The sequence below is a fragment of the Caretta caretta genome, chromosome 4 (assembly GCF_965140235.1).
Source record: "Caretta caretta isolate rCarCar2 chromosome 4, rCarCar1.hap1, whole genome shotgun sequence".
NCBI lineage: Eukaryota > Metazoa > Chordata > Testudines > Cheloniidae > Caretta > Caretta caretta.
The window spans coordinates 66,418,241-66,905,827 of record NC_134209.1 but is presented as its reverse complement, the minus strand read 5'-3'; the positions used below and the strand labels follow the sequence as shown (position 1 = coordinate 66,905,827).

Genomic DNA, 487,587 nt, shown 5'->3' with positions numbered 1-487,587 from the left:
AGAGGGACACAGAATTCCTGGCATGGAGGCAGAATGGGCAGCAATGGTGTGTGTGTGGTGCAGAGTGCCTGCAATAGCAAGGGATGGAAGGGTGGCCCACAGGGAGCTTGTGGGAGGAATACAGGGAGACCTCTTGTGTGCAATGAGCTCGTCCTTCAGCATGTTACCCTGTAGTTGTATTTAGCAGATGTTAATGAAGTCAGTAAGTAAGTTGTTTGCTGTGGGGAATGTTCTCCCTAACTCATAGCTGTTCTGAATCAGCAGTGCCTTCCTCTTTACTGATTCTGCACACACACCTTCCAGTAACTAAGAGAAGTTTATTTCAGTTACTGATTTATAGAAACAGAGCAAATCATTCTCCAACAACATGAGAGATAGACAAATAGTAAACAACATTTAATTTACAGTGATTTTTTTTTTTTGGATGACAAACCTGTACTTTGAAAATTGCACAATATGGAACCAGGAGGTACTGGAGCCTGTAACAACATTAATGGGTCCTGTCTTGAAAATAATATAAATGAAGCTATACACATTGCATAAAGGCATCTGCATTTTGAAGACACTTGAAAATCCATGTTCCCCCTCTCTGTGGGTTTTATTTATCTGATAAATCTGATCCAGCTACTTCCCCTCCCCTTTCAGAATATTACTTTGCCTTCAGCATAAGAGCCTCTTTGCCCAATAACATTTCAGAACCAGAAAAATAGAGGATTGCCAACATTTAATGGTGGATATAAATACAGTTTTCAAATTTCAATTTAATCAGCACCAGGACAATGTAAATACTTTTAAACTTTTCTCCAAATGGCAGCGGAGTCTGAGTTCAAGCACATATCTAACTTAAAATTCTGGTTATCCTGCAAACAGATTGCTGTTGTGCTTTGCACATGTAAAACCCTGTTCATAAAATTAAACTACCCCTCCAGCCCCTCCCATCCCCCACCCTAAAAAAACACCTTACACATCACATCTCTGCAATTCCTATTTGGCAACATTTTGTCTTTATATAGATTAAACTCTTCATCCCATTGTCTAGCTCTTCCTTGATTAAAAGCAGTCATCAAAGCAGAGAAGTGACCAACAAAAATCCATGGATACCATGTACACCTTCTGGGCGTTAAATGCAGAGAGCTAAAGAAACTGAACATAGTTTTGTGGAATAAGTCCTCTCCTGCCATTTAGAGTTCCTTCAAGCCATCCTGGTTCTCTGGAAAATTGCACTACAGAAGGAAGAAAAAGGTTTTATTAGTCTCCACTGTATTTCTATTAAACTTGCAGCTTCAACTTGTATCTTCCTGAAAAAAGCACAGCAAAGCATTAAACCTTTTGCACAGACCAGTGTGGAGACCATAGCTAGGAAAAGAGGAGGGTTCTGATTAACTCATTTAAATATTGGTTTGTGCCACCTAGGAGTTAGGACATGCCAGACTCGCAGGGGTTCTCACAATGAAAATTGTGGTGACCTCGGAGCGCAGCCACCAACTCTTGCTAGTGGCAATTTTTCCTAAAATACTTAATTACCTTTAGGAAAAACAAATAAATATGCACATATACAGGTCCAAATCACTGTAATTTATTTACGTAGGGTTTTTTGCAACCTAATAATAAAAACAATATACAGTTGTCTCTATTCTTTACTGGATCTAAACAGAATAGAAACACATAAGGTGCTTTGCATGTTCTTGTCTTTTATTTTATTTGGGGGCGTTTGTTTGGGGGGGTTGGTTTTTTTTGCTTGTTTGGTTGCTTTTTTAATGACTTGCTAGCTAGTAAGTCTGCTTCTGTGAAATGTGATTCCTGTATGTTTGTTAATATTACTTTTCACAGCAGCAGACTTGATAGTTAGAAGACAGTGAAAAGTGATATTAACAAACATACAAATACCACTGTTCACAACAGACTTACTCGGCTCTGGTAAGCCAAAGGGCAAATTAAGCCCTGGATGGGGAGGTGGTTAAGGAAGCAGCGGAGGTCCTGGGGCTGGGGCCAGAGCCCAAAGCCCTGCAGCTGTGGATGGAGCCTGCTGCCATGTGGCCAGAGTCCACCACCCAAGAGCCAAAGCCTGAACCCCACCGCCCCTGGGAAGGTGGGGAACTCAAACTGGCTGCCTGTTTGTCTCTCTGCTGCTCCCCCCCCCACCCCCAATCACTGCTAAGGAGTCTGTGGCCGCACGAAAAGCCCCTGGTGACCGCATGCAGCCAGTGGCTGTATTCGAGAAACTCTGTGCCAGAGGCCAGGGTTGAGCATGAGAGCCAAATCTGGTTGGGTTGGTTGGTTGCAGGAAGATTGGGCATTTTTTGTGGTCAGCCTAGGAGATCAGGACATGGTGAAGGGGTTTGAAAGGAAGGTCTGGGAAGGATACAAAGTGAAAGTGCTTGCAGGGCACCATATCAGGAGGAAGGTTAGATCTTGATTCTTAACAGGGATTATAGCAGTGTTTAAAAGCTTAGTGCGGAGCGGTTACAGTTCTTGCCAAGCATAGTAGGGGAAGTTTTAGCAGTTGAGAACAGGGCAAGACCAAAAACTTGTCCTGGGTGTAGGGGGTGAGTTTGGAAGCTTGGAGCTGTGGGGGAAGTCAGATCAGGTTTTACTGCAAGAGGTTTAAGGCATGTGAAGTGTTGGGGGGGGAGAGGGGGCTAGACACAAGTCAGGTGACTTTGGCTCATGGGGCTTGGATTGCAGGGCTATAAAACTGCCATGTAGACATTTGGGCTCAGGCTAGAACTCTGGCACCCTGGGCATCAGAGGGTACCAGAGCCCAGGTTCCAGTCCAAGCCTGAACATCGACATTGCAATTTTATAGACCCGCAGCCCACAAGTTCACATGGGCCAGCTGCGGGTGTTTTATTGTAGTGTAGGTGTGCCAGGAGACACTTAGGTTCCTTGACTTTCAATGAAACTTAGGCTCCTTAGTCACTTAAAAATGGCACGTGTGTACTTCTGAAAAATGTACGATGTGCACGTTCTTTTCCTCTGTCCCAAGGTGAATACTATTCACTGCTCTGGCAAGTGCTGTCAAAATAAAGACTGTAGTGTGAAGAGGACTTTAAAAATGTAGAGAGCAGAACTGCCTTCAGATTTTAAAATGATGCTTTAACAGTTATAGCAGTAATCTGGCAGCACATTTTGTAATGGAAGATTTTCATTTAAAATTTACCAAAGGAAAAATAGTGCATAGAAAAGTACCTTTTTAAATCTCTCCACACACAGTAACTTACATTACTATTAATAATTAGCATGCCCGCCCGCCCTTTGCCACTTTCATTCCATGACTACAGCCTACGCGCGCACTCACTTATAAATGCAACCCTGACACCACCACGGAGCCTCCCTCCAAAAGTTTCGTCACCCCAGTATGGCTCGACCACAGTGAGCAAACACTGACACTGCTGAGACAACCCGGCCCTCCTCCTGAGGGGGACACAACCGCAAGACTGGCGAGTGAAAGTCAGAACTCACTTTTATCAAAAAGGAACATGAACTCAGGACACAAACAAAGAAAAAACTATAAATGTGAAACTCTTCCTTGCAATTTGGAATTCAAAGTCTAAAATATATTTTGGGCAAATCAATATATAGACACAACAGGGGTGAGGGATGGGGGGGTCAGACATACAGTGTATACAATTCAAAGGCCCAGTTTAACAACCCCAAATTAGGGTACATATACAGTCAGATCAAATTCAAAGAGTTGAAGTCACTTGGGAGTTGAGGACACCTGACAGGATGAAGACCTAAAACTGTTGCAGAAGAGGAGATCTTAGCTGAGCCACATGAGATCACTGGATTGGCAGCACTAGCAGTTAATTTTAGAAGCCACTTTATGAATAACTGTTGTTTAGATTTTAGTGTGAAATAACCAATACAGCACTTTAGGATGTAACCCACGGACCCCATCATTTAAAAATTGGATTTTTGAGTGAACAATATCATTTTCACCCCAAGGAAACCAGAAATGGAACAGCAGGGATATTACAGGATCAGTAGCGAGGTGCAAGAGAGCTCTGTGTTTGGGAAGTTTGCATACCATCCATCTGCATTACACCTGGCTCAGGCAGAATTATTGGTATGTCACTTTCATGAAGATAAAATTCACAGGGGTGCTGTGAAGATTAAAGAAAAGGACAAAGTAAGTATAACGGTGAGATCACCACACTGATGTTGATCCAGATTTATAAACTGTGCCCAGACTAGTAGGCCCTAATTTTAACCTGCTTTGATGTCTCCGTTTTCTCCATTCATCTTTTTCCTAAATGTATTGTACAAACACATTCACTAACAATCTCACCAGACTCAGTCGCTCTGGATCATACACAGTGCCATTAAAGTTCTCTTTAAATCCAAGTTGTTCAGCTCTAATTTTTCAGGAAAATCTCCAGCTCAGGAGCAGCTCTTTGGTGTCCCCCTTCTGTCATTTCTTCTCAATCAACCATGATTACAGTTCTTAGCACTTTCTCAAATCTGCCTCTATTAAAAATACCTTGCTGCAGAGACTATGCACGGGGCCTCAAAACTACTCATCACTGGACCAAGCATCCCACAGGAGTTATGTTTTATGTTGCCCCGGGACAGGAAGGGACAGTATTTGTAGTTCAAAAAATACAGGGCAAAGAAATTAAAATGAACTATGACACAGCGACATTAACCATGGCCTGGAAAGACTGCACCACAGTGCTGATCGAAGACTAATTCTCAAAAGCTATCACCTCCTGGGCCAGTGGGAATACCAGCTGAGAAACCCACTGCAGTACCTGAATTTGCCCTCATTACCTCATAGTGGAGACAAACTTGGAGAGAGGTTCCAGGGTGAAGGTCTAAGGAGTGCCACAGAAACTACTAAAACACACGCACACAAACACAAACACACACATCCCACAGTTATCCTTAAAAATAGCACAGTGATGGCCCTTACAATATTACCAGTTTTACCTAGTAAGCTAAATAGATGGTGTTACTTCTAATTGCAAATAGGTTTGCCAACTTTCTAATTGCACAAAACCAAACACCCTAGCCCTTCCCCCTTTTTGAGGCCACGCCCTCTGCCCCACCCACCCCTTCCCCAAGGCCCCGCTCATTACATTCCTCCTCCCTTGGTGGCTCACTCTCCCCCACTCTCACTCACTTTCACTGGGCTGGGGTGCGGGAGGGGATGAGGGCTCTAACTGGGGTTGCGGGCTCCAGGGTGGGGCCAGAAATGAAGAGTTCAGGGTGCAGGAGGGGGCTCCTGGCTGGGGCAGGAGGTTGGGGTGTGGGAGGGGATGAGAGTTCTGGGGTGGGGTCAGGGATGAGGGGTTTGAGTGCAGGAGTGGGCTCCAGGTTGCGGGGGGGGTCTGAGGATGGGCTCTGGGGTGGGGCCAGGGATGAGGGGTTTGGGGTGCAGGAGGGGGCTCCAGGCTCAGGGGTGGGGCTGAGGAATTTGGAATGTGGGCTTACCTTGGGCAGCTCCTGGTCAGCGGCACAGCGAGACTAAGGCAGTGCGCCCCAAAAGTGGCCAGCAGGTCCAGATCCTAGGTGAGGGGGCCAAGAGCCTCTCTGCGCTGCTCTCACCACAGGGACCACCTCTGCAGCAACCATTGGCCTTGGTTATTGGCCAATGGGGGTGCAAAGTTGGTGCTAGGGCGGGGGCAGCGCGCAGAGCCCCCTGACTCTCCTCCCCCCTGCCTACGAGCCGGACCTGCTGGCTGCTTCTGGAGCACAGCGCAGAGACAGTACAGATACGGACTAGCCTGCCTTAGCCACGCAGTACCGGCGACTGGACTTTTAATGGCCCAGTCAGTGGTGCTGACCGGAGCTGCCAGTGTCCCTTTTCGACCAGGTGTTCTGGTCGAAACTAGATGCTTGGCAACCCTAATTGCAAATACTTATTTAGGCCCATGGTCTGAGTATTCCTACATCTCTGACTGCCAGATGCTGGGATTGGATGACAGGGGATGATCACTTGGTGAGTGCCCTGTTCCATTTGTTTTCTTTGAAGCATCTGGCATTGGCCACTGTCAAAAGACAGAATACATGGACCAGTATGGCCATTTCTTATGTTCTTATTATGTTGAGAACCTGCAAGAAACCCCACCCAGAGACCTGCTTGAGTCAACAAGGGCTTGTCCACATGGAGAGTTGTTCCCGAATAGCTGTTTCTGATTAACTCCATATGTGGATCCTCTTATTCTGGAATAAAACAGGAATAGTTAACCCACTGTTGGTCATGTCTGTGTGAACATTTAGTTTGTGGCAAGTTGGATACTGCTAAGGCAAAAGTCTCAGACAACTGCGCACGCACCTAGAATGAAATAGACATGAGCAAGCACTTGAGGAAGAAAGGCTGTTATACGGTCTAGGGCCAGGCTGAGCAAAAGGACGTGTCCATGACAATAATTGATGGGAGAGCATTGTTAAATTAATAACAGTGAGGCCAAGAGCAAAAGCAGGGGGGAGAAAAGGAAAGAAGAACGGGAGGGGTGGGGGGGAGAGAGACAGGAAGACAGGAAAAACAGAGCTGGGGGGGAGGAGGGGAGACACATAAAACCCTAATGGAAGCAACACCTTTTGTCAGACACTAATTTAACAGTTACTTTAATGGTTGATATTAGCTATATGTCAACTTGATTGATGCATTGTCACTTTGATAGTTAAGGTTATTGGTAGAGCAGCAAAATTGATGTATTATTATTTTAATTCTTCATTTGGGGGCTTATTAGGGCATATGGGAATTTAAATTGAGTAAGTGAAGAACCTGAATTGATTCAATGGAGTCTGATTTCAGTATAAATGCACCAGGGGGTAGATACTATAATAGGTGAAGAGACAGGTACTTCTCTGAAGGAATTTCAAAGACGGGCTAAAAACAAGGAGATGGCTTTAAAATATTTGAAGAACATGAGATTCCCTAAATACCTTTCCATTCTGACAAAGCCTGTTTATGATATGTCCAAATGGGAATCGTTATGAAACACTGTCATTATGTCATGTCTAGTCTCACCCTGACCACATTACTTCTCTGTTGTTTCCATTTTCCTGTCTTGCTTTTTAGATTATAAATTTTGCCCTCTTTTCTGCTTGCCTGGCATCTAGGACCTTGTGCGTGATACCAAACCAAATAAATAAAAAGCAGTGAGTCCATTGGTGAGGCTATAATTAGCTTTCACTATGATCCCATTCTTATTCCCCACCCCTAACTACAAATTACTGTATAGTCCAACTTTTAGGAAGGATATAGTCCAAAAGCAGTCTGCTGCTAAGAGCACTACCCACATATCAAAGGGCAGAATTCGGCCAGGGTGAGAAGGATTTCAGCCCCAAACTCTTCTTATCCTGGTGCAAAGAAGGAGGGCAAAGCAGGCCAAGGGAGAGAGGATGTGCTGCTGGACGAACTTTACTGCTGCTCTGAAAAAGCAGCAACATAATTCCTGGCTCCTAACTATCCCCCTGGACATAAAGTACCAGCTGGCTGGGGGCCTGGCCATGCGCTGTAACTGAAACACCATGCCCTGTTGGGTGCACCCTGGATTTGGGCAACTGGGCCTCACTCCTAGGACCCTTCCTTTGCACTAGGAAAGAATCTTGGCCTGTGGCCATATTAGTGCACAAGAGAAGGGACAAAGCTCCCAACAGTCCCTTCTCCCCCACTCAGCTGGTGAGAGTGCAACACAGGGCAGGATTCAGCCCTCGGTGTTGTGTTAGAAAGCCCACCCTGTACACCATTTGCTTCAAAAACCCAGATTTTTCCTCTATGTGGATCTCTGACTGATGAAGATCCCTCCTAGTCATGTTAAAAAAAATGGTAAATTAAAATAACTTGCATTAGAGACTTTGAAGAGAACAATCATTTAGCTAATTTCTCTTTAAAAGGTCTCCCACCTAACTTGATGCAGACGTGATCTGCCTGCAAGGCAGCTCTGTGACAGGAAGCACGTCCACCAAGCACATTCCTTTACTGAGAGTACTGGAGGGAGAAGAGTGTGACTGGGGGCCCCAGATCTTCTCATCTGCTGTAACACACAGAACTGAAACCAGGAGCAGGCTTGTTTGGGGGAATATGTCTCTGCACAGCCAAACAAAAGTTTGTGATATACGATATGTCTGCTTAAATTAAGTTTGTTTTTCTGGGGGCAGAAGAAAGGGGGTTCTTGTGCAGTGAAAAAAACATTTTGCTGAACTCCCCACTTGTTCCAGCTTATTAAAAAACTCAGAAGGAACATTCTGGTGGGGTGGGGGAGAGGGAGGTGATGAAAAGCTTTTAGTTTCTGAGAAACTTTCCACACACATTTTTTGGTCCAATATAACAGTTAGTAGGATGAATTGCTGAATATCTGGGCCATATTTAGCTATCTTTTTTAAAAAAAATATGCCTGTGCGTTGATTTTTTAGCTGCTGTAGTCTGTGTACTTTTTTCCTTTTCCTACTGGATCTAAGCTGGGAACTTGGAATTCCCCCTGCGTTAGGGGCACACTTCAGAGATTCTCTTCCTTGGTGTCTGTGTGTCACTCTAAGCACATACTAGTCAATATAGTTTGGCTGCGCACAATTTAATCCCTCCTTCCCCTAGGACAGTGTGTCACAATTTCAGGGTAACTGCACATGTATCCCCCCTCCATGGTCCACTCCAGGAGCACCCAGTCAGGTCTCCGGTCTCCAGCCATCAACTGACTCTGGGCAGTCCTACTCCTTCTGACCAGAGGTATTTAGGCTACACAGCTCTCTGCCTTACACTATGATATCCCTAACAAGCCAGTCTGCCTCTTGGCCAATGCCTGTGCTTTGCTTTCTCTCCAGGGGCTCACTAACAACAGTGCATTGCCCATAGTTACAAGTCACCACTCTGCTCTTTCTAAGCAAGCAAATTATTCTTAAGGTTACAGAGAAAACACAATAAACACAAACAGATTTAAATGTACCATGGGTCACCCATCAGTCTTATGGGTCCTTACTAGGCCAAATTCTTTCCAACCCTTCTGCAAAGGCTGGGGGACACACTGTAGCAGAAGGTCCGGTCCATTGGCTGATCAGAAAGAAGGCCAGTAGTTGGTTCAAGCTCATCCTTTTATAGCAGTGGTTTTCAACCTGGGGTCTGCAGACTATGTCTAAGGGGTCAGTGAAAGGCTATTGTTACCCTAGAAAGTGTTTTTCAATCTGTGGTTCACAGACTCTGTCTAAGTTTTTCAAAGGGGTCCACACCTCCATTCAAAATGAAAAAAGATTGAAAAAACATTGTTTTATACCAAAAGCCCTTTCTTTCTTACCTAGTCTCTGGAAAACCCAGTATATGCAAACCACCTCACAGGGTGAACCTTCTCTGGAATTGTTTAGTCCCAGTGATTCAGCTTCATCACCCACACGGTCTTTTAGTTCCTGGAGGAGCTGTGGTTACCTTTCCCCCATGGAGCAGAACACAGTCATATATAAACCATTAATTAACGTAATACAATGGTCCCCAAAGATCACAGAATCAGAGAAATGTAGGGCTGCAAAAGACTATGAGAAGTCATCAGTTCCAGTCCCTGTGCTGAGGCAGGACCAAGTAAACCTAAACCGTCCATGACAGGTGTTTGTCCAACCTCTTCAGAAAAACCTCCACTGATGGAAATTTCACAGCCTCCCTTGGAAGCCTATTTAAAAGCTTTACTAACCTGACAGAAAGTTTTTCTTAATGTCTAGCCTAAATCTCCCTTGCGGCAGATTCAGCCCGTTACTTCTTCTCCTACCTTCAGTGAACATGGATAACAATTGATCACAGTCTTCTTTTTCACAGACTATTTGAAGAACTTATCAGGTGCCCCCTCAGTCTTCCCCCACCCAAGACTTAAGTATGCCCAGTTTTTTAACCTTTCCTCATAGGTCAGGTTTTCTAAATCTTTTATCATTTTTATTGATTTCCTCAGGACTCTCTCCAGTTTGTCCACATCTTTTCTAAGGTGGGGCACCCAGAACTAGACACAACACTCCAACAGAGGCCTCACCAGTGCCCAGCTGAGCAGACAATTACCTCCTGTGTCTTACATATGACATTCCTGTTAATACAATACTAGCCTTTTTTGCAATTGCATATTCAGTTTGTGATCCACTATAATCCCCCAAATCCTTTTCTGTAGTATTACCACATAGCCAGTTATTCCCTATTTTGTAGTTGGCATCTGATTTTTCCTTCCTAAGTGCCCTTGTCTTTACTGAATTTCATCTTGTTGAATTCAGACCAATTGTCTGATTTGTTAAGGTTGTTTTGAATTCTAATCCTGTCCTCCAAAGTGCTAGCAACCCCTCCCAGGTTGGCGTCATCTGCAAATTTTGTAAGTATACGCTTGACTCCATTACCAAAAAGTTATTAATAAAAAAATATTGATTAGGACTGGACCCTGGACTGACCCCTGTGAGACCATGCTAGATACGCCCTCCCAGTTTGACAGCAGAGTTGCGATATCTGTCACACAGCACATATCAACTTTCTGACACTAGTAGCAAGTTGAACAACTGGTAATAAATTAGGAGGTACCAGGTATGTTGGTCAAGGGAAGAATTTCCAGGCTCTTCTGGATCAGTGTGCCCCTTGTTCCAGCACACAGATCTCAGCATTTTTTACAAAATTTTCAGAGAATAACTTGGGAGCTTCAAACTGCACAAAATCTGGGTGAGCATTTTGATGAACTTAAGTTTTGGGGTTTTTTCAGTGTGACACCATGTATCAAGGCCTTGTAACAGAGGAGGTTGTGGGGTACTCTTGCTATCATTTGATGCTTTTCTAATGGCAGTGCATAGTACATTGCATTCATAGGGCAATAACTGCCAAACATAACATTTAAAATCCAACAGCCCCTGCTTCCATGTCCCCGCATGCTCTGCTGTCCTCCTGGTGGGGAGAAGCCAGGCTGGCTACTCCTTCTCTGGCATTTTTAGGGGTAGATGACATGTCCAGTCCCCTCCTAGATCTTCAGGAATTAAATAATAGTCCCTGCTAGCACAAGGGCAGAACTACAGGAAAAGCTCCTGTCAACTCAGTGTCCCTGGGACAGAAGCAGCTGATGGGAAGCTAGGATAGATGAACTAAATTTGCGATGCCCAGGACAAATCAGGATGGTTGGCAAGTACACCCTCAAAATGAGGATCTCTTTATGGACATCCATATTTATGTGTATATTCATGTGCATAGACATACACCATCACTTGGCCCCATGTAATGCATACTCACCCCTTATATACATATATTCACCATTCCTCCCTGCCCCCTCCCCCCCAAAAATCCCTATGCTGCTCTAAATCCTGAGGTTAACTTAGGAAAATGATGCCTCAACACAAAGCCCCATGGAATTTACAAAGCTAAGTTTGTGAAAAAGAAAGTTCACATACAGAGATGCTTTTCTGTGCTGCCAAATCAGCATTTCTACACAATTGCAAGTGCCTCCTCACCTGAGCCTAGAGTATCATCACCACAGTGCGCTTATACATGCCCAAGAAAATGTATATCAATACGCCAGAAATCCATTAAGTTCCGGACTATTTGTAGTCAGCCACCTTGGCATATCACTAACAGTTATGAATGTATTTTTGTCTGAGGCCATTTAGGAGGGTTTTCAGTTTGCTTGTTTTAACATTTGTGTGTACAGAGTACTTACCATCTTCAAAAACTGCTCCTATTTGAAAAGATAATTCAGAGCTATGTTCTGCCTCACAAGGGTACACTGCTCTTGCTCTTCTGTTGAGAACACTGAAAGTGTGACATAAAATGAAATATGCTTATCAATGGCTAAAAGAAACAAATATCCATTTATAACACATTTGGGGCCCAATTTCAGAACTGTAAGCACAGAATTTCATGTGCACAATTGCGTGTTCCTAATTTGCACACACAAACAGCACAATTTCATTTCACAGCTTGCCATCTGAACTTGTGCATATCCAGTTTGTACATCTAATCATAGCTATGCACACACACTTGTGCACATCTCACTTTTAAAAACAAACTATGTAAAACACTGCCCAAGGAAATTAGCAATGAAACAAACATTAGGTAAAGGATAGAGTACTTAATCTTAAAATCATAATCTTTAGATATTGAGACCCATTTAATCAGGGAATTTCAGCTTCACGTTTTCAGTCTTCCTGTATGCAGTCCTGTATTTGAACTGTTCTTGTAGTTTCTTACCATACAACAGTCTAGAAAACCACAGAATATGTTCTGTCCTATGTAAAATTTTGGATAGTATTCTAGAGATGTATTTAAGAGGTTTGATAATGAAATATCACTGCAAATTTTTTCCAGGATAACTATGCACTTCTGAAGCTACCATGACCAGAAATCTTAGAGCTTTTTTGGCTAAATAAACAGTAACTGGATGCTTTGCAATGCATTATTTTGACAAAGTAACCACGTTATTAATTCATCATTTGTTGAGTCCTCACAGCAAAAAAACTGTACAAAAAAAATTGGAAGGGGCACCGTCCCTGACCCAATGAACGTGCAGAGTCAAAAGGACAATACAGCGGTAGCACAGTGTAACACGTGGCCAAAACCAGAATTTTTGACAAAGTGGCATAGAGGATTTGTTAGTATGTCTGACTGCTTTCCCTAGCAAAGTTAGTAGTACAGCAGTCCTTTGTTTAAGAAGGAAAAGATGAGGTGATAGAGGCCTAGTGCATCCTGGGCAGAAGGCAGAGGGAAAACAAAGAAGACGGCACAATGACAAGAGTGGGAGGAGATCGAGGGGGCAAAAGGAGTGAGGAGAAAAATATGAAAGTAGAGACATGGAGAGTGGAAGAATTATGCAGAGTCTTGAAGGCAAGGACAAGAAGCTTGAATTTGATATGGAAGGCAAAGGAATACAGGTGGAGTTGTGTTTTGATTAGGGACCATCCACCTGTAATATAGTAAATAGTTGAGGAAAACAGCAAATAAGATACATTATAAGCAAGAAGTAGAGATCCACTCAAGACAGTTCACACTGTTGGCATTATTCCCCAAGCAGTTATAACTACTACCTTGAGCAGTATGAGGCATCTCTCTGCTTGCAAATGGCTACATTCTTGAATCTGCGGTGGTTTCTGTATTACAGTGGTTTTCAACCTTTCGTCATGTGCAGACTCCTGAACATTTCTGAAGGGAGGTCCAGAGCCCATTGGAAATCATTGAAACTCTGCGGACACCCCAGAGAACAGGTTGAAAACCACTGTTCTGTGGTCATGAGAACCCGTCCCAGACCCCTTAGACATGGTCTGCGGACCCCCAGATTGAAAACCACTGCTGTGTTACAGTAGAACCTCAGAGTTACAAACACCTCGGGAATGGAGGTTGGTTGTAACTCTGAAATGTTCATAACTCTGAACAAAATATTATAGTTGTTCTTTCAACAGTTTACAACTGAACATTGGATTTAATACAGGTTTGAAATTTCACTATGCAGAAGAAAAATGCTGCTTTCCCTTTGTTTTTTTTTTCAGTAGTTTACACTTAACATAGTACTGTACTGTATTTGCTTTTCTGGGAGGGGTGGGGAGAAGGCTATCTCTGCTGCTCCCTTATTGTGTATTTCCAGTTCCAAATGAGGTACGCGGTTGACTGGTCAGTCCCTAACTCTGGTGTTCCTAACTCTGAGGTTCTATTGTACATTAAGACCCAACTTTGCTTTTTTCCTTAGGACAATGATAGAGAGAGAAGGAAGTAAAGAAAACATCAACAAAAACTGAAGTGTACATTGTACCTTTCAGCCGGTCTGTCACTCCCTGTGGCAGAGGTGGGGAAGGGGAAAGACGACAGTGCTGGAGTTCTGGTAGTTGAGGTAGGTGTTGTGGTGGACTGTGTATTCAACCATGAGACCATCGGTGAACGAGTCTGACTGGGGCTAAGGGAAGAAATTTTTCAGGGCTACATTAATAACTTGCATGCAATTCTCTTTCACATCAGAAACATTCCATGTGGGACTCTGTGACAACTGAACTCCTTAAAACTCAAGATTAGTGGGGTCGCTGAACTGATTTTCCAGCCATGGTTCTGAATGTCCTGACGAAGTATTTCTCCTACATGCCCTATATCCCAGGACAAAGACATCTCTCCAAGTGATGATAAACTCGATAAAAATGCAAACGTTTCCAATTCCTTATGTAATAAAGGCAGATACAATGGAACCACATCTTGCAGGCTATTATTTGAGCTGCCACTACCTACGCCTTTACAAGTTTTGACAAATCTATTTTAAGATCTTTTCAGTACTGCACTAAGCCATGTGTGGCTGGAGGCTTTCAAAAGAGGTTGTAGCTATTACAATGGTGGGATCATGATGCTGGCTCTCAGCATTAGTGTCACATTTGAGCACGGCATGAGCCTTCATGGCCTCTGTCAGGGGTTGTGGAGATGTCAAGAGAACAAAGCCCCTCCCAACGGTGATATTAGAACAATGCTCACTGTGATGCTTCTGGACTGAGATCGAGAGGCCACACAACCTGGGCAGTTTGTTGAAGATTCAGACCAACCAGAATCTTTGGAAAACAGTAACTTGTATACTTATGAGTCACAATGAAATCTGGCGTAGAAAGAAACCCAAACCTTTTTCATAACCTTATTTGCTGAGCATAAACAATGTGCTCATCTGTGAACAGAGCTGACGAGAAGTCGCAATGACTTTACCATCCAAGAATATTATATATTGTGTGTGCGCGTGCTCAGGTGCACACGTGCCAGGAAGGAGAAATAGCTATTGACCAGGGTTAAACTTGTTTTAAACTCTGTGACTGTAAAACACAGACAAGCTCCCATTCTTCCCACATACTACACACACTACTTCTAATTTCATATGTTAAAAAACTAAAAGACACAAAAACCTTAAGTTTCTCCCTATTTTGAATCTCATTTCAGGATACACAAAAAAGGCCAAAGTGGTTAAAAGAAATGAACATCCGTATCTTTTGTGGAATAAAGGTGCTGAAGTGCAAGCAACACCTATGTAAAAACACAGTTCAAATGACGAACATGTTGGTAACATTCATTGAGGCATCATCACCAATCATCCTGCAGGGCTAACTATGCTAATCTGACTACATTACTGGTTAAGTAAGGTGCAGACTTGTACATGCCTGAAAATATTAAGGTCCCGATTCGCAGACTTCAATAACTCAATGCTGATTTACATCTGCTGAGGGTCTTAAAGTATGTTTGTATTTAAATAAGCCCAACATTTAAAAACATCATATGGATTGTTTTTTATTTACTTTTAATATTTCCCACTTTAAAACCAGTGCCAGGCTGATTTCTGAAACCCATATAAAGTATAAAGAAAGGAAAAAAAATATTCTGGGTTTGTTTACTCTATTACCAAAACTAAAGTATATCAGCATCCACTTAAACCACTAAACGTAGCAACCACCAACAACTCAAGGATGTTCTACCAAATGAAGTGCCTTCTCGAATTGCAGTTCAGATTTGGCATCCTTGGCTCTCAACCAGTGAATAATGAACATATTCATCCATGAATATTTGGTTAAAAAAACAAAACAAAAAACCCCCTACCAAATGTATTACTCTGTTTCTAATTATTTGACCAGCTGTACCAGTGGAAAAAACTAGTTTTGTGCATGCGTGCGTGTGTGAGAGAGAGAGAGAGAGAGAACAGGTTGAGGGGTTAGAAACAAAACTTACATTTTTTACTAAAAATCTCTCATCCAGAAACATAATTCACAAGGATGAATACAACATAAACAATTTCAACAATTTCCATCCCAACACCAACCTCAGCCTGGTCCAGTCCACACAAGAGATCCACTTCCTGGACACTACAGTGCTAATAAACAATGGCCACATAAACACCACCCTATACCGGAAACCTACTGACCGCTATTCCTACCTGCATGCCTCCAGCTTTCACCCTGACCACACCACACGATCCATCGTCTACAGCCCCCAACTAAAACCTCTCCAATGCATCATCAAGGATCTACAACCTATCCTGAAGGACGACCCATCACTCTCACAGATCTTGGGAGACAGGCCAGTCCTCTCTTACAGACAGCCCCCCAACCTGAAGCAAATACTCACCAGCAACCACACAAAAGAACTACTAACCCAGGAACCTCTCCTTGCAACAAAGCCCATTGCCAACTGTGTCCACATATCTATTCAGGGGACACCATCACAGGGCCTAATAACATCAGCCACACTATCAGAGGCTCGTTCACCTGCACATCCACCAATGTGATATATGCCATCATGTGCCAGCAATGCCCCTCTGCCATGTACATTGGTCAAACTGGACAGTCTCTACGTAAAAGAACAAATGGACACAAATCAGATGTCAAGAATTATAACATTCATAAACCAGTCGGAGAACACTTCAATCTCTCTGGTCACGCAATCACAGACATGAAGGTCGCTATCTTAAAACAAAAAAACTTCAAATCCAGACTCCAGCGAGAAACTGCTGAATTGGAATTCATTTGCAAATTGGATACTATTAATTTAGGCTTAAATAGAGACTGGGAGTGGCTAAGTCATTATGCAAGGTAGCCTGTTTCCTCTTGTTTTTTCCTACCCCCCCCCCCCCAGATGTTCTGGTTTAACTTGGATTTAAACTTGGAGAGTGGTCAGTTTAGATGAGCTATTACCAGCAGGAGAGTGAGTTTGTGTGTGTATGGGGGTGGGGGGGGGATGTGAGAAAACCTGGATCTATGCAGGAAATAGCCCGACTTGATTATGTAAAGAGTTGTCACTTTGGATGGGCTAGCACCAGCAGGAGAGTGAATTTGTGTGGGGGGGTGGAGGGTGAGAAAACCTGGATTTGTGCTGGAAATGGCCCACCTGTTGATCACTTTAGATAAGCTATTACCAGCAGGACAGTGGGGTGGGAGGAGGTATTGTTTCATATTCTCTGTGTGTATATAAAGTCTGCTGCAGTTTCCACAGTATAACATCTGATGAAGTGAGCTGTAGCTCACGAAAGCTCATGCTCAAATAAATTGGTTAGTCTCTAAGGTGCCACAAGTACTCCTTTTCTTTTTGCGAATACAGACTAACACGGCTGTTCCTCTGAAACCAACATAAAAGATGGGTTCCCTTTGAGTGTTGGCGGAGGGGGGAGACAGAGAGAAGAATGTGTCCAGAGAGGGGTAGGGGAAGAAATGAAATCAATCTCAAAAGAAATGAGATCAATATGTATGCCTCATGTTATGTGAATTACTACACAAGACGATCAGTAGTGTATCAACCAAGAAGAATGCACTGCTCCTCACCTGAGGCACAGTGTAAAACTGAATACAAATGTAGATATATTCTCTGGGAGCCTAGTGTAAATCCAATATTTCCAGTGGAAAAACCTTTAGAACTGCAGGCACCTCTGAGCTATGTGCTACTCCCTCCCCCACTTTTTGATGTATTCTCTTAATACGATTCAGCTGTAGAGAAAGCACTGCGGTACTGCTCTTGAATTCGCCTGTCAGTTTCAGCTTGTGGTTACAGATCAAGAGTTCATGGTCTATGATGCAGCAATGAAAAACCCTATTTCTGGACATAACATGGTGAAACAATCACTAATAACAAAAATATGAAGCACCCATCTAACCTACTTGTATTTTAGATTTTCTTTTTTTATTTACTATACTTGGCTACCTAAAGAACCACTGATTTGATTCTATTTTTAAACTGAAGTTTTTACTCAATACAAAAAATCTTTCCAATGCTGTGCTGCCAAGCCCCCTACTGCAGGATTTTTTTAAAAAAAAAGGATATTTGTGGTAAAGTTATTTACACAAAAAGATATTTAAAGATAAAGTTGTAAGAAAAGCCTTGTTTACCAAGATGATAATAAAAACCTACGAGTATATCTTATCTCAAATTTAAGGCAGTCTGTTAAAGAAATCCACGCAGGCTGAAATGAATGCAATGTGTTTCCTGTGGAAAAAAACCCTGACATAATCATCTCTCTTTGAGAAGAAATGTTATTGTCTGGTATAGAGAATCAGGGGGGAGGGGGAAGGGGGAAGGAGGAACAGCCTTACTGAAAATAAGCTAGAGATTTCATACTGATATTCAGAAACAAACTCCTGAAAACAAGATTTTATTGGATGTTTATCTGGCTGGTTCCTAAGGTAACACAGCTACCAAGGAGTCTCTTATCTTGAGAGCAAGCAAGAGAGAGAGCCTGTGAAAAGAATCTACACTCTAACTTTTTAGAAAATAGATTTGTTTCATAGAAGGGTTTGGCAGCCCTGTGTCTGTCATATCACACTGTGTTACTGACACAAAACTCTGTAAAAGTGCTTATAAAATGTTTTATTACAATAAGACATATATCAAAAGGTATATTGGCTATTTCTGATTCAATATGCCATCCAGTATTCTCCAGTACCAGACAACACACTCCATGCATATTAAACTTTCTCACTGTATGAAAGCTCAGACTTTTTGGTGAGGGTTGGGGGGAAGATACACTGCTGGATGCAGTTTCTACTGTTGTAGTTTGAGCCAGAGCAGGGGACAGCATCCAAAGGGCAGGAACTCCCTCCTTTGGTCAAGAAAAAAGACCCACCACCACTTGGAAGGAACGTGTACAGCACGCATAAATCTTCATTTGTACAGAAGTGGATCAGCCAACACTGGAACAGAGGTTTCTTTAAACCTAGACTGTGAAGTCTCAGTGGAGCAGCTAACACATTAGTGCAATGATCTGTCATGCCAGTCTGGTAAATCTAAAGCATACAGCTACAGCAGCTGTCCTAGGCTAAAGCATTTTAAAATTATAATTTAGTTAAAACAAAATAAAGCATATGTATATCTGTATGCTACAGCAAACTGCAGACCAAAGGCTGTTCCTCTTCCAGAAATCAAGAGTAATTGTATTCCCTGGATTGAAAAGAGCTGCTGTAAGAGAAAGAGGATAATAGACTGCAATGCAGAGCCCATTATTTTATAACCCTCCCTCTGGTAACATGTATACAGTTTATCCCATATAATATGACACAGTGATTCTAGTGCACTGTTTTTAGCTGTCTAAACCACTTTTTGAAGACATTCTAAGTGATAGCCAACCCTGTTTCATGTAGGAAACACACGACTTCAGCGTCGAGTTAGATTGTGCCTGTTTCAATGGAATTGCAAAAATGGTGGGCATTACTGCCCTTGTACCACAAAAGGCAGAATTAAAACAAGTGCCAAATACCCCCACACACCTCCAAAAACTGCAGACACTGAGTGGATGACAATGATGAAACAATAGCAGGCTACAAAAATGAGCACAACTAGTGTGTATGATTTCTGTATAATTGGATCATGTCTTTTTTAAAGCTGTTTAAATGTGTTCTTCCTCTAAAATAACTTAAAGACCTCAGATAATCACACAGAAGGAACATAACAAGGTTCAAGACTGTCATTAAAGTCACCTGCCACCTGTACAGAGATTGCGAATTTGCATCACCACCCAAAGCTACAGAAAGGAACCACTTCAGTTTTTTAGGGAGATAAGCTGACTGATTGTAGACATAACAAGGCTGATGGGAATTCATTTGGTAGTCAGACAAATAGGAGTAATTATCTCCAAGACTTTTGTTGTGTTCAGGACATTGCTATTTCCTCCTTCCCCTGACAGCTCCTTTGACACTGGTTTTCCTCTTCAGGATTTCAGCCATCCTGAGATTTACTGTTGCTTTGCTTTGATCATTAGTTTCCTAACCCACTGTTCACAAACATCCAGAAAGGCATTCTATGGTGATTTGGGGAATCTGTCTATGGACAACTTATGAATTCTGATTTATTTTATGAGCTCTATGTATAACTCTAACTCTCATTATGTAATAAAGTAACCATGGGCTGACAAGGACTGTGTCATATATCACACACCCTGTCTAGAAGAAGCTATAGACAAACAAAAGAGGTTGTTAGCATTCTAATGACTGTTCTCTGGCCAGGCAATAAGTATACTAAAGAGGGTGCCTGAGCTGGAAGAATCCAATTAATTCCAGGTGATCTCAGGCAGGGGAGTTTGGAGCAGTGGAATTTCCCCAGAAGAGAGTACAAACGTGAGGAGTTAATTCAGCTGTTTAAAAACACAGAGATTAGGTGAGTCAGGGTGACAAAGCTAGAAGGAGAGAGGAACAAAATGGGACAGGATTTTGGAGGAATAAGGAACCTTATTGCCTACCAAACCAGCAAGAGGAGAAGGAAACTGGCTGCAGGTGAGAGGGAGACTCCATATTCTGGTGAAACCATGAGGCTCCAAAACAGGGTTCTTGACGAGGGCTGAGACACACTCAAAACACAAACAGTATGGTCAAATGTAGCCCTGGTCACTATTATACAAACTTCTTTTGTGCATTTCAGAACAGGAAAACAGAAATACAGTTTGTGTCTACTGTAATGCAGCGACATTGATAATATAATACTGGTACTGTAATATATATAAACTAAATATTTCCCATCATACCATTTAAATATGAATTTATAGCACTATAGAAAATGAAACAATTAATTCACACTACTGTGGTTCTTTTGGGTAATGTTGACCACTAACTTGGCTCCTGAACTGCTGAGGTCTGAGTAGTACTACTGTACAGTGCCTAGGACAAGAGGTCCCTGAACTGTAATACAAATAATTGACAGCAGCAACAGTAGCTCTCTGGCACACTAAACAAACATTTAGGAGCTCTGTGCATTTTTTGCTGTGTTCTTAAATATTTACTTCTTTAACGAGGCTGAATATTACTGTTCTTCACCTTCATCTACAAAAGGTTTAACCCCAAAGAGAGCATTTCCCAGGCCTAGGCAACTCACTACAGGAGCACTATTGCAAATGCATCTTCAGCTGTGAGTGATTTCACATTCCTCTGTTTCAAATGATCACTGGACGAAACTAGGTGGATGGCTGGCTCAGCTTTAGAGTCTACACTACACAGAAAAAAGAAATCGCATTGTGTCAGCTGTTCTTCTTCATTAAAGCAATAAAATATTTTGCACTTCTTCATGCCATGTAGCCAAGGATCTCACAGGGCTTTACAAAAAACAACACACTGAAGCAGGAAAGTATCATCCTCATTTTAGGCGTGAAGAAAACTGAGGGACTGAGCGATTAAGTGACAGAAGTCACACACCAAAGTCTGTTTCAGAACCAGGAATATCAAATAGATCCAATTATAATTTCTATGGCTTAAGTCACAAGATACTTCCCTTCCAGTTTCAGAGGGGAGAAGACACATCACAAGGAAAATTCCCTTTTTTGCGTGGAGTTATATGAGTTATAAATTTAGAAAGAAATACAAACTTAAAAGTATGTTAAGAAGTATTTTACAATTCAGACTAAAGATAGAATTGGAGAAACTGCCTTTGCAATACCTGAACAGTGAGAAAGAGAACACAGTTTTTAAACAGAAGTATTTGGCTATTTTAACTTAGAGCACCTGTGACAGTGCAGGGAATGAACACCTATGAGTTCCAGGAGGTGGATGGGCCTTTGCCCACCCACATCTGAAAGCCCCTTCCCCAGCCTAAAAGGAGGACTGACTAAACCCAGGGCTCAAATGATTTGGGGGGACATCTAATAAGAAAACAGGGACAGGAGTGAGGTCATAAGGCCATAAGCAAGGATCCAGAGGGGGACACCAAGCAGAGAACCCTGAACAGTGCCCACTGCTCCTCGAAGGTGTCTAGGGAGCCAGCGGACGCAGCCCAGAGGAACTCTGCCCAGATGTGTAATCGAAGGGAGGAATGGAATGGAAGTAGGCCCCACAGTTGCAGAGCACCTCCCCATCCAGCATCCTCCTTCTGCTTAATAGATGGCCACACTGGCCAGGGCCAGGAAAAGGTTGATGAGAAGGTCTCATGACTTTGTGGGGCCATGGACAGGGTATGCATAGATCAGGAGGTGTGGGGAAAAGTGCAGCCAAAACCTAATAAAAGGTTCTGGAGGAGCCAGAAAAGGGGCTGCAAGGACTGGGCTGTCTCCCAAGATCTGTGAGAGTGATGGGTCGTCTTTCAGGATAGGTTGTACATCCTTGATGATGTGTTGGAGAGGTTTTAGTTGGGGGCTGAAGGTGATGGCTAGTGGCGTTCTGTTGTTTTCTTTGTTGGGCCTGTCCTGTAGTAGGTAACTTCTGGGTACACTTCTGGCTCTGTCAATCTGTTTCTTCACTTCAGCAGGTGGGTATTGTAGTTGTAAGAACGCTTGATAGAGATCTTGTAGGTGTTTGTCTCTGTCTGAGGGGTTGGCCTTGCTTACAGACAGCCCTCCAACCTGAAGCAAATGCTCACCAGCAACCACACACCACACAACAGAACCACTAATCCAGGAACCTACCCTTGCAATGAAGCTTGTTGCCAACTGTGTCCACATATCTATTTAGGGGACACCATCATAGGGCCACATCAGCCTCACTATCAGAGGCTCGTTCACCTGCACATCTACCAATGTGATATATGCCATCATGTGCCAGCAATGCCCCTCTGCCATGTACACTGGCCAAACTGGACAGTCTCTACTTAAAAAAATAAATGGACACAAATCAGATGTCAAGAATTATAACATTCAAAAACCAGTCGGAGAACACTTCAATCTCTTTGGTCACTCGATTACAGACCTAAAAGTTGCAATTCTTCAACAAAAAAACTTCAAAAACAGACTCCAACGACAGACGGCTGAATTGGAATTAATTTGCAAACTGGATACAATTAATTCAGGCTTGAATAGAGACTGGGAGTGGACGGGTCATTACACAAAGTAAAACTATTTCCCCATGTTTATTTCGCCCGCCCCCCACGGCTCTTCCTCAGACATTCTTGTCAACTGTTGGAAATGGCCCAACTTGATTATCACTACAAAAGGTCCCCTCCCACCCCCCCCCGCTGGTGATAGCTCACCTTACCAGATCACTCTTGTTACAGTAGTGTATGGTAACACCCATTATTGTTTCGTGTTCTCTGTGTATATAAATCTCCCCACTGTATTTTCCACTGCATGCATCTGATGAAGTGAGCTGTAGCTCACGAAAGCTTATGCTGAAATAAATTGGTTAGTCTCTAAGGTGCCAAAAGCCCTCCTTTTCTTTTTGCTAAATGCAATTTTCCTAGCTAGCCTGCACATGCACGCACACCCCCCCCCCCTTTCCTGACACAAAACCTCAAGAAGAAAAATTGCAGACAAAAGAGGGATTTCGTGCTTCTACTGAAAGTTACCACTTGCTTAGAAAGTCATTATGGATCTGCACCACTTAACTACAAGCGAAAAAAAAAAAAGGGGGGGGGGGAGAGAAAATTACAATCCAATCCAGAGGCAACAGTGCCCAAAGCACATCCATATAAACGAGAGCAAATAGACCCAGCTATAATTACATGGATGCTTTAAAGACTTTTGTCCTTTCGCCCCATTTGGGAAATATGTTATTACAATTAATAAGTACTTATCAATGACATATATATATAGCATATATATCGTATAAGCAGGCCAGGCCACTCAAAATGTCATAAAGGAAAATATCTATAACAAAAAAGCAAAATCTCTTCCCCAGACTTACTTCATTCACCTTTTTGCCTTTCAAGGTTAAAGATTTTTTTCATGATATTTTAAATTTTGTATGAATAATAAACCAGGGAATTCACTCAGAGTTTGATTTACGATAAAAAATGTCAGCCTCCTTATGTTTCAGGCTTGGCCGTGTTGTGAATTGAGCCCCAGTGTACTAAAACTTGCAATGTCACATTTTGCTGAACTAGAATCAAGCTCACTAACTGCTACAAAGCCTATTCAAGTGACAAACTGCAAATTAATTGAAAATACAGGCATTTTTATATGTTAATGTATTATATAGATCTAAGCCTGCCCTTGAATAGCAATGTTCAGCTCCTATTAACTTTAATAGGTTCTGTATGTATGTATGTATCCAAGGCCAGAATTTGGTCATACATCTTGATGGTAACATACTACCACCCACAACTACTACAGTGTGTAGACACTTCTTCAGGTTAGGTATATGGGGGACCCAGTGGTTTGAAATAAAACAACTGTAATTTATTTTGCACAGAATACTTTACAAATGCAATGCCTAAATAAAACAGTGTAAATCATGAAACTGCTAGTAGCAAAACATCTTGACTTTCCATACTAAAAAGCTAAAATATAATTTAGCACAGTGTTTCACAACCAGGGGTATGTGTACCCCTGGGGGTACGCAGAGGTCTTCCAGGGGGAATTCAACTCATCTAGATATTTGCCTAATTTTACAACAAGCTGCATAAAAAGCACTAGTAAAGTCAGTACAAACTAAAATTTCATACAATGACTTATTTGTACTCCTCTATATATGATACACTGAAATGTAAGTACAATATTTATATTCCAATCAATTAATTTTATAATTATATTAAATCATAAAAGAGCTCAGATTCCATAAATTGTCCGATTAGTATGCCCTCTTCACAAAGGCTTCCTTTCTCTATAAAATCCTCTTCATTCAAATCTACCCTTAGAGATTTATCTACATGTTTTCAAGCTCTCTGTCTCTTCATATTTAACAGAGACGGACAATTCTTCCTCTTCCTCAGGCAGTGCATCTTCATCCCCAGATGCAGTGTAAGTATTGTCCAGCTCATCTTCAGCAGCCATAATACCACCACATTCTGTTTGGTTTAGGAGAAGACTCTGTTCTCCCTCTTCTTCCACCTTTCCTCATCTGAGTTATTGATTTCAGATATCTGGTCTTGTAATGAAGATGCAAATTTGTTCAGGGAATCATCCAGTTCATCAGTCCCCTCTGTGCTCTCTTCATCCATGTCAGCCTTATTGTCAAGTATGACATGGCACTAAACCAAACTCATCACTCTCTGTGACTACAGTGCTCTGAACACCTTCAGAGTCTGACATACTGTACGTTTCAATATCATGTTCACTTGCTGGAACAGGGAGATCTCCATTTTCACTGTATTCATCCAAGTCTTGATCAAAAAGTATCACATTTTTCTGCCATTTCTTATCTTGGTCATGTTCCTCCTCCTCCTCATTTCCACTTTCTGTATCTACACATCTTGGTTTAAAGTCCTCATTATCACCAGAAATCATCTCTTCAATTACAAAGGAATCTTCCTGGGCAATTCCCAAATGTCCTATATCACCTGCCAATTCTTCTTTGGTCAGGATTTCAGAGACAAACATCTCTGAAGGATCAATTGTACATGCCTGAGGCATGTCTATACTTCTATCAGTAATATTAATACAATCAACTGCTACCACTTCCCGCATTTTGTCAGCTACATTTTGCATATCAGTGGCATCATGCTTTATGGCATCCTTTTCAGGTTCTAAACTTTGTGATGTCTCCTCATTGACATTAAAAGGCTTTTTTGGGCTAAATTTTGTAGGGTTTTTGTGGGGCAAAGCAAAATATTTGTAAGTTGCCCTTAAGCAGTGAAGAATATATTCATATTTATAAATATGGCAGGCGACCAGCTTGGCTTACCAGTGAAATCCTTGCTGATCTTAAACACAAAAAAGAAGCTTACAAGAAGTGGAAGATTGGACAAATGACCAGGGAAGAGTATAAAAATATTGCTCGGGCATGCAGGAGTGAAATCAGGAAGGCCAAATCACATCTAGAGTTGCAGCTAGCAAGAGACGTTAAGAGTAACAAGAAGGGTTTCTTCAGGTATGTTAGCAACAAGAAGAAAGTCAAGGAAAGTGTGGGCCCCTTACTGAACGAGGGAGGCAACCGAGTGACAGAGGATGTGGAAAAAGCTAATGTACTCAATGCTTTTTTTGCCTCTGTCTTCACGAACAAGGTCAGCTCCCAGACTGCTGCACTGGGCAGCACAGCATGGGGAGGAGGTGACCAGCCCTTGGTGGACAAAGAAGTGGTTCGGGACTATTTAGAAAAGCTGGACGAGCACAAGTCCATGGGGCTAGATGCGCTGCATCCGAGAGTGCTAAAGGAGTTGGTGGATGTGATTGCAAAGCCATTGGCCATTATCTTTGAAAACTCATGGCAACTGGGGGAGGTCCTGGACGACTGGAAAAAGGCTAATGTAGTGCCCATCTTTAAAAAAGGGAAGAAGGAGGATCCTGCGAACTACAGGCCAGTCAGCCTCACCTCCGTCCCTGGAAAAATCATGGAGCAGGTCCTCAAGGAATCAGTTCTGAAGCACTTAGAGGAGAGGAAAGTGATCAGGAACAGTCAGCATGGATTCACCAAGAGCAAGTCATGCCTGACTAATCTAATTGCCTTCTAATGACAAGATAACTGGCTCTGTGGATGAGGGGAAAGTAGTGGACGTGTTGTTCCTTGACTTTAGCAAAGCTTTTGACACGGTCTCCCACGGTATCTTGCCAGCAAGTTAAAGAAGTATGGGCTGGATGAATGGACGATAAGGTGGATAGAAAGTTGGCCAGATTGTCAGGCTCAACGGGTAGTGATCAATGGCTCCATGTCTAGTTGGCAGCCGGTATCAAGTGGAGTGCCCAAAGGGTCGGTCCTCGGGCCAGTTTTGTTCAATATCTTCATAAATGATCTGGAGGATGGTGTGGATTGCACCCTCAGCAAGTTTGCAGATGACACTAAACTGGGAGGAGAGGTAGATACACTGGAAGGTAGGGATAGGATACAGAGGGTCCTAGACAAATTAGAGGATTGGGCCAAAAGAAATCTGATGAGGTTCAACAAGGACATGTGCAGAGTCCTGCACTTACGATGGAAGAATCCCTTGCACCGCTACAGACTAGGGACCGAATAGCTAGGCAGCAGTTCTGCAGAAAAGGACCTAGGGTTACAGTGGATGAGAAGCTGGATATGAGTCAACAGTGTGCTGTTGTTGCCAAGAAGGCCAATGGCATTTTGGGATGTATAAGTGGGGGCACTGCCAGCAGATCGAGGGACATGATAGTTCCCCTCTATTCGACATTGGTGAGGCCTCATCTGGAGTACTGTGTCCAGTTTTGGGCCCCACACTACAAGAAGGATGTGGAAAAACTGGAAAACGTCCAGCGGAGGGCAACAGAAATGATTAGGGGACTGGAACACATGACTTTTGAGGAGAGGCTGAGGGAACTGGGATTGTTTAGTCTGCAGAAGAGAAGAATGAGGGGGGATTTGATAGCTGCTTTCAACTACCTGAAAGGGGGTTCCAAAGAGGATAGATCTAGACTGTTCTCAGTGGTAGCAGATGACAGAACAAGGAGTAATGGTCTCAAGTTGCAGTGGGGGAGGTTTAGGTTGGATATTAGGAAAAAACGTTTTCACTAGGAGGGTGGTGAAGCACTGGAATGCGTTGCCTAGGGAGGTGGTGGAATCTCCTTCCTTAGAAGTTTTTAAAGTCAGGCTTGAGAAAGCCCTGGCTGGGATGATTTAGTTGGGGATTGGTCCTGCTTTGAACAGGGGGTTGGACTAGATGACCTCCTGAGGTCCCTTCCAACCCTGATATTCTATGATTCTATATACTAGCTGTTATAGGACTGTTCTTGCCACATTCCTCTTTACTGAGTAAGGGTCTTCCACAGCAATGTGCTTTTTAGGCCAGTCCTTTGATCCATGAGACACTGTTTCTTTGAGTCGTATACTGATGACCAGATCAGCCAAATTAAGAAGCAAGTCCAAGCATAGAAGCAAAGCAGTTCTACCCAAAACAAGAATATAGCAGTAGGGTTATATTACAGACCACCTGACCAGGATGGTGTTAGTGACTCTGAAATGCTCAGGGAGATTAGAGAGGCTATTAAAATAAAAAACTCAATAATAATAATGGGTGATTTCAACTATCCCTGTATTGGCTGGGTACATATCACCTCAGGAAGGGATGCTGCGATAAAGTTTCTTGACACCTTAAATGGCTGCTCCTTGGAGCAGCTAGTCCTGGAACCCACAAGAGGAGAGGCAATTCTTGATTTAGTTCTAAGTGGAGCACAAGATCAGGTCCAAGAGGTGAATATAGCTGGACCGCTTGGTAATAGTGACCATAATATAATTAAATTTAACATCCCTGTGGTGGGGAAAACTCCACAGTGGCCCAACACTGTAGCATTTAATTTCAGAAAGGGGAACTACACAAAAATGAGGAGGTTAGTGAAACACAAATTAAGAGGTACAGTACCAAAAGTAAAATCCCTGCAAGCTGCGTGGAAAATTTTTAAAGACACCATAATAGAGGCTCAACTTAAATGTATACCCCAATTTAAAAAACATAGTAAGAGAACCAGAAAAGAGCCATCGTGGTTAAACAACCAAGTAAAAGAAGCAGAGAGAGGCAAAAAGGCATCCTTTAGAAAGTGGAAGATAAATCCTAATAAGGAAAATAGAAAAGAGCATAAACTCTGGCAAACGAAGTGTAAAAATATAATTAGAAAGACCAAAAAAGAATTTGAAGAAAAGCTAGCCAAAGACTCCAAAAGTAATAGCAAAAATTTTTTTAAATACATCAGAAGCAGAAAGCCTGCTAAACAACCAGAGGGGCCACTGGACGATCGAGATGCCAAAGGAGCACTCAAAGATGATAAGGCCATTGCGGAGAAACTAAATTAATTCTTTGCATCGGTCTTCACTGTTGAGGATGTGAGGGAGATTCCCAAACCTGAGCCATTCTTTTTGGTGACAGATCTGAGGAACTGTCCCAAATTGAGGTTCATTAGAGGAGGTTTTGGAACAAATTGATAAACTAAACAGTAGTAAGTCTCCAGGACCTGATGGTATTCACCCAAGAGTTCTGAAGGAACTCAAATGTGAAATTGCAGGACTACTAACTGTCAGCTGTAACCTGTCATTTAAATCAGCTTCTGTACCAAATGACTGGAGGATAGCTAATGTGATGTCAATTTTTTAAAAGGGCTCCAGAGGTGACCCTGGCAACTACAGGCCAGTAAGCCTCACTTCAGTACTGGGCAAATTTGTTGAAACTATCGTAAAGAACAAAATTGTCAAACGCATAATTTGTTGAAATAGTCAACATGGTTTTTGAAAGGGAAATCATGTCTCTCCAATCTACTAGAATTCTTTGAGGGGGTCAACAAGCATGCAGACAGAGGAGATCCAGTGGATATAGTGTATTTCGATTTTCAGAAAGCCTTTGACAAAGCCCCTCACCAAAGGCTCTTAAGCAAAATAAGCAGTCATGGGCTAAGAGGGAACTGTCAACTGCTGGAACTCCTTGCCAGAGGGTGTTGTGAAGGCCGATACTATAACAGGGTTCAAAAGGGAGCTAGATAGATTCATGGAAGATATGTCCACTAATGGTTATTAGCCAGGATGAGCAGGGATGGTGTCCCTAGCCTCTGTTTGCCAAAGGCTGGGATTAGGTGACAGGGCATGGATCACTTGATTTCAAAGACAGTTACCTTTTTTGTAACTGGTGTTCTTTGAGATGTGTTGCTCATGTCTATTCCACAACAGGTGTGTGTACTTGCCACGTGGACCAGTGCCGGAAGTTTTTCCCCTAGCAGTACCCGTATGGGGGGAGCGCCCCCCTCAACCCCTGGAGTGGCGCCTGCCTGACACGGTATAAGGGGAGCTGCGCGCTCCCCCAACCCTCAGTTCCTTCTTGCCAGACAACTCTGACAGAGGGGAAGGAGGGTGGGATGTGGAATAGACATGAGCAACACATCTCGAAGAACACCAGTTACGGAAAAGGTAACTGTCTTTTCTTCTTCGAGTGATTGCTCATGTGTATTCCACAATATTGTGTGTATTCCACAATAATGTGGGTAGGAGTTCACAAGTTCCCAGCACAGAGGACAGCCCTGCCGAAGTCAGTGTCATCCCTGGTTTGGGGGACAATCACATAGTGCGCGGTGAATGTGTGAACCAAAGACCACATGGCAGCCCTACAAATGTCCTGGATGGGGACGTGGGCCACGAAGGCAGCCAAGACCTGCGCCTGAGTAGAGTGTACCCTCACATTGGGTGGCGGGGGGACACCCGCCAGCTCATAGCAGGAGCGGATGCACAAAGTGATCCAACTGGAAAGTTGCTCAGTGGAAATCAGCGGGCCCCTCGCACGCTCAGCCGAGGCGACGAACAGTTGCAAGGACTTTCTGAACAGCTTGGTCTGCTCGAGGTAGAAAGCCAGAGCCCACCACACATCGAGTGTGTGGAGACGGCGCTCCTCACTGGATGAATAAGGCTTGGGGCAGAGGACCGGTAAAAAATGTCCCGACCCATGTGATAGGCAGAGACCACCTTCGGGAGGAACACGGGGTGTGGGCAGAGCTGGACCTTGTCCTTATGAAAGACAGTGTATGGTGGCTCGGAGGTCAGGGTCCACCTGGGGAGTTCCCCACCTTCGGAAGAGCCGTGGGCCACTTCCGGGTGGAGGAACCACGTGTGTTGAGGGGAAAAGTCCCTGCTCAAGCGATCCGCCCTCTCGTTCTGGGCGCCCGGTAGGTAGAAGGCCTTCAGGTGGATACCATGGGCTATACAGAAGTCCCACTGCCTGAGGGCTTCATGGCAGTGGGCGGAGGATCGGGCCCCATCTTGCCTGTTGATATAGAACATCGAGGCCATGTTGTCCGTGAGGACCCTGACTACCTTGCCCTTCAGGTGCGAGTGGAAGGCCATGCACGCCAGCCACACTGCCCTGAGCTCCTTGACGTTTATATGTAGGGTCAGGTCTTGAGCCAACCACAGGCCTTGGGTCTGAAAGTTCCCCACATGGGCCCCCCAACCCAGGTCCGACGCATCAGACACCAGCTCCAACAACGGGGCCCTGTCCCTGAACAGAACCTCATGGAGCATGTTGTTTGGGGCGGACCACCACCGTAGGGAGTGATCACAAAGTCCGGCATGGTGAGGACCTTGTCCATCCTGTCCATGGCCTGGGAGAACTTCAAGGCCAACCACAGTTGGAGGGGTCTCATCCTGAGTCTGGCATGATGGACCATGTACGTGCACACCGACATGTGACCCAAGAGTTGCAGGCTAACCCTGGCTGTTGTCACCAGGAACCTTGTGACCGAGTCGATGAGACCTTTCAGGGTCTCGAATCTGTGTGGTGGGTGCGAGACCCTGGCCAACACTATGTCCAGGAGCACCCCGATAAACTCTATGTGTTGGACCGGGACTAACGTGGACTTGGTGTTGTTTACCAACAGGCCCAAGGCGGTGCACGTGGACAGGAGGAGTGCCATGTGATCCCTCACCTGTGACCGTGAGGTGCCCTTGACAAGCCAATCGTCCAGATAGGGAAATATCTGGACCTCCCAGTCATCTGAGGTAGGCTGCTACCACCAACATATATTTTGTAAACACCCTGGGGGCAGTGGACAGACCAAACAGGAGGACCGTGAATTGGTAATGATTCTGTCCCACCACGAAATGGAGGAAGCACATGTGCCCCTCGAATATGTGAATGTGGAAGTACACGTCCTGTAGATAGAGGGCAGCGGTACCTGTCCCTGGGATCCAGGGAGGGGATGATGGAGGCTAGGGAGACCATGCACAACTTGAGTTTCACCATGTACTGGTTCAGACCTTGCAGGTCCAGGATGGGCCTTTGGCCTTCGGGATAAGGAAATAACGGGAGTAATACCCCTTGCCCATGAACTCCTCGGGCACCGCCTCTATCACTCCTAATCCTTGCCGCCTCGCCTGCTCAAGCAGAGCTTTGTGTGAGGGGTCCCCCAAGAGGGACGGGGTGGTTGGGCGGGGAGGAAGTAAACTGGAGGGTGTAACCCCGGGAGATGGCGTTGAGGACCCATCGGTCTGAGGTTAGCTGCGACCATTCTGGGAGGAAAGCACACAACCAGTTGGAGAAGGGAAGCTTTATTGGGGGTGGATCCCTGATGAGGACTGGTGGGGTGCCCCCAAGCATCCCGTCAAAAACACCTTTTCCCTGCCTGCTTGCCCTTGGAGGACCCAGGCTGGGGGGCAGGCCGAGAGTGCCTCTGAGGGCATCTCTTATAGTCCCACTGTTTCTTATGGGTTGCCTCGTACTTTGGGAGGGCGGCCTGGGCGGGAGTCTGCTGCAGCTTGAACTTAGGTTTTGCCAGAGCCAGGACATGGAGGCCCAGAGTCTGGAGGGTCGTGCAGGAGTTTTTCATGCCATGCAGCCTCGTATCTGTTTCCTCCGCCAACAGAGCCTTCACGTCAAATGGGAGATCCTGCATGGAAGACTGCACCTCGCAGGACAGCCCAGAGAGCAGGAGCCATGACACCCGTCTTGGACACCGCAGAGGCCATTGATCATGCGGCCTTGTCAGCAGTATCCGAGGCTGCCTGCAAGGACGACCTAGCGGCTGCTGCCCCTTCTTCCACTAGCACCCTGAACTCCTTCATATCACGCTCCTGGAGGGAGTCCTCAAACTTGGGCAGGGAGCCCCACAGATTGAATTTGTACCGGTCCAGGAGAACCTGATGGTTTGCCACTCGTAACTGGAAGCTCAAAGACTAATACATTTTCCTTCCAAAAGAGTCCAGTCTCCGAGAGTCTTTGTTCTTTGGGGTTGGGGCTGGCTGATCCTGCTGTTCCCTGTGGTTGACCAACTCGACCACCAGGGAGTTGGGAGCTGGGTGGGTATACAGGTACTCATTCCCTTTAGTGGGTACAAAGTACTTGCGTTCTGCCTTTTTAGAGAGGGGGGCCAATGAGGCCGGTGTTTGCCACAGGGCATTTGAAATCTTAGCTTTCATGGAGAAGTAAGGTCACCCTACCCGGTGCCGATGGGGACAACATGTTAAATAGGGAGTCTGAGGGGACTCCCCTCAGGGCTCCTCAATCTCCTCTGCTTGGAGGTGGAGGTTTGCTGCCACCCTCTTTAAGAGTTCTTGGTGGGCCCTGAAGTCCTCCTCCGGGGTGATGGGGGGTGGGGCCGCAATCGCCTCCTCCGGGCAGGACGAGGAGGCCGTGCAGTGCTCTGGGTATCACCAGCACCGGAGGGTCCACCACATGGTCAGACTCTGGGCATGGTGCCGAGGATGTACATCCCACCAACTCCTTTCTCGGGGGTCTGGAGAGGGACGCCGACGGTGCTTCCAAAGCTCCGGCCACCAAGCGAGCTGTCACCAGGGGCTGCGCTGGAGGCCACGGTGCCCACTGGTACCATTGGACCAGCCACAACGCTCGGTGCCACTCCACCTGCTGTGGCACCGATGGGGCCAGCTATTCGGGTTGGCTGGCCTGGCCCATCGAAGGACGGCTACGAATGGAAACCGGGCTGATGTAAGATCTGCTGCTGTCTCTGGACCGGGAGGAGCGGCGGTGCTGGGATCTACGACGGCCACGAGACCGTGATCTTGACCACGGAGGACTGGTACCGTGGAGGACTGGTACCGACAGTAAAAGCTGCTCCGTGAATGGCCTCGACGGGCAGACCCACGACGGCAAGACGCCGGTGATCAACGCCCGGGGCTGTGATGTCTTGGTGGAGACTAGCAGCAGGAGTCCAAGCGGGAACGGCATCGACGACCGTGCCATGACGGACTGCGGTACCCTCTCCGAGACAAGGACTGTTGGCGATGCCCGCCATGGTCCCTTCGATATTCACTCCTTGAGGACGAGCAGTGCTAAGAGTCCTGGCCAGATGGAACCCAGCCAGACAGTCTGGTCAGCGTCGAGGGTGATCCACATGGACTCTGCCCCGAGTGGTCGCTGGGCGGTGAACGGCATCAGGAACGTTCCCTTGACTGAGACCAGTAGCAGGCCAGAGGCGACTGCGGAGATCCCAACGGCGGCTTGCCTCTGGAGAGTGGGGCCGACATCGACAGTGGTCCAGGCACCGGCATGGACATAATGTCCTGGGCTGCCTGGAGGGCTTCAGGCGTGGATGGCATCCAGACATCTGGAGAGGCCTGTTCTGAAGGGGCCGGGCTACTCCGCTCAAAGTGAGTCAGAGGCCTGGGTCCCGGTGAGGATCGAGGACTGCCCAACATGGGCGTAGCCTCTGTCCCAGACTTCCCTCGGTGCCACTGCGAAGAGGGAGTCTTCCTGGCCCTCTTGGCGTGCCCCATGGACAGGGAGCAGTGCCGACTGGTCGACGGCACTGGAGGGGTGCCACATACCAATGCCGCGGTGCTGGGTACCAGTTCGGAGCAGCATGCTGGAGTAGGGTCAGCGCTGACTCCATCAGGATTGTCCAGAGCCTAATGTCCTTTTCTCTTTTGGTCCGAGGCTTAAATGACTTGCAAATCTTGCACCTTTCGCTGATATGGGTTTCTCCCAAACAGCGCATTCTACATGTGGGTCACTTCTTGGCATAGAACACCTACAAGAGTCGCATGACTTAAATCCTGGGGTGTGAGGCATGCCCCAGGCTGGGCTCACTGACTAACTAAACTAACTAAACAGCTAACTAACTACAGGTACTAACACTGAACGAACAAACAGTTCTGGGGATGAGCTACAGCAAAGCTGGAGCAGAGCAGTTCCGACGCACCTTCACTGGTGGCAAGAAGGAACTGAGGGTGGGGGAGCGCGAAGCTCCCCTCATACCACACCAGGCAGGCACCACTCCAGGGGTTGTGGGGGGTGCTCCCCCCTACCTCCCAAGAGGTACGCTGGGGAAAAACTTCCATCACCGGTGCACGTGGTGAGCACGCACACCTATTGTGGAATACACATGAGCAATCACTCGAAGAAGAGCCTGTCTGTTCATTCCCTTTGGGGCACCTGTCATTGGCCACTGTCAGAGGACACGATACTGGGCTTGATACTTGGTGTGACCCAGTATGGCCGTTCTTATATGGTAAAATGAGAAAGTAAGCAATTTTTCAGTAATAGCAGGCTGAGACACTTTTGTATTTTTATGTCTGATTTTGTAAGCAAGTAGCTTTCAAGTGAGGTGAAACTTGGGGTACACAAGACAAATCAGACTTCTGAAAGGGGTACAGTAATCTGGAAAGATTGAGAGTCACTGATTTAGTAGATATAACTGACAGATGCAGAACTTTATTTTGAGAACCATTTTGAGACATGAGACAGATCAATTTTTTATTCACTTACTTCTTCGCTCCCCATAGTTATAGCAATGGAAACCAAGTATATTCACTTCAAAAAGTTACTCAGTTGCATCCAAACTAGGCAGAGAGAGGGTGTCAAATGCAACAGTCTCCTCTTTCAAAACCAACTGAAATAATGTTACTTACTGATTGGCTGCCCAGTCCGCCAGGTCTCCACTCTCCAGAATAAGGTGATTTTTGTCTGGCTCAGGGGGGCTACTGGAGACTGCAGCTGTAGGAGATTGAGAAGAAAGAGAATCCATACTGCCAGTCGGTGTGTCCTCCCTGGGAGGGCTGTGGTTGTCAACTAGAAGAGGAAAGCACAAGGATACAACAAGTCAGGAAGATACCATTAAAAACAATAATCTAGTGCACAGTAAATTACTTAATTATCCAAACTACATCGTATGTTACAGTGAAACCTTTACAAGAAACAACTTTCAGTGTTACAAGTATCCCCCACCCAAATATATGTTATTAGTATAACCCTAAAGTATTTAAAAAACTATGGAATACAGTTTTGCTCCACTTTTGTTGGAAGGTTACTTCTGCTAAGCAAACCAAGCTGGCATTCCTCTGAGTGGCAATTTATGACAGACTTCCTGTTCAGACTGGGATTCTTTGGGTCCCCTATCTTTCTTAGCTTTGTTAAATAAAAGAGTCTGAAAACAAATAATGTAACACAAAAACTCCGGGAAATGATCTTTCACAAGCTAATGCAATAATCATAATCGTATCAAATGCAAGACTGTGGAATTTACAAAGGTCACAACAGGCAACAAACCTATAACAAGCAGACAGTTGTGAAACACATGATATCTTTAGGACATTTTAGGGTATTGATGCTGCTAATCTGTAATTAACCCCATCGTTTTCTGGTCATCTGATTGTTTACATGCTGCTCCTAGAATATCACCTAGCATGTAAAATATTCAGAGATGATTTATTTAGCAGGCACCTTTGTTTCTCTGCCACTAGAGACCCTTTAAGGAACAGAGCATCTATTTCATCACAAACGATGACAAATAAAGTTACAGGTATGCTGCACCACTGAGTTATGAGATTCCCCAAGACAAAAAACAACCCACATTGAGCTGTTCTGCTTGGATCTATCTATTTAGAAGACAGCTTTTGATTTTTAAATGTATAGTTAGAAACGTCTGGAAGGATGTATAAAATGTGAATTTACAAAGATTCATAGAATATTAGGATTGGAAGGGACCTCAGGAGGTCATCTAGTCCAACCCCCTGCTCAAAGCAGGACCAATCCCCAATTTTTGCCCCAGATCCCTAAATGGCCCCCTCAAGGATTGAACTCACAACCCTAGGTTTAGCAGGCCAATGCTCAAACCACTGAGCTATCCCACCCCCCAATGTGGCCTTTGGGTGCTACCATAATATAAATATACACTAGTAATAATAAATATTCAAGACAATCTTCACAGGATTCCCTCCATGCACCTCATTTATTCTCTCACTTCAATTTTACTCCTACTAACATATGCCAACACATCCCAGAGAAGTGGTGATTAATACCATATTAAAAATATTATATGGTGATGACCCCTCAACCTCATCATCAAGTTCAACTCCTTCAGGCAAAAGCTATAAACCCCATATCCTACCATTCCATGTCTATATAATTATCTGATCAATGGTCTCTAAATTGTAGCATTAGTCTGAGAAGCTGCATATTGTGCACTCAGTACTCTACATGAAAAAAAACCCTTACAAATATGTTCTAATTCAATAATTGACATACTGGTAATTAATCCCCACAAAGAATAGTTCAGTTTGATATAATCTAATCTGAGTTGAATGTTCTACTGTTTCACTGATCTGATTTCCTTTTCCCCCTTTTTTCTTTTTAATTTGAATATTGTTAACTAGGAACACCTTCAGAGGATAAAAGCCATTGTCCTCCACCTCACAACTACTTTATCCAAGTCAACTTCTTCCACTGAAATAGCAGACGCTCATCAAAGCAGTCAACTCCTGCTTTCCCAGCCAGCTCTTCACCATCCCCCTTCCACACAAACTTCCTCGTGGCTGGACTTTACAAAAACTAGACAAGCCTCTTACAACACACACTTTGCTTCTCTACAAAAGAAAAAGGACACTAAACTATCTAAACTACTACATGCCACAAGGGGCCACAACAGTGGTTCTCTTAACCCACCCAGCAATATTGTTAATCTATCCAACTATACTCTTAGCCCAGCAGAAGAATCTGTCCTATCTCGGGGCCTCTCCTTCTGCCCCTCCACCCCCACGAACATGATACAGTTCTGTGGTAACCTAGAATCCTATTTTCGACGTCTCCGACTCAAGGAATATTTCCAACACACCTCTGAACAACATACTAACCCACAGAGACCTTCTTACCAAGACTACAAAAAGAAGGATTCTGGGTGGACTCCTCCTGAAGGTCGAAACAACAGACTGGACTTCTACACAGAGTGCTTCTGCTGACGTGCACGGGCTGAAATTGTGGAAAAGCAGCATCACTTGCCCCATAACCTCAGCCGTGGAGAACACAATGCCAACCACAGCTTCAGAAACAACTCTGACATCATAATCAACAAGGCTGGCAAAGGAGGTGCTGTCGTCATCATGAATAGGTCGGAATATGAACAAGAGGCTGCTAGGCATCTCTCCAACACCACTTTCTACAAGCCATTACCCTCTGATCCCACTGAGGGTTACCAAAAGAAACCACACCATTTGCTCAGGAAACTCCCTGAAAAAGCACAAGAACAAATCCACACAGACACACCCCTGGAACCCCAACCAGGATTGTTTGGCTATGTAGACTCCCTCCTCAGGCCCTAAGCTACCAGCACTCCCAGCTATCTTCGAGACACCACTGACTTTCTGAAGAAACTACAATCCATTGGTGATCTTCCTGAAAACACCATCCTGGCCACTATGGATGTAGAAGCCCTCTACACCAACATTCCACACAAAGATGGACTACAAGCCGTCAGGAACAGTATCCCCAATAATGTCACGGAAAACCTGGTGGCTGAACTTTGTGACTTTGTCCTCACCCACAACTATTTCACATTTGGGGACAATGTATACCTTCAAATCAGCGGCACTGCTATGGGTACCCACGTGGCCCCACAGTATGCCAGCATTTTTATGGCTGACTTAGAACAACGCTTCCTCAGCTCTCGTCCCCTACTACCCCTATTCTACTTGTGCTATATTGATGACATCTTCATCATCTGGACCCATGGAAAAGAAGCCCTTGAGGAATTCCACCATGATTTCAACAATTTTCATCCCACCATCAACCTCAATCTGGACCAGTCCACACAAGAGATCCACTTCCTGGACACTACAGTGCTAATAAGCGATGGTCACATAAACACTACCCTATACCGGAAACCTACTGTCCGCTATTCCTACCTACATGCCTCCAGCTTTCACCCAGACCACACCACATGATCCATTGTCTACAGCCAAGCTCTCCGATACAATCGCATTTGCTCCAACCCCTCAGACAGAGACAAACACCTACAAGATCTCTATCAAGCATTCTTACAACTACAATACCCACCTGCTGAAGTGAAGAAACAGACTGACAGAGACAGAAGAGTACCCAGAAGTCACCTACTACAAGACATGCCCAACAAAGAAAATAACAGAATACCACTAGCCATCACCTTCAGCCCCCAACTAAAACCTCTCCAATGCATCATCAAGGATCTACAACCTATCCTGAAGGACGACCCATCACTCTCACAGATCTTGGGAGACAGGCCAGTCCTCTCTTACAGACAGCCCCCCAACCTGAAGCAAATACTCACCAGCAACCACACAAAAGAACTACTAACCCAGGAACCTCTCCTTGCAACAAAGCCCATTGCCAACTGTGTCCACATATCTATTCAGGGGACACCATCATAGGGCCTAATCACATCAGCCACACTTTCAAAGGCTCATTCACCTGCACATCTACCAATGTGATATATGCCATCATGTGCCAGCAATGCCCCTCTGCCATGTACATTGGTCAAACTGGACAATCTCTACATAAAAGAATAAATTAACACAAATCAGACGTCAAGAATTATAACATTCAAAAACCAGTTGGAGAACACTTCAATCTCTCTGGTCACTCGATTACAGACCTAAACGTTGCAATTCTTCAACAAAAAAACTTCAAAAACAGACTCCAACGACAGACGGCTGAATTGGAATTAATTTGCAAACTGGATACAATTAATTCAGGCTTGAATAGAGACTGGGAGTGGATGGGTCATTACACAAAGTAAAACTATTTCCCCATGTTTATTCCCCCCCTCCACCCCGACTGTTCCTCAGACGTTCTTGTCAACTGCTGGAAATGGCCCACCTTGATTATCACTACAAAAGGTCTTTTCCCCCCTCACTCTCCTGCTGGTAATAGCTTAAGTGACCTTAAGTGATCACTCTCATTACAGTGTGTATGTTAACACCCATTGTTTCATGTTCTCTATGTATATAAATCTCCCCGCTGTATTTTCCACTGAATGCATCCGATGAAGTGAGCTGTAGCTCACGAAACCTTATGCTCAAATAAATTGGTTAGTCTCTAAGGTGCCACAAGTACTCCTTTTCTTTTTGCGAATACAGACTAACACGGCTGCTACTCTGAAACCTTTGAAAGAACAGCTTAAAATGACATACAACTAAAGACACTCAAGTGATAAAAAGTGATCATCTGAAAATTTCTCCCTAAAGTAGCTGCTAATTTAAGGATCTAAATTAGCTTGTAGTAGCAAAGTATGAAACTCTGAGGAGGAGAATGATAACCTCAGAAAATGAGTCATTCATATTCTAGCCTAATCCTGCTCACTCACAGAGCAGCTGCACTGCGTTACTGCTTTGCAATGATACTTTGAGCTGATAATTCTTCAATATTGCTATTCTAATTTGCATGGTATGTCATGCCATGAGAACTGTACAAGTGTCAGGTAAAAACTAATTCATTACATCTCTGTTACAGGTATACATGTCAAAATCAGAAACATATTCTAAAGATTAGACAGTAATATTGTAATCTTACTTCATAAGGTAATTTAATTCTCTAAAACTAAAACTAAGTCATAATGCACATTTCCCCTTAAAGTCTTGCTTTTCAGACCCAGTTACATTGATAGCACCAAGATTCTCAGTCAACATAACCGTTTCGGAGGATTTGTCTGCTTCTGGAATTTGCTAAACATTTACAATCACAAACCATCAAATGGGAATATAATCTATATAAATGCACGCAGACAGGTCAAGAATATAAAGCACTTCTATGAGTATGCAAATACTCAGGAGGAGGGTTGTTTTAGTTTACAGGTAGGCTTGGCAGTGCTTCCATATTATAAGTTGCAGGCACAATATGAAGTCCTTCAGACACAGGGTGAAATCCTGGATCCACTAAAGTCAATGACAAAACTCCCACTGACGTCAATGGGGTCAGGATTTTACACGTAGATTTTACAGTTTGTCACAATTTCTTTCCTACAGCATAAATGTTGATATGGATGTGCCTTCATCAGCTTAGAACAACATACTACAGTGTTACCTTCTAGTAACACAAGAGATTTTTTGCTACACATACATAATCTCAGTGTTAGTTTTGGAGACTAAGTTATGTACCCCAAATTCCAAATTAATTTTCACAGATTCACAGAGTTTAGGGCCAGAAGGGAGTTGTAGTGATAGTTGGGGCCTGGTAGGCCTACCTCAGTTGTGAGTCTAAGTGTGGGGAAACTGGATAAAAATCCACAAAAATGTCATGATAACCTATTACAATAAACCGTGATGGGAAAAGGGGCAAAAGGGAGAAAGAAAAGACTGAATTAGTGTAATTAGTTTAGTTAATTACTGTAATTTGTGTAGTTGTAGCTAATTTAGTTAATTAGTGTAATTAGTGTAGTTAGTCCATCATCCAAATCCAGAGGGATGTCCTTACCACACCAGGACAGAGAGAGAGGGGCCTGGATGACACCACCACCTCCGCCAGCTCTGGCTAAATCCCAGATATCATCTGGGATGGGAGACTGCCGTCTCCCTCATTTCTCCTCCCTCTGGTCATGTGTCCTTTTCCTTCCTGACCTTATTTCTTCTCTTTCCTACCACTCTCCTAAAAATGTGTAATCTCATCAAAGAATGAAATTAGAATTGTTTGACAAAACCAATCTCACATAAAAGCATACAGGCATTACTTATATTCTAACCCGTTCATTCTTTATCAAGTGAATCCTGTCACAGTTCAGGGAAACTGCACCTTTATTACACCTCTATGGTCCAGCACCCACTCTAGGCACCAGGCTCCCCAGTCTGGAAATCTTGACTGGGATTTCCAGACTGCACAGCTTCCTGCCTATACTGTGGCATCCCCAGAAAAATCAGACTTCCTAAGCCAGCTTGCTTTACTTTTTTCCTCAGAGAAAAGACAAAGTTATAAGTTAGCGCAAAGTTCTTTCTAAGCAAGCACTTTTATTCCTACAGTAGAAGCATTACAGAGAAAATATATTTTAAAAAATAAAAGAACCTACATGCACACTAATAAGTTTACCAGAGACCACTCCCTAACTCCAGCAAGGGCTCTGGCTGGTAATTAGTTCTTCATGCCCCACACAGAGGTTTTTCCTGAAGTTCAGAACAGCTATCGCTCAGAACTAGCTCCCCCATGAGTTACTGAGTCCTTCCTTTATCTAGTTTGGGCTTTTGAATAGGTGAATAGGTAATCAGCCAGATAATGGATTTCTCTTTGAGGCACAATTTCAAAAGGATGGCTCTGGAGGGGATTCCGTTCTTTCCAATTGTTTCCTAGGAACTCCACTCAACTAAATTCAGTCTTGTCTGGTCCATTGGGGTCTTTTTGTTTTGTTTTTTTAAAAAGAGTCCTTTGAAGCACATAACACTTCCCAGTATTTACATTAATCCTTTCTCCCCCTTAAAAGAACCATCCCACAACAATACATAAACATTTGCATTTTTAACACAATGACCTCCTAAGATACTTTTACTTAATTCAAAATAGGTTTTCCAGGATATTGTCATATCTGTCACAAACCCACATCAATTTTTCTATTAATTTTCCAGGGATTGATGTTGCACTAACCAGCCTATAGTTTCCTGGGTCATTCTGCTTGCCCTGTTTGAATAGTGACAGAACATTAGCACTCTTCTAGTCTTCTGGAATTTCCCCAGTATAGTAATATTTATTAAGAATTAACAACACTCTCCTCAGCCAACTCTTTTAGGCCTCTTTTGGGTGCAAGTTCATTTGGGCCCATTGATTTTAAAATGTTTATCCCTAGAAGATGTTGTTTGACATCCTCCTTAGTTACTAATGGACTGGAAAGAATTTCATTATCCTCAAGTAATATGAGTACATCATCCTGCTTTTTTCCAAATACAGAAATATTTATTGAACACTTCTGTCTTTTCTGCATCATTAACAATTTTACTTGTAATGGGCCTATATTCTAGCTAGAATTTATTTTGCTGCTAATATATACTTTTAAAACTCCTTATTATCCTTAGCCCTACCAGCCATGGAGGTTCTCCTGGTGTCTTTAGCTTTCCTTATCAATTTTCTACATTTCAGAACTTTTAATTTATATTGATTGCTATCTATTTAGTCTCTTTCCCCCCATTTGTTATGTATTGCTTTGAAAAGCCAGTAAAATTCTAGAAAGGTTCAGAGCGCAGAGCAGCCTTGACAGCATTATGATGTCCACTGTATCTATGATGTCAAGCACTTTACTGGCACAGTTTTGTTTTGTTTTTTAATTCAGTAGATTAATTGATTCCTAGATTCAGTAGATTGTTAATTTTTTTTCTATTGTGGTTTCCCCCCCATTTCTTTTACATTGTCACGCTCTGAGAAACATTGTCAAGTTCTGTAGGTGTAAATATGGCATTGCATTACTGGATTAATATTTTTTATTCTTTTAGAGAGGGGCACCAGGAACCTTCAGTTCTCCTCCATCTCCCAAAGCCTCTTTATTATAGGTAGCTTCTATACAGAAAAATAGGCAGAACATTACTACTTTTGAAGTTCATTGCCATTACTTAAATTAGCTAGACGGCTACCTTTCTGATCACTTCCTTCAGTGTATCATTGAGTGGACTGTTGTTCTGAGCGTTTCATGGGTGTTCCTCAAAGCCTTCATCCCCACCCAATTTCTTTTCTCTTACTACACCCTATCTCTGGCTGCTCTTATCTGCAAGCCAAACTTAGACTATCATCTTTATGCTGATAACTCACAAATCTCCCTCCACCCATTCCAATATCTCAGCCAATCTTTAGGACAACTCTGCATGGGTTGTCCTCAAGCATCCACACATCAATTGAAACTCTACGAGACCAAAACTGAGTTCTTGATACTCCTTTTCCACAGCACTATACCCTACCCCTTTTTCTCTATAATCATGAGCAACACTACCATCATCTGGGTCACCCAGTCTGTGAGCTTGCATATCACTTTTGTCTTGGCCTTCTCTCTCGAGCCATACATACAGGCTTTTTCTACATCTTGCCTCTTCTTCCTACATAGGTACAAGATCCAACTTTTCCTCTCAGTCCACATAACTACAACTCTGCCTCTGAGCTGTAATGGCATGATCTGCCACTCTAAGGACAAAAGGGCCTCAGGCCAGTCACCCTGTTCAATTATCAGACCCAGCTGAGAAGGGGGTCAAGAGACTCCGATAAAGGGCTGAGAGAGCTCAGCTGAAGAGGAGAATGGCAGGAAGCAAGTAGGTTTCTGTGGAAGGCCCTGGAGCAGCATCGAAAGATACGAAGGGAAAGGCCTCTGGGCCCCTGCAAACTGCTTTGATCAGGAGAATAGCTTTGTTTTGTGTTTGAATAATAAACTGAGCTCTGATGGAAAGATGCTGAGAAAGACAGGCCAGCAGCCTTACATGTGGTGGAGAATGCAGACAGGCAATTGGTCCCTGGAACAGAGAGGAAATTCAATCAGCTACAGGAAAGATCAGGATTTGCCTCTCCCCTCATTTTGTTGTCTGTCTTTTTTTTAATACCAAGAGAAAAGAAAGAGGACATTGTCAGTCTACTGGTAGAACAGCAGCAGCAGACCCAGGCTCTCCTCCTCCAACTCCTGCAGAGTCAACAGCAATAGCAGGACGCTCAGCTTGCCACTCAATAGCAGTGGCTGGAACTCCAACCCCAGCAACAGAAACTGTTACTGAAACATCTGGAGAACTGGGCTTTAGGGAGTCTTACTGGACCTGAAGAGGGTGGCTCAGGCAAGCCTTGCACTGGGTTGGCAAAGATGGGGTCAGAAAACAATGTGTGAGTAGACAGGGCTGCAAGCTTGGATGAGTTGATTTGGAAGCCTGGGTGGCACCCATTTCTAATGGGAGAGACCCAGGTAGGGTACCGAGTATTGAGTGAGGAGGAGTCTGGCTTACATCCCACGGTAAAAGCTGCTATTTTAGACAGACTGGGACTGACTTTGGAAGCATATAGTCATTGATTCCAGGTCAAACAGTTTCCACAGGGAGCATGCATGCACGTAGTGGCCCAGTGGCTGCAGGACCTCACTACCCATTGGTTGTGTCCAGAGACTAGCTCAGTAGAGAGAGTTATAGACCTGGAGGTCCTGGAACAATTTTTGCAGTTCCTGCCTGTGGGAGCCCAAAGCTGGGTAAGGCATTTTTGGGCACTTTTCATGGGCAAGGCAGTGGAGACAGTGGAAGACTTCTTGGAGCCCAAGGAAGCTGAGCGGCATATGCCAGACCAGGAGTTTCTCACTAGGGAAGGCAAGAAACGTATGCCAGATCAGTAGTGCCCCCTGACTTTGGATGTGTGGTATACCCTGTAGCCATCCCCTACATTTGAGTCTAATCAACTCAGTGTAGCTTTGTTGTATGCCATATCAAGGAACCTGAGTAACAAGACCAAAGTCAAACTGAGGTCTTTGGGAACTGAGTGGAAAAGATCTCGAAGACTACCCCAACCCGAAGGAGGTGGGGGGAAACTCTCAAGTGGAGATAATCCTGGTAGCCATAGACAGAGAGCATTTTAGAAGAGTTATGGGCCCCCAATAAGTCCTCTGAAATAGGGGAAGTTCCCCTAGAGGAGCTAGAAAATCTCATTAGTACGTTTCCAATGCATCAATTATGTGGGGTGCTATTTCAGACAAAGGGAGAAGCCGGGGTCCCCTAAGAAGCATGTAGGCCATATCGGATCACCATGGAGGAAGGGCTCAGATCTGTGCTTCGGATGTGGGAAGGTGGGACACGTATTTGTCATAGATGTAAAGGGAAGGGTAAACCCCTTTAAAATCCCTCCTGGCCAGAGGAAAAAATCCTCTCACCTGTAAAGGGTTAAGAAGCTAAAGGTAACCTCACTGGCACCTGACCAAAATGACCAATGAGGAGACAAGATACTTTCAAAAGCTGGGAGGAGGGAGAGAAACAAAGGGCCTGTGTCTGTTGGTATGCTGCTTTGCCGGGGATAGAACAGGAATGGAGTCTTAGAACTTTTAGTAAGTAATCTAGCTAGGTATGTGTTAGATTATGATTTCTTTAAATGGCTGAGAAAAGAATTGTGCTGAATAGAATGACTATTTCTGTCTGTGTGTCTTTTTTGTAACTTAAGGTTTTGCCTAGAGGGATTCTCTATGTTTTGAATCTAATTACCCTGTAAGGTACCTACCATCCTGATTTTACAGGGATGATTCCTTTACTCCGATTTACTTCTATTTCTATTAAAAGTCTTCTTATAAGAAAACTGAATGCTTTTTCATTGTTCTCAGATCCAAGGGTTTGTGTCTGTGGTCACCTATGCAAATTGGTGAGGATTTTTACCAAACCTTTCCCAGGAAGTGGGGTGCAAGGGTTGGGAGGATTTTCGGGGGAAAGACGTGTCCAAACTATGTTTCCCAGTAAACCCAGTTAGAGTTTGGTGGTGGCAGTGGTTATTCCAAGGACAAAGGATAAAATCAATTTGTACCTTGGGGAAGTTTTAACCTAAGCTGGTAAAAGTAAGCTTAGGAGGTTTTCATGCAGGTCCCCACATCTGTACCGTAGAGTTCAGAGTGGGGGAGGAACCTTGACAGTATTAAAGGGACCTGGGACCTCAGAGAAGTACACGAGGGCCCTGCAAATGAAGCAGAACATTGCCCAGGAGAGTCAAAGGAGGAGGAAGTGTACAGTCGGTTAACAGAACTGAGCAAGTCCCAGGTACAAGAGGAGAGAGAGGTTCCATCCTGGACCAGGAATATAGGGGAAGAACTAGACCCAAAGACTAGCACACCCAGGGAGGTTGTGTGCAAGGGCTGATGAGAACAAAGCAGAGGTCTTTGCCCAACCTAACAGCCTACTGACTCAGCTGGCAGAATGCTTGGAGGGACAAGGGACAAGGTTTTGGGCACAAGCCATATCGAGGGAACAAGAAACGGTACATATCAGAGGGAAGGAAGAGAACAGTGAGCAACAATATTTGATACTGGAGGAGGTGGCAAAGAAGCTTTGCACTGAAGTTCTCCTACAGCAACAGCACACGACAAAAAAAGATAAGAAGATGGAGACCCTTGAGGCTGAAGTGACTACCCTAAACAGGAAAGGACTGTACCCTGGTGAGGATACAGACTACAGACATTGTCCTCAGGCCAGTCAAGGGGGGAAGCTGTGTAACAGCATGGTCTGCCCCCTTAAGGGCCAGAAGTCCTGGGTCCAGCTAGACAGCTAGCCCTGTTTCAACCCAGCAGGAAAGGGGTCCAGCCTCAGAGAGCTTAATTGAAGGGGAAAGCTGTATGAAGCCAGTGTGGCAGCCCGGAAGCAGGGGGGCGAGATGCAAGGCGAAAGGCCTCTGGGCCCCTGCAGCCTGTTTTGGTCAGAGGAATAGCTTTCCTTTATGAGTTTTAAATAGTAAACTGTTCTCTGGGGACAGATCCAGACTTTGGCCATGGTGTTAGTCTTTCCTGGGCTGCGGGAAACAGGACCGCAGCCTATACATGCCCTCATCACTTTCTTACTGATTACTTCATTTTTTCCCCTCCTTTATGGCCTTTCCCACAGAAACCTTGCTCCTTGTTCAAGTCCATTAAAATTTGTTGCTATCAAGATCATTTTCCTGGCTTGTGCTCTAACCACAATACCCTTAGGCTTTCTGCAGGCTTTCCTTCACCTCTTCAGCTTGTGTTTATAGTCCTTTATAATTTAACGCAACCTTATCTAGAAAATCTAGTGATTTATCATATTCTTGCCCCTCATCTTTGATCCATTATGTCCAGCCTTTACTGTCCACCATTCAGTTTCTCCTTCAAGCACCCTCTGCACTTTTTTCCATGTCAACCCCTATACACAGTGAAAACTCCCTTAGATAATCCATAAAAACACTATCTTCTAGTCTTTTAAAACACTATCTTCTAGTCTATAGCAATAGATCCTGTCAAACTAACTTGTATCTTTTTTGGATGAAATTACGAATTTGGTTGATAAAGGTGTTGACGTAATATATTTAGACATTTGTAAGACATTTGACTTAATACCACACAATACTTTGATTAAAAACTAGAATATAAAATTGTGACACATTAAATGGGTTAAAAACTGGCTAACTGATAGGTCTCAAAATGTACTTGTAATCTGGGAATTATCATGGAGTGGGTGTATTTCTAGTGAAGTTCCACCAGGATGTGCTCTTGGCCCTATGCGATATAAAGTTTTTATCCATGTCTTGGAAGAAAACAAAATCATCACTGATAAAGTTCGCTGGTGACACAAATATTGGGGAAGTGGTAAATAATGAAGAGGACAGGCCACTGATAGAGATAGCTGGGCGTAAGTAAACAATATGCATTTTAATATAGGTAAATGTATACCTCTAGGAACAAAGAAGGTAGGCCATACTTACAGGATTCTATCCTGAGAAGCAATGACTCTGAAAACCAATTAACGGTGGATAATCAGCTGAACAAGAGCTCCCAATTGCAGTAGCGTGGCCAAAAGAACTAATGCTACAGTGGGATACATAAACAGGGGTAGAGAGGTTATTTTATCTCCTTATTTGCATTGGAGCAAGTTCTACTGGAATACTGGGTCCAGTTCTGGTATCCACAATTCAAGAGGGATGCTGATAAATTGTAGATAGTTCAGAAAAGAGCCCACAAGAATGACAAAAAGATAAGAAAACAGACTCAAGGAGTTCACTCTATTTAGCTTATCAAAGAGAAGGTTAAGGGGTGACTCAACCAGTTTATAAGTATATACCTGGATAACAAATATTTCATAATGGGCTCTTCAAAAAATATTTGATAATGGGCTCTTCCAAGGATGGAAGTTGAAGTTAGACAAATTCAGACTGGAAATGAGGCGTAAATTTTTAACAACCAGGGTAATTAACCATGGGAACAATTTATCAACGGTTGCGGTGGAGTCTCCATCACTGGCAATTTTTAAATCAAGACAGGATGTTTTTCTAAAAGATACAATCTGGGAATTATTTCCGGGAAGTTCTATGGCTTGTTTTATACAGGAGGTCAGACTAGATGATCATGATGATCCTTTCTGGCACTGGAATCTATAAAAGCGTGTCCTTGCTTTCATCTTTTTTTACTCCCTTAATTCTTGACCTCCCACACTCTTGACCTTCTCCTTCTCCTTATTTCTACTCCCAGTTAAAAAGAAAAAAAAAAGTTTTGTCAGACAAAATCTGTAACAAAACTGTGTCTATCACCATGTTGTTCAATAAGTTTGTATGTTATTTCACCTTCCCAACTCTCTCTCATCCCTCCCCTGCTCCAAAATCAGAGATTCTTAGGGTTGGAAGACTCTAAATATATAAAATGTAATATTATTATCCCTATCAGAATCCAAACTCTACTTTCCAGCTAGGCCAGCCAATTTTATCTTTTTTTTAAATTTTGTTGTTGCTGTGATTGGAATGCATGTTCTGTTCAAAGAATATTTTGTTGTTGGCTTCAAAACCTGAAAGAAACTGAAATATCTTGACAAACATCAAGAATCAGTCCTTGGCTTTAATCCAAGAATTTTAAATAAGAAAACATCCACTTGTAACAAGAGCCAAGAAAACCAGACAGCTAACACCTTCTCTCTCAAGCAATTAACCAGTTTTTCTGCAAACTAACTTGAGTAGAGTTACAGATTGCACCATCAAAAGAAAAAGTAATCTTTAAGATCAGCCATACTAACAACATCTATGGGTCAAAAGTAGTTTATAAAAATGAAAAATTCTGTAGTAACAGTACGTAACGTGAAGGCTTCACACATTCCCCTAAGATATCAAGATGACAAGCACGGTATAGATTATAAGAAGAATAAAACGTTTTCATGCATTTGAAGGCGTCATGTTGGCTGCACAGATATCCCAAACTGGGAGGTTAAAAGACCTCCACTCATTTTTTTTTCCACCTTGCATATTGTAATAAACAAAGTCTAATGTAGGTAAGGAGCAAATAGAGTTGAGATATTCATTCATCATAAGGAACAATTTTTCCTCAATAATACAGATATCTAACTAAGTAGAAAGTAGTCTTATTTGTCTGTGAATTTATGATGGATACATTCAATGTTTTTATTTAAAGAGAAACTTCACAGATTAGAGACAGAAACAATGCACATAATAAACATTCACAGAAGAGTAAGAATTACATTTGACATGACAACTTCAACATGTACAGCAGCAGAGTGAAATGGTATAAAAATATGACAGAGGATCAGTTGTCTAACAATGTCAATACAAGTTAAAAGGAATCACATGATATGAAGTACGGATCACATTATTAAGTCAGTGGCAGCTAATAGGCATTACGTTATGACATGAACCACCACCTCTGCTTCAAAAGGTCAATGGAATTCTTATGTGAATTAGATTATGAACTGAAGGGGACCAGTTAGGTTACAATGTCAACAAAAGTCAAAACAAATTACCTTATACTGTTGAAGCAGAACATTCACATTTACATAATCACAACAGAAGTCAAAAGATTCTGAGACAAGATATTTAAGCTTCTAAAGAGAGAGGAAAAAACTAGTTAACCTACTCCCATTTGGCCCCTCCACAGCTGTCACATAATGGATTTGATTAGCACAGTTGTTGCAATTTGCACCCCTGTGCCAACAAGGGCAGACTAACCCCGGAAAGCCTGGGAAAGGTGGCTGTGTTTGCACTGACATCCCACTTCAGGGATTCGACCAGAAGAACGCAGCTTCATATTATGGTCAAGGCTCATCAGATGACTCAACAACGGAAGCTCTTTGGGATCATATTAAGTCAGCCCATCTCTAAACAGGGCTTTGACTCTCCTAAACCAACAACGTTACACTGCCCAGTTTTGGATGGTGCTAGCTAGCCAGCTCCAGCAGTATAGGGGTTGTGAGCCTCTTGTGCCAATGCCTCTCCCATTAAGGGTGGATTTCCCACCACTACAGTCCACACGGATCATGTTCAAATGGCAGAAATCAGGAGTAGTCTTTTATATTAAGATCTGAAGAAAGAACATCCAGTGCTGAGGAAAGTAATCTCAGTATAATCATCTTCTTTCCAACTGAAATGTGTAAGCAGAACTCTGCTTACTACTCAGACCCAGTCTACACCCCAAAAATTGCACTTATTTCACTAAATCTGTTTCTAAATTGACTTAATTAAACCAGTCCAAACCCTCTCATGTGGACACTCTTCAGAGCAAGGGTGGCTGACATTTAGCTACTTTATTTTGGTAGCAAACCTTAACAAATAACACTAAGATTCAAAAACAAAAAACAAATGTCAGGGTTCCTGAGATACTAGTGTCTGAATATTAGGTTCCTGTACACTGTGTGAAAGACAGCTCTATTACTGCATGTCATTACATGAGAAAGATTTTTGTTATTGTGTAGCAAATCCCACAGAATTCTACTGCTATCTTAGTATGTAAGTTAGACTACATAAAAAGTATTAGGTTTTCCATTAATTAAAATGTTAAAAAGGACTGTTGCACACTGCAACCAATACAGATTTCTGTCAGATAATGGGCAGTAGATAACTTGTTTATCCATCAGAATAATTCTTCTTTTCCAAACACGTGCAGTAAGAGTCAGGGTTGCAGAACATTATGTAGGCCAATTTTTCTTTATGCTAAAATAATTTTTAACATATGGCTATGACTGACCTCACTTTTTTCCTAAAGACCGACCAGCTTTGATTGATTTAAAAAAGTGCGTGCGTGCGTATGTAAGAATGCATGTATATATTATACACAATGTAGAGGGTTTTATTAGAGAGATTATTTTCCCCAACCCCAAAATGATTCAGGAATGCTAGAAAAGCAGCATCAAGAGGCAGAACCTGTCTGAAGATTGGTTCATGCAGCTTAAGGTCTGCAACCAAAATGCGAGGGAAAGGAAATGTGTCTTCCATCTGCAAGACATTACAAGCTGAGGGCACTTCTCCTTCCTCACTCATGCAAAAGCTTTTTAATTTTTTTTAAAGTGGTTGTATAAATTTAATAAAACAAAACAGGTTTTCCAGCCACACTTTTACCACATGGAATATCATGGAATTACCTTCATTTATATCTGTTCCTCTTCAGGTTCCCCCTTAAAATGTAGGATAAAAAACTTTTAGATTGCCAATTTCTTTAGTAAAAACCACACAGATGTGCTGAGTTGTAGGTGAACCTTTCACTGAGCTAACTTAAAATGAAATGCTTCAAGAATCTTCATCTCTTCATTAAGCTGTGGCAAACAGTTCCAGGCACACTCACAGATCCAGAGTGGGGCATCAGTTTAGACCTCATAATTAAATTCTGAGATATGCCAGATCAAAGGGGAACTGTGTGAACAGAAATCAGATACAAAAGTGTGGAGTTCCTCTCTTTACTCTTTGAGGATTATAATGACAAGAGGAGGCTCTATTAATCAGAATGAAAAACTATGGTGAGGCTCGTAGGGAACCTCCTATAGAAGAGCCATAGGTCACCAAAAGGGGGCAGATACAGCTAGAAGAGAAAGCAAGGATGGTTGCTGGTGAGAAGGCAGTGCCATGACTACACTAGTACAAAAATCTCCACTGTAGGCAAGCATTAGTGCTCCTCATATGGCATCAAATATCCTTAAACCCAGGGCTATTTTATGAAAAGTTTTCTGTTCTTTTCAGGACACGGTGCCATATTGCATGGCTGTGAAACAAAGGCACATGCACTGGCAAGGGGGTTACGGTGCCTTTCTCGTCAGACGACATCATCATCATGGGTTTATTTTGACTTTCCTTCTGAGTTTTGCAGTATTGGGTTTGGCAATCCTGTCAGTTAGTGGGGTCATGCCAGATGGCTGCTGTGGAACTCCTGTGAGTGCCTGCGCCAGGTAGACATGGACCGCAGAAAGAGCTCATGCACTCAATACAGGCTCCCCAACTGACAAACTGAGACCATATCACCTTGTTATCCAATTTTCTTTTGCTATTTAGTATTAAAAAAACAAATACTTTCCTGCCTTCATTTGGAAGGAAACATAAGCATCAGCAGTAATTGAACAAGCTAATATTGCTACAAAAACACAGGGCTCGTCTTCACTATGGGGAGATCAACACTACAGGGATCAATTTAGTGGGTCTAGTGAAGACCCGCCAAATTGATGGCAGAGCACTCTCTGGTCGACCGCAGTATTCCACCTCTCTGAGAAGAGTAAGGGAAGTTGACTGGAGAGCATCTCCTGTCCACATAGTGCAGTGAAGACACTGGGGTAAGTCGACCTAAGCTATGTTGACTCCAGCTACGTTATTCATATAGCTACAGTAGCATAACTTAGGTCGACTTACCCTGGTTGTGAAAACAAGCCCTAACATTCCTCACAATGGTTTCCCGTATCTCCCCTCCTTTTCAGTATATAGGGGACTGCTGGAAAGGTTAATGAGGAGGCCTATGTTGAAGTGTTTTCAACATGCCAATTACACTCAGCTCTGTTTCCATTTTGTCTGAATTAGAGGGTGCGGAGAAGAGAACGGCCATTCCGGGTCAGACCAGTGGTCCCTCTAGCCCTGTATCTTGTGTTCCAACAGTAGCCAATACCAGGTGCTTCAGAGGGAGTGAACAGAGCAGCCAATCATTGAGTTATCCAACCCTTGCCATCCTGGCAGTCAGAGGTTTAGGGACACCCAGAGCGTGGGGGTTGCATCCCTGACTGTCTTAGCTAAAAGCCATTGATGGGCCTATCCCTCATGAACTTATCTAATTCTTTACTGAACCCACTTATACTTTTGGCCTTCACAACATCCCCTGGCAATGAGTTCCACAGATTGACTGTGTACTGCGTGAAGAAGTACTTCCTTGTATTTGTTTTAAACCTGCTATCTATTAATTTCATTGGGTGACTCCTGGTTCTTGTGTCACGTGACGGGTTAAATAACACTTCCTTATTTAGTTTCTCCACATAATTTATGATTTTTATAGATCTCTATCATATCCCCTCTTAGTTGTCTCTTTTCTAGCTAAACCGTACCAGTCTTTTTAATCTCTCCTCATAAAGAAGCTGCTCCAGACCCTTAATTATTTTTGTTGCCTTGCTCCATAATTCCCCCCCAATTCTAGTGTATCTTTTTTTAGGGGGACCAGAAATGCTCACAGTATACAATGGGTGGGCATGCCATGGATTTATATAGTGGTATTATGATATTTTCTGTCTTATCTAGCCCTTTCTAACGATTCCTAAGATTCTGTTAGCTTTTAGACTTCAGCTGCATATTGAGCAGATGTTTTCAGAGAACTATCTACAATGACTCCAAGACCTATTTCTTGAATGGCAATAGCTAAAGAGGAGTCTGTCTCAGTGAATAGTAGCTCATTGAGAATGGATGAGAGGGTCACGGCTGTGGCTCAATCCACAGAAGACTGAGGTAACATTGTTAGGTTAAGGAAAGCAACTATAGGATATGGCAAAGTTTGTATTGGCCCCTGTGACTGAAGGTGCGTGTTTGTCATGTGTGATCACAATTTCGGCATCTTGCTAGTTTCTAGCTGATAACATAAGGCAGCCATGACCAAGACAGCTTTTTCCACCTCCATATGATCAGGAGGTTGATGTTCTGTTCTTACACGCAAGGACCACCCTATCATCATCCATGCCTTGGAGATTAGTCTATTGTAATGCACTTTTCAAGGAGCTAAACATTAAATCTATTCAGTAACCAAACATTTTGTAGAAGACAACTGCCCACTTCCTAAGAGTGTATCCCAAGTGTTACACATCTTGCATGACATTTTTGCCTGTATGTTACTGCTCACACCGTCTCACAGGACAGCGGAATTCTCTTCTATCTGCTGGGCTCCAGCCAGGCAGCAGGGTAATGGCTACAGTTTCAACTCCTAACCACCAGGTCCCCACCATAGCACCTTCTGATCAGGCACCCACTCTGCTATTCTACCCCGCTGTTGGTTCCTAGCCAGAAAGGAGCAGTTGTAGTTGGAATTACGGAAGGAGGTAATCTGTCTGTCTCAGCTTTCCACTGTCAGGGGAAATGAAAAGCCTAAAAGAGAAGCCAGGAGCTGTCTCAGAAGGACAGGATCTAATAGGGAAAAGGAGGGGAAGAAGGTAATGGGAGAACAGGAACAGAATTTGGAAGACTGAATGAGAAAGGGTAAAGAGGAGCAGGAGCAGAACAGGGGAAGGCTCCCTTAACTCTCCCATCAACCCCTTATTTCCAGAACACCAATCTCTAGACTTTTCTCACTCACACTGAACACCACCAAAAAGAGAGACAAAAACGTCCCATTAAAATAAATGCTCTCTCATTCACTCCAGTATTATTCCTCATTAATAGGACTTGAGCCTATTGCTTCAGCTGTTTATTCTGCAAGCATCCTTGCATGCCTCAGTAAGGAATATTACCTTTTGAATGGAGGTTGGATAGTGCACAGCTGGCATGAAGCAAGGGTACATGTCAGTCGCTTCCATGCCTGGGATTAATGGCTTTTAGTACGCCAAATTGGCCTGCTTACAGTATTATGTGCTCTTGCATGTCTATGTGCAGAAGGTGGAGCATTACAGAGATAGGGGAATATTGCAGGAGATCTGACTTTTAATGATGCTCTTTCTCCAGGAAAGATTGACCCTATTACCTAGGCTCACTGGTCCTCTTATTCCCCTCATTATTTTATTATTTTCATTCTAGTCATGTCCCCCTTTTCGATTTTTATTTTTGAATATTCCTACAAGGTCTGTTTTGCATACTGAAAGTGAGAGAGCACTTTGCTTATATTTGGGAAATAAAAATGTGCATGGAAAGAGACTCTTTATGTGGCATTGGATACTTCATGGTGTGGGGAACTTACATCTGACAGTTACACAAACACTTCTACCAGCAGAGCCAGAAATGGAGATGATTCAGGGCCACATTCCATACTCCACATGCTTGTAGCTTTTGGCTTCTCCAGTCCTAAAGGCCACCATGATTATTACAATTCTCAGGCTACAGATAATTCCCTACCTCCATTTTTAATAATTTTGGACGAGGCTCTTATTTTTATTTGTTGGAGGGGGCACTGGGTTAATAGATTTTCCCCATTTTACCTCTGAGAGCATTTTTCTGTGGACTGTAAAATGCAAAAATAAATAAATTTAGGAAGGAACAACATTTTAATTGTCTCTTGGATGAAATATAAACAGAGCTTTCTTCTGAGAAACTTTGTTGACTGTCCATGTAAAAACTGAGGACATTTTCGGGCAAATCTGGTACAAATATTCTGCAGTGAAAACTGGAGGATCAGGCCATATCTCAAAGTACTTCTCAGTCCCCCATTAATCAGTGTTCTACTTGAAATACTGACAGGATGGAATACTTCAACATGTAGCTTTCATAATTTCCTTACCATGGAAAAACTCAAAAAAAAAAAAAAAATTCTGTTGTGAATTGGTTTGCCTTTCTGGCAACAAGTTGGTAAAATATAATACTTGAATTGTTTGCAAACAGTTTAATATCACCTAATTACCTGTGAAAGGAAAATCCATGTGCTATCAGACCCCACTGCAGCTAATTACTTGAAGACAAAATAAAGATTTTAATCAATGTGTTTTTCAACCTGTTACGACTATCAATATTTACTTCAGTTACAGTCCTATGTCTGGGTAGTTGCTGCAAACATTTTGGGTGCACTCAAGAATCCTTGTGACTTGAGAGTGCTTTTGAAAAAGAAAAACTGTCCTAGAACTTGTGCTTTCAATCCACTGAGTGGACTCTGCAGCCTGTTGACTCCCTGGAGCAGCTGATAGTTAAAGGCTTGTTTCCTCTTTCCGAATGATTTCCTGGTTTGCATAACAATTCTAAGCGAAACATGCTCAAGAAATTTTCCAGCACAGAGACAGTTTTACTTCGTGTCAAACACACTGCTGAGATTTCAGAGTTTTAATGCATTATTTTGTTAATAAGAAATATATATATATATATATATATATATATATATATGCGCACGCACACACATACACACTAATTTTAAGGTACATTTTTCTATAAATATATAAAAACTAGCTGCTCTCTTTAAACAACAAGGTTGTGACAAATTGATCAAATTCAGAAAATAAAAAATATTGGCCAATGCTCTATGCTTAACTCATGCCATTGTGAATTTGAAAAAAAGGTGTGTGGGGGGGGAAGAAATGGTTTAATGTTTAATTTCCTGTTACAACACACACACGATATAAAATCTTTCAAGAGCAGTTATAAAACATGTATTTGTTAGCCAAGAAACTAGGAAAATATGGAATAAAGCCCAAGCTAACTTCTGCTCCTTCTCCTTTCCCCACAGAATGAAGTAACTGAAAGCTTGTAAGAACATATTTAGAGCTATTCAAGTCTAACCAGTGACTAGATAATTAATGAGGCTGTAATACATATTATGCTTCCCATCCACCAAAATGATCCTTCAGGTAACGACATAGCTGGGCTAAACATTCTGTGTTACTGTATGTATTGTACCCAATGTCAAATAATTAGGATATTGGCTACTGACAAAAATTTCTCAGAAAACTGAACAGCTAAATTCAAATGAAAAGAAAAGTCAATGTTAATACGCAACACTGTACAGAGAAGCCACCTATCAAACAGCCAGTTCCTAAGAGCAAGGTGCTGAGAGTCCTGAGTGAGTACCACTGATTTCAACATGCATGTAGTACATTAAGGGGGGAATTTTTCAAAGGCACAAAAGGAAGTTAGACACCCAAGTCCTACTGACACGAAGTATAGGGTTGCCAACTTTTTAATGGCACAAAACTGAACATCCCTTCCCCACCCCTTCCCGAGGCCTCACCCTTTCTCCAAGGCCCCACCCCCACTTGCTCCATCCCCCCCTCCCTCTGACGCTCACTCGCCCCCACCATCGCTCAGACTCCCAGCCAATGGGAGCTGTGGGGGTGGCACCCATGGGCGCGAGGGCAGCGCGCGGAGCCTCCCTAGCTGCCCATGCTGTTGGATCATATTAAAGAAGTTCTGTATTAAAATCACAAATGAGTTTGATTCCCCATAGTTTAAATTCCAGGGTATTACTAATTAAGAGGTCTCTTGGTTTTTGGTACTGTTTCTCTCCCTCTATGTGTGAAACTTGCAAGCTGCTAATTGTGTTAGTACATTCTAAGACAGAGTCCGTTCTCAAAGCAATTCACACAGAGAGAGACTCAAAGCAATACTCTGTAACAACAGAAACAGCACCCAGAGACTCCCCGCCCTTTTGTTGTATTGATATTGTGATTAAAATAGAGATAGAGGATGTATGTGGATGGATGCTTGGTGTGGATAATAAATGAATGATCAGGGAGGTGCCAGCCTAAGAATCCAGTGTCCATCGGCTGAAGAAGGCGTCAAGTGGAAATAACCAGAGGACCCCCGGAGAGCAGACTGGAATCCACCCAACAGCCTCAAGAATGGGAGAACCAAAGAACAAGATAACTTCTGGCAGCACGGAGCCATCAGGAATGTGCTATCTGCTGACTGATTCAGCAACAGCATGATGAAGCAATTCCCATAGACTGGCATAGGAAGAAACTCCTATAAAAATGGACTCTAGAAAGTGAGAACTTTGGGGGTCCAATTCTGCAAACCAACTTCCAGGAGCATCATATGAGCATCTGACAAGGCCCTGCTCCCTCCTCATGTCCAGGCCACATGGCTTGGCATGAACAACTCTAAGGCTGGTAACTATGATAACAACCTTGCAGAACCTGTGTGTGTGTGTTTGTATGAATGAATGTGTGAATAGATATGAGATTTATATAATGGAACATTATAGCTATAACTAACTGCTTACTATGATTCTTTCTGTATTCACAATAAATGTGGGATTTTGCCTTTTCCTCTTTAATAAGATCCTGCTGGTTTTTAATTTATTGGTATAACAATGCATATAAGGGCCGCAAGGACCTGGTGGCCGCTTCTGGGAGCCACGCAGAGCTAGCGCAGGTAGGGAGTCTGCCTGAGCCCCCCCTGTGCTGCTGATCGAACTTTTAATGGCCTAGTCAGCGATGCTGACCGGAGCTGCCAGGGTCCCTTTTCACACGGGTGTTCCAATTGAAAACCGGACACCTGGCAACCCTAACTAAGTAGGAGTTAGGTACCTAATTATTCTTTCAGGCTTTAAAAAATGTCCCCCAAACACATTTTAGGATCATCTGACAAAGCCCTACATCACAGTATTGTGACATCTGAGTCACGACAACACAGAACCCATCCCCATCCACTGCGATGGCATGTTACTAGGTTATCATGCTGCATCAAATCATTACCACAACACAACCCACAGGCCTCAAAAGGGATCACAGCAAGCACTGAATTACCATGTTACACATAGCAATATTCAAGCTCTAAAATGTCAGCCTTTTTCTTATTTCAAAACACCCAAATCAGGAGGGAATATGGGCTGTTTCTTTAGCTAAATGGCAAGGTTAGACAATCTGCCCCACCTTGTATTTAGCTCACACTCTGGTTATCTTTCCCAGGCCTGAGGAAGAGCTCTGTGAAGCTCAGAAGCTTCTCTCTTCCACCAACAGAAGATGGTCCAATAAAAGACATCACCTCACACACCTTATCTCTCTCAGATTATCATTATTTTGTTACCAATACCACTGTTTTAAGGGCCTAATCCTGTTCCCAATGAAGTCAACAAGAAAACTCCCATCAACTGCACTAGGATCAGGATCAGCTCCTTAATGTGAGCTGCTGCCACTGTGTGGTGGGAATTCATGGGTCTAAACAGAGTTTGCGTTCAAAATGGTGGCAGTGGCAGCCTCAAACATGCTCAGCAGCCATTCAAGTTGTGTAAAAATATTTAAATTGAAGATTAATTTATAATTGGAGAAACTGTTTACAATGTCTTTTAGTTTGTCAGCATATTCTTCAGTCAGCAATGTATTAACCTTTTCTAGTATATGCCTCTAGTTTCATACGTCTTTAAAAAAAAAGAAAGAAGAAAGAAGCAGAGCTTCCCCATCTCACCAATGAGCTGAAAAGTACTGCAACACGCTGAGTCTCTTGCGGACATTTCTCAGAGCCAGCTGTCTGACACAGTTGTGCTGAGCTTGTTTATTAAACTTGCATGTACAGCTATAGTAAGCATCTCTGCTTTTTAACTACCAAATTCACCAAGGCAGGAAGGCAGTGTAATGACAGTGTATCGATAAGTCTCATACTAGTACATAACCTTCAAGTCTTAATTTTCTTCACTTTAATGTTAACTGGGCTTTGTGTCTTGATCTCATGCTTCTTCATGTGGAGGAATAATTAACTAACTACATTGAGGGAGAGGGGAAGGGACTAGAGTGGAGCAGGCTGCAATACAAACTGAGCACTTACTTGCCTTTTTAGAACTGCACATGCCACCAAACCAGAAGATTTCAAGAAAATGGCCAGGTTTTGAGCTAAATGCCAGGACATGCAGGATACCGTATATACCATACTGCACTATATGATATTGCTGCACACTGCATGTCCAGCAAGATTTCTTGCTTCTCGGCAGCACAGAGCAGGATGCAAATATTTACTGCCACTGAACAGCAAGGTATTAAAGATTCAAGTACAGTAGCAGTATTCTGCAGTTCACTGAGTGACCTGAGCCTTTAATCCAGATGAATTTAACATTAGAGTGCATTAGCTCTTCTCATAAAAGATTTGCTTTAATTTTAGTTCCCTCTCCATTTATCTCATGGTTGCATAATCTTCAGTAGAGGTCATACAGATCTCCCCAAAGAAATGGGAACGGCCTTTTTTTTCTTAAAGGGCGGGGAGAGGAGAGGGCAGGAATGGGACTTTAGGCAATTATTCCCCAGTTTCAAATATGTACAAGAATATTCCCTACTCCTTTCCATGTCTCAAATGACAAAAAGAAAAAAACAGAAATGTGAAATGGAAAATTACTGTAGACTCACACAAGATATACAGAAACACCCATCTGCTGCCAAGATAGACAATATAATTAAAATCTTACCATCATCAAGCTCAAGACAGAGATTATATACAGCCAGAGGCCGCTTATTACGCTGCCCTTGTCTTCTTGATTGCCTTGGTGGGACATTTGGAGGAGATATTGACATAGAGAGTGGCTCAGGGAAAGTAGCATCAGGCAGGGTTCTGAAAATCTGCAATCAAGAACACAAGAGGTATTAATTATTTACCATGAACAGCAACCTGTGCAATGCAACTATAAACCATTATCAAACAACATTTGTTCTGGATTTCATTCAAAGCAGAGAGGAGCCAAAAATCCATTCCTTCAAGTTTTGGGAGTGTGTCATGGGTCCTTAATGAGTGCTTTTTAAATAAATACATACATACAAAATAAAAATAAGCAAAAGCACTGTCTACACATTAACCAGACAGCAAATCAGTTAATCCAAAGAATAAATATGTGCAGCCATGCTTGCCAGCTAGGGGAAAACAATGAATTAACTCTACGAACCACTAACCAGAAAAGTAAATTTCCACAATTTCACTTAGGGCCTGTAATTTTGCCATAATACCCATATTAATTTTCAAAATTTACGACAGTCATATTATCATATTAACCCCTAAAAAAATAGCATGCTCTTGGAGGGTGTGTGTGTGGTGGAGTTGCTGTGAGGGCGGCAGGAGAAGCATATTGTATAGAACGTTTTCAATTAGCCATTAAACAATGAGTCGTTAGGCGTACTTTTACTAACCATGATGATACTCACAAAGACACACACAAGAGATTACATTTCCTTTAGTAATTTTATTTTTTGATTCATTACCTCTAGAACATCAATATCCAACATAAAGCATCATATCATTTCTCTCTGGGTAAAGCAGCAATGCACATATGTTCAAGTTTCCTGCATTTTTTACTAGTCCATGATGCTGATTTACTTATAAAAGCTGATCAATATGCCTATATAGCACTTAATAGCAGCCCTTTACATTTGATCATGGCAAATTCATGTGAGCAAGTTAGTATACTATAGATTTCTCTGAAGACAACAGCTATGAGACAGTAAATATGCACATAGCTTTACAAAAATGAAGTATTGTGTTTCCATTACACCATACAGCAGCACAGCATAATGGTATAACAAGAAACAACATAATTAAATAGTGTACGGTGTTTCTGTGTACTGGAGTTATACAGAGACAAACATTTTGTATATTACCGCAAGAGGTTATAAAGAGGGAGTTTGTAATAAGCCTTCAGAGAAAAAAAACTTTTACAAAGCAGAAATTTAAGAAGTTGTAAACAAAGAGACTCCCGGGTACACATTTCTGGATTATTACAACATGCCCCAGGTGTGCATAAGGCATGAGGCTAAAAGCCAAGTGACTAAATACTTGAGAAGTGCAGTGGTCACTCAGATAAACCACTCAGAGCACCATGTTGTTTGAATTAAAAGAAACTCTTACATGGCTGGCCTGGTTACCCTGAGTATCGCATGTATAATATGAATTAGATTGTACAAAAAGGATCTTCAAGGCAAGAGCCCACATTTACACTGACTTCTCTCTGGGATCAATTTAGGTTTATCTACTGCCAAGGAGAGGTGGCTGCAATGGTGCAAAATGGTCAGAACCACCCTTCTGACTTGGAAGGGAGCATAGGGCATCCAAGGGAAAGCGATGTTGGAAACACTGTCTGACTTCTCTGAGATGCAACATGACATAATTTAAACCTCCCCATGCCAGCTTTAGAGAATCTGTCTCTTCTTTTACATACATATTGACTGTCTGAGAGAATAAAACCACTGCATACAATTGCAATTACAGCTCTATAAATGCACAAAATAATTTACATGTAGAAAAGAAAACGATCCAGGTATTCCCTCTATACATTGTTCCTCGTGTAGATGCACTATAACTCGTGGAGCCACTCACAAAGTTCTAACTGTGCTCAGAGTTCTAAAGCCATTTCTTAAAACATGATGCAATGCATAATATAATAAAATATAATGTGTGCACACAAGGCATTTGGCTAATAGTACCATACTGCCCTCTTATGTGTAAATACAACAAAGCTGAATTCAACAAGTTTATGGATAAATATTTGCTTCTGAAAAATTAAAGAGAATGCTTCTAATGCCATCATTTCCATGGGTTGATTGTTGCATTTGTGCTCTCTGGTAAACAGTAAGCCACCTAGAAATTTTTTAAAGGATTCAGTGTCTTACATACTACATTACATTCCACCAGTGCATGTTTGTTTAGCCCTATCTACACCTCTCAGTTCAAAATTGATGCCCTAGGTGTGAAGAGAAGGCCTTCTCTAGGAGTGCTGCAAGAGATCAACTTGCCTGTATATATTAGGTTGACTTTGCAAGAGTTGTACTAAATTTCCTCGGTTCTCTATTTTGATCCTCCACAAATATTTCAGTATGTCCCTGTAAAATTACTGGACTAAGAAGTCAAATAAGTCAAAAAAGCAAAACAGAAACTATAAGCAAACTATTTAAAAAAAAACATTCAGTGAAACACTGAGCTAAACACATGCAGTATGTTAATGAAGTGGATACAGGAAGTGAACCCATCCATAACTACTGCTGTAATTAGCAGCATAATGGAAAAAATTTGTTTTAGAACTGGGGAAGTGGAGCAACACATGAAGTGGTCACATTGTGACTCTCTGCTGCAAACTGTCATGTTGTGATCCCCATCAATACTGTTTACTAAACAACTGCCCCTGACATGTGCATGTGCACACAAAATAAACAAGACAGATACCAACTCAAGTTCTTTACTTCTAGGATCCCTGAAAAACTCAATTTCATCCTCTCGCTGGAATCAGCAATACTAAATGTTAACTCCTTCATGAAGGTGTCATCATCTTCCTTATGGCATAGGAAAGTGCTATACACTAAATAACTTGTTTTAAAATTACTTAGCTAGTGAAGTGGCAAAATTATGCACTGCTGCTTCATAATGGCATCATGCAACTTAAGTAACCATCTCAAGGCCAGCTCAAGCAAATCTGGTCTCACTTATGAAGGCATACAGTTGGGCATCAAGCCACAACCCCGTCTCTTCCTTCATCCACCTCCCCAAGCTGCTCAGGCCAGGTCAGATGGGAGGTTTTATTTCTGGGGTATGGAAGGTCAATAGGGAACGTTTCCAGAAATGGTGTATTTTTAATCTAGGGAACACAAATTACTTCTAGAGAGCTCTTGGACAGCACAATTCAGCTTGTACCCCCTACACTCAGGAATTACAACATGAGTACAAGTAACACAATTTCAATGTTTCTGTGGTCTTATGCAATATGGTGTTTTCTGCCAAATTTCATAGTCACCTCCATCCTCACTGCTGAGGAAGAGGGCTTTAGAAATTTCCAGGAGTTCTCCAATCTACAAAAAAAAAGCTAGTTGGATAGAGAGTGGAAAAATTCACTCATAGCAATCCACACTTAACCATGGGCCCAATCCTCCAGACACTGCTGTGCTCTGTGCTTTTTGGTGTGAATAGTTCTGCAGGACTCTATTTGTCAAAAGTCACAGCATTAAGTTTTGCAGTATCAGGCTCTCTCTATATATATATCTATATGCTAAAATGTTACTGTATGTATGTTAGGGACTACTTAGTATAAGATCAGCACAAAACTAAGTTCTGTCATAATGTACTGCACTAGAACATGTGTTTTGGGGTCCATCTTTCCTCTTTTCATGTAGGCCAACTAGTCAAGCTTTTTTTTAGTCGTTTCCTCTTTTTATTAGACAAATGTGATATATAATGTAGCCCTTCATAACTAGATCTGTCTTTTCTACAATAGCAATCTGTCTCTGCAGGCCAAAGTTGCAGCTCACACCACACTTTCTCAGAGTCAGTGTTTGAGAAACAAGCAGAAGGGCCAAACTCTACCATCGAAGGTGCACATGTGGCTGCATTGACATCCCTTTTCTCACTTTCCCCAAGTTCCTGTAACTGACTTCATCTTTCCTTGTATGCAGTGTTGGTGTAGCCATGTCGGTTCCGGGATATTAGAGAGACAAGGTTGGTCAGGCAATATCTGACCACTAACCATCTTGGATACATACCACAACTAACAAATCAGTCTTGATAACTACAGTGCTAAGACCGTTCCTGTACTGCAGTTATTCAGCTTGTTAACCATAGATCCCATAAGGTTTCTAGATGCATTTCGTAGAGTAGTAAGCCAAATTCAGCATGTTCCTTCAACTGTATTCCACTAGTACAGTGGTCTCCAACCTTTTCATGCCCAAGATCACTTTTTGAATTTAAGGGCAACCTAGGATCTCCCCCCACACCCTGTTCCCCAAAGCCCTGCCCCCCCATTTTCTCCCCCATCACTCGCTCTCCTCCACCCTCACTCACTTTCACTGGGCTGGGGAAGAGGGTTGGGAGGGGGTTCAGGCTCTGGGCTGGGGCTGAGGGGTTTGCAGTGTGGGAGGGGGCTCCAGGCTGAGCCTGGGGCAGGAGGTGGGGTGCAGGAGGGGGTGAGGGGTGCAAGCTCTGGAAAGGAGTTTCTGTTGGGGGTGCTCCAGGCTGGGGCAGAGTGTTGGGGTGCAGGAGGTGGTACGGGTTCTGGGAGGGAGTTTGGGTGCAGGAGGAGGCTTTGGGTTGTGGCAGTATTGGGGTGCAGGAGGGGGGTCAGGGCTGGGACAGCGGGTTGGGGTGCAGGCTCCGGCCGGGAGGTGCTTACCTCAGAAGGCTCCCAGTTGAAGGCACAGCAGGGCTAAGGCAGGCTACCTGCCTGCCCCGGCCCCTCGTCACTCTCAGAAGGGGCCAACGTGCCCCTCCGGCCCCTGGTGGGGGCACATGGCTCCACCACACTGCTCTCTCTGCAGGCACTGCCCCTGCAGCTCCCATTGGCTGGGAATGGGGAACTGTGGCCAATGGGAGCTCCAGGAACAGTGCTTGCAGGCAGGAGTAGCATGCAGAAATCCCGGCGTGCCCCTCCCCCGCCCTGGGGGTGTGCTGGCCACTTCTGGGAGTGGCATGGCACCACGGCAGGCAGGGAGCCTGCTTTAGCGGCAGCCCTGCTGCACCACCGGAGATCATGATCGACTGGGAGATTCTCCAGGATCGAGCAGTCGATCATGATCGACCAGTTGGTGACCACTGCGCTAACAGAGATGCCACATGGCAATAGACAAAAACATTTTGTTGCACTCCCCAAACTGAACAACAGATGGTGTTAGAGATGATATGAGATTAATGCTAACTCCTCTCTAATTCATTCTGTTTCCAGATTCCCAACTGTTACTAGAGTGCTTGCTTCTGGGTCCCACAAAACCTACAGCCAAGGAAGCCCCTAATTCAGCTGGGGTAATTCACAATTTTTGAGTCAGGCATGAATTATATATGGAACTGCTGCTATACTAGGACACCGATCTAGTCAATCTAGTCTCTCTAGTCTCCAGGCAAAGATAATTAAATGAACTTTAGTATGTTTACCAGGAGCCATTCTAGCAAAAGACCTGGACATCACACCATCTTTCCTATTTGGCCCACTGCGGCAGTGACGATTTCACCCAAAATCAGTGGAATGGAAATAGTAAGTAGAAAAGCTAGGTGACATAAGAGAGAATATGGGGGAATCTGGCTGTAAGATTGTGGAGGAGGAGAATCTTAAAGAAAATCTCTAAGACCTTAAAGTTGTCCCTGGCTTTTGTCATGAGGCAAAAACCCACCCATTTTCATAGTATTTGCTACATGGAATACCCACCCATTTTCACAGTATTCGCTACGTGGAAGCAGTTAATTCAGCCCTGTGTGTACAAGCAAGAATCACAATACTGTAATTTGACATCTAATCCCATGTACAGGATGCTGGAACAATACGGTCACTTGGGGTCCGGGACTGGTGGCTCTCTGACACCAGAATAATGATTTCTGTTACAGTATTATATTTGCAGCTCCTCAAGACATTCAGTGCAATGAAACAAGTCTGTATTTGGTAATTTCCCTTCAGTACACGGGTGCACTACAATTGGTAAATAAAAGAAAAAAAGACACACAATTCATTTCAAGTGATCTTTATTGAACAATAGTTCTCCGTCTGGGCCAAGTGTACTGCTCTGCCCATGTGCCCTACATGCCAACTGCTCCTTCCTGCCTTTCCAATGTATGGTGGCCTAAGGATATGTTACACAGTAACAGGGCCGGCTCTATGTTTTTTACCGCCCCAAGCAGCAAAAAACCCCAAAAACCCGCTGAATACGCCGCCGCGGGAGAGAACAGGAACATTGGAGGGAGCTGCTGCCGAATTGCTGCCGACGGCGAGACCCGAGTCATAAGAGTCGCCGCTGAATTGCCAACGCGAGAAACAATGGAGAGGGGCTGCCGCCGAATTGCCGCCAGGGCTGCTACCGGAGTGCCGCCCCAAGAACAGCTGGAGTGCCGCCCCTGGCACCAGCTTGCTTAGCTGATGCCTAGAGCCGGCCCTGCACGGTAAATAGTACTCGAGGGTAACCTCATCACCCCCACAAATTCTTCTTTGCTGGTTTGGCTTTTCTTGGACATGGTGATAAGAGAACTGGGTTTATACTCAGCAACCTGTACAAAAACAAAAAACACTTACTAGAAACATACCAATGCTCAGGATAAAAGGCAAATTACATTACTGGTTCACAATATGAACTTACTCTGCTGGAATCTACACCCAGTTTATCCTTTGAGGCAATGAAGATGGTGGATCATTTTTCTGCAATGTAAAGCAACAAAGCATGCATGATAAGTCAATGCTTTAGTGTAGACAGAGAAGCAAAAGCACGTTAGGACGTGCAAGGTGAAATATATGGAGTATAATGCTATGTACCTCTGATAAATTAATCCATGGAAAGGAGAACTCAAGCTTCAAAGTAATCTTCTAGACACAATCATGGTTCATAATTCTAACAATGAGAAAAAATTAAGTATCATATCAAATTCTAAACATTATTTATTAGCTAAAAACATTGCTATGGCAATTATAGTACTATATAACTAATGTAAAAGATTAACATTTAGCAGGACAGGCCAAAAATGTTATTTTAAAATCACATCTCTTCACCAAAATTATTGCTCTAGTAGATTGCTAAAACTAAACATTTAAAACAATTTTTTCATAATACATACTTTTTATTTTTTGCATTTCATTCAATCTGGAGGACAACAGTTCAGTTTCACTTTTGTCTTTACCCCAGCATCGAGATTGTTTCACTTTCTGGTTCTTATTTCCAGAATTTGATGTGTGTTATGAACACTATAGGGAAATATTTGTATTCAAACCAAAACTTTTTTGATTTTAATATGGTTTTAATTTGGGTTAAAAGGGTTCTATTAATATTAAATCTGTACAACTTTAAAAAAAAAAGAGGTTTTTTACCAAAACCTGAATTATGTGACTGTCCAATAAAATTTAGCAACAATTTAATTGCAATTGTAAAGTTGCTTACCTCCCCAGGGTCACCCCTCTGCTGGTCCAGATACAGGTAGCCAGCTTTGCTAACATACAGTCCAGCAGAAATAGGTCATGTGACTTTCCATACACTGGCTTCCATGGGATTGCGCAGGATGCAAAGGTGCACCTCTGGACTTCGAATATTGCAACCATTGTATGTGATTATACAGTATCCATAATTCTTAAGTCTGAAAAAAATTTCTGATCAATGCAACCAAGTGGAGTGCCTGAAGAGTCAATAGGTAAAAAGTCATAACTAGAGTGAAACCGGAACCATCATTGGCCGATGTAGCTTATAGGTATAAGTATTTACTAGGTAATGCATAGGTATAAGTAAAGGCAGTAATGCAGTGAGTCTCAAGGCTTGTAAGACTCTAGCCTAGCTCAGAGGTGGGCAAACTATGGCCCGCGGGCCACTTCCAGCCCACGGGACCCTCCTGCCTGGACCCTGAGCTCCTGGCCTGGGAGGCTAGCCCCATCCCCTCCCCCGCTGTTCCCCACCCCGACAGCCTCAACTCACTGCGCCGCCAGCACAATGCTCTGGGCGGCGGGGCTGCAAGCTCCTGCTGGGCAGTGCAGCTGCAGAGCCGCAGCCTGACCCGGTGCTCTGTGCTGCGCGGTGGTGTGGCTGGGTCAGGCAGGCAGCAGGGCTGCCTGTCCTGGCGCGCTGGGTGGCGTGGCTGTACCACCGCCAGCCACCAGTGCTCCAGGCAGCACGGTAAGGGAGCAGGGAGCAGCAGGGTTGGCTAGAGGGCAAGGGATTTTGGGGTGGTGGTCAGTGGGTGGGGGGAGTGGATGGGGTCAGGGCAATGAGAGGGCAGGGAACAGGGGGGTTGAATGGGGGCAGAGGTCCCGGGGGAGGGGGCAACCAGGAAGGAGAGAGGGGGTTGGATGGGGCAGCAGGGGGCAGTTAGGGGTGCGGTTCCGGGGGCAGTCAGGGGACGGGGGAGTGGATGGGGCAGGAGTCCCAGGGGGGCTGTCACGGGGCGAGAATCAGGAGGGGTCACACTGGCGGCAGGGACCGGGCCACGCCTGGCTGTTTGGGGAGGCACAGCCTCCCCTAACCGGCCCTCCATACAATTTCGGAAAGCTGATGTGGCCCTTAGGCCAAAAAGTTTGCCCGCCCCTGGCCTAGCTAAACTAATCAAGGCATAAGGCCCAAAAAAGTCCTAGCATAAGTAGCTAACCAAGAGTAACCCTAGATCATAAGATATAACATAGAATGCTGAATGACAAAACTGCTGGCAGGTAACTACAAGATGCTAGTTTATACCAATTTGGAATATTCCAAGTTAGTGACATCAGCTGATGTCTGATCACCAGTGTGCCGTGGTAACTAACAAATGTATATACTAATAAGATTGAGGTACAAGGATTAATAACGTACGGGAGAAGGGCACCCCAACATGAGTTAGGGAGAGGAACTATAAATAAAGAAAAGGGAGTGAAACTCCTACTGAATATGCATTAGGTTTAGTGGTGTTAAAATAACACATTATAAAACCTATATCCTGGCCTTTGTGTCTTTGGAGATGCCAGGAGGACAACCACTGGTGGTGCTGATGAGGAAGGACATGAGGAGGAGGAAGATTATGACTTAACATTTTAGGTTGTTCTGCAAGGGATGGTGAGAGTATATGGATGTTCAGGTGTATTGTATTATCTCTTTTTACCTTGCTGGGTTAGAGTGTTTGTAACTTTGCTAACTGTATTCATAAAACTATTATAAATAGTTGTAAGTGTTGCAATAATGCACATCCCAACTAAACAGTAATTTTAATAATATTGGGCCAGATCTTGGGACAAGCACCTATCAAGCCTCAGAATGCTAAATGAGAATTCTTAAGCAAGCAATATAATAATCAATATATAATCAATAAATCAGACAACACTGAGAGCACTGTATTTCAAGGACTGCCCATGGAGCTCTAAAAGGAAGTCCCACACATCTTTATCTTCACTACAAAGATGCAGTTTAAAGAGAATCTGTCCCAGCAGCCTGGCCACTCATATTCAGATGAAGTGCTGCTTGCTGGGACCTGTGGAGTCCATGGGTCTCAACACCATACTAAAAATGGAACATCTGCTGTCAGCTCCTCTTAATACAATGTCCTTGAGCTCCTGACAAGTTGCCAAAAGAGCTATCAGTTGGGCAAAATTTCAGTGCCACATGATGGTGTCTGTATACTCTTACACCATTCAATTGGCCTGCCTTTCTCCTTAAACTATGTGGCTCATATTTGTACTATAATGCAGAAACTATACATAGACTCTAAAACAAGAGATTGCTGTCTAACAGGCCAGCTGTGAAAAGGGGGAGGGGAGAAACAAGGTTAAAGCTTATGTCCTCTGATCACTTGCAAGTTATGAGTTTGCTGACTCAGCCTTTTCTAAAAGTAGCATTCGTAGTGCAAAAACTGCAGCTTCTTCTGTATCCTAATCTTGTTCCACATTTTAACAATTCACGACATGAATGCTCCTGATAGCAATGAACAGACTGCACTAAACTACTAAATTTTGTTGCTATTCTTTGAAGGGTGGAGGAGACAGAGTTAGCAACTGATATGCCAGGATTGAAATAGCCACACATCTGTCCATAGTGTGAGCAGAAATCCACCTTCTCATTACTGTACTTTACTACTAGAATGAGAATCAATGCATCAATGAGAATTAAAAAAAAAAAAGAAAGGGGTCTCTCTTTAAATCACAGCCACGTAGAGCAGGCTCTACATGTCTTGTTTAGTTATGAGAGATTTAAAGGAACAATTAATGCCTTTAAACAAGAGGGTGATTTACTCAACATAATCCTATTTCACAGCTTTCCCAAATAAAACATACATATAGTTACTAAAAGAGCAAATAAAGAATTCCGGAAGAGAATGTGAATGTCTCTTTCTTGGCAAGGGGAATAAGAGGCAGCTGCAAAGATAAAAGGGAATGTTGTAAAACTCAGCTAGGGTGTAGCCAAAGAATAGCTTCACCAAACCTAACAAGGCAATTCCCCCATTTTATCTTTAGCGATGAGAGAGAAATATAGATAAATAGATCTCCAAAATGAAACACGGGATCTGTGAAAAATTATACATGGAGAATACAGGCAACATTCAATCTATCCATCAAAGATTTAGTTGCATGAAACACGGGAATGAAATGGTTTGAAGTATGATCTTTGAGAGTGGAATTATATGTAACAGGTCTTGACTAGCATAGTAAGAATCCTGCTACTATTTTTCCTTCCATGCAACAATAAGGATTCGTATCTTTAATTCAGTTTGTAGTGCGCAACTACAGAACTCCTTAACAAACATACATATCTTGTGCTCCCCAGTCTATTTGTTATACCCATCTCTTGTCATTTGTTTTACACTTAGCTCGAAAGTACTTTGGGGCAGGGACTATGTTTTAATTACGTTCTGTATAGCACCGACCGCAATAAGGCCTTGATCTTGACTGATGACAGATGGGATGACCACAATACAAATACAGGTTTCAGAGTAACAGCTGTGTTAGTCTGTATTCGCAAAAAGAAAAGGAGTACTTGTGGCACCTTAGAGACTAACCAATTTATTTGAGCATGAGCTTTCGTGAGCTACATCTGATGAAGTGAGCTGTAGCTCACGAAAGCTTATGCTCAAATAAATTGGTTAGTCTCTACGGTGCCACAAGTACTCCTTTTGCTTTTCACAATACAAATAAACAACTGTTGTGACCAAAGCAATACATATTGACTATGCTAGGTGGGAAATGCTGCTAAAATGGATTATACACGATTCTAAAGACAACTTCAATAAAGCAAAGGTGGGTTAGAATTCATGAAGAACGTAGGCAGAAACACTGGGACAAATTAGGTACTCACACCCATTTGGCTGAGGGCTGGTCTTCACTGTGGGGAAAATCAACGCTGCTCCAATCGATACAACAGGGGTCAATTTAGTTGGTCTAATGAAGACCCGCTAAAATGGACCGCAAAGTGCTCTCCGATCAACCCCGGTGCTCCAGCTCCCTGAGAAGAGTAAGCTAAGCCAACTGGAGAGCGTCTCCCGTTGACGCAGCACAGGGAATACACTGGGTAAATCGACCTAAGCTACGCCGACTCCAGCTGTGTTATTCATGTAGCTGGAGTAGCATAATTTAGGTCGACTTAGCCCAGTAGTGAAGACAAGTCCTGAGACTGGACAACTTGTAATTTAGATCAGTTTAGACAATAAACAACAACAAGATGGAATCTTGTAAATTCTGCACTTTGTTTATGAAGGGAAGCTGCAGCAGAGGATAAGTCCAGAGAATGCTCAGTCTATGGAAGGGTTTAACTTTTTTCACATCTTCAAGAATGCTGTGATTACATTTTCTCATAGAGCATTTTCTGACAAATTTCCTGACTTGGTATTTCCTTTTATTACCAAATACATTTGGCAGCATTCCTTCTGGAGCCCTCCAAAGTGATCTCCTTAGGCTAAACACATGCAAGTCAGTACCTTAACAAGCCTTGCCATCTAGCCCCACAGAGAGTATTAGTCATTTGAATTCCACTTACTATTCTCATTTCTGTTTGCCTGCCTAGGAATTTTGTCAATGCTGCATTTTGTTCAAAAAGAACAGAAATCTACTCCATTTGGAAATTTTATATGGAGTTGAAAGAAGTATTCCACAGTAATCTAATGTATGTGAAAACACAGAAAGAAGAATTGTCCACTTACATCCATGCTGCATGGACCATACACACATGCATTGCATGCATTTGTAGTCAATGTTTTGACAAGCTGCTTTCAAACCTTGAGACTTTTTTTTTTACACTGATCTGATGATTTACACAATTTTTATTTTCTTGGAGCCAAGTACTACAATACCCAGAACCGTGCTTGGTTCCTTTTGATCTCAGCAGCTGTTGCACAATTGGATCAAGATCAGATACACAGCCTCCACTATATTATAAGCTACCCTTTAAGACTTACAAAATAGAAGATTCTTTAAAAAATGAATGCAATGATTTGTTTTCAATGTATTGCTACATCATGAGGCTTCCTTCAGAGGTTGCTTTCCACCATAGTCCCCTTGTACAACAACCATCTATTGGGATGGAGAAAGGACTTAAAAACCCAGCCATGCCCTGCCCAGTGTAGAGGACTCCTTGCTAAATTGCCCTCCACCAGGATACAGCATGGATTATTTTTTTTGTTGCTTTTCGGAGCAAATCCAATCCAATCCAATCCAGCAAAGCATTTGAGCACACGTATAGTCCCACTGATGGTACTGACTACTCATGTGCTTAACACTAAGAATAAGCTTAAGTGCTTGGATGGATTAAAATCCAAGTGTTGCTGTAAAATCTTCCCTAACCAGAAGCAGGGTGCATGAGCATATGCCAGAGCAAGAGGCATTCAGAATGGGCTGTTTCAAGAAGCTCTGCCACGTTTTATGCTATAACTTGGTCCACCATTCCAATCTTTATGGCAAAGGGGACTTGGGTGGTACATCAAGTTTTCCAACATTGAGACAGGTCTGTTAAGTCTAAGGTTCCCTCCCTCCCCTTCTTTGAGGATCCGCCTCCCCACTCCTCCTTGAAGTCTGCTGAGGGAGGAAAGAGCCTTCAGAGATGGCTTTATCACCCTGTCCCAGAGATTCTTGAGCATTCTGCAGCAACAGTGACTTGTCAACAGAAATTAGAAGTGTTGCTAAACATGCTGCTTTGTGGCCACACCTTACTAACTCTGCAGTCTTGAGCAGACCTTTACCTCTTTGCTTTGGTTTTCCCATCTGTAAGAAGGGGCTATTTCCTTGACCCCTATCATGACTATTGTGAAGATTAGTGTCTGCAGAGTGCTTTTAAGACAAAAGAGTACTAAGTTTTATTATATGAAATAATTACTAGCTTGACAGATAAAAATATTAAAATACTTCTCTATATTAAACTACCTTTTAATTTTAAAATACATGTCTACTTTAAACCTAAATGATGAAAATACATTCAAATATTGGTACTTCACTTTAATGAGTTCCCCATATGAACAGACTACAAAACGACATATAAAGATACATTTTAAGCTACATCCAGTTAACTTAACATTTATAACGCCGAAGAAGGAAAAAGAATTAATACATTCTTCACTCTTCCAACAGCAATCTTTTATCTTTTAAAAATGAACATTTCTGGATAGTTTTTGCCTCTGGACTTAATTTTTCTAAATTCTTTGGAGGAGTCTCATTCTTTCCTTACTCCTCCTCGCCTCTTTGCACTCTTTCCTTAGTAGACTCTGGTTTCCTTCTTTCCTTATGGGACTCTTGTCTGGCCCGTCTTTCAATTTTTTTTCCTTTGTAATCTTCATTTCCTCCTGTTTTTGCCATTTCTTCTTGCTATTCTGTCCTCCTCTCATCCTTCCCCCATACTTAAACTTAATTATTCTCTTCCCACTGAGATTTTTCCTCGTTTCCAGCATTTTTCCCGTCGTATTTTCTTTTTCACTTTTTTTTTTTATTTCAACTTTTTTTCTTTTAACGGAAGCTTATTTTGGAGTTGAGGAACCAAAATACTCCACATTAAGGTATGCCTCCATGGCACACAAGTAACACTTTTGGATGGTGACGGTTACATTCATTTCACTGGACAGTCTTTCCAATGACAGGCCAAAACATTATGCTGCTTGGTGACAAGGATGTCTACTCTCTTCATGTTGCTAGGCAATGCAAGAACAGTCTTCCTGAGTGCAGGTTCCTATACCTCCAATGGCACTCAGGAGCAGAGACCATTAGGGCAACTATTGCCAGGAACTCCTGGCCACTAAAACTCCTGGGAAAAGGTCAAATAATAGTCTTTAACCCTCCAAGAGAAATAAAAGGAGACACACATCACGGCCTCTTTCATGAAAGGTTAATATTATTATTGGTCATGTTTATTACAGTAGTACCTAAGGACCAAGCAAGAACAGAGCACTATTGTGCAAGGCACTGTGCAAACCCAAACTAGTAGATGGTTCTTGCCCTGAAGAGCTTACAGACAAAACAGGCACAGCATGGGGTATAGGGTATGTGTTACACACAAGCAGAGTGAACAATGTGATGGCAGCAAACATCATATTAGTTCCATGATTTTTGGGTGGTGGGTTTCGTTATGAGGCAATATAAATAGAAATAAGCATGAAGGAAGAGGGGGATACTGAAGAGGATGAGGGGGGACAGGACAAGGGCAAAAAGGGTTAGAAGTGCAGGTGTAGAGTGAAAACGAGATGAAATTATTGTGAGAGAGGGGGGAGAGAAAGCGTTGAAGCAAATAGCGAATCAGCACAGAACAGAGGAAGTCCAGAAAAAGTTCTCTAAATGTTTGAAGGTCCCTGCCTTCTGCAGCTGGTCCTACCAGCTGGTGTCTGGGGTAGATGCCAGAGTGTCAAAAGCAGAGTGTTCCCTAATACACCCATTTACATTTGACAAATATGAATACTTAACTCATCTTTCCTTAATCCCCATTCACCCCTTGTATCCTTATATCAATCTCACTTTGATTCTAATGCCGGCTACTGATCCCTCAGGTTCCTGTAGCTGCAGCAGTCATTGCTTCCAGTGTCTCAGTACTGGTCTACTTAAATTTGCTACACCCACAGCTACAAAGCTACTATAATTGGCTTGCCACCACTACTTGGAAATACATATAAGGTCTGTAAACAAGGTGAAAGCTGCAGTGATTGTTTTCCAGCTAAGAGAAAATAATGTACTTAACAAAGCTTCAAAAATAGCTTCTGGATTAAGCAATATATTCTTATTCCAGAACAAATCCAGAGCCAGTTTTCTTCACACATAAATTGTATAAAGTTCTTTAATTAGGATTCAGTTGAGTGATGATGGCTGTTACTGCACCATTATTTCAAAGCTAGTAACCTAACTCATTATTTCTCTTACTAAGAATGGGTTGTTGCGATCTGTCAACAAAGCTGCCCATACGGCACTGCTTAGAGAACGTTAATGATGTTTAATGACAGCTTGACAGCATCATAAAAGGTGGTGCAGTTTTATCTTTGTTCACTGACTAAAACCTACTGAACCAATTGAATTTGGACTAGAAAAATAGGTTCACTATTCACTTCTGAAGTTATGTTCTGTTTTTTAAATACTGAATCGAATTTGATGCCAAAGAGAGGATGGTTTCTCTATGAAACGCTAGAAGCATGCCTTGTGGCCGGCAGCAGCTGGGTAAGTGTTACTTCAAACGTCTCCCTGCACCTCAGTCTTGACCCTACAGAATTGCTACTATCACAATTTTAGAGTCTCTAAAGCAGAAGCTGCTAATCATTAGCAAGGAGCGAGATTTACAGCTGAATGAAATGTCACATCTCTACGTGTTTAACATGCCAGGATTGTACCCACAGCTGGCAGACTGTCTCCTGGGATTTTACCAAGGTTATAAATAAAATAAAAATAATGTAAATCTCTATGGAAAGTCTGACACATGTAGAAGTATTGTTATTAAGAAGACTATCTATGCAAAAATGAGCACCTTGCTGCTAATACACCTCTTGGCCTATACTGCCAACTACGTGTTGAGAGCCAAGGAAAGAAGATTCATTTTTAAAAGAAAATGTGTTTAGTCTGACTACGTAATGGCTGTGACACCCCTACAGGGGTCTGCCTGCCCATTTAGCTGTCATACACTGAGTCCACTCTCCACCAGACTTGGAGATTCCTGTCAGTCTGGGCAACACCAACACTGTGCACAACAGAGAAGGGTCAGTGGGAAAGGTAGATCCTTGCTGGCAAGAGTAATGGTAGAAACTAAAAGCCCCTTTAGAAAAATATATAAATGATAACCCTTTCAAGATCCTAAGGAAGCATAAAAGATTGAGTTGTGTAAGCTAATGCAGTATCACTTTGGTGTATTTTCTATTCCCCCAGGACCGGCCCACAACATTTTGGTACCTGAGGCGAGGAGCTCAAATGACACTCCATACTCCCTCGCTTGGGCCAAAACTTTGAAAAGTCTCAATTCTGCCTTCTTCCTGTTCTACTCCTCTCATGGTACTGCTCTGCTACCTACCCCAATAAAAGGAGTACTTGTGGCACCTTAGAGACTAACCAATTTATTTGAGCATAAGCTTTCGTGAGCTACAGCTCACTTCATCGGATGCATACTGTGGAAAGTGTAGAAGTTCTTTTTATATACACACAAAGCATGAAAAAATACCTCCTCCCACCCCACTCTCCTGCTGGTAATATCTAAAGTGATCACTCTCCTTACAATGTGTATGATAATCAAGTTGGGCCATTTCCAGCACAAATCCAGGTTTTCTCATCTCCTCCCCCCCCCCCACACACACACAAACCCACTCTCCTGCTGGTAATAGCTTATCTAAAGTGACCACTCTCCTTACAATGTGTATGATAATCAAGGTGGGCCATTTCCAGCACAAATCCAGGGTTTAACAAGAACGTGGGGGGGGGGGGGGACACGGACAAGGGGTTACCTTGCATAATGACTTAGCCACTCCCAGTCTCTATTCAAGCCTAAGTTAATTGTATCCAATTTGCAAATGAATTCCAATTCAATAGTTTCTCGCTGGAGTCTGGATTTGAAGTTTTTTTGTTGTAATATCGCAACTTTCATGTCTGTAATCGCGTGACCAGAGAAACTGAAGTGTTCTCCGACTGGTTTATGAATGTTATAATTCTTGACATCTGATTTGTGTCCATTTATTCTTTTACATAGAGACTGTCCAGTTTGACCAATGTACATGGCAGAGGGGCATTGCTGGCACATGATGGCATATATCACATTGGTGGATTTTTGTAGTGGTAAACACCCATTTTTTCATGCTTTGTGTGTATAAAAAGATCTTCTATACTTTCCACAGTATGCATCCAATGAAGTGAGCTGTAGCTCATGAAAGCTTGTGCTCAAATAAATTGGTTAGTCTCTAAGGTGCCACAAGTACTCCTTTTCTTTTTGCGAATACAGACGAACACGGCTGCTACTCTAAAACCTACCCCAATAAAGGAGAACTAACAACTTAAAATGCCTTGTTCAAACATTTTAAGTAACACTTAACTTCAAACGCCTGAACAACAAATGTAACTTTTCTTGTCTGCATAGTAAACACTGGCATTTTTATCTGTTTGAATAATCAAAGTGGTGCTTTCCACGCCTTCTTGGTTGCAAAGATTTGAACTGCTTCCTGCTGAAGATCCACACTCTGGGCCAGCTCATGCTCTGTTGAGATGGTTGCAAGGCAGACCAGCCTCTCCTGTGTCATTGTGGAGCGTAGATGTCTTTTTATTAACTTCAGCTTGGAGAAGCTGCTTTCTCCACTGGCAACTGTTACAGGAAGTGTTAGAAGTATGCGCAGAGCAACAAAAGCATTTGGAAAGAGGGTGGTCATCTTATTTGTGCACATAGATTCCAGAACAGCCTTTGGAGTTGGTCCTGCTGAAATGTATCTTGAAAGGGCTTTCAGTTCATCACCTAAATCACTCGCATCAATATTGCACGTCATCATGTGTCAACACTGTCGCTAGTGCCCTGCATTGCTGGTGTAGGTCTTCTTCAGGTATAGTGAGGAGTTTTGGAATATTATACAACATCACAACTATGCTGCTGTGTTCCTCGAGCTGCATGAAACGTTCTTCAACTGACTGTACTGCACAATCTAACACCTGGTTAAAGAATTAAATTTGAATTGTTGTTTGGGGTCTCTTATGGGATTATCCCATGCCTCGTAATCAAAATGTCATTGTCTTCTATGACTCTTGTATTCTTGAATGGGTGGGAAAATAGCTTCAGTGTGAAGTTCCTATGCCAACTACTGTGCACTCTTCAGAATGTTTTGAAATCCCTCTTCTGACCGGTAAGACTGTAGGTATGACTTTGCTTTGTCCAGTTGTTCCATTGCTCCAGATATATCAAGGTCAACACCTTGGAGTCTCTTGCTTACAACATTTATTTCAAACAGTATGTCATGCCACAACACTAAGCCACACAGAAATTTGAAGTTATGTATGTTTCTGGTGATTCCATTTCCCTCTGCCACTGTTCTCCCGCGAACAGTTCCTGTCATAGCATTATCCTCCATAATGGCAACTATGGCATCATCTAGCTTCCCAATTTGGTGTTTGATAGGCTTTATTGCCTCCACTCAACTTTCCCATCATGTGGCAAGCAGTGGTTTCAGTGTCAGAAAGGATGTTCCCAGATGTTGCTTCAAAATTTGCAGTCGCTGAGTTGATGCAGAGAAAAATACATAGATGCTTTGAATTACATTAAAAAATTCAGCAGCCTCACTAGAAGCTGATGCTGCATTACTGACCACCAAGTTCAATGAATGAGAACTGTCTGGGACAAAAAAAGCTCTCAGATCCGTGTCTGCACTCCTCTGTTCTTTCCTCTCATGTTGGCACCATCATCGTCGCCCTAACCTCTCATGTCAGCTATCGCAACTCCTGTGTCTTCCAGTTTTTTAAGAAGCACGTTTGTCATACCAGCTCCTGTAGTATCATCAATGTCAATAAATTCTAGAAAATGCTCTCTGACAGTCACCATTGCAGGGGCATTTTCACTAGGTTCTGTTGTTGTTACAAAACGCACCATTAAAGTTATTTGTTCCATATGGCTGATGTCAGGTGTGCAGTCCAGAATAACAGAGTAATATCTTGCTGACTTCAGATCTGCCACAATCTTCTGTTTGACTTTTCTTGCCAGTAACTGTATGATCTCATTTTGAATTGTTTTTCCAAGGTAGTGGTGTATGTACATTTCTTGGGTGGTGACTCTTCTTAGATGTTCCTGGACTACAGCATCAAACTCAGCCATCAGCTCCACAGTTTTAAGGAAGTTTCCATTGTTGGCACATACGGCTGATCTGAAGTGCCACACAGTGCTAGGTTTTGGGTAGCAAGCATTCTCACAATGGCGATGAGCCTTTTTAGACCATTTTGCCAGTAAAGAGACTCTGATGCAATCTTCTCTTGATGCTGATCATCTATGGTGGCCTTTAACCTTAGTCTCATCTCAAGCTCTTTCCACCTATGGAATGCTCTCTGGTGATTTGCTGCCTTCTCATGGCATGCCAGATTTCTAGCCAGATTTTTCCAGTCCTTTGCTCCTTAGAACCCAATGTGGCTGGAACATTAGACTGGAAGAGTTTGCAACAAAAACAGTATGTAGCATTCTGGGGTTTTGAATACATAAGCCATGGCCTCTCCACTTTGTCACCATTGGGGATTTCACACCAGTAATGTGTTGGATGGTAACTTCTATTTTCATTGTCTTTGGGGAACATGAAGTTTTTCCCTTGCTGTGGCCCATGCAGTACAGGGAAGTCCCTCAGGCTACTGCTCAAGTGGGTCCACAGTCCTGGATCATCTAGACTTAAGGAACTAAACTCAGCAGCAGCTGTTTCTTGCGCATCCACCACACTCTTCTCTGATCTACACTTTTCTTCAGGAATGTGCATGGTTATATCCATTTGAGATGGAGATATGGATGCTGCAGTAGCTGCCAGGTCACCTGCACTCTGACTAACTGGAAGATCAGGCATCTCCTCACTACTCACATCCTCACTGGGGCCAGAAGGCTCACCATGAACATTTGTGTCTATGTATCTCAGGAGAGCTCCTTCCTGCTTAGATAGAAAAGCTTCCTTTGCTTGCTTTCTTTTTCTGAATGCTGCCCCAGAGGGGTGTTTTCTTCTTTCACTCATGACTGCTGTTCTGTGTCAGCTATAGTGGCTCCCTACACTCAACTGAAGGGGACAAATAAGCAGGCTGGTAACAGGGCCTGAGTGAAGGAAGATATCAGCATCTTAAGGGCCTAACTGGCTCCTACTACTTCAGTTGACTGCCTGTTCTCCTCAAATGGGTTCAGAGAAGCAGCAGGAAACAGAAAGCTCCCTGAGAAGCTGGTGTTAATCAATCCAGGCTCCTGGCAGTGCTAGATAGGTACATAAGAGGCTCCCCGCTCCTCTCTTTCCCTGCAGCTCCTGCTGCTTTCTGTTATTCCCTCTCACCTTTTCTCCTGCCTGCCTGTTATGTCTCTTGTGCCCTCCTTCCTCCAGCACAGCACTCCACCATCTCTGTGCATCTAGAGCAGAGAGAATATATATGCACCAGCAGCAGACACAATTTTCTACACTTTGGGTCCTAGTGGTGCCCCACCCCAGTCTGGCACCTGAGGCGGCCGCCTCAGTTGGCCTCATGGCAAGGCCAGCCCTGCATTCCCCACTTCTCTGCTACACTTCTTTTCACAGGGAACAAGAACAACCACAACAATTGCTGGTTCAAACATTCAACCAGTGTCCAGTTTCTAAAAAAATATAAGCAGCTGAGATGGCAAAGAACCAGCCTGGTGTTATGCTTGCCAATAATGTGTTTTTTAGGGATCTGGATAAACAGGAATTAAATGGACCCTGGCTTGGATTCAGCCTTTATGTGACAGTATGGCAAACCAGCACCTTTTTCAGGAAGACTTTTTATTTTTGGTCTCCAGAATTTAAACTATAAATTATATATATATATATATATATATATAGTTGTTACAGTTGCTGAGATAGCTTCAAAAAATATGAACCAAGTGTTGCATTTGGGTTCCTTTGCAGAACCTGAAACAATTGTTCCAAGGGGTGCAGGCTGTCCCATTCATCTGAACGGAGTCTAACTCAGATAGCTAATGATGTTGACATTTCAAGTATTAACTATTTCACTGCTCAAAGAGCATAAGAAAAGAGAGATGATCATACCAGTTTCTGCACAATCTACTGTGACAGCTCATTTTGACAATGTGAGTGGGAAGGCTTGGGATTTGCCACCTTTTTCTCCCAACCACTCCAATCAAGAAGGAATTATACCCAGGAGGAGCCCAACAGAACCAAGAAGGACATCTGAGGCCTCACAAAAGGGGAATTAAATTCAAGATGCCAAACTAGGCTGAAAAGACTCACTAAGGGGAAGTCAAGCAGGGGATGCCTAACAGAACCCCTGGGTTTAGACTGCAATGATGGGAAGCCAAGAGAGGATGCAAGATGATATTTCGAATGTCTGCTCTGAAGAACATTGTGTGGGGTACTTTAACTGGCAGCAACAGCTTCCATTGTAACTTTTATAGTAGAAAGCAGACTTGAGAAAATGAAAACATATTTTAAATTAGAATTTTTTTAAATAAGAATATTATTGATACCTAGCTCTCAAACAGTGCTTTCCTCCTGTAAAACTCAAAGTCTATGAGTCCTGTTTTACAGCTGAGGAAAACAGGCACAGAAAGGTTAATGGTATATCCAAGTTCAGGCACAATTAATGGCAAACCTGAAAACAGAGCAGAGGTTCTCTCACTTCCAGTCTGCTGTCATATCCAATAGACAGAAGGAGCCCCTTTCTTTGTGCATGTGCAAGTGTTCACGAAAACTCACGTGTATACAAATAGCACAGATGTAAGTGCATTCTGAGTAAATATGCATCTGAACGTGCTTGATGTGTATGTTGATAGGTCAATTTACATACACAAAAGTGATCATTATGGGGGCAATGGGGCACGTGTGAAAAATCTGTATGTACATATGTAAAATCATATGCCCATAAAAGGTAATGTTTAGGTCATGCCATATTCTATGCATAATAATAATGCTATCAAGCAAATTTTTAAACACACACAGAGTCTCACCTTCTCATGGTTTTCTATAAGGATTTCCACCACGATATTCTGAAACTTTAGGTCCATTATAGCTGCCACAGTTTCTTCCTGTGGCCTCATTAAGGTTGGTCCAAATACTACTCCTAAATTTGCTACAGTCATTAGATTTTTCTTGGCATGGTCTGCAACGCTTTTTCAAAAGAATTGGAAGAAAAAAACAGGAAACAAGTTATGAAAATTTGCCAATACTCTTGGAAACTGCAGTATACTTTACAAATGAAAACATTACATTTCCCTAATCCATATTTTAGAAGTTTATTTTGTTCAAAAGTTTCTCCAAATAAAACCATGTTGAATTGTGGAAAGTAGGAAACCCATTCTTCCATCTGCATTTTAAGAAGAAACAAAAGTCGTCATTTATTGAACTTAAATGTGTACAATGCACTTAGCCTTGGACTTCGGTAAGTGCGAAACCAACCTAATTTTGCTAACAAACCTCTAGTATTCTCTTTGCCAGAATTTGCAAAAAGAGAAAGTATAAATTCACTTTCTCACTTCAATCAAGCCCTCAATTGCTGGCAGAATTGCTAAGTAAATACTTATATGACTTCATTAACAGATTAGATTTCTGCCCTCTTCTCCACAAAACACACAGTCAAACTTCTCATCTACTTCCATAGGTTTGGTGCCTGGTACTGTGTCAAATAGCGTCATGACCAGCCTTGGATCCAACCACAGTTAATGAGCCCAATTAGAGATAAAATAGTTTTTGTTTGGTTTTTTTTGCGCCGGGGGGGGGGGGGGGGGGGGTTAATAAAAGAAGCCATGGTGCTTACTTTGCTAAATGTTTCACCAAAATGTCCAGCATCTCTTTGTTCTTCTCTGGAAGTTTATGAACCAAGAAGTGGATAGCATTAACTCTGGACTCAGGGCTGCCACTTTCTACATAACAGAAACAAGTAACTGTATCTCAAAGACAGAAATCCTGCCCCACCCATACACACCCACCCCAAAACAAAACATTCCTCGCATACTTTGGTTTTGCACTTAGATATCTCCAAATAGAGCAGAATTGAATACATGCACATTGTGTTTCAAGTCATCCTGTTCTACTACTATCTGCCCATTTCTTATTTTGTGAAGTGATTTTCAATCCACTTGTAAATGGATGCCTCTTTCTGCTCATCTATATTTAAAAAAAAAAGATGCAGATATTCTACTGCATCATACACATGCTTAGAAAAATACTGCAAAGCAAGGGGTCATGTTACTAGCTACAGCATCTCATTGTGAAAACCAAGTGTGAAAGGATGCTTCTTTATCCTTTTGACATCGCTTATTAATTATCCTTATCATTTACATTGAGTTTTGTTGGTGCTAGACAGCTGTTGACACTGCTTCAGAACACCTTCCATTAGAAACTGCACCAGAAAATAACATTCAGAGAGGAGTAAAGGGTTCAGAAGAGAAAAACTAACACCTTTTTAAGATGTAGGCCAATAACCCTGATAAGGCTGCAGAGTTAGATTACCAGGATAAAGGATTCTTGATATCAACTCTCTCTCTCTCACTGTTATAACTGGTAGCACAGTTGGGTGTCAAGAAGCAATGGCTTCCTTGTACATAGCAAAGAAACAAACAATTTAGGCCACAACAGGGATTAAATAGCTGAAAAAGATTTGTAAAATGTGAAAAAATAAATCAGTCTTTTTTTATTTTACATTATTGTTTGGCTTAATAAAACTAAGTCTGAAGAATGGATTACAGTAAGGTGTATATAAAACCATATCTTTTTGTAAGTTAGTACTGAAGACACGGTACATAACAGAAAACTATTATGGGCATTAGGACACAGTGAACCTGAGAAGTTCTGAAATTAATACTACTGCTCTGACAGCACTATCCTAAACTTATTCCAGATGTTAAGTATTTACTGTAAAAAAAAACAACGCCATTTCTCTTAGGTGTTTCTTTTAATAGCTTTGGAAATATTTTTGGTAGAGAACATACTTGGTGGAACTTTACTGAGGAAAATGCCACCAGCAAGCCAACAGTTTTACTTCTGATCAGCCAAATTCAGAGAATCCCCCAAAAAACAATCAAACTCTCTTCAAAGTAAAAGTCCTTCAGAGTACCATGGAATCCTGAATGTCAGATGAAGTGACGCTTCATCAAATGTGTTATGTGTCACAGTCAAGGGTTTCTGATTGCCTCAATCAATACTTGTTAAGAAAATGGGGTGGAGTATGCTCTGCTGCAATTTAATAACAGCCCATTCCTTATTATCTACTACATTTTTATACCTTAGGTTAGAAAGATACTTGGAAGCTTTTTTAAAAAAAGAACTGAATGGCTGAAATTAATGTTGTGTTGTTCAAGTTTCTTCTCCTTGCTTGACAAGTTTAGCCATTGCACATGTGGGCTTATGCAATTTTTTAGTACTTGTGGATATTGTATTCTTAAGACCAGTAAACAAACATCTTCCAGTAGACCCTAATAAAATGCGGGGGAGGGTAATACAGAAACTTATACTGTTATCTCCTTTGGGGAAAGGGAATATTTTAAATCCTATCTCAGGTAACTCTGTATGTACTCATTATTTATGTAAATGTCTTGAATTCTACTAAGCCCTTCACCTCAATTACATTGTATGGCAGTGAATTTCAAGGCTAACTATGTACTAGGTCAGAAAATATTTCCTCTTTGTTGCCACTTGTGAATTTTGCAAAAAAACATCTAGTTTTATCAAATCCAATCACCACAATGATGGAGTAAGCAAATAGATAGATATATATATACACACACACACATACACCTAAACCTGTTCAGTAAAGTTCTATCTCTTTTTTGAAATATGAAAATACTCTAGCAAGGACTAGAAACTAGCATTCTGCTGTTTTTGCCAGTCTTTAATACTAGCCAACAAGATAAAACAATTGTCCTCAAAATTTTACTTTAACTTCAATTCTCATGGATTGCCAGAAGTGCCACAGGCTGGAAAGCAAATCAGCTAAGTATTTGTTGGCTATTCTGCCAACATTTTTTCTTATGCTATTTCTACTCCTCAGACAATTCCATTTACATTAGAAATCATGCAGCTGAACTACAACTGCTGCTCTACCTTCTCTACATCTTTACTTTAACTTTACTTTAACTACTTTAATTTGGCCTTTACATTCCCTTCTTCTAGTAATATACAAGGCACCTTTAGCCCAGCTTGGATACAGGCCTCCCAGAGAGGTGGCTCTGAAAACAAGGATCAAGTGGCAGTCACTTTTATGATCCAAGGGAGCTTGTTCTCTTTCCCCCCACCCCAAGCATACTGTATCCTACTAAATTTCATTTCTTTATAAATGGCTTAACGAGATGGAAATATTGCCATCCCAAACTACTGCAAGAAAACTGGGTATATAATATTCACTGTGGTATAACTGATATAGGAAATAAATCCAGAATTTTAAAATTCTAACTACAAAATTCATATAAATCAAAACAGAGTGAAGTGCACTAAGCCAAGCAAAAACTTGCCCCATTGAGTCTATCAATATACAGTGCATTTATGTATCTATGAAGGTTTATATGCTTACACATATATAGATCTCTATATGCTATATCTATAGATATTGCATTGATGGCATACCCCAATTTAACTTCATATTAATATCCCCAACTTTCTTTTTTAAAAGGTTACAATTTTTTCCTATACCTCTGTTATTTATTCAGTTGAAATGAGCAATTTATTTGAGACTACATTTTCAATGTCTGCTCCTGAGTGCTAGAACAGTGCTATTATAAAATAGTTCTATTTGAACTGTAGTCAAATATTTACTGGCAGGAACGATGAACTCTCCATGCAACTCATATGTCATTAGGGGCTCTGGAAGACTTCTGGAAGACAAAGAAGACATGGAATCACTAAATACACTAAGTTCATGTACATTTGTTTCTATTTGTATTTATTCCGAGCAGGAAAGTCTTTCAATATGAAGCAGTGTTACCTTCCACTGGGGAGAGCCCCCGGTGGGGGCAGCATGAAGGATTTCAATGGTTTATAATACAAACTGAAGCGTGACATATAAGAGCACAATCCTAGGGAAACAACATGGTTAAACACAAGACCTAAACTCCACCAGTTGAAGTGAAGCCTCAAATACAGTATAAACACCTTCCGTACATTTTGAGATTGCCTTACACATGAAAATATAGGCATGCTGTGTAACTAATTGTTCATCAGTTTCTTTTAAAAATGTGCTCACTGCAAGTGAATGTTGTGGGTCTGTGTCCCCTTTAAGAGACCCCTGTACAATTGGGTTACAAGGGTGGGGAGGAGGAACTTATTTAAATGGAGATAAGGGAGGAACAGGATGTGGCCGAACACGTATCCACTCCAGTTGCACCCCTCTCCGCCCCCCGCCATCCCTAGGGGCGGGGTGTCATATCCTGTGCATTCCTGAAGAAGCCCTTACTTTTATCAATCATGGGATAGTAACACCCACCTTCCCACCAATGGGATTAGAACAGAACTATTTTTTTTCATGATCTGCCGGGGCACTGAACTAGTCACCTTTTTATTTCAGGGCTGAGAAGGAATTTTTCACTCCTCACCCGATTGGCCAAGTCAGAGTGGGTTTTTTTTGCCTTGCTAGGACCTTACCATCGCCCTACCTCAAATGAGGGTTAAGGTAGGCTACATAAAGCCATATATCTGGTCATTGTGTAACTTCCCTGTGGCGTACCTGCACTAGACATCTGCCCCACACTTACATGATGAGTTGCAAAATCATAGCCTAACTCCCTTCCCTACTCACCATAACAAAGCCCTCCCTAAACCTGCTGGGGGGAAAGCAAAAGAACCCCACTCCACCTAGGCCAAACTGGTGGTGAGGGGGAAATTCCTTCCCAACCCCTCAGAAAGGAGCAGCTCGCCTGATGCCCACAGCAGGTCCTGACTAAACCTGGCATTTTGCCATCTGACGGGGAGGGAGGGTGGATGCTCTACCTGATCCAGAGAAAAGGGGCTTCTCCTACCAGGACTTGAACTCTCCAGACCTTCCAGTCCCTGAGGATGACTCACACCATGCTGACCCACTCCCCACTTTTGCAACTGTTTCTGAGCCTTGCTCACTCTCCTAGCTGGGAAGTGCTATACCTTCTCCCCCAGCAGGCCGGACAACAGTCTCCCACCCACCACTTGGAAGTAGACTAGGGAATGGTGTGGAGGATGGTGTGGATTGCACTCTCAGCAAATTTGCGGATGATACTAAACTGGGAGGAGTGGTAGATACGCTGGAGGGGAGGGATAGGATACAGAAGGACCTAGACAAATTGGAGGATTGGGCCAAAAGAAATCTGATGAGGTTCAATAAGGATAAGTGCAGGGTCCTGCACTTAGGACGGAAGAACCCAATGCACAGCTACAGACTAGGGACCGAATGGCTAGGCAGCAGTTCTGCAGAAAAGGACCTAGGGGTGACAGTGGACGAGAAGCTGGATATGAGTCAGCAGTGTGCCCTTGTTGCCAAGAAGGCCAATGGCATTTTGGGATGTATAAGTAGGGGCATAGCGAGCAGATCGAGGGACGTGATCGTTCCCCTCTATTCGACATTGGTGAGGCCTCATCTGGAGTACTGTGTCCAGTTTTGGGCCCCACACTTCAAGAAGGATGTGGATAAATTGGAGAGAGTCCAGCGAAGGGCAACAAAAATGATTAGGGGTCTGGAACACATGAGTTATGAGGAGAGGCTGAGGGAGCTGGGATTGTTTAGCCTGCAGAAGAGAAGAATGAGGGGGGATTTGATAGCTGCTTTCAACTACCTGAAAGGGGGTTCCAAAGAGGATGGCTCTAGACTGTTCTCAATGGTAGCAGATGACAGAACGAGGAGTAATGGTCTCAAGTTGCAGTGGGGGAGGTTTAGATTGGATATTAGGAAAAACTTTTTCACTAAGAGGGTGGTGAAACACTGGAATGCGTTACCTAGGGAGGTGGTAGAATCTCCTTCCTTAGAGGTTTTTAAGGTCAGGCTTGACAAAGCCCTGGCTGGGATGATTTAACTGGGAATTGGTCCTGCTTCGAGCAGGGGGTTGGACTAGATGACCTTCTGGGGTCCCTTCCAACCCTTATATTCTATGATTCTATTCTATGATTCTATGAATGCATCCCCTAAGGAAGCTGGGTTTGTGGTTTCTAACATCTGGTAGAAGACACACACACGGCCCACTTTTTCTACCACTCCTAACCCTCGTATAAGAAGAGGGAGACAGGGTCCTAGACACAGTTTGGCTGTGTCCAGGCTGGAAAGGGGGAGGGCTGACAGCTGACCTCCCATTTAGGTGAAAACAATAAAGGAAAGAATGATGATCTGCACTGTACAATTTATTGCTGGATATTCCCAGATATTTTAAGTGAATAAAGTTGTGGGCCAATTAAACCACATCCATTGCATCTCATCTTTCTTCCTGCATGGCAGGGACGGTAGAGAGAGTCAGGTGGCCAGATGCCTTTATTTAAAAATAAGGAAGTGCAGCAGAATATTTTTTTACATCAGATGCAAGGGAATATATAAAACCCTCTATGCTAGAGTTAAATGAATAATTCATTGTAGTCTATCCATTAATATGCCTTCTTTTGGTTCATAGATATTGAAGAACAAATCATCATTTCCTTTAATTTATTTGAACATAAATATTTTATGAATTTTTGTTGTAAATTCAGTTAACTATGAACTGATCACAACAGTTCTTTGCAAGTATTTTCTATTTGAGTTGCGCTGGTTAGCGAGTCACAATGTAAGCACAAAGGACTGTAGGATTCAGGTTACAGAAAGAGAGACTTTTTTTTCAACAGTATCTTTTTCTTTCAGGAAGCGCTGGAGAGCTGATAGCCATAATTTTCAAAACTGACTAGTGATTTACGATGCCTCAATTTTTGGCTTTCTAGCTTTTAGGGATTAAGGGGTCTAATATCCAGGAAGTATTGAGTACCTACCATCTGAAAATCATGCCCCTTTAAAATGTCTTAGAAGTGTTATTTGCATATAAAAAATATTGTCCATCAACTAATAAAATTCTTATTAAATAACAGCAACTACAGAAAAATTTGACAAACATTTTTTAAAAAGTCAAGTATATTGAGTTGACTTTATTCATGTTTTAAAATTACTTTAGAAAATATCAGGATCTTATGGATCAACAATATTATTTTATTTTGTTCATTTAAATAAATATTTTTTCTCCTCCCTGAAGTCTATAAGCTATACTTCAAGAGCCAAGCTCGATACTTAAAAATTCCTTCATCTTTTTTTAGTTCACTTTATTGATACCAGGAAAATTAATATAAAAGATTTTAAATTTGAATTTAAATGGATTTTCATCACTGAAAACCCAGCGCTGTTTAGGTTTCAAGAAAAAACAAACAAAACAAAAATGTTTTGTTCATATTAAACCATAATGGACACACAAAAAGATGTATATTCTTACATAATTCAGCTGCATATCTCAACAGGGAACCAGAAAACTGGTTTGCACACAGAACAGACCCAAACCTCTAAAGATGCACTTCTCTTACTTTTTCTCCTGGCAACTTACAGCTCCTTGGGACCAGGAGGAGAAGTAGCAAAATATAAAGCTAGTCAAATTTTTCAGATTTCAAAATGTAAACATCATTTCAAATTATTTTTAATGATATTTTTGTGATTTTTTCCTCCCTCCTTTTTTGGACCAGCTCTACCAAAGTACCCTAAGCAAGAAATACTGTTGAACAGCCTAACCCAATTGGAATCAGCAAATTTTATAAGAAAGGCCAATTCTGCAGAGCCAAGATTTCTAGAGAATCAGCCAAACACTTAAGTGTTTATGCCCTCTGAACATTTTGAAGTTTGCCAGTCACTAACCTTAATCCACTCTTTGTGAAATTATGAAACCCCCATCCCCAAAGCAAATATAGTGCCTTAAATAAATATGTGGATTTGTAGTCAGTGTAGACTTCCATCCAAACAATAGTAAATACGAGTAACCAAAACAACAATAAAACATCATTGTCATCAATCTGTGGTAATTAGAGTTCAATTATGAATAGTTAACACATGGACCCTTACCTCAGGTACTGCTTCATAGCACTAGTAATCGTCTTCACTTCCCAATCTGCAGAGTTTTCCAGATCAGTTTCACTGCAGGTTTTTGCATCTAGCAAATGACCATAAAGGAAAAAGAAATCTAAATCTATACATACATAAAAGATTTTATCAAAGTTAAATTCATGGCAGAATCTGTGAAATCAGACATTATTATAATAATCCTAAAGGAAACAACACAATGCAAGGTCCCTGAATGGAAGAATATCAAATTTGGAGTCAATAATTTAGAAACGTTTGTTAGTTTAAATCCAAAATTGTCCTCTACCTCTTAATATTAAAACGGAAGTAGCATTTCAAATCCAAAATACACACCCGTCTCTTTTGAAAATTTACTTATAAGTGCTTTTAAAACTATTTCACTGATTTTTCTCTCCTTAGTGAGCAATACAATTAAACTAGGCTTCATTTGAAATTTCTTTATAGAAGGGGACTGCAGAAGACATTATATACACACAGAGACCATGAAACAATACCTCCTCCCACCCCACTTTCCTGCTCGTAATAGCTTATCCAAAGTGATCATCAAGTTGGGCCATTTCCAGCACAAATCCAGGTTTTCTCACCCTCCCCCCCCCCACCAAACTCACTCTCCTGCTGGTAATAGCCCATCCAAAGTGACCACTCTCTTCACAATGTGTATGATAATCAAGGTGGGCCATTTCCTGCACAAATCCAGGTTCTCTCACTCCCTCACCCCCCTCCAAAAACCACACACACAAACTCACTCTCCTGCTGGTAATAGCTTATCCAAAGTGACCACTCTCCCTACAAGTACTCCTTTTCTTTTTGCGAAGACAGACTAACACGGCTGTTACTCTGAAACCTGTCTTTATAGAAGGGGGTATTTCCAAACTCCCTTATTTAGAAGAGGCAGGGAGCTTTCAATATGGGAATATTCATGAAAAGATGCAGATCAAACTCACTTTAAAGAAAAAGCCACTGAGGAACAAATAAAATGATAGCCAATTGTCTTGTGCCTTTAAGCACTTTAACATTTTTTGATTACAATCACTGACAGCAACATGCAATAAACTATAACAATGGTAATTAACGTGGATTACATTTTGATCAGTTCCTACAATTCAGAATTCATTTGTTACTGTGCTTGTTGGACAAACGACAGATACATTTAAAAAATCAAATTAGGCACCCTGATTAAAGGTGCAGTCCTTTCTAACTGGGACTAAATAATTATGTTCTAAAGACTGTGCCAACCAATTATTTCTGTAACTGAATATTCTCTCTCATTAAATCAATTATTTAAATCTTATTTTAAAATACCAGTCAGATAACATTTTCTGTCAACTTGCTACCAGCCAACCATCAACCAAAAACCTGAACACTGTCTAAATGGAACCTTTTATTTTCTTTTTTCCAACATATTCCTGTGCTCTGAGAATCACATTCTTTCCACTGAGAAGGAAATCTTTTTACTAACTTCATGGAATAAAAAGCAGCTGTCACATCAGAAACTAATGACTCTAGTGACTATGTTAGTAATCCACTATTAAATTTTCACTGTTTTCAAATAACTCCTCAATCATCACTGACTCTCCTTCAAAATCAGAAGGTGCACTTGGTTGTGCGGAATTTGTTAATGACATATTTGAAATTCATACTTCAGAAAACACTGTGAATAATCATCCTTAAAATATTAGAATGTATTTTTGCTTTTTAAAAATAGTAAAATTTGTGGGAAAGAATTCCATTATTCACCCCGGAGCAAAACACTAGAACTTTTCAAAGATTACCCTCCTATTAGCCCCACCCCCAAAAACAAACAGTGAGACTACAAAAAAAAATGGAGATCAAACACTTTTTTTGACTCTCTGGTTCTGCCGTTGTCTTTTATTTAAACAGTTTCCTTTATTCTACTTTACTTCTACATTCCACTGTGTCCTAAACATTTAAGAATCACATTTGCTAAGGGGTCTCAATAGGATTTCGGCATTCATGCTGGCAATTTTGCACACACAACTGTTTGTGCATGCAAAAACTAAATGTACACACAAGAATGGCAGCTGCAGATGCAAATATTTGTGTGCACACAAATAAAGGTGTGCAAATTTAAAAAATTATTGAAAATTCAGCTCTAAATCTCCAAAAATTTCTGAAATAGGGTTACAAACCAGTTGGGCTTACTGAGCTAGGTTAGGAGGAGCAGCTTTGTTTCTAGTTTTGATTTTAATATGGCCACTTTGAGAGTTTAAATGTATTATAATACGCTGTATATAAAATAGGGTAAACAATAGATTCAGAGCAGTAACTTTCACAGCTGTTTTAAAATGTAGGTGGATTTGCAAAATTCTTTTCTATGAAATATGATGCCTGGCATTTTTCATGATAGTCACTGTCAGAAGTCAAAACTGAACCCATCAATAGAATATACAAGACTTTAACAGTCACCTCATCATAAAGTCACTTTATAAAACATGTTTCTTTGTAGATTGTTGCACTTAAATAACACACTATTTATTCTGTGAATCATACACAAAGTAGAGAGTGGAACTGAGTATTCTGCTGGCTGCACGACAACAGTGCAGGCTGAAAGGCTTAAGAATGAGACTCCTGACACCTTCAAACTGGTGACTCGGTATCTGTGTTTATAATAAGTTAGAAGATTAATTTAATATCCATTTCATGCAAAAATGAGACCTTTGTTTACAAAATGTTATCCTTTGTCATTCATATTTCAACAAAACTATTGCTGAAAAGCAGAACAACAAGGCCCTATACAGGTTACAGACAAATTCAAGAAGTAAGTCAAATACAGAATGAACATAGTGTTATGTTTTACAGAACTGCATTTTTTTGCTTTAACTGAATTTAATTTATGATCATAAGAAAGGCTTGATTCCACAAATTTTTACTCTGGCAGGTGGGACTCCTTGAGAATAAGGTATTACAGAAACCGGCCCATAATTAAGGTCTTTCCACCCTCCTTCAATACACCACTAGGCTGCTTCTGGTTTTATGTCTTTTCCAAAAAGAGACAAAAAGGCTATATACTATCAACACCCATTCCTAGCATCTGAAGTCTATTTTCATCTTTTTGCATTCTGGACCACACACATTGGATGGCCCATGACACATAAAAGTAGCTTGAAAACTCTTTGAGATCTTATAAAAAAAAAAGTGAATACCTTGAAAGTTAAATCAGAGATGGGGTTTTGTTTTATTTTTAATGACACTGGAATGAGGATTTTATCAAGGATATTTAAACTCAGATACAATGGGGTATAGATTAATCAGATGTTTTAGATCCTTCTGCACTATATAACAAACAGAAACCCTTCTCTAATCTTCCTTGAGACCACATAAAAATAAGTATGCAAGCAGGATCACATCATGATACTTTCAGTGAACTATTGGGAGAGGGGAGGGGCACTTGACTATAACATTACATGTTCTCTAGTTGATGTTTCTTGCTGTCTTGACATTAGTATAATCTTTCAATTCCCAATCATTACATGAATCTTGGAAAGGAGCAAAAAAGTGTTTCTAATTTAAAAATTAAGTAAAAGCAGATGCTGGAATCCCCATTAATCTCTTCCAGCTGCTACTGAACCACTGGAACCTGAGTCTATTTAATTTGGAACCACTAATGGTAAAGAGGAAAATCTGACTGCCAAAACTGCACACCCTAGATAAACCAGTGAGTAGAAAAACAAAAACCGCCCATGGTAGCAAATGCATTCTAACGAGGTTCTTCAACTGATGACAGGTAATTGTTCCCATGGCTAATGGCTAAAAAAAGGTTATTGCTTACTGAGTCTTTAATTCCAACACAGCTAAACAGCCATCAGAATCTGTTGTGTGTTGGTTGTTTACATTAATTTTGGTTTATGATTCCTAACACTCCCTTCTTGTTACAACGCTTTAAAATACAGACAAGTTTACATGCATTGACAGAGTACCTCAGGGCATTGTTAATATTGATTAATTAAAGTAAGACATCATATAAATTAATATTTAGCAAGGTCATTATGACAGATTGATATGACATACAGGCCCTCAAGCCTGAAGTCTTATCATCACTCCTGAAGAGACAGCCTGCTTTAAAAAAAAAAAAAAAAAAGGCTTACAGGTGGCACTGAATTGACAGCAGTGTATAATATAAAAGCGCTTTGTCATTCACATAATGTCTGGGGTAATGAAATGAATTCACTTTCTGGTTTCCTCCAGTTTTCTGTGCCAAAGAACACTGTGTTATCAGCACAGATGGAGCATGCATGGTTCTGGAGAAGAGCCTGGTGCAAACTGCAAACAAGCTTCTCTGAATACCAATGAATCCCTGAGAATCAGACCCTTGCTGTCAAGTGACAGGTTTGGAAGCTCCATAAAAATGAACTAATCCCTGTGGTCTTGTCCAACTGCATGTACTATCAGTGCTCTGGACAGGAAATTTGGAAATGTTGCACATTGTGCAGTCATGGCTATAAATTTGGTGCAAGATACTAGGCAGATGAGGAGATTCAGCCAAACACCAGCACTTTTCTGGAAGCAATGGTGTGGCAGCAAAAGTGTGACTACTGGGACTAAATGAGTATCAAGTTTTCCAGAAGAAAAAGAAAAAAATATTCTGGTGGCATTAGTGCGAAGAGGGATTACATCAGATGATATATAAGCTACCCACTGCTAAGTGCGTGTAGGCGGAGTCTAAACGAAGGCTTGTCTTCACATACAGCACTTCTCCTGTCAGCAGAGTTAATCCACCTCCTTGAGAGGCGGTTGCTATGTCAATGGCAGAAGTTCTCCCGTCGACATAGCGCTGTCTACATGGGGGTATAACTGTATAACTAAGTCTGTATAACTAAGTGTGGGTTTTCCATACCCTGGAGTGATATACTTATACAGATATAGCTCTGTAGTGTAGACTATGAGCATGGACTGGTCTACACTGAAAAGTTACAGCTATGTCTCGAGGAGGGATGGGGGCGCAGTGTGAAAAAACAACACCCCAGACAGATGTAGTTAAGCCACCCTAACCTCCAGTATAAACAGTACTAGGTCGACTGAAGAATTCTTCCGTACCGCCTCTCATGGGGATGGATTACCTACAGCAAGAGGAGAACCGCTCCCATCCTTGTAGTAAGCATCTACGCTAGGGGTGGGCAAACTTTTTGGCCCTCGGGCCACATCTGGGTATGGAAATTGTGTGGCGGGCCATGAATTCTCAGAAAATTGGGGGTTGGGGTACAAGAGGGGGTAAGGGCTCTGACTCAGGCTGCGGGCTCTGGGGTGGGGCCAGAAAAGAGGACTTCAGAGTGCGGGAGGGGCTCCAGGCTGGGACAGGGGGGTTAGGGTGCAGGGGGGAGGGCTCCGGTTTGGGGTGCAGGCTCTGGGGTGGGGCTGGGGATGAGGGTTGGGGATGCAGGAGGTTGTTCCACACTGGGTCAGAGGGGTTCGAAGGGCGGGATGGGGATCAGGGCTGGTGTAGGGGGTTGAGGTGTGGGAGGGGGTCAAGAGTGCAGACTCCAGACAGCGCTTACCTTAAGCAGCTCCCAGCAGCAGCATCATGTCCCCCCGTCCCCTCCCCCGGCTCCTACACGGAGGCGCAGCCAAGCAGCTCTGCACGCTGCCCTGTCTGCAGGCACTGCCCCTGCGGCTCCCATTGACCATAGAGTTCCCAGCCAATGGGAGCTGCGGGAGCAGCGCCTGGGGCGGGGACAGCGTTCGGAGCCCACTGACTGCCCCTACGTGTAGGAGCCGGAGGGGGGACATGCTGCTGCTTCTGGAAGCCGCACGGAGCAGGGCAAGCCCCCAACCCCACTCCCCGGCTGAAGCGCCGGAGCACAGCAAGCCCCGGACCCCACTCCCCAGCGGGAACTTGAGGGCCGAATTAAAACATCTGGAGGGCCGGTCTACACTGAAGTGATACAGAGGCACAGCTGTAGCATTGTAAGTGTTGATGTATGTTGATGGAGACTATACCAGCATAGCTATGTTGCTATACCGGCATAACTCCATAGTGCAGACACAAATCGGTTTTTCTACTGCTATAGGAATTAGGGCTGTCAAGCAATTAAAAAAATTAATTGTGATTAATCGCACTGTTAAACAATAATAGAATACCATTTATTTAAATATTTTGGGGTGTTTTCTACATTTTCAAATATATTGATTTCAATTACAACACAGAATACAGTGTTCAGTGCTCACTTTATATTTATTTTTGATTACAAATATTTACACTTTAAAAAAAAGAAATAGTACTTTTCAATTCACTTCATACAAGTACTGTAGTGCAATCTCTTTATCATGAAAGTTCAACTTACAAATGTAGGTTTTTGGTTGCAAAGCTGCACTCAGAAACAAAAAATGTAAAACTTTAGCGCCTACAAGTCCACTCAGTCCTACTTCTTGCTCAACCAATCACTCAAACAAGTTTGTTTATATTTGCAGAAGATTATGCTGCCTGCTTCTTGTTTACAATGTCACCTGAAAGTGAGAACAGGAATTTGCATGGCACTGTTGTACCTGGAGTCACAAGATATTTACATGCCAGATGCACTAAGGATACATATGTCCCTTGATGCTTCAACCACCATTCCAGAGGACATGCATCCATGCTGAAGACTGGTTCTGCTCGATAATGATCCAAAGCAGTGTGGACCGATGCATGTTCATTTTCATCATCTGAGTCAGATGCCACCAGCAGAAGGTTGATTTTATTTTTGGTGGTTTGGGTTCTGTGGGACTTGTACGCTCTAAAGTTTTACATTGTTTTGTTTTTGAATGAAGCTTTGTAACAAAAAAACCTACATTTGTAAGTTGAACTTTCATGATAAAGAGATTGCACTACAGTACTTGTATGAGGTGAATTGAAAAATACTATTTCTTTTATCATTTTACAGTGCAAATATTTGCAATCAAAAATAATATAAAGTGAGCACTGTACACTTTGTGTTCTGTGTTGTAACTGAAATTGATACATTTGAAAATGTAGAAAACATCCACAAATATTTAAATAAATGGTATTCTGTTATTGTTTAATATTGCGATTAATCGTGATTAATTTTTTTGAGTTAATCGCGTGAGTTAACTGCAATTAATTGACAGCCCTACTAGGAATACTACCTCCCCCAATGAAAGTGGTTATGTGGAAGGAAGCATTCTTCCATCAACATAGCTGCCTCTACACTAGGTCATCGTAGCTACCTTGGTCAGGGGTTGTTCCCCCCCACCCACACATCCCTGACCAAAGTAGCTATGTTGGTCTACATTTAAAAGTTAGGCCAACATAGCTACTTTGGTCAGGGATGTGTGGGTGGGGGGGAACAACCCCTGACCAAGGTAGCTACGATGACCTAGTGTAGAGGCAGCTATGTTGATGGAAGAATGCTTCCTTCCACATAACCACTTTCATTGGGGGAGGTAGTATTCCTAGTAGGGCTGTCAATTAATTGCAGTTAACTTAATACTTAATTAAAGTTAAGCAACTTAAGACCTTGTCCACACATGAATTATACCACTTTAAGTATACCAGTATGTAAAGAGGTACAACCCCCAACCCCAGTGTGGATGCAGTTATATTAGTCTATATGTGCTCATACTGATATAGTTTATCCCCCCTTCCCATATGGAAGAAAGCTATATTGGTATAAGCACATTTATACTGATATAATTGGGCCCATACTAGGCCCTGTACCTGGATAACTATATTATTTGGAAAAAAAAAATCACATCCCTAATTGACATATTTACACTGATACAAATCCTGTGTGTAGACCAGGCCAAAGGGAATTTAAGCTCATGTCATTTACTCACCATTAGCCAAAAAAGGTACAAGACAAAAAACAGGAAGGTGTAAAAAAGGAGACTCTCCCATATACCCACTTTTCTAACCCTTCCAGACTGCGGGTGTAGATTAGATTAATTTAAACTCAGGCTCCTTTAAACCTACCTATACCACACCCATGATTTGTCCCAACAGGTACTTTTGGCAGTTTTCTTTGTTTATACTAACAGCTAAAACTTGCTTGCCTTACTCAGCCAAGAGGCCACAGTGAATGCAGGACAAAACTCTATGCATGAGTATGGCAAGCTAAAATTTGACCCAAAATGATGAAAAAGTAAATGTAAACATTACATAAAATATCAACACTGAAATTAAATCAGCCATGAATCAAAATGAAAACATGGTAAAAGTAGTTATAAAATAGAGGCATACCGATTAGCAAACTCAGAAGTCTCTGGACCTTTGAACTCACCCCCACAACTCTGTATAATCCTTGGTCATTTATACCTATTGAGGAAGAAAACAGATCAACCAGAGCATTCAAATATACAGCAAATACAACTTTAAAAACTTCTAAAATGCTAAACAATAAGTTTTCCTCAAAGCTGCATTCACCACATTGTTACTCATGACTACGAGAGGAATACACTGCAAATAAAGTATCTGTCTACAATCATCTTTTTGCTGTCCATTAAAATAAATCCAAGCTAAATAAAATGTTGGTCTTCAGGAAAAAGGTGCATGCACATTTTTTCCAATGCACTGACACAGCCCATTTAGGACTTTGGAAATAGTTTTAGGGTTTGTTTTTTCCCCCCGTTCTACGAGCTCTTTCCTAAAAACTCAAACCAAACTTTTTTCACATCAGTAAACAATGCTCTTTCCTTAAGATACAAGGCATCATTCCAACCCACTGTTCTCCCCACACTGGGTATACCCAGAGCCTGAGGAACCCAACTTCAGGACTGAGGGCAGTAATTTCTCTCCTGTCCTTTTTGTGCGGTGCAACCTCAACAGCCAGCTGAGCATTCACAGCCTCCCGCTATCCTAATTCACTCATCTCTGGAACATGGACACTGGATATCTTCTCTTGTTCCCCACTCTCGTTTTCTGTATTGCCATTGATTGTTGCTCATCTTCCATCCAACCCCTCTCCCCTCCCACTGCAACATTTAGTCGCCTAATCTCACTCAACATGCCATTATGCTGCTCACTTTCCTTTCACCCCCCTTCTTTTTCTTTGCCCTCTCCCTTTGCCCCTTCCCCCCTCTATTCAGTCCCTTCTCATTACAACATTCCCTCTCTCCCCTCACTGAAATCTCACATAACCTCCCTCCAAAAAACTAAGATTTTTTTAGCATAAATAAAAATGTAAAGATCAAAAAAGTAAAAAAACCCAGAAGTTGTATGCCCACCATCACACTGATCACATTGCTTCTATGTTGAACCCCTTTACCCCATCCTTTTTTATATGTCTGTACACAACATGGCACAATAGGGCTGTGAACCTGATTGAGACTTTGGGGCTCTGATGCAATCCAATTTACAATAACAAGCTCAGTATTTCCTGGTTTCATATGGACCTAGAAGTGGAAATGCAGAAATGCCGGAAGGTATGAATACTGTGAGAACAACCTTTATTTTATCTTTGTAACTACAGGGTAGGTTTTCTGTGATTGGCTTTTATTTTTCATATTTTTATTATTATTAATTACTATTATTATTTATTATTATTAAAGAATACAACATACAGAGAAAACACCTGTGGAGATCTCCCAGTTTCAACAGTAGATTGTTTCAACACAAAGCAAAAGAAAAAACAAGCAGAACTAGTCAAATAATGGAAAGCTTATACCTGATGTGACAGGGTCGGGCCAGATGGCTACAAGGGAGTGATAGAAGGCAGATATATTAGCCCCAGGTTAAGCAGGTCCCTTTTCCCTGGGTAAAGTAACAGGGGCAGTTCCTGAACAATCACAAACTTGCTGGAACCAATTAAGGCAGACAGGCTAATTAGGACACCTGGAACCAATTAAGAAGCTACTGGAATCAATTAAGGCAGGCTAATCAGGGCACCTGGTTTAAAAAGGACCTCATTACAGTGAGTGAGGGGTGTGCAAGGAGCTGAGAGTGAGAGGGTGTGCTGCTGGAGGACTGAGGAGTACAAACGCTATCTGGCATCAAGAGATAGGTCCTGTGGTGAGGATACAGAAGGTGTTGGGAGGAGGTCATGGGGAAGTAGCCCAGGGAGTTGTAACTGTCACACAGATGTTACACAAAACACTGTAGACAGCTGTGATCCACAGAGTAGAGGGCGGGTCCGGGTTCCCACCCATCCCCCCAACTCCCTATTGGATACAGGAGGAGCTGACCTGGACTGGGGGTCTCACCAGAGGAGAAGATCTCTAGTGGAACCCACTAGGTGGACCAGCAGAGACTGTGGGGATTGTTCTCCTTCCTTTTCCCCATGCTGGCCAGTGATGAGGTTAGCTGAGTGAACAGCATGTTTGAGCCACTTGCAAAAGTGGCCAAACTGAGGGCTGCCGTGAATCTCTGAGCAAGCAAATCCGCCAATAAGCGCAGGACCCACCAAGGCAGAGGAGGAACTTTGTCACACTGAATATTAGATAAATATCTTCAAAAATCGTAAGTATCATTTACAATAAATATTATTCTTAATGAATTACTCTAGCAGCTTCACAAATGAGACCACCACCACCACCTAGTATACTCAGTGGTCAAAACACCTTGACATTTGAAAAATAAAAGGTCTTCTAGATTTTCTTCTTCTTTTTCTTGGGCTTTCTTCTTATTGTCTAGATGGCCACAGATCTAATGATATAATGTAAATTTACATATACAAAAACTTCCCATACCTCTCAGTTTTCCAGAGAGTCCCATGTTTAAGACTAAAATCATCACCACACATGTACTACACATCACTTAGAAAATTGCCAGCAGGAAACAATTAAAATAATTTCTGACCCACCCAAAACTAAGAAGCCTGGAAATCTTGGGGGACTGGAGAGGATGCAAAGTAGAGAGCAGTTCCTGCTTGAATTTCCCTTGGGATTCCGTGGGAACTCCAGCCCAAAGATATATAGATCTCTCATATTCAACTTTCTGATGCTTTGCCAAATGGCACCAGGCCTTTTTGCAGGAGCATCCAACTTTAGTTTCTAGTGCTGCAGAACAAATCTTTTGCATTGTATGCAAGACACAAGGAAAAGTTGAAGTAACATTCTTACAATCAAATCTATATTATTGTTTTTGCTCATCTCAGAAGTTCAAGCTGTCAGGTTGTATATTGATTTACTGCACTGCTAACATTAAAACTATTAAGAACAAAATTGTGCTGACCTTATGCTTAAAAATAATTTAGGACAAACCACAGCAACCCTTGTTTGGTTTTTAAAACAGATGTGCTGCTGTGAAGTGTCTGAAATGACAGTAATATTGAAACTAGAATGCCACTTTAGCAATAGTAATCACTCTGTGCTGGTAATTACTATCAGATAATTGATCAAGTTCAAATTCATCAACCTGAAAGAAGCAGAGCTCATTGCTAATGCATAATGAGAGGTGCAGAGGGGAATTAATGCTTCTCAATACCGTTTTTATTTTAATGAAATTTTTAATAAAACACAAACACAGTTTGAAATCATGTGATTTCAGATCTCAACATTTAAATACTGCAGAGTATTTTAGAGCGTTAGCTTATTGCCAACTAGAATACAAATTCTGATTGGTTCAGCCGGCAGTAGCGGCCTTTGAACCAAGCACTATTAACAGCTTTGAGAGCTGCAAGGCTCCGCAGTGCATATTCTAATTCTTTTTATATTTACATGAGTTATGGGTGACTGACTCTCAGAATACCAGGGCTTGATTTGGACACATATGGTTTGCTAGGCATGCCAATAAACAAATTTACTATAAGTAAAACAATTCCCCGTTTCAAACTTATGCCATAGCAAGCAGGGTGTGTCTACCAACAACGTACATCTCAAATGAGTTTTTTTTTTAATACATATTGCTAATGTGGGCTATTAATACAGCTGCAGAAATAACATGTTTTACTTAGTTTTCTATCCAATTATGTACTACTGATGTGCTCACACACGCATACTGACAAATCAAGGTAATGCCAGGTTGTTCCTATGGGAAGGTTCCCTATTTTCTCACCAGTGAAACAAAAATTCTGAGGAAAAACTGAGATGACAGCTCACTGCTGCCATCTGTCCCTACATCTCAGAATAGGTGCTGCCGCAGTACCAATTACTAACAAAGTGGAAATTTGTTATTAACCCTTAGCACTGGCATTTTACAAAATGCCGCCCTAATGAGTGCTCAGAGGAAGTAGTACAGTGTCTGTCTGTCTGTCTGTCTGTCTCTCACACACACACAGACCCCCACCTAGTTTTTCCTTTTGGAAGAACAGCACTCAGATGTTTCTATAATCTTTTCTCTCTCATTTTTATTATCCACTAAGGTGCTGAACTGTAAATCAAAATGGAATAATAAAAAACATCCAGTCTTGCTCTAAAATACAGTATATGGTTGAAAATCCCATCAGAATTGTACTCGTGTCAGAGAAAAATGGGGCAGCAGAGTTTTTAAAATATAATGCTGATTTAATAGCTCAAGTTTTCTAATCTAGTAAATTAGTAAATATCCTTATACATCAGCTCACAAGAATTCTAGTCTACTACCTAATACTACTTTTAATTGAAGAACAGTTTTTTTATTCAAAGTGAAATATTTCTTCTCAGCTTGATAAAATGAATAACACAAGTGGGAAAGTCATTCAGCCATTGACAATTTAATGCTCAATATGTTTTCATTTTCTTTTTTTTCCTTTGCATACCAGAGTTATCTGCTATGACATGACAAGACTATTCTCAGTTTCCACCCACACTAGACTGTCCTCTCTTTCCTCCCACACCAACCTCACACCCATTAGGATTAAAAGAGATAAAACATGGCATACAGACACAGACTCTGAGGAGCATCTGTCTTCTATTTTCTTTTATTGAACATTACTTCCTTTAGCAACTTACTGTAAAATATTCACAGTAAAGGTTGTTATAAGATTTATTTTAGTACATCTTCTATTTCCTAGGTATAAAATCTGGAGCTTTGAAGCCTAATAGTTTTCCTCATATTATTATAATAAAGGTACATCAAGGAGACTTGCCTAAATTATTTCATCACTTATGCTCATACAACTCAACAGACATCATTAGAAATGTATGGGTGTAACAGTGCAGAAACTGATCTTCTATCCCTATGAGAGCAACAGCACATGTCATACACAAGGCAAGATTTTGTTTTATTTTGTTTTCAAATACATCTTAAGTATGTTCAGAGTCAATGAACAGATAAACAATAACCATGGCTTTGTATACTATTTCCAAGTCATGTTCCCTTAGGCCATGGCTGGGTGGATTGCAGAATGCTAGATAGCAGACATATTGCCTACACCCACACCTGAATTCCCCACCCTACAAATGAAAGTGAATATTTTTTTTGAAAACTCTTAATAAAATTAAAATAATAAAGAAATCATTTGTTTTCCCTACTAACTATCATTGTTCATTTTATCTACTATATATAGCATATAGTAACTACATTAAAAGAACATTGGCAATGTTGCAAAGTCAAGCACTCCAAAGTTAGGAAACGCTAGAATTCATTCAGCCCCCTTGTATGTATGCATTACAATATAAGTTCAATTACATGATCACAATATTTTTTCTAGAGGACTCTGCCTCATTCAGTGCACAGACTAGACCAGCTCTAGGGATGAATGAGGGTTGTGTAGCAAAAGACGACAGTTGCCTGCAGGACTCCTGCTTCATGTGTAGCATTTGTTAACTTTTGAGTGCTTGACTTTGCAACCTTACTGTTACTTTAACATAGTTTTGAGTGTGCAATTTCCTAGTTTAAAAATAAAACGCTTCACATGGCATCATATTGACAATCATATGGCTCATTAGCAGATGCACCACACAGATCCCTGCCGCTTGAACTAACAGTACACATGATAGCAGGAGTAGGTTGTCATCCTGTATTGTAGACCAGCATTAAAAGAGAATGGGACACTTTGCCAGTAGGTTACAGAGATATTTGATGAAAGCAGAGGAATGGTGAGCCTTGGAAATCTTGGGTTCCATTCTGGTTCTGGTGGGGAGTGAACTCTTCTGGGCACAGACACGTCTGCTCATTTTCCCCAAGCTTGTACCCTTTCGCACCTTCCCCATGCAACCTGTCCTCATTCCTGGTCTTCCCCACCCCAAGATCCTCATCCTAGTCACACTTGCCTCACCTAGCCAGCCTCAGTAGCCACTCCTCAGGCTTCTCATCCCAGTCCCAATTGCCTTGGCCAGCAAGTCCTAATCTCACCCCTCTGGATGCTACATCCCAGTCCCAGTCTTCCCCTCCCAGCTCCTCATCTGATTTCCCTTCACAGCCTCCCATCATCCCCAGCCCACATTCACCTACTGGTTCCCAGTCCAACTCTTACCACATATAGCCCCAGCTCCTTGTCTCAGTCTCTTTGACCAGCCAATCCCAGTTCTCCCCCTTCACACTGTTTCACCTCAGATCCATCTCCACTTCCCACTGGGTTCTCAGTCCCAGTCTCCTCATCCCAATCTATTTCCACCAACAGGTGCAGCTCTTGTCCGCTCTACATTTGAATCAGACATCCTCCTCCTCCACACTGCTTAGACCCAGCAGAGGGTCACTGAGAGGACAGTCGAGACAGTCTTTCCTGCTCTCACAGTTCAGGTGTCCAGATCTGGGCCCAGTACAGCCAACTATAGCCCAAAGCTGAAATTACACGGAAAGTCCAGCTGATCTTAGGGCTGGAGCATGCTCATTGTAGATGGAATTGTTAGAGATTTTAGTAGCTAAAATCTGAGAAATCTTTACTCAGCAAGTACAAACTGTGATTTTTCTAAAGCTTATAACTTGGCCAAATTTGGGCAGATCTCCACAGGGATGCCAAAAGGCACATTCCTAACACACAGGACGCTCCCTCTCCCCTGCCAAATTTCAAATCCTTGCACCAATGCTTGGGAGTACTAGAGTTGTTCAAAGAAAAGGTCTTGAATTTTTTAACACAGGCAAAATAAGGTATTTTTTTCCTAGCCTTGATCTTGGAAAGAGCTGAACCATTTTAAAAGAAATGCTCAATAAATCAATCAATCCGTCGGCCTGAGGCAATCAGGTTCTTAAAAGAAGAATTTTAATTGAAGAAAAAGTAAAAGAATAACCTCTGTAAAATCAGGATGGTAAATACCTTACAGGGTAATTAGATTCAAAACAGAGAGAATCCCTCTAGGCAAAACCTTAAGTTACAAAAAGACACAAAAACAGGAATATACATTCCATTCAGCACAGCTATTTTACCAGCCATTAAACAAAAGGAAATCTAATGCATTTCTAGCTAGATTACTTACTAACTTAAGGAGTTATGACGAGCATTCCTGATCTGTTCCCGGCAAAAGCATCACACAGAAAGGCAGACCCTTTGCCTGCCCCCTGCCCCGCCCCCCCCCCCCCCCCCCCAGCTTGGAAAGTATCTTGTCTCCTCATTGGTCATTTTGGTCAGGTGCCAGCAAGGTTATCTTAGCTTCTTAACCCTTTACAGGTGAAAGGGTTTTGCCTCCAGCCAGGTGGGATTTTATAGTTTTGTATACAAAAAGGTGGTTACCCTTCCCTTTATATTTATGACACCTTTTAAAAAATTAAAAGCTTCATTAGCAGCATATTAAGCCCCTTATAGCCTGCAGAGTGAGGACTAGGAACTGCACGCACCCCTTGATGGTGTTTCAGTAACCATGGGCAAATATCTGACCTCCTTTTTACAAACACTGGCACTGCATGAGGCCTGACACAAGAGTGGGGAAGAATATACCTACAGACCCTCCATCAGGATTTCCTCAGGAGTACAGGACACATTTTTGTATACTCAGGAGCAGATCACCCTTAGACCCAACAAATCCTGCATCTTGGCAGGGGGTTAGACGAGATGACCCTTGTAGTGCCTTCTAACCCTATGGTTCTATGATTCTACCTGGAGCACAGCCACAGCTAAAATGGAGGGGCTGGACAGATGCTTCTTCTGAGTCTGGCCTCCATCTTCTCCAAGCTCTACAATGGGTCTGGTGAGACTTTATAGCAGATACACACACACACACCCCACTCCCACCTTCTCACAGGCCTCAGTCATCTTTGTCCTTCCCTCATGAGCAGTAGCACTTGGCTGTGTTGATCATTACCTCGTGTTTCAACGGCACTGATGCATTTTCTCAGAATGGTGAACCCTATCTTATCCAACTGTGCACCTAAAAGGAAAAACAATTTCAAAAAGTTTTAAGCACAATTAATAATATATTTGTCTTTTTCTCACCGATGGCATGTCTACACAAACACTACATGCAGCAAGCTGGGGTGTAAATTTACAGCGTTCCAGCATGCTTCACACCAACTCTCTGTGTGGATCCTGCTGCTATGCTCTAAACATTCCCTAATGTATTTTCACCTACTTCTGTTTCAAGCCACAGTACGTCAACGCAAACTAGGGAACTTTTAGCGCACATCAGCAGGGTCTACAGGACAGTTAGTGCGCAGCACGTTGAAACGCCGCAGATTTACACCGCTGCTTGCTGTGCCATAAGTGTTCATGTAGACATGCCCAAAGATACAAGGCCAATCTAGCGCTGCTTTTTTGGTAGAAAGTAAGATTGCACCTAACCCTACAGACAGGACCCACTCAGGCAAAACTGAGGAAGAATTCCAGGATTCTTTGTAAAATTTTCTAGAGACATTTTTCTTTTTATTTGTACAGAACCAATCCTGCAAGCACTTGCTACGAGGTATAGTGACTTCAGAGAGTCTATTCACAGTACTAAGTCTTTGCGGGATTTGACCCTTAATTAGAAACATATGTTGGCAGGAAAAGAATGTGGTTTAAGATTATTTAATGCAAAGCAAGACAGACTAATCCTAAAAAATTTTCAACTCATTGGAACACGTCCTGCAAGATCTTGAGTATTTGAATACTAGCTATATCCACTGCAGATTTTTAAAGGAAAACCCCAATTCTTAAAACACACCCATAAAACTAAAATGCGCATGGAGACTTTCTGATGGAAAACCCTCAACTAACAGCCAAAAAGACAATAACTGTATTTCCAGTCTTGTTTAAATAATCCCGTGATATTCCCTTTTAAAATAAAGTGAAAATCATATGAAGAGAAGCCTCATGTGAACTTGTCGTTTATTAAATAAAGGATATGACTACAATCAATTTTTAAGCTATATTTTTTAAGCTATATTAAAATATTTTAAACTTCGGGAGGTCATTTCAAGAAACTGGTTTATCAAAAATAATTATTTATAACTTTTTAGCTTTAAATATTTTGACAAACCTAAAAAATGGATCCAATGTCTCTTTTTAAAAAAGTATTATGTAGAATGAATAAAATCTAAGAAAGTTCACCCAATTGGAAAAGAGAGTACTCGTACAGAACACATTGCAATGCTTCTCCCCTATGGAATTCTTCTAGCATCCCCAACAAAGTATGTCCTACACAAGCCAAAAGATTTTTCCCACCACAGATTTAGGACATGTATGTGCATCTCTTCATGGCAGCTGATGAACGGGCTACCTAAAACATGATGTTTTCAAAAGATAATACTCGAGAACCAACTATCTTTGTGGCACTGTCTAAGCCCTTTTCTGCTAAATCAAAACTCATGTTACACAACCACATTTCACCTAACCATCTGGTCTTCACCTTCACTGTTGGCTTGCTCCTACACCATGAAATCTTATGGAAGTTTTCCCATCGACTTGAGTGGGAGCAGAATAAACCCCAGGATTACAAAGAACACATGCATTAACCCCTGAATCCAAGGAGAATAGTTGCCTTCATTGTTGGGACGGTGCCAAATTATTATGAATTATTGTGATTGATATGAATGAATGTGGTGAACATGAGTTTGGTATGGCTTGATACGTTTGAATTTGCTAGAGGATTCTGGGAGCAGGGTTCTCTTAGCATCAGACAGTCGGTATGGAAATTTATTGAGAGTGATCAGAGGCTCTATCTGTGTGTGTGATTCAAAATGGAACTTTGGAACATATCACCCAATGGCCAGCTCACCAAGTAAAGAAAATGCAAAAACACGCAATCAGTGAGGTTGGCACAGGCTGACCCGGGTCAAAATGACCCTTTAAGATGGCCCCACACGAAGAGCTCAAGTGAATGATTGAGGAGAGGATAAACGTCAACTGATCTTTGGTCTCTGTCCATTTTGCAGTCCCTTCTAAAATATTAATTAGAAAAACTAGTAATGAATAGGGCTCTAAAATATTAATTGCAATTAATCGCAGTATTAATTGCACTGTTAAACAAGAGAATACCAATTGAAATGTATTAAATATTTTGGATGTTTTCCTATATATATCTTGTATTCTGTGTTGTAATTGATAAAGTGTATATTTTGATTACAAATATTTCAATGTAAAAATGATAAATAGAAGAAATAATATTTTTCAATTCATCTCATACAAGTACTATAGTGCAATCTCTTTGTCCTGAAAGTGCAACTTACAAATGTAGATTTTTTTTGTTACATAACTGCACTCAAAAACAAAACCATGTAAAACTTCAGAGCCTACACGTCCACTCAGTCCTACTTCTTGTTCAGCCAATTGCTAAGACAAAAAAGTTTACAGGAGATAACGCTGTCCTCCTCTTATTTACAATGTCACCAGAAAGTGAGAACAGGCATTTGCATGGCACTTTTGTATGCAAATGACATTTTCCATGCTAGTGATGCTAGTTAAAAAAATAATGCATTAATTAAATTTGTGACTCAACTCCTTGGGGGAGAATTGTACATCCCCTGCTCTGTTTTACCCGCATTCTGCCATATATTTCATGTTATGCCAGTCTCGGATGATGACCCAACACACGTTGTTCGTTTTAAGAACACTTTCACTGAAGATTTGACAAAACACAAAGAAGGTACCAATGTGAGATTTGTAAAGATAGCTACAGCACTCGACCCAAGATTTAAGAATCTGAAGTGCCTTCCAAAATCTGAGAGGGACGAGGTAGGGAGTATGCTTTCAGAAGTCTTAAAAGAGCAACACTCTGATGCAGATACTACAAAACCCAAACCATCAAAAGTGAAAATCAACCTTCTGCTGGTGGCATCTGACTCAGATAATGAAAATGAACATGCGTTGGTCTATACTGCTTTGGATTGTTATTGAGCAGAACCTGTCATCAGCACGGACGCATGTCCCCTGAAATGGTGGGTGAAGCATGAAGGGACATATCAATCTTTAGCACATCTGGCATGTAGATATCTTGTGATGTGGGTTACAACAGTGCAATGAGAATGCCTGTTCTCACTTTCAGGTGACATTGTAAACAAGAAGCAGGCAGCATTTTCTCCTGCAAATGTAAACAAACTTGTTTGTCTGAACAAGAAGTAGGACTGAGTGGACTTGTAGGCTCTAAAATTTTACGTTGTTTTATTTTTGAATGCAGTTTTTTTGTACATAATTCTATAATTGTAAGTTCAATTTTTTATGATAAAGAAATTGCACTACAGTACTTGTATGAGGTGAACTGAAAAATACTATTTCTTTTGTCTTTTTACAGTGCAAACACTTGTAATCAAAAATAAATATAAAGTGAACATTGTACACTTTGTATTCTTTGTTGTAATTGAAATCAATATATTTGAAAATGTAGAAAACATCCCAAAATATTTAAATAAATGGTATTCTATTATTGTTTAACAGTGTGATTAATCACGATTAATTTTTTAAATCACTTGACAGCCCTAGTAATGAAATATTTCTGGGACATGTGACTCCTCTGAGAACAAGAGGTATAAATGCTAAGCAGAGTTAGTTCACCAATTAACATCTGAAGAGGTCTGTGATGCTGTAAGACAGAAGGTCTCAGGGTAGCCAACAACCTGCTATGAGGGACCTTTGTAGGACTTTTGAACCAGAGGGCCTTGAGGTAACCCAAGACCCTGCTTCAGGAGACATTTGACAGACCAAGTAACTGAGGAGAGGAGAGATGATAAGAGTCGAGTCTCCATCTAGGACTGGTAGCTACACCTGCTTTGTGTGCCAATCAAGATACTGTGTAAGGCCAACATAGTTACGGAGGGTTTATGCTTGGGGAATTGAGGCTTATTAGGAAGACGTACTATATAATCTTTTACTACTTGTGTAATCATCTCTCCAATAAACTGCTGTGCATTGAGCAAATTGAATCCGAATTTTCATTGGTACTTGTAACAATCTGCCCAGCTGTGGGCCATTAAATATCCGTTTCAACATTCATCACTACCTCTTTCTCCATAGGAAAGAGTAAACAATTAAAAAAATATCTTTTATAATGCCAGGTTATGGTTCAGATTTTGAGGACACACAAGTTTTGATTCTCACTGCTACATTAACTCACTACTCTTGCAAATCTACAGTATTTTATACTACTATATAAGCAGTGAGCCTTTATGCTGTTTTTATATATGTGTGCAATGTGACTAAGTTATGGTTTCCAATGCCGTATCGTTTAATTTTCTGATTTCCATACAAATATAATCTCAACCAGTAAAGTTTTGTTATGTTTAGAAGTAAGTTGTACCCTTAAGGCACTTATAGTATGAAATGAGTTGACATGAACAATGGGATAGTTTTTCTCAAAGCAGGTGTGAACTTAGACCCCAATACTGCACGCATCTATGCCTGTGCTTACTCCTGTGAGAGGAACCATTAACTTCTGTGGGATGATTTATATTAGTCAAGTTAAGCATGTGCATACGAGTTTTCAGAATTGGAGCCAAAGGGATTAAAATTGAGTTCTTTTTAAAAGTGTATAATCTCTTGTAAAACATTTTTATCTATGCATTTCAGAATTAAAATGTTAAATATTTTATATTTTAATATAATAAATTGATAATTATTAAAATATTAACATATTTAATATAATAAATATTAGTTTTAATAGTAGCTCCAGGTACTTACTTCCCTCCTGTCTTGTGTTGGCTCTATTCAAATTGTTGAACAGCTAATAGAAAAATACAAAAATTTAATGCTCTGCAGTAAACAAGTTCATAAGAACAGAACCAAGATGCTTCCTGCTTAATGCCAAACAGGCACAATTGCAGCACTTGATTGCTAACAAATACTGGGCCTCACTTGATACAGTACATTAGCCTAGAGCTGCTCGAATAACAATTTCCAGCCCATGGGGAATTCAGATATTTGACATTTGTGTTTGTTCCAAAGAGCATGAAGAGTCAAACTATCTAAACTTTTTTGGAACGACACATTTCATTTTGGGTTTGATCAACATTAAACTGCAACCACTTAAGCTGCCCCTGAGCCTTACAAGAGCTGTAGTTAAGGTGCCCCACAACCCCCCCCCCCCCCCCCCCCCATTTTTCTCTATTGGCAGACTCCCTGGCTGACTGCTGTGCATTCATGAAAGATGTAATCAGGCCAGAGAGCTCATCCTAGAAAGGACACTGGAGGCATGAGGCACTTATATTACATCTCCCTAGTGGCAAAATGGCAGCTGAAGTAGATGCAAATTTTAATGTCAACCCAACCGGAAACAACATTTTTCAATTAGATTTTCCAGAACTATTAGCAGCACAACATTATATATATTTAACTGCTGAATTCTATTGGGTAAATCAAGTCCTGGTGAATTATAACCGGAACTATTCACAACTTTAAAAAGCTTTTGCTATGATGCTGACAAAAAAGGGGTAACGAAAAGAATTTTTTAAATTCACAGGAACTATCTGTTGTGACACAGAAATAATACCACCTACTATCGATTCCCACTATTCTCGGCTTACAAACCTAAACCCTAGATCTGAATACTCAAATATAACAACATGAATAATCCAGTGCTGTATGCTAACTCTGCAACTCCATCCCATGTTTAAAGTATTTTAATATGAACCAAAAACAGGACAACTACTCAATCACGAACAGATTAAAAAATAAAATCATTTTCAAGTAAGACCTATTATTTTCCAGTGTACAGTACATTTTTAAGCTTATAGAAATATTGTCACATGACTGCTCATGCAAGTCTATTTGAATAGTTTAGATTGTTATCAGGAAAAGTGATTAAGTCTACACTAGCCATTACCTAGAATAGTGATATCATCATTGTAATGGAATCTATAAAATCAATTTTTGCTGTTACAAAAATGAAACACCACAGCTTCACCACAATCTTTACAGACCTCTATCCTGTGCTAATGTTTTATTTCACTGATACTCTCTTTCAGTAAATCTATCATTTTGCAGAACTACGTAATCCTGGCATATAAGCCCTGCAGAAAACATGATCATCATTACACTATAACTGTATGCAAAAAATAATCCATGTATTATATTCTTACAGCTTCTTTTCCATCCAAGGCTTCCATCCACAGCTTCCTGTCGTCCTCAGAAAATGCCTGCATGGTCACAGGAGTAACAGATCTACAGGAACACCAATAAAGGAAAATAACTATATTTGTCTTTTTATTAGCCAGTACATATAACATCAATTTTGCCTTTTTTTGAATGGCACTCCCATCACCATCACAAAATTCACTGTCCAAGAACAAACTTCTTTTTTGTGTGTGCTATATTACAGAACATTATTCACCCTTAATATTGATGTACTGAGAAATCAACTGTATCTCCAAAGTGAACAGCCATTCTGCAAATTAGGCAGCCAGAGAAAAAATAACAATCCACTTTAAACTACTTATTTAAACTAGAAGTTTGTTAATTTCACCAACAACTGAGAATTACTGAATTTTGTGAATTACAAGATATACAAGATTCAGAGTAACAGCCGTGTTAGTCTGTATTTGCAAAAAGAAAAGGAGTACTTGTGGCACCTTAGAGACTAACCAATTTATTTGAGCATAAGCTTTTGTGAACTACAGCTCACTTCATCGGATGCATGTATGTATGCGATGAAGTGAGCTGTAGCTCACGAAAGCTTATGCTCAAATAAATTGGTTAGTCTCTAAGGTGCCACAAGTACTCCTTTTCTTTTTAAGATATACAAGATATATAAGATCAGGGCTATTGTACAAAAATATTACTTTGTTAATTTATTTGAAATGTAGAGTTCAGTTTTAAATATTTGTGCCAATACTCTAGAGTATTCTAGTAAATATTCTATAGTACATTTTATAAAGAGTAATTAAGTCTTAATATAATACCTCATTACAAAATTCAGCTATTAAAATTTTTCTAACGAGTGAAGAAAGTCTGAATTTTGGGATGTAGAGATTAGTAAATAAATAGAGTATGAGGGAACTTTTAAAAATAAATAATTGTGAAGCTTATTAAAGAAACCAAATGCAAGGGAAGTTAACAGCTCCAATGAAGTAGGAGTAGTGATGCTAGTAATTACTTTCCTGCCAATTAAAAACAGTGTATCACATTCACCCTGTTAGGATATAGATATTCAGGCCTGTCTGTAAAGGCCTATACTCTAAGAATTTAGGTGTATTCTTATCACTTAGCTAGTAATAGAGGTATACAAGAAAGAATCAAAATCACTCTCTGCTGGTGTAAGGGCCTTCTCTTACTGTGACAGTCTGAGGCCCTGTGTTTAGGCTAAGGCCTTTGGCTAAGCAGCAGAGGCAGCCACAGGCTGGGAAGTGAATGGTCACAACCTCACATTCCAAACTAGTCACACTGAAATAAGGCAATCTGGGGCTGTTAGAAAGGTGATTTGATCTATCACCTCCAGAGAAAGGGAAGAGCCTAGAGGATGTAAAAGGAAGTTTAGTTTAATAGTTTTCTGTTCAGTAAGAACTCACTTATCAATAGACACAGCTGGGAAACCCTTATGTCTTTATAGATGTAGTTGTGAAATCCTCACTTCTGTATTGTTTTGTCATTATAGTTCCCACTTTGCTATTGTTTATTGGTGTGGTCTCTGTCTGGTTCTGTGATTGTTTCTGTCTGCTGTATAATTAATTTTGCTGGGTGTAAACTAATTAAGGTGGTGGAATATAATTGGTTAAAAATCATGTTATAACATGATTAGGATTGGTTAGTTAAATTTCGGGGGGGGGGGGGGAGGGGGGGAAAGAGGAATGGTAACCGGGACACAGATAAGGCTCTGTGGTGTCAGAGCTGGGAAGGGGGACACTAAGGAAGGAAACTGGAATCATGCTTGCTGGGAGTTCACCCCAATGAACATCAAATTGTTTGCACCTTTGGACTTTGGGTATTGTTGCCCTCTGTTCATGCGAGAAGGATGAGGGAAGTAAGTGGGTAAAGGAATAAGCCCCCTAACACACCCTGCCACTGAATACCATATTTATAAATATGATATGCCTCAATCCTTTTTCTTTCTGCCTTCCAATTACTGAACTAAGTTTTGGTTTTCCAAATTAATTTCAGCATAGCACTGTGCAGATAGGAATTATGGTGCCCTACTCCCTTGCTCAGTGCATCCCTTTGGATTACACATCAGGACAAAATACCCATACAATCCAAGGATTCAAGATACTGTAGTAAATGGAAGCTTCCTGCCTCAGATTTTTTTTTTTTTTTTTAAATTGTCCTTCCTCTGAGCCAATGCTAGACTCAGGGGAGCCAATTATAATTATGGAAACGAACTGCAAATGGCATAAACATTTCTCTTTAGATCTATTAAAGTGAGGGTACGATCACTGTGCATACAAGAGGTATCCTACTCTCCTGAAAAACACTGCTTCCCCCTAGCAGATATAAAAATAAACCATAAAAAAAAAGCCTTCTGCAGGAATTCATTAAATGTGTGCATCTTATACCCTTTGTGGCTAAATATAAGAAAATACAGATATGAATAGAAGAAGTAAGATGTGGGAGATGGAGGGAGAAACAGACTTTCCAGGGCTTAAACTGGACATTTAGTATTATTCAGTTTCAACCATGCTAAATGTACAAAACTGAATAATTCTGCAAGGAAAGAAAAGCAGGGAAATGGCTGAACTAGCAAAAGGACCACATAATATTTCAACGTCTTCTCTTATCTCCATTTTATCAGTGAAAGTAAAAACCCAGTATATCGCTTTTACATAATGCAAATGCTCCTCCTCTTCACTAGAATTACAAAAGTGAAGTGAAAGGACTAAAACACACTCTCTCCCCCACCCTCAGCAGCGTATCAAGAGAATCATCTGTGTTCTGTATTGGTACAAAGCTAGTCTAGGAGAGATATTTATTCCTTCCCCTCCTCCACAAAGGTGGTCTATATTTAAGGTTTCATTTCTTAAAATTTGCCACCACCACCACCACAAGTAGTTAAACTACTGGAATGTTAGTGCAGTCAGGGAACACAGCCTACACAAGAACTTCCGCCACTGCCACTTCTGGTGGAACCAAATCAACTGCTAATAATGCAGGGAAATAAATTTCTTGGGCAGGCAAGGTCTATTGCATCATCAGGACATAAGACTACAGTGATGAAAAGCCTCTTATCAGGATGAAACAGTGTACAGTGGGCTAGAATAAATCTTTTTATGGAGAAGTGTAGGTTTCACTGCAAAGTCAAAGAAGTGTGCATGTTGCAGACATATAAACAGTATGAAATAAGGAAATTTGTACTATCTGTCCACTGATCCTAAAAATGTTAAATACTCAAACTACTCACATCTTCCACTGTTACTGTCATAACAAGTACATTAATGTTTAACTATTTCTCAAGAAATTAGAGTACTTCAAAGCATTAAATAGATTCCCATAGCACAGACCCATTCTTATGTTGTGCATATTTGAAAGTAGAAAAGCATCAAACGTGACACGAGATATTAAATCAGAAGAATTGGTATGTAGTGTTGTTAGCGTGAGGCAAGTTTTGGAGCCCATAAAACCTACAGCTTGGATTCTGATAAGGATAAAGGACAATCACAGCTTTCTGATTAAAAGAAAATGAGAGTTAGTTTCTTGTTACGAGAGCTTTGAAAACAAACAGATGTCAACTGATTGCTAAACCTGAGACTCTTTCCTAAAAATCATTGGTCATTCCCTGTATCCAAAGCATGGGGACACACAAAACCCAGGACCAATGGTTAGTCTTCTGACTACTTTGGTGAGAGAGATGCCTGAGAAATACACAGCAGTGCTGTCCAGACTGCTACTAATGAAGCTAGGGCAGTTGCTAAGCCCCTACACCAGCTGAGACAGTGCCTCTACTGAGTAGCCAGCACAGCCTCCATCCACAAGGGATACACAAGAACATAAGAACGGCCATATTGATCAGACCAAACGTCCATCTAGCCCAGTATCCTGTCTTCCGACACTGGCCAATGCCAGGTGTCCCAGAGGGAATGAACAGGTAATCAAGTGATCCATCCCCTGTCATCCATTCCCATATGCTGGCAAACAGAGGCTAGAGACACCATCTGGGTCCATCCTGGCTAATAGCCATTGATGGACCTATCCTCCATGAACTTATCTAGTTTTTTTTTTAACCTGTTATAGACTTGGCCTTCACAACATCCACTGGCAAGGAGTTCCACAGGTTGACTATGCATTGTGTGAAAAAATACTTCCTTTTATTTGTTTTAAACCTGCTGCCTATTAATTTCATTTGGTCACCCCTAGTTCTTGTGTTATGAGGAGTAAATAACGCTTCCTTATTTACTTACTCCACACCAGTCATGATTTTATAGACCTCTGCCATACCCCCCCTTAGTCATCTCTTTTCCAAGCTGAAAAGTCCCAGTATTATTAATCTTTCCTAATATGGCAGCCATTCCATACCCCTAATCATTTATGTTGTCCTTTTCTGAACCTTTTCCAATTCCAATATATCTTTTTGAGATGGGGTGACCACATCTCCACACAGCATTCAAAAGGTGGACGTACCATGGATTTATATAGAAGCAATATGATATTTTCTGTCTTCTTATTTACCCCTTTCTTAATGATTCCCAACAGTTTCTTCGCTTTTTTCACTGCTGCTGCACATTGAGTGGATGTTTTCAGAAAACTATCCGCAATGACCATTTATTCCTACCCTTTGTTTCCTATCTTTTAACCAGTTACATCTCAGTACCACAAGAGGCAGCCTTGTGTACCGGTTACAGTGAACAGGAATTGGTTCAATTTTGCAGGGGGAAGATGGGTATGAAACATTGTTTTGCAGGATCAGCCAAACATGCTCCATTCCGGCTCAGTGGCAATGAGTACACAAGACTGAAGAATTTGAAGAATTAAGTTTTCACACCATATGCCAGGTTAGAATGGCATTAATTGGCAAGCTCAGGGAGTAAGTTGGATGGCCTAGAAGGAAAGAGCTGCAAAAGGGCAAAGTCAGAAAAATGTTAGAGAAATATCACAGAAAGTGACAGATTACTCTGTGCATAAGGTCACAAAGAATGCATCAGTGTCACATCATCAGAAGACTTGCCAGAGTGACAGAGAATGGCAAAGAGCAAAGTAACATTTTAAAAAATAATCCAGCTCTGATTTTAAAACATTTTTCTAGAATCTATGGATTTCTCCACACTCATGGAAGTAAACAGAGAGTTAGGAGTAAAAACTGTAGCTTCCCTGTGACCTGGTAGGGTATTATAAACATGTTCCACCCTGGCATAGGGCTTAATAAAGATGACAATTTGCATGTGTCAGAGACAGACAAATGCAGATTCCATATTAACCACTAAATCATGCTGAGAGCCCTGCAAATCATATCCACTTTATATCCGCAGACCATTTTTGCAGATCGGATGCAGATACAAATTTTGTATCTGTGCAGGGCTCTAATCATGCTGATTAATAGGGTGTTACAGACACAAGGCACACTGGGAAGTCTCTACCCCAGGATACCCAATGATGCATCAGTGTAAGGGAGTTTGGGTTATATTTGATCATCTCATCTGTAAAGCTGACCTCCAATATGCAGTTTAAATTTAGTATTTTGGAGCCTGAAACCCATAACTGGGAATTGAGACTCTCCTACATTCCAAGTAGCATTTCGTACTAGACCTACTCCAGTTCAGTGCAGAGAGAGAACTGATTAACCAATGGAATACATCTTGATCAAAGAAATATTTTTAATCACAATGCCTTCTAAACTGGATTCTCCCACCCTCACACTGAATGAAGACCAGTTGAGGTGGAAAACATAAAATTTGACATATTTTAAAATATTAGATTTATCTGATAAGCAAAATGAGTACACAGTTTCCTGAGTTTGAGATAACCCAGTAGAACGCAAATGGAATCACACAGGAGAGATGGCTGCAGCACTGTATGGGATGTATCATGCCCTGTAATGAAAAATTAGTACAGTAGAACCTCAGAGTTATGAATACATTGGGAATGGAGGTCGTTTATAACTCTGAACAAAAAGTTATGGTTCTTCTTTCAAAAGTTTAAGACTTAACATTGACTTAATACAGTTTTAAAACTTTATTATGCAGAAGAAAAATGCTGCTTTTATCCATCTTAATTTAAATGAAACAAGCACAGAAACAGTTTTCTTACCTTGTCAAATCTTTTTAAATTTTCCCTTTTTTAATAGTTTATGTTTACCACAATACTGTACTATATTTGCTTTTTTTGGGGGGGGGCTGGCGGGCAGGGGAGTCCTCTGCTGCTGCCTGATTTTGTACTTCTGGTTCCAAATGAGGTGTGTGGTTGACCAGTCAGTTTGTAACTCTGATGTTTGTAACTCTGAGGTGCTACTGTATGTTACTTTTATATTGCCTTTGCATCCCATAATAAGAATAAATTGCCTGGTTCTAACTTAGCCAAAATGTAGCTTTGTAATATACCTTTCATTTCAGCGACCAGCATACAACAAATCACAAGAAACTGTAATTCTCCATGGGCTTCTTCCCTCTAATGTTGAAGTAACAGAGAACCCAATATTTGGTCTTTTGGCCATTAATGCATGGATAATCCATAGTGACCCTTGTCTTCCATCACAGCTATATGTGCTTCAAATAAGGTTACAGCCACCACTTTATCATTATTATTGTACACATTCCTAGCGTGCACAAAGAACCATAGTGCATGAGCCAAGAAAGAATGTATTTCTTTTATGCTTTTTCTTCCAAGTGAAAACCTCAGGCAGTGCGTGCATTTGAAGGTAGATTCTTATTGCCTCATAACTTTGGATAATTCAAGCTAAACAATAAGCCAGGACTGCCTCGCTTGGATATTCCTCTAATGATGATTTCCTTGCAGGAAGCCGTTTTATTACTATGCATCTGAGATCCTCGCAAGGAGAGGCAGTATATAAAACCCAAGTTATTATTAACATTTACCCTGATGCTTTCTTTAGTGTATTTTACCAGCTTACCTGTCTGCAGCTTCTATGTCAAAACAGAAACGCCTGTCTATAGTATCCATATTTCTTTTGGTACAGAATGTAAGGAGGAAAACGTCCCCGTCACCCTATAAACAAAGAGGTTTTTTTATATGCTTGATGTAATAACAAAACTGAAATCCAAAGCTTCTGTAAGCCAAGTGATGAAACCTGAATATGATAAACCTATATTAAAGTAAAAGCAAAAGCTGGACTGAAACTGACATATGCAATGGAATTCAGTTATGGATGCCATTCAGGTCTTTAAAATCTAAACATGTTACTGCAGAAGCCTCAAAAACCAAGGCTATTTTATACATTTTATACATCTGCAGCAATACAGTGCGTCTTTTATTTGAAATTTTGTAGTTTAAATGAATAAAAACACTGTAAAAAAAAATCAGAACGTTGCACCCATTGCAACATCAATGCAGACATATTGTAAGAGAAACTTTCACTGTAACATTTTTTCCCAGACGTGGTAATATTCCAAATTCCACTTTAAAGGGCTACAATTAAAGTAGTTAGGACAAAAAAGGGACCTACAGTACCATGAAATTTGCATTTTATAGCAGGTGTTATCTTCAAAATCCACTGTGTGTTCATAGCACATTTGCAAACTCATCCATACAGCATCCAAAAATCAAATACATGAAATAAACTGTGACTGATTTTCAATAAGCTGCTATATGAGGCACTCTCCTGTATCAGAACATGCAGCCATTAGTTTTGTGTGGTGGGCAGTACGTTATGCATTTTAATTAATTTTAATATTTCTAGGTGCATGAAGCTTTGGTTTGAAAGAATAAATTACACTGTGCGGTTCAAGAAGGGGAGATCTTCAAAAAAGGACAAATGCCGGACAGAACAACAGGTCACATTTTTTGGCTTAGCTGCCTTGCTGGTGTCTCTTTAGAAACTTTGTAGTGCATGATTACATATTTCAATAGGTTAACTAAAATAGCCTATTACAGTCACAATAAGTTAGAGTGTAAATTTACAAAAGTGCCTACATGACTTAGGAGCTTAAGTGCTATAGACTTCCAAGAGCACTTAAGCTTCTAAGTCATGTAGGCACTTATGAAAAAAATTTTCCCAACACATTTAAAGAAATATGTTTTACTAAGAATGATGAAAAGATCCTCCTGTCTACCAAGCATGCATGGATATAATCTTCAATGGAGGTCCAACCCCTGAGGACTATTAAAACTAAACAGGGCAGGATGCTGCATTTGCAGGAAGATTGACTGGGAGATCTAAAATGCCTTTTTCATCTTCAAATTTATTATTTCTGTAACAAAAACATATTTCATTCATACTAATGCCATCACTGAATGCCAGGCCCTGAAAGATGCTGAGTGCCCTCAATTTCCAATCACTTCAATGAGAATTAAGGGTTCAGCCTCCAACAGAGGACTGACCCCTGAATGTTCTAGATGCTATCAAGGAAAGCTTAAATTATTTTTCTGATTGTCCGTGCAAATTGCATTCCATTTTAAGAATTATCTAAAAGCCTCCTAACCTAACCCCTCCTCCCCCCACCGCCAGCTCTCCTGTCTACGTGCCTTGGAAGAAAAATTTGGATGGAGAGTATAAGTGAGAAACCTAATGCAACTGTACTGTCTCAGTTCACACTTGGATATAATCAGACTAAAAACTTTAAATTCCCTTAGTGAAAACTACACATGAAAGGCACATTAGGTGTATTTTAGCTCTCATATGTTTTCTACTTTTCCAACACTAAGCAACTAAAACTTCTACAGAATCCTTATCTATTAAACCATTCCATTATTTTAGCTTAATATCATTAGAGGGCAAATTGTGAACTGCATGAAAAATATATTTGACATATCTTACCTAACATATCCTCTCATTTAGATACAGGGCATGAAGAAGTATAATGAAATGTACTTACAATTTTCCCTCCTGACCTGTGTTCAAATGGGATCATGGTGAACTTCTTTGTTTCCTTCCTATACATGCAGTAATGTTTTACCCAACTGGAGCCAAATGGGGCAGGCCCTTAAAGAAAAATCAAACCATTAACTATGTCTTATTATTTAAGATGTTTTGCTGCTCTTCCCATGTTACAAAAATCTACTTAACCTATCATTACATTCCTAAATGTATCAAGTTACAAAGTCGAGCAATATTGCTGTCAAATCATAATAAATGTTAGCCTGTGTTTAGTGATCTGTACTCTCCTGCATTATGTATTCTATTCTCACTGATATTTACAATCTAATGGAAAACAGCTCTTACTAGATGCATCTCCATCTTACCTCCTTCACTGCTAGACAAAAGCATTTTTGCCCATACAGTTGCTTACAATGAAATCAAGGAATTTCAGGGCACATTAGGTGTGCACAGAAGCAATTAAGCAGTAAACTCATCATATAATCCTAGTTCTAAAACAAAATGCTGTCTGATACATCATTATATACAGGTAAATTCTGCTTATCCAACTACCTGGAAGTGAGGGTATCCAGAACTTTGGATAATCTGTTTTGAATAAGTGAATTTGAGTTCCAATATGAATTTCAGATTAAGAGATACAAAAACAAATTTTGAGTAACTTGAATTTGGCACATTTAGTTCCATAGATATTTTTCACTCTATCCAATGCAAGAAATGCCAGCAAGTCAAACACATACCACAGAATACTACAACATGGCTCATGCTCACCTGCATCTTTTAGAAGAGAAACTGGGCTCTGGTCTACACTATGAGTTTAGGTCGAATTTAGCAGTGTTAGATCGATTTAACCCTGCACTCGTCCACACGACGAAGCCATTTTTGTCGACTTAAAGAACTCTTAAAATCGATTTCTGTACTCCTCCCCAATGAGGGGATTAGCGCTGAAATCGACATCGCCGGGTCGAATTTGGGGTAGTGTGGATCCAATTCGACGGTATTGCCCTCTGGGAGCTATCCCAGAGTGCTCCACTGTGACCGCTCTGGACAGCACTTTCAACTCAGATGCATGAGCCAGGTACACAGGAAAAGCACCAAGAACTTTTGAATTTCATTTCCTGTTTGGTCAGCGTGGCGAGCTCATCAGCAGAGGTGACCATACAGAGCTCATTAGCACAGGTGACCATGCAGTCCCAGAATTGCAAAAGACCTCCAGCATGGACCAAACGGGAGGTACTGGATCTGACTGCTGTATGGGGAGACAAATCCGTGCTATCAGAACTCCGTTCCAAAAGACGAAATGCCAATATATTTGAAAAAATCTCCAAGGGCATGATGGACAGAGGTTATAACAGGGACCTGCAGCAGTGCCGCATGAAAATTAAGGAGTTCAGGCAAGCCTACGAAAAAACCAAAGAGGCAAACAGCCACTCCAGGTCAGAGCCCCAGACATGCTGCTTCTATAATGAGATGCATGCAGGCCGTTCATGTTGAGCTATTCGCGTTTGGCTGGCAGGGATCTTTCCTGATACTAGTCACGCGGTGGGAGAAGGGGTAAAGTAATCATCCCAGAGAACTGGGGCGGAGGGGAGAAAGTTAGTTGGGTTTGTGCTGCACGTTAACCCGAAAACCGCAGCCCCTCCTTTTAAATGGCCAACCCAATGGGTGCTTGGTATGGGAAAGGAGGGCGCTGCTGTTTGAAACAATTCCCACATGTTATGACGGTTGAGGAAGACGAAAGACTGTGTCTTACCATGGCTGCCTGCAAGCCGAATTCTTTTGCCCGGCCCTGCGTGTGTGTTATCTCTCACACCAAACCAGCAGGCCCTCAATATAAGAGGCAAAATGCGACCTTGTACCGAAAGCACATGTGGTATGTAATGTTCACTGCTTGGTTCACCGTGAAAGAGTCTATCCATTGTTATCTAAAATGTGTCTTTTTAAACACTACTCTCCCATTTTTTTCCTCCCGCAGCTGCAAATGTTTCAACGCTCCCCATATCATCTCCATCCCAGAGGCTAGTGCAAATAAGAAGGCAAAAAAACCCGCACTCGAGATGAAATGTTCTCTGAGCTCATGCAGTCCTTCTGCACTGAAAGAGCTCAGCAGAATGCGTGGAGGCAAACAATGGCAGAGTCCAGGAAAGCAGAAAATGTACATGAAGACAGGCGGGATGAGCAAGATGAGAGATTGTGGGAGCAGGGGGAGAGGTGGTGGCAGTGTGATGAGAGGAGGCAGGATGCAATGCTTAGGCCACTGGGGGATCAAACTGATATGCTCCTGCATCTGGTGGAGCTGCAGGAAAGGCAGCAGCAGCACAGACCGCTGCTGCAGCCCCTGTGTAACCACCCGCCCTCCTCCCCAAGTTCTATATCCTCCTCACCCAGACGCCCAAGAACACGGGCGGGGGGGGGGGGGGGGTCAGTAAACTGCGCCTGCGCGCTTTAAAACATCCGAAGGCACATTCTACCACCATTCTGCACGTGCTCAGCCTGTAGTTGAACAGCTCCTGACTACTATCCAGGCTGCCTGTGTATGGCTTTGTGAGCCATGGCATTAAGGGGTAGGCTGGGTCCCCAAGGATAACTATAGGCATTTCAACATCCCCAACAGTTATTTTCTGGTCTGGGAAGTAAGTCCCTTCCTGCAGCTGTTCAAACAGACCAGAGTTCCTGAAGATGCGAGCATCATGTACCTTTCCCAGCCATCCCACGTTTATGTTGGTGAAACGTCCCTTGTGATCCACCAGTGCTTGCTGCACCATTGAAAATTACCCCTTGCGGTTTACGTACTGGCAGCCAAGGTGGTCCAGTCCCAAGATAGGGATATGCGTTCTGTCTATCACCCCACCACAGTTAGGGAATCCCATTGCAGCAAAGCCATCCACTATGACCTGCACGTTTCCCAGAGTCACTACCCTTGATAGCAGCAGCTCAGTGATTGCGTTGGCTACTTGGATCACAGCAACCCCCACGGTAGATTTGCCCACTCCAAATTGATTACTGACTGACCAGTAGCTGTCTGGCATTGCAAGCTTCTAGAGGGCTATCACCACTCGCTTGTGAACTGTGAGGGCTGCTCTCATCTTGGTATTCTTGTGCTTCAGGGCAGGGGAAAACAAGTCACAAACTTCCATGAAAGTGCCCTTACGCATGCAAAAGTTTCGCAGCCACTGGGAATCATCCCTGTTACTCTGTTAATCATCGGCTGTTACTCTGATCCCAGACCTGCAACACTATGCGGTCCCACCAGTCTGTGTTTGTTTCCCGGGCCCAGAATCGGTGTTCCACGGCATGAGCCTGCCCCATTGCCACCAGGATGTCCAAATTGCCAGGGCCCGTACTTTGAGAGAAGTCTGTGTCCATGTCCTCATCACTCTCGTCACCGCGCTGCCGTCATCTCCTCACCTGCTTTTGCAGGTTCTGGTTCTGCACATACTGCAGGACAATGTGTGAGGTGTTTACAATGCTCATAACTGCAGCGGTGATCTGAGTGGGCTCCATGCTTGCTGTGGTATGATGTCTGCGGGAGAACAGAGTTGCAGCGGGAGAGCAGAGTTGCAGCGGAAGTGGTGGCTGACGACGGATGCCACGAGAATAGATATTTATAAAGAATGATGAGAGGACCTGCGAGGTGGATTCATGAGAGCAGGAGAGCAGAGTTTCAGTGGAAGCGGTGGAGGACGACGGTTAGCACTGCGCACGTTTCCCGAGGAAGAACACACATACCCGGGAGCCCATGACAGCCAACATGGAGAAATTCGCTATTGAGACAACAGCAGCAGAGCAGAGTTGCAGCGGAAGCAGTCCTACTGCACCGTCCGCTGAAAGCAGTATGGTGTCCGCATGGAAAAAAGGTGTGAAACAATTGTCTGCCATTGTTTCATGGAGGGAGGGGCAACTGATGACATATACCCAAAACCACCCGCTACAATGTTTTTGCCCCATCAGGCATTGGGAGCTTAACCCAGAATTCCAATGGGCGGCGGAGACTGCAGGAACTGTGGGATAGCTACCCACAGTGCACCGCTCCGTAAGTCGATGCTAGCCACGATAGTGAGGATGCACTCCGCCAACTTAATGCGCTTAGTATAAAATCGACTGTATAAAATCGATTTCTAAAAATCAACTTCTATAATTTCGACCTAATTTCGTAGTGTAGACATACCCTGGGATCTTTTATCTGCAATACAGACATTGCTGTAGCTATTCATGCCTTTGTCGCTTCCAGGCCTTTCACTATAACATACTTTACTGTATTTAGTCTTTGATGAGTCCCTGGAAGCTTAGCTGGTACAGACCAACTTTGAGTAGGATTGGTCATTAATAGTACAGAACACCAGTGCTTCAAACTCTACATTACCTGGTTCTGGCTACCATCCCGGTGCCAGTAATCATCTTTAAAAACCTACCTGATATAAACCCCAGTTATTTTAGAGACCACCTTATGTTATGCTCTATGACAACAGCTGAGATCAGCAAGGGCATCTCAGCTGTTGAAGCCTGGAACTCAGCTTTTTGGACATCAGAAAGGGAATTCTCTAAAGCCCCTTTCACTGACCCTTTCAAATGTCACAGCTACGGCTTGAACTGGGCATACACACAGGTAACACAGCGCATACTCACTTCTGAGCCAGCCACCATTTTTCTCCTAAACTTATGACACTGGTATCACCAGCCAGCCAGAGCCAGAGCACCAAAATCAAAAGTACAGCTGGCAAGCTGGAACATAAAAAAACAAGCCCAGTTTGCTACTGCATCACTTCCCCCAGCAGAGAGCAACTGACAATGGAACCAGCAGGAACTGCCACTGCAGAAATTCCTGCCTTGTCAGTAGTAAGGAGCCTTTACTGCTGCAACCTGACTATTTGCTGGGACAGAAACTCAGGAAGGCAAGAGTCCAGCCCAGCATATGATCTTAGCAAGGGAGCCAAGACCTCAGCATATCAGTGTGGTGAGTAAGCACAGCTTGGGAGAATCAGCCCTTCCTCCCACCCAATCTGATCCTGGTCAAACCCTAAATTTAGTGAGATCACATTCATATTCATAGCTTTTTTTGGTCCAGTCAGCCTTGAGACTATACTTTTATATTTGTTTACTGTTTCGGACCACAGAGTATTTTTTTAAATGTGGATCAGGATGTTTTTAATAAATTTGGTTATTCTGATATTGTGAAGTAGCTGGGTACCACATTTATCTGCTATAGGCACTTCATTATTATTAAACACATGTAGCAGAAATGTCTAAAGGACAGTCAATTAAATTCGGGTGCAGTCCAGGGAGACTACATCCAAGCACATAATGTTCCAAACTGATTTGAGCAGAAGTGTAAGCTGGTCATGTTGTTTGCCCAGATATGCCGTCTACATAGACTACACCCCTATAGTAAAGAGGAGACCAGGTGGGGGAAAAAAGTGCTGCCCCCAGATTCCTAGTCAGCTGCCAATCCAGCACTCAGCTGGACACAGTCTGGGCAGCACTAGCTCTCCAAGATTCCTGAACTCCCACAAATACCCCTAAACCTTTTCACATGATTTTGGGTTTGATATAAAAGAATCAATGTGCCTTAATAGTTTCTATAATTTAGCTGACAATGCTTACACTGAAACAAAAATAAATCTACACATTTGGCATCTACGGACGGGGGAAAGGCATTTAAAAAATTAAAATACACAAACTTATTTGAGAATTATTTTTAAATAAGGCAAACTAGGAAAAGAAAGGAAACAAGGACCCAAAACAGTGTTTTCTTAGAGAATGGAGTCATCGGGACGATTCCTCACTATTGGTGAGTTTAAAACACTTTTTCAGGACGAGCATGTAATACAGTCAGAAGTATGAAGCAATGACTCTGAATCCTTTCAAGGAGTATGTAGAATCTTCAATACATGAGACACTCACTTTATACATGCCCTCATTTGCATCGTACAAGATGTTCCTCTGATTATGCAATTAATCACCATTATTAACGCATTGAGAGAGTACCAGCCTCAGGTTAGATAAAACTCAACATTAAGAGTGTGCATATTTTTAAAACTTTAAATCAGATTTTTTAAAATGATTAGACTTGTTTAAAAGCCAACATTTGAATTCACAGCCATTTGTCCAGGATTAAGATCACTACAACTTATTAGTAATTTAAGTACACTGAAAGTTGGATTGTGTGTACTGGAATGCATTAATAGGATGTTCTTTGAATAACATCTGTGTATCAGCACAACAGGATTCATGATATTTGCTGTCCAACATTCAGCCTACTTTATTAAACAATAAGAACACAGCTAGAGAATGAAAGCACATAGCTGAACTATGGAATAAGAGCTGCAATCCTCAAATTTAACTGGCCTGATTTCAGAGGTACTGAGCACTGACTAGTCTCATCAAATTTCCATGAGAGTCAATACTGCTCAGCACTTCTGAAATTCAGGTCAAATGTCTACCCCTCAAAAATTGAGGGGGAAAATGCTTCCATTTGGCAGCACTTCCTCAAAGATGAATTCTTGCTATTTGGAATGATAGCTTGAACCTTCAAACAGGATTCTCTCTAAATTTATTGCCCATCCAAAAGCCAGGGAGAGGAACGCTGGGTTGGATTGTTGGTCCTACCCCTATTCTATGACAGTAGGTAGATGCAGGGGAGGGAAAACATCTGGAGAGTCATCATGAACCAGAACTGTCTTGGCCACCAAGAAGGTATTAAGACTACTGTCACCTTGCCCATCTTTATCTTCCTGAGCAAAACACGTGGTAGGAGGAGAATGGGAGGGAAGGCATACATCAATGGGCCTGACCATTGTGTTAGGAAGGCATCCCCTCTGACGCAGCAGCAAGCTGTTCTGAGAGCAGTCAGCTGAGCACACTTCTTGTTTGACTGAGTGCCAAAGTAGTCCCAAGATGATATTATTCCCCATTGACAAAATATCTGCTGGACCGCTGACACATGAGCACCGATTTGTATTCTTTGTGAAAATTCCTGCTAAGATTGTCTGCTAGGGAGTTCATTATGCCCAGGAGTAGCACTGCAGAAAGGGTGATCTATGTTGGATATACCAATTCCAGAGTCATACTGCCTCCCAACATAGTGGGTTGGACCTTGCTCCCTCCTGTTTGTTTATATAGTAAACAGTGGTCATATTGTCTGACCTGAGTAGAAAAGAATTGTTTGCATGCTTGGCATACTGATTGTGGCTCAAGGAGGTTGATGTAGCACATGGACTCTTCTGGAGTCTGGGAACTTTGAGCAACTTGGTCATCCAGGTGCCCTCCCCAGCCTAGAAGAGACTCGTCCATGATGAAGGTATACAGGAAACCCACACAAACATTGTGGCTCTTCTCCCACCAGGTAAGATATGCCCAGATGTAGGGAGGAAGTGAGACTCTCTTATCCAAGGAGTCTTGGTTTGGGATGTAGCCCTCACCCAGCCGGGTTTGGAAAGCCTGGTGAAGGGGGTCACACGTGCATGATGCCATGTGTCCTCTGAGGACCACGCAGGATTGGACTGTCATTTGACTACTGAGTCAAGTTGGATGTTAAGGTCTTTCATCGCAAGAACCTATCCTGTGGTAAGTAGGCCCCGGCCGCAACTGTATCCAGGACTGTTCCTATAAATGTTATAGACATTGTGGGTATTAAAATGGACTTTCCTGAGTTTATTTGTACAAGAATTGGCAAAGGGTCAAGGAGGTTGGGGAGTACTATCTGCACTTCCTATACAATCATCCCTTAAACACAAAAAAGAAGCTTACTGAAGTGGAAGATTGGACAAATGACCAGGGAAGAGTATAAAAATATTGCTCGGGCATGCAGGAGTGAAATCAGGAAGGCCAAATCACACCTAGAGTTGCAGCTAGCAAGAGACGTTAAGAGTAACAAGAAGGGTTTCTTCAGGTATGTTAGCAACAAGAAGAAAGTCAAGGAAAGTGTGGGCCCCTCACTGAATGAAGGAGGCAACTTAGTGACAGAGGATATGGAAAAAGCTAATGTACTCAAAGCTTTTTTTGCCTCTGTCATCACGAACAAGGTCAGCTCCAAGACTACTGCACTGGGCAGGAGAGCATGGGGAGGAGGCGACCAGCCCTCTGTGGAGAAAGAAGTGGTTCGGGACTATTTAGAAAAGCTGGACAAGGACAAGTCCATGGGGCCAGATGTGCTGCATCCGAGAGTGCTAAAGGAGTTAGCAGATGTGATTGCAGAGCCATTGGCCATTGTCTTTAAAAACTCATGGCGATCAGGTGAGGTCCTGGACGACTGGAAAAAGGCTAATGTAGTGCCCATCTTTAAAAAAGGGAAGGAGGAGGACCCGGGGAACTACAGGACAGTCAGCCTCACCTCAGTCCCTGGAAAAATCATGGAGCAGGTCCTCAAGGAATCAGTTCTGAAGCACTTAGAGGAGAGGAAAGTGTTTAGGAACACTCAGCATGGATTCACCAAGGGCAAGTCATGCCTGACTAATCTAATTGCCTTCTATGATGAGATAACTGGCTCTGTGGACATGTTATTCCTTGGCTTTAGCAAAGCTTTTCTCCCACAGCACTCTTGCCAGCAAGTTAAAGTAGTATGGGCTGGATGGATGGACTATAAGGTGGATAGAAAGCTGGCTAGATCATGGGGCTCAACAGGTAGTGATCAATGGCTCCAGGTCTAGTTGGCAGCCGGTATCAAGCTGAGTGCCCCAAGGGCTGGTCCTGGGGCCAGTTTTGTTCAATATCTTCATTAATGAGCTGGAGGATGGCGCAGACTGCACCCTCAGCAAGTTTGCAGATGACACTAAACTGGGAGGAGAGCTAGATACGCTGGAAGGTAGGGATAGGATACAGAGGGACCTAGACAAATTAGAGGATTGTGCCAAAAGAAATCTGATGAGGTTCAACAAGGACATGTGCAGAGTCCTGCACTTAGGACGGAAGAATCTCATGCACCGCTACCGACTAGGGACCGAATGGCTAGGCAGCAGTTCTGCAGAAAAGGACCTAGGGGTTACAGTGGACGAGAAGCTGGATATGAGTCAACAGTGTGCCCTTGTTGCCAAGAAGTCTAACAGCATTTTGGGCTGTATAAGTAGGGGCATTGCCAGCAGATCGAGGGACATGATCGTTCTCCTCTATTCAACATTGGTGAGGCCTCATCTGGAGTACTGTGTCCAGTTTTGGGCCCCACACTACAAGAAGGATGTGGAAAAATGGGAAAATGTCCAGCAGAGGGCAACAAAAATGATTGGGGGTCTGGAACACATGACTTATGAGGAGAGGCTGAGGGAACTGGGATTGTTTAGTCTGCGGAAGAGAAGAATGAGGGGGGATTTGATAGCTGCTTTCAACTACCTGAAAGGGGGTTCCAAAGAGGCTGGATCTAGACTGTTCTCAGTGGTAGCTGATGACAGAACATGGAGTAATGGTCTCAAGTTGTAGTGGGGGAGGTTTAGGTTGGATATTAGGAAAAACGTTTTCACTAGGAGGATGGTGAAGCACTGGAATGTGTTACCTAGGGAGGTAGTGGAATCTCCTTCCTTTGAGGTTTTTAAGGTCAGGCTTGACAAAGCCCTGGCTGGGATGATTTAGTTGGCGATTGGTCCTGCTTTGAGCAGGGGGTTGGACTAGATGACCTCCTGAGGTCCCTTCCAACCCTGATATTCTATGATTCAAGAGCCAGTCATCCAGGTAGGGAAATATATGGTAGCACTGCTACTACAGACATGACCTTTGAGAAAACACTTGAAGCCATGGAAAGGCTGAAAAGGAGCTCCTTGTACTGGAATTGCTCTGAGCCCACCATAAAACGCAGGTTGCAGTGGGCAGATTCTATATGAAAATAAGCATCCTTAAATCAAGAACTGCAAACCAGTAGTCAATTTTTAGGGAGAGTATTATAGAGACTAAGGTGATCATCCTGACTTGAGTGGCGGATGAAGATGTTCAACTGCCTGAGATCCAGGATCCAGCTCCCAGTCATTTTGGGTATTAGAAAGTATTTGGAGTAAAAGCCCTTCCGCCATCTCAAGGAGGTACTGGTTCCATTGCCTCTATCTGGATCAGGGCTTCTTATCTCTTATCACAAGGATTCTCTTGTGAGACAGGTCTCTGAAAATGGATGGGGAAAGGTGTTTGGGGGAATGCACACAGGAATTCGATCAGGTAGCTGGCTAAGCTGATGTCCAAAACCCATTTGTCTGAAGTTAGGCATTGCCACATCAAAAAGAAATTGGCCAGGCAGCCACCAAAGAAGGTGAGGGAGACTGGATGAGCTGGGACTGGTTGACATCTCTCAAACATCCCTGCAAAATGCCTTCTTGGTCGGCAGTTGGCTTTGGAGAGGAGATGGTGGTGCAGCAGGGTACCTGCCATGCTGTACTCTCTGGTGCTATCTTGGTGGTTCATAAGGCCTCTGTTGATAGAACGGCTACTGGGCTGGCTGATACCTATGTTGCGATGCCTTAGAGCATCTTCTGTGAGGTTTCAGGGTGTATATTCCCAAGGAGCTGAGTATGGCCCGGAGTCTTTGAGTGAGTGAATGACTTGTCAGTCTTTTCATTGAAAAGGTCATTTCCACTGAAGGGAAGATCCTCCACTATTGGGGCTTTCCAAGGAAGTTACGGCAATGTCCAGAGCCAGGAGGCCTACTTCATGACACTGAGGTCACCATGAAGTGAGGTGCCTGCATCCAGTGATGCCTAAAGGGATGACCTGGCTCCTAATATCCCTTTATCAGGGATATCCTGGAACTGGGACCTACATTCTGGTGATAACTGACTGCAAACTCTGACAAGTTAATAAAGTCGTACTTCCACATAACTGCCTGGTAGTTTGCAGTAAGGAACAGTAAGCTGGCAGATAAAATGTTCTCTCTTGACATCCTTGTCTAAAGGAGTAGGTCTTGGCTGTTGTAGTCTGTTCCACTTCGTTACCGCTTGTACCACCAGAGTTCAGGTTTGGGAGGAAGAGAATAAATATTTTACCCCCTTAGAGAGAAAAAAATATTTCTTTTCAGCCCTCTGGGGCATAGAGGCACAGATGGCTAGTGTCTTCAGCAAGCTCCAAAATGGCCTCCATAGGGAGCATTACTTTGGAGGGAGCTCCTGACTAAAGAAAGTCCAGGAACTTGTGTGATGGGGGTCCTGAACTCCTTCAGCGGGATGTGGAGGGTGTTAACAATCCTTCTTAGCAGCTCTTGGTATTGCAACCATCAGGTGGGGGGAGGGAAGCTGGCACCACTGCTTCAACTAGGAATGAAGAAGCAGGCATGTGTGGATCTGGCAGTACAGGCTGTTCCAGTGGCTCCAAATCCTCTTATTCCTTCCTCTCCTGTGGCAGTTGGGAATCTTCTGCTGGAGATGATCTTTGTGAGAACAATGCCCCTAGTGTTCAAATTCTGGACCTCTACGGTGTACAAGAAATAAAGCAGGGGGAGTCGTCAAGATTGTTAAACAGCATGCTTATCCAGACCACACTAGTAGAAAAGGGAATTAAGCTGTATGCAAAATAAAAATACCCGAGTAATGAATACCTGAGTTCTTGGAAAGCCAAGTGGAAAGCAGTCTTGGAGGGAATCCCAACACACAGTAGGGGCCCCAGGCACTCCAGTAAGGCCAGTGGATGGGATCATACTGATAGTTCAGCAGACCCCATGGTGATTACCATGGATCCATGGTTGGTAGGTAAGGGTCCTGTGGAAGAGGAGGTCCTCAAAAGGCTCTGGGGGCCCTGTATGAACTGACATGCTGTGGACAAATCATCAATGGAACTGACAGCACTCATTCCTCCTCAGAGTAAGAGTTGTCAGACTCTAAGGGTGGAACCATTGGTACTGGCTGCATTAAACCAGAGGTGTAACCAAGTGAATAGCATCCCCACTGTGTTGGAGTGTCATAGCCCTGCCAGTGCTCAAGACTGGCAAGTGACGCCTGGACAATGTTGTGATTGGACCATGAGGTTCAATCAGATTGGAGACTCTGGATGCGTGCAAATAGTCAGATCCTCAATAAGGGAATACCAAGGTCTGGCAGGAGAACTGACTGGAGTTTCTGGAATTGGATCCATCGTGTAGGTGTAGGTACAGTATTCTTAGCGTTGTGCAAAACCGATGGTGCTAAATGTCTAGGGATTAACGGGGGGGGAAACCCCTGGTCCACACTCACTAAACTACAACTATACACTAATTAACTATGAAACTGTTGTCATAAATATAAAGGGAAGGGTAAACCCCTTTGAAATCCCTCCTGGCCAGGGGAAAGCTCCTCTCACCTGTAAAGGGTTAAGAAGCTAAAGGTAACCTCGCTGGCACCTGACCAAAATGACCAATGAGGAGACAAGATACTTTCAAAAGCTGGGAGGAGGGAGAGAAACAAAGGGTCTGTGTCTGTCTATATGCTGGTTTCTGCCGGGGATAGACCAGGAATGGAGTCTTAGAACTTTTAGTAAGTAATCTAGCTAGGTATGTGTTAGATTATGATTTCTTTAAATGGCTGAGAAAAGAATTGTGCTGAATAGAATAACTATTTCTGTCTGTGTATCTTTTTTGTAACTTAAGGTTTTGCCTAGAGGGGTTCTCTATGTTTTTGAATCTAATTACCCTGTAAGATATCTACCATCCTGATTTTACAGGGGGGATTTCTTTATTTCTATTTACTTCTATTTTTTATTAAAAGTCTTCTTGTAAGAAAACTGAATGCTTTTTCATTGTTCTCAGATCCAAGGGTTTGGGTCTGTGGTCACCTATGCAAATTGGTCAGGCTTTTTATCCAACATTTCCCAGGAAAGGGGGGGTGCAAGTGTTGGGAGGATTGTTCATTGTTCATGGTGATGTCAAGGTTCCTCCCCCACTCTGAACTCTAGGGTACAGATGTGGGGACCTGCATGAAAAACCTCCTAAGCTTATCTTTACCAGCTTAGGTCAAAACTTCCCCAAGGTACAAAATATTCCACCCGTTGTCCTTGGACTGGCCGCTACCACCACCAAACTAATACTGGTTACTGGGAAAGAGCTGTTTGGACGCGTCCTTCCCCCAAAAATACTTCCCAAAACCTTGCACCCCACTTCCTGGACAAGGTTTGGTAAAAAGCCTCACCAATTTGCCTAGGTGACTACAGACCCAGACCCTTGGATCTTAAGAACAATGAACAATCCTCCCAACACTTGCACCCCCCCTTTCCTGGGAAATGTTGGATAAAAAGCCTCACCAATTTGCATAGGTGACCACAGACCCAAACCCTTGGATCTGAGAACAATGAAAAAGCATTCAGTTTCTTACAAGAAGACTTTTAATAAAAAATAGAAGTAAATAGAAATAAAGAAATCCCCCCTGTAAAATCAGGATGGTAGATATCTTACAGGGTAATTAGATTCAAAAACATAGAGAACCCCTCTAGGCAAAACCTTAAGTTACAAAAAAGATACACAGACAGAAATAGTTATTCTATTCAGCACAATTCTTTTCTCAGCCATTTAAAGAAATCATAATCTAACACATACCTAGCTAGATTACTTACTAAAAGTTCTAAGACTCCATTCCTGGTCTATCCCCGGCAGAAACTAGCATATAGACAGACACAGACCCTTTGTTTCTCTCCCTCCTCCCAGCTTTTGAAAGTATCTTGTCTCCTCATTGGTCATTTTGGTCAGGTGCCAGCGAGGTTACCTTTAGCTTCTTAACCCTTTACAGGTGAGAGGAGCTTTCCCCTGGCCAGGAGGGATTTCAAAGGGGTTTACCCTTCCCTTTATATTTATGACAACTGTTAACTAACAAAACTATTAAAACTATATACAATATTTTTTACAGGAAGTTGAGCCTAAGAAGCTACAACCTACTAACACAGGAGGTTCTGTCCTAGACCCCACGTGGTGGAAAAAGAACCGAAGAGGTGATCGGTCCACATCGCCATGTCTGCCTACAGTTCACCCCACAAGGAGGCATGGTACATCAGCACAGACCAAGAGACATTGCTATTGAAGAATTTCCAGTACCAAACACATGAAATGCATGTTCACCCACAATGAATACCATAGGGTCCACTCTCAAAAAAGAACAAAACGTTTCCTATAAAAGGGCTTTACATTCAACAACAAAATATTTAGTGCACAGTACTGAGAGACAGTTGAAGACTCTATTCCCAGCTCTGCCACTGATTCACTATGTAACCTTGGCCAACTCACTGAGCCTTTCTGTGCCTCGCTGGAATACTAAGACAGGAATATTACAGCCTCCCTACCTCACTCGAGGTTTGCTTAATTGATACTTGTATAGTGCTTGGAGATCACTGTATGAAAGAATATTAAGTATGATATTAAATTTGTAAAGAGATGAGAACACTGAATTATAAATGCATTTTTCTTAAACTAAATGCTTTTTGAGTAGAAACTCTGTGTGTGCATGTGTGTTTGTCGAAGTACATATACAGGCATGTGTATAGCACTTAGAAGATTTTGGGCACTACTGGAATACAAATAATAAAATAAAAATGTATCTTACTTTTTTCCTGCACATAAAGGTAGCCTTCTATTGTAAACTGATTTGCTCTTTTATGTTCCTGAGGACTCTGCCTGATTTTGTTCATGAGCTCCTCCACCTCCGATCTTGTTCCTTCAAAACGATTTCTTGTCTAAATTGAAAAAAAAAAAAAAGAAAAAAGCTATTTAAAATAGAAAAATACTAGAAAAGCTACGTTCTGAAGCTTTGTGAGCAGCCTGCCTCAACCCTCCAGCATCAAGACACACACTCAACGAGAGCAGACATCCTGGTCCAGAAGCAGGTTGCTGTAACCATCTGGAAACCGGCTATCCCTGACTGCTTCTGGTCTGTTGCTAACCAGTTTGGCTTTGGAAAGCTGAATGTGGATAAAGTGGTGGCAGAGGTTTCTGCGGCATTCCTGAAGTAAATCCCGCCTTTGAGAGAATGCGGTTTCCAAACTGTGCTGGGGCCATTGCTGGAATTCATGTGCCCATAGTTTTCTTGCCCTCCTAAAGGAGCATGTGAGTACGTAAACTAAAAAAGGTACTGCTCCATTGTTATGCAGGCCTTTGAAGACCATATCAACATGGGCTGCACTGGAAAGTTCATAATGCCAGGGTTTTCTGCCAATTGGGAGTCTACATTCAAAGACAGGCTGGGACACTAGTCCCATGAAATGACATTGCCATAAACGGAGTTACTCTCCCTACTATTATTCTAGGGGACCCCACGTAACCGATTTTGTCTTGGTTTATGAAAGCATACCCTGATCTCAGAGGTGCCGGTAAAATAAGGTTAAACTACACTTTAGAAGGTGCAGAATGGTGGCTGAATGTGGTGTGGCAGATAGAAACCCCACTGGCACTGTCTAGAGACCCATTTGGATTCCAATGTCATCAATGCTGTTTGCATTACTGTGGCTTGCTGTGCTCTTCACAATCTTTGGGAAGCAAAAAGATGAGACATTTCTCCAGAATGGACACATGACAGTGACAGACTGCTGAGCCAGTACCTCAGCCACAAAATGCAGCTACCACAGTTGCAGCAGGATGCACCCAGGCAACAGAAATTAGAGATGCTCTGTGCTCTCACATCATGGACTAATGGAAGATGGAAAATAATACCTTTTATGAATGTGCTTATGCAATTCTTACAGTACATTAGGTAAGATGAGAGTGGTGGGGGTTGATTGTCATGAACTGTACTGCTTAAAAGCCTTGTGTGAAACAGATTCATAGATTCTAAGGCCAGAAGGGACCATTATGATCATCTAGTCTGACCTCCTGTATAGAACAGGTCATATATAGAAGTTCTCCAAAATAATTCCTAGAGCAGATCTTTTAGAAAAACATCCAATCTTGACTTTAAAATTACATCAACCACGATTCTAAGCCACTCAGGGAGCTGGCATTACTAAATCGGCATAGAGAGACACTTTACAGTGGACAGCACCACTGACCTCCATGTCTTTTGGGCTCTCAACCTCAGGGTCATTTCTGACTCTTCTTTCCATTCTCCTCCAAGGCTGTCACCAAGTATTGCCACTCCTTCCCCTAGAGCATTTTGAAAATCCAACCCAGCCTTTCAATTCCAACAGTTATAACAGTAATCTCACACTTTCATTACTGCAACCTCTCTGCATTTCCTGATACACATATTGCTGCCATTCAGTCCATCCAAAATACTGCTACAAAGATTGTTTTCCTTTCCCATTGCTCTGACCACATCACTTCCCTCTTCCAACATCTCACTGGGTCACCTTCATCTACAATTTCAAGTTCAACTCCTCATCTTCACCTTCAAAGCCCTGTACAACTTCATCCTGGCCTATATTTCAGATCTTATCTCTTGTCTTGTCCTACTTCAGCTTTTTTGCGCTAATACCAATATCAGACTCAATGCCCTTTTACTATCCTTCTCCTATTTGCACCTTGGTGCCTTCTTTTATGCTGCCATCTGTGCTTTTTATATCTTCTCCCAATCCCAGTGGGAAAGACCCCTCATTTAATTCCTTTCAGAAAGGGTGACTTCTTCCAGGAAGCCCACTGTCACAACCGAAAAATTCCCTCTGCAACCCAATACAAGTTGAGAATTCATGAGCGTGGAGAAAAGATGTACACAAACAAAAAGGAAATACAAGTGTGTTATCAAAGATGTTAACTTACATAACCATATATTATTGTAACACTTTTCCGCCTTTTCTCCCCACTACCGTCTGTTGTTCTGACTCATCAATTCATGTCTATAATCAGACTGTAACCTCCTAGAAGTACTGTGTCATAATTCCAGACAACCCTGGAGACCAACAGCCAACCAACAAAACAAGTGTCGCACAGGCCATCACTGTCTAAGTTTCCTTAAACAGCTCGATACTTGAGTGCTTCAAGTACATTATTTTCTGAAAGTATTGTTCTGAAGAAGAGAGTCTGGTTCAGAGCCTCCATGTCATTTTTTCTTTGGCCCCTTTAACGGAAGTACCAACAAGTGTGACAAAAATTGTTAGGAAGCCTGGCTGTCCCACTGAATGTTTTTCAGTTACCTACAGTGTAGTTCTGTAGTAATGACTTAAAGTCAATCCAGCCTGAATTCAGATGTATTCCATTGCCAAACCTCTGAGCCAGCCAACTGCACATAATTAAAATAAACTGTTAATTACATTAAACAAACATATCTAGTGTGAACATGAAAGAATTTAAATGCAAACTATGAAAAGCTGACAGAAAATATTTTAAAGAGTATTAGAGAACACTAGGGTGGCAGGGTTAGCTGTATTCTCAATTATTGCACAATGGATGATTCAGTCACATAATTGGTTAGCCAGAAGATGGCACTATAGCCCCAAGGTTTCTCTTGATTAACTCACAGTACCAAGAAACGAGTTATCCAAATATACAGTACACATTTTTTATTCCAAAAATTTGTAAATGGCTTAAATATAAAACAGCTTAGCTTACATTCTGGATATTGATCTGCAGAGCCATTTTGTAGTGATTGAAGTCTTTGGCGAGTTCATAGCCCTGATGATAGAAAGTGAATATACCCTGAAAAAATGACAGCACCTGGAATACAAGCAGGAGAGCTTTCTTAGCAGGGCGAACGCCAATTGCCAGCAAAGATTGCTGTATTCTCATTTAGTCTTTACTAAGCATTTAAAAGAAGCATTAAAAAGAACAAGTAAACAAAAACTATCAGATTTCTTTAATAAAAATATTCTTACTAATGTCTACTATTCACAAGAATCTATTTTGTTAAAAATGGCTAACAACATAACTAACACCTGTGGAATCTGTCTTGCTTCCAGTCTCTTACAAATTATCTTTATTTTAAACTTGATCAAACAAGTAAGAAATAGGGCTGACGATTAATCGCAGTTAACTCATACGATTAACTCAAAAAAATTAACTGTTTAAAAAAATTAATCGCGATTAATCAGTTTTAAATTGCACTGTTAAACAACAGAATAGCAATTGAAATTTATTAAATATTTTGGATGTTTCTCTACATTCTCAAATAATATTGATTTCAATTACAACACAGAATACAAAGTGCACAATGCTCACTTTATATTATTATTTATTACGAATATTTGCACGGTAAAAATGATAAACAAAAGAAATTGTATTTTCAATTCACCTCATACAAGTACTGTTGTGCAATCTCTTTATCGTCAAAGTGCAACTTACAAAGATTTTTGTTGTTACATAACTGCACTCAAAAACAAAACAATGTAAAACTTCATGCCTACAAGTCCACTCAGTGCTACTTCTTTTTCAGCCAATCGCTAAGACAAACAAGTTTGTTTATATTTATGGGAGAAAATGCTGCCCGCTTCTTATTTACAATGTCACCAGAAAGTCAGAACAGGCATTCGGATGGCACTTTTGTAGCTGGTGTTGCAAGGTATTTACATGCCAGGTACACTAAACATTTGTATGCCCCTTCATGCTTTGGCCACCACTCCAGAGGACGTTTCCATGCTCATGATGCTTGTTAAAAAAAAAAACGTGTTAATTAAATTTGTGACTGAACTCCTTGGGGGAGAATTGTATGTCTCCTGCTCTGTTTTACCCGCATTCTGCCATATATTTCATATTATAGCAGTCTCGGATGATGACTCCGCACATGTTGTTTGTTTTAAGAACACTTTCACTGCAGATTTGACAAAACACAAAGAAGGACCTGGTAAGATTGCTAAAGATAGCTACAGCACTCGACTCCAGGTTTAAGAATCTAAAGCTCCTTCCAAATTCTGAGAGAGACAAGGTGTGGAGCATGCTTTCAGAAGTACACAATTCTACACTGTAAGTTCAACTTTCATGATAAAGAGATTACACTACAGTACTTATATTACGTGAATTGAAAAATAGTATTTCTTTTGTTTTTTACAGTGTAAATCAGGCGTTCTCAAACTGGGGGTTGTGACCCCTCTGGGGGCCACGAGATTATTACATGGGGGGCTGCGAGCTGTCTGTCTCCACTCCCAAACCCCGCTTCACCTCCAGCATTTATAATAATGTTCAATATAAAAAAAGGTGTTTTAAATTTATATGGGGGAGGGTCACACTCAGAGGCTTGCTGTGTGAAAGGGGTCACCAGTACGGAAGTTTGGGAACCACTGGTGTAAATATTTGTAATTAAAAATAAATAGAAAGTGAGCACTGCACACTTTGTATTTTGTGTTGTAATTGAAATCAATATATTTGAAAATGTAGAAAACATTCAAAAATATTTAAATAAATAGTATTCTATTATCGTTTAACAGTGTGATTAATTGTGAGATTAATCTTGACTGTTTTTTGATAATTGTGTGATTAATCACAATTAATTTTTTTAATCGCTTGACAGCCCTAGTAAGAAAACAATAGGCAACTCCCAAAGCAAAGCGAGGGTGAAAATCCCACAGAAAGACGCAGGCCTCTGTATTATGGAGAAAAGGAGCCACAGCCTGATGATGTAACAATACTTTGAAGCCACATTTAAGCAAACTATTTTCAAAACAGTGGTTCACTACCCTTGAAAAAATGCAAGGCTCATAAAATATCTACATGGCAAAGAAGGAGATGGGAATGAGCAATTCACGCCCTCAGTGAAAATTTAAAATGAAAAAAGGAATATAATTTGCATATATTGAGTATAATAGACTCCACTATATTCAGATACAAATCAAGCAACAATTTCCTCCCACATACAACTTACCCAGTCTTCAGAGGAAAAGGTTGTTGTGAAAAGCAGCTGAAAGAACCAGTTCACCAGAGCATGCATGAAGTTTGAGAATGTAATTTGGAGAGGTACTCATTTTAATTGGGCTTTCAGGAAGATAAATGGCTTTTGTTATGGAATCGCTAGATACCACAATAGTAAGCTCATAGACTCATTTATTTTAATTTGTTTTAACAGGACTTAGGGGACATATGCAAAAACACCTAAGGCCTTGTCTACAAACAAGCTGTGCCACCACTTCAAATATGCTTGTATAAGCAGACCAGTACAAACCCCCTACTTTGGGCATAGTTTATATCACAGTGCTTATATCAGCATAGCTCAGTGGTTCCCAGACTTGTTCCACCGCTTGTGCAGGGAAAGCCCCTGGCGGGCCGGGCCAGTTTGTTTACCAGCCACGTCCGCAGGTTCAGCCGATCGCGGCTCCCAGTGGCCACGGTTTGCTGCTCCAGGCCAATGGGAGCTGCTGGAAGCGGCACGGACTGAGTGAAAAACACCATACACATGCACACTCTCTCAATAACTATCATAATGAGAGTGGTTATGAATGTTTCATAAATACATCTGAAACCAGAGGATACTAGCATAGCTTAAGGTTTTGTTACAAACCTAATTCAACTATCTGTGAAGGTTTGGGGAAATTTTAGAGAAAGCCCCCGCAGGAACTTTGAGTAAGCCTGGTCAGCATTGTTATGGTTTAGCTTGAAACCAAGTGAAGCTCATTGGTTTTACACACTTTCAACCCTGGCCAAGTTTGGTAGTTTCAGACTAATTTCACTTTGAGATTTTGGACCAGATTCAACCTTTTAGTGAGTGGGCTCAACTTTAAATTAAGCAAATAGGAGCTTAACCTGCAAACCCAAGCATGGAAACATGCTCTTTGGATTAGTCACGTTACATTTCAGGGGCTATGAATTCAATCAAAACAAACTGTTTGCCCAAAGACCCTGTGAACAAAAGCTGCCAAGTTTTGCACACCTCTGCCCTTAACAGGGTCTTCTGTAGAACATTTCCAGGGCTTGTCTGTACTCAAAAACTTGCATCAAAGTAACTTGATCAGTTATAGTTACACTGGTGGCTTTAAGCTAAATCAGTTTGTCTCTCTCTCTATATATTAGGAGTTTGCATATATGTAACGTGATAGTTTTTCATTCTACTTAAAAAGAAAAGGAATACTTGTGGCACCTTAGAGACTAACAAATTTATTTGAGCATAAGCTTTAATTGGTTAGTCTCTAAGGTGCCACAAGTACTCCTTTTCTTTTTGCGAATACAGACGAACACGGCTGCTACTCTGAAACCTGTCATTCTACTTCGTTACCAGTTCCTTAGTTTTCTTAGAAAGCAGAAATCAGCACTGATCCTCTTTGTTTTCCACCCTCTTACACTCCATCTCTCCCCCTTGTCAAAGCCATCAGGTGCTGCTTTCTTATATAATAAATTCTATAGTACTTACAGGTTCCACACACTCAAATTTCTTCCGTTCCTGTATCTCCTGCAGCTTGCACACATATTCAAGTGACAGCTCATAAAAGTGTTTTCTATTTTGCTCCACTTGGTAATCTGCCTACAGACAGAACAGAGCTGTTTTAGGTTTCACAGACATTATGCCGATAGCTTCAGAATGACATGTATACAGAGCTGAAGATGGTTAGTGATAAAACTCTCTAGGCGAAGGACTAGCGAAGGACTTCATTAAAGTAAAAAGAAAAGGAGTACTTGTGGCACCTTAGAGACTAACAAATTTATCTGAGCATAAGCTTTTGTGAGCTACAGCTCACTTCATCGGATGCATTCGGTGGAAAATACAGTGGGGAGATTTATATACATAGAGAACATGAAACAATGGTTGTTACCATACACACTGTAACGAGAGTGATCACCTAAGGTGAGCTATTACCAGCAGGAGAGCAGGGAGGGGGAAAAAACCTTTTGTAGTGAGCTGTAACTCACGAAAGCTTATGCTCAAATAAATTGGTTAGTCTCTAAAGTGCTACAAGTACTCCTTTTCTTTTTGCGAATACAGACTAACACGGCTGCTACTCTGAAACCTTTCATTACAGTAGCTTACTTTGGATACATTACCAGCAATGCCGTTTACCATTTGCTTGATTGTGTTTTGTTTCAGAAGGTGGAGTGTTTTTGGAAACTCACGTGACATTTCATTATAATTGCAATGCAGATCACAAACAAGTCGGTGCAAACTTACACTGATTATTTAATATCACACAAGAGGGCCCTGCAGGGACATAGAGGTGATAAGACGACTCATATCTAAGAGATGTGAAATGCTTCCATTCAACCCTGGGTGGAAGTGTTACCGCTGAAGATTCTCTGTCATTGTCTGTATTGCTCCTCACCCCCAAAAAACTGCTGTTGCTCTGAAACCTCTGGAAGGTTTCATCTCCTCCTCTCCTGCCCATCCTGAACATGTATGAATTGTGATGGCAAGTAAGATGATAATCTGGCCCCTATCTTACTTGCTTATTTGTCAAGGGTTTCTTTGATGCATTATACAGGCATCCGTACTGTGTACCACTAGCAATAAAAGACAGTTTAAAAGGATAATACCTTTATCTTGGGTATTAAACAAACCATACAGCCTACAAAATACTGAAAATATGTAGCCTTAGTTCTAACCCAGGCAGATGTATTAATATTTTAGCTTTTATAAAGTGCCAATGTCATACTGATCTCATGTACTAATTACATTTTAGCTACCATTCATTCCTATACCAGCACGAATACTGCTTCATGCTGTTAGGAAATTAGTACAGGTTATTAATAAAGATACAGGTGTCCAAGCCAAGTCTTCAACTGAAAAGGAACTGAACAATGGCTAACATCCCCTTATTAAAATAAATTTGATGAAAGGACAGTGTCATTCCAATTGTTAAATGATCATTACTGAAGTCCTCCTCTGTGAAATGGTATCAACTGCCTTCCAGGAATTCCATAAAAGCCTCAGATCCCCAAAAAGTGCAAACTCCAGAGAAAGAGGAAAAAAGGGTAAGGAAGGGAAAAGAAAGGGAAAACCCAGACTTACCATAACCTCCAGCTCAAAAGAATATCAAAACATGGTTCTGGTACAACATTAACTACTGTGCTGTGAAGTGACCATAAGTCAAAAATAGCTTCAAAATGTTTTGTATTTAAACAAAAATAAAAATCAATCCTCTATTGCTCTGTGCCAATAGTTTGTGAATGAAGACACACATATTGAATGATCACATTTTAAAAAAGAACCACACACTGAAGTCATCTGCATGTTTGCAACATTAAGGAAAAAGGTTTAAAAATAAGTGGGTTAGTACCTAGAAACCTAATTTATGCATGGAATACAATTTATGTATGGTTTGTAAAGTTAGTCATGCCTATAATGCATTGTATGCAATACATAGCCATTTAGAATCATAGGATGTAGATACGGAAAGGTTCTCTTAAGTGATTGTGATGGGGTTTACTATCTATGTCCCATGAGGCACCTGCCCCTTAGGACTAAGGTTACCCAGGTGGAGCCAAGGTCTAGCTCTCTATTATTATTATTTTTTTTTTTTAGTGTTAAAGGCCCCAGATGGCACTACACATTATAACAGACGCCTAGTCCATCCCCCTGTCAATGAAGGATTATATCCCTAAACTTTCTGAGGTATGAACTGTGACTTTATTCGGGTACTGTATGTTGTTTGTACATCAGAGGTGCTGTACAAACAATACCTGCCACATGCCTTATAGTTTCAGGAACAATCCTACATTGACAGAGGCAGGAGCCCTCCCACAGTAATATAGCTTCCACCACAACATAGCACATTTTCTTGGTTTGTCAAGTTCACTTTTAAACTATCTCATTTAAATGCATACTATGTACGCATAAAGGAAAGGACACAGAAAGCCAAGTGTATGGCTAATTTTGTAGCCAACTCCATCAATTTTATGCATACATGTTTCCTAAGCTTGTGCAAAAGCTTTTTCCATTTTAAGTCCTATAGGCATTAAATAAAAGCATGCTTTGGCTGTTAAAATGTTTAGTATTCTGTTTTCTAACATTTCTAAAAACAGGAATGAGAAGTTAGATATAACTGACAAGTTTTAAAGAATATTTTTAATTGATAATAGAAGGAATTGTTGTAAGTGAACTTTGTATTTGAAAATTCAGTAAAGAAAATTAAATACATCTACTTTTACTTTCTCTATACTTTGAACAAGTGGTGCTGATACTGTTACTAGACCTCTGTTCAAAATGGCTCTGAGGCTGTTCTCTCTGGAGTATTCTGCATTTCCACTCACGTGGTATCTCATCTCTGTTTTAGATGTTTACAAGTTTCCTGACCTTGAGATATGCCCCATTACAGGCCTATAAAAAGGTGGAAAATAACACTTTCATTTTTCTGTACCAAGTTTTCTATGGTATCTAATCAATTTGGTAAGAACAATTTCTACCCATGATCCTACAAACACTTATGCACATGCTTAAAGTTAAGCACATGAGTAGTTCCAATTGACTTCAATCAGACTACTCACCAGTTCAAAGTTAAGTACACGGACACTTGCAAAACCAGGGCCTAACTTTCTGAGTAACACAACATGCAGAGTCAATATGCTGATAAAATGCAAATACATGCTGGGTGCTCAAATTATTAGGTAACTGGCTGATTGTGAAAATGATTTATATGAACGAGGCTGATGGGAACATTTTGTTCAAAAAACCTTACATTTGGGGGACTTTTAAGTGCTGCTAAATATATGTAAAGCATGTAGAAGCTAAACAGAAAATTAAGAATTCTGGGAGATTTTCCTAATGTAAGGTAACCCTTCTGTCTACAGAGGCTCGAACAAACTTCCTTTGCTCATTTTCTCATACCTTACTTACTGGTCCTTGAGAAATAGCAACTGACAAAATCTATCATGGACCACTGAGGGGACAGAAGGAATGCCAACAAAAACAAGGTCTGTTAGTCTTGAGCTATAAAGACATCAACAATCTTTCCTCTTCCTGTGTAGCATCACTGGATAAAGAGGTGCTCCAAGTTTTAAAAAATATCAGCATGCAACAAGCTTTTGCATTTAGCATTCCATTCCATCATATCAATTGTCAGCTGTCAACCCAATCTACATATTACTGTGTAAGCATATATGCAGTGAAACCTTACTATAAATGCAGGTGTGTCCACACTATGTTCATGCTTTACTACTCCTTCAACTGTCTGTAAAAGTAACAAAGTTCAGTAGTGTTGTGTATATGTACTAAAAATATTCACACTTAATCCAAAAGACATCAAACAATGGCAATGTTCAAACGATATTGATTTCTTGAAGAAAACCAAATTTCCTTGGTTGATGGCAATTTTGCCTTCAACAGCCTAAGTGCTCTTTTGGTACTTTCATTAATATATTTAAGTACTCAATACAAAAAGGAAAAACCTTCATTTTCAGCATCATTGCTGAAGAAATAGTAGCAGCAGTACCTCTAGTAGCTGTGGCTCTTTCTTCTTAGCTGATAAATTTAAATGTTTCTCTAAAAAGCTGTAGTTTTTCTCTGTCTCCTTATCAAACTTCTTCTTTTCCTCCTGCAAGTAAAAAGCAATAAATTCAATATCATTCACTTAAATATGAAAATACGAGAACAATGTGTCTGTTCGCTTGTTAAAACTGTAGGTGAGAGGTGTAGCACAGCAGCAGTAAGGGAGTAAAAAACAAAATACCATGCCCCCTCCCAATAAATGAGAACAAGCAACACTTTAAATCATTTTTTTAAATCCTGTCTGAGGGCCTAAACTGAATAAAGGCCAGTTGCACTGTAATGACAGAAACTCTATCATGCTAACAAATGCCTGAGCTTTTCCAGTGTAAAAACAAAACAAAACAAATCTACAACTATGTTTAGTGTTGCCAACTCTTGAGATTTTATTGTGAATCTCATGAAGCTTGCCATTTTTTTAAAAAGCCCCTGCTCTTTGCTTCATGATTACATGAGAATCGCATCTTTAATTTTTAAAAAAGGTGTATGTTTCTAGCCCTCATGGTGGTAAAGAAAAGCTTAAAAATATGACCCAAGTATACTCTAAAGGTTCAGAAACAAGAAAATAAAATTCAATTAATTATTTTTTTTTAAACTCCGTATTTTAAAAGCAATCTAATTTGTTTGGCTTGATTCATGATTTTTGATCACTGGGTTTGGCAATACTGAGTGTTACTAGGGTACAGGGAGTTGTAAAAGGCCAACTGCTAAGTTTATGACAATCTTGAGCTAAAGCCTGGATCTCTGTGCTGAATTCCTCCATCATGCTGTGGGGCATTCAAGAAAGAAGTGGCCTTCTTTCCACCTTAAAGTTACTAGTGTTATATCAGTAATGGCTTGTCCACTGGAAAACCTATTTGTTTGAGTACTAGAGTAGGGTAATTTGGGGTTGTCTGTACATCTTTTATTCTGTATGTACCCTCAGCCATACACATGCACACGTGCACGAAGCAACGCAAGAACAAAGCGTTGTATTATTAAACCTTTGTTGTCAGGATCTGACCAACAGTCTTACTAGTTATTTTAATAATTGTTTATAAGGTTTCATGGAATTCTGTTACATGTCTAGTATCAGAGATTTCTGTCCCAGAATGGTGCACGTTTAGTTATTTTCAGCAAACTCAAAACCCAGAACTATAGTGGGAGTCTTTAGGATAGAAATGTATGTTTATGTCAAAATTGCTATACGCTTTGTTTAAAGCATAGACATACTCTTAAAAATGACTCTAAAATGCTATCATGAGGATCCATATTTTATTTTCTCTCGATGATTTCCCAACCAAATCCACTCAGATTACAAAGGAAGTGTTTTTTCCCCTCCTAGTTACTAGCTCAGCAAACTTAAATTGGGCTGAATTAAAGTTAAATTGTGCAACTGAAACCTATTTAACAATCTTGTTATGCATGTGCCAGAACAGAATCCATTTGACTCTCTAACAGCATTGCAGAGTCAATGCGTCTAATATGAGTAAAAGCACTAAACTGCTTAATTTAGACAAAGTAAGCAAATAGGACTCCATATGTACACCCAAAGGAGATCAGTTGAGTCTCAAGAGGAAATGCACCTTTAGATTTGGGACTATACACACACAGCCATCCCTTCTCCCTTTCATCTCTAATCTCATTAAACATGTTGTCTACAATCACTGCTGGAATTCCTCTCCTCCAACTTCATCTTAGACCAATCCAGCTTCTGCCCTTGTATTCCACTGAAACCACTCTTACCAAAGTTTCTAATGACCTCTTCCTAGCCAAAGCTCAGAACTAATAGTCAATTTTCATCCTCCTTGACCTGTCAGCCACCTTCAACACAGTGGACCATGCTCTTCTTTCTGAAATCATGTCTTCCCTTGGCACCTGTAATTCTGTCCTGTCCCAGTCCTCCGACCTCTCTCATCATTCTTTCAGCATGTCCTTTGGAGGAGCCTCCTCATTCCCCCCCTTCAACTTTCTGTGTGGGTTCCACCAAGCTCTCTGTCCTTGGTCCCCTTCTCTTCTCCCTCTACACCTGACCTCTGGGAAATGTCATCCATAAACACAAATTCAACAACCATCTCTACGCTGATGACTCTCAGACCTCTCTCTCTACCCCAGGCCTGTGTCCTCCGGTCCAAACTAAAATCTCAGCCTGTCTCTCTGACATCTCCTCATAGACGTCTAGCCACCAGCTGAAGTTAAACACGGCTAAAACAGCTTCTAATCCCCACTACACCTCTCTCCCACCAAAGCCCTGCCAGCACTGTGAACACCACCACAATCCTGTCTGTTGCTCTGGTCTGTAACCTAGGCATCTCTTTTGACTCAGACCTGTCTCTAAGTCCTCACGTCTAGGGTATGTCTAAACCTTGCTGCTTCTTTCTGAAAAACGTCTCTAAGATGAGGACTATCCTACCAGCTAGAACTCTGGTCCAAACTCTCATCAGCTCCTGTCTAGATTACTGCACATCCTTCTCTCTTGCCCTGACAAACACAGTCTAACCTTGCTCATATCAATTCAGAATGTTGACCCTATCACCCTGTCTTTGCATTCCTCCACTGGCTCTCCTTTCCCTATCACATCAAACATAAGCTACTTGTCTTCTCTTTCATGACCTTTCAGGGTCTATCCCCTCTCCATCTCTCAATTGCTATTGAAATGTTGACTCTTGCCTTCCATCAGCCCATGATGCCAGCCTCTGTAGCCCACTTGTTAAATTTTTTAACAATCACATTTGTGCTTTCTCCTATACTGCCCCTCAGGCTTGGGAGGATCTCCCCTTAAAAACCTGCAAAACACACAGAAAAAGATAAAAGTACTTTTATAAAGTGTATTTGAAAGTCTCTTCATAAAATCTTAGACCTTTTGTTCAAAAAAAAGCAGACAGGTAGTTCAATCTATGCCCCGTTGCACCTTACAGAACTACTTCCTACAGTCCCCACTAAAGTCTCATCTCATTAGCTCATTTGTATTTCCTGGGAGGGGAAGCGGGGGACTAAGAAGCATTCAGTGATATTTTAAAATCATGCACTAACTTGAGGAATCTGCAAATTCAATATTAAACAACCCCTGAAGTCCTTGATGCCACTGGTCATGCCCACTATTTCATTTTCTATTAAATCGACTGATCTTTTTGGAATGTTTAAGGCAGTGCAATATCCTGACTACCTTCAATGGCTGTATAGGTCTTTTTCCTAATACACAACATAATCCACAGCTTACTTAATTATTTCCATGGACTTCAGTGGGCTGTGGCTCAGGTATATACAGCCAATATTTTTTTTTCCTGAATCTCAGAAATAGGTGCAACCAGGAGCAATTTAACTATTAGATTTGTGTGCACAAATGCCATCTACACATGCAAATCAAAATTTTGCAGTATTTTGGATGCTACATTTACAAAAGTGACAGCCTAAGTATTAGTTATTTTAGATTTGTTGGAAATATGATTCTATAGGTCTAATGTAGCAGAAACAATTTCAGAACAATCCTTCCCTTTCATCATTTCTATTTTTCTTGATTCAGTTAATTATAGAGTCAAGTCAAGACTAGGGCAACTGGCAATCAGAACAATTTTTGTGCTGTCTTGTTATAGGAGTAGTAAAAATTAAAATTTAATAATATAATATTGGGATCAAATTCTAAGAATGATAACAGGTTCTTTACCACAAGATGTTAATTGAATTCAAATTTCCTATCACCCTATATTATTTTGAAAACAATCTATTACAGGGTTCTCAAACTGTGGGTCGGGACCCCAAAGTGGATCGTGACCCCATTTTAATGGGGTCACCAATGCTGGTGTTGGCCCTGGGCCCCAGCAAGTCTGAAGCCCAAGCCACACCGCCTGGGGCTGAAACCCAAGCCCCACTGCCCAGGGCTAAGGTTACATGCCCCCAGCGCAGGGTAGAAGCCCTTGGCTTCAGCTTTGCCCCTCCCCCTGCCCAGGGTCTCAGGCGGCGGGGCTCGGGAGGGCTCAGTCTTCGGTCCCCCCCTCCTGGGGTCATGTAGTAATTTTTGTTGTCAGAAGGGGGTCACAGTGCAATGAAGTTTGAGAACCGCTCATCTATTATATCAAAGACATATTGGTTATGATCTACTCACTGAAGTACTCACTACATTTTCTCTTACACTCTTTCTGCTTTGTTCTTAATGACACCAGATGATATTCTGTTCCTTGAGCTGAATGACTTTGAGGAAACCTTTGTCTTATTTGAAAAGGAACACTTTTAATCTGTTTAGGACCTGTTCACAAGCAAGGTTTTACAAAATGTAATGTTAATAAAAAACCTAGGTTAGACCTAGAATGTAGGTTTCCTATCTCATGGGGTTCTTTAAGCATACCACTATTCTAGACATCGTCCCTTTAATTAAACTCATCTAAAATTAAAGATGATGATGATGATGATGTGTTTGGGTCAATCAGATCCTTTACCAGAGTCAAGCCCAAACATGTAATTGAATTCTAAAGAGAGGAAGAAGCCAAAACCAAACTGATAAATTACTGAAGTGAAACAATATAATAAATGGTTTCAGCATCATTATAGACTATGTGAGATTAGCACATGGGAGGCCGCGGAGGCGGAGGGGGAAAAGAAAGAGGATAAAGATGTCATTGTGTTTACATATTATATTAAAGTGAGTGCTTAAGAATTTGTGCTTTGCCAAAAAGATACTTCCTTCCCCATATGCACAACCCCACTGTACTCTGGTTAAATTCAGGCTGTTGTTGGGTTTTTTTTTTCAACTGTGATGCTCCTTTTCAAGGGGTTAATTCAGTGAGGGCTCAGAATTGGACCGGATCTATCCAATCCAGACTCATTTTTCCATAGGAGTAAAACTGTTTAATATTAAGCAGCAGTAATTTAAGGTGAACTAAACATTCAGTGTTTGCTTTTTGTAGTGAGCATGTGCATTTTTCCTACAGCAAATATACTTACTGTTCTAGATTCAGACGTAATAGTTCTAACTGTACTTGGAGATGTTGATACTATGCAATGTTATCTTTCCAATACCATAGCTAATGTTTCAGTGCTTCCATTATACTGGATATTTTTTAAAAATTCCTGAAAAGTATTCTTCAGATCTCCATAAAACTGCTTTAAGCTTAAAATTTAGCACTATTCAGTACTTAATATAGAAGATGTTTTGTTCTAAATATATTTAAAATTCTAGATCAAGAGGCCAAATCCTGAAGTTCCTACAATTTTTATTTTGTCCTTACACAGGTAAAACTATTTAAAGTCAATGTGAGGTTTGCCTAAATAAGGACTGCACAAAAATGGAGTAAAAGCCTAAAACTTGGCCCAAGGTAATCTATGTTGCGATTATGCTTTTGGAGAAATTACCCTTTTGATAATGTTAGGAGACCCAGGTTTCAATTCCCTTGAAGAAAGCCTTTTTGTGTTTATAGATACAGTACATATATTTATCATGACCCTGAATTTATACAGAGCTTTTCATCCAAAAAAAATCCTGAAGCATTTCTCAAATCTTATGTACTGGGATCCTTTTGGCCACAACTGAAGTCCAGCCACTTCCAGGATGGAACATGTTCTCTGTTTAACAGTGCACAGTAATACTGTAGAGGTTGAGACAGGAAGTGAGGAATGATGTATCCAAATGAAATTGTATTAAGAAATTCAGGGGGGAAGAATGCAGTTACCCAGTTGACAGGACAGAAGGGTGAAACACTGGTGAAAAGTGCCATGGGATTTTTAATGATTTTTAATTCATAAATGATAACGAGCTCTCATCTAAAAGACAGCAATACCCTTTGGCAGTCAGGGGCTAACTATGGGACCACTAACTTCTTGTTGTTTTTTTGCCTTAGAAGAGGCCCAATTACTGAGACAACTTTTAAAATATGCTAGACAAAAACCCTTCGAAGCTTGTGAGCTCTGACAAAACTCTCATGGCCCCAGAAGATTAAGCAAAGGCGGAACTGATGTTCTGTTTTAATTGTTTACGATCTAAGATAGAACATTTTCCCCTCATGTACCGTGAAGAGGTATTCTTGTTCTGAGTTTAAAGTGAATCAGGAAGCAACATTTAGAGACTCAATAAAAGAGAAAAAGCTCTTCACCCTGGTGCTGAACAGAGTGGAATTTTACCTTCCTGATGGAAAAATTCAGCAACCAAAGTTCAGTCAGGAGGAAACGGACCTGTTGTATTACAGAAGCACTAACTTTTGGCTGGAGAGATTTTGGCTCAGGAGGGGTTTTTACAGACAATTTGGCTTCTTGCAAGTTCTTGCATTTTGCTGCAATTGCTGTAGAAGAAAAAGTTTTAGAAGTGTTTTCGGTATTAGAAACTATTTCGAAAATTCACCATGCCTGTGTTCCTGGTAAGGGAGATTTAAGCATTTTAAACCTTAATTGAAATTTCCCTGTATTTTTTAGATACACTTCCAAGTGAAACCTCAAAAGGGTCAAGCTCTGACATCTGCAGACCGATTACACAGTTTATTAAGGTGAGTTTTGGAAATGTACACAGCGGAAGAGAGTGTTAAGGAGTTTCTCTTAGGGCTTTTTTGTTAGAGTTTAAAAACTGTCTTTAGGAGGAAAAGCTACAAGGAGGTAAACTCTGTATCTACTATTTCCATCTGTAAAGAATGTCTTTAAAGAATGGTTTAATAGAGGGTGTTCAGGCTTCATTATTGAAAATAAATATGATACAGACAGGAGAGACAGACATCCTTAATCACAAAGAATCACGAATTCTTTGGAGCAGGCTGAGACAAGCCAATCTCTAAACTACCCACCCTCCCAATCCACTACCCTAAACAATTTGGAATAATTTTATTTTTAATAAAGAGTTATCAGTTCTAATTTCAACAATGGGAAATATAAGAAGAAAGGGTATGAGGATAAATTCTTGAGGTAGTTAACATGTAGCAGGCTTTTAAATATGCAAGTAAGTGGACGTACAGCAGAAGATTATGGTCATCCATTAGCAACACGAGAATGCTCTTTGTGGCATTTCTTTTATCCAAGACAGAAAAGACAAGGGAGGGGGGAGAGGGAAGGAGAGAAAAGGACACATTCCTCCCCTCTCACGGCATATTTCCCATTCATTTCTGAACCAAGTTCCCAAAGAAAAAAATTGGCACATAAAAAAAGATAAATACCAGCATTTCTCTGTGCGCTGCCAAATTGGTGTCATGAGGATACTTTGACCAAATAGAGAAATTAAACTCATCTCTTTAAAAAAGGGCAAACAAATAAATTTGAGACGAACCTTTACAGCTCCTAGCTGCTCCTTCCTAAATTTTTCCAAAGGTTTGATCAGAGTTTCGGTAACACTGAGTGCCTAGAGAAAGAAAAACAACAGAGTATATAGTGTGTTATCCACAGAGGAGAAAGGCTAGTCATTTATTTTACCCTCCCAACTGCAAATAGTACAAAAAATTAAAAGCTCCAGAGTATCATTTTCAAAAGCACTTAAATGAGATAGGAGCCTGAGCCCCATTTTCTAAACCCATATGGCTCCTAAATCACTTAAGAGCTTTTGAAAAAATTATTCCTCAGCTCATCTTGAAGCAGACATTAAAATATTTTCAAGTTGAGCATCATGAACTATGCAAATACAATAGTGAAGGTTTGGCTGAGGTTTCCTCCAGTCTTTCTGAACAAGGCAACAGTCTCTTAACAATTGAGCTTTGTCCCATTCATTAACAAAACCTTTCATTGCATTTTTTCCTTATAAATGCCAACAATTTAATTTTACTTAGGGGCATCAGATCACGTTATTGCAACAAATGCAGAACTGAATAGCAAATACACTCTTCATATACCCGCCTGCCAATTAAGTCTGTACTAAGATTAATAGTACACAAAAAAACACCCTACATTAAAAGAAAATTATTTAGGTTGCAAAGTCATATTCTCAAAACTTAGGAAATGATAGATTTACAGTTGCCTTCATTTCATGTTCATCCTGCATGTTCATTCTGTGCACTGAAACACGGCAGTTTTTGCACAGGAACATCAAGCCCCAAACTCTGTCATCTCCCCCAAAAGTTGGATAAGCTCCTGCTCTACATGAGGTGGAAATGGCTGAAGTCAAGTGCTTGGAATGGGGGTGATGGGGAGGTTAAAGGGAGGGGGAGCCTGGCTCAGTCCACATCGTCACACACACTACAGATACTACAGCTGTTTCCAATGCAGCAGTGGCCATGTGGGCCTCACTCTTTAGAACATTCATGTCTTTAGTTATTTTGACAGACTGCTAACATTTTTCTGAGAAATGAAAGCAGAGAAAAGAAATGGCAATTTTAACACTTTATAACCGGGTGAACCCTAAAATTAATATCATGGGACAAGCAAAAGGCAAGTCTCTAGCCCCAAGGCTCTGTCCCTGCAGAATATTAAAGGCCCGCTGTTTACAATGGAGGTGCGAGAGCTTCTCATAAAAGCCCTACAAGACTTCTATAATGGAAAATGTTAGGCAACCTAAATATAAAGCTTGCTACAAACTCTCTCTAGAATTCCAAAGTGAGGGAGCAAGACAGAAGTTCAGCTCTCCCACATACACACACAGTCTGGAGCAACCCAGCACCAGACTTGGGGAAGTGGGCTCCCCAGTCATCCCCTGAAGCTCAGTGCTTGCCAGGAAGACAATACACCATGATGAGGGAGTACTGTGTACAGACGATTGTGAGGTAGCTAAGGAGCTCTCATAGGTTCAAATAAACTTCAAATGAGCAGCTAAACACTATTCACCAATAGTAAGATCGTAAAATATAAGGATATTAAATAATAAAAGTCAAAACTGAGGTGCAGCAACTTGTTGCAGCAAAGGAGAATTATAATTATCAAAACTGATTAGGAACTTCAAACAAACAGGTGAGTAAACAGTTAACTGGCCTCATGACATTTTCAACAGTTCAATTAAAACAGCTCTGAGCCAAGCCCAGCATTCGTTGGAATAAGGGTTTCACATTGTAAAAGAAAGGACACAATGAAATACTTATAATTTACCCATGTTGGTCGGGTATGGAAAGTAAAGTACTTGTAAAGGAAATTGATCTCTGATGATTTTCTTCTATATTTTTTAAAATAGCGTTTCCCTTGTCCTTCATAATAAGAAGTCTTTCCTTATCCTCTACATGGCAAGAAGAATTTTACCCTCATTTAATTGCATATATCAATCATTACCCAATCGCACAGAACTGAAGGTTAATTTGCAGAAAGGGGACATGGTTACACTGCCGCCCTGCTGCCACCCTACCTCCCACCCCTACCCCAAAAAAGTATATGGACAATGGGTGACATTTTTTAAATAAAAACAAGTGCCAACAAAGATAGATCTATGAAGAAAGGATCTGCACTATCAAAAAACACGAGGAACGTAGAGCGAGGAGAAATACTCAGTATATTCTTATAGGAGAGGATACTGCTCACCTACAAGAAAGCTATTTACCTGCAATTGCAGTTCTCTGACAGTACAAACTGTACAAGAGTCATATTCTTAGGTCAACACTTCCAGTGTAAAGGCAGCTGGTAAATCCTATAGATTTAGAGCTTAAAGGAAAGCTCTGTCCCTCCTAAAGTTTCTATTGCTTCACATGCTAGTTTGCTGAATGACATTTCCTTGGAAAACCATATCTGACTGAACACTTTCATTTTATATCTTGGACAATCCACCTCCAATGTTATAAGACAGTACGGCTAAATTCTTGGACAGTTTTCTTGCAAGGTATTAATCTTACCCTTGCTGCATGAGTCTAATTTAACTGTCTTAGAGTTATAAGAACACGATCTGAGTTGAATATGCCCAATGCCCCTTCTATGGACCATAAGTGTGGTAGACTCTCTCTCTAATTAGCCATCTTTCAGCTGTGATATCTTTATGTTGAAACTGGAGCACTAGAGCTTGCTCGACACTGCCATTTAAAACCTGTACTCTGCCATGTCCCCTTGCAAAAACCTCTGGCTAATGCTCCCTACTCCACAGACATCTCTAGAGCTCTTTAGTTTTGAATTTCTACCTGCCACACACTGGGAATATGAACCAGGAGTGGGTCTATTAAAACTGGGTTCTTTAGACTAGAGGACATTTAACAAGCAGCTCCCTGCTCTTCCATACTCTGATGTTTTAAGTTTGTACAAGAAATCTACAAGTAAGATATACAAGAGAAAGGAGACCAGACATCCCTTCCTGGCTCACTAGAACATTTGACAATAAGCAGTATAAATTATTGGATTGTATCAAAGTGAAACATAAGCCAGTCCTGAGATGATATTGGAACTGGGAATTGGTCCTGCTTCGAGCAGGGGGTTGGACTAGATGACCTTCTGGGGTCCCTTCCAACCCTGATACTCTATGATTCTATGATATAATTTCATTCCTTTTATCAGAGATCACAGCCTAACTGAAGTGAGTTAACCAATCTCCTAATGTTTTTTTTTTTTAAAGTTCAAGAAACTACCAAAGCGGTTTGATAAGGGGAACTGTTTCTAAATCAACCCTACATGGAATTACATGCTTTGGTCCAATCACACTCCCATGGGCTAAAATGGAAGCAGGATCAGGTTTTGCACATTTAACATTCTGAAAAGCAAGACCCTTGGCATAGAGAAAAAATGCTGGCAGCATGTTCTTGGGTCCTCATTTCAGTTTTAATTTATTTTCTAGTCAGTGGAAGGTTATGATCTGGTCCAAAAGACACTCAGAGATGTCTCCAATGACTTATATGCCGCTCTGTGTTTCACTCTGGAAGAACACTTTGCATCCATTTTATTGGCAAAGGGACTGTGGGTCTCACAAAGTTAGTAACCTAATATCAGCCGAGAGGACAAAAATGCAACAATATTTCATGAAGTCCTTCTTCTAAAAAGGGAAGACAAGTGAAGGAGGTGATTTTCAATGGAATGGTATTAAGAAGGCCATGGACAATTTCTTTGGAAGCTTTCACTTTTTAAGAAGTATCTTCTACAAAACTGGTTATGAACAGAAATATTTTCAATTACACCGCAACAGGAATCAGGGAAGATGGGGATTCAAAGAGTCTAAGATACTATTAGCTTTGCAAGCAAAAATATTCAGTGTTTCCAGCTGGGAAGGGGAAGAGTTGGAGGAAAAATATCCCTTCCAAAAACCAGTTTCCAAATGGAAAATGTAGGATGTGAGAAATAGACAGTGAAGTGAATCAGAAAACAGGTCTAGATCTTAGGAAATAGAGAATCCTCTGAAGTTTGCCCTTTCAGTCAGCAACTAATTTTTCCTTGTTCTCAAAAATGTAATATACTTGAGTCAGACAGTATTATGGAACTCATTTCTCCTGTTTAGTATAAAATTAATCAGGGGATGAAACGGCTGCACTGAAAAGCAAGGAATCCAAGTGACAGTGACAGCTGCAGTGTTTATGATCCAACATTTCAATTCTTATCAGTTTACTCCTTTTCCACAGAACTTAATAAAAACACCACTAACTACCAGCAAACCAGCTAATACCAAGTTTTAATTTTAAATGAAAAACAGAACCAGTCAGCTAAAGGTTAGGACTGAAACTCTTTAGTAAATGTAAGTCTCGGGCTATGTAGAACTGATCAATTAAATTGTTTTTAATTGTTCACTTTATTAATATAACTTCATAAGCAAAGTTTTATGAAAGAAACAACATTCATTCATAAAACCGGTTACCCCAATAACTGGCTAATTGAGTTTCACTTTCAATCCAATTGCTGCTTAAATCGCTGAAACTTACACTGTTTCAACATTGTAACTTCTACTCACTGCTCGTCATTCATTATACTTGTCTATATTGTAACTTCTGTTCCCTGTTTGCCATTCCTTACACTTGTCCATACTGTAACTCAAACTCCATTTTAACTTGTCCCAAACTCCATTTTAAAATGCTCACTCCATTTTGTAAAAGCTTGCTGCAACCTTCATTTTTGCAAAACCCTGCTGTAATCTTATTAGTTTAGTTTAGAAGTGTGAATGAGGTATGTATGGATGATGGAATCAACCTCCAGCCCCAGCCTGTCCTTATGAAATAAAGTGTAAACACCCAAGGCTGAAGATGCAGACAACAGCCCTGACAAAGTCAGAGGAGTCCACCCTCCAAAGAAAAGAACAAAAGTACAATTGAAGAAATATCAAAGCCAGGTCCTAGGCTGAAAGTCATGTCTGCAAGTGACAGGTGATCAATGACGCTGAAGCCAGAGGCAGCCTGACACAGCAAGACCCATAGACTCTGGATTCAAACTGAAGCCTATAAAAAGGAGGGGTGAGATGGAAGCCTTTGAAGGGTAACTTTCTGCTGCCAGCATGGAAGGGCATCGGTGTATGCCCAACAGAGACCCAGATCTTCTTTGTGCCCGGATTTTCTGGCTAGTTAGCCGCCACAAGCTATGAACCCAAGCCACAAACTCAAGCTACATTCAGGACTGGTAACTATACAGCAGCTGCAGAACGTGTGTGTGTGTGTGTGTGTGTGTGTGTGTGTGTACACGAATGTGACACTGAATAAAATGTTATAGATATAACTGACTGCCTCCTAGGATTCTTTCTGTATTCACAATAAATGTAACATTTTGTCTTATCCCCTTTAATAAGATCCTGCTGGCTTTTATTTTATTGGTATAACAGCTAGGCACCCAAAGGGGCCTGATTTCAGAAAATGTTGGACTCTTTAAGGTGTCTCATTGTGGGCAACCACAAAGTCACCATTCACTTTCCGAACATCTTGGCCTAGGGATTGGCAGAGATCAGATTCTCAGTAAAGCTAACTTCACCAGGGAGTGGGGGTGGTGCATGGGACAGAAGAGTAAAGTGTTTAAGGTTTGTGCATTTCTATATTATATATACACAAATACACACACAACTGTACATATGCACATATATACTTTACACAAAAAAAATGTTAAAACAACTTTAAAGTTGCAAAGTCAAGCACTCAGAAGTTGAGATAATGCCAGAATTGTGCGTTATTTCAGCCCCCTTGTTTGTATGCATTATGATATAGTCTCCAATTACATCATCAAATACGATCCCTCCCACCCCCAGACCCATCTCACTCAGGGCACAGGATGGATGGTCCTCACTTAACAAGCAGGTTTTAAATATTTTGTTTTCTCCTCATTGATCAGTGTGTGCCTCCTCCCTTAATCACTGCAAACTATTCAAACCCTGCTCTGAAGACATAATTATTAAATTTTGTCAGAGGCCTTCCTATGGTGCTCATTACTATAGCATCAGAGTGTAGAACATATTTATTTTTACAACACCCCTGTGCAATAAGGAGTGAGGGCTGGGACAGAGAGAGATTAAGGTCAAAAGCATCCACTAATTTCAGATGACTAGGACCTGATTTTTCAGAGTACATAGCATTATATAGTAGTTTGTATAACCAAAGCAGAGCTCCCGTTAACTTCACTTGCAGTTGTGAATGCCTAGCACTTCTGCAAATCAGACCCCATATTGAGTCTGCCCCCCAGAAAATGAGGTATATTCAGTTAAGAACTATATGTGAAAAGTTTAGTTTTAGTGACTTCCTCAACCATGAGACCCTCCTCTTTGTTCCTGCAATCCCCTGCCTCATTCACCACACAACTTCTAACTGTTGCAACAAATAAGTTCTACAGACAAGTCTCCTTCACTACACAGCCCTGATTCATAGAATCATAAAATATCAGGGTTGGAAGGGACCCCAGAAGGTCATCTAGTCCAACCCCCTGCTCGAAGCAGGACCAATTCCCAGTTAAATCATCCCAGCCAGGGATGATCATCATACCCAGAGCAGATCCATCCTCAATGAGGTGAGGGTTCTGTGGGAAAAACTAGTATACAATCATGTAATTAAAGACATATATGCAAAGGAGCTGAGTTTGTCATCCTCCTGCCCCAGTCCTACCTCCTCCTGCCGCTGACTCATCATCCCAGTCCCATTCTCTTCCCCTACCCAGTTCCAGTTTCCACTCCTGGGGTTTTTCTCCTAACCCTTATCTCCTTGGCCAGCCAGACCTACCCTCCTCCAGACTCCCCATCTCACCTTCACCACACACTCAATCCCAGTAGCTTTGCCCAGCCATAACCAGTTCCCCCCTCCCATGTCCTCATCCTATCAGTCTGTCTCCTCCCTTTGGCCTACAGTCACCCTCACACTCACTGCCTGCTCCACCCCAGCCTCCCTCCCTGGGCTCCTCAGCCAATCTCAGTGTCCCATCCCCCTCCCCAAAGACTCATTAGCCCAGTCTCTTTGACCCAGGCTTCTCCTCTCCCCATCACCCCCATCCAAGTCTCCAAAAGCACATCCCTGACATGAAGGCCCCACACTACCAAATTGAGTCCCCGCTGGAAGGCAAGGGGAAGCTGGAGCTTCTCAAAGAAAAGGTTGTCAAACATTTCACATTGGCAAAACACATTTTTCCCTAGCCTCGGTCTCAAACGCAGCTGAACAGTTTTGGCCGAAATTGTCCAAAAAAATTCAGTGTGAGGCAGACACACACTAATCATTTGGGCTGAAGTTTTCTGTGCTGTTTGGCAAAGGTTATAAGCAACTGAAAACAAGGTGTTGTAAGGGGAAGCAATAGCCAACCTTAATTACAGGTGGTGCTATCAGCCCAACCAAAAATATACACACTTACCTATGTTCCTACATGCATGTATTTGAAGGTACATACACTATTGAGAGAACGGACAAGGTTCTGAGGTGCAGCACTGAACTCGCAGCCAAGGGTTACGGGGTGGCCAAGGTGGCTTTAAGTCACCCTGAGAGCTTGATTAAATTACAGCACCCTCCCTGGCTGCCCTACAGACTGCAGAGATGTGTGCTCTGGTCCTGTTTGCAACATCATTGCAAGTCCTTAGCCACATCTCCCATCACCAGCATCCGTTTGCAGGTCCTTAGAAGACAACTTCATGACTGTCGTCTGCAACCCTGCACTAAGGGAAGCCCTCCTCTGGCCACAACCAGGGCTTCTGGGAGCCCTTTTTACCACTCCAGCCCTTTCATGTGGCATAAAGATGCCACAACAAGAGTAAGGATCTCACCCTTAGAGAAAAAATAAATTAAATTCAAAACATGGGCAGAAAATACTCCACAATTTACACACCTTGTTATTTTTCAAATATTTTCAATTTCAGGCCAATTTTAAAAAATGTTAAAGCTCTAACTCCCTAAGATATAGGATCTACAGTGGAAATAGTAACTAACTATCAATCCTAGAGTTAGGATCTATCATACCTAAAGTAAGTTGACTGGAAACAAGATTCTAAAGTAAATTTTAAGTTAACTAAAAAGAAAGTTTTCCATTAATGGCTGACGACGACTCAGAGTGACTACAGTTCTCTAATTAAACTAGAATATTTTTGTAATGCCGAATCAGTTAGACATGACTTCTGGTATTCCACTCATCCTTAATATAACAAACATTTCCAGAATGGCCTCCAGAGGCAAAGTATCCTGCTTCATATTTGCCTCAGGGAATTCCACTAAGTTACAGTGTTATGGAAAAGTTCAATTTGTTTTATGTGGGCCACTCTATAATTCAACTGAATTCTTGAGTTAATTCGGGATTTTCTTTTCATAAACCTCTAAATCCCTCAGTATTTAGAAACATGACCTTTGCAACCAATGCAAGTCCTTAAACTGAAAACAAAAATAAAACTGCTTGATTGCAGCTATTAAATATCCAACCCATGCCAGATCAACATGGTAGCAGACCAAATGAGTACGCTTGTGATGGACAGTATGGAAAATTAAGATTCACGTCTACACATGTTGCAAATGCCTTTGAAAACTATGTAAAATATACTTGAAAAACCTTTTAATCCAAGTCTGGAATTCAAAGTCTGAAATAACTGCATTTACCATATGGATATTAAAATCATTTTTGCATTCGCTGAATACACAAAATTAAATTTTAAAAAACAGCAACCTATTAAGTGTGTCAGTAATTAAGCAAAAGGAATTAATACAGTATATCTAATCTGTAACTGTATTTCTTATCTGCAATTCTCTCAACACAGTCACAGCCACTCTACCGGTCACAAGCCTCCACATTGCCTTTCAGGATAGCAAAGAAGAAGAAAAAAAGCCTGATAAGAGGATGCTGTTATGGGAGGAACTCCTTTGTGAAAGGCTTTGAAATGTGTAGCATAAACATTGCACCACAACTGAAAATCTTTATAGCTCTGGCGCCAAACGTGGGTGCAGAGCATCCTAACATTCCACTGATTTCAACAGAACATCCATGTAACTTTGGCACGATTACACTGTTCATTGAGAAGCCAAAGAAAAGGAGTCAGATCAGCAGTCCATCTCTCCCCAACAACACACAAATTATGTTTTCAGAAACTAATCCCCTTGGTTCTCTTTCCACTTGCTCACTATAATGGTGATACAGTTCTAAAATATTTGCTAGAGCAGGGGTGAGCAAACTACGGCCCGCGGGCTGCATCTGGCCCACCAGCCGTTTTAAGACAGCCCTCAAGCTCCTGTGAGGGAGCGGGGTCTGGGGCTTGCCCTGCTCCAGCCGGGGCACAGGGTCAGGGGCCACCCCACGTGGCTCCCGGAAGCCATGGCATGGCCCCCTTCCAGCTTCTACACGTTTCAGTGGCCCTGCTCCAATGGCCCCCTCTGCCTTCGGATGGGGCAGCGTGCAGAGCTCCTCGTCGTGCCTCCGTGTAGGAGCCGGGAAAGAAACGTGCCGCTGCTTCCGGGAACCACTTGAGGTAAGCACCACCTGGAGCCTGCAGCCCTGAGCCTCTCCCCACGCCCCAACCCCCTGCCCCAGCCCTGATCCCCCTCCCACCCTCTGAACCCCTTGATCCCAGTTCGGAGCACCCTCCTGCACCCCAAACCCCTCATCCCCAGCCCCACCCCAGAGCCCACACCCCCCAGCCGAAGTCCTCACACCACTCCCCTACCACTCCACTACAGACTACCTTGAGTTAAATTAATCTTTTAAAAACACCATATTCCTTGCATAAAACAAGTAACAGTGAAATCTTACCAGTTACCATTAACTATCATCACCATTTATTTAATGGGGGCAATTACTAATAAGTACTGAACCTTAAAATCAAAATCTATGAGCAGAAAAGCCAGGCATTTAAAGTGGAATCTATATATCTTATGTTTTTCTAAAGCCCCTTTTACGGTAGCATTTAAGCACTGTTAAAAATTAGTGAGCATAAAATCTCAAAGTAAGTCCTGTGAGACAAAATCAGCATTAATTCCACTGTGGTGGAGTCCCCTGTTCTTACCAGATTCATATGCTGTTCAGCTCTTGTCTTGGCGTGTCATACTCCCATGTATACAGGTAGTTGACAGGTCATCCTAGATCTCTCAATCATCCTACCCCACACACGAGATGGGGGAAAAAATTAGCAGTACAAAGCCTCCATTTTAATCATTCATCTATTGTATTAAATGGAAGAGATGCAAGTCAACAACCTGCATAGTCAAAAACCATGCCAATAAGCTTACTTGGTAAGCAAGGAGGCTACCTAAACAGAAGAACTGATGCGCACTGTGCTAGAGTATATAAGTACTGATATAAGAAACCACATCTCAGGAAAAGTATTCAATCTCCATTTGGAATTAAATATTAGCTCCACGAGGAACTTTGTCATCAGATCTTTCACTGTCTGAACACATGCATTACATGATCTTTTCCATTCCCGTTAGTGTTTTCTATAAGGCAATCAGCATACAGTACACGTATAGTGTCAAATAACCTCCTTACCTGCAAACGGGCTGCATATGAAAAGAGGAAGTAACACCATAGCCATTGCACAACTGCAGTGTCCAGAGATTATACAGCCAAGAGTGTAATTTTCCTTAAAGATGTACTGAAAGCCAATCCCAACATCTTGCTGCACAGCACAACTATAATGGAACAAGTTCATCAACTGAAGGCAAAGACCAAGCTATGCCCCTCACTTCTACCCACCAAAAGTTCTGCCTCCAATCATGGAACAAATCTGGTTATTAAACTCCCTTTCTTCTCTGCTTTTTCACACTTGTTTTTAATTTATCCTTTTCTTTAGGCAGTGCCATGCCTTCTTCCTTTTGTTCTCATCCTATCTGTGCACAAGGAACAGCAGAGTATAGAGGCTTTTTTTTTTTATCATGGGCCCTCCAATTTAGCATCTCCATGTCAGCCAATCCCTCTGCCATAACACATGTTCAATACATAATGCAGCGTCCCTAGGCAATTCAGAGGAAGAACTGCCTGCTCACTGCCCACTGACCCTAACTCTGCCAGAAGACCTGGCTCCAAGCTGGGACAGAATGGCAGAGCCTCACATTTTTCCACCCTGAGAAACCATGACTGCCCCTGGACATGCTATTGCCAGAAACAAAATAGGGACATTAAAACTGGACACACAGGCAGGAGAGAACTGAACTGCTGAACTTCTTTCAGTGCTGAATATAGAGCATTTGGCAGGCTTTGAGCAAAATGGCTAAGGTTTGTGTTTTGGAGCTATAGTGGTCCTGGGTTCAATCCCTGATGATCATCCAACCATGGCGTTGTTACAGGTGGTCTCACAAATTTTGCATTTTTTGTTTTTTAGTATAATATGAAAACAATGTTACATAAGTGTATGTTTTTGCATTTAATCTGTTACTACAATTCTGGGCCAGTTCCTTGTCATTGTCTTCATTATCAAAGCCGTTTCCTTTCGTGAGAAGAAACTGCAACCTGTAAATCCAGATTAGTGAAAAAGAGATTGCACAATAATAAATCACTGATGCTAACACTTTGCTGATTAATACAGTGGCAAACAATGCTAATTTGCTCTTATCTTAATCCTTTTAACAATTTGTTTACAGTAAGTTGCAACTCACCAAGATTTCTCTTTGCTCTTCCAGATTTTTTAAGAAATTTGAGAACTCATGCAGGGATGCATCTGTAACACCAAAAAAGAAAAAAGGAAATAATGGAATAGGAGTGCATAACAAAACCAGTAATGTACACGCACGTGCGCGCACACAGAGCTCTTACATACCTATACATCTTTCATCATCCGTCTCTGCATCACCAATGAATTCAAATTTAAAATCCCTCAGAGAGTGGGCAAACTTTCTTTGGGCTGCTGAAAGGTCTGCAAGGCAAACAACAAGGATTTAAAACTATATTTGTCTTTAATTCAAACAAAAGCCTTTAGCAACTTGAAAGTCATGTGAATTTGATATTCGGGAAATGTGTAATTTTTTATATCTTTCAATAGACTTCAGCAATTTCTTGTCCTATACTGAAGTTCCACAGCTATGCAATTCTTAAATTCCATTTAAAAAGACAAATGCATTGCACTGCTAATATTTTGTACAGAAATAATTCCGACTTCCCTAGCCAGTTTCTCACTGCTGCTTTTATTGATAGTATTTGACTACTATTGGCACAAAACTGCTCTTGCTTTGGGCAGACTACTTCCTTCCTTCAAGAAGCTACCAGATATATTAACTAGCCAAAATTCTGCTCTCAGTTACAATATCACAATGTTATAAACTATTATGAAGATTTCTAATATTGAAGTTGACATCAAAACATACACTTGTCTCCTGTAATGTCTGATTACAGTACATGAGAGAGTTTGGAATGTCATTGACCCTAAAAGGCAGGTCTCAGTGGAGAAAAGGATGAAAGTCCCCATACGCTCTTAACTTGCAGTAAAGATTCTCCTTACATCTTCATACTTGGCCAATATTAAGAGCAATTTGATATATTTAGTTAATCTTTTAGCTATCTCATGCAATTCAGAAGGACTAGGAGTAACTATTATAAAACACACTGTGTAAACACTTTATTCTCTGGGTTAGCTGGAGCTGAAACAACACAAACTGTTTACACACCCTTTTAGCAGATACTGTTTCCAGTCTGCTGTATGTTTTTCCCAATTTCATAGATAAGGACATATCGGACTCGAAATGCTACATTGCACTGTGTGGTGCCAACTAATTAAAGGGATACTATCCAATTCCTATTCACCCTAGCAGGACACAGACACAAAAGCCACATATTTTCAGATCCCTTTCCTCTTACATTCCCTTCCTCTCACATCTCTCACCAGATTCCTATTCTTCCCTCCACCTTACACTTCTCTTACACTCCCCACCCAGTTTGTGTGACAGAACCATTCTAGTTGATCCCACAGTGCTGGGTTTTTCTCCCATGAATGGTGCTACAACTATGCATTCTCCCTTCAACATCAAGACTCGGGGGCGGGGAAGGGGGTGGCAGGCACAGACTGACATCACGAATACTCCCACACCTTGGGAAAGGGGAAGGCATTTTCAAATTAAAATGCAACCTGTTAGCTGCAGGGGTGCATGTAATGTAGAAAGCGTGGACAACATAAGTTCAGATGCTTCTTTGTTACAAGCAGCTTGGGACAAAATATGTCACGATTTACAAATTGAGAATAAAGTCCACCTCACTATTTGTCTGATCCAGAAAACTAGAACTGAAAGTAGGAGTCACGATGTTGCATTGAATTAATGGAACAAGGGTATAAAAATAATTTAGCATTGTTGAGCTACGGGTGATGGGAACCAGCCATGTAGTGATGCCTTCTCTACAGCTCCTTCTCTTTGCCCTTTGGCCAAGATGCTGAAGACTTCAAATACCAAGACTGGGAAAAAGAATGCATATCATCCCATCACTAATGGCAAGTCCTCAAAGGTTAATAAAACCAAAGGCTACGTTAAGTTTTTTGCACTGCCCCCTGTGCTCTGTCGAGTCCCTCTAAGAAGGGCTCTAGAGCTGCAGACAGAGTCCCACTGGAGCATTCTGCCATCGAGTAGGTTGGATTATAGGTTGAGTATGAGTAAGCATGGGATTTGTGCCCATCATCTCTACAAGGACAGACTGAAGAGATAACAAAATCTCTGTGACAGGCTTTAAGGGCCAGGAGGCCTGGGCTAGTCAGCTCCACTTGTATCATAATTACATGTCTCCCAGTTTTAGGAGGCTGGATTAATTGGGGTCAGGTGACAACCCGAAACACCTTGACCTCATAAAAGAGCTGAGAAATCAGTTTGGAGGAGGAACCAAGAGAGCAAGTTGGGCTCCTGTGGAAGGCCCTGAAGTAGTGTCTGGAGGACGCCTGGAAAGCAACCTGGAAATCAGTGGACTATCCCAGAGTGGAGAAGATAGAAAGGTAGCCCGAAAGGGACAGACTCTGAGGGGACTCTAGGGAAGAAGACTAAGAGTCAGGGCTCTATCCCAGTGCCAGAGAGACTTAAAGGTAATCCAGAAGGGACTAGGAACTGAGCCTAGAGGGTGGGCTAAAGAAGAGCCCAAGAGGAGCAGAAGAACTTTTGGTTGTTTGGACTTTTGTTATCCAAGAAGGGAATTGAACTCAGTTATCCAGTCAGAGGTCTGAGACATGTGAATCCCTGGGAAAGTAAGAAAACCCAGGTGAGGAGAAAGTGAGGCAAGAAGCCCCTGCAGCACCATGCTCAGCCAGCTGGGCGGGGGAGGGGGGAGAGAGTTTACAGGACAGGCATGCCCTATGGTAACCTCTATCTCCCAAACTTTATATTAGGGGTGCTAAATCCTTTAAAGACTGACAGAGGGAAAAAGTGCAGCGTGAACAAAACAATCACAGTACAGATTGGTTATTTGTAGTCCCCGTTGCTGGGCACAGTGATTAATCACCACAAAGTGATCTAATAATGTGTAAACCTCTGAACAAGCCATGGAATTGGGGGGGAGGAGAGGGGAAGACAAGGACATAACTGGGAAAGAACCAATCATTATTTCCAGAAGGGGGGTGACAACTAGAGAGAGAGAGATTCTGATCTACAGAAAGGATGTTTGAATTAAATGATTCAACAGGCTGCAGGAGACAAAGCATACAAGCATTGTTGACATAAGGCTTTTAATTCTATTTAGTCAATAGACTGTCACCACAAGATTTACCCCATCTCAAGAAGGTTTGCCTAGAATCCAGCACTGTCTCATTTTATTCTGTTAATTTATGTTAAAATTCATTTATATTTTTCTTTCCTATGCCAAATAAATCTTTTCCTAACATACTTGGATTTTGTTTCTGTGATAGGAGACAGTCACTGGGGACAGTTGTTCCCTGGAAACAAAATGGAAACTTTGCCCCTCTCACCTCCCAGAGAGGTCTGAGGCTAGGTGACAGGCTTGAGCACTCAGTTATAGACATGGGTATGGAGAGCTATTCCCAAGGCACTGGACTCAGGACACTGAATGTAGTCAGCTCAGCATGGGGAAAACCTGAAGACCATGATCAGGGACAGCACAGTGCAGGATTTATTTGAGGCTTGAAGGGGCAAACATTTTAATCCTGTCTGGAAATCATTAGGCAATCAGTTCACCCTTCTAAAATCAGGAAAAACAAAGTTGTTGATGTCATTACCACAAATACTATAGAACTCTATAAAAATATATGGTGACTCCAGAAACAAAATGTGGCAATCCACCCCCATACACACATATAGTACTGTGTTATTAAACAACAACATGCAGTATTTAAACCATAAGTTACAAGCTTCATAGACACTAACTCTCAGATATACATTTCCTTGCATCCTGTGCTAGGAAAAGCACTTTGCTAATCTGCATATATCCCGTATATCCCTAGTTGTTAATACCCAGATATTTTATGATTTGGTAGAGAAATACATCTCAGTTCTGTTTCATAAAACAAGCTTCCTTTATATGGAAACATTCTACTGCTATAACTTCAAATAAGAAGCAGTATCTTGGGTTTATAGCACCTGTGCCTCAAAGGACCCCCCCAGAGTATTTCACAACCGCATGGGACCAGGGGCTGTGAGTTATATGGGCCCGTGATGCCCTTGCTCCAGCAAATTCAGGGCACGGGAGTCCAGCTCCACCAATGTTCGGGGCCGGGTCTCTCCCCTGGCCCCGCCTGCCGCCCCATGCACCTCCCCCGGAACGTAGCCCAGCCCCGCCTGCCAGCCCCAAGCGCCTCCCCTGGAGCATCCCTGCCTGCGCCCTTGACAGCTGCCCTGCCGCTCCATGCTGAGCTCCCTCGCTGGCTGCTGCCAGTTACAAAAGGGAGAGGCACCGCCACCTGCGGAAGGAGGAGGCGGCGCACATGTGATGGCAGCCCTTTCCCCCCCCCCCGGCACCCACCACAAGGGAAGCAAAGGGGCTTCCTGGATCTGAGAGGGGGCCCAGCCCCTAGGACAGAGGTGGTCAAACTACAGCCCACGGGACCGTCCTGCCCGGCCCGAGCTCCTGGCCAGGGAGGCTAGCCCCCCCCCCCTCCCCCCCCAGCACGCCGCTCCTGCTGGGCAGCGCAGGCGGCATGGCTGGCTCCAGCTAGATGGTGGGGCTGCGAGCTCCTGCCGCTCTGAGCAGCATGGTAAGGGGGTGGGGAGAGGGGGAGTTGGATGGGGCAGAGGTTCGGGGGGGGCGGTCAGGGGACGGGGAACAGGGGGGGTTGGATAGGCATGGGAGTCCCGGGGGGGCCTGTCTGAGGGCAGGGGTGTGGATAGGGGTCGGGGCAGTTAGGGGACAGGGAGCCGGGGAGGTTGGATAGGGGGTGGGGTCACGGAGGGGGGGGGCGGTTAGGGGACAAGGAGCAGGGGGTCGGATGGGTCGGGAGTTCTGAGGGGGGCAGTCGGGGGGTAGGAAGTGGGAGGGGGCAGATAAGGGGTGGAGGCTAGGCCATTTGGGGAGGCACAACCTCCCCTACCCGGCCCTCCATAGGAGTTTCACAATGCCGATGTGGCTCCCGAGCCAAAAAGTTTGCCCACCCCTGCCCTAGGAGCACATGCAGTGATTGTGCTGGATGAGTGTGCTGCCTGCAGGGAGAGAGCTGGGGGGACTGTGGAGTCCTCCTCTCTGGCCCCAGCCCCAGGGCAGCATGCTGCGCCCCAAACTCCTCATCCCCAACCCCACCCCAGAGCCCGCACCCCCAGCCAGAGCCCTCATCCCCCACACCCCAACCCTCTGCCCCAGCACTGAGCCCCCTCCTACACCATGAACCCCTCATCCCTGGCCCCACACCCCAACCCTCTGTCATACCCCTGAGCCCCCTCCCACACCCCAAACCCCTCATCCCCAGCCCCACCCCAGAGCCCTCATCCCCCCGCACACCCCCACATTGTGCAATATAGGGAAACTGTTAAATGCTTATTGTTTCCAGTCCATTTTTACATTATTTTAAAAAATAGAAGGCGGGTGTGGAGGAGTGGGGCAGGACTTGGACCCATTCTGAGCACAACCAGAAATTATACAAACCTGCCACCCCTGCATGGGACTAATCCTTCAAGGTGCCTCAAATCTTTCAATATTGTCTTGAAGGCCAAAGGGAAATGAGGTCATGGAGCAAATTGCAAGTTCTGGTCCCATTAACAATGCACCAGGAATTCAGGAAGGTAGAATGCAAAGACTTTACTCATTATAATTTTCCCAGCAGTATAGCATGATGATGACAGGAGGAAACATGCAGAGACCAGGAAGAGAGTTGTATGTTGCTGAAAGTCACTGCTACCATCTAATGGGAAAACAGGAAAAAACAAGCAACATCTCTAGACATCACTGCTTAAAACCATTTGGTGAGAGGTGTCAAATATCAAAATATCAGTATTAGGACCAAGACAGTTTTAATTATGATAGATTGCCGGCAAAAATCAGAGCTAAGGCTGCATCAGAGAATTGTGTGTAAGCAGGGAAAGAATGGGAATATCTGCTAAATGTTTTACTACGGGAAAAAATTAAAACAACCTAACAAAATCGACCACTGGACGGCTTTTCATTTTCTGTGTAGCTGGAACTCGTATAGAAATAATGTATTCTAAAATACTGGGGGAAAAGAGACAGATGTTTCTGAAATTAGGTCCCTGGTGTCTCACTTTTTTTTTTTTAAATAGTTTTGCGAAGTGTACAAATGGAGATTCTACACTAAGCTTCTGATGTAGGTTACAGTATACCTAAAATTTTCACACATAACGCCTATATTTTTCCAGTTTATTGTTCTAGAAAATACTGTTCTATCTCATAACTGATTTAAGCTGTGCCAGTTTGGAAGCACCCCATTAACACTATGACAACACTGCTTTCTAGGCAGTGACCTGTCTACATATGACACCAGATTCCAATGGCTCCATTTACTCTAATGTCAACAGGGACTTCAGAGTCACCAATCTGAAGTGCTGCCTTAAGTAATGACAATGTTCTCTGCTAGGTAATGTCCTAGGTCTTCTATACATGACAGCACATTCACACCAAGTTGCAAAAGCCACATTAAATCTAAGTTTTCATAGTCAAAAACAAACTATAATCTCTAGTGGTTCACTACATCATTATTCTTTGCAACGAATTGTATTACCTGCTTTTTATTTTACATCACCAATTTATGCAGCTTCTTTAAAACATAAGGCAATTCACACATCAAAAAACAACCACCTTCGTTTAATGTTAGTTAAGGTTGTGTTGTTCTACCTTAATAACATTTTCCTCAGATGCTGAAAGGGCACCACATACCAGCTGTGGTAGCTCAGCAACCACACTTCTGTTTCTCTGCCTACAACAATAATACAAAACTCGAACTCTTCTTACTCCTTCTTCAAGACACCCAAGGCTTCACAATTGACATACAGCCTTAACGCCAACATACATACAAGGACATATTAAAAGTAATAATTTTTATTTTCTTCTTGTAAGATCTGCTTCTCTTTTTGGATTTCTTAAACACAGGTTTTGTGTTTGCTTCAAGACTCTTTAAAATGCAACAAATTTAATAGAAATTGCCTAGACAACAAATACAATCCAATTTTTGTTAATTACCTTATGACAAAATTAGGATAGTCACAAACAAATATTAATTCCTCTCACTTCTCACAAAACAGAAAAGGTTTTAAAAAAATTCAAAGTCAGCCCGTCAATCCCAATAAGTTTGCAAGTGAAAACATGTTTGCTGCTTATTAAAGAAAAACAAAATATTTGGCATTAGATTGAAGTTTCTTTAGGTCAAGAGGGGATATTTCTCATGAAGAAAATAGTTTCACATATAAAGACATTTTTCTTGCTGGATTAATATCCTTTTATAGACAGTACTATTCTCAGAACAGGACTTTTAAGATGTTAACAACCATGTTTTTAAAAAGTTGATGTATCCCACTATCAACAAAAGTACCCATCAAATTGAAAATCCAGAAACCACAGTATTTAAGAAGAAACACTAACGTAACTCAGGTGTAAATAGCGGATTTAACAACAGTTTACTGGCTAACTATGTGTTTCTTTTTAAATGGATGACAGTTTGAATGTTTGATTCTGCTGCATCTAAAACCCCAGACATTGCCGCCTGATGCTAATAACATGAGAGGCTGGAAATGAAGGTCTAGAAACAAGAGAAATTGACTAGTCTATTTTCACTGTCCAACCTGAGAGAACTGCAGAAAATAAACAGCATAAATAGTGAAAAGAACATCCGATATCAAAATTTATTAATTCTTAGTTACCTAAAGACACAATAGGAACAATGTCTCTAACAGGAACTAGCTAGTGCTAAAAAGGGTGGGCTATCATGATGGAAGAGATCTATCTGTAAGTAGCTATATGCATCACATGCCAAATTCTATTTTGGTTTATTTTCTGTATTTTTAATTAAAAACAAATGGTATTTCTAACAGTTGCATAATTAAGATATACTATCAGCTTCAATGCATCTTGAAGTCATTAACAGTGCTGTAGACTTGCAGACTTTCATGGTGGAAAAAGTTATGATTTCAAATGATAGAAACTAAGAAATATTTTGCATATTTATGAAAATATATATATACTATATTCGCTAAATATTCTGCTCTGTAGAAGAAATATTTAAGGCTTGTTTAGACTTGCATATTTTGATTATTGGAGGGAAAAGATAATGTGTACACTACGTTTTGGTACTTGCCCAACTAATTAACACCTGGAAGAAGTCAGCTGCAAAATCATATGATGTATGAGGAAACTGCTGCATTGAAATCTAGCAAAACAATCAGGTTACCCTGTCTATAAACAATTCAACAGGAATTTTAAACTCTGAGATAAATGGGACAACAGGAATAGCAGGGTAAATTACTTTTGATGAATCATGTAAGAACTGGAGCATATTATATACAGTAGAATCTCAGAGTTACATACACCTGGGGAATGGAGTTTGTTTGTAACTCTGAAATGTTGGTAACTCTGAACAAAACATTATGGTTATTCTTTCAAAAGTTTACAATTGAACATTGACTTAATACAGCTTTGAAACTTTACTATGCAGAGAAAAATGCTAATCCTAACCCGCCACACCAATCTGCTTCCCCCATTTCCCCTGCCCCACCCCACCCCACACGCCTTGCCCTACCCCACTGCAGGCACTCACCGTTGTATAGGAAACAGGATGGTGGCCATGCGGAGGGCCCAGCACACACAGAAGAGGAAGATGGTCAGCACTAGGACCCAGGAGGCAATGAGCTGGAGAGGCCACCCTCCCTCACCCAGCAGGAGAAGTGCGTCCGTCCCATCCCCTCCGCTTGTCACCCAAGCCCTGATTGCAGGAAAAGGGGCCAAGCGAGCTGGAAACGTTCCAGGGGCGAGGCATGAGAGCAACAGAGCCCTCCTTCCCCCGGCAGGCCAAGCAGAACAAGCCCTGGGCAGCTTGGCACTCACAGAAGAGCAGTAGGGGGAAGAGCAGTGGCACTTGACCCCATGAGACCCCCCCCATGCCTCACCTCTGTTTGAGGGAGCAATGTCCACTTCCCCCCCACAAAACTACACCCATGTGTGTGGCTGACAAGTCAGTTCGTAACTCTGGCGTTCGTATGTCTGAGGTTCTTCTGTCCTGAAATTTTTAAAATGAGATTAAATAATTAAACACAGACAGAAGCATACCCTGCTGGAACAAAACCAGCTAAGTTTTTAAGTATACAGTTTGAAGTGCTCGCACTCCTTTAGAAAAGTGCATAAGTTGTACAAAATTATTAACCCTACATATTATCTGTATACACAGCAGGCTCTCCACTTAGTCATCAATGATAGCAGCATATCTAATTGGGATTTAATACCCTGCAAGCAATAATACACAAAAATAAAATATGAAAATGGAGTTTTTAAGCACGATTCCATTTATAACAATCTGACGCTTCATACTACAGAACTGTGTTAGGAAGAAATTTGCCAGAGACACTACAGCAAAGTCAATTTGATCCCATGTTCACTGTGCATTGACAAGGGTAGGCTGAAAGCAAAGGAGGGATGGGAAGACAAAGATACACATTGCAAGGGAGCAAACATGCAATAACCTTCCCTTTTTTAGTAGTGTGTGTGTGTATGATTACATAATGAAGTTCCACTTTGTGAAAAAACATTATTTTATTTGCCTTACAGTACAGAGATGTAAATCCTCCGAAGCAATAAGGCCCCCCCTGCATCCAAAAAAAAAACTAAGTAAAATAAGATAATTACTATATGGTATAATAACAAAGTAACAAACTGTCTGGCACAGGCAAATCCTTAAAATGTGCTTCCAAGGCTACTCTCAGCCACACAGCACCGGATGGTCTCTAGTAAATGGCCTTGGATCAGGCTTCTCAAAATCAGCAGATAATCTGCCCACTTCCCTTCTGTACCCTGGTGGTAGCATTTCCCCCCTACATCTTGCAGATATTATACAAACTACAACATGCAGCAACAGGAACATTTGGCTCACCAAGATCAAGTCTTTTCATAGGACATCACCACCAGCCCTTTAATCTACCTAAGACACATTTCACAGTCATCCTGCACCTGTTCAGGTGATAGTTAAATCTTTCCTTACTAGTATCCAGGTGCCCAGTGTCTGACTTCATGAGCCAGGAGAGCAACTAACTCTCCCTCCCTCCCCCCCTCCCCCCCCTGTGCGTTCATGTTATGCACTGAATGATGCAGGGGTTCTGCTGGAGTGGAGGGGAGGGAAGGGGGAAAAGTGATCATGTAGCTAGAGTCTGTACCATAACAAACACATATATACAAGGAGGCAGAACTAGTGTTTCACTGGCAACCTTAAATCAGGTATTTCTGCCTTTTCAGTGTTTGACTTTTCAAACTTAAATACCATTCTTTTAATGTTGCTTATTTGTATACAATTTCCCAGTTTGTTTGTTTAAGGTAAAATCAAAAAAAAAAATTCTATAACGTATAAATGTAAGAACCTTGCATCATGAGCAGGATTTGAACAATGAGCCTTCCAGCCTGCAGCACAGACTTCTACCCCTTTAGCTCCAGGACTAACTTGATTACTTGGTGGCAGCAGCAGAAGGCTGTTGTCCTAGGAAAGGAGCCAGGCTATGTGGGCTCTGTATGGCTCCCTCTACCAGGGGATGGTAAAGGGAATCTGCCTAACACAGCAGATTGCAGGTTTTTCCCAGCGCAATGTTGTCATCTTGGCATTATGTGCCCAAACTTAAAATTCTCATGTTCAGTTATTAATTTTGGCATGTTTCCAAAATCTTTCCTGATTTCTGCAAGCAAGAGAAGGGAAATGGCCGTTTTCCACATTTTATCTCTCAGCAAAACCTAAACAGAATTTTACAGGCCAAAGAAAAGGCACTTATCTAGAATGACCAATTTTTCCACCTACTTAATTACAAATGTCTGCTGCAAACAATGGAGATATTAATGCTTCCAAAAAGAGGTAACAAAAATATTTTATATTGGAAAGTGTTAGGCAGCCAAAACATAGGAATTGCTACCTGCTCCCCTATAATAAATACACACACACTTAAATTACCTTTAAAATGTATTCAGTTCAAGAGATGTTTTCAAATACCCTATAAAGATGTATATCAAGAAATCTGCTGAGATTACAACATTAAACATATTGTATGTATATGAATAAACCCCTTAAAAAAAAAAGAAGTCATTCAAAACAGGTTTTCCTCCTTCAGAACAGCATACATCTGAAAATAGCGTCAGCTGTATGGAGCCACTTCCTATCAAGGAATCTTTTGCATGTGAAGACAAAGCCAACAAGAAGATCAAACTTGCAACATACTCTGAAATATTAAGACAATTGTACATGTCAAAACATGAACTCAACATTCCGGCATATTTACAGTTACAGAGTACTAGGCCACATCTGCTGAACTTTAAGTGTTATACTAAAGCCACAAAGGATCAGAGACTAAGTTATATTTCCACCCATTCCCCCCATTCATTTGATCCACGAAAGTTAAGCAGATTTCCTCCAATACCCAGAGAAAGAACCTAGATGGTATAATTTCACTCTGTGCCTCACCCTTAAGAGAGATGGAATCCAAGCAGACATAGGAAACTGAAGTATTACACAAGCGAGGAATTCAGAGATTAGCAAAATCATTGCCCAGTGCCCCACCTCCACATACAAAGGCTACATTTTCTCTCAACACTTCAGATTTTAAATGTATATATAACTGACTGCCTAATGTGTCACTGTTCGGAAGAACCTCAGATCCAACTGCAAACTGCTTAGGCTGAGGTGATCTCTGCCTCAGATGAGTTCCTCTGATTAAACTTTAGGTTTGTCAATCTATTTCAAAGAGCTCTACATCTAGTCCTCTCCACGGGGGAATGAGATACCCAGTATAAGGCTTTTGAAGGGTTGAGGGAATCCTAGGGTATACCTACACTACCTGGGACCTGGATCGACAGGCAGTGATCGATCCAGCGGTGATCGATTTATTGTGTCTAGTCTAGATGCGATAAATCGACCTCTGAGTGCTCTCCCATTGATTCCTGTACTCCACCGCCACGAGAGGTGCATGCAGAGTCGACAGGGGAGTGGCAGCAGTCAAGTCACCGTAGTGAAGACACTGCAGTGAGTAGGTCTAAGTACTTCGACTTCAGCTACATTATTCACATAGCTGAAGTTGCGTAACTTAGATCGATCCCCCCCCCGTGTAGACCAGGGCGTAGAGTGGATCAGTAACAGGTAGGACACAAGAGAAGAGTAAATCAAACAGTTTAACTGAGGTCTTGTCTTCACATGACATTAGGGTGCATCATCATATCACACACTAACTGGCTGTGTGGACCCTTCTGCCACACACTAAAAGTTCCTTCAAACAGGACTAAGTCAACATGTATTTGGGAACTTTTAGTGCATGCAAGCAGTATCTATGCAACCAGTTGCAGTGTAACACACAAGTACACACTTAAGTTGACCACATGCTTTGGCTGGGACAGTCCTTTTTTTAAGTCCTGTCCCAGCTGTCCCAACTTTTTTTCCCCAAAAGGAAGAATTTGTCCTGTTTACTCTTGGTGACTTGATCAGTTGGCAATAGGGTTGCCAACTTTCTAACTGCACAAAATCAAACATTTTTGCCCTGCCCTGCCATTTCCCTGAGGCCCCGCCCCCATTCACTCCACCATCCCTCACTCCATCGCTCACTCTCCCCCACCCACACTCACTTTCACTGGGCTGGGGCAGTAGGTTAGGGTGCAGGAAGGGGTGAGGGCTCCATCTGGGGGTGTGGCTCTGGGGTGGGGCCATAAATGAGGGGTTCATGGTGTGGGAAGGGGCTCCAGGTTGGGGTATGTGAGGGAGTAAGGGCTCCAGCTGGGGGTTAGGATGCAGGGTGCGAGCCCCAGGAGAGAGTTACGGTGTGGGAGGGGGTCCCAACCTGGGGCAGGGGGTTGGGGTATGGGAGGGGGTTTGAGGTACAGGCTCCAGCCAGGCGGTGTTTACCTCAGGAGGTTCCCAGTTGGAAGTGCAGCAGGGCTAAGGCAGGCTCCCTGCCTGCTCTGGCTCTGCGCTGCTCCCGGAAGCAGCCGGCATGTCCGACTCCTAGGCAGAGGCATGGCTACGGGGCTCAGTACGCTGCCCGTGCCTACAGGTGCCACCCCTGCAGCTCCCATTGGCAAGAGGAAACAGAGCAAATGCCCACTTTTATCAAAAAAGTGGGGTGCAGCGCAGAGGGGGCAAGCAAAGATGCCAACCGTCCCGCAAGAGGGAGGTAGGGGTGGGGGGAGGGAGCAGGGTTCCAGCAACCGAGCAACAGCCTCTTGAGGGGGCCTTCTCAGAGTTCCAGTGACCAAGCAATAGCCTCGCAGTGTGTTGGGGGCGAGAGGGGGAGGCAAAGGGTTCCAGTGACCAGGCAACAGCCTGGCACGGCAGAGGAAGGTTCCAGCAACCGGCAACAGCATGGAGAGGGGTAACCTCGGGCAAACGGCTGGGGTGTCCCATTTTCTCTTCAGGAAATATGGTCACCCCATACACACTAGAATTCACCCCCCAGCTGGTGCACACTAACACACTGTGTAGACAAACCCGAGGTACAACTTGCAGTGATAATTGCCCTGGGGGCAGCCTGTAAATGCTATGTCACGTACAAATCCCAGGAAGAGCACTGCACAGAAGGGACTGTGGCTATACCAGGTGCCCAAATACCTTTAAAAAAATCTGAGTGTTTCAGCTGATTATATAGCTTTTAAAAATGTCACTAGGTGCCTAACTGCATCTTTAGGCATCTAAAAACCTTTACAAATCTGGCCTAACGTATCTATCTTAGTAATTTCTAAGGAGATCACAGCACACAGGCTCCAGAAGGGAGTCTTTCCATTGGCTTTAATATGAGTTGGATCAGGCCAAGTAGCACTGAAATTATAACCCCTCATCGGAGCAAACCGAAAAACAGAGTGTGACAGCACTGACATGATGTGTGGGCCCTCTCACCCTCCTGTGCTCCTTCCTGCTAGGGAAATCTTTGCCAGTGCTCTCAAAAGCTGACTCCATGCCAGAAGCGTCTTCTCTCCCTACCCAAGCCTATGTAACTGGGTGGAGGGGAAGAGAAGATGCTTGGCACCTGCTGACTCAGGCCAAAGTTTCCCCCACCTAGACGGGACTCTTCTCCCCATTTATGTCCAGGGCAACCTCCTACCCAGTATCAACCATTGTCTAGTAGGTGTCAGAGCTGCACCTTTTTAAAAAGATCTTCTCTGAGGATTCTAGGGCGGCCTCCCTCAGGAAATATTTTTTGAAAAAGCTTCACTGTGCAACCTGATGCATTCTAAGAGGTAAAATATTAAGGACATATTGACTCTGAAACTGGGAATGAGCCTCCCAGCATGGGTAGACAGACTCACGCTAGCAGGGCTCAAGCTAGTGTGTTAAAAATAAAAGCATGGATGTTCCAAATCAAGCTCTGAAGCCTGCTCATCCCCACGTGTTCTGGGTCTATTTGATCACTAGATTTGGGGTCGGAAGGGAATTTTCCCCCAGGTCAGATTAGCAGAGATCCTGGAGGGTTTTCACCATCCTCTGCAGCATGGGGTACAGGTCACTTGCTGGTTTAAACTAGTGTAAATGGTGGATTCTCTGGTTTCAGAGTAGCAGCCATGTTAGTCTGTATTCGCAAAAAGAAAAGGAGTACTTGTAGCACCTTAGAGACTAACCAATTTATTTGAGCATAAGCTTTCCAATGAAGTGAGCTGTAGCTCACGAAAGCTTATGCTCAAATAAATTGGTTAATCTCTAAGGTGCCACAAGTACTCCTTTTCTTTTTGGTGGATTCTCTCCAACTTGAAATCTTCCAATCATGATTTGAGGACTTCAATAACTCAGACAGAGGCTATAGGTCAATTACAGGAGTGTGAGAGTGAGGTTCTGTAGCGTGCAATGTACTGGAGGTCAGACTAGATTATCATGATGGTCCGTTCTGACCTTAAAGGCTGAGTCTTTTGATAGAATAAGTTACAGAAAAGTTTAAATTTTCATTCCAGTGTTTTGGACATTTATTAATTTTGCTCTCTTAATGCACTCTGTACCAGACACCTTCCCTATTGCTTAATCCCCAGAAGCCCAGCGGCACTTTCAGCAGCAGTTTGCAGCCCAGCATTCAATTCACTTGCTTTTTTATTACATAGTAATATGGAACACTGAAAAGCTCCCAGTTTAGTTTTTAAATGATAAGTTAGAACAGTACAAAATGCTGCTGCTAAGACAGTTTGGCAATTTATGAGGAGGGGGCTATCACTGTTTATTCTTCAGCTTTTCTTCTACACCCTACTTCATAAACTTTGTGCATGCGTTTTTGAAATTAGGTTCCAATTGTGCACCAACGACAGCTGGCTGTCAGATGCAACATCATTAAATTGGCCCAAGCAACTAATCAAAATGTGGCTTCGAATAACCAATGGCCACCACATTCTAATCAGAAGCAAATGGGGTATAGTAGCAATTTCTCCAGAATGGAGTATGTTGTTAAAGGATAAATCCCATGTAATTATACTATTCTTTGGAAGCAGAAGCCAAAACCTCTCCGAAAATGGCAGTTTGTTTAGTTTTATATGATGTGACTTTCGTGTTTTAATTATTTCTAATAACCAATGGTTTCAGTGTTAACACCAAACAAAAAATCTTACAACAAACAGCACACTAAGGATTTTGTTGCAATATATTTTTGTGCTTTTATATTTTTCTGCCAAGAAATAGTTAAAATTTACTGTCGCACTTGTGGAGGTAAATTACTCACTATGGAACTGTGGGGGGGAGGGGTTGCATATGCGTGCAGGTGCATGCACACCTACCAACACGGAAAGTAGTCTCTACTCTGTCCAGGATCAGCAAGTAAGCCAAACACATATAAGCATAAATGTACATACATACACATAGTGAGGGGCCATAAACAAGCTTTATTTTTACTTTGTTCCTCTAGTTACATGCCAATGGCATTTCCATTACATGTGTACTTTTTAGCGGTCTGAAAAATGCCTAACAAAGATACTTCTTTAAACTCTAGCTGTACAAAATGTCCAGTTTCTATCTGTTGTATTTCTTGTCTTAATTAAAGTTTGAGGTGTGAGACATGGGAGTTAAGTTTTACTCTAATTTTGGTTTGCTGAAATATGTATTTGTTACACTATTTTTAACTATTAGATAAAGATTGCATTTAGTAATTTTCAAGAGCTGATGCTTAATACAGTTACCAAAAAGAATTTCTATAGGTTCTGCACAACCAGTACTATTTACCCTATATTTTGTGTTAATCATTAACTTAGCCTCTCCATCTCAGCTGCATAATTAGGTATCTTGGTTTATGAACATGGTGATCTCCCATGAGAGACAAAACAGCACTGCTTTTTTCAGAAGTCAGGTTGCATTGTTTTAAGCAGTGCACTAACTACACCCTCCCCCAGAATCTAGAGCACAGCTTCTGAATTGGTAATGATTGTTCTCATTACTTTCAGAATACAAAGAGCAAGCTACGTAATAGTGTAGGAGTCAGGCAGTTATTTTTGTTAAGTACTGTTTAAGAGTTTCACTCTTGGTAGTTTAAAAATAATGGTAAATACATTAAAAGAAAGGAGAAGTTTCATTAAAATATGTTCGTGTTTGGAAGGTTTCTGTTACAAGTTCCACACAGCTGACATATTTAAATTGGGAGCTCTTCAGGGCAGGAACCATAGTTTTGTTATGTGTCTGTACGATATTTAGCACAGTGTGCCCTGGTCTTTACTGGGTCTTGGGGCCACCACCACAATACAGATAAGTAACAATAAAACTGCCAACAATTTGAAGATGGGGACAATAATTCTAAGGAATGGTTGTTACCTTTGCCAGTGCATATAATTTACCAGTACAAAATAGAAATGACATTATATATAGTTATTTATGTACAGATACATTCTATGGAGTTAAAAGTCACCTTGCTGCGTAAAAGCTATGCTAGGCCTTCCACACCAGTTGTGCAGGAATGGCAGCAAAAACCCTCTAGCTCGTTCTAAATAGGTGGGGCAGTGGCCACTATGGAGATCTAAAAGGATGTGCACAGGGCCAGTGGCTCCTATTCCAATGCATAAAATGGAACAGCATCACAAAGAAGTAGTCCCAATACAGGGTAACTGCAGTTTGGAGTGAAATCCATGCCAACACAGTTTATGTCCAACCCCAAATCAGATGACTCAGGCAGTGTGCGGGGGAATAGTGATGGTCACCCTTATGTAAGTCTTCACCATATGTCCTACTTTGGATATAAACTGGCATTAATACAAAGCAGGGTAACTACAGTATGGTTTCTGCCAAGATATCCAGTTTGCACACCGCTTAACAGATACGAGCAACGATTTCACTCTGACACCACAAATGCTGCATCAGTAAAAGCACTGCTGGAAAACAGAAGCACTCTGGTGAATCACAGGCAGCAAAATTACAACAAACTAATCTAACCCAGTCTGCAGCACTTTGTTAACAGGGACTACCATAAACAGGGACTGCCATGGCAAACAGTAGTCTAGACACTTCATGCTATCCAGTCTCCACGTGGTGGTGGGGAATTTGAAGGAGGAAGAAGAGTGCATAATTTTAGTCTAGAAATTTATTAGGACCACAGGACTCATCTGGAGATGTACAAAATGAATAGAGTGGGGTTTTATTTAACAAAATTCAGCATTTATGTAACAGAATATTGCAGCACAATGTTTCTATAGGTTACAGTATACTGCATGTCTTACTAGCTAATACTATTAGCATAAAATACAAAGCATTAAATACTATATAAATCTGAAATAATTTCAAGTAAACAGCAAAATGTAGCCTATTATGTAGCATTAAATGAGTAAAGGGTTTTGTTCAGTGGCATTTTATGCAAGACGGGTCACATGGAAAAGTTATGATTTGCTGAAGATGATTATCGTATTTGTATGCATTTATCATTTTTGTATCTGAAGTTATAAATATTGACTATGTATCTTTATTTCAAATGTACTTACACCTGGGTAACACGCACTAGACAAGATGCTTTCAATCTCTAGATAGTAGGTGGGGAAGGGCCTATTCAGGGCAATGGGCCATTAGGAAAAAACAACAGGCCTTAGGAGAAGCTTATCTCCCAACTGGGGATCCTTCCTGAGAAGCTACAAAAAGCCTGTAAGTAATGGCTGCTATGACTCTACAAGGACATGTGATCAGACCACACCTCTGGACTCCATCTTGGGATGTCTGTATTTTTCCACAGACTGGTCTGGGAACCAAACTTTGGAACAAAGGATTCCTGCCCTATGCAAAAGCTATATAAAGGAAGGGAGTGACATCATCTTCACTCCCCAAACAAGATGACTCCTGGAAACACCTGAGGAAAAAAGACTGAACTTGGGGAAGTGCTGGACCCAAGCTAAAGGGATTTCTAGTCTGTGAGTGAAGAACCTGGGGATTCCAATCTGTAAAGCAAGTGAAGCTTGCCCCTTAAGAATCTGCAGCCTGCTTGTATCATCTCTTAGGGTGAGAATCTGCTCATTCATATCCAATCTATTTAGTATATTAAGCTTAGTTTGCATTTTTTATTTGCTAGGTAATGTGCTTTGATCTGTTTGCTATCACTTATAATCACTTAAAATCTATCTTTTGTAGTTAATAAACTTGTTTTTGTTTTATCTAAACCACTGAGTTGGAATGAAGTGTGGGGGAATCAACTCAGGGGCAAAGGCTGTTGCATTTCCTCTCCACATTGAGGGAAATGTGATGGGTTGGATCACAGAAACCCACTTGGGGCTGCCAACTGATGTGCCAAAGACTACCTCTGCCCCTGCTTTCCTGCCCTGCCAGCTTGGGACTTCAGTGCCCTGCCTGGTTTGAGCCAGACCCACTGCAAACCCAGACCCAGGTCTGAACCACATCCCCTAACAGCTGTAGGCTTAATTGAAAACAGCTTAAGAAGTGTTCCTGTTTTTAACACTCAGATGCCCAACTCCCAATGGGGTCCAAACCCCGAATAAATCTGTTATACCCTGTATAAAGCTTACACAGAGTAAACTCAAATCGTTCGCCCTCTATAACACTGATAGAGAGATATGCACAGCTGTTCCCCCCCCATTAATATTAGTATTAATAAATACTCTGGATTAATAAGTAAAAAGTGATTTTATTAAATACAGAAAGTAGGATTTAAGTGGTTCCAAGTAGTAATAGACAGAACAAAGTGAATTACTAAGCAAAATAAAATAAAACACGCAAGTCTATGTCTAATACAGTATGAAAACTGAATACAGATAAAACCTCACCCTCAGAGGTGTTCCAGTAAGCTTCCTTTTACAGACTAGACTCCGTCTGGACTGGGTCTAGCAATTGCTCACACCCCCTGTGGTTACTGTCCTTTGTTCCAGTTTCTTTCAGGTATCCTTTGGGGTGGAGAGGCTATCTCTTGAGCCAGCAGAAGACAAAATGGAGGGGTCTCCCAGGTGTTTAAATAGACTTTCTAGTGGGTGGATACCCCTCCCTCCACCATGTAGAATTCCAGCTACAAGATAGAGTTTTGGAGTCACATGGGCAAGTCACATGTCCATGAATGACTCTGAACTTACAGGTAGCAGCCATGGTTCACATGCTTCCTTGAACGTCCTCATGTAGATTACTTATGTGGATTGGAACCTTCCAGGATCCATTGTTAAGTGCTTCTTGATTGGGCACTTAACTTGCAAATTCTTTCTAAAGATGCTGACCAAATGCTTTACTAAGGCTACTTAAAAAAATCAAGCACGTACCCAGCCAATATTCATAACTTTGAATACAAAAATGATACATGCATACAAATAGGATGAATAGATTCAGTAGATCATAACCTTTACAAAGCTATGTTACATGGCATATGTAGCATAAAACATATTCCAGTTATGTCATATATATATTCATAAGCATATTTCCATAAAGCCTTACGGCATGCACCGTCACAGGAGGGAGCAAACTTTATGAGCTTACATTGTACAGTTCCCTGTGCAGCGCAAGATGGTATAATTTTGAGTTTATACTCCAGAAGGGTGCGTGCCTGGGAAGCTGGGAGTTGCCTTAGCTGTAGCCTTACTATGCAGAGGCTGGTCAGAGAACCTGCATGTAACTGCAGCTGGGTGTGTCCCTACCTGTATGTATGCTAGTGAAAGTGCAGGCTGGAGGGCTTTGCAGCTTGTCACAGCAATACAGTGGAGGGAGCCCAGGCTGGAGAGTCAGGGGGCTCAGTGGTTCCCCCGTTCCAGGTAGGACCCCGGGGTGAACCCATCACACTGACCACAAGTGAATTAACTAAATATTAATTTTAAAATCGCTCTGTAAATGGAGTATTATGCCAATTAGGCATTTTTAAAACTGCCTATAGATCTGACTTTTAATACATGTAAGTTGCAAGAATATTTAATACTCATAACAAAGAAAAAAGGAAATATCACAAAAAAGGTAACATTAGCTAGCCCTCAACATTTTAAGTCTAGCTTCTCTTTTTCATGAATGGCTTGGTGCTAGGTTGGGGACAGATTAATTAATTCAATCATATTTACATGTCTAGTGATTTTTTTCAACATCCAACATATTGGCACCTGAGCCATCATCAAGGAAACAGAGCAATTCAAGTTTCTTGTACAGTGAACAATAAGGCCACTATTATTCATGCTGACAGACTGCTGTGTCCCAGCAATGCCTAATATAGTATTTTTCTTCCCTTCCTTATCATTTTGGGCCTGACTGGAAGTGGATTAAAGTCAACAGAAATCTTTCCATTGGTTTCACTGGACTTTGGTTCAGGGCCTTACTGTTCACTCCCATCATGTATCTTCTCACTATGCATCATCGTTTTGCTGCAGTCTCTAACTGTGACTTCTCTGACCCCACATAACTTTTAATCCCTTTTCCAGAGCCCTCCTATTTCTCCGCTTAAAACGACCTGTTGTAATAATGACATTTCTCCTCTTCTTTTGCATACCCAGTATTTTGTTTTTACTTGGGATCACCATTTGCTGACTCATGGCAGGGGTGGGTTGCTATTGATATCAATTATTTTAATGCTATTGGCTGCATTCATCTATTGCCAGTGCATTGGATCAAAGGACTTCTGTAAATTAAAAGGTAATGAAAAAGAATGCACTATAAAGAAAGCAAATCCTCATCCATTTTATTGGGTTTTTTTTCCTCTCCATTTCTTTCCCAAAGTCCATTACAACTCTTGAATGTAAAGTGTATGCCATATGTAAGCACTCAATTGCCTAAGGTGCAAAGCTGCTGCAACTGCAGTCCAGCAAGGAAGGAGCATGAACTGGAGCTTGGCTTGTTTAGCCTAACCAAAAGAAGGCTGAGGGGAGATATGATTGCTCCCTATAAATATATCAGAGGGGTAAATACTGTGGAGGGAGAAGAATTATTTAAACTCAGTACCAATGTGGACACAAGAACAAATGGATATAAACTGGCCATCGGGAAGTTTAGACTTGAAATTAGACGAAGGTTTCTAACCGTCAGAGGAGTGAAGTTCTGGAACAGCCTTCCAAGGGAGGCAGTGAGGGCAAAAGACCTATCTGGTTTCAAGATTAAGCTCGATAAGTTTATGGAGGAGATGGTATGATAGGACAACATGATTTTGGCAATTAATTGATCTTTGACTATTCGTGGTAAATAGGTCCAATGGCCTGTGATGGGATGTTGGATGGGATGGGATCTGAGTTACTACAGAGAATTCTTTCCTGGGTATCTGGCTGGTGAGTCGTGCCCACATGCTCAGGGTTCAGCTGATCACCATATTTGGGGTCAGGAAGAGGAAGTTACTCACCTTGTGCAGTAACGATGGTTCTTCAAGATATGTCCCCCTATGGGTGCTCCACTTTAGGTGTCTGTGTGCCCCTGCACCTCTAATGGGAGATTTTTCGTAGCAGTGTCCCACTGAGCCTGCGCATTTGCTCTCCCTCCCTTGTGGTCTGCCTCAACGCTATTTAGCACTGCACGGGCAAACCCCCTCACTTCCTTCTCTACCATAGAGAACTCCGAAGTAGAGGGGAGGAGGGCAGGTTGTGGAGCACCCATAGGGACACACATCTCGAAGAACCATCGTTACTGCACAAGGTGAGTAACTTCCTCTTCTTCTTTGAATAATGTCCATATGGGTGCTCCACTTTAGGTGACTCCAGAGCAGTACCCACCACTAGAGGCTGGGACTTCGGAGTGGAGTCTTTTACTACAGAGAGTACTGTGAAGTTGAAGATGGTGTCAGCGGCCAAATCTTCAGTGATCGCATAATGTTCTGCGAAAGTATGGACAGAGGCCACAATCATTGCTCTATAGATTGGGGAGATGGGGTATCCCTATGGAATGTGATTGAGGTAGGAACTGATCTCATGGAGTGCGTATGGACAGAAGCAAGTTGCACCCTTGCTAAGTGATTAATGCAACTAGAGACCCATTTGGATAGTCTTTTTAGGAGATATCACAGAGCTTTTGGATCTTTCTGTGGACGAAAGGAAGAGTTTAGGGGAATTCCTGAAGTCCTTAGTCCTGTCCAAATAGAATGCTAATGTCCTTCAATTGTTTCCCAATTGTCACAATGTGGTTTTGGGAAAAAACAGGGAAATGGATCTGTTGATTTATACGGAAAGGCAGAAAAAGTAGGGAGAAACTTGGGATATGGCCTTAGAGTTATTTATTTATTTAAAGACAAAGGCCATGAATAATGGGTGTGCCATCAGGGCCGCTATTTCTCCTATGTGCCTAGCTGAGGTGATGGCAATTAGAAATGCTGTCGTCATGGCCAGGTATAAGAGAGAACAAGTTGCCCTGGACTCAGAGGGAGGTCTAGTCCAAGCCCTGAGAACTAGATTAAAGTCCCAGGTTAGAGCGGGTGGTGTCACATGGGAGAAGAGAGTCCCAATGCCCTTAAAGAGTCTACACATTAGTGGTTGAGCAAACTCCAAGTGGGAAGCCATTTTCGCCATGAGATGTACCTTAAGGGAGCTGAGTGAGAGTTTAAAATGTAGTGCAAAATCAGAGGGAGGAAAGATGAGGTTGGATCTGTCCGTTTGGAATGGTACAAACATGGAGTCATTTCCATTTTGTAGACAGGTATGTGGAGTGGTCAGCTCGTGGTTGTGTTGCAACATGTGTTTCAGCTTGTCAGAGCATTCTGCTTCTAAGCCTTGGAACAAAGAAAGATCCAAGCCTGGAGGCGGAGGACCCATGGGTTGGAGTGAAGGGTCAGCCATTGTTTTGAGAGAGCGGATGAGGAATGGGCTGAAGTCACAGGAACAGGAGGGCATATTGCCATCTGCATCAGGTAAGGGAGCCAGACATGTCATAGTCAAGAGGGGCAATCACAATAACTCTTGCTTTGTTTCGTTGAATTTTCAACAGAATCTTGGATAGGGTAGGAAACTGGGAAAAGACATATAAGTGGGCCCTTGTCCTCTGGGAAGATGAGGGCAACTGCCAATGAATGTTTCCCCAAAGGGTGGCTATATCTTGAAGCACCTGTGAATTCAGTATACACTCATTGTTGTGAGAAAATTCCAACTGAGACTGTTGGTTATCCCGTTCTGTATCACTTGCAGACAGACAGCTGAGATGAGCACATTGTGATGGGTGCATCAATTCCAAAGTCTGAATGGTGCCTTGCAGAGGGAGGGAGATCCGGCATCTCCTTGGCAGTTTATACAAAACATACAGGTCACATTAAGTCCATCATAACCTTTGTGTGTTGTTTTTGATAAAAGGCAGAGTTTGTGGACAGGCACGCCTGACAGCCCTTAACCCCAAAAGAGTGATATGGAAGGTCATTTCTGTGGAAGGCCATTTGTCCTGAACCTTGTTGTTGTGTAGGTGAGCTCCCCAGCATATTAGGGAGACATGTCCCAGGGTGGTGAATGTGGGTAGTGACAGGAGCGCTCTCGCTTGTACTGCATCAGGTTGGTGCTGATAAAGTCCAGTCATTGTACCAGAGTTAGTATGCCACTACAATGAAGTGAACCTTGGAGACTACCCTGTGTGGAACAATGTGTACCTATAATGATCCTGCCGCAAAGGTAAGCAGTAGGAAATCTCCTGTACGATGGCTGTATTGAGAAATGGAAGTCGGCACCCTGTAAGTTCAGGGCTAGAAATCAATCTCTTTGCTCTAGAGCTGGTCCTAACTGCTGTGAAGTAAGGTAAGGTGACTTCTGAGAGGCATGACAGGTGTACAGATGGCAGTTGATGCTGTAAGGTATCATTGTTCAGGCCCCTGACCAGCTCATCAAAGTGCTTATAAGAGGCAGTTTGAGCGGTCATGGACTGGGGTGCAGATTGTTCTCACTTTTGAGCCCTGGGCCTCTTACACTGTGGCTGATAACAGCACAGAGATGGTGAGTATTGAGAAGATTGTGATCTGTGGTGTTGTTGAGACGTATATCTTCTCTTCTGTTCCCCAGCGTAGATTCCTAAGGCGTGTAGTGCGGTCTGAGAATCCTTCAGGATGTGGAGAGAAAATCTGTCTTCTCCGCAAAGAGTTTGGCCCTTCAAATTGGAAGTCTGTAGCTCTTTGGGAAATCTAGAGAGGTGTAGAGAACAAAACAAAAAACCACCCACAACCCACCTCAGTACCACTGTTATGGAGACTTGGCGGGCAGCTGTAACAGCTACATCCAGTGGTGTCTCTAGGACCGCTCTGGCTATTAACTGACCTTCTCTAAGAATGGTCTGAATCTGTTCTTTTTGTGTTTCCTGTAATGTTTCAGAAACATCCTGGGTTTCCCAAGATTAACAAAATTGTTTTGGCCATGACAGTTTGGTAATTTATGACTCTAAACAGTAATGTTGTTGATGAATACACCATCTTGCGAAGCCTGATCATATGGAGTTGACTTGGCATTATGTTGCTTGTTTCATGCATTAACCACATCCACTATGATGGACTTGGGTTGCAGATGTTGAAAACAAAGCCTGCCTCTTTGGGTAGAGATGTAGAGTTGTTTTTGTTTACACTCTGTTGCTGATTGGTGCGATGGAGGCTGGCTCTGACAGATGATTTTGGTAGGATCCAGAATCAGCTCATTAATTGGGAGGACAGTTCTAGATGAGAAGGTGTGTGCAGAATTTCCACCAACTTGTGATGTGTATCTGCCACCCCCTGTAAGGGAATGTGCAGCTCGTCTGCCACCCTCTTGGTAAGATCCAGAAAGTTCTTAAATCTTCACCTAGTGATGAGGGGTGGGCAGCACAGTCTCATCTGGGAAAGATGAGGAGAAGTGTGCTGAAGAAGTAGCTTCCTCTTCAGATGTGGAGGTTTTTTTTTTTGTTGTTCTTTTTTTGTTGGTTTGTTTTTCCCCTTCCCCCTTCTTCCCTGTTCTGAAAAAGCTTTCTCCTGTCCTGGCTCGGGTGCCAGGCTGTAGCAAACCATCTGGTGGACTTTCCCTGAGAGACGCTGGAGACGGTCGCGCCATGTGTGTGTCTATACCCAAAGAGTTACAATATGGCCTTGGGAGGGAGAGGCAGGAAGACAGGCATGGGCGGTTGGCATTATGGAATTGGGAATGACCCTGGTAGTGTGGTGGTGGGCCACCTTGAGGGGCCAGGGAATGATCTTCTCCTGGCCCATGTCAGATTTATCAGTGGGTAAGGGTGCCGCTGACTGGGGTATTGGCAGTATACAGCCCAGTGCTAAGAGCGATTCTCGGTGCCGGGACGTGCTCGATACCGCAGTCCTGGTACCAAGTAATGGGGACTGTGGTTCTTCCCCAATCATCAGGTCTCCAGGCTACCAGACCTCATGCAGTACCATGGGTTCATTTGGTACCACAGAAGCGGGTCTGTGGTACATTGTCATTACTGATAGTTGGCAGAACACTTCGTAAATGAGAGTTTTGCCCAGTACAAAAAGTTTGTTGGTGCGACTTTTTTGGAGACAGTATGGTAATTGTCTCTCCCTGGGTACTGAGGCCACAGGTCTCCAGAGTATCAGAGTACCTGTGTTACCATGGGCTCATCCAGAACCCCAGAGGAGTGTCTGTAGTCGGTATCAATGGTTGGGAAGGTGCAGAACACTTCCTAGATGGGAGTTTGTTGCATCTGGTACCAAAGGGTTTCTCTATGCCGCTCTTTTAGAGATGGTATGGTAACTGTCTCCTCTCCTTGGGGCGGGGAGGGGTACTGTTGCCTCAGAGCATGATGGTAGAAGCCTCTGGTGTCTCGGTGCTGAAGCAGAGCTGACAGCAGGGCTTCTTCTGTTACAAGAAAAGGAGGACTTGTGGCACCTTAGAGACTAACCAATTTATTTGAGCATAAGCTTTCGTGAGCTACAGCTCACTTCATCGGATGCATACTGTGGAAAGTTTAGTGATCTAAAGTGATCACTATACCAGCAGGAGAGTGGAGTGGGAGGAGGTATTTTTTCATGCTTTGTGTGTATATAATAGGATCTTCTAAACTTTCCACAGTATGCATCCGATGAAGTGAGCTGCAGCTCACGAAAGCCTATGCTCAAATAAATTGGTTAGTCTCCAAGGTGCCACAAGTACTCCTTTTCTTTTTGCGAATACAGACTAACCCGGCTGTTACTCTGAAACCTGTCAAATCAATTGGTTAGTCTCTAAGGTGCCACAAGTACCCCTTTTCTTTTAGCGAATACAGACTAACACGGCTGTTACTTTGAAACAGGGCTTCTCTGTGTCGCTCTTTTAGCGATGGTACGGTAACTGTGCCCTCTCGGTGCAGTAGTTGCCCAGAGTAGAACTCAAAGCAGCACAGAGCTTACAGAAGCCCCTTGTTGGTGCAGAGCTCAGAGCAGGGCAGAGCTCACAGCAGGAAGCCCCTTCTTAGGTTTCAGCTTCCAGAGCTTCAGTGCCCAACCTGAGCGGCAGCTGAGCTCACAGCAGAGGAATGACTGCACTGGGGAACACCCCTCTGGCTGGCCAGTTGCTCCGGGGTCCCTGCGGAGATGGTCACACTGGGCAACACGCCTCTGGCTGGCCAGTTGCTCAGAGGAGCCTTTCCAGGGGGAGTCTGCTGGTGGCTTCTTCTCTCTCTCTCTCCTCCTCTTCACCACTCAACCCCTTTTGAAGTGAAGGCTCTGGGGATGATCTGGGGTCAACACCCACCGGAGTCCCCTGCAGACTGAAGTGTTTTCTCTCTAAGGAGGAATGTTTACTTCTGCTCCCAGCTCCTGTGAGGCTGCCGTTTTAGGTGTGGCAGCTAACGCACTTCTGTGAGGGTCTCCCAGGCACAGTGAGTGTCTGGCCATGACAGGAACTGACTCCTGGCAGGAGAGGCACCGCTTGGAGCAGAGAGAGCCAGGCAAGCCCCTGGGCGGGGGGGTGGGGGGGTCATCCTCTAGCAAGGAGGAATATGCAGAAGAACATCCTCTTTATTTTTTTTTTTAAACTGAAAAATAAATAATTATGAGTCCACTAGATGCCTGGGGGGTGAGGGGGAATGCCCCCAGACAGGGAAGGAAAGTGAAGTTCTTTTCCTTTTTCTCTTTTCTTTTTAAACCAAAGAAATAAAATAAAATAAAATAAAATAAAATAAAATAAAATAAAATAAAATAAAAAACACTAGCCTGAGTACTTTTAGGGAGAACAAAGGTAACAAAACAAACACTACTTATGCTAATGACACAGATAAGGAAGGGACAACTGCTCCTTCTGTCAGAGGCCAAAGGTGGTAGAGAAGGAAGTGAGGGGGGTTCACAGTGCAGTGCTAAATAGCCTGAAGGCAGACCACCAGGGAGCCGGGCTCAACAGGACACTGCTACCAAAAATCTCTGATTACAGGTGCAGGGGCACACGGACACCTAAACTGGAGCACCCATAGGGACACTACTCGAAGAAGGAATTTTCCTCCAGGGCAGACTGGAAGAAGCCCTGGGGATTTTTCACCTTCCTCTGCAGCATGGGACATTGCAGGAGGATTCTCTGCACCTTGAAGTCTTTAAACCATGATTTGAGGACTTCAATAGCTCACACACAGGTGAGAAGTTTATTGCAGGAGTGGGTGGGTGAGATTCTGTGGCCTGCCGTTGTGCAGGAGGTCAGACTAGATGATCATAATGGTCCCTTCTGACCTTAAAGTCTATGGAGAAGCAACCCTCAAGCGTAGATACCAAAGCAAAATATCTGTTCCCTCTCTTGGTTGATACTACTGCCTGTCTCCTTGTAAAAGGAAGAAGAAAAGGAGTACTTGTGGCACCTTAGAGACTAACCAATTTATTTGAGCATAACCTTTCGTGAGCTACAGCTCACTTCATCGGATGCATACTGTGGAAACTGCAGAAGACATTATATACACAGAGACCATGAAACAATACCTCCTCCCACCCCATTCTCCTGCTGGTAATAGCTTATCTAAAGTGATCACTCTCCTTACAATGTGTATGATAATCAAGGTGGGCCATTTCCAGCACAAATCCAGGTTTTCTCACCCCCCTCCCCCCCAAAACACACACACACACAAACTCACTCTCACAACCGTGGGTTTAGCAGGCCAATGCTCAAACCACTGAGCTATCTCCTGCTGGCAATAGCTCATCCAAACTGACCACTCTCCTTACAATGTGCATGATAATCAAGGTGGGCCATTTCCAGCATAAATCCAAGTTTAACCAGAATGTCTCGGGGGGGGGGGGGGGGGGGTGTAGGAAAAAACAAGGGGAAATAGGCTACCTTGCATAAAGACTTAGCCACTCCCAGTCTCTATTTAAGCCTAAATTAATAGTATCCAATTTGCAAATGAATTCCGTGTGGTGTGGTCAGGGTGAAAGCTGGAGGCATGTAGGTAGGAATAGCGGTCAGTAGGTTTCCGGTATAGTGCTAATAAACAATGGTCACATAAACACCACCCTTGACCGGAAACCTACTGACCGCTATTCCTACCTACATGCCTCCAGCTTTCACCCTGACCACACCACACGATCCATCGTCTACAGCCAAGCTCTGCGATACAACCGCATTTGCTCCAACCCCTCAGACAGAGACAAACACCTACAAGATCTCTATCAAGCATTCTTACAACTACAATACCCACCTGCAGAAGTGAAGAAACAGATTGATAGAGCCAGAAGAGTTCCCAGAAATCACCTACTACAGGACAGGCCTAACAAAGAAAATAACAGAACGCCACTAGCGGTCACCTTCAGCCCCCAACTAAAACCCCTCCAACGCATTATTAAGGATCTACAACCTATCCTGAAGGATGACCCAACACTCTCACAAATCTTGGGAGACAGGCCAGTCCTTGCCTACAGACAGCCCCCCAACCTGAAGCAAATACTCACCAACAACCACATACCACACAACAGAACCACTAACCCAGGAACCTATCCTTGCAAAAAAGCCCGTTGCCAGCTGTGCTCACATATCTATTCAGGGGACACCATCACAGGGCCTAATAACATCAGCCACACTATCAGAGGCTCGTTCACCTGCACATCCACCAATGTGATATATGCCATCATGTGCCAGCAATGCCCCTCTGCCATGTACATTGGTCAAACTGGACAGTCTCTACGCAAAAGAATAAATGGACACAAATCAGATGTCAAGAATTATAACATTCATAAACCAGTCGGAGAACACTTCAATCTCTCTGGTCACGCAATTACGGACATGAAAGTCGCTATCTTACAACAAAAAAACTTCAAATCCAGACTCCAGCGAGAAACTGCTGAATTGGAATTCATTTGCAAATTGGATACTATTAATTTAGGCTTAAATAGACACTGGGAGTGGCTAAGTCATTATGCAAGGTAGCCTATTTCCCCTTGTTTTTTCCTACAACCCCCCCTCAGACGTTCTGGTTAAACTTGGATTTATGCTGGAATTGGCCCACCTTGATTATCATACACATTGTAAGGAAAGTGGTCAGTTTGGATAAGCTATTGCCAGCAGGAGAGTGAGTTTGTCGGGGGCGGGGTGGAAGGTGAGAAAACCTGGATTTGTGCTGGAAATGGCCCAACTTGATTATCATACACATTGTAAGGAGAGTGATCACTTTAGATAAGCTATTAGCAGCAGGAGAGTGGGGTGGGAGGAGGTATTTTTTCATGCTTTGTGTGTATAAAAAGATCTTCTACACTTTCCACGGTATGCATCCGATGAAGTGAGCTGTAGCTCACGAAAGCTTATGCTCAAATAAATTGGTTAGTCTCTAAGGTGCCACAAGTACTCCTTTTCTTTTTGCGAATACAGACTAACATGGCTGTTACTCTGTAACCTGTAAAAGGAAGGAGCATCTGTTGTCCATATTGGTGGTTGAAACTAAATGAGTTCTCTTAACAAGTACATTTACAAACAAGAACAAAGTGTCTTTGTGGGAGTATGTCATTCAATTCACTGCAGCTGACCAAACTCCATTGTGGGTTACCGCATTTTACTCAGAGCGCAAAGACAACAAAACAGCCACTAACAAACTGCTTTTTCATTCAAAATGGCCCTTTCTGGGATTGCAATTTTTAATCAGAACAAACTATTCTGCCTTTTATGGACTTGCACATTGAAAAAGCGATTTGTAATATTCAATTTCAATATTAGGATTTGAGAAAAGAACCCTGCATGCACAAGTTTCAGTCATCATTATGAAGATTTCAAATCTAAATCTATAAACACTAAGACCAGGTATACACTAAAAAGTTAGGTTGACCCAGCTATAACTACTCAGGGGTGAAAAATCCATACCCGTGAGTGATGTATTTAAGCCAACCTAATCCTTAGTGTAGACAGTGCAAGGTCGACGGAAGAATTCTTCCAGGACAGGAAAACCCCTCCCGTCTCTATAATGAGTGTCTACACTGAAGTGCTAGAGCAGGACAGCTACAGCTGTTCCACTGCAGCATTTCTAGTGAAAATATACCTTTAAGCTTGCTGTGGGCTAGTAGGCAGATGTATAATCCATCTTTCCGATAAAAAATGTTTAAGAAAATACTGGTTTTGAGGATACATAAAACTAAACCTCGACAAGCCTTATTTTTTAGGTTAAACAAACTTGCTGGGTGAACCATGGAGAGACTGCCCAGGGTGAACCCACTGGAATCTATGTTATGTTAGTTTCAGCTACAGATTGCTCTTACATAGATTTGAAAGAGGAAGGGGTTAAAAATGGCACCAAGGTAAGTTAGAAGATTACGTTTCAGAGAAGCAGCCGTGTTAGTCTGTATCTGCAAAAAGAAAAAGGAGTACTTGTGGCACCTTAGAGGCTAACAAATTTATTTGAGCATAAGTTTTCGTGAGCTACAGCTCAAGTTTAGGAGTCACAAACCAGAAGCTTGCCATGGGATCTGAGAGTCAGACAAGCAGAGGGGATGGCTGTCCTAGATGATAATGCAACCCAGGAGAGAAACTGTAGAGAAACAAATGGGGGAGGGCAGACAAAATTCTGGAATTGGAGAGGGAGAGGAAATAGGCTGAAGAAGAAAGGAGGATGAGAAGGAAGGGGGAAGCTGTCCAGGTCCACAAGTCTCTTGAAGACATTATTTAAATACTGATGTGCTTGGCATACCAGAATATGAAATGGACTGGGTTACAGTGAAAATTTTTGCAGCTGAGATGACACATAGCTATTGCTGAGCACAGAGACAGTGTGGCCACAACTTTGGCATAGTTTGTCTAACATATACAAACCATGGCAGAGGGACCCAGAGAGTGGCAAAGTCATTCACAGAGTGTCTGCAGTGGAGCAAGACAAACACAGCTACCTCTCCACCAGCACCCAAAAATGGATGTTTTGATGAAATGCACTATTCAGAACACCCCCATTATAGCCTCCACTGCTTGGACTCCCTGAAACAGATTAAAGCTACTCCTGATCACAGTGAACTTCAACAAAGGGTAGGCACTTCCGTGAGGTCACCTAAATAACCCCACCGCAGGAGCAGGAAGATGTATTTTCCATTCCTTGGGCAGCAAGAGTTAATCTAATCCGAAGTAGGATACAATTCTGATTTGCGAATTTTAGGTGCCTAGAACCCAGAGATAAAGAAAGTAGCAGGAGAATGAAGAGTCCTTCAAAACAGCTATTGTCCTGTATTGTCATCCCAGGTAATCTAGAGTTTTTTTTAAAAAAAAGAGGTTAAGAGTTTTCAGTGCTAAAATATAATCTGTGGCTGGAATTAAAATCAAGGAGTACAAATCCAGTGATTGGTAAATTTATTAAGCAAAGCAAATTTTCTGGTGACTAGCAAATAAAATCAGGCTCAAGAATGGGCCCACAGCTGAAAGTTCCAAATTAGCCACATTGGAATCCATTTTTAACTTCTCTCCAGGAACAACACAACTACAACTACCTGGTGACTGAACTTTGTGACTTTGTCCTCACCCACAGCTATTTCAGATTTGGGGACAATTTATACATTCAAGCCAGCAAAACTGCTATGGGTACCACATGGCCCCACAGTATGCCAACATTTTTATGGCTGACTTAGAACAATGCTTCCTCAGCTCTCATTCCCTTACACCCCTGTCAAGGTTCCTCTCCCACTCTGAACGCTAGGGTACAGATGTGGGGACCTGCATGAAAACCTCCTAAGCTTATCTTTACCAGCTTAGGTCAAAACTTCCCCAAGGTACAAAACATTCCACCCTTTGTCCTTGGATTGGCCGCTACCACCACCAAACAAATACTGATTACTGGGGAAGAGCTGTTTGGAAACGTCTTTCCCCCCAAATACTTCCCAAAACCTTGCACCCCACTTCCTGGACAAGGTTTGGTAAAAAGCCTCACCAATTTGCCTAGGTGACTACAGACCCAGACCCTTGGATCTTAAGAACAATGAACAATCCTCCCAACACTTGCACCCCCCCCCCCTTTCCTGGGAAATGTTGGATAAAAAGCCTCACCAATTTGCATAGGTGACCACAGACCCAAACCCTTGGATCTGAGAACAATGAAAAAGCATTCAGTTTTCTTACAAGAAGACTTTTAATAGAAATAGGAGTAAATAGAAGTAAAGAAATCCCCTCTGTAAATCAGGATGGTAGATACCGTACAGGGTAATTAGATTCAAAACAGAGAATCCCTCTAGGCAAAACCTTAAGTTACAAAAAAGATACACAGACAGAAATAGTTATTCTATTCAGCACAATTCTTTTCTCAGCCATTTAAAGAAATCATAATCTAACACGTACCTAGCTAGATTACTTACTAAAAGTTCTAAGATTCCATTCCTGGTCTATCCCCGGCAAAAACAGCATGTAGACAGACCCACAGACCCTTTGTTTCTCTCCCTCCTCTCAGCTTTTTAAAGTATCATTGGTCATTTTGGTCAGGTGCCAGCAAGGTTACCTTTAGCTTCTTAACCCTTTTACAGGTGAGAAGAGTTTTCCTCTGGCCAGGAGGGATTTCAAAGGGGTTTACCCTTCCCTTTATATTTATGACAAGCCCCCCAAATCTCAGCTAGGGTGAAACACTGGCTGGGATTTCTTCCTGGAGCTCTAGGAAAAACAGAGTTAATAAGACACATGCATCTCTAAATATACTACCAAGTACATAAAGACTAACAATATTTTCCACATCTCAAGGACGATTTTAACCAGTTGATTCTGGGAAACTTTCACGGGAGAGTGCATCAGCCACTTTGTTAGAAGCTCCTGAGATGTGTTGGATGTCAAAATCAAAATCTTGGAGAGCTAAACTCCACCAAAGAAGTTTTTTGTTATTTTCTTTGACGGTGTGAAGCCACTACAGTGCAGCATGGTCGGTTTGCAGGTGAAAACGCCGTCCCCAAACATAGGGGCGTAGCTTTTCCAGAGCGTAGACAATGGCGTAACATTCTTTTTCACCGACTGACCAGTTGCTTTCCCTCTCAGACAGTTTTTTCCTAAGAAACACTACAGGGTGGAATTCTTGATCAGGTCCTTTCTGCATGAAAACTGTTCCCACATCACGCTCAGACGCATCTGTGGTTACTAGGAACGGTTTGTCAAAGTCGGGGGCCCTTAGCACAGGGTCAGACATGAGTGTCGCTTTAAGCTTGTTAAAGGCCTTCTGACACTTTTCGGTCCACTGAACAGCATTTGGCGGTTTCTTTTTGGTTAGGTCTGTCAGTGGGGCGGCGATTTGGCTGCATTGCAGTACAAATCGTCTGTAATAACCGGCCAAGCCTAAGAAGGATTGAACCTGTTTCTTTGACTTTGGGACAGGCCACTTTTGGATAGCATCCACTTTGGCCTGTAGGGGGCTGACAGTTCCTTGACCCACCTGGTGTCCAAGGTAAGTCACTCTGTTTAGGCCTATTTGACACTTTTTAGCCTTAACAGTTAGTCCTGCCTCCTTTATGCGCTCGAAGACTTTTTGTAGATGTTCCAGGTGGTCTGCCCAGGAATCCGAAAATATGGCCACATCGTCAAGGTAGGCGACTGCATATTCTCCTAATCCCGCTAGGAGACCATCTACCAGCCTTTGGAAGGTGGCGGGTGCATTTTGCAGCCCGAAAGGGAGTACATTAAATTCATACATCCCGAGATGTGTGGTGAAGGCTGACCTTTCCTTGGCAGATTCATCTAGCGGTACCTGCCAGTACCCCTTGGTTAAGTCCAAGGTAGAGATGAACTGGGCCCGTCCCAGTTTCTCTAATAATAGTTCATCTGTGCGTGGCATTGGATAGTTGTCTGGGAGAATTATAGCATTTCGCTTACGGTAGTCCATGCAAAAACATATTTTCCCATCTGGTTTGGGAACTAAAACCACTGGAGATGCCAATGCACTTCCAGAGGGGCGGATTACACCCATCTGTAACATATCCTGGATCTCCCGTTCTATAGCAGTTTTAGCTTGAGGAGACACCCGGTAAGGTTGGACTTTAATTGGGGGAGCATTACCTGTGTCAATGGAGTGGTATGCCTGTTCAGTCAGTCCTGGGGTGGCTGAGAACGTTGGGGCATATCTAGTGCACAGCTCCTTGATCTGCTGTCGCTGCATACGCCCAAGGGTCATGGAGAGGTTCACCTCTTCCACACCACCACCACATTTCCCTTCGCAGTAGGCACCTTCAGGCCACTCTGCGTCGTCTCCTCCCTGGGCTGTAAACTGACAAACCTTTAATTCTCTGGAATAAAAGGGCTTTAGAGAATTAATATGGTACACCTTAGGCTTTCGGTTGGAGGTGGGGAATGCTATGAGATAATTAACAGCTCCCAGGCGCTCCTGGACCGTGAATGGCCCTTCACACGATGCTTCCATTTTATGGGCCTGGAGAGCCTTTAAGATCATGACCTGGTCCCCTACTTTGAAGGAACGCTCTCTGGTATGTTTATCATACCAGGCTTTTTGCTCTTTTTGAGCATCCTTTAGGTTTTCTTTAGCAAGCGCTAAAGAGGTTCGGAGGGTGTTTTGTAGGTTGGTTACAAAGTCCAGAATGTTAGTTCCTGGAGAAGGTGTAAATCCCTCCCATTGCTGCTTCACCAACTGCAATGGCCCCTTAACCTCACAACCATATACAAGTTCAAATGGGGAAAACCCTAAACTGGGGTGTGGTACAGCTCTGTAGGCAAAGAGCAACTGCTGCAACACTAGGTCCCAATCATTGGAGTGCTCATTTACGAATTTACGTATCATGGCCCTCAAAGTTCCATTAAACTTCTCCACCATGCCATTTGTTTGATGGTGGTAAGGAGCGGCAACCAAGTGATTTACCCCATGAGCTTCCCAAAGGTTTTCCATAGTTCCTGCCAGGAAATTAGTCCCTGCATCTGTGAGGATGTCAGAGGGCCAAACTACCCTGGCAAAAATGTCTGCTAGTGTCTGGCACACACTTTTAGCCCTGGTGTTGCTTAGAGCTACTGCTTCCGGCCATCAGGTGGCAAAATCCATGAAAGTCAGTGTGTACTGCTTTCCTCTGGGTGTCTTTTTCAGAAAAGGACCCAGAATATCCACAGCTACTCGCTGAAATGGAACCTCAATGATGGGGAGTGGCTGGAGAGGGGCTTTGACCTGGTCTTGGGGTTTCCCCACTCTTTGGCATACCTCACAAGACCGGACATAGGTAGAAACATCCTTGCCCATTCCCTCCCAGTGGAATGACCCCTCGAAACGGTCTTTGGTCCTGTTCACCCCAGCATGGCCACTAGGGTGATCATGGGCTAAGCTCAAGAGCTTGGCCCGGTATTTAGTTGGAACTACCAACTGTCTCTGAGGATGCCAGTCTTCCTGGTGTCCACCAGAAAGAGTTTCCTTGTAAAAAAGTCCTCTTTCTACAACAAGCCTGGATCGATTAGAAGAGCTGAGAGGCGGTGGGTTGCTCCGTGCCGCCGTTCAAGCTCTCTGGAGGCTTTCATCTGATTCCTGTTCGGTCCGGAACTGTTCCCTTGATGCTGGAGACACCAGTCCCTCATTGGATTGTGGACCTAGGCTTGGTCCCTCTGGAAGCGATGTAGGGGACGGGGCTGTTTCCGTTGACTGTGAACCGCTCTCCGCTGGTGCATTATGTTGGGATTCAAGCTCCAGCTGAGCCTCTTGTGTAGGGTTATGGGCTGCGGCCAGTTCAGGTTCGGATGGGGCCCTCTGGTGCTGAGGTTGCAAGTACTGGATTCAGTGCTGGCAATGGGTCTGGTGTTGGTTGTTCGGCTGGTTCCGGTTCTGGGACTGGTTCCCTCTGGGTCTCTGGGACTGGATCCACTACTGCTGTTGCAGACATTGGCCTGGGGTCTGGGTCCATCACCTCTGCCTGGGTCCTGATAGAAGTTTCCAGAATAGAGCTAGGCCTCACGGCTTGTTTAACCTGGCTACGGGTGACCACTCCCTCCCTCTTGGCCCGTTTCACATGATTGGCCAAGTCTTCCCCCAACAGCATAGGGATGGGATAATCATCATAGACTGCAAAAGTCCATGTTCCTGACCAGCCCTGGTACTGGACAGGCAACTGGGCTGTAGGCAAATTGAAAGAGTTGGACTTGAAGGGTTGAATCGTCACTTGGATCTCTGGGTTGATTAAATTGGGGTCCACTAAGGAAGCATGGATAGCTGACACTTGTGCTCCAGTGTCCCTCCACGCAGTGACCTCTTCCCACCCACACTCACAGTTTCCCTCTGCTCCAAGGGTATCTGGGAGGTATCTGGGCCTGCGGACCTCTGGTGTGATTCCGGTGTAATGAACTGTAATCTGTTGGGGTTCTTGGGGCAGCTGGCCTTTACATACCCCAGCTTGTTACATTTAAAACATCGTCCAGCTGACGGGTCACTAGGGCGAGGTGGGTTGCTGAAGAACGGGGTGGTGGGACGATAAGGGGTCTGGACGGTTCTTTGGGAGGTATGTGGGGCTTTGGGCAGCCCCCGGTGATAGGGTGTGGTCTGGGGTTGTCCCTTCTGGTCTCCGCTCCCATTGAGACCAGTTTTCTTCTTCTCGGCCACCTCCACCCATCTGGCTCCAATCTCTCCTGCCTCGATTACAGTTTTGGGCTTCCCATCTAGGATGTATCTTTCTATTTCCTCAGGAACACCCTCTAAGAATTGTTCCATTTGCATTAGGAAGGGCAAATTTACTGGAGATTCAACACTTGCTCCTGATATCCAGGCATCCCAATGTTTCACAATCTGGTAGACATGTCGGGTAAATGACACGTCTGGTTCCCACCTTAGGGCTCTGAACCTCTGACAAGACTGCTCGGGTGTTATCCCCATTCTGACTCTCGCCTTGGATTTAAACAGTTCATACTTGTTCATGTGTTCTTTAGGCATTTCAGCTGCCACCTCAGCTAAGGGTCCACTGAGCTGCGGCCTCAGTTCTACCATGTATTGGTCAGTAGAGATGTTGTACCCAAGGCAGGCCCTTTCGAAGTTTTCTAGGAAGGCCTCAGTATCATCGCCTGCCTTGTAGGTGGGGAACTTTCTGGGATGGGGAGTGGTACCTGGAGAAGGATTGCTAGGGTTTGTTGGTATATTCTGCTGAGCCTTTATCTTCTCCATCTCCTCCACATGCTTCCTCTCTTTTTCCTTCTCCTCCATTTCTTTGGCCCTTGCCTCCATTTCTTTGGCCCTTGCCTCCATTTCTTTGGCCCTTGCCTCCATAGCTCTCCTGTGAGCAGCCGCTTGGTGTTGTTCTGCCTCTTTCGCTACCTCCCTTTCTTTTTCCTTCTCCTCCTCCTTCTGGTGCATGAGTTCTGTCTGTCTTTCATGTTCCCTTTGTTTTTCCTCAGCCTGAAATCTGGCTAATTCCAGCTTTTGTTGAGCTGTGGATTTTGTCATTCTAACCTCTCTGTTTTTAACTAACTTTACACCCAAGGGTTAGAAATAAACAAACAAAACTTGGCTGTAAAATTTTGCTGTGCTGGAATAGAATACCTATTCTCTGATAGTGATTGTCAGCCTACAGAAAAAAGACAATTCCCTTGTCTCTGCTCTGGGCCCAACTCAAAGCAAAAAACCTCCAACTACTTGGAAACCTGCTTACCAGCAGCCTTAAGGGGAAAAAAAAAATCCTTTTCAAACTTGTGCTCCTTGTAAAAAATCAAAATCCTGTGAATTTCCCTACAGGAGTTAAGTACCCTGCCTCCAGGCAAAGAAAACCTGCAATTCACAAAGATAATCCCCTTTTGTCTCTGCTTGGCCACAAAGCAGAGAAAAAACAAGCTGCTTTCAGTTTCAGCTGCTTTCTGGACTTCCTTTCCAAAGGAAAAAATATTTCCTTTTTAAAATCTGTATTTCTAGTTCAAAAAATCTCAACTGGATCTCAAAATGATTTCAGGTTAATCCCACCACTATGCCACCATGTCAAGGTTCCTCCCCCACTCTGAATGCTAGGGTACAGATGTGGGGACCTGCATGAAAACCTCCTAAGCTTATCTTTACCAGCTTAGGTCAAAACTTCCCCAAGGTACAAAACATTCCACCCTTTGTCCTTGGATTGGCCGCTACCACCACCAAACAAATACTGATTACTGGGGAAGAGCTGTTTGGAAACGTCTTTCCCCCCAAATACTTCCCAAAACCTTGCACCCCACTTCCTGGACACGGTTTGGTAAAAAGCCTCACCAATTTGCCTAGGTGACTACAGACCCAGACCCTTGGATCTTAAGAACAATGAACAATCCTCCCAACACTTGCACCCCCCCCTTTCCTGGGAAATGTTGGATAAAAAGCCTCACCAATTTGCATAGGTGACCACAGACCCAAACCCTTGGATTGGAGAACAATGAAAAAGGATTCAGTTTTCTTACAAGAAGACTTTTAATAGAAATAGGAGTAAATAGAAGTAAAGAAATCCCCTCTGTAAAATCAGGATGGTAGATACCGTACAGGGTAATTAGATTCAAAACAGAGAATCCCTCTAGGCAAAACCTTAAGTTACAAAAAAGATACACAGACAGAAATAGTTATTCTATTCAGCACAATTCTTTTCTCAGCCATTTAAAGAAATCATAATCTAACACATTATTACTAGATTACTAGATTACTAGCTAGATTACTTACTAAAAGTTCTAAGACTCCATTCCTGGTCTATCCCCGGCAAAAACAGCATGTAGACAGACCCACAGACCCTTTGTTTCTCTCCCTCCTCTCAGCTTTTGAAAGCATCTTGTCTCCTCATTGGTCATTTTGGTCAGGTGCCAGCGAGGTTACCTTTAGCTTCTTAACCCTTTACAGGTGAGAGGAGTTTTCCTCTGGCCAGGAGGGATTTTAAAGGGGTTTACGCTTCCCTTTATATTTATGACAACCCCTACTCTACTAGCACTACACTGATGACATCATCATCTGGACCCATGGGAAGGAGGCCCTTGAGGAATTCCTCCAAGATTTCAACAATTTCCATCCCACCATCAACCTCAGTCTGGACCAGTTCACACAAGAGATCCACTTCCTAGACACTACAGTGCTAATAAGCAATGGTCACATAAACACCACCCTATACCGGAAACCTACTGACCGCTATTCTACCTATATGCCTCCAGCTTTCATCCAGACCACACCACATGATCCACTGTCTACAGCCAAGCTCTACGATACAACCGCATTTGCTCCAACCCCTCAGACAGAGACAAACACCTACAGGATCTCTATCAAGCAGTCTTAAAACTACAATAGCCATCTGCTGAAGTGAAGAAACAGAACTGACATAGCCAGAAGGGTACCCAGAAGTCACCTACTACAGGACAGGCCCAACAAAGAAAGTAACAGAGCGCCACTAGCCGTCACCTTCAGACCCCAACTAAAACCTCTCCAGCGCATCATCAAGGATCTACAACCTATCCTGAAGGACGATCCCTCACTCTCTCAGATCTTGGGAGACAGGCCAGTCCTCTCTTACAGACAACCCCCCAAACTGAAGCCAATACTCACCAGCAACTACACACCACACAACAAAAATACCAACCCAGAAACCAAACCCTACAACGAACACCAGTGCCTACTCTGTCCACATATCTATTCAAGGGACACTATCATAGGACCTAACCACATCAGCCACACCATCAGGGGCTCGTTCACCTGCACATCTACCAGTGTGATATACGCCATCATGTGCCAGCAATGCCCCTCTGCCATGTACATTGGCCAAACCGGACAGTCTCTACGTAAAAGAACAAATGGACACAAATCAGATGTCAAGAATTATAACATTCAAAAACCAGTCGGAGAACACTTCAATCTCTCTGGTCACTCGATTACAGACCTAAAAGTGGCAATTCTTCATCAAAAAAAACTTCAGAAACAGACTCCAATGTGAAACTGCAGAACTGGAATTAATTTGCAAACTGGACACCTTCAGATTAGGCCTGAATAAAGACTGGGATTGGTTGGGTCATTACAAAACCTAAACCTAATTTTCCCCTACTGTTACTCACACTTTCTTGTCAACTGTCTGAAATGGGCCACTCTCATTACCACTTCAAAAGTTATTTTTCCTCCCTTGGTATCGTGCTGTTAAGTGAATTATCTTGTTAGACTGACCTCATACTTGATAAGGCAATTCCCATCCTTTCATGTATTTATACCTGCTCCTGTATTTTCCACTCCATGCATCTGATGAAGTGGGTTCTAGCCCACGAAAGCTTATGCCCAAATAACATTTGTTAGTCTCTAAGGTGCCACAAGGACTCGTCGTTTTTGCTGATACAGACTAACACAACTACAAGCATCAGAATGGCAAGCATGCTTTGTATGGAAAAAGGTATTATCTGGAAGTTTAGTATTCTTCTCAAGATGCTGTTAGTGCCAAAGAAAAGGGCTTGCTGCAGGACTAGGTCTATATCTTGGGTATTAGAACTCAGTACCCCTGTAAGGTGCTGAACTGATTGTCCTATTGCCTTAAGTCTTCCATTCATTCAGGGGAGTGGAAATACATCAGTGATAGCAGCAGAACAAGCTCCCCACTCTCTATTGCAAAAGAGTCTTACACCTGACCCTGTGGGACCCACTTCCACAGGAGGGACAGTTCAGTCCCCATACCCTTTCAGTGCCTGGCCTTTCCACTGAGGTCATCAACAATGTTGCCATTTATGCCCATGATTTTTTTACCCCCCTCAAGTATTCACTTATCCTGTGGGAACAGAACTGAGACAACTCACTCATTTAATGTACCATCTAGTTGGTAACTTTCAATTATTTCCCACCTGGGTTGGGGCTGAAACACAGATATAGGTGAAAGGTTCTATATCCCATTTCCGATCCACTGTGACATCCAGTCACCCCAACTAAACATTTGTTACTGTTTTCCTTAAAGGGGAGACAGTTCGTTACTAAAACTGCATGAAGTGGAAAACTTCTGAAAAACCTGAGAACATAACATTTTACAAAGTCTGTCACTGTGTTCCCCCTCCTCTGCTGCTGCTGAAATACAAGAGCGTTAGAACAGTTTGTACTTTTTCCACCTACCTTAGCCTCCTCTCAGATGTGATCAACTGATTTAAGATCATTTCTGTTAAAAACTCCCACAATAAAAAGAAGTTGGCCTGGGCCCCCTGGAAATCATGGTTATTTTGTCAGCTTTTGTACCGAACACCTTTAGCATTAGTATGATTTCTAAAACAAGAAAGAAGCATGTGAGAGAGAGAGAGATGGGAGTCACTGGTGTAACACCGCACCTGCTGAGTAGGCCCTTAAGCAAAAAACTTGACTATAGTGAGTATAACAAGGCTGAGAAACAAATCTATGAGCAAATAACCATATTTGATATACCACATATTTCAAAACTTCCCCAAAACAGTTCTTGAACATTGAACTCTGCAGACCATATGTTACTGCAGTTTGATAGTCTGACACAGGTACAATTTACAACAGAAAAAAAATATTTTTTTCCTGTCTACCGCAGCCAGAGCTAGAGTGGAACATTTGCAGAGGTTCTGGATGTGTTCCATCTCCATTTTATACAAAAAAATGCAAGGTATCCCCATTATTGGGTCTGCTGTCTGTTGCCCCTTTTTGAGGTCTCTATGAATGCACCTCCTCAGCTGTCTTACTCCAGTTCTTTGCCTCCTCTAGGGCAGAATTCTGTTATCACCCACTCTTACATCAGGACCAGGGTTACAGTCCCCTAAGTACCAACTGTGACTAATTCAGCAGGTCTGTGGTTGGACTCTGGAAGGGGTTCTCTTTGGGATGTTGTGTCAGCTTACGTTTGCAGTGAGATAAACAGTTTCTTCAAAACAGAACATTATTTCGCCCACAACATACAAAGCATTTAGAGAAGTGGATTTAATGTAACAAAGAGACCCTACTTCTTACCTAAACTTAACCTCTCTATCCATAGTTGAGGCTGCTCCAGCTGATTTCCCATCTCTGAGATGGGAGAACTAGCCCACATTACCTTCAGCCTTCTTCTCCCTTGGTCTCAGTCAGTCAGCCTGCCTTTTCACTAACACACCCTGACCAGCCTCTCAATTTAAACAACCACCCCTCTCCCTTTCTGCCTTTTTAACTTCTGAGGATTTTTTTTATTCTAGGCTTAACCTTGGAAGAGTAAAACCTGGACGGAGCCAGCTTGGTAAATTCTTCTCCCAACTGATGTCCCAGCAATTGTTATCGTATCTCCTTTAAAGATGGGAACCTAAGAGGCTATCTTATCTGTATCATTGTTTTACCTTTCCTGTTGGGCCCCTTAACAGCCCCTGTAAAACCTCCTTTGAGTTAACTCCATGCATTCTGTCAGTGAGCAATACAAAATTGAACACGGAAACAGTCACACATACTTTTTATGAATATTAACAGACATCTCACCAGCTTATAATGTAAGGATGCAATAATCTATTTAGGACTGCTGGTTATCCTCTTCTAGCCCTTAAGTATCTGGCTAGTAACACCACAGTGCAGTTCTGCAATGAAGCCAGTACAGAAAACCATGTCTTTCTGATACAGTTATCTTTCAGGTCAACATACTTAGGAACAAACTGCTTGTTAAGCTTCACAGTTGGGTGTATTCTGAAGTCCTCTATCTGAACCAAACAAAAAACCTCACTAATTTGCCTTGCTATTCTAGTTACTTCCCACCTTCCCCTCATTCACAAACCACCACCAAAAACCACTAACATTTATATGTCATCTTTTGTCATGCATTTTGGGATGCTTGGAGGAACTTTATAGACAGGGATACACATACGCAGGGATTACACAACTGAAGTGAAACCATCTGGGGAGAATGAAGGAGTTATGTGTATTTTTTTATAAATACCACATGCACCTCAGTTTACCTGTTTGATATTACTCTGCCTGACTGGAAGAAGTTAAATCAATGGAGACTGATTGGACAGGAAACAAAACAATGGCAAAAATAAGGTCAAGTCTAGACATAGCCTTAGTATTCTCTGCACTTCTTAGTATACCCAGGTCCATGTACCTTTTCATGCAAACCTGTGCTTTTCAAGCTCATCTTTGAGCACTCCACACTGAGTTGTTATGCATGCCCCATACCCGTGATAGCATGACCATACTGTGATATACTGACATTGTCGGCTGCTGTGGCTTGTGATGGCATATCCCAGGGTTCTTAGCATCTAACTGTAGCCTCTCTAGGGTTTGGTTCATGCTGGAGTGTGGGACTTGTCTGTCCATCCCGCAGCACTTGACTGGAAGTGCTTTTAGCCCACCAACACATCCAGCTGAGCCATTTTGGATCTGCAGGATCCCTGCTGCCAAAGCCAGCACAGTTACACCATTTCAGGATTCAGGTAGAACATCTGCAAGATGCTGGCGGACAATTTGGTAGCAGTATCTGTCCTATAGAAGGCAGATATCAAGAAGGGAGAGAGAGAGAGAGTGTACAGACATGTCATCCATGACCCAGATGATGCAGCTAAATGTCTCCTCCCACTGCCACAGATACTCCATATTCAGGTCAATGATTCTGGAGCAGAGCCTCAAGCACAGACTGTTGGGATCACGTTGTTTATATGGAGCTTGGATGACCAGCAGTGGCTCCAAAACTTCTGCATGAAGCAGCAGATGATCCTGGACCCATGTGAGCCACTCGCACCTCCCTTGTGACATCAAGACACACACATGAAGGAAGCCATGCTGGTCCAGAAGCAGGTCACATTATCCATCTGGAAGCTGACTACCCCAGACTACTACCAGCCCATGGCTAACCGTGGTGTTGGCAAGTCACCTGTGAGGTTTGTGATGGTGGAAATCTATTAGATGATTAGGACTGCGTGCACAAAGGTGGTGGGCATAAACAAAGTGCCTGAAATAATTACTAACTTGGAAAGAGTAGGCTTCCAAAAAACTGTGGGGCGGGGGGGCCAACAATGGGACTCGTGTCCCCATAATTCATCCTCCACAAAAAGCAAATGAGTAGATAAATTGCAAAGGGTACTATTCCACCATTATGCAGGCATTGATAAGTCACAGAGGCAGGTTCACGGACACCAATGTGCAGTGTATTAGCACAATGCAAGATGCCAGGGGTTCCTTGGAAATCAGGACTTTACCTTCTTGGACAAGCAGGGAACTTGTATTTTCTCCAAATGACACTTATAAATGAAGTCTGTCCCCACTGTTATTCTAGGGGACACTGCGTACCCATTCCTGCCATGGCTTATGAAACCATATCCTGACTTCAGAGGGCCTGGCAGAATAAGGTTCAGTTACAAGCTCACTAGCTATAAGGATCGCAATGGAAAGTGCATCTGGCAGGTTGAAGGCAAAGCTGGCATTGCCTTCAAAACTATTTGGATACCAGTGTTGCCAACCCTGTCTGCACTATTGTGGAAGCTATGCACTGCACAACATCTGTGAGGCAAAAGGAGAACGATTTTGTCAGCAGTGGATTCAAGACACTGCTGGACTGCAGGAATGGTACATGCAACCAGAGAGAGCACCTATCATTACTGGTGCAGGAACCCATGCACAAGGGAAGTCAGAGCAGCCTTGTGCACCCACATGATCAGTTTGCACAGTGATACGGATGACAGAAAATGAACTAATATAGTTATCCCACAATTTTTGGAGCCACTGCAGCCTACAAATATAATAAAACCTGTTAATGTAGCTCTATGCACATCTTATGTACTGCTGCCATGAAGTTTCATTTTTATGAATTTACCAAAACCTGTTCATGTAGCCTTGGAACTGGTTCTTGTTTGCAACCAAAACACTTTATTTGAAACATGTATATACATAACATTTTAAAAACATAGGCAGACCAGCTTCCATCAAGAGGCAAAAGATAAAAAAAAACCACTAATAGAAGTGCAAAACTGGCAAACTATATACAGTGACAACACTTCAGCTTCCACTTGTAGTGGAATGTATGTCTCCTTCATGCCTGTACTCCCTGTCCCTTCAGAAGCACGTTGCCTGTGTGGGCCAGGTTTGTTCAGGCATTGTCTGCTGCACACAGTATATTACATTATTCCACAAACTGTTCATTGTATGGGTCATGGACCAGCTAACCTCAGAATTGTCCAGTAACTGCACCAGCTGCAGGACATTGTAGCCTCGGGAGGCAGCGCATACTGTAGACGGACCTTGGACAGGAGCTGATGCTGCAGCTGGGGCCTGTTGCCTGGTGGCCATATAAGCAAGCGATCTCTCAAAAAGGTCCTTCTGCTGCACTCTGTCCTCTCCCCTGAACCCCCGGTCACGTTCCAGGAACTGTGCAACCATTCTCTCCTCATGCTGCGCCGTCTCATTCTCCCTCTGCAACCTCCTCTCGTTCCTTTCTCTCTGGAAATCCAGCTCTTCATCTGTCTGGGCCACAACATCCTGCAGCATTTCAGCCCTGATTCTCTTCCTTCTCCAGTATTGGTTCAGTGCCAGTCCTTCAGGCTCCTGGTTACTTGTCTATGCTCAGAAGAGATGGAGGGGACTGCCAAGGAAAATGGAAGAGCATATTATTGTTTGAACATTGGGGGAAGGGGATTCAAATCTTCCAGGGCTGCACCATGACAAGATAACAGGTTGATATCTTTATCATTTGGGGTTTTTTTTTAATTCATCCTTTGTTCACTGGCCTGTTCAGAAGCTGCAGCAAGCCAGGGGGCAAGCACAGATACATTTTGGTAAGCTTAACATAATAAAAATAATTTTAAATATTTTAAAAATCTCCTTAATTCCCCCTCCCATCACACCCCCCACAAAGCTGGGATGAGAAGGTTTTCCTATGAAAGCCCAAGTTCCTGGCTTTGATTTTAACATCCTTTCAGGCACAACAAGATTTGGTGGTCATAAGCTTTCTAGAGGTGGCTGCAAAGAGGAGAGAGTTCCTATTCCAGGCCAGCAGAGGATTGCCATCCATCTATCCAAAGGAGATTTTTCAACATGTGGTGACTGACCAGTATTTCTATGAACAGAGAGGACTCATGAACTACAGAAGTGGCTGTAATAAGTATGTCTTACCCCAGAATCTGACTGACTGTCCAGATTGCCTACTCTGCAAGAAGTTTGAATGCTAAACCAGTCAGGAATGGGGGTGTGGGGGGGGGAGGGCACGGAGAAAATCAATAAGATGCAGATGTTTAGACTTCTTACAACCCCTTTAAACCACCCTGCGCAGCATGCAAAGCCCAGACAGGGGCCCAGGAGACTACACACATGCACTGCTGACATTGGGACTGATAGTCTAGACCAGAGGTGGGCAAACTATGGCCCGCAGGACCCTCCTGCCCGGCTCTTGAGCTCCTGGTCCAGGAGGCTAGCCCCCGGCCCCTCCCTTGCTGTTCCCACTCCCCTGCAGCCTCAGCGCGCCGTGTCGCCAGCACAACGCTCTGGACAGCTGGGCAGGGCAGCTGCAGAGCCGCGGCCTGACCCGGTGCTCTGGGTGGCACAGTAAGAGGGCAGGGAGCAGGGGAGGTTGGATAGAGGGCAGGGGAGTTGGGGGGTGGGGAAGAGTGGTCAGGGGTGTGGATAGGGGTCGGGGAGGTCAGAGGGCAGGGAACAGGGGGGTTGGATGGGGCAGGAGTCCTGGGGGGAGCCGTCAGGGGGCAAGAAGTGGGGGAGGTCGGATAGGAGGCGGGGGCTGGGCCACACCTGGCTGTTGGGGAGAGACAGCCTCCCCCAACCGGCCCACCATACAATTTTGGAAACCCGATGTGGCCCTAGGCCAAAAAGTTTGCCCGCCCCTGGTCTAGACACTAGCCTGGGACACTTCAGTTGTACCAGAAGGGCACTCTGGCATGGCAGCATTATAAACAGAGTTTTATGTGCAGATCTATGAAGCTATGCTCAAGAAGGCAAATACCACCAGCCCTCTTTTGATCAATAAACAAGCAGCTAGCGTTAACCTCTTACTAGAGACATGGTTAATTTTGTTTTCCCCATCTGGGGATCCATCTTGGCTCCCATCTTGTGTCAGGTATAGGGGCAGTCAGGGAAATGGCATGGCTTCCGTCCTCTCCGGGAGCAAAGTACAACTCTTTGCATCTAATAATAATTGTATTGGGCAAATCCCTCCCATTCTTAATGGCAATAATAAAATATAGTGATCATAACATACCAGACTCTGGCGCTTCCTCTGCGGGCTGCTCCCCAGGGCCATCCCCAAACAGGTCCTCCGACAATAGACCCAGGACCTCCCCAGCTGGTCCATCTGTGTAGGCTGATCTGGGCCTGGCAGCAGCACCCTGGTTTATTCAGGGGTCTGCTCCAGTAACTCCAGGCTCTCCTTTGGTGGTGTGTCTGTTCCCACTGCCTCTGAGGTAATAAGCATACTATCCCTGCTTAGGAGACTGTCATGCAGGACTTCGGTGCAGTTCCCAGTGCCTGGTTGAATTCACTGTACCATGGGCAATAGCTGTGGAGTTCCCAGATTTATCATTCCCATCCTTCACTTTGCAGTAGGCAGTCTTGAAGTGCTTGATCCACTCCTAGCGTGGAATACCAGTTCACTTGATCCCCAGCCCCACCAGCCTCCGATATGCTTTCATAAGCATGCAGGTTTCTTGGTGCCATCACACCACATATTGACTAGAACCCTAGTGCATTCTTCCAGCGAGCTAGCTGTGCGCAGGGCATCTTTTAAGTTTTCCAAAGAGCTGAGCTTACTTGTGTTTACAGCTAAGCAGCCACATGGAAGGGTTAAACGTCAAGAAGCTGTATTTGAAGTAGGAGGTTGCTTCCAGTTCCTGAGACTCGAGTGTGACGTTGGGAGCAAGAAGGACCAGGACATGGACACAACAGACCCAAGGGAACGTGGGATAGCATTGGCAGACTCTCCAAATACAAACATAGGCTTCAGCAGGGTCCTCATTGCAAAGTGGGTAGGCTTGGTTACAGGCTTGAGTGAAATGCAGGTTCATAGTTATATGCCTAGGAGACCCAGCAAACCCACGTTTTGAGGAGGTACTGCCAAATGTCAGAGGGCCGCGTGTATGGACGGTAGAGAGGTTTGGACTTAAACATGTGCCAGAGACCAGATATACTGTGTAGACATATCCAAAGGGTCCTTGAGGAAATAATAGGGGAGCTATCAATTGGAGAACACCTTTACCTTTCTCCAGCCAGCTGGCAAGGTTTACTCTTCCCAGAACTGAGCCTACGATCAAAGTGGATACTAATATCTTAAAAGATGCTGACCTAAAAAGAAGGGGGTGGGGTGGGTTGCCACCAGCTGCTCATGGAGGAGACACTGACAGAGATGCACTGTGAGAAAGACACACAAACTGTAGCAAGTAGTCTCTCTCCACCAACCGAGAGATGGAGGTAACTGGGCCGGAGGGAAATTTTTAAAAAAAGCTTCCAAGGAACAATTCATGTTTAGGTGAGGGAAACATGCATTTAGGTCTTTATTGTGTTAACCCTTTGCTTTGCATGCTATGTACCTTTGGTGGAATAAATGCTTTGCTTTGAAGAAGCTGCATTTTGAGTCACTTTAATCAGCTGCTATCAGTGGCTCTTGGAGGTAAAAGGCTTATAAGTGCCAAAATACAGTTGGTCCTGTCAGGAGAACACCATGAGTAGACAAGGGGGCTGCAGCCCAGAGATCCAGTTTAAGAGTGGGATAACCACATGGTTCCTTTCCCAGAGAGGGGTAAAGGTAGCAAAACCCATCCACATCTCCACCGTGGTACACTCAAGAAGGACTAAAAGAAGTCTAAAAGCAGCTTGTCCTGTGACCATGATCTAATCTCTCTGGTTAGAAGTCAGCAGCCTACATGACAGTTTACAGGAAGAATGAAGAATAGTTCCCATTCCCTAAAAGAGAGAAATTCTGGGTCAGCAGAATGTAATTACCAAACTGGAAACTAGCCAAGACACTGGAGTGAATCTCCCTGCTCTTACAAAGGGGGCCACCAGATCTTTACTGACCACAATTGGGCAAGACTTCAATTTTAGGTGTCTCATAATAGTCAGAGGCTGAGTTAATGTAAAAAAGTTAATGCTTTTTAACACTGAAAAAGTATTTAAGTGCAAATAGGAAAGTCAGACGGGACTGTAATTTTCTGCACTGCTTATCACTACAGTGATATATCCTCTGCCAAACCCTTCTAGAGCTCTAACAATCTTCAGTAACATAGACCTGGCCCCTTCGTTACCCAGGAAACCTGGCACCCATTTGCTGTATTCCTTTCTGTTGCACGTTTTAGAATACCGAAAACCTGTTATTGCAATTTTTCCCTAAAAATTCAGCTTATTCACAGGCTTTCCCGCACATTACTTCCAAGCCTACAGAAACCATGGTCTACCCTTTCCACTCTTCAGTTTTTGAGGGGAGGGAATCGATACCAGTTTGTGGCCACCTCATTCACTGCAAACTTCCCCTCTGCCATCAGAATCTGTCTGAAGCTGAGCCAACTCCTATGCAGGCAGGGTTGTGCTGCTTTTTAAGGTGTGTGGGGGTGGGAGAGGAAGTAATGGGTGCCATCAACATTTAACATAATAAACAATGGTTTCCTGTAGTCTAATCATGGGTCCAAGAGTGACTGTGTCTATGATGAAGTCATGTAACTTTCCATCCTACCCCCACCCCCATCTATAAAATGGGGATAATATTTATTTACCTACTTCACAGTAGAAGGGTGATGGGAAGCTTTTATTAAAGCACTACACAAGTGCTAAGAGGAGTGTAGATGACATATGAGTGGTAGAAAAGGAGACAGATCACAGTGTGGGGAGAGTAAAAGAAAGAAAAAACCATGGAGGGGGAACAACATGAAAGACAGAGGGAATGGACAGCAGAGAATGAAGATCAATAGAAAAAGTTAAAGAAAAGAGATACTACTCTACAGAGAAAAGACTAATTAAAAAGACACATGGGATGAAAGGGAACAAACAAGTCCATGATGGAATGAGAGAAGAGCAGGCTAAATAAATGGAAAAAGGAAAAGCTGCAACACAGCCACCACACAACTAAGCTTAGTTTATACACCTTCACTTGTTGCACTTCCCTGGCAGGCAGAGATTCTACCCTACATATAATTACTGGATACTAGGTTTGTGTTCTGTTTTGTTAAACAATAGAAGGGAGTAGAAAATAACCTGAAGTTCACCATAAACAGAAACAAAACCACTCCAGCCGTCCCCAAATCCTTGACTTGCTTTCACTGAAAACAAGTTTTGACTAATATGCATGTAGCCCAGCTCTCTATGCTGTGGAGCACTTGTCCTGAAGCACAGAAAACTGGTAGAGGCCTGAGGACTTCCCTCCCCTCTTTACGTTTAAAAAAAAATAAATAAAAATGAATCTGGTGACCCCAAAGAATTCTCACCAACCATCCCCAAAATCCTGAGGCCAATCCTGTGCCTAGTGGTATGCTCATACAGAGGGAAATCGGGTAAATCTGTCAGCAACATTTGCTTTTGCACGCCTACTCAAAGGGTTAAAGGCTGGTTTAAAAAGAAAGAATTTGATAACTTCAAGTATCTACACACTACTCCCAAGTGTTTTCTTGGATTGTTAGAGAGTCTTTTTATTATTTTAACCTATATTAAAAGGTCACACAGCTAATTCTGTTCTGTTCTGCTACCAGTGATGTTCTCACAAGGTCACAACAGTGACCTTTTTCAAACATCAATCCATTTTAGGCATGAGGCTTGATGGAGGAGCTCAATCTTACACCTGTTGAAGAGCTCATTTCTGTAGCACACAGACACTGACTAGCCCAGAATGGCACAACTAAATCAGAGAAAGACAATAATACTTGATAAATCTTTTAACATGCAAAGCTGTCTGAATGATTTAGAACTGTACAAACCATGAGATGAGTAAACAAATGATTAAGGACTTCTTTTTTTAAAAGTTCTGTCTGTAAAAGCCTAGCTATAAAACTAATTTGGACTTTAACAGCCAAATTAACTGAGATGGGTGGGAAGTGGCATTATTTTGGAGTACCAGGCAGACACGGTTATCTGATTAGCCATCAGTCCATCTTCTTTCCTCCACTCTGTTCTTGACCACACGTTTAACAACAATCAGGTCAAAGTAAAAGAGGAACCTTCTTTCATTGTATGAAAAGTTTAAGATTATAAGCAGAGACAGACTGGTATAATGACTACATCTCCTTAGATGGCTTACATAAAGATTTTAAAAAACAAGTAATGGAACAGTATGTGTTACATCTGAGAAACCTACTCGCAATTTTTTCCCTCTTTTATGCAGCTATTTTTACTGTACACTTTTAGTTACTGAATATTTCAGTAAAGGTAATAAACAGATGCAAAAAAGTTAAGTTACTTTCCTGAAGGAAACTAATGAACTTCTTGAGAGAATTAAAATAAGACAACTTGTTTTTCCCTTTCAGAGTTTTGTTGTTTGTTTGTTTGTTTTTAATCAAAGTGATGAATTGGAAGGAGAAATGAAGGAGCAAGTTCTGTAGGTGAAGAAACAGCAGCTGCAACACAATGCACAGAAGTGTTCCTTATTGGCTTTAATCTTCTACCTCTCTGACAACCAGGCCCACCTTTGCTGAGTATGTGAGATCAGTCAAGATTACCAACTGGCAAATTTGGATTCAGGCTAATGATTTGCTCTGGAAGCATGCCATGTACTGAGGCTGCAATTTCTTCACTTGCAGAACCTGTTCCTGAAGTTCTGATAGTAATTCTCCTTCCAGTTTTTCACTTCTTTTTTTTTTTTTAATTAACTATACAAGGTATTTCTGAACTTTGGGGCAGTTCAGATCCAGACTTTGTGACTCTTACTGCAAACTACCAAGCGCTGACATGTTGCATTGTTACAGCACAACCCAAGACTTCCACCATTGAGTTCAATCCTCCTACATAGGAACAGCATTGTTCTAGAGCACACCTTGAGGGAAGGGTTGGGGAGGGGTATCATGAACAGGCTATTGAGGTAATTGTTGGGTTTTGGTTGAGTTGTTGCTTTTGGTGGGGGAAGGGAGGGAGGAGACGAAGGAAAAAAGACAATTTTGAAATAAACGTTGATGGCAAGGTTTCAGAGTAACAGCCGTTGTTAGTCTGTATTCGCAAAAAGAAAAGGAGTACTTGGGGCACCTTAGAGACTAACCAATTTATTTGAGCATAAGCTTTCGTGAGCTACAGCTCACTTCATCAGATGCATACAGTGGAAAGTGTAGAAGATCTTTTTATACACACAAAGCATGAAAAAATACCTCCTCCCACCCCACTCCCCTGCTGGTAATAGCTTATCTAAAGTGATCACTCTCCTTTCAATGTGTATGATAATCAAGTTCGGCCATTTCCAGCACAAATCCAGGTTTTCTCACCCCAACCCCTCCTCCCCCCCAACACACACACAAAATCCAGGGTTTAACAAGAACGTCTGGGGGGGTGGGGGGGTAGGAAAAAACAAGGGGAAATAGGCTACCTCGCATAATGACTTAGCCACTCCCAGTCTCTATTCAAGCCTAAGTAAATTGTATCCAATTTGCAAATGAATTCCAATTCAACAGTTTCTTGCTGGAGTCTGGATTTGAAGTTTTTTTGTTGTAATATAGCAACTTTCATGTCTGTAATCGTGTGACCAGAGAGATTGAAGTGTTCTCCGACTGGTTTATGAGTGTTATAATTCTTGACATCTGATTTGTGTCCATTTATTCTTTTACGTAGAGACTGTCCAGTTTGACTAATGTATATGGCAGAGGGGCATTGCTGGCATATATCACATTGGTGGATGTGCAGGTGAACGAGCCTCTGTGTGGCTGATGTTATTAGGCCCTGTGATGGTGTCCCCTGAATAGATATGTAGGCACAGTTGGCAATGGGTTTTGTTGCAAGGATAGGTTCCTGGGTTAGTGGTTCTGTTGTGTGGTATGTGGTTGCTGGTGAGTATTTGCTTCAGGTTGGGGGGCTGTCTGTGGGCAAGGACTGGCCTGTCTCCCAAGATAAGTAAGTCTTTGTGGCAGTCTCTTTCCCTTTCCTTCCATCTCCACCCCAGCTTCCACTAACTCACCATACAAGTTATAAATGAATGCCTTTTATGAACACGCACACACACTAGTATCATGCAACAATCTGAAAACATTAGTTCAAAATATGGATGTAAAATGAATCCCTGCCACAGTCCCAAATTAACATAGAAAAAGTACAGTTCTAATGTAGGAATTATTTCAAATATTTTAAAATCTGTATATTTGTCTCTGTTCAATATTGGTGCATTTTAGGTCCAGGTTTTAACAGAAATGTTTATAACATGCAAGGCAATAAAAATGAATGGGCATTTGAATATATTAGTGAGGTCCCACATAAAGTAGATCCTTATGACAGCATTAAGCCTAACTCATTTGGGAAGTGGCAGCCTGGGACTTTGACTCCTATTTGATTTGCCCATTCAAGCAGTTAATCTTTTATTCCATTATCCATCCTTCGAAATGAAGTGTAGAATATATGCTCATCCAATTTATGAATGTTTAACTAGAATTAAATTATGTAAACCACAGATTTAAAAACCCCTCTTTTAAGCCATAAACTCTTTTCTTTACGTACCCATTACACTTGTAATGTTGCAGCGGGGCTATATAAATAATTTATTATTTAATTTGTATGTACACATACACAAAACCTGGGAAGTTTAGAATTTCACAAGTTATGACATTTTGGTTTTGTGTGAGGGCCACTCTAGCTCAAGTTGACCCTGGATATTCACAGTTCAATAGGAGATGAAGATTCATAGTTCAATGTATTTTTCCATAGTCTTGAACTTCTTCCTACTTAATTTCTTCTCTGAGACTCTCAATTGCTAATCCATGTTAAAGTTGCCAAACCACTACTGTTTTCTAAAAAAAATCCTCAACCATTTAGCATCAGCTCTGGGTCTCCCAGTGCATCCTTGTACAGCCTGTTGGAATTGACTGCAGTATCAGGCCCTTAGGCTTGGTCTACATTTAAATTTGGCCAACACAGCTACACTGGTCAGAGGTGTGAAAAATCCACACCCCATAGTGCTGTATCTATGCAGACTTAACCTCCCAGTGCAAAGGCAGCTAGTTCAACAGAAGAATGCTTCCATCGAACTAGCCACTATCACTTGAGGAGGTGGTGTTCCAACAGAAATGGAAAAACCTCTTCCATCAGTGCTGGCTGAGTCTATACCATGAAATTATATTGGAATGACTACAGCACCATAGCTACATTGGTACAGTTTCCAAGCATAGACAGTCTCAGATTCCAATTAGGGTAGGGATAAAGTATTCCTGCATGTCTAAATGTTAAAAAACAGCACTCAGTCACAAGAGGGGAGACAAAGAGGGAGCTGGAATAAAGACCTATTACTGCTACTACCAAAAAAATCTTCAAGCCACTTTTTTTCTTCTGATTTTATATCCACATTTTCCCCTTCTTTTTTTTTCCCCTTTGTTACCTTACTCTATAGTTTTTGGAGGATAAAGGAACAGGCAGTAAGTACAGTGATAAACATGTAAAAAAGGTTACAAAGATTAATTTTAAACAAAAAATGTGTCATTTACTTGGGAGGGAAGGGAGACCAAAAATAAATGATAATGCCACTGCTCCAAGTTTCCTTCATAAGATGCCTCTTCTTACACACTTAATTTCTCTCTGTGGTTCATTGTCTTGGCAGGCTAGCTGCTACTGCTCTCAAGACCTATATTCATTTTTCTTCTCTTCAAGTGTCTCCCTTCTGTGATTGTGTTCCGCAGTAATGGGCAGATACACCCAGTTTCTAGGCCCTAGACTGGAGCTTCCTGAATTAGTTACAGTTCAGTTTTCACTTTGTTTCCCCAGTCTCTAACAATTTCCTTCTCGGAAGATAGACATTCTAATTCCAAGTTCAATGGAAGCTATTGTAAAAGCAGCACTCCATGTACTACTGTTGCTGCCTCTGTTCCTTTAATTTGTTCTCCTGGCTACACAAATGAGCGAACAATGATGCATGGCTTCCAACAGTGTTCACACTGAGTAGTTTACAAGACAATTTATATATTTCTGTCCTTACAAAGAAAGAGGGGGCATCTTCAACAAGGAAATAAATTTAGAATCACTACCATTTAGGGCAATCTGGAACTTAATGGAAGTGGTATGCAAAACCTGTATACATTCACAAAACAAAGGTTTGTACTACTGCTGATGCTTTGCTCATGTGAGACCTTTCGGTTTGCCTCATCCAGTTTAAAGCACCATATAGTGAACAAGTGCAAAAAACTTAATTGCACACCTCTTTCTGAATTGTGGAGGTTACAGAATGGAGGCATTTTTATCAATACGTTATTTAACTCTACTCAAAGAGGGTTCACTGGCTGTTAATTACATGGTCTGGTTTTCATAGTGTATAAGAAGTCAGAGATCCAGTTCGCTATTGATGAAAAATATTTTAATGCCATAAGGAGCAAGTTTATGCTAGTTACAAAAAGCAAATATTCAAGTCCTTTATTTTGGACTTCATCTCCTTCTCAATATTTTTGTGGTGCTGAGCAACATCAATTCATGCAAAAACCAAAAGGGAGTTGAGGGCACTCAGCACATCATCATGTTAATATAGATTCTGGTCCAGGAAATCAGGCAAGTCTGATTTCTAAAGGGTGCTATTAGTTAAAAAAAGGACTTGAATGCAGTTAAAGAGAAGGATCAGGACTAAAAAACTGACTGCAGAATAGCATTTCAAAGACACAGGCCCCATCTACACTGGCAAGTTTCTGCACAGTAAGGCCCCATCTACACTGGCAAGTTTCTGCACAGTAAGGCCCCATCTACACTGGCAAGTTTGTGCATGGTAAAGCAGCTTTCTGCACTGTAACTCCCGAGACGTACACACTGCCAAGCCACTTAGTGCACAGAAACTGCACAGTTGTAGTGCTCTAAAAAAACCACCCCAACAAGAGGTGTACAGCTCTCTGCGCTGGGGCTACAGTGCTGCAGTGCCAGTGTAGACACCATGGCAATTACAGCACTACGATTGGCCTCCGGGAGGTGTCCCACAATGCCTGGCCTCACCTCTCTGGTCATTGGTTTGAACTCTACTGCCCTGCCCTTAGGTGACCAACCGTCATCCCCACACTGTACATTCCTCTGCAAATTTGAAAGTCACCTTCCTGTTTGCTCGGTGATGCATGCAGTGGTCTCACTGCATCTTTCCAGGTGGCCATGCCTGCTCCACGCACCAGGCGATCCCCCACTTGGAGCAATGCCGAGCTGCTGGACCTCATCAGCATTTGGAGAGAGGAGACTGTGCAGTCCCACCTGCACTCCAGCTGTAGGAATTATGATACCTATGGGCAGATTTCACGATGCATGACAGAAAGGGGCCATGACTGGGACACACTGCAGTGCAGGGTCAAAGCAAAGGAGCTGTGGAACACCCACCACAAGGCGTGGGAGGCAAACCGCCCCTCCGGTGCTGCGCCCACGAGCTGCCAGTCCCACAAAGAGCTAGACGCAATACTCTGCGGTGACACCACCTCCACTGCAAAGACCACTGTGGACACTCCATTGGCTTGCGTGCCAGTTGAGAGTGGAGCAAGCCAGGAGGAGGAAATCTTGGACTAAGAAGGGGAGGGGGAGACAGAAGATGGCTCGGAGGCCGGAGATGCATGCAGTCAGGAACTCTTTTACACCCCAGAGGAGCCTAGCCAGTCACAGCTCTTGGATCTCGGCGAAGCGCAAACAGGAGAGGAGGCCCCTGGTAAGTGCATCTGATTTTGGAAATTGCTGAAGCGATTTGTGGGGGGCAGGAAGGTTGCAGAAAGCGGGCTTGTCTCCCACTGCATGCCTATTCTGAGTGGCGGAACAGGCTGTTGATAGAATCCCTCACTTCACAGGAATCTCCCTCAGAGATCTCCAGGAAAGTCTCATGGAGATACTGGGCAATCCGCGGTCGCAGGTTCCTCGGCAGAGCTGCTTTGTTTCTTGCCCCATTAATGGTAACTTTCCCAAGCCATTGCTGCACACAGGCGAGCCACAGAGGGACCAGGGCGGAAGCCACAGGCTTGGTGATTCCCTTGATTCCTGATCACCCTCAGCATTGAGATATCTTCCATAGTGATCACATCCTGTGGAAAGTATGGGGACAGGAATGATTATCAAGCCCCCACTACAGTGCTGGCTCTCCCCACGAGCCACATGCCCAGTGTACAGCAGGGTCCGAGAAGAGTGATTTACCCTGCCCCTGTGGCTACTCACCATTTTGGGGGTCTTGTGGCTCATGTGTGCTTGCCTGGGGTCAGCCAGTTAGTGACAGGTGTGAGAGTACTGGCTGTGTTTTAAAGCACTGAATCAGTGTTGTCTGTGTTGCAAACAATACTGCTTCTGTAAAATGTTGCATTTAAACTTCACAGAGATGACCTTGGGAGGCCAGCCTCCCTTACTGGCGGCAGAACGGCTGCGCAGAATTAGAAAGTGGCCACGAAGAACTAAAGAGGACTTTCTCCGTGAGGTTATGATGCACACCGCCGCCGAGAAATAGGAATTGAAGGAGAGGTGGGACAGCGAGAAGAGGGACCGAAAGGAGAACGCAGCACACCAGAAAGAAGCCACGGAGCCACTCTTAAACATTATAGACTGCCAAATGGACACTCTCCAGACAATACTAGCTCTTCAAACCAAGCGGCCCCAAACCCGCCCTCTCCTGCAGCCACTGCCACAAAACTCTTTCCCATATGCCCACACACACACCCTGCCAACACACAGTTATCAACCTTCTGGCTCTACACTCTACCAGGGGCATTCCACTCCTCCCTCTTCACAGTCAAGCACGGTGGACTCCCATTACCCACTGCACTCAACACCCATCCCTCTGCAGTTTAGTCCTGCTGGAGTACAGCACCCGCTGCATCGCACTCCAAAGGAGAAGGTTGGGTATGATCCCTGGACATACACAAATCTGTAACATTCCTGGGACCCCTCCTCCTCTGGAGACCTTCCCCTCCGCCATTCCCCTCCCTGCTGATGTATTTTTGTCATTTGACTCTCTCCTCTGGTTGTTGTCTTTTAATAAAAGAATTGTGATGGTTTGAAAGCAATGTTTATTCTATTAAGTGAACGCAAAAAGAGCACTGCAAAGCAACATGCAATTATGTTAAGCCCCTTATTGCATTATGTGTACCAGTCACCTCCTAGCATTACAAGCACTGCAATCCTGAGCATAGCAGCAAATATTAGTGGCTTTCAGCTTCAAATTGCTGCCTCAAGGCATCCCTGATCCTTATGGCCCCGTGCTGCACCCCTCTAATAATCCTGGTCTCCAGCTGTTCAAATTCAGCCTCCAGGTGCTGAGCCTCTGCGGTCTAGCCCTGAGTAAAGCTTTCACCCTTCCCTTCACAAATATTATGGAGCATACAGCACGTGGCTATAAGTATAGGAATATAGTCATCCAGCCTCCCATATATGCAGCACCAGCAGGCCTTTAAGTGGCCAAAAGCACACTCAGTCAATCTTCACTTGTTCAGCCTGCTGTTGAACCGTTCTGTTCGGCTGTCAAGGTTTCCCGTGTATGGCTTCATAAGCCACGGCATTAAGGGGTAGGTGGTGTCGCCCAGGACCACATTGGGCATTTGTACTTCCCCTGTGGTGATCTTCTGATCCGGGAAGAAAGTCCCTGCTTACAGCTTGCTGAACAGGCCAGTATTCTAAAAGACGCCTGCATCATGCACCTTTCCAGACCAGCCTGCATTAATGTCCATGAAACGCCTACAGTGATCTACAAGCGCCTGGAGAACCACAGAGAAATAGAATCATAGAATATTCAGGTTGGAAGGGACCTCAGGAGGTCATCTAGTCCAACCCCCTGCTCACAGCAGGACCAATCCCCAATTTGTGCCCCAGATCCCTCAATGGCCTCCTCAAGGATTGAACTCACAACCCTGGGTTTAGCAGGCCAATGCTCAAACCACTGAGCTATCCCTCCCCCCAAATACCCCTTGAGATTAATGTACTCAGTGGCTAGGTGGTCTGGTGCCAGAATTGGAATGTGCGTGCCATCTATCGCCCCTCCGCAGTTAGGGAAGCCCATTTGTGCAAAGCCATCCACAATGTCACGCATGTTGCCCAGAGTCACAGTTTTTCAGAGCAGGATACGATTAATGGCCCTGCACACTTCCATCAACATGACTCCAACAGTCGACTTTCCCTCTCAGAACTGGTTAGCGACCAATCAGTAGCAGTCTGGAGTAGCCAGCTTCTACAGTGCAATCGCCACGTGTTTCTCCAACAACAGGGCAGCTCATTCTCGTGTCCTTGCAGGGCTGGGGTGAGCCCACACAGTGTCCCATAAATGTAGCTTTCCTCTTCCGAAAATTCTGCAGCCACTGCTCGTCATCCCAGAGGTGCATCACAATGTGATCCCGCCACTCACTGCTGGTTTCCCAAGCCCAAAAGCAGCGTTACACTGTGGTCAGCACCTCCGTGAATGCCACAAGCAATCTTGTGTCATAGCTACTTCGTGTGATGAGATCAATGTCGCACTCCTCTTGCCTTTGTAGTTTAAGGAATAACTCCACTGCCACTTGTGACGCTTTGGTCAGAGCGAGCAGCATACTGGTCAGCAGTTCAGGATCCATTCCTGAAGCCTCAAAGAGGCAGGGCGCGCAGTACACAAACCGTTGAAAGATGGCGCCAAATGTAGACGGAAACACAGGGATTGCTGGGATGCGAAGCAATGCATCAAGCATTAATGTGGGGCACTGGGACTGGACCCAGGATGCCCCACAATCCCCTCCGCCTTCCCACAAATCTTAGCGGCAAAAGAGAGAGGTGCTCTGTGGGACAGCTGCCCAGAGTCCACCGCTACGAATGCCGATGCAAGTGCCGCAAGTGTGAACATGCTATTGCGCAGGCAACTGTCAGTGTGAACACAAAACAGTGGTTTTCCTCTGGTGCTCTCTGAGTGGCGCTGTAACTGCTGGCACTGTAACTCTGCCATTGTAGACATGCCCTAAGAGCTACATCCTTCCTTTTAGCAATGAACATCAAAGGAGAGGAGTACTTGATCCCCTGAACTGGTGCTCTGACACATCATTCCTTCTCAGAGCCCAGGCATGTGGCAGTTTAGTTCCATAAGAAGAAGCAGCCAACACAAAAGGTGTGGCAACCCAGTATGCAGGCAGACTTGATCACTCTTGTTTATCCTATTTGTGTTAATCAACTAAAGTATTTGTAATGAGGAAACAATTCCCATCTCAGTGGTTATTAAACCTCTCCTCTTCCCCAGCCTACTATAAAATCCTCCCACTCAGCATTATTGCTTCACTTCTCAAGAAGTGAGAGAGCTGTCAAGAAGTCTTATCCTTACTTATCATATTTGCCCTGATTTCTTTTATCTCTGGCATGAATAGCTAGGCTACAGAACAATACGAGGATCTACATTGCAACAACACACAAAGCAGCTGAATTGCAACAAACACCAAAAAGTGCCTGTGAGCGTTTAGTTATTACAGAGCAAGCTGATCCAGGACTGTAATACTTTTCACAGAACAGAGAAAGATGGGGGCAGGGGGGGAAAAAGGGAGTGTTTTGTGGACCACACTAAGAAAGCTGAAAATTAATATTTCAGAAGAAAAAGAATCCAACCAGAATTGACAATCACAAGCTAAAGAACACCCATTTGACTCAACATTGAGAGGATAATGTTTACATGCACACACAAAAGTATATATTATCTATAACAAAAGCAGAAGCTACAGAAGTGAATTTTACCTTCAGGGAAGTCATGAATGCACAATCTGAAAACCCACGTTATTAGATATGCAAAATATATGTAATTTAAATTCCGCTACCACAGATTTAGATATGCACTCTGGAAAATCAAGTTAAGTAAATCTTTTATGCCAATATAATAGTCTCATATCTTACATACATTAAATACAACTTTAAAAAGTAGTAAAATACTAGAAAACATTTAAAGAACATTTTCTTTTTATTAAACTGGAAAATGCCAATTAATCAAGACTCAGATAATAGGGGTCTTATTTAATCAGGATGCCTTGACAGAAACATCTAATATGGAATATACTGAATAACATTTTAATAATCTTGTAAATTCACTCAGAGTCCTTGTGCAACCAAACATAAACAGCCTGAGTAGTTGATTTCCCATAAATTAACTAAACTGAAAGCAATCTGCCAACTTTTAATGCTTATTATAACAACAGAATACAGGTGCAGCAAATCATCGCAGATCTATATTGTGAAATTACATGAAATACATTTCCTATAGCACAATCAATTTCCATCAAGCAGGTAGATATTGGTGGTAGAAACCCTGTACTTGTTAAGTTTATCTACAGTTCCCAAGTGTTTAACATGTCAAGGAAGAAGAAAATGTAATTGAGAAGATAATCCTTGTACATGGGACTGAAAGTTAAAATACAAGTGGAAAGCACATAAGCAGAGAAAGGCCTGTATAGGAAGATTCTCTCTTCGTTCAATTTCAGCAAGCATTCTAAAGTGACACCAGACCAAAACAGATGACTACAGTGTAGACAAAAGAATAGCTATTTGAGTGTGTGGCTTGCCAGTTTTCAAAGTGGAAGTCGCTGTACAACATTGTCTAGTTATAGGATATACAACATTGTCTAGATATAGAATACTTATTTAAATGTGATGTGTATGTACATGGCAGAAAGATATGGAGACAAGGCTGTTACAGCTGGCTACTGCTCAAAGAGATTTCTAAAAACTGAATACGCCATTCCATCTAATCAGCTCTGATCATAGTCACATCAAAAGACCAATAGTAACAGCAAAAGACAAAAAGGGGAACAGGGGGCAATCACATCTCTGTGCGCAACAGTCAGGAACTGGAAAAAAAAGCAACAAAAAATTAAAGCAACAGGCTCATCACACTCCTTTCTGTGACATAATCAAGCACTACAAATATACAGCTGAATGGGACCTATTTTCCAAGAAAAGCTGCATATTTGAAATAGGTTGGGTATCCAAAACAAAACAATAAGCTCACTTGTTTAACTCACCCAAGAACCCTTAAGAAGGAGCTGACAACATCATCATTTCTGCAACCCTCCCACATGAACAAGAGTATTACCACAAATGACACAGAAGTAGTTTGCTATTTGAACAGCTATTCCAGGACCCAGGTAGGTCACTAGCAAAATCATACAGGCAGCAGAAAAAAGTTGTTTACGACATACCAGGAGAAGCGTAACCCTTCTGGATGTGATCTACATGTTACACGCTTTTTGAAATGCCACAACAGGCAGAACATTGCAGTAGCATTACAAGAAAAGCTGGATTCAGACCAATCTGACTACATGCTGATTACGGATAATGAGTCTCTGCTTACAGTAAGACAACAAAATCATCACACTTCTTTCTAGTATGAATGATCTTAAACCAACATTTCAAATGATGTAGTCACAACTGCTTCAAAATATTATTGAAGAATAAACAGGATACAGGAAATGAAGGTACCAGATTAACTATGATGCAGCTGACTGTAGCTGGAATGGGTTTTGTTTAGAGTGTATTTGGATGCTTATGATATGAATTTTAAAAGAACGGGAAGCAATAGTTGAAAGCATTCAACAACATGTATTGATTACTCAACTTTCATAAACTGATTGAATTTGTACAGCATTTTAGGAAGTTCACTGATAAATTACAGCACAAACTATTTTAAAACATTTATTTATATACGTACACACACCCCACAAACTTTTAAAGCATAGTTATATATACACACAGCACAAACTCTTAAATCATTTATTTATATAAGCATATCAATCACTGCACTTCCTAAAATACTGTACACATTTAATCAGTTTTAGGGGATGTATACTGTACACACTCTTAAGTCGACCTATGTTAGGTTGACTTACAGCCACCGCAGTAATTACTGCAGTGGCTGCTGTCCACACTACCCTCCTTCTGTCAGTGGTGAGTGTCGTCACCATAAGCACTTCCACTGACTGAAGAGGGGCAGTGTGTGGGGGCTGAGAGACAGGGCTCTCAGCTCTATGCAGCTCCCCACTCGGAGTCCAGCTGTCCTCTGTGACTGACTCATAGCTGGGAGTAGGGGCAGAAGACGCAGCTGCCCAGGGCTTCTCCCCTCCGGTGGGTAGATCTGCACCTGGAGTCCAGTTGGTTGCTGTGCTCCCTGTGGAATAGCAGGGCACCACGTGGGCATTGGGGAGCCCAGATGGCAGCCCAAGCCAAGAGTCTGTGTGGCAGCCTGGCTTGAAGCCAAGACCTGGCAGCAGCCCAGCTGGAGAGCCAGCTTTCTTGTCAATTTCGTGGTTCGGTAAGCCTTATGCCTCTTATAGAGACGGAGTTACTATGTCGGTGTAGTAGGGCACTTACATTGGCGGGCGCAAGGCTGTAATGTAGACACTGGCATAAGCTGCCTTATGATGACTTAATTCTAGTGTAGACCAAGCCTAAGACAGTTTGAGAAACTAAAATATATTTACTGATTTATTTGGGTAGGAAGGTTGGCCGAGCGGATAGCACATTGGACTAGAACTCAGGAGGCCCGAGTTCAGTTACCGACTTGGGCACAGTCCTTGGCCAAGTCACTTAATCATATTGTGCCTCAGTTCCTGCATCAGTTAGGAGGGAATAAGACTTCCTTCCCTTCTTAGAGTATTGGAAAGATAAAGCCCATCAATGGTTGTGAGGCATTCAGTTACTGAAGTACTGAGGGCCTTATAAGTAGATACACACACATATCTGAGTCTCCCTCTAGCTGCACAGATGTTGCAGGTGTTTCGATAATGAAATACTGCACAGATATTTCACAATAACACAGTTATAAAGAAAATAACCTTAAACATGAGTTTTACAAACAATGGATAGTTTACATAATGTTTACCTTTCTGCTCTTTGTTGTGCTTCAGGTAAAATGTACAGACAGAAAAGTCACAAGGTATGTGAAAACACCAACCTCTTATGCACCAGCATAGTTTGTTTGTTTTGCTTTTTAAACTAAAAGCTTCTTAAATTAAAGACAGGATCAGGGACATCTCTCTGTATCAAAGTTTGTACAAGCACTTGCCTAACAGTGATTGGGGCTTCCAGGTATTACTGTAATATAAAAATATTAAACACCAGAAGCTATTTTAACAAATATTGTGAAGTCATTAATTCTAAATCAACTTCTAAATGGAAGCAAGAACCAATAATTTAGAGCTAGATATTTATCATCATCACCACTCACCTTTTCACTCATTTTTCACTTAATACCCAAGAAAGTTCAACCTTGCAACCCAAATTGGTGCAAGTGTACACATGCAGAATTTCTGCAGGGACATTTTATTCTCTATTTTCCTGGGCCACATTAATCCACCAGACATCCCTCCCGTGCACTGAGTAAGTCTGTCAAGAGCTTATTTATTATCCAACTGCAGGTGGTAAGTTTTAACAGTAAGTAAAATGGGAACACACTAGGCTTTAGGAAGTTCTGTTTCATGGTAATTGGACATGGATTTTTCCAACTCTAGGTCACCAGTTTGAATTCAGTCCAGAGCAATAGTGACTAGCAGCTGTTAAGCATTCAATGGCCATTCAGAATCACAGAAAGAGTTCAGATATTAAGTTTCTACTTCATAATATAAAACTGCTGAAGATTTAGAGTTAACATTTAATTTAAAAAAAAATATTGAACGACACCTATACAACAAGTACATCATGACTTAACAAGGCTAAACACACTGATGGGCCAATAAACATACTTTTCTGTAGAGTTTTCTAAGTATTGATCTTTGACCATTTTTCCTACTTTCTACTCTCACAACCAGAATGACAGGTTTCAGAGTAACAGCCGTGTCACTCTGTATTCGCAAAAAGAAAAAGGAGTACTCTAAGGTGCCACAAGTACTTTTCTTCTTACAACCAGAATGCTACATCACTGGTACAATATATCTCCTTACAAACATCCATCATTCATCTTCTTTAGCAGTCAGATTACAGAATAGGACTTCCAGAAATGCACAGTTTTCCTTTATATACACACCACAAATGTGATTATTTTACTTTTTTGAGATTCATTTGGCATCAGGTACTCTTTCATAGTACTCATCCCTAAATTTTTTCTGGTTTCCAACAGGGAACGAGAAAGGGATACAATACTGGAGTTAGAGACAAACTGGAGAGAACATGAAGTGTCCTTGAACTCTCTAGAGCTTCTGGCAAGAAGAAGTTAGTACAAAAAGCTGGAAAATTTGACACACCTAAAAAGCAGTAAAAAAAGTTTGTGGAATGAGATTACTTTATTATTATATTAATTTAAAGCACTGACATTCCACAAAAAAAAAAAAGGGACATTCCCTGTCCCTGAGAAATCTGCAGTCTAAACAGGTACTAAAAGTTATAACTGACCATGGTGATAGGGGAGAAGTGGAAATGAGATAAAACAGAAGCCAACAAAAAGATACTATAAAACATTGAAGCATTATTTACAATAATTACACCCGTTACTGTGATTCAGTTTAAATAAAAAACAGTCTTGTTTGCCCTACAGCCAAGCAAAATCAATCAATACACCACCGACAGCGGTGTGAGCACTCCTTCCCATTAGTCTTCCACTTATTTGAAACATTGCCAGCAGCCATCAGAACAGACAGCCAGAACTAACACTTTCCAGCAAGGTCTACCTAATCTACCAGAAGCTAGGGGGAAGGAATCTGTGGCTGCCTGTATTATGCAGCAATGCTCAGGGCAAACCAGCAGCCAGATTTATATTATGAAGAATAATGTGTGCATACCCCAAGCCAGCAGTTGGAAGTTATTTTAGACAACTGCAGATCTGGCTACTCTCTGGCACAAGGGTATTTCAGGCACAGACTGAAATGTACAAGTTCAAGGCCACACACCCAAGTTTAAGAAACAAGGAGCCACTAAAAATGGGGAGGGGAAGACTATAAATAAAGGAACTGGTCACAAGGTGACAGCTTGTTTTTTGGGGGCTTACTAGATTTCAAGATTTATTGGACTGTAGGAATTTACTCAGCAATCCATTCAGCTGTTCCTGGCCAAGAGAATGCGGACAGCTAAAGTTGTTTCATCTCAAACTCTGTCTTTGACTTCTGAGTAATAGGAAGTTCATAAGGAAACAGAGGAGTTCTTGATGAAAGAAAAGGAGTACTTGGGGCACCTTAGAGACTAACCAATTTATTTGAGCATAAGCTTTCGTGAGCTACAACTCACTTCATCGGATGCATACTGTGGAAAGTGTGGAAGATCTTATTATAGACACAAAAAAGCATGAAAAAATACCTCCTCCCACCCCACGCTTTTTATGTGTCTATAATAAGATCTTCTACACTTTCCACAGTATGCATCCGATGAAGTGAGCTGTAGCTCACGAAAGCTTATGCTCAAATAAATTGGTTAGTCTCTAAGGTGCCACAAGTACTCCTTTTCTTTTTGCGAATACAGACTAACACGGCTGTTACGCTGAGTTCTTGATGGTATCGCTTTTAATTGGAAGCCAACATTTGTGGGCTTTGCATTTCTTTTGCCAAAAGTACTGAAGTGAGATGTTTAGGCTGCTGAAGGAATCGCCGTCTAATGGGAATGGTGAGAATGTGTGCAGTCTTAAGATAGCAAGTTTGCCAATATTCTTGCAGATTTTTCCTGCTTAGAGGTTTTCTTCTCCAAGCCTTATTTCACTGTCATTGATTGACACCATGGTTGTCTTATTAAAAGCAACTAGCAACAACAATAGTATATAATAGATTAAATAACACAGATGGAATATAACATTATAACCAATTTAACACCAAATTCCTGGAGTTTTTTTGTTTGTTTTTAACTGGAGGACAATGTTAATGTGTTCCTATATCAGAATTCCCTACTGAAAGGCCTGTAAAGGAGGCTAGGCTCTTGTCACTAGTTGCTGTTAATTTAATCAACCTACAATGGGTGTACTGTCAGACTGTGTAGTCTTTCGTTTTTGAATGAGTAATTGTCTATTGGTTTTTAATTAAATGTGCAAATCTCCAATTAACAAAAGGGAACCATGGCAAGTTAATACAATATTTCATCATGGGACAAGTCAGCTATGTTTGTAGGATTCTTAGAGGTGTTCCTTTTTCCCTCTAAGCAAAGCGACCAGCTCATTGTGCACAAACACATTCACTGCTAGTAATCCATGTCTTCGATGCATGACTGCCATGCCTGCATTTCAGGTATTAGCTATGTCAGAATTAATTACCACATAAAGCTTGACAAGATCCTTCACAGCATTCAATGAACAATGTACTTGCAAAGGCCCCAGAATAGGGCACAGTGAGTAACAGATCTTGTGCAGGTCAGCAAGGCCTGTACTTCTGCTGACAGCCCTTTCTATAAATCATTGCTCCATAAACACTGGCTAACAAGCCACTAAGTATACTGTCAAGTTTTCAGTGACCTGTGATGTGCAAAAACTACAGCCTGTCATCCATGAGCATCACCTCATTGAGATGATATTGTATATGTAAACCTGCACAATCAATGCAAATAAGTTAGCCTGGCATATATTTGCTTCATATTATTCTACTGAGCTTTAAATTATGGTTATTCATTTAATTGCATTTAATTTATTTAGCAACAGTTGCATATCAAGAAAGTGCTCCAAACTGGTAGTTTTTCTCATTAGTAACCCATTTCCCCTCCCTTTTCCTGCCCTCACCCTTTGCCATGGATACAAATGTGTGAAAGTCATTGACCTGCCTGGACTCTGACACTGCACTGAGTAGCTATTTTCCAAGTAACACTGTAAATTCGTCACCCTATTTCAACATCTCGTTGGTAGTTATGGTCCTGAGCCACTAATCTCTACAGATAACATTTCTTTGTGGTTGGCAACCAACCAAAAGAAGGAAGTGGGGGACAAACATATTATTCTGAGTATATGTCCTTCCTTCGTTATACCTGATGAAAGAAGTGGAAGGCACTTCCACCACTCTTCTTACTGTTGCTAAGTGCTTGCATTGTTGTGGTTAACATTGTATCTCTATTTTGCATTACACTCTCCTGATTTCATGATTTTTTACATCTCCCATTAAAATTTTGCTCAATATTAGAACTTTATATCTGCAGTACTAACAATATAACTGCAGCACATAAGTACAGACAGAAAATAGAATTTCTAGCTTCATATGTTTAATTTGTGCTTGAAGTTCAAAAAAAGGGATCTGTGGAGACAATTCAGTATTTATAACTTGGTCTGACTTTTCTGATATTTTGAAAAAGACAAGCCAAGGAGATCATCTTTCAAAAAGGTCTCCTATGCATTACTGATATTTGAATTTGGCCCAATGTTTTTATCCAGTTGTCTGGAATAGATCTGAAATATTATAAATGCCTTTTTAAAACTTTCCATTAAAAATGAAATCTATATAGCTCTGCATTTAATATCTATATATATTATTAACTTTCAATGAAGCATTTAGTATGTATTCCCAAACCAAAAGACGAGTATATACATATGGACCTGCATAATATAAATATCAATTAATAGAGCACAAGTATAAAAATACTTCAATTCCAGTCATATTTCCCCTTTCATGAAATACAGAAGCAAATTCTTTATTTCGGAATCAAACTACTGGATCTTTGTGCATGATCTACCGGTTGCTAGACTGTGAGAGTGCTGAAATACAGTCTAACATATTTACATATTGCACAACACCACCCTCCAAGTCATTTATTCAAAGAGCTTCTTTCCCCATCCAGGTATACAAATTTACCCAAAGTAAAATGTAGATACAGTATATCCATACTACCACAGGCTGCAACTGAAAATACATATTTGCCTGTAACAGACATTTTAAAGGTTAGAACTTGCACACTGATCCAACCTAAGAGTGCAGAAACAGAACGTAATTCAGAGTAAAGTACATTAGCATGCCTGACTGGCAAAATTCCACTACAGACCAGAATGGATGGGATCTTTATGGGAGATGGATCCCAGCTCTACCTGTGACACAATCAGTTCGCCTCCACTGGTGGAGAGAATGAATGTTACCTGACAGGCAGGTCACATGGCTAAATCAAGCCTCTGGAGGTAGACCAGAGAGGGCTGTGAATAAGCAGAGGGAAGAGGTGGCCTTGGGTCTTCTCCAGAAGGAGAAGACAGACTTCAGGAAGCCCTGTATAATAAGGGCAAGGGAGAGCCTCACAAAGAGCCCAGAAGGGGCTGACAGGAGAGACTGAGCAAAGTAGGCTGAAAAGTGTCTAGAACTTGAGAAGGCAGACCCTCAGGAAGTCTGTTGGAGACTGGGGTGACAACTGTGTGCTTACTAAGGACAGGTTTCAGACAACCACATACCACACAACAGAACCACTAACCCAGGAACTTATCCTTGCAACAAAGCCCGTTGCCAATTGTGCCCACATATCTATTCAGGGGACACCATCACAGGGCCTAATAACATCAGCCACACTATCAGAGGCTCGTTCACCTGCACATCCACCAATGTGATATATGCCATCATGTGCCAGCAATGCCCCTCTGCCATGTACATTGGTCAAACTGGACAGTCTCTACGTAAAAGAATAAATGGACACAAATCAGATGTCAAGAATTATAACATTCATAAACCAGTCGGAGAACACTTCAATCTCTCTGGTCACGCAATCACAGACATGAAGGTCGCTATCTTAAAACAAAAAAACTTCAAATCCAGACTCCAGCGAGAAACTGCTGAATTGGAATTCATTTGCAAATTGGATACTATTAATTTAGGCTTAAATAGAGACTGGGAGTGGCTAAGTCATTATGCAAGGTAGCCTGTTTCCTCTTGTTTTTTCCTCCCCCCCCCCCCCCCCCCCCAGATGTTCTGGTTTAACTTGGATTTAAACTTGGAGAGTGGTCAGTTTAGATGAGCTATTACCAGCAGGAGAGTGAGTTTGTGTGTGTATGGGGGTGGGGGGGATGTGAGAAAACCTGGATTTATGCAGGAAATAGCCCGACTTGATTATGTAAAGAGTTGTCACTTTGAATGGGCTAGCACCAGCAGGAGAGTGAATTTGTGTGGGGGGGTGGAGGGTGAGAAAACCTGGATTTGTGCTGGAAATGGCCCACCTGATGATCACTTTAGATAAGAGGGGGAGTACTTGTGGCACCTTGGAGACTGACCAATTTATTTGAGCATGAGCTTTCGTGAGCTCAAATGGGTTGGTTAGTCTCTGGGGTGCCACAGGTACTCCTTTTCTTTTTGCGAATACAGACTAACACGGCTGTTCCTCTGAAACCTGTCATTATACTTTAGATAAGCTATTACCAGCAGGACAGTGGGGTGGGAGGAGGTATTGTTTCATGATCTCTGTGTGTATATAAAGTCTGCTGCAGTCTCCACGGTATACATCTGATGAAGTGAGCTGTAGCTCACGAAAGCTCATGCTCAAATAAATTGGTTAGTCTCTAAGGTGCTACAAGTACTCCTTTTCTTTTTACTAAGGACAGTGGTCCCAAGAAGGGATGATATTCTATCTTGAGGGACCAGGCTGGAAAGCCAGGATGCCTACACAGGAGACAATACCAGCTAAAGCAGAGAACAAACTGGCCGAAGGAAAAGCCTCCGCCAGAAGTTTTGTTTTCCTCTTGAACTTTATATCAATAAACAAGACCCAAGCAAGGGTGTTGCCACTGAACACCTGAAAGTCTTTGTGGGGTTACTGAGGCAGGGAAACTGAGGCAGCAAGTGTGAGCTCAGACCACAGAAAGGTGGCACAGCAACTCCAGGGCTATATGCTGTATCCTTGTACATGTAGAAGAGGGGAAAAAACACAAGCCTATAATTTAAAAGCCATTAATAGGACGTACTGGAACAGAAGTTCTATTATCATTAATGTCCACAGGCTTCCTTTGCTTTGGCTACAATAAACATACCTGTGCCGGGGGGGGGGGGGGGGCAGGGAGGGGCTTTCATAACTGAGATGTATGGAAAAGGTACATGTTTAAGACACTGGAAAATATGTATTTGAATAAATCATCCTTGTGAAGCCATTTTCCCAGTAACTGAAGAAAGGACTGCTTTGGGTCAGAGCTACCTGAAGTGAAAGCCAAATCTGCACACCAGGATTTTTACAATGCTGTGGTTTTTTTGGTTGTTTCTTTTAGATTTTTCATGGAAGGTCATTTCCACACTTGTGTGATTGATGTCTTTTTGGACCAAGAAAAGAACGATTCACTTCCTTCTCTCAGATGTCAAGTACCCCTAGACAGTCAACATGCATTGACTTGGGCGCCAATCAATCTAATATGAGTGAGTTATCTTGTATTTATACAAGGTGCCCCATACACAAGCACCAACGTTTTGTAGCTTTCTACAATACAAATACAAAGAATTAAGAAAAAAGTAAACTTTTTAAAAGTTCCCTAACTACAGACAGACTGGGAAAACTGTTAAACATAGGGACAATTACAGACAGCTCCAGATCTCCTGTCTCACAAATAGCTGGCCTGTGCACAATTTAAAGAACAAGTTGGAAAATATGTTGGAAGGAAGAAAAGGAAAAAAAAAAAAAGAAAAAAAAAAAGACGTGCAAAGCCATTCAAAAGTCTTAAACATGAAGGAGAAGTTTACAGTCAATAAGAACTTGTTGGAACATGGGCTATTACAGTCAAGTTAGGATGCAATAATCTAGGTGCAACTAAAACAAGAACATGCACACAGTAGTAAAAAGCTCTTCCCCACACAGCAATGGTTTTAAAACTGGATATAAAGCAAAACTCAAACTTTATATAAATCTGGGACTGCATCATACCTACACTTTGAACATTAGAACAAATATTGTCATACAAATTATCCATTGCTCAATTAATGCTACAACACTACATTTAAAAATTAATTTTTAGTTAGGATAATTTCATAAAATTGTGAGATATTGAATATTTGTTGTACCTGGTGATTACATAGAGATTATACAAATATCTGTACAATGGAAATAATAGCTATTCTTTCTATTGACAGATTCAGGGAAGATATGTGGGCGGAACAGATATGGTCCTAAAATAAATTGCCATGGGATGTGACAATGAAAAAGTAAATAGATTCTGAGTACTGTAGCTATTACTAATCTAATGCAACAGTCAGCTAATGCTATGATAAGTAAGATTTAAGCCACACCTAACAATCCAATTTCAAATCCTGAAATATAACTCAAAGCATGACTTGAGGACCCACCCTGCAGCCCATATTCTTATGAAGTCCATAGGAATGCTCATATGAATAAATACTGCAAGATTTGGGGTGGTGGGGAAGCGGGGAGGCAGGGAAAGGAGAGAAGAAGGTACAGACAAACAGGGGCTGCAGAAAACAAAAACACAGACGGTCACATACACTCTGCCTTTCCCAATGGACCCCAAAGAGACCTTTCCATGGAGCCCCGACTACTTCTGCTCTCTGGTTCTGTGACATTTAAACAGGAGAAACACACAACCTGGCACTATACTATCTTTTCGACAGAACCCCTTGCTTCCTCCCCTAGGACAGGGGAGTCTGAATGAGCAACTCTAATGGAGCCATGGTGCCAGAACCCCCAACACAGGGCTTCCACACAGATGGTTCTAGGCTCCCAAGATTCATGTAGTTTGGGGGCAGATCCGATAGCATTTTCCAGTGGGATCTCATGCAGAAGGGACAATATTGCTCCAGGTGGCATGGAGTGAGAAATCACCACCTCCTTTCTCGGAACCATGTCAGATACAAAGAACGATGAGAAAAAGTCCAGTACTATCTGTTGTTATCCTATTGATCTACACTGTGATATGGAATAGGTTTATTTATAGGGATTTCTATGGTTCTTATCACCACTTTTAAAATCAGCTCATAACACAAATTTAAAGTCATATTTAATTTGTATTGCAGATAGGCCTTTCATTCCCTTAAGTCACAGGAAGTTGTAGTGAGACTTGCACATTTTGAAGCAGTTCTATATAAAATGTGAAGGAGTTACTCCCAACCCTAAAGAGCTATTCCATGTTTAATGAATCTAGATATACCACATCCTCTGATTTGATATGTACTTCCCCCTGTCTTCATCTGTGCCCCAATGGACAAAGGGATGACTAAATAAGGAACTCCAGACTTTTGCAACAGATCTGACAAGTCTCATTCACTTTAAAAACTGCCTTAAAATGAATCTCACAAGCAAAATCTCACATCCCAGCAAAACTGTGGCAGGCCATAAATGCTGCAAAATTTTTGTGAGGGGCTCAGGTGGATGAAGCCATGAAAGAGAATTCTTCTCCATGCTGGCTCTCTGCAGTCATGTGGAAGGGAAGTTAAGGACAGGATAGGTTAGGAGTGGATCCACCGGCCAAATCCACTTGTGGAGCACAGATACCACAGTGGTGAGCACCACAATAACAGGTTACTGTCAGCCTTAGAATTTTTTGGGCGGGCATACAAAACAATGTTTTGGTCATCCCACACAAGTGAAAGATTTCTGTTCACTGAGATCATACTATTACGCACAGGGTCAGCCTGGAAACTTTGGACATGGCTTAACAACAAGGCAATTCTTTGGTGTCTGACCAAATTTGAAGAGACTAAAGTGGGGGGTGGGGGAGGGAGGAGAAACAGGAAAACTACTCCTGCAGACACTCCATATGCAAAGCCAGTTTGCTCTGGCATTGCACAAGGGTTAAGGATTTAGGCAGCAATGATCATCCTCCTCTTGGAAGGTGTTTGTAATATGTTCCAGTGTAACATTGAAATTAAAACAATTATTTTGTCTCCTTCGTTTAAAACTGACTGAGAGCCCTGCCTACACCAAAATGGTTTGCTGTTTGTGTGACAGCCACTCATGTGGTGTTGGTCTAACATGAAATTGTAACTTTGTCCAGAAAGCCAGAGGGGAAGAGAAGGGAATCTAAAACCTAATGTTTTCAGCTCAAACGATCTCACAGGGCAGAGTATTCTAGTGCACTGAGGATGAGAAGTGTTTTCTAATTACTAACTCCAACTCTGATAGACTTGCTGGGTGATCCTAGGTAAGCTACTCACTCACCTTCTTTGAGTCTCACTTCATCCATCCATAAGATAGCTCTAATAGTTAATCTACCCCACAGGATGCTAGAGGTTTCATCAGTATCTCTAAAATACTTTAAAGATGGCAGGTAACAACGTTGTGTTAGCATTTCTATGTGCTAATCAACAAAAAAAACACAGTTCTTTAAGATCCTCAGACAAAAAGAGGTGCCATAATCTATTTTGGATACTGTACTTGATTCATAACATGATTAGTACAAATGGAACAAACAAAGTCATTATCAGGAATTTAAAATGGGTGTGGGACCAGGAAAATCCTGGCTCAAATGTTTCCATTAAAAAAAAGTTCTCTGACCAATCACTTTGTTTCCATTTCAGGCTGGTATTACTTCCAATGGGGTTTATCTGGTGGTAACAGTAATTTCCTGGCCAGATTTACTTAAATACCAAAACACACCTCCAAGCTGTACATTACTTTATTACAGATCAAAATGGGAACAGAGAGAAACAGAAATTCCTTCTTTAGTTCACCCCATTGGTACTAAATAACAGAACATGCCAAACTGCTGACTAGTAAAACCCCTACAATACCTAGGCCCAACAGGGTAAGTAAAGAATAAAATGAGTGCAGTAACTCAAATTTCCTGGCTTCTACCCATTAATTAACCCTTTAGATGCTGAAAACATTTGCTATGTCTGTAGCATCCAAACAGATGAAACCAGGTGACTGGGCAAAAAAATGGCAGATGAAATTCAATGTTGATAAATGCAAAGTAATGCACACTAGAAAACATAATTCCAACAATACATATAAAATGATGGGGTCTAAATTAGCTGTTACCACTCAAAAAGGATCTTGGCGTCGTCATGGATAGTTCTCTGAAAACACCTGCTCTATGTTCAGCAACAAGTCAAAAAAACCTGACAATGTTAGGAACCATTAGGAAAGGAATAGATAATAAAGACAACACATATCATAAATCCATGGTATGCCCACAGCTTGAATACAATAAGGAGTCCTTGTGCCACCTTAGAGACTAACAAATTTATTTGGGCATAAGCTTTCGTGGGCTAGAACCCACTTCATCAGACGCATGGAGTGGAAAATACAGGAGCAGGATGTGAGTTGCCTTACCAAGTGTGAGGTCACTTGAATACTGCATGCAGTTTTGGTCACCCCATCTCAAAAAAAAATATATTAGAAACGGAAAAGGTCCAGAGAAGGACAGCAAAAACGATTAAGGGTTTTGGAACAGATTTCATGAGGAGAAATTCAAAAGACTGGGACAATTCAGCTTGGAAGAGACAACTTAGAGTATGTCTACACCACCCGCTGGATTGGCGGGTAGTGATCGATCTATCGGGGATCGATTTATCGCATCTAGTGTAGATGGATAAATCGATCCCCGATCACTCTACCGTCGACTCCTCTACTCCACCGTGGCGAGAGGCGGAAGCAGAGTCGATGGGGGAGTGGCGGCAGTCGACCCCACGCCGTGAGGATGTGAGGTAAGTTGATCTAAGATATGTCAACTTCAGGTACGCTATTCTTGTAGCTGAAGTTGCATATCTTAGGTCAATCCCTCCCCACCCCCCAGTGTAGATCAGGCCTAAGAGGGATATGATAGAGGTCTACAAAATAATGAATGGTGTAGAAAAAGTGAATAAGGAAGTGTTATTTACTCCCTCACATAACACAAGAACCAGGGGTCACCCAAATGAAATTAATAGCAGTAGGTTTAAAACAAACAAAAGGAAGTACTTCTTCATACAACGCACAATCAGCTTGCAGAACTCGTTGCCAGGGGATGTTGTGAAGGCCAAAACTATAACCGGATCCAAAAAAGAATTAGATATGTTCATGGAGAATAGGTCCATCAATGGCTATTAGCCAAGAAGGTCAGAGATGCAACCCCATGCTCTGGATGACCCGAAGCCTCTGACTATCAGATGCTGGAATTGGACAACAGGGGATGGATCACTTGATGATTACACTGTTCTGTTCATTCCCTTTAAAGCATCTGGCATTGGCCACTGCCAAAAGACAGGATACTGGGCTAGATGGACCACAGGTCTGGCCCAGAATGGCCATTCTTATGTTCCTATGTTCTTAGGACAGTAATAACACTTCATACTTCTGTGCCACAAAGGTTCTCAAAAGCACTGAACAACCTCACAACAACCCCAAGGCAAGTACCATCCTCCCCATTTTAGAGTCAGGAACAAAAGAAGGATAAAAAGCTGGAAACTATGCAATGCTTTCCTTGGAAGTTGCTCAATCATTTTGCATTTAATTCTTCTCAGAGCAAGTCAAAACCATACAGTATTAGAGGCTGATAACTGCAAAAATCTTGTCTAGGCTACACTCTGCATTGGTACTAGTGGTGAAGCTGCACTGGTGTTAGTAACGGTGATTTTCCAAAGAAAAATGTAGACTCGTAGACCAGGCCACACAGGGAGAAGAATATGTTTCTGGTGAATGAGAAACAATGAGTAGAAGATGGGAGGAAGCCAAAGAGAAATAGAAAAAAATATATATATTAAAAAAAACTGAAAGAGCCAATAGATCAAAGAAGGAGGAGGAGAGCTAGAGAGAAGAAGAACACAGAAGATAGCTAAATGGAGAGATGGAAGTGAATGGAAATGGGACAAGGAAGAATGACATGAGCTGGGAGCTAGCAGAGGGATTTCCAATCACCAGCCTAGCAGAAGTGAGTTCCCATGTCTCCCCCCGCAACAAAAAATAAAATAAATAAAATAGGTTGGAAGCCACGGGGTTACTGTCAACTGTTTTCAAAGAAAGTTCCATAATGGCTTCACCTTAGTTCCTTATACTTATCGCTTGTGGAATTCCATCCAGTTCCGCCCATCCAGTGACACAAACTGAAATCTCAACAGCTGTTCATATCTCTCTCAACTACTACACTAATTATAGTTTTCAGGAAGCAACGTTCCAATGAGAGCAACACTGGATAACCTCAAGACATGTGAGGCCAACTCCTGACCATTAACAAAATGTAAATTTTCCATTAAAAAAGAAGAACCAAGACAAACGTGTCTGTGAGGCAGAATGACTTTCATACACCAAATTCTAGAACTCTCTTTAGGGCTAAAGCGTCCAATTCTTTTCAAACATGAGCCTCTAAGTGGGCAGAATATTTCTTCCAAGTGACTTCTGAGGACAGGGATGGCCAAACCATGGCTCGTGACCAGCATGTGGCTCTTTTACAGTTAAAGCATGGCTCCCAGAGCCCCCCAAGCCCAGCCCATTCTCCACCTACCAGACTGGAGATGAAGCTCGGGGCAGCTTCTGCCCTGTGGTGCGGTGATGGGGATAGGAGCTTCTGCCAGAGACTGGCGCCTACTGTGGGAGAGCGGGGTCTGGGGCTTGCCCCGCTCTGGCCGGGCAGCTGGGTCGGGGCCACTGCAGCGTTCCAGCCAGGGCACAGGGTCGGGGGATGCACCATGTGACTCCCGGAAGCCGCAGCATGGCCCCGCTCTGGCTCCTATGTGCTCCAATGGCCCCTTCCAGCACACCAATGGGACCTGCAGGGGCAGTGCCTGTGGATGGGGCAGCATGCAGAGCCGCCTGGCCACACCTTGGCATAGGAGCTGGAGAAGGGACATGCCACTGTTTCTGGGTCCGCTTGAGGTAAGTGCTGCTCAGAGCCTTCACCCCTGAGCCTCTCCCCATGCCCCAACCCCCTGCCCCAGCCCTGATCCCCCTCCCGCCCTCCAAACCCCTCGGTCCTAGCCCAGGGCACTCTCCTACACCCCAAACTCCTCATCCCCAGCCCTACCCCAGAGCCCGCACCCCCTCCCACAACCCAACCCCAATTTTGTGAGCATTCATGGCCCTCCATACAATTTCTATTACCTGATGTGGGGATATGGCCCTCAGGCCAAAAGGTTTGCACACCCCTGTGTTAGATCCATGTAGAGAGACAGTGGCAAACAGCTGTGAACTGCAGGGAGGGGCCGCTGCTTTAGCTCTGCAAGGAGAGACAGCAACAAAAACAGCATCTCTCCCTGCACGTCGCCACTGCCTCTTCCCATGGCCACAGCTCCCAGTTTGCCCACTCCCGCATCTGCTATGTGGGAGGGGGCCTGGCGGCACCATGACCAAGCAGGGTCAGCGCATTGCCTTTGGCTTCTGCCCAAAGGGGAGAGGGGCTAGGGGACTTAGGGAGGGCTGGATATAGAGAAATTTAGAAAAATTTCTGCTTACATAGCCACATTTTCTTGAACTATTAATCAAATAATAAACAAAAGTAATCTATTCCAGTTTGCTTGTTCCACCCAAACCAAGACTAAATCCTCTTGAAGTTATTTAGACATGTCCAGTATAAAGTAGCAGAAAAGAACTAATCTTTTAAAACAAAAAGCCATTTTCCTTGCAAATCCTCTCAATGATTGAACACATGCACATACACACCAAAGAGGAAGAGAAAACAAGCAACACCATCTCTAAATACAGAAGGTATTTTTATGTTTTCCATGAGGCTAAAGAAGTGTGGCTTTCAATAAACGTATATAGGGCTTACAGTGAGAGGTTAGTATGCCCCAACTTTTCCTCTTGAATTACTGATGAGTATTTCCCATAAGAAAATTCCTTACACTGTCTGCAATAGGTAATAGCAAAAGCCAAACACTGCTGGCTGAAGTTTCTACTCCAAGAATCAGCATAGAGAGTGCAGTACAGCTGCTCTGTGAGCTCATAGAGCAGTTTTCTCCATGCTAGGATATCTCTCTGGTATGAGGATAAAGGTTGACTCCCATCAGTCTATTTTTAGCACATTTCTTTGTAAGGGGAATGTGTTCCGCTTTATAACATTATGGTTTAATTCAAATGCTGAATGTAGAGGTAGTCTGAAGTGAAGAGTAACAGAGGGGTCTTGAAAAAATAAAAGGAGTACTTGTGGCACCTTAGAGACTAACAAATTTCGTGAGGTACAGCTCACTTCATCGATGCATCTGATCGAAGCAAGCTCACAGAAGCTTATGCTCAAATAAATTGGTTAGTCTCTAAGGTGCCACAAGTCCTCCTTTTCTTTTTGCAGATACAGACTAACACAGCTGCTACTCTGAAACCTGTCATTACAGGAGGGGTCTTGGAGGACTATCATTGCACAAGATATTAAAAGCAGCCGATGTATGAAGGTTCCAAGTTTACACAGTAACTTGATACTGAGCACTTTTCTATGGCTACATCTATACTTAGGAGATAGGAGTACGATTCCCCTTTTCATGTACACATTCTCACACTAGCTCTCATTGAGCTAGCACAAATAGAAGCATAGCTGCGTGAGTGACAATGGAAGTATGACTGAGCAGTGCCAAGTACAAATCCACCTGAAACCTAATGGGTAGGTACTCGGCATGGCTCAGCTATGCATCTGCTGCCACAACCCATGCTACCACGGCTACACTGTTATTTATACTAATGTTAGCTCAATGAGAACTAGCGCGAGTATGTGTACATGAGAAGGGGAATCACACCCCTAGCTCGTAGTGTAAACTTAGCATACAGCACTCACTTATTCAAAGTACTTAAACACTAATCCTCCCAATAGCCATGAGAGAAACAGTTTCATAGAATGGGATGGTATTGGAAGTAGGAACATGAAGGGAGTTGCCCAAAACCATACACCAAGTCATTCATAGCATTTTGTCAAGGTTCCTTCCCCACTCTGAACTGCAGGGTACAGATGAGGGGACTGGCACGAAAAACCCCCTAAGCTTATTTTTAACCAGCTTAGGTTAAAACTTCCCCAAGGTACAAACTATTTTACCTTTTGCCCCTGGACTTTATTGCTGCCACCACCAAGTATCTAACAAATATATCACTAAAATCATGTACGTGACCAAATTAGAGACTTTCCTCACAGTTGTAATGGTCTCAACTTTTACTTTACAAAATAAAATAAAGAAGAGAATGTTTTGTAAGGAAATGAACAGATAAGGGAGAAAAGAGGTGGGGGGGAGAGGGAAGTAACATATGTCCTCTAATCCATACCTGAAATACAATAACCAAATCTCTTTAGATGAAAGCTCAATGTATGAAAAAAAATGGTACGTTTCCCACTTCGTCGCAGGCATTTTTTCTCAATACAGTGTTACATTAAAACTACATTAGAAACATTTTTTCTAATATGGAAATATTAACGTGCTTTAGGGCTGTCCAGAGTGTACAATAGCAATAAAAAGTAAAAGATACAAGAGGGAATGTATGAAGATGACTTCAATTACTGGCACAAACTGGTGGTTATGAAAAGATGTTGTGTGGAGTGGAGCCCATAATTTTAACAATGTACTGGATTTAGTAGTTTCTGTTATTGATTGATATATATCAATCTCTTGTTTTCCTATGGGAATCTAGAGGTATTCAGTGAAGCAATTTTACACACTGCTATTAGAAATAATGAATGTATTTTGGTACATAATGCTATCCAAGCAGGTAGTTCTATTTCTTGGTGGCATGAATGTTGAGTCGGCTATAAAACAGGAATTAGCAGCTATTCAGACTGTCTGAGGTATAATAGGAATTTTAAATAATTTTAAAGTTGTTTTAAGTACAGGGAGTTGATTTTAGGGGGAAAGATTTGACGGGACAGTGGGAGGGGAATGGAAGCATGAGAAAAGAACTAAGATAATATCATCTACCTTATATCCTTATCAGTGGATCTCAAAGTGCTTCCAAATTTTTAATGTATTTATCCTTACAACACCTTTAAGAGGCAGGGAAGTACAGTACTATTTGTCCCTATTTTACAGATGAAGAACTGAGGCACAAAGAGCCTAAGTGATTTGCCCAGGGCTGCATAGGATGTTAATTGTATTGTAATACTACTGAACAGCAGGAAAGTTTGGAAGTGGAGTAATTATTCTGGAAGAAGAGTATCCACATGGGGGAGTTGTACTAGCATAGCTATAGTGGAATAATCATTCCATTATAACTATACCTGTCAATTTCTGCAGTAAACAAGCACAGAAAGCTTACAAATTCACTTTTTAAAATAAAAAGCACAAAAAATCAAATTGTATTGTTTTATTTTGAAATTACACCAAATACATCTTTAAAGACAAACATGCTTTGAAACTACAAAATGTTCACTTTGCATTTTATGTGGATTAATCAATTGCTAACTCAGCCACCTGACAGTTACGGGTGGCCCCACCTCTACAAACTAGGCCTTGAAAAGTTTATCTGTTCCATTGTTACATTGCAGCACGTTCCTTCAATTATTTACAAGTTAATCTTTTTTAAAATTAGGCTTTTCCTAACAATTCACTGTTTCATTGTAATCTTGTTATAGTAATGTTATAGGTTATAATTTCATGTATATAGTTATGAGGCTGAAAATGTATCCTCATGATTTAAAATAAGCCCAGGCAAAAACTCTCCCAAGACCAGAGAGGCAGTTCAGACCTCACCAGGGCATGTATGGGACAAACCCAGTCCAGCCTCACAGGAACAAAGGACGCTGGCCTTGGCAGCAACAAAAGGATCTGTTGGACTCTCCAGTGAGTCACCCCACCCCCCTTCCTTTGATCAGTTTGGGACTGCGATGAGGTAATGCTCACCTGACTCTGAAAGGGACGGGGGGGGGGGAGCCAACAGGGAAGAAAGAACACGATAAAAGGGAGAAACGTTTGCCATGCTCTTCCTCTCTCTTCCATCTACATCTACAGACACCACACCAAGCGACTGATGCGCTGATCAAAGGGGAGAGGCTGGCTGAAGAGCAACCAGCCAGCCTGTGGTGAGAAGCATCTAAGTTTGTAAGGGCATCGAAAGCATTAAGGTCACCTTAGAATGCATCTTGCTTTTATTTCATTTGACCAAACATGACTTATTATGCTTTGACTTATAATCACTTAAAAATCTATCTTTATAGTTAATAAATCTGTTTATTCTACCTGAAGCAGTGTGTTTGGTTTGAAGTGTGCCAGACGCTCCCCTTGGGATAACGAGCCTGGTACATATCAATTTCTTTGTTAAACTGACGAACTTATATAAGCTTGCAGCATCCAGCAGGCATAACTGGACATTGCAAGACGGAGGTTCCTAGGGTTGTGTCTGGGACCAGAAATATTGGTTACAGTGATTTGGTTGCACAATCCAAGGAGCAGCTTACATGCCAGAGGCTGTGTGTGAACAGCTCAGGAGTGGGGGTTCTCACAGCAGTGCAGGGTAAGGCTGGCTCCCAGGGTCAAGGATTGGAGTCACCTAGCAGATCACGGGTCCAGATAGGGGAATGTCACAGCACGCAATTAAAAAAAAATAATACAGGGAACAAACTGGTTTTTAAAATTAGAGAATACTTGCTAGCAGCATGCTGTCTCCTGGCATACTTTTGTTCAGGACATCATTCCAATTTCTGCTACAAAAAATCTTATTACTTCTGATAAACTCATTGCTGAGGTAGGAGAGCCCTATTCAGACATTTACGCTTTGCAAGATACCCAGTTTACCTTGCTTGTTTAAACTGGGATAATCCTCCGTGATGGACAATACCAATAATCCAATCAAACTTTCAGCATATACAAAGGTGTAGAATTAGAGTCCAGTTACAACTTTTTGTTTTTAAATCCAGGACTTGGGCGTACCAAGGAAAACAAATCAAACCTAATAGGAAAATAAAAACGTGAACCTTTTAATGAGCCTCTCATCTCCATCTGAGCTAATCTTCCCAGGAAGACAGACAGAATCCCAGGTTGAAGACCAGCTTTAGGCGGGTACACTTAGTTAAGGGTGTGAGATGGAAATATTCAGAAAATGTTTTATTTTAAGTCCTTTATGCCCCCACCCCCCTTTTGCAGGTAGCTTTTCCTGCTACTTCTCTCCCACAAGGGAGTAACTCACCATAAACAACTGGCAAGAACTCCCCAATTCAGCATAAAGCCATTGCAGGCATATAGCTCAAGGTTAGAACAACAGGGGAAAATATTCCATCTTGGGACAAGGAAATATAGAAAGGAAAACAAAAAGTTAACTGACTAGCTGGAATAAGACAAGAGCCATTCTCACAAAAACATAATGATAGCATGACCCCGTCTGCACAAGTAGGCATGAAAAGAGAACTCACACCCATCCAACTCATAGTTTGCTTTTCGGAAACGCTAAAGCACACATTTTTCTGAAGCAAGAACTTGTAGTAAGCACATGCCTTATCTCAGCTCTCCCTTAAAGGACTTCAGCTCTACTTCCTCTTTCCAATTCCCATGCAGCACGGGGACTGCAACACACTCCTGAATGTGCATTCTTACACTCACTGGACAGTTCTACTTCCAATCAGAGTTGAAGCGACTAGGCCACCCCCTCAAAATGTTCCAAATACCTGAAAAATACTATAGTAAAAGCTCTGGTATCAGACACATTGGGGAAATGGGTGGGGGGTGTGCCGGTTAATCGAATATTCTGAATTATACTTTACCAATGGAATACCAATTTTCAAAGAATCAGAATACAATAAAATGAATAAAGTATAGAATAGTACACCGGTACTCACCAATCCAGTAGTAGTACTGCACTGCAGTGCAGTTGGTTCTTTAAGCACTTAGGTTTAATCAGGTAAAGTTTTCTCTTATGAGGTTCTCTTATGACGCTACATATAACTATGGGCAGTGCATGGTGTACACCCAGATCACTAAAAATACACTTCACACTAAAACTATACTGAACATAATTTAATCTCTCTTTGATGATTCAGAAGACACTTCAGGATCTTGCAGTGCCTCAGGGCCATCATCAACAACATCAATCATCACTGTAGATGTATAAAGTGCAGGAGATTGGGCTGAATCTGTAAGGACCCTATGACACTCTGGAAGCTGCTTTTCTGAATAAATCCCTGATAGCTTGCTTACTTGTCTTCTGCCTCTTTTGCATAAAAGTAGAGAGCAGAACGTGCAATTGCATTACGTGCTGGGCAATATACTTGTCCCGGTTATTAGATTGAAGATTTCTATTGGGAGATCACAAATACCCATTGATTGAGTGTCAGATAACAGAGCTTTTACTGTAGTATACATTCATTGTGTTTTTTTTACCACTACTAGTCTATTGTCATAAAACTCTCTCTGAATCTTATTTGGAAATTCAGAGAAGTCATGTAAGAGGAAGACTTTAGCACCACACTCCCAAGATAAAACCAAAAGAAAATCCCCAATATAACAACTGCCAGTCAGACAAACTACTCTATAAAGCTATGAACTACCTTCCAAGAGCATTAAGCTTGGTAATATTCATTTAAATTATGTTGCATCTTCACTTCATATTTTTGGAACATTTTATATGTTGATTCATTTTAAAAAGTTAACATTTCACACCAAGCACAGAAGACCAAACATAGGCCCAAAGTATGTAATGTTAATGTACATTACCATTTCAAATGCCTTGTTTCTTTTATTTCTTTTAGGAAAACAAGAAAATGAGCAGAAATAATTTTAATTCTATATTTTCTACCAATAAGTAGCACCAGAAACAAAGGGACTTGTTTGTTTTTTAAATAAAATTCAACAGAATTTCCTAACAAATTCACAGAATAAGCTTTGTAGTTGCTCTCTGCAAACACTTACACCACCCTCTCAACAACAACAAAAAAGTTTGCAGCCAAGGATTAAGAGGGGAAATTACAAGTGCTGGCTCAAATCCTGCAAACACTAACACACATGCTTAACTGTATGTACCAGAAAATTCCTACTGAGTTCAATGACACTAATAACGTATGGGGAATTAAGAATGGGCTTGTTTCTAGGACCCAAAGAGGTGGAAACTGGAATGCCTAGGGGCATGGGAGGAGGATACAGAGCTCCAGGTTCTAGGTCACCAGTGACCATGTTATACCAATAAATTAAAAACCAGCAGGATCTTATTAAAGGGAAAAAGGCAAAATACCACATTTATTGTGAATACAGAAAGAATCATAGTAAGCAGTTAGTTACAGCTATAACGTTCCATTCAATCTCATATTTATTCACACATTCATTCATTCATACACACACACACACACACAGAGGTTCTGCAAGGTTGTTATCATAGTTACCAGCCTTAGAGTTGCTCATGCCAAGCCACTGGCCAGGTGGCCTGGACATGAGGAGGGAGCAGGGCCTTGACAGATGCTCATCTGATGCTCCTGGAAGTTGGTTTGCAGAATCGGACCCCAAAGTTCTCACTTTTTAGAGTCTATTTTTATAGGAATTTCTTCCTATGCCAGTCTATGGGAATCGCTTCATCATGCTGTTGCTGAATCAATCAGCAGATAGCACATTCCTGACGGCTCCGTGCTGCCAGAAGTTATCTTGTTCTTTGGTTCTCCCATTCTTGAGGCTGTTGGGTGGATTCCAGTCTGCCCTCTGGGGGGGGGGGGGGGGGGTCCTCTGGTTGTTTCCACTTGACGCCTTCTTCAGCTGATGGACACTGGATTCTTAGGCTGGCACCTCCCTGACCATTCAGTTATTATCCACACCAAGCATCCATCCACATACATCCTCTATCTCTATTTTAATCACAATTGTTAATACAACAAAAGGGCGGGGAGTCTCTGGGTGCTGTTTCTGTTGTTAGAGTATTGCTTTGAGTCTCTCTCTTTGTGAATTGCTTTGAGAACAGACTCTGTCTTAGAATGTACTAACACAATTAGCAGCTTGCAAGTTTCACACATAGAGGGAGAGAAACAGTACCAAAAACCAAGAGACCTCTTAATTAGTAATACCCTGGAATTTAAACTATGGGGAATCAAACTCATTTGTGATTTTAATACAGAACTTCTTTAATATGATCCAACAACCATATATGTTACCACAGGTAGCTTGTGAGAAGCAAGTTAGTATTCTGTTTCTAATTATTAGTACACATCACAAAAACCACCACCAGACCACTGCTGACAGTCTCAAGTAGAAAGGCCAAGCACAAAATAAGCAAAGACGTAACTATTCTACCTTTCCTTCAGGAGAAGGCAGAAGCACACTGGCAAGGAAGCTGCACTATTCTTGCCTGTGCTATACGTTTCAGGTGAATTCTAGGATGTCAAGTTCTGGGCCATCAGTCTGACAGATTACACCAGCAGTAAATTCACTGGGCCTGATTCATGTGTACTCATTCATGTCTGTGCAAAGGGGATATAAAACACTACCAAATCAAAATGCTGCGAAGTATTTTATTATTTTTAGTACCATAGTGCCTCAGAGCATCATGGAACCCCACTGTTCAAACACAGAACAACAAGACAGTCTCTTCCCTAAAGAGCTTAGAATTTATTGCTTTAGCCCCACTTTGCATTGGTTTGACTGCACAGGTAACAAGGCAGTGGAGAACAGTTGCCCAGAATGAATAGATTAAAACCCCAGAGGATTCATTCTAAACCAGCCCGGGGCAATGGTCAGTCACTCAAAAGAGACTCGGAGTTTCTAGACTCCCACACCCTCGAGTGATCTGGTTCAGGAACTAAAAGTATAAGCATAAGGCACCTTTGTACAAGTATGACTGTGTCCAAACTAGGGCTTTTCCAGAGCAGTTATGGTGGCAAAAAGTCACCCCTCTAACCAACAGACACACCAGTACCACTTCTAAGTGTAGACCGGGGTGGCCAACCTGTGGCTCCGGAGCCACATAAGGCTCTTCAGAAGTTAATATACAGCTGCTTATATAGGCACCGACTAGGGGCTGGAGCTACACGCTCCAACTTTCCAATGTGCTGGGGGGTGCTCACTGCTCAACCCCTGGTTCTGCCACAGGCCCTGCCCCCACTCCACCCCTTCCTGCCCCACCCCCCCTGAACCTGCTATGCCTTTGCTCCTCCCCCACACCCCCAGAGCCTCTTGCACTCCAAGTCAGAAAGTGAGGGGAGGGAGGAGGAGGTGCTGATTGGTGGGTGGGAGGCACTGGGAGCGGGGGGTGGGGAAGGTGATGGGGGGCTGCCAAAGTATTACTGTGGCTCTTTGGCAATGTACATTGGTAAATTCTGGCTCCTCCTCAGGCTCAGGTTGGCCACCCCAGTGTAGACCATCCCCAGATGAAGCACGCTCTCTATTTTTTCTCACTTTCTAAAACCAGTAAAGTCTCTACGGTGTGTTATATGCCCATTTGAGCAACAACTGTCATGCAAAAGTAGGAAGTCAGCATCTTTTAATTTTGGAAGGTGGAATGTTCCTGCCTGAGGCTCAGTAGCAATTCTCTCATTTGACCCTCAATTTAGTTTCAAACCAGGGATTCAAACTACAGTCTCCACAACAGATCCAGCCTATTTTGCAGCTTCTATGATAGACTCAAGTTCTGCAGAACATAAGCTTTCATTTATTTAAAAAAAAAAAAAAAAAAGACTGAATGAGGCCTACCAAATGTGATCTACCCAGCAGCTCTGAAAAGTGTGAACTACACCACTCATTTCAATTGACTCTGAAGCCTAATGATGACATTAACAACCAGCATCTCAAATATTGCAGGTAAAAATTCTGAATTGCAAGTAAAAATTGGTCTAGTGCATGCACAAAATGATCAAAAGACAGAATTAGCTATGGTCCTAGAAATGTCCTACATCATTCCCCACACCACCAATGGATCCCAAATGCAATAACAACTTCATAAGACAGCTGAGCTACTAGTTAAAGACTATTGCTCCATGATAGGAAATGAAGTGAGATTGTGAGGGACTTAATGCGGGTTGCCCCAATTGAAGATAAGTTGTGGGAGGCTAGGCAACAGTCCTTAGTATGGACATGTCCAATAGAGACCTGAGAGTTATACTGGTAGGATAAACAGGTTTCAGAGTAGCAGCCGTGTTAGTCTGTATTCGCAAAAAGAAAAGGAGTACTAGTGGCACCTTAGAGACTAACCAATTTATTTGAGCATAAGCTTTCGTGAGCTACAGCTCACTTCATCGGATGCATTTAGTGCAAAAAAACCTGGTAGCATAGAAATTATCGTGTACAGGGAGAAGCCAAAGACTTTGTACATGGACTGAATATCAGCGGACCTTAGAGAGACCAATTTGCATGACAGCCAGGCATAAAATCATTAGTTTTGGAAAAAGGCTATAAAAGTTGCCAACCCCAAATACAGAAGTGACAAGAAAGAAGACAACAATGATGACTAAAGACAATATGCTATCCTTGATCTTCAGGCAAACCTCTCCTTGACATTAGTGAAAGATGTGCAGAGGAGAGAAGGTAGGCTATGGCACTAATTTTATAATCCCAGTTCAGACCACATTTAAAAATTGTAATTTGGTCCTCCCCACAGAATTAGTTTGACATTTCTATTATAGAGCAATACCATTCCATTTACATAAAGATGAATGCCTTCTTTTGGGTGGGGCTGAATGGAAAGACTCTCAGACCACTTTCTTATACAATAGCAACTTTTTCCATTAGCAGGGAAGTCATGCTATTAGTATGTTAATTACAAGGAGCACTAAGAAGTGTGGCTGCTACAGGCTAAAAAGAAGCAGAGGACTATGCTCTCTGTGTAAACCTTTCTTAAAAGAAAGTCAGATCAGATATGGCCCAAAATTACAAAACTTAAGATCAACAGAAACGTTTCCACTATATTTTTAAATTCCATTTTTTTAAAAAAAAAGCAAGTAAACATTCTCTGGCAGCGTTTCCAACAAACACTATAGCACTGTGCTAGGGCATGGGGATGCAAGTACAAAGTGAACTAGTTATTTTCCACTTTGCAAGCTTAGAGAAATTCATAAGGTAAACAAATAGCATAATCATCCTACTGAAGAGCAAGTGAGATATTTATAAATCAGTTTAAATAATCTACAATATTACTTGTAACAAAGAACAGCTTTTCTTTTTTTTTTTTTAAATAAAAGCAAACCTGCTGAGAACCAATATCAGATGCTTTCTTTGAAATATTTACTGAGCACTCATTTAAACTACAGAAATTACATACTTTTCAGATTGAATGCTTTCTCCATTTCCTTACGTATTTTACAAATTAATTCCATCATAACTATTTAAACTGGCCACAATTCCAAAGTCTTTGAGGGCTAGAATCCGTTACAAAATGCTACTAGCCCAAGCCACTGAGACACAAGTTTAGCTGACACTCACATGGAAAGCTTAAAAAACTGGTGTTGATCAAGAGTCACATGACTTTGTTCCTCAAATGTTAATCTGAATGCATGTTATGTTGGGGCTATGTAGGTTATAATCACGTACAGTGTTTAACAGCTTTAAACAAACTTTTCAAATGCACATTTTATCTCAAATTAAGGATTCATTTATTTACTGAGTGCATTTTCATTCAGTATCTCTCAAAACCCCAGTGGCTACCTCTATTCAGAAACGATCCTTTCAAAAAACAAACTTTACATCCTAAATGGTTGGAATTTCTTGAGAAATAATTGATATTTCTATCGTAAGTGTGTGTACTGTTTCATACATTTAATAGCAACCCCCCAAGAAAGTCAACTTAAATATGGAAAAAGGGAAGTGTAATGAAAACAGGTCAGCGAATAGCTAAAACCACTGTTTGTTTATTCTTTCTTTCTTTCTTTCTCTTTCCAGTCTTTGGTTTCAAGAAACGACACCTCAATGATGCAAAGTTTTAGACAGGAAACACAAGAGAACTTCAAGTCAGAACTGGTTACCTTTCAGATTCATGAAAGAATTAGAACTTGGAGTTTTAAAGCAACACGAAGTCTAGCTTATGTGGAAAACTAGAAACTTCAGTTAAGGCTGCAGCAGAGATGGTTTATTTATTGGTAATGTACTTGTGTACCAATGACAGGTTTCAGAGTAACAGCCATGTTAGTCTGTATTCGCAAAAAGAAAAGGAGGACTTGTGGCACCTTAGAGACTAACCAATTTATTTGAGCATAAGCTTTCGTGAGCTACAGCTCACTTCATCAGATGCATCCGATGAAGTGAGTTGTAGCTCACGAAAGCTTATGCTCAAATAAACTGGTTAGTCTCTAAGGTGCCACAAGTACTCCTTTTCTTTTTGTGTACCAATAACATTAACTCTGCAACTTCTACTTATAAACAAGTTTGAACTGGGGAGAAAACACTGCCCAGTATAACTGAAAAGAAAAGGAGAATAAAGAAGATAAGAGGGGGACCACAACAATACTACCGCCTTGATCCTGAAAGGCAGTGACAACTCCTACTGTCATCAAGAGAAGTAGCATATGCTTACTACCTCTCAGGATGTGGCCCAATGCAAATGTCATAGTCATTTACAGTGCTCGCAGTTAAACAGGAAGTGGGACTTATTCAATTAAATGGATTTCCCTCACATTCAGCAGAAGATGGAGAGGAGCATCATGAAGTTTTTGTCAGCTGTTGCTCTTGTTTTTTTCCTTTCTTTTTTAAAAAAAATAAAATAAAGGAAAGTTCTGTATTTATCATAAATGATGAGGGTACAGATATGATGCTGCAGGTGATGGCATGAGAAAAATGATCTTGAATAACCCAATTTACAGAATAACATTTAATATACCTTAAGTTGTATTTACCATAAAACAATTTCCCATTCAAAAACAAAATCCAAATAGTTGAGTACTTCAATCTAAAAAAAATCCTGATATTAATGATTTTAATTTATTCTTCTTAAGCTGAAAATCAACTACTACCCAATACTAAGTGTCAACCTTCAGGAAATGCCTATGGCATAGCCTTTTGCCTCCAGTATTTACGGGTGACAAAAGCTGAAACAGCTCTCATAGGGGCAAAAATCCACAATCGGCAAAGTCACAATGCAAATAATTTTCTTGACTAGATATATAAAATCAATGGCACCCACCACCCCCTTCTATACAATATCTCTACTCAGAAGAGTTAATAGGATGAAATGTCATTTCATACAGTAGGCACAATTTGTGCTGCAAAAGTATTTACCCACTAAAACTAAGGATATTAAAGTAACACTGTGGTTATCATCAAGATAACACATTCATTCAAGAGACAAGGTGAGCAATATCCTCAATTCTATTGGTTCAATAAAAGATATGACCTCACTTACCTTTCTCTCTAATATCCTGGGACCAGCACAGCTACAACTACACTGCATACTTTCATTCAGTACCTTTCCTGTCAGTACCTTTCGCACGCCTTAAAAGTTATATAACTTTTTTATATGAAGTTTCATGTGGGTAGATTAAGACCAGAAATGGAAGTTTTGGAAAAGATTTAGACAATTCCATCCAGCTGTTTGAGGTATCCACGCAAAGAGGAAAAAGAATGATTTTTCACAAGTTTAGGAACACAGAAATATTTTTACTTCACACTTCAGTTTTAAAGAATTTTGGATTTCAAATCTATATGATTTGGACATGCATGCAGTCTCCAAAGAACATATCTTATCAAAATGCAGAAAATGTATTGCCCAACAAATAAAGACGTGTTATAAACAAGGGAAAAGGGCATAATGCATGCTCTCCCCTTTACCCATTTAAGAAAACACGAAGCAGAGACATACATGTTCTGCCCTGTTTCTACTTGGGTAGAATGAGATATCTGAAAAATCTTCAGCCACAGAAGCCTCCCCAGCTGCAGCCACTTATTCTGTCCCATGAATAATCTGATGAATTCCTTCCAATTTACAGCTGCTGGGCCCTGCTGTCTGCATTTTCAAATTTTACATGCTCTCAAGGGAGCAGTATAGTTCAGGGCAGTGGTTTTCAAACTTTTTTTCTGGAGACCCAGTTGAAGAAAACTGTTGATGCCCACGACCCAACAGAGCTGGGGATGAGGGGTTTGGGGTGTGGGAGGGGGCTCAGGGCTGGGGCAGAGTGTTGGGGGTGAGGGCTGCGGGGTAAGGCTGGGGGCGAGGGACTCAGGGCTGGGGCAAGGGTGCGGGAGGGGGTGAGGGCTCTGGGATGGGGCTGGGGAAGAGCGGTTTGGGGTGCAGGACAGGGCTCTGGGTTGGGGGGGGGGCTCAGGGCTGGGGTGTGGGAGGGGTCAGGGCTCTGGGTGTAGACTCTGGGGTGGGGCCAGGATGAGGGGTTTGAGGTGGAGCAAAGGGCTCCAGGTAGGGTGGGGGGGTCAGAGCTGGGGATTTGGGGCAGGGGTTAGGGCAGCTCCCGGTTGGCAGCACAGAGGGGGTGCTAAGGCAGGCTTCCTGACTGTCCTGGCACTGCAAACCATGCTGTGCCCCGGAAGCAGCCAGCAGCAGGTCCAGCTCCTAGGCAGAGGTACACAAGCAGCTCTCATCCACAGACATTGCCCCTCCCCCAGCTCCCATTGGCTGGTTCCTGGCCAGTGGAAGTACAGAGCCGGTGCTCAGAGCGGGGGCAGCACGCAGATCCCCGTGGTCTTCCTGCCTAGGTGCCAGACCTGCCACACCAGCGTGGTGTCAGAACAGGCAGGGACTAGCCTGCCTTAGCTGAGCAGCACCGCTGATGGGATTTTTAACAGCCCCTTCGGTGCGACCCAGTACTGGGTCACGACCTGCAGTTTGAAAACCACTGGTTTACGGAACATAGTGCCAGCATATGTGAAAATCAAAGTAAAATAAACACATTTGATTGTTTAAATCATCATTGGTTTCAAATAAGCTTTTATAAACTACACTAGCCTGTTTGAACTTAAAATTTAAGAAGTTATCTGAATGCAACACTACAGACAAGAATGTAAATATGTAGTCATGCCACTCAGTGGTATGGTACCCCCACACCATGATGTAGCCATCTTTGTGCATTTAAAACCCCAACCATGATGTTTCATCCATTTGATTTAGACAAAAGAAAAGGAGTACTTGTGGCACCTTAGAGACTAACAAATTTATTTGAGCATAAGCTTTCCTGAGCTACAGCTCACTTCATCAGATGCATTCAGTGGAATTTAGAGAGTTACTATGACCACACACCCTATTGTCCTTTCAGGATGGAAAATACACAAGCAAATGCAGCGTGTGGCACAAAATCAGTGTCATGGTTCTGTGGACATACAGTATCCAAAGCATGCTATGGGCTTTAAAGACATAGAATAAGGAAGGCCTGTGCCAGGAAATCACAGAGATGTAACTGAGGTTACAAAAAGTTCTGTGAAAAGGGAGTTGCTGTCAGTAGCAGGCCTGTTATCACTTTCCCACGATGACAAGGGCAGAAAGACAGCGGTTTCCTCGCGCTGGAATAAGGGGGTTCTAACTAGAGCGAAAGGTGATGAGGGAAATGAACTAAATTAAACTCAGAGCAAAGCCTTTCCTTACACGAAGCGTAAAAAAATTAAAAACTGCATGAGGCGGCAGGCTCCCCTCTCCCCCAGCTGAACGCAACTTGGCACCTCTTGCAAATACCACTCTCTCTCTCCGCGCGCCTTAGGCGGCAGGAAACCCTGGCTTTCTGCAAGGTACACCGCCATCTGCCCTCCCAGCTCAGGCAACCCACTTTGCAGCAGCAGCTGCTAGCGGCACAGGACAGCAGCAGCTCGCACCCAGGATGACAGCAGGGCAACCCAAAGCCTGCAGGGCAGGAAACCTCCCTGCTCTGCGCAAGGAGGCTCTCAGCAAACCTCTCCTTGATGCAGCGCCGATTACTGCCCCACATACAGGGACCCGCCCCTGCAAAGCACCGCACCGGTCTTATTATTGCAACAAAAAGGGGCTACGTGGCCACACTGCACACACTGCGCCCGCCCCCCCCCCGCCAACACCTCCTCCTCCCCCCCCCTCACTTTTGGTTGCAGCGATGAGGTTCTTTCCATCCTTGAGCAGATCCTTGATGAACTTGTTGGTTTTCTCCAGTTCGGCCTCATGGGCTCTGATCCTCTCCCTGAACCAGGGGCTATCCAGGTAGCAATCGCTGAACTCCAAGGGCTGCAGCCCCATGGCTGCTGCAGCTGCACCAGGGCTCAGCTCCTTGCAAATCCCTCTTCACCAGGCAGCAGCAGCAGCCTCAAGAGCCGACACTAGGGCGCAGGGCCCGCGGTGCTTCCCAGCTGCACAGCGATTCCCCCAGGTGACCAGGCAGCTGGCACTTTCAAACCATGGCATGGGGGGTGGGAGAGCGGTCCCCGAGGCCAGCCGCACCCCGGGCCTGGGGGCTCTTGAAACAAAGGGCGAGGAGGGAGCAGAGCAGTAGCAGCTACTCCGAGAGCTTCAGCAGCGGCCGCGGAACCCTCCCGCCCTGAGAGCAGCTGGGACGACTGAGGAGACGCCGCTGCCCAGCTCCCGGCAGCCTCCACCACAGGCAGCCTCGGCATCCCAGCCCCGCCCCGCTCCCGGCTCCACCCTGCCAAGTTCCAACCCCCCGCCCCGGCTCAGCCTGAGCTGCCCCGGTCTCTAGCCGCTGGGCGCCCTCCCCGCGCGGAGCTGACCTCGGTGCGCTCCCAAATTCCAGGGACCTTGGTGCATGATTAGCAACTTGTGACGAGGCGAGAGACGTGCCAGGAAGGAGGCTTGCAGCACGCCTGCCCGGGGTGCGGCTCTCCAGCGTGCTGGGGTTGTGTGGCTCCCGGGAGGGCATGAATTACCCTACCTCCCCCAGCGCTGAGCCTGTAGCCCCGCTGTCCCCTTGCCACTATTGCCCGTTGCAAAATCAGCGGCAAGTTGCCGCGCGGCCTGTTATTTGTCCCCTGCATGCTGATTTTACTGCGAGCCAGGCTTTCCCCCTCTCTGAACTCCCAGCCCCTCACATACTAATATCAGAACATAACTGCCGCCTTATCTTCGCCCAGGTGCACATCCAATCTACATCGAACCGGTTCGTGTCTGTACGCAATACATCGGGTAAATGGTGCTGAGATGGGCCTTCAGGTTTTCTCCTACCTGCGCGCTGAGTTTAGAAAAATGTTAGAAATATAAAGTTTGTAGTAGAGGTGGGTGGGTGTCAAAGTTTGTTCAGGAAGGTTCCCTAGCTGCACATTTCTCTGCTTTTCAGGGACTTTGCACTGAAACAACTTAAACTCTAAATCAACCAAGGTTTCGGTGGTGGGATGTAACTTTGGTGTTGCAAATCACAAAATCCATGTTATATCCTCGCATTTATTCCTTTCATTTCAAACTCCCATTCAAGTATATCATTTTTGGGAGCAAATACCAAAGCACCAGTCGCTCAAGAGGACTTCTATATTTGGCTTTCATTTTGATTGGGGGCGGAGAGGGTTGGGTTTTTTTCAGTCTGTTAGAACTTCACCAACCCCTGAACACTGCAAATTTATGAAGTGAAATAGCTCTGACAGTACAATAACTGGATGTAGTCACTTCGATGCCAAGAACTCTGCCTATGGTATTAACTATTGCAAATTACTTGTAAGTATAACAAGGAATTAATTCTTGATTTTAGGGGATATTTTTAGATGAAGAACAGTAAAGGAGTTTGCAGTTAGTCCAGGGAAATCTGAAAATTGTTGGTGTTAAGTTTTGTTTTTGTTTGTTTTTGCCGTCACTTTTAAAGGGTCTCCCTCAGCTATTTCACCTTGGATTTACATCAGTGCCATACCACAGGATTTGGTTAATATTCTGATCTTCTTAAATGTGTTGCAAATCAGGTGAAGGTATAGGCTGTCTTTGTAAGAGATAATGTTGAAAGATATCTGGTCCTTTCTCAGAAGATGAGTATAAAAAGATTAGGAAGGAATTTGGGAAGCTCTGGAGTGATCAAGTTATCACCAGTGTTATCTAATTCAATCAAGCCAAAGAATATTGTTGCAAATTCCTCAAAGGCAACACTAAACACCAGCAGTGTAACAAGCCATTTAAAATGTGCATACACATTTGTTACTTTGTGACTGCCCTAGATCCTTAATCTCCTAAAGTTATTCCTGATATGATCAGAGCAAATGAAATTAGATACACTTTTCTAGAAGTATGTTATTTAAAAACTTGATGAAGAACAAAATAATCTGCCAGTGCACAGAGATGCTGGCTCTAGGAAATTAAAATACTGTTCAGTGAGGTAGACAGAACATGTAACACCCATACACCCTGGTTAAAGGCCAAGACTGGCGTGTTTATTTTGCAATATAAAATATCTTATATTAGTCATATTATATATTTTACCATATTCATCTTCAGTTTAGTCCCTACAAAACTGTGAATTTCATCACAGGAATTCCATGCCTGGGACAGGATTTATAATACATGGCCTGATCCTGCTCCCTTTTAAGTCAGTGAGTTTTGTAATTGATTTCAATTGCAATACCATGTGGCCCAAAGTTAAGCCCACGCTACACTGTCCAGGGAAATTGTATTGAAATCATCTTAGCACCTTGTTGGGAAGAACTGTACTAAAAAGGACACTGTCATTTTAAAAATTCTTATTGTTGTTACAAAAAAAAATCTGAAAGAAAAGAGGAGGGGAAACCTGTATTTTTTTCACTTTGTTTATTTTGTGCATTTGACAGCATTTTGTGTATGGTATAGTCAGTTTATCTGTTTTCACTGTATACTCCAAGGCTCCATCCTGCAACCAGTTATGTATGTGAGTAACTACGTATTTTAGGAGTCTCATTAAACTCAATGGGTCTTCTTGCATTTAGAAAATTACACGTGTGTAAGGCCAGGTCTACACTGAAAAGTTAAGTTGACCCAGCTACATCACTTAGGAGTGTGAAAATGCCACAACCCTGATAAACATAGTTAGGACAACTTACGTAGACAGTGCTAGGTTGATGGAAGAATTCTTCTGTTGTCCTATATACCACCTCTCAGGGTGATGGATTAACTACAGCCACGGGAGAACCCTCCCACAGCTGGAGTGTTTACACTGAAGCACTATAGCAGTGCAGCTACAGCTTTGCAGCTGTGCTGCTGCAGCAGTTTAAGTTTAGACATTGCCTAAGGCCTGATCTACACCACAAAGTTAAGTCAACATAAGCCGCCTTGCGTCAATGTAGTTGTGCACATGTCTACTCTTAAATTTGTCTCCCACTGATCTGAGCACCCCATTAGGCCGACACACAAATATCACCTCCCCGAGTGGCGTTGAGCCATAGTCGAGGTCGATGCAGTGCAAGTGTAGTTGTTTATGTTGACCCCAAAAGTCCCCCAGCAGCAGTCACACAATGAGTAACACTGACCAGTCTGGTCACAGTTGTGAATTCCATTGCCCCACAGTCACAGAGACTGGAAAGACACCTCCATTCTCCTTTAAAGCCTTTTTTTTTAAATGCCTTTTTCAGAATGTACAGCTTGGCGAGCACACCTAGCAACTCTCTATTGTTGTGTACAACTGCCTAGTTGACTATGACAGCTACACACTCCAGACACGCTCGGAATAAACAGGAGATACTGGATCTCCTGGGCCTGTGGGGAGATGAGGCAGTGCAGACACAGCTACAGATCAGCCATAGAAATGTTGACATCTACAAGCAGATTGCACGGGAGATGCAGGAGAAGGGGTACAACAGGGACCAGCAGCGGTGCCATGTGAAAGCAAAGGAACTGTGTCAAGCATATCAGAAAGCCAGGGAGGCCAACAGTCAATCTGATGCCAAGTTCCAAACCTGCCACTTCTACAAAGAGCTGCATGCCATACTTTGCAGAGACCCCACCACCACATTGCAGACCACCAAGGAGCCCAAGTTAAAGGCCCCGCCATGAACAGTGAAGACCAGGAGAAGGAAGAGGGACTTGCAACTGCCGGATCCAATAATGCCACAAGTCATCGCAGTCCAGTCAGTCCTGGCAGTTGAGTACAGTCAAACCCAATGCAGAGGAAGGAACCTCGGGTAAGTATGTAACTGTATGTCCCATTACAATGATATACTGATGGTACCCCCAACTAAACAGGACACAGCTATCCACTTTTCATTAATTTACTTAATGAAGAGGTAGAAGAGATACTGGTATAAGAAAAAGAGGTAGCGTTATTATCTGCTTTTCATACCCCTGCAGACTTAGGCGGGGAAGGAGGGCATGTGGAGCAAATTTTTTATGTACACGGGGATGTCCCTTGAATCCTCCTGAGAGATCTCAAAATTTTCATGGAGGAACTTTGCAATCCTTTCCCAAAGGTTTCTAGAGATGGCAGCCTCATTTCTTCCTCTGCAGTTGGACACTTTCCCATGCCTGTTGGCAATAACTTTGGCAGGCACTGTTACAGCACACAGGCTAGGACAGGGGTGGGCAAACTTTTTGGCCCGAGGGCCACATCTGGGTATGGAAATTGTATGGTGGGCCATGGATGCTCACAAAATTGGGGGTTGGGATGGGGGAGGGCTCTGGCTGGGGGTGCAGGCTCTGGGGTAGAGCCAAAAATGAGGAGTTCAAGGCCCAGGAGGGGGCTCCGGGCTGGGACAGGTGTTGGATCATATTAAAGAAGTTTTGTATTAAAATCACACATGAGTTTGATTCTCCATAGTTTAAATTCCAGGGTATTACTAATTAAGAGGTCTCTTGGTTTTTGGTACTGTTTCTCTCCCTCTCTGTGTGAAACTTGCAAGCTGCTAACTGTGTTAGTACATTCTAAGACAAAGTCTGTTCTCAAAGCAATTCTTTGTAACAACTACTCACAGAGAGAGAGAGAGACTCAAAGCAATACTCTGTAACAACAGAAACAGCACCTAGAGACTCCCGTCCTTTTGTTGTATTCATCTCGCTCTGTTAACAATTGTGATTAAAATAGAGATAGAGAATGTATGTGGATGGATGCTTGGTGTGGATAATAAATGAATGATCAGGGAGGTGCCAGCCTAAGAATCCAATGTCCATCGGCTGAAGAAGGCATCAAGTGGAAACGCGGAGGGCGCGCGGAGGGCAGACTGGAATCCACCCAACAGCCTCAAGAATGGGAGAACCAAAGAACAAGATAACATCTGGAAGCACGGAGCTGTCCGGAATGTGTCATCTGCTGATTGATTCAGGAACAGCATGATGAAGCAATTCCCACAGACTGGCATAGGAAGAAATTCCTATAAAAATGGACTCCAGAAAGTGAGAACTTTGGGGTCCGATTCTGCAAACCAACTTCCAGGAGCATCAGATGAGCATCTGACAAGGCCCTGCTCCCTCCTCATGTCCAGGCCACCTGGCCAGTGGCTTGGCATGAGCAACTCTAAGGCTGGTAACTATGATAATCTTGCAGAACTTGTGTGTGTGTGTGTGTGTGTATGAATGAATGTGTGAATAAATATGAAATTGAATGGAATGTTGTAGCTATAACTAACTGCTTACTATGATTCTTTCTGTATCCACAATAAATGTGGCATTTTGCCTTTTCCCCTGCAGAACCACCTGATCAACATCCTATACAGCAAACAGGAGAAGATCAAGAATGAGCTCTCAAAACTGGAGACTCTCATAAAAAAACAACCTTCCACACAACTGCCTCGTGGCTGGACTTTACAAAAACTAGACAAGCCATTTACAACACACACTTTGCTTCTCTACAGAGGAAAAAGGACACTAAACTATCTAAACTCCTACATGCCACAAGGGGCCACAACAGTGGTTCCCTTAAGTCACCCAACAATATTGTTAATCTATTCAGTTATACTCTTAGCCCTGCAGAAGAGTACCCCCCACTTGGTAAGGCAACACCTATCTTTTCATGTGCTGTAATATTTATACTGCTTACTGTATTTTTCACTCCATGCATCTGATTAAGTGGGTTTTAGCCCACAAAAGCTAAAGCCCAAATAAATGTGTTAGTCTCTAAAGTGCCACAAGGACTCCTCGTTGTTTTTGCTGATACAGACTAACACGGCTACCCCTCTGAAACCAGTAGGATACTGTACATCATGGGACCATGTATGAGAAGATAGTGTGTTCTTCATTTGTACCATATCACATGAACCCCATTATGGAGCACTAAGCATTGGCGTAACTCAGTGTTGAGTGATTTTGAAAATCCCACCATAGTAACTATACGGGCGATACATAAACTAGGAAGTATTAATTCTGTAACCTAATAGCCAAAATTCTGCTCATCTCTGTTTCCACTTTCCAAGGTGGATTAGACTCCATGCATTCATCATTTTTCATATACAATTTTGTAAACAAATTATGTAATTTGTAATTATGCCATTTCTTATTTTGTAGTGTGGTTATATACAATTGTTTTAGTTTTTTTTAAAAAAAAAAGCTTTTACACAGTACACTGGAGACATCTATTGGAAATGTTAAAATGAAACATGCAGTATTTACAATATTGTTATGAGCTGGGTGAAACCTTGTTATGATTTGGATTAAGCCTCACCTAAAACAAAATGTTTGTTTTAACTTACGCAGGAGCTTTTGGTCTGGGTTGGGTTAGATTGTTTTGAGTAGGTGTGTGTGGGTGTGGGAGAGAACACAAAAAGATCACAGATAAGAAGGCAGAGGAAGAGAGGCATGAAAAAGCCAAGAAGGAGCCTTTAAGCATGTGCGAGCCTGGAAAAAGCTAGAGAGAGAGTTTTTGAGTCTGCTGTTGGCTACAAGGACTTGTGGGGATGGTAAACTGAGAAGCTGCTCCTTTTTTTCCTTGGATCCTTCTGTGGTCAGAGACACAGGACTTTGTACATTCCTTGTAAATAAACAAGATTGCATAAAAGAAATACCTGGCTACCACCACATTCTATTCCCAACTGGACCACCCACTGAGCCCAGAACTTTGACTAGCCACTTGGGTCGAAAAGATTCAATAATATCTTTCTGATATCATATATGACACAACAGAATAGTTGATGCGTGACATAGTTACAAATGTAATATAGTGTCAGAATGGTATATAACAAAGTATTGTATCAAAGCTTATAAAGTCATAAAGCTCTGTAAATGTGAGTTAGTTAAAAGCTCTTCAGTAAGTCTGCTTTCTCAAAAACTGTTCTGTTGCATGAAATTCAATACATGTTATACAATTCCTATAATATTAAATAATAACAGTAACTAATGCTTAGCTTCTATATAGTGGTATTCATCCAAAGATTTCAAAGGACTTTATATCTACATTTTTCTTATGGGGAAATAGAAACAGAGATGACCACATTTCAAGAGAGCTCAGGACCAGATTTTCAAAGATCCCTTTCCCCCTTTAGATGCCTAAATAAAGGCCAGATTTTAAAAACGTATCAGCATGCAACAACTCCCACAGTGATACTTATGATTAGATTTTCAAAAGAACTCAGCACCCCCAGCATGCTGAGCTCTGTTGAAAATCTTCCCATTTATTTTGGTGATTTTGTGATAAGGTGTTCACCCCACACAAGGCAGAGCCAGTAAATTTGGATAATTAACCTGATAGGCTACAGTGGGGGAAGAGCCTGGTCCTGAAGGACTGATTGAAGATGGAGCCCTGCTGGGGAAGAACAGTAGGAGTTGTATAAAGCCAATAAGTTGACAGCAGAAAGGAGCAGCAGAGGAAGTAGGCTGTATTCACTATCTGGGAGTAGGGAGGTATTTGAGGCTATGGAGTTCAATAGCTCCTCTCTAAGAGGAGGGAGTTTGAGTTGGTACACCAAGAGAGGGAGGAGCCAGAAGCTGTAGGAGGAAGTCCAGGGAAAGAACAACAAGGTCTGAGGGAAAGCAGACCACAGTTTCCAGGTATAGGTTCCTGGACTGAAACCTGGAGCAGTGGGAGGGCCTGGGTTCCCCTACCAGCTACTGGGGAAGTGGCACAGACCCAGGCAGTGGAGCACAGACTACCTATGATGGTTGTCAAGTGGGACTTTGGTACCCTGGAAGGGGAAAACATAGTGAGCTGCTGGGAGTGCTAGGCCATGAAGACCCAGCACCCTGAGTTGCAGAGAGAGAGAGAGTGGCAGCAGAGTGTGCAGCAAGCAGCAGAAAGGAGCACTGGACTAGAGTGGTGATAATCCCCAAATGTGGCTAGGAGGTGGCACGCTAGTGGTGAGTGGATCCTGTGACAGTGCCTAATATGACAGTATGCCAACATTTTTATGGCTGACTTAGAACAACGCTTCCTCAGCTCTCGTCCCCTAACGCCCCTACTCTACTTGCGCTATATTGATGACATCATCATCTGGACCCATGGAAAAGAAGCCCTTGTGGAATTCCACCATGATTTCAACAATTTCCATCCCACCATCAACCTCAGCCTGGTCCAGTCCACACAAGAGATCCACTTCCTGGACACTACAGTGCTAATAAACGATGGTCACACCACCCTATACCGGAAACCTACTGACCGCTATTCCTACCTACATGCCTCCAGCTTTCACCCAGACCACACCACACGATCCATTGTCTACAGCCAAGCTCTGCGATACAACCACATTTGCTCCAACCCCTCAGACAGCGACAAACACCTACAAGATCTCTATCAAGCGTTCTTACAACTACAATACCCACCTGCGGAAGTGAAGAAACAGATTGATAGAGCCAGAAGAGTTCCCAGAAGTCACCTACTACAGGACAGGCCTAACAAAGAAAATAACAGAACGCCACTAGCGGTCACCTTCAGCCCCCAACTAAAACCCCTCCAACGCATTATTAAGGATCTACAACCTATCCTGAAGGATGACCCAGCACTCTCACAAATCTTGGGAGACAGGCCAATCCTTGCCTACAGACAGCCCCCCAACCTGAAGCAAATACTCACCAGCAACCACATACCACACAACAGAACCACTAACCCAGGAACCTATCCTTGCAACAAAGCCTGTTGCCAACTGTGTCCACATATCTATTCAGGGGACACCATCTATTCAGGGGACACCATCACAGGGCCTAATAACATCAGCCACACTATCAGAGGCTCGTTCACCTGCACATCCACCAATGTGCCAGCAATGCCCCTCTGCCATGTACATTGGTCAAACTGGACAGTCTCTACGTAAAAGAATAAATGGACACAAATCAGATGTCAAGAATTATAACATTCATAAACAGTCGGAGAACACTTCAATCTCTCTGGTCATGCAATCACAGACATGAAGGTCGCTACCTTACAACAAAAAAACTTCAAATCCAGACTCCAGCAAGAAACTGTTGAATTGGAATTCATTTGCAAATTGGATACAATTAACTTAGGCTTGAATAGAGACTGGGAGTGGCTAAGTCATTATGCAAGGTAACCTATTTCCCCTTGTTTTTTCCTAACCCCGCCCCCGACGTTCTTGTTAAACCCTGGATTTGTGCTGGAAATGGCCCACCTTGATTATCATACACATTGTAAGGAGAATGGTCACTTTAGATAAGCTATTACCAGCAGGAGAGTGGGGTGGGAGGAGGTATTTTTTCATGCTTTGTGTGTATAAAAAGATCTTCTACACTTTCCACAGTATGCATCCGATGAAGTGAGCTGTAGCTCACGAAAGCTTATGCTCAAATAAATTGGTTAGTCTCTAAGGTGCCACAAGTACTCCTTTTCTTTTTGCCTAATATAGGTGCTGAACTCTTGAAAATCTGGCCTGTAGTAGTTAAAGATGAAATTTTCAAAAGCAGCCTCTATGTTTTACTTGCCTTAGTTTTTTTGGTACCCAAAATGAGAAGTGTGGCTCTTCTGAAAGTCAGTCCCAAGTTAACAGAAGTCAGTTGGAGTTGTGAGTGTTTATCACCTTTGAAAAGATCAGGCCTCGCTGTCTCAGGTTGGGCACCCAAAAGCTGCAGCTCTCAGAATCTGTGGCAAACTTTGAAAAAATGGATCTAAGTTATTGATTCATTTGAAATCACAGAGCAAGTCAGGGAGCAGAGTTGGAAATACAATCCAAATATCCTGACTCTCACTGCAGTGTCCGATTTGCCGAATCATGTTATCTTCTGTGATGGTTATTTTTAAGATTATTTTATTTTCAGTTGAGAGGTAGCTCTGTTTCTGGACATATAGAACCATATTACACTGAAAGGGACACTTTTAGTAAAAAAAAATTGTATATTAAAAAAATCCATACTGCCATTTAGATTGAAACTAAAATTTCATAATCAAATTTACTTTCACCATTTTTTTTAATTGCCATTCACTCTGCTTCAGCAAGTAAATTAGAATAGTAGTTTCCCCTATTTGTTTATAATGCCTTTGATTAGCATACACTGGAAATATTGCAATATTTGGGTTGCATACACTAAGAAGTTTTTAAATTAAAACAAAATACTTTCATTTAACAAGGAAAAATAATTGAAATGTTTGTGTTAGCACTGAGTTTAAAAACAACTGATAAAAAATATATAAAATACAGAATTCTAATATCTGACAATGTCTCTATTGGAAACCAGTATACCACAACTGGTGATGTGAAAATACATTCCATTATATTAACAATTAGGAATTTTATAATGAGAAACATTCCATCAGATATACAACTTCAGCAGAAGTATCATAGTGACAGTCAATCCTTCAAAACAATGTAAACTGCCAGCAAATTACCCCAACAAAAATGGTTTGTATATGTTTACTAGATGGAGTAATTTACTACTTTTTTGGATATTCCCAGTTCAGTTCCTATCCACCAAAGCAAATGATCGAGTGACTCTTCCTGTACATCATACAGTAATATAAAACACTGTCTGATCCAGCCGGAAGAGCTCTGCGATATAGGGGAAAATCCTATATCACATCCTGGTTTAAAGAGAGACATAAATCAAGGTTACATGTCTAACAAGCAATACCAGCAAAAGTCTTCGGGATCCACACCTCACTGAAAAGTTGGTTCAGACCACTTTAGATAATTAAAATATTTATACCAGCAGCCTACAAAATACTAATAAATTTAATGTGAGGGAATTTCACAGGCACCTTTGCTCTTTGTCTTTGGAATAAAGATTGGGAAAAAATAGCCAAAACTAGTGGACTGAGGCTATAAAAAAGACACATAATATACTTCCAAAAATACAGCATTTATGCAAACCCACATCTTTATAGTCCATAGGAAATGACAGTGATGTAGCTAAACTGATGCAAACTCCAAGAGAAGATGTGTTGCAGTGGTGTAAAAGAAGTGAATGGCATTGCAGTGACTTACCTCAGTTTCACACAGCAGTGCAAAATAGACAAACTGATTTAAGATGTCAGTTGAGGATTATCCTTGTTTAGGGGAATCCTCCAGTGATGTAAGTTTGGGGTAGCCAGCATTATGCTACCCTCTCTTGCAGACCCCCTACCATGCAGTGTGTGGTTGGGGAAAGGGATATTGCCAGTGCTCAAATTATGGGAAAAGCATAGGTGGGTTCTGAATGTCAAGTAGCTTGTTTTAATTTTAACAGTAGTGAGAACTAAGAGGGCCATAAAAGAAGTGTGATAACCCCTAAAGTAGTAAGAGGGCCTGGCTCCTTCACCCCCTCTCCTCCATAATTTAAGCATTGGACTTGGCTGGAGTACAGCTAAACTGTAGCAATCCGCAGCTACCAGAATGATCTCTGGGGGAGCTGTTGCAGCTGGGCACAAATCAGAGAAGCCCTGAAACTGCTCTGGGCTCTGCCAAGGACTGTATCAGCCCCTAGCCAGTCTCAAGATCCCAGGGGTAGGGGTCAAACCCAGGAATGTATCCCTAATTATTAATGAATGTACAGTCCTTGAAATCCTCAGGTGGAAGGTGCAATAGAAGTGGAAAACAGTAACAATCATAAGGAGTACTTGTGGCACCTTAGAGACTAAGGTCTCTAAGTCTCTAAGGTGCCACAAGTACTCCTTTTCTTTTTGCGAATACAGACTAACACGGCTGTTACTCTGAAACCAGTAACAATCATCATCATAATGTCAATGAAACACATGGCTCAAAATCAATGTATGCTGCTTTGAAAACAAATGTTGAGAAAAGCCTCAATAAAATTTACATTGCAAGAGGAGGCCATTACTTTTGAGAAAAGTCAATTCCATGAACATTTCATTGTTCTAATGAACAGGTAATGTCATCCCTTTTGTCCACATGTGCACTGTAAAGCACATTGTTTTTAAAATAATATCTTATAGTCGTTCTGCTCTTCTTTCAAGTAAAGTTATAAAACCCAAACTGTTAAATGCATATCATATGGTATATGTCAGATCTGACTACCAATATTACTTAATCTCAAAACCGTATCCTGCCCTAGATATTTTTATTTAGTACAGTGGGTGTACTAGATTTGACAATGAAAGAAAGCACAATTATAACTGGTCAGGGAGTTTTTTAGTCAAAGTTTCACGGAATAGGATAACAGCATTAAAGAAAAGCAATAGGAAACTTGTTTCTGAAGATTTTAAAAAAATGTCCTAAACTTGCTCCCCGTGAGATACTAACAGTACTGTTAGAGGTAAGCAGCTGAGGGGATCAAGTCTAAAATCACTGTGTAATAATGACTCCTAGTGGATGACTTAGAAGCACCAGTGATAAAATCTAAGGAGTTCCACACAGTCCTTTTTGGCCATTGGTTAATGTGGTATATCATCCACATGAGATTTATATTTGTGAGGCCAAATATTGGAATCAGCACAAATAAGCAAGTTGTGCTGGAGACTTCCTTCCTCCCATTAGCAGCAGTGCTCGTATTTCAGCCTCTCAGCACACCTTCTCCACAAGCAACAACGACTTATGGATCTATAGTTGCAGATCGACAGCACATTCCTCTGTAATAAAAAATATGACACGCAGGAGTACTGGGAAGAGAATAAACTTTATTTCCATGGCTCATGGTTACAAAAGGTTTTACACCATCTCATGGAAGAGGTCAATATCCGTTGACTCCATTGGGCATTGTTACAAGCCCCAATCTCGCCTTGCTTCTCAGCCTCCACTGTTTACTGAGATGCATGAGCACAGGAATCCCAAAAATCTGTCCCAACCCCTTGTCAAAGTGGAACCAGACCACATTCTACTGGTACATGGTAATTTGCAGCCAGGCAGAAAAAGGGGAAGATCTGGCCCCTATTAAGTAAGGGCAGAGACCCTGAGGTTTTCTGCTGACAATCCACCATTCCTATTTTTTACTCTCCAAATACCCTAAATGACGTATTAAGGACTATTGAGTAGTGTAACTCAAAAGTCATTTCTTGCTAGGGTGACCATATTTCCAAAAAGGAAAACAGGACACTGCCTAGGACTAGCCAGAGGGTCCTGCCCCCCCCCCCCCCCAAACAAGGCTGGTGTTGCTGCTCGCTGGAGCCCTGCCTGCCTGCCCTCACCCTCCCCAACATGAGGCTGGGGCTGGTGTTGCTGCTCCTGGAGCCCTGCCTGCCCCGCCACATGAGGCTACAGCTGGTGTTGCTGCCTCCCCCCCGCACACACACACAGGGCTGACATTGCCACTGGCCCACCCGCAAGTTCTTACGCACCCCACTTTTTTGCCAAAAGTGGGCATTTGTCCCATTTGCTCTTGCCAACTGATCTGGGACAGGACTTTAAAAAGGGACTTTCAAGGCCAAAACAGGACATATGGTCACCCTATTTCTTCTTGTACTATGTATTCTGATCACCACCACGACAGAGACCTATGTGCAGCTATGATTATATATTTGGAAGTTGGGATATGTGACTTTAAGGGAAGGAGTCGAGACACAGAGTTTAAGGCCGGAAGGGACTACCAGCTCATCTATTTTGATCTCCTCTACATCACAGGCTACTAAACACCACCAAGCTACACCCACACCAAACCAGCAACCAGAAAGAAAGTAGAAGATTATGGAGAAAGCCTCAGAAACCCTTCTAAGGGTTACTTAGATTACTTTAAATGGATGTGAACAGGGGTGGGGAGTTCTATAATGGGTGGGAAAAGATGTAAACTGAATAGTTACAGTGAACTCATTGAACATAACCTTAAAAGGATGAGATCAGCATTAAAAATTAAATCTACCACTATGAGATAGGCAGTTTTTAACATACTTTGTTCATACACATGGCCTTTCTAGTGTGCATTTGATCCATTACTAAAATTGTGAATCAGAGTAAGTTTGCTTATATTGATACATTACAGTACCTCAATGTTGCCAACTCCCATGATTTTATTATGAGTCTCACAATATTTCACATTTTTCTTAAAGCCTCAACTTCTGGATTAATGTGAATACCTGAGAATCTCAGCTTTCATAAAAACAGTTATTGGACCTTAGTTGTGAAGAAAAGCTTGAAAATGTAATCCAAGTGGACCCTAAAGGTTAAAAACCCCCACAAAATAAATAAAAGTAACCCACAATATATTTTTAAAATCTCATGTTTTAATAAAATCTTATGATTTGGGGGGTTTTATTTAGAATTTCTGAACAGTTACAGTTGGCAATACTGGTACCTATCTTTGAGTCAAGTGACGATAATCAACGGACAGATCTTGCCAAGAATTTGTCATGTGATTTGTTTTTCACTCATGCAAGAAGTCCAGTTCACTTCAGTGATTCCACTTGCGTGATTTAAACGGCTTAACAAAGTGATTTTTTTTTACAAGATTAGCCCTATATTTGTGTTTGTGCAGCATGCCTGGCAAAATATGCTGTCCTCTGGGCCGGGGTAAAATCCTGGGCTGGGCAGTTGGAGGGGCAAAGCTTCCCATACTGGTCAAAAAGCCCTCCTTTGTCCCAAATATGTCCCCCTCTTTGTCACCCTCCTACTACCCCGCTGTCCCCGCACTTTCCCATTTCACATAGCAAACGCCCTGTCATCTCTGACCAAAGTTACGTGTGGAGCAGCTGTTATATAAGAAAGTGGAGTTTGGCTGGGAGACCAAAGATCATCTTCCACTTCCATCCTGGAAGGCAGGGCTCTGGACAGCAGAGACAGAGGAGGGAACAGCAAACTGCTGTGGACAGCAGGGGTTGGTTACTGTGTGTTCAGGAAAAAGTAATATAACAGTTAAATATAAGCTCTGGATACCTTACTGAAGTACAGTACAAGTCTAGGCTCCATGGTGGGGGCCACAGGGGCAGATATCTGCATAAAAATGGGCTCTCTCTCTATCTACCACAGCTGTAATCTCTCATATTATTACAGAATCCCTACAAGGAAGCTCAAAGGAAAAAGTAAATCACTGTCTATGGTCAGCCACACTTCTCACTCAGTGCACTTGGGAGTGAGACAAAAAGAGGGCAAATGGCCAGTGTAATGTTACATTTGCTACTGGTAGCAGTTACTGATGTCTAGGCATTCTCTTGCTGAATTGTCATAATTTGCTACTAAGCCCTTCCCCGTCTTCCTGTCCAGGGATAGCAAATTGTGATAGACGTATCTCTATCAATCTCAATTTTCTATCTCTACCTTCTCCCATTTTCTGGTCCAGGGGTAGTAAATTGCGACAGACAGGGGTTCACCTGTCACAATTTGCTGCCTCGCACCTATCCCCGCTTCCTGGTCCAGGGAGTAGCAAGTTGTGATAGACAGAATTTCCTACCATTGTGAAATCTCCATTTTAAATTTGGACACAAATAAAACAAGGTATTATTGTAATTTGGAAAAGCTTTCTACAGAGTTAACCTCAGGACTACTGTATGTAAAACCCTGACTGAAGGTACTGTTTTTCATTGTTAGTCTCTTTCCATTGTAGATTAGGCCATAGAGCGGTGGTTCTCAATCATTGTGGGCCACATATGCCCCAGGATCCCGGACCCTGCCCATGGGGTCGGGTGGCAGCCCCGGACTCCAGAGTCTGTGGGGCTGAGTTGCAGCCCCGGACCCTGGACTCTGTGGGGCTGGGTGGCAGCCAGTAGCCCCAGACTCTGGACTCCCGCCACACATCTACATGTTCCTTATACAGACTTCCCCACCATTGTCACTCTTACACATATTGAGCAAGCTTTCAATACAACATTTGCACTGCTATACTTTGGCACACAAATATGAGCAGGTTACCTTCTGATCTGATTGTAGACATTTTCTCAGGCTTTTCCCCACTGCTAAAAACCAAAGCACCATTTCCTCACTGTGTTTTTACCTCAGAATAGCTCCTGCAGCTTCCTTACCCTGAGGTGTTAAAAAAATTATCTTTTTTTAGCAGTGAGGAGAAGGCCGAAGGGCTAGATTCACAAAGGGACTTAGGTGCTGGGATACTGAGTGTTAATGCCTAACTTTCAGGTGCCTAAAGTCACAGGAACAACACTGATTCACAAAGCCTGGATTTTATGTCCAAGCTCCCAATACAGTGCATGGGACAGAATATGATCCACGCAAGTCAGTTTGCTAAACTGTGAGCCACCTAAGATAACCAATGGGAGATGCCAACAAGAAAGGTGTGTCCTAAACCCGCCCCTCTCATAGAGTTCATCTCCTAAGACCCCACTGCAGGTAGGTGCCTACCTGTACCTAGCAATCCATGAATGGGAACCCTTCTGACAAGCGTCTTACGCACCTAAGCTGTTTCTTGCAAGACTGAGCTAGGCAGTACCTAACTCCACAGAAAACATTCAGAGGAGAAGGTGGTGGTGCCCATCGTGTACCTTTTAGCCCTGTGATTATGGCACTCATCTGGGAGGTGAGAGACCCCTGTTCAAATCCTCTCTCCCTCTCTGTCTGAGGGAGGATTTGATCCTCAGTCTCCGCACATACCAAACAAGTGCGCTAACCACTGGGCTAGAAGTTACAAGGAAGGTGGTGACACCATGTCCTTCTCCAGCCAGATTTTGAATGGACCCCAATCCAGTAGGTGGACTCTGAACATGCCTACCAGAGCAGGCCCTGCACACAAGATAGGCATTCATTCGCTTATCTTCTCTGATTCATGATCACTCTGCGGCTTAGGCAGGAGATAGGCATCCAAATGCCTAGAGTAATGCATTTTCAGAGGCAGAAATTTAGGTGCCTAGGGAAGTTTTACCTTGTAAACATAGGTGCTGAGTGAGTTTAGGTGCCTAAAAGGGTTGGTTGGAGTTTTGGGAATTGCAGTGGAGCTAATAAAACTGGGATTTGGGCACTTAAACCCAGACTTGGGTGCCTAAGTACCTTTGTGAGTCTAGCCCTGAGTCTCTATAATGTGGCCATACAACGTATTGTGCCTAGCTTCTTTAGATCTTCATAAGAATGTGAACATCATCTTTTTTTCAAAACACTTCTCAGTGTTGTCAGCAAAACCATTGCTATCAGCAAGCACACGTGTGTGCTCTTCCATTAAACAACCACCGATGCCACAGGGCTATCTGAAGCAGATATATTTATAACATTTCTCCCCTTGCACTCTGATTGGCTCAGGAAACAGGAAGTGACCTGCCAGATGACTTGCCTACAATGAAAATATCCTATATAGCTTCAGAACCAAATATAGAGCATGTCTATAACTGCCACATCCTCTTTGTGGATGATTCTGGACCAGGTGGTCAGCTTTGCCCATGTGCTGAGACAAAACAGCACAATGTTTGAAGTGAGCTGAATATATTTTTGTTGCTGCTTTTCAGACTGTATCCTCACACTTGGAAGTCTTCCTACATGGAGTAAAGCGAGGAGGCAATAGTTTAAGTACTAAGTGATTAACTAATTAACTGGATGTTTCAGCTCCTCAAGTGGAAACCGTTCAAAGAGAGACAGGAAGAGACAGTGGAAGGAGGAAGGCTGGCTGGAAGGGCAAAGCAGCAGGTGACTTCCCTCCCCTTCTGGCCTGTGCCTTGGTAACAGGTACAGGTTTGGGGAGAAGCTTTATGCTGTGGGCATCAAACACTTGTAAAACATATTATAAATAAAGCACATGGTGTTGAACTTGCCACAAGTATATCTGAGGACTGTTTGCAGCAAAAGAATCCAGGCTGAGTGAATCCCACCCTGTAACAATTTGGACTTCAAGACAGGTCAAAGGGTTGATGATTAATAGTGTTTTTGGGAAGGAATGCTGCAGTCTTCTGTGGTTGCCCTGATTGCTGTTGTCAGAATTAAGGCCACTTTAGTTCTGAAAATGAGCATCTACAAAAGCGTTTAAGGTGCTGTACCTTACGTTCATCAACTTCACACTTTAGTGCTGGGGTGGCCAACCTGAGCCTCAGAAGGAGCCAGAATTTACCAATGTACATTGCCAAAGAGCCACAGTAATACATCAGTAGCCCCCCCTCAACTCCCCTCCTGCTCCCAGCGCCTCCCACCCACAGATCAGCACCTCCTCCTCCTTCCCCCCCTCCCCAATTAGCTGTTTCCTGGCATGCAGGAGGTTGGGGGGGAGGGGGAGGAGCGAGGGCACAGCAGGCTCAGGGGAAGGAGTGGGGGCAGGGCCCGTGGCAGAGCCAGGGGTTGAGCAGTGAGCACCTCCCAGCACATTGGAAAGTTGGCACCTGTAGCTCCAGCCCCGGAGCCGGTGCCTACACAAGGAGCTGCATATTAACTTCTGAAGAGCCGCATGTGGCTCCGGAGCCACAGGTTGGCCACCCCTGCTTTAGTGTGACATTATACAGACAAGCCTTTAATAAAGGAAGGGAATAAGGGGAAAAAGTTGATTTTAATTCCTTTAGTCTAAAATGTTTTAACTGGTTTTCCATAATAACCATGCAAATGGGGGAAGGGAGCTGCAGACATTCAGCAGCAAATACCTCTGGTGGTAAAGGAGCAGTTTTAGCTACACAATAATAGTAGCAGAGTTTTCAAGCCATGAATAATTCAGCCAACATCTCAGTCAGCATTATAGTCTGTATCCTCAGTGCTAAGAAAATGTGTGTTTCTGGCACTGGGTAACTAACATACATTAGCTATCCCACTGTAAAAACACAGTGGAGACAAGGCACTTTAGCGATGTCACCAAAAGGCAGAAGGTGAGATCAGCACTTTGCCATCTGGGCATCGAATGCAAAGAACTAACAGGATAAATCACAGTATGAAACAGTGCACATGTCAGAATGAAAAACAGCACTGAAATGTATCCTCGCTTTTTAAGTGTGCTCACAGATCTTGGGAGACAGGCCAGTCCTTGCTTACAGACAGACCCCCAACCTGAAGCAAATACTCACCAGCAACCACACAACAAAAACACTAACATAGGAACCTATCCTTGCAACAAAGCTTGTTGCCAACTGTGTCCACATATCTATTCAGGGGACACCATCATAGGGCCTAATCACATCAGCCACCCCTTCACCAGCACATCTACCAATGTGATATATGCCATCATGTGCCAGCAATGCCCCTCTGCCATGTACATTGGTCAAACTGGACAGTCTCTACGTAAAAGAATAAATGGACACAAATCAGACATCAAGAATTATAACATTCAAAAACCAGTCGGAGAACACTTCAATCTCTCTGTTCACTTGATTACAGACCTAAAAGTTGCAATTCTTCAACAAAAAAACTTCAAAAACAGACTCCAACGAGAGACTGCTGAATTGGAATTAATTTGCAAACTGGACACCATTCAATTAGGCTTGAATAAAGACTGGGAGTGGATGTCATTACACAAAGTAAAACTATTTCCCCATGTTTATTTCCCCCTCTACTGTTCCTCAGACGTTCTTGTCAACTGCTGGAAATGGCCCACCTTGATTATCACTACAAAAGGGTTTTTTCTCTCCTGCTGGTAATAACTCACCTTACCTGATCACTATCCTTACAGTGTGTATAGTAACACCCATTGTTTCATGTTCTCTGTGTATATAAAATCTCCCCCCTGTATTTTCCACTGCATGCATCCGATGAAGTGAGCTGTAGCTCATGAAAGCTTATGTTCAAATAAATTAGTCTCTAAGGTGCCACAAGTACTCCTTTTCTTTTTGCGGATATAGACTGACAAGGCTGCTACTCTGAAACCTGTCATATTTTGTTATGTTTTTCTTCAAGTGATTGCACATACCATTCCACTTTGGGTGTGTGGAGTGACTCATACACCAGAGTCAGAGATTTTTCCCTAAGCAGTTTGAAGTATAAACAATTCAGTAGAAACATCAACATCTACTTATGCAACAAATGAAGTAACTGAAGAGTAAAGCGTGCAGGATTGAGGATTATTTACAGAAGTAAGGATTTCAGTTACAAAAGTGGGGGGAATCACATTACTGGAAATCCAAAATGGTATTGAATGTTATAGGAATGTATCACGGTTTTAAGTATGTGGCTTCTTTGCGAGAGGTAACAGCAAAAGTATGAAGTTAATGCACTCAGAGGCTCAGAAGAAAAAAAAGGAAATTAAAAGAACCCAAATGTTTTTTTTTTAAATTTAATACATTTGAGGTATATAACTCATGATTTTTGAATACTTGTAGTTGTCAATCTATCAGGGGTTTTTATATCTCTATTTAGTAAAATTTACAGTAGAAATTGCTTCTGAGAAGGATTTCATACAAGAAAGTATAGTTAAGCGAATAGTGGGGTTTTCAAAAGCATCTAGTTACTTTTAAATTCTAAAAATCTGGCCTCTAGTGAATATTTGGGAACCAAGTTCTACACACAAATAACAACATGTGAAAAAGCACTAGGGTGCTGGATAGAGAGGCAAAATAACAGTTGACAAAGGCAATTCCCATTGACAGATCAAAGGAAACTGAAAAACACTAACCCAGGAAATCAGTCAGCCTTGAAGTCATATAATCCCAAAGAATAAACTTGTGTATTAAAAAAAAAAGAATAGTAGCACACTACAAATAGGAAGTGTTATACTAGAAACACTGGGAGATGTGATTGCTAAAGCTACTAGCAACTATTAATATTTTTAACGATTCTTTGCTAATATAAACTAAATAGCACAATGACATCCATCTGGAAAATGTTAGTGAAGATAAATGATGAAGTGCTAGGATTAATAAAAAGAACACTTTAAAAAGTAAATAATTTAGAGAGGAACAACATTTACAGTGGATTACAAAAAAGAAAAGAAAAGCCAGTCCAGTTCAGACATTCAGAACTGCAGTTCAGACAAATTTGTGAACTGCCATGAAGCTTTATGCAGACATAGAAACTGATAAGGGATTTTTTAAACATTAAAAAGATGTGTGATAATTATAATGTCTGGAGGAGGGATGCAGGTATGTAAAATATTCAGTGACTCAAGTTTTCTTTAGCAGCTGAGAACATTGTATCAGATAGGGAAGAACTGTCTTGTCTAGGCATTGGGATGCACTGAGTCTTTAAGAACGCAACCCTGGGAGGTGGGTGCTGAGATGAACTGAGGAGAGGGAAGGGGAGGACCCTTTGCCTCACACGCGCTGTTGTTTCAACCACTGCCAGTGGATCACCCTACCGGGTACCAGCACATGGGGTGGCCCACCCTGGGCATCCCCTGTCGTATGTTAAAGGAGGTGAGGGCAGCCTTACCTCCCGCTTTTCTTGCTTTCCTTGAGTGGGACCTGTAGGATGATGGTCCCCTTCAACCCTTGCCCTATGAAATTTGCCACTCCGGCCTGGCCCCACAAGCCACCTGAGCTGGCTGCATGATAACCAGCTGGTCCACTTCTGAATCACACCCAGGGAACATCTGTATACACTTGTGCTTCCGGGTATCCTTTTCCTCTCCCTCGTGTGCTGTCCTGACACTAAACGGATATACCTGTGGCCACCAGCACCAAGGACCCCTGGTGAACCAGCCTGTACTCCACTCTGGTTCCATGTCCCATTGGGGATATTAGCTGCAGCTGCTCCATGGAGCCATGTACCTGACATGGTTCACAAATTCCCCTAACAACACCTGTCCCTTTGTGGTGAGAGGGAGACCCTGGCACACATCTAAATAGGGTGTGTCAGTGTCAGCCCCTCTTCCAGCTCCTCCAGAACCTTCTACTGAGGTTCTGGCTCAGGGGTGGGCAAACTACAGCCCTTCAGACATTTTAATCCAGCCCTTCAGCTCCCGCTGGGGAGCAGGGTCGGAAGCTTACCCTGCTCCAGCACTTCAGCCGGGGAGCGGGGTCAGGGTCTTGCCCTGTTCTTCGTGTGCTGTGGCTCCATGCGGCTCCCAGAAGCAGCAGCATGTCCCCTCTCTGGCTCCTACACATAGGGGCAACCAGGGGGCTCTGCACACTGCCCCCGCCCCAGCCATGCAGCTCCCATTGGCCTGGAACTGCGGCCAATGAGAGCTGCAGGGGTGGCGGCTATGGACATGGCAGAGCACAGAGCCTGGAGCAGCATGGAGCTGTGCAGGGCACCAGGATATTTGGTGCCCCAAACTTCCTGGTGCTCTACTCAGCTGTCTACTTTGCGTATGGGTAAGGACAGCCCTGCCCGTAGCCCCACAGGGTTGCGGGCCCCCTTCATCAATATCCTCCATCACGCCAGGAGGAGGAAGCTGGACAGGGGTTTATCCAATCATGCCTCTGGGAGGGGTCCACTGACTCCCTAGGTGGTTTTGAGGAGCACTGGGCGCTACTGGGGACTCTCTAGTTGATGTCCCCCATGGGGATCCCTCATTTGCACCCTGTCATTTCACTCTCTCCCTCCTATTTGTTAATTTATTGTCCCCACGCCTGAAATCAATTGTAGCCTGAACTTAGCAGGTCCTCGCCGCCTGCCCCACTAGCTCCTGAGCCCTCTCCTGTCCCTGCCTCCGGCTGTCTGACCCCGTGCGGTGATCAGCTCTACTCCCCCCGGCACAGACGTCCCCCTTCACCCCCAGAAGAGCAGAGCGCACCCCACCCCAAGGCAGGGCAGCGGATTCACCAGATGTTACTGAGCATGCTCAGTTCTCCCGCGCATGTTCAGGAACTTCCAGGCTGCCCATCGCGTTGGGTGGTGCAAAGTGACGTCACGCCGGCCGGGTGAGCGGCGGCGCGCGCAGCGGCTTCACTGGCTTCACTTCTGCGCGTGGGCGATCGCGGTGCTGAGACGTGTGCGGCCTCCTGGGCGACCCGGCGTCGAACCCCGTGGTTGTAGCTGCGAGGCAGGGTCTCCGCCCGGCGCCAAAATGGCGGCCCCCGGCTGGCGTGTCCGTCGCCGGCTCCGGAGCTGTGTTGTGGGCCGAGCCGTAAGCAGCCAGGCCCTGCCGGAAGGATCGCTGAGGTGACCAGTCCTCATATCCCGCTCCCCACCGCCGCCATGTGTTACACCATGTCCCCACCCATCCCCACTGCCCTGGGTTGCTTTTTCCCGGGCAGGAGCTCGTCTCCTCTGTCGCAGGCACGGGTTTCTCAGATCGGGGTGCGTCTGCCCCTTACCCCCCCCCCCACACACACTCATTCCCTCACAGTGCTTCTGCTCCCCCGTATACCCGCAGTCCTTCACAGAGGGGGTACATATGCTCATTTTGTCACAGAGAGGGTACATCTTTGTCTCGTATGCCCCGGCACTCAGGGCATTTTTAAAGAATAAATACAAAGATAAAAGGAAGTGGCCACTGTGCCCGTTTAATGTAGGCAGTACAAGTAGTTATTTATCCCTGTAGCGTGGGTGCCAAGCAGACGTGAAATAGAACAAACAGGTACTAAGGCAAATTGTTTTCCCTCAGGGTTTGGCAGAAAGGAAATCCCACCAGCCAGATACACGTGAAAATGCTTCTGCACAAAGTGCATGGATGTCAACATGTTGCTGTTGCAGCTTTTCCTGTGTCTGGCACTCATTTCCTCCAATAGGAACAATATTCCCTCCCAAAGAGCTGATCAGCAGATGTTTATATTGGTATATCCATCATCTGAACTTTTCTCTTACAGTTCTGTTTTCCCCTTAGTTAAGCCATCTCTTCAGATAACTGTATCATGTCATATCTGTGTCATACTCATCTTACATAGGTAGATGGAATTACATAACTGAAGAATAGTTGATGAACTTTCATGTGGATTACTGTTATTTCTTTGTGGTGTAATACATCTTGAGAACATCTCTGCTGGGAACTTGCTTTCTGTATTATCTTTCAGTCCTGGGATATAGTCTGAAAATCCTGAAGGCAGGACCAGGACCTATATATGGAAGTAAGCATTTAAAATTACAGGGGACACTATTTCACAAAATGTGGTATAAGATTATACACAAATTCCTATGATATTTTAACATTTTATTGTTTTGGAAAAAGTTGTCATAACTTGTTGCTCTTAGATGTTAACTACAAAGTAGATTGTCCTCCTTAGTATCACTTTATGGAGACTATTTTTTCTGAGTATATATTATGCCAGCTGTATTACTGAAAAAGTTTAATTATAATTTTTGTGGGTAGTTAAGCATGAAATTCTGTGTGTATATATGAGTTTATAAAAACAAGTTGATCCTCCAGAGACATGCTAAAAGGTTTTCAAAAGTTTAGCAGAAAAAGTTGTGCAGTTTTAGGCCTTGTAAAGGTTTTTACACGTTTAACAGTGGAACTACTCAGAATGTGTAAAGTTAAGCACATCTGCAACTCTTTGTAGGACCGGGGGGCCTTCACTGCATACTAGAATTTTAAAATATTTTACTGTTACTTTTATTTGCAAGTTACAGTTACTCTAGGATAAGATTTTTTTTCCCTTTATTTTTGTTTATGGGAATGCACAGTTAATTTTCTTCAAAATGCCCAACTCTAATGCCAAATCTCATCGTGGCCACCCAGGTGGTCAGGAAGCTGGCAGACGTGAGCTGGTTTCCAGATCTTTACAGAGTGCTCAGCATTGTCTGGAAAATCAGGATTTTGGAACTGCATATGCCCACTATCTCCTGGTACTAAACCTAGCATCTGAGCTAAAAAATGATGTCAGGGTGAGTGCTTTTTGAATTATTTTAGACAGTCCAAACTCAATTATATTTTTTTCACTCTTAAGAACTTTCTAATGAACAGATGTTGCTTTTATTTTGTATGTAACTTATTTTGAAGAATGGACAGGAGAATTAAAGAGAAACATAGCGGAGTTATGGATGACCCCATAATTTGGTTAACGAGAGCTGTCTGTGCTTGAGGGATAGGATTTGATTCATTTAATCTTAAAAGCTGAGTGAATTTAGGATTTTGTAAAAATGAGGTTCTATTACAACTGGCTTGCACTGCGCAAACTTTCTACATGCAGCTCTGTAACATGTTACGCTGTGCGCTGATTAGTGGTAAGGGTAGCTGGACGACTAGGAAGAGACTACCTCACTGGAGAACCTAAGCGAGCCTCCCAGCATTATGTGCTGTTAAGGAAATAACTGTGCTCATGTTCATTTCAAGACTAATTTCATACTATCTCCTCTGAAGTTTCCAGTGTCTTCAATTCACCGCTTTTGATATGCATATTACTGATTTAGCAATGTTTGCGTCACTTTTCAGGAAACTTTCCAGTTTACCCTCTTCAAATGGGCTGAAGAGCTAGCTTCTCTTGCACGGATTCAAGATTTATTTAACTGCTATGAGCAGGCCCTGGAACTGTTTCCTAATGATGAAATAATATGTAATAGTATGGGGGAACATCTCTTCAGGTTGGTAGTAATCTATATTCAATTTTTTTTTTAGATGCACTATTTATTATTAGGTTTCAGAGGAGCAGCCAGCTTAGTCTGTATTCTCAAAAAGAAAAGGAGTACTTGTGGCACCTTACAGACAAACAAATTTATTTGAGCATAAGCTTTCGTGAGCTACAGATGAAGTGAGCTGTAGCTCACAAAAGCTTATGCTCGAATAAATTTGTTAGTCTATAAGGTGCCACAAGTCCTCCTTTTCTATTTATTATTAATTAGTAATAAACATATAAGGATCTGATTCAGCTTTGCTGAATAGGGGTATCTTTGAGCCTGGGCACAATGTTAAGTATGTAATACTGAATTTCGAATCTGTTAAATCAATATAAATATATGTGCAGTAGCCACTGCTTAAACATACTATTCAATCCTAAGAAATGCATTTGGTCTTTAAAAATAATAATAAAAAAATACTGCCTTTTAAATGTCATTTACCAGCTCACGCAGTAGTTATTTAATAAAAAATTAGACCAGAATGTTTGAAAGCCAGTGTGAAGGCTGTAGTTTTGGGTAATTTAATTTTTGTAAGTGGTTATGTTCCACGTTTCTGTAGGTGTTATGAAGATCCTCTACCTCTACTCTGTTCTGTTCCTCCTAAAGATCCCACATTACAACCAGTTCAGATAAAAGAGGGCTGGTTCAGAATATGAATTCCCTGTAAATTCCCTCTTCTTGATTGGTTTGAGCCTTAGTCTTTGTTTAACAATATAAGGCATTTCCCTTCGCTGTGCAGTCCCTAAAAGGTGCTGCACATGCTGCCCCCACAGTGCTTCAAGTTCCTGCCAGCGTGGTATGTTAGAATAGGACCTGGCCTTGAAACCTTAATTCCTAACTAGAAATCCAGATCACTTCTATTAGAGTGGTCCGCTTTGATTCTCTTTTTTCTAAATAAAGAGCAAAAAACCCCTTCTGACTATATTTTCCTTGCATTTTTTTTAAACTTTAAAAATGTTCAATTTTTAATTGTTCCCGGATTGAGAATTTCAGCCCAGAGCAATATTTTATGGTAATTATAATCTTCTTAAAATTGTGATCTAATGGAAACACTGGTAACTCAAGCTGTGACAATTTGATATGAGCTGTGATGTCATACATTACACCTGAATTGGGTAAAATCTTACTTTGCTTTGATTTTTGGAGTTTTGACATGTCTCCATTCTGGCTTGCATTTCTGATTCACCGTTGCTGTTTTTATCGTGCAAATAATCCTTATAAGACGCCAATTGTTTTACTGCGGCAAAGTCATGGATGAAATAGAGAGGTAGAAGTAGAGTACAATAAATGATACATTTTATGTATTTTTGCATTTTAAATCACATAAATCTTACTTTGTAAAGATAACTTCATCCTTTTTGACACAGAACTACCATATCACTGGTTAAGGAACTTAAGTTTATATCCTTAAAATGTAAAAACATAGGGACTTTGTGCAGTAGTGTTTCATAACTCAATTTTAGCCAAGTACATTGCTTGGTTTTCTAGTGAAAACATTATTTTATAAAGGAGCATATTTAGAGTAAAGGGATCTTTCTCTGAAACAGTCTTGTAAATGAAAAATTATTATTTTCAACCCTCTTAAATTATTTAGAGCTCACTTTTTTTTATCGTTTGTCCAAGGTGTACCTCTTTCTCATATATAAAGACATAGCCCTTAAAGCAAAATAGCTTTCAAATTGTGACTATAACAGTTATTAAAAACAACACTACTTAACAATTCAGTAATGAATGTCTAAAAATGTGATTTTTCCCCCCCTAATCTTCAGGTTTCAGATATCTGGCAACCAACTGCATACTTCCTGCTTATTATTTATTTGTCATTTTTACTATTAGAATGGGCTTTAGAGATGAAGCAGCTGGATATTTCCACAAAGCACTGAAGCTAAACCCTGACTTTGCTGATGCAAAGGAGAATTTTTACCGTGTTGCAAACTGGCTGGTAGAACGTTGGCACTTTATCATGCTTAATGACACCAACAGGAATCTGATTTACCAGAAAGCAATTCAGAAGGTGGTCCACTCTGGTTGCAGAACTGTTCTAGATATTGGAGCAGGAACAGGAATACTGAGGTTTGTCATAAAATGCATGTTTAATGTAAACTATATTAATATAAATATACTTTCTTTTTAGCAGTCATTGTCATGTACATTTAAATTATCTTCTGTAAAAAAACCTGAAAATTAATTTTCATATATTAAAACAAAGCTTAATGAAGGAAAGACATAACTAAAGTTGTTATTGTGAAGTGAGTACCTAGAACTGCTTCACTAATGGTATGTCTGGTATCCACATGCTAATTTAATATATGTTCATTCAGTGACAATGTTGAATTGGAAAACATACCTTGTAGAGATAAACTAAACAAATTGGGCTCCTGGAGTCTTAACAGAAAGATGGTTAGGGAGTGATTTGGTCACAGTACATAAGTACCTATGTGAGGAAGAAAAAGTTGATAATGGGCTCTTCTATGTAACAGATAAAGGTTTAGTAAGATTCAATGGCTGGAAGCTGAAGCTAGACAAATTCAAACTGGATGTAAGGTGCAAATTTTTAACAATGAGCATAATTAACCAATGAAACATCTTATCAAGGACTCTGGTGGATTCTCCATCACTCGCAATTTTTAAATCAAGACTGGATGTTTTTCCTAAAAGATATGCTCTAGTTCAAACAGGAATTAGTTCAGGGAAGTCCTGTGGCCTTATACATGAGGTCAGACTAGATGATCACAGTGGTCCCTCTGGTTTTATAGTGTATGAATTACTGCCTTCATGTCAGACATATTATCTTTGTAGTAGTTCTGGACAAACTATACTGCTGATAATACAGTGTATACTGGGAAAATCTGATATCCACCCAAGTGCTATAGTTTGTATTAGTACTGATATCAGGTACTAGTATTAAGAATATGAAATAAATGCTACAGTAAATGTAAATATACTTAAAACAAAATTCAGACTTTTCTTACCTTTAATAATTTCTAATTGAAATTTTGACAAGAATAAACTAATTCCTATGGTGATTTCTGTTATTTTGCAGTATGTTTGCCAAGAAGGCTGGAGCACCTTGTGTCTATGCCTGTGAGTTGTCGAAGACCATGTATGAACTTGCTTGTGATGTGGTAGCAGCAAATAATATGGAAGGAGAAATCAAACTTCTCCATATGAAGTCTCTTGATATAGAAATTCCAAAGCACATACCTGAAAGGTAGCTTAAAATAGCCTACTGTGATATCTTTTTAATTCAGTTTTGTTTATGCAAGTGGAGAAAAACTGCACAATGTAACATACTCACTAGAAAATAGAAACTAATTGTCTATTGAGATGGTATTTAAAAATTCTCACACAATTTGTCTGTTAGATTAATATTTCTCTGTCATAGAAGGCCGTATTTAACTATATCGCAAGTAATGTTTAACTGTTCATTAGAGTAAACTTCATTCATTCAAACCATTTACCTACCAGGTAAAGCATTTGGGACAGACAAACCTGAAAGGAGACAAAAAGAGGAAAAAAATAGAACAATAATACAGTCAGTTAGGTCAGTGTCTGGTTGTCAGTTAGGGGTTTTTCTCCTCCTGTTCTTGGACATTTTTTGGCAGTATCTTTTGTGTGTGTGCTGTCAGGACTGGTAAGTCTGGTTAGCTCTCTAGGTTCATTCATTTGCAACAATGTCAGACCATTATTTAATGACAGTAAGGTTCTTTACATCCTAAAGGTAACAGGAGAATAATTTTACATCATTATCTTTCAGATTAGTTCCAATATAGACATCTACAAACAGTAGGTGTTTCAAGTCCACAGTTCCAAGAAATTATTGTCCTAGAGATTTTACAAAAGCTTAACTACTTAGTCAAGGGGGAAAAAAGCTAATTCTAGATTCTGCAAAGTGCTACATCAATTGACTCTTCACCTCTTTGGATCACTTTCTAATGGCTTGATCCTAAAAATAAGTTTAGGGGGATAAAGCAAAAGGAAAAGATGGAACCAAGTCCAGTATAAATATGGGATGAATATCTATGATTTCGAAAGGTTCAGTTGTCTACTAAGTTTAAAATCTATCACATATTTTTTTTAGGTGCAGTGAGAAGATAAATTACCATACCAGGTTAAACCAAAGACTTCAGAGTAATTTGTGTTTTAAAAATTTAGCTTTGTATCTTCAAAATGATTATTCAGTTGGTGTTTCTCAAAATATATATAGTTCACTGCTAGAGTAATCTTAATGTGATTAATGGATTCCAAAGCCAGAAGGGACCACTGTGATCATCCAGTCTGACTTCCTGTATACCACAGCCCATAGAACTTCTCCAATATCATTCCTTTTGAACTAGAGAATATCTTTTAAAAAACCAACATACAATCTTGCTTTAAAGTTAGCAAGTGATTGAAAATCTACCACAACTCTTGGTAGGCTGTTCCAATTGTTAATTATCCTCACTGTTAAAAATTTAGGCCTTATTTCCAATTGGAATTTGTCTAGCTTTAGATTCTAGCCATTGGATTGCCATTGGACACAATGGCAATTGGTGGACTTGCATCCTAGAAGTTTGACATCTTTGTTTCTTTTGAGAGACTTTTATACTTAAGAAAACTTTCAAGTTTACCATGCTTAAATACAAATTGTTTTTTTCACATGTTTAATAACTTTTTAGCCATATTTTCTAATTACCAAATATGTTTACATGTGTAATTTGCTCCAGTACATCTTGTACTTAATTCTGCAATTAATTATAATGTCAAGTTTGGAAGATCTCGCTGATTTCTGTGGTAGGTCTGAGATGCCATAAACAAAGGATTTTAACTTCACTACTCAAAGGAAATCTGTTGTATTCAGGAGTGAGACAAGATTTAAGGGTATCCGCACATGAGGTGGACATTTCTTACTTGGTGGCCTCTAGGAGGTTGGTGGGGAATTGCCTTTGTGCAGATCCTCCACCCCGACGTTGGAGAAGTTTAAGCAGCACAGAGGGCTGCTTTAGACACTGGGCTGAAGTAATTATCTGCAGGGCCATGTGACAACTGCTCCAAGTGGATTCTAGTTCTGACACATTTCTCCCACCCCCCATTCCATTGTGAGGAAGTGCGAAGCACCTCACACTGGTTGCTGACAGCTGGCACAATGATTTCATCCTTAGCAAGTTCAGGTTCTCTGGTAGCTTTCAGAAAAGGACATCAGCATCTTTTTGTTCAGTTTATAAGATTTCTAATTTTGGTAATTTTATCTTGTTTTTATTCACACTTAAATGTGTTCATGTAGCATCAGTATGTTTTCAGCTTTATTTTCTGTTTTTGCTTTGAAAGGTGTATTTATTTATTTTCTTTAAAATTGTCCTCTCATCTTTATTGCTAGTACGTCCTTTTGTACAGTGGTTATGGGTTAAATAATAGTGTCACTTTAACCAAATTATAATGTATTTAAAAAGCTTTGTTGATTAGGCTACTGAGTCCACTCAGCATCCCAGAAAGCACAATGTAACTGTTGCAGTTGGCAAACCACAGTTTGACTTAGCATTTTAGTTTTCAGCACATCTGGTTAAGAGTTGTTTTCATATGGGATGCTTCTGGGGAGCTGTAAGTTTAAACCTCAGAAATCTATTAAAGGGTTGCTGGTATAGACTCAGCACTATTTTAGTGATGCTTATTCGTCATTTCAGCCCGCTGCTGTTGGTAGTATTGAGATTTAAGATTAATCCAAGATTAATATAGGTGCCTTAGTTTTTAGTCTCAAATTACTAATTTAAAGGTAATATGTGCCCACTAATCTCTTTCATGTCCTGCTTAGAAGTTGTATTTAAAGTATAACTATAAAATTGCACTGTTTGCATGCTTTAACTTAATACATAACAAGCTGATGATAGAGCAAAAATTTTATGGAATCTCCTTCAAGTGCTAATCACTGTTGAATTTATTTTACATGTAAGCTTGTGTTCTGGGATATGGTCTGCCATATTTCAAGTCTGTTTGAAAGGTCCTATTTATTTTTATGTTTGTCTTGGGTTCTTCCCATACCTAATGATTCCTAAGCATTGTCTGGAAAGTTTCATGGAAAATTGTTGCTCATTGTTTATGCTCATTGTTTGAATAACTTGTTATAACAACAACTTAAAATATGTCCCTCTGCTGGATGTGTGTTGCTTTTCATTTACATGAATTAATACTTTAGTAGCACAGCTTTTTATCAACATTTGCTGCCTCTAGATTCAGTTTACATTTGTATTTTATTTTAAAAGGTGTGACTTCTAGCAGAAATTTGTAATGCCCATTACCATCTCATAACTGTAACTACCTTTTCTTAAAAACAATTTTTCATAGGGTTTCCCTGGTTGTCACAGAAACGGTAGATGCAGGTTTGTTTGGAGAAGGGATTGTGGAGAGTTTGATACATGCTTGGGAGCATTTGCTTTTACAACCAAAGGTAGGTGATATATTCAGATACTTATAAATCAGAACCACATTGAAACATACATACATAACACATCCTTATTATGAATGTTCCACTCTTTCTAATGCTTAAACAATTGATGCTTTATTTCTAAATTTGAGTTACATTAGTGCTTGTGAAAGTGAGATTTGACAGCCTTGTTGGCAGAAGTACTGTATCGTGCCTGTTATATGTGAGTAGACAAGCTGTGACAATGCGCCTTGTGAATGACACTGCCTTATCAATGTTTTTCAACACTAACCTGGCAGGAGCAGTGTAGGGAGGGTAATTCAGTCTTTATGGCTCTTCAGTCCTTGACCTCTGTGTCTATCAGTGATGCCGATTATGATGACTTTTGTGTTGTGGACACTTGTCTATTGCAAACCAGACTGAAATCTATTAATTTAATATTAAGACACAAAACAGCTGTCAGAAGGCCATGCAGTCAGTAGAGATCTAGGCTGGATTTGAAACAGCAGCCTAGAAAGAAAAGGCTTCTAGTCTCTAAGGTGCCACTGGTACTCCTTTTCTTTTTGCAAATACAGACTAACACGGCTGCTACTCTGAAACCTGTTCACTGTGACTGAAACCAAAATCACCTCGTATGCAATTAATAGAAACTAGTATGCATCTGCTTCTAACACTAGAGGGCATTCTGTTACCAATCTGTTAAATCTTCCATTTCACCCTTATTTTATATTTAATAATTCCTTGGTGATTAATTTGAAAAGCTGGAAGATGCCACTGCATCTTTTTTGGGGGATGGGGGTGTAGGAAGGGGGAAGTTGCTAGATGCATCTTGCCTTTAAGACTATGTAAATGTAACTCCTCCCTCCCCCCAAAAAAAACAAAAACACCTCTACTTTTTATTATCTGTGTCTGTTAAACTTCTGTTTAGGTCTCATGAAATAAAGGGATGCAGTTTGTGAAAAGTTACAGGATCTAGTTCCTTCTTTCACGTTTTCCTCCCAAACAAAAAGAAGATTACCTTAAAATCACCATCTAGGTGAAGGGTTTTTTATCTGCTGTATTAGACTGAAATTGATGACCTCTAGTATTATAAAACAGGAATAGTTTGATCTATTCATTATGCATGTTTTTAGCTAACTTGTATTCCTTCAAGTTAGGATCAAATACAGGGTTTAAAATTACACAAGAAAATACAATGAACTGTCACACACAACTGGTGTGTAAATAATTGAAAGCTTATTTGTAGCTCCATGAGAGGGTAGTTTTAGATGTACTGAAACATAAGAATTATTTATGAGGTTACTTCTTTCGATTCACCCTCTTTCTGCCATGTCTATGTTTTCATTTGGTGAGTTTATATTTATTGATCAGCAGCTTGTTTATGTTGAGACAGTGAAGAGAGAAAAAAGACAAGAGAAAGCCAACCTATATCTAAAATACAAAGACTTGATTAGAACAAGATAAGTAAGTGAGGCCAAACAGCAAAAATTAAGATGTTTGTATGCCAAGGCGAGGAGTCTAGGTAACAAAATGGAGGAACTAGAGCTACTGGTGCAGGAAGTGAAACCAGATATTATAGGGATAAGAGAAACATGGTGGAATAGTAGTCATGTATGGACTACAGGTATTGAAGGGTATGGGCTATTTAGGAAAGACCAAAATAAAGGTAAAGGTGGTAGAGTAGCATTGTATATCAATGATGAGGTAGAATGTAAAAAAATAAGAAGCGATGGAATGGATAAGACAGAGTCCATCTGGGCAAAAATTACATTGGGGAAGAAAACTATTAGAGCCTCCCCTGCGATAGTGCTTGGGGTGTGCTATAGACCGCCGGGATCTAATTTGGATATGGATAGAGCCCATTTTAATGTTTTTAATAAAGTAAATACTAATGGAAACTGTGTGATCATGGGAGACTTTAACTTCCCAGATACAGACTGGAGGACAAGTGCTAGTAATAATAAGAGGGCTCAGATTTTCCTAGATGTGATAGCTGATGGATTCCTTCATCAAGCAGTTGCTGAACCGACTAGAGGGGATGCCATTTTAGATTTGGTTTTGTTGAGTAGTGAGGACCTCACAGAAGAAATGGTTGTAGGGGATAATCTTGGCTCAAGTGATCATGAGCTAATTCAGTTCAAACTGAACAGAAGGATTAACAAAAATCTGCAACTAGGGTTTTTAATTTCAAAAGGGCTGACTTTCAAAAATTAAGGAAATTAGTTAGGGAAGTGGATTGGACTGAAGAATTTATGGATCTAAAAGTAGAGGAGGCCTGGGATTATTTTAAAACAAAGCTGCAGAAGCTATCGGAAGCCTGCATCCCAAGAAAGGGGAAAAAATTCATAGGCAGGAGTTGTAGACCAAGCTGGATGAGCAAGCATCGCAGAGAGGTGATTAAGAAAAAGCAGAAAGCATACAGGAAGTGGAAGAAGGGAGGGATCAGCAAGGAAAGCTACCTTATTGAGGTCAGAACATGTAGGGATAAAGTGAGACAGGCTAAAAGTCAAGTAGAGTTGGACCTTGCAAAGGGAATTAAAAGCAATAGTAAAAGGTTCTATAGCCATATAAATAAGAAGAAAACAAAGAAAGAAAGAAGTGGGACCGCTAAACACTGAGGATGGAGTGGAGGTCAAGGATAATCTAGGCATGGCCCGATATCTAAACAAATACTTTGCCTCAGTCTTTAATAAGACTAAAGAGGATCTTAGGGATAATGGTAGCATGACAAATGGGAATGAGGATATGGAGGTAGATATTACATATCTGAGGTAGAAGCGAAACTCAAACAGCTTAATGAGACTAAATCGGGGGGCCCAGATAATCTTCATCCAAGAATATTAAAGGAATTGGCACATGAAATTGCAAGCCCATTAGCAAGAATTTTTAATGAATCTGTAAACTCAGGGGTTGTACCGTATGATTGGAGAATTGCTAACATAGTTCCTACTTTTAAGAAAGGGAAAAAAAGTGATCCGGTTAACTATAGGCCTGTTAGTTTGGCATCTGTAGTATGCAAGATCTTGGAAAAAATTTTGAAGGAGAAGGTAGTTAAGGACATTGAGGTAAATGGTAAATGGGACAAAATACAACATGGTTTTACAAAAGGTAGATCGTGCCAAACCAACCTGATCTCCTTCTTTGAGAAAGTAACAGATTTTTTAGACAAAGGAAACGCATTGGATCTTATTTAGCTAGATTTCAGTAAGGCGTTTGATACCATGCCACATGGGGAATTATTAGTTAAATTGGATAAGATGGGGATCAATAGGAAAATTGAAAGTTGGATAAGAAATTGGTTAAAGCTGAGACTACAACGGGTCCTACTGAAAGGTGAACTGTCAGGCTGGAGGGAGGTTACCAGTGGAGTTCCTCAAGGATCGGTTTTGGGACCAATCTTATTTAATCTTTTTATTACTGACCTTGGCACAAAAAGTGGGAGTGTGCTAATAAAGTTTGCGGATGATACAAAGCTGGGAGGTATTGCCAATTTAGAGAAGGACAGGGATATCCTACAGGAGGATCTGGATGACCTTGTAAACTGGACTAATAGTAATAGGATGAAATTTAATAGTGAGAAGTGTAAGGTCATGCATTTAGGGATTAATAACAGGAATTTTAGTTATAAACTAGGGACGCATCAATTAGAAGTAACGGAGGAGGAGAAGGACCTTGGAGTATTGGTTGATCATAGGATGACTATGAGCTGCCAATGTGATATGGCCGTGAAAAAAGCTAATGCGGTCTTGGGATGCATCAGGAGAGGTATTTCCAGTAGGGATAAGGAGGTTTTAGTACCGTTATACAAGGCACTGGTGAGACCTCACCTGGAATACTGTGTGCAGTTCTGGTCTCCTGTGTTTAAGAAGGATGAATTCAAACTGGAACAGGTACAGAGAAGGGCTACTAGGATGATCTGAAGAATGGAAAACTTGTCCTGTGAAAGGAGACTCAAGGAGCTTGGCTTGTTTAGCGTAACCAAAAGAAGGATGAGGGGAGATATGATTGCTCTCTATAAATATATCAGAGGGATAAATACCGGAGAGGGAGAGGAATTATTTAAGCTCAGTACCAATGTGGACACAAGAACAAATGGATATAAACTGGCCATCAGGAAGTTTAGACTTGAAATTAGACGAAGTTTCTAACCATCAGAGGAGTGAAGTTTTGGAATAGCCTTCCAAGGGAAGCAGTGGGGGCAAAAGACCTATCTGGCTTCAAGATTAAACTCGATAAGTTTATGGAGGAGATGGTATGATGGGATAACATGGTTTTGGTAATTAAATATTCATGGTAAATAGGCCCAATGGCCTGTGATGGGATATTAGATGGGTTGGGATCTGAGTTACCCAGGAAAGAATTTTCTATAGTGTCTGGCTGGTGAATCTTGCCCATATGCTCAGGGTTTAGCTGATCGCCATATTTGGGGTCAGGAAGGAATTTTCCTCCAGGGCAGATTGGAAGAGGCCCTGGAGGTTTTTTGCCTTCCTCTGTAGCATGGGGCACGGGTCACTTGCTGGAGGATTCTCTGCATCTTGAAGTCTTTAGACCACGATTTGAGGACTTCAGTAGCTCAGACATAGGTGAGAGGTTTTTCGCAGGAGTGGTGGGTGAAATTCTATGGCCTGCATTGTGCAGGTCAGACTAGATGATCATAATGGTCCCTTCTGACCTAAATATCTCTGAATCTAAGTATGGAAAAGAAATATTTGAGAAAAAGTATGCAGTTGATACAAGAGAAACAACCAATGCTGAAAGATAGGTGGTAAAAGTAAAGTATTTTTAAAATATATATTGAAGCTATCAAATTAATTACTGGGAAGTAGCAAAATAAACAGGGGATAGACTGATAAAATCACATTGGAGAGCATGACTTATTAGAAACTATCAGAATTCATATATAATACAGATTGGCATTATTGAGAAATAAGGAGTTATGGAAAAATATTACTTTACATTTAAGCCTGGAAATGAAAATGGGATATTCGTCAGGCAGATACATTAGGAAAAAACAAAAAATACTACCTCCTAGTGAGTGACCCTTTAATCAATTTGTTGTGATCAAAGTGTATGCAAAGAAAAGGTCACTGTGGATGCAACAATATCAAAAGAGCATTTGAAAGGCTTTGGGAAATGAAAAAATTGGGAAAATAACTACAACTTCTAGACTTTTCATCCTTCAGTGTATATATAGTATACAATTGGCTGTTTTTTCAAGAAAAAGGAATAATTTAATTCACTACATTTGCACAAAAAATTGAATTGACTGCAATTACAAAAATAAATTAAAAACGTCATTAGTCTTGAGAATATTTATTAAAGTTTTTGAGATAATAATGAATGACAGAGAAATAAAAAACTTAAACTCAGCAGTACCAGTAGAAATAGGTCTTCATCTCATTGTGCCATCTTATTTATTTACATTTTCACAGCCTAAAAATCAAGACATTGGTACAGAAGACTATGGTCAAGTTATTCCTGCAGGTGCTATTGTATTTGGGATGGCAGTGGAATGCAAAGAGATACGCAGACATCACAGGTGTGTTTATACTTTGACAGGATTTGGAGCTCACATTTGACCGATTTAGGAAAAGAAATGTGATCAATTTAAACAAAAAGGAAATATTTTTTATTTTCCATTCACTTAACACAAATATTTGTATGTATTATTGTGTGTGTAGTTAAATGAGACCACCAACTTAAGCAGCTGTGCAAAGTATGAACAGAATTTCTGTATGGTTGAGTGACTGAGCTGGTACTGATTAACTTTTAGGTCTGTATTTAACTCCTGAAAGAGATGTATGTTTAATATTCCAGGAACAGCTACCAACAATGTCTGTTATCACACTACGCACTCAATATGTTCAGTGTTCAAGGGGAAGGACTGTGTATAAGCTTTGATTCATCTGATTTAGGCTTGTTTGTGGTTTTCTTCCTCCCTGCTCCCCCCCTAGGGTGGGAGTACAAGAAGTTGCCTGTGTGCATTTGGCAGAAACAGTGGAGTTCTGTAGTCCAACACGTGCTTCTGTGAACTCAGAGGAAACTATTGAACCTTACACCACAGAAAAACTCAGTAGAGTTCCTGGGGGTTATATGCCACTGACAGAACCCTTTCAGGCCATGACAGTGGATTTCAACAATCTGGAGGTAATGATTTCTTCACTATCTTACATCCTAAAAACAAACAAACAGAAAACCTGTAGAGCAGTTGATGCAGAGCCAAAAATCTGGCTTGTCTCTAAGGGTATTTATTCATTTCCGTTAGGTTGGGTGATAGTTATCTGAGTATGAGCACCCAGATTAGCCTGTGCTGGGTGTGAATAGCCACTCTGCAAAGCCGTACCTGAGTTAGTGTGCTCACTGGGGCTGCACTCACCCACGTGCATCATTAGGACTTCTGGGGGTATATCTCATGGTTCCTTGTGCTGCAGTGAATTATAGAAGAACTTGTCTGTCCTTCTAGGAGGGAATTGTAGGAAAGGTGTTGGAGGACTGTCCGCACTCAAGTGATTTAGCTGCATTCTCACTGCAAAGTGAACAGGTTACCAGTCTGAGTGAAAGTGGCACCTGAGCTCTTGGCTGTAGCCCCAGTTAGGCCAGCTGGTCTGGGTTGAAAGCACCAGTAAACTTGGGTGAGGGGGTTTTATGTGTGAACAGAAGTAGACACGGATAATATCCAAGAAATATCCTGAGGTAACTCTGCGGTAAAGACACCCTAAGTAAATTTATTAAATGTGGTATTACATGTTTGTCCATATGCCCTTGACCTACTGGCTCATTTTTACCACTAGAATTGCAATATATAAATGAGTTGTAACTGATCAGATTTCAAGTAAAATTATAGGAGTGTATTTGAATTGTTGAGGGTGACACAGGAAAGAGTATTTTATATTTAAAGTCAAAATATTACCACTTAACAATGAGCTGCTAATAGATGGTTGCAATGGAGAATGGGATAAGTCACCATTCAAACAACTCATGATTTATTTCCCCTATGGAAACCATCTTGTACATCTATATTTTGACAATGTAAATAGGTTTATTTTTGTGTATGTGTAACGCCCACAGACCCTGGTCGTCAGTGGGCAGGATGGAATTGGGGACCTCTGGAGCTTAGTGCATGAGCCTCTACCGCATGAGCTAAAAGCCAACGGGCTCTTAGCTAATGCTGTAGAGCAGACTCATTTTTTTTCTCTCTCTCTCTCTCTCTCTGTGGTCTCGGTGCCACTAGAGGGGGCAGAACACTACACCCAGAAGGTGTGTGGGTTACATATGCACCAAATAGAGCTGAGTACGTCTCTGAGCCAGTGATAGCCATGCAGACTGAAAGGGCGATACATTTTGATGCTGGTGCATATGTGTTTTTGGCTTGTTGACCCATGGAGAGGAGTTTGCACCAAAGTGGTGAGCCAAAGCTGAAAATAAATTGTTATATAGATAAAATCATTCTTGGCTACTGATTTGGTTGGGAATTGCTATGTTCTGTATCGGTAACTTTCCCTGTTCACCTTACCTGACATCTAAGGTCAACGAATGAAGTAAAGCAAAGCACTTGAATATATTACAGGGAACTATGCTGCAACAATCTCTAATGTCTTTTCCAGCTCTGGCTTCTCTGATAAACGATTAGTGTCTTGTCAAATGCTTAATCTTGTACATGTTGTTCTCAACTTGTGCCAATATATATGTTTTTAATCTTACAGAATACATTTGATAAGATCCTAGAAATAATGTGAAACGCTCTAAACATTTTATTACCTAGATCAGTGTTTCCCAAACTTGGGACGCTGCTTGTGCAGGGAAAGCCCCTGGTGGGCCTGACCGGTTTGTTTACCTGCCGCGTCCGCAGGTTCGGCCGATTGCGGCTCCCACTGGCCGCAATTCGCTATGCCCGGCCAATGAGGGCTGCGGGAAGTGGCGCAGGCCGAGGGACGTACTGTCCGCTGCTTCCCGAAGCCCCCATTGGCCTGGAGCAACGAACCGCAGCCAGTGGGAGCTGTGATTGGCCGAACCTGCGGACGTGGCAGGTAAACAAACCGGCTGGGCCTGCCAGGGGCTTTCCCTAAACAAGCAGCGGAACAAGTTTGGGAAACACTGACCTAGATCTTCAAATAAAGCAGATTCCAGCCTTACTGTGTGAAGAGGTATAAATACAATACACAGTAGGTGAAAACAAATTTATTCATTTTTATTTGTTTGGAACAAGTGAATACTCATGACTGTGCAGCTTTTTGCCACCAGCAATCTGTTGGCAATGGAATTACCTCTCCATACACTGGCAACTCACTCGTTTTTTTCTCCTCTCATGCCCACTGTTGGTTCTCAAATAGTGTCATTCAAACATATTCCCTTTTAAAAAAAAACAACAACATAAAACTGTTGACACACTAACAGTTGGGAGCAGGGGTTACATATCAAAGTACAAAATTCAGAAATTCAATTAACTGCTTCTGGGGTTAATTCTAAAAACAAGCTCTAAATTTACGTTCCCAACAGTAAAAAGGAGTCTGACATACATTCCATTCTCAACATTAGTCAGCCATCATTCTTGGGGAAGAGGTACTCAAGTTTTATTTCTCTATTTGCTATCATGGTCAGGAACTGAAAAGCCTGGCAACCAGGAAGCCTTGCAAGTTCAGCGTACCTGTCACTCAAGGAGGTATACTGGATGCTATTGTGGTCTGGTTTGTACTACAACTTGATGATGAGCACAGTCTATCTACAAGTCCCAGTGAGGAAACTTGCTGGGAACAAGCAGTCTACCCTGTGCAGGGCCTTCCTGGTATGTGGATTTTCCATGGCAATACTATTAACTTTTTTATATTTTGTTTATTTGATAGTAACTAGTCTTAAAAGGATGCTATCAATTTGCCTCAGAGATAGGGGAACATATTAGGGAAAGAGGACAATGCATCACTAACCATAGCAGCATGTTTCTCTTCCTCAGTCTCCCTGAGTGTTCCTCGCAATCCTTACTTCGTTATTAACTTAGTTAGCCTTTCCCCACCCATCACTGTCCCTCTTCTCTCCCTCTTATGCTATATCAGTAGTTTCCTCATAGTAGATGGAAAATGGCTCTAGTGTAGGTTTTGCTTCCTAAAACCACAGATTAGGCATTTGTATGAACACTCCCTTATAATTTCTGAAAGTTACTAATGTACCTTTTTGTACTTTTTTGATAAGATTATTCTGTGAAACCTGGAGACACTGTGATGATGGAAGTATGCTGCCAAGATTGCTACTTAAGGATCCAGAAGATTTCTGTTTTAACTTCAGAGTATGGGATGGACATTGAAAGGGAGAACACACTGGCTTTGGGCAATGAGGCTGAACTATGTAGTGCTCTGGCTAGTCTTCAAACTACTAGCACACAGGATGGCATGGGGCAGGAGTGCATGCTGGAATCCACTGAAATTGCACTTCTGAACAATGTGCCATACCATGAATGCTTTAATGCTGCCATTGGCAAAGTGTTGTCATCCTTGATCCCAACGAGAGAATCTCTGTCAATGGATGTTGATGGTCACGATAGAGAGATGAACTTTGAAAAGAGTCAAAACAAGAACTCCTCATATACAACTCATGACCCTTTGTATGTATTAGATGTGTCCGAGGGCTTTTCGATTCTGCCAATAATTGCTGGCAAACTTGGACCAGTTAAAGCTTACAGTTCTGTTGAAAAAGAGCAGCATCAAATAGCCCTTAACATAATTTCAGAAGCCAACCATTTCCCTAAAGAAACATTAGAGTTTTGGCTCAGCCACTTGGAGGATGAGAGTGTGGTGTTACAGAGACCCAAATCAGACAAACTGTGGAGTATTATAATTCTGGATGTCATAGAGACTTCAGGTTTAATCCAGCAGGAGGTGATGGAAAAGGCAGCAATATCCAGGTACTGTATGACATTTATAAATCTTCTCAAGGTGAGAGAGAACCTCCCCAGTAATTCCAAGCTTCAGCCAGTCTGACTGAAGCTTGGAAGTATTTTGGTCAAAGACAATCGGTTAAATTATTCCATTTTTATAGAAATTTATCACTGTGATTTAAAAAAAAAAGGGGGGGGGAATCTTATGCTTAGCATACCAGAAATCTAAACAACAATTGTCCTGATGCTGTTATCAGCAGCATGAAATTTTAAGAGATCTGAGTGATAGAACAAGGTCAGAATCTTGTACATTTCAAGCTGCTGTGGAACAGACTGAAATTCTTATGAGACAGATACATGTGAGCTAGAACAGAGACAGAGAAAAAAAGGGATAGTGAACAGACGAAAAGGTAACACAAAGCTAGAGAGAAATGAAGAAAATACAAGACAAAATAATAGAAAATAGCAAGAAGAGCAAAAACAGTGGGAGGAATATTAGAGAAAGAAAGGATGAATTTTCAGTTTTAGAGGGCTTTTGTTGGGGTGGTGCGGGGTGTGTGTGCATGTGTAACATTTTCATCTATTCATCCAGACTTTTAGTGAGGTCAGGATAATAATATCAAGGGGGCGTGATTTTGCTGTATCAGCCCTTTTGGGGAAGTTGGTTCTGATTGTGTCATATGTACATTCACATCAGTTGTCAGAGACTGTGAAGATGTGGCTAAGGAAGTAAGTCTCTCTCTTTTTGCCATTTGTTGTCCCTGCTAGTGCCTTTGTAAAGAGACGTCTGCTAGAAAACAAGGAGAACACAAAGTCAATGCAGAATTAAATGCCTACTTGCTGCTGCTCTTGACAGCTCAGCAATCTGTGTCAGGGAACTGAAGAAGCCTCTGAGTCTAGCACAAGAATACTGTTAACTTTGTTTCTTATGTGTATTGAGAATGATTTTGTTAAATATTTAAAACACTGCTGGCATCCCACATGTGGGTGATTTAATATAATTAGCACTATCCTGGGCACATCATGGATTAACTGAATTCCTGCCATTTTCATTCTGCACAAGGGATTGACTCTCAAGCAGGATTTCCTGAACAGTGCCCTAGTGATCTCTTTCCCAGCTTCTGTTGCCATTTTTTCACAATCCTTCAGTATTGTCTCAGGAGTCACAGTGTTGTAAATAAACCAGACCTTGTATTTGAAGCCTTAATAGCCTATAACACCATCTTACTGAAATAACTACATTCTACATAAGAATGGCCATGCCAGGTAAGAACAGTGATCCATCTAATTTAGTATCCTGACTTCGACAGTGGCTGGTGCCAGATGTTTCAGAGAGAATGAGTAGAACAGAGCAATTATCATATGATCTGGTCATCCAATCCCAGCTTCTGGCAGGGTACTGGCCTGGAAGGGTAGGGCTTGGACTGACATAGAATGGCCTGTCTCCAGTGCTCTTCCACCTGACCTGTCACTGTTCTTCACTGGGTATTTAATATTTTGAGTTCCCCGAGTCAAAGATAAAATGTCAACCAGCCTTCAAAGAAAATGAATCCTGGTATAATACAATGTGGAATTTGACAAGGTATTTTATATTAGGAGTGATCTGAAAAGCTGTTAGGCCCCAATTTGAGGAAGCGTTTGAACACTTCTGACTTCATTGGAACTTAAGTACCCATTCTGAATCAAGACCTTAATGCAGTCAGTTTATTTCAGGGATGGGCAAACTATGGCCCGCGGGCCGTTTTAAGCCGGCCTGCGAGCTCTCGCTGGGGTGCCGGGTCAGGGGCTGCACCACGCGTCTCAGCCTCGCTCTGGCGCTCAAGCCGGGGCACCGGGTCGGGGACTGCACCATGCGTCTTGGCCCTGCTCTGGCTCTGCAGCCAGGGTGCCGGGTCAGGGGCCGCACCATGCGGCTCCTGGAAGCCGTGGCATGGCCCCGCTCCGAGGGTCACGGGCCACTCCGTGCCTAGGAGCCAGAGAAGGGATAAGCCACTGCTTCCGGGTGTTGCTTGAGGTAAGCGCTGTGCGGAGGCTGTACCCCTGAGCCTCTCCCCACACACCAACCCTGATCCCCCTCCTGCTCTCCAAACCTCTTGATCCCAGCACGGAGCACCCTCCTGCACCCCAAACCTCTCATCCGCAGCCCCACCCCAGCTCACACACCCCCAGCCCTGATCCCCCTCCGAACCCCTCGGTCCCAGCCCAAAGACCCTCCTACACCCTAAATGCCTCATCCCCACCCCCACCCCCACCCAGAGCTCCTGCACCCCAAGCCCAATTTTGTGAGCATTCATGGCCCACCATACAATTTCTATTCCTCAATGTGGCCCTCAGACCAAAAAGTTTGCCCACCCCTGATTTAGTTTCTTACTAGCAGGAGAACACATTTTGGCAATAAACATCTCTATCTCTCTTTATAGGTGTTTGCTTCACTCTGGAGGAAAGATATTCCCACAATACGTGGTGATGTATGGGATGCTCGTAGAATCACAATCTTTAGTACTTGAAAGTGCAGTTCAAGGGACTGAACCCACTCTTGGGTTTAATATAGCACCTTTTATCAACCAGTTCAAGGTAGGAAGTTAGCAACATGCTTCAATATCAAGCATAGCTCTCAAAACCCATAAATGCCCAACTGAGGGCCATAACCTCAATATAAGGAATTTAAGAAAAAGCAGTGCTGGAAGTATTAATGATGTTGGATTAATTTCTTCAATATATTTTATAACTTAAATTCTGTGCATAGATACTGATGTAAATTTACTATAATAGAAGTCAAGACACATGCTTCAGGTAGGACAGAAGTGATTTGTGATCTGATATGGAGAGCAGTAAAAGCGGCTGCTACTCTGAAACCAGTAAAAGTTATGACTTCCAACACTTCAGTGTTCAAAAAAACAGCTTTGGTAGGAGACTGTTTTCTTATGCAACTTGTGTCACAAGGGCCAGATTTTAAAAAGGATTAGAAGTGATAGTTATTTTAACAGTTCAGTTCCTTTTGGAAGCAATGCAGTAATTCACAAATTGAAAGTTGCTGTTGTATAATTGTTAAGCCTGAAAGCCTGGTATATTCCTCCTTAGGTGCCTGTTTGTGTATTTTTGGATCTTGCCACATTACCATGTGTGCCCTTAAGCAAGCCAGCAGAGCTGCTAAGACTAGATCTCATGAATCCCTATTTGAACAGCTCCAGTAGAGAAGTAAAGGTAAGTTGAACGGGCACAATTTTTTTTCAATTCCTCATTACCATGGTTGAAAAATTCAGTACAAAAGCTATTTCAATGCAAGCCAATTTGAAGTAGATTTGAACAGGTTTGAACCACTGTATTTGATTTTTTTGGTGATCTAGCCACTGCCATAATACAAATAAAATCAGTGAAAAATTAGAGTTCTACTTCCTTACAGAACCTCTTTTCATTTTTAGGTGCAAGTTTGTAAGTCTGGCCAAGTCACTGCCATTCCATTTTGGTATCATATACATCTAGATGAAGATATTTATTTGGATACGTCAAGTGATTCCTCCCACTGGAAACAAGCTGCAGTTGTTCTTGACAAACCGATCCAAGTTCAGCTTGGAGATGAACTTGTGCTCAACGTTCAGCACTATAAAAGCAATGTCAGCATCACAGTAAAGCAGTGAAGAGTAGTCACTTGGAAACTGATTGATATGTTCAAATCAAAGAAAATTATCTATGCACATTAGCAGAATGGCTCAGCATTTAAGGTGTTTAATAGAAGAGCATAAAATCTAGGTTTTATGTTTTGGCCCAAGAGGGTTTTTTTAAATTGATTTAATTAAAAAAAAAAAAAAAAAAAAGAGGACCTACTGATGAACTACAAGCCATTATGCAACGACATTTTGAACTGTTATAGTGAAGTTATGTCTTCCTCAGCAGCAGGAAGCTTCATTGTTAACTGAATTGATTATTTCTCCAATTTTCCTTTGTACAAGCTGCAAAGGAAGCTGTAATTTTTGTTGCAGAGATGCTCACAATTTTTTGTTTTTGTGTAAGGTGCTCAGATACCTTAGCAGTAAGCACTGTATAAATATCTACATACATAGAATGCAATATTGTGACACAATTAGATCCTCCCCTCAATCCCACACCTAGTTTGTGGCAACTATTTTAAGTTGCATAAAGCTGTATTAAGGAGGCAGTTTTAAAATAAACTTGTGAATGCCCTACATGGTTATGTTCCCTTCTCTTAAACTCTCCCCCCCACCCCCACACCCCTCCAGTTGTAGATCTTACTATGTATACATTTATTTCTCACTGCCTCCAGGCCCCCTGGGTTTTGTCCTCCTGAGTCTGCACTACCCCTACAATTGCAGCAGCACAAGTTTATTCACAGTTGAACTTACTCTTAAGAAACACTTGTCAAAGTCATGAAGCTGTTGTGCAGGGTAGAAGGATAGTCATGTGGTTAAGAAACCAAGACTCAGGAAGTTTAGATGAACCAGGAACTGTACTATTGTGAACTTTGAGTCACTTATTCTGTCTCACTTTACCCATCTGGAAAATGGGGATACTAGTTCCCTACCTACCAAGTTCATCAAGATTGTTAAGTGTTCAATATACTCAGATTCTGTGGTGGTGGGTGCTCTTGTATGAGGTTATTTTGCTGCTTAGAAAAGAGTTTTACAAACTCTTAAGTCCTGCACTGGAATGCACCGCTTGACAAATGCTTCACTACTGTGTAAGAGGCGCATGCACTAGCTACAGTTTGAGAAATGTTAACTTTGTTACATGGCAAAGATTAAGAAGTTGAGGTACAATTGAAGGGAATTAGAAAATTTCAAAAACAAAGGCAAAAAATAGGGTAGGAAAGAAAAATAAGCTGTCTTCTCAAATTCGATGGCAAGAAAGCAAAGACCAAGACAGTTTTTCCACATTAAGATTCTAAAACGAAACCTATTGTCACTATTTCTTTGTTTCCTGCTCTAAACAGACTGTGGACCTTAAAGAAAGGGAAGAGTGCATTTTTTATGTAGTAGACAGAGCTCCAGATATAGTTCTTCAGGCTCTGAGCCATTCCATACAAATAGCAGCTTTTGCACAATAAAACACTGCTTTTATTAAAGGTAAATCTGAATTCTCTGCCAAAGCCTGGCTATTCCGACCGAGCAAAGAAGTCTGAGAGTGAGTTTTTATGGACAGATTAAGTTGCAGTGCTTAGTCTGCCTTGATGTCTTCTTTCCTCCTGTGCAAGGGAAGGATACAGTTATAGTTTGATTTTCACCTGTGCCAATAGTGTCAGCACATAGTGTCAGCTTGCTTGCATATTTATACCTGCCTCTGGAAATTTCCACTACATGCATCCAACAAAGTGGATATTCACCCACGAAAGCTTATGCTCCAGTACATCTGTTGGTTTATAAGGTGCCACAGGACTCTTTGCGACTTTAACACTGTTCAAGGCTCTCCTTGGTGTGTGGAAGAAAAGTCTGGCCAAGTCACTGCCATCCCATTTTGGCTTCTGTGTCGCTGCATATTCTCTCTGTCCACAGATTCCCAGTGGAGAACTGTTGCAGGTGACAAGTCCATTGGGCCTGCTAGATATGATGGCTGGCTACCAGAGGGATGCAGTCAAAGGACCCAGCCAGGGGGTGGTTGGACCTTGGGACTGCATTTCAAAGAGAAGTGGAGGCAACAGCTTGCCCCTTGATGGAATGGCAAAGAGGTCTCAGCAAGGTAGTCTATCCCAGGACCATGACAGAAGGCACCGACTCGCCTTCAAGTCCATAATCAGGTACCATACCCATTATTTATTCAGAATTAGAAAATAATTGGAATAAAGCCCCCTTCCCTCTGTACTGCAGAGGAACTTCTTCCCTGCTCCAAGACATAGAATTGATTCCACCTCTTGAAGCACAAAAACTCTCAGGGTGCAACTATATGATCTGGAGATGAGAAGTTTCCTTCCCCACCACCCAAGTATTTCTTAAGAATCCCAGTGTCTAGCACATTGTTTTTGAAGCTCATTTCCCAAGGTTTACATTAGTCAGGTCTCCTGAGAAATGTTACACACATTTCTACAGTACATAAACATTTGCACGTCTAATACAATGAACTCCTAGGAAATGTTCAGCAGACACTTGGAGATCCTCCAGTGCCATGGATGATTTTATAATAAGAGGATGGTGAAGTGAGAAGCAGAGTAGGGGTTGGCAGCACCAGTCAGTGTTACTAATGCAATTGGTATCGAGCGAGTTGCCAGCCTCACAGAGTCAGTATTAGGGGCAGCTAGTGTCCTTTCCTGAGACAGTGCCTACAGTCGAATACCGGTCTTTTTTAGGACTCCAGTGGTACTCACTCCAGGTCAAAAAGTCCCCTTACACTGGGGTGAGGTGTGACCATAGCCTCTTCAAGCTTGCATCTGTGGGGGGAGGAACAACGTTCCTTACTGCCACTCTTATGGTTTAGAATAGGACCTGGCTATCTTGCCAGGGTCATCTTGGAGAAAGGAGCCACAGTTCACTAGAGCACTCTTGGACCCAGAGCGTTCAAAAGGGAGAGAGAAGGGCTTGTTTGCCAGGTATGAGACAAACCTCAATGATCTAGAAGAAAAATTTGAGGTGAGTGCCACTAGCCTTCTGTTTCCTTTTTGAAAGATTTTCAGTTATATGTCCCTTACCCAAGAAAAAAAATCTTGTGGCAATCTTTAAGCAGCATAGCTATTTCACAGTAAAGCCAGTTTTTAAAGCTGGGATACTTAAGTTTTAACTGAGTCCTACTATAAGGGAAAAGTTCCTTCTGGAGCAAAGAAATAAAAAAAAAAAAATCTAAATGCTGGTTGGCACACACACTCTACACTACCAAGCCTAACATATCTCATGTACTGTAATGCTGGGGGTTGAATGAAGCTTGTGAGTGTAACAGCCACCCTTCATTCAGGATAAATATAAGAAATTAAGATCCTTTATGGCAGGGGTGGAGAACCTTTTTTCTATCAGAGGCCATTGGCCCACAGAAAAAATCAAATCACAGGCTCCACACAAATAAAAAGCAACTTAATTTAGGTTTGTTTGGTTTTTTTTGGAGAGAGGGAAATATAAAACATTCCATGGGGCAGGGGTTGGGAACCTACAGGCCAAATGAAATTAAGCAATGGGCTAGATATAGCCCATGGGCCATATGTTACCCACCCCTGCTTTATGGAAGAAAATAGCTAAAACAATAGGAGCCACTGCCTGAAACACACATGCCACATGCAAGGCTAGTCAGGCATCTAAGCTATGTGGGTGGAAGTTTCAGTGGGGATTGAATGCAAACTAAGTGCTGGGTATTGCTGGATGGAATTGTGGGGATGTGTGTAAAAAGCAGCTGAGAAAAACACAGAAGGCAGCAAGGAAGCACCAGGGTCACAGGAGCACATCTAGTATGACTGTGTATTGTGAAAAAGCTAAGAGCTTTTGTGTAGTCTTCTAGCTGGAAAGTGTCTTGGAACAATGAGCAAAAAAAAGTCTCCTGTTTGTTTACAAAGAACATCCAAAGTCCTCCTCATGAAAAGAGAACTGCATCAAAGAAAATACCTGACTCCATCATCAGTTTCTCCTCCTAGTGGAAACAGCCCAGAAGATCCCCAAGGATGGCTAACTACTCAGTATTGCTATCCCTTTTGACCTGTAGCCAGAGATTTTTGGGGAAGTGCTTCAAGCTGTAGACACTGCTGGGGTTCTGCCCTGCCACTACAGGCAGTAAGAAGGAATTGAGGAACAGTTTGGCCCGAGAGCCACATCGGCAAATAGAAATTGTATGGCAGGCCATTAACACTCACAAAATTGGGGTTGGGGTGCAGTTGGGGGTGAGGGTTCTGGGGATGAGGCGTTTGGGATGTAGGAGGGGGCTCTGGGCTGGGACAGAGAGGGATCAGGGGTGCAGGCTCTAGGATGGGGATGAGAGGTTTGAGGTGCAGGAGGGTGCTTCATGCTGGGATTGACAGGTTTGGAGAGCAGGAGGGGAATTAGGGTTAGGGTAGAGGGTTGGGGCTGGGGAGAGGCTCAGGGGTGCAGGTTCTGAGCAGCACTTACCTCAAGCGGCTCCTGGAAGCAGTGGCATATCCCTTCTCTGGTTCCTAGATGTGAGGCCCCTGACCCGGTGCCCCAGCTGGAAAGCCAGAGTGGGGCAGAGCCACGTGGTGTGGCTCCCCACCCAGCGCCCCAGCTGGAGCACCGGAGCAGGGCGGTCCCCCACCTAGAGCGTTTTAAGCTGGCCCATGTTTTAAGTGGAGTGAAAGAACAGGGCCGAGCTGCATGGTGCAGCCCCTGACCCGACTCCCTGGTAGGAGCTTGCAGGCTGACTTAAAATGGCTGGATCTGGCCCACAAATGTAGTTTGCCCACCCCAGTACAGGAGCATGATGATAGTCAGGGTTCATGCATGACCTCATTGGCACTGCTAGCCAAATGATTCCAGTCTTGAGCACATGTGCACCAGAAGTGGAATAGTGCTGAGCTGCTCCTGCAGACTTTCACCCATAGCCTAGCAAATTAACAGTGAAGGTGAGGGGTCTCAGGTACTCCTGCTAATGCTTTTGGGGAAGTCAAATCCAATGCAGAAAAACAGGAAAGAGTAAGTGAAACAGTGAGAAAACTATGATGGACAAAATTGTTCCAGATGCATAATCTGCTCTGGACTTCTAGTCCTACCTATTCAAAAAACTTTAAAAATAGGCTCATCAAGGAGATTTTCTACACCAGTATTGGCAACTTCAGTAGCCATACTCTAAACAAGGCTCCTGCAGCTGAAGTCTGCAGCCCCTGTAACCTTGTCTACACTAAGGGTCTCTATATTGCTAACTATATATATTTTTTAAGAAATGTTCCCTAGTGTCTACCAGGTTTCAGCAAAGCAGTGCTGTTTAGGGATGTAAATGTTGGTCTAAAAAGTTAACAGTTAAACAATTAAATTATATCAGTTAACAGTTAACTGAGGTCGCTCCAGCTGGCCTGGCATGGCAGGGGCTGGGGCCCCTCTGGCACGGCTGGGATGAGGGCTCCTCCGGCCAGCACAGGGCAGCCAGCGCTGGGGTCGCTCCAGCCAGCACAGGACTGCCAGTGTTAACGCTTAAGATTGGTTAACATTATGCCTAATACTTTCTGGTTAACCTTTTACATCCCTAGTGCTGTTGGCATCAATCCTACTGTTGAGGGCTTGTCTACATGCCCTATGGGACTGTGATTTCTAACATGCTGCATATTGATTGGTCTAGTGCGCATCAGCATGGTCTACACAAAGAATCCCTCGTGTGCTTTAACATAGTGCTGTCAGTACATTTAGTGAGCACCAGCATGGTCTACATAGACCCAATTAATATGCCACATTATTGCACTTTAGAAATCAAACTCCCGTAGAGCACATTGCTGCTCTGTCTAGAGAAGCCCTAAGTCACAATCTTCCATCGGTGTATTTTTCATTCTCTGCAATCCTTCAAGTTCAATTTTATGCTGAAGTCAAAATTTGCTTATCATATATGCTCATTTGTTGTAAGCAGATATTTTTTACATTTAGTATATTTTTTAAAAGATGTAGGAAAGAAAGGTTTTTCTTCCAACTGTACTCAGAGTTCAGTAGCTGTGTGGTAGTTGTCCTATTTTTGTGACCCAGTGCTAATACTGCCTTAATTTTTTTCTTTTTTTTTATAGCCTTAAATAGATCTCAACTTCTTAGAGGGAGACGAGTAAGAAACAAAAGTTACTGAGCCAAAACCTCAGAGACTAAGTCACTGAATACTCTGCTCAAGGAGGATTTTAATAATCCTTAACAAACAGTGACCAATACAACTCAACAGGCATGAAAGAGGTTCCTCATTTTACACTGAAGACAGCTTTCTGATCCAGAAGTAGAGACTCCATATCATCTGTTCTTTATCTATTTTTTTTATAATAATGAGTATAAAGGATCTGATTAGGAAAAGGAGGAAGGTTGGAGGGTGTGACCATGAGCTACTTGAATTCAGCATATTAAGAAACTGGAGGAAGTGTTAGTTTTTCTGAAAAAATAAAATGGAAGAAGTCAGCAAGTTGAGTGCTTCTCTGTGAAACTACAACACCTGATGCTGAAAGAAAATCCTCTGAGAAACATGAACAGGAAGCAATAGTTACAATCATATCTTTAATTTTCAGCAAAGAGATAGACAGCAAAATGAGTTAATAGTCAGAATGGAGGTTTAAGAAGAAGTACTAAGAAGAATGTGTGGCCTTTAATAAATCAGAGGATGAAATGAATGACTTAAAATAGCTGATGTTAAATCTTGTGAATCTGTCTTCCAGAAAAAAGTAGGACAGTGAACAATCTATAAAGAAAGAAAAGGAGTACTTGTGGCACCTTAGAGACTAACCAATTTATTTGAGCATAAGCTTTTGTGAGCTACAGCTCACTTCATTGGATGCTGGTTAGTCTCTAAGGTGCCACAAGTACTCCTTTTCTTTTTGCGAATACAGACTAACACGGCTGTTACTCTGAAACCTATAAAGAAAGGAAATTCCAGATTATAATCCAATCTAATTTATCAATAGCTTTTAAACATCTTGGGACTGGAGCACAGCAATTTAGCAGACTGGGACATTTACTTAGTCTGTAGTACAGTAAAGGAATTGTTGGGGAAAAACCCAGCTAGTCCAGGTGACACACATTCTAGAGCAGCTATCAAATTTACTGTAGCAATTGTTTTCAAGACAACAAACAAGGGTGGTACTGAAATATTTAACATAGAATCATAGAGAGACAGAGTTAGAAGGGACCACAAGGGTCATTTAGTCTAATCTCCTGCCAAAGATACCGGATTTGTTGTGTCTAAATCATCCAAGACAGATGGCTATCCAGAATATAATATATATTAGAACCCAGGGCAGAAAATATTCAACGAGGGAAAAAAGCAAGGTGATAATTCAGGGAAAATACAAAGGAGAAACCTAGGTCACTCTCAGCTTCCCACGAATGAAATAAACAGGAAGTTAAATTCAGAAATCTTGATTCTCCACTGCTTTGCACCTTACATAATCTATACATTTGTGTGAAGTAAAATATGAACAGACCAAAATTGCTTTTCCTACAATCTGTCTGGCCTGGCCCTTGCAATTGTATCTTCCAAAAGGTCAACTTTCTTCTATCACCTATACTAGTCATCTCAAAACTGCCAGAAGCACTTGAGCTGGAGTCCACAATGGATAGGGAAGGGGGCTGCTGGAAGGGTATCCCTTGGAGAGGCATGCACTTCTGGAATACGCTCCTCTCTGCCAAACAATCTGAACTGGTTAACACTTAGGATAGATTACAAATCCCATCTATTTTCTCAGGCCATTAAGCAGAGAAAGATGAGGTTTAGAACTGTGGGGAGTGAATCTTTGATCTGTAGCACTCATTCTTTCATCTTGGATACATAATGGGAGGAAGCTAAAGGATCTGTGAATGTATTCTTTTTTGAATATGGTTTTAATGTCAAAATGTTCCTGTGAGGTGTTTATGGACAAAATTAAAGTACATAAGCAGGTTGGTATTCTGTTTACTAACTCAATTTAGGTGAAATCTTATTGCCAAAATTCCTTTTTCCACTGCCAGGCCCAAGATGCTGAAAATGCTGAACAAGTGTTTGGATTAGTTGTATTTAAGACATCTTTTTTTGAAAGAGGGAGGTATCTTCTCCCACACATACATCCAAGACTTCTTAACTAGATTACAGAAATAAATACAACAGACAATGAACACGTTTAAATAAAATCTTTATTTGCTTATTTACAATGAAGGCAATGAATCGGCATATTGAAAGTGTGATTTGCTCTCTTTTCTAACAACATCAAATACATTAAGTACATACTCCACTTCGGCTATAAAATATGCAGCCTAGTGAATAAGGCAAAATATTTACATAACACTAGTACTGCAAAAAGCACTTTTAAGATGAATTCGCTGTAAGAGTAAGAAGTTACAATTAAAAATCTGTTCTGTAAAGGGTATCAATGCTGGAAAAAAAGTTAAGTTACGAGTAATTTTTGGTGGAATGTTGCAGATACCACTTTAAAAAGCATCTACGCTGCTCCAGTTTTATTTCTCTATATAAATGCCAAATTGCAAGCATGCAATGCAAATGCAAGTGTGATGTTCGGATAGAAAATAACAACCCTGGTTTTGTCCGATTTGCAAAAAAAATCCTTAGAACTCTGATATAAATGCCTTTATTCTTGATCTGAAGTCTGTAACATTAGTGTCTTCCATATTACACTAGCTACTTGATTCCTCCTTAGTGAATATCTTACTTTTCCTCCCAGTAAGGAGGCAAATTTGCTACTGAATTTGAACCTAAGCTAAAGCAGAAGCATAAAATGACAGTATACTGACAAACAATCTATAGACAGACAACTAGACACCTTTTGTTGGGAAATATCCTACTTTGACATGTTTAAGATTTTTAAGAGAAAGGTGTAAGTTTATTGCAGTTCTAAGTACAGAAGTCAGTTTCTCCTTCAACTTATGAAATGCTTTTCCTGTTTGACACTTCGCAAACAGTAATTATTCTTACCAGTATGCATGTTAAGTAGGTGTTATTCCCATTTTAAAGACAGAGAAAATGGTGACAAAATGTAAATTACTTGCCTAGATTTGTGATTAAAATACATTTCTGGCTCACAGTCCTGTGCTCAGACCATACCTCTCAAGGAGGCAGCCCAGCAACTCAGTGCTGCCATGCTAAGGATGGCAATTTGCAGTTCTGGGCTCAGTCTCTTACTACTTTGGCCTGTACGGAGAACTTAGTTTTTAAAAGGATGCTTTGGCTGATGCCCAGAGACATTGGTGCTCTGTAATGGGAGACAGAGTATCTTAATTAAGGAGTTTCAATTGTGTTGTATAGAGGAAGGTGAAGAAGTCAGTACTCCTGCCACACACTACCCACAAATGTATTTGTTCACCACCTCATTGGAGAGGTAAGCTTAACATAAGAGTCTCCACAATTCAGTTGCTTAAATTACATTCCTGAAATCAAGTCCCCCAGTTAGCAGTTCTACCTATATCCCAAACATTTGAAGAGCAATAGAGTATTTGTTTACAGATATATCTTCTGTGTTAAGAGACACCAGTTTAATCTCAGTATGACACTGCCCTTTTTATACTAGGTACTATATAGCTTTCTAAATACTTTAACCCTCTTAAGAAATGGATTCTTAAAATCTGTGCTGGAAATTTAAAACTGCGTACATGTTTTATATTCAACTGATACACTATATATTCAAATCCATTATAGACTTTTAAACAAATTCAGTATTCAAAACTGAGATTCCAATCACTTACTTTGTTCCTGTTTGTGAGACATGCTGCAGTTTGTCCAGCTATTAACAGCCCCTTCAAGAGCAATGGAATACATCATCATGAAACAATGTGGCAGGAAAGCACAGAATAGATTCTTTAGCACACTCAAGTGGAGATGGGTTTAACTTTTATCCAAAGGCTTCTCAGATGTACCATGCCCTGGAACAAGGTAATCCTCATGCTCTTCTGCAACAATAGTGTTATAGATGCCATCAGATATTGTGGTTGTTGTAGGAGTAGTCAGAGGTGTCACAGTGTGTCCAAACCCCTGGTAGTGGCCACTCATGGGTGAAGATGGCATAGAAGCAGCATCAGAAATTGGGTCTTGAGTAGATGAAGACAGTAAACTTGTATGTTCGTTTTGTTCATGATCCTCAGCAAAAAATATTTTCCTTGGTTGGCCCAAAACTGTCCTTCCTAAAGTTGTGCCAAATTAAAAAGTATTATTTATTATTTTTATAGCTCAAACAGTGTGCTAGGTGCTTTATAGATATTTAGTACAAAATAGTAAGTGTGCTGTATGAAACTGGTCTTTGTCTTAATATATCAGACACTGAAGATGGGAGGCTTACTCCATAGTAGAAAAAACAATCACTTCAGTGAATCAGAACTAAAACATGCCACTAAATATTCATATCCTTATCTCCCACCCCCTCAAATCAACATTTACCCTGAAACAAAGTATAAAAACCAAAATAAAACACACAAACCCTACCCCATCCGAATTTTTATCCCAACAAGGAAGAAGTGCCAAAAACTCTACTAAAGCCTTCAATTGCTATCAAATTCATGTAGAAGTTGTTCAGATATTGCACTGATAGGTAGCAATACAAAACCCTAAGATAAATATTTTATAAAATTGATGCATCAGCCCAGTACTTACCAACATTTCGAACCTGTTCAGATATATCTGCCCTAATATCAGAAATATCCCACATTGCAAGAAAGGAATCGAAGCATGATCCTTCTTCAGCTTCTTGGACATAAGGTTTATAGGAAAAACTGTAATGATGAGCAATAGCAGCAAAGAACATTTCCACACAGATAATAAAATCCTGCAACAAGGAGAGACACTTATTCAGATCTAGTCCTGAAAGAACATCAGCATGACAAAATATGCATTCCTAGATCTCTATTTCCAGTGCAAGACTGGCGGGAACTCCCTCAGCTCTGAAAGACTGATACTTCGGGCACCGATAGCTGCTCCTTGTGAACCAGCAGCATTTCAAGAGCCCACGTGAGTCTGGCAGATTGCTTTGGCAACCAGGCTTACTACAGCCTATTCCAATTTGGCATTTTGTGGCATTCAATCCCGTATCCTGACTTGCTGGAAGTGGACACTCAGCAATGAATATCTTATGATGAAGTATTCAAAAATGTATGTATTTTATGTGCAAAAAATCTCAGTTGGGACTATTTAAGTAAAATATATATATCTATAATACACATGACATGTGACAAGGTGCTGAGTGTAACATTCTTCAGCACTCATTCAGGATGACTTGCATTGCTTACTCATATTTAAGGGTACGATTTAGTCACGGAGGTCATGGATGTCACGGAATCCATGACTTCCAGCAACCTCCATGACTTCAGCCTGCAGTGGTTGGAAGCTGCAGAGTCTCCTGCCGCCTATGGGGCCAGGGAGCTGTGGGGTACTCCCAGAGCGCCAAGGCGCTGGGGACAGCAGAGGGGAACCCCTCAGTTCCCAGCCGCTGCGGGGCCCCGCAGCTGTGGGCAGCAGGGGTACCCTGCAGCCTCCAGCTGCTGCAGGCAGCTCCTAGCCCCTGTGCAGCTGCCCACTTCAGGCAGTATGGGGACCCACAGATCCCCATTTTGTGAGAGATATTTTTTAGTGAAAGTCACAGACAGGTCATGGCGTCCGTGAATTTTTCCTTTTTGCCCACGACCTAAGTGCCCTGTAAGCTGCATGGCCACGCCACAGCCTATTTAGTACCACGCAGGCGCTCAGGGAACCCACCTGAGGACCCACTGCGGTGGTGGGAAGGGCGCCTCTTCCCCGGACTTGAACCCTGCCGTGGCCAGGGTGGCCTGGCCTGGACCTGTCACGGGGCACCCCTCCCCGAATCCAGCCCCAGCCCAGATCTGTGGGGGCCGGGGGAAGGGCGCTTATCCTGCAGCCCCAGCTCCCAAGCTGCCGCAGCAGGGAGAGCTCTCTCTCCCCCTAAGCCCAGGTGCTGCTGCAGGGGGACAGAGCTTGGGACAGTCCTCTCTCCCTGCCATAGCCCAGGAGCACACTCCTGCATCCCAAACCCTTCATCCCCGGCCTCACCCCAGAGCCCGCACCCCAACCCTCTGCCCCAGCCCTGAGCCCCTCATCACTGGTCCCACCCCAGAGCCCACACCGTAAGCCGGACCCCTGACACCCTTGTACCCCAGCCCTCTGCCCCAGCCCTGAGACCACCCCCACTCCATTAATTTTGTTAAGTGCGCCAATATGACAGTGATGTGTCACACATCAACTCCATATTGGTGCACGTAACAAAATTCATTCTGCACGTGGGTGGGAAAAATTCAAGGGAACGCTGCCCGTGACCTGTCCGTGACTTTTACTAAAAATATCCGTGACAAAATCTTAGCCTTACTCATAATACTATCTGGTAGTAGCAGCAGCAACCTCGTCTCTCTCATTGGAAACCTGAGTTTCTATGAACATGCAATCCTGTTTGTAACTTTCATTTGGAAATGCTCTCTTCACCCCTCTACCAGTTCCCTGTAAACAACAGCTGTTTGTACTTACCTGTAGGCCTGTGGCCACGGCTTCCACACTTTGCCATTCCCAGGTGCGTTTTTCAGAAATAACACCAATTTTCACCAGCAGTGCAATAAGTACAGCTTGCCTATAAAGATTATTTATATTATAGTAGCACCTAAAGGCCCCATTACACTAGATACTGTACAAACAATTTCAAAATAGTCCCTGTCCTAAGAAGCTTACGATCTAAACAGACGAGACAAAGAACAGCGGAAACAGGCACAAAGTAGTACACTTTCACATGGGATCACACAAAAGAACAGTGGAAGAGTCTGGACAAAAACCCCAAGCTTCCCAGAGTCCCAGATTCAGTGCCTCTGCACTAGAGCACACTGCCTCTCATAATAGAAATAGAGCAAGTTATTTGTTAACCTTATGTGACCTAGCATTCATACTGATCTGCTGACTAGCATACAGAGTCATGCGTAAGGCTTTGAATACAAAATTCTAGTTTTGTAAGTGAATAAAAAGTAACAAATCTTAGTCTCCCACAATACAAAGTTTGCCTAGATACTCAGTATTTCTTTTAAACATGCTTGCTAGTTAAGTCTTTAGACTAATTTAAAAGATAACTTTGAATTTCAACAATGGTAGATTTTTATGGTTTAAACATAAGAACGGCCAAACTGGGTCAGACCAATGGTCCATCTAGCCCAGTATCCTGCCTTCCAACACTGGCTAGTGCCAGGTGCTTTGGAGGGAATGAGCAGAACAGGGCAATTATCGAGCGATGCATCCCCTGTTGCCCAGTCCTAGTTTCTGGCAATCAGAGGTTTAGGAGCACCTAGAGCATAAGGTTACATCCCTGATTGTCTTGGCTGACATCAGTGACCTGAACATTTTCAGTTCTACTGCAATAAGCTCTGGAACAAGCAATACTGATTAAATATTTACTTACCAGAAGGAAACAAAAACTACCATCTTCACACAAAGAAACTTGCCAACAGGCTGGATTGGGTTTAGCTCTTCACACAGTACTTTATAAAACAGCACAAGGCAATACATCGCAAACTAGAGGAAAAGAAAAATTCTTACCTTTGTACAGTTTTAAAATCATTATGTTTACTTTTGCAAGCAGTTATTTTAAAGCAACTGTTTTTATTATGTAAAATATGTTACTTTACAATGCAAGAAAAAAGCTAAACAGATTAGAGTTTTTCTTTTGGGGATTTAAGAACTTCTACTTTGCTTATCATTTTAAAGACTACACTTCTTAGAATTTGTTTAAGAAATGTGTCATATTGACAGTCCTAAAGAGTAAAGTCTTCTATCCAAAGAATAAGATAAAGCACGGGAAGCTGCCATGCAAACCTCATGGTGTTTCATCACCAGTACAAATCTAACATGGATAGACCATCTCTACTGATACATGGATACAATGCCACACCCATTCAGATGTCGGACTCTGCTGAGAGCGCCAACAAGGCTGTAAATTAATGCCAAATGTGGCAGTTTTTTTACGATGTTCACCCAAAACTGGAATGAGTTTTAATTATTTAACTTAAACTGCAAGGAGAAAAAAGTTGCACGACTTGCAGTGACTACAGACAGACTGGACTTGAACCAGTGACCTGGAGGTGAGAGGCTATATATTACCTTACTAAAACACTAAGCCTTTTAGTTCTCTCTCCACCTAACCACAAAGGCATATTTTGTATATTTTCTACAGAAGTGTTTAATAATGAAGAAATCAAATACTAGAGAATGACTTTTTTCCTTCCATTATGCATGTAGAGGGGATTTAGTAGGTATGGTTTTGAGAAGACTTTAATAATTACTATTAATATCTTGAATCAGAACAAAAGTTTCAGGTGATACTGACAATATTTTAAAATTGTAATTTTAAAACACCAAAAAGAGACATTCTTGGTACTCACCAGTTGTGACATGTTGTTAAGAATAACCAAGTAAGTCCAGGCATTTTTGAAGCTAAAGTTTCCTTCATCATATACACCAACCAACTCACAGATTCTGGAAGAAAGTTTGGTATTAACCATTGTACAAGTGAGCCTCTTTTCTAAAAGTGCTGCTAAACTGGTATCCCATTGATCAGCTGTCAGAATGTAAAACCTACGTTCACTAATACCAGTGCTGAGAGCCTATACAAGAATGGAAGAAATTACAACTTCCAAAAATTTACATAACACAGCAAAGTTTACAGTTGTACTTCTAGAATGGAAAAGGAACTGCGCCTTCGGATCTGGAAAAAAAAACACTCATTCAAATTTTTTCTAGTGAGCACCAGGAGCTGAAGGCAGCAATTTTCTGGCAGAATTTGTTTCCATTTAAAGAAATTAAACTTCTAGCCATTATGGTTGTGAAGGTAACCTTTCAAATATGAACCAACTTTAAACTGAAGAAGAGTTGTCTGATGCTGCTCATATTTTTGCCAAGCATAAGAGCAGCTAAATTGGTAAAAGACATTGAAAAGACTGAGGCTTCCCAAGCTCCCTCACCAAGATCCAAGAACAGCAAAAAGAAAATCCCAACATCCTCCTTTTTCTTCGGAGCAGCATATGACGGTGCCCTGCATAAGCCTTTATGGAAATATGCTTATGAATGTATATATGACATAGCTGGAATGTTTTATGCTGCATATGCCACGTAACATATCTCTGTAAAGGTTATGATCTACTGACTCTATTCATCCTATTTGTATGCATGTATCATTTTTGAAGGAATATTGGCTGTGTACTGGCTTGATTTTTAAGTAGCCTTTGTAAAGCATTTGGTCAGCTTCTTGAGCAAGGAATGTGCAAATTAAGTGCCCAATTAAGAAGCACTTAAGGGACAATGGATCTTGGGAGGCTCAAATCCACATAAGAAGTCTACATGACATGAGGACTTTCAAGCTAGCATGTGAGCCATGGCATGTGAGCATTCTGAGTCATGGGACTTGCCCATATGACTCCAAAACTCCATCTTGTAGCTTGACTTTGCATAGGAGAGAGGAGGGGGTCTCCACCCACAAGAGAGAGTCTATTTAAGCCTGTGGGAGACCCCTCCATTTTGTCTTCAGCTGGCTAAAGAGAGCCTCTCAACCCCCAAGGATACCTGAAAACAACTGGAACAAAGGACAGTAACTACAGGGGGTGTGAGTGATTGCTGGACCCAGACTAGGAGACTAATCTGTAAAAGGAAGCTTACTGGGTGAGGTTTTTATCTGTAGTCAGTTTTCTTAGACATAGACTTGCATGTTCTATTTTATTTTGCTTGGTAATTCACTTTGTTCTGTCTGCTATTACTTGGAACCACTTAAATCCTACTTTCTGTATTTAATAAAATCACTTTTTACTTATTAATTAACCCAGAGTACGTATTAATACCGGGAGCGGGGGAAAGCTGTGCATCTCTCTCTATCAGCGTTATAGAGGGCGAACAATTTATGTGTTTACTCTGTATAAGCTTTATACAGGGTAAAAACAGATTTATTTGGGGTTTGGACCCCACTGGGAATTGGGCATCTGAGTGTTAAAGACAGGAACAGTTCTTAAGTTGCTTTCAATTAAGCCTGCAGCTTTAGGGCACGTGATTCAGACCCTGGGTCTGAGCTGGAGTAGACTGGCATGTCTGGCTCAACAAGACAGGGTGCTGGAGTCCCAAGCTGGCAGGGAAAGCAGGGGCAGAAGTAGTCTTGCCACATCAGTTGGCAGTTCTCAAGGGGGTTTCTGTGATCCAACCCGTCACACAGTAAATTGGTGGAGCTCGGCTTTTCACCTGGCCACTGTCTCAACAATATATATTTCATATCTACCTCTGGTCCACAGTAAATTCTTTTGAGGCCTATTACAGGAGGCCTGAACTGAAATACATGTTTACCACCTGCAATGGATATAATCGTATAGAAAGAGTTCCCATTTGTTACCATGTGAAACCTGACATTGACACCCTTTATCTGTCCACACACATACAGCTGGTTTAAATAAGGTCTCTGCTATGCTACAATTCACAAAGGACACAGATATTTGGAAATTACGGAACACTAATAGCAATTACAATATTTCAAGTTATTATATACAGTAATTCAAGTTAACTCAGTTTTTACAGGTGACATCATTCTTTTATGACTAAATTTAGGATTTAAAATTATTTCAGTTCTCCAAGAGGGCACACAGTCAAATTGCTTGCATGCATAGTTTAACCCACCTTCAGTGACTAACATGTAATCTGATTGAGAAATACTCATTTTTCAAAAAAGCAAGGGGAAGCCTGCCCATCCTCTAAGACTTTTCAATTCAGCGTTTTTATGGGAGATTTTATAAGTTTCTTCTTTCTGAATCAGAAGTTAAATACTCATTACCAAAGCTCAGAAAATGGTGAGCAGGGGTCACAAAGAAGTCACAGGTTGATATAGTTAAGTCAGCTTCAGCTCCACTTACAACAGAGCAAAACAAAAAAGTTATGCTTTTAGATTCCATCAATTCAAATATAAAAACCAACTGTGTAAAAAGTCTTCTCCAGTGTAGCTCAAAGATTATATCCTAAAGACAACATAAATTCTTTATGGGCATACTTACAGAGCAATAATGGTGGTAAGTGGTCTGACAACAGTGTATTGCAGCACGCCTAGTTTACATCTAAATAATAAAACTCTGCAAACAAACACAGAATTCATCACTTAAGAAACGTAAGAAAAATCAATTTATGAAAATTCCTTACCTTACTGTGTTCACTAAATTAAAATTTTACTTCAACCTAATCTACTTCCAGAATGTTTCAGTAATTAGCTCAAATATCATACAACCATTATGCAACAATTCAGAGAATCATGGAAATGTAGGGGCTGGAAAGGACATTGAGATATCATCCAGTCCAGCCCCCTGCACGGTGACAGGCCCAAGTAAACCTAGACCATCCCTGACAGGTGTTTGTCCAACCAGTTTTTAAAAAACTTCCAATGATGGGGATTCCACAAGCTCCCTTATCTATAGCAGAGCTTAACTAGTTTTTCCTAATATCTAACCTGCATCTCTCTTGCTCCAGACTAAGCCCATCGCTTCTTGTCATACCTCCAATGGACACAGAGAACAACTGATCATCATCTCCTTTATAACATATTTCAGAACTTATCAGGCGCCTCTTCCCACCCCAGTCGTCTTTTCTCAAAACTAACCATACTCCTTTCCTTATAGGTCAAGTTTTCTAACCCTTTTATCATTTTTGTTGCTCTCCTCTGGACTCTCTCCAATTTGTCCACATCTTTCCTGAAGTTTGTTCCCCAGATCTCGACAGAGTATTCCAGCTGAGCCCTCACCAGTGCCCAGTGTAGTGGAACAATTACCTCCCCTACCTTTTAAACTGCTTCCTGCAGCCCAGAATAATATGAGTCTTTTTCAATGATTTCTTAATCATTCAACTTGTGATCCACTGTAACCCATATAGCCTTTTCAGCTGTACTAGCACATAGCCAATTATCTTCTCTTCTGTAGATGTGCACCTGAATTTTTCCTTCTGAAGTGAAGTACTTTGCTCTTATCTTTACTGAATTTCATCTTGTTGATTTCAGACTAATTCTCCAATTGGTCTGAAATCATTTTGAATTCTCATCCTGTCCTCCAAAGGGCTGGGCAACCCTCCCAGCTTGGTGTCATCTGCAAATTTTATAAACTTACTCTCCAGTCCACTATCCCAGTCATTAATGAAAATAATGACTAGTACCAGACCCAGGACTGACCCGTGGGATCCCACTAAATTTGTTCTAGAAATGCCCAGTTTGACAGCAAACCATTGACAGCTACTCTTTGAGTATGGTCTTTGTACCAGCTATACACTCACCTTAAGAGTAATTTCATCTAGACCACATTCCCATAGTTTGCTTATGAGAATACCATGTGGGACTGTGTTAAAAGTCTTTCTAAAAATGAAGATAAATTACAACTACTACTTTTCCCCCATCCACTCGGCCAGTAACCCCCTTAAAGAAGGAAATTAGGTTGCTTTGGCATGATTTGTTTTTAACAAATCCATGGTGGCTACTTCTTATAACACTATTATCTTCTAAGTGTTTACAAAGTGATTAATAATTTGGTCCAGTATCTTTCCAGATATCGTAGTTAGACTGACTTGTCTAGGATTCCCTAGGTGAAGACAGGTACTATGTTTTCCTCTCTCTAGTCTTTTGGGACCTCACTCATCCTCAAATAACTCCCAAAGTTAATTGCTACAGGTTCTGAGATTGCTTCAGCTATTTCCTTAAAGTACCATCAGATGAATTTCATCAGGCCCAGCCAACCTGAATATATTCTAACTTACCTAAATATTCTTTCACCTGTTCTTTCTCTATTTTGACTCGTATTCCTTCCCCCTTGTCATTAAAATTAATTGTGCTGAGTGGTCACCAATTAACCTTTTTAGTGAGGACTGAAGCAAGAGGCATTAAACACCTTAGCTGTCTTCATGCCATCAGTTATTAGCTCTCCTTCCCTGCTAAGCAGAGGACCAACACTTTCCTTTGTGTTTCTCTTACTCCTAATGAATTTAAAGAAGGTCTTTTATTGCCTTTTACGTCCCTTACTTTTTGGGTTTTAGCCTCATTTTGTACTGACATGCTTGTGCTATACTTTTGTACTCCTCCTTAGTAATCTGTCCTGATTTCCACTTCTTTTAGGATTCCTTTTGGATTTTTCAGGTCCTAATGGAGCCATATTGGCCTCTTACTGGTATTCCTATGTTTCCTTCGCATCAGGATAATTTGCGATTTTGCCTTTAATACTGTCTCCTTCTAGAACTGCCAAGTCTCCTGAACAACTTTTCCCATAGATTTTCTTCCCTTATCTCTCAGTTCTCCGAGTTTTCACAATCACTTTCACTCAAATTGTTTCCCACCTTCAGATTTGCTACCAATTCTTCCCTATTGTGCCAGAATCCAGTCTAAAATGGCTGTCCCCCTAGTTACCTCCGCCCCTTTCTGGAACAAAAAATTGTCCCGATTACGTTCCAAGAACTTATTAAAAATTTTCCATTTTGCCCTATTACTTTTTCAGTGGATGTCTGGGTAGTTAGAGTCCCCCATTTCTATCAGGTCCTAATGTTTTGGATATTTCTGTTATTTGTTCTAGAAATGCCTCATCACCTCCTCTTCCTGACTTGGTGATCTATAGTAGACCTGTACCATGATGTCACCCTATTTTTTAGCCCCTTTTATCTTTATCCAGAGACTCTCAACGGGTCTGCCTCCCACCTCCCTCTGGATCTCAGAACAAATGTATATATCTTTGATGTATAATCCAACACCTCCTTCCATTTTACCCTGCCTGTCTTTTCTGAAAAAGTTATACCTCTCTACACCAATATTCCAGTCATAAGATTTATCCCACCATGTCTCTGTGATGCCATTATAAATTACACAATGGTGGTACCTCTCAACCTTTCCAGACTACTGTACCCCTTTCAGGAGTCTGATTTGTCTTGTGTACCCCAAGTTTCACCTCACTTAAAAACTTGTAAAATCAGACATAAAAATACAAAAAAGTGTCACAGCTCACTATTACTGAAAAAATTGCTTACTTTCTCATTTTTACCATATAATTAAAATAAAATAATGTAAATAATTTAAAATAAAATAAATCAATTGGAATATAAATACTGGTCTTACATTTCATGTACCGTAAACAAATCAGTATAAACAATCCATTGTCTATGAAATTTTGGTTTGTATTGACTTCTCTAGTGCTTTTTATGTACACTGTTGTAAAACTAGGCAAATATCTAGATGTGTTGCTGTACCCCCGGAAGACTTCTGATTATCCCCAGGAGTACATGTACCCCTGGTTGAGAACCACTGCACTATGGAATATAGACAGGCAGATTGTTCTGTAGGGTAAAACAACACACTGACATATAGAAAGAAATATTTAATGCTTCCTTTCCATCAGCCACAAAAAACCTATTACACAGCACAATAGAGTTCTATTCCCAATGTGTTTTAGGATACATTCGCTAACGTATCAAAACATTTGCTTAGTCATAAAACAAGGTCATTCTGAAAAACTCATGATATTCCAGCTTATCAAAATATCAAACAGGAGAAGGAGGGCATATTATTCATCAGATGAAGCAACTAGAAACATGATCAGTTAGTGGGCCAAATCCTGCTCATCTTACTCACATTAGTTGTTGAAGTGAAGTCAATGGAGCTACACTGCATGAGTAAGTCTACAGTAACAGGATTTGGCCCCTGCTCTAGGGTACTGCTGGAAAATAGTGTGCCCCAAAAAGAGGCAAATTCAAGAGAAGCACCTGTTCTCCATGATGAATGTTGCTTTCATACCTATTTTTGGAAGATAAGGAAGTCTCTTTCAGTATCATATAAGTTAATTAGTTTATCATCTAAAAACATCTAATTCTGTAATTTTTACAGCTAATTGAAAAGACTTTCCACAACCAGCTCAGAAGTGGTAAACCAAACCCTCTGTACTGTGTGCACATTATAATTGACTTAGCCAGGTAGCATCAACTATAGTACTAAATATGAGCAACAGTATCTTCTGTATCAAAGTACACAGCATTAAACATTCAAGATATTATTAATATAAAGATCCTATAATATACTTACTCTCCCATAGCCCATGATGGACAACAACAAAGGGGAGGTAGATGTCTCTGCTGATCTTTGGCTTCTATGATTAATACCAGATTTGGATACCGGTTGGTTAAATAATTTGAAAGGAATACCATAAAATTGTAGATGACGTATGCTTCATAGCATTCTCTACAGGTATCCACATATATTGCAATGTTGGGATATTTCAAAGCTATCCACTATAAGAAAACATGGAGACATTAAAAAGTTGCATTCAAATAAAACAAATGAATCCAAGTATAGACTGAATATTTTTCATATAAATTACTTTTATGGACAGTATCCCTGGCATACCCAAAGTCACTACCATATGCTATGCATAGGTATTTAAGGTTGCAGAAAATTATATAAACAACAGTATGCCAAAGTAATTGAAAACTGTGTATTATACAAGGGAGAGAGTTGCAGTTTTTCATTCTACAAACTGCCACTAATTGGCTAGACAATACTGGAGCCCTACCATTGTTGCCTAACACCTCGGTCAGAGCTTAGAATTTCCTTTCTAGTGGACACCTGGTCTGAGAGCCCCACAATATGGATTTATTCGCCCATGGGCTTTGTGAGAAATAGCATTATCGCCATTTTACATATGGGAAACCGAGGGACAGATCAAGTAGCTTGCCTAAGGTCACACAGGGGAAGAGTTAGAACATTGAACTGAACCCAGATCTGAGTCCCAGTCCAGCGATTTAATCACAAAAGCATCCTTCTTTTTCAAAAGAGCTAAAATAGATTATGAAGTGCAGAGAATTAAGGCCAACCAGTGACAGTCTGAAACAGAACTTGTGACATCCCGATTCCCATTCTTTTTCTCATTGCCCAACAGTAAGCAGTAGCAGGCTCCCTTTTGCCAGGCATGACATTCCCCCAAACATTTGGAAAGAAGTCCCAATTGTTCTACAGTACTAGAGGACTTAGAAGCTGTATGTATGCATTCTAGTGTAGCCTACTTCACTGTTTTAGGAAGTTCTATAGACCAGTAGCATTTTTTAATATATGAACAAAGTTCAGCCTTCAGAGGTTCACAGCTCTTTCAAAAACAAACAAACAATTTCCCCTAATGTACCCAAGCACTTTGCAGTGATAGCTATTTCCATGAAAATTTCAACTGTCTACTCCCCTGTTTCAGGGATGAAGCTCTTAAAAAAGTTGCAAGTTTTTAATGTAAAAAGCATGTTTCACACAGAAACCCCATAACTCCACATTAAAGATTTTTGTTTAATGTAAGTAAGTAAGAAATCTTACTTTCAGATAGACTCCAAGACAAAGTTTCAGAAATGTATAAGCAACCAAAGACAGAGAATTAGACCAGAAATTATGCAACTATATCTTAGAGGGAGCCATACTTATGAACTTATTTGGGTTTTTTTCCCCCCCAGTTTTGCCACCCACTTGGCTGCCAGCCTCTGTGCTTCAGTTAGACCATCCATAATGTGGGTATAAGTTTTAAAATATGGTAGTCACATTTCTAAAAAGATACTACCTTTTACACAGCTGAGACATATTTGTAGCAGACAAGTCACGTAACAACGTGAGCTATAACAACAGTATTTGTTTAAATAACTAATAACTTCCTCTGCCTTCCTGCTCTTTGCAGATATAAGCTATCTGAAATATTCATGTTTGGACTGAAATTTTCTAAACTTGGTCTCTAGCCAAAGGCAAATTTTTTGTAAAAGTCTGAGCAAAATCCCCTTCAGTTAAAGAGGGGGAAGAGAACTTCTCATTCAAAAAACCCCCACATCTAAATTTTTTGTGTATCGAAAACACTGAAGAAACTTGACAAGAACACAGTCCTCACAGAAGAATATCATATTTGTGATTTTATGCAAGGCAAAAATCTACAGTAATTTTCCTCTACCACCTCCTTTTCATGCTATTCCTCTTCTCAGAATGTCCCTGCTAGCCTCTATTGCTGTTCCCTCCCTCCTTGGCCAGCTAGCTCCTTTGCTTGGTCATTCCACATTCCTCTCTTGAAAAGAGATTAAGAAATGGAAGAATTAATTTCTTTGACTGCAACACGATGTACTACCAGGGTGGATCTAGAATAGCTATTGTGACCCTGTAGTATCTGAAAGGGATTTGGAATGTTGCTTGGCTCTGCTAACAGAAACGGTGTATTGTGCAATATACTTATTGGGAACCAAAGGAGTGCACTCATGAAGACTGGCTCTGCTAACAGAGGCTGACATGTAGGATTCTGCTGTGTCCAATACCATGATTGGATGGCTTAGGATCCTTTGGTACTGATGATTTTGTTTTCACTCCAGGAATGGAGAACAGTACTTTCAGTGGGATCTTAGGCTGCTCTTTTTATTCTCCAAGGTGAAAGGAGCCAAGGAAAATCTTATAGTATTCACAAATTCTGAGTATCTGGAACCAGGTTAAACTGCTAGAGCCTCCTAGACCAGCAAGATTTGGGGCCCAATTTAGCACTCCTTGTGAGCTCTTGGAGTGAAGGTGCTGTAGATTGCATGCTGCAAAAGGTACTATTTTTCCTCCAAACATGCCAGACACCTCATATGGGTATTCAGATTGGGGAATACAGCATGACGAGAAGCACCCCTCTTGAATCCAGGCCTTCTCTCTTTTGGATCTATGAACTCATATCAAGGTGCACGAACTAATAAAGCTTAAAAGAAATACTTTTATAAATAAAAAACAAAAATCCTACCAAAAATTATGAATCCTGACTTATTAATAAATATAACTAAGGCACAGCATCTCTGACGAGGCTGGAGAGGTTCCTGGACCGTCTGGTACTGCAGTTGAAAGGAACCGAGGACACAGCACCATTCCCCTTTTACAACCTTGCCCTCAGAAAGTTCAGGAACGGTGAGGGGAAGGCTAGGAGGGTACATGAGAGTGCTCCAGCAGTCACTGCTAGAAGAAGGTTCCACCACCAGACTGCATTGCTGGCACACTCCACGAGTAGGAACGTGCAGAGGCCATCTGAAGAACTGTCAGGTTTATAGCCATGATTTCACATTAGCATTGTTTCTGTGAAGTGTTACACTGGTTTCCATTTCCCCCAGAGCAAGCAAAATACACTAGTTCAGTGACTCCAAACTAGAGACTAGAAAGAATACACTTACACTGTCTAAACTGTAAATCGGGACCATCCATAGAATCCTGTATTGATGACAAAAGAACATCTGAGATTACTGCAAGTATTTTCATCACCAGGAATGAAATGTAGTATTAGCAGCAAAGAATATGTAAAGTGTTACCTTATTATTGGTTTCTGTAATTCAGGTTGAGTATAATGAACTAAGTGTTGCAATATATCCCAGAGAGAAATTGGTATAGTCATCAGTAGAAAAATTCCAGCAATAAACCATGCCTTGGTATGAATTCCAACCTTAGAAGGGAGGGAAGGAAGAACAGCATAAATAGAAAAAATGTAATGTTAATTTACTGTACCTGTATCGCTACCATTTTAAGCAGTTTTTGAAGTATGGGTTTTTTTAAATGGGAGTAGCCTCTTACATGATACAGCAGGATTACGCACTGAACATATAAAATAAAGTGTTAAGAGCGGGAATTCCGCAAACATTCGAGAGAGTGAAACTGGTGTGTTTAAGTGTTCAAAAGTGTTGAGCAACAGAAAATAAGAATTACCAAAATAAAATCAGAGCATCAACATTGATAAATGGGAGAAACAAAACCAAAGATAGAAATATTGATAGTTGTTCAGTTATGAGACTAATCCAGGGAGTGATCCCACATTAAGTTTCCTTTAGTTCTTCTTCTCATACAGTAGGGGATGCCAACCAACCAAAAGAAACTTAACTTTATAATAAATTAAAGTTGTTAATAAAATTAATAATGGAAGGAAATTAAAATGAATATGGGAAATATGGTTGAAACTATCAGAGAAAGTAGATGTATTACACAATGTAAAAGGTAAATTAATGATACATGTTGATTATATAAAAATATTTAACAAAAATAAATTCAAAAACTATCAAAAAATAAAAATTAGCATAAAAATTCATTGAAAATTTGAGGAAACAATACCACAAAGCAAGTGTATGTTCAACAAAGAACTACAACTAAATAACAATATTATTCTATTTCATTTATGACATGTCACTTTAAGGAATCAATTAAAAGAGCACAGTAGTCAACTGAGGTAGACAACCCTCCAAATCTTTAATGTAATTTAACAACCATACTTAATTAATGAGTATAGTATGATAAATATAGATTAAGATGGGGGCATCAGAGTCATAGACTTTGTGGATGCAACTTCACTTCATACCACTAGGTTTCTACACACTACTGGTTTTCAACTTTTTTCATTTGCAGACCCCTAAAAAATTTCAAACGGAGGTGCAGACTTCTTTGGAAACCTTAGACATAGGGGGCCCTGGACCACAAGTTGAAAATCACTTCCATACACTAATGCAGTTGAGCTTTACTAGATCATTAAACTGAGTCAAAGGGATTCAATAAAACTAAAAGCCAAAACCACCATTAAACCAAACAAGCTTAGTATGGCCAAGTGGTAACTTTTGAGAATGCTTTTAGAAAAGCACTTTTAACATTGCCTGTGAGATTGAAAAAAACAACTTTAAATCAGGTGGTCACTCTAAGCTCAATGCTAAAATTTTAGTGCACACACATCTAATTATTGTTTCAATAATAACAGCCACAGGATGTATATATATTGAATAGAAGAGCCTCAGTACCATAAAGGTTGTGCAGGGTTAGTTAGCAGGGGTTAAAGGTTTGAAGTTACTGTCCAATGCAACGGTATAAAGCTGAAGCTTAAGTCAAGCAAGGTGAGGTGTGCTTAAGGAGCATGGTGGGATGAGACAATGCAGTCCCAGGAATATATAGAGAGGAAGATAACATTTCTGAGAGAAGCTTTTACATGTGAACACAGAATGGTCAAATTTAAAATGCAAAAAGGAATACTGAAATGCAGCTTGCTCTCAGAGCTTGGGTAGAACAAGGAAATTTGAGTTATAATCTAAGAAGGAACACAGCTGTCTGACTAGTGAGAACTCACACTTTAGAATGAATTCTGATAGTTAGGAACACTTATAAACAAGATAAATAGAGAAGAAAGCATTTCATGATCTGGAAAACAGATAAGGTTGAAATAAGGTAGAAATTATGAGAAGTTATTTTCTCTCACACACACAGCATAAACAGCAGGTAGTGAAAGTGGAGGAAAAAATGGAGATTACCTGTCTCTTACTCACTTAGCAATGGTCTAAACCAGTGCTTCTCAAGCTATCTGATGTGGGGAACCAGCAATTTTTTTTCCAACGTGCGCGCAGACCGGCAACCGATGGCTCGCGGACTGGCACCGGTCCACGGACCACCACTTTGAGTAGCACTGGTTTAAACTACAGTTAGGTCAACATAAGACATATGTCAGTGTCTACATTACAGCCTTCCTCCCACCAATATAAGCACTGGACTACACCAGCATAACTCCACCTCCATGAGAGGCATAAGGCTTATGTCCCTGTAGTTAGGAGGACACAGTGTCTGTGTAGACTGCCTCCCTTTATATCAGCTGTTGGTTCTCTTGTCAATTTCACTGCAGGAGCTGTGAAATTGACAAGGAAGCTGGGCAGCTGGAGCCCAGCTGAACCCTGCTCAGGGCTGGGAGTGAGAATGGACCCCACTCCCAGCTCAGAGTTGGGGGCAAGAAGCCCTGGTGGCACCCCAACCCCTGGCTCCTAGCTGGGAACAAGCAGCCCCAACACCTTTGGACCCAGCTCCCAGCTGGGAGCCAAGGCAGAAGCCCCAGTGCCCATCCTCAGCTGGGAGTTGAACAGCCTTGTCAATTTCAGAAAGAGGGAGCAGGGTAGAGGGGCCAAGAAGCTGGTGCAGCTGGACCCCACTCCCCAGGGGTAAGAAGCCCAGGGTGGCTTCCCTCAGCTCCTGGCAGGGAACGGAGAGGGGAGAAGCCCTGGTCTCCCAGCCCTGCTGGCAGCTCCCAGCTGGGAGCCTGGCTGGCCCACAGGCTCCCAGCAGGTTGCCCCCCGCTTTGGCTTCAACAGAAAACAGTCTTTCTTAAAGTGTATTTCTAGTTTAAATTAACGGTTTTTATTTTTATACATATATACAATATATGTTTTGTTAAAAAAGTTGACTTTTTAAATAATTTGTTTGATTAGACTATTGAACTAGTATAAAAGCTTTGAAACTTGTTAAGCATGTTGCACCGACAGATTCCCATCCATGCTTGACTGGCACATGACATCCCTTTTAAAGGGAAACAGTCAACGTAATCACTTATGCCTGAATGTTTAACCCACAATTGTTAAAATAACTAAGAATATTGATCCTGAAGGGGAACAAAAATCTTTTTTTCCATTGTTTATTTTGTGCTTTTATCAGCACTTGAATACACATAGTTTTCAGTTTCCATTCATTCGCTACTGTTTTTGTTATCTTTAAAGCCACAAAAATTGGCATAGCCTCAAGAGAAAGGAGTAACTTTAATTTTTTTTTTTACTTAGATTTTGAGTCTGTGTCCTTTCAAGTAAGTTGATACTAGCACCACGCAGAGAAATTTCAGACTTCTAAGAGACCTGGACTTCATAGTTAATGGGCTTTACATTGAGAACTTTCAATTAACTTTTCTGATGTCACTATCTTTTTATGACATCACTCAAACTATAAGTCTACAGACAGGGTTTATAAATAAGATTTTATATTTATGAAGGCAACATTAGGTTTAACTACAAGGAGTAAATAAGAGGAAATGAGCCTCAAGATGATTGTTTTGAACAAGACATTAGATTTGTCACTGGAACAAATGTAAGACTGAAATAGGAGACCTGTTGCCAAGATGCTCAGCGTGTGCTCCTTTGGACAGGAAAGCGACAGGACTTTTACTCGTGGCAGCTGAAGATGTGAACGTTAATTTTGTTTTCAAAGCCTAGCGCTCATGCTGATGCCAGCCTACCAAACGGGGAAGCCCATCGGCGTGTACGCAGACCAGACGAGCCCACGCTACGGCTACAGCCTTGTTTATGTCTTGCCCGGAGCCATGCCGCGGTGCTGCCACTCTCGCCCGGCCCAGCCAGGCCCCGCACACGCACACCCCGGCCCCTCGGTTCTCCGGGGGGGAGGGAGGCAGGCAGCGAGGGCCGCTTACCTCCAGTTTCTGCAGCTCCCACACACACAAGGGAACCGCCACCAGCAGCCCCACAACGTAGAGAACAACGACCAGCGGCCGGATCCACCTCCGCCAATTGCCGCAGGTGCACGGCATGGTCCCGGCAGCGAGCGGAGCGGGGCTCGGCGCCTCCCGGCCTGCACCCACCCCCGGCCCGGACGCGGCGGGCTCAGGTGCTGGGAGCCGGCCTGGAGCGCGCGAGAGACGAGGACAGCACCGGCCGAGACTCGTCGGGCGGGCGGCCCATCTCACCGCCCCCTGCGGGGCGCAGCCCGGACCTGTCCCGCCTCCTCCTCACTCGGGATCTCGGCTCCAAGCAACCCCTAGCACCACTTCCGCCCCGCAGCCTAACCACACTTCCGGCTTCTCGCGCAACCACGTCACATCCCAGCGCTGATTGGCTGCCTGTGCGGTGTACCTTTCTCTAGCCCGCCCTTCGAGTTCTCTGATTGGGCAGCACGGACGTCAGTCCCTGGGATGGAGGGGTTCTATTGATCCAGGAATCAGTGATTTGTTTATACGTGCTTTTACCCTCCCTCCACGCTGGTCTCTCCTACCTGCTTTCCCCCCCCATCACTCCAGAACAATGGTCTCTCCTAGCTCCTCCCACTCGCAGACCTCGAGTATTCTCTCGGGCCGTTGCTCGGGCAGCGCCTGCCCCAGGGTGCCCCATTCCCCCCGGGCGCTGCCAGCGCACGCTCAGAGCCGGGCATCCGCCAGCAGCAGGGCCGGCTCTCGGGGTGACTTGTTAAGTGAGAAGCGGGGGATGCTTCAGCGCTAGAGGTGATGGTGGCCGCTTCCCTCCGGGATGGTGCTTGGTCTCTACAGCCTGTTCGGGGCTAAATCCCTTGTGCTCGCTTACTGCCCAGTTCAGTAGTAGGGAGGTGCCGCTATGGGCACCTGTGTTTGTGTTTTTGCTTTTGTTTTTCAACATTCTTACATTGTTTAAAAGAAAGTGGGCTGGTTTCAGTCCTCTTATTAAAAGACAGGCTCAAATCACCATTGCCCCGCACTGTAGACAGCCGTAAAAGCCTTGGCTAGATTAGGGTTGAGCAGTATGGTGTCAGATTGTGTTAGCCAACTAACAGCTTCTAGCCCTCTGCTCAAGACGACAAGGTACTTGAAACACATGCTAAACTGGTGGGGTTAAATGCTAAACTCCTGCCAGATTTTAATTTGAGCAGTGCAGCATGTTAAGGGAGGCAGGCTTTATTTACCTTTGACTTTTCTAGAAGGTGGTAGCTAACTCCAGCTAACCTTTCAGCCTTTTATTCTAAATTAGATAATGTTTAAACGACTACAAAAGGTACTGGGTAAGCAAATTGGGGGCTAAATCTTTTTATCGCTACTGGTAATTTGTGGACATGTGTTTTCCTGCATCGCAGAGAGCAGGAGTTGGGAAAGTGCTAAGTGGTTAATCCTGCAAGTATTTACCCACATAAATACTTCCACTCAAGCTACATATGTAAGGATTGGTTGGATTTGACCCTAGCTTTGCATTGTGCAAATTGTGTTTCCGAACACTCATGTTTCCCTGGCATTTAGGCATTGAGGGAGAGAATTTCATTTCACAACTTAACATGGCAGCAAGAAAACCAGAAACTTGTCAGACTGCTTAGCCAGAGGGCAAGCTAGTAATATGGAGAACTGGCTGCATCTGTAATATTCATTCCATGCATCTGAAGAAGTGGGATTTTTACCCATGAAAGCTTATGCTCAGATAAATCTGTTAGTCTTTAAGGTGCCACTGGACTCCTTGTTGTTTTTGTGGATACAGACTAACACAGCTGCCCCCTGATACTTGGTTGTGCTCTGTTTTCCTCCCACCACCCTAGATTTAAGGAACAAAGCAACCTAAAATACCAAAGATTACATCTCAATAATTTACACAGGTTTCCTAATGTGAGGAGAGGAAAGAGAAGAGAGGGGTTGAGGCCTGAGGCAGGAGCCATTGCTGTCCAGAGGATGGAAGGAGAAAGGGGTGGTAAGTAGCAGTAAGGGGCTTCCACACAGATGACTCTCCCTGTATGCCTCCCCCACAAAAAACCCCAAACTATATGGATTACTAACATCCAGGCATTTTGGTTCAAAATCACCAGCAGCTTCTGCAGTGGACTGGGAGAAGCAACCCCCGCAATGGATAAATGAAAAGGGTTCTGCACATTCCAAGATCCAAAAAGGTACTTAGGCATCCAAGTCCCTTTTTTAGGTGCCTCTGCAATCCACAAAATTCCTGCTTGGCTACCACCTAAACTTGTTGATGCCTAAACTTACTTGGCACCTATTTTTTTCCATCTGGGCATGAGTATGACAGCCTCACTCTTAGGTGCCCAGGCACCTGTCTTCTGCATAAGCTGCAGAGCGAGTCACAAACTGAGAATGACAGGTGTTCAGCTGCTCCAGTTGTATGCAGGGGCCTGCCTACTAGATTATGCCCCTCAGGCAAGTTCATACAAAGCAGCTTGGGAGGGGGGAAAGAGAGAGGAGTCTTTACCCTTTATAATCTTTACCTTAGTTGTTAGGGTACTCACCCACCCAGGATGTGAGAGACCCTCCAGCTTAACAGGGATTTGCCATCTCTTAGGTGAGTGCTGCAACCACTAGGCTATAGTGTCCTTCTTACTCTTTATCTAGCCCAATTCATGTTTAAGTATAACATTGTTTAGTTAAAGTGGAACAACTTCAATAGCAGAGATTGAGGGAGATTCACATCAGACTATCCTATAGCCCACAGTGGCTAGAGCATTCATCTGAGAGGTGAGAGATCACAAGGGAGCTTCCTCTCCCCCCAGCTGTTTTGTTTCAGGTCCTGCACACAACATAGGTGGCCAAGCATCCATCTTCCCCCACGTTATGGATCACTAGCAGAGCTAGGCACCTCCTTCCGAGCAGGGGTGCTTGTCACACACCCTCTGGTCAATGTCTCCCACTGGCTAGCTTAGGCAGCTCCCTTGTAGCTTGCATTCTGGTGTGCCTGTCTCTCCACATTCATTGTATAAGAGCCTAAGCACCAAACTCAGGCTTTGTGGATCACAGTGATTTTCCAGGTACCTAAAAGCTAGGTGCTGTGATGCTCAGTTTTGTAATGCCTAAAACCCCTTGTGGATCCAACCCTATGTCTTTAAGGCATAACCATTACTGAGTTTGTACTGCTAATACTACAGCCCTAGAACACATATAAAAGGGATGATGGCCAGACTTGTGTGGAAAATAAAGCCAAGACTGAAAAGATCCTACTGCTGCGAAGGAACCCTCTTCCCCCCTAAAAAAACAAATACACAGAACCAAAAAAACCTACTGTCTTCATATTCATAGGTATAGGGGTAGAGAGAGTAGGAGGTTTAATACAAAAATTCTGGCAGCACCATTGCCATTTTGTCAGGCAGTCACTGAGTTTTACAGCTGGGAAATCAGAAGCACAGCAAAGATATGTAGTTTGCCCAAGGTCACACATCAAAGCAGAGGCAGAGTTCAGAACAAAATCCTGTTCTCTGGTGCGGTCACTAGACAACAGCTTTTCTGTAGAACCTCAGAGTTACGAACTGACCGGTCAGCCACACACCTCATTTGGAACTGTAAGTGTGCAATCAGGCAGAAACAGAGACAAAAAAAAAAAAAAAAAGCAAAGTACACTACAGTACTGTGTTAAACATAAATTACTAAAAAAATAAAGGGAAAGTTAATAAAATATTTGACAAGGTAAGGAAACTGTTTCTGTACTTGTTTCATTTAAATTAATATGGTTAAAGCAGCATTTTTCTTCTACATAGTAAAGTTTCAAAGTTGTATTAAGTCAATGTTCAGTTGTAAACCTTTGAAAGAACAGCCATAATGTTTTGTTCAGAGTTACGAACATTTCAGAGTTACGAACAACCACCATTCCTGAGGTGTTTGGAACTCTGAGATTCTACTGTAGTTGGGATTATGTTTTCCGGTGTACATTACTTTGCATTAATCAACATTGAATTTTGCATTTTGTTGCCCAGTCATCCAGTTTTGTGAGATCCCTTTGCAACTCTTTGTAGTCTGCTTTGGACTTAACTAGCTTGAGTAGTTTTGTATCATCTGCCAATTTTACCACCTTGTTGTTTGTCCCCTTTTCCAGCTCATTTATGAACACGTTGAACAGCACTGGTCCCAGTACAGACCCCTGGGGACACCACTATTTACCTCTCTGCATTCTGAAAACTGACAGTTTATTCCTACCCTTTGTTTCCTGTCTTTTAACCAGTGAGAGGATCTTCCCTCTTATCCCATGACTGCTTAGTTTGCTTAAGACCTTTGGTGAGGGACCTTTCTGAAGGGACCTGTTTGTTTGGCAGGTTTCCTGTTTCTGATGTAGTGAACATTTTTTTTGCTGTTAGTTTTTGAGTCAGCTACTAGGTGCTCTTCCAATTATTTTTTGCTTGCCTAATTATGTTTTTATACTTGACTTGCCAGAATTTATGCTCCTTTCTATTGTCTATTAGAAAATGTTAAACAGAAAAAGTTCTCTTAAGGAATTTATTTAAAAGGAGAGTTTCTGGAATAACTAGGGTAAAGCAAACCTGCGAGTATATTAATCTCCACAGTGAATTTTCCATAATAAATACATACAAACTGATAACAAGCAGTTTTATTTCTTGGTAATTCATGATTTAACAATGAATTTAAAAATTAACACAATTTTTCCCATCATTTTGGCTCTTTGAAGGTCAAACCCTCCTCCCTGTTTTAGTGTAGTATAAGTATAAAATTAAAGTTAGTTTGTTTCATTAAGAAAATATATATATGTTGTAAAGAAAGGCCCTGACTAACAAGTAGAAGGAAAACCTTGAAAATAATAAGGACAGAAGGAATAAAGTCGGGAGGATGTCTGGTTCAAAGACTAACTAACAAGGTAAGGGGAAGTTTCTAAAATGAAGGCCTCTGGCCAATAGGGGTGACTACAGATGGTTGTAAATTAAAGAGAATCTGTCTTAAAATGAGCCAACACAGCCATTCCCCAACCCAACATTAGTGTTAAAGCCTCTGTGAACCCAGATAAAATTGGGCAGCAAGGAGGAGAGGAAAGGCCTTAGGAAGAAAGAAGGTTGTAAATCTTATCTAGATTAAGACTGGAAATAAGGGTGAACTGTCTCCAATTGGTTTTAGAGTAGCAGTCGTGTTAGTCTGTATCCGTAAAATGAAAAGGAGTACTTGTGGCACCTTACCTGAAGTCAGTAATTGGCAGTGACATCACTAGTTTGTTAAAGGGTATAAAAAGTAAACCCTTAAAGGGTTCATTGCTAGTAGTTGCCTGACCATGCTGGAGTCAACCAATATGGGTCTAGCACTCCTGGGTTTAGCCCATTAGTAAGTATCTTGATCAAATGCTATTAAATGTTTTGTTACTGCTTGGATGTAGTAAATTGCTTATTGTTTGGTCTTTTTAAGCATATATAGAGCAACTGCATAAAGTACCATTTGGCTTTGGATTGAATAAAGAAATGTATGGCTAAATTGGTGTTTAGAATTATTAATGGGAAAATCACCAATGCCTAGTGATATTAAAGGAAGCTGAGAAGCTGGTTATGACAAGTCTTCCTTAAAATTACTCCTAATACCAGAGCACAGCACCAGTGCCCCCTCAAAATCTGCTGCTGGAGTGGGAGCAGGCTGCCAGCAGTCTTTGGGCATAATCTGATTCTACAACAAGGAGAAAGATGCTGGTCACTAGTGGACTCCTTCAGGTTTCTTCAGCAGCAGAGCCTACTGGTATAAAACCCCTCAAGGATTGTGCTGTTCACGGGGTTTGGCATAGATTTTTATTCTGAGCTCTTGCAGTTCTTATCTGTTGCTCACCGTTCTGTACCTTTTTGTTTCATGCTTCAAGGCAGCAATATCTCCCAGAACTAATTCAGTATCTTTTTAAGGTTCTGAGCCTAACTGGGCACAGCTGATCTGATTACTCCCTAGCTGGGAGTTCCTCCCTGAGCTGACTTTTAAAACTTCTGCTTGGCTATGACCCAAAGAGCCCCATGCCACTTATACAGCCTTTTTTTGTATAGCCTCCTGCACATCCTCTGTTCCTGAAGACTCTGAGATTCTGTTTAATTTGCAAGCCTCCATCTCTGTCAGACTATGACATAGTTTCTCTTGGTTCCACATGCCTTTTTTTCTGCTTGATTCTCAGGAGTGTAATTCTTCTTTTCCCTGCCACTACATTTTATTTTTAAAACAATACAAGGGGTCATTCCCTTACTGATCACCTGCAGCAAGCACTGTTCTTTAATGCAGGAGCTGAGGAAAATCAGTTCACCATCACCCCATTGTAACTGTTTCATGCCTTCTCTCTGTAAAGAACTATTTTTTTCCCCCTTCCCCAACTCTGGTCCTCCTGCAACAAAAAAACAAGCCCCCTACCTCTTTTAAACTAGGGGAAAATTTCTATTCATTCTTTGTAGTGTGCAGTCTGTAACACGCTGTTGATTAGTCCTGATTCCATCCAGAAGAGAACACTGTTATCGTATTTTTATTTTATTAAAACTTCATAAACCATTTTAAAACTGAAACAAAAATAATTTTTAAAGTACCAGAGGTTCCCTCTTTATCAACACAAACCATCCCATTCTTTCCCATCACTGGCTTCTGTCATGTTTGAATATAACAATAGTGACACCAGTTCCAGAAAGTTTTGATCTTTGCTATGAGAATCTGGTAAATTGCCATCCTTGCCTACCTGCTTCCTTGTTTTTTTTATGGATGGTGACTGAGGAGAATGGGTGGTGGTCAACTCCAGAAGCATCTCTCACCAGCAGCTTGTGTGATAATTTCCAGTGTGGCTCCTTTGCTCAAGGTTACACTGATCTGGGGACTTGTTTCATTATTATTATTGCTAGGTTGATTGACACTTTTAATCATGAATTCCTGTTATAGTGAATGAGCATCTGTATTTCCTTGGTACAGCACTCACTTAGTTTTATTTTTTTTTAATTTAAGTACAGTGACTCAAAGTATATTATGGAACATAAAGACCAGAGGCTGTGTAACTCAGAAAATAGTGGCCATAAAGCAATCAAACATAAATAACTCCTCTCACACCAGCCCTCAGAAGGGCACATCTATCAATGTTCTGACTTGTTACAATATACAAAGGATGGGTGCCAAGTGTTCTTAAATTCAGCAAGCTTATTATGAAGTCTTGCTCCAAGGAAGTAATGTCACACTCCTGTCAAGTTCAGTAATATGAAAACCTTTCCAAAATTTCATCATCTATGTCTAGCAGCATAGAACAAATGTCTTTTAATTGATCCCATATATCTCTTAGCCCAAAGCCCAACAGTCACCTAGGCAGCTCCAAAAGAGTGACAAGTTAGGATTCACAGAACGTTGGAATGCTTTCTGTAGTGAGGAGGACTGTTGGGTATGATCTGGTTTAGAGTGGTGTTTAATATAAAGGAATGAAATCTTGCCCAGAATAGCACAGGCAGGGGGTAAATGATGCTGTCTAGCACATCCTCAGCAAACAGACTTCAACCAACTATGGCAGAAGGAATAAACCATAATTGCCCCCTCAGCTGGCAAGGTCATGTGACGAGTAAAGAATCCCCCCCCAGTTGTTTTTCTAACATTAAACAAGGAACTTTTAGTCTACAGAAACTATGCTCTCCCTCTTCTAACAAGTAATTACCTATTATGTACTTATTGCTGAGAAGATGGCAGTTTCTGTCTCTCTCTCCCTTTGATTCATTGTTGAGCTTTTGTTTAGAACATTTTATTTTCTGCCTCCCACTTGGTTTTCTGCTATAGTTTTAAGGAAGTAGAACACCTATCCACCTATGGTTGGTGCTGGAATTAGAGCTGCTGGGATTTTATTTCCCATTCCTCTTTCTAGGGAGGGAACAGGTGGGTGGGATCTTCACATCTCTCCCAGCCCTGGAAGGAGCTCATGAGCAGGGGATCTTCTCTTTCATTCCATAGTCCTGTAGAGGGATCTGTGGCAGATAGAAGCAGATGGGATTGCTTGCAGGAGAAGATTGTTGGGTTAGAACAGGGAATGCTGTTGGCTCGACCTTCACCTCACCCATATTGGGTGAGAGATTGGTAATATCAGTGATGTTGGATCATATTAAAGAAGTTCTGTATTAAAATCACAAATGAGTTTGATTCCCCATAGTTTAAATTCCAGGGTATTACTAATTAAGAGGGAGGTCTCTTGGTTTTTGCCTGCTAATTGTGTTAGTACATCCTAAAACAGAGTCTGTTCTCAAAGCAATACTTTGTAACAATGACTACTCACACACAGAGACTCAAAGCGTTACTTTGTAATAACAGAAACAGCACAAAGAGGCTCCCCGCCCTTTTGTTGTATTTATCTCGCTTTGTTAACAATTGTGATTAAAATAGAGATAGAGGATGTATGTGGATGGATGCTTGGTGTGGATAATAAATGAATGATCAGGGAGGTGCCAGCCTAAGAATCCAGTGTCCATCGGCTGAAGAAGGCGTCAAGTGGAAACAACCAGAGGACCCCCGGAGGGCAGACTGGAATCCAACAGCCTCAAGGATAGGAGAACCGAAGAACAAGATAACATCTGGCAGCATGGAGCCATCAGGAATGTGCCATCTGCTGATTGATTCAGGAACAGCATGATGAAGCAATTCCCACAGACTGGCATAGGAAGAAATTCCTATAAAAGTGGACTCTAGAAAGTGAGAACTTTGGGGTCTGATTCTGCAAACCAACTTCCAGGAGCATCAGATGAGCATCTGACAAGGTCCTGCTCCCTCCTTGTGTCCAGGCCGCCTGGCCAGTGGCTTGGCACAAGCAACTCTAAGGCTGGTAACTATGATAACAACCTTGCAGAACCTGTGTGTGTGTGTGTATGAATGAATGTGTGAATAAATATGAAATTGAATGGAATGTTATAGCTATAACTAACTGCTTACTATGATTCTTTCTGTATTCACAATAAATGTGGGATTTTGCCTTTTCCCCTTTAATAAGATCCTGCTGGTTTTTATTTTATTGGTACAACAGTGACAGTGTCCAATATTTCAAAAACATGTCAGGCACCAAAAATATCATGAAGCTGGCTTAAAAAGTCTGAGAAGAAAGACATAATTTATTTGTGTCGTCTTATTTGCTTTCTGGATTTTGAGTCTTTAGAAATCACCTTTTAAATCATTTATCTGAAATCATGAAGATTAGAAATGTACTTGTTTAAAATTAAAGTTGATCTGTAAGAATATGATTCCAGGAGCTAGCACATTAAAAGAAACACTAAATATCATGAGCCTTGCAATAAAATTATAAGGGATGCCAGCATTGAGTCAGAAAGGAGCAGCAAGGAATCCAAATAAGAAGGAACAGCAACTGGGAAGGGTCATGTCCCTGAGTGACCTGCTTCTCCTCCACAGCAGCAGCCCCTGCTGCAAAGGTCTTCTTGTAGCTAACTAATACCAGATTGGGAGAGGGGACTAGACCAGAAGTGTAGCAGCAGGAAGCAGACCGTTTACCAGGCAAATATCCAGCTGGCCTGGTGGCTCAGTCGGGACCTGTGGGTATCATTTTAACAGGGCAGGGCAATGTGCTGTGGAAGACACTTTTTGCTAATTCTCTGAACAGGAGTAAAAGCACAGCCCAGGCTAGTGTGTGCTGCTAATGGCAGGATTGGCACTAACCAGCTGGGGTACAAAAGATACCACATTCCCCTGGGGACATGGGCCACCATGGTGCATTAACTGGCAAGTTAGCCAGGCCCACCTCTTGTGGTCACCTTCTCTTGGATACTATGATAGGGTCCTACCCTACTACTTACATGGGAGGAAGATGCACCTTATGCCCTCTATCCCACATGCCCAAGAGAAGTAAAGAAGGCAGTTTTAGCCCCTATAATAATATATAAATAATACTCTATTTACAGATCTGTTCCTTTGTGCCAGGTAAAATGTATACTTGCTAGTCTTTGGAGAGAGAAATACTCTTATAAACCCATTATCTGTGTTATCAGAGACTCTGAGGTATATACTGTTCTGGGAGAACGTTTTGCAGCCATCTAATCACACCGAAGTTACCTGGAATGGAATTGGGCCCATGATGTTCAATATTTTCAGTGGGTTTAACATTAAAATACCTAGTTATCATTCACAGTTTCCCACCTCAAAAAAAAAAAGAGAGCTAAAAAGCTACTAAATTGGTGTATTCAGAAATGTCACTTATTTGTATTTTAAAAAGATCACTAAAATATTTTTAAATATTAAATATTTTTAAAACTCTCATAATAACTCATGATTCATCACTTCAACAGACTGATTTCAATGATTTAACTGTTACAAAATGCATTGAAACATTTGATACCCTTCATTCCTGAGGTTAGCATTATAGTTTTATTCAGGGTGTGAACTTTTAATTACTATCTTGTACAACCATTCTCCCCAATTACCTAAAAAAGGATGCTCAGATAGAAACAAAACTCATATAAAGGATATCTTTTATGAGAAAATGAAATTTACTGGGTGTATTGTGCCACTAACTACTGTGAATTCTGCTTAAAAACTAATGATATGACAGAGAGGTGTGTTTTGAACTTAAAAAGACAAATAAAAGGACCTGAATACAGCAATATCTAAAACCTCCATACTCCTGGATTATCTCAGTTTAGTCATTTAACCCTTGTTACTTTTAGTTCATTAATAAAGCAAGGACAGGAAAAGACCTGAAGCCTTCCTAGTGCAGAAAAGGTGACAAATAATATGCAAGAGAAATGCAGTAAAACAGCAGTAATAACCACTAGGGTGTGCTATAGTTCTAAAATTGAAGCCAGTCTATGTACAAAGGGGTGAATACTGAGAAATTCTCAAGTGTAGTGTAAACATAATACACTAGTAGTCTCTTTTAGAGACCTCAGAAAAGAAGTACAGAATACAGATTTTCATAAGGAAAGGGAATAGAGGATTTGACTGCTGAGAAAATCTTTTAGTTTTACAGATATGTATAGCTGTTATGCATTAAAATGGGATTTTTATTAAAGGATGGTCACTGCTGTAATGACATTAATTCAATGTTAATCCTATTATATACCCTAAATTACATGTGAATATACATACATACAGTAAATATATCAGATTACATTATGCTAGGAAAATATATTGATTCCTCCATTGGAAACCAAATGTATGTGTACAAAACAGAGGCAAAAATTTGGATAACATACATATGTAAATCAGCACAAATATGTATAATGCAGAGAACTCAATTTGCGTTCTGTGTTCAAAATTTTCAGGTGACATAATAGAAACTTTGTTGTGTGGGTCTTCTCTGGTTTGCACCAAATGTAAGACTATTTATTAAACAATAGTTTTGTAAATGATATTCATAAGCATTATTTCTCTTTTTATGATGGGTTTACATTGACTTACTGGCTATGAAATACTTCATGTGTTTTTAATGAAAATGTTGGAACCATTTGTGATGATGGAAGTATTGTTTTTAGAATTAGCCCATTTGTGTTGTTTTTGGTACATTCATCTCTAGAATGTTTGTTTAAAATGCTAGAGTTCTTCAATGTTAATTTTAGATGCTGTCGCTGTGGACAACACATTTTTAAGCAGTATAGATAGAGAAAGAAGATACAAAGGGACACAAAAAATACAAGTAAAATATTTATTCTCTCCTGTATGAAATATTTTAACAGTTTTTAAAAATAAGACACCTTCTCATTACAAAACCAGTGGAATTATTTTCTAGTTTATTCTATCCCTGATCTTCAGTGCTGATTTCCAATCTTCTATCTTTAGACTTGTTTTAAATAAGCAACTTTAATAAAACAACGGCACAAAAGAAAAAGGATTTAAGGATCTATCATGGCTCTACAAGCCACGGCAATGCTGTGAACAGGCTGGAAAGACCTTTGAACCAGCATCAGTTCCCGGAGACATTCAGCTTGTGGAAAATCTTGGGATATGCAATGCCTCTGATGGCATGGGGGAGAATATGCTACTTCATTCCCTTTCTGGACTTTCGCTTAGTGTTGTAAGTTATACAGCAAAAGCATAAAGCGTGGCAAAACCCTGTAAGTGGTGTTCTGCATTACTCTAATATATTGCAGAGGGCAGAACGGGCAAAATGACCTAGTAGGTCTTTTCTGTCTTTAATTTCTGTGTTTCTCTGACTGCTGTTACTTTCACAACTCCCTTAAAAATGTTAAAATAGAGTACTTCCAATCACCCTCCCTATCACCACCCAAAAAGGTACAGCTTATTAAAGATAAAGGTCTTGATCCTTCCCTTTGAAATCAATAGCAAAACTTCCTTTTAATTCAATGGAAGTGGAGTGTTAAAGAAAGAAGAAACTGTATATCTGTGGGGAAGGCATACCATTTTGTACCTAGTTCTTGAGGCTCCTACATTTCTGCCAAATCTATGCAGCTCTCTTCACTTTAAAACAAATCAATTAAAAGGAATCACTTTGTGAATTTTAACCTGAATCCTTCCCAGAAGTGTTCTGTAAAGTGGCTCAAAGAGCTGCTGAAAAGAGGACAAGAAAAGTAAAAAGGCTTTTGTTTTCAGAATATGTGCACGATTCTTCTTTTATCCTCACATAGATTTATTTAGCTAAAGATACTGTAACAGCTTATGCATGTGATTAGATTTAATCATTCATTATGGAATAAAATTATAAAGACAAATGCTCACTTTCTTTATAAACAGGAGGATAGAAAAACCCAAAGCCATATGAGGATGACAATAGACTCTGATCCCAGCAAACATATAGTATAAGCAATCGTGACTGGAAGACATTCTTGCTAAATACATTTCAAATGAATAGCTGTTACTGGAAAAAAGTTTTAGTAACCATGAAAACAAATAAAAATAAAATCCTCCTTTTTGAAGTGGCAACACTGATTAAATATAGTAATACTTGTGGGTTTGTGGGAGCCTGTAGCAAATTGTTAGCTTTTGTGCTGCAGTGTAAAGAAATCTATGAAACAGATTGAAACCCCTGAACAAGGGCCCCTGAAAAGGAAAACTTCAATATTTTAAAGTGACTTTTTGGGCCTCCTGAGTCTTTCTGGCACATCATTCTCAGATCCTTATGGACTGGGAAACTGCCAAACAGCTCTTTTCCCACAAAACTCTAGTAAACTTTGAGTGCTGGACAACAGGGTAGTACGTTTCCCAAAGAGAAATATATTGTTTTAAAATACCTAAATTACAGGAATTAGCCTTCAAATGAACCCAAGGATCTTTTCCTCTGTTTTTGTATAAATACAAGAAATTAAATCTGTGTCTTGTACTGGTTCAGTATTTTTCTTGCTCATGCTGAAGAATTTTTTTTTGCATTGATTTACATTGTATCAGCAATGTGTTCATCTGTCCATCCTGTTTGATAAAACAGACACATTTATTTTAATCAAAAACATGGTTTGATTTTATCAAGTATTAAAAGTCTTTCTGAGGTAATTACAACCACATTAAAGTGCTGTGTAACTACAAATATTTCAACTCATCTTCAAACAAAAGAGGAAACGTTATAAATATTATGGGCCAAATTCTGCTCTCGGTTACCAAGGCTAGTTCAAGCAAGTCTCAGACTCCTTGCATTTAGCTGGGCCACTTGCTATGGGTCTTAAGATTTATGACTAGATTTTCAAAAGTGATCAGTACCCAGTAACCTTCCTTGAGAATGATGGGTGATCAGCATGTCTGAAAATCATGCTATTTACATGTAATTTCATTTGCACCCCCACACTTGCTTCAAATGTATATGCCAGCTGAAGGAGGGAGCTGTTCAAGCCCACAATGGAGTGGCAGGGAATGTGGCGTGTATGTGTAACAGTGGATGGAAATTTCCTTTTAAATAGATTGAGGGAAGTTGCTGTGATGTGCTCCCAGCCAGCTACAACAAAGGGGCAATTTAACTTCTCAGTCAATGTGCCACAGCTTGTATTCCACACCCCACAGAATTGGGGAAGGAATATTGAACATTAACATTTCAACTTGTCCCTTGTGCTTTCATACCCTCGTGACCCAGGAGCCCACTGCTGTGATGGGTTTGACAGCATTGTCTGAACCAGCACTGTCAGTTCCCTGAGTACAGTCCCTACTGATTTCACTGGAAGTTGTTCACCTGTAAGTGAGAACGGAATTTGGCCTTTTGGCATTTGTAGTAGTGAATGTCACCGCTAAAAAGCTAAATTCAGCTCTGAGATATACCAGTGCAGTATCTGAAAGGAGAAATTGGCTCAAATTCTAAGAGTCTGATTCTACTCTACTTTACTCAGGCAAAGCTTCCATTGAGTCTGATTCTCTGAAATCGAAGTATAAAATTGCATTTAAATCAAATGTAGTGAGAGTTAAGAGTGCATGACTGGCCTAAAGATTACACACTTCCATTGTAAAGTGCTGTTTCATTTGTTCATACATTTCTGAGAAATTATGCTTTGCAGTCAAAACTTTCTATATTTCTTTCAGCCCACAGATGATTTTTTTGAGAAAGTTTGAGGAAAACCGTTCAGCTGTAGCTGCCGTTATTGTCAAAGGATAAAATGTACTCCTTCAGCTTTAAAAAATGAAGACATTTTTGCTTGCCAATACTACAAAAACAAACAAACAAAAACCCAATCTTGAACACAATTCACATTTGATATTCCTCAGTGAGAAGTTGTACCTTTGTAGTTTTGAAGAAAAAATACAAATTTTTAAATTAATTCTTTTGTGTGCATGAGTATTAGCCAACTCTAAAAACAGTTGAGTCTGTGTGCTGCACAGCAGTCAGATTGAGCTGGAATGTGGTGGTGAACAGGACCAGATCTTTAATATCAAGTTTGAAGAATCTATCTTTCACTTAGAAAAAAATGAGATGATAGCCACAGTGGTTGTGAAGAAATCCTTCCAAATGTAAACTGAATGTGACACAATGCTGTAATATCTGAGTCCGCAGGGAGCCAGAAAGCTCAGGTCCTAGAGGTGTGAAATGTCCCCTTTAGCTGGACGTGTTAATTCTGAAGCCTAATTAAGACAATTTAAATAGGGATTATACACACAAATGATTTTAAAAGAACATTATTAAAGCTGCAAAGTCAGACACTCACAAGTTAGTCAATACTAATATTAAGGTTGCCTGTATAGCCTTAATTTGCTTTTGTGTGTGTTTGCATTACTATAAATCTTTAATTACATGATCGTCTACTGTTTTTTCCATATGACCGCTGCATCATTCAGTGATGGGCAGTGTTAATTTAATGAATAGTTATTCAATATTTTGTTTTCTCGTTGTACAATGTGTGGCCTCAGTCTTATTTACTGTACATTATTTGAAACCTGTTCTGAAGACAGAATTATTAATTTTCTTTTTTATGGCACTCATCAATATGGTATCGGAGTGCTTCACTACCATTGATTAGTTTATCTTCTCCACACTCCTGTGAGATGAATGTATCATATTATCCCAGGTTTGCAGATGGGAAGCAAAGGAACACTGATTAAGGTAAAATTATCCACTAATTTGGGTGTCCTGTGTGAGACCATTAGGACTGGATTTTAAGAGTATTTAGCATTATATAACACTTACATGTTCAAAGCACAGCTTCCATTGACTTCAACTGTACTTCTTCAAATCAAACGCTGGGATCTCAAGTCAGGCACCCAGAAACAGAGGAACAAACAATTAGTGACCAGGCATCACATAGGAACTCTAGGAGAGAGGCAGGGATCCACTCCACTTCTTCAAGGCAGCATTCAATTGCCTTATCCATGAGACCCTCCTTTCTCTTCCAGTAATCTCATGCCTCTTTTACTACACACCTTCCAACTTCTGGAACAAAGGAAACCAGGGTCCTGCACACAACAGCCTCCTTTACTACACAACCATGAGTCATCCCCAGAGCAGGTACATCCTGGGCACTGAATGAGGCAAGGGTCCTGAGGAAATAAGAGTATGTGATCATGTAATTAAGTATCATAATACATACACACAAGGGGGCCAAATGAAAGTTACATAGGCAACCTTAATTGTAGCATTTCCTAACTTTTGAGTGCTTGACTTTGCAACCTTAATATTATTCTTTTAACATAGTGTCATGTGTCTAGTAATTTCATAGCAATTTTTAAAAAGCAACCTGAAAATCTAAAATTCTATCCTGTGGCAGCTTAGTGACACCCCATGCAGTGTTGGAGCCTTTAGATATACTGTACAGACCTCTGCCACTTGAGCTAATGGAGTAATTGATCATAGTAGTAGGTTGTCAGCCTCTATATGGACCAGTGCTAAGGGGGCTGACATATGAACTTTGCAAGTAGGTTTCACAGATATTTGCTGACAGCAGCAGAATGGCAAGACTGAGAAATCTTAGGTTCTGTTTCAGGCTCTAGTGGGCCCAGACTCTTTTGCCTGTTTCTCTAAAGCTTGAGCCCTTCTACCTTATCCCTGCCTCAGTCCTTTCTCTTCCCCGTCCCTGGCTCCTTGTTCCAGTCTGATTCAGGTCACCTAGCCAGTCCCAGTTTCCACTTCTCAGGCTCTTCATCCCACTCCCAGTGCATTTTTGCTGATTAATATGTACAAAAATATTATCTGTGTAGCACCCTCCCATCTGGATCAGTTCAACAGGTCTTGCATTTAAGCCCAGAGCTAGAGCCACCGGGCAAAAAAAGATTGCTACATTATTGAAGATCCTGTCCCTTGAATGAGAGGCTAAACCCAGATTTCATCATCCTGTTTTGTATTTGTCGAGGTGGACGTCAAAGATGCTGCTGCTCTGTTTACAGTTACTGGAGGATGATAGTTTTCAGGCCAAAATTCCTTAGTAATTAAAAGAATATCAAAGAATATTTGGAGTCAGTCATTGTAACCGTTGAGGATTTGACATCTGAAACCACTTGTTAACTTGCTGGCTGATGCAAATACATTAAACACCCTTATTCTCCTTTCCAAAAAATTTAATGGAAAGAATTGCCAATTATTCATTATGGTCATCATAACCATAGTTATACTTACAGGCAAATACCAGTGTAAAGTCTGCAGGTATTTTCTTTTGGGCCTTTTAAGATTACTTTCTTGACTTCTTCCTTGTGACTGTGATAGAAAACAGAACTACAGACTGTAATGGTGTCAGCATTACTGCAGCCACAAAACAGAAATCTGGCCCCTCATGGCAGGAGTGCCTGGGGGCCATGAGTTGGAGGCAGCATGTAATTCCTGAGGAATAATAAGTGAAAGAGCTGAAAGATAGACAGTGCAAATCATAGGAGCTGGTTCAAAATACCCAGCATCCCTAGGAGTGAACTTGAAATATCCTGTGAACATGTAACTAAAAATTGCATAAAACTGTATGTCTAGCTACTTATATGGCTCTCCATCGCTGTAGTATCAGAGCATCTCACAAACATTAATTTATCACCATTTTACTGATGGGGAAGAGAAGCAGAGAAAAATTAAGGCCAATTCTGTGCCCCTTTACAGTGGATTCGCTGCTGCAAAGATGCTGCAAAGTCAGTTTAATCAGTTCTTGGGGAATTCTTCCCGCCTGGGGTATGCCAGGACTGCTTTACATTCCAGCTAATCTGGGACAGTGGAGCGATCCATAAGTGTCTCTTCAAAGACTCCCATGGACTGCTCTAACTTAGGGCCAGAATCCTTGAGCTGCTGTAGTAACCTTTAAGTGGTGCAGCACAGAATCAGGACCTAAATGTGTTACCAAATGTCACATAGAATTCTGTGGCAGAGCCAGCAATTGAATCCAGGTTTCAGAGTAGCAGCCGTGTTAGTCTGTATTCGCAAAAAGAAAAGGAGTACTTGTGGCACCTTAGAGACTAACCAATTTATTGGTTAGTCTCTAAGGTGCCACAAGTACTCCTTTTCTTTTTTCAATTGAATCCAGTTCTCCTGAACCTTAGCCCAGGGCTGTAACCACAAGACTAGCTATATTCAGTTTAAGAGCTGAGTCACATAACTGATTGGTGGGCTAATAAAGAGACTAAAAAATCCCTGTCAATCATATAGGAAAGGAAGAATGAATGTATCATCTAGAATTCAGTGGAGTTAAAGGCTGGGTATCAAGTATCAGGGGTAGCCGTGTTAGTCTGTATCCACAAAAACAACAAGGAGTCCAGTGGCACCTTAAAGACTAACATTTATTTGGGCATAAGCTTTTGTGGGTAAAAAACCACTTCTTCAGATGCATGGAGTGAAAAGGCTGGGTAGTGAAGTCTGAAGAGTGGGTTACATATATTCTCTTGCAAAGATCTGGTTTTTCAGAGGAAATGTCACGCTCTCATTAAAATATGCTGATCCAGCAACTTCTTGCTCAGGACATCTAACGGGAAAGGCTTTTATTATATTTTTGTCTTATTTCTTAATTCTGTTGGTTTTGGCATCGCCCAGTAACCCTCTAAGCAACAGTGCCTTCTGCAATACCAGGCTGACAGCTAAAGATGTTGAATGCAGATGAACATAAGTGTACAGCTGTTACATCAGCTTTAAATAAACCAGATATGGGTGGGTGAGAGTGTTAGGCTGAAACGCTTGCTGTTCTTACCTTGCAGATGATCCATTAAGTAACCTACAGAAGTAAAGGTTTGATACTCCTATTTGCTCCTATTGAATTGAAGTCAACGGACCAAGTTCCATCTACTTCAGTAGAGCAGGAGCAGGCCTGAACTGCATAATATACAAATATTTTTTTAAAAAACACTGATTTTTTTTCTTGACGGGATGAGGAAGAGAGAAAATGGTTAGTTAGGAGTAAATATAATTTAACTCTTGAAGGTACAGTATAATAATACTTTCATATTATTCAACAGATTACAGTTACCAGCATCACTGCAACAGTTCTGTTAGCAGGGGGAGTCCTGGATATTCCATATCTATTGTGTAAACTTAATCTAGATGAGGATAAAGTCAATCCATTCTATCTGCTACCCAAGATCCATAAACCTGGAAATCCTGGACGCCCCATCATCTCAGGCATTGGCACCCTGACAGCAGGATTGTCCGGCTATGTAGGCTTCCTCTTCAGGCACTACGCTACCAGCACTCCGAGCTATCTTCAAGACACCACTGACTTCCTGAGGAAACTACAATCCATTGGTGATCTTCCAGATAACACCATCCTGGCCACTATGGATGTAGAAGCCCTCTACACCAACATTCCACACAGATGTACTATAAGCCGTCAGGAACAGTATCCCCGATAATGTCATGGCAAACCTGGTGGCTGAACTTTGTGACTTTGTCCTTACCCATAACTATTTCACATTTGGGGACAATGTACACCTTCAAGTCAGTGGCACTGCTATGGGTACCCGCGTGGCCCCACAGTACGCCAACATTTTTATGGCTGACTTAGAACAACACTTCCTCAGCTCTCGTCCCCTAATGCCCCTACTCTACTTGTGCTACATTGATGACATCTTCATCATCTGGACCCATGGAAAAGAAGCCCTTGAGGAATTCCACCACGATTTCAACAATTTCCATCCCACCATCAACCTCAGCCTGGACCAGTCCACACAAGAGATCCACTTCCTGGACACTAGAGTGCTAATAAGCGATGGTCACATAAACACCACCCTATACTGGAAACCTACTGACCACTATACTTACCTACATGCCTCTAGCTTCCATCCAGACCACACCACACGATCCATTGTCTACCGCCAAGCTCTAAGATACAACCGCATTTGCTCCAACCCCTCAGACAAACACCTACAAGATCTCTATCAAGTGTTCTTACAACTACAGTACCCACCTGCTGAAGTGAAGAAACAGATTGACAGAGCCAGAAGAGTACCCAGAAGTCAACTACTAAAGGACAGGCCCAACAAAGAAAGTAACAGAATGCCACTAGCCGTCACCTTCAGACCCCAACTAAAACCTCTCCAGAGCATCATCAAGGATCTACAACCTATCCTGAAGGATGATCCCTCACTCTTACAGATCTTGGGAGACAGGCCAGTCCTCTCTTAAAGACAGCCCCCCAACCTGAAGCAAATACTCACCAGCAACCACACAACAAAAACACTAACCCAGGAACCTATCCTTGCAACAAAGCCTGTTGCCAACTGTGTCCACATATCTATTCAGGGGACACCATCATAGGGCCTAATCACATCAGCCACACTATCAGAGGCTCCATCACCTGCACATCTACCAATGTGATATATGCTATCATGTGCCAGCAATGGCCCTCTGCCATGTACATTGACCAAACCGGACAGTCTCTACGTAAAAGAATAAATGGACACAAATCAGCCGTCAAGAATTATAACATTCAAAAACCAGTCGGAGAACACTTCAGTCTCCCTGGTCATTCGATTACAGACCTAAAAGTCACAATGCTACAACAAAAAATACTACAACTTCAAAAACAGATTCCAGTGAGAAACTGCTGAATTGGAATTAATTTGAAAACTGGACACCATTAAATTAGGCTTAAATAAAGACTGGGAGTGGATGGGTCATTACACAAAGTAAAACTATTTCCCCATGCTTATTTTTTTCCCCTACTGTTACTCACAACTTCCTGTTAACTGTTGGAAATGGGCCATCCTGATTATCACTACAAAAGGTTTTTTTTTTTCTCCTGCTGATAATAGCTCACCTTAACTGATCACTCCTTTTATAGTGGGTATGGCAACACCCATTTTTTCATGTTCTCTGTGTATATCTATATCTTCCTACTGTATTTTACTCTGCATGCATCCGATGAAGTGGGTTTTAGCCCACAAAAGCTTATGCTCAAATAAATTTGTTAGTCTCTAAGGTGCCACAAGTACTCCCCGTCCTTTAAATTTTCACTGTGATTCATCATATACACTTCACATTAGAGTGGTGTAGTGGCACTCTCTTTTGAAGAGTATCTTCACAGAGCATTTTGAATGCTTTTAAAAATGGAATTAGAAAAAATACCTATTTGCACATATTGATTTGTTTACATTACTTGGCCAATGGAGCATAGAATTCTATGTCTATTTTGGAGAGGAAAAAAAGACAGAAAATAATGATTTTACTTCTCAGCAATTTCCCACATATTCTATTTACTGTCTGCATTCAGCATAGTTAGTTAACAGAATACATTGAGATCCCCCTCACATCCCCAAATCACCTCCTGTTAAATAATATCATTAAATAGGCAAGGCACACATTTAACACAGAGGTATCTTTTGTAATGGAATCTACTCCCCATATAAATCCAAGAGGTGGTTTAATGTCTAATTTACAGATAATCCTTGTTCAGATCCCTGGATCTTTTGCTGGTTAGTGGTGATGGCACAAGTCATAACTTGATTGATGGGAAAGATTAATCTCAAATGAGCATACTGTCAGTTCTCAAATGTAAAACTTAGTTGTACTCAAAAAACTGGAGTGGACAAATTAGATTGCGCCATACTAAAATATAACTATGGCAATACTTAATCCAATGACTCATTTGTCCTGGCATGGAGGCATGTTTAACTTTATGTACAGATGATCAGTTTTTAAAGAACTCATTTTATCTGTATTGTCTTGTTTTATTCTTTCACCTAATTTTTTCATGAATCACAAAAGGTATAAATTGAAAAGACCTATTAGGAGATTAGCTTGTCTACCCCTTTGTGAAATGGTGTACACTTAGTTTCTCTGTTATCATGTCTGAATGTGCAAATCAAGGGATCAACTCAACTGCCTAATTGGACACTTAATTCTCAAGCTGCGCACACAACCATCAGGACTGGCCTTAGAGGTGGGTGATCAGGGCTGCTGCCCTGGCCACCAACATTTGCGGGCACCAAATATCCTATCTCTTTTAAAAAATTTTTGCTTGTATCTTTTGGATGAACGGAGGGATGGTGCCAAAAACATTTTCTGCCCTCAGTGACAAAACACCTGGGACTGGCTCTGACAGTTGTGATAACTGCATATATAAATTGGGTATAAAACTGAACACACATTTTTCCACACTGGCCTTGTGGAAAAACCTTTAATAAAAAAAAAGCTGGGGCCCTAAATGGCCAAACTAATGGGACTTCCATTACTTCCCTTGGGAGACTATTCCACTGCTTTCGTTCAACAATGCTGAAGAATCACAGAAAGAGTTTCTTTCTTCTCACTGTGACCAAAAATCTTTATTAAAGCAAGGAAAAACCATCTTATCTCTAAATCTATGCTGTATCTCTCTGATTCACTGTAGAACTTCTGTCTAGAAATTCACCAGCCCCTCTCCTGCTTGGCTTCATCCTCCAGTTTTAAAGAAAATGTGTGCATATAAGTGCAACAGCCTAATACATACTGTCACAAAGTTTTCTTCATAATAAGCCAAACATTTCCTTTTCTTAATTTAATTCCATTGTTCCTACTTATATCCTCTTTATTATCCTAAATAATTCCTATCCCTTTTTGGTATTTACACCTTTCAAATATTTGTGGACTTGTATTTGGGAGACTGTTGCCTCCATTAGTCATTACTTATCTAAGTTATAACATATTCAGTGCTTTTAATCTTTTTAATAAATCAATCCCTTCAGCCGCCTTAAAAAATATGTTGCTCTTCTCTTTGTATCCTCCAGTTTGTCTGGTACTGTGGTATAGGGATCTGAATGCATTATTTTACATACTGTCACACTGCAATCATATTTTAAATTCCTGCCCCAAGACATGATGTCTCTGCATATGCAGCTCAAAATTGCATTTGTCTTTTTTGCTGCCATCTCCCATTACAAACTCATAAGTTATTTGCTGTTCACTGTCAACAGTAGGTCTATTTCACATACGTCCTAGGTTCCATTATACAGCAACTTAATTTCCCCCTAAATGTATTAGTGTACATTTTCCCAAATTAATCCCTTTTATTTTCTGCCCATGTTTCTCTAGGTCTAATCTCTTCTATGATGCTAAAATAATCCCACTTTCATTTACTTATTTCAGTGTTTTTATTCAATCCTTCATATTTCCACCCCTCTTTTTTAAATTAATGTAGTGCTTGTGAAAGGTGCCAGATGAGCAGCACTAGAACCTGAAATTCCCTCCCTAATCTGAGAATATGCACAACACAACCACTATAAGGGTAGTTAAATTCTGGAATAGGCTTCCAAGGAAGGTTGTGGGATCCGCTTCATTGGAGGTTTTTAAGAACATGTTAGACAAACATCTGTTAGGGATGGCCTAAGAGGGATATATAGGGGGCTGGGCTGGAGAACCTCTCGAGGCCCATTCCAGTCTTACATTTCTATGATTCTCTGATATGTTGCTTTACAGAGGAAAGAAAGACATGAAGCCCAAATTCGCTAAGACTCCTTATGCCATTTTGATAGCATAAAAGAGCCTTAAAGGGGATGGAAACAGCCACCCAAGAGTAAGGGCCCTCCCTGGTTGATGTAGAATTAAGATAAGAGCTCTGTGCTGGCCCTAGCAGAGGGGTGTTTCAGGGGTGGGCTGGAGGAGAAAAGAGGAAAGTGGGGCGGAATTTAATGCAACTCTAGAATTTCAATGGCAGGCATTATTGTTGGACAGAAAATGGAAAAAGTTTTGAGGAGGGATTTGAAGGAGGAGACTGTTCGGACGTATAGGATTGGGGAGCCATTTCAGCCATGAGGGACAGCATGGAAATGCCTGTGGGACAGAAAATGAAGAGTTGTGTGAAAGGACATGGAATTAGTGGAGTTTGAGGCCCCTGCAGGAGCTTAGATATCACACTGACAGGTTTGGTATGAATCCCAGGTAGAATGAGAAGGTAATGGGAGATGTGAGAGACAAGTTGTAATCTGGGGGAAAGCCTTGAGGCTGAGGAGTTTGAATTTAATGCAGAGCTTGTCACCTATTCTGCTGCATATAGACTATTCAGACAAAAAGAAAGAGATTTTATTGTTATTTGTATTGCAATTTTTTAACCACAGCAGCACTTAGAATACATTTTGTAAAGTCCCTGGTGAGTTCAGTATTGGTCCTGAGCAGCATTGTTTGTTTATTTAGTTAGGATAAGCCTTTCCATTTTCTCCTGGAACCCACAGTAAATAAATTACTCCTCACCAATCTAGCCGATATTAGCCAATAGTAGGAAACATTGTAATGGCAGCATAGTTGCAAAGCAATGCACAGGGCAGATCTAAAATTATATTTTCAAATCAGAGATAAACAGATAATCCATTAAAAAATAACTATTTGTATTCAACTGGGAGAATGAATGGAGAAAAAGGCAGTTAATTATCCAGCAACTGAAACATTGCTTTACATTCTGTTCTTATCTGAGGTCCATTTTACTCCAAGGATTATTTAAAAGTATTAGCAGAACTCTGTGGCATATGGTAAGAAGCGTGTCAGTTTGGTTAATTCATAGGAAGCGCCATTTTCTGTGTGGCATAATTCTTTCCCCACTTGACAATTTTCCTTGCATACAAAGCAAGGTTTATGAGATCACTTACACATGGTAAAAGCTGCAGAGTGGGAATGACTGTACATTTCAGTTCTCATGCAATGTTTAGTTAGTGTAAACTGTATTTTCCCAAAGCCTACATAACACATCTTTGGAACAGCTAAATATATAATCGGCCACAGGAGATGAAACTTTCAGAAAGTGCTGTATACATTTAATAGGGAAACTGAAAGGATGCCAAACCCAGAGGTCAGGTCTATGTCAACAGAATTGAAATGGTAAAACAGGATAAAACCCCACTGAGATGCTTTTTTTTCGTTTGTGTATCAAGTGCTTCAGGAATAGAGCAGGTTATATCCCCTGCAACAGCAAATACTGAAGCCTGATCTTGCAATCCTTCTTCTCACGACTAGTCCTAGTGATGTTTATGGGATGATTTGCATAAGTAAGGGCTACTCATGTGAGTAAGGGTTCCAGGATCAGGCCCATACCCTTTACCTGAGGAATATAAAATGCTACAGTGCCTCCTGGGGCTTCATGATAATGCAGGCTTTGGAGAGAAATCTATGACCCTCCTTTAAGGGGTGCAGCATGCTTCCCCCTCCATCTCTCATGTGGCTAATTATGTCATTCAGTGTGGTTGCATGCAGCTCTTTGTGTAAGAAAATGAAAATATCTTGAACAAATGCAGCCTGATTGGCTGAACCCCGCTGACTTTTTTATGGTTTTTTTTGGCTGATCATTTCCAAATAGAAAAGATTTAAAAATGTAATATGTTCCCTATCTGGAAAAAATAAATTAGTTATGCAACACAAAACAAGGATACAGTTGATATACTATTTTAGGCCATTTATGGCCCAAAGAGTTTGGAAGTCTTGGAAATGGGTCTGATCATTGTTCAGCTGGGTTTTGTACTAAATACGTTGTGGATAATAATCTTTTATAAATTAGCTAGCAGTGATCAAACTATTAATTGTGAATAAGTTACCTTAGGATAGTAGTCATTTTTTTTTGTCTTGTGAATTGTTAAAACAGACTGATTTTTATGCATGTATTCACTATTTTTTCTTGCTTAGCAAAAGCTTATATGAACAAAGTTTAGACTTTTGGCTGTCTATGAACTGTTCACATAAACTAATTACTATTTGTGGTATGTGACTGGTCATTTAAGTCACATGGCATTGTTCCTGCGCTCTGACTGAATAACTGACACTTTTTAAACAATCAGAACAGGTAATACCTTAGTTCAGACACAAAGAGCTTGTTTTTTATGCGAATAAAAGGTATTTGCATGAAGAATAACCATTCCCTAAACAACTGTGCAAAGAAAATCTCATTTGTGCAAATGTTCACAAAAAGGGACAAATCCAGCATTTTCCTCTGAGGGGAAGGGCTCCTTGGCATTGGAACCATTGTGTTTCCACTGCGGTAAAGGTGAGTTAGATATGGGGACTGGTTGAATACTGTTAAAGTTATTAATCAGATAATTTATCAGGTACAAGAAAGACAATGTTAGTTGAATAATGCATTTGAAAATAATATTTGACCAGCTCTAATGACAAGTCACAAATGGATCAGAATACAGGAACTACCATCAGATTAGTGGTCCACACTGTTCAATATCTTGTCTCTGACAATGGCCAATACTAGATGCTTCAGAGGAAAGTAGAAGAATCCTGTACTGGACACTTATGTGCTTGTCCATAGAGGAAATTTCTTCCTAATCACAGGAAGTTAATAGTTGGCTTATGTCCTGAAGCATGAGGATTTATATCCCTTATTTTTTTATCATAGCTAATTTAACTGTGGATGTTCTCATTGTCCATATAAAAGTCTAATCTCATTTTTTAATCCTGGCTGAATTGGGAAAAGTGATGTTGGCAGGGACAGTAGTTACTTTTCCTGGAAGAAATCAGTAAATTTCCCCTGCCAGTGACAAACAGTAGTATTCATCTGTCCCCAGAGTCATATATTACTTTTCTGTTTAAAAACTGATCCTAAGAATATGTGACTTTTCTGGTCATGTGATTTATCGGTGCTTCTACATTGCAGTATACCACAGACCATAAAGATGGATGCTTTATTGATATTTTTGTAACTATTTAAAACCAAACAAAACAAGAAATGACATGAACTTTGTTCAGAGGCACTGTACAGGAGGAGGTCTCTTTTAATATTTACAAGAGCTTAAACCTTGGTTCCCTCTATGTCTAGCAAATTGGAATGAGATGGGATATTTCCACCAGTGTTCTATAGGGTCAGTTCCCAATTGCTGAACTGGTTTAAAAAAAAGGGGGGGTTGGGTTAACCAAATTTGAGTTGTTTACATAGTAGGGTATCAGAACTTTTAATTTTAAAATGAAGATTGTGAGTTATACCTTCATTATTGGATCCTGGTATTTTCTCTTCACTGTACAATGATTTTATGCTTAAAGAGGTCATAGGTAGCCCACTGTGGCAAAGTTGTGCATTCCTCTAACTGTACTTGCCACTGAACTTGCACATGCAGTTGTAAAGCTGCTTATTTGCCGACTTTGCCCACTAATCCACTTCAAGGACATGAATATTGCCCTGGTTTTTGTAAATTTAATTTTAATCCACGTGGGGCTATGGGGTAGTGACTACAGAAATCTGTTTCGTAATTAACTTTATTCTGAAATAAAGGTTTTAAAAGTACAGTATCTTTCCTATGACTTCTGCACAGTTCCAGGATGTGGAAAATTATGGACTCTGTAGCCATAAATGACAATGATGGCCAGAGTTTCCCAACTTGCCTGGACTATTAATGAGGATTGTCTCTGGGCTACTAGTGATATGTAACAGCTATTGCAACAATATGGTGTAGTGTGGAGCTGAAAGGAAGCTACTCCTCTAGGCCACTTGTATGGGCAGCACACAGTTAGCAAAAATGAAAAAGTAACCCTATCATACATTAATTACTGCATGGACTTATTGGGTGCCAGAATGGACAGGAACATATTGGTCATTCTGTCATGTAGTGATACTAAATCACATGGCACTTGCAGTTACTGGATGCCATTCTCCTGACAGTATGCACTGGATTTTACTGTTTAGTCTTATGGCGGTTTTATTCAGTGAGTAACTTCAGTCATTTGACCAAAATGCCTGATCCTAATTTTCAGTCATTAGACCAAAGGTTTGGTAGTTTTAATTATTTAGTGAAATTCACAAGTGAAATGTTCATTTGACTGACTGAAGTTTGACAGAATGTTGATAACTTACTGTAGATAACCAAACTGCAGGCCTTGATTCTGAACTCCTAGGGAAACCTTAGTAAAAGTATCAAAGAATCCCAGTTTAAAAGCTGCTTTGGTAGAGCTTAATAGTGTTGAGTTTCTTTCTATTCATATCTTGGGTAACTGACTTTATCTGTACTTTATTCTAACAGAACACAATTCAAAGGTGTAATTCCTTCTTTCCCTTTTCTCTTTGGTTTCCTAAGACTAATTTAAGAAGCCCTGGACATAACACTGGTACATTAACTGAATGCTCAGAAAAAGTATGTGATATTACTATGTTTGAGTATGAGATTCAGGGGATAAATGGAAGGGCAAGAAATGAGTTGGACTAGGTTTGTTTGTATGTTTCTGAAACAGCAGCATTGGAGGATGAATTCTATGATCTAGGTAAGAGGTTTGTCAGTGACCCTGCTTGCTGTAGCTGCTGTTGACATTGTTCACATGGGCGGTCCCTTCTCTTGTCCCATGACTATAGCTGTAGCTGTTGCCTCCTTGCTTTGCAGTTTAGGAGAGGAGTCTCAACTTGTTCAACTGCTGCTATCTGGAGATTGTACAGAGACCTCTGCCTAGGGTGGGGCTAATAGGCCCTAAAATCATAGAATCATAGAACCATAGGATTAGAAGGGTCATATAGTTTAATCCCTTGCCAAGATACAGGATTTGCTGTGTCTAAGCCATCAGATGGCTATCCAGCCTTCTTTTGAAAACTTTCAGTGAAGAAGCTTCCAGTTTTTCCTGAGATTTAATCTAAATCTGCTATGCTGTAGTTTGAACCCATTGCCTCTTGTGTTCCTCTCTGTGGCAAGAGAGAACAACTTTTCTCCATCTTTTTATGACAGCCTTTCAAGTATTTGAAGATCTCTATCATGTCCCCCCCTTAATCTCCTCTTTTCCAAACTAAACATACCCAGCTCCTTCAGCCTTTTCTCATATGGCTTGCGTTCCATCCCTTTGATCATCTTTGTCACTCACCTCTGGATCCTTTCCAGTTTAGCTACATCCTCACTATACATTGTTGACCAAAACTGATCACAGTACTCCAGCTGAGGCCTAATCAGTGCTGAGTAGAGTGGTACTATCACTTCCTGAGACTTGCATGCTATGCCTCTGCTAATGCAGCCTAAAATTGCATTTGCTCTTTTTGCAGTAGAATTGCATTGTTGACTCATGATGAAGTTGTCATCCACCACAACTCCCAGATCCTTCTCAGCAGTGCTGCTCCAAGCCAGTTATCCCCCATCCTGCATTTGTGCATTTGTTTTTTCTTCCCTAAGTGTAGAACCTTACATTTGTCTTTGTTGAATTTCATTTTATTATCTCTAGTCCAGTTCTCCAATGTATCAAGATCCCTCGGAATTTTAGCTCTATCCTCCAAAGTCTTGGCAGCCTCACACTGTCAACTTTGTGTTTGCTGCAAATTTGATCAGTTTGCTCTCTGTTCCTACATCCAGGTCGTTAATAAAGATGTTACATGACACCGGACCCAGAACAGATCCCTGTGGAACCCCACTTGAGACCTCCCTCCAATCTGACATCATTTCATTCATTCCACTCTTTGTTTGTGGTTGTTTAACCAATTATGTATCCACTTAATGGTAATTCCATTGAGCCTGCATTTCTCCAGCTAACTTATCAGAATTTCATGTGGGATTGTGTCAACAGCCTTGCTAAATAAAGTCCAGCTATATTATGTCCACCACATTCCCCCTATCCACCAAGCCAGTTACCCTGTGAAAGAAGGGAATCAAGCTGGTTTGGCATGATTTGTTCTAGTAAATCCATGCTGGATGCCAATGATCACCCTTCATCCTCCAGGTCACAAACTAAATGTTTTATGTATTGCTCTAGTAGCTTCCCAGGTACCGAGGTCAGACTGATTGATCTATAGCTCCTCTTTTCCCCCCTTTTTAAAGATGGGCACTACGTTAGCCCTTCTCCAGTCTTCTGGGACCTCTTCTGTCATCCATTAGTTTGCAAATATTATTGTCAGTGGCACCAAGATTTCTTCAGCTAATTCCTTCAGCACCTTGGGGTGACCTGGGGTAGGTGGCTAGCCTATGTGACCTGAAATCACTGGGTGTGGTGGGCTTGGGAATAGAGTGGTGAGAAAAGTGTCAGAGAGGCCCTGAAATAAGAAGGTGGGGTGGTGGATCTGGGAAATGAGATATGAGGTGTCAGTGGCATGGAAATGAGTAATGAGAAGGCAGGAGAGTCTTGTGCATGTGAGCCATAACCAGTGACTCTTGTTCCTTTTGAAATCTTTATTAAGCAATTAATAAATATGATTGTATAAAATTTCAAAAGGAATAGAGTGTGAGCGTTCCTGAATGTTATGTGTTCACTGCGTAGAATAATGCTTTATTAATAGACTTGGATAATTGAGCTGCTTTGGAGTTATGAAGTGTGTTGATTGTGTAGTGTTATAGGTTTATATAAGCATATGCAGACTAGAGCTGGGCAACATTTTTTGTGCAACTCCCCACCCCCACTTTATGCCAAAAAATGCAGGGGAAAAAAACAACAAAAATTCCAGAAAAATGAAAAGTTTGAAAATGTTGAAACAAAAATCAAATGTTTCTATTTGTTGATTGGAAATAACTTGAATTTTAGTGCAGTTTTATTTTTGAAAAAGTGAAAAACCTGAGAACAAAATGAAATGTATCATTTGGAGCTAAACAAAACGTTTGTTTTACCCAAAACAATTTTTTTCCTAGTTTGGCCACCAAACTGAAAAATCAGTTACTCACACAGCTCCAGTAGAGACCTTTCAAATGTATATTTTTAACTACAATATGTAGCAGCTAACATAGGTAGCTTTCTTCTAACTGTAGATATTAGTATTTTAATATACTAGAAATTGATCCCTTGAATAGCAAATACATTTTATAATCTCCTAGAAATTTATTTTGACCTTTGTGTATATTTTTCCACATTTTAGGAAACAATATTAAGGTTGGATGAGACATATAAGTTAGGTGGTAAGTGCTGAAGGATTATGTGTCATTGAGGATCAGGCTGATTCCATAACTGTTCACTTCCAGGAGTCCAACATTTGGATTTTTAAAAGATGCATTTTAATCTTATAAATGTTAATTTATTTTTGGGTGTTAGCTGGACTCCAGTGAAGCACACATTTGGCCTGAAGTCTTATAGTAACTCACCCTCTGCTTTTCCCTTTCATGGTTTCAACTTTCCTTCCTGATTTTATGTTAAGATGTATTGAATTACCAAAGGCTGATTTTATTTATACAATATTTTTAGATTACTAAAGAGCAGAAAATATTTGAGACAGAGAGAGAGAGAGAGAGAGACTCCTACCTGTTTTGCTGAATTGTGTATTAGCAGGAATACATGTAATGCAATACTTTCATTTGAATATAAGGGACAAGGAGAATTGGATTTGCAGCTCTTGGTAACAATTGCAGGAGGGATGTGATATACATTCTGTTGATGCACAGGCAGTACAACATAATCAAATACCATGCAATGGCTTGCAGTACACAATGAAATAAATAAAGTGCAGAAACAAACTTTTCAGGTTACTTCCATGAATCTAAAGTGGCACTGTTCTGACACTGTGTATGCAGTTTGCTTTACTTCTAAATCGGCATTTCCAACAGTACTACAGTATGCAGCCTTTTCAAACTGGAGCAATTTGTTCCCAGGCCAACTCTATCCTCCTGTTGACACTTCTGACTTCAGTTTTAAAAGATGTGGTGAGGCAGCACAGAGGATAAGAATTCTAGAAGCAGAGTGAAACGCTTGGTGTGTCCTTTTACATGCCCTTATGTACAGTGCTTTTCCAGCTCAGTGATTTCGTGTCACTACTGGCATAGAGCTGTGTGTTTGTATGTGCAGGGGGCTCTTAGACAGTGTGCTTTGTAAGCAGCAAGGAGAAGCCTTTTTGAAAGAGGGAAGGAAAGCTGGAGGTATTAATCTTTAGTGTCTAAAAGTGGAAAGTGGCTACTACTATATGGACAGCTTGTGAGAAGGTTCACGGTATCCTATGCTGAAAATCTGATCAAGTCACACTGGGACTACTTGAGTTTTGTGGTGTCTGGCTATGACCAAATCTTACAGGTAAACAAAACCTGAGCATCATGATCTTTACCTTACTTCACTGGTTGCAAGTAAAAGATGGACAGAACTGGAAAAATACAGAGCTACAGCTTAATGTTTGTAAAGGCCCAGAGGAATTTGGAATTTAGAAACAGTATTTTTAGACAGAACAACAACCCGAGAGTAACAGTAGCTACTGTAACCTATGAGACTGCAGAAGTGTAAATCAAGAAGCAATTGATTTTGGCAGCAATCACGTCTGCATAGAGTCTTGCTGACTGTAGGTGGAGTCTCGGAGGTCATTTTGTTTCATCTTCCTGTAGAGAAAGTGCAGGTAACCTACATTTTAGATCCGTTTTTCTTTCCCTTTGCCCACACAGTACTGTGTTTATTTTATATCAGCATTATAAACATTCCATGATTTTTTTTCTATATAGTTTGGGGTGGTAGTTATGGTGGTTTCTGTTTTTATAAATCTTTTATGCTGCTTCACGCACTCACATTTTGAAGATAATTGCCCTTGTTGAGTCTTTGGCAGGCTGAGGAGTGTAAATTAGGGATAATTGCTGATCCAAGTTTTGAATGGCAGCTTCCCTTGAAGGAATCAGGGCAATGTTAGTATGCGGCCTGAGTGTGTCTTCTAATGAAAATGTTTGTCATGCCTTGAGGAAATTGCAGAATATTCAAGCAGAAATCTTTGCTTGTATATAATTCTATAGAGTTTGATTTTGTATCATGTCTTCATGCAAACTGTATCCCACAATGCTATAAGAAACAAATAATACAGTTACAAAGTTACAGTAAAAATGAAAACAGTGGGAGATGGACAAGCTTGTAGAGCCCACTCTGCCATACCTTCACTGCAATTGGCCACACTAGCTAAACTGGAGCTAGCATGGATGTGTCTACACAAGGGGCAATCAGATCTCTCACTGCAGGATAGACATCGTAAATAAGGGAGTATAGGTCAAGAGAACAGAGTTTACTAGAGACATCAATTCATGTTGAACTTTGTCACATCAAAATTCATTCAGTCACTGTGGCATTGGTGATGTCAGAGTATAGAGAAACTCCACTATGCCAAAACTCTCAGAGAATTATCATTACTTGTTCCCTCTGATTATTGATACAGTTTGGATGATAGACTGTTTTGAAATAAATTCATCCAGGTCTCATTCAATAGCATGCTCTTGAGCACCATTACAGAGCATTGTCAGATTATATTTAAGTTTTTAATATATTAGCACACATTCATATGTGTGTGTATATAGACATGCAAATATGCCATAAAGACAAAAGCACACAAAAATACATAAAGTAATTTACGGAGCAGTTTTTTAATATACACTGTGCATGTAAACATTTGAGAAATTGTGCAGTGGAAGTCACTGTAGTCACTTAATATTTTGACTTTGTGAATAATGTGCAGGCTCATGTCTTCCACTTGAAACACAACTGGATGTTAAGAACTACATTGTGTAGCTGTGGCTATTACCTTTCAACCTGGAAAAACAGATGCTATAAATCTTATGGCAGATTTCTGCAGCAGGCATATTGTATATGATAGTGCTATATTTCATTCCACTATTTAGTAAAATGCGACCTAATCAGCAAATGTAACAGCCAGACAATGATTTTCATGCCATGTAACCAAAAAGTTGACAATAACAAAGAAAAAGTTATGTCACATGTTTACATGTATGCGAGCAATAGCATCTATACATTATATTGTCAGTTGCATTTATATGGTTAATAACCCCAATAAAAACATCAAACTCATTTTAAATGTTTGAACTTTGTAAGCATCTCTCTCTCTCTCTCTCTCTCTCACACACACACACACACACACGCTTCAGAACATATGCATGCACAACTCCTATGGACTCCAACAGGAGTTTTGCCCACATGGACTTAAACTTCAGGTCCACAATTTGTAAGCAGTATTCTGCATATCTGTAATTTAGTGACCATCTTCTAGGAAGAGTTTTGGACACTTTTTGTAACACTTTACTGTGTTCCATTGATATTGCTGCATTCCACTTCAATTTCAATCCAAAACAGATACAGTCTCTGCAGAATAACAAGCCTAAGAGATAAACATGACTGGCTAATTATACATGTGCTTCAAGATTCTCTTTTACAAATGATTGCTCTTTTGCTGATATAGAAAAATATATGTTTATTTTGTAAAGAGGGTTAGAATAAATAGCACATTATAATACCCTGCTTTTGGTATCAGTCTGTGCTGTAAGTGCCTAATGTTGGTGCTATTTTTAGATGGTCTATTCCTATCTTTGAATAGTGAAATGCTAATTTCCCAGCTAATGGATTGTCTCATTCTGTAAAATTAAGTAAATAAAATACAGGTGTGGACTGACACATTTCCAGATAAAAGCTTTTAAAATTCATGCTAAACATACTTTTATACAGAATATATTCACCACTCAGTTAAATGTTTCCTTTAAAAAGTGGCAAAAAGACAGAGATAAACTATATCCTCACAGATTCCATATTCAACATCTTCTGAAAATCCCATGGTGACTAATTCTAATCGGCCATCAAGTAAAAAGATGGCTAGGTCCAGGTACATACGGAACTCTTCCTGCTTGGGTCAAAGACTGCAAACATCCTGCACAGTGCTGTGTGAGACTTTCATTTTCATAAGAAGGTGATGTAATTTTCAGAGACAGCAACATTGTCAAGAGGATCCCAATTTGCAGATCTTTAAATTTATAGTAAATCCATTAAATCACCTCTGAAATTAGGTAGAAGGGCAAAGAACTTCTGAATGGATTATATTTTGTGGAACACTCAGTGGATTTCCTGTTTAAACAGCTTTCATGTGACATTTTTTTCCTCCTGGATTGAAGTGGTCTCAGTGTCCTTCAGTCTCAGTTTATGCTGTCCTTATGGCTGCTTCGATCTGTATTGTGGTTATTTAGTTCATGGTTTTTCCACTGAATGCTTGTTCCATTCATTGGCACTGACGTCACTAGACTTTTGGACTGGTAGCAGCAACAGCAGAGACATGACTGGAAAGAAAAAGGGTTCGAAATAACATAAATCTAGCAACTCTCTATAGAACTATATTCTGTCTTCAGATGTGTGCATAAGATTCCAAGTGAAGAAGTGGGAGCTGCACATAGGCAGAGTTTGGCCTTAAAAATGCAGGTGATTCTGTAATTGCCCATCTCTATGCCACAAAATTAAGGCCTGATCTTACACTCCTTATTTAGACAAAATTTTCACTTCACTGAATGGGAATTTTGCCTGAGTAAGGTGTGCAAGTTGAGATCCCACCACACTTCTGAAGTGTAATGCATTGGGTGATACATTCCACACTACAGCAAATCATCCCTTCCAGTCCTGCAAACTACGGCAGTGTTCCAAGACAAGGACTAGTAGTAGCAGACTGGTGGGGATGAGGAAAACAAGAGGAAACCTTTAGATCCTCATCCTCTGCCTTTCTTTCCCTCCTTCTTCTTTCCTCCTATCCTTTCTAAGAAGCAGAGAGAGTAAGAGCAGGAACATACTTTTTTTTTTTTAGCCAGGGGAATGGTGAGGATGATGACTCAAGCCTAAGCTGCTGGATTCTGCACCGGCTGGGAGTCTCCATTACCTCTTTTGAAAAGTGCAACAGCACAACCTGCTCCCTCAGGCTTTCTCCCCCTCTCATGAAATACGAAGTCTGATCTTAGGCAGCTGGGATTTCTGACTGCTCTGGAGAGGGAAGGGGAATGAGGACTGGGATTCCAGCAGCAATAGCAGGACTAGTGACCTCTCCGGGACATAGCAGCAAAAGAGCTTTGCAGATAGGCAGAGCTAGACTCAAGTTAACTGTATTGCGTATTTGTGGGTTGGGATGTAAAATAATTGTATTGATACTCAGGTAGGGGAATAATTTAATTGTAACATGGGAGAGTGGATTGAATTTATTGTTTTTGGTATGGGAGATATGGGGATGGGTTGTAGTGAGGGGATGAGAGGCATAAATTAATTGTCTGACAGGGGTGGGGGCTGGCCTGAACTAATTGTATTGGGGCAGGCAGAGGGACTGAATTAATTATATTGGAGGCAGCCTGGGTAGGTCCAACTCTATTTCCAGTGCCATTTCTCCAGGTATCCAATGAGAGGTCCAGGCAAAGATCCTTTCCACAAACCCACCAGTCCCCAAGCACCCTGGGCAGGGATCACTCTTGCAACCCCCCGCAATTTGTAACCGCTTGCAAACTTGGTTTTATTTCATTCATACAGTGTGGAAGTATCCTAAAAACCCCCTCTAAATTAGTGCATGTAATGCTGAACAAAACACATGTGTTCCACATTGTAACCATTTGTCACATGATTCATTGGCTTGGGTCACACATTGGCAGGTTTGCTTTCTTTCCTTTACTTATAATCATAGACTCATAGAATACCAGGCCCGGGTAGAGACTGTCGAATTGTGGAATTCAACGAATGGCTATGCAGGTGGTGTTGGAGAGAAGGCTTTGGATTCTTTGACCATGGAATGGTGTTCCAAGAAGAAGGATTGGTAGGCAGAGACGGGCTCCACCTAACGAAGAGAGGGAAGAGCATCTTCACAAGCAGGCTGGCTAACCTAGTGAGGAGGGCTTTAAACTAAGTTCACCGGGGGAAGGAGACCAAAGCCCTGAGGTAAGTGGGAAAGTGGGATACCAGGAGGAAGCACAAGCAGGGGAGCACAAGAGGGGAGGACTCCTGCCTCATACTGAGAAAGCAGGACGATCAGCAAGTTATCTTAAGTGCCTATACACAAATGCAAGAAGCCTGGGAAACAAGCAGGGAGAACTGGAAGTCCTGGCACAATCAAGGAATTATGATGTGATTGGAATAACAGAGACTTGGTGGGATAACTCACGTGACTGGAGTACTGTCATGGATGGATATAAACTGTTCAGGAAGGACAGGCAGGACAGAAAAGGTAGGGGGAGTTGCATTGTATGTAAGAGACTAGTATGACTGCTCAGAGCTCCAGTATGAAACTGCAGAAAAACCTGAGAGTCTCTGGATTAGGTTTAGAAGTTTGAGGAACAAGGGTGATGTCGTGGTGGGAGTCTGCTATAGACCACCAGCCAGGGGGGTGAGGTGGACGAGGCTTCCTTCATGCAACTAACAGAAGTTACAAGATCACAGGCCCTGGTTCTCATGGGGGACTTCAGTCACCCCGATATCTGCTGGGAGAGCAATACCGCAGTGCACAGACAATCCAGGAAATTTTTGGAAAGTGTAGGGGACAATTTCCTGGTGCAAGTGCTGGAGGAACCAACTAGGGGCAGAGCTCTTCTTGACCTGCTCCTCACAAACAGGGAAGAATTAGCAGGGGAAGCTAAATCCTAACAGCTAAGGAAATAATACGTATTTTGAAGGATCAGCTGGTTTCACAGTCCCCACCCCACCATTCTACTTCTTTCTACTGTGCTCTTCACTCTCATCTTCTCTCTCACTTTACTACTTTTGTTGTGAATGGGTACTTTAGGAAACACCGACAACAGCAATCTGGAGGCACAGTGTGATAAGTAAAGCAGGTTACTTTAGCCCAAAGTTTTCAGGTGTCCATTTTGAATTCTTGTGAAAAATGGACTATACAGCTGTCTAGCAACTCTGAAAGCCATTCCACTTTTATAACTTCCAAAGTTTGGGTTTAGTTTCCTAACTTTGGGCTTCCAAATTTGAAAATTTGAGCCAAAGTGTGGTTTCCTGATTACAGGCAGATTGGGATTTCGGCCAGACATATTCATCATTCTAAATAGATGCTAATATTGGGAGAAATGTGATCAAATGAATTCCACTCCATGTATGCACATTAAGTGGGTAGACAGTACCTAAGATGTACATGCATAGATCACTGAATGTTTGCCTTGGTGGAGTTTGTCAAAATTCTGTTTTACCGGTTTAGTGTCAACACTGCATGGATAGTTCCAGCTCTCAGTCTAGTATGTGTACTATGTGACCTTCTAGCTAATAAATTAGATAACTTCATACCTTTACATGCTCTTCCTTAAACTTTATAAATACCTTTATTTATCATTAAGTACATTAATGGAGCATGTCTGCGGGACATCTACATAAAAATGTCTCATGCCAGAAGTCTTACCTGGAAACAGTTTTTAAACTTCTTGCTCACAAAATAGAGAGCTATGGGGTTTATACAAGAATTCATGGTTGCCAGGTTAATGCTGATGTAATCCAGTGGCAACAAGAAACTAGGCAACAAAAAAGAAAGTAAAATAATTACAACTCTTTACACATTGTAAGGGCATAAGCATAGCACATGAATACTTTTCTCTAATGCACAGGCCAATTCTCTACTGTCTATATTGATCTTCTTCTAGCATAGGCAATGTGTCAGCAAAGGCCTGTCTGAAATAGCTAGTCAGACATTCCAGTTTGGAAAAATGAGAGGAAGGTGAACAAATAATGGCAGTGATCCAAATTCTGCTCTATCATGAAACCTCATTGGAATGGAATCCCCTAAAACTGAAGGATATAATGGAAGAATCAGAAAATGGAAGAGTCAGCAGTTATAACCTTCTAGTGTCTGGCTCTGACTGCTTAAGTTACCAGTTCTCACAGCTGCATGAGCAATCACATTAAACTCTAAGTAACATATCACCCTATATTTTTTCATTCTAAATGGTTGAGGTAAGAAGATACAATACCTGAACAGTTCACATCTGTTAGGGTCCAATTCATTGTATACCATTTTCTTCAAAATTCGGCTCAAATGGAGAGGAAACCAGCAAAGGGCAAAAATCACTACCAGACAGAAAACTGTCTTTGCAACTTCTCGACGCTGAAGGAAGAAAGCAAAGAAAAAGATTACTGATACATGTCAGTCACATTGCACATGTAAGGGCAGGGAAGTGATAGCAGCACAAAAATAGGCAGTCTAGATAAAAGCATGCACTTAAGATTTCTTGTGCCCAATCCTGCAGTCTTTGCTCATGCAAAACTCATGTTTATTCAGGGACAACTATTACACTGAGTGGGAGTTTTTCATGAGCAAAGACTACAGGCTCAGGCCTTTACAAATGGTTTCACCTTGTCAATGCACACGTCCTGTCCAACAGGTGTGGGTTAGTGAAAGGAATTGTGTCTGTGTGTGTGGGGGGGGGGGGTTTGAGAATATAGCTGTTGCCTCTGCAGCTGCCACTGGAGTATAACATGCAGGTTAAGCCTCTGTCGTTACAATTTTCAGCCACGTAACTCCAGTTAATCTCCAAATGTGACTTAATATTATTATTGCTTCTTTCTTGTAATAGCAGTTATCAAAATATGAAATCTGATATAACTTTGATTTCTGTGCTAAGAATGGGGCTGCTGCTGCCATGAGCACAATTAAGCATTAATGTGAGGAAGGGGAGAAAGTGAGAGAGCAAAAGTGACAATTGAAAGGACACATTTTTATAAACTGAGGCACAAATCCATCTTGGCTGAGCTTTGGAGATCACAGCAAGGGGGAAGTGGTGGAAGGAGTCTGAAATCTGCATGGTGGCAGATACAGTCTTTCCTTTGGGCCGCCTGATTCTGGCTCTATCCCCTTTCAAGCACAGCTGTGGAGAGCACTCTCATAGAGCTGACTTTGTATTATGAACAGGGTATAAGGGCTAGCACTCCCCCTTGTGCAGTGAGACTGCACAGGTACAGCCTTTCGAGGGTCATTCACAGCTGTAGACAGAGGGTCAGGATTTGAGGGGGTGAGGTAGCAATTGCAGCCTCCTCTCAGACCATAATTGCAGGGACTTGCCTGAAGGTTTTAAAACAGCAGTCCAGAAGGTAATCTAGAAAAGAGCTGCAAACCAAGCAAAGTACAGTCTGATATTACTGTGAGTGACTTTGCACCGTAATCAGTGTTTACACTAGACTTCTTTTTGCCACTCATGGTTGCAATGATGGGAACATTAGTGTAAACAAGACATGGGTGTTTTTATCACTATCTAAAACTGTTCAGAGTAAGGAGAGATGAGAGAGTGGTAAAAATGCTGATGGCACCCCGAACCCTGTCTACACTAGCACTCTTACTGTTTCTACCACCAGTACAACAAAGGGTGATTTCCCCAAAAAGTCTAGTGTAGACAAGGCCAAAGGGTTTATAACCAGGATGCATGATCCCTAGCTCTAGCTCTTTGCAAGAAATGTAAAGTATTCAGCTGAGGACCAGGAAAGGACCAGCAGAGCTTTATGTTTATGGGCAAAAATTCAGAAAACATATTTTTGCCAAATCTTTGTAGCAGCATTCCAAGTAATTTAGCCAGTAGAGATTTAAGGTTAAAGAGAGGGTGAGCAAGACTCTCACACTTTCTTAGGAAAGGAAATAACATGCAATCTCCAATATCTACCTAGTCTATAAATTACTCTTGTGTTCTGGGTTTGGTTGAATACCTCATGGTCAGAAGTCACCGGTAGCCTCACTTTCTATTTCTGGAATTTATTTTATTAAAACCTGTTTTGAAATGTTTATAAACTAACTGCAGACACAGCAGCAGTGTTTTCCCAACATTGGATTCCCTAATATTTACCTGCTTAAGATGTTCACTGAGGGCAATTCTCAAATTGCTGTTCCTTCTGTTTAACATTTCACAAGTCATTAGTGTGTAAAAGACAGCCGTACATGCTAGTGGCACGCAGAAATAAAATCCAAACAGCCACCAATCCTTTGCGTTTTTGTAAAACTGAAGATGAGGAAAAAAAAGAGAATGATTTTTTTCCAAATGCAATGCAACAGACAACAGAAATATAACTGAACATGTGGTGGTTGATAGTCGTTCTTCTGAGCCTATTAACTGGAGTGAACTTTGTGCATTCTTGTTCCTTCTAAGATGTGTTTGTGGTGGAGTAGGATTCTGACTGTTTGCAGAAGATTTTTTCTGAGGCATCATCAAGACATTTCTCAGGGAACTAGATAAATATATCTAATTCCTACTCCTGATTTATCATCACTTGTTAATTAGCCCGAAGTTTTAAAGGGTTTGAATTAGTCATAAACCTGTATTTTAATCTCCATAATGGTGTGACTAAACACATCCCTTATGCTAAACTGAGTAGTTACAAGGTATTCTTTCACCAAGCTTTACACCTAGCATATTACGCCCTTGATTACCATGCTATTTCTATATTTAATATAGAGGAATCAGGGAGATGACCTTTAGCCTTGAATACTTTATAGAGATAAAACAGGCATTTGGTGGCAGCATAAACATTCAATTTACCCTGGTGATAACCTGTCTATAACTTTGGTACTATCTGTCTTGGGTTGGAAATTGCTGCTTGAGGAAGTGCTTGCTGGGTATTTATGCTAATTCATGTAAATCAGTGCTCAACGCTTACCACACAACTGACTTGCCACATTGAAACAAGCTGCAGGTTGACTCCTAAGTCCCAATAATAACACAAACACTAAACTGCATATGAAACCTCTAGGATAACAGGTCTTGATAAGAGCCTTTCTCAGCAAAAGTAATTTACCTTTTAAGGCTCCTGTAAACTGTTTTGGATTCCAAAATGGGCAGGTTAAAAATGTCTTGTAAGTGTAATCATCCTCAGCTATCAGTGGATAGATTACTAGTTGGTGTGCTTATGTAGTGGGCAGATAGAGGCCACTTAATGTGTGTTTGTCTGGAAAATGTGAAGCTTAAGACTGGCTGCTTCCAATGGCTTCAGCTGCCTGGTTAGTTTTACCTTTTATTTACCTGATATGCGTGCTATGTGACTTTCATGACAGGAAATCAGGCCCAACAATAACTTCCCAGTATTTTGCTACGTAAACTGCTGGTAGTGATTTAGGAGGCATATTACGTTTGACAAAACATTTACATATTTTATTCCTCTGTTGGCAGCTATATTTGCACACTTGAGGACATGCTGTATTCTATTTTCCCTTTTTAAAGAAGAGCTGTTTTAATCACCAAAACTCTCCATTGAAATATGACATTTTAAATACTTCCTGTCTCTAGGTTATTAGTCGCTGAGCCAGATGTGTGTAAAAGGGGACCACCCCCTTCTTTCTCAAACTCTTTCCCGTAGCTTCTTTATTCCTAATGGATGTGATCTTACTTGTAACATCACAGTTCCCACACCAAAATATCATGATGTTAATAATGGAGGATTATGTGTCTCCTAAACTACTGTAGAAAGAAGTCAGAGGTCTGAGATCTTGTTTACGTATACTTCTGAACAATGCTCAGTTTCTGAAAAGGAACAAAATCAAAGCTATATTGCAAATTAATTGACATCAATTTAATGAGGTTGATTTTTTATCCACTCCATTAGTACAGCCATGGGTTACATGAGAGAAAATATATGTTACTAAGGGAACGCTTTCTCTTTGGACGGGTAGAAGGAAAGGAGGGACCACTGGTCATAGGCCTGATTGTGAAACCTTCATGCATGTTGACTATCACACAAATATTCCCATTGAAGCCAGTGGGACTGTTAGTAAGAAAGTACTCGTCAGGATAAGATTTTCAGAAATGGTCCCAATAGCACTTCTCCTTTAGAATGATTTTGGGTGTTAAGTAGGGTTTTAAAGCCCAGTGCACCCACCTTCCAATGGACCTCCCCACTGGCTAGGATATAACCAGGTCAAAATTTAGTGAACTTACTGCTTCTCCTGTTGCAAAAATAAAGTCCAGAACTGAGATCTGAGAGGTCGTATTGGGAGGGAGGGAAACAACTTTACATTCCAGATGGGACTTCATAGGAGCACACCTAGAAAAGCCACTCAGGGCATATGATGAATCAGCACAGACCCCTCGTGCATTGGCCAAACTCCCTCCGCAGCTGACTTTCTGAATTGTGTTAGTTGGCTCTTTTCTCATCATCAGCATGTGAACGAGAGGATGGTGGGCTCTTTGCATAGCTGTATTCTCTGTGGGCAGAAGTTCCACCACTAGGGATGCACAGCCTGGGTTCTGGTAGCAGAAACCCAAAAGAGAGTCAAGCCTCACATTTTAAAATTTTTGCTGCCTGGGCTGGGCATTTGGAGATTGCCATTTGTCATCTTTTTGGCAGAGAGACAAGGACTGAGAAGACACACACAGAGGGAATTATTTTCCCTGCTCCAGGACGTTCCCCCAGGTCATACTTGAAGCATCTTGGTAGGGGAATATAGGAAAACTTGCACTGCTGTTACCCATGATGGACCTGTTCTGGGCTCAAAAGGAACACCTCACTATCTACAACTCCCATGAGGACTACTGAGTGTGAAAAGAAAAGTTCAAATGAACAACAAAAAATACCCCCACAACCCTGACCAACTTGTAGACTCTGTATGCAGCATTTACTTATTGACATGTCCAAGTTATAAAACCTACAGCAAGATGTCTGTAAATGATTAATTAAGGAATCTGAGCTGCAAGAATCTTACTACAAAGTACAAAACTGGGCTGATTTAAGAGAAATAAGGATCCTTTTGTTTGCCTTGTAAGTCCACATGGAACTAGTTTTCTACAGGAAATGTGCATTTTAAACATGTTTCCTAATGCTCTCAGCCTCCTGGGATTCATGTCCTCACACGAGTCTTTCAAGTCTTTCAAAGGATAATGCTTTGGGGTCAGATTTACTTTTATTAGCTGCGGCTGAATATGGGAACTCATGACTAAAACTGAAGTTCCCTATCCCAGTTAATCTACTTTTTTTTATGAGTCTCAAACTTTAATGGATAAATAAAGCTTTGTTTCACTTTTCAGTCCGACATCCTGCAAGTGTCTATATTCTAATCTGTTGATTGCAAAAGAAGGAACTTTGATTACTTTAAAATTATACAAACCATCATAAACTTGTTTGTAGCATTGAGCATGCAGGTAATATGATCTTCATCTTTGTATTTGAAAGGTATCATGACAAAACCAATTGCTTCTGGAATAGCCAATATAAAGGAGAGAATCCAAATGGAGAAAATTTCAATAGCAGTGATCATGGGGATACCAATTCCCTGAACACGACTCCAGGAGGCAACTGCTCTGTACCTAAAACAAAGAGATAAGCATGACATTCCAGACTATTTTCTTTATTAAGATCTAGAGCTCTTGGGTTGTCTTAACATGTCAGGAATGGTTCTAGATTCCTTAAACTCCCTCAGAATGGCAGCCTGAGATCTGTGTTACCTATGTGATAACAGAGGACCCTACTCATCCAGGAAACCTGCCACCCATAATGCCACCAGCAGCATTGTGGAACAGATCAGATGGCTGGTGGTAGACAGCTGAATGCAAATGTTTACATAGGGCAGCACTGTATCTGCAGGCAGTTAACTAATATTTTATATCCAGAGTAGGGTTGTCAATCTTCCTGGACTAAACTACTGGGAAAAAAAAACCAGACAAACTCATCACAAGCAGGAAAATACGTGTGTTTTGTTTACTCTGCTTAAAGTGCAATCTTCCATATATTTTAAATTCTAAAAATACTGGGTTTTATAGTATGGGGCAATTTCTAGCCTGGCCTCAGAATACAAATAGTAAGGGTGCTAGATAGTGCTATTGACAGCATGTCAGTTCAGTCTCAGTACCTACATCATTTTTCCTATGAGAAACTGCAGCACAGGGTAAGAAAGTCTGAAAATAAAATCCATGCTAAAAACAGTACACTCTTTTCCATAACGTTATCCATTTAAAAATAAAGAGGTTATTTTTCAGAAACAGGCTGTGGTTCTCTGGCAGCAGCAATTCACATATACTTAGCATTTGTAACAGGTTAGCAAAGGCAGTGCAATGTCAAAAGCTGGACTTCATCAAACAGTATATTGTCCCCCTGTAATAATCTAAAGTGGCCTGGTGGGCAGAATTCTTTAATCTGTTCAGTTCCACTTTGCAAACTGTTTATGCTTAATTTGTTTGTTTACTTCCCCAAAATAGTAATAAATAAATATAGTATAGTAATTCCAGATGGGTTTATCATACTGTCTGTTGAAGAAGCATTTTTCTGAAGTTTGGAAAACAAAATAGGAATGCTAGAAATACTGTCCAACTCCTTACGCAATAGTTATGTACAATATGAATATGGGCCCACTGACACAGTAAAAATACCAATGGGAGACGTTGTTAGACATTGTAGGGCCTGGCGTATGTTCCATATACAGTCTCATTAATGTGATGAATTCAGTCTCATACAGCAAGGATGTTTGGGAAATAGACTGAATCAATGGATGCAGGATTGGGCCCTTACTCTCAGAGGAAAACTATTGGACAGCAGGACTGTAGAATAATAGCAGAGAATATAAAAGTGGTAAGGTGCAAAGTGCTCAGTTTTTCATCAATTTAATAGTATACACACTAGAATCTCTCTCTCTAGTGTATACTGCCGGGTCATACAGCATACTTGCAAGACATGCTGGGGAAAGGCTCTTAGGCTTAAGTTATATAAGCTATTAAAACAGCCTAGGCCATTTTAGACTTGTGGGGTGGAGGGAGGAAAAACTCAAAAAAACCTTATTTTAAATGTATTCCTATGCTCTGAGAATGCCCTAAGAGTTTCAGGTGATCGCTCAGTCCCTGGAGGGCATATGAGACAGAGCTATAAGATCATCTAACTGAGCAAACTGTATTTGAATGATTTAAGACATTACCCTCAGTAACAGAGCTGACTGAATAGCGAAAGAAATGTTGCCGTAATATTTATTCACTTTCAAAATCAAGTTTGTTTGATCACATCTTTGACCCTTTTCAATGTTGTTTTGTGAAAAAATTTCAAGTGCTTGAATTTTACTAGCAGGATCATTTCAGCACATGTACATGAATATTCATAGAAACTGAACTTTGAATTGTATGTTTGGTTGTAAAATTCTCATTCAGTCATGTGATATCATTTCAGTTCCCCAATTGGATGATGTATATAACCAATATTGTGTAATTGTGAACTGCAAATTACAGTCAACTACACTATCTGAAGTTCGTGCTGTTAGTTACTCATGTAACTTTTGTAACTGAGTGAATTGCAAGTTGTGAACCTGATTCTCTACTCCCCACACTTTGTGCCGTCAGTTACACTTCTGCAAAGTAAACTATTATTCAGATTTGGTCATGTTTTACAACCTTTTTGCACAGCTGTAAATCACTATACAAGAGGGAGGGCAGTGGAGAATTGGGTCCTGCATATTCAGTTATGATTTTTGCAGCTCACAATTCAAACGACTCATCAGACCAAGAATTATTTATTGAATGTGAATAATTTCAAATAAAGAAGAAATTTAATAATTTGATTATCAGAATTTGTTGAATACATTTTCATACAGAAATTATACGGTCAGCTGTACTCAATTGGTACGAGGATAACTTCAGTAAAATAGTGGTACTTTAATTTTACAAGTGTGTGTACTATGAACTATTTAATACACAGGATCTTTGTCTAGCCTCCAATGGCCTATGATTAGGTGTGTGAAAATGTTGCAGAGTTTGATGCCTTCAAACTTACAGAAATATAGTATGTATATCAGGGAAGTATAATAAAACAAAGGAGCATAATACAGTGCATTAAATTCCCCAACCTAAAAGCCATGTGTGTGTTTTCTGACTTTTCTTTTTCTTTTGTTTTTATTTTCTTTTTCTCGCCATTAATGTCCAACACATTCTATTCATCTCCAGATTGTTTTCTTTTCTCTTTTTCTGCATTTGTTATTCTCTCTATTCTTTGAAAAGCCCCATCTTCTTTCTTTTCAATCTTTAGCTTTCCTATTATGTTGTTTACCCACTTGCTTGCTCCTATATCATATTGTGTCCATCCCTTGCTGTCCTTCTCCTGTGCTCTCTACTTTCTTTTACTCTACACAGTCTTAATTATTTATCCTCACTTGGTCTTCATTGCCTCTAACCAGTCCTCCCTACTATTTGGCATGTATATAATGCTTTTAGATTCATAGAGTTTAAGACCACAGGGAACCATTAAATCATCTAGTCCAGGGGTGGGCAAACTACGGCCCAGGGGCCGCATCCAGCTCTTCAGACATTTTAATCCAGCTCTCGAGCTCCTGCTGGGGAGCAGGGTCTGGGGCTTGCCCTGCTCAAGCAGTCCAGCCAGGGAGCCAGGATCTGGGGCTTGCCCCACTCTGTGCATGCCGTGCCTCCACACGGCTCCCAGAAGCAGCGGCATGTCCCCCCTCCAGCTCTACACACTGCCCCCGCCCCAACCCCGCAGCTCCCATTGGCCTGGAACTGCGGCCAATGGTAGCTGCAGTGGCGGTGCCTACAGACGGGGCAGCATGCAGAACTGCCTGGTTGCCCCTCTGTGTAGGAGCCAGAGGGGTGACATGCCTCTGCTTCCGGGAGCTGCTTGAGGTAAGCACTGCCCGGAACCTGCACCCCTACCCCTCTCCCATGCCCGTGCCCCAGCCCTGATCCCCCTCCTGCCCTCCAAACCCCTTGGTCACAGCCCAAAGCACGCTCCTGCACCCCCAACTCCTCATTCCCAGCCCCACCCCAGAGTCCGCACCCCAGCTGAACCCCGCCCCCCCCCCCCCGCATCCCAACCCCTATCCCAGCCCAGAGTCCCGTCCCGCACCCTGAACTCCTCATTTTTGGCCCTACCCCAGAGCCCGCACCCCCAGCCGGACACCTGACCCCCTCCCACACTCCAAGCCCCAATTTTGTGAGCATTCATGGCCTGCCATACAATTTCCATACCCAGATGTGGCCCTCGAGCCAAAAAGTTTGCCCACCACTGATCTAGTCTGATCTTCTGTATGTAACAGACCTTTAAATATAACCCAGGTTTCAGTGTTCCCTCTAATTTTTCCCACATGTGTGGAATGAATTTTGTTATATCACCTTTATATTGGTGCACATAATAAAATTCATGGGTCGGGGGTGGGGCTAAGGGGTTCGGAGTGTGGGTGTTGGGGGGATAGGCACCCCTCCTCTGGCCATGTCAGGTCTGAGCCAGGGCTAGGTTGGGGCCATGGGAGGGGCGCCCCAGTCACGGCAGGTCCAGAGCTAGATTGGGGCTGGGGAAGGGGTGCCCCAGTCGCAGCAGGTCCGGGCTGGGATTGGGTTTGGGCCACCCCTCCCCCGGCCGTGGTAGGTCCTGACTGGCTGGGTTCCCTGAGCTCCTGCGTGGCACTTCATAGGCTACTGCACACCTGTGCAGCCGCACAGCTTACAGGGAACTTAGCTGGGTACCCCTGCATTAATAGTTTGCCCAGTAGTTTGTGTTTGGCTAAAGTATATGCTCCAAAAAAGCATTCCGTCTTCATTTGAAGACATCAGGAGTTGGAGAATCCACCACTATCCTTGGCAGTTTGTTCCAATGGTTAATCACCCTCACTGTTAAAAATGTGTGACTTATTTCTGATTGGAATTTGCCTCATTCATCTTCCAGCCAATGGTTCTTATGCCTTTCTCCACTAGAATAAAGAGCCCTTTAGTATCCGGTATTTTCTTCCTGCAGAGGTACTTCTACACTGTAATCAAGTCAGTCTTAATTTTCTGTTTGATAAACTGAACCGACAGAGTTTTTAGAGTGTCTCAGTGGAAGGCTTTTCCCCGAGGCTTTGAATTATTTTTGTGCGTTTTTCCTGCACCCTCTCCAATTTTTTGAAATGTAGACATCAGAACTGTATGCAGTATTCCAGTATAAGTCTCACCAATGCTGAATACAGAGGTAAAATCATCTATCTGCTCCTACTCACTCCTCCATGTTTATATAGAAGTTAACAAACATTATGTAATCATCACAACAACCCTATTGTAGTTAAGTACTACCATCCCCATTTTACAGAAGGGGAAACTAATGCAGAAAGGGGAAGTGATTTGACCAAGGACAAAGAACGAGTTATTGTCAGAATCAAATTTAGAATAGAAATAATCCCTTGCTTTCAATCCTGTGCTAACTCCACTAAACCACATTGGTTCTCTGCTATTGATCTAGTTTTTTTGGGAAGAGACCACAATGACTGCTCACTAGAAAAGCCAGCTCAGCTGCAGCCAGCTGGCTGGTGGCTGGGAGGATATTTATGGTGACCACTCAGTGCTGTGGTTTATTGGCATAATCTTGCCCATCTGCATAGATACTGAAAACTTGGCTACCACATGAAAGCATATAACCTGGAGTTAGTGTTCCACACAGTACAGTATGCAGCAAAGGCTAAATAAGACCTTACACATACGGGATGAGATCCTTACCTTTACCCTTCACCTTACAATCATTGTCTGGGACATGAGCAAGAGTAAAAAACTCAGTGGGGAAAAAAAGCCCTGAGTGACCTAAGTTTTCCCAACATTAGGCAGTACTGTAGACATAGCCTTAGTCACAGTCAGGCACTGTGTAGAAAAGACTCAGACTGTAGCCATCAGCATGAACCAGAATTTAAAAATGCCTGACAGGGAATTGCAACAAATGTGTGTTTCCTTTGAAGGGTAAAAGACTGGTGTGGCACTGTCTGTCAGCCTCTAAAAACCTTCTCCACATATGAACAGTATTGTCCCCCTGGGTATAAACAGTTAAACCTTAGTTCACGATCCATGCAGGCCAGTTTCTGTGTGGGCCTGGGTAATGGGTAGGGTTTCATAATAGACAGATGCAGTTAAAGGCAGGGACAATCTTGCAAAAAGGAGCAAACATATGGTTCCTAAATCAGGGTTAACATCCACAAAAGATGATTAGAGGAGCAACAGTGACCAAAGATGTGGAACACTGGGTTTTTCTGATTGTTCTGCCATTTGAAGTCAAGGATGTATGTGTAATTGACACCAACTGTGGGGCTTGAGGCATAAAACAAAGCTGTTTTATTAATGACCATGTATAACTTTTTCAGATATTTAATTACCTATTGCTCTAGAGAAGTAGTAATTAAAGCAGCAATGCTTTGTCTTGACTTCCCTTTCAGATAGAATTTCACTGGAGTTTGAATCAATGTTCAGACTTCTTTTCCAGTAAGATCTCAGATTTATTTTGTATTTTAACAAGGCTTTTAATATGACAAAGGAGGTTGGAGGGTTGGGTTTTTTAGCTTGTTACTTATGAAGTGAGCTGTAGCTCACGAAAGCTTATACTCTAATAAATGTATTAGTCTCTAAGGTGCCACAAGTACTCCTTTTCTTTTAACATGATAATAGTTATAATGTTTATGAATACGGTTATTTTACCCCCAACCCATGTTTCTGTGTTTTGCACAATAAAACCAATTAATTTGGCAATAACAAATGAAACCTTTACTTATGTAAAGGCTTCCTTATTTTGTTCTCTGCTTTACTTCCTCAAGTTCTAGTTGAAAATGTTGATAACTTTGATACACAATTTGTCCACAAATATAAGAAATGATGTGTTAATGCAATGATGCCAAGCTCAAAGCAGCACTTCCAAAAACTATGTTGGCTTAGTTTTGCACCATGGAAAACTAGATGCACAATTAAAAAATTTATATAATCCACAATTAGCATAGTATCTGTATCTGAAATGGAACATAACATTGCGCTATTACCTCATATTTCTTTAACTGCACCCCAAAACTGAAAAACTTAAAACTCCATCAAGTTTTGGGTCTGAGCACTGGAAAAATAATTTTATCTCCCAAAAGATGTGGGAATGATATTTGCCTCAGTGTAAAACTTTGAAGTAGAAATGTGAGATCGTGAGAGAGTGCTCTAAGGAACAGATCCTATATCAACAACGTATGTGGAATGTATAGTTTATGGGATACATTCTGAGCAGTGCGATCCCACTGGGCCCTATGCTACTCTCACTAATACTACAGTAAATTGGGAGTAACTCCATTATAGTCAATTATCACATATATAATACTTTACAAACATTAACTAATTAATCACCAAAACAACCCTATGCTATTTCCATTGAAGTATAAAGCTAGTGTGGGATTAGAATCAGTATTGTGTTAGTTCTCAACACTTAACATTCCTCACAAGGGTATTGTTATCCCCATTTTATATGCTTTGCCAAGGATACATTATTTAGCATCTCACGCTACTACAGTAAATATTTGCAGGGAATATGTTGGGGGCAAACAGACATGTAGGGTCCGATTCAAATTTCAGTTGCACCAGAGTAAATCTCGATTAACCCCAGTGAAATCAGGAACTGCCCCAGAGAGTCAGTTTTCAAAATTTTCAAATGAGGGTGTCTAAAGTTAAATACTTACATAAAAGTGACCTGAGTTTCAGAGATGCACTCAGATCTCCCACTGACTTCAACACTTTTGAAAACCAGGCCCACTTTATTTAAGTCAATTGGACATCTACTGTCATCAGTAGGAGCACTGGATGCTTTTTGAGTGCACCCCTAAAAATAAGGACACTTTTATTTAGGGGCCTACGAATGGATTTAGGTTCTTGACCTTAGGCACCCAGGTTTGAAAATCTGGGCATGAGTGATTTGTCCATGGCTACAAAGGAAGTAAGTGCAAGCCAGGATTAGAACACAGGGATTCTTTGGCCCGTGCTGTGCTTTTAGATCATTGCCCACAATGACTTGCACCGAGAAAGCTATTTGTCCTTTGAGTGAGGAAAAATTGGGATTTTAGTACATACATTTCGTACATACATACAAAAAAGACGAAAAATTGCCACACAACAAATCTTAACAGTAAAACTGAATCCTATATGTTTTTGAGAGTATGAACAAGACGTATTGTTAAGGTATGCACTTATACCTATGGTATAACCACACCATTCACGGCTCTCAGTTTTAGAACAAGCACAAGTGAGAGGTCTCAAAGAACAGTGTCCAACAAAAGGATGAGAGATACTATACCTGTCCACACTAAGGGCACAGAGATTGAGGACTGTGATGCCCACTGATGCCTTCTGTATAAAGGGGAGGAATTTGCAAAGAAACAGCCCAAAATCAGAATCCGCAAATGGCCACCGCTGAGCATGAAGCTAAAGAAAGGACATAAGATAATCAGAAATGATAACGTAGACAGTGAATATGTAACAACCTGTAATCATGACCTATCTTCGGATCCAGCCCTGATAGCCCAAAATTCTACATGTTTTAGCAATTCTCTTGGTAATGAATGAAAGTGGGAGGTAATTCTGCTGCCGTAGAAACATGGAGGAATTAAGGAGAGTGTTTAAACATAAGCAGTGGGAGGATGTATTGATCCTCTCCAACTGAGGTAGTAACAGTTTCACTGTTAAAGGATCCTTTCCTAAAATGCTTCAGACACTGTTATGCGCACAGAAAATCAAATTCAGCCCTACCCTGGCATAAACTGGAGCAAACCCCATGTGTCTGCTTTCATCAGGGCTGAATTTGGCCCAGAGTCTAGCATTCAAGGCATGACTCACACCTCATAATGGGACACTTAAGAGCCTAATTCTCATTGTTGCACACAAACAGATTCTTATCATTGTAAATTTACCACTGGAACTTGTGACAGTTTTGGATGTTGGATTATGAAACCTGTGGAAAGATCATTATTACATGTATACAATTTGTACCATGTTATATTTTAAAGGGCAGGCATCCCCCAGGTGGGCTGTGGTAGGTGACAATAGAGAGGCAGTTTTAAGTGAGTATATGCATGAGTGGCAGCAGTTTGGACTAACATTTCTCTCCCCTAGGATGTATCAACATAACAAATGTGAATAAATTGATTCTTGTGCACAATTAGGGAACCAACAGTAATCTCCATCCCAGCTGTCATTTATGCTTTGAACAAGTAAAGATGCGTGCAAAGCTTTGCTCCTTGTATTACAGTTTTTTCACATCTATGAAATAGGTTATATAACTCAAAGCCTTATATATAAAATTGAAATACAATGCATCTGAGCCTGGGATGAGATTCTGTCAATGTCCTGAAGTCTGCATAACAGCATTTTTTGAAGGAAGTACAGAATAATAACAATACGTTCATTTTTTTATTTATACCCGAGCTTACTAACTAAAGGCATGGAAGTATTTGTATGACACTCTGCAAGTGGTGATCACAAATGTCTTCCATCTGTTTCAGGGGAAGGTGGGAAGTAATACCCAGTTACTTTGGAGACTTGTAGAGACTATGCTGAGTTTCTCATTGTGTATAACTTAACTAACAGCAATGATGGGCCCAACCAGCCCCCATGGGTCCTAATCCTCTGAACATTTGAGGAAGTTGAGATCCAGATCTAGATCTTAATTTTGTGGATGGCTGAATTAAACCCTGAGATTTGAATATCCCCAAGTTTCACCTCAGAAAAGACTAGTCCCTGCACTTGTGCTTTTCTTCCTCTCTGCACACAAGCACCCAGGTCAGGCACAGTCTGACCAAAAACCTTATATCAGACCAGCCTTGTTCTAAACATTGGCCAACCACAGTGTGAACTGGTGCCAAATTAGAATTGATAATGAAATCCAAAACCACATGAGTTTCATGACATTTAGGTTTTGCTGTGTACATTTCCTACATATCTGCTAAGCACACAGAATATTATTTTCAAATGTCAACGTAATAGCCTACAGATACAACTGTGGCATTTCCAATCAAAAATTTGTGGAATGTCATATTCCGGCTGCCACTGATCCAGGGCACAATGGTAAAAGGTGGGAGCAAGGAGTCATCCTTTCCCCTGGTACAGCTACACAAGAATCATCTGGAATCTTGGTGCTTTTGCCTTTTGAATACAAAAGGAAAAGTGAGTGTTAGTGGGTCAAGACTCCATCATTGCTGCAGTAGGCTTAAAAGTCATAGAATAATCTTGTATATTAACTCTGCTACTAAGAAAGCAACAAGATGAGGTCTTTGGTATAATGTCTTAAGGATCTTCTCAAGATAAAATCACTCAGAGAAAAAAACTGTATAACATCTTTTCTGATCGTGCTTGTAGAATTGGAATAGATCCCAATCTCTCCAATTCCCAGCAGAGCCTTTGAGTCTCTTCGTGCTCTCTCTTATGCCAGTTTTACATCATTATAACTCAGTGGAATTACTCTGATTACATTGGTACAAATGGTAGCAGAATGAGACTTCATCCCTGTAAACTGATACTACCTATCTGTACAACAGCCCACCGTCTGAGTGCTAGCTTGAGCTTGCTTGTTTTTAGATTACAAAAATCTTGAGTTTATTTCCACAAATTCTCTTTTTTCCCCCTCTCTTCCTTTTTATTTTCAGCCTGAAATCTGGGGAAAGAGAATATCTTGGACACTTCCCAGCCAGCATCTTTCCTCACGTGAGCCCCAAACAGAACTCTGGTCACTGTGGAGCCCAGGGAACTTTTTCCAACCCTTATTGTTTATTACTGGACACCATAAAGGCATCTATTCCTGAAGTGCTTTTATACCGAGATTGGCTCCTCGGGTAAATCTAATTCAGAGCTTTGACAATCAGATAGTCCATAAACATCTGTCCTCTTGTTTCCTGACTGAAGGCCAGACAAATGATTACTCTGTGGTATTAATTGGGTCACTCATCAGTGCATAATTGTTTGTTATGGGGTTTCTTGCACCTTCCTTTGAAGCATCTGGCTTAAGAATGACAAAATCTTGGAATAAACTGGACAACAGGGTTTGATCTGGTATGGCAATTCCTATTGTTCTCAGCCAATTCCAAACATCTCTCCACTACACTACTTTGTTGCAAAAGCTTTTTATCTTTGGAGATATTTTGAAAATCTGTCTCTTCTGTCTATGCACTTTGGTTTCCAGGCCATCAATTCTTCTATCCACCTTGATTATCTGGTTAGTAATTTGGACTGTCATTTTTTTCAAGATTACATTCCGGAATCCACATATGATGTGGATGACCATCAATGTTGGTAAAGGGAAGGTGTGTATGTAGCTGTTTTGAGCACAGGACTGAGAATCATGACTCCTTAGTTCTATTCCCAGCTCTGCCCTGACTGCGGTGCAAACTGGGCAAGTCACTGCACAGCTCTGTGCATCAGTTTACCATAACAGTGTTATGATAAGCCTTTGTTAACCAAGCCTGTGTTAACCAAGCCTTTGTTATACTATAACACTGTTATGGGTAACATACCTTAGTCTCATCTCAAGCTCTTTCCACCTATGGAATGCTCTCTGGTGATTTGCTGCCTCCTCATGACATGCCAGATTTCTAGCCAGATTTTTCCAGTTCTTTGTTCCTGTAGAATGCAATGTGGCTGGAACATTAGACTGGAAGAGTTTGCAACAAAAACAGCATGCAGCATTCTGAGATTTTGAGTACATAAGCCATGGCCTCTACACTTTGTCACCATTGGGGATTTCACACCAGTAATGTGTTGGATGGAAACTTCTATTTTCATTGTCTTTGGGGAACATGAAATTTTTCACTTGCTGTTGCCCATGCAGTACAAGGAAGTCCCTCAGGCTACTGCTCAAGAGGGTCCACAGTCCTGGATCATCTAGACTTAAGGAACTAAACTCAGCAGCTGCTGTTTCTTGTGCCTCCACCACAGTCTTCTCTGATCTACACTTTTCTTCAGGAATGTGCATGGTTACATCCATTTGAGATTGAGATATGGATGCTGCAGTACCTGCCAGATCACCTGCACTCTAACTGGAAGATGAGGCATCTCCTCACCACTCACATCCTCACTGGGGCCAGAAGGCTCACCATGAACATTTGTGTCTATGTATCTCAGGAGAGCTCCTTCCTGCTTAGATAGAAAAGCTTCCTTTGCTTGCTTGCTTTTTCTGAATGCTGCCCCAGAGGGGCGTTTTCTTCTTTCACTCTTGACTGCTGTTCTGTGTCAGCTATAGTGGCTCTCAACACTCAGTTGAAGGGGACAAATAAGCAGGGTGGTAGCAGGGCCTGTGTGAGGGAAGATGTCAGTGTCTTAAGGGCCTAACTGACTCCTACTACTTCAGTTGACTGCCTGTTCTCCTCAAGTGGATTACAGGAAGCAGCAGGAAACAGGAAGCTTCCTGAGAAGCTGGTGTTAATCAGTCTAGGCTCCTGGGGTGCTAGAGAAGTACATAAGAGGGTCCCCCTCCTCTCTCTCCCTGCAGCTCATGCTGCTTTCTGTTATTCCCTCTCACCTTTTTTCCTGCCTGCCTGTTATGATTCTTGTGCCCTCCTTCCTCCAGCACAGCACTCCACCATCTCTGTGCATCTTGTGCAGGGAGAATACATATGCACCAGCAGCAGACACAATTTTCTACACTCTGGGTCCTAGTGGCACCCCCCACAGTCTGGCACCTGAGGCGGCCGCCTCAGTTCACCTCAAGGTAAAGCCAGCCCTGACTGCATTTTAGAAGCTGGATGGGAAGTGGGTGGGGGAAGCTCAAAGTTTTGATAGTTGGAAGTTTTACTGCCTGGGAAATGCAGGAGGCAGCTTAATATATTGGGATAAGCATATTACCTGAATGCTTTTTCTAACATAATAAGCAGTAAAATAGTTAATAATGTTGACAATCAATATCATTAGGTTTCAGAGTCAACACCCAGTTTCTGTTTCGGGCTGTCTGCATACTTGGATAGACTCTACTACTTTGGCATATGGTAAATTCATATTCTGAAAGTTATCTTTGCAGCCATATGGCTTAGAACCCTTTTTTCTAAAAAAAATGAAAGCTTAAATTTTGGAGCACAATTCTGCAGCATGTGTGGGTGAACGCTGCACCAAATTCTGCAGCAGCAGAATTACAGAATAGACGCTGGTAATAGCTCTGCATTCTGACATCCAAGGTAAACACTTTTTTTCTCTCTATTAATATGTTCCAATTGTTAAAAATTATTTAATCAGAATACGACAAATGATATATTAAATATTCCTATGGAGTCAGCAAAATTTACATCTGGTTTAATCTTACTTATAGTACAGGCTACTTATCTAGTATTTCTAAATTAAAGTTCACAGCTTGTTGTCAAAGCTACTGGCTGTTGAGTGGGGAAAAGTTTGCATGACACAGCAAAATATTCAGTATTCATTGAATACTGAGCATTTAGGTATTCATCCTGTCCTTTAAGGATAAGTTCTGATCTGTCCCATTGAAATTTTGCCCCAGTTTACACCCATCCGCCACAGTCACTCAGAATACTTGAATTGCTTCTATTTATGCTTTTTGGCACATAATAGTTTTTTTTTTTTAAGTGCCCCTTCAAACATTTGAAAAAAATCAGTGTGTGCGTATGGAACATCTGCTTTCCTTCATTTCAGGCCCACCTCCATGTTCTAATTGGATTACTCAGATTTTGAGAGATATTTTGATAGTTCATACCTTTCAGCCCATTCGAACGTTTACATTGTTTAAGGCCAATGACATGTTTCTGTATAAATCCAAATCCTTCACATCTGAAGGAAGTTGATCGTGTAACTGCAAGTTGAATGGTAAGAGGCATCATTCGATATATATAGTTTTAACAGGAATATTTTGTTTCTTTAACTGTATATAAAATATATAAATACTAGAGAGAGAGAGGGCCCCAGACTCAGGTCTCAGTACCCCCTACTTCTGGAGAGGTTAGAATATAAGTTTGGTTTCACTTGCTATTATACTAAAGGCATGATTCTACAGAGTGCTGAGCACTTCACCTTCCCCAGGAAATGCTCAGCACTTTCAGGTGTGATCTGTAAAGCAGCATACTTGTATTTAACCAAACCACAGCAGACAAAATGCTGTCATCTTTCCAATGGTTTCCCACTTTGATGAAAACATACACTCTATGTACCAACTGCTGATATCCTAACTAGGATTTGTGCTTGAACCATTGTAAAGAATAATGAATGATAGGATGATGTTTCACCAGCAAGTTATTGATCAGTTCCTCTGATTCCAGCTGAACTTACAGAATATATTTAACAAACTACAAGCCCGAGTTTTGTAAAGGGATCATTATGTGCACAAGAAATACACTCTACCTACACTCCCATCTATTAAACAGGGAGGGGTGGAGTCTGGCTCCCACTCATTATACTCTGAGTAGCCCAGTTAACTTCTTGATGACCACTTTACTACAGCCAGCAATAATCTATTCTATATGGACTGGCAGTACTCCAACAAATATTTGCCAGGTGTATATTTGGGTTTTTTCAATAACCCTTCGCTTGGCTGAGGCCTTCGATTCATTTCAGAGGCCACAGAACAGCTGCTAGAGATGGAAGGGCCTAATCTGTAAAATTTCGATTTCCAATGCCCCACAAGATAATTGCCCAGCCAGTTATGGAGACATGGCTCCAGCTGCAAAATTCAGATCTAGGTTTTGATTCCAGATGCTCAGTGTTTGGATCTGGGCCAAATAACTATTGCTTTCAATTCCTATTGCTGAAGGTAGGATTTGAAGTGGCACTGTCAAGGGGAAAGGCTTTGCATGCTGTTATCAATCCCCTTAGCCATCCAAACATTTATTTACCATTATAGTTAACACTTAAGAGTCAGTAGAAAGAAAGTCAGTTGTTCTTTTATTTGCACTGTATATGGCGCCAGCATATTTCAAGCAATGGAAACGAATGTGCACTTTGTAGTGACTATCTGAAACTCTGCTACTACAAAGAAAATATTGGCATCAAAAAGAAAAGTCTTGTACTTGAAAAAGGTTCATTTAGTCACTGGTTTTCACAGTGAGACCCTGTCATAGTTGCAGCATGTACACTTCCTCCTGACACCCCAGGAATCTCTCCTTTCGCAAGATGAAAAGTATTTTATTCCTTTTGTTTTGTCCTTTCTATTTTTTCCTTAACTGAAGTAACACTAGTACTGAATCATTATACATCCCTTTTAAGTTGATTTTAATAAAAATCACTGGAATCAGAATTAATTTATTTCATTTTTCAGATTAATTTTGCAATTATTTTTGTGGGTAGTTTCCATTATTATTCAGCCCTGCTTATGCATTTATTGCTTTCCTTTGGATAAGGTGTCAGATTTTTCCTCTTCAAATATCTTTAGAATCAGTAGGTCTGATCCTGCTAGCACTTGCATTAGTTTTACACCACTGCAAGTCCAATGTCCTCTATTTTCCCATTAGGGTACAAGTAACTCCTAAAAACTTCAGTACGAATTACTCATATCCTTTGCATGGGACTTTTGGACCCATTGATTTTAATGGAGTTACTTCTGATTTACATGGGCATGAGATAAAAATCAGACCCACTGAGCCTGATCTTCCACTGCCTTGCATGTTATATAGTCTGTGCACAGTGGATGTGTAATGCTACCTAATCAAAATGGCACTCAAAGGAACAAGACAGTGGAGAATCAGGCTCAGTATCTCTCCGGGTATTCTGACACTCCATAATACAGGCCACATCTCCAGCACAGGAACTATAGGGACACATCTACAGCACCACAGCTATGCCAGCATAACCCACTAGTGTCGACACAGCCTACAGCAACAGAAGGGATTTCCCTGTCACTGTTGGAACCACACCTCCCTGAGCGATGGTAGCTAGGTCAATGGAAGAATTCTTTCATTGCCATAGGTGAGTTTACACTGTGGTTATGACGGCACAGCTACAGCACTCAGGGGTGTGGATTTTTTTACCCTTGATTGCCATAGCTATGTCGACCTAAGTTTTAAGGCCCACCATCAAATGGATTCTGCTTTTGCAGTACCATTAGTAAAGTCTCCAAGGTTTCAGGACAGGAGACTTCCCAAAAGAAACATGTTTTCCCCTTGTGCATTTCACAGCCACAGGGTAGTCTGTAAAATCAATCGATGGTGCAATTCCTTTGAGAGAACAGAGTGTCGTCAACAACATATTTTTACACTGAAATCAGAAACTGAGATGTCAAGGTTCTACTCTTGGTATTCAGAAAAATTGACCAACCAGCCACAACTTCCGAGCATCCCCCTCTCTTCTTACAACAGCCTCTCCACCCAGATTTTGGAGAATTGACGCAAACAAGGAAGAAGCGTTGAGAACATTCCACTGAAATGATTTTTAAATATCACCCGGTTGGTTTTACTTTGCTGTTCTTGCTATTTGTTAAGCACCATTAGTGAGCGAGCTGCTGTACGAAAGACAGATAAAGACCCAGGCACCTAATCCAGGTCCCAAGCAACTTACAATCTAAGAGACAGAATGTTATAGTCCTCCTACATGTGTACACAACAGTACATATGCACATAGGAAAATCTTGAACGTAGAGCCAAGTACATGGGCTGCATTGGATACTCGATGTGAAATGGCTCTGAGCTGCTCTGTAGGTGCAGGTGGCCACCGCCACATCCCCAGAAAACCAGACATTCCAGTATTTCTAGGAACAGCGTGGGCCCTCCCCTGCCGGTGTGACCTCATACACATGGTACATGTAAGGTTACACTACATGGAAGATGCCATTTTTCAGAGCATGCCAACCTGGACCTGACAGCATGACCTCGTGCTCTCTTGAAGCTAAGCTCTGTTTAACAGAGTGTGTGTGCTTTTTATGTAGCACACTTTCCCCTTACGCAGTAGAATTGCATAGGTTCCATGGCCAAAGGACCCTTTGTTGTTGTGGAGGTGGGGCTAGATTTGCCCCTTAGTGAAGATATCTAGATGGAGCTTTGTTAGGCATTGTACTCTCCAACGGCTGTACTTCTGGGACTGCAATCTGCTTATCGCAACTTGCTAATATGGCCCTCATTTTGAAAAAGTCTCAAAACCCTTGAAATGAACCATGCAACTTGAAGCAGAGCAATGTGCATTTTTTGCTTGCAACTCTGCTGTTTGTATAGTACAAGAATATGATTTTGGCCCTTATTTCTCTCTTGCCCAAAACTGGATGGAAGGGGACAAACTAATATAAAATATCTTTAGCTCTTCAAGAGCCACAGTCCTGGTGTACCCTCCCCCTGGTGAGGTTAGTGTTGGAGTATGGACGAGAGACAGGGAGTTAGTCTGGGACCCAAGCTATCCCAAGCCTCAATATTGCAGATACCCAGCCAGCTATGTGTTGGGACTCCCTCTACATGTCTCTCTGGTCCTCCACCAGCCACTTCTGGCCAGTATGCTATCACTGGTTGTCTCCCCTTATGTTTTATAGGTCAGTCATTCTCAACCAGGAGTCCGGGAACCCCTGGGGGGCCCTGAGCAGGTTTCAGGGGGGCCACCAAGCAGGGCCAATGTTAGACTTGCTGGGGCCCAGGGCAGAAAGCCAAAGCCCCATCACATGGGACTGAGGCCCGGGGCTCTGTGTCCCACCCCCCGGAGCTGAAGCCGAAGTCTGAGCAATGTAGCTTTGCCAGGACTCCTGTGGAGTGGGGCCCCAGGCCATTTCCCTGCTTGCTGCCCCCTATAGCCAGCCATGGCTTTTATATGCAGAAAACGAGTCATTGTGGCACAGGTGGGCTGTGGAGTTTTCATAGCATGTTGATGGGGGCCTCAGAAAGAAAAAGGTTGAGAACCCCTGTTATAGGGAATCAGAAAGCATGGAGCTTCAAACAACACTAACTCTCCACAGTGCATATTGCAGTTCTTTGTGGGGAGCATATTGTTAGTTTTGCTCCTCCCTCCTATTCGATTTTCTGCGAGAACAATGGGCAATGCAATTTTTTTGTGAGGGGTGAAAGGTCTTGTGGAGAGGTAGGGAGTATCAGCAGGGCCATTTCATTTTCTCCCCTCTGCACTGTCCCATCACAGTTTTTTCTGCAGCTTTTACTCCCCTTTGTCCTGCTCAGCAGAGGTGGGAGTGAGCAACAGGGCCTCTGGCAATAATATCCTTGGATTCCTAGTTTTTTTCTTCCCGCTTAGGCAGTGAGATGTAACTGTTAGGTATGCTTGTGTGCATGGTGGTTTGTTGAAAAGATTTTTTTCCCAATCCCTGGGCAAAGTGCCTCTTTTATTTTATTTCCAATTGTGTTGCCTTTTGTATGTTGCTAAAGGAGAGTGACAGTATTGCTAACCAACTACTGCAGAACTCCTGAACCCTGGATATGTGCAATCAGAACACTCCCTTGTTATCTGTCTATTTCAGCTGATTGAAGAAGGAACAGAGAGAACATTCTAAAACATTCTTGTTATACCTAGGGCACCTAGCTACTACAGTGATCAATGCACTACAGATCCACAGACACCATATATTAGAAGGAAGGGCAGGGAGGAACTGGTTATGTGCTGGGTGAGGACAAGTTACCTCTCAAGGGGTTTCAATACTGCCTACTAGGTACAGCTGTGAGTAAGAGGTGATGCAGCTCTGCACCACCACAGGGGGAGCTCTGGTAGGGATTGTACTGCAGGAGGCAAAATCTCTTCCCCCAGCTCTTTGGAGTGCAGTGCAAAGGTACATGTTGTACTTTCTTTTAGGTTGCTATAATCTGCTTCCACAGTGCAAATGGGGAAGACAGGTCCTTGTTTCTGTCTCTTCCTGGCCCCTGTTGACCCCATTTGGGGTGATTTGTGCCACCAGGTACGTTAGGATGGAGCAATTCCTGTATCCTCTCAGGACTGCTTTTGTACCCAGCCATCGCATGTGGGCATCAGGAAGGGAAGACTCATTTTGCCCCTCCTCTCCCAGACACCCAGACTCAGAACATTCTTACCATTAATGTACTGAGTTCTGTGTAACTTGCAGGTACCAAGCCACTACTTCTTAAAATCACTGATCTGAACAGAGTGGAAATTCAGATGCAATCTGTATGCAATCTACCCTTGAAGGAGCTAATACTTAATGGAAAACATGTATTCATAGAATCATAGAATATCAGGGTTGGAAGGGACCTCAGGAGGTCATCTAGTCCAACCCCCTGCTCAAAAGCAGGACCCATCCCCAATTAAATCATCCCAGCCAGGGCTTTGTCAAGCCTGACCTTAAAAACTTCTAAGGAAGGAGATTCCACCACCTCCCTAGGCAACGCATTCCAGTGTTTCAACACCCTCCTAGAGAAAAAGTTTTTCCTAATATCCAACCTAAACCTCCCCCACTGCAACTTGAGACCATTACTCCTTGTCCTGTCCTCTTCCACCACTGAGAATAGTCTAGAACCATCCTCTCTGGAACCACCTCTCAGGTAGTTGAAAGCAGCTATCAAATCCCCCGTCATTCTTCTCTTCCGCAGACTAAACAATCCCAGTTCCCTCAGCCTCTCCTCATAAGTCATGTGTTCCAGACCCCTAATCATTTTTGTTGCCCTTCACTGGACTCTTTCCAATTTATCCACATCCTTCTTGTAGTGTGGGGCCCAAAACTGGACACAGTACTCCAGATGAGGCCTCACCAATGTCGAATAGAGGGGGACGATCACGTCCCTCGATCTGCTCGCTATGCCCCTACTTATACATCCCAAAATGCCATTGGCCTTCTTGGCAACAAGGGCACACTGCTGACTCATATCCAGCTTCTCGTCCATTGTCACCCCTAGGTCCTTTTCCGCAGAACTGCTGCCTAGCCATTCGGCCCCTAGTCTGTAGCTGTGCATTGGGTTCTTCCATCCTAAGTGCAGGACCCTGCACTTATCCTTATTGAACCTCATCAGATTTCTTTTGGCCCAATCCTCCAATTTGTCTAGGTCCCTCTGTATCCTATCCCTGCCCTCCAGCGTATCTACCACTCCTCCCAGTTTAGTATCATCCGCAAATTTGCTGAGAGTGCAATCCACACCATCCTCCAGATCATTTATGAAGATATTGAACAAAACCGGCCCCAGGACCGACCCCTGGGGCACTCCACTTGACACCGGCTGCACATGGGCAAAATCCTGCTTTAAATTGGAGTTTCTCATCCGAGTATGGATGGTGGGGTTTAGATTTATGTTTGCAGTGGGCTTGGTTCTACACCCCTTTTGCACATGCAAGTCCTTTAGACTTCAGTGGATGCTACTTTCTTAGAAGGACGATAGGATCAGGTCCATTTTGTTTCATTATTATCCATATTAATTGTGATGGTAAAAAGAAACCCAGCTAAGTGTACCAAACTGTTAAACATTGTGACTTTTAATTAAATCCTTGTGCAGGAGGTGGGGATAGGTTAGTTTAGCTCCTCACCGCACATTCAGACTTTTTGCTGCCCAAAAATGCTAATGACTAAGAGTGCTGCAACATAAGACTTCGTTCAGCAGAAAGAAAAAGGCAGAGATTTCATGCAAATTTACCACAGGCTGGTCACATGCTATTTACCAGAGGCATGCCATTCACAATACTCCGCCTAACGCTACTCTACACGAACCGCTGAGGTTTGGATGCTGGTGTGACTAGGATATGAACCTACCAACAGAAAACCTCAGTCCATAAAAGATAACACTCTTTTGTTCATCTTGAGCACTGGAGGTATATATCAGCTCTCTGGATTGGGGTCATTGACTTCACCACCAATGAAATGAATATGAAAAATACCCTGTTAATCAGATTTAAAGAAGAAAGGTACAGAAGGGGCCAGTTTGGCCTCAGTTATTTGTATGTAACCTAATGGTCCAGAGAGTTAAAACTATTAAATGTAAGGCAAGGAGTCATACATCAACCTTATTTCCTAGGTTAGATTTGAATAATTAGATCTTTGTTTTAAGTATACATTAAAAACACACACAGGGTGGAAGGTGAGCTCATGTTAAAATTGTAACTTAATGCTTTCCAGGGAAGCTGGGTTGCATTAGACTATTTAATTTATGTTTTAATCATAAATATTTATGAAATCCTATTTCAACCCCCATCAGATATTACTCAATCCTGAACACTTTGCCATATTTTACATGTTATGTTCACTGCTCCAGCAATTTTTTACAAAAAATAGTGATAGGTTTTTTTTATTCCCTTGCTGGATTCAAGTAACTCTCATGGACTTGTAGGCATCAGGAAGGGATCCCTTTGCAGGGAGATTTGGGCCCAAGCAGTGTAAACACAATAGAAATTTGATTAAAAACAAAACTAAAAGTTGTCTTAAGACCAGTGTTTCAGTCTGTTATGGCTCAGGCAAATTAGTGAATATTGCTAATGTCTAGAACATTTTTGTAAATCCTTAGGGAGTAGCAGTCATGAGGAAAAGAGGTTATAGGGTAATAGTAGTTGGAGACAAAAAAGTCCTAGAAGATATTTGAGTCCATCTTCCTGACAAGGCAGGTTTAGAAAATAACTTAAATATAAAGGACCAGATCCTTAGCTGATATATGACTCCACTATGTCTGTTTGCAGTATTGCTTCACATTTAATTAGTTCAAACTGCGAATTACAGGAAGGATCTCAATTGATAATATAGTGGTAGACTCTTCAAGAAGAGATAAAGGTTCAGATTGTGAGAGTAAATCCCATAATTTATTTCCTGGAAACCACTTTCTGGCATTTTGATTAGGTTTATGGAAAAATATACCCAAGTTCTGAATATATTCTTCACTTTTTATGATTGTGTGTGACTGGCAATTAGTAAATTTGCTGTATTTGAAATTTACATTTTATGACTATAATACATTTAGGTTAATTTATATTTTCATGATTTCATATACCTTATAAATGCAAAGAAACACAAAAGAAACAGATTTTGATACAGCAAACAATAATGAAATAACCTGCCCACAGAGGAAGCTTATTCTTAGGCCCAGTCAGTTAGTGTATGGTTTATGTCTTGAATCATGAAAATTTCTGTCTCTTATATATTTTTATCCTGTTACCTAACTGTGGAAGTCTTATTATCTAGATAAATGTTTGCACTCTGATATCCAGGAAAGTTTGTCTGACTAAACAGTGCGGGATCTGTAACTTACAAAACATTTGAAATCATTTATACATAAACAATTGTGTTATATTAATTTGTAATGGAAACAATTAATACTATCTACAGGAGAAAACCATTCTGGTGCCTCCAACTCAAACTGGTCTGGCTTTGCTGAAGTTTATATGGCTCAGCATGAAGCTGACTTCTGAAATATAGACGCTTAAAATTTAGATCAAAACTGAGTGCAGAAAACCTTTAAACTAGTGTTTGACCCACGAGGAAGAAAGCAAACTTTGTTTCTCTGAATTCTGATTTTTCATTAAAAACCAGTCACATCCATTTCCAAGTTCCAATAATATTTTCAGCAGGTCCCAAAGAAGATGCCATGAGTTGCAGCTGTCAGAATGCAGTTAAATGCTGCTGTGGATTTTAGGATTCCTGTATGTCCTAAAGACAGAGCGTATTTTAAACTAAATTATAAAGTAGAACATTTTTTTAGAAGTAGTTACTATTTAAAAACAACTCTTCCTTTGACTAGTAATATCACCATGTGTTTTTTAAGTCATGGAATGGTTTATATTAAAAATGTACTATAATAACATTAACATTTGTTAGGGGAATTGCCAAAGTGCTCAGTTCTAATAAAAGCTTCTCAGCCAACTGACAGTACACTTCAGGGATAGAAATATATAATATATTATATTTCAAAAACTTATTCAGGTTGCAAAGTCAAGCACTCAAAAATTAAGAAGTAGGAGAATTTACCTTAATGCAACTTTAATTCTGCTCCCTGTGTGTATGAATTGAACACCAGTTGAAATCCTAGCTCCAGAAAAGTAAATAGCAAAACTCCCACTGACTTCAGTGGGGCCAGGATTTCAACTACAGTCTTTAATTACATGATAAAATACTATTTTTTCCACAGTGCCAAAAGGGTATTTTGATAGGGTGAGTGAGGGCCATTTTGTTTGTATTCTGTGTGGCTGCTTTAGAATGATGCATGAGATACAGCAGGGCCAGCAAGCATGCATAGTGCCAGTGGAATATTCAGAGATATAGGGCGGGTAATATCTTTTATTGGACCAGCTTCTGTTGGTGAGAGAGACAGGCTTTCGAGTCAGGGAGAGCTCATCTCAGGTCTGAAGAGGAGCTCTGTGTGGCTCGAAAGCTAGTCTCTCTCACCAACAGAAAGTTGGTCCAATAAAAGATATTACCTCACCCCCCTTGTCCCTCTAATATCCTGGAACTGACATGGCTACACCTACACTGCACACAGTAATGGAATATTTAGAAAGTTAATGAACAAATCTCTAACAGGTTCTACGATGCATCTAAAAATGACAACTTTCTCTAGCTTGCAGCTTGACTACATTTCAATCGATTTTCATAAAACCGGCAAAATGTCCTCTCACCCAGGACTATCCTCCTCCCAAATTTCAAGTTCATGCTCGAAGGCAAGGAGGTGCTAGAGCTCTTTAAAAAATAGCTTGAGGAAAATTTTTAATATTATCAAAATTACCTCTAAACTCATTCTCAAAACACCTGTACCACTTCTGCTGAAACTTTCCAGTGAAATTCCATCTCAGGCAAAAGCAGAACATAGAAAATATTCCAAGATGCACCACGGCAGTTCAACCAGAGAAAGACTAGAGATCATATAGGATGTAGTCCAGCCCATGGAGAAGAATGGGAGCATGAGGCACCTGAATTACATCTCCCCATAAAGCAGCTCAGGCAGATGTATATTAATGTCAAACTGACCCAAATCTAAACCTTTAGAGTCTATTCGATAAGCTAAAATATTTTGATTTGGGTCAGCTTAGCCTGAAACAAAATATTTCATTTTGATTTTCCCAATGGAAAATTGAACATTTTTGGAAAAGTTAAAATTTTGCCACAGAAGATTTCGACTTTTCAGAATTTGCACTTTCCATTGAAAAACAATTTTAATGGAAAATTTTCATCCACTGTAGTTGCTACCAGCTTCTAATACAACACATGTATTTTTATGACCACAACTTTGGCTTGATTCTGATCTCACTGGTTTAAAACCAGGATAATGCTATTAACTTATTAACCTCTAATCTATACCAGTGTAAGTGAGATCAGAAACAGGCCCTGTGTCTTATTTCATACATATACACATATATTTGATTAGTTTTATAAAAAAACAAAGTAGAATTTCTTATAGCCTTGTGGTATGTACAACTGTATTATAGTTCTGCCCCTAATTATAATTTATAGTATACATTTCTAGAGAGAGAGATTTTCAAAATCTGAGCTATTTTCTTTTTATTTTAAAACCCATTTTTAAGCCCTAATAGGCAAACATTTACTATATATTTTATTAATGAAAAAAGATATATATGTGAGTGTGAAAAAATCAGAAATTTGCCAAAAATCTTTGGAGGTTAAATTGTTTATTTTATAACAGTGGTTTTCAACCTATGGTTTATGGACAGTTGGGGGTTCACAGACTATGTCTAAGAGGTCCGTGAAAGGTTGTTGTTATCATAGAACAGTGGTTTTCAACCTGTGGTTGGCAGACCCCTGTGGGTCTGCAGGCTATGTCTGAGATTTCCAAAGGGGCCCACACCTCCATTCAAAAGTTTTTAGGGGTCCGCAAATGAAAAAAAGGTTGAAAGCCAGTATTTTATAATATTATGCCTTGTTTGAGGTCCTAGGGAAAGAATAGTCATAATAATCTCAGCAGTGTGTTTGCTTTCCAGACTCACAAGGCTAAAGTGAGAAAAACTTTACAAACATATTTCAAGGGTTTCTAAAACACATTCAGGCAAGTTTCAAGATCAGCCAAATATTTTGATCCCCATGAAAATAACCAAGGTACAATCCTGTTCTTGTTCACATCAACAGCAGCTATATTAGGTCCCACAGGAGTCTTTTGCTTAATTAAAAAAAATGTGTCTTTTAAAATCTATTTCTAATTGTAGTTCTGTCCTTCCAACCCACAGCATATATCAGTGAAGTCTAGATCTCTTTGGGCCCAGTATAATCATATGATATAATCATGCAAGTTTATGGTCAAATTTGGGCCAGTAAATGTACAATTCAATATAAAAAGTAGCCTTTTATGGGTTTGCTTATTATATATTAAATCAAGGCTGCACTGCGTAATTTAGTTACATTTAAAAGAATTGTTTATAATCCTTCATGTATTTTGACAAATCCAGCTGCCAAACAGTACTTAAACACTATTCTGATGTATAAGTGGCCTTAACAATCATAAACTGATTTGAGCCTCTGCCATGACTGAATGTTAAATTCAAGCCCTACCACTCAACTCTATTGACATTCTGGAAGGGCTAATAAATCATCACATAAAGACTGTGTAAATCATAGGAAATATTTTCTGTATAAACAAAGGAAGACTAGGATATGTTCCCCAAATGGTAGCTATCAATCTGATCCATAAAGAGAACAGCCGTCTTTTCAAAAGCTGCTCTCTTCATTTGTTTAATTCTGTCCTCAGCTAGTTGTCTGAAGGACACCATCCAAAACCTAAAAATGATGTCTTGACATTTGCTTTTGAACATAGACTGAGTTAAATTTCGCTTTCCTTTATAATTAATAAATAGAAAAGCAGTAATTAGAAACAAACACACTGATACGTTGTCACCCTGTTAAAGAACAGCAGTTAAAGTGTACCCGTTGCTGCTTCCTACCTTATATACATTGATAGGAATATCAATGACAATATAGATAAGATCTCCTAGTGCCAGGCTAGCTATCAGCGCATTGGGGCCATTCCTCATACACTTGTTCTGGTAAATGATCCTCAGCAAAGTTGCATTCCCAACCAATCCAACGATGAAAATAATACAAGCTATCACTGTGTTAACGTATTTGAAAGTGTCAACAATTTTAGTCCGTTGGGAGCAATAGTTTGTTTTGTTGGGTACCATGGGTCGGCTAGTAGTAAGGAGTAAGCTGGGCTCTATTCCAGAGTACGTGGTCAAATAGTTTCCAGAATCACTCAGATTGGTGTAATATCTGTCAGAACTGTCGCTGAGGACACATCCAGTGACAAGCAGTAGCAAGGAGACTCTTAAACAAAAGGTTTCCATCCTAAAATCTTGAATAGCAGGTACATTCAATGAAATAGTTCTTTCAATATTTCAGTGTGATCCTTCTCACTTCTTCACCTATATGGAGAAACAAAACATAAACAAAACACAGATTAACAATTATCTTATTTCTCATTTCAAAAGAAGTGCTTGTTCAGCTTGTTTTTTATACTAGTTAAGCTATCTTGAATAATAGATTACAAAATGAGACAGAAAATCCCCATGGCATCTGAGGGGTAGTGCTAAAGAAATCCTGCCATATCACAAAAGTGTGTAGGAGTATTTGTCTATATAAGGGATAAAGCATTCCAGACAACAAGTGATGGATAAGAGTTTTGTCACAAGACTTAAGCTTCCCAGTCGAGTAAATCAGCATGGGGTGTCTTGGCAGCATTACTGATACTTTAATCAAAAGAAAATTTAAATTTTTCCATAGCTGGAGTTCTGCTAAATAACAAAGCCACAACCCTAAATTCATAAATTCTATTTAAGGCCAGAATGTATTGTTATTATTATTTGTTTTAATATTTGTTGGTGTACTGCAAAAATCATGCTATAGACCTATTTTTCTTTGCCATAATAATTAGCTGGCTTTTAAAATTTAAAAGCCCTGAATATATAATTTTCAAGTCCAGTTCATGAATAAGTAGTTCATTTAGTGCCAGATCCAAAGCCCTCAGAAGTAAATGGAGAGACTCATATTGACTTCAGTAGGCTTTGGATCAGGCCCTTAATGCTTTTAAATCTGCTACATATACTAGTAGGCTAGTAGAAATTTATCCTGGATATTTCAGAATTCCAGTGCAACTCATGTTCAGATGTTAATGGTAGATAAGTTAATTATAATTGTATAAAAAAGCAAACATGATAGATATTGCATACTAAATACTTGGCATGACATCCCAAGGAATAACCCATGAAATCTGCTGCTTTTAAAGGGCACATCAGTAGTAGGACATTCTTCCACCACAAGTGTGACCCTGAGTAACAGAAAAGTCTGTGGCCTATTTACTGCAGTGGAGGATGGTTATCATCAATATTAGTAATGCTGCATCATGCTTCAGGTCATAGAAACCACTCTGGGATTCTCTTTTGTGAAGTTTAGTGCTCACTCTCAAGCCCCAAAGATTTTTTCCCTTCCCTTCAGCTCAGTGTGACAAACTATCACAAGACATCTCTGTGTGAACTAGGATAAAGTCAAGGGCAGTGTTGAGCCAAACTGGAGATTTGAAAGTCCAGTGCTGCGTAATATTACTAGGAGAACTTGAATGAAGGAGTTGCAGAGGTACTTTTAAGTTAATTAATTCCAGAATATGTGGAGATTCCCCTCCTATTTTTCCCTAAAGGATTATTAAACAGAATAACAGTGAAGAATTTACAGTAGAAAGCAACGAGAGTTCACTGACACCAGGCATTTGGGCACTATCATAATACAAATATTTAGTACTACTGCCTACTATGCTCTTCCATTCCAGTAGGTGGTATGTAAAGAGTCTTGAGTGTGTAACAGGAGCATACACATCCCTAATATATGTATGCGTGTATTTTGCATAGAGTATGCCTGTGTTTGTCCTCAGTGGTACAAATTCTGACCTGCTTCATTGGTGTAGCTAAAACCATAATCCGGCCCACTATATTAGTCTATGTATATGATCACAAACCCAATTAACTGGTATCTGTCTAAGATATTTATTTTAAAAATGCTTGTTCGACTAGTGTCTCAGGACCACTAGCAATACTTTGCACTGGTTTAGTGCTTTCAGTTTAGGATTCTAAAGCACTTCATAATAATTTTACAACAACAATTTTACAAATGGGGAAAACTAAGTCACTGAGAATTGCAGCGTCTTGTCCTGTTCAGAATGTAAATCAGTGATACAGCCAGGTATAGAATCCAGATTTTCTAATACCTAGTCCTTTGCTTAAACCATGCCACTAACCTTCTCTTTCTCAGTTTATGAACTTTTTATGTGCAAATTTGATATATTACTTATATCCCACATAAATGTGATGTCAACATGGTAGTCATACAAACAACAGGATGAATGATGTACAGAATACCCAAGACCCCAAGAAGAAACCTTTCCTGAAGAGGTAGCAAAATCAAAATGAAAAGAATTCCCATATACTAATTCCAAGAACATGGATTCATGATATACATATTCCAAGATATGGAGTCACTGACAAATCCTCCACTACTATGTGCGTATTTTCAGAGTGCCTGTATGGTGTGTAATAGCAGTGCACAAGCACCCCACTGCATGCAATATAATAATACTTGTGTTAACTGTCTGTGAGAATACAATATAATAGCCCATTGTATTTACATAATCTCAGTATCGAGAATAGCTAAGGAATTTCTGTGCATTTACAGGCCATATGCATGTGGTGTCAGTGTGTCACTAACACAATGACAGGTTTCAGAGTTGCAGCCGTGTTAGTCTGTATTCGCAAAAAGAAAAGGAGTACGTGTGGCACCTTAGTACACTTAGTACTACAGCTCACTTCATCGGATGCACGAAAGCTCATGCTCAAATAAATTGGTTAGTCTCTAAAGTGCCACTAGTACTCCTTTTCTTTTTACTAACACAATGGTACACAAAATTTCTTACAACCAGCACGGGACGTTGAGAATAAAACTCCTAACTTCCCAACAACAAATATCCTGCTAGGGAGAGTAAAGCCAGGACAGTCCCCATGTCAAGATTTTCAAAACCAAACCGGGCAGTTTGAAATGAATTGTTTAATTGATTAAACACTATTGAGATTTGTAAACATTTAATTCATTAAATTAAAAAGGCCAAAAGACACATGAGGTTTAAAATGGGATCTAATAAACTTAACTAGGACAGAAGTTTCAAAGCAATTACAATAAAAAGTACTGAAAAAAATAATTTTCTCCTAGTTAGATCTCACTAAACAAAGTGTAATTGGTTGTGGGATATCTGCCCTTTTCCCTTCTTCCCACACAAAAGAAAACACCCTCCCTTCTAGCACTGTCAAAAGATCAGTTCCAAAATGCAAGTGGCAAAGCATTACCATCCACAACTCCCCTTCAGTACTGGGTATCTGTTATGCTCTATACATTTTAAACTTTTTAAAAAAATATTTATTGTAAAGGTAAAATAAGATTCCTGATAACTAACACACACTTTTATCATCATCACCCAATTCCTTTCTGAATTGTTAAGGATAAGTGCTAAAACCATACCATGAAGCTCCCTTGGCTCTCATCCAGGAACCATACAGCTGCTTCTGCCCCCAATTCCGTGCATAGAAGACTGCAAACTCACTCCAAGTGTAGTTCAGGCTGCTGCTGAGAATTTCCTCAGTGTGGCTTCTTCTGGGGAAACCTTACCAAATCCTTTCTCAGTGTGACTGGGTGGGATTGGAAATCTCCACCTCCACTGTATCAGCAAGAGAGAGAGAGAGAGACAGAGATGTCAGAACTCCCCTCTTTCTGTCCCCTCCCCCATTTAACCCCCCCCTCCAAACCTTCAGCCCAGACTGAGACCCTGCCAATGTTAAACACAAAGGCTGCTTCCCGGGCACAAGGGAACAGTGAGTTGTTTAACCATTTCCTCCCTGAAATGGAGTTAACCTAATATGCTGGGTTCATTTAAGCAATAGATCATAGAAATCCACTACAGTAGCTTTCTGTTAAAGAAGTCCAGACAGTCCATTGAAACACTGGACAAAAGAGCGAAATAGGAGGCATAAGACAGATAAGCACAGTGGGAAAACATTGGCTCTTGAACATTTCCATAACCTTTGCTTTGTAATTTCCCATTTGTTATGATTAAAAGACTTTTACAAGAGAGTGACTAAAATATGATTTGTAAAGTGTTAAAAAACCTGAATCCAGAAAGTCAGATTGCCCAGAGGCAGAATTCTCCAAACTGTGGTCCATGGATAGCTTGGTGGTCACATGTTGCTATATCTCCTCCTCCCGATTTCCAACGGCTAAACATTAAAAAAGTCAGTGAAAATACATTATATTTCCTAATATTGCTGTGTTTCCTAATATTTCCTAGTATTATTCTTCCAGGTGAGCAATATCTTGTGTAGGTGTAGTTGCCTCAGAGATGTTAAGCATTTGTGAATGGGAGGGTGTACTGTCCATGGAATTGCAGATGAGAGGGGAGGTGTCCATGAGACAGTCGCTCTATTCAAATGAAATCCATGCTCTCAAAAGTTTGAGAAGCCCCACCTTATGGTCATGAACCTTCTTCACTCTGAGAAAAGTATGATTATCTCACTGAAGGCATCTGTCTCCAGTCACAGGGCCTTCGGCACAGTAAAAAATTTGGGCTAGGATAAGTGTCGTATTAAAGCAGTCCAGGAATGCAAGCACACTAAAACCCAGGGCTCTATGGATATGGCTACACAACAACAAAAACAAAACCCCACGGCTGGCCCATTCCCGGCAACTTGGGCTCATGGGGCTTGGGCTGTGGGGCTGTTTCATTGCTGTATAGACTTCTGGGCATGGGCTGGAACCTGAGCTCTGGGACTCTCCCACTGCACAGAGTCATAGAGTCTGAGCCCTAGCCCGAACCCGGACTACACAGAAATGAAACAGCCCCGCAGCCCGAGCTTGAGTAAGCTGGCATGGGCCAGCCATGGTTTTTTCTTTGCTTTGTAGACATACCCTATCTGGTCCGGGCCCCACCTGTGGTTGGTATGGCAAGAGCAGAGGGGCCCACTTCTCTCTCAGAAAAACGGAGGTGTCAGGGCCTTTCTCCAACCCCCACGAATGGAAGGAGAGGCCCATGTCTTTTTGGGAGCAGCAAAGGTCCTCTTTTCTCCAGTAGAGAGGCAGACAAAGTGGGAATTGATACTCTGGTCCTTACCCCAGCAGTTGAGGTGCACCTGATTGTGTAGGTAGGAAGGTCCTTCCCAGAATGTTCTTCTGGGATGTTGCTGATAGTGCCTCCCCATCCCAACCTGAGCAGTAGGTCTTGGAGTTAACACCCCCATTTAAATTAATAGGGCAGTTTACTCCTCTTGGAGCTATTGTTTCAGGCTCTCTGCAGACTCATGCAGATGTCACAGTATCAGTTACATTTTAGTTTATGTTTTCAAACTTTTCTTTTAAACCACGAGAGCTGGAAATATTTTTAAAATGAGAACTCAGATTTTGATGTAATCACATGACTCCGAGAGCCTGGGTCTAGGCAAAGGCCTGTAGTGCCCATGTTTTCATCCAGCTCTGGCTGAGATGATCTGATACGCCATGAAAGCTAACCAGTGTTGTCTTTGACCCCTGGCTGAAGCATTTTAAGATCTTCATTTCAAGAGCTAATTTTGGCTTCCCAAGTGGTTACATCAGAGGAATAGCTTTATAAACTTTTGTGAACTCCTTTTTGAGCACTAAAAGACAGCCCTGCTCAATTTGATGTCAACATTTGCAGTTCTAAAAGATTAGGAACAGATTAGGAAGAATGGATCAAGATGGTGGAGCCACACAGTCTGCAGAACGTGGAGATTTGGTAACCAGGTCATATGAGAAATTCATTTACACTTGCTCTGAGTATTGGATAGTAAATTTGCAGAAACTGAAATTTCTCTAAAATACTCTTTTAGACCAACTAAGTGAAAAGATTGATAGATTTCAAAATCGGCTAACAGCCGTGGGAAAAAGAGTTGTGGCATCTGAATCAGTCCAAATGACAGGCACTTTTATGTATCTCCTAGAAAACCAGCTCACTTACTTGATGAGTAAGAACACTGACTATCTTAAAAGAAACATAATCCCTTGTTTAGAAACTCTTCAAAAGCCTGAAATTTGAAAAGTCAAGCAGAAAAGCTTAACTCAACATATCTTAAGGTATGTTTTATATTAAATTAATGCCGTTATGTAATTAAACTGGAAATATTGTTTGTTTAAATGAAAGGTATTTAAATAATTCATATTTATTAGTTTTATTGTACATACTTAGAGTCACTGATATGTTTTTATTAGGAATCATCTCGTGCAAAAATTGTATTGACAATTATTGATGATCCAGACTGAGTGCAGTCTGCACTTTCCATATAATCAACAGACTATGCATTCATTAAGGAGTACCATTTATATCTTTCTCATAGACCTCTAAACAGTCTCAACATCCTGTTCCTTTCCTATGGCTTATTGATCCTTATGACTAACTTGCTGAATAGGAGTAAACTTGAATTTCTGCTGTCATTCAAGCCCACATCTTACCTTACTGATTTATAACTAATCCAATCAATTTGGAAGGTTCAAACAACACACTCCAAATTATGCCATGTTTAATTATATGTATTGAATATTAAACAAAATAAAAAAAATTCATAGTACTTGTAAAGCTCTCTCCTACAAATTACAATAAAAATATAAAAAGAGAAAAGAGAGAGAGGGCTGTTATCATAGGACATAATTCTATTATTGCCCAGTCAGCCTATCTAGTGTTAACTGTGCAGTATGACAATATTAATGTATGGTTAATAATGGTTCTGTGTTCTTTAATGACTGGACCTTTGTTCTGTCTTTAATCGTGACAGTTTACCCTCAGCAGAGTTGTATATTTAGTTTTAATGTATATAAAATCTGGTTTAATTTAGAAGTTTCATATAATTAGTCAGCCGATTACCAGCTAGTTTACCTATGGACAAGGCTCTTAAGTTTTTGTTTTTACCGAAAATTCCCGACGTTAGCAAAAGTTATTTGCTTTTCACCAGTTTTCACTTGAATTTTGAATACATGTACTCAAGTACATGAAATTACTGCTTATATCAAGAAAATAGAATAGATTACAGTAGGTAGATGTGTTTATGCTAATAAATTAGTTTAATTGTAAATGTGAGGCTGTCTGAAAAGTGAGGAAATGTAGTGGAAGATACACACATGCAGGCATATGGCAAAAACAACTCCCCAGACCCAGCTTCCCTGTGCTGCAAGGAGAGATGGCAGCTTGGTAACTTGGGCAGACCCTACGGGAGCCCAGGGAGATTTCCCCATACCCAGCTCTCCATCCCTCCCTTCCTCCCCTCCTTCCCCCCCCCACCCGGAAAGGGAGATAGCTACTTGGTGACGTGGGCAACCCAGGTTATCAAATTGCCATCTCTCCTTCTGGAATGGGTAGCAGAGTCAGAAGTAATCTTTCTTTTCCCTGTTTGTTGCTTTTCTTCTTTTCTCCAATCCCCCAATATTGACCCTGATATTTGCCCAGAAACTCTGAGTTGATTTTTTGTAGTGTTTTTCATCCATTTTTTATTTTTTATAATCAAGACATGGCTAATTTTAAACTAAATAAAAACCAAAAATGAAGGCCTTACCTATGAAAGGTACCCTGCAAAGTAAAACAACATTAAGCAAAATGCAATCTTCCATAGATGCTGAGAAGGTATTCTGTAGGGTTCTTTGGGCCTACATTCTTTTAGTACTAGAGAAATTTTGGCCTTTGTTATCTGTAAGTCTCTGTATGCATTCCTTTATTTGAACAGATCCCGATTAGAGACTTTCTCCTGAAAAAGTGGCACAGTGCAGGAATGTTCTCTCACCTCTCCTGTCAGTTCTCTCCACTGAACCACTTGCAATAGCTTTAAGAGATTCAGCGCATCATAATATTCATGATGACATAATTATTGGCTGTGCTGATAGACATCCTATTATATTTCAGTGAAACACAAGCTTTCATTCTATACCTTAAATAATTCTTAAAGGCGTACAAGGACTATGTTTTGAGAGCTGAATGCGATTGACCTTTCAATGAGATGCTAAGTACTTTCTTATGCTGATGGTCCCCTGAGGAATTCAGGTGTCAAGGGGGCACAACTTTCACCCAGTTTAACTAAACTAATAATGCCAAACCTGCAACCCCTTTTATAAACTTGCCCTTCAAAGGTGGCATAATTTATCATTATCTATGTTTGGATGAGTTAACTGGATTAAAATGTATGTTACCTGGGTACTATAGTACCCACAAATCTTTCTAGTACTGCTACCTGGTTGGTATAAAAAAAGGAGTAGATAAAATGAATATGCTACAATTTTTATAGCTTGAAAAGTGCCCCCAAATCCATTTGCTGAGGTTCAAAATAAAGAAAACATACAAGGATACTAACACCCTCCCTGTCATTGCAATCTGGACAACTGTAATTTAAGATGTTTGGAACAGGTTGGATTTTACAGAAACTCGAAACAGCCCTCCAGGGCAAAACATTGAAACAGCTTGTTACTCTTATTCTTTCCAACTTGATTTATGACAGATACTAGTCTCCCTCAGGAGATCAGACAAAATCCTATCCGAGGGACCATTCTGCAAATATGGAGAAAAATAATTGGGTACCTTGGTGTAGTGCCAGAACTCACAGTGGCTTCCTGGGTGTATGGGCTATCAGGTTTTCCTCCAGGACCAGATGATGCTAGCTTTAAAAGATGAGATGCCAAAGGTCTGTGAATCATTGGAGATATTTTCTATGGCATAACACTAACAGAATTTTGTACAGCTCAGAATAAAATTTAATCTACCTTCTTGAGCTTTCTCTACAAGTTAGCCAGTAGTTCTCAACCTATTTACCATTTTGGGCCACATCCAATACTACCTATATTGCCCTCAGGATGTCACCTGGGCCGCAGCTCTGTGTTGATTGGGCCGCAAGTGGCTTGCAGGCCGCAGGTTGAGTTAGACACTTCCTAGACCAGGTTATTTAAAGAATAAACTGAACAATGAAGAAGAAGCAATTAGAAGATGGTGGCTAACCCATGTAAGCTTCTATCTCTCCCGTACAACTGCATCTCTGAGGAACACATAATGGTGTATAAGCCAAATTCTATAACCTGCACTCAAGACATTAACATTCCTCTTAAGAATAATCAATAGCAAAAAGCATTTGAAAACTCCATTGAAATCTCTATTTGCAGCACCCTAAGTGCAGTACTTTGTGGTGCATAGACTTTAGTATTTTCCTCTATTTTTGAAGGAAAATAATCTAGATATACATTTATTCATGTTCCTAAATGTGATTATCAACCACCCTCACTCATACGTTATATATGAAATTGCTGTAACATAAACCCATTTTGGGCACTGATCTCCACCTTTTCCTATATCCAGCATGGCAACTGCCTCAAAGTCTACACCTGTGATGGGGTATACAAACCGCGTACCACCAAGGAAGGGGTTAAGCAGCTGCTCTGGGCCTCCACAGCCCCAACCCATCACACCTGCAAAAGCATGCATGGCTTGGAGGAGGAGCTTTAAAGGGGAGCAGGCCAGCTCAGTAAGGCTGCAAACTGTGGAGGTGAGCTGACCTACATTTCTGAGCTCCTGCAGCCTGAGGCCTGACTGTAGTGTGGCCAAACCCAAAGAGAAGAGACTTGGGAGTTGTAGAAGGTCTGAGAATTTATCTTTGATTTCCACTTATTTGATGTGTTTACTTTACCCATTGGAAAAGAGAGGACTGGTAGGAAGTGTGATCTAGGGAGGCAACAGTATAGCACTTTGGTAGTGCAGGATGTAGCTGCCTACACTGGGTCCTGCATTGGAACACGGTGGATAGGATTGGCCTCGGTTCTCCTACCATCCTTTAAGGTGTGCCAAAACAGAAGCAGACCCCTGATACCATGAGTCAAAGGGAGAGAAGGTCCTGAAGCCTGAAGGACAAGACACTGACACCCTCAATTAACCCAGAAGGCTACTCTGTTCTTGAACTCTTTGTGTACCCCAAAAGGGGCAGACCTGAAACACGTGACCTGATCAGAGGGGGCCGGGTCATGGAAGGACCAGATCTCCGCAGCACCAGAGCAACTGTCAAAAAGGACATACTCTGGATCCCTGATTTTTTACTTATAACGCTGACTCTTGACCCTTTTCTTCATTAGTTGTCCACCATCCTCATTTGAATCCTGGGTCCAGTAGCTCCTACTTAGGCGGGGGGAGAGGCCTTCCGATGTGGATGGGCTTGCGCCCACTCGGCTCCCAGACTTCAATAGGTGTGAACTGGGGTACCAGGAGAGAAGAGGACCTGCCATGCCCTGCGTGACCACTAGATGAGTGAACCCCTTCACAAAACCATTATTATACATTCTGGGAACCAACCTTATCTGTGGCTAGCATTGTAGGTAACGGAATATAATGTGTGAGGGAACGTGTATATTATTAGAGATGCAAAGAATGAAATATTTTAACTGATCTAATGTCATACTCATTGAAGTTTGTAAAAATCTGATTGCTTTTCATAAAATACACAGAAAGTCACTGTTTCCCAGTAAGTGCTTTATTTACAGTATGGTTCCTGTAATGACATACTTATTAATCCTACTCCACCTAAATGATAAGCACAAATAAACCCTCTATTCCTGTGCCAAGTGCAGTTTATTCTCTCCCTCCTTTCATCACGTTCCCAGAGTACTACAGCCACTAATAACTTTGATTTATAATTCTAAGGAGGACATTTTTATATTAGATCATCGTAATTAGGTAGAGGTTCAGAGTAGTGCCACTGAAGACTCTCCATGATGACCTTGTATGGGCTTAGGCAAAAGGCTGTGGTGGAATGTGAGGAAGGGATAGAGGATCCATGTTTACATGACATAGTAGAGCCAACACTTCCTACAACTGGTTCTGGAAGAGCTGCAGCTACTATTCCAGCCCATGGATGAGAATATTAGTCAGGGGCTGAGGATGTGGAATGGGTTTTGGAGCTGTGTTGCAGCCTGTTGTGGTCTCACCATCCCAGAGCATCCCCCCAAGGTGTGACACAGTATTTCAGAGACACTGCTTTGCTGTCCTCCTCAAGACTTCAGTGGTCTGGTACAGTGGTGACTTGGTCCTCCTGCCAAGTCACATTATAGTTCCACCCCTTTTGGGGTATTTATGTGCCAAACAAATAGTGTCTGGCAAATAGTGATAACCTACACAACCTCGTCTGTCCCTCCTGGGCTCCTCTTCAGCCTCACTTTTCTTCCAGAGTAATGGAGTCCCTCATCAAATCTTAAAAAAACCCCAAAAACATTTCTTCTGGTGCCCTTTGTCTTGAGCTTTTAGTCCATTTTACACTCTTCCCATTGCTCCACTCTTCTGCAGAACATCAACCTACATGGCTACCTCCTTGGAATCTTGCCACTGTTTCAAGGCCCACAAAGAGGTAACTCCACCCCTTTCCTATAGATATCTGGCTACCTGGCTTCCATCAGGCCTTTCCCACAGAAAAAGAAGTCCAGGCCACCTCTTTCCTGGATCTACTTTTCATACAGCACTGAACTCCTTCCCTTAAACTCCTCCCTCCTGAGTCTGTCTCACCCTCGAGATGTAACAAAATGGGGCTAAAAGAGATCTTGGGCTCTTGGTTGCTGTACAGTTTATACACCCCATCACACAGCCTCACCCAGTGATCCTGATTTGGGGGCGTGTGAATTTTACCTTCCAAATCTCTGTGCACTCCACTTGTATAGAATGTGACTTCTCCAGCTCTCTGTGAGTGAAGTGGATTTCACCCTCTATTTCAGTGGTGGGCAAATGTTTTGGCCCAAGGGCCACATTGGGTTGTGAAACTGTATGGAGGGCCAGGTAGGGAAGGCTGTGCCTCCCAAACAGCCTGGCCCCTGCCCCCTATCCACCCCCTCCCACTTCCCACCTCCTGACTGCCCCCCTCAGAATCCCCGACCTATCCAATGCCCCCTGCTCCTTGTCCCCTGACTGCCCCCTCCCAGGACCCCCCTGCCCCAAACTGCCCCCCCCAGGATCCCACCCCCTATTCAACCCCCCTTCTGCCTGTCCCCTGACTGCCCCGACTTATCCACACCCTCGCCCCCTGACAGGCCCCCCGGGATTCCCATCCAACCCCCCCTGTTCCCCATCCCCAACCGCCCCAGAACCTCCGCCCCATCCAACTGCTCCCTGTCCCCTGACTGCCACCCTGAACTCCCTACCCATCCCCTCCACTGCTGCGCAGGCGTGTGCACGCGCCGCAGCTGCCCCCTTACCACGCCGCTCAGAGTGGCAGGAGCTCGCAGCCCCGCTGCCCGCACAGTGGCATGGCTGTAGGGGAGGAGGGACAGCAGGGGAGGGGCCAGGGGCGAGCCTCCCTGGCCAGGAGCTCAGGGGCTGGGCAGTATGGTCCCGCAGGCCCTAGTTTGCTCACCTCTGCTCTATCTGAAAGATGTAAAGCTCCTCCAGTTTAATATACCTTATTACAGTTGTGCTAAACTTGGTTACCCATAGATTACATTATTTGTGTATAAATGAAATGATTTTAGAGAAGAATGATACAATAGCTGTAATAAGAAAGGAGATCACTGGCCGTTTAGCATGCAGCTTAGAGAATCGCTAACCTGAATCTTTTCCTGCCTTCAATTCTGACCCTTTCTGCATCCCCCAGGAATATTTTTGCATATTTTGTTTGATATTATAGTCTAAGAATAAACTCAGGAAACAATGTCTGGGAGAGGTAGGAAGTGCTGCTCTGTGTTATAGTTTGTCAGCATCAAACCATTGGGCATATAAAACAAAATGTTACGTTTATTTTCCTCTTTAAACTTGAAAATTGTTACAGTAGTTTTTCATTTATTGGAAAAAACTGTCATAAACAGAGAGTCTCAGCATCACAAAGAATATACCGTGTCAAATCACGTCCCCTCCTGCCAAACATATTTCATCCAAGATCCATGGTTTGCAGAGACTGGAGGGGATTTTAGGAAAGAATATAAGTAGTAATATCTCTATACTTTTAATCTTTGTATATTTTTGACAGGTTTCTATGCCCCCTGTTATATTTTGTCCCACCCCCTTTTTGCCCCAAGAGTTGACTGTATGGTATCAAAGTCCCTCTTACCTGTCCCAGGAGCCCCAGGTATCATGTTTGGATATGTGCATTTTTGGTACTATTGGCCATTTTGAGGGGGAGGGATTTTTAGATTTTATTTAATTTATCCTTACTGGAATCATTAAAATAAATGAATACCTATAGATTTCATGCCTTTTCCTCATTTTAAGAGGAACATGTGCTTGTTATGCATTTAGTACACATCTAAAGTTATTAAAATTGTACAACGTCAACAAAGGAGAAGTGTCAATACATATATCCATGACAGTTTTTTTTTAAAAAGCACAGAAAGGAAAAAAGGCAGAGAGAAGAGAAAAGCATCTCACCTCACAGACTGTTACTAGCCAAATGACAGAAATCCCTGTTCTTTAACCAGGTGGAATCATATATCATAAAATATTAAATTGCATTACATTTCATGAAGGTTTTTCTAACCCCATGGCCTTTTGTGGAATTATTCATTGTGGTACATTAAATTGTAACTGAAAGATAAAATACCATCCAAAATGAGCATGTATGTAGATTTCTTTAGAAAACTTTTTACAAAACTTATGCAAATTTAGCACTTAGCCTTATTTGTTTTTTAATTCTGGATCAGGAATAACATTTCCTCTTTTTATACAATTCCTTTAGCAATTGTCTTGAAAAACAGATAGAGAACCTAATGTAGTTACATGCCGAACCCTTATTCAAATTTCCCTTATTCCATTTACTCAAAGTAATGTCTTCCTTCATAACATTGCATATTTACTAGAAATTAGCAACTGTATTAGAGGCCTCTTAATTTTAGAAAAGTTTTTGAAGGACAGATAAATTAAAAGAATATTTTAGCAAAATATACAACATACGTTTTAGTAATAAAACAAAAATGGAGTATTCGGGAAACCTATATTTTAGTTTTTGGGAGGCAGTAGATACATACAAAATGTTCTCCAGAAAATCCTATATATCTTTTCTTGACTTTTTTAAATTAAAAACTGCCATTTTTTCCATATTTCTTCTGTTAATCATACAATTTTTAATCATGTCTATGAAATAAAAAACATCAAATAAAGTCTTAAAAAATAAACTATACTAAACTTTTGAAAGTTTAACATGTAAAAACAGAGTATGGGGATATGAGAGCTGATTTGGATTTTAGGGGAAACTTTGACAACGGATTGAATTTTTTTTGGTTTGACATTGTTTTGTACCCATCCTTTCATAGTTGTCGTGCTATAGCATGGACAAGTGTTTGTCACGCAGAAACTCTACCAAACTTCCTGAGGCATTATTGTTTTGCCAAACTATCTAATTGCTCTTTCACAGGTTATCAGAATATATATGGAATATATAATATTCAATAAAAGCACTGGGCAGATGACCTACTTGGTAATACTTTGTAATAGTACCTGCAAAGCAACTATTACATTTTATTTGTTTTTGTTTTATTTTTTGTCACACTGAAGGGGCCCTAAAGAATTATTTTTCCAGTTCTTATAAACAACTTTACCTTATACTTTTATACAAGATGTAACTCTAGTTAATTTACAGTGTTAAATAATGTAAGACAATATACAATATACATGAGAAATTACTGAAAAAAAGAGGACTAATGGTGACTAAAGCCTTAATGCAGGTCATTAGACCTTTTATGATAAACAGTATGTCTAACAGAAGGATATGGAGCAGATGGAAGTTTTTAATTAAAAAAGAGAATTTAGGAAAAGAGGAACGGAGTGTGGGAGGACAGCCTTTACCTCTATCCTTCATGAAGTTACAAAGCTATGACTTGTCTTTTTATTTTTATTTTTGAAATAGTAAAACCCCTGGGTAAAGGATGGCTTTTTACACTGTACCCCGGAATCTTAAATTTTCTTCACAATTTACAAATGGTGAGCCTTTAGTACAGTTATCTCCTATCTTTGTATTTAGAGAAAGTTTTGTTTGGCTGTTTTTTTGTTTGTTTGTTTTTTGCATGCTGTGCAAAATTTTAAAAACAAGCTAACGCTATTTTTAAAGGTTGGTAGAATGTATCTTTTAAACATTGTGATGGAATTTTTGTTTTATACCACCTCTTCCTCGTAGATTAAGACAAAATGTTGATGAGAGGTGTTGTGTATGTGTGTGAGCTGGAGGTTACAGTTTGTGCAAAACGAACCATACAATTTAAAGTTTTATACAAGTGCAGAAAAATTAATTATTCTGGGCTGCTTCAGTATGATGATAAATAAAATGGGGAAAGAGTAATTGGTTTGCAGATAGTTCTATTCTTCTTCCTTTTTATTGCAAGAGAGGTGATTAACAGTCAAATAACCAATCCCAGATTAGTAAACCAGTGAATAATTTTGGAAGTGGATTGGTTTAGCTTGGTGGAGTTACCTTGTAGCTATAAAATATTGCTACAAATGTAAAACTGTTTTGTTTCGACTGTAATACAGAGCTTTTTTATCAGTCAAAAATGTCTGGGCTTGGAGATGTGCACTAGTGTGGCTCCCAGTGCTTTGCCAATGGCTTTCCACCCCATCATTCTGTTAGGTTTCATCGTAAATCACAGCTATTCTTTTAGGGTCCAACATGGTCTAATATACAAAAGTTGTTGCTTTTGAGGTACTTCTGTAAAATACCACTAATGTGTAATGATGAGCATATTTGTTATGTTACAGTGTTTTTCTTCCCAGTCAGAAATGACGATTTGTGCGTTTTTGCCCTTGTATATATGCCCAATCCTCCTGATGCAAATTTGCAAAGAATATCATTTGCAATGAATAATTTGACTGACTCTATCAATTATATGCAGGGTATACTGGAAAAATGGAGCTTGCTGTGGCTACTTGTAATTCAGTCAATTGCAGTTTCTTTTGGAGACATTCTGACTCGCCTATGCTTGACTGATTTCTACTAGAAGCTTACTTGTTCAGATGATGAAATCCGTGTACAGAAGCCAAATGCTCAGATGAGCAGGACTAAGAGTCAAAAAGTTTTTGAATAGTAGAAAACTTCCTAACAGCAAGAAGCCAGGTTTTTTTTTAAAGGGCCTTGAGGTTAGGTTGGTCAGGCCGAATGGTTATTTAAATACCCTAATTCATAACTATGCAGCGGAGAAAAAAACCGTTCTAATGACTCAGGATTAACAGGCTATGGAGCAAAGAGTTTAGGGATCATTAGTGTCTTTAAGGTACAGCCATGTATTGGGGGCATTAAGAAATTGCACTGCTCCAAGGAGAGCATGCTTTCTGATACACTCTTCAGGATTACCGCATATTCACCCCCAAATGGCTGACCAACTCTGTGGCCAATGTGTGAAATGGTAGGCTCCTGACAACTCATCCTCCCTACCCTTTTTAGGGTAGCTTATACCTGAGGAGGTTCATGGAGGGCTCAAGGACTGATATTGTGCCCCCCTACTGGGCAGGGATGTAAAGGGAGGGGCTTCTTGCAGTACCCCCAGCTTCCCCCTACTCTACACTTGTGAAGCAGCTGGGCGCAATCTGGCCTGAACCTAATCCCTTCAGCCCTGATTCAGTAGCCCATCCTAATTTAAATACATGTTTGACTTTAATCCAATTGACTTCAATGCATTTAAATTCTTTGCTGAACTAAGATGAATTTTTGTATGTACTTAAATATGCTTTTCTGAATTGGGGCCTTTGAGGGCAGTAAGAGTTTTTCTATTGAGCAGGTTTGGTTCCTTTTATCATAAAATCACAGTCCAGAAATGATCTTTCTCTCTCTCTAAAAAAACCAACAACCTGAGTTTTTCTTCTGTAGGGTTAGATTTTAGTGATTGGGGTCTGGATATACCAGCTAATTCAGGATGAAAGTAATAAAAGACCTGGAATGTTTCCCAGTAGATAAAGCTCTTAAGTTAAAGTCTCCGGCTATGGGTGCAAAATGTTTCTTGTCACACAGAGCACAATGTGTTGACTGAGTCTATGCAAGCGATGTAGGAAAATAAATATGAATGACCTTTTAAATGTTGTGGGTTTCAATGTTTAAAATCATTATTTTCTTTTAAAAATTGTGTTTATTGGTATGTTTTTTGTCAGAAGAGTATGTTAATAAGTAGACATATGCCATTGCAGATACACGTAATACATAACAATTGTTTATTTGCAGAGTGAAATGAAATAGGTTCTCTATACATTGGTCTCCTAGTTGATTTATAAAGCTTTGGTATTGTTTGGCAGTTTTACTTCTTCTCAGTCTGGCTCATTCCATTTAATTTCCGTTAATCTAGTATGTATCCCTTTCTCATCCACATAGGGACTGTTCACTAAGGATATTTTTATTATTGCTATAAAACATATTCAATCACATCAAAGAGCTGGGAGACCAAGTATGGGAATGCATGAACACTGAAGGGGTCATGCCCCTCTCAGCTCCCACTAGTTGTGGTGGTGCCTCTGTACATCAAATCCTCTTTACTTGTTCTATGTTACAGAAATACTAATACTGTAATTCCAGGAAAAAGAACCAGGAGACAGTTTCGCCATTTTACTTTTTTACTGCATCAAATCAAACATTTCCTGGATACTTGAAATTAAACTGCCATTTCATTTGGAAACCTATTAACAATGATATGCATTTACAATAAATAATATAAGATCAAAATTAAGGAATTATTTGAGAACCTCCACATTGATCATGAACACCATGGAGAATTATGCTTGGTTATTTACTGTAACAGAAGTTTTATGGGTTTGGATTTTATTGACTCAATCCACAATATTTTTACAGTGCAGCTATGGGCCTTTTTCCCATTGGGAGCTGCTCAGTACTGATGAAAGTCAGGCTCTGTATGGAACTAATTCACTCATCAGTACTTGGCTACATTAACAGAACAAAATGTATGTTAAGTCTTGAAACCCTCAGGATAATTGCACTTATCTTGAGGATTCTAAACTAGGGGTTGGGAGTCAAGGAGACTTGGCTCTCATTTCACTCTTCTTTTCCCTACCTCCCAGATCATCAGGAGCCTTGTTTCTCTTCCTGCTCCTTTCTCTCTAGCAAGGCCCTCTCATATCTTTTCTTGCTTCATATGTGTACCAGAAGGCCCCACAACCCCAGTTGGCTGACATCCTCACATTGTTGATCCCCATTCCCTCTGCTGAGGACCCAATGACTTTTCTCTTCCCAGTCTCTCACACCACTGGAAATGTGCCAGTTCCGTCTGTCACAGATCCTAGAGATTACGCCTTCCTGGCCACTAGGATAGCTGGGAGGGGAATCGAAGCCTGTGTCACTCTGGATCTTCAGGGTGTTTCAAGCTCCTGGAGGCTGAACGGAGACCAGCCACTGCCCCAAATTTGAGGACCCTAGGAACAGTCTCCAGATTCAGACTTTCTATCTAGCACCACTCTTTTGAATATTGGAATCCGTCGCCCAGATGCCCTCTGGGCACAGCACTGACCCTTCAGACTTTCCAGTACTTAAATGCACCCCACACCGAGAACTCCACCCAACAGGTGTGAAGCTTTAACTCTCTCAGGGGAAAACAACATTTGTGAAGCAGTCAATATGCACACACTTGTACAGTGTAACATCTTTATACTCATTTATCCTTAATCATGTGAAGCAGAGGAGAATAGAAATGAGAGGAAACAATAAAACATCCTAAATGCAATGTCCCTCAGTAGCTCACCTTTCCCTTTGGAATTCTTGGGGGACCATCTGTGTTCTGGCAGGCAGAGTCCTCTGCCCCCTTACTTACCCTGTCCTTGCAGCAGCCTCCCTTATCTTAATCTGGTACAAAATGGCTCTCACTCCCAGTTCCCCCCTTTTATTAGACTGCTACTCTTCTGCCTTTTGGTGATTTTTCCACTGCTCTCCAAACCTCCTCCCTTCAGACAGGAGGAGGAAGAAGTATCTTCTCCCAGTTAGAACAAACTCATTGTCCCAAGGTGTTTAACTTGAATAGACCATCATTGAGTGGCATGGTACAATCCTGCTAAGAAGTGTTGTTGTAGCTGTGTTAGTCCCAGGATATTAGAGAGACAAGATGGGTGAGGTAATATCTTTCAATCAATGGACCAACTTCTGTTGATGAAAGAGATAAATGTTTGAGCTACACATACCTGAAGAAGCTCCATCATGTCACACCATGGGAGTAGGGTGGACCATTTTGAAGAATGCACCGCTCCTCCCCTGCTTAATGACAGGTTTCAGAGGAACAGCCGTGTTAGTCTGTATTCGCAAAAGGAAAGGAGTACTTGTGGCACCTTAGAGACTAACCAATTTATTTGAGCATGAGCTTTCGTGAGCTACAGCTCACGAAAGCTCATGCTCAAATAAATTGGTTAGTCTCTAAGGTGCCACAAGTACTCCTTTCCTCCCCTGCTGGCATTCAAGGTCACACTGGAGAGGGTGGAGTGGCACACTCTTCAAAATGGCATGCCCCATCAAATACCAGACAAAACCAGACATGTACTGTATGGGGGACAAATTCTAGAAAAGCAGGACTGTCTGGTTTAATACCAGATGAATGGCCTATCTAGGTTAGGCATGATCAGTGGAGGAAAGCAAGGATATACGGAAGGCATGCATGGGAAGAAATGGGGTTCCCAGTAAGACCGAGGTAGAGTCAGTCAGGAGAGAAGAAGTGGGGTTCCTGTGGTAGGTTCTACTGAGGTTATAAACATTCTAAACAAGAGATCCAACCTAGTCCTGCCTCCCGTTGACCAGAAACACTTCCTCCTCTGGGGGCAGTCACCTTTAGTCACTCCCCCAAAGTATTTTGAAACTGAGCAATCTTCCAAGTGTTAAACGGTTGGGAATTAGAAAGTATCTTAAGAATTAAAAGAAAATTATGGAAGGCCTTTCATACTAAGGAAAATGGTTAACCATACTAGACCTAATTATATGCTCATCATTTACTTTCTATTTGGTTTTCATTCTTTTCTTGCCACAAGTGCTAATTCTCAGAAAGACTGTTTTTAAACAAGAAATCTGTTCCTTCCCAGTCTGTCTCCTCTTCTTATTTGATTCTGCAGTGAAGTCATATGAGCATGACTTTTTTAGAGGCACGAACCAATTGTGACTCCGGGTGACGTCCATAGGAGCTGCTGAAGCTCAGCACTTTACAGTCAGGCTCATAATATTACATTTTGGGACCTGTGCAATACCTGGACACAATAGGCTGCATAATGAAAGGAGCTTTCGACTTTATTCAGAGTTATTGTGAATACAGTCAAAAGCACTGCCATTTTTTTGCTATTGTTAGTAATTAAATAGAACTGTATATTTATTTGATGTGACAACAAGCAGAATAACTTACATTTTTTAAAAACTAACTTTTACTTCTATTTTTCTCAGTTCCTAACTTTAATTTTATTAACAGTAATTGCTTTAGTGTGTTGCCCTACTTAACTTATTAAAAGGCAGGTTTTTTTAATATAAGGAATGAATACACAAATATGAGCATATGCACGCTTTGAACCACTGAGTTCATAATTTGCATCATACCTTCCTAAGGAGAAACATCTGGGAAAACACTTTCAAGTGCCTCATAAATATAAAACTCATCTTTCTTAATCCATAAGTAAATGATGTCATGCTAAACCTTAAGTAGGCCAAATTTAAGGCAGTGGGAATTAAATTTTCTCTTTAGCAAGATGCAAGCTCTTTGGCTGTCTGGCCTTTAGCAATATGAATATATGAAGACCATACAGATCCAAATCATATTTTGCTCAATGTGAGGTTTCACCTTATTTCCACTTCTGTATTAGGAATAAAAACACTAGCCTCCCTGAAAACCTTTTTCAAAATGTTGTTCACTCAAGTCCCACTGAAATCTTTATGGTGCAAAGTTTATGCTTCTAACCCTGGTAGGTTGTGAGATGTCACATCTTACTATCATCAGATTCTCAGTTGGTGTAAATTGGCACAAGTCTATTGAAGAAAATGGAACTTTGCTGATTTGCTGACAATGTTTCTTTGTAAGCAGAAAAGTAATTTTAGGTTAATTTTTAGGGATTTACAAAATTTATTCTTCCTCTTCCTCTTTTGGTATTTACAAACCCCAGAGATAAAAATATAGTTTCAATAGTTTAAAAAATATGTTTTGTAAAACATTGCTAAAATCGCTTTTCTTTAAAATATATATCATATAAAGAATCAATTATGTATGTGTTTGCCACTTTGGAGTGATTATGGTCATCTCAGACTCACGCCAAGAAGACTTTATTCAGAACTACGCCATTGTGTGCATATATATATGTAAATATATTTGGACCTGGTCAAATACTGCAAACAGTTTTTCACACAAAGTTATTTCAGTTTTTAAATAAATGTACTTCAACCACATTCATAACCCTTTTGTATTTATATTTCATGAATGTTCTGCCAAATGAATTTATTATGGCTGGAAACGTTTGCCTATATCAATAGCGTTGAAAAGTTTTGGTAATCTCTGTGTTTCTGCCAGAAACTTTATTCTAAGAAACAGAAATTTTTGCCTTGTGATCTGGATCCAGTCAAACCAGCTTGAATTTCAAATAGTGAATATGTGCACTGAGCACTCTGTGAATGAACCCTGATAATATGTATTTACAGAATATTTTCTGTTCAATAATTTAAAAATGAATACGAGAGATGAGAATACAAGAATAATGAATTGAGAAGAAAATCACAATTTTAATAGATAATTAGCAAACAAAGAGATGAAATTCATTAAATGAGTTATTTGTAAAGGAGTGATTGAAATCATGGGGGAGGGATAGCTCAGTGGTTTGGCCTGCTTAAACCCAGGGCTGTGAGCTCAATCATTGAGGGGGCTATTTAGGGATCTGGGGCAAAAATAAGGGACAGTACTTCATCTTGCTGTGAAGGTAGGGAACTGGACTCAATGACCTTTCAAGGTCCCTTCCAGTTCTATGAGATAGCTATATATCTCCATATTAACATGTTATTTGCATAGCTGTATCATGAATAGATGAGGGGCCAAAACTGAGACTGAATCTGAATGAATATAGGTGTCAGAAGTATTCAGATTCAAATACCTGGATCAAAAACTGCAGCTAGTGTTTTTGATCATGTGTTGCATCCATTTAGAAAATTCCTATTTTCTAGTTCTTGTTTTGTGGCACTCAAATCACATGCAAATCACTTCTTATGAGATTTTGGGCAAAAAAGACTGGAAAACTCACAAGAACCACTAATCTCATGAGAGTTTAATCCATTTAGGACTGAAATCTCATGGGAACAGATTGTAAGATTTTGGTAAAATTGAATCAAGACTAGAACCCTAACTCCAATTTGGCCATGAACCTGCACCTCAGATCTGAAGCCTAACCTTTACCTGGACCTGGGTTTGAATACTGATTCCACCTGTGGAATCTATGTTAAAAATAGAGCTTATGGGGCGGGAGGAGCAGTAAAAATGAGAGAATATATTTGACATTTTTTACTGTTTTCTTGACATTTCAAAAAATGTTAAAATGTCAAGATCTTTCTATGGTCAAAAAAATATTTACCAGCCATATAGCTGGTTGAAATCCCCAAAATATTTAGACACACTTTTTCTCGTTCTTTTTTGTTCATTTTTGTTTTAATTGAAAATTGAATTTTCAACAACAACAACAAATAATCAAGAGCTCTATATTTGGGAAATCTTAACCATTTCTATTAAACAGTATTCCGTTTCCAGCTACTTTCATGGTTTATTGCTTTCCCTTAGATTAAAGAACTTAAATTCACATCCATGTATATTTAAATATGCATATCTGTACAAAAATACTAGATTATTGGAAGAACTTGCCTATTGTTCAAATTCATATATAAAAATACCCCCTCAAGTTATACAGAAATAGAAAGAAAGCCTATATGATTGTAGTTGCTAGCATTGGCTAGACTAAAGAGAAATAATCAAACAGATATCCTGTTGACTGTCAAAACATAATGAGTGTGGTATTAATGAACATGTCTCGACGAAGTACTCTCTACAGATAGTGGCAATAATTGTTGCCTCCACAGAAGTCACGTAACTAGTCTGTACAGTTTTCTAATGGGTACAAATACTCAATTGCTTTTTATTTTTAATGAAGAACTGCTCTTATTATAACATTGTCTGCACATTAACTAACAGTATCTAACGTTGTATCTCAGAGAACAAAAAAAACTTTTTAAAATATAGTGAATAGAAGCTGATAGTTTAATTCCTTATGTCCTGATGGGATTGTGTAACATGGTATGTTGAGGAAATGCTAGTTTGAATAGACGTGTTTGGTATCTTACTCGAAAGGTGATGAAATTCAGGCTCCGCCTGTTTCTCTGTGGAAATTTGTTCTATAACGGTGGACCCTACCTCCACCATCATAATGGAGCTGTTGGTTATCAGAGTGTCCTGACAGAAAGTAGTAAGTGTGTTGGGGACTGGAGTGTGTGACTGTCCCAGGGACAACAGGGCCCGTTTTATTCAAGGCTTGGAATATGAGATTGGGAAACTTTTAAGGGTCCCAGAATTCTATTAGCGGCTAATACAGTGTGCAGAGCAGTGGTTTTAACCCTAGTTGGCATTGTTTAGAAGATAAAACATAGCTTGTTGCACCACCTATAGCTTCTGCATAGCCCTTGGGTCAGTCCCAAGTAGAGGGAATAGTAGTAGCCCAGCTTCAGTATGATAGAAGTTGTCTATTGTGGTAGGAATGGGCATGGCTCATTGCTCTGAGCAGATAATAGGTAAGGTATTTAAGGTCACTCTAGCTACCAGTGTCTGAAGAGCAATGAGGAGCTAAGGAAAACCTTTGATCACTGGGGGCCAGAAATAATAGGAGAGGTCATCTTAAAAGCTAGTTCCTCAAAATTCTTCTTCCTACTGAAGTGGGGTCCATAGGGCCTGGATTATGCTTGAGCTAGCTGCTCTTCATATAAGTCCTCATTTCACACAGCCAGGGGGATCACTGTGTCTGAACTAGTTGAGGATGGCTTCACATAGATGCTGAAGAGGAAACAGGATGAATAGAGAGGAAACAGGATGAATCCCTGAAGGACTCCACATGTGAGAGCCTTTGAGGAATAGGACAAGTTTCTCTTCTCTACTCTGGCATCTCTAACAAAGGAACAAAACTAACCATCTTAAAGGAGCTTTATCTACATCTACCAAGTCCTACTGGTGGTCATATTACTACTAATAATTATTATTTATTATGTTTGAGTGCTTTACAGAATCTCTGTCTAGACGAGTTTGTAACCTAAATTCAGACAGGACACAATAAAAGAAGATAATAAACGGAAGGGAAGGGTGAGATAAGACAACAGTTACAATTGTGAGATCACATGGTGTTTCAGTTAAGTTTTATACATATCTTGACTGTATATATATAGGCACATTTAGGGAACTCAAATGCACTCATAAACTTTGTACAGGGACTCCCAGAGGGTACAATAAGACACTGTCTATGTACAGTTACTGCAGGCTAAAGAACATGCTGCTTTATTATTGGAAGCACATACTCAAAATGGTGGTGCAACTCCCACCAACAACAGGAAGTAAGATCAAAGGGTGAAGCATACCTCCATCCCTTAATAGCCACTTTACTACAATGAGAATGACCTCCACACTATCTAGGCAGAATGCAGGTATCTACCTCAGTGCCTTCAGAAAATGTCAAAGAAAGTCACACAAGTAAATTCCTGCACACAACACTTGTTCCCTCAGCTTCTACTACATAAATCAATTATAACTGACACATACACGTAACATATAACTGGTATAATCATGTTGGCAAGCTGAGCCAAGAACAAAGGACTGAATGGGCATAAAAACTGACAATCTTCTCATCACTAGATGTGGTCCCTCCAGGACAAGGTTGAGGCCTGTTGACAAATCCATGTGGGTGGGCTTAAACTGTCACTGCTATTCTGTTTTTGTTCTGTGGATAAAAATCGGGTTTCACTCTCCAGGTGTGTCAGTGTGGCATTGTAAGTACTAAATTAACCACACACAAAAATCTACTTACATAATGGGTTTATCCTGGAGAGTCTTCAAAAGAATAAGATAAGTGCCAATTTAAACAGAGTTCTGTTGTTAAGTGTTTACCTTTTCAGTCACCTCTGATATCTCATTCTCACATATGCACACACAGAGTAGTTAAAACTGTTGACATTTTTAAAATATGCTGTTTGTGTCTAATGTAGCTGCAGTATTTCAAGAAAGAGAAAGGTTGTTTTCATGGATGATACTTTGTTTTCACCCACTTAATAAAAGTCAAGCTGATCCTGAGCTTTAAATTGAGACCAAACATGGTTGGTGCCCAGAATAAGATCAGTGCAAACAGTTAACAGTTGCACTGGAGAAGTGGTGTAAAATATCTGCTATCCGACTTCTTACAGTGACATAGCTTTTCTTTCCTAGCTCAAATTAGAAAAAACTACAAGAAGGGTAAAAAGTTGTGAAATAGTATAATTTGATTAGAAAATCACTTAAAAGATATCTCTAATTAATAAACGGATTGATGTGTGCAATTCACATCTACTAACAACTGCTGTAACTTAAAACTGCCTTCAGAAAGTCTTCCTCAGTGAAGAGTAACATACATATTATAGTAGCAAGGCAAACAATCTTGGCTGCTTTTACTAAGCACTGGCATATATTATAGAGTTAGGTCAGCGTAAGGCAGCGTACGTCACTCTAACTCTGTAATTGTCTACACTAAAATGTAGTTCCCACCCATGTAACTCGCTCACTACACCAACTTAATAACTCCACCTCTGCAAGAGGCGTAACACTTAGGTCGATGTGGTTAGGTTGATCCAGCGTCAGTGTATATACTGCATTCCTTACGTTGGTTGTTGCTGCCTTTCAGAATCCAGCCCACAATGCTCCACACTGACAGTTAAATAGGTGCAAGTGGAACTGGTGAGAATGCGCACCGCTGACACCAGGAGCATAGTGTGCACATGCAAAAGTGATTTAATTACTGTGGTGGCTGTTTGTCAATGTAACTTATATCACTTAATTTGGTGTAGAATTTCCCTAAGTAAACAGGGTCCAGTTGTGAAGTCTTTATTTAGGCAAAACTGCCATTGAAATTAGTCATAGTTTTGTGTGAGTAAGTACTGTAGGGTCAGATTTCCAATACTTATGCAATAGATAATATCAAGGGCTTCATAATTGTTACTCCATTTAGTGATGGCACCTTTTTACTTTTTTACTATAATTTAATATGAAGATTTAGTTGTAAACTAGTTTACAGAGCCTTCCCAGAATACAGGTGGCAGGAAATAGCTATTTACACAAGGAAACAACTGGTTAAGAAGATTCTTGTATTTCTGGAACACATCTTTTCAATGTAGGGAATGTTTCCTATGTTGGTCAGATCAGATTTGTGTTGAACGGACTTTGTTACTAGACACTGAATCAGAACACAAACTTCTTCCTCACATAATCTTCAGCTGATTCTTAACTACCACAAGGATGTATCGGGCTGCATTTATTTTTGTCACGTTGCAGGACAAATAGGAGGCAGTTCTGCTCACATTATTATCCTAAAAAGGAATATGACATTTAGGTCTGGCTAAAATCCCATTGCATTTGCTTTGAAAACAAAATAAAAAATCCTTACATAGAAATTAGTTTGTTTCTCCACAGATGTTTCCTGTAACCCTATGCCATAGATTCATCAGGTTAAAAGTTTATCTAGACTCAAATGTTTTAATGTCATGGTTGAGAATCAGTCAAATCTGAAGAACTATTTGAGAGTAAAGAGATAATCTTCTACTCTTTGAATGAGTATTTTGCTCAGTAAAATGTACTTGGTATCAGATTGGGAAGATTTGTCTCTTTCCATCTATCCATGACAGCATCCAATTATAGAACACATCCTAGTAAGGGTAATACATAACAGTAATAAGAGGGGTGTGAGGGAAGGGAAGACATGGTCCAGTTTCAATGGTGCCAAATAAGACCCTTTAATAAGAGCTCTTTATATTCTTTTGAAATTCACATTGCAAAGAATTTTTACCTTGTTAGAGAGGAATGGTACTCTTCTAACTTCTTAGTGCATTTGAAAATGAACTAAATGAAGCAGCATTTTAGTTTTAACACCACAGAACAAAAATCTGAAAAATACCGGGGTGAAGTCCTGGTCTCTTTTGAAATCAATGGGAAAACTCTATTGACTTCAAAGGAGCCAAGTTTTCATCCCAGGTGATTGAAATACCGTACTGTATTCCAAGATTATTTTAGAAAATAATCTTTTGATTGAAATTAGACTCTCCTTTTATGTCATTATCCTGTTATAAACTTTACAGTAAATGAAAACCTGAAACGTATTCCTACTTGTTGTAGAATAGGTGACTCACTTCAGCTCTTCCACTCATCCATAGATGTTTGAGAGCCAGTAAGGAAGTTTAGTGTTTTACAGTGGATGAAAGAGGTCAAAAGAAGGGTCCGTGCTCCTATAATTGCCGGGAAAGGATTATTTACTGTGGGATTGATCGTGTACTGAAATATCAAGATTATCCAGTACACATCCACAGGAGCAGCCAACTCAAAACATGCCACTTCTAATGTGTCAATAGAGCCTTGGCTATTCCATATGTTGCACTAGGTAGCAAAGGACTTGCTCACCTATTCAGTGCTGTACCCTGCAGAGCAACAAAAGTAGGTTTGTAAGGGCTAGAGGGGTGGGAGAAGTCAAGAAGACATCATGTTGTTCTCCCAAACTGATTATTATGCCCCCATTTGTTATGCCAGTTACTTAATTTCCAGACCTGGAAATAACTATGCTTACGCATTTATTCCTGCCAAAAATCTCCCACAGCTTTCCAAGGCTTGTGGAAGACAGGACGCCAATTTTGCAGAATCCTAGATTGAAAGGCATGGGTCAATGGATCAAATGTTTATAAAGCAAGGGGTCACTAAATTTATGACTTCACAGAGACATGCCTGTACAAGGGGTCAGAAATATTTGTGAAGTGTCTGGAGCCCATCGGTATGTTTATCGATTGATTATCACCATTTGAACTTCTTACTCCCTGCTCTTTCCAGCTTGAGATTCCTGCAGCTACAAACTTGGTAGCTTGTCTCAATTTATCATATGACATGCCTGTTCATTTACAATTTTTTTTTCGTTTTCCTAATTTTGAGCCTCTTGTTGGGGAGAATTATTTCCCAGTACTTGTGGTTTTATCCAGTACTGGAAAGGCAATGTCTCGGTTATACCTTCTAATATCAAGAAACAAACAAAATAAGAGTGATTTTCAATCACCTCTATGCATGTGCTTTCCCCTTATCTGTGTAGTTCCTCCCTGATGACTAGTGCAGTACGCACTCAGAGCAGAGAGAGTATGCACCTCCTCCATGCCCTTCCACTCCCATTCCATTATTATTATGGTTTATTATGTGCATTCTCATAGTATCTAGAAGTCCTAGTCATGGATCATTGTGCTAGGCGCTGTACAAACACAGAACAAAAAGACAGTCCCTGACCCAAAGAGCTTATAATCTAAGTATAAGACAAGAGACAACAGATGGATATGAACAGATGGGGGAGTACCAAGAAACAATGAGACAAGATTCTTCAGCATGCTAGGCAGTGGTCACTGAACACCAGTGGGATAATTTTTTTGAAAGCATTACAGCAAAGGAGAGTTTTGAGGAGGGATTTGAAGGTGGATAATGAGCTTTGTGGATGTTTTGGGGGAGCAGCTGCACAGCATGTGGGGCAGCATGGGCAAAAGTCTGAAGGAGTTTTTTTGAAAATTTAACAAGTGAACAGTGGAGGCTGGCCTTATGGGCAGGTCAGAGACAAGCATCGGCAGCTAAATAGTGACTGACAGTTGATTGGTAGGATGGTGATTGTCTTTGAAGGGCCTATAAAGTGAATACAAACAGCTTATGTTTGATGTGATAGAGAAGGGGGAGCCAGTGGAGGTATTAAAAAATACGAGTGACATTGTCAAAACAACAGGCAAGAAAAATTATCTTTGCAGCAGTATTCTGAATGAATGTGAGTGGTGCAGGGTTGCATTTGTCAAGGCCAGAGAGAAGGATGGTTGCTGTAATCAAGACGTAAGATGATGAGAGTCTTGATGAGAGTTTTAATTGTGTGGATGGATAGGAAAATCCATATCTTAGAGAATATCACACAGCAAGAATAGAATGATTTAGACATAGCCCACATGTGAGGACCTAAACAAACATTATGCCCAGTTTACAGGTTTCAACCCATCCCAGATCTTGATATGTATTTGTGTGTCTGTTTTGTGCTCGGGTTAGAAGGGTGTACCATGTGGAAGATTTTTCCTCAACATGGAAGTAAACCACAACATTTCTAAAATGTACAGGATAAAAAACCCTGTATTAATACATTTGTGTTTCTCATTAGCTTTAGTACTGCGTATTCAGTTGACCTAGAGGAATAAAACAAAAGCTACTACGAAGATTCAGTAGGGGGGTGAGAAACACAGCATGTCTCATGGCAAGAAAAGTGATTTCTGTTTCCAACTCTGCAGGGAAAATAATGTGTTACTTAATACAAGTCCACTTCTTTCAACAGCGTGACAAATTGTGCAGTATACCAAAAAATGTAGTGCCTGGATAAGCAAAACTAGAATAAGACCACTAAATAGCCAGGTGATGGCTTGCCAAAAAGCCAATGTATAATTGAATGTATAATAATTATTATTTATATAGAATCATTATAGTGGAGTACTGCCTCAGCTACACTTAAGGTTAAGACCAGCTTTTTGTTTAAAATTTGACTCAAAGTGCTCTAAAATTATCAGGGTTACTCAGATTGCCTTGAAATTTGGCATATTTCATGGGGCCATGGGGTTAAGTTACTGATATAAACTTTGGATCTTTTGACCAAGTGGTTCCCGAAATACACTCACCTCCGAAGCTCCCTCCCCTATTCCTTTTTAAAGTTGATGTGTTTTGGCAATGTCTTTTTGTGCACAGATAGAGATCAAATCAGAGCTGAGATCATCACACCACAGCCTCAAATGCTTGAGAGTTACCCCAATAGTACATACTAGGCCTTTGGGGGAAATCAAATTGCAACTTTATTAGCCAAAGAATTTGGTTCACCAGTTAAGTTGCATGCCAAGCAATTCTAAGGCTCGCATGCCAAATGGATAACACTGTGCATGTGCAGAGAGTGACACTAAGGGGGTTGAAAGTCAATTACAACTCACAAAATCTGAATAGTTCAAGGGTTAATGTTATGCTTATGGAACCTGAGTACCAGCTAGACACTGGAGTTCAAATCCAACCTTAGGTAGCAATTTGAAATAAAAGAAAGAGGTGTCTTGCTGCAATTGACCTCTGTCAAAGTGACAGTGGTGGAGTTTTTGGCAGGGGAAAATGTAATCTGAGTACAGCAGAATTCTTATAATGTGCTGAAACTCTTTTTGAAAAGAGAATAATTACACATACAAATTCTCACTGGAAGGGGAGGGTGATTAAAGGTAGAAAAGTAGGTGGGAATGGGGGAGAGGGGTTTGGGTGCAGAGAGGGATGGAGTGTGATAAATGGAGTGTGTGGATAGGAGAGGGCTTGGGGGCTAGGTGGAGTGGGAGGGAAGGGATATTGGGAAGGGGGATATGAGAATGTGAGTGACAGAAGGACTGGTGAAGAATAGGCGCAAAGGTGCCTGTGACCCTCACATACAACTTTTTGTCTGCTTAGGAATTTATCATGAGGTCAAATTATTTTTAATAAAGAATGTCATAAATAAGTGCAAGAAAACCAGACAGAAAAACTGAATCTGTCCAAACAGAAAGGCCTACTGGTATAACTCAAGGACTGTGTTAAGATCATGATAAACAAAAAAAAAAAAAGTGGGACTGAAAATTAATGAACAAAAATTGGTGTGTCGAAAACTAGGCCTTTGCATGGGACTTGTGGACTTGTTGACTTTAATGGAGTTACTTCTCATTTACATGGGCATGAGATAAAAATCGGACCCACTGAGCCTGATCTTCTATTGCTTTGCATGTTATATAGTCTGTGCAAAGTGGATGTATAAAGCTACCCGATCAAAATGGCATTAAAGGAACAATACAGTGTATAATCAGGCTCAGTATATCTCCGGGTATTCTGACACTCCATAATACAGGCCACATCTCCACTACTAGGACACATCTACAGCACTGTAGCTATTGCCAGCAGAACCCACTAGTGTAGACGCAGCCTATAGCAACAGAAGGGATTTCTCTGTCATTTTTGGAACCACAACTCCCTGAGCAATGGTAGCTAGGTCAATGGAAGTATTCTTTCATTGCCGTAGCTGCGTTTACACTGCGGTTATGATGGCGTAGCTACAGTGCTCAGGGAGGTGAATTTTTTATATCCTTGATCGCCGTAGCTATGTTGACCTAAGTTTTAAGGTCCACTGTCAAATGGATTCTGCTTTTGCAATACCATTAGTAAAGTCTCCAAGGTTTCAGGACAGGACACTTCCCAAAAGAAACATGATTTCCCCTTGTGCATTTCACAGCCACAGTGTAGGCTGTAAAATCAATCTATGGTGCAATTCCTTAGAGAGAACAGAGTGTCATCAACAACATATTTTTACACTGAAATCAGAAACTGAGATTTCAAGGTTTCACTGTTGGTATTCAGAAAAATTGACCAGCCAGCCACAGCTTCCAAAGCATCTCCCTCCCTTCTTATAATGGCCTCTACACCCTGATTCTGGAATATTGAAACAAACTGGCATCACAGGCTCTCCTGGATGGGGAGGGGAACACCCACTCACATGAATGGGGCAGTTCACGCATCTCTGAGCTATTTTTTGAGGCCTGTATTCATCTGCATGGGCTGTTCTCATTCTGCTGAGGCTATCACATCTCTCAGAGCCTCCCATGGTTTCAGGACCATCCTATACTGTGGTCTGCATATTACTGCATAAGGCAATTACTAATGATTAATTTAACAAATACTACAGAGGAGCACTAGTTTTGCTACAGTTAAGATTGATAAGATTTTTCTGTTTAAAGGAAATTTTTTCTAAATATTCCAAAATCTTCATGCATATCTAGTTGTCTTGAAATTTGCTGTGTTTTATGAGGGGGCAGGGTAGGATTAGTGATCCAAATTGGGGGTCATTTGAGCAAGAGGTTCCTGAGATATAGCACCCCAGCTTTTCTTAAAATTCACAGATTTACCAACTTTTTTTGTGCACACATGGCTTTTAAAGTGCTAATGGTTTAATTGGACAGGAACTGGAGGGTGTTCTGGAAATAGTGGCAGGGGAGGGAGGCTAAATGTTATGGTGAGGAGGAGAGAGACACATCAATCTTCTCTCACATGCTTAAGGTTACTGTAACTACCATGTATTAAAGCCATCAAGTTTTTGGGACATAGACTATGTCTGAGATGTCTCTCACCAGCTCTGTTAGCAATTAAAGAATCAAAACATTTCAAAGCATGACCATTATTCCCACTCCACTACCACAAAGTGTACCATGTGTGAGGAGGGGGGTGCTTAGGAATCACATGGGAATGGTGTGGCCTAGTGGAGAGAACCGTGGACTGGGATTCAGAAAACCTGGGCTTTATTCCTGGCTCTGCCACTGGCCTGCTGGGTAAATTTGGCCACGTCATGTCTTTCTGTGCCTCAGTTTCCCCATCTCTACAAGGGGAATAATGACATTTCCCTCCTTGAGATCTACTGATGAAAAGCTCTATGTAAGAACTAGGTATTTTCATTACCTGTCCACAAGAGCTTCTGAACTGCACATTGTCATGATAATTACAACTGCTTAAATGACCATGAACCCCTACCAACAACATTTCTCTTTCTGTTAAAAAAACTAGGAAATTAAATATCAGAAAGCTTCATTAATACAGAGTTAAGATTGCACACAGTTAGCTCGTGCCCTTCCAGAAAGTTGAATTCAGCAAAACTCAAACTTAAACCTGGAAATACATAGTTGAGTTACATGCCCATTCAACCATAACTCTGCTTTCTTTGAGAAATGCCTTAGTCCATAACACATTCTCACACTCTTCTTTTGCCCTCTACTGAGCTCTCTCCACTCATACACTTAGCTTTATCCACAGAAAAAAACACAGATACTAAATTTTACAGTGCCTTCAAACCCTTGTACAACCCCTATACCACTATGCACATGACATCATCAAACACTACTTTCACTTACCCTTTGTTAAATTCACAGATCAAACTCATCTCCCAATTAACTGCTGACAACCCCCATAATAGGAAGACCTCAGTGTTCTATTAGTGCCACAGCATACACAATGCAGTGAGAAAATGAGGTATACTGGTTCTCTCAAGGTACCCATGCACTTCTTTCACATATACAGAGCTCAAGGAGAGGGGCTCACCCCGCCCACCACCCCCCGAGAGCGACAGCCCTTCCACTCACCTCATATCAAGCTTCCAAGCTGCTCCAGCTTATTCCTGTACTATTCAATAAAGCTACAGTTTACACAGTGAATGCAACTGTAGTGCATGCAGAATTCCCAGTGACTATTGCAAGCTCCAAGGGGACTGAGAAAAGGTTTCTTGGGCCTGTACCGTAACTCTGCATTTCCTGGTTTTCATATATGTGAGTTTTGCTGAACTCAACATTCTGAAGGGCACAAGCTATCATCAAGCAACCTTAACTCTGTGTTAATGAAATTTTCTATCATTTAATATGTATACAATCCCTGCCCTCTTGAACCTCAGTGCAGGGTTCAAGCACAGGTTGTATCCATGTGCTCAGGCTATTGTGTGAAATATATTAACCATCCCAAGAAGAAAATGAGGACAAGGCCAATACATTCTTTCCACTGAAGGCTGGCAGAGTGGAGTTTGTGCAGTACCCTCTTAAGTACCCTCTGAACACTGGGGACTTTATGCAGTATCCTCTACATCCTGAAAAGCTATTGCAGACTTTGTATCTACCCAACAGGGAGCAGTGCCTACAAGGTGTAATTCAATCACTGTAACTTCAGTACTGAAACTACAAATCCAACAACTAAGTCTTTATAAAAAGGGAATTATATATAAAGTCAATTCAAGGGCCAACCACCTAACCATACGCAAGCATAAAATATTACAATAATCTTACAACACTATTCCCAAAATACAGAACATGGTGATTATACTGGACTTTGTTGGTGGATAAATGCTGTGATAGAAGAGACTAAAATCATCCTATTCTATAGTTGAAAGAGTGAATCTAATTTGGTACAATAACTTCTGAGGACAATTGGCTTTTCTATGTCATTATTTTTATTTTTATTTAGAAAAAATACACAGCATATTAGCATGTGTATAACATGTTATTTGTGGGATATGTTAACTATCAAAAAGTCTGTGATGTACTTGAATCCAAAAGCCCAGTCCTGAAAAGACATGTGAATAGCCAATGGGGGTGCTTACACAAATAGTTACTCAAATGTGCACCTTTTTTTTTTTGCAGGATAGCACCCAGTGCTATTGAATCTACTGAAATTTTGTACATTATCAATGTACAGAACTAATGTAGTACCCATACTATAATGATTCTTTTACAGTACAACTCCAAATTTTGTTAGAGCTCTTCCTGAATTATGCAGCTATTGTATTATTATGGCATATAATTTCAGACTTATCTTCAGGGCCAGATCCTCAGCTAGGGTCAATAGATGTAGCTCCATTGACTTCAGTGAAGCTATCCTTACTTATATCAGCTGATGATCTGACTCACTGAATATAAAACACATATGTGGCTTTAGATCACGACCTTGCCTCTTGTAAGTTCTATGCTGTTGTTTATATTCTTTACAAGAAATAAACTAGTACATAAACACTATTCGAGGTAAAATGACACGAAGATATGGGTACAAAATGTACTTGGCTCATGGGAAAAGGGCAAAACAGGCAACACACAAAGGAAATTCCTACAGTTATTCATATCAAAGTGTCCAGAGTTTCTGCTAAGAAGACGTATCATAATCCCATAATTCTGTTTATGGTATTTTTAGATGATCCCTTTTTTTTTCAGAAATGTTCCATTAAGTTATCATCACTGACTTTCACAATTTTTCTTCAGAACAGAAATATACAGCTTTGATTCTATGAACTTAAACCTCAGATACCAACACAGCTCTTCCATTTTAGACAAAGCAATCATGTGTTTTGTATGCTACTTTCTCCTGTGTTTATGAGAAGTAGTGCATATATAGCTTTTTTTACTAAGAAGGTCAAATAAATAGTATATCTCCACTTTACAAACCAATACCCAAAGATAGCCCAATGTATATAGAGGAACTAAATGTGTAGTAGTCCTTTAATACTTCATTAGCTAAGGGCTAGATTGAGAGATTATTCGCAGAGCTGTGTAAGGAGCAGCATGGAGCTCTATCATTCCAAGACTTGCTCTGGAAAGAAACTGACTCAGAGACACCTCTGAGTAATAAATTTTCTATTACTCCTGTTTTGCGCAGGGGAAGTATATGATGTCAGCCCACTGCCAGACACAGCATAATCTCTCTCTCTCTCTCTCTCTCTCTCTCTCTCTCCTCAGCCCACCATTATATCCTGCTAGCTTTTCTGCCTAATATATAGTGGGGGGCTGAGCCATGGATCTGCCTTCTCCCTGCTATTTGTCACATCTCCTCACCCTTCTAGGAATATTGGCTGCATAACTCCTGTTCTCCTCCCCAGGCCTGACCTCAGCTAAGTCCCATGCAGTGGCCATGCATGGGGTGCAGTTGGGCTTTACCCCCTTTATTTCCCCGCACAGCTGTTTAGGACACTTATTCCAGCCCTTAATGAAAGTTTTTGCCTTTTCTCTTTTAGAGGGATTTATGAATTAAAAAGTTGACGCATGCCTTCTTAGTGATCTCACGTTTGAATATTAATTTTGAATTTTATTTAGTTATTTTTTATGAGGCCACTGAGCTTTAGGGTACATGTATACATCTCAATGTCCATTATGGTTCTTGGGTCCTTTAAAGCTGGGAGCAGTAGTTACCAGGCATATGACTAGAAGCAAGCCTGTGACTTACAGGAAGTCAGTTTCAAAGACATACTGAAAGTACATCTTAAAAAGGGAGGCATCAACCCAACAAACTGGGAGGACTCGTCACGGAACAGAACACAGTGGCGCCACACCATACACCAGAGGTGAGCAAACTATGGGACCCTCCTGCCCGGCTCCTGAGCTCCTCGCCCCAGAGGCTAGCCCCCAGCCCCTCCCCTGCAGCCTCAGCTCACTGTGCTGCCCTCGCAATGCTCTGGGCAGCAGGGCTGCAAGATCCTGGGGCAGTGCAGCTGCAGAGCCCAGCCTGACCCGGTGCTCTGTGCTGCGTGGTGGGGTGGCTGGCTCTAGCTGGGAGGCACGGCTGTAGTGCTGCCCGCCACCAGGTGCTCCAGGCAGCGTGGTAAGGGGGCCGGGGAGTTGGTCAGGGGGTGGGGGTGTGGATAGGGGTCGGGGTGGTCAGAGGGTGGGGAACATGGGGGTTGAATGGGGGCAGAGGTCCTGGGGGGGCAGTCAGGAAGGAGGGGGGGTTGGATGGGGCGGCGGGGGGCAGTCAGGGGCCGGGGTTCCAGGGGCAGTCAGGGAGAAGGGGTGGTTGGATGGGGCAGGGGTCTGGTGTCGGGACAGTCAGGAATGAGAGGAGGGGTTGGATGGGGCGCTGAGGGGCAATCAAGGGTGGGAGTTCCAGGGGTGGTCATGGGACAGGGAGCGGGTGGGGGTGGATGGGGTAAGGGTCCCGGGGGGGCTCATCAGAGGGCGAGAAGTGGGGGAGGGGGAATAAGGAGCAGGGGTTGGGCCACGCCTGGCTGTTTGGGGAGGCACAGCCTCCCCTAACCGGCCCTTCATATAATTTCCGAAACCCGATGTGACCCTCAGACCAAAAAGTTTGCCCACTCCAGCTATACACCAAGCCACAGCTCACTTTGAGGAGAACAGACATGCTCATGAGACAGAAATGACAAAGGAGGAAAGAAAGGGCACAACACTCCAGCCAACAACTCTATCTCCTCTAAGATTACACCGTGACTTCTGTGATAAAATCTTCATGGCAAGAATTGGGCTCCTCAGCCACTTAAAAACTCACCAATGAACCCCCTTGGCAGACATCATCCTTGCATCGAGAGATAGATGAAAAAGAAGTTATAAGACTTCTGCTTCTTAGGCAGGGGCGGCAGATGGGAGAGCTGCCAGGAAGGGCTACTAAAGGGTGTGTGCTCTTCCCATGAAGCCAGAAGACCTTGGGTGGTTCTTACCCACTAGTTTGAGTTGATTTGTTCTGGTTTTGAGTTTGTGTTTTAGGAATAAAGCAAGCCCTGAGGAAGGTGATATGAAGAGACCTGTAGTTGGGACTTAATTTTTCCATCCCTGGTTGGTGAATCTGCACACCAGCCTACACTGCTGTCTTTGAGTTTTTGATGAAGCATATCAGAAATGCATTGCATGAATAAACTGCAGTGATATTTCACAAACTGTTGTGCTGCTAAAACTGTAGAAACATCTAACTAAAACAGCACCCTACTACAAGTATAGAAGTCCATAAAATCTACTTTGGTGGGGCAGATAGGCAACAAGAGGGTTAAGGAAAGCCTGTGGACCCAGTTGTCCCTGTCCTGCTATACCTGCAGACATTGTCAGGCAAGGAGAGGGGAGTTAAAAGAGGAGACCTAGCTCAGTTCAAGGCTGACCAGGAAGGCTCGCAAAGTTCTCCTACACCCTCAACAAGGGAAGCCTGGTTCCAGCTAAAAGTCTCAAACAGCTTGTTACCCGGATGAGGCATTTGGTGAATGGGGTAACTAGGCCAAGGAAGATGGACAGTAAAGGATTCACTGCACAGAGACAAGCCTAGAGCAGAAGGGTAGAGTCCTGTTGGTGCGTTCTAGCATGACTCTGATTTTTAGTTTGCTGTTTTCTTTTTTTTTTTTTTTAACATTAACATTCAAGAAGCTGTAGGACTTCAATGTTCCTTAGCTAGAGGGCAAAGGCACCATGGCACCAACTCTGTGAGGGGTGACACCCAACTATCCAACTACCCAACCTGCAGGGGGGACATCGTGCCCTGATAAGCCATAAGGGGGCGCCGCCTAGAGAGCTCAGTTACATGCACAATGAAGTCGTTGGGCCAAATTCTGTATAAGGCAGAATGAAGTTCAGAGGAGCTGCATGAATATACTCAATTGAGCTGAATTTGAACCCTGACGATATTTCATTCCAGTTCTTCTGGCCTTAGTCACTGGCTTTGAGAAATAAACAAGGTGAAATATATTGGAAAACCAGTAATTTACATTTAGGAGAAATGTTTCTTTTATAATTTTTCTTCTAAAATGAGTTCTGGCATATTAATGTAAGATATTATTAGCTATGTAAATATTACCATTTGCGCCACATGGCTGAAAGTGCTCTCTGAGCCTTGACAGAAAAATAATCTGGTTTTTGTATAAACACTGCAAAACTGAACTTTTTTTTTTTTTTTGAAAATTGGAATAGAAACATGAAAATCTTTAAATTTTGAAAGGATCAGATGTCGTTGTGAGAGTCTCACACACATCTAATTGGCTCCACCCATCACCTATAGTAGGTTTAGCAGAATTATATATATCAAATGATAATATCATGGTGTATTTTAAAGCATTTTTTCAATTTTAATCAATTTAAATTTTCACAGTTGTAAGGAATTATGGAGAGGTTGTCAGACAATAATTATTTAATAAGTGTAGATGTTGAGATTCCAAAAGGAAAGCTTTGTAACTATCAAAAGGCAAGTTGTCAACCTCACATATCAAAATAGACAAAATAAATATCCTTAAATCAAACTCTAATAAGTTCTCAAGCAGCATTTTTCTTATTTTGCTATGTGTAAATTTCAATTATTATTGATGGAAATATTTTTCTGTTGGTTTGTGTGTGTGGTGAAATTGACATTTAGCAACATTTACCGATAAAAATCGAATCCTTCCATGCCTATCTATGGGTAACAATTTTTCAGTGGGAACCACAGTATTCACTAAGGGCTGGATTGGTACCTTGCAAACAATTCTGAGTAAGGGACAGCGTGTAGTAGCACTGCCCAAGGAGAAAAGCAGAGTCAGAATTGTAACTGAGAGTCATTATTTGGTCTTTGTTTTCCCCTCCGTACATCATGGAGGCAGTAAGCTATGCCAACTCTTTTTGTAGTCCAGTTTACTTTCCCCTTTGTGTTTACTCAGCTTCAGTAGCTAGTGCATTGGGGTGGTGAAACTAAGGTTCCACTCCACTCATCTGCATGCTCTCTTCCTAGCACCATCCATGCTGCTGATAGCCTACACAAAGGAGTATGGGATGCTTTACACCCCTTTTCTGTGCTCAGTGGCAGGGGTTCTCAACCTTTTTCTTTCCGTGGCCTCCAAAACAGGCTATAAAAACTCCATGGCCTACCTGTGCCACAACTATTTTTTTGCATATAACAACCAGAGGCCAGCATTAGGGGGTAGCAAGCAGGGCAGTTCCCTCCATCCCCATGCACAGGAGGCCTCACAAAGCTAAACTGCTCAGGTGACAGGGCTCGGCATGGCGGGGGTTCAGCTTTCTGCCCTATGCCCCAATTAGTCTAATGCCAGCCCTGCTTGGCGAACCCCCTGAAACCTACTTGCAACCACCCACGGGGCCTTGTATCCCTGGTTGAGAACCGCTGCTCAGTGGGACCATAGCCAGGGTTACAATATGGTCCTAAATGAAAAAATAATCACAGGTGTTGGGCAATGGATGTCCCTTGAGTTCCTGAATACCCTTGGTTCCCGATAGGAGTTGAGAGTATTCAGCACCTTGGAGGACCAAAATCTTAAAGCCTGAAACTGCCTTCTTTACTCAAGCTGAATATTGGCTTACTCCAGAAGTGTTGACATATATGGAAAGGCAACACGCTCCAGAGCAAAGATGGAAGAATCAGGCCTTCAGTTATCACTTTGGTTCTTAGATAACATTAACGCAAAGGGCCCATCCTGCTCCAGTTCAACGTCGTGGGTTTCTTGAAATTGGCATTTCAATTTGAAGGGTGAAAGATTTCAAATACTTTCAAAATGGTAACAGCATTGTTGGAAGGAATGTTTCTTGTTCTCTGTAGAAACTTGTGGTAAAAGGTTAATAAGCCTTTAATGACAACACAAGAGAAGATAAATACACTGGTGACTTCAGTTCTCAAGTCAGGGACATCTGAAAGCATTTATCTTATGAACGAACTACTTCAACATTGAACTTTTATAATAATTAAGTAAACAGTGCACATTGCTTTATCTTTTCAGGTCCAGGTGGCCAAACAGTTTGCTAGGAGAATGCCAGAGAACTGGGGAGGTGCAAGGAGGGAAAAGAAAGGGTCACCAGTATTATTTGCTAATGAAGTGATCATTTTGGTGTTCAGTCTTTTACAGATAAAATACCTTTTCATGGAAATTTTTGGACATTGTGACATTGAGTAATGCAATGTGTCAAACCCATGGAAAGCCATTCTCACTATTAAAGAGCATTCCATGTGAGTTTAATACAAATGTGGTGGGACCTAAATTGCACATGTTTAGTCATCATGCAAAAGTCATCATGATTCAGAAGGACTGAAAGGAAATAACAAGAAAGGCACATGGTTCCACGGCCTGCAGCAAAGCCAGGGCAGAGGTTAAAGGAGAGGGCACCACCAGCATAAACAACTATACTGAAATTCAATGAATGGTGTACGAATTGGCTGCAGTGATAGGTTCCATTTGCAGGAGCAGCTATAGGAAAGAAGCTGTGTACATCATTGCTGACTCTGGGAATATATAACATGAAACAATGATTGATTTTCTGCTGCTATTTCAGAAGTATCACACACACACTAGGCCAAATTCTTCTTTCACTTACACTGGCATAAATCCAGAGTAATTCCATTGACTTAAATTAACTTGGTAGGTCCTAAATTTGCAGATATGTTCCAAATACTGTCAGCATTGACATTAATGGGGTTATTCTAGATTTATACCAGGGTAACTGAGAGCAGAATTTGTTCCAGTATGTGTATCACAAGAATGGGGATATCTGTCTTTTAAATAGACCTTCATAATGAAATCCCATGCTGCCTAATTTTCAGGTTTTATTAACTACCAGAAATTCAAGTTTAACAAAAAATTGAACAAGGATTGTGAACATTTCAGGCAAACCAGGGCTGAGACATCCTTTTTCATGTGTACCAGGTTTGGATTTATTAGTTTCAGGCTGAAATCATATGAAACCAGTTTAGGCTGATTTTCACTTTTGTTTGAACCTAAATATCAAAGCAAAATTCAGTGGGTTGTGGATTAAAATCTAAAGAAAAAAATATTTACCAAACCCAACATTAATTAAAACAACTGAGCTTCACACAACTTTGCTTTGAAATTGAAAAAATTGTTCTTGATGCAGCCAAGTGAAAACCTTTCAAGATGTGAAGGAGCTTGTGCTTCTAGCAGACTGTTTGAGATCTGTATGGATCATTGGGGCTTTTTAGAGTTCGGTGACTGAAACCCTGCTACTGCCCGAACCTCTTTTTGTCATGATCCCACAGGTCTCAAACCCAGCTCTGCAGAGTTTATACTCTATACGTACTAACGCTATAGCTAGCAACCTGTTATGATTGCTTACTTCAGAGTCATGAAGACCAGCCCCAGTGTGAGGCTCCGCCCCTGAGATCCAGTTGGCAGAGTCCCAAAGCAGCTGATTAGCCCACTAGCCCTATTTAAGCCAGCAGCAGGAATAAGAGGCTGTCTAAACAACTGGGTTATGCCTTGCTCTGGACTATGTGCCCCCTTGGCTTGATTTCCTGGTATCTTGTCCCAGTGTGACTCCTGGCATTGGACTTGTGGTTCTGACCTCCAGTTTGGCTCCTGCTTCAGGTATCTTCACTTGTGTCTCTGACTACTAGGTATGTCCAGCCATGATACTTTTGCTCTTTACACAGCAAATATGATATGAAGGGAACACAGGGGGATGGTGGGGTCTAAATACCCATGTTTGCTAAATATATGCAACATGCAAGGCCTACCTATCTATACACTACTGCTGCTTTAGCTGGTAGAACACAGAACTTGGCTAAAGGGCTTACAAACTGAAAAGAGATACTACCCAATTCCCGTACAGTGTGGGTGGGAAGTGGCAAAATAGGCCCATTGCTTCAGGGAATTTTTCTCTCCTTCTCCCAACCCCCTTTCCAAGGATTTTTCCTGAGATAGGTTGGCCTGGCTCCTTATGGTGGATCCAGCATCCCACTTGTTCTATATCCCTATAGCAGTGGTCACCAACCAGTTGATCGCGATCAACTAGTCGATCCTAGAGGATCTCCCAGTCGATCACGATCTCTGGCAGTGCAGTGTGACTGCCACTAAGGCAGATTCCCTGCCTACCCCAGCCCCACACTGCTTCCGAAGTGACCCGCGCAGCCCCATGGCCTTGGAGGTGGGGGATAGGGGATCTCTCTCTTTGCACTGCTCTTGCCTGCAATCACTGCCCCTGCAGCTCCCATTGGCCAGGAGAACTGCAGGGGTGGTGCTTGCAGAGAGGGGCAGCGCGCAGACCTGTGTGCCCCCCCCTTTCCCACCAGGGGCTGCAGGGACACGTTGGCCCCTTCAGGGAGCGGTGTGGGCTGGAGTAGGCAGGAAGCCTGCCTTAGCCTCTCTGTGCCCACTGTTGACTGGGAGCCGCCGGAGGTAAGTGCTGCCCAGCGGGAGGCTGCACCCCAACCGCCATTCCTGAGCCCCTTCACAGAGCCAGGACCCCAAAACCCCTTCTGCACTCTGAACACCCTCCTGCACCCCAAGCCCCAGCTCAGCGCCCCCTCCCAGAGCCAGCACCCTGTACTCCCTTCTGCACCTCAACACTCTGCCCAAGCCTGGAGCCCCCTCCTGTGCCCAAACTCCCTCCTAGAGCTTACACCCCTCACCTCCTGCACCCCAACCCCCTGCCACAGGCTCAGCCCAGAGTCTGCACCCCCCCCCCCGGAACCCCAACCCCAACCCTGTGAAAGTGAGTGAGGGTGGAGGAGAGCGAGCACCGGAGAGAGGGGGGATGGAGAGAGTGGGGCAGGGCTTTGGGGAAGGGCAGGGCCTTGGGGAAGGGGCGGGGTAGATCCTGGGTTGCCTTTAGATTCAAAAAGTGATTTTGGGCATAATAAGGTTGGAGACCACTGCCTTCTAGGCATGAGGAGACTTTAAAGAATGTAGGGAATGGTATGATTTGCACATAAAATTATTCCCTAGTTCCTCATTTTTAAAAAATAATCTCTGCATAGCATACAAGAGAAGCAAGCCAAGTAAAAGGTGACCCTTAAAAAGTTCCAAGATCAGCTTTGATTTGGATAAATGACCAGTTTTTGGATGTGCCTCTGAAATGCATCCAAACCTCTTGGATGAGCAAAATTGGGCTGGAAGCCTTATGGCTTTCTCATAAGACTTCTGGCACTTCTGTGTCCAGTCCTAGCTGGAAGTGCCATAGGAGCTGCCTTCCTACAGCATTTTGGCACCATCCATTCTGGCTCAGTCTAGGGAGGTTTCCTGAATATATCAGAACCTCTGTAAATTTACTTCTGTAAATGAACAAAGGTTTGGGGTCAGTGGGGATACTGTGTTTAATACAGAGTAATTTTCGTTTTCCTAATAATATTTTAATTGTCTTCTTTATGTTCTGTTAAGAGCAGAATACAAGTGTCACACTGAACTGTGAATCAGTCTTTTTTCTTAAGTTTTATTTTTGACTTATTCTCTCAGCTGTCGACTATAGTTTTAACTGAGCCAAACTCCATGTTTTCTTCCTAACATTTGGAAGCCTTAATATATGGTGCACAACAGACAAATGTGAACACACACAATGCATTTATTTCACTCTGTGTTGACTGACTTAGCCTTTAACTTGTGCCTGTGCTAAGCAGACTGAGTTTACACTATATTTGAAGAAAATAAGTGAGATATAATGGTAGATAACATGACCATGAGCTATATGGTTATACTTCTGAGAAATATCAGTTTACTTTTGCTGGCAAAGAATTATTAAAACAACTCAACTTAAAACCCCTTGATTTCACCAAAAATCATTGACTATACTAAACCCTTCAGCTAATTCTGTTTTGTGTCGCAAATGCTGACAGTCCACTAACAGCGACTAATACTTGAAAATTTCTATTTGGGCCAATGAAATACCTCAGAGGCCTCATTAAACTCGCTTTGTCAGTCTGGTTCAGATAAGGCAAAACCTCTGTCTCTTTGCTTGCTGTTATTCATGATTTTAAGGTTAATCCATGTACATGTGTACAATGGTGTTTAATTCAGATTGCATTTTCCTACTGAGGTGTTTTTTAGCTATGTAACAATAATGTCTTTGCTTTTTTGTGTGTATCATACTCTTAAAAATAAGATTTTCAAAAATAGGTACCTGGAGTTAGGACATGTCTTTGCCACAAAATGCAGAAGAGAAGAGTGAGGGGGGATTTGATAGCAGCCTTCAACTACCTTAAGGTGGGTTCCAAAGAGGATGGAGCTAGGTTGTTCTCAGTAGTGACAGATGACAGAACAAGGAGCAATGGTCTCAAGTTGCAGTGGGGGAGGTCTAGGTTGGATATTAGGAAAAACTATTTCACTAGGAGGCTGGTGAAGCACTGGAATGGGTTACCTAGGGAGCTGGTGGAGTCTCCATTCTTAGAGGTTTTTAAGGCCCATCTTGACAAAGCCCTGGCTGGGATGATTTAGATGGGGATTGGTCCTGCTTTGAGCAGGGGGTTGTACTAGATGACCTCCTGAGGTCTCTTCCAACTCTAATATTCTATAACTTGCGTTGGCATACAGCCGCCTCAGTAAGTACATCACTTGTGCATGTCTACACATTGCTCCTTGTGTCAGCAGCGTGTGACCTCACCAGGAGCGCTTATACTGATTGAACTGTCAGTGTGGGGCACTGTGGGATGGCTTCTGAAAGCCAATAAAAGTCAATATAAGCAATGTAGTATCTACACTGACACTGCATCAACCTAACTACATTGACATTGATTCTATGCCTCTCATTATTATTAAGTTATTTATTAAGAATATATTAAGAATATTATTTATTAATTATTAAGAATTATTAAGTTGCTGTAGCAGGTGAGTTATGTTGGCAGGAGTGAAATTTTAGTGTAGACACTTACAGAGTTAGGTCGACACAAGCTGCCTTGCATCAACCTAACTCTGGGCTTAGGCTTGTACATCCACAGTGAGGTACCTAAATAAATATCTTGACTTTCAAAAAAGAGCTGATTGCCCAACAACTCCTAGTGGCCTCAAAGGAAGTTGTTGAGGACTCTGCATTCTTGAAAATCACACCCCTTAATTAGGTCATTTTGAAAATCTTAGCCTAAATCTCTAAGGACTCTGGGATGGAAAGTCAGTGGGACTTAGGCTTCCTAAGTCACTTCTGTGCTTTTCAAAATCCCAACCATGGAGTTTGCAGAAACAGGAAGTAATTTTGCTTTACAGAGAACACACATGCATTGGTTTCTTCAGAGAGAATTTACTTTTGTTTACTGTTAGATTTATTGCTTGTTCTCTTGATCTAAAAGAAAGCTCATTCTCAAAAGGGACTCGCAATACATTAGTATGTTTGTACCTTGAAAGGAACGGACTGATCATGCACTCCATGGGGGACCAGCATACTGCTCCCACATTCTATGTAGTACAAGAAAATGGTTATATACATGCTAGTTAATAGCTGACACATTCCCATAGTTAAACAAAGCTCATCCTGTACCATCTGGTGTTCACAGGATTCCACTTTGTACAATCAGGCAGCAAGCTGCGATGATTCCGTGGCCACCTAGCACTTCACTATGTTTACTACTCTGGGTGATACTGTTGTGGGTGTGGTGAGATGTCACTGAAGCTGGAATGTGTAACTGCCTTTCATTTAAGATAGCTATAGGTAACTGTTAAGCTCTTTTATGAAACCATAGTGACCTCCACACTAAACTTAGGCACATGTAACTGACCAAAGCAAAGGCACATTAAATTATGTGAGAGGGGCTTGGTGTGTGTGTGTGAGAGGGATATGCAGAAGGAATATCACAGAAATAGAAAAAGAGCAGAAAAGCCAGAGACAGCCTGAATGAGCCCTGAGAGCATGGACCTGAGAAAAGCCTAGAGATAGAAATGCTTGGCTGAGTGCTGGCTGAAAAGTGGCTTGGAGCTGTGAGGAAATAAACTGTCTTCTGTTTGATTCCTCCTATTTTCAGGGGAACAGAACTTCGTCTATTCTTTGTAAACAAACATGATTTCATGAAAGACATACCTGACTTCATCATCAAATTCTCCTCCTAACAGAAACAACCACAGGGCTCTGAACTTTGGTTAACCACTAGGATTAAAAGGGGTAACAATATATAACCTGAACTTTCTAGTTGTAAGGAAGTAGTAAACTTGCTTCTGGAGATTCTCCCTTATCCCCAACATTTGATGAAACTTCATGAAATCCCGAAATCAAAAACTGTATATGACAGTCTGGGCAATTTTTCAGTCTTCCCTTTTTTGAGAAATTGCTTGGCTTTAACTCTTTGTTTGTTTTTTAGTCTGTTCCAAGGTTTTTGTTTTATTTTTCTGTCAAACTGTGAACTTCAGAAAATTTGTGATGAAACCTTTCTTTCTCTATGGCCACTGCAGTTGCTGCTTGCTAAGTACAGTTGCTGTACTTAGCAAAGTTACAGCATGCTCTCTGCTCACAGATCAGAAAGATGCACCCATCCTCAGTCTAAGTGGGCCCCAGAAACCTTAACTGTTTTTCATTTGCTTTTTGTCATTGGCAAAAAGCCAACTGTTTGCAACCCATTTTGTAAATACTTTTCTTGAGATAGGTTTACATACAGATTACAAATCTCAAGGTTATCATTTGCTTGAGCAACTTAAGTGAAATTGGGGGTGGGGGGAATCAATTAATGCTGACTCTTCATGTAATGGATTCATTCCTTTCATCTTTTGATGGGGGTTCAGTATGAAAATCTGTTTTGTCTTGGCACAGAATATGTTCTTTGCCTTCCCCCCTTTCTTCACTTTAACCAAAACATCAGGATCACTGTTAATCTTTTATTGTGGTAGGCAGTAAAAGTAAAATAGATCTCACTCATATAAATACTTAAAGTTCTGTAAGGCGGTTGACTTGTTACAACATGACATTTTGATTAAAAAAACTAGAACAACATAAAAATAACATGGCACACATTCAATGGGTTAAAACCTGGCTAACTGATAGGTCTCAAAATGTAACTATAAATGGGGAATTGTCACTGAGTGGGGTTTTCAGTGGGGTTCTGCAGGGATCAGTTCTTGGCCCTGTGCTATTTAACATTTTTATCAATAACCTGGGGAGAAAAAACAAAAGCATCACTGATAAAGTAGGAAGTGGATAAATTGGGGAGGGTTCAGAGAAGAGCCACAAGAATGATTAATGGATTAGAAAACATGCCTCATTGTGAAGGTTACGATTCTGTCACGGAGATCATGGAGGTCATGGATTCTGTGTCTTTCCAGGACTTCCATGACTTCTTCTGGGGCCGGGCTGCAGCAGCTGTCAGCCCCAGGGCTGCCAGAGCAGTGGTCCCTGGATGCAGGTGCGGGGGAGGGGGGGTGGCGTTGGAGCAGCTGCAAGCCCTGACAGCACTCTGTTTGTCCCGCCATTCCACCCCACCTCAGAGTACTTTTAGTAACAGTCAGGACAAGTTGTGGGCTTCTATGAATTTTTGTTTATTGCCCGCAACCTGTCCCTGACTTTTACTAAAAATACTTGTGATAGAATCTTACTCATAGTGATAGACTCATGGTGCCCAATCTATTTAGCTTAACAAAGACAAGGTTAAGGGGTGACTTGATTACAGCCTGTAAGTATCTACATGGGCAACGAATATTTAATAAAGGGCTCTTCAATCTAGCATGATCCAGTGGCTGGAAATTGACGCTAGACAAATTCAGTCTGCAAATAAGGTGTAACTTTTTTAATGGTGAGAGTAATTAACCATTGGAACAATTTACCCAGGGTCATGATGTATTCTCCATCAGTGACAATTTTTAGATTAAGATGTGATGTATTTTCTAAAAGTCATGATCTAGGAATTATTTTGGGAAAGTTCTATAGCATGTGTTATACAGGAGGTCAGACTAGATGATCACGATGGTCCCTTCTGGCCCCGAAATCTCTGAATTTATATCTTTACTCACATACACATGTGTGTGTGTGAGACATATGTGTGAGAGATGTGTGTATGTATAAGTGGGACTTTTTTTATTTCCCTAATATTCTTAGTCTCCTAGGAGGACTAGGGAATCCAGCAATGAGCTGTAGCCAGCCTGTGGAAGAACAGTGGTGGCAATGGCAGGGAATTGCTGGCGGACTTGCAATATCTGTGCTATGTATTCATCACACTCTCACAGTGTTGTGTTTTCAGTACTCAAAGAGCAATAGTATACTTTCATAGGAATGACTTTCAGATTAAAACATCAAAGGAAAACATCAAACAAGAATCAACTTTACTTTAAAGTCTCCCTGCAATAGCCCAGAGTGTGTCCCCGTAACAGGATAAATTTGCACTGAACACAAAATAGCAGCTGCCTCCAGTAGACTTGTAGAAATATAAAGGTGTACATTTCATAGGCGCTGTGTATTCTATACTGAAAAGCAAACAGCACTGGAGCTGTAGCAGCCAAAGAGAAGCACATCAGATGGGAACTAAAGATACAGAGGGCTTTTGAGGTCCTGTCCCTGTCCCTTGTTTTGCAGGAAAGGGCGTACAGTGCTAAACCAGCCTGGACACGGAAGTCTTAGCACCATTTGGTGGACTCTGAGCTGGGTCATAATTCCAGCCATAGAGATTATGAGTTTCACTTTAAAAATAGAATTAAAACAGGTACAGATTTAAATCTGTCTAGATTAAATCTAGGTATAGGAAGGTAAATTCCCTCTTCTATGTAAATACAGGTTATTTATGTGCAAGTTATATCTGCCAGTAAAGTAATGGTAATATTTAGACAGGTTAGATCATATGTAGACCTTTTTATAAGCGGAAGGGTCATGTGTTTAAGCTCTTGGTGGTCTCCTTTACCATGTGTGTATAATTCCCCTTGTGGTAGTCTCATGGATTTGCCTTTTTTAACATGTGCCAACTTCTCTAACCAAAAGCTTACTAAGTAAACTTTTTTCTGGGCTATACCTTATTTGGAGAATCTTTCCTCCCTTTGGGAAGAAGCCAGCACTTGCTCTTCTGAGACATGTGCAGCCAAACACATCACTTTCCCATATCCTTTCTTTTCCTCTTCATCTTTTAAATCTTCCATTTAAAATAATGGCTTTCTGTAATATTTACTTATCTTATATTTACCAAGTGCCAGAATACTAGGTGTTACTTATACTTTCAGCTTTGTTTCAGTCTTCTCATTCTACCCCTTAAGTGAACAAACAATATGATAGATGGTAGTGGATTATCTGATTACCAGCTTTGATCACTTACCTACATGAGTCATGGCTGGATATTGATTTCTGATTACAAAATTTTGTGGTGAGCCTATTTCTTCTCTGTCTGGGATATGAGATAAATAAATAAATCCCCTCAGCAATTTATTAAAATGTATGTAGTTATTTTTACATTTTTTCTCTGTCAGAACATCCCATTATGATGAAAGTCTCCAGAGGACAGCACTCACCTAAACTAATTACAACAAAACCAATACAATGCAGGGCACTTAATCTAAAACAGAGGCAACAGTATTTCAAAATAAACTAAACATTTCATTGAATTCAATGACAGTTGTGACACTGCAGCCCATATTCTTCATAGTTGAAGAATGCATGTTTATGATGCATCTTGTACAAGATGGGTCATGTAAGGTGTCATTGAAAAAGTTATGATTTGTTGAACGATTATCCTATTTGTATGTATGTATCATTTTTGTATCTGAAGTTATGAATATTGACTAGATATCTTTATTTCAAATGTGCTTACTCTGGAAAACATCCACAGCTAGACTTTTGGGTACAACTATGAAGAAGCCACAGTGCTAATGGCTCATCAACAAAGATAATGGGCTATGGAAGAGTTTAGCCTTCCTGTAATGTTTCAGCAGGCCTGTAAATAATGGCTGCTATGATTCAGCAAGGGCATGTGACCAGACCACATGATACCATTTTGGGTTCCTGTATTTTTCCTCAAACTGGATGGGAACTGAGTTTGGAATGATGGGTTTCCCCCCATATGTTAAAGCTATATAAGGTGGGGTGTGACATCATCTAGTGGCCTCATTCCCTACACAAAGACTTCTGGAAACGTCTGAGAAACAAAGACTGAACTGGGAGACGTGTTGGTCCCAGGCTAAAAGGATTTCTAGCTGGTGTATGGAAACCTGGTGGACTGCTTGTATGATCAGCCAGGGTGAGACATTGCTAATTCAGATCCAGTCTTTCTAGTATTTTAGGCTTAGTTTGCAGTTTTGTTTATTTACTAGTTAATCTGCTTTGATCTGTTTGCTATCACTTAATCTATCTTTCGTAGTTAATAAACTTGTGTTTTGCTTTATCTAAACCAGTGTGCCTTTGATTGAAGTGTCTGGGGAAAAGATCTCAGCTTGGTTAACACATGCTTGTTGCATAGTGTGATGTTGCACTCCATATTTTTATGGAAATATGCTTATGAGTGTGAATATAATGTAACTGGAATATGCTTTATGCAAAAAGACTCATGTAAGATACCATTACAAAGCTTATAATCTACTGAGTGTGTTCAAACTATTTGTATGCGTGTATCATTCTTGTATCTGAAACTAGAAATATGAAGTATTACTCTGAAGTTCTATTGTAATTATGCAAAGTGTGGGCCATTAATGGTGACTTGGAATCTTGATGGCTCCCATTGTTTAGGACAATAGGTTCTGAATGGGTCTATTTACCTGCAAGCCTTCCTGTGTACGTGAGGTGGGTAATGAAGAATGAGGTCTTACAGTGATATGTGACCATGTAATATGATACTGGAATCCATCTTAAATCTGGTGCTTTTCCATTTAGAAGGAGGGGTGGGGACCCAGAGATACAAAAGATTCCTGCCTTGAGCAAAAGCTGTAAAAGGGGTGGAACAGAACAAAGGGTGGGGGCAGACATGAGAAATCCCCTAGTTACCACCTGAGCTGGAACTAACAAGGACTGTACCGGGGGAAGGATTGGGCCCAGACTAGGAAGGAATCTAGTCTGTGAAAGAAGCATATTGGAACATCTCTGAGGGTGAGGTTTGTCTGTATACAGTTTCTTAATCTATTAGGCTACAGTTGCATGTTGTTTTATTTTGCTTGGTGACTTACTTTGTTCTGTCTGTTATTTCTTGAAACCACTTAAATCCTACTTTTTATACTTAATTAATAAACAAAAGTGATTTTATTAACCCAGAGTAAGTGATTAATACTTGGGGGAGCAAACACCTGTGCATATCTCTCTATCAGTGAGGATGAACAATTTATGAGTTTGCCCTGTATAAGCTTGATACAGAGTAAAACATATTTATTTGGGGTTTGGATTCTTGACTGGGTTCTGGAGATCGAAAACCACTCAGCAGGTTACTTGTTAAAGCCTGCAGCTCTGGGGGCATTGTTCAGACCTGGCTCTGTGTTGCAGCAGGCTAGCATGTCTGGCTCAAGAAGGCAGGGTTCTGGAGTCCCAAGCTACCAGGGAAAATGGGCTCAGAGGTAGTTTCAGCACATCAGCTGACAGTCCCAAAGGGGTCTCTGTGACCGAATCCATCACACATAGCCTCTCCGCAGTGTGGGAGTGGCAAACTGGGTAATAAATTCATACTGGTCTGGGTTTTGACGAGGGCAGGACAGTATAGCTCTGGGGTCTTAGGCTGGGAAGCTGAGGGTTATCTTGGCTATAGCCTCTCTATTGTTGGTTCATGCAATGGCTGGTTGGAGCCTGTATGTAACTGCAGCTGGGTGTGTCCCTGCCTCTGTGAATGCTGGTGGGAGTATAGGACCGGGAGCTTGTCACAGCAGCACAGTGGGAAAGGGAGCCCAGGCTGGTGAGTCAGAGGGCTTGGTGCTACCCAAGTTCCAGGTGCACCCCGGGGAGAACCCATCACAGGACTTTTTCCTGGATAATATTTATTTTTTAATATTTATATTACTGTTGTGCTCAGGGATTCCAGTCAGGACTGGGACTCCATTGTGCTAGGCATTGTTCTAACACTTACAAAGATATGGTCCTTGCTCTGAACAATTTCCAATATAAAGAGATGAATAACCTGTGGAGAGTAGAAGAGAGGGATGCAAACAAATATACACAGTTGTTATATATTTATATACGTTTTCAATTGAAAAATATCATAAATAGACAAAGTAGATACTTCATCCTAATCCTCATTAATGACCCAATCTAGCAAACACTTATAAAATGGTCATAAAGTTGAGCACATGTGTAAATGTTTGCAGGAGCAGGGCCTACTTGAATAATTTTTGCATAGATGTCATGCCAGAGGTTGATCTTGAACAGAGACCTGAAGGGAGAGAAACCAGAAAGGATTACTGGTTACATTAACAGTCCTTCTTTTCTTTTAATCATCTGAAAAATATTGACTTGAAAATGTGCACATAGTTAGTCTGTGTATCTGCATGTACCAGTCACTGTATCCCTAGCCTTCTCTTTCCTAGTGTTTGGTCCTGATTCAGGAAAGCACTTAAGCATATGCTTAAAGCTAAGCACATACTTAAGATTCCTTCCTGAATACAGATGCTTTCCTGAATCAAGGCTTTTGTTTGTTAAACCCATGTTATCTGTCTTAATTTAGATTGCAAGCTTTTAAGGGCAGGGACTTTTACTACAGGTCTTCACTGCAGTGTTAGCTTGAGATATAACTTGAGTGTTGCCCCTAATCTGGCTCCTTTACACACACAAATTTCTAGCGCAGGTAAGAGCTTTAAACTCCAGCTAGCTGGCATGTCAGTGAGTGTTGGCTGAACGCTTGAGTGCCATAGATGCTGGAGCTAGTAATGGAGTGGGTTGCAGCTACTCTGTGATGCTAATACAATTACTCTGTGCACACTGGAGTGTCATTTAATAGTTTGGTTGTTCTCACTCCAGCTAGACTAAATCAAGAGGAGTTAACTTTGAGTGTAGTTAACCCTGCAGTGAAGGCATATTGTAATGGGGTATATAAATCCTGCACTGACAGGAAAGGGATTAGGGACACTGTGTGCTAAGGTAGCGTGGTCAATTGTGCATGGTAGGGAGGAGGTCTTTAAAAGGAGGAAGTTGAAGTCAGCAAGGGGGAAGCCCTGAAGCACAAGTTGGAATATCCATGTCAGAGAACCTTCAGCTCTGGGAAGAGTCCAGCCCAATCCCACAGGCAAATCAGGTAGGGAGAAACTGATCCAGCTCTCTGCCTGGAAGAACTCAGTAAAGCTGCTAGGCAGGCACTCCTAAACTAAGGTGGTGCTACTCATCTTTTTCTCTTTTTGCTAACCCTGAGAGGGGCTTGTTCTGTGAGTTTGAACTTTTGCTTTCCCCATATGTAAACAAAGTAAGAAAACCTGCAAGGATGGGGCCCATTGCAAGGCTGGGCTGACCCTGTGGTAGGGTTGCCAGCCCTCCAGGAAATACAGGAATTAACCTTTAATTAAAGATTAATCGTTATGTCATGCGATGAAATCTCCAGGAATACATCCAACCAAAATTGGCAACCCTACAGGTGGTATCTGGGTGTGGCAAAGGGCCCCAACCCAGCTAGAGAGCTGCCCCAGAAAGACTCTTTTGCACATACTCTATGTGATTATACAGCTCTCAGCACAATGAGCTGCTGCTCTGACTGGGTCCTGTGGGCACAACTATACTATGTGATTTATGAGGGCTGGTTTACGCTACTGCAGTAAATGGATCTAACTTATGCAACTTCGGTTACGTGAATAACATAACTGAAGTTGACGTAGTTAGATCCAGTTACCACAGTGGCTACGCTGCACTGTGTCAACGGGAGAGCATCTCCCATTGACTTCCCTTATGCTTCTCGGGGAGGTGGAGTACACAAATCGAGTGCTCTCCCATTGATTTAGCGTGTCTTCACCAGACCCACTAAATCAAGACTTGCTGCACGATTGCAGCAGTGTCGATATACTGGTAAGTGTAGACTTGCCGTAAGAACAGCACACTGAGATCTATGGATGAAAAATGCTCTGAAGACTTAAGTCATATTACCAGCAATAATTTGAATCTAATCATGAAGTAATCTAAGTATAACAACATTGGGAGTTTCCCACTGAGTTGAGTATTGTAACAATATTGTGACAGGGTCAGGCCAGATGGCTATAGGAGAGTAATAGAAGGCAGATATATTAGCCCCATGTTAAGTAGGTCCCTTTTCCCTGGGTAAGGTGACAGGGAAGGTTCCAGAACAATCAGGAACCTCCTGGAGACAATTAAGACAGACAGACTGATTAGAACACCTGCAGCCAATCAAGAAGCTGCTAGAATCAATTAAGGCAGGCTAATCAGGGCACCTGGGTTTAAAAAGGAGCTCACTTCAGTTTGTGGTGCGCCTGTGAGGAGGTGGGAGCAAGAGGCACTAGGAGCTGAGAGTGAGAACACAGACTGTTGGAGGACTGAGGAGTATAAGCATTATCAGATACCAGAAGGAAGGTCCTATGGTGAGAATAAAGAAGGTGTTGGGAGGAGGCCATGGGGAAGTAGCCCAGGGAGTTGTAGCTGTCGCACAGCTGTTCCAGGAGGCACTCTAGACAGCTGCATTCCACAGGGCCCTGGGCTTGAACCTGGAGTAGAGGGCGGGCCCGGGTTCCCCCCAAACCTCCCAAATCCTGGTCAGACACAGGAGTCTTGGACCTGGACTGTGGGTTCAGAAAAATGACCAAGCCGAGGGCTGGTGTGAAGCTCCAAGGCGAGCAAATCTGCCAATAAGTGCAAGACCCACCAAGGTAGAGGAGGAACTTTGTCAATGTATATTAATATCTAATTCTTCCCACATCTCCTTCTCTCCATCTAGATATGTATGCTTACATATTTTGTGTATGTGTACAATTATACTGTCTTTCTTGTCTGGAAATTGTCATTTTTCACCAGCATCTTTTGATAACTTCTCTTTGTGATTTTAATATTTGGACTCATTAGTCTTATATCTTATCAAATGTTGATATTAATACCAGAAAAATATATTTGGCAGGCATATTGTACATGTTCTCATATTTTAAACAGCTGATGTTCAGTGCAAAGCCTTTGTACTTTGGATCTCATCATTAATATCCATGTGCAGTCCTTTCACAGATACTCAACCACACATCAAGCATGTCAACAATAAATCATTCTCACTCATTCATTTATCTCTTAATTTCTTGGGTCATGGAAAATGAGCTCTTTTTAAAGAGTTCAACTTTTGAACCAATGAGTTAATAGAGTTAGATAAACTGTGGCTGGAAATACTTGTTAAACTACCTATTCCATCCTCCTATTAGGATTTGCAGGCTTGTGCCCTGTAGAATTCTGTGCAGCACATTGTCTACTGCAAGTTTAAATGATCAAAACAATGGGGTTTCCACCACTTCCTTTAGGAGTCCACCTGATGGTCTAATAAATATCATTAAGAAAATATTTTGGTTCCATTGTCTTTAAGGTATAAGCTGAAATCATCATTATATCTAATGAATCCCAAAAGCTATTGGATAACTGCCTCTTCAACAGAGGCACAGTGAAGAAATCAAAGTATAGTTACTCTGCAAAGTGACCATAAAAAATATGGTTCCATGTCTGTTCTCTCTCAATGACTTCTATATCCAATCTGCTCAATTTACAAGTAAAAAATATACTTTTTAATTGCCAGCCCTGCAAATTCAGCTTGGGATCTGTAAATAAAGCTGTGTTCCGTCTGGCTTGTGTAGTAATGACACAAGATCCTGCATTTGGAACTTAATGATCAATTCTGCTGATGGGTGAGTCAGAAAACAATCCAGGGTACTCTTGTGTGTAGCTTTATTCCTGTTACTAGGCAGAGCAGCACTCTCATTTACAACAGCTTGGCTTTCCCTGTGCTCCCTGTCCTGCACATCACTCTTTATCTAAAGTTACACACCCAGCACTCCACCTACACTGTACAGGTCTGGCTACACAGCTCATGGCAGCGACTCACCCAGCCCAGGTCGACAGACTTAGGTTAGCAGAGCTCCCACTAGCATTCTAACAGGCTTCAGAGCCTGAGCTCCCGCCTGGTCTGCAACTTCAAAGCACTGTCTCCCCAGCTATTATTAGAGGGCTAGCGTGAGCCCTGCTAGCCCAAGTCTGTCCGCCTGGGCTGGGAGGCTCGTTGCTGCGTGGAGGTACCCTGTGGGATCAAGCCCTCTCAATACAGATGTCATCTAGAGCTCTACCTTTCTTGTGTCTGTATGTAACCTCAATCCACACTTATACTGGAGTGAAACAATGCTGAACTTTCTTTTATATCTTGCAAGGAATGTTATAATCAAGGCCTTTATGGTATCTCCTACTTATATTATTTCCCTGCAAGGTAATTATAACTTTTAATGATCTTCCTTTAGATTTAAGAGCCTAGTTGTCAAAGAATGCAATCCAAACCCCACTGATGTTAATGGGAGTCTTTCAGTTGACTCAGTGGACTTTGGATCAGGCCCTTAAGGAGTTTTAGTATCACTTGTACCTTTTTAAAATGCTCCCTTAGACTTCCCATCTGTTCATAGGTAGGATAATCTGTGTACTCCCTCTGATATTTCTTAACCTCTGTATTCATTACATTTGTATGTGTTCTAGATGTTTGAAAGTACAGTTACCAGATATGTCTAAAGATCTGGAGGTGTCAAATGCAGAAAGGTTCACAGCAACATATTAATGTATAAATGAGAAATGGTAAAGAATCTTTATAAATAAAGATCACAAAAGAGGAAATACCATATTCAAAATGTCAGTTTTTCTACATGTACTCAGTACCTGAGTCTGATACCAGTTTCACTTGTGTAAATCCTCTAAAGGCAGTTACCTCCTAACTGAAGTGTGAATCTGACTTGAAATTAAGTACAGTAGAACCTCAGAGTTACAAACTGACCACCCACACACCTCATTTGGAACTGGAAGTACACAAGCAGGCCGCGGCAGAGTCAAAAAATAAAGCAAATACAGTACTGTGTTAAATGTAAACTACTAAACTGCTGCTTTCCCTTTATATTTTCTTCTGCATAGTAAAGTTTCAAAGCTGTATTTAGTCAATGTTCAGCTGTAAACTTCTGAAGGAATAACTGTAATGTTTTGTTCAGTTATGAACATGTCAGAGTTACGAACAACCTCTATTCCCGAGGTGTTCATAACTCTGAGGTTCCACTGTAAGGCAAATTTTCAGAATTGATCAATTATAGCTGAGCTTTAAAGCCATATTTAGGCACTTCTAATGATATGGAGTGATTTTCAAAGATTTTGAACACTTGTAGATTCCACTGAAGACCGTGGGAATTGTATACACTCTGAAAATCAGGCCACTTTATTAAGATGCCTAAGTGTGGATTTAGGAGCATAACTTGAGACAACCACTTCTGGAAATTTTAGCCTTAATGGCTTCACATCCAGACAAGAAATGAATAAATGAATTAGTAGCATGAAATCCCATTTTGTGAGTGTCTGATCTGAACTTATCTCGTGACTTGAAATATACTATAGTTCCATCTCATTAACAACTTTATTAGCCAATGTGCTTTAATTACAGAGGTCAATTACTGCTAACTCATTATTTGTCTCTATAATCTATCAAAATATATACAATACCCTTTAAACTTTGCATTTGTCTCTTTCATTTGGTGAGAGAGAAATCTGCTGTCCATTTGTATAATGTAATAGGTCAGCTGAGACACATTACTAATTTCACTCAGCTGTATGCACCATTAAATTCTTCTTCACCCCCATGTTATACAGCTACAATGCAAAAGAATCTGTCAGATTCATGAGATGTAAAGTTATGTTTCTGATTTTGATGTGCATAACAATTAAATAAAAATCATCCATACATATTGATAGAATTATCCAAGCATTCTGATGCCACAGCTGCGAGGCATATAATTGTACACAGAGCTATAAAAATAATAGCTATTTGTTGTTCTGTGTGGTAAGATTTTCTCATTTCAAAGAGTTTGTGTATGGATACACCCAGAATTATACATCTGGAAGGACAGCCTCTTTCTTTTCAATAGTGTTTTTCACTGTTTCCAGCATGGTTCTGGCCTTAGGTATCATCCCACCATAGTCAGTGTACCGATAAATCCCTTTTGGACTAGATGATCTCCTGAGGTCCCTTCCAACCCTGATATTCTATGACTCTATGATTCTGTGTCACAATACCTTTAGTTACATAGACTGAGACACCTTTGGGTAGAAACGGAGTACTAGTTATTGAAGGGTTTAACTTTGGATGTATATCCAGACTTTGTTGTTCTGGAAATTAAGAACAGGCTTTCTTACTCATTTTTATTACTTCTATGTATCAGCTGGGTCGGAAATACTATGAGAGTAACCTTACTCATGAGCCTTTTGTTTCACATTTTTTTTCTTCTCATATTTCGTTCACTTCATGCTTTGCATATTCCTTAAGGGAGAAAGGTCTGAGAACAGTTCTGTATTAGCATGTGTAGGCTTATATGCTTAGCTTTAATCCTAAAGGAAGAAAATAGTTGTGCATATTAATTACCCTTGTGTGTCAGAGATGGGCCTGAATCAATATTCAAGAACTGAACTTTGTGGGAAGGGGAGGAGGAGTGTTTGAATTCCACACCTAGATCAAGAGAAATGTTTACAGATGGTCACTTTGGGCCAGATTTTCAAAGGTATTTACTCACTTAAAGATGCAGAGAGGCACCTATTAGGATTTCCAAAGGTGCCTAAGATGGTTAGGCACTTAATCCCATTGATTTCAGTGGGACGCTGGCACCCAACCAAATTGGGCATTTTTGAAAATCCCACTAGGTGCCTCTCTGCATCTTTAAGTGAGTAAATACCTTTGAAAATCTGGCCCTTTGTCAATAGTGGACCAAACCAAACCCCAAATCTAAACACTGCCAAACGTCGGTCTGAAATTCATATCCAGATCTGAATCTTACACCATGAACTCACCTCTCCTGTACACCTGTATACATTACTTGCATATTACATTTCAAAGTACTATAATTGAGTTACGATAGACTTAAATAACAGGTATTTTTCCATTCAAATATTTTACAATGCTTATTGTTTGTAGTATCTTACCCGTAGAATGGGGTCATATAACCTTAATGGCTAAAAGAATTGTGCTGTACATGCAGTTTTCCAATACTGAACATGGCTTGAGGTTTGTGGTCTGCAATATTGGGAGCTGAGTGGTCTATGTGCTTTCATCAGTGCCATGATGGCTTTGGTCTGCTTACAGTACTACAAACTGCTGGAGTGTCTGGCATAGTGATTGGCAACGTTTTGAGCTACAATTATTTTTATATGAAAGGCTTAAACTTGCAAGTTTTTAATATTTTGTCATCTGAGGGTCTAAGCTGATGAAAAAATTCCATAATTGGCTCAACAGGAGGTATGATTAAGGGCCTGACTTACAAAGGCCTGTGTACACAGCTAATATAAGTGTACATGAGCAAATCAAATGATTGGCTTGGGCTCATGGCCAATAGTATGTCCAGTGTGTCACCTCCATTTGCAAGTACTCATTTTGATACAGTTGTGCTTTGGAGCTTTGGCTCAAGGACTCATTTTATAAAGGATTTCAAGTGAGTAGTCCCAAAAATGTTTGTTGTTAAAATCTTCGAACAAAGCACTGTTTTACTACTTCTGCTCTGATCTCAACATCTGCAGGTAACTGGCTCCAACCTTTGTACCACCTTGACCCTGACAGGTGCAATATTATCTACATGACTAGCTGCCTTCAGTGTCAGTGGGAATTAAGAGTTCATTGTCTACCAAGAGGTGCTCAGCTCATTGTGGGATAAAGCTCTTAGAGACTTCTGAGAAACTAATGGTCTCAGCTCATCCTGATGGTTTTAGGCTTGCCTGCATGCACATACAATGGTATTTATTTTTGTTTTTTTTTTCCTGTCATTTCCTTTCATGCTTGCTGTGCACTTGTGAAACAGAAGGTGTGAGTTATGTTTATGCTTCCAAACTTTCAGCTGAAATTTACTTTCCCTTCTTACTGCTGTCTGAATTGATGGTGTATAAATGTTTTATGTTAGGCAATAAAATGAAGGAATTTTGATAGTATTGGGAAATGCCTTAATGCATCCAAAAATGCAATTTCATTAACTTGCCCAGAGATGAAATATTGCAACTGGGCACTTGTCTGGAGACAGATATTCAATATGTAGTTTCTTTTAGATTACATGAGGAAAATCTATCGCGGAGTGGTAGCGGATGCCTCTTTCAGGGAAAAAGAAAAGACTGGCTGAACCAGGAATTAAATGTTTGTATGTACATGCGAGTCTTGAAATAACTGTCTCCTGAAGACTTTTGAGGGCAATTATAGTTGAGAACTGAGAGATGTGGACAAAGTTAGTTTTTTACTGATCTTCACAAACTGTTTATTGTATTACCACTTACAATTACTCCTAAAAATGGGATCCTATCTTCATATTTCTCTGAGCTGGAACAAATATTTCTATTTTTTTGGTGAGCATTTTTTTTGAATTGTGACAAAGTTTTATTTTCAGTAAGCTTCATTCTGATCCCACTTACAACTGACTTACTTTGGTACTTCACACGGGGCTTCAGCTGATATACTCCTGACTTATACTGGTGTTAATGAGAGCAGAATCAGGCCCTATTCTTGCAGTGGGCATCCTGGCTTGTAGGGACCAAATTTGGCACTTACTTACACACATGAAACCCCCTTGATTGATCACAATAGGCTGATTAATAATAAAGGGTTGCTATGGGTTTAACTAAGGACAGAATTTGGCCCTAGCTGTTTAACTGAATATCTAGATCCAGATATCACCCTATTCCAGACAATTGCTGTGAATGACAATAAATAATAACATGCCAAACTGAATTGCAGTGTTTTCACCAGATTCTCACAGTCCCATTCCCTTTCTCATTTTTAGTGGGTTCATGAACTGTTCAAACTTCCCTGGACATAAGTACAGCCCTTCAGTTAAGTCATTAGTAATTCTAGACAACAAAGGAAGCAGGGCCTCTGCCTGGCAACAATTACATTCCATGTTTGTTTCTTTATCTCTAATGGTTTGTGCTCACCGTTGCTATGGCCTTGTGCTAAAGGGCCAAGTGAGTTTACATGTAGGTCAAGATACACTCGTCTAAGGCCACTCTGTATCAGGTACAATGGCATGTAGAGAATTCCCCTTGCAGTAGGAAGTTCTCCACCGGTGGAAATTTGGTGGAAGCAGCACTGCTGCTTCCTGCACCAGCCTCCCCTTGCACTGCTGATATAAGAGGAAAAAAGAGGCAGGTTGGGAACAGGGTGTAGGCAGAGCTGGGGATGAGGGGATGAGGCAGTGTGGAAATCCACTACACCCTATTCTCCACTGATGGAAAATCCTCAGGGCTGGGACTCGTATGCCAGTGCTGTATATTAAGGCTTTCCTTGTGCAATCGTAACTTCTGCTGGAGCTGAATGGCTCCAAACCAGCTTTGCAGCCCTTGGCAAAATTCAGACAGAGTGAAGAACCAAGTCCCTAGAGAGCTGTGTGGCACAGTTTCAGGGTAATTGCACCTGTATTCCCCGCCCCCTCCCTGTGGTCTACTCCAGGAGTGCTCAGTCAGGTCTCCAGCCATCACCTGTCTCTGGACAGGGACCCTTGTCCCACAGTCTTCTAACTGGGGGTTTTAGGGTGGCACAGCTCCCTGCCTTACACTGTAATATCCCCAGAAAGCCAGTCTACTTAAAGGCTGGTGCTTGTGCTTTGTTTAATCTGAGGGCTGTGACCAGTGTATTGCCAACAGTTACATGTTACCACACAGATCTTTCTAAGCAAGCAAATTTATTCTTAAAGTTAAAAGCATTACAGAGAAAACATAAAACCAATAGAAGTTCCTCTGTGGGCGCTAATAGCTTACTAGCGGTCACCCATTTGATACACCATTAGTCTTATGGGACTGTAATAGGTCAAAGACTTTCCAGCCCTTCTACAAGGATTGAGATCCCACTTTGGGCAGAAGATTCTGTCTGTTTGCTGATCAGACAGAAGTCATGTGTTAGTTCAAGCTCATCCTTTTATACAGCCTTGAAAGGATTAGATTTTTATTGGTAAATGTTGGTAAACATCAATTTCACTATACACACATAGACAAAAATATTTCCATTTGTGATGATCAGAATTTGAAGATGGGCAAAAAGAAAAATGCTGCTTGAGAACTTATCAGAGTTTGATTTAAGGAAATTTACTTTGTACATTTTGATATGATGTTGACAGTTTAGTTTTGAATGGTTATTAAGCTTTAACTTTCTGAATCTCAATGTCTGTCATTAAATTGCCCCCTTCATAACTTCCCACAACTAAAAACTTAATAGATAAATATTGGTATCTGTCAAAATTATTAAAAAATATATAAATCGATTTCCTCTAAGCCTACTTTTATAGTAAAAGCCCTTTCTTTGTCTCCTAGTCTCAGGAAAACCTAGCGTGAACCAGTATATGCAAACCACTCCAGAAGGAGTACCTCTCTAGAGTTGTTTAGTCTCTTAATATCCCCCCCCCCAAATTGTTTTTAATTCTTGTAGGAGCTGTGGTACACCTCCCCATGAAGTAAAACATAAATTTTGAAAGGTTTATGTATGATTAATACACTGGGCCCCAAAGATACTGCAGGGGTTGCGGTATGTGTCACACAATGCACTATTTAGGGCATCCATATTACAGAAAGGAGAGAATTGGGTAGGGCACTGAAAAGGGCAACTATTGTATCACAATAAAAGATTTCAGAACTAAGAGGAATAAGAAAGATCATCTTCCCAATCCTGTCTGTTGAGTAGGCCTTTCAAGACACCTGACTGAAGCAGAAATGTCCCACCTTGGACTTTTCTTCTGCTCCTCTCAAGCTTCCTCTAATTTCTCACCAGTACCTGTTCAGGTAATTTTTTCCACAATGTGTGGCCAGCACGTGGAGCTCAGTACTGAATAGGTGTATTCCTTTTTCTGTTAATGCAGGTATGAGCATTGCCCTGACTAGCACTCAGCACCCTGGTCTGGCTGAGTAGAGTGCTGATGATTGGATTGACTGAAACTGAGGGGACGACTGATAGTTTCTCTGTAGACTACACAAAATTAAATTTTGCGTAGTTCTTTTCTGCTGTAAATAAAACCAAAATCCACAACCTCATAACTCACACATTCCTCCAAACCACTTCAGCTCATCTCTCGTCACATCTCTGGAGTCGTAGACTTTTGATTTCATGGAGAGTTCCCATCTTGACCATCCCACTGAGTTTTGTAAGCTCTTGCTAATGGGATTACTTTTGTGCTGTCAGTGCTGCGTGGGCTTTCATATTCTGCATACAAATCCTGAGGTGCATACTGAAGGTTCCTTCCTTTCTATGTAAACAAGGCAATGAGGTGATAAATCCAGTGATTTTTCTTGAATATGGGGTGTCCAGCCAATATTCTGATGAGAGAAGACGAGAAATAAAATCTATCATGTCTTTTCTTCACTTGAATCACCAGTGCCTACTATCTGTCTTGCTTTACATTAGATTTCAACTCCTCACTCTTCTCATATGGATTCCTGAGGCCTATGCCATAGTCAGTTTTTTTTGTTTTAAAATATCTTCTAGGAACTTCCATGATCTTATAAAATATTCTTTGTACATTGCTGCCTGCAGTCATTTTTTATGAAGATGACACTATCCTTTAAGGTTTCAGAGTAGCAGCCATGTTAGTCTGTATCCGTAAAAAGAAAAGGAGTACTTGTGGCACCTTAGAGACTAACCAATTTATTAGAGCATAAGCTTTCGATCTGATGAAGTGAGCTGTAGCTCACGAAAGCTTATGCTCTAATAAATTGGTTAGTCTCTAAGGTGCCACAAGTACTCCTTTTCTTTTTACTATCCTTTAAAATGTTAGTTCAGCATTGACCTTCCATTGTTTTGACCTGCTCTGAATCAATATTCAATGGTGCAAACAGGGTATCAAATCCCACTCTCCCTTACACAGCTGTAGCTCTACAGAAATCAGAGGGGTTCTGCTCATGTAACTCAGCACAGAATTTGGCCTAGAATGTATAAAACTCCTCTGGGAAATCCTATAGCTTGTGGGAAACATCTAGCCTCTTACATTTTCCCATTCACTGCCTTTCAGGTTTCCTGAAGGACTGCTGGGATTCTCCTCTCAGAAATCCAAGACATATAGTCCCTAATATAAATAACCTGAAACAGAACTAGGCATATGGCTTATCAGCTTTGGTGGGATTTTTTTCTCCCCTCAAAGGAAAAAGTGGGTATAAATTCAAATTACTTCTGAATCCCACATTAGCTCTAGCTCAGTTACTCAATATATTCTGTATTTATGAACAATAAATATGGGAAGTCATTCAAACAGAGTGTGATTTAGCTACTGTTATCTTCAGCTGCCTGACAGAGCAGAATAATGGCCTGGTTCTGTCTGCTGACTATAAATAAACCGGAAAATAAAAGGTCAGATTTTCACACCTTTAGCCAGTCAGAGTAATACCTTACTTTATGAGTAGTCCCAGAGCAAATCAGTGTCACAACTGGAATTAAGTCCTTGCTCAGACAATCGCTACAACTCATGCTATTGAGCATCTTCACCTTGTGATCAGAGGTCATGCTATCTGCTCAGCTAGTATAGAATTGCTCCTTACATTTCTTAACTTGATTTGGGGTCTTCCCAAAAATCAAAGTATCACAGGTTAGATGGTACTGCCAACTCCAAGTATTCAAAAATAATTAGTCAGGTCCCTAAAAATTATGAGATTGGCTTTAAAAATGAGATTTAAAAACTACATCTAGGAATATTTATGTGTTTTCTGGTGTTGGAGCCTGTAGGGGTCACGTTTTCATTTTTTCCTCTGAAACCGCGAGGGCTAGAATCTCCCGCTTTTAAAGTGAGAGCTGAGATACTCTTCTAATAGCATGGCTTCAGAAGCTGCAGCTTGTAGGAAAACACCAAATAGAACTAGACTCACAATAACATTGCAAGAGTTGACAACCCTGTTCATGAGTTTCTGTACTGTAAGGGCCCACTCTACTTGTCTGTGAATAACTTGTTTTCTTTAGGCAACATCAGTGACAAGCTTTCAATCGTAGGTATTGGTTTGCATCACTTTATGTTTTCAAGGTCATATTTAAATGAGAAGGGCTAGAAACGTACTCTAAAACAAACTTTACATTTCCTGGATCTCCAAATGAGGGAGGTCCACAGCTGCTGAGTGTATATATCATTACAAAAACTTGGCTAGGAATGATTAAATGACAAAATGGCTAATCCATTTTTAAATATTCACGGGCCTGAGGTCAATGGTCTTTCTATAGCTTTTATCTTACTGCCATGTTACAAGGAAATTAATACTCATGGGGCTGGTCTGAGGTGTCAAGGTTCCTCCCCCACTCTGAACTCTAGGGTACAGATGTGGGGACCTGCATGAAAACCTCCTAAGCTTACTTTTACCAGCTTAGGTTAAAACTTCCCCAAGGTACAAATTGATTTTATCCTTTTCCTTGGAATATCCACTGCCACCACCAAACTCTAACTGGGTTTACTGGGAAACGTAGTTTGGACACGTCTTTCCCCCCAAAATCCTCCCAACTCTTGCACCCCACTTCCTGGGAAAGGTTTGGTAAAAATCCTCACCAATTTGCATAGGTGACCACAGACCCAAACCCTTGGATCTGAGAACAATGAAAAAGCATTCAGTTTTCTTACAAGAAGACTTTTAATAGAAATAGGAGTAAATAGAAGTAAAGGAATCACCCCTGTAAAATCAGGATGGGAGATACCTTACAGGGTAATTAGATTCAAAACATAGAGAATCCCTCTAGGCAAAACCTTAAGTTACAAAAAAGACACACAGACAGAAATAGTCATTCTATTCAGCACAATTCTTTTCTCAGCCATTTAAAGAAATCATAATCTAACGTATACCTAGCTAGATTACTTACTAAGAGTTCTAAGACTCCATTACTGTTCTATCCCCAGCAAAAGCAGCATATAGACAGACCCACAGACCCTTTGTTTCTCTCCCCCTTCCCAGCTTTTGAAAGTATCTTGTCTCCTCATTGGTCATTTTGGTCAGGTGCTAGTGAGGTTACCTTTAGCTTCTTAACCCTTTACAGGTGAGAGGATTTTTCCTCTGGCCAGGAGGGATTTTAAAGGGGTTTACCCTTCCCTTTATATTTATGACATGAGGATTTAAGGTTTGTCAGGAATCAGGGCCTGAAGTGGAGCCTTACTGGAAAATAATCGAATGCATCCGATGAAGTGAGCTGTAGCTCACGAAAGCTCGTGCTCAAATAAATTGGTTAGTCTCTAAGGTGCCACAAGTACTCCTTTTCTTTTTGCAAAGACAGACTAACATGGCTGTTACTCTGAAATTGGAAAATAGGACATGCAGCAGTGCATTGGGCAACCTAATGAGTGCAGTTGGTCTGTAGTAGGCTGCCTGATTGGCTGCACCAGCTGACTGGTTGTAAGAGTCAGTTTATCAGCTCTTAAGCCCAGCCACAGCAGCTACTCAAAATATTTGGCCCTGGCTGTGATAGTTCTGCCCTAGTCCAGTCACTCCAGTTAATCTGGGTGCAATCTTTGGCTCTGATTTCTGACTTTGGCTCTAGCGCCTGGCCCCTGACTGTGGCTTTGACTTCTTCTCTAACAATTTCCTGGTGCAAGTGCTGGAGGAACCAACTAGGGGCAGAGCTCTTCTTGACCTGCTGCTCACAAACTGGGAAGAATTAGTAGGGGAAGCAAAAGTGGATGGGAACCTGAGAGGCAGTGACCATGAGATGGTCAAGTTTAGGATCCTGACACAGGGAAGAAAGGAGAGCAGCAGAATACGGACCCTGGACTTCAGAAAAGCAGACTTTGACAACCTCAGGGAACTGATGGGCAGGATCCCCTGGGAGAATAACATGAGGGGGAAAGGAGTCCAGAATAGCTGAATGTATTTTAAAGAATCCTTATTGAGGTTGCAGGAACAAAGCATCCTGATGTGTAGAAAGAATAGTAAATATGGCAGGCGACCAGGTTGGCTTAACAGTTAAATCCTTGCTGATCTTAAATACAAAAAAGAAGCTTACAAGAAGTGGAAGATTGGACAAATGACCAGGAAAGAGTATAAAAATATTGCTCGGGCATGCAGGAGTGAAATCAGGAAGGCCAAATGACACCTGGAGTTACAGCTAGCAAGAGATGTTAACAGTAACAAAAGGGTTTCTTCAGGTATGTTAGCAACAAGAAGAAAGTCAAGGAAAGTGTGGGCCCCTTACTGAATGAGGGCGGGAACCTAGTGACAGAGGATATGGAAGAAGCTAATGTACTCAATGCTTTTTTTTGCCTCTGTCTTCACGAACAAGGCCAGCTCCCAGACTGCTGCATTGGGCAGCACAGCATGGGGAGGAGGTGACCAGGCCTCTGTGAAGAAAGAAGTGGTTCGGGACTATTTAGAAAAGCTGGACGAGCACAAGTCCATGGGGCCGGATGCACTGCATCCGAGAGTGCTAAAGGCGTTGGCGGATGTGATTGCAGAGCCATTGGCCATTATCTTTGAAAACTCACGGCGATCGGGGGGGTGGGGTCCCGGATGACTGGAAAAAGGCTAATGTAGTGCCCATCTTTAAAAAGGGAAGAAGGAGGATCTGGGGAACTACAGGCCAGTCAGCCTCACCTCCGTCCCTGGAAAAATCATGGAGCAGGTCCTCAAGGAATCAATTCTGAAGCACTTAGAGGAGAGGAAAGTGATCAGGAACAGTCAGCATGGATTCACCAAGGGCAAGTCATGCCTGACTAATCTAATTGCCTTCTATGATGAGATAACTGGCTCTGTGGATGAGGGGAAAGCAGTGGACGTGGTGTTCCTTGACTTTAGGAAAGCTTTTGACATGGTCTCCTACAGTATACTTGCCAGCAAGTTAAAGAAGTATGGGCTGGATAAGTGGACTATAAGGTAGATAGAAAGCTGGCTAGATTGTTGGGTTCAACGGGTAGTGATCAATGGCTCCATGTCTAGTTGGCAACCGGTATCAAGTGGAGTGCCCCAAGGGTCAGTCCTGGGAGCTATTTTGTTCAATATCTTCATTAATGATCTGGAGGATGGTGTGGATTGCATCCTCAGCAAGTTTGCAGATGACACTAAACTGGGAGGAGAGGTAGATACGCTGGAGGGTAGGGATAGGATACAGAGGGACCTAGACAAATTAGAGGATTGGGCCAAAAGAAATCTGAGGTTCAACAAGGACAAGTTTAGAGTCCTGCACTTAGGACAGAAGAATCCCATGCACCGCTACAGACTAGGGATCGAATGGCTCAGCAGCAGTTCTGCAGAAAAGGACCTTGGGGTTACAGTGGACGAGAAACTGGATATGAGTCAATAGTGTGCCCTTGTTGCCAAGAAGGCCAATGGCATTTTGGGATGCATAAGTAGGGGCATTGCCAGAAGATCGAGGGACGTGATCGTTCCCCTCTATTCAACATTGATGAGGCCTCATCTGGAGTACTGTGTCCAGTTTTGGGCCCCACACTACAAGAAGGATGTGGAAAAATCGGAAAATGTGCAGCGGAGGGCAACAAAAATGATTGGGGGACTGGAACACATGACTTATGTGGAGAGGCTGAGGGAACTGGGATTGTTTAGTCTGCGGAAGAGAAGAATGAGGGGAGATTTGATAGCTGCTTTCAGCTACCTGAAAGGGGGTTCCAAAGAGGATGGATCTAGACTGTTCTCAGTGGTAGCAGATGACAGAACAAGGAGTAATGGTCTCAAGTTGCAGTGGGGGAGGTTTAGGTTGGATATTAGGAAAAACTTTTTCACTACGAGGGTGGTGAAGCACTGGAATGGGTTATCTAGGGAGATGGTGGTGTCTCCTTCCTTAGAAGTTTTTAAGGTCAGGCTTGACAAAGCCCTGGCTGGGATGATTTAGTTGGGGATTGGTCCTGCTTTGAGCAGGGGGTTGGACTAGATGACCTCCTGAGGTCCCTTCCAACCCTGATATTCTATGATTCTATGACTCTGTACTGGGGATGCCTGTCCACTTCCCATGTATCCACATGCTCTATTCTTGCATGTTGTTATTTTGAGGTGCAATGCCAAGACAGGGTATGCATGTCATGGACAGCATAGAAGACAAATGAGGACAGAGTCCTGCACATTAAATGACCAGTCAGTGTAATCCAGAGATTAGATCTGATATGTATTTCAAATTATAATATTTCTGACCCTACTACTGAAAATTACATTTGTTTTTTATTTAAATGTCATAGCTATCTGGCTTATCTTGTATTTATAATGACACTGAAATTCTTGCTTCCCACATTAATTTTTTTCTTGCAGTAACCACTAAATTTTCTATCAGCTGTTTCCCCTCCCCTATATCCACTCTTTTTAAATTACCATATGTACAAAATTCAGCTGTGAGATTTCTGACTCACCCTGGGTCCTGGGAACATACTACCCTTGTTTTGATTTCTCCGAATTAGCTTCCTGGACAATTTCCTGTCAAACATCATGAGACTTGTCCTTGAATATGTGAGTGATCCTCTCTTTTCAATGCACTTAAACTTTCTCTGCCTTGTTAGCTGAAGCCTATTCCCTGAGCCTTTCTTATGTGGGCAAACACAAACAAGCCTTCCTCTGCTAGGCATGTACCAGGTTCTTGGAACTGGACCCATAGACATATTCCAGGTTAATACTCAGCACATAAACATTAAGCAAGGGGCGTGTGTCTTTTTAAAAAAATTTCTAATATAGCATTTCCTGGCATCTTAGAAGTTATTTTGATATTATTTATTAAGATCTCAGCTCTATGAACTTTGTTACATATAGATAACATAAAACCAAATTGCAGGAAGAAAGCATGGCCTAGTGGTTAAAGCACAAGACAGGGCTAGACAAGTCAAAAATTTTCCAAAAGTAGAAATTAATTTTGGGTAAGTGTGTATGGTATCAAGATTATTTGGGTCTGATTTTCAAAGTTACTGCACACTGTGGCTCCCATGGACATCCGGTCTCAGGTTGGACATTGAAAGCCAGCAGCTGCTTTTGAAATGTTTGACCACAGGAGTGTTGTGAGGCTTTATTCTAGAAACAGGTGTGGACCAAAATTCTGAATCTGAAGATCTAGATCCAAATTTCCCATTTGATCCCTACAGTCCCCAGATCCAAATTTTGCACCTCACAATGATCTCTAAATTTATGCTATTTTAAGTCACTGGATGGAAGGCACTTACATAAGGGCCTAATCCAAAGCCCATTGAAATTTATGCATGTGTTTCCACTCTTTTTCAGTGGGCTATGGATAAGGTTCCAAATCTGAAATATAGATTTATGCCAAGTTTTGCTCTTGTGTGTTCTGGTGTAGCTCTGTAGAAATGCCATCGATTTATACCAGTGCAACTCAGAGTTGTATTTGGCTCATTATTATCTGTTCAGTTTCATGGACAGTGGTATTAATATCCTCACTATCCAGTTACCAATTTAATTAAAATTCTTCTAGGCTGTGGTTAAAAATATAAATTCAAATGGAAACAGTAACTGGTCACAAATTGCAATTAAAAATGGAAATAAGTATATTTTGCTTTTGAAATTTCTTAACTCGACCTAGATAAAGTGGAAATACGGGGCCTGATCCAAAGCCCACTGAATCAAAAGGAGCCTTTCCATTGGATTTTATATCCTGCTCAAGCAGAATTTTAGAACACCAATCAACCAAACCTGGCTTGCCTCAGCATCCCAACCACTCCTCTCCAACTTTCCAAATACAACAGAAATCACTGCTGGTTTGTTCAACCACTTAGTATTATCTGTTACCTTATTCTTTGCTGCTTCATATCTTTTTCTATAATTTGTTAAATCTGCTTGTTGTCCCATTGTAAGCCATTTTGGGCAGGCAGAACCTTTTATTCCAGTGGTCCCCAAACTTTTTACCTTGCGTGCCCCGCCACTTACCCCTGTCTGTGTTGTCTCTTCCCCCCTCCCCCACAGCTGGGCCTGGGAGCAGCGCTGTGGTTTGGGAGGGGGGATGTAAACAGGGATAAGGGGGCCGAGGCTGGGGCAACAGCTTGATTGGTCAGGTTGAGTAGTATCTTACTACTGAAGCAATCTTGAAATTAGTATGACTACGATAATACTCTTTTTGTATAGCGTATCAGGGCCATAGAAAAGACTAGTACTATATGGTACAGCCCTGATATTGCTGCAGGTGCTTACTAAGCACAGAATTAAGTGTGGCTCTGGCCAGGTCTGTACTACAAACTTACATTGGTATTATAATGTTGCTCAGGAGTGTGAAAAATCCACACCCCTGAGCAATGTACCAACCTAACCCCTGGTGTTAGGGTGACCAGACAGCAAGTGTGAAAAATCAGGATGGGGGTGCAGGTTAATAGGAGTCTATATAAGAAAAAGACGCAAAAATTGGGACTGTCCATACAAAATTGAGACATCTGGTCACCCTACCTGGTGTTGACAGGATGGCTTCTCCCATTGACATAGCTGCCACCTCTCAGGGAGGTGGATTAATTACACCCACAGGAGAAACTCTCCCGTTGGCATAGTAGGCCATGTCTACACTACAAAAGTACTCCGATTTTACAGAAGTCAATTTTTGGGAACAGATTGTATAAAGTCAAGTGCATGCGTCCACACTAAACACATTAATTTGGTGGTGTGTGTCCACAGTACCGTGGCAAGCATCGACATTCCGAGCAGTGCACTGTGGGTAGCTATCCCACAGTTCCCGCAGTCCCCGCTGCCCATTGAAATTCTGGTCTGAGCTCCCAATGCCTGATGGGGCTAAAAATTTGTTGCAGGTGGTTATGGGTAAATGTCGTCAGTCGACCCTCCCTCCCTCCATGAAAGCAACAGCAGACAATCATTTCGCGCCCTTTTCCTTGTGTAACCCTTCTGCCCGTCAGAGTTGGCAGCAACAAGGGCCGGGTTCAATATCTAGGAGATCCATTCCAATAACACAATGCAAACCGGCTCGAGCCCCCACCCAGTGACCTGGGACAAATATATACCACCCCCGCTGGGCGCCTCCAAGAGGCAATACTTCCCCTCTCGCAAGCACATAGTCTGAGTGTAGCAAAAAGCCTTTTAATAACAGAGAGAAACAATGTGGCATTATGTTGGGGAAACACCATCAACAGGATTCATAACACAACCCATGAGCAAACCTCCCCCCCCCAAGCAAATTGGGGCATGCCCCTTTCCCTTTGGTTCTTGAGTCCAGCAACCCCAAATCACCCAAAGTCCCAAAAGTCCAATGACCCAAAAGTCTCGGTCCCTGGTCAGGGCAGCCCCAGAGTTCGAAAGTTTATCTGCGGAGCTTTACCTCCCAACCTGGGTGGAGATGGGACGGGGGTAAGAGGCACCTTACATGATCTGAAGCTGACCGCCCCACACCTCCATAGGCCTTCGCTTCGCTCCACTCCGCTCCACCAGCCGCCCCACGAACTCCTTCGCTCAGCTCCGCTCCGTGGCCCACAAGCAGCTCCCGCTGTCCCACAAACTGCTCCGCGTCCCACAAGCAGCTCCCACCGTCCTACGAACTGCTCCACCGGCCTGTCCACAAGGCACTCCAGCCATCCCACAAACTGCTCCACAATATATCTTCAGGCTCCCCCACTACTTAACACAACACTCAGTGATTTCAGCTCTTAGTCAGTTCAGCTCTTTGGTGAATTCAGCTTGCAGTAGGGGAGCCTCAGTGTTGGTGCACCATTAGCCCAAAGTGAGCTCAGCAGCCTGTAACTAGACTCCTAATGGAATCAAGATTAGCTCTGATATTCCACAGTGGAGAGAGGAGGAAGTGCAATTAGCATGTAAGGCCCTCACCAAGAGGCCCATACCACCAAGCATTAATACTTGTCCCCAGCCTCTCTCCAGTCACAGACTTTTAAAACCCATGACCCTTGCCTAGCAAGTGCTCCTTAGTTGATGGTGAGTCCCTCCATCATAACAAAAGGCCAAGTACAGTTCCAAGCACAGTTCCCATAATCAGGGTAATAACAATTTATTCTTCCTGCCCCAATAACAGAGACACTGGGGATCCCACAGCAGCCAAAGTGACCATTTGGGCAGCTATGGCCTCATTCTAGGCGGGGTGGGTGTGCCTATGCAAATGAGATCAGCCCCTGAAGTTCTTTTCCACAACTTGCCACACCTCACCACCAGATGTCAGGGTGGAGCTCATCCTGACACTGCTTACACTTGGATTGCCCGAGCAGACGCCATAGCATGGCAAGCATGGAGCTCATTCAGCTCACCGTAGCAGTTATGACCATTTGAAACACCTTGCGCATTATCGTGCAGTTTATGCAGAACTAGCACCTGAAAAACCAGGCGAGGAGGCAACGGCAGCACGGTGATGAGGACATGAACACAGATTTCTCTAAAACCGCGGTCCCCAGCAATTTGGAGATCATGGTGTTACTGGGGTAGGCTCATGCCATGGAATGCGATTCTGGGCCTGGAAAACAAGCACAGAGTGGTGGGACCGCATTGTGTTGCAGGTCTGGGATGATTCCCAGTGGCTCCGAAACTTTCGCATGCGTAAGGGCACTTTCATGGAACTTTGTGATTTGCTTTCCCCTGCCCTGAAGTGTAAGAAAACCAAGATGAGAGCAGCCCTCACAGTTCACAAGCGAGTGGCAATAGCCCTGTGGAAGCTTGCAATGCCAGACAGCTACTGGTCAGTCAGTAATCAATTTGGAGTGGGCAAATCTACTGTGGGGGTTGCTGTGATGTAAGTAGCCAATGCAATCATTGAGCTGCTGCTAAGAAAGGTAGTGACTCTGGGAAATGTGCAGGTCATACTAGATGGCTTTGCTGCAATGGGATTTCCTAACTGTGTTGTGGCTATAGATGGAATGCATATCCCTATCTTGGGACAGGATCACCAGGGCAGCCAGTACATAAACTGCAAGGGGTACTTTTTAATGGTGCTGCAAGCACTGGTGGATCACAAGGGACATTTCACCAACATCAACGTGGGATGGCCGGGAAAGGTTCATGATGCTCACGTCTTCAGGAGCTCTGGTCTGTTTAAATGGCTGCAGGAAGGGATTTACTTCCCAGACCAGAAAATAACCGTTGGGGATGTTGAAATGCCTAAAGTCATCCATGGGGACCCAGCCTACCCCTTAATGCCCTGGCTCATGAAGCCGTACACAGGCACACTGGACAGTAGGCTGAGCAAGTGCGGAATGGTGGTAGAGCGTGCATTTGGACGTTTAAAGGGTCGTTGGTGCAGTTTACTGACTCACTCAGACCTCAGCGAAACCAATATTCCCATTGTTATTGCTGCTTGCTGTGTGTTCCACAATCTGTGTGAGAGTAAGGGGGAGACGTTTATGGCGGGGTGGGAGATTGAGGCAAATTGCCTGGCTGCTGAATACACGCAGCAGACACCAGGGTGGTTAGAAGAGCACAGCAGGAAGAACTGTGCATCAGAGAAGCTTTGAAAACCAGTTTCATGACTGGCCAGGGTACTGTGTGATACTTCTGTTTGTTTCTCTGTGATGAAAACCCGCCCGCTTGGGTGCCTCTAAATTCCCTGTAAGCCACCCGCCCTCCCCCCTTCGATCACAGCTTGCTTGCAAAGGAAATAAAGTCACTATAATTTAAAAAAACATGTATTCTTTATTAATTAATTATAAAAATAGGGAGATAACTCACAAGGTAGCCCGGGTGGGGTGTGAGAGGAGAGTAGGAGGGAAGGAAAAGGCCACTTTAAAACTTCTTGAATGACAGCCTTCTGTTGCTTGGGCTGTCCACTGGGGTGGAGTGGTTGGGTGCCTGGAGCCTCCCCCCAACGTTCTTGGGCATCTGGGTGAGGAGGCTATGGACCTTGGGGAGGAGGGAGGGTGGTTAAACAGGGGCTGCAGCGGCAGTCTGTGATTCTGCTGCCATTCATGAACCTCCACCAGATTCCGGAGCATGTCCGTTTGATCCCACAGTAGCCCCAGCATTGCCTCATGCCTCCTCTGATCTTTCTGCCGCCACCTCTCCTCACGTTCATCGGCCACTTTCCTGTACTTTGCTCTTGTGTCCCTCCACACATTCTGCTGGGCTCTGTCAGTGCCGGACGACTGCATGAGCTCAGAGAACATTTCATCGGGCGTGCGTTTTTTTCACTGCCTTATCTGTGATAGCCTTTGGGACGGAGGAGGGAGGCTTGAAACATTTGCAGCTGCTGGAGGAAAAAAAGGGAGTGAAGTATTTAAAAAGATACATTTTACAGAACAATGGCTATACTCTTTCACGGTGAACAACACTATTCACATTAGGTAGCACATGTGATTTTGGTACAAGGTTGCATTTTGCATCTTATATTGAGTGCCTGTGGCTTTGGTGTTAGAGATCACACACGCAGTGCCGGGCAACAGAATTCGGCTTGCAGGCGGCCATGGTGAGCCATAGTCTTTCAGCTTCTGCAACCTTCATAACAGCAGCGCCCTCCTCTCCCATACCAAGCAAAGCATGTTGAGTTGGCCATTTAGTGCTGCGGTTTTCCTGTTAACGTGCAGCAGCAGAAACCAAAGTAACCCCCCACCCTCCATCCAATTCTCTGGGATGATTGCTTTACCCCTCACCCCACCGCGTGACAGGTATCAGGGAAGATCCCTGCTAGCCAAATGCGAACAGCTCAGCGCCAGTGGCCCCCCCTCCTACCTCGTGGCTAACTGCGGGGAGGATTTCTTTTCAGCCACAGGCAAACAGCCCAGTAGGAACGGCCACTTCTGAATGTCCCCTTAATTAAATTCCCCTATTTCAACCAGGTTACCATGAACGATATCACTCTCCTGAGGATAACACAGAGAGATAAAGAACGGATGTTGCTTGAATGCCAGCAAACACCGGGACTGCCAGGCTTTGTCATGCAATGATACCAGATTACTTGCTACTAGCATGGCGTGGTAAAGTGTCCTACCATGGAGGACGGAATAAGGCTGCTCTCCCCAGAAACCTTCTGCAAAGGCTTTTAGAGTACCTCCAGGAGAGCTTCATGGAGATGTCCCTGGAGGATTTCCGCTCCATCCCCAGACATGTTAACAGACTTTTCCAGTAGCTGTACTGGCCATGAATGCATCCCAAGTCCTCGGGGCTACTTAATCATTAAAAAAACTTGCTTTTATAACATGTATTATATTTAAAAAGGTACACTCACCAGAGGTCCCTTCTCTGGCTTTGTTGGGTTGGGAGGGTATTTCAGTCAGGGTGATAAAAAGACCCTGGCTGTTAGGGAGAACGATGTGCTGTGTGCTCTCCTCAAGCTTGTCCTCCTCCTCCTCATCTTCCCTGTCCGCAAAATCCTCAGGCATGGCGGAGAGTGCCCCATCATCAGAGTCCACGGACAGGGGTGGGGTGGTGGTCGTGGCCCCCCCTAGAATTGCATGCAGCTCAGCGTAGAAGCGGCATGTCTGGGGCTCTGTCCCGGAGCGTCCGTTTGATTCTTTGGTTTTCTGGTATGCTTGTCTGAGCTCCTTAAGTTTCATGCGGTGCTATGTTGGGTCCATGCAGTAGCCTCTGTCCCTCATGGCCTCGGAGATTTTTTGAAATGTTTTGGCATTTCGTCTTTTGGAACGTAGTTCTGATAGCACGGATTCCTCTCCCCATACGGCGATAAGATCCAGTACCTCCCATTCGGTCCATGCTGGAGCTCTTTTTCGATTCTGGGACTGCATGGTCACCTGTGCTGATGAGTTCTGCATGGTCACCTCTGCTGATGAGCTCGCCTGGCCAAACAGGAAATGAGATTCAAAAGTTCCCGGGGCTTTTCCTGTGTACCTGGCCAGTGCATCCGAGTTCAGAGTGCTGTCCAGAGCGGTCACAATGGTGCACTGTGGGATAGCTCCCGGAGGACAATACCTTCGAATTGCGTCCACACTAACCCTAATTTGAAACGGCGATGTCGATTTCAGCGCTAATCCCCTCATTGGGGAGGAGTACAGAAATCGGTTTTAAGAGCCCTTTATGTCGAAAAAAATGGCTTCGTTGTGTGGATGGGTGCAGGGTTAATTCGATTTAACGCTGCTAAATCTGACATAAACTCGTAGTGTAGACCAGGCCGTAGTGTCACTAAAGCGCTACAGCAGTGTGGCTGCACTGGTTCAGCACTGTATCTGTATGTGCAGATGTGCCCTCTCATAGTTGAAGTTAAACATGTGACTAAGTGGTTGTAGGATCAAGGCCTACATATCTTTCTAACCTCTGTGTTCCTATAATTCATTAAGTAGGAATATTGAAAGCAATAGCAACTTTTACTAAGTCAAATGTGAGCAGGTTTTACAAGAAGCAATTTTCCAGTGAACCACTTCTGTTACTATTCAGTACAAACACTACCATTATTCCAGTGTGTAAAATATCAGAGAGTTGGAGGATGACTCAACACATGTGGAGCTATTTAAACATCATCTCATAAAAATCCAAAGTGCTGCAGTCTGGGGGCACTTGCAGTTTTGTAATAAGATGGAGTTCCGTGTGAAATTCTACTTTGTGGTTTTAATCATTGGAGAGCCTTACAGAAATCAATCTGTTAGCATGGTACAACTCTCCCATATACCATGTGTTCTCCTGCATGCATTGGCGTAAGGCCAAAACTTTAAACTGAACCTTTCTGTGTTTTTATATTCAGATGTCCTTAATGGAATTAAACATCTGATACTGGGTCTGGTAAAATATCTGGTATCTACAGAGTGTTCCATACCCATAGGTAAGTTTCAGAGGAACAGCCGTGTTAGTCTGTATTCGCAAAAAGAAAAGGAGTACTTGTGGCACCTTAGAGACTAACCAATTTATTTGAGCATGAGCTTTCGTGAGCTACAGCTCACTTCATCAGATGTATACCGTGGAAACTGCAGCAGACTTTATATACACACAGAGAATATGAAACAATACCTCCTCCCACCCCACTGTCCTGCTGGTAATAGCTTATCTAAAGTGATCAACAGGTGGGCCATTTCCAGCACAAATCCAGGTTTTCTCACCCTCCACCCCCCCACACAAATTCACTCTCCTGCTGGTGCTAGCCCATCCAAAGTGACAACTCTTTACATAATCAAGTCGGGCTATTTCCTGCATAGATCCAGGTTTTCTCACATCCCCCCCACCCCCATATACACACAAACTCACTCTCCTGCTGGTAATAGCTCATCTAAACTGACCACTCTCCAAGTTTAAATCCAAGTTAAACCAGAACATCTGGGGGGGGGGTAGGAAAAAACAAGAGGAAACAGGCTACCTTGCATAATGACTTAGCCACTCCCAGTCTCTATTTAAGCCTAAATTAATAGTATCCAATTTGCAAATGAATTCCAATTCAGCAGTTTCTCGCTGGAATCTGGATTTGAAGTTTTTTTGTTTTAAGATAGCGACCTTCATGTCTGTGATTGCGTGACCAGAGAGATTGAAGTGTTCTCCGACTGGTTTATGAATGTTATAATTCTTGACATCTGATTTGTGTCCATTTATTCTTTTACGTAGAGACTGTCCAGTTTGACCAATGTACATGGCAGAGGGGCATTGCTGGCACATGATGGCATATATCACATTGGTGGATGTGCAGGTGAACGAGCCTCTGATAGTGTGGCTGATGTTATTAGGCCCTGTGATGGTGTCCCCTGAATAGATATGTGGGCACAATTGGCAACGGGCTTTGTTGCAAGGATAAGTTCCTGGGTTAGTGGTTCTGTTGTGTGGTATGTGGTTGTTGGTGAGTATTTGCTTCAGGTTGCGGGGCTGTCTGTAGGCAAGGACTGGCCTGTCTCCCAAGACTTGTGAGAGTGTTGGGTCATCCTTTAGGATAGGTTGTAGATCCTTAATAATGCGTTGGAGGGGTTTTAGTTGGGGGCTGAAGGTGACCGCTAGTGGCGTTCTGTTATTTTCTTTGTTAGGCCTGTCCTGTAGTAGGTAACTTCTGGGAACTCTTCTGGCTCTATCAATCTGTTTCTTTACTTCTGCAGGTGGGTATTGTAGTTGTAAGAAAGCTTGACAGAGATCTTGTAGGTGTTTGTCTCTGTCTGAGGGGTTGGAGCAAATGCGGCTGTATCACAGAGCTTGGCTGTAGACGATGGATCGTGTGGTGTGGTCAGGGTGAAAGCTGGAGGCATGCAGGTAGGAATAGCGGTCAGTAGGTTTCCGGTATAGGGTGGTGTTTATGTGGCCATTGTTTATTAGCACTGTAGTGTCCAGGAAGTGGATCTCTTGTGTGGACTGGACCAGGCTGAGGTTGGTGGTGGGATGGAAATTGTTGAAATCATGGTGGAATTCCTCAAGGGCTTCTTTTCCATGGGTCCAGATGATGAAGATGTCATCAATATAGCGCAAGTAGAGTAGGGGCTTTAGGGGACGAGAGCTGAGGAAGCGTTGTTCTAAATCAGCCATAAAAATGTTGGCATACTGTGGGGCCATGCGGGTACCCATAGCAGTGCCGCTGATCTGAAGGTATACATTGTCCCCAAATGTGAAATAGTTATGGGTAAGGACAAAGTCACAAAGTTCAGCCACCAGGTTAGCCGTGACATTATCGGGGATAGTGTTCTTGACGGCTTGTAATCCATCTTTGTGTGGAATGTTGGTGTAGAGGGCTTCTACATCCATAGTAGCCAGGATGGTGTTATCAGGAAGATCACCGATGGATTGAAGTTTCCTCAGGAAGTCAGTGGTGTCTCGAAGGTAGCTGGGAGTGCTGGTAGCGTAGGGCCTGAGGAGGGAGTCTACATAGCCAGACAATCCTGCTGTCAGGGTGCCAATGCCTGAGATGATGGGGCGCCCAGGATTTCCAGGTTTATGGATCTTGGGTAGTAGATAGAATATCCCAGGTCGGGGTTCCAGGGGTGTGTCTGTGCGGATTTGATCTTGTGCTTTTTCAGGAAGTTTCTTGAGCAAATGCTGTAGTTGCTTTTGGTAACTCTCAGTGGGATCAGAGGGTAATGGCTTGTAGAAACTCGTGTTGGAGAGCTGCCGAGCAGCCTCTTGTTCATATTCCAACCTATTCATGATGACAACAGCACCTCCTTTGTCAGCCTTTTTGATTATGATGTCAGAGTTGTTTCTGAGGCTGTGGATGGCATTGCGTTCCGCATGGCTGAGGTTATGGGGCAAGTGATGCTGCTTTTCCACAATTTCAGCCCGTGCACGTCGGCGGAAGCACTCTATGTAGAAGTCCAGTCTGCTGTTTCGACCTTCAGGAGGAGTCCATCTAGAATCCCTCTTTCTGTAGTGTTGGCAGGGAGACCTCTGTGGATTAGTATGTTGTTCAGAGGTATTTTGGAAATATTCCTTGAGACGGAGACGTCGAAAATAGGATTCTAGGTCACCACAGAACTGTATCATGTTCGTGGGGGTGGAGGGGCAGAAGGAGAGGCCCCGAGATAGAACAGCTGCTTCTGCTGGGCTGAGAGTATAGTTGGATAGGTTAACAATATTGCTAGGTGGGGTGAGGGAACCATTGCTGTGGCCCCTTGTAGCATGTAGTAGTTTAGAAAGTTTAGTGTCCTTTTTCTTTTGTAGAGAAGCAAAGTGTGTGTTGTAAATGGCTCTCAAAAATGGATACTCTCATAAAGAACCAACCTTCCACACAAACTTCTTCGTGGCTGGATTTTACTAAAACTAGACAAGCCATTTACAATGCACACTTTGCTTCTCTATGTATGTAGAAGCCCTCTACACCAACATTCCACACAAAGATGGATTACAAGCCGTCAAGAACACTATCCCCGATAATGTCACGGCTAACCTGGTGGCTGAACTTTGTGACTTTGTCCTTACCCATAACTATTTCACATTTGGGGACAATGTATACCTTCAGATCAGCGGCACTGCTATGGGTACCCGCATGGCCCCACAGTATGCCAACATTTTTATGGCTGATTTAGAACAACGCTTCCTCAGCTCTCGTCCCCTAAAGCCCCTACTCTACTTGCGCTATATTGATGACATCTTCATCATCTGGACCCATGGAAAAGAAGCCCTTGAGGAATTCCACCATGATTTCAACAATTTCCATCCCACCACCAACCTCAGCCTGGTCCAGTCCACACAAGAGATCCACTTCCTGGACACTACAGTGCTAATAAACAATGGCCACATAAACACCACCCTATACCGGAAACCTACTGACCGCTATTCCTACCTGCATGCCTCCAGCTTTCACCCTGACCACACCACACGATCCATCGTCTACAGCCAAGCTCTGTGATACAGCCGCATTTGCTCCAACCCCTCAGACAGAGACAAACACCTACAAGATCTCTGTCAAGCTTTCTTACAACTACAATACCCACCTGCAGAAGTAAAGAAACAGATTGATAGAGCCAGAAGAGTTCCCAGAAGTTACCTACTACAGGACAGGCCTAACAAAGAAAATAACAGAACGCCACTAGCGGTCACCTTCAGCCCCCAACTAAAACCCCTCCAACGCATTATTAAGGATCTACAACCTATCCTAAAGGATGACCCAACACTCTCACAAGTCTTGGGAGACAGGCCAGTCCTTGCCTACAGACAGCCCCGCAACCTGAAGCAAATACTCACCAACAACCACATACCACACAACAGAACCACTAACCCAGGAACTTATCCTTGCAACAAAGCCCGTTGCCAATTGTGCCCACATATCTATTCAGGGGACACCATCACAGGGCCTAATAACATCAGCCACACTATCAGAGGCTCGTTCACCTGCACATCCACCAATGTGATATATGCCATCATGTGCCAGCAATGCCCCTCTGCCATGTACATTGGTCAAACTGGACAGTCTCTACGTAAAAGAATAAATGGACACAAATCAGATGTCAAGAATTATAACATTCATAAACCAGTCGGAGAACACTTCAATCTCTCTGGTCACGCAATCACAGACATGAAGGTCGCTATCTTAAAACAAAAAAACTTCAAATCCAGATTCCAGCGAGAAACTGCTGAATTGGAATTCATTTGCAAATTGGATACTATTAATTTAGGCTTAAATAGAGACTGGGAGTGGCTAAGTCATTATGCAAGGTAGCCTGTTTCCTCTTGTTTTTTCCTACCCCCCCCCCCCAGATGTTCTGGTTTAACTTGGATTTAAACTTGGAGAGTGGTCAGTTTAGATGAGCTATTACCAGCAGGAGAGTGAGTTTGTGTGTGTATGGGGGTGGGGGGGGGGATGTGAGAAAACCTGGATCTATGCAGGAAATAGCCCGACTTGATTATGTAAAGAGTTGTCACTTTGGATGGGCTAGCACCAGCAGGAGAGTGAATTTGTGTGGGGGGGTGGAGGGTGAGAAAACCTGGATTTGTGCTGGAAATGGCCCACCTGTTGATCACTTTAGATAAGCTATTACCAGCAGGACAGTGGGGTGGGAGGAGGTATTGTTTCATATTCTCTGTGTGTATATAAAGTCTGCTGCAGTTTCCACGGTATACATCTGATGAAGTGAGCTGTAGCTCACGAAAGCTCATGCTCAAATAAATTGGTTAGTCTCTAAGGTGCCACAAGTACTCCTTTTCTTTATACCCATAGGTATTGGATCTCAAAACTCTTGTTTATTCTCCTGTCACAGTTCTCCCTTTATAGGAGATGTATCTTAATGGATCATTCCTTGAGGTAAAGAGTAAATAGATTTTTACGTGGGAGATACATATGTAGTATTGAAGGGGAGTGGTACAACTAGAGTTGTTATATGGTGATTTTTCTTAAAGCTTATCAGAGAAGACAGCCCACATTTACGGCTGCTACTTGGCTTGGTTGGTTGAAAGACGATGTGTCATTGCTATGAAGACAGCAGCTACAACAACAAAATCTGTTTCTCTTTCATAAGGAACTTTTAGACACAATTTCAGTGGGCAATAGGCAAAAATACCCAAAGAATTTTACTGAGAGCTTCCATTGTACTCAGGTTTGTACTGTAAACCTTAGAGAGAAAAGATGGGTTAGGAAATGTCTTTTTATTGGACCAACTTCTACTGATGAGAGAGACAAGGTTTTGAGCTTACACAGAGCCCTTCTTCAGGTCTGGGAAACCTTATGTTATGTTATGTGGGAAACCACAGAAATATCCCATGAGTAGATGTCCTTGCAATTCTCTCTGCTGAGAATCTGAGAGATTTTTATTTCCCTGTGGAAAGGGAAGGATAGTTATGTATTGGAAAAGTTAATTCAAGGAAGATCTATATTTTTTTCTCTCTAGTACCTGATATTTTACTTTCCATTGGGTAGAAATGAGGGCTGGTGTACTAAAAAATGGTAATTTGTGGCTCAAAAGACATTATCAGCCAATTTTTGTTAAAGGTAGACTACGGGAATCTAAGTCATACCCAATCCCACACTCAAATACTAGTGAGCATATGTATGTACAGCTAACTGCACATCTAACTACCTATCTGCTCTATTACCTGGTCTGCATTTTCAAATGCCCATTTGCACTTGCAAATGTAGGACTTTTGGGTGCAATGAATATGGTAACTTTTTCAGATGCTTTTAGGAGGACTAGTGCTTTTGGGTGGATTGGATATGTAGTAAGACATTGTCAAATGCAAAATCGGAACCTATGACCACACCCTTAATTTGTTTGTAAATCACAATTTTCATACACAAATGTAGGATGTGTGAGAATGTTGAATGGGCATCACATTTTGTGGGTTCTATTTACATATAAGCTAGATCTGGATGAATAATCATGAAAGGGTTTGTTCAATTAATACTGATACTTATTTTAATCTATGTCCCTATTGCATTATTTTCATAAACAAAATCTCTGAATAATTTGACAAATTTCAGGACATTTTTCAAATAAAATATGAATTATTTTTATTTGCCCAGTTTTTGTGCCAGACTTTGAAAACACAGCCCTATTATTATTATTATTATTATAATTATTATTTTGTTTGTATTTGATGTATGTTTTTTCCTTTGACACAGTGCGGCTGTGTGTATCATCTGCTGTGTGACTATATTTCAAGCATGAGAACTCTCCATATTTAGTCTATTGCTTGTTATTTTTGTCTGTGATAAATCCAAGCTTTTTTTTGTAAAAAGAAATAGTCTCACTGCAAGAGGATCTCACTCTGCAGCATCAAAAGTGGGGTCTGAGCAGGAGCACACATTTAAACACATACTTGCCTATAATTGCAGAGGGAATATGCTGAACGTACTCAGGGACTCTAGCATTGTCTAGCACTTTGGCTGAGTTTTAAATCGGCTGATGTAAGGGTGTAACGAGTTGTCTGTGAAGCTCAATTGCAGTAAAGCATCCCTTATGACATATGTTGCAGCTGAATAGGTTGGCCTATAGCAAAATCAAGTTCTATGACCTATTGTGTGGAATGAAAAGCAAGAGACACTTTTTTTTTCTTCTTCAGCTAGCCTTAAGGAACAATAGACTATATAAATCTGACTGTCTTGTTACCTTTCGTTTTCTATTAACAAAGTGGTATATGTGGATTTAGTTGCTGAACTGACAGCCCTTGAGTCTGAAGAATGAAATCCTCTATCTATCCAAAGCAGATATAGCCAAGGCAACAGCAATGGCATTTTATTGCACTCATCCAAGTATATGTGTGTGTTCTGAGATGAAGAGACAACCTTTAGTAGTAAGCGGGGTAGTTCAGCCTCCCTGCTCTTTAACTGTTTTATCCCATGCCATTGTTGTCAAATGGGGTTGGATTGGGCCTGCGAGCTTTGACCAGTCTGCTGAGACTTCCAACAATTAGTGCCAATTCTGAGTTCTTCAGCGTGTTTCTGAACTAATGGCCAAATTCTGCTCCTGGATGCAAGTTTCCAGTGAGGTCAGTCTGAGGGAAGGACTTGCATTCAATGGCCCTAACAGCTTTCTACATATCTTATCTGAGAATGCTGTAGTGCTCTGACAATGTGTGCACTGATGGGACAAAAATATTTTTGCAGTTAAATCAAAGTTCAACAGCTTCTTTTATAATAGCAGGTATGGCTGACTGATTAGCCTTCCATGCTGTGACAAGAAAAGGGGCTCAGAAAGGCTGGTATGCAGTAAGCAGAAAAAGTCTTGTACTGTCTAGCTGCATCTATATTAACAAGCTTTATAGTCACAGTTCACAGTGCAGCTCCAATGTTAGTAAAGCTAAAATCTGTGGTATAGACAGAGTTCAGGTGTTACTACTTAAAACTACTCAGACAATCTTAATCTACTGTATGGTGGAAAAAGCGTGTGAGACCTGTCTACGCTGTAGCTTTCTCCACTTCTACCTTTTGCTAGAGGGTGGAATTATAGCTACAAAGTGTGCAAGTGTAGATGAGGCCATTAAGAAACATGACTAATCCCATCGGATTCTGATACTGCTACTGCTGCTTGACTAATGAGAGACCTTTGAAGTTGACAGTTTTTTCTTTGCTGCTGCCAACATAAAAATACTAAAAACAAACAAATCTGCAGCAAGATCTATGTATTCAGTAAAATAAAAAATGAGCAAATGTGGTAAGAGCTAATATTCCATCTGGTATTAGGGGGAGAGGGGTTTAATCTTGCGGTTAATAATGTCAACTCCAAAAGTAATTCTCACGTTTTGTTTTTACTAGATGTTGTAGTACAAAGAGAGCGTATGGTAC

General features: G+C 41.7%; 4 protein-coding genes and 4 long non-coding RNA genes across 14 annotated transcripts in view; 4 read left to right on the top strand and 4 right to left on the bottom strand.

Moving 5' to 3' along the window:
- Positions 1–297: 297 nt before the first annotated feature.
- On the bottom strand, positions 298–260,062 carry ARHGAP10 (Rho GTPase activating protein 10). Of its 3 annotated transcripts, none has more exons than XM_048847264.2 (23): positions 259,559–260,062; positions 165,579–165,674; positions 165,418–165,479; positions 153,852–153,923; positions 146,583–146,684; positions 142,574–142,684; positions 138,853–138,957; positions 135,920–136,049; positions 121,459–121,565; positions 119,538–119,632; positions 112,630–112,711; positions 111,233–111,275; positions 106,449–106,514; positions 98,596–98,670; positions 90,384–90,471; positions 86,120–86,178; positions 83,127–83,232; positions 82,321–82,480; positions 60,282–60,432; positions 35,002–35,161; positions 13,686–13,826; positions 11,604–11,695; positions 298–1,223 (listed from the first exon to the last, which is right to left on the bottom strand). In XM_048847264.2, exons 1-23 carry the CDS (start codon positions 259,710–259,712, stop codon positions 1,135–1,137), a joined length of 2,346 nt encoding a protein of 781 aa, XP_048703221.1. In that variant the 5' UTR covers positions 259,713–260,062; the 3' UTR covers positions 298–1,134. The 3 variants fall into 3 exon arrangements, with proteins under 3 accessions (XP_048703221.1, XP_048703223.1, XP_074983826.1); XM_075127725.1 differs by lacking the exon at positions 298–1,223 and adding an exon at positions 5,064–9,367; XM_048847266.2 differs by lacking the exons at positions 165,418–165,479; positions 165,579–165,674; positions 259,559–260,062 and adding an exon at positions 163,830–163,853.
- LOC142071893 (uncharacterized) lies at positions 66,273–68,140 on the bottom strand. Its single transcript, XR_012668103.1, has 4 exons — positions 67,690–68,140; positions 67,071–67,146; positions 66,898–66,956; positions 66,273–66,808 (listed from the first exon to the last, which is right to left on the bottom strand). It is a non-coding gene; the product is annotated as an uncharacterized LOC142071893 (long non-coding RNA).
- Positions 260,063–260,661: 599 nt separating the features above from the next.
- Positions 260,662–265,492, top strand: LOC142071762 (uncharacterized). Its single transcript, XR_012667953.1, has 3 exons — positions 260,662–261,134; positions 263,006–263,554; positions 265,053–265,492. It is a non-coding gene; the product is annotated as an uncharacterized LOC142071762 (long non-coding RNA).
- Positions 265,493–282,279: 16,787 nt separating this feature from the next.
- On the top strand, positions 282,280–305,378 carry PRMT9 (protein arginine methyltransferase 9). Of its 4 annotated transcripts, none has more exons than XM_048846929.2 (14): positions 282,280–282,541; positions 283,393–283,446; positions 284,003–284,203; positions 284,751–284,899; positions 286,769–287,005; positions 287,976–288,143; positions 291,251–291,353; positions 296,762–296,868; positions 297,284–297,476; positions 299,928–300,111; positions 300,513–301,221; positions 303,615–303,768; positions 304,276–304,398; positions 304,617–305,378. In XM_048846929.2, the coding sequence occupies exons 2-14, from the start codon at positions 283,441–283,443 to the stop codon at positions 304,830–304,832; spliced, it is 2,550 nt and encodes an 849-aa protein (XP_048702886.2). In that variant the 5' UTR covers positions 282,280–282,541; positions 283,393–283,440; the 3' UTR covers positions 304,833–305,378. The 4 variants fall into 4 exon arrangements, with proteins under 4 accessions (XP_048702886.2, XP_048702884.2, XP_048702887.2 ...); XM_048846927.2 differs by having other exon boundaries at positions 283,267–283,446; XM_048846930.2 differs by lacking the exon at positions 287,976–288,143 and having other exon boundaries at positions 283,267–283,446.
- A 7,518-nt stretch (positions 305,379–312,896) lies between these two features.
- Positions 312,897–333,347, bottom strand: TMEM184C (transmembrane protein 184C). 2 transcript variants are annotated; one of them, XM_048846932.2, is made up of 10 exons: positions 332,979–333,347; positions 329,083–329,213; positions 328,948–328,984; positions 325,826–326,031; positions 321,789–321,863; positions 319,149–319,242; positions 318,170–318,282; positions 317,257–317,356; positions 315,379–315,550; positions 312,897–314,912 (listed from the first exon to the last, which is right to left on the bottom strand). In XM_048846932.2, exons 1-10 carry the CDS (start codon positions 333,093–333,095, stop codon positions 314,617–314,619), a joined length of 1,341 nt encoding a protein of 446 aa, XP_048702889.1. In that variant the 5' UTR covers positions 333,096–333,347; the 3' UTR covers positions 312,897–314,616. The 2 variants fall into 2 exon arrangements, with proteins under 2 accessions (XP_048702889.1, XP_048702890.1); XM_048846933.2 differs by lacking the exon at positions 321,789–321,863.
- Positions 333,348–333,616: 269 nt separating this feature from the next.
- On the top strand, positions 333,617–341,936 carry LOC125635777 (uncharacterized). Its single transcript, XR_012668102.1, has 3 exons — positions 333,617–333,782; positions 334,892–334,983; positions 337,105–341,936. It is a non-coding gene; the product is annotated as an uncharacterized LOC125635777 (long non-coding RNA).
- A 24,008-nt stretch (positions 341,937–365,944) lies between these two features.
- Positions 365,945–405,607, bottom strand: EDNRA (endothelin receptor type A). The gene is made up of 8 exons (XM_048847485.2): positions 405,373–405,607; positions 401,760–402,239; positions 384,343–384,470; positions 376,415–376,613; positions 373,167–373,319; positions 371,307–371,440; positions 370,742–370,850; positions 365,945–367,658 (listed from the first exon to the last, which is right to left on the bottom strand). Exons 2-8 carry the CDS (start codon positions 402,159–402,161, stop codon positions 367,518–367,520), a joined length of 1,266 nt encoding a protein of 421 aa, XP_048703442.1. The 5' UTR covers positions 402,162–402,239; positions 405,373–405,607; the 3' UTR covers positions 365,945–367,517.
- An 81,949-nt stretch (positions 405,608–487,556) lies between these two features.
- LOC142071761 (uncharacterized) overlaps positions 487,557–487,587 on the top strand; it is a 20,247-nt gene continuing 20,216 nt past the window's right edge. Inside the window, exon 1 of the long non-coding RNA XR_012667952.1 lies at positions 487,557–487,587. This exon is cut by the window's right edge and continues 27 nt beyond it. This is a non-coding gene — a long non-coding RNA (uncharacterized LOC142071761).

Coding starts and splice junctions, on each gene's coding strand:
- ARHGAP10 (XM_048847264.2), bottom strand. CDS start 259,712: ATGGGGCTGCAGCCCTTGGAGTTCAGCGATTGCTACCTGGATAGCCCC. Junction 153,924..165,417: donor AAGAGCAAAGAGAAATCTTG/GTGAGTTGCAAC, acceptor TTCTTTCTCTAG/GCACTCAGTGTTACCGAAAC. Junction 138,958..142,573: donor AATTTGAGTGTGTGGAACCT/GTAAGTACTATA, acceptor CTTGTATTCCAG/GTGCTGTCATTTTTTCAGGG.
- PRMT9 (XM_048846929.2), top strand. Junction 284,204..284,750: donor AGCTAAAAAATGATGTCAGG/GTGAGTGCTTTT, acceptor GTCACTTTTCAG/GAAACTTTCCAGTTTACCCT. Junction 304,399..304,616: donor GCTCCAGTAGAGAAGTAAAG/GTAAGTTGAACG, acceptor TTTCATTTTTAG/GTGCAAGTTTGTAAGTCTGG.
- TMEM184C (XM_048846932.2), bottom strand. CDS start 333,095: ATGCCGTGCACCTGCGGCAATTGGCGGAGGTGGATCCGGCCGCTGGTC. Junction 318,283..319,148: donor TTAACAACATGTCACAACTG/GTGAGTACCAAG, acceptor CTTTTCCTCTAG/TTTGCGATGTATTGCCTTGT. Junction 314,913..315,378: donor TGAACAGGTTCGAAATGTTG/GTAAGTACTGGG, acceptor GCACAACTTTAG/GAAGGACAGTTTTGGGCCAA.
- EDNRA (XM_048847485.2), bottom strand. CDS start 402,161: ATGGAAACCTTTTGTTTAAGAGTCTCCTTGCTACTGCTTGTCACTGGA. Junction 376,614..384,342: donor TGTGCCCTTAGTGTGGACAG/GTATAGTATCTC, acceptor TCTTTGTTTTAG/GTACAGAGCAGTTGCCTCCT. Junction 373,320..376,414: donor CTACAAACAAGTTTATGATG/GTTTGTATAATT, acceptor CCTCATCTTCAG/TTTTACAAAAACGCAAAGGA.